At 43.2% G+C, this 576,716-nt stretch overlaps 7 protein-coding genes and 1 pseudogene across 22 annotated transcripts; 6 read left to right on the plus strand and 2 right to left on the minus strand.

Moving 5' to 3' along the window:
- Positions 1–16,351: 16,351 nt before the first annotated feature.
- On the plus strand, positions 16,352–36,223 carry SLC45A1 (solute carrier family 45 member 1). Of its 5 annotated transcripts, none has more exons than XM_027615266.2 (10): positions 16,352–16,473; positions 20,623–21,043; positions 21,635–21,727; positions 21,937–22,032; positions 22,197–22,421; positions 26,670–27,409; positions 29,931–30,084; positions 31,650–31,826; positions 33,215–33,420; positions 35,821–36,223. In XM_027615266.2, the coding sequence occupies exons 1-10, from the start codon at positions 16,360–16,362 to the stop codon at positions 36,085–36,087; spliced, it is 2,493 nt and encodes an 830-aa protein (XP_027471067.1). In that variant the 5' UTR covers positions 16,352–16,359; the 3' UTR covers positions 36,088–36,223. The 5 variants fall into 5 exon arrangements, with proteins under 5 accessions (XP_027471067.1, XP_027471088.1, XP_027471077.1 ...); XM_027615287.1 differs by lacking the exon at positions 35,821–36,223 and adding an exon at positions 33,982–34,393; XM_027615276.2 differs by lacking the exon at positions 21,937–22,032.
- Positions 36,224–43,027: 6,804 nt separating this feature from the next.
- Positions 43,028–461,920, minus strand: RERE (arginine-glutamic acid dipeptide repeats). Of its 10 annotated transcripts, XM_027579705.2 has the most exons (26): positions 461,799–461,873; positions 391,739–391,786; positions 390,584–390,656; positions 388,408–388,771; positions 301,578–302,046; positions 273,074–273,144; positions 263,835–263,960; positions 215,961–216,066; positions 214,103–214,199; positions 200,118–200,222; positions 171,837–171,885; positions 164,867–164,991; positions 163,105–163,204; positions 135,824–135,922; positions 99,254–99,334; positions 55,339–55,501; positions 54,306–54,398; positions 53,713–53,912; positions 52,342–52,503; positions 51,726–51,839; positions 50,139–51,469; positions 49,808–50,030; positions 48,789–49,509; positions 46,840–46,986; positions 46,114–46,294; positions 43,028–45,766 (listed from the first exon to the last, which is right to left on the minus strand). In XM_027579705.2, the coding sequence occupies exons 5-26, from the start codon at positions 301,900–301,902 to the stop codon at positions 45,733–45,735; spliced, it is 4,653 nt and encodes a 1,550-aa protein (XP_027435506.1). In that variant the 5' UTR covers positions 301,903–302,046; positions 388,408–388,771; positions 390,584–390,656; positions 391,739–391,786; positions 461,799–461,873; the 3' UTR covers positions 43,028–45,732. The 10 variants fall into 10 exon arrangements, with proteins under 10 accessions (XP_027435506.1, XP_027435427.1, XP_027435589.1 ...); XM_027579626.2 differs by lacking the exons at positions 388,408–388,771; positions 390,584–390,656; positions 391,739–391,786 and having other exon boundaries at positions 461,799–461,920; XM_027579788.2 differs by lacking the exons at positions 388,408–388,771; positions 390,584–390,656; positions 391,739–391,786; positions 461,799–461,873 and adding an exon at positions 349,324–349,727.
- LOC113914840 (mitochondrial import inner membrane translocase subunit Tim8 A-like) lies at positions 283,045–283,302 on the plus strand. The gene has a single exon (XM_035726989.1). The coding sequence runs from the start codon at positions 283,045–283,047 to the stop codon at positions 283,300–283,302; it is 258 nt and encodes an 85-aa protein (XP_035582882.1).
- On the plus strand, positions 426,735–427,080 carry LOC118356882 (NADH dehydrogenase [ubiquinone] 1 alpha subcomplex subunit 1). Its single transcript, XM_035726990.1, has one exon. The coding sequence runs from the start codon at positions 426,756–426,758 to the stop codon at positions 426,966–426,968; it is 213 nt and encodes a 70-aa protein (XP_035582883.1). The 5' UTR covers positions 426,735–426,755; the 3' UTR covers positions 426,969–427,080.
- On the plus strand, positions 461,555–462,390 carry LOC113927063. Its single transcript, XM_027602651.1, has one exon. It carries the CDS (start codon positions 461,824–461,826, stop codon positions 462,388–462,390), a length of 567 nt encoding a protein of 188 aa, XP_027458452.1. The 5' UTR covers positions 461,555–461,823.
- Positions 462,391–478,671: 16,281 nt separating this feature from the next.
- On the plus strand, positions 478,672–479,786 carry LOC113914904 (annotated as a pseudogene).
- A 22,939-nt stretch (positions 479,787–502,725) lies between these two features.
- ENO1 (enolase 1) lies at positions 502,726–517,688 on the minus strand. Of its 3 annotated transcripts, none has more exons than XM_027614080.2 (12): positions 517,670–517,688; positions 514,598–514,691; positions 512,028–512,123; positions 510,563–510,621; positions 508,749–508,818; positions 508,212–508,345; positions 507,550–507,772; positions 506,074–506,271; positions 505,305–505,506; positions 504,654–504,762; positions 504,420–504,478; positions 502,726–503,162 (listed from the first exon to the last, which is right to left on the minus strand). In XM_027614080.2, the coding sequence occupies exons 2-12, from the start codon at positions 514,680–514,682 to the stop codon at positions 503,093–503,095; spliced, it is 1,305 nt and encodes a 434-aa protein (XP_027469881.1). In that variant the 5' UTR covers positions 514,683–514,691; positions 517,670–517,688; the 3' UTR covers positions 502,726–503,092. The 3 variants fall into 3 exon arrangements, with proteins under 3 accessions (XP_027469881.1, XP_027469871.1, XP_027469891.1); XM_027614070.2 differs by having other exon boundaries at positions 517,554–517,686; XM_027614090.2 differs by lacking the exon at positions 517,670–517,688 and adding an exon at positions 517,057–517,212.
- Positions 517,689–554,976: 37,288 nt separating this feature from the next.
- CA6 (carbonic anhydrase 6) lies at positions 554,977–576,192 on the plus strand. The gene is made up of 8 exons (XM_027618997.1): positions 554,977–555,052; positions 556,976–557,155; positions 564,136–564,284; positions 564,950–565,042; positions 568,845–568,914; positions 572,648–572,805; positions 574,001–574,124; positions 576,071–576,192. The coding sequence occupies exons 1-8, from the start codon at positions 554,977–554,979 to the stop codon at positions 576,190–576,192; spliced, it is 972 nt and encodes a 323-aa protein (XP_027474798.1).
- The last annotated feature ends 524 nt before the right edge of the window (positions 576,193–576,716 follow it).

Consider the following 576,716-nt stretch of genomic DNA (forward strand, 5'->3'; position numbering starts at 1 on the left):
TACTGAGATAGAATAGATATAGAGACCAAAACAATAGCACAGAGGGTCTAAAAATAAATTAACCATACATCTATGGTCAATTAATTTTCAACGAAGGTGCCAAGACCATTCAATGGGGAAAGGAAAATTTCTTCGACAAATGGTAAGTGTTGGGACAACTGGATATCTATGTGCAAAAAAATAAACTCAAACCCCTATCTCACACCTTATACAAAAATTAGCTCAAAAATGGATCAAAGATCTAGCTGTTATGGCTAAAACTATAAAATTCTTAAGAGGGAAACATAGGTATGGATCTTCATCACCTTGGATTAAGCAACGGTTTCTTAGGATGACCAAAAGCACAAACAACCAAGGAAAAATAGGTAATCTGGACATCATCAAAATCAAAAAATTCTGTGCATCAAAAGACTATAAAGACAGTGAAAAGACAACTTCCAAAAATGGGGGAGAATTCACAAAGTGTATGTCGGATAAGAAAGGCTCTATGCTCCAGAATGTATTACAACTCAACAATTTAAAAATGGGCGAAGGACTTGAACAGACATTTCTCCAAAGAAGAATGGTTAACAGGCACGTGAAAAGACACTTAATATCCTTAGTCATCAGGGAAATTAGTCATTATGCAAATCAATACAAAAAAACACAACGAGATACTAACTTCACATCTACTAGGATGGCTACAATTTTTAAAACAGAAAAAAAAAAAAAAAACAAGTATTGATGAGAATGTGGAGAAACTGGAACCTTCACACATTGTTGGTGGGAATATGCAATGAATGGTGCGGCCCCTTTGGAGAGGAAGCTGACAATTCCTCAAAAGTTAAGTATAGAATTACCACATGGCCCATCAGTTCCACTCTTGGGTTTATATCCCAAAGAATTGAAAACATACGCCCCCCCCCCACAAAAACTAATGCACAAATATTCACAGCAGCATTATTCATAGTAGCCACAGAGTAGAAACAACCTAAATGTCCATAAGCTAATGAATGGAGAACTATGGTATGGAATATCATTCAGCCGTAAGAAGGAACGAAGTGCTGATATCAGCCTCAAAGTGGGTGATTTTTGGAAACATTACCCTAAGTGGAAGAATCCGGCTAAGTGTTGAACGATTACCTTGATAGGAAAAGTTCAGACTAGACAAATCCATAGAGACAAAGAGTGGATTTTGGTTTCTAGGGGAAGAGGAGAAGGAAGAGTGGGGAAGGACTGATAGTAGGTATAGGATTTGTTTCGGGGCAGTGAAAATGTTTTGGAAGAAGTCAGTGGTGATGGTTGTACAACCCTGCAAATATACGAAAACCACTGAATTGTACACACTAATTAGGTGAGTTTTATGGTCTGTAAATTGCATCGGAACTGAAAATTTTGAGAAAAAATCCTTACATTCCTTGGATATTTTCTTTTTTTTTTTTTTAAAGATTTTATTTATTTATTTGAGAGAGAGAGAATGAGAGACCGAGAGCACGAGAGGGAAGAGGGTCCGAGGGAGAAGCAGACTCCCCGCCGAGCGGGGAGCCCGATGCGGGACTCGATCCCGGGACTCCAGGATCATGACCTGAGCCGAAGGCAGTCGCCCAACCAACTGAGCCACCCAGGCACCCTCCTTGGATATTTTCAATACATTATCATATCAGTTGATTTTCTTTAGGGTCTTGGTATATTCACTTACATGGGAGACTGGCCTCTAATTTTCTTTTATAAAATTGATTGTCTTTTGCTTAAGTGTGTGTGTGTGCGTGCGTGCGTGCGTGTGTGTGTGTGTAAAAATCCCACATGGATGTAATGTAGGGGAGGAAGGACACTCCCTCTACCCCCCTAGTCTCCGTTGCTGGGTCTATGAAATAAACAGACAACAGGCAGATTAACAGGAGAAAAGGTATACAAATGTATTAATTTTTAGTATTACACACACAGGGCATCACAGGGGGAAAAAGTGAGTACCCAGAAAGGAGGTAAGATTTGAAAGTGTATGTAGCATCTTAGTAGGGAAAGGGAAGCAGGAGGTGGGCCTCTCAAGAGGGAATTAAGTGATTTTCAGGAAAGAGGAAGGGGGCCTTGGGAGAACAGATGGAAGGTGTGATCATTTGTGACAAAGTCTGTCTCGGTGTGGTGTGGACTTCTGGTGTCCTCTCCCGGGACTCGGGTCCCTCCTCCCCGGTTGATGGACTCCCGAGGGGCCAGGACAGCCGAGGCCCTTGAGGAGGACCTGCCTTCAGGCAAGAGAGGGAGGGTCCAGAGGAAGTTCCTCCCAGCATTTGCTGTTTTGCAGGTGCCTACGACTGAAAATCATCCCTGTATCAAAGCGGCACATTTTGCGGTAGTGTGTCCTGGTCTCCTCCACTATATACAAGATGGATCCTAAATAGAAATTATTAGTTTGCATCTACTTTCTTGTCATTGTTCCGAGTTTCTGGATGGCAGGCGAGTGGGACAAATGGTGGGCTGAGCTCTCTCTTACTGTAATCGTTTGTTTGGAGGATCTGCAATTTCACGCCCGAGAGTTTCCTCTCCTGTGTCCACGTGTGTCCCCAAGCTTGTCCCGCCGCTGTCCCAGCCGAGCCTTTCCCTGTTACATCGGCCCAGGCGGGGCTGGCGACTTTGCCACGTTAAGTCTGACTAATTTCGTCTGAGGTGCCGCTCTATTGGGAATTTTTATAAACTTATTTTGTTCATAGCTTCCGACTCACCACGTGTCCCTTCCTCCCCCACAAGGCAAATGGAAATGAAGCCTTTTATGACGCTTCCTTATTTTCAAACTGGAAAACTGGCAGCAATGGGGCTTAGAAGTGAGTCGGAAAGTCTGCGTCAGGCTGGCAACGTGACGCTTCTGAAGATGAGGGGTGTTTACAAGTTTTTTTTTTTTTATAAAAAGCGACACAGCTGGCGCTGTGTTCACTTGGCTCCGCGCTGGGACTCCGACCACACTTACAGGGAAAATTCAGTCACTGAGGCTTCTCACCAGCCCTTCCTACAAGGAATAACAGCACTCAGGTGACAAGGCATGAAGTTCAATGTCAGAAGCCAGCATTCTGGGGGGGGGGGGGGGTGGGGGCGGGCAGGTGGACTTGAATTCTATCATGATTTGGTTACCTTATCTTCCTCCTATCACTGTACTTCCAAAGCCAATGTTCCCCCAATTTTCCTTTTCCAGAAAAATCCAGGATTAGAATGTCTCAGAATTTCTGGAAGTGTGGGGACCGTTGATGAAGTAGGTAGGATGGATTCGACCAGTCGGTGAAGGTGGAGAGAGAATCCATAAAAGATGGTCAGCGTGGAGCAAGGATGGAGAGGAAGCCCTTCCCTCGCTTAGAACTGGTTTCTTGGGGTGAGGGCATCTGGACAAAAAGCAAAGGATCTACATCACTTCAGGCTGGCTCCTTCACTCACAGCGTGTCAAGCACCTGTTCTGAGTCCCAGGGACTCAGGTGCACAGCTAGAGATCTGCTCCTGAAGTTCAAGGAGCTCACCCAGGTAGATGGATGGGGATACAAGGATCCACTCTGCAGGGCTGCGTAACGAGGCCCTAAAGTGGGTGAGCTGAGCTGCACGGGGGAAGATGGGCTCCCAGGTGAGCGCTTCTCTGTGCCCTGACTGGGCCCGAGGCTGGAGAAGACAAAGCAGAAAGCTCAGTAGACGTGGTAAGCAGAGCCCAGGCAAGTCTCTAAGAGAGGCCTGAGTGGAGGCCGGGTATATTCTTTTAAAATCACTCAATATGAGCTCCGGGGAAATTAGCATCTATTGGTCTGCGGAATCATGCGGATTATGTTAAATGTTGGCGGGTTTATGAGATCAAGAGCTCACCGGTTAATCTCAAAGCACAGCTGACAGAAGGAAATGGCTATGGCAAACGATGTGAAAGATGTGCGTAAACCTCCCAAAGATGATTTTTTTTTTTTTTTAGCCAAATATTTTTTATGACATAGAAAGAACTGGGAGCTGCAGGTACTTACACGGGAGAAAATCAAGGTTGGAAGTGTGACATGGTCACACCAACCTGGGGCAGATGTTCTTCCTGTGCTCTGAATGCCGAAGTCGGCTCATTGCCAGACTAGATCTGGTTCTAGTCCTTATGCATAGAGAGACCCATCCAGTTTTCGGAGAGACTAGGGCAGCGGGCAAGGTGCCCAGCCATGCGCTCAGTGGGGGGGGGGGACGCTGCTTCCTGGGGGGTCTTCGGTGGTGTGCCGAGGAGGCAGGTACTGCTGCACCTATAAATGCACTTGGTTAGGTGGGAGGAAAGTTTTAAACAGAGATGTAGCAAAGCACACATAATTCCCTGAGCTCATGGGGGGCTCTCTGAGAGAGGGACCCTGTGCCAGGAATGTCCAGACATGCACAGGGAATGGGGCTAGGGGAGTGTCAAGGTGATTCTGTAACCAAGGATTCGGTGGTTGAGGAAATGGCCTTGTTTGATTCCTCCTCTATATGATGATTACGGTATTATGCTGACGGCTTGGAATTAGTTATATTATCTGTGAATATCATCAGAATAAAGCGCGTTGGGTCTGTTTGGGTTGAGAAGCTGAGAATCGCTGGTGTCCTGGGACAAATAAGGGCCTCCAGGGGGCGAAGACAACTCGGTGATCTTTTGCTGGATTTGCTATTTAATGGGCACGTGACTTCATCTCTCCAGGTCCCAGTGTCCTTGTTTTGAAGTGCCAAGGTTTCACTATATCATGTAGAATCTTCCCATGTGGGACTTGGTCATACAGGAGTGAAGCTGTCTGTAAGCCCCAAAGCCCTCGATCGTGATTGGAATATGACCAAAAATTGACCTGGAAGCAATTAAAAATGTTAACTATGACACATTAGACCTCTTGAAAAATATGCCCGACAACTGCATGTTCTCAGTGTTTCACCAAACACCTTGACGGCTATTCATCTTCCAAGAGTGAAAGAATCTTCACAAGAAATGAGCAGAGTGTTTGAAGACGATTTACGCCATGGAATTACCCTGAAATGACGTGTCCAGTGGTCTGCGTGACAAAGAATCCTCTCTGTGCTCCTGCCTGGGAGATCAGTCCCCTCAGTTCCTCAGAGGGTTTAACAGAAGTCCTCTCCACCTTCAGAGGCCTCCCTGGCCCCTTGTGTCTTCTCCGTCTGCATAGGAACCAGCAAATGGTGGCACAGTCTCCAGGGGTATTTCTCCGAGGAAGCAACAGGGGACAGCATCCTTGGGGCGACTTGCAATATATTCAGCCTTGACCAGGATGGGGAGCCTGCTCAGGCCAAGCAGGATTCATCAACACCCTCTAGCTGCTCAGCGGCAACCTCAAGGTTATTAAGTTGGCTGCTTCCAAAATGTAGGCCCTTGAGTAAAGAATCTAATTTTATTTGAAAGAGACAACTGCTGTTGAGCAGGTCCCTCCTGAATGGGTAAGTCTGATCCATTGAGCTGAGTTGAAAAACAAGTTAAATGGAGTAAAAAAAAAAAAAAATCTCTTTAAGAAAGAGAACAACGTAGGCTGTGTTGGGGCCGTAAATGGAATTTCGCTCAACAGGAGCAACTATTTTCATCAGAGAAAAGATTATGGAGCTCTTGAGAGAGGTTTCCAAGAAACAGAAAAACAGTCCTGATTTAAGCTCGGTAAATAATGAGGTGTCTGTCTGTTGGCAAGTGAACTGTCGGCCCAAGTGAAGCCCGGGGAGGGAGGCAATGAATGTGCCGGGAGGCAGGTTCGCTGAGGGGAAGACAAAGCGGGTTAATTAACACCAAATGCCTCATGGACAGAAGGAACATCGAGGTAGGAGGGCAGAGTGGAGATTTGGGGGCGGGGGTTCCGCGTGACCTTGCCGGTCAAGCTTCAACGAAGACAAGCCTTTGGCGTTCAAACGTGGAGACAAGGCTCAGGGAGCGAGCTAGCAAGAGCTCGATCTTTTGTTCCATCCAAGTTCAAAAGCACCTACGTGCGGTTCAGTGGCCATTTCTGTGGTGAGACTCTTTATAAACACCAGGTGCTGTAGGTAAAAGCCAAATTAATTTTGATTAGCTTTTCAGGATCACCCAGACACCTTCTCCATTCACACAGCTCACAGTGATGGGAAATGCTGGGGAGGCTTTGACTCCTAATTAGGAGTCAGGAAACAATGCCCTTAAAATTGTGCAAAAATAGGAGCCCAGGGTCACCCAGAAATCTTTCCAATTCTACAGCCCTATAAATTATTGCAGGAGTCCCTCCCTGGACCACAGGAACCATTTGATAGGACCCTTCCAAGCTCGTCATTATTTCCAAGATCCTTCCTCCATCATGAGGAGATTCGGGACTTGGTTCGAAAACATCCCAGTTGTTGGTGAGGGCCGTAGCTCGAGAGAGAGGGGTTGACGTCGTGCTTCACTACTTTCGTTTGGCAGAACACCAAGGACTTCTGTCGGATATTTATTGAAAGAGACTGTGCTGGGTTTTCTGCTCTTGTAACTTATTTTCGTTGTAAAGTAGCAGATGTTCATTGTAAAACAACAACGGCCCCAACGAGGAGTCCCTCCGTGGCTGAATTTAGAAGGTCAAGGTCACCAGTCGCACCCAGATACCACCACCAAGGGTAGACACTAGAGTAGTTCCAAGGGTATAATTCTAGACCTTTCCTTTGCATATGCAAACTATATAAACATGTACCTCTTTCTTCCCCTAAGCTTCTAGATGTAAAATTTAGACCAACATTTAAGCACTCCTTTCTCTTGAGCTACATTTGATAACCGAGCGCCAGTCCCAACCATGATCTAAACCAGAAGGTTTTCTCTCAGGGAGAAGCACCATGCCAAATGCCAACCACTGGAGTTGGAGCCGTCTTTTAACTCCTTTTCAGCCCCAGAGCTGTTGAAGTCATCAAGTCTAGATAGCCAAGACCCCGACCTGGTTGGAATCCCGTAGCTGGATCAGTCACTGAAAGGAAGCGTAAACGGTATTAGGAGCCCAGGTAGACCTGGGTCGTAGGCTTGAACTTGCCTCTGTAGGGCATACCCAGGAGCCCAGAGGTGGTTGTTCCAAACCAGCGCAAGCTTTTGATGATCTTTGAGGGACACCTACAAGGAAATGTAGCACAGCGAGTTCATTGAGAGCCAGGACAGGAGAGACTGTGTATAAAAAGAAGTTCCAAGAGCCAAAGAGCATTCACTTGTTAAACCCATCCAAAGCTCGCAGGAGCTTCGTGTTTCAGGTGTGGTCACCGTGCCACCTGCCCAGAAGCAGCAGGATGTTTGTTCAACTTGCCATCCCAGGCCTATAGAATCTCTGGGGGAATCCTAACAAGCACTTCTAAGGGCACCCCAGGTGGAACCGAGTCACATCGAAGTGTGAGAACCTCTGTCCAAGACCATGAGAAGAAGACAGAAGCCTGTCTTTGTTCCCTGGGGCTTATTTCAGGCAACCCTGTGGCCAAGAAGACATGGAAGCCAAAAGATGGGAAGGTCTCCTGGCCTTGGCCAGCCACGGTGTGTGTACAGAAATCAAATGCAGGAGCGAGCCGCCACGACCCCCCCTCCCCCCCGCCACTGCCCCGCAGAGGAGAGGAGGTTTTTGTGAAGCTAGAATAACTCGTTCTTTGATGTCGTAAATCAGTCCGTCATTTAACAAGTGGAGAGTATTGACCGAGAATGAGAGTGTGCTAAGCACGGGGCCAAAAGATTTGCTCAGGGACAAAAGACAAACACAACTGAAACAATGCTGAGCAGCGGAAGCCATTGTGGGTTTTTTTTTGTTTGTTTGTTTGTTTTTAAAGATTTTATTTATTTATTTATTTGGCAGAGGGAGACACAGTGAGAGAGGGAACACAAGCAGGGGGAGTAGAAGAAGGAGAAACAGGCTTCCTGCAGAGAAGGGAGCCCGATGTGGGGCTCAATCTCGGGACCCTGGGATCATGACCTGAGCAGAAGGCAGATGCTTAACGACTGAGCCACCCAGGCGCCCCATTGTGTTTTTAGGTACTAGGTCACATGCGGTAGACACACAAATCCGAGGAGACAGATGGGAGTGAGGGGAAAAGGCCAAACATCAAGGATTGGGAGGATTTGAACACATCACCAGGAACGGACCCGGAGCTGGGAAAGAGCAGAGGATATTTTGCCCACAAGTGTGGGCCGGGGTGAAGAGTGTGCAGGTCGAGGAGAGGGATGAGGGAAGCAGATGATGGAGGGCCCTTGAAAATTAGGCTGAAAGTTCAGGCTTCACGATGTGGGAAATGGCCAGAGGTATTTAAAAGTGTCAGCCCATCTGTGCTGTGGAGAATAGATCTTCTTCTACCTCAGGGGCTCCTGCAGAAGCAAGTAACACTTATATCCCAAATCACAGCGGGTGCCTAAATGCTGTCTAAGTTTTCCATGGTAGCCGATCTGGGGGAGGAAGTCAAGGGTTTGGGTTACGGACTTGGCGAGTTTGAGGAGCCTATTTAGGTGTGCGTCTGAGCGGAGCGATGACGTAGGCAGGGGGTATGGGCTAGAGAACAGGGAGGTACAACAGGAGGCTCCCTGGTGGACACACAGTCGTTAAATGGCACTTGTGCATCAAGGGACCCCATCAGCCTCCCCTGCTCCAGCCCCACTAAGAGCAGGAGACTGGAACCGGGAAGTGTATCTGTTCCCTCGCTCAAGACCCATCTCCAAGCGTGGAGAAGCCCCAGCCCATGTGTCTAACTCTGAGCCATATTTTGTCACTTGGATGTCTTGCCAAAAGGTCTAACTCAAATAATGGGAAAAAAAAAAAAAAACGGCATGTCAAAGTGTGTGGGATGCATCTAAAGTCATGCTCACAGGGAAACATGTAACTTTGAATGCTTGCTTCCACTGGGAAAGAGGAACAGCCAACACACGGACAATCTAAGTGGATTGCAAGAAGAAAGACAGATGACCCGAGAGAAATATGGGGAAACGTCTTGGGGCACCTTCACCTTACGAAGGAGATCCTGAGATGACCAATGGACCTACAAAGAGATGCCCAAGCTCATTAGCCATAGGGAAATGTAAATCATAGCTACCACTAATACACCAGTGTACTTCTACCAGATGGCAAAAAGTAAAAGATAAATAGTACCAAACTGGCTGAACAATACACACTGCTGTGAGGAGGGTACGCCTACAACCTTTTGGAAAACTGTTTAAAATCATCTACTGAAGGCAAACATATATTTCCCCCCAAATGCCACTTCTGGATATATACTCAACAGAAATGTGTACATATGTGTACCAAGGACGTGTATTACAATGTCCATAGTAGCCTGATCATAATGACCCTAAAAGAGAACCAGCCCACATGTCAACAGAAGGATGGATACTGAGGGTACGTTCAGACCACACACAACAACCTAGACAACTCTCAAAACCAAAATGAACAGAAAAGCCCAGACACAAATGAGCGTGTACTTCCGATTCCAACACACAAAACAAAAAGGCGACACAGAACCGTAGCTTCTAGGAATGCACCCTGCAGCACGGAGCTACTCAGGGGCACCACTCTGCAAGCTGCTTCCCATCCACCCGGGGCCAAGGAGCTCGAAGCAGAGTGCCACCAAATGCACTGTTTACTTCAGTTGCCTTTTTTTTTTTTTTTTCCCTCGGTAGTAAGATACCCAGATGAGGAAGCAGTGCATGGCTTTAAGCCTGGGGCCAGCGCTGCATCTTGCAGCGGCCGGACACTGAGCAGCCCTGCCGTGCATCTCCTTGGCTCACCTGCGTTCGCTTGGAGCACAACAGACAGTTCCCAGCCCGAGCTGCTGGGATTTCTCCAGCACCCTGAGGATTTGCTCTTCCTCCAAAGCTGCACAGCCACAGTGCAGGGCAGTGAATGCCTCCAAACCAGAGCATCCCTCAGCCAGTGGGCGGCAGGGAGTGGGTAAATAAATGTCCCAGCTCCCATCCTCCAGTAGGACAATCATAGGGCTTCTCTGAGGCCCCAACGTGGGTGACCTACCTGGTCATTTACATCTTTGTTATTAGCTTTTCTCTCCTCCCCCTCTCATTCCTGCTTCCGGGGACCACCTTCCCAATATAAGACCAGCTTTTGGGGGGACCGAAACAGACTCATGTGTAGAGGTTACAGCTACAGAAATAAGCCAGAAAGCAATGAACATGAAAATCAAAATGCGGCTTCCCTCCTGGCAGGGTGGAGAGGAGGAAGGCAAGTCACAGCGATGGCACGGGAAGGGTTTCTAGAGAGCCAGCAAATAGTCCGCTCCAGACCTAGCCGCGCGCGATAAATGCTTGAGCTGTTCATTTTGTCTCATGCACTGTTCTGTTAGATTTCATGATAAAGTTTACTGTATAGAAGTTTATTAATTCGTGGGCATTCTTAAGAAAAGAGTAAAATAATTTGAAATGTTCATGTTTTACATGTATTAGTTGTGTGTGTGTGTGTATATATATATATATATATATATATATATATATATATATATATATGGTTAAATGTTAGAAATCTCTATTCAGGAGATACAGAATTTTAATACAGTGAACAACTCGATAAAGAGATAAAAAAGCACAAAAGCCATTGGAACGTTAAAGATCCCAGAGATGTCCTATCCAGAAGTTTCTTCTCTCAAGACCCACCCAGAGGCTGGCGGGGACTTCTCTAGGAAGGCTGGGCTCACTCTTCTCTCAGGGGAACAGCAAATCCAAGTTGAGCTTGGCAGAGGGAGGCTTGCAGGCGCAGAAATCAGCCAGAGCTCAGGGTCCTGACCACCTGGCAGCGTCATCGGCTCGGGCCTCGGGCTCCCAGAGGCGGTTTCTCCTGCCAGGTTCCGGGAGCTGTCCCAACAGGGCTGTGGATGGAGCACGTTAGAGTACAGGATGCCAAATACCGCCTGGGACATATTTATATGTAAAAATTATTCACTTTATCTGAAATTCAAATTTAACTGGGCATCCTGCATTTTCTCTGGCAACCCTGTGTCCAGATGAGGCTCACAGACGAGGAGGAGTCCACAGCCACCCTGGGTATGGCTGCCTTGGTCTTGGTTCTGGAGCCTGAGTCTGACACCCTTTGGCTTTGGCACTTCCTGGTATCCAGACCCTGGGTTCTTGCTCTGGCTCAGCTCAGACTCTAACTACAACCCTGTAGTTCTAATACCCCTTTGTCCTGCAATTTGGACAGTCCCGAATGCAGGGTTTGGTTCCCCAGGCTGTATAAGGAGGGCACGTGTTTAGAAATCAGAATTCATTTCACTGCAGAAACAGTATGATCAAGTTCCCAAGCCAGCCCGTCACAATCTGTTTTAACCCACAACATACCTGTGCGGACACAAGTTCAACCGCACACCTGCAACAGGTCCCGCTGTATGTAGATCACATAAATGCATTTGCAAGTCTGTGTGGCCCTTTGCCTCGTGTTGACGGAAGGGACAAAAAAGAATTGGGTTGTCCCGTGTTCCTGGTGTTTGCTATACATTGTAATTAGAGGACCGTTAATTTTGGGACTTTTTCTTTATGGAAACGTACCTTCTGGGTTCAAGTGCGGAGTCTTGGGGTGGCTGTTGCTTCCCCAGCAGGAGGAGCTCTGGCAATGGGAATTGTGTGTGCACACGCACGTGTGTGTGCATGTACACGCATCCGTGTATACATGAGTGTGCATGCGTGCCAACTGGGGAGGTGTGCACGTGCTTATGTGCAGGCACGTAGGCACGTTCCTGTGTATATGTGTGTGTGGGTGTGTAGGGCACCTCACATCAGTAGAGGCTTCCCTGAAGAGTGAAAAGCAATACTGACCAGATGACATCAATAACTCATTAAGTCGGGGCGCCTGGGTGGCTCAGTCGTTAAGCGTCTGCCTTCGGCTCAGGTGAGCCCCGCATCGGGCTCCCTGCTCTGCGGGAAGCCTGCTTCTCCCTCTCCCACGCCCCCTGCTTGTGTTCCCTCTCTCGCTGTGTGTCTCTCTCTGTCAAATAAATAAATAAAAATCTTAAAAAAAAAAAAAGGAACTCGTTAAGTCCACGTAAATTAAGGCACTTTTCTCTACAACATTTGTGTAAGCACACGCTTTCACTCACATGCGTCCTCACGCGAGCACAAACACTTGAGGCTCTGTAGTACCTTCATCTCTGGAACCAGGAGCCAGAAAGCAGCTCTCCTGACAAGTCATCTGCGGATGGGCAGGCAGGGCTGGTCGGAGAGGACCGAAGCCATAGCCCTGGGGGATGCAGAAGGAGGACGGAGGCAAGCCGTGGGGTCTCGGGCTGGTTGCGTGGATCGGGCACATGCCTCCAGCCCTGCGCGGGTGGAAAGCAGGTGCCCAACGCACCAACCAGGGCAAGCCGGCAGGAAGGCCCCCCAGCCGGACCGCAAACACCGAAGCCGTGGCCTTCTGCCCCTGCTGCGGAAGGCGTGCGCCTGGGTCCTGAAGTCTGGGGTTTCCGTCCCTGCTCCCACCCTGACTGCGGTGAGGCCTTGCCTTCTCAGGGAGCCCCAGGCTTTCGGATCAGAAACACACGGCGGCGAGAATACCCATTTCATAAAGTTAGGATAAGTAAATGAGGTTTAAAGTACATAAAAGCCTTAACGCAGGGCCCGGCACAAGATCTGTTATTAAAAATAATGTTATTCATAAAATCCACGGGGCTGTGTGCTTTGCAGGGAAAATGCGTTCACAAAGTAAGAAAAGGGGCGCCTGGGTGGCTCAGTGGGTAAGCCTCTGCCTTCGGCTCAGGTCATGATCCCAGCGTCCTGGGACCCAGTCCCGCATCGGGCTCCCTGCTCGGCGGGGAGGCTGCTTCTCCCTCTCCCTCTGCCTCTCTCCCAAATAAAAAAATAAAAATCTTAAAATAAATAAATAAAAAGAACAGTTCAGTCTTGGAACCACAAATCCTTGCAAAGTCAGAACACGCTTAAAAAGAGCCATCTCCTCTTCTCCCTTGCGCGGGAGGAGCGCTGGATTTACACGCAGGGGCTCCGCGCCCCCCCCCCGCGAGGCGTGCGCTCCTGGCCGCGCTCAGGCCCGCAAAGGTGGGGCTCTTCCACCACCTGGTGGTCACCCCGGGATGGCAGGTGCGCCGCGGGCCCTCGCCGCCGCCTGAGGTCGGCTCATGAGCCTCCTTTATTGGCTGACCCGCAGGTTTGCTCAGCTCACCGCACTGCGGGAGGAGGGGGTGCGGACGAACTGGGGTTTACTTATTTGTTCCTGATCGGAGCTTTTTCAAAAGCCATCGCCGACTGTGCCCCGCGGGGGTTATCAGGGACGCACCAACTCGGTCACACCTGGGGTAACGCTGAGTCCGATGGGCTCATCTGAACAGTCCCTCGTGTCTGACTTGGTCTCTTTAGGGTACTAACAGCCTTTGGGGTTCTTCCTAATCCTGTCTGGGAGGCCGCTCGGGAATGGGCGGGGCTCACGTGACCTCCTGGGATCCTGGGAGGGGCTCCTGGCCACAGACTGGTCACCCAGGGACCCCGGATTTCCCAGGTTCTGCTCTGAAGTCGGCAGGTGCCCTGCCTGGGCCTGTGGATCCCCCTGGGTGTCTCTGGCAGTCTTCACTCGCCTGCTGGGGGGGGCGGGGGCAGTCTTTGCACACCCAGATGAAGGGCCGGCCCCCTCCGTGGGGGTGCTGCAGCTTGGCTCTGAGCAGGGCAACTCGAGCCCCCATGCCTCTCACCACACTGATGTGGGGCAGCTGAGTCCAGAACATACTCCTCCCAGCACGGGGTGGGGCCCAGGCTTGACCCTGCGGGGGTGGGGGGGTGGGGGGGGCGATCGTGGTCCCCTGGACACAAGACCGCCTGGCTCTGCCCAGGGACCAGCGGGGTGGGCTTCTCTGGTGCTTCCTCCAAAGGTCTGTCCCTCTCCTTCCACCTGGGGCCTCCTGCCTCGACCTCCTGACCAGAGGGGGAGATCTCACCCACACAAAGGGAGAAACCCTATCCTCCCTGAAGCCCCCAGAGGGTTAAGAAAGGAGGCTTCTAATCTTGGAAAGTTCTAACTTTGGAAGGTTAAAAATGGTCAAAGGAGTCTTTTTAAAGTATTTTCTTTCTCCACAATGCCTAGATTTCAGAAAGCCTTTTCTCTTGCTGCAAAATCCTATTTTGAACACCAGAAATGAGCTATTAGCTTTTGTTCGCTTACCAGCCCCTCCCTCCCCTCTCCCCTCCTCCCCCCTCCTCTCCCCCGCCCCCCCAAGCTGATACAAGCTAGAGAAGCAGCTGCACCGGCTACTCCCCACACCCACTTCCTCCGCATCCCAGGCAGTGGCCACACATCCTGGCCTCCCTTGCTGCTGGGTGTGTCTTGTCCCTGAGTTGTAGACAATGGCATGTGAGTGAGTGGAATGTGGACCTCTTGCAAGCCTGTCTTGGGCAGAGCCACGGTGGAAGGAGCCTGGGTCCCTGAATGACTGCGTGGAGGCCCCCCACCCAGCAGGAACACCCCTTTGGACTTCACTGGAGTCCCAGAGAAGCATTGATTGCATGAAGCCCCTGAGATGCTGAGGGTTTTCAGTTACAGCTGTGAGCTTTCTGCTAACTGAAGAGCCAGTCATTTGGGTGTAAATGCAAAATAGAAAAACACATTGGTATTTTTCCAAACCATTTCTCCTGTTTGGAGGGAAAAATAAGGTAGAACCAGTTATCAGATGGCTCATTCTCCTCTACCTGGCCAGAGACTACCGCTGAGACTCCTCCAGGCTTCAGCGGGGACCCTCTCCCCACCATCTCTCCCTGCCCGGGTTCCCCTCCGTCTCTCCCTGCCCACCTTCCAAGGTGTGCCTGCAGTTTGCCCCTGTGTGCTGATTCTCCCAAGGACCATCTCTGAGCTCCAGACCCTGATCTCTAGTGGCCTGGATGCCTCACACACATTCTGTCCCAAAGCCAACCTGCGACTATCACCCCACCAGCCAACCTGCTCTTTGCCCAGTGAGTCAACCTTCCTTCATCCAGGTGCTCTAGCTGAAAACTTGGCACCTCCCTCCCTCCTTCCCACACCCCTTACCCTCAATCTATCAAGTCCTGTTGCTTTTACCTCCTAGATGCCTAACCAATCCACACCTCATCCCTCTGCCGCCTCCCCCCCCCCCCACCGCCATCCTCTCCCACCTGGACCATTCTCTAAGCTCCTACCTGGTGCACTCACCTGGTCTCCTGGTCCCCCCCAACCCATTTTCCACTCTGAGCTCTACGATCTTTGCAAAATATGAATCCGGTTTAATGCCATCCACTTCCCTGCATCAAACACTTCTAAGCTTCTTCTCGTTCTTAAAATATGACAGCAGCCCATGAGGCCTGCTGGCTGGGCCCGGTCTGCCTCTCCAGCCTCCGCAGCCCCCACTCACCCCGGCCTCTGCATCCCAGCCCCACTGGTTCCTCAGTCCTGCACTCGCCATGCCCTCTCCTGTCACAAGAGCTCAGCCCATGCTGACCCCTCTGCTTGGAACGCACTGCCCTCCTTACTCAGCTTTAGTGTGCTTCCATGTGTCCCTTGTCCTCAAGGAGCACCCGACGCTCCCAATGAGATCAAATTCTCCCTATTATAAACTTTCACAGGGCCACATGCTTCCCCTTGTAACATTTTCTGTGGTTATAATTTCACTACGGGATATCTATTTGCTGTATCATTATTTGATTCAACCCACCTCACTTCTACCCCAGACCCTTTGCACTTGCTCTTTCTTCTGCTGGCATGACCTTCCCCCAGATATCAGAACGGCTAGCCCCCTGGCCTCCTCCTAGTCTTTCTTCACATGTCACCTTCTCCATAAGGACTCATGAACAATCTTATTTAAAACTGCAATGCCACCCCCTCTCCAGCCCCACACTCTAGCTCCTTCTCTGGGGAGTTACTATCTTCAGGCACGTCACTAATTCATGTTATTTGTCTTGTTTAATGTGTCTCTCCCCCTCTACAATGTGGTGCCACAGGGGAGGGAATTTTTGTGTGTTTTGTTCATTGCTATATCCCCGGTCCCTAGATCAGTGTCTAGCATAGAGCAGGCCCTGATACATATTAGGGGAATATGTGAATGCAGTCTAATAGTTCTAGGTTGGGCCAACTTACCCGTTCTGTATAGCGGGCACAGTGCCTGGAGCTTTCAGTGCTTTTAGGAATTGCCAAGAATGAGTGCATTTCTTTTAAAATCGGTGTGGGGTGGGGGTGGGGATGAGAACTCTTAGGCCGCGGAAAATATTTGAATACATAGTGTTATCATAGTCGTCCCTAACCAACACATTCGTAAACGAAAACTGTAACCTTTCGGGTGGCGGGGGGAGTGCCTAGGGTCCGCTGGAAGTCAACGGTGGGCCTGTTTCTGGGGCTTTCGTGGCAGACCCCCAGCGGCGGGAGGGGTGCGGGCCGCGGCGGGGCGGTGCCGCTTTAAGGATGCTCTGCGGGTACCGGCCGCCGGCTGCGCGGGATGCAGCGTGACGTCACGGCCCCGCCCCGCGGGGTGATGCTGCAGCAGCAGCAGCGGCGGGCCGGGGGCTGCCGGGCGGGGACCCGAGCTGCGCGCGGGCCAGGCAGGAGCCCGGCCTCGGAGAGGGATGCCTCCTGTCTCGACCCACAGGTACCCCCGTTTCCTCCCGCGCCCTCGGCACAGCTGCCCAGCTTCGCGCTGGAGCGACTCGGCGTAGGCCCCCGGGTAACCAGAGTGCCAGGATCGGGACGGGAGGTTGGCACGGAGACCTTTGTTCTTCCTTGATGTCTAACTAATTGACCTGTAAATGGAGCCCCCGGTGTCGCCCCCTGAGTGCGGAACCCTCGGCCCAGAGGAGGTAGTGGCTGGGTGACGGATTAATTTCACCCTGGCTGGGAGGGAGAGCACACACTGGAATTTGCCCCAGGCTTTCGCTGTGCTTCTTGGCGCCGGAGGCCTGATCCCGGGTCACCTGGGCAGGTGTCATCAGCTTCCGGTTCGCCTCCTGCCTGAGGCTGGACCCTCCTGATGGCATCTCGGTCAGCATCCCAGGATTAAGTTTAGGATGAGTTTATGGCCCAGGGTTTCTGCTCTCTTGACACGGTTGAAACAGGAGGCTGATGGCAATTCAGTTCATTCTGATCTCATCAACAAATAACTTCTCAAATTATTTCTGAGGTTATCATACTGTTTATGTTTTTCAGCTTTTATGGGGAAGTAGAGTCAGGTGCTAAGGAAACCCAAGTTCAATGTGCACCTGGCCAGGGTCTTTGGGATCAATTGGTTGTCAGGGAGAGAGGCGGGATTCTGGAGAGCAGAAGTGAGGAATGGGCCCCGATTCAGTAACCAGCGCATTAAATACACCCCTTCGGGTCCACGCAGCCCTTTGCTGGAGTGGACCTTCAAGAAGGTTTTCTTGAAATATTAACTTTGGGAATTGTTGGAAGGGAGAGTGGGGAAGGGATGTAGCCCCGTGGGACCCCAAATTACACGGGCATTGTTTATTTTTATTAATCATTTGCGGCTTAAACTTCCCATACCACTTTGAGGGATTTGTTACGTGAAACATCCTCTGTATTCGAGAAACACAGTGGGCACAGCATAGAAACTTTGTGGGTCCAGCCACATACATACTTTTTTTTTTTTTGGACTGAATTAATACTCACAGAGTGTGATCCGGATGGCAGGATGGTCTGGTAAATATTTGTATTTGTGTATTAAAATGCTATTTCATTATTTTAAATTTCACTTTCATTTTTTATAACATTCAAAAATGAATTTTAAACATTCTTCTTAGAGTAAACTTTCATGGACAGCTTTTAATAAATGTATTCTTGAAATGAAAATAGTAACACTGATCCCCCAAGTTGAAAATGAACCCTCTGGGAAGCCTTTCTGAAGTCCAGGTTTCGTTTCTGGTTTAGATGCTGGGTGGTAAGGCAGGGGTGTGGTGGTCTCCCTTTTGCGAGGGCAGGATGAAGGCTGTGTTTGAAAGCCGGGGGTGGTGGGCAGGTGATGGTGAAGTGGTCACATCACAGTGGAGACATGGGTTAACCACATAGTTCATTTTAAGTAGGGCCAAAAAGGTTCCCCTTTGCAAAAGTATGCTCCCACCGTATGCTGTTTAAATCTGAAATTCTTCCAAAGTGGGCCATGGTTCTTCATTCTAAAACGAAAGGCGAGGTTTCTAATGCCCTGCCCTTAAGTTCACTTTATGGGGATAGAATGCTGATAGGAAAGAGCGGTGCCCTGTGCAGAAGGGGCGAGGAGCAGGTAGAGAGGCCGAGAGGGAGTAGCCCCTGCGGTGGGGGTAGGGCCGTGACCGGACAGGCGGGGTCAGGTCAAGCTCTCCCACACACCTGTGCTAAAGGTCTTCCTTCTCACTTTTAAGGGGGTGGTCTTATTATGTGGTCTTCCAATGGGCACTTTATTTCTGTGGTTTTAATGAATGAGTGAAGCTCCAGGGAATGCTAACAGCCTCCCGGGTTTTTGAAGGCAAGACTGGCCAAAGAAAGATTTTTCTGGAGTGTTTACTATGGGCTGAGCTAGAACAGGAGGAACAGAACCAAGAAGTTTAGCTTTTTTTAAAAAATTTAAGTTTGACTTCATCTTCATAAATGAATTATGGGTTTTTAAAAAAGTATTTATTATTTAGGTTAGAGAGCGTGTGTGTGTGGTGGGAGGGAGGAGGGCAGAGGGAGGGAGAGAGAGAGAATCGCAAGCAGACCCCCTGCTGAGCACGGAGCCTGACACGAGGCTCAATCTCTCGGCCCTGAGATCACGACCTGAGCTGAATCAAGGGTCGGACGCTTAACTGCCTGAGCCACGCAGGCGCCCCTAGTTACGTTTTTAATGAAGTATACTTTGCCTACACAGTTCTCAGGTATACCTGTTCTTCTTTTAGAGATAGCGTGGGATTTTTCTAAGGTCACAAGATAAGCCATCTTATCCCCACCTGTCCAAGAAGTAAGAGTAGACTGGGTCTCTGGGTGTGTCCATCCCTGGCCTCTCGGTATGAAATCCATCTCTTAGCAGTGGGGCCTGGAAGGCTCAGGTGGTTAAGCATCTGCCTTCTTGCTCAGGTCATGATGTCAGGGTCCTGGGATTGAGCCCTGAGTTGGGCTCCGCGCTCAGCGTGGCGTCTGCTTCTCCCTCTGCCTCTGTGTTCTCTCTCTCTCTCTCTCATTTTATTTATTTAAAATAAAATCTTAAAAACAAAACAAAAATCCTATCTCTCAGCAGGGCCACAAGACCCTTCGTAGTCAGCTAATCCCTTCCCAAGGGCTTCATCTCTCACCCCCCTGACATGGCGCCCGACTGTTGCACATACATCTCCTTTACACAGGTGCTTCCCACTGCTTAGAACTCCTTCCCTCCACTTTCCACCCAACTCGGGGGCAAAAACTTTGTCTTTCCTTTATCTCTGTGACCTTGGTGTCTTGGTACTTAGTACTCAGCCAGATGGGAGGATGGGTGTGTAGGTGAGTGGATGGATGGGCGGATGCATGGGTGTTTGGAAGGGTGGAAGGGTGGGTGGCTAGATCAGAAGAGGAGTGGGTGGCCGTGTGGTATGGGTGGGGATGGATGGATGGGTCGGGGGAAGGCAGAAGGAATGGAGAGATGGATGGGTTGGTGGGTTAACACAGTGCTCTGAATCCTGCTGGGGCGTCTCGAAAGAAAATCACTTCCACCACTGGTGTCTTCCCAACAGAACGAAGACAGTCCCCGAGTAGATAGGGTGGTGGTTGCGGGGGTGGGGGTGGGGGGCAGCTTAGGACACAAATCTGGAGCGATGAGGCATTTCGGAATGCTTCATAAAGAACTTATGGACTAGTGATAATGTGATGGAAGGTGATGAGTTAGCATCAGAAATAAGGGCCTCATTTTTAAAGCTTAAACGTAATTTTGAAAAAAAAAAAAAAAGCCTGTAACATTAGGAAACCTATCAGTGTTGGGAATGTCATCTTGGGTTTGGGGCCTACTTCTCAGGCAAGATGTCTATTTCTCACCCTCCCTGGTGTCCCCCGCTTTTTTGGGGGGGTAAACAGTATGCCTATTCAGGGTGTCATCATTGACATGTGGGATTCAGGGTGTTTGGTTTATTTCTTTAAAGAGAGCATTTTCAAACACGATCAAAGTCTCAGTTCTCCTGACTTGACTAAAAATTCACTCATCCACGGGGGCTGTAAGGAAAGGCCTGGAATTAAACTCGTGCATCTGCTTTTAGGCAAGGGCCCGAGCCTCCCGGGAGGAGGCGATATAGTGATAGGCAGGGTGACCGCTGTGACTTTCTGTCCCATGAAGGAAGGGCTGTCCCCTGACCAGGCACAGGTGCTCAGGGTGCCTGTAGGTGGGTCCTGCCCCAAGTCTGGTCTCCCCACCTCTCTGCTCCCCTGGGGCAAAATTCATCCCGAAAATGGGCTGCAAGTCCTAAAATATCCTGGCACCCTTCGGAGCCATGGGGAGCCTAGCTGCTCCCACCTTCCAGGAGGTTCCCTGCCTGGCCGTCCTCGTGGAGCCTCTTTAGGGGTTGGTCTCCTTGAGTTTTAGTGCAGGGACCTGAGGACTGGGGTTGTCCCCCAGAGCAGGGACAGAGCGCCGGCTGAGCCACATCCACAAGCAGTAGGAGCCTCTACTCTGGGGGGCAGCGTTAGACTCTGAGAACTCATCCCTTCTCATATGACAAGGACGAGCAGTTGCCAGTCAGGCGGGGGGCGGGGGGGGCCACCTGGAAAAATGAACTCTGATGGTGGAGGCCCTGGTGAGTGACTGTCGCCCCTGAACGGGCTTTCCCCACAGGAACACCCACCGGCCCCCCCTACGATGATCCCCCCGGCGAGCAGCACCCCTCCAGGAGAGGCCCTGTTCCCCAGTTTGGCTCCTCAGGACTTCTGGAGGTCTCAGATCTCGGGCTACTCGGGGTCCGTGACCCGGCATATCAGCCACCGGGCCAACAACTTCAAACGACACCCCAAGAGGAGGAAGTGCATTCGCCCCTCCCCACCCCCACCCCCCAACACCCCATGTCCGATCGAGCTGGTGGACTTTGGGGACGTGCACCCCCAGAGGTCCTTCCGGGAGCTGCTCTTCAACGGCTGTATTCTCTTTGGCATCGAGTTCAGCTATGCCATGGAGACCGCGTACGTGACCCCAGTGCTCCTACAGATGGGCTTGCCCGACCAGCTCTACAGTCTGGTGTGGTTCATCAGCCCCATCCTTGGTGAGCCCCAGCTCAGCCCCGATGGCCAATGGTCTCCAGAAACCTCTGGAAGCTTCCAGAAGCCTGAGTTGAAGCGGCTAGGGGGTCCCAAGGGGACAAGGGAGGAGCAAGAGTTAAGTTTTGCTCATTAGTTTGGAGCTGTGGGAGAACACAGGTAGGGTCTCCACACCCCGTATTTTAAGTGACTTTATCTAAACCAGACCACACGAGAGGCATTTCACCGACCCCCAAGGATTCCCGCCATCTGATATGGAGCTATCACTGGAGGATCCAAGCAATAACGCTTGATGTGTTTTGGGTCTGGGAGGTCCTGGAATTTCTTGGATTCCCCAAGGAAGGTCATGGCTGCTTAAGTGCCTTATAGGGGCCTAAGTAGAAAATGTGGGCAGAAGCTGAGCTATTCCAAGAGTCCGTCTTTTGTTTTTCTAGCTCAGGGTTGCGTACTCCGAGTTTCATCATTTATTCGCTTGACGCCCTGGGACGTTTGGGTGCAGGTGTTTGAGGGCTGTGACGAGGCTGTCTCTGTCCAACGCGGGGTACGGGGTAGGGTGAGGGGACCCCAGCAGTGACCACTGGCCTGCTCTGTTTCAGGATTCCTACTGCAGCCACTGTTGGGTGCTTGGAGTGACCGATGTACCTCAAGGTTTGGAAGGAGACGCCCTTTCATTCTTGTCCTGGCTATAGGTCTGTTGTTTTGGAACTGAAATAAAGTGGAAAAAAAAAAAAAAAAAGTAAAGAAAAGAAAAAAAGGCCCCAACTGCTTCCTCTTAGCAAAATCTAAAAGAGTGTTGACCAAAGCAGTGACGCAGATAATTTCACGGGCATGGTGGCAGGGAGCACCCCGTAACCCGGCCTGAGTTAGCTGTGACAGTCTATCCCTTTGATTTTTTCAGAACGGGTTAATAAAGCGTATGTCATTCCTGCCCTGCTTGACAAAATAAAAACCCTGATCCAAGCAAAAAAAACAAAAACAAAACCAAAAAACCATGGTGAGTCTGCAGGTGACTTTTCCAATGGGCTGTGCTTGAAGTTTGGTTAAAAAGGAATTCTCAGGGCCCTAAAGGTTCTAGACTGAAGCGGCCAGCTGGGCGGGGGGGCGGGGGGGACAGAGCTGCTCCGCGTTTCCTTGGCGTGACTTTTGCTCTGTCCACAGGGGCATTGCTGGGCCTCTCGCTCCTGCTCAACGGCAGGGACCTGGGCACGGCGCTGGCCGACTCGGCCGACAACCACAAGTGGGGCCTCCTCCTCACTGTGTGCGGGGTGGTGCTCATGGACTTCAGCGCTGACTCTGCGGACAACCCCAGCCACGCCTACATGATGGACGTGTGCAGCCCCGCCGACCAGGACCGCGGCCTCAACATCCACGCGCTGCTGGCAGGTAGGTCTCCCCGCCGCCGCGGCTGTGGGGGGCTGCGCGTCCCACTGTGGGCGCTTCTGATCGCCCTGATGCAGAACCCGAGTTATAAAACTCAAATATACGGGGGCGCTTGGGTGGCTCAGACGTTGAGCGTCTGCCTTCAGCTCAGGTCATGATCCCGGGGTCCCGGGATGGAGCCCCCCCGTCGGGCTCCCTGCTCAGTGGGAAGCCTGCTTCTCCCTCTCGCTCTGCTGCTCCCCTTGCTTGTGCAAGCTAGCTCTCTCTCTGTGTGTGTCAAATAAATAAATACAATCTTTAAAAAAAAAACCCTCAACTATAGGGGTGAACACTGACGTGATTGAAAATATATATTTCAGACGATGTAGTTCAGCAGCACTATGTAGTGTTGATCTGTGCACACACGTGTACGAACTGTAGGGATAGCTACCTGTGTGCATGTGTAAGTCTCCGTGTGTATGATTCTGCGTGCGCCTTATTCTCATAGTTCGAGGAGTTACTTTCTACCAAGTCACCACGAACCCTGAATTGGCCAGAGCTCAGTCACCGCCCCTGGGAAAAGGACAGGGTTAGGTTCCTGTGAACCTCTGGTCCCATTTTCATCAACCCCATCAACCCCTAAACTTGTTTTATGTGTTTCTGATTAAAGACACCTTCGAAAGTATATCATGGGTTCACTAATATGGAACGTGTGGCCAATGCATGGCACGTGCCTGAGCAAAGCTTATCTGACACACGTGTTTTCTTTATAAGACACGGCACAGCCTCCTGGGACCTCCAAACAAGAGACGGCGGGGCATCAGCTCTACACCGTTTTAAACGGTGATGTCAGCCCCCCCTCACCCCCCCCACCCCCCCGCCGCGGAGAAAAAAAGGCAAAAAGCCTGCAGAAATGTGGCATCATATAGATGACAAAAAAGTTGGCTGTCCACAGTCTTGAGGGTTGAAATAAGAAGGCAGGGCATCGCCTTGTTTGGCCTCAGCTGGGGCCTAGTGCGTCGGGCAACTCCAAGTGCTTGCTCTTCTGCACATAGCTGAGTGTGACTGCGGGTGGAGTGCGTATTGACTGGGGTCACAGACACATTTTAGCGAACAGGTAAATGGGCACATACAGAGTCTGCATATGATGAGGAGTCACACACATGCGTGCCACGCGCACACACACGCTCGAGTCGTGCTTGCTGCAAACGGGAGAAACGTGCCTATGGAGCTGAGACACGAGGCAGGAACGACCACAGAGCCACAGAGCCTGTGTGATGAGCAGAGGGGAGAGGTGTGGAGCGTGAGGATGATCCTCAGTGAGCACGCACTCGAACACTTCCAGAGAACTGACTGCGGCACAGGACGAGAATTCAGGATGATGCTTGCTTATCCAAGTAGTCTCGAAAAATCAGTACTTTCAGCTTTCTTACACAAAACATGTACCTTGTGCAAAATAAAATGGAATCAAACAACCCCATTTCAAATAGCATCAGGAAGTGTTTCTAAAGGGTCAAGGGAAGGACGTAACAAGCCTGGCGTCTGCAGGCCCTGGACGGACAGGCGGGAGGCCAGGGCTCCAGGGCCGGGAAGCCAGAATTGGTCTGGGCTTTTCCTCCTGTTCAGTGTGTGACCCTGGGCCAACTGCTCAGTCTGTCCAGTCCCAGTTGCTTCTTCTAGAACATGCCACTGCTTGTCACTATTTACACACATGCGTGGTTGGGGGGCAGGGAATTTCTGCAGGGGCCTCGGCCGGGCCAGTGCTGGGGTGTGGAGGGTAGCAAGGAGGACCCCGTTTTTTACCTTGTAGTCTTCTGTATTGTTTCTTTTCTTTTCTTTTTTTAAAAGGTTTATTTATTTTGGAGAGAGAGAGAGAGAGAGAGAGTGCGCACAGGTGCACTAGTGGGAGGGGCAGAGGCCGAAGGAGAGACAGAATCCCGAGCAGACTCCACGCCCAGTGCGGAGCCCGACCTGGGGCTCGATCTCACCACCGTGAGATCCTGACCTGAGCCAAAATCAAGAGTCAGATGCTCAACTGACTGAGCCACCCAGGTGCCCCTCTTTTCTTTTTTTGTTGCGTTAGAATACATATAATAAAAAAATTACCACCAATTTTAAGTGAACAGTTCGGTGGCGTCAAGCAACATTCACATTGTGGTGGGGCCGTCACCACTGGTCCACCCCCACCCCCAACAACTTTCTCATCTTGTAAAACTGAAACTCTGTCCCCATTAGACACTAACTCCCCATTCCCCACGCCCAGCCCCCGGGCTCCCACCGTATACTCTCTCTGTCTCTGTAACTTCGACAGCTCTGAGTCCCTCATATGGGGGGGCCTTATGCAATATTTGTCTTTGTGTGACTGGCTGATTTCACTTCCGACAATATTCATCGCTGTTGTGGCGGGTGTCAGAATGGCCTTCCCGTGTAAGGCAGAATAGCACGCCATCGGGCATAGAGGTTGTCTCGCTTGTCCATTCTACCTGTTGATGGACACTAGGTGGCTTCCACATTTCAGCTAGTGTGACTCAAGCTGCTATGAACTTGGGTGTGCCAATGTCTCTTCAAGACCCTGCTTTCAGTTCCTTTGGCTATAAACCCAGAAGTGAAGTTACTGGATCGTACGGTAATTCTATTCTAAATTTTCTGAGGAGCCTCCACACTGTGTTCCGTGGTGGCTGCCCCATTCTACACCCCACCAGCCATGCACAGAGGCCCTGATTCCCCCACATCTTCGCCAACACTTGGTATTGTCTCGTTTTTTGATACAACCCATCCTAATGAGTGTGAAGTGGGATCCCACTGTGGTTTGGGTTTGCATTTCCCTGATGCTGAGCATCCGTCCCTTCGTGTGCTTCCTGGCCACCCGTATGTCTTCTTGGGGAAAAAGAGACACTAAATAGATACGTGAGTCCTTTGCCCATGTTTGAATCAGGTTGTTTGTTTCTTCGAGGCTGAGTCGACGTACCATTTCTTTCCTGTGAGAATATATTTGCTTCAGTAACTGTTTTTAAAAAAAAATGGTTAATAAAGATCATCTCAAATCTGACCTTATTTAAGGGCCACAAAATAGCAATTGTGTCTTCAGAAGAGGCGTGAGGAAGCTCACTGGGAGCGTGGAACGTGGGAAGTTAAGAATACTAAGAGGGGGACATGAAATTCAAAGGCCTGTAAGGACAGTCGGGGACAGACGAGGGAGTTCTAGGGGGAAACTGTTAAGTAAGTGGATTCAGGGCCACGTGCCACCTTGAGGGGTCCGTGGAAGGTTGAGCTGCGTGTGTCTGAGCCCAGGCCTTGCCATAGACGTTGCTATTTAAAAGCGGCTGGTTCTCCCCGAAGCGGAGGGTGGCCAGATCGCATGAGCTGTTTGGATACAGCAACAGCAGGAGTAAACGGAGAGAACTCGCCTCCCAACCAGCAGATGGGCTCGAAATGCAGCTGAACTCAAAATAAGATAAGGCCGCAGGCCCGTGGTGTAGCAGGGAGGGGGGCCGGGGGTGCTGGGGACGTGGGAGCGGGCGGCGGGGAACAGCACTCTCTCTGGAGCTAAGTGCACGCGGCGCTGCTGGCTGGGGGCAACGTGGCACCACCCTCATTTTTACACCGTGCTGCATGAATCAGTTTGCCATTTACCTGTTCCCCGAGGCCGGGGGATGCAGCGAGCAGGAGCAGAGGGCCGGATCCGGGCAGCCCTGTTGTTTCCTGCCGGCTTGCCGACCCGGAGAGCAAGGGTGGCCGTCCTTGGTCACCACTGGGGGTGACTCCTAGTGGTGACCGTGCATGAGGATGAGGGCATCAGGCGAGCAAGACCGGGGTGGCCATGAGAATTCCTCCCACCCCCTCCCCCACACACACACACACACACACACACACACACACGTGTGTGGTCCACGTGTTGGAGATGAGATCTTCCACATTTGCCCGACACTGACATTGGGGGCCTGGGGCTCCTCGAAGGGGGCTGTGACCCCGTGTAGACATTCAGTAGTCCAGCAAGGCCGTAAGTGGGACAGACGTGGACGGGCAGGCACCGTGCCACTTGCTCTGGAGCCCGGCAGCTCCGGGCAGGAGAGGGGGCCCCCGAGGCGGCCCCCTGAGAATCCCATTCTCCTTCGCATTTTTGCTGGGGTTTAAGAGGGCCCGATGCCGGATCTGGATCCCCCCCAACAGATTTGGCCACCTGAGTAAGACACAGAACCACGACTCTCGAGGGCCGTCCCCCTCCCCCTGCCTGCTGGAGGTGGGGGGACTTAACCCCGCTTCTCTCCCCAGGCCTCGGAGGAGGATTCGGCTATGTGGTCGGGGGCATCCACTGGGACAAAACCAGCTTCGGAAGAGCCCTGGGCGGGCAGCTGAGGGTTATCTACATCTTCACCGCAGTCACCCTGAGTATCACCACCGTCCTGACCCTGGTCAGCATCCCTGAGAGACCCCTGCGGCCCCCCGGCGAGAAGAAGGCCACCATGAAGAGCCCCAGCCTCCCGCTGCCGCCCTCCCCGCCGCTGCTGTACGAGGAAGGGGCCGGCGAGCCCCTCCCCTGTCCCCCGGCCACCAGCCTGTACACCAGCTTCTCCAGCCCCATCTCGCCGCTCAGCCCCCTCACGCCCAAGTACGGCAGCTTCACCAGCAGGGACGGCTCCCTGACGGGGATCAATGAGTTTGCCTCATCCTTCGCCACCTCCAACATCGACAGCGTGCTCATCGACTGCTTCACGGGCGGCCCCGACCCCTACCTGGCCATCCCGGGCAGTGCCCCGCGGCCGACCATCAGCGTCAGCTTCCCGCGGGCCCCCGACGGCTTCTACCGCCAGGACCGCGGCCTCGGGGACAGGCGGGAGGGGGCCCTGGCCGCGGGCCCCGACGGGGACGTGCTGAGGGTGGGCTCCCTGGACGCCCCCAAGCCGCGATCAGCCGGGATCCTGAAGAGACCCCAGACCTTGGCCATCCCGGACGCGGCCGGAGCGGGGGGTCCCGAAACCAGCCGGAGGAGGAACGTGACCTTCAGTCAGCAGGTAAAAGCGAAGGTGGGGGGTGGGGTGGGGCAGGGGTCAGAGGGCATCGTGTGCTGTCCCCCATCATGAGTTAGATGGAGAGATGGGTTGTCGCTCTGGAAAGACCTCCCGAGCCCCTCCCGGGGCAGACCAGGCCTGCGTGCGGGGGGAGAGGCTGCGCCCGCCCAGGACGGCACTCAGGGGGTCTGTCGGGGGCCCCTCGGCGGCTTAGCGCGCTGGTCACCATCAGAGGGACACTCCTTTGAAAGGCGGCCACATTTGCCCCCCGGTAGTTCATTCAGGCCCAGAGGTTCCTGGCGTGAGTTTGTCAGGAGCAGCCTTCTCCCGTGTTTCTCCCCGTGCCCACCGCGCGCTGGGGCGGTGTGAATGTGGCACCGGCAGAGCTAAGTCTCCCCCAGGGACAGACACCCCACAAGAAGGCCTGGCAGATTTTCTGGGCCTTCGTGTCTGGCCTCAGCCAGCTGTCCCAGAGGCTGCCGCTAAAAGGCAGTGCGAGGCATGGTCTGTGCAGGTGAAGAAACTTCCGGAAGCCTGTTTGTGTTGTATTTCGTGTAAGTCAGATTGGCTGGAAGGCCACCAACTGGTATGTGGAACTTTCACCACCATCAGAATCCGCTCTCTTGAGGAGGCCACCTTCAATAAAAGAAAGGCTATGTTGTCACTTGAAGCAAACGGAGCAGTTCTGGGGCCCACCTGCCCTCAGGGGGGTCACAGGGTGAGAAAGGGTTCCAGGGAGAACTTGGAGTTTCTATAAAACCGTGTGGCCCCGACGGCGGCCCGAGGACGGCGGGGAGCTCGGAGGTGCGGCCTGCTGCCTTACCCGGCCTGTGGCCGCGTCTCCCCGAGACCTGAAGCCACCCAGGCCGCGGAGGGTCTGCTCCTCAGCCAGGCGTCCCCCCTCTCTGCGCCCAGCAGGACTGACGGACGCCCGGTTTCGGGGGAGGCTGACTGGAGACACATACATTTTGAGGTGGCTGCTCCTTTTCTCTCTGGTTGAATCCTCAAGGGCGCCCGTGTGTCTGGTGCGCCCTTCTCTGGGCGCGGTGGCTGGTCATCCCCGTGCTGCCTTCACCGTCTCTTGAGAGTGACTGTCCTCTGGCCGGGACACCTCCTGGGCTCAGGTCTGGAAAAGGTCTGAAGAACCAAAACTCACTAGAGGGTTAGGCAGTCCCATTACCGTGGGAAGAAAGAGATTTCTCTAAGGGCTCCAGGGCGTTAGCCTCATCCGCTGATGACATCAGAGCGCTCGCCTGACCTTTTGTCAATAGGGGTCATCCTAGGCTTCGAGATGCAGTTCCTTAGTTATGGTTGAAACTCTTGTTTGAATCCTTTCTTCTAGGTCCATTGCTCAGTAGAGTATCATTTATGAGCCAGCTCTTTTTTTTTTTTTAAGATTTTACTTATTTATCAGAGAGAGAGAGAGAGAGAGGAAGAACGAGCACCAGCAGGGGGAGAGGCAGAGGGAGAGGGAGAAACAGACTCCCCGCCGAGCGGGGAGCCCGAGGCCGGGCTCGATCCCAGGACCCTGGCATCATGACCTGAGCCGAAGGCAGCCGCTTAACGACTGAGCCACCCAGGCGCCCCTATGAGCCAGCTCTTTGAGGAAAGTAAAGGTCCTGAGCTACACGCAAACACGTGTAGCCTCACGTGGGCACACAGGTGTCAATTCAGCAGTTCCTCCGGCGGCCGTGGTGACAAGCTCCGTGGACATGGCTGCCCGTGGGACCAGAGCCCTGGGCTGTTAGCTTCCTCTGGGTCTCCCCACTTGGCTTATCCAGGAGCCGACAACAGCGCGGGCTCCCCCACGGGGCCAGGGCCGCGTTCCTTCCTCACCCTTGCTGCTTGCACAATGGTTAACTCCCCTGGCTGGTGTCTGCACCAGCGACCCACGCAGGGCGACTGAGGAGTGACGCCTTCTCGTGCCAGCAAGGGTTAGCGAACCAGATCAGGGAGTGGGTTTGCCGACGGACTGGTGCTCCTGGGCCCCAGAAAGAACCCTAGCCCTGCGCCCAGGGCCGAGGTCAGTGTTCTTGCTCCCGGCACCTGCTCCGTCGGCCGCCCCAGCCTCCGCGGAGGTGCGAGTCCCACCGGCCCAAGAGAATTGGGAACAGATTCCCCGGTCACCTTGCAAGAAGTCTCTTTGATACCCTGCTCTTACGGAAAAGAAGGGATGTTTGTAACATCTGGATTTGAACCGACCCGTAGTTCTCGTATTTCAGATGTGTCTCCCGTTTGGCAAGGTATCCACTCACTCTCTGTGGCCCAGATCTCTCGTCCTGTGGCCACAGCGTGGGCGCCCCCCAAATGGGGCTGTTCTCGGCTGCTCCAGGTCTGTGATGAGACGACCTAACGTTGGCTCTCGTTCAGGTTCAGGGTGGCGCTGCACGGCCTCTGTGTGTGTGTGTGTGTGTGTGTGTGTGTGTTTCGGATTCACTTTGTCGTCGCAGCAAAATCCACACGTCCCCTCGAGGGCCGGAGGCCAGTGCTCTGACGAGGAGCTTTGTGTGAGCTTCCTTTCCAGGTGGCAAATATCTTACTGAACGGCGTGAAGTACGAGAGCGAGCTGGCGGGCTCCGGCGAGCCGGCGGGGCAGCCCCTGTCCATGAGGCACCTCTGCTTCACCATCTGCCACATGCCCAAGGCCCTTCGCAATCTTTGCATCAACCACTTCTTGGGTGAGCTCCCGGCAAACCTCCCTGCGCGTCCGCGTCCCAGCCTGGGTCTCGCTTTGCGACGAGGCCGTGATGGGGACGGGGCTCCCTGACCTGGAGCTCCCTCCCCCGCCGGCCTCCCAGGACGCCCCAGAGCCCCACGTCCCATCCCGGGGGACATCTCCCGTGCATCTAGATCCCCTAGATGCCACCAAGGGCAGGGTGTGGGGTGGGGCTGCCCCGGAGGGCTTTTCTCCAGGAAGGGCCAGAGAGATGCCTCCTCCAGGCAGCCCCAAAGTAAGCCAGGTGCTCTGGATGGAGGCACACCCCGCCCCCCGTGCCGGACACCTGGTCTCCCCAGAGTCCGAATTCCCATTCCCGAAAGCTCTTCAGACCACTCACAGTTAAGTGACAGACGCCGTTGGTGGGTCTTGTGTCTTAAGCCCGTTTGGGCCTCAGGCTGTCTTACTCCTAGAGCCGAGACAGACACACAGAGAGACGCTCACACGTGCCCGCGGGTGCCTGGCACTGGCCTTGAGCCCACGACCCTTGGCACTCGGGTTGCCATGGAAAAGCCCGAGCTCGCATTTCATTCCATTCCGTATCTCCTTGCTGTCGGGTTGTTGAGCCTCTGAGGATGATTAACAACTTGAGGTACTCTAGGGCTCTCAAACGCTGTGGGATGTAAATCAGGGTGTCTTTCTGGAAGGCAATTTGGCAACAGGCAAGAATCTTAAAAATGCCCATCACCTTGATTCCAGTGACCCTACTTGGTATTCTTTGCAAGAACATAATCAGAACTGTTACCAAGAATCTATGTCCCAGGTACTCATCACAGCATGATGTATAATAGCCAGACGCTGGGGGGCGGGGTTGGGGGGGCCGTACATGTCCAGCCATGCAAGAAGGGGTTAAACTGATGAAAGGCGTGTCCACCTTGTGCAGTACTTTGCTGCCATTGAAATGGGCCGTTGAGGAAGACTTAATGGCATAGGGACTGTGCATGATAATTATTGGGGTTCAAGAGGTCCCGCAAATGCCACCCCCCTTCCTCTACCGAAGACGGAACTGACACGGACGTCGAGTGTACGGAACCCTGCGGTTTCATCGGCGTTGGAGCAGAACGCTCCTCTAGCCACGTTTGCCCTTCGTGTTCCCCTGGCGTGTTCCCCTCAGTGGCACGCCATCCCCTCGTGCTTGCGGCTGTGTTTCCACCGGCATCTTCTTGTCCCCTTGCCGAGAGGCTGGCGGAGAGCAGGACGAGGCAGCCAGGAGGAGTGACCGCTTGGCTTTCCTCATGGCCGCAGTGTTTGGAGAAAGAGCCAAACACGACCTCTCATGCAACAGAGCCTGTGTTTATAAGGATGTGTATTGGCTTTAAAAAAAAAAAAAAAAAGAAAAGAAAAAAGAACGTACCCAATTTTAACAGAGGGAAAGTGATCTCTGGGTGGTGAGGCTGTAGGTCATCTCTTCATTTCGCTCCCAATCCACGAAAACCGTGTATAACTCTGATCATTGGTCGAAGCACCCGTTGGCGAAAGCAGGGGTCGCGGCGGCACCAGCGGTCACCAGCCCTTTCCCCCTCCCAGGGTGGCTCTCGTTTGAGGGGATGCTGCTCTTCTACACGGACTTCATGGGTGAGGTGGTGTTTCAGGGAGACCCCAAAGCCCCGCACACGTCGGAGGAATATCAGAAATACAACAGCGGAGTCACCATGGGCTGCTGGGGGATGTGCATCTACGCCTTCAGCGCTGCCTTCTACTCAGGTACCCGCCGCCCCCCCGGGAGAAGCGGGGTTGGGGTCCCCTCATGGGAAGTGTGGCTTTAGGGGGGGCGTGGATGAAGGGAGGTCTGCGTCTTCACAGGCTGCACAGGGTGTGGCCTCCCTGTGTGAACAACCTCTTGGGGCTGGCCGGGTGCTGGGCCCGGGGGAGGGAGGGTTGGGGGGGGACTGGGTGTCTCTCCAGACCTGAGAGAGAGCCAGCGGGCAGAAAGGCCAGGCCCGGGAGGGAGGGCAAAGGGGGGGGAGCCCGGGACAAACATGGAGGTCACCCCCAGGCAGGTGTGCTGCTGCCAACCCCCACCCCCCCCATCCTTCCCACGTGGATTCATGTGGCAACTGGTCCAGAGGTGGGAGGGCGGGCGAGGACGGGGGTGGGGGGCAGGTGGGATGGCACGGGGGGAGAGCCAAGCCCAGAGGCTGAGGTGACCCTGAGGTTGGCAGTGGGGGGCCCAGGGGACACAGGAAGCTGAGCAGGATCCCTGCAGGGTGCCGGCTACCATCCCAGCGGGGATCCTGGGTGCTGGTGGGGCCACCAGCAAATTTCACCTCAGGGTCAGCCCCCGGGTTCCGTCAAGGGCCAGGGGGTGGGCGCTTTCGGCCTCGCGGGCCACACAGCCTCCGGGGAACCGCCGGGCACCACTCTGGTGGCTTGGAAGCCGCCTCGGATGAGCTGCTTCTGTCTAACGAGTGTGCGTGGCCGAGTCCCAGTAAGACTTCCATTATGTTCGACGGGAATTGGAATTTCACGTAATTTTCATGTGTCACAAAATACTTGTGTCCTTTGATTTTTTTTTTAAGGTTTTATCCATTTATTTGAGAGAGAGAGAGATAGGGAGAAAGGGCACAAGGGGGGGGGGGAGTGGGAGAGGGGAAGCAGGCTTCCCGCGGAGCAGGGAGACCGATGCGGGGCTCGATCCCAGGACCCTGGGGTCATGACCTGAGCCGACGGCAGGCGCTTAACTGACTGAGCCACCCGGACGCCCCACCTTTTGATTTTTTTTTTTAAAACCATCTCAGAATATAAAACCCAGGAGGCCCCCGGGCAGGCCGTGGGCCGGGCTTGTCCCAGGAGCCGTTTCCCGGCCGGCTTGGTTTTGCCTCTCTGTCCCGCACGCCGAGCCTGTTCGGCGTTTCAGCCCAAGATCCCTTCACCTGCGGCCCCCCTACCCCAAGGCCTGCCGCCCCTCTGGAGCACCCTGGCCCGGGTGCCCTCAGAGCCGACCCCCCCCCCCCCCGCCCCCGCCAGGCCTTCCGCTCTGGGGCGAACTGCCAGCCCGCGGTAGGGCCCGCCCCAGGGAGGTGGCGCAGGGAGATGGAGTCCGCGGGGCCACCGGGCCCTGTGGTGCCGCTCATGTTCCTTTCCGGCCGCAGCTGTTCTCGAGAAGCTGGAAGAGCGCCTCAGCACCCGCACGCTGTACTTCATCGCCTACCTGGCCTTTGGCCTGGGGACCGGGCTCGCTACCCTGTCCCGGAACCTCTACGTGGTCCTGTCCCTCTGCGTAACCTATGGGATTTTGTTTTCCACCCTGTGCACCCTGCCCTACTCACTCCTGTGCGATTACTACCAGAACAAAAAGGTAAGTGCCTCGGGGTTAGGCCTGGCCTCGCCCCTCCCAGCGGCCTGGAGAAAGCCCACCTGAGACATGGTCCCCGGAGCAGCCCCACGCAGGAAACGAGGGGCCCGTTCAGACCTAAGAAAGTCCAGCTGGTGACAGCAGAGCATAAACCTGAGCAGGGAGCTGCCCGGGGAGGCGCCCCGTTGGCGGGGTGGCGGTGGAGGGATTGGGCAGCGGGGAGGGAGGAAGGGGAGGCCCACCCCTTTGTGTCCCCTTCGGGCAGGTTTTGGGGTCACCTGTTAGCACGGGGGGCTCGGGCAAGGCAAGGGAGGCACTCACTTGGGACACAAAAAACTCAGGGATCAAGGTCAACAATAGGTTAACGCAGTATTTCTAAAAAAGAGAGAGAACTGGTGCCGAAACTTCACCACGAACAGAAGACCAGAACTTGAAAGACAGGGTAGGCGGCAGCCCTGGGCCAAGCCGTGGCAGGGGCCGAGGCGAAAGGAAAAGTCAGGAGACTCGATCCTGTCTTTACAGACAATTCAGACGTTTTGTTCAGCATGGATTTTCCTCCAACAGCTTGGCCGAGCTAGGGTTCACCGCACAGAACCACGCAGTTCACCCATTTCCCGGGGTGTGTCCCCAGAGTTGGGCCATCGCCACCACGATCAGTTCAGAACATCTTCGTCGCCCCCCAGAGAAACCCTATACCCATGAGCCGTCCCCCTCTGCCATCCTTCCGCCCGCTACCACGAAGCCACTTTGTGCCTCTCCACATTTGCCGGTCGCGGGACGTGTCATGGAAACGAAACCGTGTCGTGTGGTGGCCTTTGTGTCTGGCTTCTCTCCCTCGCGTCATGTTTTCAAGGCGCATCCACGCTGTAGCGCGTGTCAGGGCTTCCTTCCTTCTTGCGGCCAGCAGTGCTCCCATCAAAGATTCTTTTGCAGTAACTTGGAGATTTTAAAATACTGCATTAAAAGATCACCTCGATACCTGGGTTTCTCGCACCCCCCCCTTTTAATTTGGGGCTTCCGTCACCTCCCCCAGGCCCGGCCCAGGAGGCGTCCTGAGTTGTTTTAGGGGGTTCGGAATGTCTGATGAACCCAGCTGGGGCCAGCTCTGAGCACGATGTTTTTTGTGAAAAGTCACGTCTGCCTGGAGCCCCAGACATGACAGTGAGCCAGACCCCGGGTGGTGGTGGTGGGGGGGGGGGACAGAGGCTCTGACGGCTGGCGGGTGAGTGCCTGCAGCATCTCGGGGACCAAGGTGGGGAGGGGACGGGGGTGGTGTCACCCCTGCTGCCTGGGGCCACCCCCCCCTCCGCGACCACCATCCCCTGCAGCCCCAGAGACGCCTTGACTGGGGAAAACAGACGGGCCAGTGCTTGGTGGAAGGCTGTCCCACCCTGAGCGAAGGGACACCCGGAGCCTCGGGACGCCCTAACTGAATTTGGTCAGCACCCCTGGAAGCCTTGGGCCTCTTGCTCGTAGAGTCTTCCAGAAGCTCACATTCTTGTCAATCTCTGGTCAGTTGCAGGCTCAGGGCTCACCTGTGACCAACCCCCCCCAACCCCCGCAGTGGCTTTGCCGACTGTGCGTTAGACACAGGGGCCCACACTCTCCCCAGGACACACCCGGGGCGCACCCACGGAGCACCTTGCAGGTGCCACGAGGACACAGTCGTCCCCAGGGCGGGGGCTTGGCACCATCCCAGAGGGGCCCACCCCGGCATCTGGATGCGGGGCCGGGGAGGCCGGCACCCAGGGGGTGCACACACTGTGCTTCGTGGGGGTGGCGCCCGTCTGCTGCCTCAGTGGGTGAGGGTGGCCTGTGTTGGGGAGCAGGGCGAGGGGACCCACCCCGCCTCCTGCCAGCGTCAGTCCTGCCGCAGCTGCTCAAAGAGCACATCTTCACCACCAAGCCCCCGTGGGGCGCAGGGCTGGCACGGAGGGAAGGGGGCGTGTCCACCCTGGAGGTCACAAGCACCTCGGAAAAGCGGCCCGAAGGGCCAGGCATGGAGACTGTGAGAGGCGATTTCAGGGTGTGTGACGGGCAGGTGGGCCGGCGGAGGTTAGGGAAGGGGACGAGCCGGGCGGCAGAGTGCCAGCCAGCCTGGCAGCTGCCTGTCTTTCAGGAGAGAGGTAGCACAAGGCCGGGGGCTCTGCAGGCCGGACGGAGGGCCTGTGGGAACGCAGCCCTTCCGCCCCCGTTAGTCACGGATTCTTTTCATTGCTCTCATCTCTCTGAACACAAATATTATTCAACTCTTGGCTGAACTCCCTGCACATGTCGTCGGCGCTGGAAAATGTGAGCCTGCCGTGCGTGGGCCGCTCGGGGCCCCTGGGCCAGCAGGAAACGTGGGGCTGGGTCACCTTGCGGCCCAGGGGTCCCGCTGATGGGTTTCTCCTTCTGGATCAGTTTGCAGGGTCCCGTGCGGACGGCACCAGGCGGGGCATGGGCGTGGACATCTCCCTGCTGAGCTGCCAGTACTTCTTGGCCCAGATTCTGGTCTCCCTGGTGCTGGGGCCTCTGACCTCGGCCGTGGGCAGCGCCAACGGGGTCATGTATTTCTCTAGCCTGGTGTCCTTCCTGGGCTGCTTGTACTCCTCCCTGTTTGTCGTTTATGAAATCCCTCCCAGCGACTCCGCCGAGGAGGAGCACCGGCCCCTCCTGCTGAACGTCTGACACCCCAGGGCCCCGGCTTTGGCCTCGGGCCTGTGCCTGGGGGTCGGCCAGTGAGAAGCTCGAGGCCTTGGTGGACGCAGGACGGGTCTCCTGTGGAATGTACATATGTGATAAAACAATAAACGGCAGCAGCGAAGCCTACGGTTCCTCGTCGTGGCTCTCCCGAGGGCGGAGAGGTCACCTGGGGAGCGGCCTGCTCCCCGTGGGGGCTTGGGGAGGGGGCTGCGGGAGTCGCTCATTGACAGGAGAGGTGCATATGTAACTCGGCGGTTCTCAGTTGGAGGCCATTTTGCACCCCCACCCCCACCCCGGGAAGACATTTGGCAATGTCTGGAGATAGTTTGGGTTGTCACAACTTGGGCGGGTGCCTACCGTCCAGAGATGCCTTAAACCTCCTGCAGTGACAGGGCAGCCCCCACAGCGAAGAATGTTCCAGCCCCAAAGGTCAATTGTACCCAGAGGTGCCCAGAGCCTGATCTAACTGTACACTGCATCCCAGAATGGAGTTAGAGCGTACAATGCTTTTGGGACATTCATTCATTCATTCTCCCACCCAGCCACTCACCCATCCGTCCGTCCATCCATCCATCCGCCCGACAGATAGCCATCGAGTGCCCTGGGTGTGCAGGCAGTGGTAGGTGCTGGGGAGCTGCGAGCAAGTTTCCGCCCTCGTGGAGCTGGTGTAGGAAGAGAGGCAGATCACGCACTGAGTTTCTGTGCCCAAGGATGGCGGTAAGTGCTGTGCCCACGAGCAGGGCAGGAGGACGGGGTGACGGGGTTGGGGAGTGGCCTACACTAGGGAGAAGGGCAGCGCCCTGGTGAAGAGAGGAAGCCATCTGAGAACTGAGATGGCAACTTGCTTGGTGCGTTCGAGGGATCGTAGGCTCCAAAACGCTTGGGTCGCAGCATGTCCGGGAAGGCGGGAACCTCAAGAAGGCGGAGCAGATGCCCTGGTGAACGCAGCTCTGCCCTCTGACTTGCCCCCCCCACCGGCACCCGCCATCTTCCAGTTGATGGACCTGCATGCATCTCTGACTTCTTGCGTCAAGGTCCTTCACCATATGGCTTCTCATCATCTTCCATCGCTCGACGCCCCGAGCTGGCCCGTGCAGCCGGGCAGGCTCTGCTCCCCGAGCTGTGAGTGCGGGCCGTGTGTACCGGGCGGGGTGGGTCGGGGCCGGTCACTGTTGTACCTGCCCACTGCACTGGAGCTGGGCCTGGCCCCCAGCACCCTCACTGCATGGTCCCTGTATTCTGGGGACACACAGGGGACACTGATCACAAGTCCCCCAAAAGCAACGGGGATCCTGGGCCGGCCGCCCGCCTCTGAGGAGAGTCTGGGGTTTATGGGCAGCTAACGTGTCCTGTCATCTTTCTGACAAGTCAGGGACGGTAGGTGTAAAACCCCTAACCCTCTGCGGGGTACCTTACCCACCCCACCACGTGAGCCACGGCCTCCCCAGTGCCATTGCCTGCTGAGGTGGCTCCTATGGGGTCCCTGGAGTCCAGGCCCCTGCTCTCTGTGCCCCCAGATCTGGCCCAGGATCTCGGCCCACTTCCTTGCCTCCAAACTACCCTCCCCGTCCAACCTCCACCCTGCAGCTGGGGGGGCTATAAACACGCCTCAGTGCACCCCTTACCTCTTAAGAGTTTTGAGGGGATTTCTCAGAGCCTAAGGAACCAGGTCTCAACTCCTCACGCCCCACCTGGGCCCTGCCTGTTTTCCCAAGCCCATGGCCTTCTGTACGGCTCCAGCCCCAGGACTCCAGCCACAGATTCCCCTCTGCCACAGATGTACTCCGAGCCTGTGCTCATGCTCTTCCCACAGGTGAGGCCTTTCTTCCTCTTCGCTGCCCATCATCTTCTGAGTCACCGACGTAGATCCGTCTAACACGCCACCTCCTCTGTGCAGCCCGCCCTGGTTGGAATCAGTTGAGTCCTCTCATTGTGCCTTCATGTCATGCCATTTTACCCTTGGTAGTTACAGGCTAAGTGAGGCCAGGCTCATCCTCCCTGCTCCATGTGTAGGTGAAGCGGAGAGAACTTTGGTGACTTTTCAGTCATGCAATTCCTTTGGGCCTCCTGTTTGTCCCGTGCTTTTCCTGGGACCCCAGACTCATCCACCCTGCACTTATATTGCTTACAAGAGCTTTAGACATTTTAGAAAATGTGGTGTCGGATGGCTGGCCCCTGGTCTGGGATGCTTTTGCCCAGAAGGGTCAAATCTTCACGCGAGAAAGAAGGAAGAGGGAGGCTCCCCTCTCCGGGCTTCCAAACCTTGGGCCTTCTTCCTAGAACTTTCTACGGAAACAGAGATTGCTCTTACACGTGGGAATCCGTACGGAGTCAGTGGGCGGAGCAGAGCCCTGGCCACCCCTCAGGCCAGCACCCAAATGCTGCCCTTGACCTTCAGGTCTATTCCCAGCAGATGGCAGGGGGAGCAACCACAGGATCCAAAGCGTGAGGCCCAGGACTCGCTGAGATTTCCACATCTCAGAGAACCACTCTCCGGGCTTCACCATGGAGCTGTGATGATGGTGAGGACAGTGACCACTGCTCACGGGCCCCCACGTCCTACAACGGGCCCTGCGGTGAGCTAAGTGCCTTCTGCAGCCTTCGGGCTTCGTCCTCCCGGGCGAGGGGGCGGAGCTGGCCCGGCTCCGCTTGGCAGGCAGACCTGGACCCGAGACAGGCACCGTAAGTGCTTGGCCCCGGTCACACAGGGTCGCACGCTTGTACCGGGGAATCTGACTCCAGATCTCACGCTGCTTGATGTTTCTGGAGGAGACGTGGAGCTGCCGTGGTCCTTCCCCACGGTCGGTCTCCGCCTGGCTACCGTAAGAGGAAGGGGAAGGGAAGCCTTCGCTCCGTGGGCCCGCGATGAGACTGACGCCCTCCGAGCCACTAAAACCGGCCACTCCTGACTTTCCACTCAGCAGACTTGAAAAACCAACTCCCGTGCCTTGATGTTGCTTGGGAACGAACGCACCACTGCCCCTGCCCGTGGCCCACGCGGGAGCAGATACTGAGCGTGGGGCCAGGGGGCCAGTCGTAAAAGCACAGCCTTCAGCCGTCTGGTTTCTGTCTTCCCAGACTGTTGGACTAACCCTGGGCCCTGCGCTGGGAAGCGGGGACTGGGCAAGGTGGTGTTCTCACACCCAGGCGCCCGGGGCTGCAGGTTTTGAGGGAATGTGCCAGAACGGACAACGGCCAGGGCCCACTGTGCAGTGAGGTGCTCAGCTTCACACTACCTTCAAGTCATGTGTGCAGGGTCTGCAGGGGCATGCTGTGCCCTCGTCCTAGCCGTGAGCAGGCTGGAGGGCCCCCGAGCACCCTCTTCCTGAAAGACTCGGAGGAGGAGGCGCAGATGTCCTGAGATGGGGGCACAATTGGGGCACAGGGCCCTTAGGGCAGCGGCAGCTCAGGGGGACTCTCCAGGGAACTTCTAGAGCCATCATGCTGGGAATCACCACTGCTGAGGTGATCACGGGGTGATTGCCACTCAGCCAATGTTTGCTGAGCACCTAGTGCACGGCCCAGCGTGGGGAATGCAGCTGAAAACCACAGAGAAGCACCTCCTGTCCTCCCAACAGCCTTTCCCTGCCGTCACATCCATGCTGGGCCCTGCCCATGCCATCGGCAGCCCCCAGCCCCCATCTCTCTCCCATGCTCCGGCTGTGACCTGTTCCCAGTTGCCCCTTGCCCAGATCACCCCATCCCTCCTCTCTGGCTGCTTGCCTCCAGGAAACATCTATTCTTTTACAAAGTATGCATCACCATTCCTACGCACCTCTCCCCTACATCGCAGGGGTGGGGACCTTCGGTCCCTGCGGGCAGAGTGGCGGAAGAATGGCACCAGGGCTTTACAGATGCTGCCACCTGGCGGTCAGGACCAGGAGCGGTCGCGAGGACCAAGGTGCCGCAGAGCCCGTGCAAAAAATAAGGGGAGCAGGGGCGACCTGGGAGTGACAGCTGGTGGGCAGGCACACAGAAGACATCAGCTCTTAAACAACATGCCCTCCATAGGCTGGAAGGGTCTTCTAAGAAGTGCCTTCAGGTCTGTTTTTAATCTAATTCACTACGTTGGGTGTCCCACACCCTAGGGGTTCAACAGAGGCCACCACTGTGAAGCAGATCCCCCCTCCCTGCCCGAACATCGAAGAATGGGGCAGACCAGGGCCGGAGCCAGAGGGGCTGTGAGATTCCAGAGCAGGCCCAGGTGGTCAGGGGGAGGCAGGACTGGGAGAAACTTGAGGGAGAAAGAGGGGTCACTTCAGGTGCCCCAGTAGTGACCAGCTCCCTGGATGGGGCCAAAGGCCCTTCTCTCTGGTCACCCATGCCTATGACTCAACAGCACATCTGGTCAGTGCACCGAGGAGCCTCCCTCTGGGGGAGGGGCCCGTTCATTCAGTCAGCAAACATTTGCAAAGCAAGCGCCTTCCACACACTGGAACCTGGTCGGGGTGGGGGGATGCGGGCGCAGCTTCTGCGGCCTGGGTCCCCAATATGCCGGAAGAAAACAATTACACACGACTTGGAAGCTGGTCCTGGTGAAGACAGCTACCAGAGGAGCTGCCTTGGGTCGGTCAGAGAATCGGAGTCTGGAATGCGAGCTGCCAGAGCCCCCCAGGGCAGCTGGGAACCCAGTGTGAGGACCCAGGGAAAGGACACCACCTCAGATACTGAGACCTCCAGGGGCCAAAAATGCAGGACAGAGAGGCCAGGAAGGGTGGGCAAGTCCCGTGGTAAAGCACGCGCTATTCCTGGCCACGGGCTCCAGCCACAAGAGACCCTGTAGCTCCGACAGCCGGACTCCCGCCAGGCCCTGCCTCCCACCAGGAGTCCCAGGACTCCAGAGAGCTCCCTCTCTCCTGCAGCCCGAGGAGTCCAACTGGACAGCCAACCCCACGGCTGCCTCCCCGGCAGGCTCGTCTGGCTGATTCTCCCTGGGAGGGGGCAGGGAGGCCAAGGGTCCCTCTGCCCCTTGGTGTCTCCACAGCTCAGGGGTCAAGTGCAGGACAGATACTTCCACTGGTCTTGGGGCCTGGGGCTCGACCCCAGCTGTCTGGTATAACTGGGCCTGTTCGGATTCCACAGCTTTTGAGTCTGGGAGCCAGTCGACTGGGTTGGCCGGGAGAGGCCGAGGGTGATAGCTGAGATCTGTGTTGGTGCCAGATCACACCGCTCAGGGTCTCACCGGGTGGCCGCCAGAGACTGGCGTGGGGGCGACCCCTCACATGCCTTGTGAGCTTCCACGCAGAAGCACTCGGCCCTGGCCTTCCCCCATCTGCCGCCGCACCCACAACTGTTCGGCTTCACATGCCTGGTATTTGAGGGTCTTGCGACTCCGTGTCAACGCGGGAGGTCACTGCTGATGCCCTGTTGTGCATCCTTACCCCGTGGGTAAGCGGCCTCAGCCTGCACAGGTGGTGCCTGGGTGAGCCGCCCGGCTCACCTCCACTTACCAGAGATTTCTCAACACGGCGACCACGTGCCCAGCCCCGCCAAGGGCCGTTTCCGTAGCTCCCGCTTCTCAGCCCCCCGACCAGAGGGGCTGCTCAGCCGCCACGCCCAAGCGGAGGATCCACCCACGGGGACTCCAACGCCAGCTCATCCAAGGGGCAAGAGGCCAGGGCGCGGCCAGGGGCACAGTGGCTGGATGGCAGACGCTTTGTCCTCCTCATGAATCCAATGTCCGCTGCTGCAGGCTCTCGGCCTCAGGAAGGGCGCATGGCAGGGTGGGGACGATGGCCACAGCTGTCCACCCCTCAGAAACCAGGGCCACCTGTGCAGCTCTGATCCGAGCATCTTTTCCGCAGCATCAATCCGTTATGTTCATTCGGACGCTGAGGCCTTAGCCCCTCACCTATCTGGGATTTGTAGTTCATACATTTAGGCCACCAAACGCTATTTTCATAAAGAGCACCGTCTAGGTAAGCCGGCCGCTCACCCTTCCCTCCGCACCCCTGCCACTCCCATCCTGCCTTCACGACCCAGAATGAGAGTCACTTGTGCCCCCCACATCCGCTCCGGCCGACCCAACTTCATCCCCCCTAACGGGTTACCCAAGTCGCTGAGCAGGACTCCTGCTGTCAGAGAACACGGACCTGCCTCTAGGGGCATCGGTGTGGATGCCCCCCGGGGTCCCCTGGTTGGCAAAACTGTCTCTTCAATCAGGTAATGACACAAGCCGTTCCCCAGGCCTTTACCACCACTAGGCGGTGTCGGCCTGGTTTGAGGGCAGTTTATCGATAGGGTTGCTCTTGCTCCGTCTCCCAGGGCATCTAGAAACCCATACTCCAGACGGGAAGGCGAGCATATAAACTTCCAGGGATAGTCTTGAGGCTTTACGAAAATGCGCTGGACAGCGTCAGAAAGCTCAGCCTGAATCCGTTCTAATGACTGCTGCCCCCTCCTGGCCACACCCACACCCTGCAGGCCACCGGCTGGAATGCATCCCAACCCCGGAGGGCACTCTGAGGGTGGGCTGGCACACGGGCAGGCCTCAGGGAGAGGCAGAGGGGCACGGGAGGAGGAGAAGGCCACTGCACTGGTGGGCAGCTCAAGACCTCTCCACTAAACAGGGAAGGAGCTACATGCCTGCTCACCGTGGAGGGTGTCCCCAAATTAGAAGTGTGGGTGAGAGGCAGGAAGAGAAAGGAATCGGAGCGAGGAGAGGGTGTCCACGGTCCCAGGGCTGTCATCCTCTGGGTAAGTTCGCTGCGGGTCCCAATCATCTCAAGCCAGCAGGTCGGAGCAGCCCTGAGAGCACTCACCACAGAAACCCTTCCTACCAGACACGGCAGGAAGAATCCATCTGGAAGGTGCTTTGGAGGGTAGGGAAGCAGTGTGTCAGAAACAGCTGAGACCCGAGCTCTGCCCTCTGCCCCTTCCCCAGCCTGCGGAACCTGGGTAGGGGCAGCTGCCAAGACCCCCACCCACTCCCAGGAATGAGACACAGTCCACTGGAGAACACCAGCTGCTGTAGTGTAGCTTGGTTTTATTTATGTCCACAAATATTTCAAAAAAATTACAAAATACTCAAATGGAGAGAACACAGAAGTCACGATTTCTGGGTGTCTACTCTGTTTACACTGTGTTATCTCATGGCAAACTACTCATATATACATTTAGCTTCAAGATATATATAAACGTAGCAAATCAGAATGTACACTCTGCTCTGCTGCTGCAGTGGGACATGAAGCTCAATCTTGACAACATTCAACAAGATACGTACAAAACACAGAAAAGCAAAACCAAACTTCAAACAAAAGGAAGGAAAATCCAAAAGGAAACCAAGGGGTTGGGCTTCAAAGACACTGTGAAGATCTGGGGCCTCCTAAACAAATTGGCTGACCAGGTGAGGGTTTCAGGTCCTAGGCTCTTAAATGGAAGAATCTCAGTGCTTCACCTTGGGATATGGGGGAAAACCAAAACCTAACGAGAAAACACCTTCAGACAGTCTTCAAGTAAAGACTTCTAAGTACTTCACTCTCTCTTCTTTGGAAAAACGGATGACACAGAGAGGCGGTCAAGAAGGTCTAACTGAATGGCAGGCACTGTGTTCCACCAAAAGGAAAACAAGAGATGCAGAGGAGGTGGGGGCCTCAGGCAGGAGCTGCAGGAGGGCCGGCCCTGCCCCCAGAGGAAACAAGTGCCTCCTGCCTGTGCGGCCCGAGTCTGGGGACACAGGACTCCTTTGAGCTCGCCTCCCTCTAAGGAGCTGAAGTTAAGGCAGAAATGGAACGGGAGAAAATGAAAGAGAAAAGCGACAAACATTTCCAGAACATTCCCAGCAGACAAAACAATCCTGTCTGTCCCAACTGAAACCAAACATAGTTTTAATAGAAACTGGAAATGCCCCTGATGCAGGTTTGAGTCCAGAACCTGAATCTCAGCTAATGCCTGCTGGCTTCTGGGTCAACGTGCCAGCCTTCTGGTCCTGTCCGCAACCGAGTCCCAGTCCTGGCCACACCCCACACCCACCGACCCTCGGGCACTCTGCCACGTCATCCAGCAGTCCGGCAGCTCTCCGATGGGACTACCATACACAATGGCAGAAGCGGCCCTCGAGTCTGAGGGGGGATGGAACAGGAAAGATCACACCCTGAGACAGAAGGCCGGATCCCCAGGTGCAGACGTCCCCAGGTCCCCCGCCCTCCGCCCCGGAGAAAGCACACCATGCCTGCAACTCAGAAAGGAGAGGTGGACGCTCCGCAGAGCAGCTGGAGCCCTCAGACTGGCAGCTCCCAGGTGCAAGGAAGCCTGCCTTCTCATTCCATGTCAGCAGCTGCGACTCTTGTCCCTGCCCCCAGGAGGAACGGTGGGACTCAAATGGTGTCCCCATCCGACCTGGGTCACCACACACGGACCTGCTCCTGGGGGAGATGCACAGGCCGCCACCCACAACCATGCCAACTCCGGGGCCTCCAGCTGCGTGGCCAGGAGGACCTGGCCTCCCCGCAGGAAGATCCTAATGATGACACACACAAAAGAGGTTTTTTTTAAAAAACAAATTCCCCTGGCAAGTGTGTGTGCCTAGTTCTTTGTAAGGAATGGTGTTTTCTTGAATTTTCTAGAATGTTTATGAAATTGTCAGAGTATTTAAAAAGGCAGTTCATCCAGAACAACCAAATGTGTGTGCACAGAAATCTAGAAGGAAATCTACAATCAGACACACAGAAACATGTGCTTTCTTTCTATCCTGCAGAGACAGAACAAGGTGGACATTTAACTCCTGCACTCCTGGGACAAAATAAAAACGGTTTCATCGAACAGATATCCGCACCTCTGGCAAAGCAAAAGCTAGGAACAGACAGAAGTGAAAATCAAGGCAGCAAAACAAAAGAAACGGTCCATAACATCAACCCTGCAGACCCCTGGATGCTCACTGCTGCGACTGCTCCGCGTCCCAAGCCTCTGCCCGTTTGCAATTAGTAACGCCCATCTGCTCCCTTTAATTAAAGGGATAATTATATATAACTTTTTATTAAAAAATCAACTCTGTATTCTGTCAATAGCTGGTAGGAATTCACAATTAGTGACATGGCTGGAAAAAATAGATCAGAATAGTTTGTGGAAGAAAAAAAAAAATGCCATTCTAAAATTATTTATTTACAGACGTAAAAAGCCATGCTGCAGAACTTTCTCAAATTATGAAGATCTCCTACAATGTATTAAAATAAAAGTTTTTTTTAAAAATTATAGCTCTTGGATTCCAAATTCATATGCCACCTATCTGCAAACCTCGTGGGTTCTGGAACACACGTAACTGAGTGTGTCTGCACGCACAGTGAAGGGTGTGAACTGGATTCTAGCACCTACCAAGAAATCAAGGAAGGAAAAGAAAACTAAAGCCAAACCCCAAGATTGCAGGGAAAGTTTTCTGAATGTTCAGTCCAGTCCAGGACTCACTAAGTTTCTGGGGGACTGTCATGCAGGGAGACCCAAACCAGTCTCAAGGAATCCTCTCTACAAACAAACACTATTATGCTGATAACATTTTTAGTGGTGGGGTTTTTAAATATATAAAGAAATCTTTAGAAGATATTCTTTTTGCTTTTGTAGCTCATATTGTATGTAAAAAGTCCTGTTTCTCCCCCCAAGAACTGGGGTTTCCACAGCCAGCGCTAACAAATAAATAACTTATAACTGCTTGTCACCTTCTTTCTTCAGTCGACTAGAAAGAAAACAAAGGGAGAAAGTATTCAGTACCAGGCCTGGGAAGGTGGGACCAGGCATGCAGCTCGAGGGTGCAGATGACCGGCGTGGCCTCCCACGCAGGTGACCCTCCCCCTCCCCTCCCTCCCATCAAGATGGCTCCGTGGGAGTCCCCTCCAGGGCCAAGAGGCCAGGGCCCGCAGAGCCACGGGGAGGAGTCTGGCACTTGCTGATATGGGAGGAGCACGGTGGGCACGGCCAGGAGGGGCGACCATTAGGCTGGGTCAGTGGCCCACCGGTGGGGTACATGGGAGCCTGGGCTAAGAAAGTGAGCCCCCACCCCCTTCTAGCCCCTCCCCACCTCACCTGTAATAATCTTCCTGACTTGGTAGGTGGCCACCATGCATGTGGGGGTGTCCATGCAGCCACTGCTGTTCCATGGCCAGTCTCTGCAGCTCTGCTGACTGGGCATGCATGGCCTGCAGCTGGTGGGCTGCAGACATGGGGGGTGGAATGGCCCCAGGCAGGTCTCGGGGGTAGGGGGTACCTGCCAAACACAAAACAGCCTTCGATACAGAAGGGCCAGGGGAGTGGCCAGGATGAGGCCCTCAAGGAGGTCGGGTCAGGAGACAGCCCTGCGGGGAGGAGTAGGAGCCCACTTACTGTGCAGGGGCCGGCGTAGCAGAGCTCCCCCCCGACCCCAGGAGAGAGAGGAGGCCCAAAGTACTGGCCCTTGGACCCCCTGACCCTAGGGGTGGAGGTCAGGGGAGGATGGGATATGCACTCCCTCGTCCTCAAGGTTTCAAGCTCTTCCTTCTTCACAGAGGCCCACTCTGAACCCTCGGTTTAGACTCAGCGCCTCTGTCACTCCTTCACCTCACGCTGTCCATGTCCTGGCTCTAAGGACTCATTTATACTCACTCACCCCCAGCTCTCTGAGGGCAGGGGTTTGCCTGCCTGGTTCCCAGGTGGATTCCCGGCACACAGAAGGTATTTGTTGAATACGTGGATGGATGGATGGATGGACGAACGGGACGTCAGATACCAACCCAACTCTCACACCGGCCCCTCCTCCCCCAGGCGCATTCTTACCAAACACTGGATGACGAAGCATCTCGTGCTCATGGGGGGGCTGTCCAAGCAGAGGATTGGGGAGGGTGCCAGGGGGATAGGGAAAACGAGCCAGGTGAGGGCCAGCGGTCAGGGGGTCAACCAGCGGGTGCACTGGGCCTGCTGAACCTAAAAAAGAGGCAGAAGACCAGATGCAAGTGGTGCAGGGCTCTGGGGCTCTCTCCGTGTCCGCCCTCCTTGGGTGTAATTACCAGTGACTTCCTCCTCACCATAGCCGGCTCCTGGCCAGCAGGGCCACCAAAAATCCTGACCCAAAGTGGCTGCCCCCACCCCAACCTGCAGGAAAGTTCCAGAAAGTAACACAGAGATAAGTTCACACACCATTTCCTCCTCTCATTCCTGAGCGCCTCGCACCCCTACAAGCAGAGTCTCCTCCACGCTGTTTTATTGAGGACCCTTGGTCATCCAAGCCCACCTGGCCGAACACCCTAGGCCTGCCCTGCACCTGTCAGGTCCACAGGGACCCCAGGGCCGCCTCCCCGGCCCTTCACCCACAGAACCCACAGGGGGTCAGCAGAGCGGGTGCTGCCAGATGCCGCATGCCGTTGGCAGGGAGGAGGTGCACTAAGCCCTGCTCTCTCCTCTCTGGGCCCTGTGCCCCTGTCTCCCTGCAGACGTCCCTTCCCACCTTCAAGCCCACTCCAAAGTTACCTTCTTGACGAGGCTTCCTCGTGACTTTCTCATTGAAACCTTGCTCCCAGCTCCCGTTCCCTCCCCCTGGTTAGCTGTCCTCCAGAACCCGGACTGCTTTTCACACTCCAAGGTATACTGACTGCCCCCAGACTGGGCCGGTAAAACGGACAGGGTTGCTATCAGCATCTACAGCTGCGCCTGACATATCACAGGTGCTCCGTAACTATTTGTCACATGGATGAATGCTGTATGGACGAATGACTGCCTGTCCTCAAACAGCACTAAGACACATCCACTGGTTACACAGGAGCTTAGACAGCCCATGCCGGGTGGCATCAAAGTTCCAGGTGTCAGGACCATGGAGTGAAAGGGACAGCTCCCAGGCTTCCGCAGAACCACCTGCCTGAACACAGTCCAACCTCCCCATCAGGGCTCAGTGCAGAGATGGAAAGCAAGGTGCTGCCCTCCCCACCTCTGGGCCCTGCTCTATCAGTCACCCTCCTCCCCAGCACGGAGGCAGGTCTGGCCACTCTGAAGTCCTGCATGTGGGCTGTGCCCTGGGACTCCATGGCAGGCCTTGGTCCCCGAGTGCAGGCCCAGCCCCTCCCACCCCACCTCGCCGGTCTGCAGAGCTATAGATGGAGCAGGGACTCCAGCTGCACCTGTCTGCCTTCCACCCAGCTGGCCAGTCGGCAGAACTTTGGGAGCTCTCATTCCCAGAACGGATGGGACTGCGTAGCCCCGACCAGATGAGCCAAGAGAAGCCCAGGCCCTGTACCCAAAGAGGGAACAGGAGAACTGTTCTTTTAAGTTCTCACCGAAAGCTACCCTGGAGCCTCCCTGGGTGTGCCAGTTGCCTCCACCTGGGCTCCATCGCTCTGCCTTGCTCCTCAGGCCCCACTTCCTGTCTTTAACCCGACTCAGTGAGCACAGGCTGCTTCCCACCATCCCCGGCACCAGAGGTACAGGGCCAAGAACCTAAGCTTTATCCAGGAAATGGCAAGCAAAGGGCCCCAGGGTGACTCAGCATTCTGGGGACTTGTAGCTCTGGAGAACGGAGGGGCTGGGCGGAGACAAAGGCTGCGGGTGAGGGAAGCAACGAGAGGGTTCCCCGACAGACGCAGACCATTCTCAGCTGTCAGGAATGAGGGATTCCTTCAGGAAAGAACCGCCTCCACTTCTGGACAGCGGCTCTGCCTCTGCCCCTGCCCTGTACCTTGTTACACCAGAACTCAACCCACAGCACCCTCTCACAGCCCAGCCCGGGGGTCACCCACCTTGGTGGAGGGGGTCCTGCTGGTGGAGGTGGAGGTGCGAGTGGATGTGTGAGTGCTGGTGATGGTGTGGAGTCACGTTGAACATCTGCAGGCGGGCCAGAGGGTCGCTGGTCAGCGATGCCATGCGCTCGGCGTGGATCCGCTCGGCCGCCAGTCTATCAGGGTAGCTCATCTCAGGCCGTAGCTGGGGGCCCGCCAGGGCCAGTCTCTCCCTCTCCAGGGGGTTCAGGCCCGGGTGGAAAGAAGCAAAAGGGTGGGGGCCCGCAGTGGGGGGAATGGTGAGGGCGCTGTGTCGGGCGAAGTGCTCCATGGGGTTGGTGGCTGGGTGCAGGGGGTCCAGCTCCGGGGGCTTCACCTCGAAGCCTGGCTTCATCCTCTCCCGTAGCTCCCGCTCCCGGATCTCCCGTTCCCGGATCTCCCGCTCCCGGAGCTCCCGCTCCCGGATGGTGGGGTCCACGTTGTAGAGGCCGGGCATGTGGTAGGCCAGCAGGGGGTCAGTGGGGTTGAGGGGCATGTAGAAGGGGTGGTTGCGGTTGGTGGGTGACATGACGTGGGGCCGAGCGTACTCGCTCAGAGTCCGAAGGGCAGGCGTGTCGGGCCCGATGTATGGAGGCACCGCGGCAATGGTGGTTGGTGGCGGCTCGAAGGATGGCCGCATGTGACCAGGACCACTGAGCTGGGGGTCGCTGAGGCGGCCCTCGTGGGCTGAGCTGGACGCCTTCTGCTGAAGGAAGGGAAGGTGTGAGGGGCAGGCACTCACTATGCAGAGCTGAGCTTGGCCCTGCCGCCATCCCGCACTGGCCAGCCAACGTGGTCCATCCACCCAACACCAAGAGCAGGCCCCAGCCATGGCGGGGCACAGGCCTGGGCCGCCAGGACGTGGTCCGGCCCCTGCTGGGACAGTCTGCTTTGTGCCTACAGCTTCCCTTGTGCCCTGGATGGGGCTGTGCATCGGAGAGTGAGCCAAAGAGCAGAGCTGGGGAGGGACCCCCCCGCTGCCTGGCTGACCCCCAACTCACGGCTGCTCTCTCCGCCTCCCGCTCCCGCTCGCGCTCCCGCTCGCGCTCCTTCTCCTTCTCCTTCTCGCGCTCCCGCTCCTCTCGTGCTTTCTGCTCAGCCTCCCGTTTGGCCTTCTCCACGGCCTCCTCCCTCTTCTTGGCCAGTTTGGATCCCGCCAGAGGCATGAAATAGAGGTCTGTCCGCGCACACGAGTTGTAACCACGGTCCAGATGTTTGTAGAACCTAAAGAAGGCCACGTCTCTCGCTGGGGCCCCGCCTAAGCCGCAGCCTGCCCCAGCTGCCCAGCCCATCCCTGCCCTGGCTGTGCCCGCGTTCCTGGGGAGCCAGTACCTGGCTGACTGGCTGGCATGGCTGGGGGTGTCCACCACAGTGGGCTCGGGGGATGGGCTCCTAGGTGGGGGAGGTGGGCTCTCAGGCTCCTCAGCATCATCCAGAGCCTCTTCCTTGATCTGGACCGTGGGGAGCGGGCAGGCTGTCCCCCCGGGTACGCTGCCTCCCGAGGGAACAGCAGCAGAGCAGGGTGCCTGGGCCGAGGGGCCAGGTCCTGCAGGTGGGGTGGAGGTGGAGGAGCAGGTTGGAGGGGTGATGGGAGGAGGGCCCCCAGGGACAAAGGGGTGCTGAGCAAATGGGGGCTGGGGGGGCACCTGGTGGAGGCCTGCTGGGGGGTGAGCGGCAGCAGCAGGAGGCAGGCTCTGGCTCTGGGTCAGCACTGGGGGCTGTGCAGGGGAGGAGGGCAGGGGCTGGCTCTGAGGCATGAGCTGCAGGGGGGGCGGATGGGCTGATGGGGGATGGTGTGTGGACAGGGAGCTCAGGGGCTTCAGTGCTGGAGGGGGTGGGAGGTTGGCATTCATGGAGAAGGGCGAGGGCCCTGAGAGGTGAGGCGGGTGCTTGTGGGCTTGGGGGGCTGGCAGCTGGGGGATGGGCGTGGTGGGTGGGGGCTTGATGTGGGGCATGGCCAAGGGGGCTGGCGGCAGGGGCTGCTCCCGTGGGGGCTGCTGGGGCTGCAGTGCTGACTGCGAGGCTGTGGGCTGCAAGGAGGCATGAGGGAGAGCTGACGCCTGAGAGGCCTGGGGAGGGAGGCCAAAGGGCTGAGGGGGGCCTGGGTGCTGCAGCAGGGGCCCAGCCTGGAGGCTGTGAGGGCCACCTGGGCCCTGACTATGCAGCGGGGGCTGGCTGTGAGGTGGGGCGGAGGTCTGGCCAGCTGGCACGGTCAGAGGCTGGAGCGGGGGATGTGGTGAGGGCAGCCGCTGTGGGTGCAGGGCGGGCGCCTGCTGGATATGAGCATGGGGAGCAGGAACCACCGGGGCCTGTGGCTGGCCGGGGGGCTGGGAGGCCGAGGGGGAGCCCTGCGGAGGGCCTGCAGTGGCAGAGGGCGCGGGCCCTGGTGTGGGGAGCTGAGAGGTTCCCGGTGGGGCGGTGGAGGGTGCTGGAGGGGCCGCACTGGGGGTCCCCTGCAAGGCTGGGGGCTGGGCCTGCAGCATCTGCTGCTGAGCCGAAGAGTCCGAGTCGCTCTCGTTGTCCTGGGGGCTGGGAATGCTGGGGGACGTGCTGCGATTGTCCTGGTCGATGTCTTTGGGGTCACTGCTGCCCTCATCGTTGACGCTGCGGCTGTCCGAACTCTCTCCCTCACCTTCCGATGGCGAGTTGGGCCGGCTGATCTCCTAGGGCCAGAGATGGTAGGGATGAAGCTCCAGGAGAGCAGAGCCTCTTGCTGCCCTGCGTTGCTAGCGGACAAGGCGGCAAGCCTGGTCTCAGGGACCGCAGGTCCTCCTTCGACTCGGCCAGTCTCGGGAACCAATCTAGGTCCCTCCCTAGGAGATGGGGCACCGCTAGGCCCCAGGGAGAATCTGGGCTCAAGGACTCTCAAGGGGTGTTAGCTGCCAGCTACAGTCACAGCGGCTCAGCTGCGCATCTCACCTGGGTTTTCGTCTTCTTGGAGCTGGTCCTGTCGGCCTCCTCTGTGTCAGAGGCCACCTTCTCCCGCTGGCGCTTGGTGCTCTTAAGGGGGGATGAGGCTTCCTCCTTCACCTTCTGCAGTGGGAAAGCCCAAGAGGGGCATCAGGCCAAGAGAGAATGTCCCATTAGCCTCAGGGTAAATGACGATGGTTTGCTGACACCTTGCTCCCGAACTCGGGAGTTCCATCTCCAGAAGCAAGAAAGCTCTGGAAGGGACTAGCTGAGGCCAGGAAAAAACAAGTATCTGGGGGTGGAAATAACTTGGCTTGGGGCGGGGGGGAGGGAGGAGCCTTTCCAATCACACCCTACCCTTTGCCCCTGAGGCCTTGGGAAACTCAAGGCAGAGATGGCCCCCAAAGGTCAGTGCTGGGAGCTGCACTGGACCCCCTTTCTCCAGACCCTAGACCCCAGGCCGCAGTCTGCAGCCCTAGTCTAGGGCAATGCTGATGCCCAGGGAGCCTCCAGGAACATCCTGCAGGGCCTCATCTGAGGGAGCTGCACATCAACTCCAGCAACCTGGGGTTTTAATGAGAGGCAGGGCCAAGCAGGCCCACTACCCTTGGGGACGGGCGCTCACCTTGGCTGACTTCTTCACTGTCTCCGCTTTACTGTCATTGCTAGAGGTGCTGGCAGCGCTGGGCGAGTTCCGGCCACTGGAGCGGATGTCTTCATTGATGGGCGAGGCACGACCATCAGGGCTGGCTGGCTGCTTCTTTCGACCACTGCGCAGTGTAGACATCTGCCCACCCAAACCGGAGGCTGGTGAGACTAGACCCCAGCACACACGCAGGAGCCTCAGGAGCAGACCCCACCACCAGCATTATGGCAAATACCAGGCCCTGGCAAGCACAGGCACCTCTGGCTGTCCCTCACTGTGTGGGGGGTCAATATGGAGCTAGGGGAGGAGGGGGTGAATGGGTGGGTTCACATGGAAAAGAGCAATTCTTAAACCCAAAGCACTCATCTCTAGGGATGGTCCTGGATATTGTGTGGTAGAAACGAGCAAGATTTTCTGAGGGGGCAGAAGTCAGCAAGGGCCATCTACTCTGCCAAGTTCTCCAGAATGACAATCATACACTCTGCTTCAAATCACCTCACTCTTTCTGTTTATTCCACAGAACTGCCCACTTCCTCACCCAAACCAAACCAAACACCTGCTGATTTCATCTGACAGTACGAGAAGTGACCCAAAGGGAGAAGCCGTCAAATAATGTAGCTCAGCTCCTAAAACCACAAGCACTTGAGCATGTTTCTGCAAAGCCATGGGGCTCAGAAGAGATGGGGCGACAATGATTCATGTCAGTCCATCTGCCGGGTGGCCTGGGAACAAGCAGCCTTGACAAGATGCTAGGGTCAGAGGAAGGTGAACGGTGCCATCTACATGCGTATAAGGGCCACTGGGGAGGCCAGCCACAGGGAAGGACCCTGGGGCATCCCCAGCTCCCAAGCTGGGAAAACCCTTGCTCCCAAAGGTCCCTGCTGCCACATTTCCAACCTGGAAAACAAAACCTCTTTATGAAAAAGGCTATACAGTGAGGAGATAAATGTACCAAAAGTTTCTAAAACTGAATCAAATATTAGGGGAAAAAAAAAGCACCTGCAAGTTTTAAGTAGCAGAGAGATGCCACACTACAGGTGGTGGGCCCAGGGGCCAGAGGAAAGTTGGGAGACTTGTAAAGCCTGCACTGAACCAGACACTGATACCTAAGAGTTCTCTGTAAAAGTAAGTTCAGGACGTGCACCCCACTGACGACACGAGGCAGGGAGAGAGAAAGCAGAGGCTCTTTCCAGAGCCACAGACAAAACAAATACCTTTGAGCCAATCATCACTTCTTTGAGGGGGCTGGTTCTCTACCTAAAACGAATTGCTTCCCAGCCTCCTGGGAAGCACAAGCCCCAGCATCCTAGTGACCTGAAGTGGCCCGGGTCGCCTGCCCTGAGGACTCACCGAGCCACGACTGCGCCGAGTCCTCATGCTATGCTTCCCACTGAGCCCATCATCTTCCTCTTTGACAGGTTTGAACATGAATGGGGGAGGGTCCACGGGCTTCTCAATGGGGGGGAGCTCGCCGTATTTCTTGAAGTGGATGCGGCAGTCCGTGCAGAGCAGGATGTTCTCCCGGCCCCCGTGGTGCCAGTCTTTGGAGGCTGCGTGAGGGAAGAGGAATGCGGGTGGGGGCCCTTCCATCGGCTCAGACAGATGCCCATCACTCACTCTGCCGCTGCCTGCTCTCTCCTGAGGATTTCAGGAACATCCACCTCCCTCCCCAATCCCATGGTGCCTGGGAGGAGATGCCAACAGGCTTCCCAAAAACACAGGTACCCCGACTCCGACCACACTGACTGTAAACAGGGGAGTGACAAAATATACAGATTTCTGCCTTCTCAAGTAACCCTGAAGCACAATGCAAATGTCAAGCCAATGACACTCTGGCAGATCTTCAACTGGACTCATGAAATGTTCAGAACCTGAAAGTGCCTGAGCCTGGTCTGTCTCAGTGGATGCTCCCACTGTTTCCCCCCGCCCCGATCCCCACTTACTGGTGGTGAAGCAGTGGCGGCAGGCGTACCCCTTTAATTCCTGCTCGCTGTCTTCACTGTCAAAGTCATCCTCGCTGGCTGAACTCAAGTCCACTGGGCATGGCAGGAACACAACAGGGGTGGGGGAGAAACCATCATGCTTGGCCAAGACCGGGACCACCTGTGACCTGCCCCAGGCTCTAAGCCACCAGTCAGAGCGGCCTGGAAGGCTGAGGTGGGGCAGTGTTCATGAAGGACCACTCTGAATTCCTCAGGGCCAAGAGATCAGAGGGAAGAACTCGTGTGTGGGGCGGTACCCAAGGGTCTGCCCTACCCTATTTTTGGAGACTGATGTCACACCTGAATCCTGGCGTGGGAGGCACTGATACCCACAACTGGGAATGTGAACAGGCGAAGTACATCCATATACATTCCCTGACACATCGAGGCATCCTGAGGAGCTCCCTCTCCATCGAGTCCTACACCCCCCCCCCCCCCGCCAGCACACATGGATTATTTGTTTGCAAGTGCAACATAAGCAACCCTCAGGCTGAGTACCACGGGCCAGGACAGAACCACAAGACCCACCGCTGTTTGCCAGCTTTTAAGGGTTAGGAAGGTATCATACTAGACTGCACATCACACTGGGACCAAGAGGAGGATCTTGGTAAAGCAGGAGGAAAAAGAAGAAAATGTTAATCTGCTCTTACTGCTAACACAATACCAACGCAATGAGACTCAGACAGTTTATCATCTACGAAGTGAACAACCTCCAACGAAGTTACTGAAAACACCCCGAGAGATGGTCAAGACTTACATTTCCCTAAAAAATTAAAATGATGTTGAGTTTATTTTAAAAATTTAAATGCATGAATGATTCGTAAAACTCTGCTACCAAAACCCCAAAGTCAGCACTACATCTGGGTGCAGGCTCTGCACATATGCACAGCACCCACTATGTCCCCAACCTGTACTGTGACAAGGATGCTTGTGAGGGTGGGCCCAGAGCTGGGACAATGCACCTGTGGCTGCGTGGGAGAAGTCCCTCACTTACGGAATTCGCTGGAGGGGGGTCTGGAGGGCGTGCTGACGGGTGTGGATGCGGTGCGGGTCTTGATCCTCCTGAACACGGCCTGCCTGCGGTGCCTCCGATGGGCCCGGGAGCTGGCTGCTTCGGGGGTTTTCTTCCAGTAGTAATAGAAGGTGATCAGCTCCCCCTGCAGGAGAGAAGGCTGGCTGTGACGGAAGGGTTCAGAGGGGCTTTGCTTTTCCCGTTCCCACAGCACGCCCGCCCTCTTCCGCCAGGAGCAGCAGCTGGTTCCTAACAGCTGTGCTGGAAATGAGCACAAAGGACAGTCATGAGAGGAACGGTGCTTGCTCAAGACACACCTGTGAGCTGCCCACTAACTGGGTGAATGGGCTTGTCCCCTCAGCCCAGCAGAGCACAATTTCTAGATTTCAAGAACATTCGTTCATTCAACAAATATTTGCTGAGTGCCTACCATGTGCCAGAGGCCACCACAGAGGTACACCAATAAACAATCGAAAAGAAGGAAAATCCCTGCCCTCCAGCAGTGTGTGTGCACAGATGTTTTCTTCACAGCATTCCACTGAAATCATACAGGTATGACAAGGAAATGCCTGGACAGTTAGATTATTCCAGAAAGAAGCAAAGGAAACAACTGAGATGATGGGGAACGGGGGGGTCAAGAAAAACAGAGACCCGAAATCCAGGAAAACTGCTCCACAGCCTCTACCCCAATCTGAGTGCCCACATCGGGACAAGCTAGTACAGCATCCTGAAGGTGAAGACAAAGTAAGACCCTGAGGGACAGACACAGTGGTGGTGACGCAGAGGGGAAGTGCCATACGTCACAAGGCCAGCCTTTATAGCAGAAGGAGCTATTCTTTCCATGGCCCAGCAGAAACGAAGGCAAGAAATCCTTAAAAAACAAAACAAAAAACAGCAAGGGGGTATGAGCCCAAATGCAACTTTCAGAAAGGGGGGCAGTTTCGGGGTGCCGGGGTGGCTCAGTGAGTTGAGCGTCCAACTCTTGATTTTTGGCTCAAGTCATGATCCCAGAGTCGTGAGATCCAGCCCCTTGTCAGGCTCTGAGCTCAGCGGGGAGTCTGCTCAAGATTCTCTCCCTCTGCCACCTCTGAGGTGGGTGAGGGCACGCGTGCTCTCTCTCTCTCTCTCTCAAACAAATAAACCTTTAAAAATAAGAAAGGGGCACTTTTTGCTACCCCCACCTCCAGGAGCTCAGCAGGCACACCATACACACCAACAGGTGAATGGCATGTTTGGCTAACCCTGGTTGACACAATACCAATTTCTTAAACATCCCAATAAAGTATCTTTACCGGGAATTAAAAAAACCAAAAAACCAAAAAAACAAAGCAGCGGAAGTGTGTAGTTCACATTAATTATCTCTAACTGAATCAATCTTGTGGACAATCAATTAGCGTGGCTGACTACTGAATCCTGGGAAGCCACCCTGTGGGTAACTCGTATACCCCATTGTGGGAGCTACTTGGCCAGAGCAGCACACTGCCTCACGAAAGGCTCAGTGCCCTGTGAATGAAGGATCCAAGAGAGAGAAACAAAGATTTTGTTCTCCAGTGACCTGAGATCTAGCTGGAAAGACCAGTATTGGGGAGACTAAAGTGGACAAACAAGGGCAGATACCACGCGACAAACTCTTGTGATCGCTGGAGCATCCAGTCAGATGAGGTTTCATTAAAACATCCCCCAGAAAGCAATGGCCTTAGAGCGATGAGAAGTGAGTTTGTAGAGAAGTGGACAGATTTCAAGCGGGGAGATGGCTTCTGCAAAGCAGGTAGTACGTGTGTGCTGGGTGCTCACTACTCAGAATTGGAGTCTATGCCTGTGTGTTTTCTAAGCGGGACCACAGCTGTTGTCAGATCCTTAAAGGAGCCTGTGATTCAAAAGGAACTTCTGACTGGCTCCCATAAGCCTAGAGCATGTATCTCTTGGAGCTGTCGTTATGTTTCAGTCTTTCCAAGTGCCACTTAACAAAATGCTAGTGACTGCCAATATTTAACAGATGAAGCATGACCCCAGGCCAAGGAGGCCAGGAGTCAACCGCCAAGGACTAGCACACACAAGTCTGCAAGCTCTCCCCACTCTTTTCAGTTCCATGAGACAGTAACTCAGCGATAAGGGAAAATGTAGGAATGCCCTTGGATTTCTGACCTGTTTGTCTATCACATGTTATTCCACAAATGTAGGCTACAATTGTCCCTGTGGTGACTGGAGCATCCTGAGCCCCTAGGTCATGATCTGAGAACCTCCTGGCTCCTGCCTTTTTACTTCCTATTTTCCTGACTTGGAAAGTCACTTATCTGTACTGATCTTTTGGTGTTGGCTGGCTAGAGGGAACAAATTCATAAATCCACTAGGGGATTAAGAGACCTGTGCTGATATAAAACTGATCTGACTCTGGTTTTCCTATGAGAAAATACAGAACAAAAGCCAAGGCAAGTCACTGTCACCCTTCAATCCTTTGTCAGAGTGACATCACTCTATTGGTTCAAAAAGACAGCCAGTGCAGTAAATCATGGCCCAATCCCAAAACTAGAAGGAAGAATGTGAAACCCCAAAGTGGTACCTCCCACTGCCTCCTCTAGCTGAAGTCATTTTAGGGGCCAGCAGATGAGAAGCCTGGGATGTAAGAGGAAATGTGAAGCTATAGGAGACAGAAGGAATCAAAAATGGGAGAGAAAATGAGGGTCTCTGCTAAACCTCAGCTAGAGCGGATGGCTGTTAGCAACTGCACTGACATCTCCATGCAGCGCTGGTCTAGCACAGTGCTGCCTCACGCAGTTACAAGGGATTGAGGGTGGGGGCGCCCACCCCACCTCTGCCGCTGCCCATAGCCAAAAGTCCAGGTACAACTTATGACTCTCCTAACAGTCTACTGTTGACCAGAAACCTTACCAATGATATAAACAGTCAATTAACACACATTGTGTATGTTATATTATTTACTGTATTCTTGCAATACGTAAACTAAAGAAAACGTTACTAAGAAAATCATAAAAAGGAAAAATATATATATAGTACTGGACCATATATATATAAAAAAAAATCTGCTTGTAAGTGAACCTGAGCCGTTTTAACCTGTGTTAAGGTCAAATGTATTTCTATTTCTCAAATGTGAATGTCTCAAAGAGTTTCAAATGGTTTTAAAAGACAGCATAACTCGATTAAAATCGGGGAAGCCAGAGTTCAGGGAGGCTATGACACCAGACAGAAAAAAGGCTCAGGAGAAAACCACAGGTTCCCAACTTTAACTTCCACTCCTGCACTGTGTACTCCACTCCTAGAGTATGTGAGAAAATTAGGACATGACAAAGAAACCTAATATTGAAATAACAAAAACTTTTTGTCAACACTTAAATAATAGCTTTTAGGGGCCCCTGGGTGGCTCAACAGTTGGTTAATCATCTGTCTTCAGCTCAGGTCATGATCTCAGGGTCCTGGGATTGAGCCCCGAGTTGGGCTCCCTGCTCAGCGGAGAGTCTGCTTCTCCCTCTCCCTCTGTTCCTCCCCCCAGACTCATGAACTCTTATGCATGCATGCTCTCTCTCAAATAAATAAAATCTAGAAAGAAAGAAAGAAAGAAAGAAAGAAAGAAAGAAAGAAAGAAAGAAAAGAAAGAAAGAAAAGAAAGAAAAGAAAGAAAGAAAGAAAGAAAGAAAGAAAGAAAGAAAGAAAGAAAGAAAAAGAAAGAAAGAAAGAAAGAAAAGAAAAAGAAAGAAAGAAAGAAAGAAAGAAAGAAAGAAAGAAAGAAAGAAAGAAAGAAAGAAAGAAAGAAAGAAAGAAAGAAAAAGAAAGAAAGAATAGCTTTTAAAAGGAGGGCGCCTGGGTGGCTCAGTCAGTTAAGTGTCTGCCTTCAGCTCAGGTCATGATTTCAGGGTCCTGGGATCGAGCCCCGCACGGGGCTCCTTGCTCAGCGGGGAGTCTGCTTCTCCCTGTTTGTGCCAGTGCATGCTCTCTCTCTCTCTGACAAATAAATAAAATCTTAAAAACCAAAACAAGGAAAAGGAGTCCAGAACAGATTCTATTACCTGAGTACCAAGCCAGAAGGAGTCTCCACTATAGGCCTATAAATTAGTTTGGAAAATGCAAATATAAATTTCAAACTTCAGGAAGATGGGGTAGTGACTAGAACTCTCATACATTGCTGGTGGGAATATAAAATGGTTCAACCACTTTGTAAAACTTTGGCAGTTCTTACAAAGCTTAACAAACATTTACCATATGACCCAGCAATTGATTCCACTCCTAGGTGTTTAACCAAAAGAAATAAAAACATATGCTCACGCAAAGACTTTTATACAGATGTTCACAGAAACTTTACTCTTTGTAGCCAAAAGCTGGAAACAATCCAAACACCCCTCAACAGAATGGATAAACATATGACTGTGCACACATTTGCTAGATACTATGTGGCAGTAAAAAGGCACAAACTACTGATCAACCTGACAATATGGATGAATTTCAAAACATCACACTGAATGTAAGTAGCCAGATAGAAAAGGGTACTGACTGTATGATTCCATTCTAGAAAAGGCAAATTTACAATCACAAAAAGTAAATGCGCCTGAAGGACAAGGAAGTAGAAAAACTACCTATAAAAGAACACGAGGAAACCTTTTGGGGTGAAGAGAGTATCGTATGAACTGATTGTGGTGTTATTTGCATGGAGGTTACAGTTATCAAATTCTTTGAACTGTGCCCTCATTGAACGTAAAGTAGGTGCATTTTTATGGTATAAATGGTATGTATACCAATTACACATCAATGAAGTCGACTTAAAAAAAATCCAGGCCAGGTTTTATTAGCTGCCTCTCAACCACTGTAATGTCTACGAGGGGATTAAACACTGGAATGGAGCGAATCTAGGAGGATTAGAAACAGCATACTGGTGACTGCATGGGTGGCTAGGTCTTGAGCACAAACAAAAGAACATGTCGGGAAAAGCTTTGGTTCTACAAATAGGGAATGAGGCAACCAGAGGCCTTACCAGGAACGAAGTCAATTGAACTTTAATCAAACATGCATAGTGTGTGCTGCAGAGACCCGCTGCACATATACTCAGGGAACAAAAGCTGTTGCAGAAATCAATAGCTTGCTGAAACATTAACACAGGCAATCATTGATCAAAAGGCAGCTCCACAAAGGCAGCCTTGCAAATTAGCTCCCGCCTTTGCTTGCGAGCAAACACAGAGGCACCAACGTGCACGTGAATGGCCGGGGCCCATCGTTTTGTTCCCGATGCTCTCACCCGCTGCACAACAAGGCCTCCCAGTCAGCACACCTCACATCTCCGTGCTGTAACTGCACACAGCACGAGCGAGCAACTAAACTGGGTTAGTGCCTGGGCAAAAAAGGAAAGGAGAGGGGGCGAAGTCCTCTCCAATTGACAGCATTATGGGCTGCAGTGCTTGCCAAGAGAAGCGCTTAAATCCACTGGTCTATATTTAGCAGATTCTCTCTCTCTCCCTCCCCAACTCTTCGCCTTTTCTCTGGTGTTAAGGGCGCAGGGGCGCGCTGGATTTTCCCAACTGGTCAAATGCAAAAAGGCACTTTGGCAATAAGGGATTTGCTCCTGGATTTAGGCACCAGCTCCCCACCCTGAGGCAGGATCTCTACACAGCAGGTCTTCTCCCCAGGCAAACCACTCAGCGGTAGAGAACCAGGCCCCATTTGGTTTCTCTGATTTTCCATCAAAAAGAAAACATGAGGGGGGGGGGGTGCCAGGCAGAGGAGGCGGGGGCTATAAGGTGCTCGGGGCGGTGCTCTATGTGGGTGGGTGGGTGGGGGCTGGGATGAGAGAGGTTGACAAAAGGCTCCAGGCACCAGCACACAGCTCAATCACAGCCACTCCTGTAATCCAGAAGCTTCCTGGGCTTGGCCACCTGGAATTATAGGAGGACTGGTTCCTTCTCTGCAGTCACCATTGTACTTCTGTGCTTCCTTGTGTTAGACCGCGAGTCCATCAGGTTCACTCAACATAAAACATTGGGGTAATCTCCCTCCATGCCCCCCCCTCCCCCCCCCCCCGCCGCCTGGATCATCTGAACTGAAGCAGTTGCGGGGGCGGTGGGGGGGTGCTGCTCACCACTTACCAGTAGCTTTCGGGTATAAACTCATTTCAGGTAAGTTCTGCTGGTATGGCTGGGCCCAGTGCTGCTTTACCTTGGGTGACCAACAGACTGGCGACGTGTTCTCCAGGGCCCAGGGCAAGCATCTCACCATACGTGCGTGGGTAAGAGCGAAGCCGGGTGGGGGACTACAGGAGGGAGTTGGCAGCCCTGCCGCAGGAGACAAGCTGACCAGGTCTCCTTCCTGTCTTACTAGCAGGTTAATTTACCTGCAGCCACTTGGTGAGTTAAAACAATGTCCACAAACATGACTGTTATTTAATTTCCCACAGGCACTGCACTGCAAAGGGAAGGGAACCTGTAACCTGTCCTGCCTGACAAAACACACACACACACACACACACACACACACACAATATTTTTAAAGGAAGATAAGCTGCATGTCTTCTAAGGGACCCTGGGGAAAGGAAGGCACAGAAGGCAGCAAGCAGGCTCTGTAAGCACTGTAAGTGTCAACTGGCCCCCTGGTGAGCGCGGCTGGCCCCGTGGTGAGCACCACTCCTGGGATCTCTTACACCTTAGCCGCCATTACCTCAAGAAAGGAGCTCTCCGGGAGGCCGGCCATTACCTCAAGAAAGGAGCTCTCCGGGAGGCTGATGTGGAGGCAGGAAAAGGTAATCAATTATTTTTGTCCCATGTGAGAAACATAAGGGTACATCCAGGACTAAGTCCCAATTTTTGTGATTATAACACTATTACTGCCACAACCATACAAAAAAGGCATGACATCCTGGGGTGGGGATAGTGGTGTGGGGGTGGTACGTGGCAGAAGATGAGGTCTAGGGACCCCAGCATGCAGACCATGGGGGACCTGCAGCCTGCCATCTACTATTAGGCTAAGGAAGGCTTCGGTCTTTTGGGAATAACTCTCTTCTCACACACTCCTTTCAATTCAGTGTACAGAGTCGTGTTCCATTATCTTCCATTCTCACAGTGGTTCTGGGACCAGCAGAAAAAAAATGGAGAACTGCTGGCCTTACAGTTATGTCAGGGAAGGCCTTGAGAAACCAGTCCTTGGTCTGTGCATAGAGGGGCAGGGAAGAGGGAAGGAAGTAAAGACTCTAATCTGGGTCCCTGCACCACAGTGAGTGCCTAGGTGCCAGCCTCAGAAGATTCCCAGTAAAGGCCTCCCACAGATGCTTCCTCCACTGGGGAGGGGAGCTGCCGCTCACTTCCTCTTCTGCACCAAAGCTTCAACAGGCATCCTCAAAGAGGGGCAGCAGGGGAGAGCGGGGGTGCGGAGGAGGCCCGGGAAGCTGCACATGGATAATGGCATTAGAAACAGAGCTTCTTTCTGAAGCTACCTTACAGGCTCCTCAAGCCCACCTGCCACTGCCAGCCGATGTGATGGGACGGGACCCACCGTGTGGCACACCTCCGCACACAGCTGACATACCCCACCACAGGGGTTAGAAAGTAAGCATTTAGAAGAAAATTATTTTAATTCTTTAAGACCTCTTATTAACTGTTCCAATGCTAAATATTTTAACACGAATATGTAGACAGAGTACCCTAACTGTTCTCCCAATGCCTCATCTTGCATGCTGAAGTACAGTTGGTTAGAATCAGGGTGTGGTTTCCCCCGCAAAATCTCTGGAGGATGCCCTTCAGTTACCATCTGGCCCCTTCTTTGGGGGACCCAGGCACAGAGGAGTGAAGAATCCCACCACTTGCTGGATGGAATGGAGAAATCTAAAGCTTTCCTTTCCTTCCCCCCTTCCTTTTTTTCTTTTTTTTAAAGGTGTGTTTTTCCAGAGAGAAGTTCCAGCAAGCAATGAATAGTCACGAAACCAAGGTCCCAAACCCTGTAGGGGCAGAAGGGAGAAGGAAACATGGCACAAACCTGCTTCTCAGACTTCATTCCCCAACCCGGGGCCCCAACAGTGGTCAAGACCCCAGGGGAATGTGGCTGTGGCTCTGGGAGCGGATCGGGAAAGCCTGCATGGGTCACGTCCCCTGGGAAGCACTCTAACCAGAGCGCTCTGACCCTGCAGCTGAGCTTGGCCCCCCTGACATCCACGACCACCTCTGCCTGGGAATTACAGCTGCGTTTCTTGGCAAAAACTACTAACTCAGGGGTAGTGAAGCAAGTCAGTAAAATTTCCTGGCACAGACTCCTATGCAAGTCATTCTTTCCTTCCACTCCCTGAGGATTCAAGGGCTGGAGCTGACAACTGTTCCGAACATCTGAGGTGAGAAGCTGGGCACTGGGTAGAACCACCAGCTATGTTTAGGAGCAGCCACCTTTACAGATCTTTTTCCAGCAGGCAACTGGTTGTCTTCCAGCATCGACTCTGGTAATTAAAGCAGTGCTCTCCTGGGCTCCTTCTTTTGTTAACCAACTGAATCCCCTAATCCCTGAAGGAGCCCCGACACTGTCAGCCCTCTCTGCTGCTAATCGTTAAATACCAACTCTGTGGTCTCAGAGTGCATCTGACAGAATGATGATCTGCTTGAAGGCACACAGCAGAATCACTGCCATCTGCGTGCAAGAGGCTGCACGGGCACCTATCTAACGTGCCATGCAAGAGGAAGATGGAGGGTGAGGAGGCAGCCTGTTTCTGGGCAAGGCAACCTCTCCTCCCCACCTCCAGCTCCTCTTCTGGGGAACGGTAAGGGAAAGGGAGGAAAAAGATGACTCGGGAAGTGTGTGAAGGTCTCCTGGATTTAACAGGTTATAAGAAAAGGCCACACTAACATGCTCATAGAGATGTTCCGGGGCCCGGCACCCCCCCAACATCTCTTTAAAAAAATCCTAGTTGGGGGGCACCTGGGTGGCTCAGCTGGTTGAGCTTAGACGTCTAACTCTTGGTTTCGGCTCAGGTCATGATCTCAGGGTCATGAGACCAAGCCCCGTATCAGGCTCCATACTTGGTGGGGAGCCTGCTTGGGATTCTCTCTCCCTTTGTCCCCCCCCCAAACCCCCACTCACATTCTCTCTCAAATAAATAAATAAATCTTAAAAATAAAATTCTAGTTGAGAGGTTAAAGAATTTTTTTTTTAAAATCATGATTACCACTATTTATACACTGTGGAGGAACTAAAACAGTTTTGTGGGGTTTTTTTGTTTCTTTTGTTTGTTTGTGTTTGCCAAAATTGTAATGAGATTTCCTAAACTCTATGTTGCTTTAGTTGTTGACCTCAGCCACTTGGGGATTCTACCTCTGGTCCCACACCGCTACTCAGATGTCCAGAGGTCCTAGGCTGGCCTTTCCTCTTCCACAGAGACGCACTCAGTCTTCCCAAAGCCCAGCTCTGACCTTGTCACTTCCCTCTCCAAATCAACGAAGGCTCCTCAAGGCCAACAGAACAAAGGCCCAGTTGCTTTGCTGTCTCTCCCAGGACTTTCCCTCTGTCCGAAGAAGACCCTTCTAGAAAACTGCATTCCCCACCTCTCACAGCCCTTGGCTTACACCAAACACGACGGCCAGTTTGCTATCCCTCAGTGCTTCCCTTCTGCTCATGGGCTACAGCCTCGCAAGCCCCACACCACTGTCTCCTCAGTGTCTGGATCTGAGTCCTCACCACTCTGCGCTCAGGTCACCACAGATGCCATGTTCTCCTTGAAGCCTTACTTACCCTTCTCCTCACCCCCTTGAGGTCATCACGATGTCTGCATGCCTACACTTTTCTGCACTTGCCTCTCTCCCAGTACACCCAGGCTCTCCTTTGGACCATAACCATGAATGAACCCGTCCAGCATCCCCAAGACTGTGTCTACTTCTTCTGCAAGTAGTATCTTGAATATAATGAGTATTCAGTAAACATTTGATGGAATGAGTATTTCCTGAGCATTAAAATTCACCTGAAATTAAGTCTAAAAAATTAACCTCTGGGAAATAGATACCAGACTACTGACTTTTTTTCCCAAGTAACGTCATTAAAAATAACTGCTACTGGGTGGCTGGGTGGAGGCGCCTGGGTGGCTCAGGCAGTTAAGCATCTGCTTTTGGCTGGTCATCATCCTGGGGTCCTGGAATTGATCCCCTCATCGGGCTCCTGGCTCAGTGGGGACTCTGCTTCTCCCTTTCCCTCTGTTCCTCTCCGCCACTTGTGCGTACTCTCTCTCTCAAATAAATAAAATCTTTAAAAAAACAAGTAACTGCTTCCTGATCTCACCAATAGTTCATAAAAGAAATGATATTTTATCTCTAAAAAAGTAGAAAAGACTGACAATATCCAAATAAGAGTTCCTTAATTTGATATCTAGTGTTATGAAAAATGACTACATTGTTCTTATTTTTGTTTCATTTTCCAGGGGCAATGGAAGCAATGCTCTCAAGTGCTCTGTCAGGGGCTGACAGGAGGGGGTGGGGCTGAGGAATCCACCTCCTCGTTCAGCAGACCTACACACCAACAATCACCTTTTACTGGGCTGTGAAATCTACAGCGGTGAGGGCTAAGCACTTTAAGTAAGTGACTTCCATACCTTAATACATTTAATCTTTATAGCTACCCTAGTAGATAAATAGCTTCATTATCATTGCTTTACAACTGAGACAATCAAGGCACAGGGTGACAAGTCATGTGTCCAAGCTCACACAGCTTCAAGCCGGTAGCCCCGGGGTTGGGTTCCAGAGTCCTGTGCTCTTAACCATTCTGCTATGAATTGAGGCGAAATATATGTTTGTTTGTTTTTAAGCCAGAGGCTCAAATTTGGGTTATCTTTCATCTACAAAGTATTTTAAACCTCTTCCACGGACCGTGAATAGGGAGAGAAGCAAAAAAGGGCACTGTGCATCCCTGATAACAAGGGGTGGCCAGCCTTCCCACTGTAGGGTGGAGCCAGCCCCCCATGCTGCACCCAAGAATTACGTACCTGGCCAAAGCAGGGGTACCAGGTTCAGATACACATTTGGTAGACACAAGTGCACAATCAGAATTACACACAAGCCTAGACAAATATGTTCTACTTTACGTACCAAGAACAAACTCCAAGGACTATATCGGACAGACCCTGGGAGGCCACAACCACGAGCACCCCCTCACAATCTGCTCACCACGCCTCAAGCCACCCAATGGCTTAAGCTAGGGGTAAAGCCCTGTGGCCCACTTTCGGCTCTAGGCTACATATACCAAAGAGATGTGCGAAGCAAGTGAGCTTCACAGGCCTTCTGACCTGAGAGTTTGATCAGGTAGAGTCCCTCAAGAAATGACTTCTGAACATGCTACAATGCATCTTTCCGAATTACCTCCAGCGGGAAGCATCTATTTAAAATGGTGGCTTCGAAGTGTGCTCAAAACTGTGGAGATGACTTGAGGGCCACTAGGTAGATCTCCTGCACCTCTTCCTATTGCCACCTCTCCAAGTATCTCCACTAAAAAACCTATCAATCGAGCAACACATAGAAGAGTCTTCCATTTAACCAAAAATAACAACCATAATAAAAAATAAATAAGAGATTTAGAAACAACTTGTTTGAAGACAGAGGTCACGGCCATCACAAATTGGTCTAGAGCCCAGCCTGGAACAAAGTGCGCCCCCCACCACGTGTGGGGCCTGCACCTGCCTGTGGCGCAGAAGCCGGGGCAGCCCCAATGCCGCCACAAGACTGGCTGTCTCTTAACTCGGGGACCCACACACGAGGGCCCACGCAGGCAGGGGCCTTTGTCTCCGGTTTAACTGAGCTGTTGAAGACTTAACATTTTAAGTACAATTATGCCAACACCAGGAATCTCGTGTTCTCTGTAGGGACCCCAAACTCCCAAGAATTCATTTGCTGAAATCAGTTTTCTTTCCTATAAGCTGAATACTTCGTTATTTCCTGAATTCATTTTATTGGAGTTCAGGAACTAGGCAAGTGGGATTTCACCGCTGTCGGTTCTATTACCACATCACCCTTAATGTTTTCTTGTTCCTGTGACAAAACCACAATTCTACCAGCAAAGGGGGAGAAGAGAAGAGAGGAAAAGAGAAAGCCATAAAACTGTTAAAAGCGCTATTCTCCATCTCGTAAACATTTTTCTATTTATCGGCCTTTCATTATATGTGCGATCTTATTATCCCTGCACAGTATCAAAGTGCCACCGTCAGGGTCACCCTATAAAATATACATTGGCAATGCAACATTTAATGATGGGAACAGGACAAAAGATGAAGGATGAGAGAGGGTGACATGCTGCAGGACGTTTTTAAAGGGATCATCAGTTATATCTCTGTGCATTTCCCGAGGTGATAATTGAATGACAGGGGCTGGAGGGAAATCCATTTTTGAGCTCAGAACGGACAGTTAGGAGAAAAATCTTTTTGTACTGGGAGAATGTAATGACTGCCAGGAAATGAGAACAGCTACTCCAGCAACATTGCTTCTTCTATTTTATGGTTTTTATGGACGCATAGCAAATTATCAAGTACAATCCATTTCTGTAAGTTGAATTTTAAAATAAAGGACAGGCTTCTTCATTTCAAAGAAAGGAGGGAAAAGGGTATTTAATTTTGTCACTGTATCACATTTGTTTAATAGAAAGAGCGGAAGGAAGCAAAGATTACCTTTCAAGGCACACAGACACAATTACAGTTCCACACCCTCCTTAGATGTAGACATGAAACATGTCCTCTCTTTTCCCTGAATTTTGGATTCAACCTAAGGCAAGGATCTTAGAAAAATGCAAACAAGCTTGCAAACCAAATCTGTGCTCGGGTCTTACACATGTGGCTAGTGGTTGTTTCATAGAGGCTTTTTTTTTTTTAGCCGGAAAGAAATCCAGGAAGGAGGGTGAGGGGGCAGCAGGTGCCTTCACAGAAGCTGTTAAGGGCTGAGTTGTGTGTCTCTCCCCTCCCCTCAAATCATATGCTCAAGTCCTAACCCCCAGCACCTCAGAAGGTGACCGTACTTGGAGACAGGGTGATTAAGTTAAAATGAGGTCATGAGGGTAGTCCTAATCCCATCTTACTGGTATCCTTATAAGAAAAGGAGATTTGGAAACACATAGGCACATAGAGGAGATGGCCATCTACAAGCCAAGGAAAGGGGCCTCAGAAGAAACCAACCCTGCTGACACCTTGATCTTGGACTTTCAGCCCCCAGAACTGTGAAAGAATAAATTTCTACTGCTTAAGGCCCCCAGTCTGGGGTACACTGTTAGTGCAGCCCTAGCAGACAAATACACAAGCCTAAGGACAGGGCTTCACAGAGAGCCTGTAGGAAACGAGGTGCAGGGGAGGTGATGCCCACCAGACAACTCCTCCAGGCTTTGAGAAGAGCTTACAAAGCTGATCGCCCGGGGTGGGGGGAGTTGGCAGGTTTTGTATTGGGGAAAAGAACAGGTGCCAAAAAGGAGCAGCAGTGTGGGCAAGTGGTAAAATAACTGGCCACCATAAAGGCACTTAGGCCCCTTCAGGTGGGGGCTGAGTGTCCTGGCAGATCCTAGGGGCTCTGGGCGGCAGATTTCCACACAGGTTTCCTCACAATGCCTTCACCATGGCCCAGGAGAAGCAGCCCACCTCCATGACACCTCACAGATGCCTTGGATGTAAGACAGCTGGCTCACCTGGAGGAGCTCGGTGCGAAGGAAGAGGCCCAGAAGATGGGACAGTCAGGTGTCAGCAGAACACAAAGGAAGAATTTCCCCAGACTTGTTTTTAAACCACTGAATTCTTCTGGTCAGTTCCCACAGGAAAGAGTCACACTCCATCAGGCTTGTGCTATCCCCAGCGTGGTACTCCCCACAAAGCTACAATCGGATGGAAAATCAAGCAGCCTATATTTCAGGAATGAGCAAATGTATGAGACACTCTGACCACAGCAGTTTGGTGGTCCTGAGGGTCTCCAGGAAATTGTTCTGGGTTACTCATACGAACATGCATACTGTAGTTTAGAAAACACACACGATCGGAGCCACCAGGGGTCTGGGTTGCAGTTTATGAAAACAACTTGCAGATCCCCTGATCGCAGTGTGTGATATGGTTCAGAGGCTGCAGTCCTCCTGGATGGTATCTAGGTCTCCTCAAGGGTTCTTGTCAGAGGCCGGCTGCCCCCCAGCCCAGGGGCCCAAGGAGTGTGTGGTTGGCACCCCATGTGGGCTGGTATGACTGTGGAGCCTGTTTAAGGGTGCACGGATGGTTGCTTTCTGGGGATTCCTTCCTTAACTCAGCTGCTTGGGGAAAGTGCTCCTGTGGCAGCACCCCCACCCCAAAGGGAACTGAGACAGGTTCTGCTGCCCCTGTAGGGCTGGTTACCCGGAGGAGAGCTGGGAGTTTCCTTGGCCATTTACTACACAGCTTGGACAAGCTGGATGGATCTAGATCTCTGAAACAAACTATGTGGCAGGGAAGACCCTCTAGGGCTGATTGGGACCGCTTTCCTCCAGTGCTGTACGGCACAAACTTCTGATTGGCATGCCCTACGTTCGCATCAAAATCCTGGTAACTCTTGTCCTAGACACAAACCAGTGTCGTCAACATGGGACCTTGCTCACCCCACTCTATCTACCCCCTTCTCCCCTGGGCTGACATGTCGTATGGCAGGAAGAGGTAAGGTGAAGCTCACCCTGGGGGATACCTTAACCACCCCTGAGTTAACACTGAATTGGTTTGAGACATGAAGGTGTTCCTAGACTGCTCTAAGAAAAGATTTTTCCCTGCGTGCCCCATGTGTTCTTAAAAGGTCACCCGTGAACATCAGTCATCTCTAACAAAAAGCTGCACAGAGGGAGGGACGCCGACGGCTGAGCTCTGCATCCTTAGTACTCAAACCTGAGATCCCAGAAACAACTCTAAATAAAGTCAACAAACTTTTCATTATTTCAACAGCTTTAAAAATTTTAGCTTGAGTTTCCAGTTGCAGGAAGGCTCAGAAACTGGCCTTTATCCAGTTCTGCTTCACTTCCCCAAAGAAGTCAAAACCCTTTGAGGTGAAGGAGAACACAAAGGTAGAGGTTCCTCTGTGAGGTGACTTCAGACTTGGGCTTGTGCCCAGGGAGCCCTACTGGGCTGACAGAGGGGCCCAGGTCAGGGCACAGAGCAGGATTTCCAAAGAGATGTCCCTCGGGGGCCTGCTCCTGAAAAAGCTGTTCTGCCATCTGCCAGGACCTCTGAAGGTTCTTGCTCCTACTGCATTTACCCTCAGAAAAGGGACTGGAGGCTCTCCCATGTGCACTGCCTTCTGGCTTGGTGCAGGCTCTTGGGAAGCCTCTCTGGTTGCTGCTAGCTTACCCCACCAGCTCCATCTACTGTAATCCTAGCCAACCTTCAGGGCACCTAGTCTACATGCCACCTCATACACACTATCTTTGCTGACCTCAGGGAGCAAATTTCTCATGAGCCTCTTTCCATGAATACCATCTCTTTCTTGCTTAGCTGTGACCCTTTTATGGCTCCTATGTCACTGAATCTGGGAGAATAGTAACTTACATCTATTACTTGATCCCCTACTTCTCCTTTCCCCAACTGGTCTCTAAACTACATGTGAACAGGGATGTGTTCACTCTACAATCTGTATCCCCAGCAATAATTAAGCACAGTAGATGGCACGAAACGGCGCTCCATAAATAGGCTCACTGATTTGTACTGAGTTGTATCACAGACTATACACATATCAGAGTTACGCTTTAACAAGGAATATGCAAAACAATGAAGTCATCAATGTTCATAAAAACTATGTATTCTCAATTTTAGAAATAAGAAATTTGGTAATCTTTCAGTGAAGGTTTTCTAACTTGAGATAAACACGAGCAGATGGGAAACTAGTTATGAGGATTTAAACTCCTCAAGATTATTAAGTATTTCTACAGAACGTTGTACATTAAAGTAACAACAACAACAAACCACAACCTCAAAAGAGTCCCTCAATCCACTTAATTTGTTAGGATAACCGAAAAAATGAAAATTATTTTTCTGTCACAAGGGATGCTGAAGTGTGAAATGAGAACAAGTGTCCCACAGGCGGTGCTCCTTTATGTGCACTCAGAACCCCTGGACCACAATCCCTTGTGTGAGGAGCCACACAAGCCCTGGCCAGACACTGGCCCAGGGGCACAGTCTAAACTTGAATTAACAAAGGTATCCGATGATACCTGTACTCTGGTCCAACTGAACACTCTGACAGATACTAAAATTGTAACTTCCATTTTGTAAAAGGCTGGCTGTGTTCTTGTTTCATGATGTAAGAATGTTTTGGGCCTGTCTTAAGTGCACTAAAGAAGATGGTTCTAGTTAAATCTTCCTCTCAGAGTTAGTGAAAACAGGTCCCAAACTCCGTCTCAGGAGAAAACGAGCACCACACTCCTTTAGGGTCTACAGCACACACAGGCTTCTTGCAGGCAGATACCAAAAGGCCCTAGAATTATGCTTTCAAATTAGAAGTCCTGATAGACTCTTCAGAAAAACAAAACCAAGAAAGGACAGCCTGTGGAGCTGTGGCCTGAAGCACCCGGGGTGGCAATCCATGGCCCAGGACAGTGCCTATGCTCCCACCAGCTTGGCTGCAATGATCTCAGGTCCACCTCTGTGTCCGCAAATATCCCAATGTCAGCAGAACTGGGTGGCACCCAAGCTCCCTCCACGTGGATGAAAAAATTCACTTTCCATTTTAGGCCTTGGCTTGGTAATTTTGGTCAAATGGTAAACATGTGTGCATGTGCAAGCATGCGTGTGTGTGTGTGTTTGTGTCAGGGTGGGGGGAGGGAGAGTAGGCTGTTGAGGAAGAAAAAGGGAGGGGAAACACTGAATGATTACTGGCTGTCTAGCCCTTCTCATCTGGGGATCGCCCCTGAACCACAGAACTCACAATCAGAACGGCAGCCATGGCTGTGCCACTTGGACCTAACCCCTTTGGGCCTCTGTTTCTTCATTTTGAAAACAGAGAAAAATAACAGCACCCACTCACTGAACTGTGATATTAAGAAGAGCTGATGCACGTTACACGCCCAGTACAGTGGCCGGCATACTGTAAAAGATCCACAAGTGTTGGTGGTTGTTACTCTTTGATGTATGACAATGGAACAAACCAGAAGCCCACAGTGGTGGTGGCTCGCTGCGCTGCTGCCTCTCCTGCCTGCTGGGAAAATGACTGCATCCCAGTCACAAGTAAAGCACAAAGTCCCAAGCAGGAGAAAGCAAAGAAACTCAGTGTTTCTAGGAAGAGCAAATGCATTAAATATTTTTAAAACTCTGACTCAAAAAGCAGAACTGAGCTGAACTGGGTGAAAAGAATACAATTATATTTAAGAAGAAACAAAGAATCTGAAGAGCTGGAACGCTTACACTGGCCTCAGAGATAAAGTGGCTGTATTTCTGGGTTGGCGACATCCATCCCCGGGAGTCCCAAGCACACAGTGAAGTCCTGGTAATGCCAGAAGCAGGGTGGCCAAAGGAGACCTAGACATCCCAGGTCAGCTATGAGCATCTTCTGCCTCAAATTACCGCTTCTCATCTATACCCATTAACCTATGTTCAGCACAAACCGAAACACTACAATGAGCCGGAATCCACCTCTGGAGTCTGGTAGGGCAACACGTAAGGCTTTACCCGCCTGCACCCCTACTCCTGTACTGAGTTCTTTCCAGTCCTCCCCCTGCTAGCTATGTGTCCATGGGAAGGTTAACCTCTCTGAGACTCTAGTTCCTCCTGTGTAAACTAGGGATGGTTTACAGGGTTGTGGGTGGGATCAAAGTGTTTAATAGGGGCCTGGCACATGTGCTCAATAAATGACAATATTATTTTTATTCTGTTTCCATTCGGGAAAAGGACTAGAAACTCCAAACTAAGTTCAACTTAAAGAACCATTTTAATTAACTGAATTAAAAAAAAAAAAAGAATAGTAGTCTCTGTAACTGACTTCCTCTAGCATGTCTCCTGAAAACTACAGGCACTTCACACTGTCAGAGAACCAGAGAATGAATGCTAGGCATAGTGAATGATAATGGTGTTTGGGGCAAGTTCACAGGAAGAAGTCAGCGCAGTTCAAAGAGGTCGGCATTCTCCTGAAGATCCCCAAACAGAACCATCAGGACAACATATACCTATCTAATGGCCTCACTGAGGCCATTAAAAGTCCTCTCTCTGCATAGCCTCAGCTTCCACTCTTAGGTAATCAGCAAGAGAATCAGAACAGATAGTATCCATCAAGCCTTTCAGCAGGAATGAGAACAAAATCAAGATAATGTACCTGCTCATCTTTAGCAGGCGACCTTGGGGTTTACCAGCTATCCCTACACTTCAATATCAAATTAGCATTGATGGACAGATTGGAAAGGTCCAGCTAGGGGGGACCTGCAATATCCCATTATTTAATTTCACGACACCATAAATCTACTTTTAAAAAAGCATCAAAGAACATATACTTATGTTAAAAATTATACCTAATTACAATGAACTCTATTACTGAACTTTAAAAATATTCTCTCAGGACAATGTGGAACATACTAGAGCGTCACAAACCCCGGACTGAAAATTACTGGCTTAGAACACAAACTCTTTAAGCACAAAGAAAATGCAGAAGATTCTTAAGGAGTTTAAGCTACAGAGAATCTGCATTTCAGATGCTGAGCTGAGGATGGAAAAAATGTTGTACAACTCACTGAATCACCCCAAAACATCCCGGGGCCCAGGGACTCAAGGGGCCTGGGTTCTACAATCCAGTCCACTGTGTGGTTGTCCCTGTGGCCCTCTATGCTGTGTAGCCAGGGGACGGTGTGAGCCCGGACATATGTAAAGTCTGGTCTACCCTGGAGTTACACGGGTCCTTGCCTGCAGTCCACTTTTCCCCTCAGGACACACTGTCGACTTTGTAATGCTTTCCCTACAGGGACCGTGCTGACGTGTCCAGAAAATTAATGTGATGCTCTGGATGCACGGGGGGCACTAAAAGCACCTACATCCCAACACAGTGTTAATAAGAAGAGTAGGGATCCTCCCCTGGGAACTCAAGCAATCATTTCAACAGAAACTCACATATGGCAACAAATAGAGAGGCAAGTGTTAGCTGCTTAAGGCAACAGCAGAGATAAGAGGTTATATACTAACCCCAGATAAGAGGAAAATTGGTCTGATGAATAGCACTTAAAAATTCTTGTCACATATGATCTGGATCAAAGACTCCGATGCCACAACCAGGGGCCTTGAAGGTGTTTCCTATGCTCCTTCTGGCCACAGGAAGCAGCAGGGGTCTGTACGCTTTGACTCAACTGTTCCAGAAAGTAATTCCAGATCGCTATTTAAAGAAGTCAAGCTACATGTTTTTTAGTCCCATGCCTTAAATTCTAAGAAGTCCCAGCTAAACTACGTCTCACTCCTGTGGGTAGAACTGAGAACCGCAAGTGACGAGTGCTCCTGTGAAACAGAGGTGAACAACTGGCCATCAACTTGTCAATCATGGGTGTATTTCTCATTCATGAAACGACCACGATCACTTCAACAACAATCTAAAAGTGAATCCAAAGCAGTCTCTGACAAGTTAGTCCCTCTTGCCCACATTCTCCTCCAGGGCCTGCCTGCCCAAGAGCAGTTCCGCAGGGCTATTCCTGCCAGCCACTGGGATATTGGGTCCTCCCATCTTCCATTCCTAGAGTTCCTAACAAGACTAGGTCAAGTGAGGCCTTGGACCCATGTTGCTCTTTAGAAGAAGCAGAGGGGGAGGACACAGCCTCTGAACTGTTCTAATTGCATTTTAAAATTTAACATGTTCACTGTCTAAAATCAAATCAAAATGGATTACACATATAAATCAATAGTTCAATGAATAATACCAATACCTGCCACAGCATAATGACTAAGTTGACTATTAATGTCTTCAGTGATGCCTCATAGGCCCTTCTTCCAGAGTCTCTGGCTGCCTCCCGCCTCCTTGCCCTTTGCCTGGACAGAGAGTCAGGTATACTCAGGAAGTCTTGAGTAAAGCACAGTCCCTGATAAGTCACAAATGGTCCAAGGAAGAGCTGGTCTAATTCCTAAACACTGAGTAATAGTGGGGTAGGCTATAGCAGAGTTTTAAATCCTGCTTTATGTTAATTCACGAAGGAAATACAGGAATTCCCTGGGTGCCAAAAGGACCTTTAAGAATATCAGAAAATGTCATACTTCTGGTTCCTGGTGTCAAAACAAAACAACCCAATACAAAACAAACCCCAGGCCTAAGAAGTCCTGACCAGCTACTTGGTGAGCTTTTATCTCCTGAAGGGAAGACTTTTAAGCCCCCCACCCCACCACTAGGCTTAGAGGAGTAAAAGAAATGCAAGGGAGAACCAGTTTCCAAGCTTCCAAGCAGGTAAGGAAGAGAATTTTCATGAATTTAATGTGTACCTCTATCCCAACTGGTCAAAATACCAGTATATTTAAGAAAAGCTGTGATACTGTGGTTAACTAATCTTTCTTTAAAAATCATCCTTGAAGGTACCTGGGTGGCTCAGCTGGTTAAGCGACTGCCTTCGGCTCAGGTCATGATCCTGGAGTCACAGGATTGAGTCCCGCATCGGGCTCCCTGCTCGGCAGGGAGTCTGTTTCTCCCTCTGACCTTCCTCCCTCTCATGCTCTCTCTCTACCATTCTCTCTCTCAATAAATAAATAAAAATCTTAAAAAAAAAATACCCTTGAGTCAGAAAGACAAAAAAAAAAAAAGAATTGCTGTTGTGTCCTGTATAAATCTTAAGGAGAAAGGAGAGCCAAGAAAACTTCCCAGGAACCTCTCTCATTCCATGCCAAGATATACTTTCCGCATTTGGGCGTTACTAATAATAAGAGCATTCATGAGCTCCTATTAGCTCGTGCAGCACTGTCCCATAAAGACATTAAAGCCACACAGGCAAGGCTTCCCACTCCACAGAAGTAGGCTCTGAAACGCAGCCAAGGCAGAATCCCAAAGAGCCAGAGTTTCCTTTCTGGAGGCAGCAAACTGAACAGCAGCCCCAAATTCTTATGGTTGGATTTTTCAAACAAAGTTTACCTCAAAGACATAACATAGAAGACAAAGGTTTTGAAATCTATTCTATATTCTCTCAAGGGAAGGCTGCAACTCGGGATGCAGGAAATAAGTATGGAGAAGCATTTCATAATGTGACTTGGAGAGACTGTCCAAGTAGGAAAGGGAGGAATAAGGAAAGACCAAAACTCAGTGGATAGGATCTAGAGGTGCGATGTAATGCAATTTCATTTAAAATCCCAACTGGTTAGTTTGTGGAACAAGACAGGCAGCTTCTAAAAACTTCTAAGAATAGCAAGGGGCCAATAACCAACATATTCTTGAAAAAGAACTGGGTGGGGAAGTGCCACGACAAATGTCAACAATTATTCTAACGCTAGACAGTAAGGTACTGACACAGGGGCAGACGAACAGACCAATGGAACAAAAAAGAGCCCAGACATAGATTCACACACTTCTGGAAATTTCATTTTCGACATATCTGGTAATACAAATTAGTGAAAGAAAGGCTGGACTGTTCAAAAGATGGTATTGGGACACTGGGTTGCACACACACACAAATAAAATTGGTCCTCTACCTCATACCACACATAATAAACCAATTCCAAGACACTAAAGACTTAAATATGAAAAGCAAAATGATAAAACTCTTAAAAGACAAATAGAAGGGACTGACTTTACAGCCATGAAGAAAGATTCCTTAAACAATACAAACTCAAATCATAAAGACTAATAAGTTTAACTACATCAACATTAGAAAATGCTAATTCTACCATAAAGAACACAAAAGTTAAGCCACAAATCAGAAGTAGGTATTTGCAACACACAATATTTAAAATAATGAGCATCTAGAATTTTTATAAGTCAAAGACAATTCAATTGAAGAATGAGCAAAAGATTTACATAAATCCTTCACAGAAGAGGAAACATATGGCCAATAAATGCATTACAAGATGTCCAATATCCACAGTAATCAGGGAAATACAAATTAAAACTACTCTGAGATACTTCAAACTCACAATACTGGCAAACATTTTAATGTGTGACTCTATCAAGTGTTGGCAAGGATGTGAAATTACTGGAACTCTTACATACATCTGGAAATAACTGCCTTCATTTAGTAAAATAGAAGATACGTATGCCTATAGCCCAGAAATTGTATCCTTAGGTACACCCTAAGGAATTACCTTTACACATGCACCAGGAGACATGTACAGAACATTCACAGAACTGTTTGCAATAGCGAAACAAAAACAAAAACAAAAAACAAAACCAAAAAAAACTGAAACAAACTAATATCCATCAACAGCAGAAAAGGGAAGTAAAATGTATTATATTCCTACAATGCTATGAAATAGTGTGGAACTACACGACATGGTTGAATCTTAGGATAAAGGTGAGTGAAAAGAATGAAGGTGTAGAAATCTATTCTTCCTCCATGATTCCATTTCCATGAAGTTCAAAAACATGTAAAAGGGGCGCCTGGGTGGCTCAGTCATTAAGTGGCTGCCTTCGGCTCAGGTCATGATCCCAGGGTCCTGGCATCGAGCCCCGCCATCGGGCTCCCTGCTCTGCGGGAAGTCTGCTTCTCCCTCTCCCACTCCCCCTGCTTGTGTTCCCTCTCTCGCTGTGTCTCTCTCTGTCAAATAAATAAATAAAATCTTTAAAAAAAATGTAAAAGTAAACAATATATTGTGGAAGGATACAAATATTTGAGGAAAAACCAAGAAGAAAACGAAAGGGATTATAACACAGTATTCAGGATAATGGTTATCTCTAAATGGAGAGGACAAGGAATTGGATCGGGGTGGGAACACTGCATGCAGTCTCAAACTTGTGGGAGTACACAGGAAGTCATTATGTTGTTTTTATACCAAACACATATTTTATAAAGATTCTTTTATAATTCCTCAATATTTACTAAAACAACAACAACAAACCAAAAGATTGTCGAACATTCCAATTCTGCCGCTGAAAAAAGGTTTCTCATCTCTACCAAGAACTGGATAGTTCCAGGAAAGTACTTCCTGTTCCCACAAGGTAAGGGTTTACTCTGCTCTTGCTTAACTGTCTCTGCACCCCAAATAGGTCCTCTTCTACCTGCCCTCACTCTTCCTGATCGCCAGCGGCCTGAGCCCCCCAACACCACTGCAGGGCTGCTCACATTTTGGTGTCCTGCATCTACCTGTGTTAGAGCTCTTCAAATACAAACACTGGCCTCAGGTCTGAGACCCTTCCTTCTCCTGCCCGCCCAATATTAGGATCACTGTTTTCCTGGATGTTGTGATATCTTAAAGGAAGTGTGGTGCTTATCAAAAGACAACCCCTTAGAAACCATCAATTTCTGAGAGGGGTGACAAGAAGTGCATCCCCCAGGGTAGTCTCCAAAATTATCCAAATGAGCTTAAAATAAGCAGAGCTGTGCTTCTAGATAAGGCCAAAAATGACTATTCTATAGATGTCAACAGTTTCCAAACTAATCTACAGGACAAGCAGGCTCAAGTGATACAAAGAATATGTCAAATCAACCCACGTGTATGTTTGTGAAAAACCTGGAGAACAAAGTACGTACACGGGAGACAAGGTGAAGAAACCCTCACCCCCAGACACATGCTGCGTGTCTCATGTCACTGTCCTGCTCTTCCGCTCACAGCTGTTTCAGAAAACCCCTTGCCATCCCACTCAATTTTTCTCGTTGTTTGCCTCAGTGGATACACCTACTGTGAAGCCAGAGGGGGCAAACAAGCACACAAGAGCCAAGGTTGCTGCCTCATCTGTCAACTTTCACTCCTGACCTGCTTCAACCCATTTTCCACACTGCACTGTGTATGTACATGTGTAAGCATATATATGTGTATATATAAAAATTTATAATGTTATATATATAATATAAATATATGTATTTATATATATTTATAAAACAAAACAAATTCGATATAACTTATCCTGTTTGAAAATTCTTTAATGGCTTATCATGTTTCTCCACATAAAACCATAGTGAGGTCATTCACTAGTATGGATTCTGAAGCCAAACTGTCTGCGATCAAACCCTGGCTACGCTACTTTATCAACTCGGACGAGGTACATAACCTCTTACCTAATGAGGCCGATGAATCAATGCACGTAAAGCCCCCAGAACAGTGCCTGACCCAACAGAGGCCCTCAGGACACGCCGTCGCTACTGCTGGCCGCTGCAAGGTCTCCACGATCTGACCAGCTGGCCCCGTCGCCTCCACCCCGGCCCTCCAGAGTCTCCTTTTGCTCGATACAGCTCCACACACTTACTTTTAGTCCCACCCGAGTCCCAGGGTTATCCTACCCCAGGGCCTCCACATGCAGGCTGCTCCCGTGGCCCGGGTGCTCCTCTGACTCCATCCCTCCCTCATCTCCGGGGTCATAATTTAAATGAAACATCTTCAGACATTCCTTCATTGAAGTCAGGTCCCTGTCATAGATCCAGTACTTTTCTTTTGTAGCACTTATCAGGATTAATAACCACATACTTAAGGGATATTTCATAGATTAATCTGTCTTCTTCATAGATTTAAATTTTCTATGAACCAGGGAATGGGAATCTATTTCTTGTGGAATGATACACTTCTAGCATTTAACAGCATGTTCAGCATTATGTAGACTATCAATAAATAATTATGAATGATTATAAGAGAATCCAACACCAACTTGACTTATCTTTTAAGAAATAACCTAAAAAACCATTTATATGTTCCAAAGATTACAAGTTAAACATAATGCCTCATTCTTTTGAGATAAAAAATCTTAACAGAGGGCTTTGTAAAAAAAATGGCAATCAGCAAAATATCATCCAACTGAAAAATCAAAAAAGTCTACTCTAACCAAATCCTTTTATCTTTTTAGTCTGATATTTTTACATAACCTGGATACTGAATATATGTAACAAGCTTAGGGAGCACCCTTTCTCCTCTCCCCTGGGTCTCATTTTTCATTTCTAGCTTTCTAAAAATTCAGCAGCAAAAATAAAACATTTGCTCTTCCCTGTCAACACTGAACACCTGCTTTGAACACAGGCCACATCACCCCCATCCTTCCTTTTAGTAGCTCTAATTATGGTGACAAAGTATTCCTGATTCACACTAGTGGTGGAGTCCATCTACAAGGGATAAGGAGACCCTAACGGGGTCAGCGAGCATCTGCGAAGCCAGTGCACACAGAGTAAACATCTGCTGCAAGACTGTCGTGAAAACACTTCCATCAGCTGGGCGATCTGGTCTGGAAAATTACAAAGCCTGGAGGGCTATCTCTGAGGGAAGTCTCAGCCACTTGTGAAGCAAGCACTCTGATCAACGCAAGTGACCTGTACAGAAAGAGACCTGCGGTGGGCGCGATGTGCCATCTCCGTGATTGTTTCGAAGAAATAATGTAAGAATTCTCAACCATGTAGAGCATGGGCAAGAATACAGTTTATACTACCCAATAAAGATGTGCACTACAGAAGATAATGAAGTGTATCATCACGGAGTATGAGAAGCAGTGTGCGGTCAGCTCCTGGGTAAGAAGGAATAGGGACAGGCTCAGACAGGACTTCCATACGACTAGTCCCTAAGTGACCAGACATTCAACTTATCCAAGACAATACTGCTTTGCCACATATTATCCTACGCTTTGCATTATTTTATATCTTACCTTTCCAGACATGTCTGAGGTTTTCAGTCTTAAGTTCTTCTGGAATGAAGCAAATGTAATGCTTCTTACCTCCATCCCCACTAAAGAAATAAATGCCAAGGAAGATGCAGTGTCCTATTTGGTAAGGCCTGAGCTATAGCACCTGCAACTCTAGGGCTCTTCCAATGGGAACCATAGCATGAAAACAGCAAGCACTGGCTTAGCGGACCCCCTTTCTCTTGGTGACACAATCTAAAAACCTGCTAAATTGCTCCAGGTGAATACTTCCCCATCATGTCTTGTTCAGTTGTACTTTATGAAATGGGGTTGATTTCTGGCCCTAACAGGTCAACAGGCTTTGATAATGATACAGAATGTTCTGTATCATTGGCATACTGGGTCCCTCTCAACAAAGGGAACTAAGCACAAACAAGACATTACTTCTGTTACTAACATCACTTGAAAAGCACAGGTCACAGAAAACAATAACCCTCAACTCTGATACATCAAGAACTGGGCAACTAAGTAAACCAGAGACAATTTAATCAGTAAAAGTTTGGTGGCATCAAATTACTCATGGATTTACCAGTATCCTGGTAAAAATGAGAACTATGTAAACTAGAGTTTAAAATATCTCAAGAAAATGTATTAAAATTTAAGAATATCTTTTTAAATCTCCTTCATTTGCTCTCTTTATAATTTGGAGTGCTACTGGAAGCTTCAGCTAACAGGAACTCAAGGCCCAGTCTTCCACACATATTCACCTGGTGACTCACACAGCAGGAATCCTCTGCAGCACAGGCCAAGGAAAGCCCCTGGTTTCTCTACTAAAAAACCCTCCTGACAGCTTGAAGACAGCAAGATGGAGACATGGGAGTAATACTTTGGGAAGAACAAATCAACTGCATTTCTTAACATTCTATAATTCCTCTGTACCTCTGAAACAAGTAATACATTATATGTTAAAAAAAAAAAAAAAAAAGAAGATAGCAGGAGGGGAAGAATGAAGGGGGGGGAATCGGAGGGGTAGACGAACCATGAGAGACTATGGACTCTGAAAAACAAACTGGGGGTTCTAGAGGGGAGGGGGGGATGGGTTAGTCTGGTGATGGGTATTAAAGAGGGCACGTTCTGCATGGAGCACTGGGTGTTATACGCAAACAATGAATCATGGAACACTACATCAAAAACTAATGATGTAATGTATGGCAAGTAACATAATAATAAAAAAAATATTAAAAGAATTCTATAATTCCAAATTTCAATGTCTAATTCCAGTACTCTAACTTCACAGACAGGACAGACCCCCAAAATCCAGCATAAATTCACACAATTCATCTTTGGGCACACAGTACGGTTATATGGAGTTTCCCCGGCCAGTATTATTTGAGAAGTGTAACAGAAATCTGGATTATAAGTAAATCCCCACAAAAAAAGGGAGCCAAACATACTGTATACAATTTCAAATTGTAAAATTTTGAATAAAATTTTTTTTGCTTTTCGGGTCCTCAAAATATTTTAGGTTTCACAACTACATACAGGTAAGACCATTCTGACCATCAAGTATAGGCATGTCTCAGATATTGCAGGTTCAGTGACAGACCACCACAATAAAGTCAGTGTAACAACAAAGCAAGTCAAACAAATTTTTTGGTTTCCCAGTATCCACGAAGTTACATTTACACTATACTGTTCTATTAAGTGTGCAAGAGCATTATGTCTGAAACAACAATGTATATATATCTTAATTAAAAATGCTTCATTCCTAAAAAGGCTAACCATCATCTGAACTTTCAGCGAGTCATAAGGTTTTTGCTGGTGGAGGGTCTTGCCTTGATGCAATGGCTGTACAGGACTGCTCAGAGTGGTGGGTGCTGAAGGCTGGGGTGGCCGTGGAAATTTCTTTCTTTTTTTTTAATTTTTTATTGTTATGTTAATCACCATATATTAGGCCGTGGAAATTTCTTACAAGACAACAAGGAAGTTTGCGGTGTTGACTGACGACTCCTTTCAAGAACAATTTCTCTGTAGCATGCAATGCTGTTTGATAACTTTGTAGCCACAGTAGAATTGCTTTCACAATTGGAGTTAATCCTCTCAAATCTTGCTGCTGCTCTATCAGCTAAGTCTGTGCCATATTCTCAATCCTTTGTTGTCATTTCAACAGTCTTCACAGCATCTTCATCAGTACGTTCCATCTCAAGACACCACTTTTTTTTTGCTTGTCCATAAGAAGTTAGTTTTATCCTGGGATTACAGCGATTCAGCCCTATCTTCAGGCTCCGCTTCTAATTCTAGTTCTCCCGCTGTTTCCACCACACCTGCAGTTCTTTGCTGCACTGAAGTCTTGAGCCTTCAATTTGTAAAAAATACAGTTTTGCGAAGCACGATGACACAAGGTATGCCTCTATTCAATTAATCCTCACAAATGTCCTAGGATGTAGGTCATATTATCCCCATGTTATAGATGAGAAGACAAAAAAGCAGAACAATCAAGTAACTTGTCCAAGGACAGGGAGAGTGGAACAAGAACTCATACACGTTTCCTTTTGCCAGCAATTTTATGTAAGAAGGAAGAAGAGGCTACTGCGGAGCTGACAAACTCATTGGTCATGCGCTCTCAGATGGGGAAGAGAAAGGTTTAGTAGCACTCAGTGCTTACAGAGGGGATGAGCAAGTAAGCGTGATGACGAATCACAGGTCTGCGTCCCAGTGCTTGGCTGCAGTCACCTAACTGCTTCAGGAGATGGTCATGAAGAAGGAGGATAAAATGTGAGAAACTGCTCTGTAAACTGGAAAACCCATTCCAGAGGCCTTTGGTACATCCTCCGCATCTACCTAAAAAGTCTTCCACACAGGAACTCAAGTGTCTGCTGAGTGACTAGCTGAGTAAATCCATGTAAATAAAATTAAAAAGAACAGAAAACCCCACACTTTAAGGGCCAGTCAAAAAGCACTCACCATGAAAAGTTTGTTAGCTTAGTAATAATGCTTCAGATGCAGTATCTAGTATTTCCCTTAGTAAGATACTGCATTTTATCCCTCTGCTTCCTCCAAAATAAATCAAGTACTAGGAAACTAAAAATAAATTTAATAATACCAAAGAATGAGCAATTTCCTCTTTGGCCTTGTTTGCACGACTAGTTTAGGGAAAAAAAGAACCTTATTTCCTGCTCAGCTGCGCAGGCATCTGAGGACACTCGAGGCTGGAGGAAGAAAAAAGGTGGAGGGGTATCTGACTTAGAACAGCGGTGTATTTGCTAAGGACTGTGGACAAGGTGCTTTGATGAAACAATGTCAAACTTGTGTGGGTCTTTCTGTAAATAGGTTTACTTCCAAAATTCCTTTGTGGAGATGTAAGACATCTGTGTTTCTAGACAGAGAGGGAAAACACCCCACAACCTTCACAAGAAAGCTTACATGAGTGCAGCCGGAAGGACGAGGGGCTCAACTGGTTTAGCGCTGACAAGCTGCGGCCAGAAGCAGGCAGCGAGGGCCCAAAGAAAATGGAGACAAAATTGAGGAAGGAGTGCTCAAAGTATCACTTTAGTATATACTATTCTGCTCCAACAAAGCACCAGGGACAACTACCCCTCTCTCTGTATGCCTAAAGGAAGGCCATTTCATTAGCTACTCAGTTAGCAAAAGCCTTCAGGCCAGTGCTAAGAGCCAGAATGATTCTTGAGAAGGCAGAGAACTACCGAGCCGAGAGAGTCTGAGTGACCCTCGACACCCCTCACTTCTGTTCTCAGGGACACAATTCCTATCACAAGCTCCCCTCGGTGGGGAGCCTGGGGAGTCAGTTCTGTGATGGCACAAGCTTCAATCTCAGCTTCTAGATCTGAATTCAATGTCAGGTCTACTGTCTATGCCCAAATTGAAAACAGAGCTTACAAGCTCAGCACACACTGCCCCGCGCCCCCCGCCCCCCTCCCCACTGCCAGTAGCTTACCAGAGTCCATGTCTCAACAGCTCTTGGACACAAAAGAGTTACATGTACTTATACTTCACTGTAAGTTGACCAAGGAGTCCTACTGTGAATAAAGAATTTCTATGATAATAAAATCTCACTTTCCTCTAAGCATGGTCCCAAACCCAAGCACTCATACTGCATAGGCTCTGCTCTTGGCTCACCCCCACTCCCGAGCTAGATGGTGCCTGTGACAGAGGGCCCCTTTCGTGTCACTGTGCCTCAGTCTCCTTCCCTGAGCTTGTGCAAGAACCTCGGTCCCCTCACAGGTTATCAGGAGAACTGATGAAATGTCTGCAGAGTGTTCTCATCTGCAAGGATGAAAAGAGCTATAAATACAAAGTCAAAGCAGTATTAGAAAACTTTTTTAAGCTGCAACCGCTTCTTTCTTTTGAAATAGAGAACCACAAGAAAGATCAAAGGAGTGTCACTGCTTGTTGACTGCTGCTCTGGAGGCCCCGCCACCTCCTCCCTCCACCTGGCAGAAACCCCAGAGAGAGAGAGGTCTGCCATGATTTCTAACTTCACAAAATCTCAGGACATGTTGTACAATGGTTTCCTGCAACGCCCTGAGTGGAAGACGCAGGGGCAAGCCACACAGCCTGCAGGGCTGGTCATACCCTTCCATGAGCAGGCATGAGCAGGAGAAGGCAGCCTTAGTAAGAAGAAATGCAAGGATGTGAGGGAAGTGGCTTCCCCTCGTCTTTCTGCCACAAAGGCCTGGTGCAGTGACTCCATAAGGCTGTAGCAGCTTGCGTAATAAAACACATAACCTTGGCTCAGTTAACCTCCTGAGCCATAAAAAAGGGGAGAGGGGGGAGCAAAATTAAGCTTACGGGAAATAAACCTAATCAAAACTGAACAGTAACAAAGGGCACCAGAAACATTTCTACTGTATCACATCCCACGGGCTGGCCAAGAGCCCGGAATTCTCATTACAACTTTTCAAAGAGAGGGAGAGGAGAAAAAATATTTCACAAAACCATTATCAAGGCCCCAACCCTGGATGCCCTGCTGTACAACCAAAATTTGTGAGAGGTCAGCCTGTCAGGGAGTCAAAAACCCAGCATGTGGAAACTGGCAGGCCTTTCATATAGTAGGAGGGGTTCTTAAAACGACTACTGTTTTGCACTGAAGTCTCAGAGTTTCACAGACCATTAAAGGTTTCTGAACCACAGAGAAAGGAGGGCAGAGTTAAGGAAATAAATCAAAAGTTCCTCTGGGATGCACAAATGCCTACTTGGAACAGGCTTTCAGCACGAATATCCTCCACATTAAACAACAAGGAGGACTTTTCAAAATAAAAGCAGAAAAGAGATTCATTTTGTTATAAGCAATGTACTTTCTTTTTGGTTTAAAGGTTATGTGTGCTGTGAAAAATGACCCCGGCCGTGAGCACTGGGGGGAGGCGGAGGCTGGGCCAAGGGCGGGGACTGGCAGTGAAAGAAACCAAGTGTAAGGAACAACAATCAAGCAGAGAAATGCCGGATTTGGGAGCACCCAAACAAGTTAAAATGTCTTGTAATAATTGAGGGGCAGGATGTGAGGTAGGGGAATGGCACTAGAAGGGACCTCTATCACATGTACTCCTTGCCACCCCTGCCAGAGAACTGAATTAATTTGCCCACAGCCAGGAAGAGTTCTCTTTGTTTTTCTTTGCAACACGCACAGCTGAAGGCTTGGGGAACCGGACCGTGTCCTCGAGGATGCAGAGCCTGCGGTCCGAAGGAGGCACCAGTGGCCCCGACACCAGCAGAGGGAGTACAGCGTCTGAGAACAGGAAACAGGCACACCGAAGGCTATGTGCTTATGCAAGACGGGGGTTGTGAAGCTCAGTTCCAGACCTTCTGACCTTGCCCATGTGTTCTCCAGCAATGGCAAACAGAATGAAAAGCTAGACGACCTACTCTGGAGAAGACAGTTACAACAACCAGGTGAGGCCTTAGGGACGCGAGGGAACCACCATACTCCTGTCAGGATACGCTTACTATGAAGTGTGTCGCTGGCGTACTCTCGAAGGCCTGGGAGAGGAAAAGCTCAGTGAAAGGCAGAAAATCCAACCTGGAAAACTGACAGCAAGCACCAGGGCAATGATTTCCCTTAAAATCCAGGGCTCCCAGTTTAGTCCACGAAGAGCCCATTTCCCCACTTTTTGTTTCCAATGGGGAGGGGAGGAGAACTCTGTCACTCAGGCTCCGCTTTCAGCAGCTGGTTGAAACAAAAGCAGCTGACAGACGAAGACACATGTCTGCTAAATGACGGCTATCTTCATCTTCAGCCATAGTTTACCAAAACATGGAGGAATGGGCTGAGGGATTGCTTTGGTGCCAAGATTATAAGCATGGACAAGACTCCTGGGGAGGTTCTGGGGTAGGGACTAAAGCTAATGGTCTATCCCACAAGGAACGAGCCCACTGTTTCACACTGGATTATGCTGTGGTTTGGCGCTAGAAATCTTTGCTCAGGTACACTCCAGGTGTGAAATGGCCTAATTGATGGTTAGTCTTGAGTATACACTGCTGTATCAGGTAACGTCTTTTACTAAATCCTAATATTAACGCTTGCTCATTGTGGGAAATGAGAGTTGGGTTAAAAATGTTAACCTTAAGATGGGCTAAACTCAACAAAATAAACAAAACCTATGTGACTTTCTGTTATGGCAGGAAGTGTGCACTGAGTTAATACACGTGCCCGCCTGCCGGGTGAGAAAGAAAAGGCCAGGGCGAGGGACAGGCACTACCCTGGCTGCCTGACGCTGCTGGCAGGGCCAAAGGACAACAGTCCAAAGGAGCTCACCTAGAATGCATGGTGTGGGATGCAGAAGCCCAGGCAGGAGTGCCGACTACCCTGACCCCTCTGAAGAGCTTCTGTGAAGGAGGGACATGGCACCAATATTTCTCTGTGTCATCAAGGGACTCAACCAGGACAACACATGGAAGATGAAGGGATTCGGATCCTGGTGTAATAAAAGGAAGACATCTAAAGCAACGAAACTGTCCGAAACCACCACGGTCCCATTTAATGGGTTCAATGTTACCAGCTTCTCAGGAACAGCAGGGCAGCCACTCTGAAGGCATGCTGTGGAGGGATTTCAGGTATTAGGGAATTCCTCAAGGATACTTCAAAGACTTTCTTTGGCACGGCATTTATTTAAAACACCTATCCTTCAACCTAACTTCCAGGCCCAACTATACATTTTTCAAGATGTTTCTTCAGCCCTCATCTTCAGGTCCTCTGACTCCCAACTACCACTTAGTGTCGGTGCCCTATACTTTCACACTTAGGTTCCTGCCAACTCCCACTGTGGTAACTGAACAGCCGGAGAGATCCCCAGGGAGTAGAGTCACATCTCCGCCTCTCATCATACTCAATGAGCTCTGCAAGTGCTTGCTGATAGATTAGTATTAGGAATAAAACTATACATTTTTATATTCACACTACCTAAACATCCTGTCACTGATTTCCAGGAAATTTTTATAAGAAATGGAAGTATTTACAGACATGCCTGGTAAGGTATTTTAGCATTTGGGCAATCAATAATGAGAACAGAATATAGTACAAAAGAAAACAGTATGCTTTAGTTTCAGTCTGAGACATATATGCTGGACAAATGAATGCATATTCCAAGGTGTAAACTTGCACATTTTAATCTAAATACAAAGTGACTATATAAGAAGCATTCCATGCTTTAACTGTATTATTTATTCTGCCTAATCATCTGATAAACCTAATACAGTCTGTTAGAGAAGCACATGGACTTTTCTCCTGAGTCACCTGATAGGCTGACACGGTCAAAAGAATTAAAAGCTTCAAGTTTGTTTTTTTAAGATTTTATTTATTCATTTTAGAGAGGCAGAGAGAGACAGAGAGAGAGACCGTGAGAGACCAAGCACGCACACACAAGATGGGGGAGAAGGAGAGGGAGAGGGATGAGCAGACTCGGTGCTGAGCACAGAGCCCAACGTGGGGCTTGATCCCACGACCTTGAGATCATGACCTGAGCCGAAATCAAGAGCCAGACGTTCAACCAACTGAGCCACCAAAGCACCCCAAGAGCTTCAAGTTTTTTCTTTTTTAAAAAAATATTTTATTTATTTGAAAGAGAGCACGCACTTGAGAGAGAGCACAAGCGATGGAGAGGGAGAAGCAGGCTGCCCACAGAGCAGGAAGCCTGATGCGGGGCTCGATCCCAGGACCCTGGGACCATGACCTGAGCTGAAGGCAGCCACTTAACTGACTGAGCCACCGAGGCGCCCCGAGCTTCAAGTTTTGATAAGCAAATTCGATCCACAGGACAAAGCAAATTTAACAATTTCTCTTTCAAAGTTTTGTTTTGCTTTCTATTCCACCTTTTCCAGAATGTCTACAGGGTTTGCCCACTTCACTTGCTGCCTGCTTTACTTTGCTGAAGCTGGCCATGTATACAGATTCACTGGGCCTGTTTCCTTCAGAATTTAATTATTCCTCCTGTTGTTCCACACATTCCAGATTCTCCCTCCAAAACTTACACACTTCCCTTGACAACTGAAGGCTACAAACCTCTGACCTGCTTCCATGTACTTCATTAGCACATTTCCAAAACAGCACCTTTGGGAAGGAGAACCACGTTCTGATTGTAGGAGGCGTGCGCCTAAATCAATAATCACTGAGTCCTAAGGGGGTTGGACCTATGGTGCTCCAGCCCTCTAAAATAATCCAATATGTGAAAGTCACCATTTCTTGCCAAACCTAGGAAAAATCCCAACTCCTGCACATGAGGACAAAGGGACAATGGCTGCAGTTGAAAATACATAACTGAAGCATCACATGAAAAACTTTAACTTGGTATCGTTCAGAACATATCAGTGGGATTTCACTCATACAGCAAAGACACAGGAGAAGAATTCCAGACTGTTTTCAAGATAATAAAATGGCATATGACAGTGACTCACTAACTGACTAAAAGGGGAAAAAAAATCCATAAACAGTCACAAGAACCTTGCAAAGCTGCAGAGATCTGGCAACCCTGAACCTCTTTTACCTTGCTTGGCTCTCACCTCCAGTACAAACACACACACACACACACACACGATCGACACACACACACACACACGATCGACACACACACACACACACGATCGACACACACACACACACACGATCGACATACACACACACACACACACACACACACACACACACACACACACACACACACACACACACGATCGTTTTGAAGCCAAGCTGCAATTGGCTAATGGCTTGCTCTACTGCTTAAGACAGTATTTTATTCTTGACTTGCTCAATAAACCTGCTGAGAAAAATAAACAATGGGTTTCAATCTTATAAATAATCTAGAAAACAGAATTGCTGTGCAAACAGCAGAGCTGATTTACTGCCCATGATAAGCAGGAACAGGAAAGTCCAAACGTGGCACAGTGACCCCCCACCCAGTCCTAGACTTACTGTCCTGAGACAGGAAAGTTCAACAAGGATTTTCTGTCCGTTACATAGTCCAAGGCCTAGAATGTGCAGGTTTCAACTGGTCTTTAAAACAGCATCAAAGCAGATAATGAAAAACAACATGAAGAGCAAAAAATGAGGAAAACCTTTTCTCACAAACACTAAGAAATTTTAATCTTTTAGGACCAATAATTATGTATCTTTGGTTACAGTGTATTCCTGTCCCATCACTCACAAAAGATGTGAACATACAGGGCCACACACCTCATTTTTAACAAATATCAAGTAAGGGTCTGTTTTGGGCACTAAAGAAGACATAAAGAGGTATTACAAAGAGGTCCCTGCCCAGAAGGCCTTATATTCTATATAAATACACACATGCATGTATGTGTGCAGAACAGAAGTGCATGGAAGACAAAAAGAAGCCGCATCCACAGTCCGGAACTAAAGCAAATAAAGAATAATTTTTCAAGGGCAGAACAAAATGCAATTCTTCTGAGAGAGAAGCTGGGCAATTTGTGTCATTTCCACCAGTGCACAGAGAGAGGGCTTGTGTGGCTCTCACGAGTGTGCAGCCCAAGCCCTGTAACTGGGCCCTGGACAGTCTCAGTGACTGTCACTCAGGCACCTTCCAGAGAAGAACACAAGCCCTGCCGGCCTCTTTAGCAGACTGTGGACTCCACAAGGGTAAGTACCCTCTCACCCACCACAGACACCTCAAAGAGAACACAGGCCTTCAGTACTAAAGGTTCCCCAAAACAGTTCCCAATTTTGCCAATAGAGAACCATGATGATGGTTTAGACATGTCCAAGGCCAAATCCTGGAAGTTATGACACCACAATTTAGAGATTTCAGGAGGACTTAAGACACGTGAACAGAACAAAGAACTGTAAAATCAAAAAATAACGAAGGTCATTAATATTGAAATTCAATTTAAAATGTAAACATCTCAAAAAGAAAACTTAGCTTAATGGAATTCTGGTGTCCCAAGACAGGTTTCTCCTGCTTGCTTTTCCTATTTCTATGATACAATTAATGGTTTTTGAATTACATGCAACAGAAAAAAAAGAAACCTTATGATGGGGGGGTGGAGGGGGGCTCCACCTGGGGAGCAGCCATGAGTAAAATGGAGGTGAAGGCCTCACTTTACTTTTCAAAACAATATAAGTAATTTTTACTCCACTTTCCTAAGTATTACTCAAAGGCATAACTTCAAATAAGATTAAAATGAACGAATTACTCAAGGATTAGGACTTCAGATACATTTTAAAACTTACTCTTAAAACTTTAACAGCAAGCTGAACTTTCAAAGTTAGGATGGGTTCGCTGAGCTTATGAAGGCTAAAAAAAAAATCTATGATATAAGATATGAGCTCCAAGTGGATAAACACATTGAATATAAGCACAGTAATCACAGCTTATAATTCTTCTTAAAGACCATTTCAAACCTTCCACTTGTTTTACTAGCTAATAAAATGGGGGAGTCTACTTAGGCTGAAAAGTCATAAATGTCTCCAACTAAAAAGTCACCGGGTAACCAAGACCCAGTCAAATTATAGGAAATACGGGTTAGCAAATACCAACAGCAAATAAATAACGGATCCTTGTAAGCAGCAGAGTGTTCAGTAACTTTAAAAGTCCAAGGTGGTTTCATTTGGAAGCAGTGTCTGCAAGCAATACATCGTCCACAACCGAAATACTTGCAAGCCATTCCCTCCAGTTCTGATACGCAGGGTAAGGCCAAGGGCAGGCCTAAGACAATTTACACAGAGAACAGCAAATATTCAAGGCCCTTGGTTTAAAAAGTCACCTAATTTTTAAAGACCTCCTTATTCCCCCAACATCAGCACCAAAAATTTCTTACATGCAAATTTCTTAACTGCTTTACTTACACAAGGGAATCAGCCAATCTCACTTAGATTACCCTAGTCAAAACTGGACCACTGCCCAGCCAAATATCTACATAGTTTAGACTATCAGATGAAAAGATTCAAGCCTCTGCTCCATTTTAATGGGAACAAACCCCCTGCAGGGCAATAACTGTAGGATCACAATATTCACTGCCAAAACGTAGTGCCTGTTTCTATCGGGTAATCACTTCTTGAATGGAAAATTTCAACTTTATCTGCCCCTACTTGAGGACAAGTTATTAAGGAAAAAGATATGGCACATGTGTCTCCTTGGACCCAATCTTGCCAACTTCTCAAAATATGTATATTTCTTTGTCATATATAAGGGGGTGCCAGGGAAAGAGAGTAACACCTGAAAACACCATAGTATTAAGTGTGTAAATTTCACATTAATAAAAGAATGTCATCTTTTTTTTTAGATTTTATTTATTTGAGAGAGACAGAGACAGAGATAGTGACAGAGATAGCGAGAGAAAGCACAAGCAGGGAGGAGAGGGAGAAGCAGGCTCCCCACTGAGCAGGGAGCCCAGCACAGGGCTCAATCCCAGGACCCTGGAATCATGACCTGAGCCGAAGGCAGACACTTAACTGACTGAGTCACCCAGGTGCCCTGTGAATGTCATCCTTTCAAATAAAAAGTTTTCTCTTAGAAACTTAAATTAAGATCTAGGCTAGCCTGACTCACAAACATGCTGCAAGGAAAGGGGAGGACAACAGTTTTTATATGAAATATGACAGGAGTTACAACTGTGTTCCCAGGAAAAAAGGAAAGATAGGAAAAGGGAAGCTATATTAAGAAATTCTATTGATAATGAAAATAAGTCCAGATACTGTTCTGTATTACGTTTGAGATATTTTGTAATAATTTGAAAAACAAAATTAAGCCCAAGAGTGAAGTAATTTACAACTTTAGCAGAATAAAAGCAACATTGTTTTAAGAATGAATGTGACATATGGGTTTAGGATTCTGCAAGTCTGCACTACTGTAAACAGCAGTACTTCCTAAACTTAAATAAGCATTCAAATCACCTGGGGAGCTGATTAACATCCAGATTCTGGTTCAACAGGAGCGGACAGAGCCTGGGAGTCTGCAGTGGTACCAAGCTCAGGTGATGTGAGAATGCCGGCCCCAGTGAGCAGCGAGGGTGCCCAGCACTTGCAGCAGAGGCCTCTGGTTAATGTGGCTCTAACACAATAGTGTCCTCAATAGTATCAACCTATTCAGGAAGTCCACACTTTGTTATGCAACATTAGATTAAGCATTAATGAGGCTAGAAAATTGTTTATCTAAGGTTTTAATCTGAAGTTAAATAAAACTCCACGCTGAACGCTCATACTGAATGCTCGAGTCATTCTTAACCTCTTAATATTAACAGAGTCTTGATTACAAAGTCTTAAAAACCTTTCTCAATAGTAGTTATTCTTTGCTGGGGGAATGTGCTTTTATGCAAAGGACAGTTTGCCTAAAGAAATGAACAATCAATAGTCAATAGTTATGTACATATTTAACAGAATTCATTCCCAGAAATGGAGCTGAGAAAGGTGGTTGATTTTCATGTTAGTTGTCAAATTAAAATTTTAAATCTCCAGTACTTTTTTTCATACTATCACCCAAAGTTTAAAAAAAACGAAATAAAAAAACCCCCAAACATCAAAACCAGCTGCCCCTTGGTCCCATTAAAAAAACAAAACAAAACAAAAGGACACATTTTCAATGGAGAAAATCAAGATAAAAGACAGACTTCCAGTTCCATAAATCACTTTCAACTCCCCATTTTTTTGTCTTACTGTGAGACCAAATTGTTACAAGAACCTCCTCTCTGGTCTCCACATCTTGTTGGTGCTGCTCAAGAATGCTCTCACAGCTCAGCTAAGACCTCTCCTTTCTCTTCTTCAATGGGTCCCCAAATGCCCTCTCGGAGAGAGTGCAGGGTCCCCCCAAGTCTCCCGCCAGGCCATAATTTTGACCTGAGTCCGACCGCATCAGCCCTGGCGACCTCCTCTCCACCCAGGCTACTGTACGTGCCGAGCAGGGTTTGCAATTTCCTGTCTCCATGCCTTTGCTCATGATATTTCCTACAGCTGGAAAGCTGCTTTTCTTCCACCCTCCCAGCCGCGGCCTGTCCAAAAACATATCCTTCCTTGGAGGTTCAAACACCACACCCTCCAATTAGCCTTCCAGCTGCCCCCCCACCCCTAAGCCTCTTGTGCACACTTTGTGGGGCCTGAGCCTCCACCAGGGCCCTTAGTACATACTGCCCAACATGGAAAGCATGCATATGGTGCACCTATCCTGCTGCAATGCAGGGCATGGATGGCACCTTGGATCTCATTATAGACATCCCACCCATTACAGTGCTCGGTGGGTATACAAAATTTTTTTAAATTAAGCTATACGGAATATTTAGCTCTGAAAATGGGAAGTGGGTTACAAAGTGAGTTTTTTAGTATAGAAAATATTAATGTGCCAATAACAGATTACAAACACCATGAGCTTAATCCCTACTGGCCTGGGTGCACAAAAATAAAACTACGGAGATGAGAAAGACAGTCAAGGCACACACCCTTTCCACCTCCTTCCACAGGCTAATAACATGCTGGAAGCACCTCTCCTCTCCACCAAGTTGGGGCAGATCACACTATCTTCTCACTAATGTTAGGTACATCTGAGATAAGTCACTGAGTAAGCATTTCCTGTCTACAATCCGATGCTGGCTGACTTTGTCTGAATTAACAGTAGATAGAGCTATACACAAAGGCCAGCCAGGATTCAAGGGACAATCATCCAGGTGTCAGACACGGAAAGTCTTTGAATCAAACAACACAGACATGTGCTCAGTGTGAAAGAAGATACATGTCGCTGTCATCGGAGTAATCATCTCATGATTTTGAAGAAAACTGCAATGTGTATAAAACTCAAACAAAAAATTATTTTTAGAACGCCCATAATTTTGTATTATTTACAACATGGGTTCCCTTCCTGGTGATTTTAGATTCAATTCTATTAGGTCTCCTATTTTCTCAACCATTATCTTAGCATCAGAGGTCATGTAATTCATCGATCCAAAGATTATGTGGCAGTGCTTAAAGCAATACCCTGGAGGCCTGGATGCCCATCATGTCGGAAGCTCGGCCACTAGGACGCTCGCTCTGATTTACACAAATGCACTAACACCCAAGACTCTGATGTGGATTAGGCCAAAGAGTGCCTTGAGAGAGAAAAAGTATACAGCCAATGGGAATCTGAGATGCTCAGGAACGATCCTTTACCGTATCTTACTACTAATTGCTCATAAATGTATTAAAGAAGGTAATCAGTTATAGAGAAAGGAAGAATGGGAGAAAGGTAGTAACTCAGTTGTACCACCATGACACTAAAATATTTGACTTACAGTTATTCTCTTGGGTACCATGAGGTTAACCTGTAATACCCACTCAACTAAACTTCTGATAAATAGTTGGTTTTCTACCGTCAGAGCCACTGTTCTCAGAGAAAAGCCAGATTTAGCTCGTGTGTAACAAACACCAGAAGCCAACAGAACTAGGAAGGCTGTTTATGTCGATGCTCACCAGGAACCTGTCTGCAAAACTGCACTGAATGATCCAGTAAGGATGGAAGTCTCCTCAACAAAGCTTCAAGACAGAGGAAATGCATCCTTTAAACTAGGCACCGCCCTTCACCCTCTCCCAGTTTTTCAATGAATAGGGGTTTTCACAAGACAGAAGATAAGAAACAGGTCATTTCTTTTCATACAGGTTTGGTATGTTTACAGGTGGAAAATAATTCCGTACCTTCCACAGCATTTAGCTACTTCAGGTAGCTAGGACCCTTATGCAGACTAAAAGTATTTGGGGTGGATGGGAAGAAGAGTAATTTTCAAATGTTTTTATACACACATAAGCTCATTTAAATTCTCAAAACAATTCTAGAGGGTAGAAGGATCACCGTATTTTACAGACACGGGCACTTAAGGACAGAGAGACTGAGTAATCTGCGGAAGGTCCCACAGGAGGCAAGAACCATCACTCTGCTCTCGGGCACAACAGCCAAAGGTGTGCCAACATTTTATAAAGATTGTGGCATCTATACAATTATCACACAAAGAATCACCATTTTAGAGTAGATAATTCTCCAGTCCTTGTCAGGATCTGACCTGAACTTCCCAATGAACAGCTAAAGCACACCGCAATTAGAAGAGGTTGTCAAGTACTATAGTGACCAGTAAGGCCAGGAATAGAACACAGGTCTGGTGACCCCCACGCCATGCCCAGTTGGGTGTGTTCTTTTGGATGCTGACACCCTTCTGAAGTTTCAAGTCAGTTGAGAATAGCAAAGAAATGAGTCAATAATTGTGGCAAATAGAAGAGAATGTGGAAAGTATCTAGATTAGAGGGATTTGATATAAAAAGAGGCAGGACCATATGAAGTTGTCTACCAAGGAAATTCTGAACCAAGGACACTAGTACCTGCAAATTTTCCCATTTTCTGCAGCAAAAATGAAAAATAACCTTTGCCTTCCCCACCCTAGGAGTTGTGAATGATTAGCCTGGCTATGTTGATAACTAAGGAAAATATAAAATGAGTGCCTCTCTCTCTCAGATGATTTTCAATACTTACAGATTTACCCTACCACCAAACTCCCCCAATTGTAGGCAAAAGACAGCAGGACACTAGGAACGTTTAGCCAGTGTCAGCCATAATAAACCCTCCAGGGCTGCCAACAACTCTCCTGTTGGCGCCAATGATCGTGCCCTGATGAAGAGGTTGGAAAAGGAAGGCTGCTGGGTGCCAGAGGAGAAGTGAGGAGAGAAGCAACATGGCCGGAAAACAGAGATGGCAGGGAGACATGGGGAAGGAAGGGTCTCAGGACAGAGGTGCCTAGAAAAGACTAGAGAGAACCAGCGCAAAAGGCTGGGGTAGCAGTAACTTCTCTGTGGGTGAGAAAAAAACTACTTATTGAGTCAGACATCATCGGTAAGGATAAGGGACAGCCAAAAGCAAGGAAAAAAAAAAAAAGGATTAGAAGACCCTTACCTAGGCTAAATGTTATTCAGGTCTGTTTTCCACTGAAGAGATAAAACACTAGATAAAATTGCCCGGCATTTCCCAAATGCTGGATGGTAGATTTTAGATTCAATGCTTAGTCTTACTATTATAAGTTTATTTTTTAAAACAGAAAGATAAAATAATTGTCAAGCCATATCTTCCATCAAATTCTTCATGGTTTGCAGCTTCTAGCAGAGCACAGGGAGAGAGAAAACTGGAGCTGAGAGGTTACATCAGACCACATCTACTCATGGATCTCACTTTCACTCCAATTTGGCCAAACCAAAATTCCTACACTTGGGTAAAGCATTTTAGTTTTATAAAAGTACGTATCAAACTTCAAATAATTGAAATCCTCAGAAAACTCAAAAGGTATTTCTTTCACTCTTCCACATTTAAATACCTCCTTCCAATCTGTTCCGGGAAGAGCAAAAAAAAAAAAAAAAAAAAGTTGATTACACAGCTCAAGTACAGCATATATTTTAATGTCTATCAACAGTTCTCTTTTTTTAACCATTCTCAAAATGACCCATCTCAGCATATTTAGATGTATAATAAATATTAAAAGTTTAATGTAAGTATGGTTGATGCAAACCACCGATTTATATAAGGCTATACTTGAAATCTCAAAACCTTTCCTTCCTATTATGAGTTACTGCTGTTCACATAAGGTACCATACAGAAAAAATGTCTAGAAACAGTTCATTAAAAAGAACAACAAAAACAACCAACTCAGAATAAAAGAATCAAAACTGAATAAGAGGAAATCAATCAACAACACCCAATTAGAAAACTAAAAACCAAACCAAACCAAAACAACCCCGCTCCTTCCACACTGGATATTCTTCATTTCCTCCTTTCACTCAGGGAGGGTGGGGGTGGAGTGAAAGCAGCTCAATGTCTAAATATTCACCCTCCATCCCCAAGGCCCATCAAGCACTTCCGGTAACTAGACTCTGCAGAGGCCACAGACACTGGGACTTGGTTGGTCCCACTCCATTCCCAGCTTACCCGTTCCCTGGCTCAGCCAGAAGAAGAACTCTCCACCCCCCTCCAATTCCACCTGGAGGCAATTCAGGTGAATGAGACTGAACCCCTGCTAGTATTCTCTTTATAGAACTTTACTCTGAACTTTCCTCAGCAAACCCTCCTACCCCAAGTTTAGCAAAAGATGGGATTCTCAGCTTTGTGAAATATCAAAGGAATTTATAAAAGGCTCATTTAAGCAATTTATAAGAATCCTTGTGTATCTATCTGTTCAATGAAAAGTGCAAACTTTTACTTAAAATTATTTATTTAAGTAATCCCTAAACCCAACGTGGGACTCGAACTCATGACCCTGAGATCAAGATCGTGTTCTCTTCCGACTGAGCCAGCCAGGCACCCTGAAAAGGGCAAACTTTTAAGGTTGGAAAATTAAAGAGTTAAAACTACTCTTCAAAACATAAGCAACATTAAAGAAAGAAAAAGTCCCCATAGAATTCAAAGTCTAGTGAGCCACAGATCTCTTCATTCTATTGCTCGGTTGATGTCTTCTGTCAATAACCAAATCCAATTGGTGGTAAATGACATTTCCTGTTTCAGCCACTATATTTACAATTAGATGTTAATGGCTCAACACCCCAGGCAACCCCCAACTAACCCTCTGTTGTCAAAGACCTTTCTGTTCTTACAAGGTAAGTCCACTTTCTTTGTGGGGGGATAAGCATAATCTGTCACTACTACCTAAAATCAGGAGCTAAAAACTAAAAGTAAAGGAAGTAAAATGAAGAAGATCTTAGGGGCCAGCCAGAGTCTGAGCACAGCACAGGGTTAAAGGAAACCATTTCATAAGATCAAGTGCGGAGAAGCAGCAGGGGCAAAGAAGAAAAAAAAAAATCAAGTTACATAAAGTCCAATTGTACTCACTGTTTCCTTATTGGGAAGCAGCTCCTTTCTAATTCTGAAGAAGTTCTTGCCGTACTGCCTGAGCCCCTTAACGAAGCGTTTCTGTGATAAAAAGAAACAACAAATGGGATGTAAAAACCAAAAACAAAACAGGATGTCAGCAAAGCAAAGATATCTGCAATCAGCAGAATAACAACCACAAAAAAGTCTGAGCTAGGGAATACTGACTAGGCTGGGAGACAATTTCAGCAGTACAGCTGGGACCCCCCGCCAGGGCAGGCCCTGGACAGCCGTCATCGGAACCCCAGTCGCACACACGTTTGGGAGAAGGACATCCTGGGTCTGAGGCTAAGTAGCAATGTGTGCTCTCGGTACCACAGTCTCCGCATTGGTCCACCAAGGTATAAACAAAAACGCTCCGTGTTTCAATAAAACAGCACAACTGCTTTCCACCTGAGAACGAAGCTTCCCAGAGTGTTGAGCAGAAAGAAGGGAAAAGGAATCAAACCTCAAGACTTTTCTCCAAAAGGTCATCCTAGAAGGGTTAAAAGGCCCTTTCGTTAATCCGAGGAATTCGCCAAGAAGGCACCGATATCCATGGAAGCCCACGGGGAGCCCGAACCCCCATCGCCGTCATTAAAAGCCACTCCAAGGCACCAAATAATCACCAGCACCCCTTCCTTCTTCCCCACGCTCCCCACCGCCACCCCCACCCCAGCAGTCTGGAGACTTTCACTTTGTCCCATTCCTTCCAGGCAGCCCCTCCCCATCCCCGTGGAGGCAGCTCCCGGCTCCGCGGCCCCCACCTCAGAGCCCCCGGCCTGGGGCTCGCGGTTCGAAGCCTGGTCCCTCTCGACCGACCCCCGCGACACTTCCCGGCCGGGCGGCCCTGCAGCCACAGGTACGCCGCGCCGGCCGCGCTCAGGGTCCGGGCGGCGAGGGGCCGCGCCTGTCACTCGGCTCGGGCTCCGGCTCCACAAAGCGCAGGGCGGAGGCAGCCGGGGCGGCTCGGCGTGTGACCGCGGCGGGGCCGCGCGGCGCGGGGCGCGGGGGGCGCGGGGCTGGGGCCGCCGCGGCCGGGGGAGGAGGCTGGAGCGCGGCGCGCAAAGCCCGGCGCGGCCGCGGGCGGCTGCAAAAGGCGGCCTGGATCGCCGCGCCGCCCGTCGGCCCCGAGCTCCGTCCCCGCCCGGGCCCCAGCCCGAAGGCTCCACGGCCAGAGCCTCTGGGCCCCCGGCGCTGGTATCTTGGTCTCCTCCCTCTGAATAGCAGGAGTAAATCCGAGCAGTAAAGCGCAGAAACTTCCTCCCTACCACGGTGAGCGGGAGCAGAGGGCAACCGCGGGGCCCGGGCCGGGCTGAGCGGCCACTCGGGACCCTTCCCAGGCCGCTCTGTCTCCAGTCCTCCTTCCGGGCGGGCAGAGTCAGCAGCGCGACAGCCGCACGCCCACCGCCCTCGGACTGCGAAATGAGGGGCTGGCCCCGACGACCCTCGCGGTCCCTTCCGGCCCGGGATTGTAGGCGGCAGCTCCGCCCGGCCCAGGCATTAGCCCGCACCTCGCAGGGCGTCGTTTCACAACTAAATCACCGCGGAAGCTTCCCAGCCAATAAATCACCTGCCCACCGGGAGGAGAGTCCCTCCCACTCCCGGTGTTTGAGACCAGTCGGGCAAATTCAGTGAAGAGCCAGACTTGGCCTGCAAGACCGATCTGCAACCTCCTACTCCATTCCTGGAGGCTCTGCATTTTCAGATTTCACCCCCTTTCTAAGATATGACTCATCATTGTCGGTTTCCAATATAATTTGTATAGTTCAAAGGAAAAATCTGTCAAGGCACAAAAAAGCAGCTCTCCTCTAATCTGAAGAGTGACCTTTGTTACTTGTATGATCAACACGCATCCTGAGCTCTGTGCAGGGTATCTCCTCTGGAAATGCTGCAAGGCAATGAGACTGCCCTGCCCTCAAGGAGCTCCAGTCCGGTGGGCCGGCAGGCAGGCCCATGGGCAGGAAAGAGAAAGGATCAATTTCTGGGCCCTTAGAAAAGCAGCAGAGGGACAAAGGGCTATCAATGGGACCAGGAGAAGGAAGCAACTTACTCTGTCTCAGAGAAGTGACAAGGAAGAACGAGCCTGCCAGGTGGGCTCCAGCAGGGCTTCGAGCAGAGGAGTCAGCCAGCAAGGGCATACAGAACATTCTGGGAACTGCAAGGAGGACAGGGTATACAGAATGGAGTGCCAGCAGATAAGACTGAAGAGGCAGGAGAGGATCAGGTTGCAGACAGCCTTTAAGCCAGGCTGAAGTGTCATGGTCCTAACTGTAGGCCAGTAGAGAAGTTAAAGCACAAGCAGTCCATGGAAAGACTGGGTAAGGGTTGCTCCAGTGGCAGTGTGGCCTATGTCATGGATTAGGGACAAACTGGCAGCCATTCAGAGACCAGTTAAGGAGGCTGGTCAGATAACTAACCCAGGTGTGAGAAGAGGAGGGCCAGAAATCTACCTCAGCCATCAGAATTAATGCTTCTTAATCTGCTCTTTAAGTATTTACTAGCATCTAGCAATGGGAGGAATTTTTTTTTTTAGGGGGTAGCCATAGACCTTTATGAAAACTGTGATTCATTTTTAGCAGGTAAGATAAATGTGTGTGAAGTCATGATAGAACAATCTGAGACTTCATTCAGCCAAGCATAAAGCAGTGAAGTGTAACTCATCAGTGCAGCAGGGGCAGCCAGGAAGAGGGATGGCCTGTAGTAGTCCAGGATACCTTCACCAAGGCAGCAAGACAGGCCACCCATGAAGAACCAAGAGCAACTGCAGAGGTGGAGGGGGGTGGAAAGACCATCCATGAAACACAGAGGTGGAGAAGGGGAAGCAGGTTATAGGAGGGGGGTGCTATACAGAGTTGAGGTAGGTGATCTGGCATGAGTCAGATGGTAGAATACCAGCACTACGCAATCTGAATGTAAGCTTGATGCCAAATGACACACAGGCTCACCAGGAGACACTGGCACAACGAAGGCAGCAGCTAAGAGAGGCTAAATCTGAAACATCAGGGTAATGTGATACATTTGGGCAAACTTGAGTTCAAATCCCGATTCTTCTACTTGTTATGATGTAATCACCAAATCTTATCCATTCAACTAGTGGTTATTAAGTACCTACTATATGCTATGAACCTCACATATATTAATCCAAAACCCTCACAACCTAGAAGGAAATACTACTACTATCTGCATTTTCCAGACAAGGAAGCTGAGACACAGATGGTTAAGTAAACCAGACCAAGGTCACCTAACTCTTCAGAGCAAGGGCAGAATGCAAACCCAGGGTCCAAACTCCAATTCCTGCAGTGCCACTCTCTCTGTAAAATGGAGGTAAGAGTCTTCAGAGGGAGCCGTTTTCAGTCATGGTACCATTACCTGTGACTCCACCCCTTCCTGTTGGCCCCAAAATCACATCACCAACCCCTCAGCATTCTTCCTAAGAAAGGTCTTTCAAAGCCCTCCTTTCTTACCCATTCTAGTGCTAGTCCCAGGCCAACCCCTTATCTCTCTCTCCTACTAGCTAGGCTATTAGACCATCTCCCCCATCCGGCCACGTATAAGCCTCTACCAAGGAATTTTTCAAAACCACACATGTCATCACGAGTCCCATATTGTCTTGCCCCCAACCCCTACTTGAAAAGAGTTCCTTGACCTCTTCAGAATGGTGTTTACACCCCTTAGCTCTTAATTCAAGACCCTCTAGGATCCTGTCTCCGCTTGCATTTCCAATCAGATGTCCAGTAATGGCAACTGGCCCGCTGCACCCTCTGTTGAACTCTAGACTTGGACATCTTTTCTACTCCTCTCCACAGCCTACCCAAGATACTTTCAGTTTACCTCAAAACCAAGCTCAAATCCCTCCCCCTCTGACATAAAACTTCCCTGACCATTCCAACCCCTTCACTTGGCATTTATTTGTATAAGCCCTCACATGCGCACATAGAGTCTGTAAGCCCTGAAAAGACAAGAACTGCTTCTATCACTCTGCCTCCCTATAGCATTAGGCAGTTGGAGCTCCCCAGTTTTGGATGCAGAAGTGAAACAAGCGACGAGATGACAAGGGCCTGGGCTTGGGTGGCCAGGGTGGAAAGGGACTGGTAAAAGCCAAAGGATCCATCATGAACTCTAACAACAGAGTTGACCTGCTTGGCACCAAACTCTCCTGATTTTCCTATCAACTGGCTAGATTCTTTACTCAACTTCTAAATGCTAGAGCTCTTCCCAAGGCTTTGTTCTAGGCTTTCTGCTCTCCAAAACCCCTCCTAATGTCATCTCCATTGCTTCCTTGGCTTTCAATATCACCCAAGATTCTCCCTACTATCTCTAAGGCTAAATCTATGGTCCAGGTCCAGTGGGAACACTTGCTCAAATGTCTCAGAGACATTTCAAACTATTTCCAGAAATATGAATTCGACATCTGGTGGTGAACATAGACCACCAATGTCAATGTGTATCAATGACTGTGCTACCAAGTGCAAAAGCACCATTCACCCCACTTAAAAAAAAAAAAAAAAAAAAAGGAAGTAAAAGCTTCATGTGGCCTGTACTGTTACTTCTCTATGGAAAGCCACAAGGCCTCAAAACTGGCAAAACATCTGCTTCTCAGAGACCAGCCTTTACCTTGTGGTTTACCAGAAATGTAGAGTAGCCTTTAAAATCGAAACAAAGCCAACCCACTCAGAGCAGTCAATGATGAGAATAGGTCAGTATGTTAAGTGAGTTTCTGAGGCCTTAGGCTCCTTTCCCTCTATTAATTCATCTCACTTCAAATGAAGACCTTGAAGGTTTTCAGGCTTTAATTTAATAATTAACACTATTGACTTAAAAACCGGTAGGTACTATACGCTTCTAAATGAAAATTCATAGACACTGTCTGTTTTTTAACAGCCTTCTAGTAGTTGGAACTGAAATTCAGCATGTCCACTGCTGAAATTCAAGCCCTCATGAATTATTTCTATGTCCATTAGCTTTTCTGTCCCTGGCAGTGCACAGATACTAGAATGCTAGGATGCAAGGGGTGAAGGAGAAGAAGACTGTTCATTTAAGAGGCAGTAACTTTGGCTCAGTCACAGCTGCCGGTGCTCAGCAGCTCTGCTTTTGATACTGCACAGGCTTGCCATCGGCTGCACTCAGATGGATGAGCTCGGGGTCTTGGGGTGTTGGTACTTGTTCTCTGGCGCTGTTTGTCTCCTATCAACTTGACTGTGTGTTCCCCAGGAGTACAAAACAAGTCCTTTTCTATTTTTGAACTCCAAAGCCAGATGAGGTCCAAATATAAATATAAATTTATTTATGGCAAGGACACTGTCCTTTGCTTTGTTTTACAACTTAGTTTGCAATTGTGCTCCAGTTTTTATTCATTTTATTTATTGAAATATACTTTGAGGGGCGCCTGGGTGGCTCAGTTGGTTAAGCATCTGCCCTTGGCTCAGGTCATGATCCCAGCGTCCTGGGACTGAGCCCCTTGTTGGTCTCCCTGCACAGTGTGGAATCTGCTTCTCCCTCTCCCTCTGCCCCTCCCCCAACTTGTGTGTGTGTGCACGTGTGTGTGTACACTCTCTCTCAAATAAAATCTTTAAAATATATATATATATTTTGACATGCAACATTGTATACGTTTAAGGTGTACAACATGTTAATTTGATTAATTTATATACTGTAATATGGTTGCCATTGTAGTGATAATTGGCACCTCTATCATGTTACATAATTATGCTCCAGTTTATAGACAAATTGCTATAGTTTTCTATTATTGAGCTGAAACTTTATATCACCATCAGGAGTTACCTACCTATAAGTTCCTAGTAGAGACCATTTAACTCCTGGCTTTAAAAAAGTGAGTTACCTGAACATAGCACTTATTGTTAAACCTGGGTTTTAATAGAATCTGCAATGCAAAACTCTATTTTTCATTCTTAGTAGAATGTAAGACTATGAGACCTACACTCAGAAGTCCTAGGATCTAGTCTACTCCTCTGTTCCATAAAGGAAATTTTGATAAACAGGATATAATTAAAAGGAACTAACTTTTGAAACAGGAGATAATTAGTAAGAATAAGCATAATTGGGCCCAAATGCAAAAATGTTCTCTCTTACAATAAAGTAACATGTTCAAAAGTTCCTCATGCTGTTGCTGCACCTGCCCCACGTCAAAGCCTCCCAAGCCCTGTGCATTGGCCTCCTCAGATGCTGACCTTCTCCACCCTTGGGGTGGCGGTGTGGGCCTAGGGCAAGCAGCTTCACTGTCATGTGTCAGTGATAGGAGAACAGTAGGGAAACACCATCCTACACAATGATAAAAACGGTTCCACTGAGTGCTGCAACCACATGCCAGGCACTGTCTCAAGGACTCCTGGTGTGTGGATTTACCTAAGTGCCACAATGACCTTCCAAGGCAGGGGCTACTACCATCTCCGTTTCACAGATAGGTAAACTAACAATATGTCAGCAAATCCTTGAACCAGGGTAGGAGTGTCAAGGGTGACAAATGTGAACAACTGGGGAACCTCAGGGATGGGGTGAGCTCTAAAAATGGAGTCAAGCACAGGGTGCAGGTCAGGGGTGCGATAAGCATCTCTGGCCTGTATTTGTATTTAAAGATTTAAATGTTTCCCCCCAATCTATAAATGGACAAGTATAGGCTACATTCTAATAACTTATTCTTGCCTCAATTTGTTCACCTTTTAAATTGGCCATAAAATACCTGTCCTATCTATCACAAAGCCATTGTTCTGAATATCAAATTGAATAGTGCACAGAAGTGTCCTGGGCTGGGAGTAAATCTTCCAAAGGATAAAGTGTGTTCATCTCTCTCATCTACATGTGAAACTCCCAACATGGCTCATCTCAAGTGCTGGCTCTGACCTGTGTTTGCAGCAGAGAAAGAAGCAGGAAGAGAGGGCTATGCTACAAAAATGGCTAAAAGATAACTCTGCATTAACCCCTGGCTGAGAGCTTTCAAAATTAACTCCCTCTGGTGAATTTTAACTAGTGTATCACAGTCAGAGACTCACCAGGATTTCGGAGAAGCCATTTCTACTTAGTCCTCTTACATAACTGTTTGGAAAACACTGTAGGTATTAAAATGATTCCCACTGTGAAAATGGCTCCTTCTGCTCTACCCTGTTTTCTGCACAAAATTTTATGTTAATAACTTACTGGTTCTCAGGGGACTGAAGAGCAGGCAGATCTGCAAGTAAGCAAACTACAGTTTTCCCCACCAGAGATACAAAAATGCAAGTCCCTATGCCAGGCAGGGAATAAGAGGAGTACGTCCATGGCTCTTCTGAAGGTATAAAGCAGCAGAAGAAAATCAAAGATGTATCCTAAGTGTGGGTCTGTGTGAATGACAGGGTAGGGTGAAAGAAGAGAACACTGATGCCAAGCAGAAGAAAAGAAAGCCTTTCCAAACATGTGTATTGCATGATGCCTACCAGTTCATCGATGGCTCTTCCTGACCAACCACTAGATGAGAACCTATTGCATTTCATTAATACGGTCCTGTATGTTATAGATTCCCATCACCTCATATCCAAAACACATTTCCTGCTACAGATATACTACCAATAATGCTTTGACGACTATCATTTGGTTTTTGGTTTTAAATGTTTAACACAGTGATGAAATGGTGACCTAAAGTAAGGCACTACTTTTTCAATAAATGGCATCACAATTAATTTGTCTGGGAGGAGACATGCCAGCAAGCCATGGCAGGCATTTCTAAGCGTTCTAGTATGTGCTCCCGTCTTCTCATTCCACTTTGGAAGTACACTTTGAACTTACTAGCATTATTCCAGGATAGTTTATAGCTTCATTAACCTAGTTACAGTTGACCCTTGAACAACATGGGGCTTAGGGCACTGGCACCCTCTTCAGCAGTTAAAAATCTATGCGTAACTCCTGACTCCCCAAAACTTAAGTACTGATCGTCTACTGTTGACCGGAAGTCTTACCAATAACAGTTGATTAACACACATTTTGTAAGTTACATGTCCTATTTACTGTATTCTTACAATAAAATAAGATAGAGGAAAGCAAATGTTATTAAGAAAATCATAAGGGGGGGGCGCCTGGGTGGCTCAGTAGTTAAGCGTTTGCCTTCGGCTCAGGTCATGATCCCGGAGTCCTGGGATCAAGCCCCGCATGGAGCCCCGCATTGGGCTCCCTGCTCAGCGGGAAGCCTGCTTCTCCCTCTCCCACTCCCCCTACTTGTGTTCCTTCTCTTGCTTTGTCTCTTTCTGTCAAATAAATAAATAAAATCTTAAAAAAGAAAAAAATCATAAGGGGACATCTGGGTGGCTCAGTCAGTTAAACGTCTGCCTTCGGCTCAGGTCATGATCTTGGGGTCTGATCAAGCCCTGTGTCGGACTCCCTGCTCAGCAGGGAGCCTGTGTCTCCCTCTGGCCCTCCCCCTGCTTGTGCACTCTCTCTCTCTCTCAAATAAATAAATAAAATCTTTTTTTTTTTTTTTAAAGAAAATCATAAGCAAGGGGCACCAGCTGGCTCAGTCGGTAAAGCATGTGACTCTTGATCTCAGGGTTGTGAGTTCAAGCCCCATGTTGGATGTAGAGCTTACTTCAAAAATAAAATAATAATAGGGGTGCCTGGGTGGCTCAGTCAAGCGTCTGCCTTCGGCTCAGGTCATGATCCCGGGGTCCTGGGATTGAGACCCACATCGGGCTCCCCGCTCGGTGGGAAGCCTGCTTCTCCCTCTCCCACTCCCCCTGCTTGTGTTCCTGCTCTCGCTGTGTCTCTCTCTCTGTCAAATAAATAAATAAAACCTTAAATAAAATAAAATAATAATAAAAAAGAAAATCATAAGAAAGAAGAAATACATTTATAGTACTCTATTTATCAAAAAAGCCCATGCGTAAGTGAACCAGTGCAGTTCAAACCTGTGTTGCTCAAGGGTCAGCTATAGTTTAAAAACAGCCAACAAGACAACAATGTAAAACAATAATTACATTTTTATGATGAGTCTCAAATCTCTCTCTACATCTGACATTTTTCCCCACCTCAGGCTTGCACCTACACTTTCTACTCAGAGTAACATCTTCCATAGACTCAGGACATCACAATCTCAATGTGGACACTGATGGGTCCCAGACCACATCCTCCTCAGTATGCTCTCCAAGACAGGTGTCACTGGGGCATTCTAGAGATGAAGAAGCTGAGATTCAGGTAAATGAAGTATCCTGCCTCAATCCATACCAAGCAGGAAGGGTGGAGAAGTAAATAAGTTTTCAAAATTGGATTAACTGCTTAGAATCTAGATGCAGAAAACATTCTATTTTATCTACCTATGTCAGAGGAATTAAAGGGTATTGTACCTAAAACAAAACAAAACAAAAACCTAAAAGAAATGTTACATACACATACCTGCTTTTTGAAACAAGAGATTATATGCTGTATACCCATGTTAAACATTTTCTCACAAAACAACTTAGCTTAGAGTATATGGCTCTGCCACTTAGTAATTCCACTGCTTGTGAAGGTCACCATCCCTCTCTCAGGGCTTCCGAGCATTCCTGCGTAAAAGGAGCCTTTGGGCTTTCTGCCACCTGTAAAGCCTCAACAGTCAGTGCCTCTAGTTCTCCACCACTGGGAGCCACAGCGAGGTAGGTAGCCTCTCTCCTACAGAGAGATAAGAGGATAGCTAAATTCTCCAAAATAAGACCTTGCTAATGCAGGACATGCCTTCTCAACTGTCTTACTTGGAAATTCAGAAGATTAGCCAAAGATACCTTTAACATTAAATAAATTCTAGTTTTAGGGGCACCTGGGTGGCTCAGTTGGTGAAGCATCCGACTCTTGGTTTTGACTCAGGTCATGATCTCATGGGTCATGAGACTGAGCCCTGTGTCGGGCTCTGAGCTCAGTGGGGAGTCGGCTTGGGATTCTCTCTCTCTGCTCCTCCCCCCAATGCTCCCTCAAATAAATAAATAAATAGATTAATTAAATCTCATTTTAACAACAACAATAAAAGACCTGTCTCCCTGCTTCGTCCCAAAAGATGTGATGGTATTTACGACAGAAATGCAAACCCGAGCCTGTCCATTTCTAAGAGAAGTTCTCTCTAGGATCAAATATGGCAGCTGCTTAGCCGTCACACAGGCATTCTCTTTTTTGTTCCTTTCTTTTCCTTTCCTTTCTAATCTTCCAAAGGCCAAAGAGTATAGGAATAAGAATGCGGGAAGGTAGGCCTAACATGATCCTGCCCTGATCCTGCCACCTTCCTTCATTCATGAGTATCATGATTGTGGACAGCTCCTGGTTCCAAGCACTATTTTACATGACTCTGCCCCCCGCCATAAGAACAGCTACGGAAACAGAACACAAAGGGGAACTGAAGTGCCAGGTCTGAAATTATTTGAGTCCAGCAGGAGGAGTGCAGCAGACCAGACCCCTTACCTCCCCAGCTGACTCCTGCTCACATGCCCCAGAAACAGCTACAAAGCTGGGCAGCTGTCAAATCAGCCCTCGCTCCCTGCCACATCTGTAATAATAGCACAATCAGAGAATGTCAGAGCTGGAAGGAAGCTTTAGAGCATCTAACCCTGTCAAAACTCTCATTTTACAGACAAGGATCATATGTTATTTAAAACAAAACAAAATAAAACACCCATATCCAAAAGACTCTTTATCTGTGACAGACTGTATTTCTAACCTGTCCTACACGCTGCTCTTACGGAGTGATGAAAACACTCCTCCCTCCACTGGGGAGTGGGTCTGCCTCTACCCTTGACCCTGGGTGGACCTTTTGAACTGGCTTGACAAATATGATAGAAGTGACACTGGGTAACGTGAGGCTAGCTCATAAAAAAGCTACACAGCTCCCACTTGGCTCTCCCTTTCCAGACACATGTCTTTGGAGCCCTGAGCCCCCCATATTTTTTTTTTTATTTATTTGAGAGAGAGAGAGCACATGAGAGGAGGGAGGGTCAGGGGGAGAAGCAGACTCCCTGCTGAGCAGGGAGCCCGATACGGGACTTGATCCTGGGACTCCAGGATCATGACCTGAGCCGAAGGCAGTCGCCTAACCAACTGAGCCACCCAGGAGCCCCTGAGCCCCCCATATTAAGGAGTCTGGTTATCTTGAAGCCACTGTGCTAGGGAGACCACATAGGGATAGAGAGATGCCTTAGAACTTCCAGCTGCTCCAGCCCCTGGCCATTTGAGTCTTTCTCACCCAGACTCGTGAGTCAAAGAAACTTCAAGATGACTCCGACCCCATCCACCATCTGACTGCAACCTCATGAAAGTCCCCTAAGCCAGAACCACACAGCTGAGCCATTCCTAAATTCTGATCCCACAGAAACTGTGACAGATAATAAACTGATCACTGCCGTTTTAAGTTGAGGTCATTTTTATTGTTGGGGTAATTTGTTATGCAGAAATAGGAAACCACTACAAGATTCATTACAAAACAACAAAAAACTTTAACCTCCATGTTAGTTGACAATTAATTAAATGAGCCAGTAAACAATTTTCCAATTAGACTTCCTAAGACAATCTGCATACCTTATCACTCTGTATAATCTTACTCTGATTTAACACATAGCTCTTATTACCATATGATATGACATGACATGATATAAAGGATACTGAATACATAAGAAAATTTGTTCACTACTATATCCTTAGCACCTAGAACAGCACCTGACATAAATAGCAGGTGATCAACAACCACCGGTTGAATTAATAAATGAAGGTATCTATCTGCAGGTGAGCTGGTTTGGTCTTCCCACAACACTATTTGACTTCCCAGCCATTTGCTCTCCAGCTTGACTCAATGCCTCCTGATCAGTGTTCACTGTTAAGTTTCCAACTCTCTAATTACTACCTACAAAATTATTTGACACCCAACTTTCCTCTGCGTTCAAATGTACAAGTCCCACTACAGAAACCACACAATCCCATTCTGTGATGCCAGCTCAGCACCCAGAGTGAAGCCAATAATTTTCTTTTCAACACACCTATGTTAGTTAAACCCTTCCCAGGTGGTCTCAAATGTCAAGTGTCAAAGTGGAGTACTGACTCCACTTCTTCATTCAAAGACCACATGCCCCATGGGAAAATGACCTCATGTTGGATGTTTTACATAGCAACTGGGCCCACTAGCAAAGACCACTGAGCCAGACTATATAGCTTTGTCTATATGCTCCTCTGAGTCTAGATGATTACGCTGAATATGTGGAAGTCCTGTCACTATTTCAGGCCTAACAAAGCACTGCCACTGGATGAATATCAGAATGCTTCAATGCACTTTCAAGTCAAATGAGAACTGGCTAGTTAGGCAGCAGCATTAACAGATGTAGAAATACCGCCAGCTAAATACCTCTTGCCAATTATGGCTGCCCAGCTATGCCCAAATTAAAAATAACCCAACACTAATAACAGAACCCAAATGGGCTCCTACTCTCCCTGCAATATCACCATAAAATTTCCACATAAATGTCCCTGTAAAGTGGCTCATAAATAAGTCATTAAAAAAAGTAGAGCTCAGCACAGGAGCAAGGAAGAGGAAACTCAAAAAAGAAATGTAGCTTGTCTGTAAGTTACAAGGGAAAAAAGAAGTAGAAATCTTTAGAGAAGAAGCCTTTTGCAAAAATTATAATTAAAAGAGTCTAGATCCGTGGCTGCCCAATAGAAACTGAACGTGAGCCACAAATGTGAGCCAAATATGTAACTTTAATTTTCTAGTACTTATATTTTAGAAACAGGTAAAATTAATTTTAGTAATACATTTTAACTTGATAATATCCAAAATATTATTTCAACATGTAGTCCATATAAAAATACTAATGAAATGTTTCACATTCTTTTTCCTACTCAGTCTGCAAAATCCAGTGTATATTTTACACTTATAGCACATCTCAACTTGGACTAGCACACATTTCAGGTGCTCAACAGCCACATGTGGCTAGTGGATACCGTATCAGTGCAGGTCTAGAATGATCCTTACTTCTTTTTCGTGAAACATTAAAACACCCAAAGCACCAAAAGTTTTCTATTAGGGAGGCAGAATACATAAATTGGTCAGAATTATTGACAATGGTAACATACAGGCAATCCTAAATGGAACACAATTAAATAAGGCTTGTTATTTCAAATTAAGTAAAATCTGTCTTCCAGAAGAACTTAACCAAACCCAGAAGCTGTTATGATCTGCCCCTTCTTCCCAAACAGGGGAAACTGAGGCCCTGACCAGCATCAGGGGCTCACTTTAGTTCTTGCCACAGAAGGGGCCCCTGGACTTTGTTTCCCCTTCATGACAACATGACAAGGGCCAGGGCTCCTCACTGAATTTGTTCACTTTAAACAATCTCCAAAAGGGAAGCAAGATCAATTATTCCTTTAGGAAATGGGGGGGGGGGGGGAGAGAGGAGTGTATTTCAATTACAAAAGGCAAACCTTGGTCATAAGGCAGATCTCTGTCTAGCCAGTGGTTACTGTTTTCTATTACAGGCATCCCATTTGGTCTCCTGCCATCCCCAAGCAGGATGGCTGCCACAGACAGTCCCTCAAGGGAGGGTCCACATGAGGGACTGGTAAGGTAACCACAAGCCTGCTCTGGTGGCTTTTGTTTGGAACAATAGTCCTCCCATGATATCTCACTCTTGCTTGAAAATATTGGTGTTAAGGGAGCATGAACACAGCTGTGTGTAAATTACACAAACAGATTAGATCTGTGTATTTATAAGGAATACAAACATACTAATAGCACATTTACATACACAGTTAGATGCACTGGGCTGCATGCAGAGTGGAGTTTGAGTTCCAAAGTATTTCCTGAAAATTTTACAAAAAGAAATGCTTGAGAAATGCTCAGCCTGCTAAGTCAGGCTGAGACTCTTTTGCCCTATGCAGAATGCCTCCCAAAAGGAATTCCTCTTCATCCCCACCAGCAATATTAGAGTATTTGAGACTCTATAAAGAAACCTCTAAAAAGAACTTTAAAACTCACTTTTATAGCAAAAATAAGTCAATATGGGATAATTTTCACAGTTGAAAGGTTATAATTATAAATGGGGGAGGGGCACAAAAGAAGGCAGTGTAGGCAGAAGCAGAAAGTGAGAAGAATCTGGAAGTTCAGAATTAACTTGTCCTAAAAAGCTCTCCCGTCACACACGGATGCAGACATGTACAAAGAGGAAGGCCTACTTAAGTATCTACTAACACAGCACATAGTGAGGCAGGCTCTTTGGATTTTTCAGCTGATTTTGAAAAATGGAAAAGCAATTATTATTTTATGCTTCCTGCATCAAATCCAGAACACAGACACAGGCATCAGGAAAGTGAGGCTATGGTTCTATGTATGAGTCTATCAAGGCTTCACAGATGACCCCAGGCATGCTTGCTCATGGAAAGATTGCATCCCAAGTATCCTAATTATAAAAAAAAAAAAAAAGCACTAACTTTTAAGATGTTGAGTGCCAGTAAAATTTAAAAAAATTAAAAAAGAGTAATGATCCAACTAAAAGTAAAAACATTCATCTATACATGTACCGATAGACACATAATAACAAGCACACTCTAGGCCTTAATTTTATTCATTAAAAAATTTGCAACAAAACCCTCCAACTGATATTCTTTTTCTTTTTGCTTGATGTGGTTTGTATAAACTCCTAGTTTAAAAAATATAAAAAAAAAAGGTCCATTTCTGAGGCGTGGGTTTACCGTGCTCACAGTTCCACCAATAAATCATCTCCCGATCTGGGCTTGGAAAAGCACTGGCCACGGTTTGATTGCTCCAGCCCTGGGTTGCCAGGCAACCAACACAAGGGGGAAGTCTGAGAACCGCTGACAGATAGCCAAGTGGCTGAAACAACAGACTTCTCTCTGTCAAAAATGTGTTTCAGAGAGCCACTTCCCCACCTCTGCTCTCTGCTAAACACTACACGATTGTAAAATCAAAATCAAAAGGCCACTGTAATAAAAACACACTTCCTGCTCAATTACTAATTGTTAAAAAGCTGTAGGGAGGCCCAGATCACACAGTGTATGGCAACAGAAATGTGATACTGTAAGTGAGATAAAGTCAGCAGCATGTGAGAAATCTGATCTAAACGCAACTCTGCAGCTTCAAGTCCGGGGAGCTGCTGTGTGGAGCAAATCAGCTGCCTAAGAAAGCACCAGAAAGAAAGTAACTCATGGGGAGATGTTAAAGAGGCAAACCAAAGAGTAGCTAGAAAGCCACAGGTCTACGTTACTTAACAACAAAACCAAGAACATTCTCAATTGTGTGCCATTCTGGAGATAAGCAGTTTTCCCCTTCCATTCAGTCTGGCGAGTGGGTGGGGGTGTGTGTATTTGGGTGATTCCCTAATGCTCGACTGTAAACTGGTTACAGCAGATACTAATATCCTTCAGATAATGCCTGATAATACCACATCCGAGGTCTGATAGTCTAACATAACATGCTTTTTTAAGTAACATGGGGCTTGAACTCGCAACCTTGAGATCAAGAGTTGAATGCTCCACGGACTGAGCCAGTCAGGCGCACCTACTGCAACATTTTAAACCCCTGTTGTGCATGCCCCAAGCTTGTAATGTTGCACACTACAGTGCTACCGAGCACCCACTCTATGCAGCATCCTTTCATGAAACCACTTTATTGAACTGTCTATCGGGACTCCTTGGAAACTGACTGTCTATGGTATTTGGAAGAGGCCAGCACTCAGAACAGGGCTCTTCACCTTTTTTGTGCCATGGGCACTTTTGGCAGTCTGGATAAAGCCTAACCTCTTCTAAAAATGGCTTTAAATGGCTAAAATAAAATCTATGGGATTACAAATAAAACCAGTCATATTAAAATCTACTTATCAAAATGTTAAAAAATGTACATACACATACTTTATGAGCATGTTAAATAACAAGGTTACAGAGGGTTTTTTGTTGGTTCGGGGGTGCTGTTTTGTTTTCTTTTATAATACAAGCTCCGATTATAAACTCCCGGAGGGCAAGGACAGTGATTTATTCGTCACTCCATCACCACAGCACTTTGGTTCAGGACCCAAGGCTGACCCACTGAATCCTGTAAGATGTATGCCAGGCTCCCGGGCTGGCCGGCCTTCTCCCTACCCTCAGCCCAGATCCTACAGGGCCTGACTTTCCCTGGGCTTTCCCAGTGCCTATGACTGGGCCTGGTAGGCAAGATCTGTAGGCTCAGAGTCTGCAAACTGGGATGTGTAGACACGAAACAGACCCAAATGGTTCTAAGGGAATTCATTTCCAAACCTCCTGCTTTCAGAGGTTTTCCTTCCTAAAGTCACCCGATAACATTCACCTGCCTGAGAGTGCACTCCTGTGAGAAGGGAACCCTTCTTTCACCTCCCCTTTCACAAAGGCCTTCCCCTCACAGCACAAAGGCATCCCTCTCCCATCTGGAATGCTACTAGGCAGCACGGACCCTGATGTAGAAACTCCAGTGCACCAAACAAAGGATCAATTCAAAACACTGATTTTGGTGTTGACACAGTGACTAACTCTAAGGTCATGATAAGAAAGCCTTATGCAAGTCAGGTACCTTCTCATTCTTTGCTTTCAACAAAATTGAAGGAGGATCTAATGGAGGTGTCAACTGATAGATTATTACAAACCAAGTCGGATGATCGATTATATTTTTGGCATTGTTACAGAAGGAATTCAAATTATTGAGTGACACTGTAACAAAACTATTACTCCCATCTGCTTATTCATGCAAAAAAGGTTTGTGAGTGCTTATATCTACAAATACATGAAAAATAAGAAGAAAAATTAATGCAGAACAAGGCCTCATTGTAACAATAAGTAATATTCATCCAAGAATTAATGCCTTTAAAAAACTGAATCCAGGGGCACCTGGGTGCTCAGCCAATGGGGCGTCTGCCTTCGGCTCAGGTCATGATCTCACAGTCCTGGGATCGAGCCCCACATCGGGCTCCCTGCTCAGAGGGGAGTCTACTTATTCTTCTCCCTCTCCCTCTGCCTCCTCCCTCCTGCTCATGCTGTCTCTCTCTCTCTGTCAAATGAATACACAAAACCTTTAAACAAACAAATAAACCCTGGATCCATCTTATTTCCAACAAATATTAAACAAAAAGTAAAATTTTATCAACGTTTATAATATCTTGTTTTGATCAACTGTATACTAGTAATTATTATAACATAATTGGAGAGAATTTCCCTTTTAACACTTAGAGCTTTGTTGCTAAAGGAAATAACAAACAATATGTACATGTCTTTTGATACACATACTTTTTGTCGCAGGGCATAGTGAAGGGGTGATCTGACAACAGACTCCCAAGCAGGAAATGCTTTTTTTTTCCTTTGTAAAGATTTATTTACTTTTATTTGGGGGGGGGTGAGATGGGGGAGAGAGAGAGAGAAAGCACCCGCACAGAGGAGAGGGGCAGAGGGAGAGAAAGTTTAGCAGACTTCCACACTGAGTGTGGAGCCTGACAGAGGGCCCGATCCCAGGTCCCCGAGATCACAACCTGAGCCAAAACCAAGAGTTGGATGCTGAACGGACTGAGCCACCCAGGCACCCCAGGAAATGCTTTATATTAAGAATAAAATCTATGGGGCAATAGACTGAAGAAAAGTTACTAGTTATAAAAGTTAAAGGAGGGCAAGGAAAGATAGAATGTAAAATTTTACTGCTAAAAAGAGACCACGTATTTTTAGAATAGATGATAATGGGTATAAATCGAGATGGTATTCAAAATGCTCTGGATAGATTTAAGAGCGATATAACAGTCTTATTTTCAATGTCACTATTTATATGTTAGAAATTACATCCTTCTCAGGAGAAAGGTATATGCCAATTTAATCCTGGGAGGAAGCATATGGTTTTTAAAGCAAAATTCTTTTAGGGGCTTCATGGGAAAGAGAGTTTTGTTTTTGTTTTTTTTGTTTTTTAACTTAGTACCTACAAGGAAAGAGATGGAGGAATTCTGGAGAATGCCAAGAATGCTTCCACATCTCAGCTAGATTTATTACATTCTGGTTTTACCTAACCGAACCAAACCAGAGTCACTAAAAACACTTTCCAGGACGAAGACAGATCACACCAGTACAGACCCTGTGCTGTGTAATGCTATTCCACCAAGGTAAAGACCATTCTTTATCTGAATTCTAAGGAACTGATTATGGCACTTCTCTGCCCAAGACAGATGGAGAGCTCAAACTCCTTGGTGTGCATATTCAAGCATCCAGAATCTCCATTCTAGCACTAAAGCTTCAGCACCCACCACCCTCAAGTGTGTGGATTAGAAAATGTGTTAAAAAGGAGTTTGAGGTTTCATTTCAGCTCATGGGGAGACAGTGCTGTGTGAAATGTCCACAACGAACACAAGAAGGCAGGGGTAGCACCTGTGCTGCATACAGATCCCTAGAACCGACCATGACTGCCCCAGACTCAACTAGAGCCAGGTCCCTGCTGCTCCCTGAACGTGTCCCACACTCCTCACACCTCAGTGATTCATTACACAATAATGTGTCTAGGGATCCTGTGCAAGGTCACTGTGGAGCTATTCTTGGGCTGGTGGCTTCGATTCACTCACGACTGGTATGACCCTGAACTTCATTCACTATCTCGTATCCATGTTTTGTCATCCTTCTCTGTGCTTCTATCTTTCTGTGCACCCCACCATGGAACTTCCTACATCCTGCCCAGCACTAGGTTCTGGGCACCCAAGTCCGTCACTGCCAAGAGGGTCTCTCTCCTTGAGGTCGGGTGGTCCTGTCTGGTGGACCTGTCAGAGAGACCTCTGCATGTATAAGTAAGGCATTTGATAAATATTTCTTCAGAGACGATTCTTATTCCTATTACCAGTACCTGAGCCTTTGAGGGCCAGCAAAGACCTAATTATTTAATTAATACTCTCATTTCTTAGAGGATCAAGGACTTGCCCAGGGTACAGCAGCTGGTCGAAAACACAGATTCAACCAGAAACAGGTTTACCAACATTTTTGTTTTCTAACACCAAAATTTAACTACATTACTAGTCGGTGGTTGTCTACAAACAGATGAGGAGTCATCTGAGAAAAGTAAAAGTGAAGGGAGAGGGTAGAAAGAAAAAAAAAGGAGAAGAAACTAGAGTTTCTTGGTTTTGAGCAAATCACGAATGAAAAGTAACAGGCACAATGGCAGCAAACATTGAGGAAACCTGAAGTTTCTTTCCCTTGGTTGACCTGAGAGGAGTCCTCAGGCTCTCTTTGAGGGAGGCAGAAGAGCCAGATGGCCCGAGTACAGGCCGCCAGGGTTGGTGGGACCTTCTCAACACAGTCTAGGATGGTTAACAGTGGAAGAATTCTTGTGGCCTAATAAAGGATGAAAGAAATGTTCTTTACAATGAGGAAATGAATCATCTACTCATCAAGTTCCTTCATGTCCCTTTTTTTCTTTTTCTTTTTGGCTTGAGGCTCTCAGGCCTTTTTGATAAAACACATGCTGAGAAGCACTGAAGAAAACAAAACCGTAGTGACATCTACAGGGGACTCCACGGGCTAGACAGAGCCTCCTTTTCGGTTTACCACAGGTTCTCCCAGCTCTCTTCTCACCACAGACAATACACACCCAAAGCTGCTCTAAGATTATCAGCAAACGTTTTACAAGAACCAGATCCTTCTCTTCTAATCTGCCCCCGAACTAAAAGGTCATGAAGAAGGTTTAGAGAATCTTTTTGGCATTTAGAAATATTCTATTATTGTGTCCCCCCATACGGGAAAATGCACAACTATGCATGAGAAATGAATAGACCTCTAATTAGCTACATGATTTTACTTCCAAGCAAAGTTCCCACCTGTCCTTTCAGCCAAATTCAGTTTGCTCTAAGTTCTCAAAAGTTCCTGAGTCCTGAAGGCATTTTATCTATTGCTCCCGACAAGGAACACATTATGGGAAACTGAGACATGACCCCAAAAATCACCAGATGGGGGCTAAGTAATTTGAATTATTAGAAAAACACGTATCACTCTTGATTAACTGGCTTGAATTATCAGAGATCTCATTTGTCCAGACTTACTTAGAAGAACAGTAACATGGAATGAGAAGCTGCTGCTAACTGGAAGAAGGCAGCTCCACAGCCCCTACCCTGCTAAGAGTCTCCTTGAGTGTTACTGACTTATCCTCTTCATAGCATCTACGTGGATTACCTTATTTACATTAATTGGTTTGTCTGTGCATCCTATTAGAACACAAGCTCCATGAGAATAGTATGTCCAATGTTATTTTTATCTCCAAGACTTAGACAGCATCTAGGACACAATTAAATGCCTAACACTTGTGGAGTGACTGAGGAAACAAACAGCACAATATATTCTGAAGCCAACATTCCCACCTGAAATCTTAAATTCTAAATATTGTTCTATTCACAAAATCCTGCTTCCTCACCACTTGCCTCCATCTTCAGCCTCTACATGTTAATCCAATTCAACTCAACTTAACATCTAGCATCAACTCAACTTAGCTGAGGAGTGGACACTCTTAAGAGATGGATCAGCTCTCAAGAAGCACACCATGTTGCAGGGCAGCACAGAGGGGTCTCAGTCTCCCCAGCCATGGGACCTAAAATGATCATCGATAACCACAAATTTCCTTCCCACCCCTTCCCGTTACTCCCATCCCGATGCCTACTTCTGGCTGGGGACACCTCACCGCAGCCACTTCCCACTGGCCCAGCATACTGTGTCCTCTAGAGACCTGTTATCTTCTCTCTCCCTCCCTCCCTGCTCTCTGTTCTACAGATGCCCGCATGCCCAAAGCCCTCCCCCAGCCCCTCAGCATCCTCACATCATGATCCATACAATATCCCTCAAAACCCCTCCAATAACTTTAAAAAATTTTTTTATTAACATATAATGTATTATTTGTTTCAGGGATACAGGTCTGTGAATCATCAGTCTTACACACTTCACAGCGCTCACCACAGCACATACCCTCCCCAGTGTCCATCACCCAGCCACCCCATCCCTCCCACCCCCCTCCACTCCAGCAACCCTCAGTTTGTTTCCTGAGATTAAGAGTCTCTTATGGTTTATCTTCCTCTCTGGTTTCATCTTGTTTCATTTCTCCCTCCCTTCCCCTATGATCCTCTGTCTTGTTTCTCAAATTCCTCATATCAGTGAGATCATATGATACCTGTCTTCCTCTGATTGACTCATTTCGCTTAGCATAATACCCTCTATTCCATCCACGTCATTGCAAATGGCAAGATTTCATTTTTTTGATGGCTGAGTAGTATACCATTGTGTGTATATATATATATATATATATACCACATCTTCTTTATCCATTCATCTGTTGATGGACATCTATAGGCTCTTTCCATAGTTTGGCTGTTGTGAACATTGCAAACCCCTCCAATAATAACCAGAGGTTTAGTTTCGTGTGCATCCTCTGATTCCAATGGTGACTATCCTGTCAGACCACATCACCGACCACCTCCAGCTGCTTTTCCTTGTCATGGAATTGACCAAGCAAGCCAGTCTCCCTCCCCCTTATTCAGTGATCCTACATCTAGTTAAAAGTCCCTTTCTCTATCCTATCTTTTTCTTTTTTAAAAGATTTTATTTATTTACTTAAGACAGAGAGGGAGAGCTAGAGAGAGAGAGAGAGAAGGGGCAAGGGGAGGGGCAGAGGGAGAGGGAGAAGCAGACTCCCTGCTGAGCAGGGAGCCAGATGTGAGGCTGGATCCCAGGACCCTGGGATCATGCCCTGAGCCAAAGGCAGACACGTAACCGACTGAGCCACCCAGGCATCCCTCTATCCTATCTTTTGACCGTACTCTTAGAAACATGAAAAATCTTGCCCAGAGCCCTTCTAATACGGTTTGCAGCCACAGCCCTCAGGGCCCGTTATTCCAACCTAGCCACCCACTTATATTTGGGCATCCCTGAAAACATCTAAGATATAAAACTAGAAATGTTCTTATTTACTACTGTACCACCACCATTAATCCCACAAAATCTCTTCTTCTTCTTGATAGTGCCCCATAGCCCTTTGACTCTTCTACCACCTCTACCTGGTTCCCCAAGTTCGGTATGCAGCCTGGGACTCACTACCAGTTATTTCAACAGTGTAATCGATACTACTAGACATGCCTCAGCATCCTTGTACCAATTTCCTTCCTCAATCTTTCAACTGAGTTATGTCAAAGACAGCCCCAGTCATATCACTGCCCATATTCAAAACATATGTAGTTACTCCTCATATCCTATTGAGTTAAATATAATGTTTAACAAGGTAAACAATATAGAGTCCAACCCTTTCTCCAGCCTTTTCTGACTTTGTCACTTTGTCCATCCCTATGCCTCTCAACATAAGAATTCCCCCAAGAGTCTCTTCTCAGTCTGCACTGCTGTCCCTGGCAACTCACCAGACCTTGGCTCTACCACTTACTAGCTGAGACCCTAAGCAAACTAATTATCCACTTCAAGCCCGGTTTCCTCAACTGTGAGCTTGCTCTTGTAGACTAGAAATCTTTCCTATCTTTAGACCTTCGTTTCTAATGGCAGGATTCACCTGCATCTTCTTAAATCACTGCAAATTAACACAAACTCTCCTGTTCTCCCCTAAAGCAAGTATTTCTCCTGATGTCAGATTTTGTTAATACTACCACCAGCCTCCTCCCTTGTACCAAAATAGAAAATCTGAATTGTATTTCTCCACTTTTTCCTTGTTTCCCCACCCCCACCTCCAATCAGTTAGGCGTCTCTAGCGATACCATGTGGTACAGCAAGGTAGGAGCCGGGCTCTGGAGCCAGGGGGCCAGACTGGAAAGCAGGCTCTACAAATCACTCTGTGACACGTCAGTAAATGAGTCCATTCATGCCGTGTGCTCAGAACAGCACCTGGCACAGAATAAAGGTCTTATGATTGCTCCACAAATTCTCAATTTTAGTTGCTCCTCTCACTTCACCTTCCCTCTACACCTCAGTTCTTCTCAACCTCAAGTGGGTATTAGAACCCAATGCCCTGGTCATATCCCAGATGAATCAAATCAGAATCTCGGGGAGGGGTGCCTGGGTGGTTCAGTCAGTTGGGTGTCAGATTCTTAAATTTGCTCAGGTCATGACCTCAGGGTCATGGAATCGAGCCCCACATAGGGCTCCACGCTGGGTGTGGAGCCTGCTTAGGATTCTCTCTCTTCCTCTCCTCCTCCTCCCTCCCCTCCCTGCTGCCAGCTCACTTGTGCGTGCGCGCTCTCTCTCTCTCTCTCTCTCAAAAAGAAAGAATCTCGGGGTGGATTCCAAGTCTCTGTTTTGCGTGTGTGTTTGTGCACGCACGTGCGCGTGCATGCACAAGCACACACCAAAGTTCCCTGTGTGATTCCAGTGTGCAACCAGGGTTGAGAATCACTGCTATAAGAGCATCTCTTTAAGTTCGACATCTCTCACTAGGACCACAGTCCTTAGCCTGGAACATGGATGCCTGGGTCCCACCCCCGAGATTCTGATCCAACCGGTTTGGAGTGCAGTCTGAACACCGGGACATTTTAAAGTTGTCCAGGTGATGCTAACATGGAGTCAGGTTTCAGAGCCCCTGACTTCCTTCTCTACCCAACTTTACCGCCCACGTTACTGCCAGATTCATCTTCCATTATGGCCCCAGTCCTATCATTCCCCACATCTGAAAATGTGTAATTATTCCTTATTTTCTATTAAATTAAACATAAGCTTCTCTTCCCATAAAGAGTGGGTGTCTTTGAATCAGTCAGCTATCTCAGACACTCCTCCACCCATAACTTCATTCAATCTGGTCAACTGGCTATTAACCAATCACCCATATTCTTTTATGCCTTTGTTCTCCCATTAACCTTGATCCAATGTGCCTGGCAAAATCCTACCCATCCTTCAGGGTTCCTCTCGAGTAACAACTCTTCCTCAGAGCCCTTCCTGATCTCCCTGTCCAACAGCAGAAAGCAACACTTCAGCCCTGAGTCCCCGGTGGACCCCAGGCCAATGTCAGGAGTAGAAGAGGCACTCAAAAAGTTTCCAGTAGTGTGGCTGCCATCTCCTCTCTAGGTTGCCTGTGGTGACAACATCCAACTCAAGTGCTCATGTACACCCACTGCCAAAGTAAGTCAAGGATGCGACTCTGTCAGGCAATTATCAAGGTCAGTGGGGACTCCTGCAGAAATCTTAGTGGTTAAAGAACAAATGTAGTTCCTTTGTCTCAAGTCTGCGATAAGCTCCCCCTTTTTTTTGGATGAGGAATTAATATTTTCTAACCTCATTTCTAAAACACGAAGCTTAACTAACAACAGTAGGAACAGAAGGTTCTAGAGGATGAATTACGACAGTAAACAGTGGATATAAAGGGGCTCCAGAAGCAACCAGCAGAACCGTGTACAGAATAGGTATGGAAAGGCAATGGAATTAAGTTCAATAGAAAGTGGGGGGAAAAGTCCACGCCCCACCATAAACATTTTTTAAGGAAAATCTAAAGTTGGTTATCCAGAAAAAGGCAATAATGTTTGGTTTTAAACTATAAAAATCCATCACTCCTCTTGTCAAGATCCTCCTTTGAAGGAGAGTGCCTCACTTACACATGCATTTCCTCCTAGCAATGGAATTCTGCAGTGCCTGAGATTATTTCAAACCAGTGAAGGACAATATGGTATGATGCTTACTGACTCCTCTAAATGTGTGAGCAACTGAATGATCCATCTGAAAGTTTGCCTTTTAAAAGCAAGATAATGTAAGTGGATCCTTGGGATGTTTGACAGGGGTTTTAGAGATAGCGAGACTGGTGGGGGGAGAATGTGAGCAGATTATATAAAGTCAGAGAGTTCTAAGGAGGGAGACGCACTACCAGGGTCAGGGCGTTCTAGGGTCAAAAACTTGGAAAGAAGACAGAGAAGTTGGGCTGTCTCAAAGAATAATCAGAAAATAATTTTCTAACTTTTGTTTCTGCTTAAGGATTGGAGAATTTCATTTTCATGAACTGCACTGAGAGGGAGAATCCCAAATATTCAGAGTCTATTCCAACTTTAAGCTGCTTTGGGAATCTGGAACAGCTTTGTCTGATGAAATCAAGAATCCCAGGGCACCTGGGTGGCTCAGTCGTTAAGCGTCTGCCTTCGGCTCAGGTCACGATCCCAGGGTCCTGAGATCGAGCCCCGCATCAGGCTCCCTGCTCCTCAGGAAGCCTGCTTCTCCCTCTCCCACTCCTCCTGCTTGTGTTCCCTCTCTCGCTGTGTCTCTGTCAGATAAATAAAATCTTTAAAAAATAAATAAATAAATAAATAAAAAGAAAAAAAGAAAAAAACATGTTAAAAAAAAGGGGGGGGCGCCTGGGTGGCTCAGTTGGTTAAGCGACTGCCTTCGGCTCAGGTCATGATCTTGGATTCCCGGGATCGAGTCCCACATCGGGCTCCCCGGGGAGTCTGCTTCTCCCTCTGACCCTCCTCCCTCTCGTGCTCTCTCTCTCTCATTCTCTCTCTCAAATAAATAAATAAAATCTTAAAAAAAAAAAAGTAATCAAGAATCCCAAGTAATCCCAAGTGGTGTTCTGCTGGGAACACAGGAATGGGTGGGAATCACAGACCAAGAGCCCAGGGCCTTCTATAAGCAAAGCTATTTTATTTTAAGATTAATGTTGGGGGCGCCTGGGTGACTCAGTCGTTAAGTGTCTGCCTTCGGTTCAGGTCATGATCCCAGGGTTCTGGCATCGAGCCCCGCATCACATCAGGCTCCCTGCTCAGCGGGAAGCCTGCTTCTCCCTCTCCCACTCCCCTGCTTGTGTTCCCTTCTCTTGCTGTGTCTCTCTGTCAAATAAATAAAATCTTAAAAAAAAAAATTTTTTTAAAGATTAACGTTGGATAGGTTTTGGGTCCAGGTTAACTGGCTCCTCAAATCTATGCTTAGTAACACCTTGTTAAAATTCATTCTCTAAAACAACTCTTTCAAAAATGGATAACCAAGCCTGCTTAGCTAGCTATGTTACCCTAATTAATTAGATGCCCTAGATGGAAGAAGAAAAAGACTAATTTAGGCTGAACGTGCCTGTTTGGAAAGTGGCTTATTAGCAAATAGGTAACACCTGCAGACTTCAGGAACAGTGGCTCCCAGAGAAGATTCAGGGCTCTTGAGAGGAGAAAAGGGACTGAAGTAACACAGAGACGAGCTGCTGGTGATGGATGGTCCTTCCCTTTGGCTCTGGGATGGCCTGTAACACTTGTTAACATGCGTGTCTGCAGTCCAGAGGTTTTATTTTATTACTACTGATAGGAAAGATTAGAAAAACTAGAAAAAGATTATAAAAATAATCAAAACTGACAAATGAGCTGCAAGGGGAAACCAAGAACTCTTAGTTAGCACTAGGGCACGTAAGTGTGTGGGCATACATGCTTTCAAATTTCTTAAACAGAGATGATTTCATTAGCTGTAGGTAAGACATCAGCCCAGTTTTCTACCAGGGCAGTGAAAGGGAGGGGTGGCTGCAGACAGGGACTGGCTTTAGATCCAGCTTTCCTGTCAAACACACCCTGCCGGCCATGGCAAAGTTTGTCCTTTCCCCATGCCTTCTCCTTCCTTGAGGTCCCAAAAGTGGCTGCCAGCCTGAGGGCCGTCGTCCCAGGCCTGCAGTTGTTGGGTCGGCATTCTCTCTGTACCCCACCCCACCCCAGCAGAACTTCCAGAGAGAAGAGAGAAGGGTGTGACGATTTATCCTCTTCCATTCCCCCAGAGTTCAAGTGCACTGCATTTCAGTAGCACTCTTCATGCCCTTGGACAGTAGAGCCACTCAAGACACTGGACAGTGGCAACAAAGCTGCAAATATTCAGCACGGCCCAGACATGCTCCTATTTCCAGGACAGAGATCTTCCTAGTGTTCTCTGAACATTGAATAAAAGGATCCAGAATGACAGTATACACTTAAAAAAACAAAACAGGCTCTAGACATATACTTTAAATATTAAATATAGTGTTGGTAGACTTTTTAGCCCTCAAGGCCACATAGTGTACCATCAGCCATCCTGCTCCATTCTCTTACTGTTTGGTTTTTTTTTTTTTAAAGACTTTACTTATTTATTTGAGAGAGAGAGAGAAAGAGAACGAGAACAAGTGGGGAAGGACCAGAGGGAGAGGGACAAGCAGACTCCGTGCTGAGTGCAGATCCGGATGCGGGGCTTGATCCCACGACCCTGAGATCGTGACCTGAGCTGAAATCAAATGTTGGACACTTAACCAACTCAGCCACCCGGGCACCCTGCTTGGTTCTTGTTTTACTTGCAACTTTGCTTTGCTACTTCCTTAGTTCCTCAGTATATATTTATTTGATAGTTCTTTTATTTCCTATTGCTGGGATTAACTACATGGGATCTAGCCCTTTAAGAGGGAAGAAAATATCCCAAAAGTGACCAAATAGGGGAAGCACCCTAAAGGTTTGGAGGAAACCTGAGAGGAAAGGTCTGTTACCCACATACCACAGTCCCAAAAAAGATGGCTCCAAACAACCAGACAGCTTTAAGAAAGAGATCTGCAAATAGGTGGACTGCTTTCAAACGCATGATGGGTCGTGAGGGAAGGCCGGTTAGACTAACACCAGGCCATCTACTGAGGCTTCTTCCTCATTGTCGCTCACTCTCCCACAGCAGAACATGGCAACCACACACATCAACAAGTATGAAGTGATGCTGACAAAGAGTGAGCTTTTTTTCTATTGGAGTCTGGAAAATAAAACCACAGACAACTGGAAGGGGTTGGCTGCTGCTTTCAAGGGAAGCTCTTGAGAAGAAAAGAACGGGGCAGTGTCCAGTCAATTTTTGGGGAGTGAGAGGGAGCACTGGCCCTGAGCAGGCGGAAGGAACCCCCTGAAGCAGCAGCATCTGAGCTCAAGCTCAGCCAAAGGGGCCAAGTCCACTGAAGTGATGTGAGGACTTGGGGGACAAAACAACCTCTACTAGGTTTCTCTTCTATCCAACCCAGTCAAAAGTCTTTTCTGATTATCCACCATACTCCTGGCCCTGGGCTATGTTCTGGAGATACAAGAAGAATTAAATTATAGTCCCTGACCCTGAGACTTCCTAGTCTAATGCGGAAGCCCCCAGATAAACTCGCCATCACGATCCAGCAAGGCAGACCCGCACACTCTCTGGCACATAGCTGACACACTGTGTATGTTATTTGGTGATCCTGTTTTAATCTGTCTTCCCCACTAGAACATCAGCATCATGAGCACAGGGATCTCTGCCTGTTCTGTTCAGTGCTAGAGCACCAGCACATAAAACGGTGTCTGGCAGAGTGCTGTGTTGGTGCTGTATAAACATCTGTGGAATGACTGGATGAACGAATTTCAACCAGTTGTCTAAATTCAGAAACTGAATAAGCAACTTGGTAAACGACATAAAGGGTCATCCTATGTTCATGTTCACACAGGATGGACAAGCAGGCTTGCCATCTGCAAGCCCTACACCAAATGCAAGAAATACAGAGCCGGACAAATAGACATGGGTCTGAACTCTAAGCTGGTGAGGCCAACTGCAGAGACTTTTTCCTTTATGACCACCAAACATACTCTGCTTCCCAACACCTCAGCACTTTGCTTTATGTATGTGGAAAATGAACTAGAATTCACCCATATGAAGCACTTTGGAAGAATGTCTTAAAGCAAGTTCTGAAACATTAGTCGAAAGTGTCACTTAACAATATGCAGGGTGGTGGGGGAAAAACAAAACACTACTAGGAAATATAAAAAAATGTGCTGGCACTCCAGTGAAGGGGGCAATCAGGGGGCTACTGAGGCCATTATTATTTCTACTTAAGAGAGACTTTAGGTTTTTGACGCAAGTATTCCAGGGAAGAGGAGACCGTTTAAAATGAGTTACTTCCTTTCATTGTAGGGTTACTTTTTTTTTTTTAAGCCTCCTATTTCCTTCCCCCAACACCGAACTCCAGTGACCAGGCTGATACAGTATGTTTCATCATACACAGAATGTTCCATGCATACACATTAAAATGGACTCCAGCTCTGTTGCTAAGAAACTGCAGAAGGAAAGGCTTTTCTATCCTCTTCATTTATAAAATAACCACTTTGTCTATGGGAGAACAAATGTAATCTCTCAAGTCCCCTTGTGTCTTGTTCTCATTTTTTTAAACGCAGAGAAGGATGATGGAGGGCGGCTGAAAGTGTATGCTATCTCCATTTGTTTTACACGCCCTTGAAAATGAGATGGAAAACATGGTTTCAATAACCAACCACTGTAGTGTTTGTTAATCTTTCAAGCTGAAGATTCTCCCCAATGCTCCCCCACTTCAAGCAAAAAAGAAAAATGTCCCCTAAAAATTGCTCTTTGATTTTAAAACATTATCCTAAGCAGCGAAGAATAATTTAGGGAATGCCTATATTCAGTGTGGAGTTACTTCTCAGGCCTCTGTGCTGCTCCACATCACCCTTAGGCCTGAAAAGGGACAGGTACACAAACATTCGCATACACATGGAGCCCAAAGAATAGCACAACTTACTGCTGGCTTTAAACAAAAATACCTAACATCAGGGCTAGGGGATAAGGAACTTGAGAAACATATGGGTTAAAGAAAATGCAAAAAAGAACGACCTTATTTAGAAAAACAGGCATACCACCTTCTTTGACCACAGTTTACAGAGGAAGCCTAGAAAGCAATAAAGCCATGTATGTGAAAGGCAAGGTCACTGCTGAATTTGTAGATTTCACCCAGAGGCAACTTCTACTGACATCAAATACTGAAATAAATTTTTGAAATATCTCTCTCTTTCTAATGCTTGGCCTATCTCATTTACTAAAGGATTTTACAATACATTTCTCTTTACCGGTTATTATACAGTAGACCATTTCTGCAAACCGACAAAATTGATTGCCTGACACCAATCTTCTGAACATATAATTGATTTTTAATTCACTGTCTCATTGTCAAATGGACTTGACAATAAACTTCACTCTATTCACACTATCGACTTGTTTAAAAAAGGGTTTGATTCAAAGGCTAATGGGTGTCAATCATGGGAAAAATAGTCAAATTTCATTAATACTTGAAGCATTACACAAATTTACCTGTATCTACATTTTCCTCTTTATTTATTTATTCTTAAAGACTTTATTTTTTAAAGTAATCTCTATACCCAATGTGGGACTCAAATTTACAACCCTGAGATCAAGAGTCACTTGCTCTTCCAACTGAGCGAGCCAGGCACCCCTACCTACATTTTCCTCTCTTAACACTAAAGGACTTATTTTTGCCATGGACCATAAGAACACATAACATGAGTGAGTAATATGTGTATTGCTTATGTATAAATAAATAATATGCCAACATTTTATACTTCTCTTACCTTTCCTATTCTCATATCTCAGAATTAAGTTATTCCTATGAGGCAGTACCAATGAACTTAAAATTAGAGGAAGGTAATAAATTAAGAGAAAAAGCTACTTCAATTCCTTTTTTTTTTTTTTTTGACAGAGAGAGACACAGCGAGAGAGGGAACACAAGCAGGAGGAGTGGGGGAGGGAGAAGCAGGCTTCCCGCGGAGCAGGGAGCCTGATGCAGGGCTCGATCCCAGGACCCTGAGATCACGACCAGAGCCGAAGGCAGACGCCCAATGACTGAGCCACCCAGGCACCCCAAGCTACTTCAATTCTATTTAAAATTTACTAAATGCCTATTACGTGTTACACTAAATACAGTATTATCTCTATTTCAGGTTCCAGGTGAACTATAAACATTCTCAGATTAAGATTTCTTGCGAAAGTGAGAATTTCAATATGATTCAATTTACATAAGTTTACAAATACATCAACCAATATAGGTACATGAACAAAGACACAAAGAGAGCTTGAAACCAGGAACGTGAGACGGTAGTGAGGTTTCAACCCTCCTTTAATGTTTTCATAATGATATTCCAACAACAGAGAAAAGTCACATAAAATTTACAAAAAAGAAAAAAATGAATGGGTTCATATTAGATGACCTACAGGATCTTCCTATCACCTACATTTTTTGAATGACTATATAAAATGCTCAACAACTCTGGAAATCTGACCATTCCTAAAAATCAGTATCATATAATTAAGGCTTCCCCTATACTGAAAATATAAAATTTAAAACTAAACCCCAAGATTATGGACACCTTAAAACTCACAGGATTGTAACTGTAGGCTGAGGGCAGCTGGCTCTCTTCCCCCTTGCCATTGTTTCCATCTCTGCTTTCACCTCCACAACCTCCTGCTGCTATTGGACCTTAACTTTGGTTCTGCTGTGGATTCCATTTTCTACAGCTGCCACACAAACAGTAAATAAAAATCATTGTATTTTTGCCCCACTAAGCAGCTCTGTCTTCTGGCACATCCAGATGCCTGGCTTAAAAAGAGTGAACAATGAAAACAATGTTTTCTCGAGCAGACATTCCAAAAAGGGCCTAACAAAGGCATCTGAAGATGCTGCTGGGAGACACCATGCAGACAGCTGGTGTGTCCCGTGGAAGTAATTCCTTGACCAGCCACACGGGTTCATTGGTTTACAAATATTCAGAAAATTAGTTTGCCGTGCCATGTCAATTTTGAAAGAAGAATTTTCATTTATATTTATGATAATGCTGAGCTTTAAACTGAAGGACAGTTTAGAGGTTTTAAAATTTATGAATTTGTAAATCCATGTACACAGCCAACTAAAGTTTACCACCACACCACGGATAGACTAGCTATGGATAAAAATTTTAGAAAGTATTTATATCTATGTTGTTCACTCAATGTATTACATCAAAATTGGTATAAAATATTTAAAGGGAAAATCTATTTCCAGATAAAAGTTACAGTTACCCACAATGAAATGGAATGAATGCTCTGCAGGAATACCATAAGCAACAAAACCTCTACCTTATGGAACACCTGGAATTTTGCTGAAAGCTACTTCAACATGAAAATAATTTCCAAAACAAACACAGCCAAGTGGATGGGAAGCAAAGGGTGAAGTGCACGGCTCAGTGGAGCACCCAATCTTACAACCTTGCAAGTCAGGCCAAACTCCCCAAGGAAAATGCAGGCCCTGAATTTTAAAAGGAATTCAATTAGCATCCCCAGTATTTCCATATCAACAGCTGAATGCTAATTAAGAGCACAGCATCAAGCAGCAATGGAATCCCAGTGCAATAAGCAACAGCACAGCAGCAGCAAATGCGACCTTCAGCTCGCATGCATAAATAAGCAGAATTAATAACTACCCGAGCATGGAAGGGTGACTTAATCTGTTTCGATTAGGTGCAGTTCAGCCTGCGGCCTTTGTGTTATATTTAAATGTGTTCATCATGTTTAATTAAAAACCTAATAATCTAGAGTTTCTTTTACTTTTTCTTTTCTTTTTTGTTTAAAGTTCTGATCAGTATTTTTCTCCTCTTTCTCTCCATAAGTTCTACTGATTTAAATGGCTTCCTGAAATGGAATAATATTTTTAGCATAATGTAAGTGAAACTGGCTGTCAGTACAACTCCCAGATGCGGCAGCCAGCCATCTACTTTGGCTCCATCCAACTGACCTAGCATTTCTTCGAAACGGCCTCTCTGATCTGACCTAGTGTGTTTAGCCTGAGAGACTGCCTTGAGCTAGCTACCAACATGTTTCTCAGTCATTCCACTAAAGCAGAGTTCAACTGCCAGTTTCTGGCCTAGAATTTGACAGAAACTGCCACAAAGCTGGCACCCATTCCACAAGATTTAAAGTGTCTCAGCCCCAAAGAAACTTCAGTAAGAAATACCATATCTATATACACACACAAGCTGTCATAGGAATCACTGAGAGAAAATGTAAAATGAAAGGCCTCCCACCGTGTCATTTTGAGGCCTAAAATCTCAAGAATTAGTGATTATCTGAAAGACATAGGATGAAGAAGTTGGGTGGTGTTATCATTAATAATATGGGAATTTTTTTCCAAAACTAAAACTTCTAAGGTCAGCTTGGGTGCATGTAAAAGTTTTTCTCTGATGCATAATTATTAACTATTATAAGTTTTAAAATGCTAGATTGAGGGGCGCCTGGGTGACTCAGTCGCTTAAGCGTCTGCCTTCAGCTCAGGGGGGAGTCTGCTTCTCCCTCTCCCTCTGCCGCTCCCCCTGCTTGTGCTCTCTCTCTCTTAAATGAATAAAGTCTTTTAAAATAAAAATAAAAAAAAAATGCTAGATTGAGGACAATCTTAATTACGGTAAAGAATCCTTAAAAACAGTAATCTTAAATAAAGAGTTGTCAGTATCTTTCAAATCCCTCTTAGACAAAAACATTATTCTCTACCAGACACTATTCTCACCATCAGTTAAGTCCTCACTCTTAAGAAGTTTACCAACTAGGAGGGCAATCAACTTGGAAAAAAGCCATGAGGAACAGAGCTGATGATGGCAGCAGGAGAAAGCAAGGGGCAGGCTGCCAACAAACACGGCAAGCAGCAGAAGCAGCTCAGAAGAGGGCGCGATCGTGGCAGGCTGGGCCCAGGAACTGTGCTGAACCTTGCGGGGTGCTGAGGGTTTGGTCCGGCAGCATCGGGAGAGACTCGTCTGGTCAGGGAGCAGTGCACCTGCCGGGGTCAGGGCAGCACAGGCTGCCTGCTCAGAGTACGGCGGGGGGTTCACGCTGGCGGGTGCTCATTCCACCAACCCTGGCACGCCTGTGGAGTATTCAGTTTATATAAACACAAAGAAAAACAACCTTGTCGACGCTGCTACAGTTTGATCAAACTGATATACTGGAGGCAATGATGCTTAAAAATAACTGAAATGTTATGGGGGGCGGTGGGGAGGAAGGGGAAGTAGGCCCATGTACTCATTTTAGTTGGGACACACTTGTGCTTTGCTTATTCCTGTGATTCCTAGGATGAGAAAATGTGGGGAATTCAACCAAAGGGGCACATATACACAGCAGGTTACATTCTCATGCCAAAACCAGCCCAAGGCAGAGGCCCATGAGTTTCTATGCCGGGTTGCCACATAAAGCTAGTCAAAGATTTGACTTGGATACGTTCATGAGAAGCTGCCTTCAGCCTATCAATTATTCAATCCTTCTTTCTCATTCACCTTTCAGGTTTAGAAAGTGAAGCTGAACTTCCTATAAATAAGGGAAGCATTTGATCCCTGTGTTCTGCAAGGACTGGATGGGTGCCAGCACATTTCTCAAATCTCCGACCAAAAGAAGCAGCAAACATGACAAAAATGAGCCCGAATGACAAGGACTTATGCAGTTTAGGATCATTACCATGTACTCGGAATGTGCAGCACTTTGGAGTCGAGTTTCGCTTTTCAAAAGCAAGCCAGGCCTTTTCGGATGTGCAAGGCTCCCCTTTCTGCCTTGCAGGCTGCTCCAAGTCCCCAAGCAGCAGCAGCAGGGACACAGACCACACGGCGCCCAAGAGAAGCAAGTACTGCAGGAAAAGGAAGGTGGCTTTCTTTTAAGTGGGAGTCCTTAAATCCCAGAGGGAAGGACAGGCCTCGGGAGAAAGCACAGGGAGCTCCTGGCTGCTGAGAAGCCGCAGGGTGAAGGCGAGGGAGGGCCGAGAAGGGCGCCTGGTGCACGGGCACTGGCGGGGCCCCTGGGGGGACAGCCTTTCACACACTCTTTCCATCCTCCCTACCCCCTCACGTCTTTCTTCCACCAAGGCTGTTTGAGGAATCTTAAATTTCTATCAAAACTCTCCTCTCCTCACAAAAACGGGTCCGCAGTGAAAAACAACATCTATCTGACTTAACAAAACAAATCGCACATTTTTACGCTGCCACTATCTCAACAATAACATATGTTTAAGAAGTTTCCAACTCTTTACTGATCATGTAAAGCTTAACTTCAAAACAGCAACACGAACTTCCTCATGCATCTGATCAGCGGCCAGCGTTAACGGACTCCTGAAAAAGCTCTGTCCTACACCAAAACTTCAGGGGCCGCTTCGGCCCCTCCCTGTGGCCTCCTAGCCCACTTCTCCCCCTCCCATTTGCCGCCCCCAACACGGCCTTTCCTCAAACCCATCCTCTTGGGGCGCCTGGGTGCCTCAGTCATTAAGCGTCTGCCTTCGGCTCGGGTCATGATCCCAGGGTCCTGGGATCGAGCCCCGCATCGGGCTCCCTGCTCCACGGGAAGCCTGCTAAGTCTGCTTCTCCCTCTCCCACTCCCCCTGCTTGTGTTCCCTCTCTCGCTGTCTCTGTCTCTCTCTCTGTCAAATGAATAAATAAAATCTTAAAAAAAAAAAAAAAAAAACAATCCTCTTGTCTCTGGCTCCAGTGTGCACCCAGGATCTCACCACTTCTCCCCAGCACTGCTGCCGTGCTCTTCAGTCCCTGGCCTCGGGCCTGGAAGCTCCCAATTGCCCCGAAAGCCCACTTGTGACTCAGGGGCCAGAGTGTGCCCCACTAGCAGACCAAGTCACCCCTCTGCTCAGAATCTGCCCATGCAAAGAGCAAGGCGCCGACCAGCGCCGACCATGGGTCCACAGGCCACACATGATCCATTGCCTGCCGTCCCCATCCCCCTCCAGACACATTCCTGCCTACTTCTTGACCATGCCAGGGCCCAGACTTCTCTTCCCCTGGCATGCTTTCACCTTAGGGCTCCTAATCCAAAAGCCTTGCCTCTGCACTAAGGTCTCTGATCAAATGGTTCTTACCAGGCCTTTCCTCAGCCCCTTACGAAAGATAGTACCTCACCCAGTTTATTCTCCATCCTCATTACCTACTCTATTTTCCTTAGCACACCTATGTACCACCACTTGACATATATTGATTTACAGATGGTATCTCCTCTTAAAACATAAGCCTTGTGAGGAGGGACCTTCTGTTCTTGATATGGCTCCTAACACAGCACCTGGCACACAATAAGTACTTAATAAATACTGCTGGCTGAAAAAACGAAAGAGCAAAATCAGGAAAGCACAGTTTCTAAACACTCTTTGTTAGCATATTTTAAAATACCAGCAACGAACTTACAATCGATATGTCTATCAGTGCCAGCCTTCATCTTAATTTCTTTCAGCCTAAAGGGCCAATGTCAAGCAGTAACACTCAGACACAAGACTGTATTTGCAAAAGCACAAGGAATCTGTAAGTCTTTTACGGCAATACCTTTCAGAAGTCACAAGATGGGGATGTAGCTTCATGAGCACTCGGTCTGCTGGGACAGGAATCCATGGGTATTCAAATCTGTATTTGTGGGCACATATCTTATCTCCCCACCTTCTTTGATGGGCCATAATGATAGAATGAATATGTAAGATCCACTGTATTTATATAATCAGGTCTATGCTTCCTGCAAGTCACTGGCTCCACTCTAGGATATGTATCAACTGGTTTAAAAATGCTTGTGTCTTAAAACAGGGAGGTATCAAAAGCTGGCTTGCTAAAACCTGCCAACCAACACTACCAATCTCTTCTCTCTTTCCATGAAACCTGAGAAAATCCTTCCCACTAAGCTCACTAAGATCAAGTCTCCCTGTACAATTATGATGCTTGAAGGCTCTTTCCTTTGACTAATGGATACGACAGACATTCCCCAGAGGGGCAGGGAGGGCACGCACTTGAGAAGCAAACAGCCCGGTGACCTGGCCACAAGGCCACTCCCATCTGCACTCACCACTTCATCCTCCGTCCAGCACTTTTCGATCAGCTTGGGCACAGGCTTCTTTACCAGGCGCTGCAGGGCTTTGCCAGCGTCATAGCCACTTTCATGTAGCTAAAACAACAACAACAATTTCAGTTAGTGAGGTGTGCCAAGTAACAGATCTGGAAGCTAATCAATAAAAGAGAAACCCTGCATTTCTTCCAACAGAAGAATCATGGAATGGGCACGTTCATCAGCAAGAGAATTCATTCTCCTCCAATCGCCCCCTGGCCCTAGTTCCAGCTGTTCTGGGAAAGGGAGGCAGGTAAGGTTGAGAACATTTTGGGCAGAACAGGAACAGGATTCAGAACAACAGTAACAAACACTTACTGAACATCTGGCCAGGCACAGTGGTGAGCACAATCCGTGTACTCATTATCTCTCCTAATCCTATGAGGAAGGTATTTTCTCATTTAAGCTTATGGGGTAGGAACTACAGTCACCCCATTTTATGGATGAGGAAACTGAGGCATAGAAAGGTCAAACAAAGGTGCTGAGGCACTAAACCAGCAGGCAGTAAAGCCAGGACTCCAGCTAGTGTGATTCCCACCCACTCTTGTCCCATTCCCCCCCAAAACAGTTCAAAGACCTACTGAATTATGTTAGTACCCTTTAGCATTTCTGAAGTCTTTCACTGTAGTAATTTCACTAAAAAAAATTTCAAGTACCTAAACTATAAGAGCTTTTTTTTTTAAAAGATTTTATTTATTTATCTGACAGAGAGAGACACAGGGAGAGAGGGAACACAAGCAGGGGGAGTGGGAGAGGGAGAAGCAGGCTTCCCGCGGAGCAGGGAGACCGATGCGGGGCCCGATCCCAGGACCCTGGGATCATGACCTGGGCCGAAGGCAGACGCTTAAGACTGAGCCACCCAGGCGCCCCAAACTATAAGAGCTTTTTATCAAAACTCTGTTAACAGTGTACTAGCAGTACATGTGAATGAAAATGATGGTTTATCTACACACTCCTTCTAGGAGACTTCTCTCTCATCAAAGGTAATAAACTTCCTCCACTCCATATCCTTTCCAACCCCAGGCAGTGCCTGACACCACTCAGCCTCTCTGTCTTGCAAAGACATTCCTTTCTTGGTTCATGTGACCTCAATCCCCTTCTGAGTTCCAGAGTTTCAATTTGCAGACGATGGAATGAAGTAGCAGACAGAAAGATCCTCTTGCTTACTGTGGCTGTCCCTCCAAAATTCTCACTGGAAATCTGGCTCTCCTTTACAGATCTAGTATTCTGGCACAAGAATCCATTTTGGCTAAGACCTTATCTCCAGTGCCTAACGCAGTCTATAGGGTATGGAGATCTAACAGAACTACAGGTTAAATTAATAAAAAAATGCCTTCAACTATTGTCCCTTTGTAAACACCACCCAAATCTAAATCTCAGCTGATGTGAATTCATTTGGCCTTAAGTTGACTAAGTGCCTACTGCATTCCAGGCAATGTACTAGACCCCAGGCACACAGCGGTGAACAAAACAGGCAAAAGCATCCCTGCTCTCGTGGAGCAGACCTTCCAATCTTCTCACCTGCGCTTCAATCCCTTATTTGAACAATTCACCAGCATCAATTGCAAACACAGAACAAATAAGGTCCAAACCTTAGTAAGCCACGGTTTTTATTTCCAGGAAACTCGCAAACTCCTAGGGATGTGTTGTAGGGACACAACACATATGAGATGACAAGACTGACCAGATGATAGTAATTGCTACTACCTCGGTGTTAAGTAAAGAGCTAGAGACTCACAAGAGGAGAGACTGTTTCCCCTCGTTAGTAGAAGACTCATAAGAAGGACGTGCAGACTGCCTTCCTAGCAACTGCTACAGACCCAGGGCTGGGCATACAGTAAGCCTGCAGTAAATATTTGTTGAATAAATTAAAATAATATTTGAAACATACACAGCAAGTCCCTCTTCTAATTCAACTGCTATTAGAAGGGATATAACAAATACCCATTTTCATTGCTCAGAGAAACAGAAAGTATTAAAAATTAAAATTTCCTGACTATTCTCACTGTTTGGAGGACCCCCATTTATTTTAAATCCAGGTCTAAGGAAGTCCAGGCTAAATATTAACTGTAACAGTAAGTCACTACCTTAAAACAAAATACCTACAGCAACAATCAATGTTGGATTCTGTTTTGATGATGGTACAGTGTGTGTCTGTGTGTGTGTTTAGGGGGTGTATGTACTGAATATGAATGCTAGATATTAACTTACAGATTTTCGTAACATTCATCATTAGACTTTAAAACAAATAATATACCATAAATACCATACTAAATAAATGCTAAAATGTTTGAAAACTGTCCAATCTAGACTTATTTCCGCAGTATAAAAAGATGAAAATAAAGTTAGATTTTCAAACTTTGCCCAATATCCAGACCAAGCAGATACTGTCAAGGTCTATAATACAACAAGAATCTAAAATATGAGCTTAATGACATGGACTAGAACTGAATAAAAGAAAAAAACTGCATGCCTATTTAATTTTTTTAAGAGCACATAATTTTAGTGATAATTTGAAATCAATTCAAGTTGATCAAATCATAACTTCTTAATAAAAAGCTTATGGAAAATTAACATTTCTTAAGAGGTAATTATAGTATATGGGGTAATTATGAAGAGTGTGATGAAAAACCATGGATTCTAGAGCCAGACTATCTGGATTCAAATTCTAGCTCTATTACTTACTAGTGTGGGACATCAGCCAAGTTACTTACCCTCTCTGGGACTTAATGTTGTCATCTTTAAAAATGAGTATAATAATAACATCTACCTCTTAGGGTATTATAAGGGTAACGTTAGATAACACATGTAAATTGTTTAGAACTGCACCTGGCACATAATATGCTAAATGAGTATTAGCAATTTATTTTTTAAAGGAAAGAGAAAAAAAATAAAGGAAGCAGTCTCTACTCAATTTTCATCGATTTTCTAGATTAGATAGTAGCCTTTCCAGAGGGGGGGCGGAAACTGTTAAACTATAAACAAAACCACTTATGTTTCACATAATTACTCATGTTAATAGTTTTTGAAATTTGACTAAAACACTGGTAAAGTACACAGAAAAAATTTTAAAATTTAACATCTTATATGGCCGGATAGGAAATTACTCTTAAGAACATAAGGCCTGTTCCAAAAGTGTACTGCTGAATGAAGTTAAATCAAATGTCATCAATCCCTGTGCCATTCCTGACTTTTGGTGAACAAGCTTTGAATGGGAGCTGCAAGAAATGTTCTGAATAATTTGCTGAACTTTTGGTTTATTAGAAAAGCTGCCCAGTGCGTGCATGGCGCCCTCAGTTAAATTTCTAGTGAGCTGCTTCTTTGTCCCCTAAACATATCCTGGTGTTCACACTTCCTTCACAAATCTTCATTTCACATCACATTGTCCCCTGAAGAAGCTGTTGCAATGTGTATGTGGTAACCTGGGCTTCCTTCTGCTACTCTGTTCTCTAAATACTGAGTAATTCCCTCCTTTCATTTGATCCACTGTCTGCCTGTCCTCTTAAAATATTCCTGTTCCTGACCTTTCCATGATATAAACCCAATAAATATTTAGTGTCTACTCCTACCCCTCTACCAAGACATATTTGAAAAGTCAGAGGTATGGGATTATTTACCAACAGTGATGAAATATTTATTGAACAAATGAAGTTTAGGGTATTATTGTGCTGTCATCAATAATTCATAAAGGCTAGTCCAAAAGCCAGGTCAAGGGGTGGCTCTGCCGTGCCCTCTTCCTAGGGAACCCATCCGAACCTCTCCACATCTTCACCTTCTTCTGAATGTTATAAACATTTAATTCATTTAATTCTACTTTCTAGGAATCTTGTCTGAGAACATTCTGAGAGTTTTACATCTTTATAGAAATATTTTAATTATATTTAATTAAAGATATACTTTTAACATACTAAAAGTTATGGCCCGCACAGCTTCACAAAAATGAAGATTATGTTTTGAGCATTCTGGGAAAATTACTGGAGTTCAGGACATCCTTCATTCCTTCCACAGATGTTTACCAAGTACTAAACTGGGCCAGACACTACTCTAGGTGCCAGACAGAGATACAGCTTGTGAAGAACACCGATGATGCACATCAGAAATGCAGGAGTAAAAATGGTATAACCCGTAAGAGGCACTGTAAAGTACTAGTTTCTAGTATAATACGGCTACCTAAATCTCACATTCAAACTCTAGGGTCCTCAAAGGGTGGGTACTACCTTCTTTAGTCCATGTATGTGGCAACAAGTAAACCCTTCTAAAAGAGGGATCATTTTCTAGATGATTTTTTTTTAAAGATTTTTTATTTATTTATTGAGAGAGAGAGAGAATGGTAGAGAGAGAGCATGAGAGAGAAGAAGGTCAGAGGGAGAGACAGACTCCCTGCTGAGCAGGGAGCCCGATGCGGGACTTGATCCCGGGACTCCAGGATCATGACCTGAGCCGAAGGCAGTCGCTTAACCAACTGAGCCACCCAGGCACCCTCATTTTCTAGATGATTATAAAGATTTTCTTTCTTCAGATTGGAGCCAAAATAATGTTTGAGGAAGAGCTAAACTGGAATTTCAACTGTACTCCTTATGTATATTAGAATTAAATCTACCAAAATATTGGCTACCTTAAATCTCAAAAAATTGTCATTAAAAACATTCCCCTCTAATACAGCACCAAGCTCTAACAAATTATAATAATTTCATCTGTGGAAAACATTATGTGGGTTTCAAATTTTAAACATCCGATCACAACCATACAGACACATCAACATAGTGAGGAAATTCAGTGCAAGCTTCTCACTATCACTGAGGTAAAAAGGTCCTTAAATGTGACTAAAATTTTCTACCATTTCCCCAGAGAAGATTGTTCAAAGAAACTGCAATGAAGACAGGGGAAAAAAAAAACCCTCAAATGTCTTTAAGGTTCACTTTGTAGCCTTGGAAAAGCAATTAAAGCAAGATGAGTAACCCTTCTGTCCATTTTGCAACCAAGCAGGGCTAGTAAATTCTGGGATTAAATGCAATTTTAATGTAGAGTATAGGGAACTGTACCATTTTAGAGTGACTGGGAAACAATCATCGCAAAATAGAAGGACCAAGATACAACATCATTACTTAACCAGCTTTCAATGTTTACAAGCTATTGGTGGGAGAAGCATTTAGATCTCACACCATCCCCATCACCCTGCCAGCCACTAAAGGATGTCATTCAGCAGAAACCACTGTTTTCAAATTCATCATCCCGGGGGGGGGGGGGGGGGGGGGGGTGTGTGTGTGTGTGTGTGTGTGTGTGTGTGTGTGTGTGTGTGTGTGTGTGTGTGTGTGTGTGTGTGTGTGTGTGTGTGTGTGTGTGTGTGTGTGTGTGTGTGTGTGTGTGTGTTCCAATGATCAGGGAGGTGTGTGTGTGTTCCAATGATCAGGGAGGTGTGTGTGTGTGTGTGTGTGTGTGTGTGTGTGTGTGTGTGTGTTCGTTCCAATGATCAGGGAGGGGTGTGTGTGTGTGTGTGTGTGTGTTCCAATGATCAGGGAGGCATATACTTGTAAATCTGCTGCTTCCACATCACTGAACTGCAAGTCTGCACTTCTACACAAGCAAAAGCAGTCTTCTCCTAAACCACAGGTCAACATCCGGGGAATCTGGTAACAAACTGGTGATACTTCATCAATCTCCTAGCCTTTCAAGTCACTCCATCAAGGAACCATCCCTGTTTTGCTGTTTTCCACCAGTTTGATCTTTGGTCTGCCAGGGTTGCTCCACAGAATCCTCAGGCTGTGTTCTTTCCTTTGCTTTTGGTTTGTTCACTGTGAGACAGCAAACAGGACTCTTCTCCTATCAGGTATCCAGCCCTCCTCTACCACACCTTCCAGTGCCCATGAGATCCAGTGGGACGTGCCAGCCTCAGTGGCAGGCTGCTTGCACCACATTCTCTTGGCCCTCCATCCTCTCCACAAGAGTTACTAAGCAACTCCTAGTGCCAGACACTGTGCTAGCAAGGACCTGCAAAAGTGAACCAGCAGAGTCGACCCAGTGGGGGATTTGGTGCTAAGAACAAGAGCAGCTTGAGTGACACAGCTCCTGGTTTGGTTCTACTGTAACAAACGAAACCGCTACACAGAGCCAAAGACTTTGATACCACACGTAACTAGATGCATTTGGTCAGTTGCATAAAAAGCTCTCAACAACCCTGGGGGCCCAGCCGCCCCTTCTATATAAACCATCCCATAGTCAATGCCTTCTGTCAATGCCTAGTGAACACAGCACAGGATCTGAGGCAGGAGACAAATTCCTGTTATCAGTTTTGTAACAAACCGGCTGAGGTTTTCATCTGTCAAATGGGCCTCACGCCACTATCCCTTGGCTGTGTCAAAAGACAATGGAAGGTATGAAATTCAATACGTGACAAGATACGTGAAATGTCAAAAAGCCATAAACTGTGTAGAGGCATCATCAAGGGGAGTAAAATTTTAGGCACACATCTCTTATCAAAGACTACTCAACAACCAGAAGCTCAACAGAGCATCTACTGTACAGTGCTGGACATGACACGCCCTCAATGGTCTCATTACAGCTTCTGACCTCTCCGTGATTAGCAGCAAGAAAGGATCATGCCCCAAGAAGAAAAACACATTTCTGCATAATTGCCCAAGTTAAATGTGCTACTCTCGCTCTGCCTGACAAATCATTCCCTGCTTATTACTTTCTATAATTTAATATATATAAGTGCTTTACTGGCAAGCTTCTCGAAAGAATAAATAATACTTAATGACTGCCTACAGTTTAATTAACTCCTGATTGAACTTCTCATGGATTGCTATAAACACTAAATTATATCCTTCCTCAAAGCTGCCATGGATGGAGATCCAGTTTCAAGCTGTAGCTCTGCTACCTAAACAGTTTTGAAATTTCAGCAAATCCGTAATATCGGACACAGAGGTGAGAGAATCAACCTTAATGCCTAGTTATAAAGTATGTTATTTTATAGAGCAAGGACGAGGTCTTAATTAAATAAGACAGAAAATGTGCAAATGTCCAAAGACCTCATTTACATTATGGCAATCGTTAAGCATCACAGGATCTCAGGCAGTCATATTAGCACAAACTCTGTGTGTTACCACAAGGCTTCAAGTTTCTGCTCTGGCTTCTCATCTTAGCTGCTGTTTTCAGTCTGCACGATGTTGCAAATAAATTTTCCTTTTGGCATGGCTCAGCTGTCAGGCACCTCTGTTCTATAATGAACCCATGAATTACATCTCCCTGCTCTGACATCTCTGGTCTCACACATCAAAATATTGTTCTTCAATTGTAATTTACAACTTAATTTAAATGTCCCTTTTACTGTGACCTTTTTAGATCAAATGGCATTGCATCTGGCAGTTTCTCCTACCCCAAAGCATCCTTTTGCAATTATAGCCATTATAATAACTGTAGAAAAAGCCTATCTGAGTTAGACTACATCCATGCTAAATATTAAATAATTGCAATCCATCAAGAACAATATTAGATTTAAAAGTCTTTTACTCTGTGAAACATGTTTATTTGCAAGAAACTGCCAAAATAGCTTAGAAAGGAAATAAAAAGTGGGATTTGGAAGAGATGTTAAAATTCTTTGCAAAGTTTTAATTACTTCAACCATTAACATAAACGAAAAAGCTCTTGAAGAAATCTAAGACAAAACTTAAAAAAAATTTCTCATAATCCATAATTTATGGATGTCAATATATTTTCATTCATACCTCCATCACCACTGAGCTAATCAAGCTCAAAATATGATAAATATATGCATTAAAAAACTAGAATTGAAATTACAGGCACAATATTTATTTTTGTTTATCCAGTGTCACTCCAAATGATGCTATTTAAGCACCAGAAAGGATAACTTTGTCTAAATGTTCTTATGGGAGCATATTTTAAAGATAACAGCAAAGAGGCAGAACGTAGCTGCTTCAAGTAGGGCTGAGGGGCAGATCTGGTTTATTTTCAGAAGGAAAACACACAGTTGCTGAACCAACCCTCCCTGCAACACTCTCGACATTAACTACAACGTCTCAGGAACTAGGCCAGCCCCTGGAGTCACAGAGAGAAAGGAGGGGTGGCCAAAGTTTGCTAAGCATTGCCTGGGTGAGGCGCTGTATTAGATCTTTCTGACTTCATCATTCCTCACACTATCATTTGTAGTAAGGGTACTAAAAATGAGGAAGCAAAACTAAGAGGTTTGGTATGTTGCTCAAGGCTACTTCCACTGCAGCGAGCTGAACATAAACCCATGTTCAGGAGGAGCTCTAAGAGTCCCTGCCCCAATGCCTGTTCTGGAGCGGCTTAGGACTGGCTGGTGGTCTGGTGGCAACTGTGGGCTCACAAACTCCAGCTTCAGAGACACAATAAGCACACTGTCTTTTCTTCATTTGAGGGTGGGCTAGGTAGACAGGAGGAGGGAACCAGCAGCTCAGAGAAGAGGAAACACACACACATAAAGAAAATAATGAAATAAATGCTACCATAAAAACATACAGAGTGTCAGTGAACACTGACTCTGCCTAGAAAAACCAAGATGAATTAACAGAGCTGGTTTTGGAAATCAGTAATCAGTGCAATATGATTGATAACCTTGCCTATACTTGATGAAGAGCAACAACCAAATTAAAAACATTCTAGGATATTTGCAAATGACATATCAGATAAAGGGCTAGTATCCAAGATCTATAAAGAACTTATCAAACTCAACACCCAAAACCAAATAATCCAGTCAAGAAATGGGCAGAAGACATGAACAGACATTTCTCCAAAGAAGACATACAAATGGCCAATAGACACATGAAAAACTGCTCCACATCACTTGGCATCAGAGAAATACAAATCAAAACCACAATGAGATACCACCTCACACCAGTCAGAATGGCTAAAATTAACAAGACAGGAAACAACAAATGTTGGTGAGGATGCGGAGAAAGGGGAACCCTCTTACACTGTTGATGGGAATGCAAGCTGGTACAGCCACTCTGGAAAACAGTATGGAGGTTCCTCAGGAAGTTAAAAATAGAGCTACCCTATGATCCAGCAAATGCACTACTAGGTATTTACCCAAAAGATACCAACATAGTGATCCGAAGGGGCACCTGCACCCCAACATTCATAGCAGCAATGTCCATAATAGCCAAACTGTGGAAAGAACCGAGATGTCTATCGACAGATGAATAGATACAGAAGATGTGAGTTTTATATATATATATAATGGAATATTACTCAGCCATCAGAAAGGATGAATACCATTTACATCGACGTGGACAGAACTGGAGGGTATTATGCTGAGCGAAGTAAGTCAATCAGAGAAAGACAATTATCATATGGTTTCACTCATATATGGAATATAAGAAACAGGGTAGAGGATCATAGGGAAGAGAGGGAAAACTGAATTGGAAGTCATCAGAGAGGGAGAAAAACCATGAGAGACTCTTAACTACAGGAAACAAACTGAAGGTTGCTGGAGGGGAGGTGGATGGGGGGATGGGGTAACTGGGTAATGGGCATTGAGGGTACATGATGTGATGAGCACTGGGTGTTATACACACCTGATAAATTATTGAACACTACATCTGAAACTAATGATGTACTATACGTTGGCTAATTGAATTTAAATAAAAATAAAAACGTTCTAGGAGCCAGTAAAAATGCCTATTTTGTGAGATTTTACCTATGTCTAGGTAAGATCTCACAACCGAATTTCCTGTGGCTGATACAACACTGCCATATTTCTCACTCATAATTATTTCCCACATAATAACGTCTCTAGAAATTAGTGGGTCTCCATCCCCTGGCTAGGGTGTTTTTGAAAGTATTCAAAACCCACAGAACAGGAGCCTCAATCAGCAAGCTGATTAGAAAGTAGGCATCAAATATTGGCATCAAACGAGATCAGTGAACTATTTTAAAAATACAAAACAAAACAAACTCTGGATGTTTTGACCTTTTCTGACCATCCAGCTATTTTGAGGCTCTAATCTGACAGTCTTCATAAACACCTGGAAAGAAGAACCTGCAGAGGTCCTGGGACCAACAATGAACATGTGGGAGTTCTGCAGAGATGAAGCCCAAACAGGAAAGGGTTCCGAGCTCTGCCACTAGCTGTGTTGATAACAGGCAAATTCTCTCTCTAAACCACAGTTTTCTCAGCTGCAGAAAGAGAAAATACAGAACCTATTTTGGAGAACAGTTTAGGATGAAAAGATACATGGTAATCATTGAGCAGGATTCCTGGAGCATAGGAAATGTTCCATCAAGGACAGGGGACTAAAAGAGGGTCAGGACTGAGCAACCTTCATGGGGAAACAGCACTAGTGCTAAGGAAAGCAAACAAGCTTCAGAGCACCACAGGAATGAAGTTTACCTGCAGTACTTACAAGACAGGAAGAAATGTGGGACTGAGAAGGGAAACCGAGAACCTGGTGACCTGCTGGGAACCGAGTGAAAATCTGAGTCTGGGAACTAGGAAATTGAGGAGAGAGTTAGCAACTGTACTGGGAAGAGGAGGAGCCTGAGCCAAGAGGTATGGGGTGCCTCTCCTCTGCACAGCAAGCAGCCTCTAAGCTTCCTCACCTGCAGCAGAGGGGCTAAAGTAGGTCATTTTCGGAATTTCAAAGTTTTTAACATTTCTTCTCTTTACAGAGATTTCTTTTAAGGTGAAATACTAAAGGATACTATTTTTTAATAAATAAATGGTAATATTAATACATTTAGTTAGAAAAATAGTGAAATAAACAATATAGCCAAACTGCCCAGGCCAAACCCTGCTACAGAGGCTGTACTGACACCCACTGATTAGCATCGTAATTTTCAGGTTTCTATGAAAACTGGAATAGTTTATGCCACAGGTTTTTAAAGACTGACTGATCTGAGAGAGATAGAGAGAGAGCGAGAGAGCGAGAGAGCATGCAAGAGTGAGTGGGGGCAGGGGCAGAGGAAGAGGGAAAGAATCTCAAGCAGACTCTTCGCAGAGCATGGAGCCTGACCCAGGGCTCAATCCTATAACCTGAGCTGAAATCAAGAGCCAGATACTTAACCGACTGAGCCACCCAGGCACCCCTATGCCACAGGTTTTTAAATATAATTACAGATAATCATCTATATAGCTAACATGTATATAAAACCTCACTTCCTAGAAACAAAATCTTTCCTCCTGCTTTTTGTGTGAGAGTCCAAGCAAAGGACATAGAGAAAGCAAGGCTGTCCTGGATCGAAGCTATGAGCCCTGTGTTCCTGAGGGAAGGCTGACTCCTTAGGACTGAGCACAACCAATCCCCTAATGATAAGACGCAGCTTAAAGATACAGAATGAGTAGAACTCTGGCCACAGAGAGAAAAACTACTGGTAGATGCATGAATCTAAATTGTTTATGCTGCTTTTATGAATGATCACAAGTGGAAATGGTTCAGGGCAACAAGTGGAAATTAAAACACTTTTTCATTTACTCCTGAGCATCCTCACAGACGTGACTACAGAAAAACAATACGTAAGGCTCTAACCTAGAGGGTGACAGAAAAAAACATATTCTATCTATCTCATGGAGATGTAGGCACTAGTGAACCCATTCATAAAAGCTAAAGTGACCTAGAAAGTATATGTGAAAGGCCGGCTATGAGTCAATTTTATCCAGATTCCTTCAGAAAGTTAATTTAAGAAAATAAATAAAAACAAAAACCTCAAGACCAGGGGTGTCTGGCTGGCTCAGTCAGAAGACCATGTGACTCTTGATCTCAGGGCTGCGAGTTCAAACCCCACGTTGGGCACTGAGATTACTTAAAAAACAAAAACAAAAACAGCCCCTCAAGAGCAGGTGCAAAGTATTAAGTGAAAACCATTTACAGAAACTGCTGTAAGTCCCACTACGTCGAGTACAGGTGCAGAAGTGACCACCCCCAATCTGAAGCTCAGTGCTTCAGCTCTAAAACCTCAGTGCTTTCTGACAAGTAATTTTAAGGTTGTGTAAAAAACAATACACTTACTCTTTTTGATCACAATGATAACGTAACAGAGTAAGGAAAATCAAAGAGGCATACACTGAAGCATGTGTGACTCCAGAGTACGGAACGCTTCTGACCGACTGCTCTTTCATCTGGAAACCTCAGCCAAGAACAGAGCTAGTGACTAAGAAAGAAGCAAAAAGACTCCAGGCAGTCATAGTAGTGCTCTCAAGCAATGGCTCTGGAGAACCTAGAAGGCCCTCACTCTGGGCCTTAGAAGCCTAGCTTCTGAAATTCTGCTTTTTCCAGTCAAACAAAGGGTCTTAAAAGAACAGATGAGATTGTATGCTTTCAAAGCAGCAGTGCTAGAAGACAGCCTGACTGTGGAAGACCCCAAAACCCGCAATGTATTATGCACACCAATAGTCACATAGTCTAACAGCTGCACATGATTTTGTGTGATGGCCACATAATGACTTAGAAGTAGCAAGTAAAGGCAGACTTGATTTAAGAACACATGAAAAGGTATATAGCTCGTTTCTGGGTGGGGGGAAAAAAAGGAGTAAAATGAAGAGTAACGTTCCTAAAAATGCTTGGATAACTGGTACTCCAAAGTCCTGGGGTGAGCTGGAATACACAGCTCAACAACTACTGTGGACGGGGAGAAGGCAGACCAACCAGTAGGCAGGGCAGCAGGAAGGGCAAGGGCAGGCAGTCCCGTGCAGTCACCTTAGAAGCCCAGCAAGTGATTGGCCATGGGGGTGTGTCAGCCTCCTGGGTAAGAGAGCTGGCCAGGGCAACATAGTTTGTCAGAATCTGGCAGAGCTGGGCTCAGGGCAGGGCTGTAGGGCTAGACTAGAAACCAGAACAGAAGGCAGAAACTTAAAAGAGCAATAGCTTCAAGGGCAACTGTGTCAGCCACACAAGACCTTGCCCCAAAGGCTCCACAGGGGCCCAGCTCAGTGGCCCTGATGTAGAGCTGAAGAAGAAATACCCCCCAAATCACTGGTCAGAATATATCAGTTAATCTGATAGTTATTCATGACAATTCTATTACCTGAATATGTTCTTTGTAAAAGGAAAGCCAGATACACTGTACCATATACATACAAATACTGTACTATTTTGTAAATCAAATATCCTCAGATGTACAGAAATATCACAGCCCCTACTAGAAATATTTTTATACTCTCAGAATTGACGTAAAAATAATAAACTGTTACAAAAGAATTCTACATAAGTACTCTAATTTATTTCAGTGACATATGATAAGAGTAAAATCCAACTGTGGCAGGCTATAAAATGACCCCCAGAAGATATCCACATCAAAACTCTGGAACAGACGAGACCTTAATTGGAAAAAGGGTCTTTGCAGATAGGATGAAGTTAATGATTCTGAGAGGAGGAGATAATTCTAGATTATTCAACTGGGCTCTATGTCCGATGGACAAGCATCCCTATGAAAGAGAAGCAGTGGAAAAAGAACAGAAAAGATGCAGACCCACAGAGGGGAAGGCAGTGTGAAGACAAGCGGAAAAAGATGCAGCCACAAACGAAGGAATGCCAGCAGCCATGGGAAGCTGGAAGAGGAATGATTCTCCTGAGGAGCCAGAGGAAGCATGGCACAGCGGACATGCTGATTTCATACTCCCCGCCTCCAGCACTGGGAGAGTACGCACTTCTGTTGTTTTAAGCCAGCAAGTTTGTGGTGATTTGTTACATCATCCACAGGAAACTAATACATCAACTTTCAAAGTCTGGGGGTAAAAAAGTGATCTAGGAGAGCTATAAAACAGTATCCCCAAGTATATTTCAAAACTAGTATAAGAAATATACATACTAGCTCAAATATAAACTTTAGTATTCTGTAGCATATTTTAGAACTAATGGTAACATATGAGCCCTGTTAAAACTCAGGGGCTTACTTTGTTCTAAGATTAAATACTTACTTAGATTATCAACACTTTTAACAAATGCCCTCCCACAAAGGCTTCCTAAAGAACAGGAACTGAATAATGTTTATTACTGAATAAATAAATGAATGAATGATTTTACTAAAGCTTCTTCTTAAATGTAAAAAAGCCAAGGGCTTTTATCCTGATTTGCTAAATACTTACTGTATTAATATTAATGCTTAATATAAGTTCATAGATGGGTAAAATTATGATTGATGTTAAGTGGACATTTTTCAAAACCCCATGTAATTCTCAAAACATTTACCATGGAAGAAAGAAATCACTTGAGAAAGAAGTTTCTTAAATTTTTAAAGGAACTTTCTAAATTTGCCAAACACAAGGAAAAGCCAAGTCAATTCCCCAGCCCCTGCTGAGTGCCTAGAAGAAAGGATGGAGATACACCAAGAGGCTAGAGCATGGATTTCTTTTTTTATTATTTATTTATTTATTTATTTATTTATTTATTTATTTAAGTACGTTCCATGCCCACCCTGGACCCCACTGCGGGGCTCAAACTCATGACCCTGAGATCAAGATCTGAGCTGAGACCAAGAGTTGGACACTCAATGGACTGAGCCACCCAGGTGCCCCAAGCATGAAGCATGAAGGATTTCTAATGGGCTGAAGAGCAAAGCCCCAAAACCGCAGATTCATGGATATTTCAAGAGGACTGCTATAAGGCACTGGCCTCAATTCTATTCTTTAAGTTTAAATTATTATGTATATAAATATATATGAGAGGGTGTGCTTATTAATCTGTAGGTGATATTCATACTTAAAGAATTGTTATGAAGATTAAGGGGCGCCTGGGTCGCTCAGTCGGATACACAGCCAGCTCTTTATTTCGGTCCAGGTGATGATCTCAGGGTCCTGAGATCGAGCCCCGCATTGGGCCCTGCACCCAGTGGGGAGTCTGCTAGAAATTCTCTCTCCCTCTCCCTCTTCCCCTCCCTCTGCTCACTCTTACTCTCTCTAAAATAAATACATCTTTAAAAAAAAATTGTTATGAAGACTAAATGAATTCATTCATAAAGATGCACTTACACTTTCACGTAGCATGTAAGTACTCAATCAACACATTTTAATTTTGTTGTTATTAATATTGCCTTTGTTACTAATGACATCAGGCAGCTGACTAATAGTTGATATCCAATAGAATGAAAACAGTGATAAGCGTAAGGACCTGTGCCTGGTTCAAAATTCAGTCAAAATGCTGAGGGTGGGAGAGAAATGGCTTAGCTAAGGCCAGTATACAGAGAGAAATAAAATGAAACAAGACAAAAACACAAGACAAAAAAAAATGTGTCGAGCACACACTCATAAAAGCTTAGATTGCATTAGGAAGATGAGGTTTTAGGAAAACTAAAGTGGTATTTCTTTGTCACCTTATGCTGATCAGATCTGGGGAATGTTGCTTCAGTGAAGGTGCCACATTTTTAAAAACATACAAAGCTGACCAGAAGAAGAAATAAAATGGTTATAATACATAAAATGGCTAACAGGATTACACCATGAACAAAACTCAAAAATGTTACCCTCAGTGTAAAGAAGCCAGTCACAAAAGGCCATATACTATATGATCCCATGTGTAGGAAATGTCCAGAACAGGCAAATCCATAGAGCTGGAAGGCAGACTAGTAATTACCAAGGATGGGGGAGGGGGAAACGGAAGGGTGACTACTAATGGGTACAGGGTTCTTTCTGGAATAACAAAACATTATACAATTGACTGTGGTGACGCTGCACAAAGGTGGCAATATAATAAAAGCCATTAAATGGGACACTTTAAATGGGTGAAATATATGAATTATATCTCAATAAAGCTATTCTAGAAAAAAGAAGGAAAATGAGAAAAGAGAAAAAAGAAAAGAAATGGCTAAAGAAACTTGAGAGTGGGGCGCCTGGGTGGCTCAGTCGTTGGGCGTCTGCCTTCGGCTCGGGTCATGATCTCAGGGTCCTGGGGTCGAGTCCCGCATCGGGCTCCCTGCTCCGCAGGAAGCCTGCTTTTCCCTCTCCCACTCCCCCTGCTTGTGTTCCTGCTCTCGCTGTCTCTCTCTCTCTGTCAGATAAATAAATAAAATCTTTAAAAAAAAAAAAAAAGAAAAAAGAAACTTGAGAGTGATTCATGTGGAAAAGCCAAGCAGGGCCACAATCATGAAGACCTGCATCAGGAGCATGACAAATGATAAACACTTAGAGTGATACTTTTCTGTTAAAATTATCAAAAACAGAGGCATCTGGGTGGCTCAGTCCCTTAAGCATCCGCCTTCAGCTCAGGTCATGATCTCGGGGTCCTGGGATCAAGCCTCAAGTCAGGCTCCCTGATCAGCGGGGAGTCTGCTTCTCCCTCTCCCTCTGCCCCCTCTCCCCACTTGTGCTCTCTGAAATAAATAAAATCTTAAAAAAAAACCCTATCAAATACAAAATCACTGCTGCAATAAGTCATAAAGGTACCATTACCAGAGGTTAACATAAGTGGCCTTTTATCTCCCCATCCACGCCTGAGAAACTTAGAGAATGCTCTCTGTTGTATTTATTAGTAAAAGAACAGAAGCAGAGCATAATGTTCAAATTTTTTTTTTTTTAAATTTTATTTATTTGACAGAGAGAGACACAGCGAAAGAGGGAACACAAGCAGGGGGAGTGGGAGAGGGAGAAGCAGGCTTCCCGCTGAGCAGGGAGCCCGACGCGGGGCTTGATCCCAGGACCCTGAGATCATGACCTGAGCCGAAGGCAGACGCTTAACGACTGAGTTACCCAGGCGCACCCATAATGTTCAATTTTGACTAAAGTTACAGATCACCTACAAAGGAACAAAATATCAAAGCATTAAATTTAAAAAGTCATCTTCATCCAAATGAGACGAAAAGAATAAATCATGTAATCTGTCAAAGTGTTGTGCCTGGAACTTTTGGGTTTTTTTGTTTTGGTTTTTCAGATTTTATTTTATTTTTTTAAAGAAAGACAGAGAGAGAGAGAATTCGAGAATGGGGAGAGGGGCAGAGGGGGAGGGGGAGGGAAAGGGGTGGAATCTCAAGCACACTCCGCACTGAGTGTGGAGCCCAAGCGGGGCTCGATCTCAGGACCCTGAGACCATGATCTGAGCCAAAACCAAGAGCTGGACACTCAACCAACTGAGCCACCCAAGTGCCCCTGCTTGAAACTTTTGAACAAAGTGAATTTATGAAGTTCTCAGCCCAAAGGGAGCCACAATGATAAATTTCTAAACACTTAAACAATTTTCAAAACCAAAGTTCAAAATGTTTCTAATTGGTCAAAGTACAATAAATAAAACCTCAACTTTATATATTATGCTGATAATCACTGAAAAGGCCTTGGTTATACTAGAAAATCACTGCATCCTCAATTATGCTCTAATTAACAATGTAATATGCTGTAGACTCCAATATCTTGATATAATATAAATAAAATACTAGCAGAGGTGCTTGCCAAGGCCGATTTACACAGGGTGCTATTCTGAAATTTATTGCATTTCTATAACAAGGAATCACACAGCCATATAAACTTTTCCCATTTCTCTTTTCAACAACAAATCAAAATCTTAGAGAAAAAAAACCCATCAATTCCTGCTATTTAATACTGACTAATCTGAATGGGGAATGGTAAAAAGAATTTAAGTAAGGGGGCACCTGGGTAGCTCAGCGGGTTAAGCATCTGCCTTCAGCTCAGGTCATGATCCCAGGGTCCTGGGTCCTGGGATCGAGCCCCACATCAGGCTCCCTGCTCACCGGACAGCCTGCTTCTCCCTCTCCCTCTACTCCCCTTCCCCCAACTTGTGCATGCGCATGTGTGCTTTCCCTCTCTCTCTTTCTCTAATAAATAAATACCTTATAATACCAAGTTCTGGGTGATCGAATGTGATCTGGGCTTGAACCTGATTTATTTATTCAATCATTCAACAAATACTTAGTGCCTCTCTACTAGGTACTAGGCATCGGGCTGAGGCTCAGAAAACAAAGATAAATTAATACCCAAAGGTTACCAAATAGTAATATTTATATATCAGAGATAAAAAAAAACTATTAAGCTTTTGGCAGTCTTGCATCCTTTGTTGAAGGAGATGTGGGTGTGCATAAATAAGTAAGCAAACAAATATATACTCTCTAGAATATGTAAAAAGCTTAATCCAAATGTCTAAAAGCCATCCATATTTCAAGGAATAAAACTGTCCAGACAGAAGTGAAATCTTTGCTGCCTGATTATAAATTTTACTTATATATAGTGAGCATATATATGTTTAGTGTTAGTGAGAGAAAGTAAACATAAAACTGCAAATAAGTTCTGAGAAAGAGAAGCCAAAAGAATTTGAATTTTATTAGGAAATAGGAAAGATACCTAAGCCCACAGAATGAAATCCAGTATCAACTTAGTAAAAAAAAAAGTCAGCATGATATTTTCTAAAAAACCATAGTCTCAAACTATAGGACTCTGTTTCTTTTTTTTTTTTTTTAAGATTTTATTTATTTATTTGACAGAGAGAGAGAGACAGTGAGAGAGGGAACACAAGCAGGGGGAGTGGGAGAGGGAGAAGGAAGCCCCCTGCCAAGCAAGGAGCCCAATGCAGGGCTCGATCCCAGGACCCTGGGATCATGACCTGAGCCGAAGGCAGATGCCCAACAACTGAGCCATGCAGGCGCCCCGGACTCTGTTAGTTTCTGAGCATAACTATAAAGATGGATTTTGTAAAAGGCCAAATAATTGCAAGCACTAAAGATGGCTGAATCCCATTAGAATATAGGCCATCTCCATGGTTTTTTTTTTTAAAGATTTTATTTATTTCTTTGATAGATAGAGAGAGAGAGCACAAGCAGGAGGAGCTGCAGGCAGAGGGAGAAGGACTCGATCCCAGGACCCTGAGATCATTACCCGAGCTGAAGGCAAACGCTTAACCGACTAAGCCACCCAGGTGCTCCAGGTCATCTCTATGTTATATAGCATTATGTTTACAAATTATACGTAAACCAAAAGTACACAGACAAACCTCACAGAAACTGTACATGAAGAAACACATACCTGAACAGTACACAAAGACACATTTCTAAAATCTTCTAGAGGAAGCACCACTACTTTGTCATATTATAACATAAAATTACAAATAGAATAATTTTACATTAATAGGTGTGTTCACAATTTAAGGTAGTAAAATACAACATATCTTTGCCAACATACATTAAGGAGTACACTCCCATCACTAAGAACACCCTCCTCTTCCAACAAGAGAGGCCAACACGTTTATCACATCATCTTCCTCTACATCAATACAAGTTTTTTGTTTTTTGGTTTTTTTACTTATGAAGTAAAAAGATAAATACATTTTTAACATAAATGATACAACTGTGTCCCTAACCATTCTGCAAGTTCACCACTGGACCAGACACAGTAAGTCATGTGGCCATGAAAATAAGATACATCAACTGCTACTGTATTTCTCCAACAACAGCTATGGTATTAAGAATGTACACATGTGGCTCAAGTGTTATATAACCGGAGGACCATCTACATTGGATTAAAATGGACTAAAGACTCCAAACAGGGATGCCTGGGTGGCTCAGTCGGTTAGGCGTCTGCCTTTGGCTCAAGTCATGATTCCAAAGTCCTGGGATCAAGTCCCGCATCAGGCTCCCTATGGGAGCCTGCTTTTCCCTGTCTTTAGCTCCTCCTGCTTGTGCTCTCTCTCTCTCTCTCTCATAAAGATGAAAAAAAAAAAAAAAAAGACTCCAAACAAAAGGCAGAGCTTGCCAGACTAGATTAAAAAGTCAGAAACAACTAAAGAACTAAAGGACACAAGAGATGTTCTTTAAATACAAACAAAAAGCAAGATTCAAAGAAGCTGGAAGAAGATGTATCATGTGAACAAGCATAAGAAAGCTAGAGTAGTTATGTTAATATCAAACAACACAGAGTTCAAGACAAAGAGAGGGTCATTCCAAAAAGGTAAAAGAGCTAATATACAGATAAAGGTAAATAGTATGTGCATGTGCCTAATGATATAACTGCCAAATATATGAAGCAAAAGCAAACAAAACCAAAAGGGGAAATACCCAAATCCACAATCACAGTTGAAGACTTTAATACAACTCTCTCAGCAACTGAAAATACTAGATAAAAAAAATTAGTAGGACATAGAAGATCTAAGAAATAATAACCACCACTTTAAGGAAACCAACAATTACATAATAGTGCACTCAGTAATTGCTGAATATAAACTCATTACAAGTGCACATGGAATATTCAGCAAGATAAACCACATGTTGAGCCAAGAAACAAATCTCAATAGATTTAAAAAAATTGAAATCTTATTGGGTATCTCTGACCACAAAAGAACTAAATCAAAAATCAGTATCATTTCAAAACAAAAGGGTGGGGGAGGGAGAGAGAGTGTACACAAGAGAGATCTCAACTATCTGGTAATTAAGCAAATTAATACTAAACATAGGTAAAAGAAATTTCAAAAAATTTTTTTGATATTTTTAACATGATGATAATGAAAGAAGAGCAAATCAAAATTTGTGATAAAATCAATTATCTAAGCTCCTACTTTTGGAAGGTAGGAAGAAAATGATCAAATTAACCCAAAATAAATAGAAAAAAATAATAAAAATAAGATTGGAGATCAATGAGATAGAAAACAGAAAATCAGGGGCACCTGGGTAGCTCAGTCAGTTAAGCATCTGACTCCTGGTTTTCACTCAGGTCATGATCTCAGGGTTGTGATTGTGATTTCGAGCCCCAAGTCGGGCTCTGTGCTCAGCGCAGAGTCTGCTTAAGACTGTCTCTCCCTCTCCCTCTGCCCCTCCCCTTTGTGCGTGTAAGCACACACATACATGTTCTCTCTCTCTCAAATTCTTAAAAATAAAAAAGAAAAAAGAAAAAAAATCAATGAAACCAAATGTTAGCTATCTGAAATAATCAATAATGTTTATAAACCTCTACTTAGACTGATTGAGAGGACACAAATCACCAATATTAGGAATAAAAGAAGGGTCAAAATTACAAATCCTATAGATGTTAAAAAAGTAACACAGGATAATTTGACATTTTTACCAAAAATTTGATAACCTGGATTAAATGGACAAAAAGTTTAAAATCACAGATCAGCAAATTACCAAAATTGACCCATGAAGAAATATAAATAGGTCTATGTCTATTTGTAATTTTAAACTTTCCATTAAAAAAATATTTAGTTCCAGATGGCATCACTGTAAAATCTATCAAATATTTAACAACGCACACACACACACACACACACACACACACAGACACCAATCCTTTACAAACTCTTTTTTAAGATTTATTTATTTACAGGGTGCCTGAGTAGCTCAGGTGGTTAAGCATCTGCCTTCAGCTCAGGTCATGATCCCACAGTTCTGGGATCAAGCCCTGCACTGGGCTCCCTGCTCAGCGGGAAGTCTGCTTCTCCCTCTCCCTCTGTCACTGCCCCCTCCCACTGTGTTCTCCCTCTCTCTCTTGCTCTCTCTCTCTCAAATAAAATCTTTTTTAAAAAACGATTTATTTACAAAGAAAGACTACAGCTCAAGATCCCTTGTAAATACAAATGTAAAAGTTCTTAAAAAAATATAAGCATACTGAATCCAGCAGTACATAATGACTAAGTAGAATTTATCCTAGGAATGCATACTTGTTTTAACATTTGAAATTAATCAACATAATTCACCAAATTAACAAAATACAGTATAACAAGCATATGATCATCTCATTAGTTACACAAAAAAACCAGCATCTGACAAAATTAAATGCCCATTCATGATAAAAAACAAACTTTGATATAAAGGAGAACATTCTCAACTTGATTAACAACAACTACCCTACGCTGCACCTATTAGTGAATGGCTAAATGTGTTCTCCCTAAAATGAGAAATAAGACAAAGATGTCCACTCTCATTGTTTCTATTCAACACTGTACTACAGGTCCAAGCAAGTGCAATGAAGTACGAGAAAGACACAAAATGCATAAACCAGAAAGAAAGAGGTAAAACTGTCTTTATTTGCAGGTGATATGATTGTGTACACACAAATCCTAAGAAACCAACCAGAAAGCTACTGGAAATTAACAGGAAGAACAGGCACAAGTCAGCACATTAAAACTGTTCCTATTTCTATCCTATCAATGAATTATTTAGAAACTGAAATTAAAAATATAATTTTAGGGGTGCCAGGGTGACTCAGTCAGGTCATGAGCAACATTTGTTGAAAACAAACTTTTCTCATTTACTTCGGCTCTGGTCATGATCTCAGGGTCCTGGGATCAGACCCTGTGTTGGGCTCCCCACTCAGCAGGGAATCTGCTTGTCCCTCTGCGCCCATCCCTGCTCATGCCCCTCTCTCTCTCTAATAATCTTTTTAAAAAATAAAAAATAAAAATTTTATTAACAACCGAAACTTCAAACAGTTCAAACAGTAATTACTTAGGGATAAATTTAACAAAATATGTGTACGACCTGTACACTGAAAACTATAAAATCTTACTTAAAAAAAATTAGTGAGACCTCTTTTAAAAATGAAGGTATGTGGGGTGCCTGGTGGGCTAAGCTGGTGGATGGTACAACTCTTGATCTTGGGGTTGTGAATTTGAGCCCCACGCTGGATGTAGAGTTTTTTGTTTTGTTTTTTTTAAAGAAAGGGAAAGAGGGGACACGGTGTGCAGAGAAAGAGGCAGAGAGAGAATCTTAAGCAAGTTCCACACCCAGCACAGAGCCCAAGAGCAGGACTCGATTTCATGACCCTGAGACCTGAGCGGAAATCAAGAGTCAAACACTTAACTGACTAAGCCACCCAGGTGCCCTGAGATTACTTAAATAAAAAATTTTTTAAAAATGAAGATATGTTTCATGTTCTGGATTCGATATTGTTAAGATGTCAACCAATTCTTCCTAACTTGATCAACAGACTCTATGCAATCCCAATGAAAATACCATCAAGCCTTTTTAAAAACAGAAATGGCAAGCTGATTCTAAAATTTATATGGAAATGCAAATGACCTAAAATAACCAAAACAATCTTTAAAAACTAGTAAAAAGTAGGAAGACTTACACTACCTGAGTTCCAATAAAGCTACAGTATTCAAGGGGCACCTGGGTGGCTCAGCTGATTGAGCATCAGACTCCTGATTTTGGCTCAGGTCATGATCTCAGGGTTGAGAGATACGGAGCCTGGCGGGGAGCCTGCTTGTCATTCTCCCTCTCCCTCGGCCCCTCCTCCAACCCCTCCCACCAGTGGCCCTCAGGCACAGGCTCTCGTGCTTGCTCACTCTCTCAAAAACAACAGCAAAGCTACAATACTCAAAATCCTGAGGTACTGGTGAAAAGACAGATATTACATTAGTGAAACAGAAGAGAATCCAGAAAAAGACTCAAACTGCTATATGCTTATATGGCAGTTGATGTTCAATAAAGGCATCAAGGCAAGGAAATGAGAAAAGTCTGTTTTCAACAAATGTTGCTCCAACAACTGGCACCTGTGTAGAAAAGAATGAACTTCCACCCATATCTCACATCACATACAAAATTAATTTGAAAAGAATCACAGACCTGAAGGCAAGAACTAAAACATCAAGAAAGCACAGAAACGATCCATGTTATCATGGGGTGATCAAAGAAACTCTCACAAAAGGAAAATGATACACTGGACTTTAGGAAAATTAAACATTTTGCTCTCTAAAAGACACCATTACAGAAAAACAGAGGAAATATTTGTAAATACATGTATCAAAGATATTGCATCTGCAATATAAAAACAACTCTTACAACTAAATAATTATACTGAAACAATTCCATTTTTAAAATTGGGCAAAAGATACTTTACAAAAGAAGACATACAAATGAGCAATAAGACATGAAAAGATGCTCAATATGACAGGGATTTCAAATTAAAACCTCACTGAATGAGATACAGACAGACATCGTTAGTAATGTCAAATGCTGAGGAATCTTTACCAACAAATCTCAATGGGATATCACTACACACCCATTAAAATCACTAAAATGAAAAAGACTGACAACATGAAGTCTTGTTGAGGATGCTGAAGCACTGAAATTCTAACATACTACTGATGGGAATGTAAAATGGTATGGCCACTTGGAAACATGTTTGACAGTTTCTTAAAAAGCTACCTGCATACATACAATCCTGCCATTTCACTCCTTAGGTGTATTTACCCAAGAGCAATGATAATACACATCAACACAAAGACTGAGTAACAATGTTCATAACACCTTTACTATAATTGCCAAAAGCCTGGAAACAACACAAGTGTCCATCACCAGGTGAATGGATAAAATACTGTGAATATCCATACATGAGAATATTACTCAGCATTAAAAAAGGACTATTGATAATGCAACAGCAGAAATCTATCTCAAAATTATTACACTGAAAAAAGCCAGACCCAAAAGATTACGTAAGATATTCCATTCATACAACATTCTAGAAAATGCAAACCAATCCATGATGTGAGAAAACATATCAATGGTTGTCTGAGGCTAGAAGCAGCAAGGGATTATAAAAGTTCATGAGGAAACTGTGGGGAATTTGGAAATATTTTGTATTTTGATCATTGTAGTAGTTTCATTGGTATATACATCTGAAAAAAACCATCAAACTGTATATACTTTAAATCAGAGCAGCTTATTATACATAAAGTATACCCCATATGTTGTTTTAAAACTTACACACTAAAAATCTCATTTGTGAATAATGAAAAAGAAACTGAGTCAAAACGAGCAATGTAGAAGAGCTTCTATTTAAAAATTGGTATTAAGAATTAACAACTCAAAAATTTCTATTCGAGATGGCAGTTTTAAAGATCAAACTATTTATTTAAATGCATTTAAATTTAAACAGTCCTACTCAGATTGTTAAACACTATAATGTGGCTGTACTGTAGAATTTCATACACTTTAAATTTCTGTCCTGTTGTGAGAAACAGGAAATAGACACAGGTTTATTATAAACTGAGAAATGCCTAAAACCTTGTTTTGACTCTAAGAAAAAAAATAAATAGTTCTCACATGACAATGTATTTATCTTTTAAATTTATTACTTAACACAGCTTGAAACCATCATTACTCCAAGGAAGTTGAAATAAACATTAACTTCTTATAAGATTTTTCAATTCACTTCCCTTTTCATTAAAGAAAGTACCTACAACTCAAACTCTGTAAGCCAGTAAAACAATGAAGTAGAAAAATTAAAACAGCCACTAAACTTTTCCATTCATCACAAAATGTACACACAACTCAGTCCTTTGGTGGCTAAACGCACTTGGATTGCATAACCCAAGCAAGACACTTGAGCCATCTTGGACACGCCTAGGCAGGAAAATTTCAAATGATGGGAAGGCAGCTTCACAGAAATAAAAACTCATAAAACCAAAAGCCCTCTGGCAATGCTTAAGAAAACTTCAGAAGGAACTTGCTACAAAGGACCATGGGCAAAAATAGCCCAAATTATTTCTGTATAGAAGTATGTTCTACAGAATCCTTAGAGGGGTTGAAATAAAGAGAACAAATCAGATCAATTCAGTAAAGTGCCAAAAATAGATATTTAATTAAATACGGCAACATCTTTATTATTTAAAAATTCAACTGATCAGCATGGTCGTGAAGGGGAAATTTTTTCATAAAGCTTTTATGCAAAAAACTCCACAGAAGACAAGCCCGTATCAAAGAGTTACTCTGAATAAACACACACTTTTTAGGGTATTTTGAATTCACAGACATTCACACCACTCATACCATTCCCACTGTCTACAGATTCACCGATCTGAGTCTCTGATTCCTCATCAATAAAATACTCTCACAGGTCCCTTCTGGCTCAATAATGTATACTCAGAATAAAGACCCTTTATAAAAACAAAAACTCTAAGTATGGAAGAGACGAGAAAGTAAAAGAAATAAGTGTATGGGAATGTAAAAAATCATCCAGTTATTTAGCACACGGCCCAATCTCAGCAAGATTACTCAGTCTCTAACACATAAGAGACTATTATCATGTCATGTAATACTCAGGAAACACAACTAGACCAGGAATGCAAATCAGCCATATCCACATGCCTCCCTGAAAGCAAGCTGGAGTAGAAAAGTCCCTAAATTGGGAATCTGGGTTATTTTCTATCCTCCATCATGAACTTTTTGGATTGTTGGCATTCAACAATCATCTGGCCTTTCTGAGCCTTAGATTATTATCTATTTAGAGACTGAACAGATGATCTCAAAAGTCCCTTCCAACTACAGTGACCTCTCAAGAAAAATGAAAAACAAAAAGAGTGCTTAAATTACATTTAGTTAGTCATTAGGAGTTGCTGAGCCTTGTGCTCAGTATCCTATGTAAATATATATAACTTTATTAGTACATCAGTAATGCATAGAAACCCATTATTACTTCATCAGATTTGATGGTTTCACATTAGTAACCACACAGAGAAGAATTATTTCAAGAAACTTTAGAATACATTAATTTTCCTACACAGACCTATAGGATATATTTTAATGTCAAAAAGGAATGTCCAAAAAAAGTAAACGGGTTTCAGTGATCATTCTATTTATAGCAATTTGAGTTTTGTTCTTCTGAGCTGCTGTGTGTGTTACAGGATTAGAGCAGATGAGTAATCCTGAAGGATGCCATACAACCAACTCAGTGCTGTTAGGCTCACTTGGTACATTTTACTTTATGTTTTTTTAAGGATTATTATTTTTAAAACTCAATTTTGTTGTATAATCATGTGAAATATTTACATGGCTCCAAAGCCACATCTATAAAAAAACTAATTTGTTCCAGGAAGTCTGGCTTCTCTATTCCTCCACACACTTTCAAATTCACAGTCTCAGAGACAGAGAAGAAGGCAAAAGGTATGGACGCTAGATTCACACCTTGAGTGTATGACCTTGGCTTGTGATTTAATCGCTCCAAACTTATTTCCTCACATCTACAATGGTGATAATAATAAAACTTACTTCAGAGGGACATTGTGAGAATTAAGTAAGATCATCTGTTAACAGTGGTTGGCTTTGTGGGATCTTGGTGAAGATCAACCACTACCATCAGGCTCTCATTTGAGGCTCAACACAATCCTGAGGTACAGACACAGATGAGGAAATGAACCTAGAGGCGCCACATCACTGGATCAAGGTTGTGGGGCCCAAAGCCAAGACCACAGCCCATCTTTCAATCCCAGCACTATACCACAGTACTCACTCCTAAGATTCCGGGCTCCTTCATGTTCCATACTCATCGCATACTCCCTACAGCTAGCACAAGGGATAAAGAACTTTGTTCCCACCCAGGACAACTTCAAAAGACTCACTGTATTCAGTGCATTGAGGGTAGTGTCATCCCGAGATGCTGCAACACAGCCATCTTCTGTGGAACCTCCATCACACATCCCTGCGAATGCTGCCATGCTCCTTGGAGGACAAAAAGGAAAAACATCAGCAAAGAAATTTTAACCCTCGGTTTTCAGAGTACATTTTCAGCCCAAACCAAATTCCATTACTATATGCATGATAAGCCAGAGTTCTCAGTCCTGTTTCTGCTTTTCTTAAAAAAATAAAATAAAATAAAATAAAATAAAAAACCGTTTTTAGGGGAACCTGGGTGGCCAGTTAGTTAAGCAGCCAACTCTTGATTTTAGCTCAGGTCATGATCTCAGGGTCTTGAGATTGAGCACAGGCTCCACACCGAGCACAGTGTCTGCTTGAGATTCTCTCTCTCCCCCTCTGCCCCTCCCCTCACTTGCATGCTCATGCACACTCTCTCTCTGAAATAAATAAATAAAATCTTAAAAAAAAAATTTTTAGGAGCACCTGCGTGGCTCAATTAGTTAAGCATCTGACTTTTTTTTTTTTTCCTTATTTATTTGTCAGAGAGAACAAGCAGGGGGAGTGGCAGGCAGAGGGAGAAGCAGGCTCCCCTCCCCGACCAAGGAGCCCGATGCAGAACTCAATCCCAGGGCCCTGGGATCATGACCTGAGCCGAAGGCAGACGCTTAACCAACTGAGCCAACCCTAAGGATCTGACTCTTGATTTTGGTTCAGGTCATGATCTCAGGGTCTTGAGAGCTGGGTGTGGAGCCTGCTTAAGATTCTCTTTCTCAAAAAAAATTTAAGATCCTCTACAGTTCACCCTTCACTCAGTCACAAAGGAAAATGTTTCACTTACTCCAGTCCAGTTGTGTTATTTCTTCCCATGCTTTACCAGTACTCAGATTTTAGTTTTGAAGGCATGAATAAGCTAAAACAATGTGCCACGACAGTTGGCTAGAATACAATCTTTTGAAAGAAAGATTATAATCTTTTTGAAAGAAAGATCTTTTGAAAAAATTAAATCCTCTGAAACTTTGCTTAATTCCTTTCATGCTATACATCAACTAACCTTAAGTGAGTTAAAAGCGGGAAAGGGGATGAAAAGAATTCTTAGTGGCCGCTCATGGACTACACTGAGGCAGCCCTGTCTCTGCTGTGTACCTCTACGCACAGCACAGCTGACCACAGGATTAAAGCTCAGTTACCAGGGCCTGCCATGGTGCATGCTGCTGACATTGCGGTGAGTCCCAGAGACCACTGCAGACGCAGGAAGGCTCTTTGCCTGCACTGTGACGAGCAGGGAAAGATTTAAACTTATCTTTTATATTTTAGGCATTTGTAGGTTAACAAGTTCTCATGTAGGTAAGCCACAAAAACACCAAGCTTGGGTCAGGCATCAATGAACAGCCTAAAGTAGAGAAATCTGTAATGGGATTTTAAAACGGGTTAAATGACCCAATCATTCAACCTGTATTTAGAAGTGTTGATAATTGCATGTATGGCTTAAGATATTTCCCTTCTGAAGAGTTCTAAAATCTGCTGTGGGGCAAAGATTGAGAAAAAAAAAAAAAGTGACTTTACCATGGTAAACTTTTTCTCTGACATGAAAACTCAGAGCTCTGATTACAGAGGGTATAAGAAAACATAAAGTGAGAGAATGTTCAATGTATAAATAAAATTTCAGGCGAAAGGAGAAAGTTTATTGCCTCCTAATCAATTCAGATGGCCTAAATCAGAGGGCAGAATGGGGAGAATTCCTATTACCTTGCTGCCCTCAAGTACATAAGGAGGTCACAGTCATTAACTCCAGGCATCCAGACCAGTTCCTCATGTTGGGTCACAGTGTCACCATCTGGAGAAGGGAACGGTTGCAATTCAGGAAGTTTGGCCTGTAAGACAGGGATGAAAAAGTCACAATCAAGGAGCATTTAAAGAGCTGCCTCAACAGGCAGGCCCTGGGAACAGACGCACTAGTTACTGAACCTCTTTCTTTAGGCAGGACTGAAATAACAGAAACAACTGTGAGTCACTGAAACCAGCCTGTAGCACGTTTCAGGATCATTTCACCATAGAAGATTTCACAATGGACTGCTTAATCTCTACGTAAGGAGCAGCGAACAGTGTCAAAATAAACCAGTGCCAGCATGATCCAAAGAGTAAAACAAAAATGGATGCATGTGAATAAAAGAAATTAGGGGGGGAAAAAAACCCCTCAGGACAGAATAGTTCCTTGATAAAGAAGGGAAAAACACACACATTTCCAATATTACAAGTTTACAAAGAGACAGATATAAATAATGAAACCTCACCTAAGGATATTTGCTAAAATACCTAACAAGCTATCCTATTAAGTTAAGCTACTCTCAAGAGAGTCAATAACTACAGTATTATCAAGGTAAACATTAAAAAAAGACACAGAATGGGAGTTAACATTAAAAACACAGCTGAACTAAATGATGGTGTCAGAAATCAGACCAGCAGTAGCTTCAGGAGGAGTAGACTGCTTGTGAAGGGCCAGGAAGGAGCTTTCAGAGACAAGAGAAATGCTGCACCTTGATATGAACTGTTACAGCAGACTCAACAGTCTACATTAAGATATGAACAAGTTCACTGTATATCAAGTACACCTCAATAAATTTTTTTAAAAATATTTGAACGACAGTGCTCAACAACCAAGATTCTAAGTCACCTCTGGGTTAGAGATCCAAATACCCCTAGCATGTTCTCATCCTCACTCTGCTGGGGCCGAGCAAGAGTCAAGCATGTACTACGACTACCACAACCATCAGAGGCCTATAAAGCCAAGCATCTGCAAAACACACATGTTCCTATTGTCTCAGATGATGAACACGGACACATCTGTCAAATGTTTTAAACAGCTACAGTTAAAAAGCTCCAGTGCCCACAGAAACCAGGCAAAAAAATTAAATGAAGCAAGGAGAGGGTAAGGCAGCATTGTCCAACAGAAATAAAATGAGAGCTACACGTTTCATTTTAAACATTCTAGTATCTGCATGAAGTAAAACATTACCTCCCCGTCTGACCTAGCCACATTTCAAGTGCTCACAGCCACCTGTGGCAGTGGCTCCTGTCCTGGGCACACAGGTATCAGGTGCTAAGGAGTGAAGGGAACCAGGGTGTAATGGAGAGAGTGCTGCCCTGTCCAGGAAAAGCAACCAGGCAAGAATGAGAACCAGTACTTGTATATCCCCTGATTTTTTTCCAAAGTCCAGAAATTTTGACTTTTTAAAATAATCTTGCGGCAAAACATAACATTAGCAGACCATGTGGTCTTAGGGCTACTAGTCTGCCTCACAGGAGATCTGATACCTCTAAATGTGTACCAAGCACTGACTTTCTCCAAACAAGGATGCTCTTCTTTAATTTAGTATTGACTTTTATAACATTTAATTGGGAGCCTCAATGAGTTCTGCTTAAGACATAGTAACCATATTGGAATAAAATTTAAAACACAAGAGATATTTGCATCAAAAGGCCTTTTCTGACCTTTGTACAGAGTTCTGCTTCCCCAGCACCAAGTACAGTACCTGGTGTAGTAGCTCTCCAATGGCTGTTTGTTAAATTAGTTAAAAAGTACTATTAACTGTGGGAGAGGACAAATCCTCCCCGGTCAAGAGAAAAATAAGCTGGAAATATTTAGACAGTTCATAGAAAAAGAAATGCAAATGACTCTTAATGATAAGAAAACATGGTCAACCTTGCTGATAAGAAAAAGGCAAATCAATGACACTGAAATACCATTTCTCATCTGTCAGAATGACATAAATCCCAAAGTGTGACAATATACAAGGCTCTTGGATTAGTACTTGCGTGAGCTCCTAGCACAAATGCAAAAATGGTACAATGTCTAACAGAGGGGCATTTTGTAATGTCCTCACATTTCCACGTGCACCTGCCCTTTAAGCCAGCCATCCCCCTTCTGGGAATATATTTCAAAGATACATTGGCAAAAATATAAAAATCTGTATGCTCAGGCCATTCACTACAGCATTACTTGTAATAGCACATGACTGGAAGCAACTTAAATGCCCAACAATAGGAACTGTAAGAATAAACTATTCCATCCCCGCAATGGAGTTCAGGAAGTGGGAGAAGGAAATGAGGAGGCACTTTACACACTACTATGGAGGGAACAGCAGGATACATTATTAAAAGATAAAAGGAAGTTGGTAAAATGTGTATATCATGCTACCACTAATCTAAGAACAGAGGGTTGGGGAATAAAAATAAGGATAAATCAAAACAACAATTATCCATCAGGGAGAGAAGGAAAATGTGGAAGGGACAGAGATAGCAGATTTTTTTGAGCACACTTCTTCCTTTGTATGTTTGGAGTTATGTGAATAACTTTATGTAACTATAAAAACAAAATGAAATTTAAAGAACAACAATCTCTTAAAAACCCTAAAGCAAAGGGAAATAAATGTACTAACTATATATTGAGTTGGTTCCTCTCTAGGAATTATTTCAACTAACTTTAAAACACATATTAATTTGCCTATAAGGCCCTAGTGGGATATATTCTAAGAACAACAACAAAAATTTTAATAGTAAGCTGTTTTCAATAACCATAGTATTTGTAGCAGTGTTAAGTACTATTATTCTGCACTATTATATATGTATTATGGGATTAAAGCAAATGAATAATTATATTGGAGTCATCTGAAAATGGGATTTAAGACATGGGGAAAAGATACAGATATAAAAGGAAAGAAAGATAGGATTAAATATAAAACCCAGATAAAAATTTGAATTGGAATTAGAAAGAATCTGCAATATATTTTATCTTCAATAAAAGGGGGGGCCATATTTCCTAACCTGTTCCCTGAAAAGGCCTAGGAATAGTAACCAACCGAGTAACAATGAACACCCAGAACCCAGTCAAAAAATGTCACTTCCCAATAAAACAATAAGGGCTCCTATGAGATAAGTTTAGTTCTAGATCAAGGGCAGGGAATATATAAGATGAGACATTAAAATCATGTTACAGCAGTTAAAAGAACCCTACCAAGAATCCCTGGGGTCCGTCCAGTCAAAGGACACAGAAGACGGCAGGAAGAGGCACCCCACCAGCCCCAAATGGGTAACCTCATCATCAGTGAGAGTAAGGACAACTGGCTAGCAGGTAACAAATAATTTAAAATCCACTGGTGACTGCGGGAACATGTTGGGAAACCAACCTAATATTTTTGAAAACTGGTGAACAGAAGGAAGGAATTGAGCGTTTATCTTGCCTTTCCTCTGTGCTTCTGATAATCAAATAGTTGGGGTGGTAAAGGGAAAGCTTCCTTTATTCACCTAATAAATGAAGGAATGATAGAGTTTCACCATTTTAAAGGGTGGTTCTAAGTAATAAGCCATGGCTGCAAATCAGCATTACAAGGACACACATACTTCCTCCTGGTGACTACACAGCACCGCCCATGCCAGGGGCAGAGGACTGAACGAGGATGATACTGAACTAGGATGATATCAAACTTCTAGATTTAACTACTCATTTTCAAGATATGCCAAGGACAAGGGAACAAGTCTAATCACACATAAAGATGAAATCAGCCAAATCCAGACTATGGGACACCCTACTGGACAAAACACTTACCTTCTTCAATACATATATTGAGAGAAGGGGAAAAAATGAGAATATATGAATTAAAAGAGATTTGAGAAACCTATTAACCAATTGCAATGCATGGCTCTTATTTAGATTCCAATCTGAATTATTAAAAAAAAAAAGAGAGAGATTTAGGGAAATCTGGACCAAGGGGCACTTAAGAAATTGCTAATTTTTATTAGGTGTTACATATTGTGACTTTGTTTTCTGAAAGAGCTCTTATCTTTGGGATATTTACAAATAAAATGATAGACTTGTGATTTATTTCAAAATAATGGTTGGAGAGGTGTGAAGGAGAATAAATGAAACAAGTCTGACCATAACTTGGTATGTGTGAAAGCTGACTAATAAGGATAAGGGGATTTATTTTTATTTTACTATTCTTTCTTGATTTTTACAAATGTTAATATTGCACCAAATAAAAAAATTGAAATTTTAATAAGGAAAATATTGCCAATCCATAGAAAAGTCCTGTTACATTTGGTGCTCCAAAACATTTCTTTTTTAAAATAAAGCCTAATGAATATATTTAAAATCTGATATAAAATAAATGTAAGTATACAAGAATGTAAGCATACTAAATCTGTTCCTTTCCAAGAATTTAAGCATCTTTTACTTAAGAACCACTTTTTCTTGGTCACAGTGGCCTATGACTATGGGTTTCAAAACAAACATAGGGGCGCCTGGGTGGCTGAGTCAGTTAAGCGACTGCCTTCGGCTCAGGTCATGGTCCCAGCGTCCTGGGATCGAGCCCCGCATCGGGCTCCCTGCTCAGTAGGGAGCCTGCTTCTCCCTCTCCCTCTGCCTGCCTCTCTGCCTACTTGTGCTCTCTCTGTATCTCTCTGCCAAATAAATAAATAAAACCTTTAAAAAAAAACAAAAACAAACATAAAGCCTTAACTCAGAATTTCATTGTTTTAGAATCATCACTGCCTTAATGTTCAAACACTGATTTAAGTTCTCCCAGTAAAGGGGAAGTGAGTGTTTGTTTATGGCTTTTTTGTAAATATAAATGCAGTGATCTTTGGCTTTAAAAAATTTGTTTCTGTGAAAATGTTTGTTAAATCGAAGCCAATAGTTATTTACAGAACAATTGAGCATGTCTAGTTCTTCATGTACGAGAACTGTTTTCCCTCCCCAAACCTTAGTTACCTGAATTGTCCTAAGATTATTCGTAAAAACTGAAATTCAGTGATTAAAGGGAAGTGAGAATTCTAAAAAAACAAAACAAAAAAAACCCACCACTTTTTCTATTATGGCAAGGAAAAAAAATCAGTAAAATAAACCTTAGTACAAAGATCTCAAGACACAAGAAACACAAAGAGGAAGAAAAAAATGGGTGGGAAAATACAGTGGCAAGAGAGCAGAGAGAGGGACAGGTAGTCCAGTGGTACCAGGTTAGTACTGGATTCCCTGATTAAACTATAACTCCTAGGCCTGAAGACACAGAATATATAGTTGGTGGTAGTCAGACCCACCTACTAGGCCACACCAAGGCAAGGCTATACTTGAACAAGGCAGGCATTAAGGAGAATGTCTTCTTGCAGCTTCTTTTTGTCTGTCTCAGTTATAATCCCAGTCCTGAGATGAGACGTACCTTCTAGAAGTTAGATGCCTCTGATGGTTTCTATGTTTTGGTTTTAATATTCCTTCACGTCTTAATTTCTTTCTTATTACAGTTAAAATAGGTTCTTAAAAATATGAATGGCATACAAGGAATGCTCAAAATCCAGACAGAAAAATGAACAACTAAACAGACTACTAAAACCTCAATATCCTTACAAAGAGTTGCCTGTGTTTCACATCTGTACTATGTGATGGCCATATGGCTCACTCTCAACCCCCATTCCAACTGAAATGACAGCCCATGCCAATCACGCTAAACCCACTTTCCTCACAGTTTAAAAATGGACAGTGATTAGATCCATGGCAATGACATATAGAGACTACTAGAGACCTTCTGGAAGAGTGTTCCTTGCTCTTAAAGGGAAACGAAGGGTGATCCCTTTTCCTCCTCTCAACATCTGCTATATTTCATTCACGGTAAGATCCACTAATATTTTAGTGCATTTAGAAAGGGGAAATGCTGCCAATTAAATTATAATCACACTACAGAATGTACAACGAAGTCTGATGTCAGAGATAATAAAATGTGAAGGAAAGAAGCACATCTTAGAATCAGTAAAATTCAGCTACCACCTAAGAAAGAAGGCAGCCATCGGAGGACAGCTGGGCACCAAGAGAACTGTATAGAAGCTGAGCAGAGCCCTGGTCCTGTCTGACCAGGATGTGATGATATATGAGATTGTAAACAGCCACAGGCAGCCAGAGTTTTCTGGTTCTGCCTGTCAAAGCATCCTGATACAGAGATATGGGGGTGGGGTGGGGGCAAAGAGGGCACTAAGAGTCTTAGTAAACTGAATAAAACATGAGAGGACACAGGTCACAACACAACAAGCTGCTGACCGACAAAGAGCCTAACCATCCCGCCTCTTCTGAAGGGCAGGGGTTTTTTAAAACTTACAATTCAAGTATGTAGTGACCAAATGTCCATAAATGAATGAATGTGTAAATGAAATGTGGTAGCCTTAAAAAGAAATTAAATTCTGGTATGTGATACAACATGGCTGCACCCTGACGGTTTTATGTTAAGTAAAATAAGCCAGATGGAAGGACAAATACTGTGCAATTCCACTGATATGAAAAACCTAGAGGAGTCAGATTCACAAAGACAAAGTAGAAGAGGGGTTGCCAAGGGCTTTGGGAGAGGAAATGGGGAGTTAGTATTTAACAGGGACAGAGTTTCAGTCTGGGAAGATAAAAAAGTTCTGGAGGTGGATGGTGCTGATGGTTGCACAACAATATGAATGTACCTAAAACCACTAAACTGTACACCTAAAAATGTTTAGAATGGTAAATTTTACATTTTAAAAATTTTTAATTTTTAAAAAGTATGCAGTATCAGGGGAAAAAGAACCCTGCATTTATATAAAATTCCCTAAAGCATAACAATGATTCTAAGTTGCTGCTTAACAGAATAAAGGGCCAGCAGAATAATAAGAAATAAAACCCTATTGGAGAAGCTACTAAAATTTGCTTTACCTGATGGCTAGGACCAACACGAATTTCCCCCTGGGTGCTGTTCAGCCTCCTGTCATGAAAAGAGCAGATTAGGTTAGCACTATATAGTTCTGGCATAAACAATCACACATTTTTTTCAAGACAAACAATTCACTTCAAGTAAATGAGGGATAACACAGGAAGAATTAAGTTCCCCACTATTTCTAGTGTTGCCCTGTACATGTACACTCCCCCACCCCCCATACACATCTCTAAAATCTCTTTCCTCTAAAAGCCCCATTCCTGCAGCTTCCTGTCATGAGTACCCATACCACTGTTCCTTCAGACCTCAGAGAGGTACATTCCAACAGTGCAATCCCAGTAGAGGTTTCTTCTTTTCAAAACATTTCACATGTCCTACTGTAAACCTTATTAAAAGATAAACAAGAGAACTATGGTTCCTAGCACACACAGTGGGTCATTCATTCATTCAACAAATATTTATTAAGTACCTACTGTACACTCAAAACTGTCCTAGGTGGTGGGGATAAAGTAATGAGCAACATAATACCCCTACCTTATTAGAACTTATATTCTTATCTGAGTATAAAACAAAGAAACAAATAGTAGATCAGATGATAAAAGGGCCAAAGAATTAAGGAGATGGTAAACGATGAAATATTTTCACATTTTTTATACAAGATAATCAGGAAAGGCCTTTGGGCCGGGGGGGGGGGGGGGAGGGCAGAGGGAAAGGAAGAGAGAGGATCGCAAGCAGACCCCATGCCCAGCACAGAGCCTGATGAGGGGCTCGATCTCATGATCCCAAGACTATGACCTAAGCCAAAATCAAGAGTTGGATGCTCAACTGACTGAGCTATCCAGTCATGTCCCAGAAAAGGCCTTCTTAATAAAAGCAAAAAAAAAGCAGAGATGAAGATGATGTGTGGGGATGAGCCCAGAAGGTCTAGGAGATGGAAGACTTCATCTTGTTTCTGTCTATGTCATTCCTACCGCACTTGCAAAGCTCACCCTTTCTTGCTTCAAATCCTAGCCATCCCAGGTTCCTTTCAGAAGCCACTGTTTCTGTAAAGCCTTTCCTGATCTCCTTCCCATTTCACCCCACAACTCCCCAAAGTGTGGATTGCCTTCCCCTTTCACTCCTTGATGAAATGCTTGTTGACTGTTTTGTCCCAGGCCTTGCATAGGGTACTCACTAGGTATATGATGACGGACAAAGAAATACAGTCCCTGCCCTCCCGGGGCTTCGTTTCCAACTCCTGGTCATCTCAACTCTGTGTCATGACTAACTGTGGGTGATCTCAGGCCACCCTTTCCGTGGCCAGGGACAAGTTGTGTTGTATAGCCACCTTTGAATTTCCAGCAGTGCTGGGGAGAGAGGGCTTTTACACGGTGAGAGCTGCCAATGGTGACTGGTGGGCTTCACTGGGCTGCAGAGTATAACAAAGCAGCAAAGCACCAGAGATGCCACACGGTCTCGTGTTTGTCCCCCACAGAGCTGATAACCCTAACATTATGTGTCAAGTTGTTAAAATGAATTCTGGAAAATGATTATTTCCTTCAGGTCCAATACTTTCTTCTTTTGACCCAACAGTTTCTCTCACAAAGAGTCTTATTTGGAGAAAGTGGGCAATAGATATAACAAAGGAAGGGAGAAGACTCAGAAAGGAAAGATGTGGCCCAGTTCTTAAGGAGCTTACACTACAACTACCCAGGGAAGTAGCATCCATCCCCAAAACACCAGAACAGGTCCAATCACTACACTGGTAAGCATAAAACATCTCAGGAGAAACAATACAAAAATGCCAAGGGAAATGATCAAAATCAGGCAGGCTTCACAGGGAGACAACAGTGCATGCAGTGGTTAATTTACAAAGAAGCCTCTGAAGGGGAGCCCACCAGCAGGGCAAAACATGACTTCCCAAGGGGGAATAAAACCCTGCAGAGGTGGGACGGTACACAGTGGGAGGAAAGGTTGCATAAGTACAGTCTTTAACGTACAAAGCACCTTCATTTCCCCACTAGGGGAATGGCATGTTGAAAAACAAGCCAAAAGATGGACGGTTCTGGTAGGTTCATGTAGGAATGACATGCTGTTTTCGGAGGTCTGAGAGGAATCAAACAGGCCAGGAGGCTATTTTAATCATGAGTACTTCAAGAAAAACAAGCAGTCAGTGTTACTGACCATTTCCCTTCCAACTCGTTCCTTTCTGTTTCATAACTAGCTATGAGCAAAACTAGCTGCCAAAAGCTCTCCCCTATATTTCTAAACAGTTTCCAAATGCTTGCCTGCCTACAAGCAGGTCTAGCCAAAATGTGTCATCTGAGAAGGTTTCAGCTGCAGCCCATCCAGTAACTTGTGCCCACAGCTCAACTTCCAGGTTCTTCCAGAAGGTCTGTGCTATGCTAAGGTTCTCAAGTGGATGCCTATGAAAGCATTTCCCCTTCATTGCTACACACGCACTGCTAAGTCCTTGATAATTCTAGAACAAACATTCCTGGTCTGTTTTTTAGTCTTTTTCCTTTTTTATTTTTTGTTTCTTCTTTTAATATTTTCATAAGCCAATATTATCATATTTAGCTCAAAAATGTGCCACAATATTAAAACAAACACCAAATATCTTAGATCCCACTGGTTTGCATAAAATAGGTGAATAATTATACAAGTGAGACAAACAAGTATACTGAGGATCTTAAGAGCCTAAATTGGAAATTGTTTCTCTCATTTTTGTTTCTATCAATGATGGGTACTAACAAGGTTAGTAGTTTTAAAAGCCCAAAATAAAACAACCTTTGAAAATTTAAAAATCAATTTTTATAACAAAATTATTTCTTAATCATATGCAACTTTTAAATATTAGGGTTTCTTATAGCAAGAAATACAACAAAATTATTTTGGAGGAGGATTAGGATCCAAGGTAAGCAGACAATGGCACTGGCCTACCATTTCCAGGAACTCCTGAATATAGAATATATGTAATGGTGGAAATGTTTTTTTAGGTCCAAGATAAAAAGAGGCAGATAGGAACATACCCCATTAGAGAGAACTGGATGCATCTGACAGAAAAACAGCATATGAAATGAAGATGAGCGACAAGAAGTAAGCTTTGTGGGATATAGCCAGTACCCAGCCACATCTGCGATCCACCAAACAATCACCATCTCCCCTCCCTCTTCTGACAGCATCCAAACTCTGCATTAAACTACACGTCCATCCCCTGCTGCCTCACTGCCCCCTTCTTCCTGCAAGCTCCTCTCGTGGCCCAAACCGCCCTATCAGAGGATGATACTCTGCCAAGACTCATTTGGACATTTCCTACCTCCCCACCCACTATGGGACGGACTATAGGCTTCTAGAGTACAAGAACTGATAGCCATCTTGTGTGTCCCCCAGAATCTAATACGCTACCTGCGTGGCATTTTTATGCATTCAGGACAAATTTAAAGTTCCTTAGTGGCATGAATACTTCTAGATTATCAAGTTGTAAAACTTGACAAAAATCACCAGAAATTATTATTTAAAAGGACTATCAACAGCTTGTGGAAAACACTCTTAATAATCACATGCTGACCAGTACGTATTTCCTTTTACTTAACACAGCAATTTCCAAACTTTTGGTCTCAGAAATTCTTTATGGTCTTTAAATTACTGAGCATTCTAAGGAAGTTAGATTTTTTAGAAATTTCAAAAAATATTTTTTAAATAGCAATAAGGCTATTACATATGAACATGTATCACTTATTTTTATAAAAAATAACTGTATTTAAACCAGAAAAAAACTTAATGAAAACAGAGGCACTGTTTTGCATTTCTGCAAATCTAATCCAGGACTTAACAGAAGACAGCCAGATTCTCATATCTGCTTCTACATTCAATCTGTTACAATGTTATTTTATTTTTTTAAAAGATTTTATTCATTTATTTGAGAAGCAGAGACAGAAACAGTGAAAACAGGTGCAGGGGAAGGGGGGAGGGAGAGAGAATCTCAAGCAGATTCCTCACTGAATGTAGAGTTTGACGTGGGGCCTGATCTCACAACCTGAGATGATGAGCTGAGCCGAAATCAAGAGTCGGACACTTAACCTACTGAGCTACCCACGTGCCCAGCAATATGTTATTTCAGTTAGAGTATATGAAGAAAACCTAGTCTCACAAAGATAATAATTGGAAACGGGAAGAATATTTTAATAGTCTTTTTGGCAATTATGGATATTATTTTTGATACTACCCCAAAACTCAACAAAGTGGTCAATTCTTAAAGGTTTTTATACAATGTGAATCTAAAACCTTATCTATGATCTTTTTGGACTCTTTTACGTTAAAAATCCATTAGTCTCTCTTGGCCTTTCAATGGGTCCTTCTACCTGGACATGATTTTTGTAATGTCATGCGTAAGTTAGAAGGAAAATATTGGAGGGGCGCCTGGGTGGCTCAGTTGTTAAGCATCTGCCTTCGGCTCAGGTCATGATCCCAGGGTCCTGGGATCGAGCCCCACATCGGGCTCCCTGCTGGGCGGGAAGCCTGTTTCTCCCTCTCCCACTCCCCCTGCTTATGTTCCCTCCCTTGCTGTGTCTCTCTCTGTCAAATAAATAAATAAAATCTTTTTTTTTTAAAGATTTTATTTATTTATTTGAGAGAGAGAATGAGAGATAGAGAGCACGAGAGGGAAGAGGGTCAGAGGGAGAAGCAGACTCCCTGCTGAGCAGGGAGCCCGATGTGGGACTCGATCCCGGGACTCCAGGATCATGACCTGAGCCGAAGGCAGTCGCTTAACCAACTGAGCCACCCAGGCGCCCATAAATAAAATCTTAAAAAAAAAAAAAAGAAGGAAAATATTGGATACCAGGTTATCTTTCAATTAGTAATGACGATAGTTAGCAAGTAAGTACTTTTCTACTGTTCTAGGTGCTCTACAGTCTCATTTCTATGTATTCATTTAATTCAAATTTTGATATTAATGAAAGCATTAACAGTGACAGTCCCAGAAATATAGATCTTATTCTATCTTACATGTGAAACAATACAGCTACTGAAGAGGTTTTCTGCTTAATGTACAGTGTTGCTTACTAGGTCTGGGCAAAAACAGGATGGCCATCAATTAAGGAAGGAAAATCCAGACCAAGGACAGTGTAAATCCCAGTGAGGTCGGATAAAGGATACTACATACAAAATAAGAAACCAAAGACGGAAGTCATATCCCAGGATAATGCAGGACAAATCTATGTACGCCCTTGTCCTTACCTCAGGGTTTTCACCTACATTATCTTAAATTCAGATATCCTGCAGTTGCATTACAAACACCAGCAAAATAATAATACTAGTTACCACTTACTAAGTACTATTTGTGCCAGGTATGTATTATTTCATTATTCTGTGACAACCCTATGAAGCAGTATCTCCACTTTATAGCTAATAATGACAGTACTAATTCTAATATTAAGAAACATATATGGTGAATATTTACCATGTACCAGGCATTTTAAGCTAAGCAAATTCCACATATTTTCTTATCTAATCTTAAGGATGACCCTATAAGGAAGTTGCTATTATTACTTATCCAGACAAGGAAACTGAAGATGAGAGAGAGTTATGAAACTGCCCAAGATTACATAGCTAACAACTGGAAAGAAAAAACCAGGATTCAAACTGAAGTTTAGTTGACTCCAAAGTCAGAACTCCTACATGGCAGAGAGATTAAGTTACTGAACCAAAATAACATAATTACAAATAGAACAAGTATGAGAAACCATATCCTTATCTTCATTTCAAGCATCAAAGGCAGAATTATCAGTTTCTTTTTAGTTTGAAAATCATGTTAAAAGAAAAAACCTATAGGGGCACCTGGGTGGCTCAGTTGGTGAAGCGACCGACTCTTGATTTCAGCTCAGGTCATGATCTCAGGGTCGGGAGATTAACCCCCAAATTGGGCTCTGCATTGAGTGTGGAGCCTGGAGCCTGCTTCCTGCTTAAGATTCTCTCCTTCTCCCTCTGCCCCACCCCCACCTCGCAAGTGCACATTCTCTCGCCCTCTAAAAAAAAATTTTTTTTTAAATGAGAAAACCTATCAAAGTTAATGACTAATTTATGTAACATTGCCAAAATAACAAAATTATAGAAACAACAGAGTAGTGGTGGCCAGGTGTTAGGAATCGGGGATGGGTAGAGAGGTGAGGGATCGAGAGGTCTGTATGGTAGTAGAACAGACATGACGATGGCAGTGGTTACATAACGCTCCACTGAATGACCACACACACATTTTACTAATGTTATATCCAGGTTCTGATGTTATACTAGAATTATACACAGTGGGAGAAGTGAGTGAATGGCATATAGGAGCAGTATGTAGTATCTTGCAACTTCCTGTGAATCTAAAAAATTAAGTTTTTAAAAAGTCTAAAGAATTGGTTGACTGAATGATGTATTACAGATAGACTGGAGAGACAAAAGCTAGACATGAGAAAAGCTAATTAAATGGCCAAAAGATTCCCCTAAGATGTACTGTAGACAGCTAAACAAGTAACAGAAGAAAGACTGCCACAGTTAAGGAGAAAGGACATTCAAGGAACTAACTCAAGTCACATAAATTCTTTTTTCCCTGTATTTACTAAGGATCCTGGCTTGAGGTCATCCTTTATGAGACATCTTTATGACTCATACTACCAAAAAAAAAAAAAAAAAAAAAAAATTGACACCACCCTCACCAGCAAGGAAGAATTTCTCTGTGAGGTTAATGTAAATAATATATGTTTTTCAAAACAGCTGAGGTTCAGTCCCCATTATTCTACAAATCTTCACTTTGGATTATGAAAATATAGTCCCAGAAGCCAAATTACAACAATAATGACAAGTCATTGTGTTTATTCCTTGAGTATTGAAAGAAAGAAAGAAAGAAAAAGAAAGAAAGAAAGAAAGAAAGATTCATTGTATATGAAATCTGATACAAAAGAAATCCATGTAACAAAGCAGTATCCATGGCAACTACAACTTAATATTTCAGTCCTCTTCAGCTGCAGTGGATTAAATAAAATGACAAGATGTTCCCTTTGAAAAGTAACCTGTTACCATGGAAACGTTTTAGTCTAAGAAGTAAACAGGGAATGGACAGAAAGGGGCAGGAAGCCTGTAACTGAATATCAAAAAGGGAGAAGCATCCACGCAGAGGAGATGAGAGAGCTGGCTGGCCAGATGTATGTAGGCTGGGAGAGGCAAGTGTCTGCGGAGGTACATTCACTCAAGACACCCAAATAGCTCTAGAAGAGTGTGGTCATTGCTTACGACGAGGACTTGGGTCTACAGGGGAAGGACAAGAGCACAGGGTCCAGGGGAGAAGACATGAGCTGCTGGAGCAGAGGCCTGTCACAGGGAGCTGGCATGAGTTCTCATCCGAAACCCAGACCTGGTCCCCAATCCAAGCCCAGAACGTCACAGCAGTGTGGCCTACAGCCCATTCCCAGAAGTCTGGGCCTGCATAACTCTCTAGCTGGACCCCTTCTCTGTGGCTGGTGTCACGCGTGAATGAAATCACTATGCAATTTTCCTTTACCTTTCCTTCAGATCACAAGGCTCAGAGAAGAGATACTTTTTACCTTTCCCATAAAGTGTTCAGTTGAGCAGGAAGACTGCCGTGAAATCAATAAAAAGAAGACTCTAGGAATTCTACTACTCACTAGCTCATTCAGAAAGTGATCACAGAAATTGACTGTAGGTCCAGAATGAAATACAACAAATTTTAGGAAAATTGAAAGGCAATTTATCAGAATCACTTTTTTTTAAAAAAGACTTTATTTATTTGAGAGAGAGAGAGAGAGAGCATGAGCAGGTAAGGGGCAGAGGAAGAAAACAGACTCCCCGCTGAGCAGGGAGCCTGACGCGGGGCTCGATCTCGGGACCCCAGGATCACGACCTGAGCCGAAGGCAGACGCTTAACTGACAGAGCCACCCAGGCGCCCCCAGAATCAGTCTTTTTGTAAGAAGGGTTGTGGGCAGGAGAGAAAACAAGGATGGTAAGAAGGAAATCTAGGATCCATGCTGGGTTTCACAGATTTCAGCAGGAACATACATTTCCAAAGCAGTCAAATTTTTTTTTTAAAGATTTACTTATTTATTTTAGAGACAGAGAGAGAGTGTGGGGGGAGGGGGAGAGGGACAGAGAGAGAGAGAGAGAGAATCAGCAGACTGATGCAGAGCTTGATGTCACAACCCTGAGATCACCTGAGTGATTCAACCTGAGCTGAAATCAAGAGTCAGACACTCAACCAACTGAGCCACGCAGGCACCCCTGCAAAGTAGTCTTTGAGAAGTCTGATATGTCTTTAAAGTCTGACACAGTATGTTAAAAACCCATGTAAATTTTGAATTCTATTCAATAACACATTCCCATTCATTTTAAGCGAAAACAAATACCTAAACCTGATTAAAATCACTGTGCTTCGGACACCCTATCAGATGTCCGAAGACTCCGGCCTCCCGCTACTGGGAGGGAGGAGATGTTTACACACCACCACAGTCTAGATGCTCAAGTGCATGGGATGAGCACAGACTTGAGTCAAATGAACTTGGGTTAAAATTTCGGTACCAACATTTTATTATCTTAAATGTGATCTTGAGGACACACTTCAATCTCTCTGAGCCAGTTTCCTCATCTATGAGATGAAATTCATAATGACTGGTTAGCCAAGTTGCTATAAAAATCAAAGATGACGACCTACAGGGAGAAGTAGCACGGTCCTGCGGCACAGTAGCCACTGCTATTATTAGCTCCAGGTATTGGCAAGAGACGACAGCAGGAGCTAATTCCCCTACCAGGAGTTCCCAAAGCACCACCTACCTCTCCTCAACTCTTAACACAGGTGTGATTTTTTATCTATTTTGCATGATTTTATATTTATTTTGTGTAATTATTTCCCTCAATGTCCTGCCCTTAGACTGAAAGCACCATGCAAGTAAGGGACAAAGTCTGTTTTTACCTCTCCATTATATCCAAGGGCCCATTGGCGCTCACTAAATATATTCTAATATTTTATACTACATATAAATATACTCCAATATTTTAATTCAACTATCGTTTAGCCATAGATAGCAACTAAGCACTTTGGTACGAAATTAAATCAAGTAACCTGTGATAAAAAGCTAGCCCTCCTGCCTATAGCAGGAAGGATATTTTGAATGAATACTGGTTTATCGAGAGAGAGAGAGAAAGAGAGAGAGAGAACCCATCAACAGTTGAAAGTTAATGTTTCAAGTTCATACACAAATACAAAGGTCAAGACAGAAACTCTTCAAAATCCCGAATCATAATATTCTACATTTTCTCTGATGGAAAGTTCCTTAGAGACCATGTGATCTAATCTTCTAGCTTAATAGAAGGAACCAAGGCCTGAGGAGATAAAGGTGCTCTTTCAAGGGGTCATAGTGAGTTAATTATGAAGGAGTCCAAGCCACAGAAGTAGCTCTCCTTCCACAGAGTACCCCCTAAATATAAGTCAGAGTCCAAAACTAAGAATTTAGGCATTGGCTGAGGAATAAAAGAATTTTCATGCTGACAATAAGATGCAGTAAATGTGGCCTCTATACAAAGTATGTAACATCAGGAAAAAAATGGTTTAAAAAAATTTTTTTAACAACATATGAGAAAGGATCTCATTTCAAAGTGGTAATCACCGCCCAACACAAAGCTATACGTACATAAATGATGATTTAGAAAACAGACTTATTATTTTAATCCCACTGTGATTCAAATAATTTATAAAGCAGCAATATCTGAAGATTAAGCCGATCTCCTGACCAAAAATATTGCTAGCTTTCTGCACACTGAAATCAAACTTTATAAAAACAGAAATGTAGCATCCCCAGAAAAAGAGGGACATTGGACTATAAGTATGTCTTCAATGCTTGTGTGAATGTCTCTTTGTTCCCAGTGGGAAGTCTCTGGGAAATACTATGAAAAACATGACCATTGCCTTATGCCTCTTCACTGTGATGGTGTGAGTATGGGGGGAGGAGAGGGAAAAGGTGAGGGCAGAGAGGAAGAACACAGCCTTCACAGCATTAACACACACACACACACACACACACACACACACACACACACACACACACACACATCAGAGAGATCAGAGAGATAAGAAAAGAACGACGTTTAGTGCTGAACTCACCAAACATTTTATATGACATGGAAGTAAAGCTTCTTAAAAAAGATTTTTTTTCAGGAAATATAAAGAAAAATATAAGACACCCAAAGGGCAAGAGAAGAAAGGAGATCAATAAATGGTGGTTAAACATATTGGCCACTAATTTAATTACCATAATTTCCAACACAACTCCTGACACTGTTTTAAACAGACTGACCAAAAACTATAGATGTTGTTGAGATAACCATACTTACATGAGATTGTAGACTTGGCCTTTGAATTAATAACAATAATACACTGAGCAATTAAGTGCCAAGCAGTTTTCATACTGTTTTCACCCCATCTTTATAACAACTGTGAGAAATTATACTTATTTTATTGGAGATTTGGTCATATGGAGATATGACCCATGAGAAAACGGAGATTCAGAGGAGCCAAGAAACTCACCCAATGTCACTAGTTAGGTGGAATTTGAACCATACCATCTAACTCTAAATCTAGTCTTTTCTCTTACAATAAATGCCACTCATTTATTCAACATATTTATGCCAAAGGCCCATTTGGCAGGCACTCTAAAAGAAACTAAGGCTACAAGCACAGATGTAGCCCACACCCCAGAAGACAATCAAATGGTCACAAATAAATGTATAATTCAAAGAACTTTGATAGAAATAATATCTAATTGTCTTAATTGAATTAAAATGAGCTGTTGTAGCTTAGAACCAAAGTATCAAGAATATACAACCCGAGAACAGATTAATTTTCTTTCAGATCTGCTTTAAAGATATGTTCAGGAACCAGTATCCTCCCCTGTCACAAACTGTTCAATACAGATGATCATCAGTTTGGGAGGAGACTCATGAATGCACACAAATTCGTGAATTTCATTATTTCAAATCTCCCGTTAGCCTGTATTTTCTATTTTCTCTCTCATTCTGGATGACATTTTTTTTAATGGCTTTAGAATAAATGCTTCTCTGGTGGAAAGATAGCTCATTTCAGTTAATGACCAAAAAGTAAAGTGGAAGATGAAAAATGAATTCAGAAGGAAAAAGGATCAGAAACAACGAACCACTGGAAAATCACAGACATGACAAACATCAGGTCTTAGGTGTACCAGAGTCTTCTGATCTAATACACCAGACAAGAACCTAGGAAGTGGTCAAAACTGGAGCTATGTTATTAGCAGATTCACAGGCTCTGAAAAATTTATGTTTTACATAAGAGGCACCCTTTAAATGTAAGCGTCAACCTTGGATTCTGATTCAAGATTCTAATATAATGACAAGAAAGCTAATAAAGGATAATATTTTGGTGAACTTTTACTTTTATGTGCTTCTGGAAACATAAGCTGTCCATATTCACCAACATTTCCTGATACTCTGAGGTACAAGAGGAGGGGAGCGATAAGCCAAAATGAAACTAACAAGGATCTTTCCAATGTCCAAGCTGGGCAGACCGTGGACAACTTCACCGACCAAGAGAACGTCCCATGTGCTGTTCCTTCACCTCTACCACCACCAGACAAGCACAGAAGCCCCAAAGCGAGAGATGGCTAGTCAAAAAATAACATTCCAAAAATATTTTCCCAAGATGGGGAAATATAGAACAAATGCACACTACACAAGAAACGGCGCTTATGACTTACTTTACCTGATCTGAAACACAGAAATTTGACTCTAAACAGCCAGCAGAGTGGTCACTACAAGTCCTCACCATCTAAACAGGTGGCTGCATACAAGCTCACAAGGGCACATTTGTATTAGGCCAGGCCAGCTAGCCAGACCAGCGGGAGGAACCTGCCCAGAGCTGATTCATGAGCACAGCTTCCTAGTCACACTTTGTTTGCTAAGTATAAAAAAAAAAAAGTTGAAGTAAAGGCCCTAGAAAAGAAAGGCAGTCCACAACTGTTTTCCAGACAAGTATGGTCCTGACTCAAATGAGGATTTTCTGAAACAAATCTGGAGTGTTAAGTGCCTCTGGACCCAAATCCTCTTGTCCGGAGAGATAGTAATTTTAGACTTACAAGAGAAAAGCAGAAAGGAAGAGTATTCTAAGTGGAGTGAATTAAGAAAAGTTTCAGAAGCAACACTACACGGAATGGGGAAAAACTGCCCAAAACCCCCAAATGCAATGTTCAAATAAATGTGATAATTGGGAAGACAGCCCTCCTATCAATGGAAAACAAAACTAAAACTAGTAATAAATGCACTACTCCTAAATTCATCTCCTTATCACAATCCCCAAACTGAACCTGCTGGAAGCCAGATGATACTTCAGTAATACTGTCAGTGGCTAGAATTTACCGTTAGCCTTCCTTACAACTTTCCACCAAAATCAGGGTCCTCCTCTCACAAGAGGTGAGCACACACAGCTCCACATTCATATGACACAATGAAGGGTTTATGCTCAGAATCTCTCCGTCTCACCAACGTCCCATGAATTTCCTCACTATCCTATGAGCACTTATCAGCTGCACATTCTTCCACATCATGTGCTTCCACCTTCCAACCTCCCAAATGCACAAAACTTAAGTGTCACTTCCAAAATTTTTTCCAACTTTCATCAGAAGAAAAAAGCGGAGAGGAAACAGAGAGTAACAACTAATACAATTCGCCAACTTCATGTACCATCTACTTGGGTAAGAACTGAACTTGTCCTAAACCTGAGTATTATGATTGCCTCCCTACATTAACCATGGTAAGAGCCATCTGTCTGAGCCCTGGCTACAAACAGGACACACAAAATGCGTAACCCCCCCCATCACAGAAAAGACTAGTGCAGGGCCCATCAAGCAATGCGCACAAATCTGGCCTGGTCAGTGCCTCCACCTTCTCAAGCATCAACTCCTCTTTTTACTCCTCTCCTACAGAATGTATAAGTCACACAACAAAATACACAAACACCACAAATGCCACCTTCTGCTAAAACAAATAAAATAAAGAAACAAAATACCTGGAACCTTAACTTCTATCACAAATGTCACTGCATCCATTTTTTCTTAATTGTCAAGACATTTCCCATAAACTCTGAAATGAATGGACTCTTTCCTTTTGAAACAATAGAAAATGATGTGACATAACCTTTTATTTCTTTTAAAAAATCACTTTAAGGTGATAATGTTGCAACCATGATCCACAACTACTCCTGCGTACGTCAAAACGTATACACTATTTCATCTTCAGACTTCAGAAACAGATCACAAGAAATATAATTTGCTCTGGCAAACAGGCTCTCAATCAAAACAAGTTCCACCCACCTTCAAAGCAACCAATAGCTGCCCACCTACCACCCTTCCTAAAACATCCAAACAGAGCTGCTCTTGGGCCCAGGCATTCCCTACCAGCCACACAGCAACAGAACAGCCTGCAGGTTTGTTCTGCAGGTGCTTGAGGCAAACAAGCTCAGCACCAGGCATCATGCAGGACTCAGGTTAAAGCTGTACCCAGAGAGGAAAGGGGAAGGGAAAGGGGAAAGGGACAGGAACAGCAGGATCCACAACGTTCTCCATTTGCTTAATGCATCTCCGGGCAGACCCCATTCTTAGCTCTGATTTCACGCTTCGCAACACCACCTACATCGCCAGCCAGGGCTGAATTAAAGGCTCTTAGGAACATGCACTATGAATGATGAAATGATTCATAAACATCTTCAGAAGTGAGAAAGAGCAGCAAAAACCATCACTGTTTCGGTGAGGCCAGAGGAAGATAGCCTACCTGCAGGGGCTGAATGGATCATCCATGACTAATAGAGGCTCTGGTGAGTCTAGCTGTATCCCTGAACCTCTACTTACTGTTAAAACTCTGCCCTTTTCTACTCTAACAACTCAAAATGGAGGCACATGCAGTCTGAGAGACCTCATAGAGCTTTCACTGAGCTTGTGCTATGACCTAAGCCTTCACGCAGAACGCAGAAACTTCCCCCTCACACTGACAGGACTGAGCATGTGCTGTGACCCTCCCTCATCCATACACTGTCTCTCAACGCAATCAATCTCAACCCTGCTGTTTCCGTAAATAAAGCCCAGCCAACAGACTCTGCAGCTTCTCCCTGCATACCAAGCTAGTGTGCAGGGAAGTGGGGCCTTAGAAAGGGGATCCGAGACAGCCAACACCAGGGAACTCGGCAAGCCACACCATCTATCGAGAGGCTTCAGAGAACTGCCCTGCTGTGACAAGACAACAGCAAGTTTTGCTTTTTTTAATTGTGGTTTTATTTTTTTTTAAGATTTTATTTATTTATTTGACAGAGACAGACACAGTGAGAGAGGGAACACAAGCAGGGGTAGTGGGAGAGGGAAAGCAGACTTCCCACCAAGCAGAGAGCCCGATGCAGGGCTCCATCCCAGGACCCTGAGATCATGACCTGAGCCAAAGGCAGACGCTAAAGACTGAGCCACCCAGGCGCCCTTTAATTGTGGTTTTAAATAGCAAGATCTTCAAGAAGGAACAGAATCAAAACATAAAGATATGACCATACATAGGATTAATTAACAGAAACTAGAGCACATTTATAAACATAGTAGTAGCTACTTAAGGGGAACAACCCCACAAATTTTGTTTTGAAAACTTTGTAAACATTTGGGAAAAAAAGCCACACAAACAATTCTGGCAAAGCTGTGGAGTTCCGGGTGTTGTCCCAGCTACAACCGCAGTAGACAGTATAGAAGACAGAGTGTCTGAAGAACACTGTGTTCTATGAAAAGAGCTTAATCTCTCTTAAATAAGAAGCCCTAAAATTGCCTAAATAACAAATAAAAACACTTCCCAAAGAGATACTAATCCAGTCAGGTATGTCTAGCTTGAAAAATGTACTTCTAACACGAACAAGGACAGGAAAGTCCAAATCAAGAGGTCAAAGAACACCACACCACAAATACTCAAGCACCTAAAAATCTCATTTGAGATCTCCTGATTCAAAGGTTTAGGCAATTCTTTATAGTACTGTCCATGAAGCTAACTTCATTTAAAATTTAATCAGAAAAAATTTCTAAAGCCACATCAGCAAGGCCATGCCATGCTAGTCATACTGAGTGCTATGAAGTATATTGTCCACAGCACCAGCCAATTTCTGTTAAAGTCTTTAAAAACACACCCTTTATGCCTCTCCCCACAACCTGCACCTCCAACAAAAAGGCAAAGTGGGCTGTCCACCACGTAAGATAGCCTAGTTCCGTATGTGTACGCAAGCGTGTTTCCATTTGCAAACTAAGAGATGATTCTATGTATGATTCCTTATAGTTACAATTAAAAAAGAAAAGTAAGACCATGAAACTCCTGAAAATGTATAAAGGACAAGATAGAGTAGGAAAAAGCAGTGCTAATTGCGTTTCCCACAAATGTAACAGAGTGTGAAGAAATTAAAGACCTGCTTAAGAGAGTACTCCATGTCCTCAAGATTCCTAAAATAAATGTGGAATCCATTCCATTTCCTTATTACTCCTGTTTTTGCTACCAAATAAACTAAATTCTGAGACGATGATTAAAAAACTCTCATCTTACTGAAAATGTCATTTATACAACACGAGAAATGCCAAATACACTTAAGTAAAATTTGCTTTTGACCCAGCACCTGAATCAAGTATCTACAGCTTGGAAGACTACTCTCCCTATTGGGAAAAGTCTGTCCCCAGACGTGTGAGACCAGAAACAGTCGGAAGAAAAAGGCTCTCTAAAACAGAAGCAATTGAATTGCTTAGAAGCCAAATAGCACGAATATGACTATCAAAGTATTTCCTTCAAAAGTGCATTTTTTCAAAACTACCGAATCACATGGAAAATGCACCCTTGGAGAAATCAATGTAAAATAATAATTTAATAAATTCATCATTATTCTGAAAAACCACATGAGCTGTTCCATGAAACACAGCATAAAAATGGTTATTATGATAGCAATCCAAGAAGTGTAAACTATAATTTTGGTCCCACCAAATACCCTGAGTGACACTAAGGGCAATCCATCAGAACCCTACGACCTTTTCTCCAAACACTGGGTCCCCAGCGGCCGAGGACTCCTCCAACACCCTCCTGGTCGTCGTTCCTGCCATTCGCCTCATCACTGCCCTCTGCACGCCCCTCGGACGGCCCCCCAGCCCCGTGGTCTCCTCAGTGGTGGCACACCCCAGGGCTCACCTCATCTGCAGTTCTCTTCTCTTGTGCATGGAGAACTCACACACGCACCCACAGTCCCAGCCAGCTCCTCTCTGGAGAGACCTCCGTACCGGGGACAGCTGGGAAACCTCAGAGAACTTCGTTCTCCTCTTGCTGCCCCCTGTCAACTTTTTCTGGGGTGCCTCATCTCTCTTGACAGATGATAAAACTCTTTGGGGGCAAGGACAGTATCAAAATCATCTTTACTGGAACCACCTAAATCTCTTCTTTTGTACCTCAAAAAAAATACATCTGAAGCACTGAGAAGGGCAAAATAACACTTAAGATAATCATTCCCTGGCAGAAATTACAAAACCTAAAACTAAAAATGAGGAAACATCAAACAAACCCGAACTGAAGAATATTCAACAAAACTGGCTTCTAACTCATCAAAAATGTTAATGCCATGAAAAAGAAAAAAAAGCCAAAAACATGTTGTGAAAAATGCTATATATAATACGCTATATATAGCTAAATATGGACTATATTAGATTAAATGGTATTATATCAATGTCACCTTTTCTGATTTTGCTAACCATATCACGATTATATAAGAGAACGTCTTTGTTCTTGAGAAATACACATTGAAATATTTAGGGAGAAAGAAGCTTGATGCTGCAATTCATTCCTAAATAGTTCAGGAAAGGAAAACAGAAAAATGAAGCAAAGATGATTAATATGGAGAATAACTCAGCAAAAAACAGAAATAATAAAGTAAATCTGTAATAAAGTTAAAAAGATATATAATACATAAAATCAGTAAGAGTAAATTAATTAAGCAAATACTGCAAAATGTTAACAACTGGTGAACTAGATGAAAGATATATACAGGAGTATATGTAGTAACATCAAAACTCTTGAGTTATATACATAAAATATTTAAAATTTTAAATATATATATTTAATATATATTTATATTATATTTAATATATATTAAAATATTTAAAACTTTAAATATATATATATTAAAAAACCTACTTGTACCAGTAAACCTTCAATCATCGGTCCTCATGGAATCTAGAGACTGGACACATGACTGGCAACGAGTGACCTGCCGCGCTACCTGCTTCCACGTGCTCTAACCCCCAGACTGGATCACTTAACACGCAACTCTGAGTTCAATCCAACCTCAGAATATGAGGTCAGTTCTCCTCCTCAGAGAAAATCGAGGAGCCCTGAAACCTCGTGGTTTGGTAAATTAAGTAAGCCAATGTGCCATTTTAACATAAATTCCAATTCTAGAAATGGGCTGTTTCCATCAGGCAAGTCCTATCTTACACTGAGAACCACCCTCTGACTCTACTCAGTACTTCCAAGCCCCTAAGACCTGGGCCCTATTTTCTCCACGGTTGTCTGGACCACTAGATGTCTGCTTACTGCTGCTGACCATCTGCCTAGACCTCATTCCTGCCCCATTTCCTTGCCACCTGGGTGCCTGCAGGGATATGCACACACAATCGGCACCCAGGCTGCCCATGTGCTTCCTTCTGTGGCCCCTACTGCTAGGTCTTCCCCAAAGTCCTGTGATCCCAAGTACTTCCACACTGTCTCCAGATCTTGGACCTCCCTCTCTCCTGATTCACCTCGTAGTGAACAACAATTGAACGATTAACATTTTTGAATAGATTAAAAGTGAGCTGAGAGTGTAAAATGAATATACTATGTTAATGGATTCTTTCTAAAATTAAAAAGGTTTATTACATAAAAACTGACTGAAAAACTATTTTGTCCACTGTCATACTTAGTTTTTCATGAGTAGAAAATTTATCAAATGTATAGTAAGAACTATAACATGCAAGATTTTAAAGAGTTTTTTACTTACCAGAAATCTAAAAATGTTTAAAATGTTTTATTTACGAACAACAAATTGTAAAGCAAAAGCAAGGAAAACTTAACATTCAGGCAACTCTAGAGAAAAACACTTGTTGGAAAAAAAGATACTCTTTGACTTTTAATGAGTACTAACTTCACATCAAGAGAAGGGAAGCATTTAGAAACAGTGTGGTTAAATTTTGTTTTCTAACTGTCCCTCATGTGTGGAAATGGAGCTGAGCGTTATGCACGCTGCTCTGATTTCCAACAAACGCGCTGATTCATCCTATCAGTTCTAACCATCTGTTCACTTGCTTTCTCAGAGTTTCTATGGCAAAAACTATTACACCATGTTAACAAAGGTTTTTATTTCTTCATTTTTTCATGTCTCAATGGACAGGGGACTCTTTTTTTTTTTAATTTTAGAGCGATACTTCTAACACCCTGCCTTTAAGTATAGTGCTTGTTGTAGATTTGTTTAATTATTCAGTCACAACGGCGAAGTTTCATTCTATGGTTACTTTGGTTAAGAGTCCCCTCCCCCAACATGGACTAGTTGACTTTCAACAACTGTTCTCTCAACATCATGAGTATACAGTTCTTCTTCATCATGTTAAAGTGGTAAGCTGTATTAACAGATAAATTTTTAAACCAGTCTTCTGTTCTATAAACCCAACTTGAGTAAGTAGATTTTTTCATGCTTTGCCAGATTCCCTTTTCTAATATTTTATTTAAACATCTTACATGCATGTTCCTAAGTAAGACTGACCTATCAATTTTACTTTTTAATCTGGTTTTGGTATAAAGGTTTAACTAGCTTCATAAAATGACGCAGGGAACCTACACCATCTTTCTCTGTTCCCTGGAACACTGGTAGAGTTTACTTATAAAGCCACAGTCTGAATTTTTTTATTATTTTTGGTCTAATGAGAAGAAAAGGAAATGTCCTGTACAAATTATGAAAATGCCTTTAAAGGAGAAAGGCATGCATTTTTTTGCCCACTTCCTCCTTCTTCCAGCCTGAAATTTGGATGTCACAGCTACCATTCGAGTGACATCTTGAGCACGAGGTAAAAGCTGAAGTTAAGGATAGGTCCCTGATGGTTGTGGAGCCCCACACCCACCTAGGACTGCTTCTTCTCAAACTCTGCTTACCTAGGAGGGAAATAAAGGTTCTATTTTGTTTCAGTCTATTACACAGTCTCTCTCTGATAGTTCTCGTGTTGAAGTTCTCGGGTGTATATCTTACCGTTTGTTTTATCTGACTCAAGTTGATGGCACATGGTTTCTTCCAACATTTTGTAATTTTTGACAGTGCGTCCGGCATTCAAAGACATACTATCTGTATATACCCTACAAGTTCGTGAATGAGAATATGCCTGTTGGAGGCTCAATGGCCCAAGACCACTTGTTACATTATCTTCTCATCCTAGAGTTCTCATATTTTTCAAGAATGTAAATTCATGTCCCAGCTGCCATGGGGGCAAAGCCCAAAGTGATGAATTATAAGGGAAATTCTCCCTCTAATCCTCCCTCTCTTCTTTTCTGTGCTTAGAGTCCCAGTCCCAAATAGGCTTTCTCTATCATTTCCCTCTAATTCCGGATACATCACCTAGCTCACCCTTTCACGGAAGAGCGGACCTTTGATGGCCCTATAACTTGGTAGAGGGCTCTCAGTTCCAACTCCCTTACCCCTGAGATCAAGACCCCATCTCTTATACCTGGTGGGTGTTAAAGGCAAGACCCTTTGGTTAAGGAGACAGTAACTAACCCAACCTCCTCTCATCATGGGCTGATGAGGATCAGCTTAATGCTTTACTTGACAGTTTCTCTTAATTCGTACAAGCTCAGCTCTGCATTTAAAAGTTGTCATATTTTATTCAACACTGGTAGATGTTTACTGGCAAAGGGTTTTTGAAATTATCAAAGCTGATTTTTTGGTCCTATCTTATTAAAGTTCTTATATTTTAAAAAAAAGTTCTTATATCCTCAGTAGGGCTGTGTTTCCAAATATACATGTACTCTCAACCGTTTCCAACATTTGCCATCTGACATAAATGGTTAAGAGTTCGAATGTGATGGCAGAGGAAAAGCAAACAAAAAATTACTTATACCTAGTTCCAGCTTCTTGTCCTCAAAAGCGATACAAACACCATGAGCTATGATGAACTGACAACTTCACTAAAACAGAAGATTTTGAAATGTCTGAAATCCAAATTAACTGAAATAAAGGAGATCTACATTGTTACTTTTCAGATGAAGTATAAAGATTTATTTGAAAAAAGATGGTCACAATGTTATTTAGAATAACCAAATATTGGAAAACCATAAATGTTCAACAAGATGGGAATAGATAATTGAGACATCCACATGATGGGAGATAAGATGCTCATTACAAATGCTTGTGCAAAACGTTTAATGACATAGTACTATGTTCATAATAAAAGAAAATGAATAAAGGAATGCATGATCATATGTATATTATGTGTAAACAATATTTTAATTATAATCTGAATACATACACATACACCTATATACACATGCACATAGGTGTAAACTGAAGGGGAAAAACACAAACATGGATTATACAATTATATTATCATTTCAGTTTGCTTCTTTAACTTTTGTACTTATCAAGTTATTTTCTAGTGAGCACATATCTTTCTCTTCATTAGAAAAGCTTGAAGTTATTTTCCAACACAGCCAGAAGAAAATGAGGTTGTATGAGTCAATCTATGATAAAATCATCAATGTTAAGAGCACAGGCTTTGAGTGGAATAGGCTTGGGGTTTCCTGTTTAGTAACTGTATGCCTTAGGCAATTCTTTAATATAACGCCAATTTTCTCATTTGTAAAATAAAGGTAATGCCAACCTCACTGAGCTTTTATGGGAACTAAACAATCAAACATGGAGTAAGCATTCACTGTGAGCAAGTAGTTGTTCTCCCGTGGGCCCTGAAAAGAAGATGTTACAATTTGATTTCTTGAGATCACACTTTCTTAAGAAATACCAAATGCTAAATCTACTAATGATACAGTTCAAGATATCAAAACCCATCCATGTGTGGGAGACAGCAGAGTCAGTGATAGAAAACTGAAGTAAAGATATTAAGGATTATGAAATAAGGTTTATGACTCTTAAAGATGAGAATTACAAATAAGGAAAAAACTAGAAGAAACCCTATGGTATTGGATTAGATGTGGAGAATTTGGTATGAATGCATGGACACACACATACTGATACAGAAATATAGATGTAAAAGTTTGCATACTCTCCTTCTCCCCCACTTTCCTCTTCCCTCCCCCACCTGACACACCCTAGCTGTTTACTCAGAGGCCTGACAGCAGTGACAGGAAGTAATGACCACACCTAGGTATCATTCTCCAAAATCTAGGACAATTTGACCTAAAAATGAATAATGATAGTAAGAGATTAGATAAACAACTGAATAAAATAAGAAGCCATTAATCCACCTAGTGTAAATAAATGAATAAAATGAAAGTTTCATGGGAAGAGGCTATTTATACATAGCCTCAAAGCAACCTTCCACAAAATGGTCAATAATTATCAAAGGAAAAAGAGAAATTCTACAATTGCAAAGTCTGGCAAACAGCACCTTATTCAACTGATTAAACATTACCAGCCATGAGACAAAAATTATGATAGGATGTAGAAAAAAAGAAGACACGACTTCTGCGCTATCCCTGTCAAAGATACATCATCTAAATCTATTAAGGAAACATCATAAATGTAAACTGAGAGACAGTCTACAAAATACCCTATAATCTTCAAAAGTACCAAGGTCATGAAGTGAAAGAAAGACTGAGAAACTGTTCCAGACTGACTGATCAGCTGTAAAACAACTGAATCCATCAAACTGGCTCCTTTTACTATAAAAATCTTTATTGGGAAAAGTGATAAAATCTGAGTGGGGTCTGCAAATGCCATGGCAATATTTGAATGTTAATCTCTCTTGAGCTGGAGGCCTGTATTGTGGTTGTGTAAGAAAATGCCCTTGCTCATAAGGAATACCCCCAAGTATTAGAGTGTGGTACAGCCTCATGGTGACAGCATACTTTCAAATGGTTCAGTTAGAAAAGGTCCTCTACTATACTTACAACTATTCTATAAGACTGAGACTGCTTCAAAACAAAGTGAAATCAATGAATTATACAAGTAAAACTCAGAGTAGTGCTAGGCACAATAGGCCTCACTAACTCTGGCTATTGTTAGTAACATTATGACCATTGTCAGTTGGGGAGAGATTATTTCTAAGTCCTTGCGAGTGCGTCAGTTTATGATTGCTGCTAAATATAATGGCAGTAAACCTTAAGCTTCAATATTGCTTTAAAAACTCCTCAGAAAAAGAAAAGCGGAGAAGGCACAGGTGAATGATCACAGACATTCTCTCCTGGATGAGATTTGAGCTCTCAACTTGTTTTCCATCTGACTAGCACGAGAAGACTCACTCACTAAGCAAAGAAACAAAAAATACAATCAGATGTTTCATGCTACAGAGCAAGTCTCTGAAGAGATCAACACTTTTATAAGACAGTATGGGGTGGGGGTGCGGGAGGAGCAACAGATCAGTGACCATCAATACAAGCTGCTACGTTTTATATGTTCTCTTCACTATCTCTACATGCACTTTAGTGACCTAAAAGAACCCGTATCTAGCAAGGGGAAACAAATGGACTGGTTCCTGGGAAAATTTGTGTTTCATAATGTAAAAGTAAACATCTCCTTTCAAATGGCCACTACCAAAATCTTTCATTCTTGCTGAGACTCGACCGTTACTCCCTTCCCCTCCTTCCTCTCCTAACTCACTGGCCTTAGAAGAACTTTTCAAAGGAATGAAACATAAACCCAGAGAGGGCCAGAAAGTATACTCGTACCGGCCAGTAGACTGAAGCTGCTGAGGTGAAGGGATGGGAAGGAAGCTGAGGGAAAGGACATCCAAAAATTCAATACCACCTACATGCGATATGGGGAGACAGGTTCATTTACTAGAAAAAGCTTAGATCTCTTTCTCAATAAAAAAAATTTTTTTTCAGGGCGCCTGGGCGGCTCAGTCGGTGAAGCGTCTGCCTTCAGCTCAGGTCATGATCCCAGGGCCCTGGGATGGAGCCCTGCGTCGTCGGGCCCCCTGCTCCGCGGGGAGCCTGCTTCTCCCTCTCCCTCTGCCACTCCCCCTGCTTCTGCGCTCTCTCTCAAAAAATACACAAAATCTTTAAAAATTTTTTGTTCAATTTTGGTTCTCTCAAATTTCTCACTGAAATATTCTGACCATAGAAATGTATATTATTTCACATTAACATCACTTACATATTCATTATAATTGTTATGTCAGTTTCATTAGAGGCAAGAAATTTATCTTTCATTTTTAGTAGTTGTATATTTTCAAAATGAATTTAATAATCAATATTCTAAGGAGAGTCAAAAATCCCCAGTGTTCAGACTTCCATATGTCAGCACAATCAACCAGATGGTTAATGGTCTACTTGGTAGAATCAAGACGTCTTAGGAAGTAGTTTATGTTTTGCTTTTGGACTTAACATTTTATGGGGTTAAAAAACAAACTTTGATATTTTTCAACCAAATTTATAATTCTTTTTGCAATTCCCAAGAAGCAACAAAAAACCTGACAGTTTACACAAGCAACCTACAGGATAGCTTGTGCCACCCCCATTTTATTGAGGTACAAACAGAGTCCAGGAAGTACCAGCCTTAGCCCTGGACACAAAGATGAAGTGACTGCCCCACCGTCAGAACCCAGGCTGCCTGGTCCAAGACGGGGAGTCAGTCTTAACAAAAAGATCAAGAAGTCAGACTAAATGGCTATGAGATCCTGGATAAATAAAAAAGCAACTAAGGATAGTAGGCAGATGAATGCAGCCATGTCCCTATGAATAGAAATTATAATTATCTTTTTATAAGCCAACCTCCTTTAGTTCAGCCAAGAATACTGGTGCTTTGTGCATATGTCTATAAGGTCTCACTGGCTTTATGTATTAGGATTTTTGAGCTGAAATTTACTGACTTTATTTTATAACCAGATTTTGGATTAGAACCTTCAGACAAAATGAGAATATAATGACATTATATTGCAGAGCACGCTGCTGACTGCAGAATTAAATTTGGGGTGAATCTTAAGTACACAATACCTGAGTGCAGAAATGTCAAAACAAACCCCAGAAGCAAAGCCTGATTACCTAAGGGCTCAAAATTCAGGCCTCTCTCATTAGTCAGACCCTTGTCGTTTGCATCCTATTTGAAGCTGGAAACATCTGCCACCAATTTTTTACTCAAGTAAGTTTTGTTCCTTAAATGTCATGGCTAGCAAGAATACAGCATCACCATCCCTTATCAAAGATCCTAAGGGTCAGAAGATTTTTAGAATTCAGACTTTTTTAGATTTAGAAAGGTACTATAGCCATATACCATATACTATGTGATACCCCACAAGTGTCTGACCAATGACCCCCTACTCCTATCACATTGATACTTTTGCAGTAAAAATTGTGCAAACTCACTCAACCCAAAATGAACTAACTCAAGAATACAAATAGCCTCATCTCAGTTCAGGCCAAGAATGACCATCCAATGAGCTTCAGCACCAAACTGAGCATAAAATTTTTTTTTATTTTTCAGAGCTTTCAGATTTCAGAACTGAGTTTGGGATTTCAGAATTAAATACAGAATTTCAGAATAATAAAAATTCCATGTCAATTACCAAGAAATCTACCCTCCCTGAAACTTTAAAAGCAAAGTACCAAAGAATATAGAAAAGTTTGTTTCCTACTGTCATACACATGTTCAATAGAGTAATCCCATCAAAAAGAAGAAGTCTGGAAAGGTCAGGTCTCTGACAAGATGAAATGTTCAGAAATATAATAACCAGGTTGGGGGAAAAAAATTTTTTTAGGGAAAAATTTTTAAAGTAGCCAAACATTGGAGCTTTAAAAAAAGTATGCAAAAATGTGAAAAACCATTCCAAACTTTCAGTGCAGGTGAATATGCTAAATAAATTATGGAAAATTACATAAATCAGCTTTTAACTACTATCAGAAAATGTGCTATGAGAAAGAAGCAATCCCATCTCAAGCTTCAGTCTCAAATGCTCACTTGGACTAACATTCCTGAGTTATTTCCGGGGAGGGCAACGGTCATCAAAGTCACCGTTCTGTCACTTGCAGTGGTCTCGGCCATATATGCTCTATCTCACAGATGCAGAACAGTTTGACGTTTCCTCTCCAAATAACTCAGGGCACTAAGAGTTAGCACAGAGCACCATGGAGCCACCACTACATGCCAGTATACTGCTCTTTCCAATAGGGGAGAAATACACCAGAAGCCTGCTTTTCACACAACCCCATCCCTCACAGATTTGAAACAATGACACAAACAGAGGTAAATTCTGCAAGGTTATGAAGCCCAAGCATTATAAGGATTAGGTTGTGTGCAAGCCAGGTAGGGAAAGCAGAGTCTTTCTACACTCCTATTGAATTACACAAACTCTTGTGACAATCTGAGCAACTATGGGAACTTCAGAGTTATAAAGTCGTATTCAGGGTGAAACCGGTGAGTCAGGGCAAATTTTTACACTCACTTTGTGAGAAGTATGAGATCTGCCACAAGCTTTACTTGTAAGTAGACATTCAAGTCTTTTTTTCATTTCAATTCACCCAACACCCCTCAAAAACCTACAACATATCAAAGCACAAGCTAGACAAGGAGAACACAAGCACAGAAATGAACAAATGGCCACCAGGAAGTCAAAGCTGAAAAGAAGTGATTCAGGATGCAGAATCTATAAACGCACTGCCATGGGCATGTCTCGGTGTTGTTTTTTTCAGATGAGAGACAGATATCCTGATGCTGCATACCTAAGCCACACTTTAAAACATAACTGAGGGAAGAATCACTCTGAATGACTGACAGCAACACGCATTGAAAAACGAGACCAGAACTTGTGCGAGTCTCTATTTACACAGTTAAGTTATATAATGCCATTTTTAATAAGCATTCAGCAAAAACAGACACATAACCAAAACAAGTAAAAAATTTATTTGGTTGCTTCTTATGAATCCAAGAGCTAAACATTTAAAACACAAAAGCTATTTAGTCAATTCACTGATATAATCCAACTTGTGCAACGTGACAACCACTGATCAAACAGTTAAATCAATGTGGCATCACTGAAACTCTGGACTCCTTTGTATCTAAGACAGAAATCCAAGATATAACCAGGCAGTCAATAAATCCACATGTAATATAAACATTCTGAAATACAGGATGCTCTAAAATACTATCACTGATCAGCTTCTTTGTCACTGGAACAGGGCATACTTTTGAAAAAGAAAATAAAAGCTCAAGGGGTGCCTGGGTGGCTCAGTCGTAAGGCGTCTGCCTTCAGCTCAGGTCATGATCCCAGGGTCCTGGGATCGAGCCCCACATTGGGCTCCCTGCTCAGTGGGGAGTCTGCTTCTCCCTCTCCCACTCCCCCTGCTTGTGTTCCCTCTCTCGCTGTGTCTCTCTCTGTCAAATAAATAAATAAAATCTTTAAAAAAAAAGAGAGAGAGAAGAAAAGCTCAAATTTACTGTTTTCTAAAGGAAATAAAGTAAAAAAAAAAAAAAAAAAAGGTGACCACTGGATATTATATAAGACTGATGAATCAATGACCTCTACCTCTGAAACCAGTAACACATTATATGTTAATTGAATTTAATTTTTTTAAAACAGGTGACAATTCATTACACTATTACCCCTATAGTTGTTGTCTACAATATACACACAGAGAGACACTAACATGTATGTGCCAATAGAGCTTTAGGCAGCCTCTTAGGATTGTGACAAAGAATATACTGCCTTTTATTAACCCTAGATTATCTAAACAGTAACCTTCTAATTTTTATATATAATTTCTCAGCATCCTCTAGGAAAAGGTTGTCTCTAAAATAATACCCACCTTGCACCTGAAGAACTGAATGCAGTTCTTCCACTACCTTCCTCTGGCCAAGCAGCTTCTCTATCTTTCTAAGTCCTTATGTCTGTAGATTATGTTTCGGATGTCCAGAGCACAGACTACATGATCACCAGCTAACATTCTTTTTCTTTTTAAATCCTTAATCCATTGTAGTTGCATGATGATACAGAATAAAAATGAACGCACATACTCTTAAAGAAGTTCTTCCATGTGCTAAGTTAAACTACAATCTATTACAGACATAAAGATTTTTTTTCTGTTAAATTATTTTGATCCTATTGTCACTTAAAAAGTAATAATTCTACCTGTTACATAGATCTTACTTAGATGGTTGAGAACTGAATGTATCCATCTCATACCAGAAATCTTACTAAAGGTGTTTTTATGAGTGTTTCTGAGGTTTTACTAAATAAATAAAACAAATGACTAACCAACACACTTTCCACAATGTCCTAGGTGTTTTCAGGGGCGCCTGGGTGGCTCAGTCAGGTAAGTGTCTGCCTTCGGCGTAGGTCATGATCCCAGGGTCCTGGGACTGAGCCCTGCATTGGGCTCTCTGCTCAGCGGGGAGGCTGCTTCTCCCTCTCTCTCTGCGCTTCCCTCAGCTCATGCGCACACACACATGCGCTCTCATTCTCTCAAATAAATAAAATCTTTAACAAAAAATGTCGTAATTTTCAGGGCGTCTGGGTGGCTCAGATGGTTAAGCCTCTGGCTCAGGTCATGATCCCAGGGTCCTGCGATCGAGCCCCGCATTGGGCTCCCTGCTTGGCAGGGAGCCTGCTTCTCCCTCTCCCTGTAATATCCCCCTGCTTGTGCTCTCTCGCTCTGTCAAATAAATAAAATCTTTTTAAAAAAATGTCCTAATTTTCAATATGGTATCATGGAAGGCTTGACACAATGTACAGTAGGGTAATAAACTGCCAATTCATAGTTAAATTCAAAACACAGATCAACTAAATGTACATCTTTGCCTTGCCCTCTCAAAACCCAAATTTTCTCACTTCTCCTTTTCTTAATAAAATCAAGAGCAAACAATAAGCTGTTTTAGACACCAAAGACATTAATTAGAACACCTTCCGAAGAGGTTTACTTTGGGTTTTGGAGTTGGTTTTTTAAAATCTTACTAGCATATACCCAAATGTGTAAACACACACACATGCACGCATGCATGTGAGAAAAGCAAAAGTTCTCACTGAGTGGGCCCAAGTAACTCACTTACCTTGTCTCAGGGTTGTAGCCTAATATGTAGAAAAATGAATCCACTCGAGCTTTAAACTCTCTAGCAGCAAATATGTCAGAAAAATGGGAGATGTTACACTTCCCTCTGAAAATAAACAAGCATAACAAATACATTAGTATTACCGTCAACTGCTTTGCAAACCAAAACACTACTGGAGGGACAGAGGCAGGGGAAGATAAAACTAAATCCACATTACTCTATAAACATGTAGAATATGGCTAGACTCCATAAGTACCAATTCAAAAAACTAGGAGTTCCCAAAAGAACTAAGAAAATGTCCAAATGTTTTATTTGTTTGTTTCAGGGCTGTGTCAACCTACAACTTCACAACTTAACTGCATTTACCTCAGCATTTTAGTCATGGATTAGAATTAATTAAACCACAGAGGTAAATTGAGGGCAGGGCTGTGATGAAAGGATATTAAACTACAAACGACAGGAAAAATTTAAACCACAGTTAAATTACTTTACAAAAAAAAATCCGCCTAAAGCCTTTCTAAATCATCAAAACAAAATGAGCCTTTTCTTCCTCCTTCTTTACTATAGGCAGAATGTAAAACTGTCAAATGTTTTTCTTCTCTTTTAATGTGCAAGGAATAAAACGACGTGGAACTTAAAACTGACAGACTTTAACTTTTTAAATACATAGATGGACTCTAATACAGAAACACACACTTCCCAAATTTTCAGGTCATGTTAAATGACAGTAAGTTGGAAAATACCTTCTCAAAGAAATATTGCAATAAAAAGAGCAGTAATATTTCCAGGTTCACCTACCAACACAATTTAAACCGCACTACAGCTGAAAACTCTGCAATACGACCAAACTCCTTAAAACACAAAGACACACACACACACACACACACACACACACACACACACACACACACACACACACACACACACACACACACACACACACACACACACACACACACACACACACACACACACACACACACACACACACACACACGTTGGGAGAATTTCCAGGGTTCCCAAGGAGGCAGGGAGGTTTTAAGCAATTCCCTTAGTTGTCACAGAAGGTAACTTTAACATCAAGTGGAAGCTAAGGGCTGTGAGTATAGCAGATGGAACTGGAGAATCAATAGTGCATCAGCAGCTCACATGGGATGCTTCCAGGGGAATGAATTCCTACCACTTCAACAGGCATTCCATTCCCATGAGGACTCCGTGAGTTGGCACATTAACAACATACACACCAGCTAATGACCGAGGTGTCAGAGAAAGAAACTAGCTGAGGAAGAGCAACATAGGGATGACATTCATTTGCTTCCTATGAAGAAATTAAAAAGCAACACCCTCCTTTTCCACAGAGTTGAAGCCTCAGTAATGGGCAGAAGCTAACTAAGCCTCAGTGTGACCAAAGCCTCAGTAATGGGCAGAAGCTAACTAAGCCTCAGCATGACCAAAGCCTCAGTAATGGGCAGAAGCTAAGATGGGGCTCAACCTCCATTTTAAAAATTAAACAAAAATGCTTTTGATTTATTGAAGTTCCTTTGGGAAATACTGATAACATAATGCAGGGCTGTTGAGCACTTGAAATGTGTCTGGTCCAACTGAAGAGAACTGGATTTTAAATTTTATTTAATCTTAATTAACGTAAATTTAAATAGCCACGTGTTGCTGGTGGCTACCATACTGAACACCACAGATTTAAGTAACATTTCCATCACCACAGAAAGTTCCACTGGAAGCACTGATTTCTAAGTAACAAGATGCAATTAAAGGGGATGGACTAGGAATCAACTTTGCAGGCCCAGGACCTATCTCTAGTATGTAGCTTAAACTAAAATGAGCTTCTGGAAAAGAAAAAGCAGGTAAGATACTTTTACAGATGAACAAACAATGCACTCACTCTGAAACTACCTACCCATCAGTCTGATGTGATTTAGTCCCTGAAACCTAGAAAAAATCAGTAAGTTCCTTCATCAGCTGAACAGGGATAAGAACACCTATTATACCCATCTCATATTAAGGAGATCAAATAAGAAGTCTATGAAACTTTATACACCGAAGTGCTACACAAAATAAGTTATTTCCATCATTGTCTGTAACTGGAGGAAAGTGATTCCTCTTTTACTAGTCTTCAGCATTACATTCAAGTGTACCCTATCAATGTATTCGTTAAAGGTAGAGAAACCCTACCAACCCACAATTCTAAACACAGGCACTGGAAAACAGACACGTTTTGTTCAGGAGACGGCTTCTCAGTCCCAACACTACCGACATTTTGGACTGAATAATTCATTTTTGTTAGGGGCTGTCCTGTTCTTAGCAGTATCCCTGGATATAGTACCCCCACATTGCAGCCACACATCATTGTTACGATCAAAAATATCTAAAGACATTGCCAAATGTTCCGTGGGGAGAACAACACAACTGGTTTAGGGAAAGCCAGAAGCAGCAGGAACAGAAGCATATCATCTGATAAATGACCATGAAACTGTAATGAACGTTCTCATCTACCACTATGTCCTCTATTTGCTTTCTATTTGATTATGTGAAAGGTACTGATTTTTGTATGTTAATTTTGTATCCTGCTACATGACTGAATTCTTTATTATTTGATAGTTTAATCATTGGTTTTCTGAGGTTTTCCAGGTATATTAGCTGTTGTTTGCAAATAAACATAGTTTTACATCTTTTTTACTCTTTATTTCTTTTAAAGATTTATTTACTTGAGAGAGAGACAGAGACAGAGAGAGCACAAGCAAGGGGAGAGGCAGAGAGAGGGGGAGAAGCAGACGCCTCGCTGACTGGGAGCCCCACGTGGGGTTCAATCCCAGGACCCGGAGATCACGACCTGAGCCGAAGGCAGATGCTTAACCATCTGAGCCACCCAGGCGCCCCTTTTTTTTACTCCTCCTTAACACCTGAATTGCACTGACCCTCCCACACAATGCGGAAAGTAATGGAAATAATGGGCACCCTTGCCTTGTTCCTGATCTCGGTGGAAATATCTCTCAGGTATTACTATTAAATATGATGCTAGCTTTAGAAATAATCACTGCTTTAGAGATATGGGATTTTGTTTCCCCTTAGATGTGACAATATGGTATACAATATTAGTATAGTCTCTAATAGTGAACCTACCTTGCATTCCTGGAATAAATCCCAACTGGTCATAATATCACTTTTATTGAGATATTAAAATTTTTAAAGGATTTGATTAACTAGATTCAATGTTTTTCTCTTCATTAATTTCTGTTTTTATTTCTATTTTCCTTCTCTGTGCTTTTTTGGTGTATAATAGCTTTCATTCATACTAGCCTAGAAACAATCCAAATGTCCATCAATAAGGAAATGGGTAAAATATCATTATATATTTGTAAAATGAAATACTTCACAACAATACAAAGCAAAGAAGTACTGATACATAGCACACCATGGAGAAAAAGTCTCAAATATTAAATGCTGAGTAGAAGTAGCCAGGCACACAAAAGGCACATACTGTATGATTCCATTTCTATTGAGTGAATTTCTAGAACAGGCAAGAGTAATTTATGGTGAGAGAAATCAGAATAATGGTTGCTTCTGGGAGGGAAGTTTTGAGAGGAGAGTAGCTTGAGAGAACTTTCTGGGATCATGGGAATATTACATGCCGTGTTCAGGGTCAAACAAATTTATCAAAATTCGTGAAAATATAAACTTAAAATATGCATTTTACTGTATAAGTATTTTTAAAGTATTAGGGGAAAATAAAACAGCAAGAGTCACTAGCATGTAACTATGGCTGTTCAAAGTTCTGTTCTTGGGGCACCCGGGTGGCTCAGTTGGTTAAGCATCAGACTCTTGGTTTCGGCTCGGGTCCTTAGATGGAGCCCCGCGTCAGGCTCCATGCTCAGCATGGAGTCTGCTTATCCCTCCCCCTCTACCTCCACTCGCATGCTCTTTCTCTCTCAAATAAATAAATAAATAAATAAATAGATAGATAGATAGATAGATAGATAAAATCTCTTTTAAAAAATAAAAAATAAAGTTGCTGTTCTTGGCAATTAATGAGCCATCCTGTATGCAGCCCTGAGTACTAAGTGGAGCTGAAGATAGAGCAGGCAAGCCCACTATGGTTGGCATCCATTTTGAAATATCTTACATATCACCTCTTGCTGAAAAGTAGACCTTATATTTTAAAGACAAGAGATTACATTTAAAAAGTATGTGCGTATCGTTTTAAGCATTCAATATTTTTTTTCTCCAAAGCACTCTTTTCATCTACTCTCTCAAAAGCAGTACATTTTTTGACAGTGTTTGTGGAATGAAGGATTAGAAACTGTTAAGAGGAAATTGTCATCACTCTCACCGTGCTGAAATATCTGATTACAGAACCCCCAAGGTCCTATACACCCCATTTCTAATGGGATGCTTCACTGTGAACAGAAATATGACTATTTAAGGGGCCTTTCATTCATCAGAAACAAAGGCTTCCTGCTGGACTCATTTTTGGTACACCTCGGTATTCCCTGGTGTGGTGCCCCACAGTTCCACCCTGGGTGCTGCACCATTTGACAAGTGCCCCAACTGGTGGGAGGAGGCAATCTGAAGGGGATGAAGGAGCAGGAAAAGAACCACCTTACACAGGAGAGAATATGGAAATATAGCCCAGAAATTCATTCCATCGAAACTATCCACAACTGGGAAAGTCTCTGTAGATTCCCAGACATGTGCAAACCTCAGAGAAACTCGCAACAAGGTGCACAGGCAATGCACGGAATGCTTAGAGCAGCAGGCCGGCCTACAGCTTTGGTCATCACCCTTGCCTGAGCACAAACGGAAAGAAAGATCTTGAGACAAGAGTCAGCATCTTGTCAACTGTGAGTCATTTGACTAATGACAGGCACAGAAATTTTTTTAAAGTTTCTTTTCTGTTTTTCATTCTTCTGTTTCTCTTGCCTTCCCAGGGGTTATCTTTCTATGATTCATCTTGACTCATTTACGGTGTTTTGAGAATATGGCTCCACATCTACCTCCTATTTAGGAAACATAGTTTCCTAAATAGTTGCTGTATGTGTGACAACTGACGTCCACTTCCACTTCGACGCCTCTGCCTCCCCACTGTCAAATGGAACTGTTTTAAGCATCTCTTCTACATATGCTGAGCTGGACATCACTGCATCCTTTTGATTTATTTGTTGTTCTTTTTATCATTTAAGCTGGGAACTCAATCATTTGTTTTTTCATTGAAATTGATGGGTTTAGTGTAACTAGCCTTCTTTTCATCAGTGTTTTAAATACATGCCACAGATTCTAGTACACTGTATTTTTACTGTTGTTTTTAAAAATTTATTTAATTTCAGTTTTTATTTCCCCTTCTACTCAGGTGTTGTTTAGTAGGAAGCTTTATTTTTTTAAGTTTTTTATTTTAATTCCAGTATAGTTAACATACAGTGTTAGATTAGTTTCAGGTGCACAATATAGTGAGCCAACAGTTCTATACGTTACTCGGCGCTCATCATGGTAAGTGTCCCCCTCCCCTCCGGTGACCATCAGTGTGTTCTCTATAGTTAAGAAATAGGAAGTTTCAAATTTCCAGGTGATAGGGTCTTTCTGTTCTTTGTTTTTGTTTGTAAACTATAGTTTTATTGCCTTTTAATCAGATAAATGTTTTCTTTGTGTTCTAACATATGATGAATTTGAGAATGTGCCAAGGTATATAAAAAAATGTGTATTCTTTATTAGTAGGGTACAGAGTTCAATATATATCTGTAAGATTAAATGCATAGAAATAAATGTGTAACAAGAATGGTAACATCTCTATGAAGAAAAGTCTTAAATACTCCTGAGCGACACAAAAATAAACATGAACAAATGGAAAAACATCCCCTTGTTCTGGGATAGGACAACTCAACATGGCATTTCTGCATAGTTTGAGCTATAAACTCAATGCCATCAACCAGCTATTTAATGGAATGAAACACTTTACTACGAAGATTTCCAGGAAAAACAAATAACTGAGAAAGGGGAAACTATCAGTATTACGGTAAAAAATACTACAATGCCTCCACAATTAAAAGAGCATGGCAGTGGCACATAAATGAACAGATGACAGAATAACAAGATGACAGAATACACACGGAAAGTAATCTGTGACAAAGCTGCCATCTTGAACCACTGAGGTAAAGACAGGCTTTTTGGTCTATGTGCTGCTGAAGTGAGCACAAAATAGGCTTTTTAATAAACGGTGCTGGGACGACTGAGTAGAACTCCTCTGTAAATCAGGTGCAGGGAGAGGCTTTCTAAGTAGTACTCAAAGGTGTGAGGGAATAAATGAAAAGACTGCCAGACTTGACTAGGTAAAAGTAAGTCTTGCAGAATTTTTTTCCAAAAACCATAAAAGAGAACTGTCAAGTGGGAGCAAACATTTGCAACATACACGAGAGAAAATGTAAAGAACTTTTATAGACAGACAAAAAAAAAATCCCAAAGGAAATGACACGAACAGATAACTCACCAAAAAAGACAAAAATATCCTTCAAACATAATGGAAAAACGCTCAAACTCACTCACTGTTAGCAAAATACAGTAGAATACTGAGATACTATTTCTCACCTATCAGACTGGCACTATTTTAAAAAATAAAACCACACGTTCTATTGGGGAAACAGAGGGAATGCAAATGGGCATATGCTTTCTGGAGGAAAACCACATATACCTACGCCTTTCAACCCAGCAATCTCTCTCTGATGAATCCACCCTAAAGATTCACATCCAACAATAAGGAACTATATATGCACTAGGATATTCACTGTAGCATCATTTATAACTGAAACATCCTGGAAACAACCTAAATGACCATTCACAAGAAAGCAGCTAAATAAACTAGGGTCCAGCCACACAGTGGAGTTCTATGCAGCTGTAAAAGAGAATGAGGAAGATCTCTATGAACTGATACGGAACAATTTCCAAAACATACCATTAAAGTAAAAAAACCAAACACAGAAGCGTATCTGTAGGATGCTATCCTTATATAAGAAAAAAGAGGTTATAAGAACACAGACATGTATTTGCTCATTTGAAATGAAAACATGCAGGAGGGATAAACTAAGAAGCAAAGCAATCAGTTACCGATAGCAAATGGGTAGGAAAGAGGTGGGGGATGGGACCATGGTAAGAGAATTGACAACTACATGTCTGTCCACGGCCCTGACCCTCAGCAGCACAGCCACAGCCCACACACCCTCACATACCCAACACTTAACAACAGTGCACATCTGCCAGAAGGAGCTAGAAGTGGAAGACAAAGTCCAACAGATGAACCTAATTCTATTACAAATGGATAACACAGCCACACGCAAGGCTGTGTGAAAGAACAGAACTGACCTAAGCTACGCTGGAAAATGCTATCTTGCTGACATATTAAGACAAAATTTAAAGACAAAAATTTAGTCAGTAAATCTGTTTCTCACAGGGACATGGGTTACAAATTCTGAAACTATGGGTATTCTTGAAGAAAAAAATATTATATTTTAATAACAGGAAGAGAATTTTTCACTGTTGAAGAAAAAAGTTGCAAAAAGAGGCATGATAAAATGAATCTTGTCGTGTTGGACTAGAAGCTTGCCTTCCCTCTCTGCTCTTAGCCACGCGAGGATACAAGAAGTTGGCAGTCTGCAAACTAGAAGAGGGATCTCATCAGAACTCAAACACACTGTACTCTGATCTCAGACTTCCAGCTTCCAGAACTGTGAGAAATAAATTTGTTATTTACAAGCCACCCAGTCTATGGTATTTTGTCACAGCAGCTTGAATGGAGTAAGACATTAGCGAAATTCAAAAGGGTCCTCAGTTCAGTTACATCGTACTAATGCCAATTTCCTGGTTCTGATAACCATACTGTAGTTATGTCAGATGTTAACGCTGAAGAAGACTGGGGGAAATGCAGGACTTACAACTTTTCTGTGTGTCTACAGGTAGCTCCAGATAAAAGAATTTTTACAGGACTGACAAGTATTCAAGAGCAGAGAGAGTATATTGTTCAGGTGGGTGCTCCCAGCACCTCAGAGCCCTTCCCCAACGAGCAGCTCAATGACCTGTTAAATGATGGATGAACCAATAAATAAAATGACTGTCAAGTTATGGGTGTCTAATGAAGTACTGAGCACATACAGACAAAACAATAAAAACGCTGATGGCCGAAGTTATTTCACATATAAAAACAACAGTTAATTAAAGCCAGGAAATGATCTTGGAACTGCAAAACTAAAAGCTCTGAGGCATCATGAAGCTCCTCAGGGAACTCTCAGGAGCTAAAGGACCTGTGTCAATGCTTAGGATGGCTGCGGAACCCTACAAAGATGGAATCCGTCTGTACCAATCACTGTAAGTATGATCCTAAATGCCAATAACAAAGTAAAGAGATCAGTTAACTCAGAATGAAAAGGGGGGAGATTAGCAGCTCTGCAGAGCCGGTTCAGGGTTTCTTGGCCCAGGGGGCTGCCAAAAAATTCATTCTAAAACATATTCCTATAAGACAAATTCCTAGCTAAGATGATAGCTTGTCACCTGACCTGCCTGAGGATATACTTTTTCTAAGTGATTCCTTGAAGAAGCAGATAATCAGAAAGTGGGGAAACAGCCCTGAAGTCGTTGAGACATTTCTGATACTTGGGAATTCGATGTTACAGGTGCACAGTAAAGCTGAAAATGCTGCCACATCCCATGTTCACGGTCCACAAAGCATCACAAAGCATCACAAAGCAATCTCTCTAGATCCTTTCTTTGATCATCAATAAAACATGATCCTTAGGGTGAAAAAAATAACACAGCAAACAAATTGCAAGCAATAATTTTTATTTAGCGTTAATAAAATTTATCTGCTCGTTCTCAGGACAGGTTTATCTGCTCATTCTTAGACCATCTAGAGATGGCTCCTTGAGCTAAACTCTTCCTCCCATACCTGAAGTAATCAAAGCATCCAATCAACTCAGCCAAGAGGCAACAGAAAAATAAAATAAATGGATGCTGAGTAATTGTGTCATCAATAACTCGGTACAGAACTACATTTAATTTCACTTTTTCTTTTCTTCCTTTTATGCTCTAAGTCCCAATTCAGATTCAATGACTGTAAGCACTACTCATGCTATATTGGGCAGGAGGCATTCTGAGAGACTTTTTCACACCCCTTATCTTACTGGATGTAGAACCAGAAGATGTGTGGTTCAGGGTTCTGTCACTTAATCACGTGGCCTTAAGTAAGTTTGTCAAAAGGATGGCTCAAAGTTAACAAACTGGACCTTGATCACAAAACTATGTGGCAGAGCCAAGATTCAAACTGAAGTTTTCTCATTTTGGGGTGCCTGGGTGGCTCAGTCAGTTAAGTATTTGACTCGTTTTCAGCTCAGGTCATGATCTCAGGGTCATGAGATCGAGCCCCACATTGGGCTCCACACTGGACAGGGAGTCTGCTAAAGATCCTCTCCCCCTCCCTCTTTCTCTGCCCCTCCTCCTACTTATGTGCTCATATTCTCTCTCTCTCTCTCAAATAAATAAATCTTAAACAAAACAAACAAAAAAAACTGAAGTCTTCTCATTTCAATCAGGTGTTTTTACTATTTTATCAGCATGGGCCAAAAACACATACTAGGGAGTAAGGAGAACTCAAAAATACTTCTCTCAAGATACTAACTTTACTATATGGCTATTGATAAATGTAATGAAGAAAAGAAAATACGGTGCCTGGGTGGCTCAGCTGGTTAAGTCTTCGTCTGCCTTCGGCTCAGGTCATGATCCCAGGGTCCTTGGATCGAGCCCCACGTTGGGCTCCCTGCTGAGCAGGGAGTCTGCTTCTTCCCCTCCCTCTGCTGCTCCCCCTGCTTGTGTGCTCTCTAATAAATAAATAAAATCTTTTAAAAAGAGAGAGAGAGAGAGAGAGAAAGAAAGAAAGAAAGAAAGAGGGAGAGGGGGAGAGAGAGAGAGAGAAAGAGAGAGGAAGGAAGGAAGTAAGGAAGAAGAAAGAAAAGAAAGAAAAGAAAGAAAAGAAAGAAAAGAAAGAAAAGAAAGAAAAGAAAGAAAGAAAGAAAGAAAGAAAGAAAGAAAGAAAGAAAGAAAGAAAGAAAGAAAAGAAAAGAAAAGAAAAGAAAAGAAAAGAAAAGAAAAGAAAAGAAAAGAAAAGAAAAGAAAAGAAAAAGAAAATAAACAGCAGCAGAACCCTGGCCTGAAAGGCAGGGATGAGGGACAGCCAAGACAGGAATTTAAAAAGAGCAGCAGGCAGCAACGCCGGATCTCAACACAGGCTTCTGTAACTGATGGTCCCACAGTCTCCTCTGAAAGTGAATTTAGTTTGGGTAGGTAAATACTATAACTCAACACAGAATAGGCTGCAGAGGAATGCTGTCTTCTGTCTGATTCACAATGGCTAACGGACAAAGTGCTGTCCTTCCTTCTAACACACCAGCTTGAAAGAGAAAGCTCTACATCAGTTTCCTCCTGAGGGAACGCAGTGGCAGGAGCCCCTCAAATTTACTGAGTCCCATGAATCCACACAACTGAGCACTTTGATCTTTGACAGGATCTTAGTGCCAAGCACTAACACAGTCAGTCTTTCTTTTTATTTCTCCTCCACGTTTTTTTCACTATATTCATTTGATCCTTCTTCATGTGCCTATGGACTATTTTATTTGTCTCCTTCAAAACTGATTTTACTTTTGGCAGAACTGCTTTATAGCTATAGAGGAAGAAAAAATTCTTTCTGTGGGTAAATGAAGGAAAAATTGGGAGAAAAGTTAAAGGTTAGGGAGCTTGGGTGGCTCAGTCAGTTGGGTGTCTAACTCCTGGTTTCAGCTTAGGTCGTGGACTCAGGGTCATGGGGTCAAGCCCCACATCAAGCTCTCCCTCCCCCTCTACCCCTTCCCCCCCACACTGGCACTCTCTCTCAAATAAGTAAATAAAATCTTTACAAAAAAAAAAGTTAAAGGTTAATTCCACTACCACCCCCTGCCATATTTGAAAATTAAAGTAATCTAGGGGTACCTGGATGGCTTAGTTGGTTATGCATCTGAACTCATCTCAGGTCATTATCTCAGGGGCCTGGGATGGAGCCCCACTGTCATGTCAGGCTCCATGCTCAGTGGGGAGTCTGCTTGTCCCTCTGCCCCTCCCTCCAGCTCTTACTCTCTCTCTCAAATAAAATCTTAAAAACTAAATAAATTAATCAAACTAAATTAAATCAAAGTAAAATAGTTTTGGTAAAGAGAAAAGGAACAAATAAGAGATTCGGGGGTGGGAGGTGCCATTCAATGCTGCTTTTATGGGAGATGATCTTAAAGCAAGCACTCTAAAACTGAGAACCAGGCAAGATTACTATAATGGTAAGAACCATACATATGAGCTCAGAGGTAGACAAATGTCAATACATGTACAAGTATTTACTGAGCACCTACTATGCCAGTTCAATAATTATGTGACCACTATCATCTGTTATCTTTGAAAAAAAAATCCAATTGTCAGGGCACACAAAGAGCTAACAAATCAAATTTTAAGATGACAGCTATAAAGAAACCACCTCATGGTCACTTCAAAGAAAACACCACAGGAAGAAAAAAACTAATCAGTAAGGGTTCTAGTCATATCCACAGTGAAAAGAAGACAAAGAATCACCATCAGCACTCCAGCCCTTCTGTGGCCAGGGAAGGGGCAGTGACCACACAGTTACACATCTCCAGGAAGTGTCTAATTATAAACCTAGTTAAAGTACATTCACTGGGTCCAGTTGGAATTATGTGGGACAACTGGTTCCTCTAAAAAGGGTAAAATAGGGGCTCCTGGGTGGCTCAGTTGGTTAAGTGTCTAACTTCAGCTCAGGTCATGATCTCAGGGTCCTGGGATAGAGCCCCACATGGGGCTGCTCCCTGCTCAGCGGGGATTCTATTTGTCCCTCTCCCTTTGCCCCTCCCCCTGCTCATGCTCTCCATGTCTCTCAAATAGGTAAATAAAATCTTTTAAAAATTTCTTAATAGAGGGGCGCCTGGGTGGCTCAGTCGTTAAGCATCTGCCTTCGGCTCAGGTCATGATCCCAGGGTCCTGGGATCGAGTCCAGCATCGGGCTCTCTTCTGCGCAGGGAGTCTGCTTCTCCCTCTCCCACTCCCCCTGCTTGTGTTCCCTCTCTCACTATCTCTGTCAAATAAATAAATAAAATCTTCTAAAAAAACTAAAAAAAAATTTTTTTAATAGAAAGGGTAAAACAGTATAAAATGACTCCACAAACGTGAAGAGCAGCTAATAGTTAAATATATTCATTTTACGCAAATATATCAAAACATATTAAATAATCAGAGTTATGTCTCACATATTTATTTGTTTTAACTTCAACTCTACATTGCTTAAAATCCGGTACCTCAACCACTGACACAAGATAGAAACAGGAGGGAAAAAGCATAGAGCAAGTTAACAAAGAATGCCAGGATCAAGTCACTTGTCTTCACTAACAATTTAATGGTCCCATCCATCCATCCATCTTTACTTCCTTCCTTCCGTTAACTTGCTTCATTCAGCATTAGAGTTTAAGATTGGAAAGTCACTGCCACAAAGACATAAAAAGCTTGTGGGAATTTTGGAAGACGTTTATAAAACACCACAGGAATTCTCTAAATTTATCTAAAGTCCTGTAAGAAGCCAAATCTAACCACACACACTCCTTCCCCTACAGCAGGGAATGGCAAACTATGGCTCCTGAGCCAAATCTGGCCCATTGGCCATTTTTATACAGCCCAGAACCAATAACAGTTTTTACATTTTTAAGTGGCTAAAGAAAGAAATCAAAAAAAGGGTAATATCTCCTGACATGTGGAAATTAAATGAAATTCAAATTTTAGTGTCCATAAATAAAGTTTTACTGGTGTATGCCACCTCATTTATTTACATGTTGCCTATGACTTTTGTGCTACAATGGCTGAGCAGAGTAGCTACACGAGGGGGAGCATATGAAAGACGATCTGGCCCAAAACATCTACCCAAACCTGCCCTAAAAGTTGCTACTAATTTGCCTTGAAATAACTGGCTTTAGCTAAGTAGATTTGCAGAAGAGACTCCATATGGTTTTACTGAATACCATCTGAGCAACAGAATAGAGAAACTGTTTTATCTCATTATAGCTAAGCTAAAAGCAAGCAAATCCCTATGCCTTTTTTTCCCAACTATATTCTTTAACAAAGAAAGTAGTCTTTTACCACTTTATTCTTTCTACCTGGGAAAGAGTTATAAGAATATCACTTGTCTTACTTCCTCTACTACTTAAGAAGCCCAAAGTCTTCCACTTACATACAAAATACACCAGGATATATATCTGTGTTCTTTTCCTGAAAGGAACAGAAAATACCATAAAGTGCAAAGCAGTGGCTCATGGTCACTTTTTCACATAATTACCTAAGACTACCTCAATATTACCTCCTTAGTCAGAGTAAAATCTTCAATACATTCTCCCTAACTCAAAGCTTTTTGGTAGGAAATTTTTCACACCTACAAAAGATTGAAAGAAAAGGTCAATAAGACTTCGTACAAACCTTGCCTAGACTCTCAAGTACATGCTGCCATATTTGTTTCACCCATTTCTCTCTTTTCTAGTAGAAGTAACTGATTCTTTAGAAAATAATCTGTAGACCACCATAACACTTCATCCTAAATACTTTAGCAACCAGTGCCAGGATACTAGTTTTCAATACCAGGATATTAATAAGGAAACAGAGGTACAAAACTACAGAGAAGGTATAAAAAATTTTTTTTGAGTTTCCCCCCCCCCCCCCACACACACACATATTAATGAAAATACAGGTAACCTCTGAAATCCCAATAATCCACAAAGTTAACCCTGGGGTGTTAGCTTACTGAGACCATAAGAGTAGTCTGATTAATATCATGATTATCAAAAGAGATCAGGACAGGTAGACTCTCTACCTCCTATGCTCGATGACTGCTCCTTTGCAGGAAAGACCATATCTCTGGCACTTACCTAAGGGCAGCAGCATGGTATGTGTCAACATAATCAGAAATGAAGAGCTCTCGGTTCTTGATAACTGGGTCTGTAATGACAAGTTCTCTTCCAGAGTCTGTCAAAATAATTAATTAAGAAGATATTACAATTGAGCCTCCCAAAACAATTAGGAAAATTTTTGCAAAATCTTTCTTTCAGGTTCACCTGCCACTAAAGAAAGTACAATAAATAACCAGGTCTGGTCAGGAGGAATAACAACAGGAACAAAGTATCCTATTGGGTATGTTTTACACCTTTTACCAAATCCCCACACTTTGCTGAAATGCATTAAGCAATTAATGAAAAAAGAAGGGGAAAAAAAGAGGAAACAACTATCATATTTTAACAAACTTATAAACTACTGAAATATTTAGTGATCCTGTCCATTTTAATTTCTTATTGCTATATATTCCAGAATAGAGTGAAATCACACTGTTTCTGTTGAAAAAAAATAACCAAGTTACAATTTTTAATTAGGAACCATAATTTAACTGTTTTAACAGAAATTTTTATAGTTTCAAAGAAGGAAAAAAACTAGTGAGTTATAAAAGAACATCATTCTTTGGGTGCCTGAGTGGTTCAGTCGGTTAAGCATCTGCTTTCAGCTCAGGTCATGGTCCTGGCTACCTGCCTGCTCAGCGGGAGGCCTGCTTCTCTATCTCCCTCTGCCACTCCCCCTGCTTGTGCTCTCTCACTCTCTCAAATAAATAAATTAACAAATCTTTAAAAAAAAATCATTCTTCAAAACTGTGTTTGATTACTGCTTTGTTGACTCAAAACCTTATCACCAAAAGCAGTATGGACCAGTGGGAAGAGTACAGACATCAGGGCCGACCAAACTGGATCCCAGCCTGGAGGGGACCACTTAGAAGACATGTCACCTGGCAACTCCTTGAGCATTTCTATATCGATTTCCTCACCTGAAAGTGGGCAATGACAAACTCTAATTCATATGACTAATGGATAACAAATGTGAAGCAGCTAGCATGAGGCCCAGCACCACTCAAAAAAATCAATAAAAATGCACAATTATACATCAGAACAAATGCAATACACATTTTATGTGCATATCTCATGAGTCAATAAAATTACTGGGTAGAAACTACAATGCCAGAGCAAGAAAAAAAAGATCCTCTGAACTACCTTCCTGATTATTCTGAAAGTCAAGATGCAAACTGGAGGCGCGTGGGTGGCTCAGATGGTTAAGCATCTGCCTTCGGCTCGGGTCATGATCCCGGGGTCCTGGGATCAAGCCTCACATCTGGCTCCTGGTTCAGTGGGGAGCCCACTTCTCCCTCTCCCTCTACCTCTCCCCCTGCTCATGCTCTCTCTTTCTATCTCTGTGTCTCAGATAAATAAATAAAATCTTAAAAAAAAAAAAAAAAAGATGCAAACTGAATCCCAAACCACTCAGGAAAGCCACACTTTCAAAACTGAAGTTCACAGTCCTGGACGCAGAAGTGCAATCATACAGATTATTGAAAAGGAAAAAAGAAATAAAACATGACCCTAATGTTTTAGGTATTATTAGTTCATCATTAGGGGAGAAAAAGTAATTTTGCTGTTATTTCCAAAGAAGACCTATCTCTATTCCAAGTCTAAGGGGAAGATGTTATTGGCACATCTCTCTGGTTGTTTGAGATTTTTTTTTTTAAGGCAAAAATAATAAAAGAACTCAGCAAAAGTATACAAATAAACATTTCAGTAATGTCCTTAGTTACAAAAAGTTTTTTCAGAGACAATTTTTCATAGTGGTTATCTCCATTTCATGAGCGTCTTTAGAAACAGCCTTGTCCAAAGCTAAGAAAATGTAAAAATCAAACCAGGACATATTTACCATTTTCATTATGCCGATCCTGAACCAAATGCTGGTACACAGAATCTGGAACTTCAGACTGACGGTAGTACCATTTGACGTTCATGAGTAGATGGTCCCTCTTACTCTGAAAAGGAAAATCTAACAGCATTAGGAACAGGGTTTCGGGTGCCCACAGCTGTATACCATACCCATGATCAAAAGCCCCTGTAAACAGGTGGAGAGGCAGAGAGGGAGACTCACAACTATCACCAGGACCACAAAAATACATAAGGCAACGAAGAGGTCAAAGATGTTTTTAATCCCAGCCATCACACCCTCTTACCCTATTGCTCAAAACATTTATTCCTAGAAACCAAAGGAGACCAAACTTGAACCTATAAATCTCCCCAGTTTAACTAATTCATTCAATATTGTTATTTAGCATAAACTATACAAAACTACATGAACACATCCTTCTATCTAAATTCTTAATCATTTTGGTCAATATTTATAAATTGTGTCAGCACAGTGTCAAGGCCATTAAGGGCAATAAGTTAGAAAAACCTTACCCGGCCAGGCCTGGCACAAAGTCATCTCTCCAAGGTGTGTCAATCTCCCAGACTGAACTACAGCCCCTCTACAGTACTGCCACCTGACTTGCAGTAATTGCTACAGGAAAACTAACATACAGAATGTGGGCAATGGTGAAGGTACTAGCAGTCCATGGAGCAGGGGATCGTATTTTATTTATCTTCAAATTTTCAGAGAATGGAACAACTTGTCCACAAATATTTATGAATAATAGAGTTCTATGATGATCAGGGGCCCCTAAATGTTGTGGGACACTTAGCCATGTTATCCCCAGAAGTTAACATGGCTCCTGGTTCATTCAAAGAATAAAGGAGGTTGTGCTATGGTGAGCGCTGTGAATTGTGCAAGACTGTTGAATCACAGATCTGTACTTCTGAAACAAATAATGCAATATTTGTTAAGAAAAAAAAAGAAGAAGAAGATAGCAGGAGGGGAAGAATGAAGGGGAGTAAATCGGAGGGGGAGACGAACCATGAGAGACGATGGACTCTGAAAAACTGAGGGTTCTAGAGGGGAGGGGGTGGGGGGATGGGTTAGCCTGGTGATGGGTATTAAAGAGGGCATGTTCTGCGTGGAGCACTGGGTGTTATGCACAATGAATCATGGAACACTACATCAAAAACTAATGATGTAATGTATGGTGATTAACATAACAATAAAAATTTAAAGGAAAAAAAGAATAGAGGAGGAAATACTGCCTTTCTATTTAAAGGCTATGGGGCTACAGCCTGAGGGAGACTGTCTCTGTACACCTGGTTGTGAGACAGCTGAACATGGCAAGTGCACTAAGGCTTCCCAGGGCCTTATAAAATAATTTCTAACCCAGGTGAGGGTCTTAAGAGACCTCCCCAAGGTGAATGCAGTATTATTCCTCTTAGCAGTGTCTACCTTCTCACGACAGGTCGGAGGTGAGTCAGAAATGAATGAGAACTAAAATTCAAGACACATCTCATGTTTATGAAGGAGGTGACCATGTCTAAAATATGTCAAAGGAGTCTTCTTTAATAAAGTAAGATGCTTTCTGCTTAAATGAGAGATATGTATATAGTCTTTACTAAAAGGCCAGAAAGGCTTCCAAAAAAACCCAACAACAAAAACCTTCACTAAAATACTTAAGCCATTTAAATTACTAGAGATAAAAGAACTGCCAAAAGTCTTGATGAACTCAAATGTGAAGAAGTGCTATTCCAAAGTGAGTATCATCAACACCAGGGTTCATACTTTATAACTAACTGTGAAAAAACACAGGCCACCAAAAACAAGGCATCATTACTGCTTTGAATAAAACAGACTGTACACAAAGAATAAACCTACAAAATGGTATTTTTTACTTTCTTTCCATTTTGCACTTTTACATTCTATGCTGTTTATACTAAAGGTGGGAAAATCAGGATGAATCAGTGTTACATAAAAAGAATAAATGTTACATGCAAGAGTTTATACACAAGAGCAATTACTCCCTGTAGAGGATTATGAAGGAGGTGACATCCGACCTGGGGGGGAAAAATGGGAAAGATTTCAATGGATTCTTTCTAGGCAAAGGAGACCTGAGGAAGACACAAAGAAAAGAGAGGAAGCACTAGACATCCCCCCAGTCCATCTGCATGTAGCACAGGAAAACGTTCTGCATGGTATGGAGAAGAACCGGAATCCTGCCTTTAGTGGGCTGTTCCTCAGACAAGTGGGGTCCTCTATCTCTATTGCTGACCAAATACCCAACCAGTGCGGGACAACACACCAGGTGGTGAGAAAGCAACTAAAAGACTGCAGCTTCCCTCCAAGGCATAGCAATGAACAGCAGGGCCAGGGTGAGGCAAACCAGGGGGAGGAGCAGAGGCTGTTTGGAGGTAACTCAAAGAATAAACTCGACTAAGTTAATACACTGTCTCATATGAGGGTTCTCATCTCCAGCACTGCTGACATTTGGTCCAGATAAGTCTGTTGTGGGTGCCTATCCTGTGCACAGCTTGATTATTAGCAGCATTCCTGGCCTCCAACCACTAAATGCCAGAGGCACCCCTCCCTCATTGGGACAACCAAAAAAATGTCTCCACACGTTGCCAAATGTTCCCTGAGGGGAAAAAATTATTCCCCCCACCCCGGTTAAAACCAATGGTCTAACAGTTTCTTTTTTAAGAAAAGCTAAACCAGAATGGTGAGAACAAAGCCTGGTTTAAGCACTACCAGAAGGGAACATGGAATGTAGGTAAGAACATGGTAAAGTCTGTCAAAAGTTGGGTTCGAACCCCATCTTCACCACCTCCTAGCTACATGACTGTGGGGTGTTAATAAGATATTCTGAGCCTCCCCTTTTCCGTAAAACAGGAATACTGAAACCTACCTAACAGATGAGTGAAAGAAGGAGAAAGATGGAAAAGCGTCTGGAACTGAGTAGGCACTCAGTTTTCTGTTAGTAGATGACCATAACCAGTGCTTCACGGAAAAATTTCAGGAACTTTGCTGAGAATCACAGGAGTTATTTCTTCATGAGAATATGGTTTCTTTCAAGAGATGAGAGATATTCAGTCCCTTAACTACTAATGGATGCCTCAATGCTCACAGTAATGAACTACTTAACAGGGCTCAAAGGAATTCAGATCTACTAGCAGTCTTAGAAACCATGTTCTGAAATCTCTACTCCCCTGTATTTTTTTTTAACACATCTAAGATGTCTGAAAACCTGAGGGACAACAGAAATAAGCTCTTAAAGGTATCCTAACTGGCAATCATACAATGTCTATTTTTCAGAACCAAGCCAGCAATTCTGGCTACCTTTTGAAGTTTAATATCTATGTTAACTTCTGACCCTCACACACTTAATGATCACACACACACACACACACACACACACACACACACAAATTACTGCTCTGGTTTATTTGTACCTAGATTTATGACTCCTAATACCAGAGGCAAGTATATACAAAGGCAGTTGAAAGCCTATTGGATTTCCTAATGCAGTACTACCTAATCACCAGGGGGTGGCAGCATTGTGTTTTAAAAAAGCCTCCAGAATCTTAATTCCGGATACAACAGAACAAAAGGTAGATTCAAAGTAAAAAAATTTTGAACAAACATAAGTAGCTGTAACAGACATAATCTTTCAAAACAGGCCTGGAAGTTAAAGATTAAACGTCTATAAAAGGAGGCGGTGTGCTGTTTCAGAGTCCTAGACTAAAATAATCTAGCCTTCTAGTCCTGTCTGCAATCACTAGTTTGCTGGGGACAACCTCAAGTAGAGTCACCCGGCCATCTGACAAATGAAGGGGAGAACAAAAGGATTTCTAGAATTGCATTTCATTTTATATGCTTATATCTAGACTTCTTCCCCAGACAAAACCAGTAGATAAGGTGGGGTTGGGGGAGAGCCTCCTGTTTTCTCTACATCAACAAAATGGCATCACTAACATTAGCATCCTAAAGAGGTTTTACAAATTAAAATGCCATCTCTCCTGGAAGCTGCTGTGCACTGAGGAACAGCAAAGGGGAACAGAGCAGCGCACCCCCTCTACCAGTAAATGCTCCCAAAGCTGCCTCAGACACACAGGTGCTGCCCAGTATTAACCACAGGATATCTTCGTGTTCTTCCCACTGTTCATTAGACAAAGACTGCTGCTCAGAATCACAGAAAACTGAAAGCAAAAGTAAACATAGAGATCATCTGATTTAGCCCAAACCACCTAGGTATGAATCAGGGTTTTGCAACTGACTTGGGCAAATGACTTCTCCAAGTCTCACTACTCTCATACATAAAATGAGGGGAAATAATAGCCTCTGCCACATTCAGTTGTGAGGATTAAATAAATTAATACGAGTAAAGTGAACTAGCTCTCAGTAAGTGCTGGATATTACTATCGTACAGATAGTTTACGGATGCAGACAGGAATCAAGCTACAAGAGGTTTACTTAGACATTTTGCTTTTCCCAGATTCAAAATTAAGCTGGTAAGAGCAATACAAAAATAAATCATGTAGCAAAGTAGGGAGGAAGAATTTCCATTTTTGCAACAATTTGAGAAGCATATCAAGTATTTTTAATAAACAGGCCTCATTACCAACTAGTGATATAATTGTACAACTCCATAAAGGTCAAAATGGTTATAAGTGACACATTTTAAACAGAATGCTGAATGAAGAGGGAAGTGGTGAGAAGCTTCCCATGTGAAGGCACCCTGGGGTCTATTTCTGGATAGAGAAGAGCCCACTGAGAAGTAAATAATTTCCCACCACTTTATCTTTAGAGAAAGAGAGATCTGACTGTACAGGGAGCAGGAAGCACCAGCTCTAAGAAAAAAACCACCACATAGGAACGTGTCCAATGTGCTTACAGTAAGGCTTCCCAGGATAACTGTGTAAACAAGGAGAGTAGTTGATCCTGGGTTAAATTAATGGATTCTTCCACATCACTGGCCTGGACTTCTCTGAAAGGAGGGATGTATGTAAATTTAAGGAAATGATTTAATTGAGGACAAAACCCATCCCTACCTGGGTTTAGAAAAAAGACAAACAGCTTAATGTTAGGTGTTTGGGAACAGAACAGGAGGATTTGCAGAGCTATGAGTATTAGACAATGGACTGAAAATTAATGAACTAAAAAATCAACTGAAATTAAACATTCTGGATGAGATAACTAACAAAGGTAGACTAGGAGAAAGGGAAGGCAAAGAGGCGGCTGCTGTTGAAGGGACTGGTTCATTTTATCGGCAGCACAGAATTCAACCATCCCAAATAAATATAAGATCCAAGGCCAAGAAGTAAATTTCCCTTCCTAGAGATCTCCATGATTATTAATACAGTACCTCCACTGATTAAACAGCCAATCTAAATCTTTCCTAAAACCAGTCTTGATATCATCTGAAAAAACATTTCAACATTAAAAAATAAATGAAATATGGGGGGGGTGGTTGGAGGTCATACATGACCAACAGGACAAGTGCAGAGATTATTTTATACAATATGGAGGAGGACCCCAACCCCGGGTGGGAACAATAATAATTTTAAATTCACCTGCATTATACAGGAAAGACCTTCTTTGTCCCATCAATCACCTACCAGCTCCTAGCAGATACCATCAGGGCTCTCTCTCAAAGCCCTCCAAACAAGCCCTGCTATCCCTCCTCTGTTACCAAATTTGGCAGAAGATCAGGCCAAAGACAACTAAGCAAGATACAAAGATGGATACCATCACATAAAAAACTTTGCAAAGTCAAAATAATCTGCTAGAGGTAATAATTGGGGAACTTCCCTCAAATTTTTAACTCCTTAGTTCTTGAGAGCTTGCATTTCAAATAACAGAAGATCTAGATTCAGAGTCAGGTGAAATCAGACCAAAATTCTTATTTTTCTAAAGCCAAAATAGCCAACCAAGTTCTTCCAGAAATTTGAGAAGTAGAAGTACGTACTATTTGTATACTAGATGGCTTAAGAAAATATCTTTTGAAGAAACTTTTCCTGCATTTCCACAACATGGTGATAATAAGGTTAAGAGTTACATGAATATTAAAGGTTTACTGTATAATTCAGATATATCTACACAAATTGAATTGATGTTAGGACACTAAGCCGGGGGGGGGGGCAGGAGGGGGGGAGGAGATGACAACGGTCCACCAGAGATATAACGCCCTCTCTTTCCAGTTTAAAAGTGAAAAAATTAAAAATAACAATAATAAAAAAATAAAGTTTAAAGTGGCATTTCAATCCTGTTGGGTCCACCTCCACACACAAGGGGATGCCTGCTGGGAAGACTGCCCTCAAAAGACCTTAGGGACACAGTCTTACTGGCTCCAATATTCCTGACTCTGAGGGAGGGGAGAGGGGGCAGCAGACAATGTGTCAAGGCCTACTATTCTTCTCCAAGGCCAAACAAAGATAAGTCCAGGCATATGAACAGAAGAATCCAATCTAAAGATAAGCTTTCTGTATCAGAGGATCATACTGAACTATGTAAACATCAGGACTAACTGAGATCAATCAAAATGAGATCAGGTAGGAAATATCTTGTAATATTTCAAGCCACTGCTCTATTCCTGAGACACTAGGAATATAACAGTTTCTATATTTATATCTAAATGGCTTTATAGTCATCACAGCTCAAAATGCCATGAAAGAGCTTTAGAAAAACATAACAAGGCTTGGCCATTAAGGTCCATCCATCTCAGAGTTCTGCTCTCCCATGGGTACCAAGAGAGAAAGCCAAAACACTGATTCCAGAATCTTGTTCTCAAAGGAGAAGAAAGGGCTTTGAGTATCTCCTACCAGGCTATCATATACAAATCTCCCTAATGTACTAAGAAGTATTTTGCCTCCTTTTATGTGAGCAGATGGAGTAAGGGAGAGTAAATATCTTACTGCCAACTGAGTAAACAAAGTATCCACTCTTGTTTTATCTTAAAATGCCTTCTTCCAACTTTCTTAGGCACCAGAATCAAGGTTACAAGCTCATTTTCCAAACCTGTGGCACCTCAATCCAAAAGAATGTTTTCAAGAGATTGCATCAGCATGTGGATCCTGTAAGAGGATTTAAATCACATTGTATCAGATAAATCAGGTAAAGCAAGAAGGTGGAACTCTGGGAGTGAAGATGACTTTTTACATTGTTTACAACCAAGCTGTGCAAGTAACTGGTTATATACAAATCTCCGGAAAGATGATGCAACCAAAAATGTGCTGAAACGCAGGCTCTAATGATCAGAAATCATTTCTAAAAATCACTGTTTCTTGATGATGTCTTATTTATTAAATTTCTGTCTTTAGGTTAATTCTTTTTATAGTTTAATCTGGACAAAAGTCAGTCAATATTTTGGTAGGACCAAAAAGGTACTTGAAAATGAAATCATCTCCCATCCAAGCTTATTAAGGCATTTTCTATCTAAGATTACACTCTGTAGGAACAATACAATTTTTAGACAACAGATTCCTTTATTTGCAGTGGAGAGACCAAAACTAAGCACAGGTGCTGCCTGGGAAGACTCTTACCTCTTGGCCTCCCTTCGCTTGTAAGAGGAGGTAGGGTTGCCAGGTGGTGTCCACTGTCCTTGTCCTCTTAGACTAAATAACAAGTTCATGTCACATACACATGAGTAAGCTACACTTAAAGGGAAACTTTATACACTGGGAGAGAGATATCAAACTACAGGGCATTCCTGTAATTTACCACATGTATCCTGTATATTATCGTGACAAAAATACTAAATGTCAGATTCAGGATTTAAAAGCTCTCAAGTTTGCACTGACAGATCAAGTTAGGAAGATGAAATTTCACAGATATATTAGGACTCTATACTTAAATCCCTAACATCTACTGTCCAAACCCAAAATAAATTTCCTCCCAAAAGCCAGTATTCTTGGAGTGCCTAAGTGGCTCAGTCATTAAGCATCTGGCTTCGGCTCGGCTCCGGTCACAATCCCAGGAGCCCCACTTCGGGCTCCCTGCTCAGCGGTAAGCCTGCTTCTCCCTCTCCCACTCCCCCTGCTTGTGTTCCCTTTCGCTGTCTGTCAAATAAATAAATAAAATCTTTAAAAAAAAAAAAGTAAAATAAGATAAAAGCCAGTATTCTTTCCAGTAGCTATGGTTTTATCAGATAAATTTATAATCACAAATTTTCTATTTGGCTCCAAATATTTCCCCCATAATGGAGGAAAAAACAGCTGTTCATAGACAGCACCATAAGAAATTGCCAAATTGCCTTTAATCCGTACTTAAATGGAATTAAACAATCCAGTGAATTTCTTTTAAAAAAGTCAAGCTCAAATACTATAAAGTTTGACATCTTTGCAATACTTTGGTTGTTCTCTGTTGATGGTGGTGACAGCAGCAGTGATTCTACTCACTGGGGATTTTACTCACCACTTCTACATGGCCTAGCTAGAAAGGTTAGAGAGCTCTATCACAAACCAACAACAGGGTCAGATGGTGTAGTAGCGAAAATGAAGTTAAAGAAAGAGGGGTTAAAATCTGGGCTATAGGCTTCCAAAATTCTCTAGAAGTTTCACAAATGAAACAAATGATCACTTTAATCTTTAAATAAAAATTACTAACTTATGATTAAAGGCACATCAACACTGATTCTGCTATGAGAAACAGACGCTGAAATATCTTGAAAAGATTTCACTGAGTCAACACATGCCTTACAGAAGTGGTTCTCAAACTTGTTAGACTCAAGATTCCTTACTCTCTTCAAAATTATTGAGGCGTTCAAAGAACTTTTGTTTATGTGGGTTATATCTTATCAATACTTACTATATTGGAAAATAAATTTTAAAAAGTTTCAAGATATTCTTTACTAAATCATTTGGCAATAACAACCTGACTACATGTTAACATAAATAATTGTAAAAAAAATAACTAAAAATTTTAAAACAAAATTTAGGAAACAAGTAAATATATACGTTTTCTTACATATGGCTTAAGATAACAGATTCTCATATCAGATACTTGCATTCCATCTATTGCGATATTACACATCATTTAGCCCTTGTAAAACTCCACTCTACACTCATGAAAGGAGAATGAAAAAGGCAAATGATATCTTAGCATAATTATGAAAACAGTCTGACCCTGAGTACCCATGGACCAAACCTGAGAACAGCTGTTCTATGGGATGAAATGAACAAGCTGTAAAAACAGTCCGGGATGCCCTCCTCTTTTACCCTGGTAGTTTACACAATGGAAGTAAGTAAGCATGCTCCCCAAACAGAACCATGAATGGAGATCTGAAAGCACATATTCATTTAGAAGATACTATTAAGAATAGAAGACTTGGGGGGTGATGGTGTGCCTGGGTGGCTCAGAAGGTTAAGCATCTGCCTGAAGCTCTGTTCATGATCCCAGAGTCCTGGGATTGAACCCTGCATCAGGCTCCCTGCTCAGTGGGGAGACTGCTTCTTCCTCTCCCTCTGCTTGTACTCTCTGTGTCAAATAAATGAGATCTATTTAAAAAAATTTTTTAAATAAAAAAAAGAATAGAAGATTGGGGGTGTCTAGGTGACTCAGTCAGTTACACGGTTAAGCGTCTGCCTTTAGCTCAGGTCATGATCCCAGGGTCCTGGGATAGAGCCCCACATTGGGCTCCCTGCTCAGGGGGAGTCGGCTTCTCCTTCTCCCTCTGCCTCTGCGCCCATCCCAACCCCGCTCGCTGACTTTGCTCTCTCTCAAATAAATTCTTAAAGAAAAGAATACAAAGAACAGAAGAACGATTTTTATACAATCAGACCTTCTGGTAGTGGGCAGGAAGTTAAACTCTTGCTAAAGGGAAGAAAATCTAGATAAGAAAGCTGTCATTTCAGTTTAAAGTATTCTTTCTAAATTTTGAGCCCAGGGGCGCCTTGGTGGCTCAGTTAGGTGCCTGCCTTTGGCTCAGGTCATGATCCCAGGGTCCTGTTCAGCCTGCTTCTCCTTCTCCCCAACCCCCCCCCCCCCACCTTGTGCTCTTTCTAGCTATCTCAAATAAATAAAATCCTTAAAAAAAAAAAAAAAGTAAAATTTGGGTGCCTGGGTGGCTCAGTCAGTTAAGCGTCTGCCTTTGGCTCAGGTCATGGTCCCAGGGTCCGGGGATGGAGTCCTACATGGGGCTCCCTGCTCTGCGGGGAGCCTGCTTCTCCCTCTCCCACTTCCCCCTGCCTGTGGTTCCCTCTCTCTCTGTCAAATAAACAAATAAAATCTTTAAAGAAAAAATTTTAAAAAGTAAAATTTGAGCTCATTATATCAAGAAAATTTAAAGCTTGATGCAAACAAGAATACATAGACCTACACTTTAAAAAAAATAACTGTACTTTAAAACAATGGTGAACCTTTAAGAGTTGGAAGCATGCATGCATAAAATAATGGCCTGGATAACTTTATGTAGCAATCTGAAATTCCAGGCAACTCTGTGACCATTTCAAAAGTGGTGCTGCTTCCTACCCCAGAAAACTAGCACCATGAAACAACATTAACGTTTAAGAAAAGAAAAATAAACGACTTTCAGCTTACAGTACTATATTAAAGCATCAGTTTTTATAAAGATGGACATGCTTATTTTATGTGAATCCAGGAATATTCCTCTTTCTAGGTAATAACCTTTTAGTACCTTTGCTTTCTGAATTAAAGTGCAAAAGGACAGAGCTGATAAAGCAGTAAAATACCTTTTAGCAACACAAAGATGTTTAGAATTAAGTATCTGTACTTTCAAGGAGCACTGATAGAGGCTTAGAAATCATTATTGATGTAAATAAAGTCAGCCTGTATAATAATAGAAAAACAATTACAGCTGCCAAACATTTTCAACTTGAAAATAAACAAATTCAAATAGTTTGGTAGAAGAAAAGAAAAGAAAAATCAGTAGGAACCCTGAGAATTTATTTTTTGCTATTTCATTTTATGTGAACCAGTCTGTCTCGTCTTAAATATCTTATTCTTCTCTCCTTTTGATTTAAACCTAAACAAAGACTGTAACCTTTAATACTTGTTAGTCTATTTATAACTGTTCCATCTACAACCATTTTTCTAATACAAACATGCCCTGATAGCTTATCTCAGTCCACATGCCAGACAACAAAGGCCCACTGGCCTGCTGGAGAGGAGAAATGGAAAGCAGGAAATGAGAAGGCTTAGTTAATCCCCAGATAATCGATCAGTGTATTCAGTCAAGTGTGAGCTGAGCTGAGGAAATGCTGCTCAAAACACACACACACACACACACACACACACACACACACACACAAAACACAAGAGAGAAAAATAAAGAACACATGACCAGAGAGCCACAGTTCATTTTAAAATAGGTTAATTTCGGTGAAAAAGACACCCCATCACGTTCAACAACTAACACAACGTATATAAAATCTTTTGAACTATAAGACCTTTTTCTTTAAAATCCTCATCCTCTATCCTTTTTAAGAAACAAGTTTTAACTTTTGGGTTTTGTTTTACTGTTTTGGTTCATCTTTTTTTCTAAGTCAGCTTTATTGAGGCATAATTTACACACAATAAAATTAACATATTTACGGTTTCAATTAGTTTGACAAATGTTGTATAAATCAAGATAGGCAATGTTTCCACTACCACAAAAACTACCTCATTTTAGAAGTGATGAATCTGTGATGCTGAAAAAGCTTTGTGCCAGTGAAAGCTAAAAAAGAAACATCTTAATCTAAATTCCTTCCTCCATCTTAACTCACAGAGAAGTGAATGTGAGAAAAACAACTCTGAGTTAGCTATGACATTTTCTCCTAGTTACTGCTGAAGACTACTGCAAACAACAATCCCGTGCTCTTTAAAATCAAATAATTTGCTAGATAAAAGTTCTGGGCTGAGACTTTCTTTATATGATCTCCTAACATTTCCAGAACACAGATAACAGTTATAGTGATCATAGTTATAATAAGAATAAATGAAAATAATTTCAAGTTAGTTTCATAGTATATTTTCCTCAAAGCATATAACCAATATTTAATGAGCTTCTATGAGGTATCAGACATTGTTCAAGAGATAGACAATGAGGATTCATAAGAGATGACCAGATAAAGTCCCAGGCTTGATAGAGCTTATGATACAATGGTGGGACAGACCCTTTGCCAACCCCTCCACCACTAAAAACAAGGTCAAAAAATGAATTTTAAGTGTTTCAAACAAAGCCATGAACAATGAAATCTGCCACTTAGAAACCATACACCCCTAGGCAAGTAATTTTTTTATACTATATGTAGTCTTTACTATATGTAGTCTTTTGGGGTATTATTTTCCCTAAAACTAGCAGTCTTCCCAAAGGCACCTGAGGATGGCAGGAAAACATGTTCTATGACTTGACTGCTTCATATAGACAGAGAAGGGTCTAAAATAACCTTGACAAATCCATACACCAATTTCTCCATCCACAGGAATAACACTGAAACCCAAGTGTGTATATGTCTCTGTCTCTCAGCTAAGGCTGAGCTTTGTTCATAAAAATTCCCAAAGGTTCTTCTATTGTCTTTATTATTTTTCTTTTAAGGAATTTATTATCAAACACTTCATAGGCAGAAAGGTTTAAAAATAATTTACTATGTACTAAACTTATTTTAAGGAATAAACATTACCAAATCTGAAGAAGCTGCCTGACACTCCACCTAGACAAGGTTCTCTTACTCCCCCAGAGAGGTAACCACTACCTTGAATTTACTGTTGTTCATTCCCATACACTTTTACTTCATACGTATACATAACTAAAAATATGTAAGATACAGTTTTGCAGTTTTTACACTTCACACAAATGACATCTTACTCTGATTTCTTCTGCAATCTGTTTGTTTATTCAGCTTTATGCTTGCATGAGTCATCCATGCCCTAGTTCACTCATTTTAAATAATACATATTACCTCCATGTACAACACCAGACTATTCTCATAAATTTTTCTGCTGATAAATTATAAACTCCTATTCGTGTCTGTGCAAGTTTATCTAAGGCACGTGAAACTTTTTTTTTGTTTAAGTAAACTATACCCCCAACATGGGGCTCAAACTCAGGACACCAATATCAAGAGTCGCAACTGAGCCAGCCAGTCACCCTTGAAACTTTTCAATTTATCTAAATTACTCTGAATGTTTGACGCCACAGCTAAATGTTCAAACTTATGAGTATAACATTGTTCATAATGTCCTTCTAATAGCTTACTAAAAATGCCTGTAGGATCTGTAGTATTGTCCCAATTTTACTCTTCATATTGGTAACTTGCTATTTTCTTTCTTTATCATTCTTATGGGAATTTATTAGTCATTTCAAAGGGGCAACTTCTGATATTGGTGATTATCTTTGCTCATTTCCTTGTTAATTCAGTAATGTGCACACTTATCTTCATTATTCCCTTCCGTTTCTTGGGTTTAATCTTAAATTCTCTTTTAAATTTCTTAATATAGATACTCAGACCATTGATTTTATTCAACCTTTCTTACTTTCCTATATATATTTAAAACTAAAAATTTACCTCTGAGTATAGGCTCAGCTATAGCCTACAACTGTGATGTCACAATTTCAGTAATCGTTCAAGCAAAATATTTCCTAATTTCCACTGTGATTTCTTATTTAAGCATTAGAAATGTATCACTATATTCCATACATTTGTGGATTTTCTAGGTAGTCATTTGGTTCTGATTCCTACCTTAATTCCACTGTGGTCAGAGAATATGTTTTCTATGACTTCAATCCTCTGAAATATGTTAAGATCTGCTTTAAGATCTAACACAATCATTTCTGATAAATATCGCATATGCACTTGAAAAGAATGTATTCTTCAATCATTGGGTATAGTGTTACGTATATTAGAATTAGCTCCTATTTTTAAATTGTATTGTTCAATACTCTATATTCTTACTGATTTGTAATATACTTATTGCTCAATTACTGAAGGAGACAGGGTTTTTTGTTTGTTTGTTTTTAAAGATTTTATTTATTTATTTGACAGAGAGAGACACAGCAAGAGAGGGAACACAAGCAGGGGGAGTGGGAGAGGGAGAAGCAGGCTTCCCGTGGAGCAAGAAGCCCAACGCGAGCTCAATCCCAGGACGACCTGAGCCGAAGGCAGATGCTTAACGACTGAGCCACCCAGGCGCCCCTGAAGGAGATATTTTAAAATCTAATTGTCCAAATATTCTTTAACAGTTTAGGATCAATTGCAGTATATTTATACAATGCAATATTACATAGCAATGAGAATAAACTACTGCAACATACAAAAACATGGATACATCTCATAAACAACATGCAGAGCCAAAGAAACCAGACAGATAAATATGTATCATAGCATATAAAGTTCAAAGGCAGGCGGAACTAAACTATGATGTTAGAGCTCACAGCAGTGGTTATCATGAGGTTAGTGTCTGGGAGAGGGCATGAAGGTAGTTTCTGGAGTACTTATAGCATTTTTCTTTCTTTCTTTTTCTTTTTTTTTTTAAGAGAGGGGGAGGGCAGGGAGAGGGAGAGGGAGAAAGAATCTCAAGCAAGCCCCAGCCCAGCGTGGAGCCAGACACGGGGCTCAATCTCATGACCCTGAGATCACGACCTGAGCCAAAATCAAGAGTCGGACACTTAACCAACAGAGCCACCCAGGCGCCCCAGCATTTTATTTCCTGATATGAGTAGTAGTTAATAGAACTCTACACATATTATACATACATACTATGTATGTATAATTCACTGAACTGTACAATTATAACTTTTGTTCTTTCATGTATCTATGTATTAGACTTAAATGAAAATTTTAAAATTTAAAAAATTAAAATGTACACATACACACATGTAAATGTATACTATTTCAGGAAAGATACAAGAAATTGGTAACAATGGTTACCTCTAAGGAGGAGAAGTCTGGAACAGGCAATTATATTATGCCAGAAAGTAATAAAGTGCTCAAAGAATGACAGGGACATGTGAAAGACACACAAAAACTATCCAGAAAAGGCTCCCACGGGCTAAATCTGAAACAATCTGAAAATCAAAATATATAATGATAATAATGGATTATAACCCACTGAATAAAACAGGAAACCATACATCCATGCTGATACATGTAAGTGAATAATCTGAACAGTTACTGAGGAACAGGATATTTTCATAGTCACAAAGTACCTTTTCACAAAATACTAATTACAAAGGATAAAAAGTAACTTTAAAGCAGAGAAGCCTGGTAGACCCAACTTTAATCAAGTGATCAAAGTGAACACCAATAATGGAACAAAGAGAAATTGAATAATGCCTGCAATGAGATGCAATAAGCAGATCCGTAATCTGAATCTAGTAATAAGGGAACACCATACAAATGCAAATGGAGGAACATTCTACAAAATAACCAGTCTGTAAATCTTCAAAAATGTAAAGGTCATGAAAGTCAAGGAAACACTGAAGAACTGTTCCAAATTTTGCAAAGGACTACAGAAACATGACAACTAGATGTAACACAAAATGAACAACTACCTAAACAGGAATGGGATTTGAGTAACAACATATTGAGGCTAGTTTTGACAGCTGATTGTTTAATTGTTGGCTATATAAGGAAATATCTCCTTTGTAAGAAATACACACTCAAGTATCGGGTTTGTGGAGCATAACTTGACATTCTCAAATGATTCAAGAAAAAAAAGTTTTTTTATATTGTACTTGCAACTTTTCTGTAGGATTGGGGTTGGTTAGACAAAAGATTAGGAAAATAAATTTTAGTTCCAATTTAAAGGTACATAATCACAGGCAGCAGTCACTGAAAACCATTCTGACAAATCATTAGATTTAAAGCTGGGTGTGATGTGTAAGAGTGAAAGGACAAGCAACTGTACAGAATAATGCATGCCACTGTCATTTAAGAATTATTTTCAGGAATTCAGTCTATAATAAAGATGGCACTTGCAAAATAGAGAAAGATGAGCTATTTAATCATTCTGTTGAGGGTGGTGGGATGTCATCTGGAAAAAATTAAGTTGCATTGTACCTTACACTTTATTGCCAAAATAAATTCCAAAAAAATAGGACAAATACTGAAATGTGAAAAATAAAACCATAATGAGAAAAATACAAATTAAAGTTACATCAAGAATATATTCCTCAAATTGGCAAATATCTAAGTTGGTAACACTCTGCTAGCCAGACTGTGGGGAAACAGATTCTCATGTACTTCTTACACAAATATAAATTGGTACAGCCTTTATGGAGAGCAATTGGGAAATACATATCAAAATTATAAGTATCTTCCTTCACCTGTTTCCCCAGAAATACTACTGATTGTAGTTTATTCTAAACATACATTTGCATATACACAAAATAACATGAACAAACAAGTTTATTTAACATAAACAATGTCCATTAATCCTCATTAAGGGGACTAAATTATGGAACATCCACACAATGGAGAACCATACAGATATACATAATTTTAAGGGAGCAGGGAGGGGAGAGCATTTTCTATGTACTGATAGGGAAAGATCTCCAACATGTTTTTGTTTTTTTTTTTTTAATTTTATTTATTTGACAGAGAGAGACACAGCAAGAGAGGGAACACAAGCAGGGGGAGTGGGAAAGGGAGAAGCAGGCTTCCCGTGGCTCGATCCCAGGACCCTGGAATCATGACCTGAGCTGAAGGCAGACGCTTAACGACTGAGCCACCCAGGTGCCCCTCTCCAACATATATTCTTTTTTTTTTTTTAAGATTTTATTTATTTATTTGACAGAGAGATAGAGAGCACAAGTAGGCAGAGTGGCAGGCAGAGGGAGAGGGAGAAGCGGGCTCTCCGCTGAGCAGGGAGCCAGATGTGGGGCTCGATCCCAAGACCCCAGGATCATGACCCGAGCAGAAGGCAGCCGCTTAACCGAATGAGCCACCCAGGTGCCCCCCTCCAACATATATTCTTAAGAGCAAGCTACAGAATAGTGTGCGTAATGTGGTAGCTGTTGATTTGCTTATATGTGCATAGAGGCCCCTGGGAAGAATACATATGGAATATAGTAACAATGATTATCTGCATGGGGTGAAGTGTAAAGAAAAAGAATTTGGGCATGTGATTAACATAACAATAAAATTAAAAAAAAAAATTTGGGCAAATAAAAGCCCAAGGACAGGAGGCAGACTTTTCAGTACACCTTTTAATACTTTCTGATTTCTGAATCATGTAAACATATTACCTAGGCAAACACAATTTTTTTTTAAGTCAGAGATTATTTGTTTACATCACAGGCCTTTCTCTTTCTTTCTCTGCCCCGACAGCCTCTCTCTCTGTCCACCCTGGCATGTTTCTGTGGCTCTCTTTTCCATATCGCTAGCCTTCCCTGGATGACAGATGATGTCTAATTGAGTTGGAATACACACCAACCAGACTGCTAGAGAACAAAATGAACAGGAACAGGCCTAGTTAATTACAGCTGTTCATGCCAACAGTCAGGCGCCCAATGGTTTACACTTAAGGATTCTAAGAATGTTAAGGCAAATAAATATAAAGCAGTCATACATGTTCTCAACTGCTTGCAGAAGGAAATCACATACTCCTTTTGCCCTCTGTGCATACCATACCATCCTTATGCAGGTCACATTGTTTGCTGAATTTAAAAAGACACAAAGTCTTTAAATATAAAATCTAAAGAGTCTCCAATTGAATATAAGATGTTCCATTCAATGATGGTTATAAAGCCAGCCTTGAAATGAAAGAGAGAACTACCAACTCCTATTCATCCTGTAATAGACCATCATGGCTGGTATACACATTTGAACAGGGAAGATGGGTGTTATTAATAAGATGTCTTTCTCCTGAAAGAAAGCAATGAGCACTATTTTTTATCATAATATTTTTTGTCTATGTTTGCTATTTCCACAAACTCCTCTTTGATTACAGATCATGTCTTCCAAAGAAGCCTACTTGGCAGCAAGCTGCTGACCAAGTATTGATGGCTGTCCTCCTTACACACAGCCTTATTAGCATTTCTATTGCTGCAATGCACACACTGGCATTATAAATCACACACACTCACTGTCATGCACAATAACCAAACAGTTACCTAACAACTAAGGGTATTACAATGCTTTGAACTAATCTTTGAATATATGCTCTGATAATTAAATTCCACTGGAGTTTCTACCTTTAAACCAAAACTCAGCAACATTGAAATCGGGTGCCATCCACAGCGCCCTCATATTTGCCATGAAATGTCACTCATATTATATAGTTCACATCCAATTACTGAACACAACCAGTGAGAGCATCTAACACTTACATTAAAACAAGCAGAACCCAGCAGTGGGGCTGTCAGAAGCCATCACATGGCTTAAATGGATTTCTCACCTTTCAAATATCAAGGGGTCCTCTTTCCCAGAACATCTCACTAAGGGGTTTGGCCTTTTAACAAAGAGAGCTACCCAAGTTGAAAGAGACATTCAAAAGGCAGGACATGTTGCAAAGCCTAGCTCAGAGCTGGAGACATCTGCCCCTTGTGTTAAAATACAAAATAGTAAAAGATCCTTTATATGAAAAATAAATACACATAAAAAGGGAGCTTTTGTCAAGGTTACTAACAAAGAAGCAAAGTTATATTAATACCTACAGAGTACTTGTTTTTGGCCAGTGTCCCACAGAAATTAGGGAGGCCTCCTGGCCAGAAGATCTATTAATTTCCTAGTTTTTAAGAACAAAGAAACCTTTCCTGAAAGTCTTTGCCCTCGAGCCCCAAAGCTAAGCGGGCCACCAAGCACAACCCTATGCGCCTGTGGTTGCTCTGTTATTTTCACATAGTCACCAGGATTTAAGGCAAGCTAAAGTCCAGATTTGTGCAATTACACATTCAAGCTCCTATCACCAATGATGATCTCTAAAACAAGGATCAAGATAACTTCCCTAAATCTTCTGAGTTCAGAAAAGGTTTTACTGTCAAAAGAAAACATTAGCAGGGGACTCCTGGCAATTAACACATAATATCGCCACCACTTACCTATTAACAATATTACCATATTCTGTCATTTGGGAGAGGAAATCACTACAGAGGGAATTGCAGGAAATCATTTTCTAGCTCCACCAATGTTATGTCAGATAGGCTCACAAGAGAAACTGTCGGAGTTCTAATTGGCAGTAAATAATTACTAGGACATAAAATGAAACAATGCCTGAGAAAATTTAATCTGATCATACAGAAGAAGAGATAGCAGAATCAACTACCCAGGGAATTTAGACAGGCTACTGCCTCTCTGCATTTATACAGAAATCAAGACATGCTAACTACACCTCAAATCAGGCTTTAGAACAACGGTTCTTAACCTTTGCTGAGACATTCTCTCTTTAAAAAAAAAAAAAAGTGCATACCATGCAAGCTATTACATAAAATGTCTGAACACCCAAAGGCTCCCAGTGTAAGAGCCACGACTGTACCATCTGCTCACATACTGTCTGTACCCCACCCAGCACCCCAAAAGAACCTAACATGCACAAAGGCAGCAGTATCATCAGTTTTGCTCGTTGCTATTCCCTGAAACAAACCAAGGTCGGCTCATAGCAGATCTTCAACTAACAGGAATGAATGACTGAAGTATGACAATAAAAACACAAAAATATGATTTAACTACCCCCAAGCAACAAAACATTAAGTTGCCCTAGACTAAAAAGACAACTTCCAATACAAAATTTGAAAACCTTCACCGCACCCTAAACTCAGTGAATAATATGATGCTCCTATGTACTAACCAAAGTTGGCTCCTCACCCATCCACCCATTTAACATATGAATAGGGAGAAAAAGTCTTCTAGTGCTATCCTAACAACATGAGGTCCACTCTAAACAAATTATACTAAAGGTAAGTTCATGAAACATGCGTTGGCTCCAGCAAAGCTAGTTTTAAATAAACAGTAACTTAAAATGAATCATAGTTTCTACACAAAAACATTTTAAGGTTTTCCATTTGTGTGGATTATGTGTGAATCTCTCAGTCTATGATACCACAAAAATCCAGATTCACCTACTGTGCAAAAATTCATTATTGTGCCTACATTATACAATAGGGGCAAAGAAATAACAACCACTGTTATTCATTATAAGCAGAAAATACCAGAATTGTTCTCTTAGTTCCCTTTCCCCAAAAGCGTTATGGAATTTTAATTTACTTTTAGTTGATCCAACCATGATATTCCACTGTGTAATCTACATCTTGATATACCTTTATATTGTACAGATATGAAATAGCCAGAATTAGGTAAGAGAAGGGAAACACATTTAAAGAAAAAGAAATTACAAAAAAAATCAAATTTAATAAGGGTTCATAATAATTACCATGTTATATTCAAATCCCACCAAAACAGAAGCTTCTTATGCAGCAGAAATTCACTGTCTTCTAAAAATCTGGTCACACTGATATGAAAAATAGGGCATAGAGGAATTTAAACTGGGTTGTATCTGTAGGAGCCAGCATCTTCTAGAGGTTGACTATAATACAAGATAAAAGAGGCTAAAAGCTAACCAAATATAAAGAGTAAAATGGAAGGACACTTCAAAAATCAACATTAGAGATAATGTCAAATAATTTGGAATGATCTTCTCTCTGAAGTTCATCATCACACCTATCACAGGGCCCTATATAAATTGCCCCTTGTGGGAAGTCATGGTAGGCAAATTACTACACACTAGTATTAGATATCCTAAACATCTAGAAAAAAACTGATGCATAATAACTGAGGTGACTCAAACAGTTCGCAGCATAACCGAAGAGCCTTTAATTATATTTACCACATTAACTGGTCCATTTACTTTGGAACTCATCTCCTGCACTACAGTGAAACCAGCTAGATACCAGTGAGCAAAACCAATTGTGTAACCCTTCATATAAGTTCTACACTAATGTACTGCAAATGCAAATAAAATTTGGATTAAACCCCAAAACAAAAATGTTATAAAACAGCATTACAAGATTTACACTTACTAAACTGTATAAAATGTTTTTAAACTTGCATCGGATTTTAAAAATTGACATATAACTTACAGTGAAATACAGGTACTTTAGGTACACCATTCAATTAGTTTTTATAAAAATATATATACACTCCTTTAGAACTCAAACCCAAAGCATTTCTACCAATGTAGAAAGTTCTCTCAAGCGTTCTCCCAAACAATCCCTACCCCATCGGTAGAGGGAACCACTATTCTGATTTCTGTCAGAGACTAGGAGATATATATACATATATTTAAATTTTTAAGAAACTGTCAAACTATTCACATAGTTGTACCATTTTCATTCCCACCAGCGAAATATGTCACTTCCTTGCCAGAGTAGGCATCCTTGCCCACAATCAGGGTTATGAGTCTTTTCCATTTAGGCATCCTAGTGTCTATGTAGTGGTATTTACTAGAGCTTAATTTGCATCTTCCTGATAACTAATGACACTGAGCACTTTTTCACAGGCTTACCCACCATTTGTGCATCTTCTTTTATAAAGTGTCCTGTTCAAATCTTCATCCATTTTTTAAAAACTGAGTTGTCTTATTATTGAGTTGTAGATTTTACTTTTTATTTTCAAATGTATTCTGAATAATTCCTTTCTCAGATGCGTGAAGTTTCTCACAGCCTGAAGCATCACTATGAACATTCTCAACAATGTCTCTTGATTAATTCAATTTTTTTCCTTTTATGGTTGTACTTTCTATCTCCTCTATAACAAATCTTTGTCCACATCAAGACTGTAAAGATACTCTCCTGTTTTCTTCTTGAAGATTTATAATTTTTACCTTATGTTTAGGGCAACAAGCCATCTCTAATTCTTGGGTGTGGCATAATATAGGGTTGTGTGTTGTCTTTTGTTTTTGCCATATGAATATCTAGTTGTTCAAGCCTGTTGAAAAGACTTTCTTTCTCCCTTTGAAAACAGCTTGATATTACATATGTGGATTCATTTAAATTTGAATTTAAGAACTAAAAGGTTTATTTTAGCCCATGAGACCACTGGCATTTTAATCTCCCTTTGTATGGTATCATCAATACTGGAAAGTATCATTTCCTCTTATTAGCATACTTTATATTTACATAAAATAAATATAATATTGACCTAATGATTATACATTGAGATTTTTCCCATTTGAATTATGTATTTACACTTCATAAATATATACTTGTTTAATATTGTGCATATACACCGAACTGCTGGATTGTAATGGCTAATGCTTACGTTTGCAAAACATAAAATTTCAGCTATAACTACTGGCTGACAGATTACATCAGATGAATGCATATATCGAAAATCATGTTCATACAAAACAAAACATTTCCTTAAATTTCCAACCCCACTCACTCACCAATATGGTTGCTCCCTTGGCTGAAAAATTAACATGTTTAGGATTATTCCGTACGGGATACACCAACAGGGAAAACTCAAAGCTTTTTTAAAACATACACTATGGGGGAGGAAGGGTTGAAGGTGAAGGGAGAAAAGCATATTCTCACAATCAGTGGTGCAAATTGAGATTTCACAGGCCAATCTTCGTTTCTATTTAGGAAGACAAGACAAAGGAAACCTGCTGTATGCCTGAACCTGGCCTAAAAAAATTTTTATAAGAAAACTGAGTATCTGTACCTCTGACATGTGCTGAACCAATATTGTATGGTCTTGTCTTCTGTACCTATCCCTCCCTCAAGCTTTATACAAGAACAGCGGCAGTCATGACAAATAGCAGGTCACGATTTAAGAATCCATGGGTTTGTGGTCCTGGGGCTCAGCAGAAAATCATTTCAATAAAAACTAACATACCAGGAATTCTGGGAAGATGGCAGCATCGATTATGGATCTTCCTAGATCCCCACACAAAAACAGATCCAACTAGAGAATCAAATCAAACTCCCACTGACAGTACAACAAAATGAGGAAACAAGGTATCTTTATAAACCAGTGGGCATAAACCAATATCTTTATAAACGGGGGGGCATAAACCAATATGACCTGTGGTTATCAGCGTCTGCAGGGGAGAAAAACAGAAGGAATGAATGGGATATCTAGCCTACCTAAGATGAGGAGGATCTCAAAACAGCTAACAGGCAATGAGGTAGATCAAGGTGAGAACAGCAGCTGGAGACTGCAAGGGTTCTGACCATGTGGACAACAAGTTAGTACGAGGAGGCCAGAGAAGGCCAAGAAGTCTAACCACTTGTGAACTCATAAAAGGTCACCACAGCGCCCTGCCAGGACAAGGAGCAGTGACAGAGGGGAAGCTACAGGGAACGGGACAATTACAAATGTAACAGGGAAGAAGTTGTTCTGTGAAGTTAAAAGAAAGAAACTCCACTGAACCACATCTCCTTCTGAAAGTTCATGAAAAATTAAATTTGCATAAAAATAAACAAAAGAAAAGTACTTGAGGATAAACTTCATACAGTGTTACTAACAGGAAAAAAAGGAGGAGCTGAATAACATCCCCACAGTCACTGAAAGCACAGGAAAAAATGCACACACACAACATACAGCCAAAACTGGATCGTGCTGTTACAAAACAAGTTAAAAGATACCATTAAATAAAAGATATAAGACATTAGGGAGCAATCTCAGTCACACTCAGGAAAACTCAGAAACAACATGCCAGACCAATTATTTAAGAAATGAAGACTAATCCAAAAGGAATACAAAAGTGAATAAACATAGCTAACAATGCCTTACAAGGAGAAAAATAAAGTGAAAAGAAGAAAACTTTTAAAAGAAAAAAACATAAAAAGGATTCAAGAGAAAGTAACAAATACTAAAGACAGGCAAGGAACAACTAGCAGACAGATACAGGAGCTCCTGAAAAACAAAACGAGATTTAAGTGTAAGAACAAATACTAAAAACTATAATCCAAGAAAATTTTCCTGAAATAAAAAGATTTGAAACTTCATACTTCAGGAGCACACAGTATACTTAAAGCATACTGGTCCAGAAAACCAACACTAAGACACATTGTACACTGAAATTACTGGATTTGTTTTTGTTTTATTTTTTAAGATTTTTATTTTTTAAGTAATCTCTATACCCAATGTGGGGCTCAAACTCACAATCCCAAGATTAGGAGTCACATGCTCTACCAAATGAGCCAGCCAGGCGCCCCTGAAATTACTGGACCTTAAATGAAAAGAAATTCTTTAGGCATCTAGGCAAAAAGAATATGTGAATTATGAGAAAGACAATTAGATTATCAATAGATTTTGACAGCAATGCTTTATGCATGAAGAAAATGTAGCTACATATTGAAGGAACTTGGGCTAAGAAAACATGACTTGAAGACTATAGTTAATACAGTGCTGCAGATCTGAAAGTTATGAAGAGAATAGATCTTTAAGTTCTTATCACAAGAAAAAAATTCTGTAAAACTGTATGGTGATGGATCTTAACTAGACTCACTATGGTGATCATTTTCTACTATATACAAATACTGAATCATTATGTTGATACCTGAAACTAACATAATGTTGTATGTCAACTACACATCAGTTAAAAAAAAAAAACACAAGCCAGCAAATCTGACCTGCAAGTACAAGAGCACAACCAACCTGTTCTAAACCCTGAAGAAATCAGAGAACAGCGTTCCTACAAGTTCCTTTCTAAGGAATCTGCTAGAAAACAAACTCAGACAACTGAAATGACTAGAAAGACATCCATATAAGGACTAATGTGAAGATTAAATATATAGACGTGGAAAATATAGACAAAGTACTCTCATTTAAAACATGGGGGAAGAATATGTAAAATTTTTCTCTAGCTTAGAAATGAATATGAAATGACAGAATTTGAATCTCAATAGGGAGAGTGCAAACAAAATTTTTTTAAAACTCTTCAGTAACTGTAACTGGTGATGGCAGTATTAATATTGTTACTCTAAGACTACTGTATGGGTAGGGTGAAATAAAGAAAATAATTGTGGGATCTTCTGTCACTCCTGTGTCCCTGAGAACCAGGCATCTCTATATGAAAGAAAGCAGGTACAGATGGAATAAAGATGAGGTTAAATAAAAACTGTAATTCTGAATTTGAATGAAAAATATCAGTATGAGGTGAACCTGGGTGGTGTGTTGGTTGAGCATCTGACTACTGGTGCTGGCTCAGGTCATGATCTCAGGGTCGTGGGATTGAACTGCATCGGGCTCTGCGCTCAACAGGGAGTTGGCTTGGGTTTCTCTCTCCCTGTCCCTCTACCCGCCTCCAAACACATACTCTAGACTCTCTCATAAATGGATTGATCTTTATATATATATATAAATATCTATACATACTTTATATATATAAGATATATATATATAAAGATATATACATACATATACACACACACACACACACACACACACATACTTGGAAAATGTAGACAAAGTACCATTATTTAAAACATGGCGGAAGAATATGTAAAATTATTCTAGCTTATATCTTATATAAAGATATACATAATATATAAGTATATTTATAAAAGATATAAATATATATAAAGATATATATAAAAATATATAGATAGATCAATCTTAGGGCACCTGGGTGGCTCAGTGGGTTGGACATCTGACTCATGGTTTCAGCTCGGGTTGTCATCTCATGGGTCATGGGACAGAGCCCCGTATCAGGCTCCATGCTCAGCGGAGTCTGCTTGAGACTCTCTCCCTCTGCCTCTCCCCCATCCTCTCCCTCTCTGGCTCTTTCTCAAATGAATAAATAAATCTCTTAAAAAATATCTCAGTATGATTTGTAAGGTATAATGGCTATTTCCCAGCTCTGTCCACGGAAATTTTAGAAATTTTCACAAAATATATGAATCAAAACATCAAGAATTAATGACCAACCTGGTAACAAAGAGATCTAAATGGCCCAGACTGTGCTCTTGAAACATCATTTCTCATTAAAAGAAACTAAGGATTCTAGAAGAAATGCTAACTCCAGGTCTGCTGTGGGAAACATTACAATGCATAAGATGAGGATGAAACATCTATTAGACCACTAGGGTCATATCAAAAGCACTCAGAAGCCAAGTGGAAGAGGCTCCTACTAGTCAACCATGGAGCAATCTGGGCTTCAATAAGGATTAAGAGCTGCAATTATTTGAAACCCATCAAAAAAGGTTTAAGGGTACCTAATGCATTATTTGAAAACTGGGTAAATAAAGAAAAACATCAAGTCTTTGTCCTGCCTTTCCAATATAAATTGCACAATTGGGTAATCAAATAGATGACATGAAGCACTGCCATATAAAATTATTCTAGATAATAAATGAAAACAAAATGACAGAATTAGAATCTCGTAATTTTGCAGCTCCCAAGGAATTACCAGATATAGGTATAATATCAAAAATGAACAAAAACCAGATGTAACATATAAATGGTGAAAGTGTATTACACCATCCGTAAACCTGCCCAAATGGATCAGACTCAAGTCTGACCCAACCTCTAGATCCAGCTACTAATGTGCAGGAAATACAGAGGACAGTGACACATCTTTAATCAGTAACATCCAGACTGTGGGAGAATCTCCAGGTCAAATGGCTTGGATTCGTCAATAAATAAAGTGTTAATAAAGGGATGATGAGGAGAAAATCTATAAAGATTGTAATAGATTTAAAAGACATATCATAAGCAAAACTAAACTCTAGTGCCCAGAGAGCCACACTTGGGAGGTAAAACTATAAAAGAACATAAACAACTACTTTAAAAGTCAGAGCCATGCTTATGCTTAATTCTGTAGGGAAGGAAGGGACTGTCAACGCAGAAGAACTTGAGAGATGGCTGGCAAAGTCCTATTTCTTGACCTGAGAGGGATTTCCACATTAAAATAATTCATTAAGCTACACAGAGGCTTTGCATGGTTGTTTATATTTGTGCTTTTCAGTAAGGACTTTAAAAAAAAAAATTAATAACACACCTCACCGGCACTCTATGTAAGAAAAGATATCAGGCAAAGCTCTGGTAACCAGAGAAGGAAACTCAGGAGAAGGAGAGTACACCTAAAGGACAAGTCTTCTCTGATAAAGGTAAGTGAACTTCAGGCCTTGGACAGATTTCAGCTGGAGACCAGATGCTACAGATGCACTACATGTAGCAGATAAAAGATGCGTTTTAACAATGTTCACAAATTTACACAGTTCATAATTATGTGGTTGCTAGTTATAAGACAAAACAGCAACCAAACCAAAAGAACTAAATTAGAAAATGTATATAAGAAAATACAGACAAGCATGAAATGAGAAAGCAGCTGGAATTTTGTAGAATCACAGGATTCTACAAAAGGAAGGAATAGCTAATTTGCATATAATAGACAATCTCTTTGTAGCCTTGGCATCAGAATGGCATCCTTAGAGTAAGGATACAGGCCAGGAAACTAAAATTTAAGAATAATTTTGAAATATAAACATGTAAAACAAAACTTGTGAGAGAACTAGCACTAAATTATTTTCTCATAACAATTCCCACAGCTTCTGATGGAACAAACCTTGTCCCAGGCTCTCAGCCTCAAAACCCTTTATTACAGGATTCCTCATCTTCTCTCACACACCTAACAGCCAGTCAGTGATCAAAGAATCCTGGACACATCCTGACTCCATAGTCTTCCTCATCTGTCCTCTACTGACTATTCTATAGGAAAAAAGCACAGGATTTAAAATTACAGAGACCTAAATTCTCTGAGTCTCCATTCAAAATCTGCAAAAACAGAATCATTTCTACCTACCAATATAAACTGGCAGCAAGGACATTTGCTTTCACTGCACAGTACAGAAATGCTGCTTAATAACTTAAGCAAGGTCCTCCCTCCCTCTCACTAATAGTGTCCAAGATCAGGCCCTCACTTTGGTTCATCTGAACTATTTCAGCAGCTTTCCAATGAGTTCCTTCTATCTCTAATCTGATTTTCTCAAAGCACAGTTCTGATCATGCACTCAAACTGCTAAAAAAACCATCCATGGTTCCCCACCATCTAACAAATGAAATCCAGTTTCTCAGCATGGCTTCCAGAACCAGACATATCTTTCCAGCTCTATCATCAACCACTGCCATCACCAAACCAAACTAGATTCCAATAGTCAACAAAAATATTCTGCCTCTATCCTTTGTCTAAAAAGGCTTAAGCTAAAGCTCTGCTAACCAGAGCTTTCCAGTCAAATCCTTCCAACCCTTCGAGGCCTAGCTCAAAAACCACCACTTTGGGTCACCCTTGCCCAAGTCCTACCCTTGGGGAAAGGAAAACAAGTAACCAAATAAACCACCAAGGGATTTCAGATGATGATCAGTGTGATAAAAACAAAGACATTAAGACTGGGCAATTATCTTAAAAAAATGACTAAGGACAAAACAGGATGAGGCCATGGGCAGGTAGTCAGAAAAACCTTCAGAGGTTTTTACCTTCAGAGGTAGTCAGAGGAGGTGACATCTGTGCTGAGACCTGAAGGATGAGGAACCAGTCACTTGGAGATACACAGCAAATCCACCAAATCCAGAAACAAATAGCCTACAATCCACATGAAACAGTACTACGGACCATAGAGAATACCAGAAATGTTCAAAACACAGACTGTTCCCTCAAGAAATTTAAAACCCATTTAGGGAGGGTAAATTAACTCATGAAATAAATGTCTTGAAACTGTAAAGAATTAAGCAGAAAGCCAGAGAAGCCCTGAAAACTGAGGGGGAAATGTGACCCACTTTGCAGCCTACCGGTCATGTTGACCCAAAGGCCAAGGTAGTCTATTTGGTATTTTGATTCTGATGCTGCTGGAGAAAAGAACACAAAGCATGCCTTTAAGCTTTCCAAAGTAAAACCTGAAATTTTCTAATCTTAATTAGTTCACACTTAGAAAAGAAATATGAAGGCAATGCTTCTAGGCAGTAAACACACTGTTAATCTGCTAGTCTGGAACATCTAGTCCTCAAATTGCATTTCCTCCACTTTTACTGGACTTCCCACTCCTGCAGCCTCCTCAGTGATGCTGAGTCACAGTTGCTGCTTCTCTGCCACTGACCACATGCCTGGGCTCACCCAGAATCCTCTAGCAGTTTCTTTCCTTAGAAACAGTGGAAGTTCTGCTAAGTAGAAAGAGCTGCCAACCAATTAGTCTCCAAACTATCCTGACTCAACTGTATCATTCTGTCAGTATCTGGAGCAATTGAAAGTTATTCAACTATTTCACATGTTAAGAACTGAGCATAAGCTTTCCAAATGTTTGCTCACTATTAAGGGACAAGCCAGCAGACATCTTCTGAGACTCTGAAGAAAAGGCTGCCAAGAGAGTCCCATGGTGTTGTCATCAGATGCACTACATCTTATACCAACTTCCATAGGGCAGCAAGAAAGTAAAGATCAAGCCACCTGGACTGGCAGATAAGGCAAGTTTTTCTCTCTGAATAACTGGGTGGCAAGAAGAGGCTTTTCTGGGATAAAACAAGAAGGAAAGATACATATAGTCTTCAAACGAAATGGTCAAGAAAAAGACTGTCTAAAAGCAGGAACAGTCCTGACCCGACCAGCAGTCACTGACCATTTGTGACCAAGGTAGGTTTTTCTCAGTGACTGAATGGCAAATGACCATCAGCATTATCTTCACTAAGAGAAAAAAAATAAAATGCCAATTAATGCCTTTAATTGAAAAGCCAAGCACAATCATCATTTTCACTGCAAAACTGCCTACCAAGCTAATTAATGGACACTGCCCACAATCTTCCCACATTCCAAATCCCATCACTATGACTAAATATCATCCATATGATGAGAACTACAGAAGACAAACACCACTCTGAACCAACAAGCAGTTGGTGGTAAAAGTTTTCTCCATCTAGAACTCACTCTTCTCTCCCTTCCACTGCCCCTTATCTATAAAAGCCAACTCCAAACCACCTGGTTCAGCAGGATGCCTCCTCCTTACCTTACCAATGGACAGGTTCAACCATTTTGTCCTTCCTCTCTAATGCACAGACACTGCAGCAACTACATTGCTTCTGAGTTACCTTAAAGACATCTACTTATGCCCTGTGCCTCCCACAAATATTTGCACATGATGAAGGTAAAAACTTGGATTTTTTCTTAAAGATGCAGCCATCATTTGTAATCCCTTCCTCTAAAGATGCCTAGTACCAAATGCTACATAATAAGGTTTAATATACACTGGTTTAACACACCAGAAGGAAACAAAGACTTTTATACTAGGGGGAAAAAACAGCAATGCCACAATGTGAAGTATTACATTCATGGTGAAGACATTTTATCATACTTAATACTGATGTAATAATGAAATTAAGATTTGAAAACACAAATAAAATTCAACTAAATCACAAGCTACTTCATCCTTGTTAAACCTGTCTCTTAAAAACCTCCCTACAACTTGTACCCTACAACATGTGTTTACACACAACATATCAAAGAGGATCATGCTAATTCCAAACCAACAAAAAGGTACCTTTTAAAAGTCATCTTTTCAAAGAGCTCTACTTCCATACCTTTTTTTTTAAGTAAGCTCTACACCCAATATGAGGCTGGAACTCAAGACCCTGAGATCAAGAGTGGCATGCTCTACTGACTGAGCCAGCTAAACACCCCTCCACTTCCATACCTTATCCTAGATGAATCACACTTAATCATATTTGCATGAAGATAATCCATCTTGGTTTAAGATGAGGAACTGTAACTAAATTCACAAATTTATTTTCAAGTTATGAAAACACAAATAAATGTAAAATCTGTTAAAAATGTTCCTTTCTACGAAAGGTAACTATATAATCTCTTATATTTTACTCTGCTCTTGATATTCTCAGTATGTTTTTCCACCTGAGATATGCAATGGTTCTCCTAGCCCCCAGAAATAGCTGCTGTCCCTGGGGTCATTACTACCAAAGAACTGGGCAGCCTTTGTGAATCTGATTCTGTGCTGAATGGTTCTGAGGTTTCAGACCTGTCCAACTGGGGCAGAGATTGCTGGTTGCCTACTCTACTGCCGTTCTCCCATTTTCCTTAGTAACAGAACCCCTCCATTACTGGAACACAACCAAAACAACGGCAGCCTCCCTGGAAAATCTGTGTAAACTGAAGTTGTTAGATGGGGCTACTAGAGATGCTCTGGAATGGGCAATCTTGACTTTTGCCTATATGCCCTCCTCCTTCAGCTGGCTGTGGTGGAGAACCACCTGGCCTCAATCCACTCCAGAGTAGTACTTTTATAAAACACAAATAAGATGCTGCAGCAATGTAGAACAGCTATAAAAAATCTCTAAATGGTTACTTTCAGTTTCTATACTTCTCTCATGATAGACTAGTAACAAATAGTTCATGCCCTGGGCCATGATCTGAATAACACTGGCCTAGAGCATGAATGTGACAGCTCTGGCTGCAAGGGCCATCTGTGGCCACAAGGAAACCCTGAGAATGGAAACCATACAGTAAGAACAAAGCAGCCGAAGGCAGGAAACAAGCAAGATGCCTGAGAATCACAGTCCCTCTACCAACCTTGGATGGCATACCCTTGAAGACACCTTGTTTTACATGAGAGTACAGACTTTTTACCACTGTGATTTAGGTTTTTATTATATATAGCCCATCCTAATAACAATTGATACTCCTACATTTGCAGACCACTGTAAAATTTTCAAAGCACTATATTACCTCTCTTTACTCTTACGAGAATAATCCTGTAAGTAAGCAGGACAACTATTACCTTGATATGACAGATATATGGAAACTAACACCCTAAAAGATTAAATAGCTCGCCTTAAGTAACACAGCTGGGAATTTTTGATAGTAAGAATTGAAAGAAGCCAGCTGGCTAGTTTTTCTGCAAGAGCAGTCTACTCTCAGTGAAGTGAAATTACTTAGTCATAATCATAGTAAAATAAAATATAAATGATCAGGGGTATGTACCCGCAACGAATTACATAATGTATGTCTACCAATGGATATAAAGATATACCAGATCAAAATAATAGAGGAAAGAAAAAAGCAATTCCCCACTAACTCTTTTGTTCGGTCAACTACTGAAGATAGAATTGGATTTAATGACTGCAGCGAGAATGTACTATATTTTACAGTAATAACAAAGCAGTTGTGGAAAGGACACAAAGGGGCAGAAACCCCAGACAATTTTATAGTAATTTAGCCAGAAATGCACCAACTAAACTAAGAGCAAATACAAATGATACATACATATCACATTAGTTTAGGTTGTAACATAAACCCTCAAATCCTACTCTCAAAATCTGAAACATTACTACTCTATTTGGATACAAACAGATCTGTCGATAAGTAATAATGCTTCTTAAAAATTGTATGGATAATATTGTCTTGGTAATAATAATAATGTCCTTTAATATAAGGGCTTCTAAGAACCACTGTCAATCAGACGAGTTCTGTGTTCTCTCAATGGTGAAGAAAGGCTGGCATGCAGCCATCCCCACTCAGTTCCCACGATGCACTGTGAGCAAAAGTCTATTATTAAAAAGCTGATGATTAGGATCAGCCAATGTCATCTGTGACTATGGACTAATTTTTATTTGGGCAAGGTTTCTTTGCTTATGTGGGTTTATGTGGGTATCAAATGTTTTATTTCATCAGCAACAAACACTAAAGTATTTGCCAATATCAATACTTAGCTGTTAAATACTAAATTAAACAGAAAAGTCATACTTTTCATTAAAAAGAGATTTTTAAAAAGGCTATTCTGCTGTCCTGAATATTTTGTTGCAACATTAAAAAGAAAAAAAGAAAAGACCCACATGAAAAATTAGGACACAAACTTTAATGTTTTTTATTATGCACATTTAACCTTTCAAATATTCTTTATAGGTATAAGCTAACTGCCAAAGAAAAAAATAAGCTAAAAAAAAAAAACCAAACCAAACATTTAATTCCTCCTATATGTAAATCCAAACATATCATAAAAATCCTCAAGGGTCATCAGTGAGAATAAGTTCTCAAAAGGAATACCTACCTATTAGTGCACTATACAAAAACTATGGGGGGGGGGTGGATTGGTTGTTACAGAGAGAGAGATAGGCACAGCTGTAGATATAAATACGTAAAACACTCACCAGCTCAAAACCATACAGGAGAAGAAAAAAGCAATTCCCCACTAACTCTGCCCACCACACAACCCTCTCAGAGGCATGAGGCCAAGTGAAGAAGGAAAGAGAGCTTTGGAGTGACTCTTTCATGGTAATAATCCTCCACAGTTTGTATCAGTCAGCAGACTAGAAGCCCACAGGCGATATATATCCTACCCTATAATTCTGTAAGTAAAGTTTTACTGGAAAACAGCCATGCTATCACGGACTGTCTATGACCAAGTCAAGGAGGTACCACAGAGAAGACAAAGCTGAAAACATTTCCTATCTGGCCTTTTACAGATAAAGCTTATCACCACTACTGGCTGAGAAAAACATCTGTCAATAAGTAATAATGTTACTAACCCACCTACCTTAGCAGCAGCAAAAAATAAGATGGCACTTCTCTGGAAATGGGCAAGAATGAGCCTAAGTTTCCTAAACACCTTTGTGTATGTATATGCAGTTTTAGTCATGAGATGTAAGATTCACCTAGAAAAAAGCTGACCCAAAGACAGAATGCCTCCAACTATTATGTCAAAGACTAAGTAGCCTATGACTCAGAAATCTAGTGAACCACATTGATATTTTATCTCCCATACAGGGAAAACTCAATTTGAGTGCTAAAACAAATTTCTCTAATGAATTAACCTCAAAGATCCATGATCTGGTGTGACATATCTTTGGAAACAATGCTGACACAGAGTGTGTGACAATGCCCCCCAAAATGACCTGAGAGAAATTCCAAGTTCAATACTCCTAAAGGTCAAAAGCATTATTAAACATGACAGATGCCCAGGGCATGCTCCAGTTAAAAGGCAACTTTCACTGGGTCTCACCTCTCACTACTTCCTTTGGGAGCTAAAATAGCAACTGTTTAACTATTTCATTTGCACCGATGCTAATTTTTAAACAGGCGTTTGAATTTTCAAAGGAATTCATGTTGCTTCTTGCTAAACTAGATCTCTAAAATGATAACCCAAGCAATAAACCAATAGGAAGAAAAAATACATAGGACTAGAAAACTGGGTAGGAATAAGAATCCATGTGTTCAGATCCCATGACTCAAAAATACAGATACAAAGGAACTGAACCTGCAGGGTCCCTGTCCCACGGGTGTGGAGAGAGAGAAGAGCAGTAGCCTCTCCGAGTCAGATTCAGGGCAGAGTGAGAGACTGAAGTGCACTTACAGGCGACCTAATTTGATCTGAACAATAATCAAGTCTGTAAAGCGGGGGAGTTTCACTGTAATTTTGTAAATAAACATCTCGCTGGATTTTTTTTTTTTTAACTGATTAATCCTTTTGACAGTTTTCTAGTCCACCTTCCAAAAGAACCCATTCCTCTGCTCAACAAACTGCCCAATACTCAGTGGTCACTGTTAGGTAATTACATTTCCTCCAGCAATCACAGGAAGGCATCATGACATCCAAGGAGGAAGTAAGGTTGTCTAGGTCTCAGTCCTCTGACCTTCAATCCAAAATATAAAAGTGCAATACACCTCTTTCTTTCAGATAAAGTGATAGAAGAATTCCAACTGCATTCAAAGCAGCATCCTAAGACAAGTTGAAGACTGAGACTGTGTTCTCAGACTACTGTGACATTACACAAGCGTGCATTCTACAGACTCCTTCACTGGGATTACGAAATGTACAACCAATCAGCCTGCTGGAATGCCACCTCTCTTTCGCTCCTGGACAGACCACCACCCATGTCCTCTACTTACTCATTCAACCACAATGACTCAGAAAGCAAGGGGGAGCTATGAATCTGGTCAGGGAAACAGGAAACAAACAGCACACGAGATGCTGCAAAAAGCAGCACAACAACAGATCAGGCCAGGTGGAAAGGCGGCACAGAAAAGATCATCATTAACCATCTGCAGGAACGCAGGTGGGACTCACAGGGCATTCCTGGCCCACCAGGATACACAGAAGCAATGGAGCTGGCCACGGGGTAGGCTGCAATGTTCAGGAACAGCATGTCTCTCCCCAGAGACTCTCTCACACTAGAACCGGCCTGGGGTTCACTTCTCCCAGGTGAGCTCTCCAGAGTCTCTCCATGGCAGCTGTGCACCCACCGTGGCTGGATTCCACACACATAAGCCATGTCCAATACTGTTACTGAAGCCGATCACAGGAATTCACAAAGACCCCCCTCTCTTTCCATCCTTACTTCATTACTCTCCCTTCCCTCTCAACCCTCTCCCCTCCACACTGGATAAAAGGATTTTTAAATCTGATCAGTTTTCCAGGGAAGCAGAAATGTGATTTTATGCTATTCTTTAGCCTCACCTCACGGTTCCTCTACAGGGACCAACGTCTCTTAACACGGCTTTGTCCAGCTGAGCACGCTCTTCCTGAGGCTGACAAAAAAAAATCTTTTAGAGGGGTGCCTGGATGACTCAGTCAGCTAAGCATCTGACTCTTGATTTTGGCTCAGGTCATGATCTTGGGATCGTGGGACCGAGCCCTGCGTCAGGCTCGGGACTGGACATGAAGTCTGCTTAAGATTCTTTCTCTCCTTCTCCCTCTGCCCCTCCCCCCCAAAAAATAATGAAATAAAAAATAAAATCTTTTATAAGCAGTATTGTCTCTACCATAGACTTTAAATTTGTCACACCACCAATTTTGAAACACTGAAGCAGAGTCTCATCTCTCCTCAGACAGACTATAGAAGGGCAAAAGACTTCAAACTTCACCCAGAAGATTCCAATTGTGCCAGTCCAATGGACAAGTCAAATTATGCTTCCACATGGCAATGCCTCCTGTATAACTCCTCCCAGGCTGGTGGATAATGGCAAAGGACTGACGCAAAGGCTCTTCCTGCTTCTTCATTCCCTAGCCTTTGTATTATACTGGGAGCACAGTGCTAGTTTCTTTTTTCCCTCCCTAAAGTTCATGAGATGAAGTTACTTTTTCAACTGGTTGGCTGAAATCACATCAGCTACCTTAAACCGTTAAGAGTTACACTCACACACACACACACACACACACACAATAAAAATGAAGTCAACTTCTTACAGAATTTTCTTTCTAAGGGAAGAATGTAAAACTCAGCATGTATTAACCAATGTGTCAGGTTGATGTAACATGCCAAATGCAACTGATGTTTGCTACGGGATCACTAAGATAATCTGTTAACCACCCACCCACAGCTACAAAAGACAAAACAAACAAGAAAACAAGATTAAAAAATAAAGTATGTGTATATCCAACACTCGGTTTAGTAACTCCAAAAGATACAAAGCCACTTAGGCAAAAGTAAATCACACATCTATTCAAGAGCGTTGTTAAATGGAAGGAATTATCCAAAGGGCTCCACCGCCGACTGAATAATTTTAATACAAAATGCCTAGCAAATCTCCCTATGCTGCCGACAAATCACCAGCTGAGGCAAATCCCAGATAATGAAACACTGTAAGAAGGGCTCTTTTTAATAATTTAGCCCATCAAGGAGTAAGTATCGATTCTTGTTTTCAGCAGAGGAGAGCGAGTTATCTTCGGCCTTACAGCTCAGTGACAACATCAGGGGATTTAATCACAGTGCCTTTCCTGCCATGCAATCCTTCAGCTGTCACCTTGGATTCTTTGTCGTTCTTCATCCATTTCTAGAGAAGCCCTGGGCTCATGGACGTGTCTTCCCTATTTAACCAACAGTAACCATAGCAGCATTTCAAGTTCTACAGATTAAACATATCTGTCAATTATCATTTGCCAGCTGCCTTTCTTTTAAATAAGTTTAACAATGCATCAGATATCTTTGTGCATTCCCATCTTGTTTATTAACGAATCTGTTCAATATCTTAACAGCAGATTGACATTCAATCACTATGGTGAGTGTGCCAATCTCTGGACATCTGTGGATATTTTTAATACATCCAAGTAGGCACTACTAACAAAGGAAAGCTGTCTAGGTATTAACCACCAATTCCCCATTCTAACACAGAGGGTCAGAAAGTCCCCAAACATTCAAAAAACAAAGTTTTTTTTTAACCAAGTAGTAAATTCAGTGGTAATATTAAGAGTATTCCTGAATCTTTATATACTACAAATACATTTTTTTAAAAAAATTTTAGACTGAAATCAAGCCAATTGGTCTCTGATTCAAGCACAAATCAAACTGCCCTCATCCCTGACAGAATGTTCTGCACTCCATTTACACTACTCTCAAACTCCACTAATGTCATTCAATTTCCTTTCTGTTATCGTGGACAATTAGCCCCACCCTCCACCAAGTATGCGGGAGTAGGGAGTTGGGGTCAGCCACTTCTGCTGCTAATTTGCCTTTGGATGCAATTCCAAAGCATCCCTCCACAATCCTTTGGATCAAGTCACCTTACTAATTAGTCCCAAGGTTTTCTGGTTCAAGGTCATCACACACACACCTATTGCAGGACACCAAAGGCATTGTACAGCTGCCTTTTTAGTTCCTTCTGTTTTTCCTTCCAAACTATAAATCGTTACAAGGCCCTGGGGCAGTGCAGTGGCATTCTCCATTTGATTCAGGCATCAAGGAGAACTGTCACTTGTCAAGAGGCTGCAACCAAGGGCAGTAGCCTCATAACCAACAACACAACCCCCACTTTTCTGTTTTAAGAGTACAGCGAGCTTCCCTCTAAGAAAGATTCAAAGGGCAAAAAAAAACAGCATTAGAGACCAAACAGCAAATAAATTAAAAAAAAAACATAATAAACCAGCTTTATATTACGTTAGCTGAAAAACAGATATGTGCGTGTGTACAAGGTTTATGCTATGTGAGTTCCACAAGCCCAGGAGAATTCAAACAGGTATGGAAACAAATATTTAAAATAAAAATTTTTTTCTGAGCTATATACTAATATCTAATCACTGAAACCATCATCAGGAATACTCTCCGGGTCCCACACCTCTTCCATTTCAGTGTGAGGTAGAAAACGGTGGAAAAATACCAGTCACTTCCCTCCGAAAAAAACCTATGTACAATAGGTTTTTCTGGCTGGTACTGGCCGATCTCCCCTTTCCCCATCAATGCTATACTTCGCGTTGATGGTCTCATTTGTCACATTTAATGTATTCCTTTTAAAAAAAAAATCCTTCACCTTATTTTTTTATAATATATATTTTTTCCTGTCTCCTAAATGAAGACAACTACCAATTCAATAATTAAGGAGCAACTTCTCAGAGTCAGGAACTGTTCCAGGCACTGTAGACAAATAGTTAGAATCACAACTCCTTCATTTACTCTCACCAGAAGGATAGACTGCAGTGGACCCTTGAACAATACAGGTGTACAGTGCGCAGGCCCACTTATATGCAGATCTCTTACAGTCCAATAATATAAATGTATTCTCTCTTCCTTATGATTTTCTTAATAATATCTTCTTTTTTCCTAGCTTACTTTACTGTAAGAATACAGTTTATAATACATATAACATACAAAATATATGGTAAGCAACTGTTCATGTTATTAGTTAGGCTGTTAAAAGTTTTGGGGGAGCTGAAAGTTACAGAGGGATTTTCTACTGTAGAGGGGGGCATCAGTGCCCCTAAACCCCACATTCTTCAAGGGTCAACTGTATATATACATGAAGTAGCCGGGGCACAATGTCAGGGACACTGGCTGGCTGTCTCTCTTGGAGAGGAGCAAGAGGTGGGGAAGTAGGAGAAGAGGGCTCATTTCTCTTTTCATTTCAATGTATATCTTAAATTTTTTTAATGTATTCATTTCCTGGGTTGTCTGTTTTATAATTTCAATTAACAGAGTTTAGAGATACATGATTTAATTCTGAATAAGTTTACATACAATCAAATAAATAAGCAGCACTACTATAGGTATTACAACATAAGTAAATAAGATAAACCAAATGTGCCACACATTAATGCCCCATAAGGACAAAGTCACATCATGCAAACTTCATTTAACACGTATGGAGGTTTCTCAATTATTATAACAAAAATAAAAGCAAAAGAGCTGAATCATCCTGAGGAACCTGCTAGTGTAATCAAACATGCCATACACCATCCCCCAGCCCCAATAATCTGGGCCATAAGCAATCAGTAACAAGTGGCTCTTTCATTTCAGCAAAACACAACCACCCAATCTATTAAATTAATGTTGGTAGTTAGAATTTCATTGGGTTTTTTTTTTTTTTTAGTTTGGTTTGAATTAATTTATAAATTGTCTCTTAAAGCTGTAGTAGGGATATAAACATCCAGATTATACTTAATTTGTGTGCTGAAGAAGGCAAGACATTAAGTGATAAGGGAGAAACAATTTTAAAATGCGTAAGATGCTCAGGTTTGAGAAACATAAGAAGTCCTGGAACTGGTCTATATCCTGCAAAAGACACGATCAAATCTGCATTTACAACAGTTACTGAGGTGGAAGGCAGACTTCCATTTGCTAAAGCTGGCTGCCCATCAGAATCTCCTGGGGAGTGCTTGGAAAGACTATGGATTCCTGGGCCTCCTTCCAGAACTACTGAAATAATATTCTGGTTTTACAAGTGAGGAAACTGAGGGGAGGAGAGATTAAGTAACTTGATCACTAGTAAATGTTGCCAACATGAATCAAATCAAGACCACAATTTCAACAGTAAAAATGTGTATTTTTTTAACTATGTTCATGATCTATTACTTATAAGCAGCTTTTCTTGCACTGGAGCATAAAAAGGGAACAAACACCATCACAGGTTTTCCCTCTTTCTACCAAAAAACAAATTTGAAAATTTATATAGTCCTTTGTTGCTAAAACTGAAAAACACCCTGAAGGCTCAAACAGGCTCTTCCACCCCCACCTCTTGTTTCTTCCTTTCACTTTACTCAAAAATCCCACACTTGAATTAATGGTAGCTGAATTCTGATCTACTTTTCAAAGCAGAGCAATTTAGCTTGAGGTTAAAACAAAAAAAAAAAAACAGTGACATTCCACAATCACCACAGTGACTAGGCAAAAATAATCATTTTTAAGATTTTATTTATTTATTTGACAGAGAGAGAGAGACAGTGAGAGAGGAAATACAAAAGGGGGACTGGGAAAGGGAGAAGCAGGCTTCCTGCCAAGCAGGGAGCCCAATGTGGGGCTCTATCCCAGGACCCTGGGATCATGACCTGAGCCGAAGGCAGACGTTTAAGGACTGAGCCACCCAGGCGCCCTTGGCAAAAATAATTGTGAAGTGCTAATATTACTGGTTGAAAATTCGATCAAGAACATGATATTTACATGGCCTCAAAGTTTCTCCCTACAAATTACTTATTAATTACGAAGGAAAAGTTAGTAACTTATCCAAATAATCAAAGTTAACATCACTAATGTGACAAACTGATATCACAGTCTCTCTAATGTAAAGACCTTGGGACACAATACCACTAATAGTCTGGCCTACAATGCATAACCTAAATCTAATAAGCAGGAAACAGCAAACAACAACAACAAAAAAACTGGATTATACTCTTTAAAAACATGTCAATCTTATGAAAAGACCAAAAAAAAAAAAAAAAAAAAGATTAAGACACTGTTCCAGATTAAAGGAGGGTTAAGAGACATGGTAACTAGGTATCAGTGTGATGCTGGTCTGGATACTTGGCCCCAAAGCCAAACTGCTGTGGAAGGCACTACTGGGACACACAGCAAAACGTGGATGTCTATAGATTAGATTAGTACTGTTATACTGTTAAATTTCCTGCTTTTAGTAACTATGCAGTGGCTATATAAATAAACGTCCCTGTTCTTCTATAATACACACCTAACTATTTTAGAAGTAACAAGTCAAGATGTCTACATTTTACTCTCAGATTCAGAACAATGGAACAGAGAGCCCAGAAACAGACCCACATAAATACAGTCAACTGACTTTTGACAAAGGAGCAAAGGCAATACTATGGAGCAAAGACAGTTTTTCAACTACTGGTGCTGAACAACTGGACAACCACATGCAAAAACAAAAAAAAAAAAGAAATCTAGACACAGTCTTTACATCCTTCACAAAAATCGACTTGAAATGGATCACAAACCTAAAATGTAAAATATAAAACTTCTAGAAGATAATGTAAAAAAAAAACTAGATGACCCTGAGTTTGGCAAGACTTTCTAAATTCAACACAAAGCACATAATCCACGACAGAAAGAACTGATAAATTAGACTTCATTAAAATTAAAAACTGTTCTGCAAAAGACTGCCAAGAAAAAAAAAAGATAAGCCTCAAGCTGGGAGAAAAGACCTACAAGACCTGTCCAAAATATGCAAAGAACCTTTAACACTCAACAACAAGAAAATAACCTGATTAAAAACTGAACCAGAGAACTTAATAGACACCTCACCAAAGAAGATATACAGATAGCAAATAAGCATGTAAAGAAAAGGAAAAAAATGCAAAACTCCACATCATATGTCATAGAGAAATGCAAATTAAAATAGCACTTAGATACCACTATAGACCTATGAGAATGGCCACAATCCAGAACACTGACAACACCAAATGTTGGCAAGAATGTGGAGCAACAGGAACTCTCAATGACTGGTGGGAATGCAGTATGATACTGCTACTCTGGAAAACAGTTTGGTTGTTTCTTTAAAAACTAAACATACTCTTACCATACAACCCAGTAGTCACCCTCCTTGGTACTTACCCAAAGGAGCTGAAAACATATCCAACACAAAAACCTGCACATGGATGTTAGAGCAGCTTTATTCATAATTGCCCAAACTTGGAAGAATGAAGATGTCTTTCAGTAGGTTAATGGATAAACTGTAGTACATCCAAACAATGAAATATTATTCAGCATGAAAAAGAAATAAGCTCCAAGCCATGAAAACACATAGAGACATAGGAGGTATGTGAGAAATTTCTGCACTTTTTGCTCAATTTTGTAGTGAACCTAAAACTGCTCTTAAAAGACTAAAGCCAACTGGGTGCCTGGGTGGCTCAGTCGTTAAGTATCTGCCTTCAGCTCAGGTCACGATCCCAGGGTCCTGGGATCGAGCCCAGCATCGGGCTCCCTGCTCGATGGGCAGCCTGCTTCTCCCTCTCCACCACTTGTGCTCTCTTGCTCTCTCCCTCTCAAATACATAAAGTCTCAAAAAAAAGAAAAAAAGACTAAAGACTATTTTTAAAAAAGAAGAAACAAGTACCTGATATTCAATCTAATTACACAACATGAAATCAAAGACAAAAACAGAAAATGCTCACTTCTAGGCATGAGTCATATTAATTTAGTATAATAATTTCTATAGACCCTGAAAAGGACTGATTAACCTTAGGTTACTACTTAAACTTCACTCCTGTACCTAAGAAAAATCTGGTACTCTACTGAGGGCCTTTATATTTATCAGAGCTGCTGTCACCAAAAGTACTATATGATATCCTAAGATGAGGGGTAACACTAAAAAAAAGTTAAGCTAAACAAAACTGCAAGTTCTACTTCCATGTGCTGAAATTTCTTTGGCAATTTATATTAGTCAAATTAATTCTGGAGAATTTATAAAGCCTGAGAACTCCACATATTTGCAAGGTTAAAAGACCAACAGTGTCTGTAAGTAATAAAGGGTGATGCAGTAGTCTTGGTGAAAGAAACGAAACTCAGTGAAACCTACAAGTAGTCCTTACCCCTCGTATAGACCTATGGTTACAAAAAGACTGCTTAAATAGTAGGCAGTTTTATAAAACCATAAGGTTATTCAAATCTATGTTCTCCAAATGTGGCTCGATGCTCCTTTTGTTAAAAAAAAAAAAAAAAAAAAAAAAGAGCAGACGAACATGACAGAAAGACAGCCCTTAAGAACAAACTAGCTGAAATTAGCCTTTGTGAGAGAACAGGATATGAAAACAACCGATCCAAGTGAAGGAATTTCTCTGGAAGCGGGGCATAAATGCTCTCTATTACTAATACTGGTCGGCTGGGTGTTTTAAGATTTTTTTTTTTAAGCTTGTTACATTAAAATTCAATAGCTATTAATCACCTTTCATTTAGGGTAGTTGGATTAATTCCAGCATTTGTATCAGGATTTTTCTAAAAATTCAGTTGTTTTAACACCTTTCACTACAATCAAATATAAAAGACAATGGTTATTTTTGGCATTCTTAATGTCAACTGGGGACGCCAAGGAAATACTGAAAAAGGAGGATATCCTCAGCAACTCCTGCATATCTACACAAGCAACCAGATTAGAGTTCTTTATATGGAACAACTACATAAGAAACATAATCAGCATTTAAAACAGCATTTTATAATAAATGTTCATTTTTAATTATTAAATAGTATTGAAGCCCCAAGTATGAAAAATACCACTGTTAGAAATGATTCTTAAAAATGATAAATCCCTTACAAAGGCAAGAAATACTACTTTAACATTGGTATGAGTTATAGTCACAAAAGTTTAAACTAGATATTGAGGAAAGCGTTCTTAGCTTTTAAAGAAGTAAATGATGTAAGGCACAGGCCGGCTACAAGACATCCTTTATGGGTCAAGGAAGGTAGCAAGGAGCAGTGGAAAGAGCACTCACTGACCAGATACACAGGAGACCCAGATTCTGGCCTAAGCAGCCCCTCATGAAGCAGGGATCTGGGGAAAGCCACTGGGCCCTAGCTTCCTGCTCTCTGTTAGTGCAGCACACCTGTGTAGATCGGTGGAGTGGATTTACTCCAAGGGAAATGCAAAGTCAAATTTCTTACATGCATTAAGTTTTACCTGAAACAAACACACACAGATTAACAAACACAACAGACTACAGGAATTATTTTTCCAAATGTATGTAGATGTCATTAAATAAATAAAAAGGGAACTCAAAGAGCAGCTGTTTGTTAACGATGCATTTTTTTAAACAAAAGGATACTAAAAATATGACCACCACAAGAGCTAATGGGAAAACAAAATGAACTAAGAAGGGTTCTCACACCATACTGTTACCACCACTATCCATTCATTCAGGGTGAGGGCCAGCATGGGACACTCTCAGTGGCAGAACCCATCTGCTCTACCAAGCAAGTGAGCAGTATGCCAGCTCAGGAGCTTTTCAAGTATAGTGGAGGCAAAGGTGGGCATCGCTGCAGGGACCATCCAGGAAATACCGAAGTCAGCCATGAGAGCAGTGGAGAGAATACACAAGGCCAGGGTGAGTTCCTGAGTTAAACCTCAGTCCTGACATTCACCCAAGGCAAGATTTTATACAATTGTAAACCTCAAATTTTCTCATCTGTAAAATGAAATAAATATCAAAAATTAAACTATGTGAAAAGAGTAGCACAGTGCCTGGGCACAAAGTAAATGCTCAATGTTAGTTTACTTCCTTAATAAACAGCTAGCTGATCTGAGGATTTAGATGCACTGCAGAGACTTCATAGTGCCACAGTTCTTAATTCAAATTTTTTTCCAACATTTTAGGAATCTACTGATTAGCATCCATGGTTGAAACGAATACTCTCTCCAGAAAAATTCACATACATATAAGACTCTGCAAGCAATTTCAGGAAGCTCATTGACCATGCTAAACTCAAGACTCCTCGGGGCCTATGGACCTCAGATCGAGAATGTCTAGAACACGAATAAATTATTTAAAACCTGAATTTGTATAATGAAAAACTATGCGACAACAGATAATGCTTAATGAATGCTTATTATATGCTTAATGCCATGCTAAGCAATTCAATGAATTATTTCATTATGCTTTGCAACAACCCTTGAGGTAGACAGTAGTGCTATGCCCATTTTATAAGGGAGAAAACTAAGTGTTAAGAAGGTTAATTAACGTGTCCCCTGTTACAAAGGAATGCATCATAAGAAAAACATGTTCTCTAAATAATACACCAAAAACAAAACCAGTAGTTCAAAAAAAATGATGGAAATAAAATAGTTCAACCCACTATTACAGTCCTGTCTCACTTATCTGTGTTAGTCATTCAACAGAGGTCTTAAACATGCAAAAAGATAGGACTACAACATAAAAATATATAAATGAATTAGTCTAACCCTTGATCTCCTAGTAAGGAAGGGGTTAGGTGCCCCCAACAAGAATTCCAGCCTGCAGAGCCACATCCATGACAATGAAAATAAATATGCATTTTAAGTTTCCTTTAAATAGCTGTACCTTTCTGCTCTGGATAGAGTCTCTGTCCTTGCCACTGAAACCATCCACTATTGGGAGCACCTGGGGGGTGCGGGGGAGGGGGAGGCACACAGAGGGGAATCTCTGCCCAGTCTAGGGAGAATGTGGCAAATGTTTTCTTTGCCATCTCACATCCCTCGCTACCCCTGAATTGCCAGCAAACACAACATTTCTTGCTTTAAAAAAAAAAAATCCAAGCTAACAGATTCTCCACAATAAGTAAAAAGGCTGCCTTTCCAAGCACAAATACTTTAAATACGAACAGATAAGTTAAAAACTTATAAAACTAAATCTATGAGTTCATGTCATCATTACTGTAGAAACACAAATCATATATACCTGAATATACAAAGAAAGTTAAATTATGATGCAGTTAGCACTACCCTATAAAATCTAAATTAACCAAAATAGTCTATTAGGGAAGACATCTGGTGTATCATGGCAAGAACTGTTAATGATATTGTCTGCAACCCTGTAATCAATTTTTTCCTCCCAGCAGCTCTCTCATTGCACTGTATTAGATCTGTGTGCCTGCAGAATTTATGAGAGCTCCACACATGGGGGGTAGCTTTGCCAACTGGATCTGATTCAGATCCAGCTCAAATGACTTTGGCAGCATGAAGCGTTGTTAAAGAACAATCAATACAGTTTGTTTTATGCAGCATCATCTTGACTCAAAGAAGATTTATTATCTTATTACAGAATCTTCTCAAACCTACATACGATGGTATCTGAGTATGCCACCAATCATGAACTTATTTAAATCCCCACTGAACACAATACTTCCACTGCTATAAATACATACATACATACATACATACATACATACTGGTCATCACTAATGCTAATACAAAAAGTTTACTAAAAATCAATGTTATTATGAGCAAAATTTTAAATCCATTCAACAAATCCTGACTAGTGAGTATTGTGGTAAATGAAACAGTCTAACAATGACATCCACACTAAATGGAGAATAAAGTGAGAAAATATCAGCCTGAAAGATAAAATCATTTCTCAGATACGTATGGAAACAAGATGATAACTGGTAAAGGCTGAAGTTTTTAAAGTAGGTAGTCAAGCTGAGACTCTGCTAATTTGTCCCTTATGATGTCAGTGTATCTCTCCAGGGATTAAAATTAGACTTTTATCCACTACACTGGGTTTTATCTTCCATTGTGAATGGTTATTATATCAAAAATTCCAAGGATTTTGTGAACCTTTTTTCTGGTCTAATTCTTGATAAATTACACCAGCAACTATTTGAACATGAAATTATTGTTGTGATGATATATCATTCCTAGTTTTGTTTATGATTATTAACATCCTGTATCTCCACTGTCCCGGTCCTCTTCACTTCACACATGGGTGACAGCCCTCACCACATAACTGGAGCTTCCACAGTCTGCCCCAACTCCACACTGCTACCCAATCAATCTTCTTGGAATAAAAAAGCCTACGAAGGCTTCTCTTCTGCCTATCACATAAAAATCTTCCCTTGTCTCAACTTTACAACGCTCTATGATCTGGGCCCACATTATATCCCAGCTCTGCTCCCACAACCCACTAACCTGTGCTCTTCATGGATGTCCTGGGGTCATCTTCTCTCAACTCTCAGCTTCACCGGGCCCACAGCCTACGTGGCTTACAGAGACAGGCTGACATGTACACCTGGAAGGCTCCTCCAGTCTCCCTGTCCACGTGTTACCGATGTATCAAAAACAAACCCAGCTCCTCAAAACCTGCCTACCTTCACAGAACTTTCCCAAGTGCTAGAGCCCATGTGAAGCACTCTCTTCTCCTAGTTTCAAGATATTATTTTTCTACACTGCAATTGAACAATTCATTATATATTGCCAGTATCTTGTATTATGCAAATGCATATGTGATGGCTATTCCCTGGTGTTATTTTCTAATTGAGTATGCACTTGAACCCCACAGTCAGATTACATACAAAAGAGAAAGGTCTTCAACTTCTTTCACGATTAACAGCAGTCAATCAGAACAATAAACACCTGTCTTTCAGAAAATCTTATAATTAAATCCTTATAAAGGGGGGAAAAAAAAGGAAGACAGGTGTATATACAACTTTCATAAAAGGTGAGATATATCACACACAAATAACCCACATGGATCACTAACACCGGGCCCTGTGTTCTAGGGATAAAGCACCACAGACACTTCATCCTGCTGTACCTCACACACATCATTAGCACCAGGTACCAGAGACATTACCAGGGCACAGCTGAGAGCACCAGATCTAAACCCTAACTCAAGACTTTTGAAGTGTTTAATTCTGTATCTGGCATTGCAGAAAAGCCTAGCTACTCCTGAGCAATATTCTATAAAATGTCACCTGAGAGGACAGTATCCAAAATAGTTTAGATTCGTGGGTCATGAGTCCAAATGATGCTGGGGAAGTGCACATTCCACACGTGGACTCCAACTTACCCCCTTTTTCCCCATTTCAGTTGCCAACATCCATACTCGCTGCTGATTGCCAGCTCCTGCTCCTTGCAGCGGCCCAGCATGCTCTCTGCTGGCACCCAAATGCCCCACACCACCAAACCCCGCTGACTTCTGGAACTGTCCTAGAGGGGTAAGGCAAGTCCCGTATTTTGCTTCCTCTGTGCATGTACTTGTTACTCCTTTAAAAACACATACAATACAGCACATTTTTAAAGGGGCTCTGGGGAGGGAGGTAATATTCCTATTTTATACCCTATGGGATATAAAATATTGATAGCTTTTAAAAACGGGATTCTCCTTACCCCTACAGGCCCTCTCCCGGCTTCAGAAAGATGTTGTGGTGGCTGTGATGCCACCGGCAGAGAGCATGCTGGGGGGTCACACAAAGCAGGAGTTGGAGATCTGCAGCAGGCCTGGGAGTTGTGGACCTAAAAAAGAAAAGAGCTTTCAGTTAGCATGCCCAACGTCCCCTCCGGCCCTGGTTACTAGGGGCACGCAGCACACAAGCAGGAATCTACACCATCCTTTAGCAGATGGCCTTTCAGAGAATTTGTTCTACTGCTGAAGTTAGCCTTTCTGCGTCAATCAGAGCTGTTTCCTTATTTCAGCAAGAACAAGCCTATGACCCTTCTGGCTCCACAGTGGAATCTGGGTCCTGTTGTAAAGCAGTATGGTGTGTGCCCCCAAAATAACCAAGTTAAGATGCGACACAGTGCCAAAGCACAGTGACAATGGCATGCTTTGCTTAGAATAAAAACAAAAAAGCAATGGTATCAGATAAACACAACTATAAAATGAACCACAAGTGGACAAACTGAGCTTTCAGAAGAGTTTCCAATGTGAGATGCTAGGGTCATAAGACAGATACTTAATAAGGAAATATTCAAGACATTAGGGGGTCAAAGAAAGACCCTATCATTTTCTCCAAGTCCTAGTTTAATTTTATAAAGCTAAAGGGAAGGTAAAAGACAAAGGCTTAATACCAGAGGAAAAAAAGACACCATTCAAATGAGCTTTAATTTTCTCACAACGCCCACCTGAACAGATACAAAACATAAAGCTCAAGAAAGGCATTATTTCTTTTAGGGGCAAAACCAGTTCTGGTATGTATCACATCTCTATTTTATTTTTCTTTTAAACTTTGAAAACATTTAAAAGCAGCAGCAGATTACAGAGCAACTTCTGAAAGCCAGCACTGTCCTTGTAAGAATCAAAAAGATACCTCAAATAACAGTTTGAGTGTGTTCCCTTTCAGATATTCTAGAGTACATAACACTTCCAAAAAACTAACTGATCCAATATTGTGTGGCTTTAAATGGACTAAAAACTCCATAAAATCCAGATACTTATATAAGAAACTCTGTTCTTAAAGGTGTTTAGAAATGACAGATAAGCAAACTTTTAAACCATTGTTTGGGAGCCTTATTACACTTAGTTTCTTTTGAATCACTAACAACCTCCAGTGATCCAAGATTTTCATATCATCCATTAATTACTTATTTTTCTATGTCTCTTTTAAAACAAACAAAAACATGAATCCCAAGAAAATAAGCCAATACGGGGAATGTCGTCTTCACAATGGTTTCTTTCCTTTCGGTACAGATGGCCCTCTAGAGTGTACGCTGGGTGCCACACAGGACACTTCCCGTGCGGCCAATCTCTGGCTCCCACTGCCTCGGGGACAACACATGATGACACAAAGTGTTGTTCACAGCATAACCTTCACCACCGCACACCCCCTCCTCCCCATACCAGTGCTGCAGATTCCAAATCAAAGATTCAACTGTGCACTAGGATGTACAATATACTTAATATTTTTTACCACAATCATCCAATAAAAATGAATTGCTGATTAATTTTTTGCACTAGGAATTCATTAATCAGATCATTCAAGTCCTTATTCATTCAGATCAAGAGTTTTAAACCAAAAAGACACTTAGTAAGGCATTTCAAATCACCTTGGCATTGTTTTAAATATGCAAAAGTTCAAATAATTATTAAAACATTTTAAGTATTAAAAATACATTTTAAAACATATCACTGTTCTTATTTATCAATCAGAAAACATGGACAGTATCTGTTTCCCTGATTTTCTTTCAATCCTTCTAATGGGTTTTACTTGGACTATATTGAGTCCATTCTTAAAACACAAACACCCACATACATAAACAAATTACAAATGTCCAGTTCTAAGGAATCAAGTTTGAATAGTAAGACTTTACCAATATTCTTGCATAGCAGCTCTCTGCAAATATCAAATTGTCTCAAACTTTCTTAGGCTCCTTTTTTAGAAAAGATGAGAATGCCTAGTTTTCCACATTGAAAATATTTCACATAGAACAGGTTTATTAAACATTTTAGATATATATTTTATAGAACAGTATAATTAAACAAAACTCTTCCAGTGATTTCTTAGTCGTAAAATCCAAATAGACCAGGAGAAAACGAATTACCCAACTTCACAGTAATTGTGAACCATTAAAACTTTAAATCCCACGTGGCCTATAATGACTATCAGTCATGTGAAAACAGCCTGCTGAGAAGCTGAGTAAATGGGGCCAATAAGATGCTATGAGATTATTTATTCCCAAAGCCTCATTGTGACTTTCACTTACGTGAATACTATCCCCTCCATTTATATCATGCAAAAAGGCGATGGTGATTCAAAATAACTTTCAACATGATTGCCCCATAACTGGCAGGAGGAATATCTAACAACATTTTGTTCATTAAACTTGGGGCTAAGGATTTCATCCCCCTCCTGCTTCTTAAAGGATTAAAAAAAAAATTATAAACTTCAAATTTACATGCGAAAAGGACGTTTAGTCTCAGTGCATATATTTATTATTGGTGGCTTACTCCAAACAAACAGCATGGAGTAAGTCCAATACCCCATTAGAGTTTATTATAATGCTTACAGATAAGAACTAAGCAACCATGGCCTTTACTTGAAACAAAGGGAGAAAAAAAAGGTGTGGCCTCCAGAAGCACCAAATCAAGAACATGCATCTTTTCTTGACTTAGAAATCACCATATAAGAAGAGTGGTGTCACACTGACCCACTGACTCCTAACAGGTGAGAACAACTAAACTAGCGGAAAGGAACAACTCCTTGGGAAGAAATTATTTCAGTTGTACGTTCCATTATGTCTCTAAGTAATACTTAATTCCTCACTCTACAAACTAAAAACAGTTGATAATGAACTTCATGGGTCTCACTTCATTATCCAACACTACACTCCAAGTCGCAAAGCTGTGTGTGGGTGGTACTGACCTTTTCCTAGGAAATGAACTAAAAGGAGAAAAGGGAAGTATGGAAAGAAACGTTCACTTCTGCAGGCCTAACTTGAGGGACCATCAAGAAGAGAAAAACAGCCACGTTTTACACAAAAATGAACCATCACACCATAAGGCATTTTTCCTATCCACCCGACTTCTCGGGAATGTTTACCTATAGACTAAGCCCTCGTTACTTTTGCCAAAAGGCAGTAATATCAAAAATTCAAAATAGATTATAATGCCTAAAAAATGTTATGACTTTAGCTACACTCACGTAAATTTTCTGAAGAAAGTAAGAAATTGAGTTTTAATGTATTTTAAAAACAGATAATTGAAACCTATAAACTACTACACACTGCAGGCTAACCAAAATACTACACATTGTAAACTAAAGGTAAAGAAACATGTCTTTTTGGTTTGTTTAATAAACAGAAGGTTAATTTGTAGTTAATGCATCGTATCAAATTACTATTAAAGTTTTTCTAAAACTTCAGGCAGTGAATTTTTTCCACTGAAATGTTATTTCATTCAATATTCAATAAACATTTATTGTGGATCTTATACGGGCCAGGCAATGACCTAATAAGCACACAGTATACATCAGTGAATAACACAGGCATGGTGTCTGCCCCTACAAAAGCTTAGACCCAGAGCACCAATGAAACATCAACATCACTACCATGTCATTCCATGGAACAGGCACTATGCATCCACTCTGTGGGCTTGATCTTTTCATCTAAAAACCTCCTACCTGCAAGGTAGGTGCTTTATTTATACCCCAACCTCATAGGTAAATAAAACAAGGTTAGGCGGGTTAAGCATCTTGCCCAAGGTAGTAAAAGATAGCAACTGAAGAACAGACCAACTGATGTCAAAGTCAAGCTCCCAACACATGGACTCTACCATCCCTCCTCTCAGTCCCCGAGTATCACCTCAAATTCTGAATTAGCCATACTCACACTAATGCAGACCCCTGTCCCACCCCTAGAAAAGTTTTCAATACAAGATTTACCTAACATTAAAATGAATGCCCATTTCCTTAATGTTTATACACCATACATTCTGTGCTGAGTGGTCAGAGCAGCGAAGGTGGGATTAAATAACTGTGGCATGTGATGCATACATAATTAACTCATTGTACGTACACACAGAAGTGTGCACAGAGTGCATATTAACAAACTATCCCATATCCCCAGCATTATCTATGTAAAGGTCTCTAACAAAAAATGAAAAGATAAAATTACTTATCTCCAGTAAGTTTTCATTTTAAAGACGGAAAAGCAGCTTCTTGCTTTTAATCTACTTCCGAGAAACATGATTTGGTGAAGAGAGGACAACATCAATTGTGTGTAGGAAGCTGCACCAAAGCTAATTTCTCTGCAGCCCCTCTCTGTTGTACTGTGGCAATCAACTTTTGGGGTAGAGTTACAGATGCAGACTAGGAATCAGAAATTCCAAATGTTCCTCCCCTGGCTGCTCACATTTGGCAATGAAACCAAGAGGGAGGTGGTGTTAAATCTTGAATAACATGGCCCCCACCTTCACAGCAGTACTGGAGACGTGCCTTTGCCAAGGTAACTAGCGGTATGCAGCCTCAGCTACCCCACATTCACAATTAAAATGTATGCTGTCAGGGACATAAATGATACAAAAGCACAGTCATAACAACTCACTGAGCCCTAAACAGTTGGCTAAAAATACCATAATATCCCTAATGATATATCCCCAACTTCAGGGAATCTCTAAGACCAGGTTTAATTTTAACAACAACATTTCCACGGTTAATAAACCAAACAGGAGCCAAGATGAATCAATGGTACTTGCTCAAAATAGTATTTGTAATAATTATATATCCTACATGGAAATTCATTTCATACAACAGTTAAAGAATCAGTAACTATATAACTCTAGGAAACCAGAATCTCATTTTTTTCTCTTTTATGAATGATAGGAACTCACTGGGAATCCACACAGCATGCCCATGTAGAATATTAAAAGGAATGGCTTCAATTACTTATCTGTGAGTGAAGAATTAGATATTGAAGTACTACCACCAAGAGCCAGAAAAGGTACTCCTCGGTGTTCTACTGCCGGAAAATCACTAATCTAAACAATCTTGTGAAGCACTTTCGGAATTTACGATTATTTCTAGAGAGCAAATTCACTCTATTATGCTGAAGGCCTAGATTTCTATAAAAATGGAATTTTATTGATTTTTATAGGAAAAGCAAGAAAGAAATCTTTGTGGACAAAAGGTGAATGGCTTCCTTCACATTAATCCTATTCAGAATGTTCTCCAAAGAGGACTGATATCCAGTAATGCCACAAATATCTGTCCAATTAGAAACTAAGGTCACAGAGGGAAGGAACTTTATCCTGCAGACTTCAGTCTCTTTCAAGGTGCTGCGCCCAACAAAGCACACAGAGTAGGCTTTCGTTAAATGCCTATCAAAGGCACTAGTTACCACCAAAAACATTCCTCCCTGCACTCGGGAATATAATGCTCCTCAGAGACACGGACTCACTCAGGAACAGAACTCTGAAGGCAAATTAAGTCACACACTGACCTAGGAAAGCTAAGGGAGTGCAAGAAAGGGTTGAAGATGTTATACCAGGCTCTTTCATTTAATCATGGAGATCCACTCCAGCTGGCCCAAGAGAAGAGGCCTTTACTGAGCAGAAACGAGGATAATCCAAGAATCTGGAGGGAAGAAGCATTAGCACAGCGGGCTTCGCCAGAGTTCAGGGAGAAGGCATGCCCTCGTTCCTGCTGGCCATCTACTGCTCTCTGCACAGATCTCTGCTCTTCTCTGGCTTCCCCTACCCTTTGCCTGTGACCTGTTTATGCCTGCCAACCTTCTCTGCATTGAGGCGACTCTTGATTCATCCTTCCGGCTTTGCCCCCTCAGCTAACTGCTTCAGTCTCTCAATTATCTTTTCAAGCAAGGCCACAAACATCATAGATTGCCATTCCATATTACTACTCTTTCAAAGAGCTAAAGATTTTGCTAGCTGCCTTATTATTTAGTTCAGAAGCCTAAGGTGCAAAGCTGACTTACTTAATTGATGACCCCTCCCTATTCCTACTTCTAAACATACACTATCCATAATTCCACCTTACCTCTCCTGTCTCTTGAGCCTGCTTTGACTACTTGTTCCATAGATATTTTGTCATTGTAGTCAAACAAATCCAGTTTGGTCTCCTAGCCTGTAAATAAGCCCAATCAAATTAACACTCCCTAAGAGGAAGAAAGCTTCCTAACAGAACACATAATTTGCTTCTCGTGAAAATGCTACTTTCAAAAGTAGCCTCAGTTCTGCTAGGAACTCAATTACTTTGTGCCATCATAGCTTCCACCTATCCCTGTGAAAGTGCCGACTCTAAACAGATCTACCAATGTACAGTGGTAGTGACTTAGGCATTTTGATGGTTAAATGTTAACAAAGCAGAAGCCATGGATCTTATCCCCATAGGCAAGATGACCATATAAACTATCATCCAAAACAAGGATACCTTTGAGAGTGAAAGGGGACACTGTTTAACAGTTTGCCTGGTTTAATGTAATCCTGCACACAGAGACAACTATGTTGCATATCATGGACTCCGACTCTATGGGACATAGTAGCAGAGCCTAGAAGGCAACCCAGGTCCCCACGTAAAATCCGAAGACCCTTCTTATCTCTCACAGAACTAGTTCCTGAAATGTTACCCAGGGTCCTCAGTTCAACAAATTGGCATTATGCTACTTTCGGTTACTGGTCATAGATGATTCATTATGCCCGCTTCTCAATTCCTTAACTTCAATTGTGTCTAACACTGTAATCTTATGTAATATGTACCATAAAGGCAATTGCCCAGTTCTTTTTATAGTCTCAAATATACCATATATTCAAAAACTTACCATGGTAAGGGGTCATTCTAATTCACGGTATAAACAAAGGAACACATCTCTCAGTTACGACCCCAAACCAAAAAAGCTTAAAAAGATAAAATATATAATCAACAATATTTAAAGGCTACTGGGTTTTTGTTTTCCACTGCTCCACTTGCCATACATGGTATTTGCTGTGGGCAAAACCAACTCCAATTTCTTCTTTTTAAAATCTTGCAGAGAAATAAAGCATATTTCCTTCTGTTCATCTTTTCCCTTATAGCCTGGGTAAGCTGAAGGAAAAAAAAAGCTATGATTATTCTCATCTATTAAGTTATCTTTTCATAAGTAGAACTGCAAACCAAGGAAAGAAGAAAGTGGATATCCAGACAATAACTACATTCCTTCTAGGAGTAAATATTTCACCATCTCGGTTATTCTTATACAACAACTACGAGCATGTGCTGAATACAGAACTCAGACAAAAACATGAGACACAGCAGTGTGCAACTTACATACTGTGCCCACTTCCCACACTGTTTCTGCAGACAGATTTAATGTGTTGTGCCAGACCAATACTGACAACAGAAGCTTCAGCTTTTATTGCTGTTAATACCCTGAGCAATTACTGTAACTCAGCAGGAACCTCTGCCCCAAACAGCAACTGTAACATTATAATCAACATTTCATAAGAGATGCTGTTCAGACATGAAGGTACCTGCTAATGTGCTAAAATTGTACAAAAAGGGATCTGAATCTAATAGGTTAAAAAAAAAAAACAAAACCTTTGCGATTTTTATTTCACAACTATATCTTTTCCATGGTACACTGGTATTATGTTTGGTTTAAAAAAAAAAAATCACACACAGAGAGGATGAGCAGGGACAGAGCAGTAGCAGAGGCCACGGGCAAAAGAAAATTCTCAGGAAACAAGACCACTGCCCAGATTTTCAGATGTCAGTGCAGCATCTGCAAAAAAAAAATCTTTGGAAGGAAATATATAATAAATAGCAAAGATGTCTAAAAATGGCAAAACTTCATATTGACATAAAATCTAAATAGAAAGCATTTGATTTACAAATTTAAACTGCAAGACCTCCTTGTAAAACAAGCAGGGAACTTAAAAGCAGCCTACCAAGAATAAATAAGTCTTAGAAGTAAATGGCACATTTGACTTTCTTTTAAAACAGTAAGCATGTGTTACTTATGCAACAAAACTTTAATAAGAAAAAAAGATGGCATGCAATTTTTTTAACTAGCTAAGTCAGAATAAACTGGGTATTTGGAGTCATCAAAAATGATAAAAAGAAAGAAAGGAGATGCAGAGTTAAAGATCTCTCCATATCACATTACCTTTTTTTAGACTGAAGTATCACATACGGAATGTGAGAACACAAATATTGTCAAGTTACAAAGGGTTTTGGAAATAACAGCATTCAGATACTGATACATAGCTCTACAGAGCTAAAGAATTGGGATTTCTCTATACCTAAGAAGGGAGACAGTGGTTCACAACCTTCAAGTACAAGAATCCCTTTTCAATGTTTCAAAAGATCCCCCAATAGCAATACTCTGTTAATATTTCACATATCAGTTGTTTGAGAAAATACGTAATAAACTGATGCTTAACTGTGTATTGTCATTAACTATTAAGTGAATTTTTTTTAAATCACACCAGCATATTAATATATTTGAAAAGTAGTTGTACAAACACATGTGAGGCATATTTTGAACTGAGAATGTTTATTTGCAGACCTCTGTAAAATCTCTACAGATACCCAGGGATCCAAAGCCCCAAGTGTGGGAACCACCGGTCTAAAACCCAGAGATTGCCTAATGGGCAATATCAACACCTCTAAACTTGGGGAAGGTTTGTAATGAGAAAGTACTGCAGCCATGCCATCCCCAACCCAGAGTTCCTTCCCCCAACCTCCATCACCGGGTGACCCCAAGATACATTCCAAACTCACTAAAATCTCTAAGGAAATGACAATTGCCACCCAAAACTAGTCTCTGGCGCATTTATATTCTTTTTTTCCAACTCACCACCAATTCCCAAATTTACTTTAGGCTCTTCACAACGGCTGAGAAGAAACAAACTACTTCAGAAACTCAAGAAAATCTCTGAAATTATCGTCAAAACAGCTACTAGAGAAATGAAAACTTTGGGAATACTGTTCAAAGTACAAGCTTTGTAAGTGTTATAAAACCAAAAGGATAAAACTGGTAACTGCCTTACACGTGTGCTGCAGCTGCCAGGCAGTGAGCACTCAGAGGTGGCCTGGTTACCAAGTCCACAGCCAGGAAGAAGCAATCGAGACAGACAGCCAGTGGAACTGGAAAAAGAGAAGGCACAGAGGAGAATCAACAGCACATTAAAAAATGCTTACCAGTTTGAAGTCTTGAATGCTACAGATGAAATACGGCGTGTTTGGCCTCCGACTCTCGATATACACACAGTCTTTAAAAGAAAAAAAAAATTTTAAACAATGCTATTTACCATTAAGGGAACAAAGACAGGGCCCATAAAGCCACTGCATAAATAAACACATGACAAAGCATATATCTTATATAGAAAAACATTTTTCAAAGATAAACTGTAAATTACAAATAATTTTAAGCTAGAGGAAAACAGTCCTTGGGGTTCTTATTGACCACTTTTCTGGTAATTTAAACAACCTGATATAAAGCCTTAATTATTGTTTCCAGGGTACTTGAAGAAGGGGGAGAAAGAAATCCCATAGGATTAACCATATTTTGATGAAGAAACTTCAATCAAGGGAATTACTTGATCACAGCTACACAAGACAAAATTTTGAATGTCTTATTCAGAGAGATGCTACCATGTCTTCACAAAGAGAAATGGCTTTGCCAAGTGCTTCTTTATTTTCAGTAAATAATTTGTGAGGAAATAAATGAAAGATGTAAAGATGACTGGCTTGAACATACTACTACAATGACCTTTTCACCTAAACCAAGAAACAGAAAGAAATCTAACCGGTTGTGGATAACTTCCTACTAAATTTCAACTTAAACACATTTTATTTTCTAATTATAAATAAAACCAAGGCACCCAATTGGAGATGGGATGCAGTAAACCAAACCACACTTTCCTCAAGGGAATAAGGGCGCTTTCTTAAATTATATTTGACATGGCAATGGTTGGGTAATTATTTCTGATGCTCTCAACAGCTGGCGTCTAAAGGCCTGCTCTTTTAAATGGCAGGTTAAGATAATTTTTTCTTTTTTTTAAGCAGCAATGATTTTAAGGAAGCAGTGGCTATAAAGGGACTTTAACACTCTCCACAGGGCAACCCAAGATCATCATAAAGCTTAAGATAGGATCCTCTATGTATTATTTACTGAGAACTAAAGGCATCTGCAGTCAATCAAATTTTCTAGGGATAATAACCATAATACCCACATTCAAAATGCCATTTGTTTTATCCCTCCTCATGACCCTTCATAATGAGCGTACCTTAGAATAACTCAGATGCTTAAGAATACAAGCAGATTCCTCTACTGCCTTATGTTACACATGCAGAGCCAAGAAAAAGAAAAGGAGCAGAAATATGGAGCCACCATCCCGTGGACAGCCCAGTACTACCACAAGCACTAGCTGACCCACTAAGAGGTAGGTCATGAAGAAAACCCTCACCAAGGACACTTCCTTCCAAGAAACTTTCTGAAAGACATCAGGATTTTTGTAGGCCAGAGTTATTCCAGAAAAAGAAGAAATCTGAATGCCAATCATCCAGGCATCCAGAATGTCCCAACTGATTTCTCTACTCAGACAGAGACTCAACAAATATTCGATCCCTGAATCCATGTACAACGGTAGAGCTCAGGAATAAACTGTTGACTGAACTTTCTATTTTGTTCCAGGGTCCAGGAGGCTAAGTAACTCTGCTGAACATTCAGGCAACATCCATTTAACATGCCAATCATCTTAAAGAACAAGAGAACTCTTCCTACTTCAGTAGGTATTTGTCTTCCTAATCCCTAATTTGGTATTCAACTAAAAACATTCCCTAGATAAAAAACTGCAGTTGCAGTTTGCACAATTTTGGAACCCAAGGTTCTTAATTTCTGTGCCCCGATCCCTGATGCACCGCACACCAGTATTTCAAATCTCTAGATATCAATTATTCACCTGTCTCACTCAACCTGAACACAGATCAGTCTTATAGACCCTCTTCTCCCCATCACCTCCTACAGACAGCCTTCTCTTCTAAATCTCGTAACACTGTCATACCGAGCTATATACTCACTGAGTTCAACCCAAATGGGTCATTTCCCAACTAATGACTTCTACTTCCTTAAAGTTCATGGGACTACAATGTGCTGCATACAATGGTCTGGTCCTGCACCACATCTCAACCTCCACTGGGCTATAGTATCCAAAATTCCACTACCTTGTCCATGCCAAACCCTCTTAACTCCTTCATTCCACCGGCACCCACTTTATAATGAGTTAGCTCCAGGGCCAATATATTCTCATGGTTCCTCTGTCAAGAAATGGCAACATCTCTTTTCTTTAAAAAGCTTTATGTATACTTTTCAGTATAATGTATACAGAATCATTTTAACTATAAACCTTCTAACTCTTGAGGCTTAAAGTAGCTACTAACTTGTATACAAAAAAGCTTTCCAGAAAAGCAGAATCTATATTCTTACATTTCTCATTTCAAAGTTACATTCAGGAAAATAATTATCTATAAATATACCTGGATGTAACACTCTCACAGAACGGAGGAAAGGACTAGACTGGGATGTAGAAACCCTGGTATACCCCTGGTATCCTTGTGCCTAAACGCTTCTTAGCAGTCTTGGAGGCGGACTCCCACTTGTTGGCCCAAGGAATGCTGCCGTGAGAATAAGGCGGTGTGAAAAAGAACCTTAAACCTGACAGATGGAATTACCACATTTACTTATTAATGTCTTGTTAATAGATAAAAAGTCACCTATTTGTTTAAAAATCTACTATGTCAAACCAAACTGATCCTAATTCATATGTGAGATTTCCAATGCACATGACTAATAATCTGTAAAATAGATCAGTGTATCAAGTGATCTCTATCAGTATTTGGAAACTTATACATGAAAAAGATACGCTCACTTCATAATTAAATGACAAAATTTAGAAGTTTATTTTATGCAAGTAGTCATTAAACACAGAACCACCTAAGATCAGGAGTAATATAAATTAAAATTTTTCACCATGTCTAACTTGCCATAGAAATGGGAAAAAAGATTGTTTTGGTCTGACTTCTTAAATTCATTTTAAAGATAAAAGCACAAAAAATTACTATAGAGTCAATTTTTCCTTTATTATCCTCCCATAAAAATTAGGGTGATCCAACTGTACATCCTAAGAAACAATTTGGAATTCAAGTCTCGGGGGGGGAAAAATCTACTTATTATTACTCTTAGTGATTTTCAAAACAAGGTTAAATAAGGCCAAGTACTCATAAAAAATATCTCCCTCTTGTCTCATTAATTAAGCAGCTATTTAAGAAAATAACTTTATATAGATGTTTACAGTAAGCATAAAAATAAAGTGGTTTAATTTGGCCAAGGGCAAGAGGAGAACATAAGTCAAGAGCAATGTTAAAATCTCAGTTGGAATATATGCCCAGTAATCTTTTAAAGCCAAAATGATTTGCCAAGAATTTTAATGCAATTTACGAGTGCATAGATTGAAGCTAGTTATAAAATTGGTTTCAGTCAGCTGGATCAATGATCCTCAACCTGAAAATCTCCCATGGCCAACACAAGTACTACAGACATCTTTTTTCTAGGAAAGGAAAAAGGAAAGAGGAAAAAGGAAAGAGGAACGGAAAGAGGAAAGGAAAAAGGAAAGGAAAAGAAAGAAAAAAGAAGGCCAGCATTTATTTTTTATTACAAAGCTAGCAGTTCTGAAAAAAATGAGCAAAGCTGAAGTAATCCATTAAGTCCATAATGCACATTTTCAAAATTACCCATATGAAAATGCGTATTTACGAGATTGAGCAAATGGCTGCTGCAGGGCAAATATATATATATTTTTTTTAATCTTAAAATCAGCAAGCCTGAACTATGCCAGAGAAATGAGTGAGGCTATTACCATCGATATCAATTATTCAAACAATACATGATAACTCTTTTTTTTTTCTTTACTGGGGTGTCTAGAAATAAAACCGTGGGTCTAGGTTAAGACTTGCTCTCTAACACCAAACCTCTACCAGGGAATGGATCACATGATTAAGTGACCTCAAATCCTATATCCATGATCCATGCAATGATATTGAACAGGGGCATTTCTGGCTGTTTCTCACAACCTCAATATAGTTTTGTGTCCAAGAATCTTTTGTGTCATCTGCAAACAACAGAGCATTTGCTAAGCTGGGGAAGGAAGTCAGCCAAAACATGAAGGCAAAGAAAGCCCTCTCTGCTTTTCAATCCTCAGCAAATCAGCAGGTTTATGTAAATAGAGCAAGAGCATGGTCCTCTCAAGGGTAAAAACCATAGCCTGAAGCATCAGACAGTTTGTTATCCTGAAACACAAAGAACCCGTCAGCATCCTTCCTGACAGCCTCCTCCCAGAGCACAGTGGACACCTACTTCACCAACTAATTGAGCAAGCAGCGCTGTGAGCCCAGCATTAAAGCTGTGGTCACAATGTGCAGGCAATGCTCAGTCTGTGCTGAGCTCTGTCCTTTAAAGAATTTCCCTCCTGTTAATGCGTTTCTGCCCCCTTAATCACTGAAATACCTTCTCATCCCTTTGCAAGGTATGGCAGTGCCACTGTAATGTAATTTCCAATAGAAAACTTTCTACTTGTTTAAAGAAAAAAAAAAGAAGAAGAAAAGAAGAGAAAAAGCATGCATAAACAGACTTCCTCACAAACAAATTTCCCAGAGACACACAGTGTGGCACAGTGGTGGACAAGGAGGCTGGACTCTCAGGACTGCTCCATCCTTCTGTGCTCCATTTCTCTTACACAGGATTCCTCCACCCTGGAAACTCTGAACCATTCTGTGAGGTAACAGCCAATTGGTCTAATGTTACAGATTCAAAAGTCCACAAGTATCTCACTAGTTAATATGGGTGTTTCCAAATGTCCAACATGCAAAAAGGTATGTAGCTATATGCGCATGTGAGAAACAATACTGAAACCCCAATCTGCACTGCATGGTCTACAAAGGCAGAGCCTCTCACCTCTCCAGCAGCCTCCATCTGTACAACAGTCAAATCCATCATCATTCCTCACCTCTATAACAATACACTACATTCCACGGTAAACACTCAAAAACTATACAAGGAGCAATTGACCTGAACAAAAATGTAAAAACAGAAAAGCAGTTATATGAGATCCTATTAAGAACGCTGTTGTGTACTATCAATGTGAACATAAAGAATGCTGTTTTCTAATAAATACTTCTTTAAGAAATAACTCAATTTCAAGACGGTCTACTTCTAGTTTTCTACCAGATTCTTTTGTGGGGAAGGGATACCCATATCATCTAGAACAGTGGAGAATTAAAAAGGAAAAAGGAAACAAAAATTGGGAAAATAGCACCTCAGTAAGTGAAATCCTCTGAGTGCTTACTTCATCCTGTGTTCTGAGCCTGAAAACTATCACCAAAACTGACTTGGGCAACATCTTAAAGATTCTAAAGTCAGTGGGAAAAAGATCTCAAGTAACACACCCCTGGACCCTTCCTTTCCAAGCTTCATGAAAATTAAATCCCACATATTCCAATGTCTACAGATTCCCAACTAGCACTACCCAAGCGAGCACAGGCTTTTATCTAAAGACAGAACGCTGTATACTTCCAGCAACATTCATCTGTCTTTATCCTCACTGCTAACAGGAAATTAAATGAGAAAAACCAGCTGGGAGGCTGGGAGGAACAGGTCATCACAAACTGAAAGAGACTGTTTCAGTTTTCCACCTTTCCCTTTTCTCCTCTAGAAGTCAAAAAATCTTCTAGTACATCAAAAGCTTAAAGACTGATCCAAAACAATCATCTTTCTAACTTGAAGAAGTGATGCTGGTGTTCTGGAATAACTGCTGCAGCCAGATCCCACCCTACTTCTCAAATCAATCATCTGCTACACAGACTTGAAAACTCTGTACTGCCAGGAGCAGCAATCTTACCAGCTACACGGATATGCTAAGTATTGGCCCTGGGTTGACACTCTTACTCAAGCAAAGTGTCTGAAGCACTCTCACCACCATTTCCTTCTGCAAATGTTCCTTAAAAGCCCTCCTTGTGATCCACACTGATCCCAACTGTGAAAAAGACCCAAGCCAGCTTAACACCCAAACTCCAGTTAAGTGATATGGATCCCTCTTATAGTTTCTAACAACTGTCTGTGTAGAGCTTTTGTGCCATAAGAAAAGACACAAAACCTAGTTGGCAGGGGAGGACCTATTTTACAAATCAGTGGTGGCCATCTGCCCTATGGAAGCAAAGCGTGTTAGTTAGGGCATTAGAGACTTGGGGGAGGGGAATTTCCAGCCTGCTCTCACTCTTGCTGCCCCACTGTACCTAGCTTTCTAGTGCTTGAGAAGGTGGGTAACAATCTGACCCCAAATCAATGGGTCCTTTCTAAAAAATGAATTCTGTGATAAAATCCCTAGTAAGTAGAGGATAACTGATTGCTAATGAAAACAACAGGTCCTCACGACAATGATTACAACTAGAACATGGCTGAATATGTACATTTAGGAACCCAACTCAAATTGAGTTCAAACACTTCTAGGAACAGTCTGCCCAGTAATCATAGGAAAAAATAACCAGCGACAGGCTGGAGTGAAGATTCCGCTCTCCCCATATGGCTGACAACAAACAAATCGCTAGTCTGATCTGGTGTCACATCCTGCAGAGCACATTTCAAGCAACACTGCTTGCTCCCTCAGAAAACAATGTGCTGGGAGCCTGGGCTTTACAATAAATGGTTCAACCAATTTGCAGTGTTCACTGGAAATACACAGAATTCTCAATGCCTGGGCTATAATTCTTATTTGGCAAATGATTTTATTATAAACTGGTATCATAGTGAATCCATTTTCTTTACGGGTTTTCTGCTAGTGTTTAATGGACTGTCAGGATAATTTAGATTTCATCTATTTAAACTCATTCAAGCCTGGCTCCTGATTGTACAGTAAATGGAACATATTTCTATTCACAGAAATTAATGACAGTTAATTGTAGTCTGCAGTTCACAATTTTGTAAAAGCAACTGTTCCACAGTTCAAGCACCAAGCTACAGAATTTCCCACACCAATTACTTTTTTGTACTTTATAGGCATCCATATCTTGTAAGCCTTTTTTTTTTTAAGATTTTATTTATTTATTTGAGAGAGAGAGTACACGAGAGGGGGGAAGGTCAGAGGGAGAAGCAGACTCCCTGCTGAGCAGGGAGCCCGATGCAGGACTCGATCCCGGGACTCCAGGATCATGACCTGAGCCGAAGGCAGTCGCTTAACCAACTGAGCCACCCAGGCGCCCTAAGCCTTTCTTGTAAGACTAATGTATATATTCATATAATATTTCTACCCATTTAAATATTTATTACCAACTTTTCAGAAAGAGGACTTAAATATAACTAAAGGCTGGGAAAATAAAAGTTTAGCTGTCAGTCTGGACAGATGCTCAATTATTATGGAGTTTTTTAGCTAGCAAAACTGAAGATTAAAATTTCCTGCTTTACATATTTTTTTTTACTTACTATTGGACAATTCTCTTATATATTTCAAATAAATCACAATGTCAACATTGAGATTAAAAGTAAACTAAATTTACCATATGGATTTAGATAATACATTTATTAATATGTGTCATGTATCTTACACAACACATATTAATAAATACTATACTGAATTGCTTCTGAGACTGATATTCTGTTTAACAGACATTTACCTCTGAGTTTTATTTACCAGACAACACAACAATCCCATGAGTGATTTCTCTTCTTGAGTGATTAGTCTTTCACCTAAGCATCCACACAGCTGTGTAAGATGCTTAAAGGAGAAAAAGGCATGAAAAAAAAGCACCTTAAAAGAAACTTATCAAATCAAGACCCAAATAATTATAAGGCAAGCATCCAGAATTTGCTGCCCCAAAACCATAACCACCAGAGTCATAGACTGACAAATTGCAATCCACACAAAAGAGAAGTAAAGGAAAACCCAAGCTACCGTTTTCCTTCCTTTTTTCAATGTGATATTTATATCTACTCAACTGGGTCCTGAATCTTCTATGACCACATCATGCCCCATTCCATGAAATTCTCCATGCTGCTGCCCCTAACAGAGATGCCCTGTCTCCACCTGGTCCTACTGTAATTCTGACCAAACTCCAGGACCCAAATCAAGGTCTTCATGGTCCTTCATGTCTTACCCAGTATCACCAACTTATAATCCATCCTATTCAGTTGGCGTCTGCCCACTCACTGCCTCTTACTAACATGTAGTATTACTTTAATAAGTGTAATTTCTCCCTACAAAATGAAGGATCAAGGACTAGAATCCTGTCTACTTTTGTATCTTGCCCTACACCTCAGGTCCACAAAATGCCTTGCAGAGAATTACAGATACAGAAGTTTGTGTTCTTACGTTATTAGCTGATCAATTGGAAGCTAATACTATTGCTGACATCTAACATACCCCATAAAATTCTACTAGCTTATTCAAAGACTATTCCAGGCCTTAAATTTAATTCTCTGCTTTATAGAATTTTTTAGTTAGTTTATGTAATTTATATAAACCTCTAAGGGCAAATCAAACCTATTCCCTGACTCTCTTATTCTATCTGTACCTCTTCCCTCTCACCCTTAAATCCTTATTGTTTTAATTTGGGTTTTTGTTGTTGTTGCTGTTACTATTGTTTAGTCAGGTGCTTATTTTAAAATTAAAAACTAAAGATATTTTAAGAATAACTTAAAACTTCCAGTCAATTTCACATGACTGAATAAATATTGAGACCTCAAATTTTCATAACAGATCTTCAGCCCACTGTGAATTGTAAAATGTCATCTTCTAAGTACTCAACGGGTATTTGGGGGGAAAATTCCACCTATACAACAATTTCCAATAATCTAACTTCTTAGGATTCTACATGTGGTATTTTGCTTTAGAACATATACATCATTCTCAGGCTAAAAAGTACTCTACTGGGGGGGGCAGGAGGGAGTAGGTGAGCTCTTGTCTGGTAATCTGCCGTCCACCTGTCACTTTTATAATCAAAATTAGCAAAGATCTATGCAAGGTAGCAGTATTTAAAATATCTAAATGCCTCTTGATTCCCAAATGAAATGAGAGATTTAGTGTATTGTTTAGACCATAAGAAGTTCTGGATGTTTTCTACCCAAAACTGTACTCAACACGCTTCAAAAAAATGATTGCAGCTGCTTTGGGCCAATATAACACTTAATGAGACTTTTACTTTTTGTAATTTGTACCTTGTAAAAATCATGTTTTGAACATCTGCTGAGATGAAATGAATCAGAACTCTGGGGGAAAAAATTAGACTTCTCCATTTTAACTGAAGTAGTAACAGACAAATCCTGTCGAGATTACATTAAAGTTAAAAAAATGAAGATAAATATATCCTACAAGAAACAGAATCATAAACTCCTAAAACATTCACACACAGACTTACTGGGCACCAGCTACATACCAGCTAGTGTCAGAGATACTAAGATGAATAAAAATATTGTCCTTCCCTTGACAAGTTCACCATTCTAATATCAGAGCCAGACATGAATAAGTAACTATATGTCTGCAATAATTTTAATTGCACTTGCATTTTGGTCTCTGTGCAGAGACTGCTGGCTGAGCATAACATTCATCCCCCCACCCTTTTTTTAAGATTTTATTTATTTGACAAGAGAGAGACACAGTGAGAGAGGGAACACAAGCAGGGGGAGTGGGAGAGGGAGAAGCAGGCCTCCCACAGGGCACAGAGCCCAGTGCGGAGCTCGATACCAGGACCCTGGGATCATGACCTGAGCCGAAGGCAGATGCTTAACAACTGAGCCACCCAGGCGCCCCTCTCCTTCTTCCTTAATAACAGAATATCTGCTGTCTAGCAGGGCCTGTGGCCCCTTAGAATAAAGACTACATTTCTCAGCTTCCCTTATAGCTAATTTTATAATATGACTAAACTCTGGTCAAGGGATATAAACAGAACTACAGAATTTCAACTTCTGGAAACTGATTACTGAAAAGAGGCCCTGCTCTCCTTATCCTTCCAATGAGCCTAAAGGCAAATGTATTGGCTGGAGGTGGAGCATGAAATGGATCAAAAATGACAATGGGGGTCACGGAGACACGTGAAGCTTGGTGAGTTGGTGCAGAGTTCGTCTCAGCATGCATGGCAGTGCTGGGATGGATTCCTCCTCGTCTTCCTCCGTGGCGGGTTTGGGCTCAGTGGACCCACAGCTGCAACATTTCATCAAGGTGGAGAATCAGAAGCAATGCTTCCAGCAACTGGTGCACCAGATGAGGGAACTTTGTTGGGAGAAGTGCATGGACAAGCCTGGGCCAAAGATGGACAGTCGGGCTGAGGCCTGTTTTGTGAACTGCGTTGAGCACTTCATTGATACAAGCCAATTCATCTTGAATTGACTGAACAGACCCAGAAATCCAAGCCAGTTTTCTCAGAAAGCCTTTCTGACTGATCTCAGCATTATCTCTTTGGAAAAGGAAGGTAGTTCAAGAAATGAAGAGCGGTTGATGGGACAGTTGAAGAAGAGGCTAGGGGGGAATTGGCTCCCACCTTTGTCACTCTTGGGACATCCTGTCATCTGAGAATGAACAAAGACCAACTGTGTGTGGGGGGGTGAGGGTCATATGTGTACTTTGTTGTGTTTTTTAATGCTAATCTTGTGAAAACAATTGACAGATGAATGGAAAACTCTACTAGATGCATTTACTGTATGTGGGACTATGCTTTCTCAAAGTCCCATTAACTGCTCCCTATAATTCTGATAGTGGAACTGCTTTCTATAATTTGACTGTGGGACCACATTAGGTAAAATCTGTCATTTGTGTGGATTCATTTCAGATTTCTGGGGAGACTGGCTATACATCTTTGTGTCTCTCAGAAAGGGCAGCAGTGGGAGAAGAGTAATTTGGTACTTAACTATAGGCCTCCTTATCTAGTGTTTTGACTATCAGTGCTGGAAAAAAATCTATGGGATGGTCAAACAATACACTGAGCTTTCTAGATTCTCTCCCTCCCTTATGCTGTGATTTTCTTTAATGTGTAAGGTATGGTCTTGAGGTAGTACAGGTAGCCTGAGTGTCTAGAGGTCTTTTGTTACAAAGGAATCTAGCCAGCGAATATAATTCTCATTACTAAACTGCCATAAGGAAGAAGCTTACTTACCCTGTATTCAGGGTCCGAAAAATTCAAAGATGTGCCTAAATAGGTTATAAAGATTTACGCCAGGCAAAAACTAACAGCAGTTTCAGGTAGAGGTGCATGTTAATGTTAATCAGTGTAGACTCCATTTATTGCACTCTTTTGATCACTGAAATAAAGGCTTCTACAAAATTTAAAAAAAAATGACAATGGGAATGGAGGCCACATGCAATAAAATTAACAAAACCTTTGACTGTAGCTAAAGAACAAGACCAAGAATTTACTATTCACAATTTAGCATTTCTGGCCACTGTACACAAATATCTTTAAATTATTTTAAAATGGAGCAAAATAGGGGCACCTGGGTGGCTCAGTTGTTAAGCGTCTGCCTTCGGCTTGGGTCATGATCCCAGGGTCCTGGGATGGAGCCCCGGATCAGGCTCCCTATTCCTCGGGAAGCCTGCTTCTCCCTCTCACACTCCCCTGCTTGTGTTCCTCTCTTGCTGTGTCTGTCAAATAAACAGAATCTTAAAAAAAAAAAAAAAATGGGGCAAAATATTTAAACCACATTCATGAACAGAATGACATCCAGAACAGTGATTTGGGGAAAACATTCTAATTTTTTTTTAAGTTAAACTAGGAAGGAATAGATAACCCTAGCAAGTGTGTAAAAACATACAACACAGTGCTCTCGATTCAGAATGACTAAAACAGTTTGAGTAGATAGCATACTATTACCTTCCAGTAGGATGAAGAATCAGTCCCTACAGGCAGATAAAACGAGACAGAACAAAGTCCATAACTGCCTCCCTGAAGAGACTTCACCAAGCTTCTGGTGCTGACTCTACCCCAAAGGTTTCACAAGTAGGAATAAGGGATGGTAACTTCTGCAAACTGACTGGCACATTGTGTAGAAGGTAGTTTGATGGTGTCTGCTGGCACCACTCAGGCTCTCTCTTTTCTTCTCCACTTCCACAAGGGTTTGATTGTAGGACTTGAGAGAGAATATGTGGCTGCTCCTCCAACAAAATACAGGGACCACTGATAACCAAATTTTCTGGAACGTTTTATTATTTATGAAAGTTAAAGCTGACCAGAATTCATACTACACTAAATTCTCAGATTTTACTTCATACTAGAAAGAAGGCATTCTCTCTAATGTCACAGCTTTATCTCCTCCTTTCCACGCCATTAACTGCGGATAAAAAACAGAGCACACAAATGTGTCTGATCCATTCTCTGAAGTGAAGATTTACTATCCAAAGGTGACGCAGAGTCTCCTGCTCTACCTACAGAACACTTCTCCAGTTTCAAAACTACAAATTCAGTCACTTGCAGAGGCCAAAATCCCATGGTACATCAGGGGTAAGTGGAAAGAATTACAATGGCACTACATTAAAAATCTTTGGACATCCAGACATACCCTTTAACTCAGCAATTCTATTCCTAAGGAGAGTGAGCAGAAGTGAATAAATGCTCACCACTGTCGCTCATAAAGGAAAATATTTGGAAAGAACCTAAAATCCAACAATATACAACTAGTCAGACAATGGTATCTATCCATTAATTCAGGTGCACCTAATGCTTTTTGGGCAGCAAGGGACTTTAACAACCTATACACAACTCTTCAAAAACAATTTTATTTTAAAGTCACAAAAAAAGTGAATTAAAATATTTATCACAGTAAGAGAAAAAATATTTATAATACAAGTACCTCTTGACTCCTTAAATAATAAAATTTATTAAAGGTTATTCCCTTAATAACCTCAATAATTTCAAAGTTCTGATGAACATCAACATTAATTTCAGATGTTTTTCTCTGTTATGTGCTATGGGAATATCTGTGGCTCACACTGGTGTCACAGGTACTACCAATATCACTACAGTTTATTGCCTATCTTCATAACTGAAGCGTAACTGAATGCTGAGTGTCATTTGAAATGTAATGAAGTTCACAGTCTTCTGAATTATATTCACAGTCCCCTGGGTTGACCATGGACCCTTCCAGGTTGAGAATGCCAGTATTACTGGTATTAGAAAGCAGCAGTGATTCAGATTTATAATTACTGGCATGGCAATAAATTCAGGACATGTCAATTTCAAAAGCATTATTACAAAACAGTCAGTAGCATAACCCCACACCTGTTTACTAAGGAAAGGGATAATACAACAAAATATGAACAGCAGTCTCATGGTTTTGAGATTTTTAACTTTTGCTTATCTGAATATTTCAATGTTCTTCCCTGAAAATGTATTATTTGCTCATCCAAAAGAAAAAAGAACAAATGCAGGAGGGGAAATATGGGGGAAAGATAAAAAGAAAGGTCTATAGCCAAATTTCAAAAATACATTCACAGGGCAAAGGCAAAAGGCAGCAGGTGAATTCAGAGGCAAGAACACTGAAATGGGACCACTGCTCATCAGTTCAGAAACAACACTGAAAAGGGAGTCAGCGATCCATCTGTGGCTGTACCAGAGGCCATAGCACTGAGTATCCTAGCAGTTGGGGGGCCGGGGGGGGGGGGGGCAAGTAAGAGAAGTAAAACATATAACAAAATTGCTGCTTTCTACAAACAAGTAGCCTCCACCAATCAGGACAGGAATGCCAAAAGCACTGCAACTCCATGATACCAAATATCTGCTTTCTGGATAGTTGCAAACTTCAAAAGCATTCTAGTTTATGAGCCTGAAAGATAGCCCAGGGTTTTTCTCCCTCAAAATGTCTCTTTTTCCAAAGAAGACATCCAAATGGCCAACAGACACATGAGAAAGTGCTCAACATCACTTGACACCAGGGAAATCCAAATCAAAACCTCAATGAGATACCACCTCACACCAGTTAGAATGGCTAAAATTAAGTCAGGAAACAACAGATGTTGGCGGGGATGTGGAGAAAGGGGAACCCTCCTACACTGTTGGTGGGAATGCAAGCTGGTGCAACCCCTCTGGAAAACAGTATGGAGGTTCCTCAAACAGTTGAAAATAGAGCTACCATACGATCCAGCAATTGCACTACTGGGTGTTTACCCCAAAGATACAAATGTAGTGATCCGAAGGGGCTACGTGCACCCCAATGTTTATAGCAGCAATGTCCACAATAGCCAAACTATGGAAAGAGCCAAGATGCCATTGACAGATGAACGGATAAAGAAGATGTGGTGTGTATATACACAATGGAATATTATGCAGCCATCAAAAGGAATGAAATCTTGCCATTTGCAAGGATGTGGATGGAACTGGAGGGTATTATGCTGAGCGAAATAAGTCAATCAGAGAAAGACATGTATCATATGATCTCACTGATATGAGGAATTCTTAATCTCAGGAAACAAACTGAGGGCTGTGGGAGTGGTGGGGGTTGGGAGGGATGGGGTGGCTGGGTGACAGACATTGGGGAGGGTATGTGCTATGGTGAGTGCTGTGAATTGTGTAAGACTGCTGAATCACAGACCTGTACCTCTGAAACAAATAATACATTATATGTTTAAAAAGAAGAAGAAGATAGTAGGAAGGGAAAAATGAAGGGGGGAATTCGGAGGGGAAGACAAACCATGAGAGACGATGGACTCTGAGAAACAAACTGAGGGTTCTAGAGGGGAGGGGGGTAGGGGGATGGGTTAGCCTGGTGATGGGTATTAAAACGGGCACGTACTGAATGGAGCACTGGGTGTTATACGCAAACAATGAATCATAGAACACTACATCAAAAACTAATGATGTAATGTATGGTGATTAACATAACATAATAAAAAAAAAGTCTTATAGCCAGTACAGAGAGCAAACTGGAAATCTGATGTCCATTGTCCAGCCTGAAATGTGAGGTATAAAATCCCCTGTAAGGAAGAAGCATAACCTCCCCCTAAGTGCTGAGTGCTGCTAGAGTTAATTCTCAAATACAAACCTCAAAACTTAAGTGTATTTTTGCACCATGGAATCGTGGTAATTAAAACACTACATTTAGCTTTTTATTGTTCCCAACAATATAAAAACACAGCATAACAGGTGAGGCATTTTTCTTTGACATTTCCCTTCCCTCTACTAAAGAGAAAAAAAGTATAATTATACAAAGTATTGTTAACATTCCCTCAATCAATTCGGTAATTGTACGTAGAGTACCTATGTTTTACAATACCAGCACAAGAGGATGACAGGACAAGCATGAAAACTAAGTGCCACCTAATAAAAATAGTAACAGCCTGCCTTAGAGCCTACAGTCACACACAGCTTTACTAACGGAGCACAAGTTAAAATGTTAATTAAAAGCTGAGAATAATGAAAAGTAACATACTGAAATAATATTAAAAATCTATATTATAAACTCACTCCATTTCCCCTTTTTAAAGGGAACTTAAAGCCATAATCAACTCCCCACATTTTTTTTTTTTTACAATATCTCTATTGGTCAGTTGAGCCACTAACACACCATCTGTCAAGCACCAACATCTGCCCAGCACACAAAGAAAGCCAGAACAATGCCTACAGCCTTTAAAGGGAATAGAAAACAACTCTATCTTTGCCTTTTACAGTTCAGTTTACACATTCTACTAATTATCACACTAGACATCACTGAAGAGGTGTTCCTTGTAAAGGCAAATGAATAAGGAAATTTAGAAATATAAGTGAGAAAATAAATTTAGGGGTCAAATGAGTGAACAAATGTAGAATTTCTTTCATATGTAACATATAGTATGCTGCCTAATTAGTCTGAACACATATTTAATGGTGAAATAATGAAAAAGATTTAAAGGTACTGGATATTTAATGCATTCATAATGATAAAGGGTGATTATGTAAATAGACTTGGTAAATTGACTTTAGAAGTCTATCCATTTCCAGGCATTTTAACCATTAACTTAAAAGAACCAGGTAACTTACTTAACTGCTCCCCTCTATTTCTTGGTACTTAAAAATTTATTAAAAAATTTATACTAACACAAACATATGAAGGAATAGAAAAGCGTATTTTTATTTTTGGTAGTGTTTGCGGCATTCAGGTATCTTCAAAGCAAAACTCATGTACACAAGTATCTATTCTATAGTATTTAAATGTTTCACAAAAGGAAATCATTCTTATATAGATTTTAAAGTAATTCAACAAACATAAACCCTGTTCCATCTTTAAATTCACAGACAATGTTTTTAATCTTGGAAAGTCTGGTTTTCTCAGCTGGTGAAGCTGTCAGAATAAATAGAAGGCAGCATCTGGAAAGATGACAAACACATGGGTCAACGTCAACTACAAGCCAATCCCTGTCAAGAGCAGAGCCAAATTCCTGCATTTCAATTTCAATGATGCTCTCCAACTCAAAATACCACCATGCCACTTCAAATCAAAATTGTTTCCTTTAAAAAAGAGCTTTTTACAAAACTGATAGAGTATAACAGATTAAACAACTCTTTCAGCAATTTCCTCAGCTACTACAAAGCGAGGCATCGATGTATAATTATAATAAAGGGAACATTTAACAATTAATTGAGCCAGAAAAAGCTAAACCTCCAGAGCTTAGGAGTTCAAACACTTGCTCACCAAGCATAAGGGCCGAGATTTTAACATAACTGCAGGAAATCTCAGTCCAATTACACTCTAGGTAAATATAAATCTTGTTCCACTGTGACTGGGACCCTATTCGTCACAGTCCATCAGGCTGATTTTAGTACCCAGCTTGGAGATTCAAACAAAAGAACCCCTACCCCCTCTGTTGTCTCTCCCCCACGCTGTGGTGTTAATCCAGTTCCTCCAGGTTCCGTGCTGGACAAATTTCTCTGGAAGGCTGCTGGCTTGCTTTTATAACCAACCAACAAGTAAGACTCCCAAAACATATCACACAACTGTGAGGTGATAACATCTCTGAAAATATTAATGATTTGTGCCAGTTTATAATGGTGACATATTAACTAATTTACGCTCTTTCCTCATTCAGTTTCTATGTAGAGGAGATGTACATACGGTCAAAAAGAAAACGGAAATAAACACAAAGGGCTTCAAAGTGGCATCATTTGGGATGGCAACTACTTCACAGGGAGATCTTCCCCACTGGCAAACTTTTTTTTTTTTTAAGTAATCTCTACACCCCATGTGGGGCTCAAACTTATGACCTCAAGATCAAGAGTTGCATGCTCTATCAACTGAGCCAGTCAGGCGTCCCATCCACTAGCAAATTTCTTGAGAAAAATTTATACTGACTTAATGGGGGAGGGTGGGATGGAGAGCCCCACGACTTTATTCATAAGGCATCTTTCTATGCCTCATTGCGTTTGATGGGAAGCAGGAAAAATTACAACTTAATGCCAACAAGTTTCAACAATACAAACAAGTAAAAATTATTTTTAATTTAACTGGATAAATAAAGCAACATTTTTAAAGGTAGCACAAAGCACTTAGTAAAGTAGTGAAAGAATTTTTTTATTTTTATTTTATTTATTTATTTTTTTTTTATTAGAGAGAGAGAGCACAAGCAGGGGGAGCAGCAGGTAGAGGCAGAGGGAGAATCAGGCTCCCCACTGAGCAGGGAGCCTGACCTGGGGCTTGATTCCAGGACCCCGGGATCATGACCTGAGCCAAAGGCAGACACTTAACTGACTGAGCCACCCAGGCGCCCCAGCAGTGAAAGGATTTTAGGGATTATTAGAACAGACAAAATTGGAGGTTGAGGCAGGCAACTCACATAGCACAGATCGGCACCACGGCCTACAGGTCAAATCTGAACCACTGCCTGTTTTTGTAAGACCCACAAGTAAGGAATGGTTTTTACATATTTTAAGGGGGGGGGGACATATTTCTTGACATGTGAAAATAATACGAAATTCAAACGTCAGTGTCCACAGATAAAGTTTTATATATTGTCTACTACTGCTCTCATGACATAAGGGCAAAAACTGAGTTGGTACAACACAGACTCAATCGCCTACAGCAAAGCTGCAAATATTTACTATCTGGTCCTTTACAGAAAACGTTTATTGAACACTGTTCTAGAATTGCTCACTAAATAAGTAAAGCAGCTCAAAGGATAATGTAAATTTTATACCATAGAAGACTACAATGTAAAAGGGCTTTCATTTGAAAATGTTACATTTGCTCAGGAACACTGTTTATAAAATTCTCAAGAATTTTTCTGGAGGTTAATATCAAGTACACTAGTCTGAAACACACAAAATAAACCTTTTAGCCAACATCTTTATAAGGACAGTAGAGTGCCTCTAATATCATGACTCCATGTGCCTCAGATCATCTGTGAATCTAGAGATGGCAAAAGTTCCCTCCCATAATCGCCCCCAAGAAAAACACTGTCAACTGATCAGAGCACTCCTTCGAAATGTACTACATTCAGCCTCAATCACCTGGAAAAGGAGATGAAATGTTTGCCATCTAATTTAGATGATCTATTTTTCTCATCTGGTTTGATCTTCTTTACTGTTCATTCTTCCATTACCATTGCTCTTGTACCATCTTGTGTGAAAACCGTGTTCAGAACTTGAGAGGATAACCGTGAAATGAAAGTACAACAGGTAAGCTTGCTCTCTGTTATCTGAGAACCGGCCATTAGCAAGCCAAGCTACATACCATCAATTTATATACGTTTTAAAGATTTTATTTATTTATTTGTCAGACAGCGAGAGCACGCACACAAGCAGGGGTCTGGCAGGCAGAGGGAGAAGCAGGCTCCCCACTGAGCAGGGAGCCAGACACGGGACTCGATCCCAGGACTCTGGGATCATGACCTGAGCAGAAGGCAGCTGCTAACAGGCTGAGCCACTCAGGCACCCCTACATACCATCAATTAAAAAAAAAAAAAATTAGTGGGCTTCTAAGTCTTTTTATCAACATGTTGAGTACAAAGGACTCTTGATACACCCTGCACCCCACATTTTTTTAACTTCATATAATGTTTTAATAAATCAGCTAGATAGATGCAGGCTCTACTGTGACCCCCCCCAAAAAAAAGAGAGAGAGAGAAAGAGAGACAGGTTCCTATGTTCAACATGATATACTCCAGAAAGGGTCTCAAGAAGTAATAACTAAACTTGGTAACCAATATGACCAAAACAAAAGCTCTCTATCAACTATGCCAAACTCAAACCACAGCTAGAGATAAGGCCAATTCGGATTCAGACACATAAATACACATAACCAGGAATGTACCATGAATGACCCACCAGAATGAGATCCTGAACAGCCAGAGCCTAAAACCAACAGGAGCCACATTAACATTGGCAGAGGTATTTGAGAGCAATGTCTGCTCTCAAAAACTTTAGCCAGGAATTCCATGGGTTTTCCACACTTTATTGAGATATTTTTTGAGTATTTGCGCTGGCAAAGCAGCTTCCTAAGAAAAATTTTGTATGAGCCTCTTCCTTTGTCACTGAATAACTTCATAATAGGTCACTAGTCAGGCAACACAGTGAGAGCTAGTGAGCATTCCACCAAACATTTTAAATATCTAAAGGATTATATAGGGCTAAGAAAATGAAAGAACACAAAATCCTAACAGGGTCAAAGATTTTCATCTTCGGAGAGGAATCACATGCATCTTAGGATCTCCATCATATTCAACAGTCTTCAGAGGCAACCTTGAAATGAATGTTTAAAAAAGGTGGGGGGAGGGGAGCAGGCAGTCAAGCTTAAGTGAGTTGCAGACTCTTGTGGCTAGCCAAAGAATGGATACCGGAAGGTGAGAAGCCATCTTCTTTTGGAGTTCTGAAGACAGAAACTTAGTGACTATAAATTTCTTCCTTTAGTAGGTGTACATATCTGGAAAAATTGAAAGATTGAAAAACCTGTGATTAAAAATGAAGTAACCCAAATTAACTGGGGTGGGAATTACCTCCTTAAATTGAAATGCACCCTTTATTCCTGCAAAGATTTAGAATTAAGAAAGATTTAAGAGAATCAATACTATATTAACATTTTCTGGGTTAATAAAGAAAATCAGGATATATGTGATATTTTTATTCTCTTTATAGTCAGAATTTGGCTTATTAACAACAGACCTGTAATTCCAAGTTTGAAAAGTTAACACTTACCTAGGACTTTATTTCATCGGCCTGGCCCTTTCTAAAGAAGCCCTGCGTGTCTGTGCGTTCACTCACTTAATCCCCATCAGAGCTCTTAGGGTGGGAACCCTGGATCCCCATTTTGCCAATAAAGAAACAAAAGCACAGAGGTTTGTTCCTTGTCACCATCCTCAGAGGCTGAACTAGCTGGACTGCGCTGGACTGTCTCTTTGTGTGAAATGGATTCAAACATGCAGTCAGGATCGAAACCTAAATGAGCTTATTATGCCCAACACTGAAATATCTAAGACACCTTTTCAGGTTCACTTCATTTATAGGTCTAATTCACTTCACTTATAAAAAGAATTAAGTACTTAAGAAGGTTTATGTTAATAGATCCCTTAACAATAGAAATCAAATATTAAATTAATAAACAAGCCTAAATGCTGAAGATATTAACTACTTTATCAAAAAGACCAATTATAATTCAAAAAAGCCTCAAAAGTGATTTTTAAAATTTGTTTAATTACAAAAGGGTTAAGGTAAGTAAACTGAACTTTATTTTTTTATTTTTTTAAAGGTTTTATTTTTTTACTTTTTTAAAGGTTTTATTTTTTTATTTATTAATTTGACAGAGAGAGAGAGAGCAGGAACACAAGCAGGGGGAGTGGGAAAGGGAGAAGCAGGCCTCCCACCGAGCAGGGAACCCGATGTGGGACTCGATCCCAGGACCTTGGGATCATGACCTGAGCCGAAGGCAGACGCTTAACGACTGAGCCACCCAGATACCCTGAACTGAACTTTTTTTTTAAAGTAGAGCTGTGTCCTTTAATTTATAACTTTAACAAACTGAATACCGAAGTCAACTTTTTTGTATGCATATTTGCGTGTGTGTGCGCATGCGCACACACACAGTCTTTTCTACACATAAATATCAGCCTTAAAAGACCCTTCCCAAGAAAGTTCTTAGATTAACTGCTCTGTACATGTGTTTATTGCCCAACTCCTATAGGAGACAATGCTGTTCAAGACAGTCTGCCCAAGAAACACAGGGTGAACCCTCAAGTGTAGTCACTACCCCTGCCTATAAGTATTTGGGGAACGAATGATGAAATGCCTAGAATGTGGGATCCAGAAAACAGAGATGAACAGATTGCCAGAAAGCTACCTTCCTGAATTTGATGATTCATTGCTCATAAAAATGGCTTAAAAGAATTACCATTTAACATGTTCTTGCCATTATCAAGGGTGATTTTTAAATGGCCATATATGAAATATTCCTGTTTCTTTTGGAGTACACGGTTTTACAAAACATTCTAATTCAGTGTTTCTCATGTAGATAATAACTTCTACTATAATATTATGTATTATGTTGCAGTTCTGCAGAAAATGCTCCTAAAAATAAAAGGGCTTATATAAAATACATGGAAAAGGGCAAATTCCTCAAAAACCTATGCAGCTCAGAAATCAGATTACTACATTTCCTCCAATCAATAATTATACCTCAAGAAAGAAGACATCCCAGGCAGGCACCCCAGAGTGGCTGAAGGCTGCTGTAGGAAATATTTAAAATACACAAAGGGGCACCTGGGTAGCTCAGTTAAACATGAACTCTTGGTTTCAGCTCAGGTCATGATCCCAGGGTTGTGAGATGAAGCCCCACCCTGGGCTCCAGAGCCTGCTTAAGATTCTCTCTCTCCCACTCCCTCTGCCCCTACCCTCTTCCTCTCTTAAAAACAAAAACAAAAACAACAGATTCTGGCTTGAAAGCACCAAAACAATACAGATTAACATGGGGCTTTTGTGAAGGTGAGCATAGCAGACAAGGCAACCTACCATGGTCAGAGCAGGTAAGGTGGGGTGCACCTCCCTGGGGAGAGATCCCTAGGGTGCAAGTGCTCATTATTTCACTTCATTTTAAATAGAGATGAAAGGGCTCATACCAATGCAACAGTCTAATTAAAGTTTAAATTCTCACCTACTTTCCCCTTTTCTGCTAAAATATAATCCTACAGTATACTGTGTAATTAATTATATGTTATAATCTATGCCCCTCTATTCACACTCCTCTTGCCTAGAAATAGTTGCATATGAGCCAGTCCTCAACATCATTCCTCTATTTACCTATCAGATACACAGCAAAACCCACTATATAAATATCCGTATGTTGTTACAAGTTCTCACTGAATCGAGTGACAAATAAAATCTTAAAAAAAAAAAAAACAGGAAAAAAATTAACGTATCTACAACTAAAAGCACACTAGAATGTGATTAAAAACAAGAAATAAATTTTCACAACTGTTCTAAGGACACATAACTAAGAAAGCTGACGTGCTCACTCAAACCTGAGTCTACCTCGCAACAAAGTTCTTCCCACCTCTTATGGACTGAATTGTATCCCCCCAAAATTCAGATGTGACGTCCTAACCCCAATACCTCAGAATGTGACCTTACAAGAAGAAAAAAGGATCACTGGAGATGTAATGAGTTACAGTGCGGTGGACTCTAATGCCATAGGTAGCAGGGCAAGGGCCCTAAGTCCACCAAGATTGGTATCTTTCTGCAAAAGAGAAATGTGGGCGGACACAGAGACAGGCACAAACGGAGACTGCCATATGAAGACTGCAGGTATGCTAGCACACGCCAGGGAAATACCAGAAGCTCAGAGAGACCTGAAGAAACAGATCTTTCCTCTTGCCTTCAGAAGGAGCATGACACTGTTGACTCCCTGATCTTGAAGTTCTGGCCTCAAAACTGTGAGAGAATATATTTCCGTTGTGGTACATTTTTATGGCAGCCCTAGCAAAGGCATACACTGCCTCACTGGGCTTCCTCCTCCCAAATAAAAGGTCTAAGATGATTATGCAGACATGCAACCAGAGCAGTCTGCAGTGCCAATAAAGATCTTGGGCTTGATCCTACTGCCAATAAGGGATCCACTGAAAGGCATTCAGCAGGTCAATATTAGGTTCATTGAGTGCAAACAAACTTGTAACACATGTCAAACCATTCAAGCTGGGCCTAAACGTTCTTTTATCTAGAATTTATGTTTCTTATTACACAAAACATATTCCTGCAATCCTAAGAAAAACTTGGTGCCTCAACCCAAAGTAAGAATGCCATAAGACATCTTCCTTTGCGTGTCACATCTACCTAAAACTCTTCTACAAGAGACATAGATAAAAATTTATAGATCAAATGCAGTTTTATTTTCTCCAAAAATTCATGTACTGGAACACCAAGTGGCAGAATTTTATTTTGCTTTATTTTATTTTCGCTTTTATTTCATGTTTGTCTTAGCGACTGCCATAGATAAGCTTTCAATTATTCGGAGAATCAAGACTTTGAAACCAAAGTCAGGCTCTTACCAGGTCTGAGCACAACCCTCAATGAACAATCAGTAACTAAATGTTAAGACATGCCATTTGTTAAAACACTGGGGACTCTCTGCCCTCTTTAACTAGGAACTTGAATCAAAGGGAAATTATCCACTGGGAAAATAGTTTCATGTTTTGACTTTTTAAGTAAATTTTTCATTGAGGTATAACACATACACAAAACGTGCGAAGCATGATAAACTCCCACAGTGCAAATAAACCCGTAACTGGCAGTGTCACCATGACAGGGAACATGATCGGGCCCTGGAAGGTGCTCTTCATGCCTCATTCCAGACACCAGCGCCCATCAGCCTAACTACCTACCACCTGACTTCAAAACACCAAAGACTGGCCTGGAATCATACAGTATTAGACTTTTTTGTGTCTACTCAACATTATGCTTAATAGTCTACTTTTAACTTCAGTAGTTGTTTAAAAATATGTACATTCCATTCTCATTAAACCAGATTCCCAGGTTTTATTTTGTTTAGTTTGGATTTTTTACAGCTTAAATTCCACTTGCATCAAAGGAAATTAACACCTCAACGTTCAATGTATACTCAGTTCTAGTTTCTAGGTCTTTTTATCAGATCAAGTCCCCAATTCCTAATAAAGGGGGAAATTCTGCAAGTAAAAGGAGGAAATGTTTTATTTCACCTAAGATTTCATAAACCACAAACTTAAAATTCTTTGTCTACTATATATAAAATTTATCTTCATGAAAAATAACAAACTTTTTCGTAAAGGTAGAAGGAACACAGATGTAACAAACTTGAAATTCCTGAATCTTGATTCCCCCCCCCCCCATGTATGATGAAGATTTCTGTTATTCTAGGAATATATCTAGGGTAAATGGGAAAGTCAAACAGAAGTAGCAGTGGATATGACAAAACATAAGAAATACAGAACCAACTTAAAAGGCATTTTTTTAAAGAACATGTTTCCTTATCAAAATAGCAAGCAAACTGATATGCCATAATGAAAAGGTATCTCTCAATAATTTGAATTTAATTTTTTTACTGTTTTACCTGATGAGGAATAAAAAAAATCATAGTATCTAATTGAAAATAATGAATACACTATTAGTAAGAATGTAAATGGGTACAGCTACTCACTACGGAAAATGGTTTCGAGGTTCCTCAAAAAAACTAAAAACAGAACCACCATACAATCCAGCAATTCCACTTCTGGTTATTTAGCTGAAGGAATGACTATCTAGAAGAGATATCCACACCCTTAGGTTCACTGCAGCATTATTCACAACCTAAGATGAACAGATACAGAAAACATGGTATATAGATACGTATTATCTGGCCATAAAAAGGGGCGGGGGAGAGGGGGATCCTGACAACTGGATGAACCCTGAAGGCATCACGCTAAGTCAAATAGACAAAAAAAGACAAATACTGCATGGTGTCACTTATATGACACCTAACTCACTGAAACAGAGAACAGATTACTGGTTGCCACAGGGAGGGGGTGGGGGGGGGAATGGAGGGCATGGGTGGAGGTGGTCAAAGGATACAAACCCCCAGTTATAAGATGAAAAAGTTCTGGGGATATTAAGTACAGCACGGTGACTACAGCTAACAATACTGCATTGTATGTCTGAAAGTTGTTAAGAGAGTAAATTTTAAAAGTTCTCACCACACCCCCCACCCCCCCCCCCCCCACACACACACACTAGTACCTATGGGCGGTGATGCATGTGTTAACTAGCCTTATTTGTTGTGGTAATCATTTTGCAATATATACATACTTAAAATTACTACATTGTACATCCTGAACAACATTAGATGTCAATTATATCTCAGTAAAGCTGGGGGGGAGGGAGAAAATAGTGGAAAGAAATTAATATGCCACCCACAGCAAACTTTAGAAATCAATATCCTATGCTAAAGAAGCCCATAAGGGAAATCTGGCTGCACACAGCTGTGTAGTAAATCAATTCGTTACCGTGACAGTCATCTCAAAACTAGAGTAAGGTTGATAAGACAACAAAGAAGTTAGATTAGACATGGGGGCATATATAATAGAGCCCCACAAGGTTTTTATTTTGATTTTTATAACAAGTCTGTTAAATCATTCATTGGCAAATAAATGATTCAAGACAGACTTCCATATTCTAACTTATTCCATTATTCATCCATCCATTCCATTATTCTAATTTTGACATCATTAATCAGCCAATAAATGTTTGAAAAGTTTTCAGAAATTTATTCAACAAATATATAAAAATACACACTAGATTTACATTACTGTCATAGGTGCCAGGAATTCAATGATAAGCAAAAAACAGACTTTCTGCCTTTATGGAGGAGAGAGACAGATATTAATCCTGAAATAAGAGAAATTAAAAGAAAATTATTAGTTGTAAGTTCTACAAGAAAAGATACATAATGCTATGACAGTGTTTATTAAGGAAATCTGTGTAACCTGGGAGAGGAAAGGCAGTAACACTGAAAGGGGAGGACTGAAAAAAGGACAGGAATTAAGTAAGTCTGTGTGTATATGGGGGAGGGGTTCACTAGCCTGAGGCAACAGCAAGTTGCAAGTGCAAATGGCCTGAGGCAGGAGGTAACAGGGGCAATAAATAACTTCAAGTCCATCATGCTGAGTTCCTGAGGACAAAATAAAAAATAACTCCAGAGACGAGGAGCAGGGGCAAAAAAGAGCTAGTTGTGACCATGCACCAGAGTAAACTTTAGCTAGTGACAAACTGTAAATAATATCCATTTTCTCAATAAAATCTCATTCTTCTCAGACCAAATAATCTGAAGAACACTGAGAGGTCAAGGTCAGTCCCCTTACCAAAGAGTCACACATCCACTGGACCTGGCAACGTGCAAACCCCAGACCGCAACACTGTCACCCACCTGAGCACAAGGGGCACCTCACACAAAGCGGTTATGCTCTGAGTGTCACTGAAAACTTTCCCATCACTTTTGGTTTTCATAGATTCTTTATAACATATTTAGCTTCAGGAGAGAGCATATCTTTTTCATATTTCACAAAGGTCCTCAGATTTACGAAACAATGCCTGCCTTCATAAATTACTCAGTTCAACTCCACACTTTTAAGAACTCACTGTAAGTAAGCCCCAAGTGACGCCCCTTCACATACTCTTCCACACATCAAGCAGGAAGGGCTTCTACTATCCACTAGAAGGTGCAAGATCAATGTGCAATGGCTCCCAAACCCGTTTCCTCAAAACTGATTTCTCTTAGGGAGATAACCAGCAGAAACAGGGCGCCACAATCCCATCAATGGGGAGAAAAGCAGATTTGGTGGTTTTTTGTGGTTTGTTTTTTTTTTAACATTACAAAGGTTACCTGAAGTGCAGGACTTCTCAGGGTCATTAACTATGAATCTCTTATGACAGGGACAGTATGTACAGCACTTCCCACACGTGTTTGACTACAAATATTTGAGGAAAGTATCGCCACTGACACAGGAGTAACATTCCCTTGAGAAAGGCGGGCATTCAGTACTGCACAAGGCAGTAGGCCTTTTGACAATGATCCAGACGATCACATTACCAAACTGAATTGTTATGTATCATGAGAAAAGGATAACAAGTAAGATCTTTCCTTATTTTTAAGTTATGATACTATATAATCTCTATCTAAAGAAGTTAACACATTCTGTTCCTTTCCCACGATTCAGAATTGAATAGGTCAATAGCATGTAATGTGTGGTACTCTGTAATGAGACATTCTTCAGTGGCTCAGATACTCTTACTGTCCAATATTTAAGTCTTTTAAATCTTAGACGCTGACGATACTGTGACCCACACATTACTAGATCTCTACCGCAGAGCTCTAACTTGCCTAAAACCTAACGCTATACTTTTATGTCATGTGTCTCCTCAGTTAATCATCAATAAATTGTAGCTGTGACTATAAGTTTATCTATATAAGTCCTAATACTGTTTATCTTTTGAAATTCAAAACAAATTCCTATACAGGGGAAAAAAAATTCTGGTACTTTACACAAAGTTCAGAAAAGTTACAGTACTCCTCAGTAAAACAACTGTACCAGGTTAACAACATAATGTAATTTCTCTAACCTCCCTTTCCTAGAAGAACACCAAACTGGGAGGCTTTTAATCTCTTAATTACACCTCATGAAATTCATGTCACTTCTCAGCATTATAAGTAATTCAAACAAAACGATTTTAGCTAGTTTTACTGACTTCTTTAAGAAAAATACCTTAACACACACAACACATGACATGAAAAAAGAAAGTTCTGTGGGGTGCCTGGGTGGCTCAGTTGGTTGAGCCTCTGACTTGTGATTTCAGTTGGGGTCATGATCTCACGGGTCGTGGGATACAGCCCCAACTCCGGCTCAGTGGGGAGTCTGCTTGGGATTCTCTCTCTCCCTCTCTCTGCCCCTCCCCCCACTAGTGTGCATACACTCTCTCTCTCCCTCTCTCTCTCAAATAAATAAATAAATCTTTAAAAGGGGGGGGACAGTTTTGCAGGTGCCCAGTAGGTTCTCAATCACTGGTTTCCCTGCATCTCATCTGAAGGCTGGGTCTGTCTCTCTCTGAACAAGGCTATAAACCTCAATACACTGAGCAAACTATAGCACATTTTCTGGAAAACAAAGCAAGTTAGTTGTCTTCAGCAACTTCTATTTATCACTGGTTAGAGATTCTGAAGCTCGACTCATTGGGAAAGGAGGTTATCAGGAGAAATAAACTTTGGTCTAAAGGCCTTTAAAGATACTTCTTCAGCTTCTGCTCACTCTGCAGCTAATGTGAAACATCCTGCTTCTAAGAATCTTTACTGAGGTTTACTTATCCTACTATGTATTCTATTCTGCAGGGTCACCACTGCCTAATTGTGTTGAAGATAAAAAGCAAGGAGGAAATAAAAAAATGAAATCTACTGAGGAGATGGTGAAGCAAGAGAAGTAGTAGCACAAGGACACAAGGAAAGAAACTGACAAATGAACAAGGACAGAAGACCAAGTTGAGACAGACACAAACAAGAAGCCAGTGAATCCAACTGCCCCGAAGTGGGTCAATGTGTTTCCTACCTTGATTTTTTTTCTACCCAAAACTACTGTATCTCCTTTTCTGGGTCCCCTGCCTTCCCTAACGTGTAAAGAGGCCTGTAAATGCTGATGTCATTTCTCCACCACAAACACTGTGCTCTTACCTCCTGGTCTGTAGACAACATCATCCTCAGTGATGTAAGAGGTTATCTCGCCAGTGTCTGTCCTTTCATAACGAGATTTTTTTTTCGGTGGTTTCTTTTTGTTCTTCTTCGTGGACTCCTCTGTGGTGGCACTATTGTTGTCATTATCCTCATCTTCGCTGTGGTCACTCTCAGCATAATTTTTGGCTCCTCCTTCCAAGGTGCAGCTCCTACGTGGTCTTGAATTCTCACCCTCTCTTGCTTTGTCTCGTTTCTCTCTCTCTCGGTCCCGATCTCGGTCCCGGTCCTTCTCTTTGTCTTTGTCTTTGTCTTTGTCAGCTGTCATGATTCGCCACGTGCCTTCTTCTGTCCTCTCACGGCTAGGCCTCCGTGAAAGGTAGACAGTAAGCCTGGGCTTCAGTCTTCTGAATTTCTCACTCAATTCCAGGGAAAATCCAACCACTCCAACTACCCCAACGTTTCAAAAACGCTAGGCAAGAAGAGAGAAAGAGAAATTGATTTAACATTTTTTCATATTTCCTTCCTAAAATAATGTTTTGTTAAATGAATATCTTACTTACTCATGTTTTAGCCCCAAAAACCTGCCGAACCATTGCAAAAAAGTTAGGACAAGTGATACAAAGTTTAAGCATATAAAGTTTTTGGCCTCAGCTAGCATATGGTTTGGGATTTAATACCACATCAATAATGAAAACATCTCAATGCAAAATAGTAAACCATACTTTCTGTACATCACTTATTTTCTTTTTTTGAAGGAAAAAGTAAAGTGTACCCTAATAGACAACATAAAAGGAGCTTCATAACCCACAACTTCAATTTACAAGGGCAAGAACCTATATACTAAAACTATTTCCACCTGGGGGAAAAAAAATAATTTGGATAGCCTGGGAAAATGTCTCAAGATGTCTCTCACAGGGAACTATCTTCTTAGACTCTTTCTAGCCACATCTCCAAATTTCCAGAGCTCCTCTCAAGAATAAACACAGGCATTGACTCAAATAAAAGTGATGACCCTCAAAGCAAGATTCTTTTGCCTTCAATCACAATTTTTCCCATCTTCTAAGTCTACTACTCTAGTTATTTTCCAGGAAAAATGGTATCTCTGAATTATCTCTGCCTTAGCAAAATCAAACAGCTTCCAAAAACAACCTTCCATCTTTAGGGAATAGTAGGTGGTTTTTACATTCTTTCAAATTTCCACTATAAATAATTTCCCTAGTAAACTCCTCTCTAGAACTAAGCCCAACAAGGAAAGACTGAAGTTTTTAACACTTTACAATGAGAAGAGAGAATCTCCAATTCCAATCCAACACAATTCTTATAAAAAATTTTATAGTGCAGTGGGAGGACGATGACAGACAGACATGGACTGTTTTGTTTACAAGTCAGTTTTGGGACATAATTAACAGTAATTTATCTTTTGCCGTCCTGTATCAGCTTCCTCAACATCTTCTCTCATTTGTTCAACGATCTATACTAAACACTAACTAGGTGCCAGGTCTTTGGAACTGAAGACACAATGAGGGAAAAGCTCAACAGTCCTTGCCCTCAATGCTCTAATGCAAAAAAAAAAAAAAAAGGCAAACAACTGATCAATATGAGAACCATCTGTTTCTTATGTTACTAGGGCCAGACAGAAAACGACATATGCAAATAAAGGAAAGATTGGTCGTCTTTACTTAGACAACAACAAACAAATAACTTGCAATCACATGTCTTAAACACAGAGAAAATTCCATTTGGTCACACCAAAACCATAAAAATTATCACATACTCACTCCAAAGCTCTTAGGTCAAATCTGGCACCAGAAAAGACCTCTCCACAAGCACCTCAAATAACCTTACTTGTTCAAAAAAATATAAAATAATCACAACCACCTTTGGGAGACAGACCTATGAAGGAGCAATGCTGACAATTTAAAACAAAGTCCGAAGGGAGAAAGCATGTAGTACAGGCATGTACTACAGACATTTCCTTCTACATAGGAAATAGGCTTCTAGACAGGATTTCAATTTTCTAAACATATTTCAAGAAAATGAAAAATTATCCCAGTGCCTGCAAAAGTTCTGCCTAGATGAATCATCTGCTAACCAGACAGTAATATACTCCCAAGTCCCTGAAGGCCACTAGTGTTAGCAATTGAAAACACACAAAGAGACATATTACTTTCTCTACTGGGCTTAAGTTTAAAGCATGAACAAGCCAATCATGCAAGAAAGAAAACTATCAGCTAACACCGTTGTTAAAACATTCCTCTTTGACACTGAAAACATAGCAAGGTCTACTGGGAATCTAAAAAGAACAAGCAGCTTAGGCTGAAAACCTCTCAGATACAGCTGAAGGACAGACAACTTACTTATTTAGGAAAAAGATCATTCTCTCCAGGGTTAACAAGATAACCAGAAAATTATGTAAAAATATTATTTCAGCACTCAAAAAGGAAAGAAATATTAAGTCCAAATTGTACATTCAACACTACTCCTTACAAAATCATATACTAGCTTCTTTTTACAAAGAAATTTGAGTTATTTCTGCCAAGAGTAAGCAAGAAAGAAAAATTCAAGAAACAACAGAGAGGGCATCCACAAAATAAAATCCCATGTGTGTATCCAACTTTCAGTTAACTAAAACAGTGATAATCCAACGCAAAAGTCAACCAATTACCATTTACATTTGGCTCTAATATAAAGTGCAACAGGGATGTATGTTTCTTTTCCTCTGCATTTACCATACTAATCAGAATTTTTCTGAGCCTCATTATACAATGACCAACACACAATAATAATGTGACATTTGAGGAAAGGGACCCAGAGAGAAACCAGATGGCAATGACAAGGGTAGTTGTCACTTCAATTTGCCAGAAATGATCTACCAATACAACAACATCATTTTCGTTAACAATAAGGGGTTTACAAAGCAGGTTCCTGCCATGATCTCGTTCAATTCTTTCTCTCAACAACTCAATCAAGTGAACCAGACAGAAGTCACCGTCCCCAGTTTATAGACTACAGAAGGGAAACCGTGAAGAAACCATGTGCACGAAACCATACAGCCAATTATTTCTGCCAAAGTAAATCCCATCTGACCTGACTGCAACCTACTACTCAGGTCATAATCTGTGCCCCCAAGGTCACCAGCTCTTCATAGGTGCTAACTTTTCCTGCACGCATCCAGGCTGATAATTTGCACAGACAGATTTAGGAAACACACTCACTTTGCCCTTCCCTTCCCCAAAAGAAATTTTTGTCCAGTTACAAAGACAAAAATATTGAGGGTATTTCTGTTGATTCACTGCTCAACCCAGTTAAACAAAAACCAGTATAAGATACTTTATTTTTTTAAGATTTTATTTATTTGAGAGAGAACGAGAGCGAGCGCACATGTGCACACACACAAGTGTGAGGGGGGTGGAGGGTGGGAAGGGCAGAGGGAGAGGGAGAGAGAATCCCAAGCAGACTCCCCACTGAGCTCAGAGCCCCATGCGGGGCTCAATCCCACGACCCCGAGGATCATGAGTTAGATGCCGAAATCAAGAGTTGGACACTTAAATGACTGAGCCACCCAGGCACCCCTATAAGATACTTTAATAAGAAAAAAAAAAAAGAAAGAAAGAAAATCTAATCTAGAACACGTTCAGATTCACAACAGTCTTCATCTATTCACTGAACAAATGTCTACCAAATCCCTACTGTGTACTAGTTACTGCTGCTCTAGGTGTAAGGAAAGCAGCAGAAAACCGCACACAAACTTCTCTGCTCTTGTGGAGTTGATGTTCCAGGGAGTGGGAAAAGACCATAATCAAAAGAATGATATGTATATAGTACATGAAAAGATCTTAAATGGGGAATCCAATGGAGGGGACACAGAGTGTGGGAGAATTGTAATCTTAAATGATGGTGAAGGAAAGCCTCAGGCTTTGCCCCAAGCAAGAGTGTTAGAGAAAAAGCCAGGAGGGCACATGAAGGGAGATCATTCCAGCAGAGGGAGAGGAGGTACAAATGTCCAGAGGCAGAAATGAGCTGAGCACACTCAAGACACAGGAGGCCAGTGGGGCTGCAGTGGCATGAGGAAGAGGGAAAGTGGTGGGAGATGAGTTCAGAGAGGTGAAGGGGGCGGGGAGGCTGGATCCTGCCCTTGTATGCCAGTGTAAGGACTCTGGAGCCTTTATTCAAGTGCCACGAAGTGACATGAAGTGACTCGAATGACATTTCAGCCACTGCAGGGATCTGAGTAACAAAGAAAGACATGATCTGACTTGTGTTTAAGATCACTCTGGTCATTGAGAAAAAACCTAAAGGGATGCAGGGGTTGCAGCATGAAGACCGGTGAGGGAGGAGGCTTACTGCAACAAGCCAGGTAAGAGGCGAAGGTAGTTGGGATGGACCAGCATGGCAGGGGCAGAGAAAGGGAGAAGTCTTATTTTCTGTGTATTTTTAAGATAAGTCTCAAACTGGATATGCTGACAAACTGGGAGATAAGGTGTGAGGGAGGAAGTCAGGAACAACTCCAAGGGTTCTAGCATGAGCAGCTGGATGGTGAAGTGGGCATTATATGAGTTTTGGAAGAAAGATTAAGAGCTCAGGTACGAACATGCTAAGTTTGAGAAGCCTTTTAAAAACCACATTAAGAGGGGTGTCTGGGTGGCTCAGTCAGTTAAGCGACTGCCTTCGGCTTGGGTCATGATCTCAGGGTCCTGGGATCAAGCCCCGCCATCCGGCTCTCGGCTCAGTGGGAGGCCTGCTTCTCTCTCTCTTACTCCCCCTGTTTGTGTTCCCTCTCTCGCTGTCTCACTGTCAAATAAATAAATAAAATCTTAAAAAAAGAGAAAAACATATAAAGATTTTCAGTAGACAGAGGTCCAGGTTGGAGATAAAAATTTACTTTTTAATTTAGTTTTTAAAGACATGAATTGAATGAAATCACCAAGGAAGTGAATGTGCATAGTTTTTCTGATAAAATTTTTTAAACCCACAAAAACCTTTATTACTCATGCTTGAGTGGAGAGGATATTCAAAACAGACCTACAACTTATACATTTCCAAAAGCAGCACCCCTAGGACTCATAAAAAAACATATATTCCTCTCACTAGTTTCCACATTTATCAGGTTGCACTTCATCATTTTATCTTAACTGGTAAAATCTGGTCAGCTAGCCTCGCTGTGTTCTCATCTAATCAGAGTCAAAGGCCTTCAAGAGTCAGCTGATACAGAACTACTCTTTATTAACTTCAGCTACTTCACCCTGCACATAAACCTCGTTTACCTCTTCAAAGTGAAGCCAACAACCACCCACAAACCCCTCAACACTACTTATCAGAACCGATTCAGATAAAGTGCTAAAATTTCTGTCATGCTCCAGGCCCAAACCTCACTTTAAGAAAACCACTTCCTGACACTATTTAAGCAGTCCCAGGAGGTCAGACCCATGTCAGAACTGGACTCAAAAGCCAAGACCAAGTTCTTGGCACTTCTATGTACTGAACTGCCTTGGGCAAATCACTCTACCTCTCTGAATCCATTTCACTACTGTAAAATAGGGACAATCACCAGCTACTTCACAGAGCTGCTATGAGAATTAAGTTAATTAAGCAAACCACATGCATACACACTCACAGACTGTGAAGTGCTTTCCAGATGTAAACTCTCACTAGTAGATAATACCCAATAGTATATTGTGCTGTGCAAGATATAAATGTCGCCAAACATCATCCCTACCCTCAAGAACTTAGGATCTCTTGTGGCGCGGGTTGGGAGGGGGAATTCTATTGTACAACTGAGAACTAAATCGTGTAAAATGGACTGCAAATGACAAAAATTCAAAAAGATCCTCTCTGGGATCATGTAAAACTTACTTGTCCATGAAAAGCTGCCATTCCCTCCTGAGTTCTCACTCCCTGACTGCTAACAATCTGTTACTCAAGCCAAATTCTGTAGGACACTTGACTCACCAAATGCAGCTAGTGAAGTACAATTAATTCTTCCTCATTCAACCAGATCAAGAAATATGTTTGTCAGATGCCCAAACACACACCAGGCATTTTGCCCAGCTCTTAGGGTCTACCAATCACATCCTGAGTATCTCTATAGTTTTACCCACTGCTCCCACTGATTCAGTAACAAGGCATCATCATCATCTTTCACACAGATTAACACAACTGCCTAACTGATCTCTGTGACTAAAATTTTGTTTCTGCCTTCCTTCCAATTCATCCTGCAATGAAGCCAGCCAGCATGTGTGACACTGCACCACTTTTTTTAAACAGCTTTAAAGAACTGTAATTCACACCCCCACACAACCCAGTCTTTAAAGTACAATTCACTGTCCGCCATTCCTTTCCAAAGACTGCAGAGAGACCTTCATGTCCTGACTGCCCCTTTGCTTCTCCATCTCCATCTCTCCTGTGTGTTCCAGCCACCTCAAAGCACTTCCTTCCATCTCAGGAACCCATGTGCTTAGAATACTCATCCCCTCCCCTTGGTCTGCCTAACCTCTGCTCACCTTCAGGGCTTCGGGCATTTCTGCTGCCTAACTCCAGGAAGGCTCCCATTGTTCCCCATTCTGCCTATAAAAGGGCCCTTGCTGATCCCACTACCATCATCCATTGCTAACCTGTGTCCATTCTCCACTAATTGACAAGGACCATGGCTATCCTATCATGTTTACTGAAACAATTCCCATTAAAGCAATTTCCTCTCTGTATCAAACCCACTGGAGAGTGTCGACCTCATTATCATTTGACCATTCAGCATCCCAGGGCTGAACACATACCGTCCTTCTGGAAAGGCTGCTTGCCTTTGGCTGACCTGGCATGGGCCTATCTACCTGATCCCCCACCCCCAGTACCCTGCCAGCCAGAGCAGGAGTTCTACAGGGCACTGTGTGGGGTCCCTTCATCATCCTCAACTTCCATCCTCATCAATCTCATAGATGTCCAACAGCCCACAGGTAACACAAACACACAGGTGATCCACAAATGTACATGTCTACCAAACCTCGGCAGAGTGAAAACTGTCCACCTGGAAGTCTCCTCCTGGAGGTCTCAAAGGTACCCCCGTATATCCAAACCAAAGGCACACTGTGGCCCCAAATGAGCCCCTCTTCTAAATGGTCTCAGTGACTGGTGCCCCCGCCCATCCTTGTTATGCAAGCTGGACACCTAGGCAGCATCATTACTCCCTACCTTTCATCCTAGCATCAACAAATCCTGTCACTGTTACCTTATAAATTTCTCTCAACTTCCTCTACTTCAGGACCCCTCCAACATCACAACCTCCGTTAAAGCTCCTAGGATGGCTTTTCTGGACCACTTCAACTGGCTTCTCTTCAAATCTATTCCTATGAACCGTTACAATTCTCCTTCTACACTTTAGCCAGGGTACACCTTTCAAAAGGCTGATGTGATTATGTCACTCCACACCTTAAAAATGGTCATTCAATGACTTCCCACTTATGTTAGCTAAAAACCCAAATCATAACATGATCTACAAGGCCCTTTAATTTTTTCTTAAGTTAGCTCTACCCCCAATATGGGGCTTGAACTCACAACCCCTCAAGACCAAGAGCTGCATGCTCCTCGGACTAAACCAGACAGGCGCTCCAAGCCCGTATACCTTTTTATCTGACTCATCTCACACCGCTCTGGCATTTCTTCCCTCAGTTCCCTGAACACACCACACTCCCTCCTACCGGGAGGGAGTACTCTGCTCAAGTTCTTCATTTGGTCTGTGATGCTCCTCTCCCTTCTTGGCCTAGGTAGCTCCTACTCTTCCTTCAGGTCACAGCTCAATAGCAACTTCCTTGAGATGTCCTTTCCTATCCAAAATGACTAGGTTAAATCCCTTTGCAACACTTTTTTTTTTTAAAGATTTTATTTATTTGACAGAGAGAGACACAGCAAGAGGGGGAACACAAGCAGGGGGAGTGGGAGAGGGAGAAGCAGGCCTCCCGCAGAGCGGGGATCCCAATGTGGGGCTTGATCCCAGGACTCTGGGATCATGACCTGAGCTGAAGGCAGATGTTTAACGACTGAGCCACCCAGGCACCCCCCCCCTTTGCAACACTTTCCACAACTGTAATTTCACATTTATTTGTGTGATTTGATTAACAGCTGTCTAGAAGCTAGAAGCTCCATGAGAAGTTGACCCTTGACAGTTTTTGACCTCTGTTGTATTCTCAGATCCTAACTTTGCCTGGTATATAAAGAGCAGCAATAAATTACCTTTTCCTGCCCTCCCTTTCACACATGAGCTAGATAAGTCAAGAGAGCACTGTGATAAGACTTTTATTTGGAAATGAAAATATTTCATGAGCAACAAATGTGGTGGTGCTTGGGGTGGATCATAAACCATGAACAGGGTAGGGACATGCAAAATGATAGAGAAAACATTTCAGGTACAAAGAAGTACAGTAAGAAGAGTGGTGGATTAAATCACCATCCTTGATGGGAACTACAGAGAAAAACCGGGAGGAAATAAGCTGGGGCGAGGGGGCATAGTCAATGGCGGCTCCTAAAATAATAAAGCAGCTAACGCTGAGTATTTAATATGCACTAAGGATTTTACATGTTAATTCATTTAATCTTCACTAGATTAATAATTATTCAAGAAAAAACATGTAAACCAGGTCATTGATCAACCTAACTCTATTCAATAGGTACTATTGTTACATACATTTTCCAATGCAAAAGCAAGCACAGAGCAGCTGAGCAAGTAGACCAAAATCACACAGTTATGTGTTAGATCTAGGATATATACCCAGGCCACAGACTCCGGAGCCTATACCCTTAACCCCAAGGCCATATTGCCTTAAACTACCCATCTTTAAAAGCCAAGTTATCTGAAACTGTAGGCTAGGCAAACAGGGTGTCATTGCAGTCTCTTGAAACATTTTGGAAACATTCATCTTGTCTGACTGAAGATATTTTCCATTAAGAGTTGTTAGTTCCATCTGAACAAGCTTGCTTTCAAATCCACTATCTCTGAAAGCCTAGATCAGGAACCAAAGCACCTCAAGAACTTCTGCCTTTGCCATTTCTGCATTTAGCATTCTCCTTTAGGAACAAAATGAGATGGTCCAAATGCGGAAGACCCAAGAAAGCTACCCCATCTGCGGGGCCCTGCCTCTAAGAGAAGCAGCTGCAGCCAGCATGCCACAGAACACCAAAAAGGCATGCTACAGCTGGGCAACTTGCTTTTTTTTTTTTTTAATTAGCTTATTTCTTTTTTTTTAAAGATTTTATTTATTTATTTGAGAGAGAGAATGAGATAGAGAGAGCATGAGAGGGGAGAGGGTCAGAGGGAGAAGCAGACTCCCCGGTGAGCAGGGAGCCCGATACGGGACTCAATCCCGGGACTCCAGGATCATGACCTGAGCCGAAGGCAGTCGCTTAACCAACTGAGCCACCCAGGCGCCCTGGGCAACTTGCTTTCAAAGGGAAACCAATTTTCTTCTCCTGTTCCTTTTCATATCAACATCCTGGGAGAGAAAATGTAATGACTTTTGCTCTGGAAAGGGAAATGTCACTTTAACACTTGTCCTCACTGGATAGAAATAAGCTATTCTCATAAACAGCAACCTGCTGCAGAGAATACCTCAAAATATGCCAGAAAAATCACTGACAAACCTGCAAGTTAACACTGAAATATGGGGTCAGCAGGTCTGTGAACCCACGCAGAGGTAAGACTGTGTTTTATCTGAAACTGATATGGTACTAAGAGTAGTTCTTCTGTGTAAAAATAAATGGGTTGTGACATTCTTCCACCTGACAAACCCAACAATATAAGCAAATGGCTGGCTATACATGCCCCTCCAACAATTCTCTACATTTGAGGTTATGATTATTTAAACTCAATCAATCCTGAGTTCATACACTCCTTCCCAGAACACATATCTTACTGAAAGAACGTAAATAACTGAGATGGGATGCACTAGTCAAATTCAGAGGGACCTCTGTGGTATCAAAACAGAGGAAGCGCTGAATGAATGCCCCTTATTCAGAAGTGGATGTAATGCTTAGAGGAACACTTCCTCCCTCAGAAGCGAGGGGGGGAAATTGAAAGAATGAAGATTAGTGGACTCTTGACAATTTCTTCCAAAAAAAAAGACATAATAACAAAACATAGGACCTGCAAAGGGTGGGGAAAAGCACCCAAAACAGGCAAAACTCTAGATTACATTTAACAACTCAACTGAAATTAAATAACAACACATAATCTTTTCATTTGAAGTAGGAGTAAGGAATTCCCAAAGATGAGGTGCCCAAGGAGGTTTCCATAAACAACAAATAAATAACTAATCAACCAATCATCCCTTTCTTTAAAAGAACACACAAACTCAATATAAGCAACTGCTTTCCTACATTGTTAAATGTGAAGTTCTACCAAATACATACACAATTTTTTGCCTTGCACACTGCCTACAGTTGCGTCACTTCTCAGTGGGTTAAAGAAAATTCAATGGTCACTCTAAAGCAGGCCTTCTCAACTGTGGCACGATAAACATTTGGGGGCCAGATCATTCTTTGTTGTGGGGAGGCTGTCCTGTGCGTTATCCCTGGGTCTCTACCTATGTAGATTCTAATAGCACAACCCTCTGCTCCAATCAGAACAAAAAGGGGTCCAAATATTGCCACCTATCCTCTGCGAAGCAAAGTTGCTTACAGTTGAGAACCACTGCTTTAAACAAAATGATGTGCCTATCACAGAGATTTCAAGGGGTTAAGCATGTGTGTTGCTTTGTTCATAATTATGCTTAACTAATATGCAATCCATAAAGATAATACCATTACAAAAACTATAAGATGGCATGTTCTTTGTTCTCTGAAATAAGCTAGACTAATTCAAAGCACTGCCTGAAATAGTAATTACAACAGGTGTCTGAAGCTGAATTAGGAAAACAGAAGTAACATATCCTGAAAATCTTGATGCTTCCCGGCAAGCCCTGAAGGTTGTTAGGAGTAATATTACTGATCAGTGACTTGCCTGATCATGGAGCCAAGTGGATGCTTCTGTTATCATACAATTAAAGAAAAAACCTGATGTCCACAATGCCAAGTACAAGGGAAACCAAATGCTTATGAATCCAAGCCCCTGATATGAAAGGGGATAGAATTCCTAAACTCACTTTCCCAAAGCATGGCCCATAAATAGAAAACTAAACAGATGGATAACTAAAATACAGTACATCCACACAATAGAACATTATTCAGCAATAAAAAGAAGTAAAATACTTACACATGTTACAACATGGATAAAACCTGGAACATTATGACACATTAAAAAAAAAAAAAAAGCCAGTCACAAAAGACCACATATCATATGATCCCATTTATATTAAATGTCCAGGAAAGGCAAATCCAAAGAGTCAGAAAGCAGATTACTGATGGCGGGGGCTCATCATGGACTGCTATGGTTACGAGGTTCCTTTTAGGAGTGATAAAAATGTTCTAGAACTGGGGCGCCTGGGGGGCTCAGTCGTTGGGCGTCTGCCTTCGGCTCAGGTCATGATCCCGGGGTCCTGGGATCGAGCCCCGCATCGGGCTCCCTGCTCAGGGGGAAGCCTGCTTCTCCCTCTCCCACTCCCCCTGCTTGTGTTCCCTCTCTCGCTGTGTCTCTCTCACTGTCAAATAAATAAATAAAAAATCTTAAAAAAAAAATGTTCTAGAATTGACTGTGGTAATGGTTGCACCTCTCTGTGAATATATTAAAAGCCATTAAATGTATAATTTAAATGGGCAAATTATTTGTGAATTATATTTCAATAAAGATATTCAAACACACAAACAGCAGTGTTACAAACGAATAAGAAAAAGCTCAAGCTTTACTACAGCTAAGAAAAAAAGATACATCCGGCTAAAATAAGGAAGAGCTTTTACCTCTGTAACTGAGTAAAACCACCTCTTAAAGCTGTAAAAGCATAGTTAACTAAACATATAGAAGGAGAAGTTTTATTTCATGTAATGCTAGGAATGAAAGAGAACCTTCTTTGGACCACAATAATCTTTAATACACAGGGATATGTGGTCAGGTTTACCACCTCTACCCAACATGTTCAAAAGCAGGTAAGTTGGGACAGGGTTGCTTTAAGTCTGCAGAGCTCCAAGATTCAAAGTAATTGGCAACCATGACACAAAAGCTCTCAGCATTTGATGAAAGGTAATGACAGGGTGAATTTTATAGTTAATACAATTACACTTCACACACATATGAAAAACCAAAAGCATTCATAATGTACTTCTAATCCATGGGTACAGATTATACCAAGGGAAAAACAGAATCATAAAACTCACTGGAGCAGTCCTTCTAAAAACACTTAGAATCTGAGTCTTAGATGAAAAGGAAAAGTAGCCCTGACTAAAACTAAAAGCAGAAGTCTATGCCAAAACTCAATTTGCCATTTTCTTTTTTTTTTTTTAAGATTTTATTTACTTAATTGACAGAGAGAGAGACAGCGAGAGAGGGAACACAAGCAAGGGGAGTGGGAGAGGGAGAAGCAGGCTTCCCGCCGAGCAGGGAGCCCGATGCGGGGCTCGATCCCAGGACCCTGGGATCATGACCTGAGCCGAAGGCAGTTGCTTAACCAACTGAGCCACCCAGGTGCTCCCCAATTTGCCATTTTCTATGTGTGAGCTATTCTAACCCAGTGCAATTCTCTCTAGGTTGACCACATGTAATACCCTGCCATCTTTGTTAGACTGAGGTCAGTCATAGAAAAGCAGAAGAGCCACTGGAACTACTCAGTTGCAGATGCAGGCAACCAGTGAGTGAGCAGGGAGCACTGGGAGTCCCAGGGCCTGAGACCACAATACTTAGATGTTGTAGCTGTAACAATGATTATCAAATAAACACAAAGCCCAGAGCACACTCTCGTTTACTTCTTCCACTAATTCAGCAAATATACATGTGTGACCAGAATGCACAAAATCTCTAACCTCAGAGAGAGGTGAGAATTTAGAAGGGAGAGAGAGAGCAGGCAATAAACAAACAAGAAAATACATAGTATATTACCTGGTGATAAGTGCTATGGAGAAAAGCAAAGCTGGACAAAGTGGATGAAAGGTTGTTAATTTTTTTAAGGTAATCACTGGTAAGGGGTCATTTGACCTAAAGAAAGTAAGTCAGGGGCGCCTGGGTGGCTCAGTTGGTTAAGCAACTGCCTTCGGCTCAGGTCATGATCCTGGAGTCCTGGGATCGAGTCCCTCATCAGGCTCCCTGCTCGGCAGGGAGTCTGCTTCTCCCTCTGACCCTCCCCCCTCTCATGTGCTCTCTCTCTCTCTCTCTCTCTCATTCTGTCTCAAATAAATAAATAAAAAATATTTTAAAAAAAAGAGTAAGTGAGCAAGTTGTGTGGTAAGCTGGGGGAAAAGCCTTCCAGGCAGAGAGAAAAGCCAGGACAAAGGCCTGAGACAGAACCACGCCTGGCATATCCAAACAATAGGAAAAGGCCAAGGTGGCTGAAGCAGTGAAGACAAGAAGGAAGCCAGAGATGATAAGGAAGCTGGGAGCATTTACTGAAATAAGAGAAAAGCCACTGTAGAGTCTTGCACCGAGAAGTAATTACCTGAGTTATATTTTAACAGATTTCCTCTTGGCTGCTGTAGGGGTAAGGAAACTATTGATTCAGACAAGGTAATGGTCCTGTGGGTGCTAGCAGAGCTCAGTATGTAGATAGGTTGTTCAAGCAAAGCCATCACAATCTGTTGTCAGACTGGATGTAGTATGAGACAAAGAAGGGGCCCAGATCTAGGCCTGAACAACTGAGTTGTCATTTACTCATCTTGGGAGGATAAGGAAAACTGGGAATTCTGTTTGAAATGTGTTAAATTTGAGATGCCTAGTAGATAGCTAAGCAGAGTTGAGAGGTCAGAAAGCTCTGGGCATGTAAATCTAGGAGTCCTCACCATACAAGTAACACCAACAACCATGAGAATGGATGGTTGAAATATGGGGATGAAATATTCAAGGTGGCAAGAAAATAGTTTGCAGCAAATAAGACATCACTGAGAAGCCAAATAAATTTGTGAATGACCAGTGAAGCTGCAGTGACAGGATGGTGAAAAGACTGTATTAGGACCATGTTCTGAAAATCCCAAAATTAAAACAATAGAGTGGTTTATTCACAGAGAAACCCACTACATAAGTAACAGTTGCCTACAGACAAATTCCGTATTAATGATGTTACCAAATGCTGCATTTAATAAAATCTAGGCTGCTACAGTCTTAGTTGGTTTCCACTCTAGGAAGATATAAGAGGGGAACACTCCCCCCCCCACCCCGTTTCAAAGGGAAATGCACCTGTTGTCCAAATGAAGACTTGGGGGTGGGGTATGCTGTTTGAAAGGTTCTCACCTTGCAAATTAATAAAAGAGAATTACTGGATTTTAAAAATAACTTCCTTAAGTAACATTTCTGAGGCCCTAAAGGGAACACTGTAAAGTCCACATGAAAAGAAAGAAAACATGTAGTGATTAAGTATATGAATTCAAAGTTCAATTCCAGAAAAATGAAAATTTAACAGACTTCTTAGTAATGTTTAGTTGGTGTCATATTTGAATCCTAAAGAAGAATTTTAAGTCAAAGAAGCGGAGGGGAAGGTGTATTGTTTTTAAATATTTAATATGAAAGGTTTACCTAGGTTCAAAATCTATGTGCATTATCAAGAAAATTATGATTACACTGTGATCAATGAAAGAGTGTCAAATTTAAAAAATCATACTCTGGGAACATAATTTTAAAAGAACAAACTACCAAATTTTGGCTAAGGACAATAAAGATGTTTCCAACAAAAGAAAATGCAATATTCTTCTGTCATTTGCTACTTCCTCTATGAACAAATTCTTTCATGAATGGTGACCTTCCAGAATTTGAAAATATGTTCATCAAAAAGTCTTTATCAGAAATTGAATGTAGTCATTTTATGCCTAGAATCTGATATAAAAAGGTATGGTTCACAGGAGATGCTCAAATTTTCCATTACAAATTTGGAAGACACTTTATTGGATATTTTAGGTAACTTCAATGTTTATTATCTTCCCTCATTGTTATTTCCTATCTTATATTAGAGAATACACAATTAATTTTTCATAGTCCCATATAAGCACCCCCAAAATATTTCCAGTTTACCCACTACGCTATACAAATATCATCTTCTATGTATGCGAAACAGCGGGAAGCATGAACTCCAGGTAATCCGAACAGTGCAAGCATGTTCCACAGTTGAATGTTTCAGATTCCCTGTACTTGTTGGCATCAAAAGACTGATTATATTAACATTCAGAATAAGAATAACCATAAAAGGAGGGGAAGGGTCACTGCCCAATAAGACAGTCTACATTTCTAAATAAGCATTCTTACATATCATTATCTAGCTGCCATCATTCATCAGCACTGACGGCAGCACTAACTTGTTCTTAGCACTAAGGTCTCTCCATGACCAAGAAGGGTACCCAAAATGCCAAGAGCAGTTAAGTGATACATGACACATACAACAAGCTGAAAAGCACAACAGTCAAATCTGTGGGCACAAGAGCCACATGGACACTTTCCACTCTGCAACTTGAAAATGAAGAAACTATAAGTGGAAAGAAGGAAACTCTGGAAGGAGGCATGGTACAGCACAGACCTATAGAGTATCACCTGAAGTTCCTACTGCAAGTGTCAGCAGTAACCTCTCTGGCTATTCAGATATACCATACATGGCTTCAGGCCCCAATATGTTTAGCCCCATTGTACTATCACAGTTTTTAAAGAGTTCCTTTGCAAAATAAAAATAGCTTAAGAATATACCAGTGCCCCGGCTCCCCCAGCAAGGACCCAAAAAGCAGCAGATCCGGGGAGACTCCCCTTCCTTCCCGGGGAGGAGCGGTGCGGGAACGCACTGCAGGGATCTGCTGGGTTTGGAGACTCCGAGCGGGGTCGGGTGCCAGAGATAGCAACGCTCGATCACAGGCCGGGTGAGCATGGAGAGCGGCCGGAGACCGGGGACACGGGAGTGACTGCTTTTCTCTGGGGGCGCACTGAGGAGTGGGGCCCCGAGTTCTCGGCTCCTCCGGGCGGAGACTGGGAGGCCGCCATTTTCGCCCTGGTCCTCCAAAGCTGTACCGAGAGCTTGCAGGGAACAAAAGCTCCTGAGAGCAAACTGGAGCAGCTTCCTTAGCCCGGACCGACAAGGGCGGGGCAATTCCGCCTCCGGCAAAGACATTTGGAAACCACAGCAACAGGCCCCTCCCCCAGAAGATCAACACAAACAGCCAGCAAGCCAAGACCAAGTTGATCGATCAAGGAGAATAGGAGAACTCCAGCGCTAGGGGAATACTGCACATAGATTCATGGCTTCTTCTTTTTTTTTTTTTTTTTTTTTACCATGATTCATTATTTCATCAAAGTTAATTTTTGTTGACTTTTTTTTATTTTTCTTTTTCCCTTTTTCAACCAACATCTTATAAATCCCTTTTTTTTAAAAAAAAAAAAACATTTTTTTTTTCATTTTTAGAGTCATATTTTATCCCTTCATAGTAGTTATCCTTGTTTTTGGCATATATATATAAGTTGTTCTCTCTTTAAAATTTTGAGGTACAGTTTCTTCTAACAGATCAAAATATACCCTAAATCACTAGTGTATGCCTTTGTTCTAGTCTCCTGCCTGATCACATTCTCTCCCTTTTTCCTTTTTTTTTTTCCTTAAATCTTCTTTCTTTTTTCAAACAACTTATCTTACCAAGTCCTTTTATAAAATCTTTTATAATTTTCATCTTTACAGTCATCTTCCATCCCTTCATTGTATCAACCCTTATTTTGTACATATATGTCTTTCTTCCTTTAAAATTTTAGGAGGCACTTTTTTCTAACAGACCAAAATACGCCCAAAATCTAGTGTGTGGCACTGATCTATGCACTAGCCTGATCATATTTGATCATATTCTGCCTTTTTTGAATTGTTTTGTTTTTGTTTTTATCTTTTTTTTCTTTTTTTTTTCTTTTTCTCTTTCTTTTTTCTTTCTTTCCCTTTCTTTTCCCCTGGTTTCAGGTCTTTTCTGATTTGTATACAGTATATTTGCTGGGGACGTAGTAAACCTGTTAGCCTTTTGTTCTCTCATTCATCTATTCTCCTCTGGACAAAATGACAAGACGAAAGAAATCACCTCAGCAAAAAGAACAAGAGGTAGTACCGTCAGCCAGGGACCTACTCAATACGGACATTAGTACGATGTCGGACCTAGAGTTCAGAATCATGACTTTAAAGATACTAGCTGGGCTTGAAAAAAGCGTGGAAGTTATTAGAGAAACCCTTTCTGGAGAAATAAAAGAACTAAAATCTAACCAAATCGAAATCAAAAAGGCTATTGATGAGGTGCAATCAAAAATGGGGGCACTAAATGCTAGGATAAATGAGGCAGAAGAGAGAATCAGCGATATAGAAGACCAAATGATAGAAAATAAAGAGGCTGAGAAAAAGAGAGAGAAACAACTACAGGATCACGAGGGCAGAATTCGAGAGATAAGTGATACGATAAGACGAAACAACATTAGAATAATTGGGATCCCAGAAGAAGAAGAGAGAGAGAGAGGGGCAGAAGGTATATTGGAGCAAATTATAGCAGAGAACTTCCCTAATGTGAGGAAGGAAACAGGCATTAAAATCCAGGAGGCACAGAGAACCCCTCTCAAAATCAATAAAAATAGGTCAACACCCCGACATCTAATAGTAAAACTTACGAGTCTCAGAGACAAAGAGAAAATCCTGAAAGCAGCTCGGGAGAAGAGATATGTAACCTACAATGGTAGAAACATTAGATTGGCAACAGACCTATCCACAGAGACCTGGCAGGCCAGAAAGGACTGGCAAGATATCTTCAGAGCACTAAACGAGAAAAATATGCAGCCAAGAATACTATATCCAGCTAGGCTATCATTGAAAATAGAAGGAGAGATCAAAAGCTTCCAGAACAAACAAAAACTCAAAGAATTTGCAAACACGAAACCAGCCCTCCAAGAAATATTGAGAGGGGTCCTCTAAGCAAAGAGAGAACCTAAAAGCAGCAAAGAGCAGAAACGAACACAGACAACAGACAGTTAACAGTCACCTTACAGGTAATACAATGGCAGTAAATTCATACCTTTCAATAGTTACCCTGAATGTAAATGGGCTAAATGCCCCAATCAAAAGACACAGGCTATCAGATTGGATTAAAAAACAAGACCCATCAATATGCTGTCTGCAAGAGACTCATTTTACACCCAAAGACACCCCCAGATTGAAAGTGAGGGGGTGGAAAACCATTTACCATGCTAATGGACACCAAAAGAAAGCTGGGGTGGCAATCCTTATATCAGACAAACTAGATTTTAAAACAAAGACTATAATAAGAGATGAGGAAGGACACTATATCCTACTTAAAGGGTCTATCCAACAAGAAGATCTAACAATTGTAAATATCTATGCCCCGAACATGGGAGCAGCCAATTATATAAGCCAATTAATAACAAAAGCAAAGAAACACATTGACAACAATACAATAATAGTGGGGGATTTTAACACCCCCCTGACTGAAATGGACAGATCATCTAAGCAAAAGATCAACAAGGAAATAAAGACGTTAAATGACACACTGGACCAAATGGACTTCACAGACATATTCAGAACATTCCATCCCAAAGCAACGGAATACACATTCTTCTCTAGTGCCCATGGAACATTCTCCAGAATTGATCACATCCTAGGTCACAAATCAGGTCTCAATCGGTACCAAAAGATTGGGATCATTCCCTGCATATTTTCAGACCACAATGCTTTGAAACTAGAACTCAACCACAAGAGGAAAGTCGGAAAGAACTCAAATACATGGAGGCTAAAGAGCATCCTACTAAAGAATGAATGGGTCAACCAAGAAATTAAAGAAGAATTAAAAAAATTCATGGAAACCAGTGAAAATGAAAACACAACTGTTCAAAATCTTTGGGATACAGCAAAGGCAGTCCTGAGAGGAAAGTATATAGCAATACAAGCCTTTCTCAAGAAACAAGAAAGGTCTCAAATACACAACCTAACCCTACATCTAAAGGAGCTGGAGAAAGAACAGCAAAGAAAGCCTAAACCCAGCAGGAGAAGAGAAATCATAAAGATCAGAGCAGAAATCAATGAACTAGAAACCAAAAGAACAGTAGAACAGATCAACGAAACTAGGAGCTGGTTCTTTGAAAGAATTAACAAGATTGATAAACCCCTGGCCAGACTGATCAAAAAGAAAAGAGAAATGACCCAAATCAACAAAATCATGAATGAAAGAGGAGAGATCACAAGCAACACCAAAGAAATACAAACAATTATAAGAACATATTATGAGCAACTCTATGCCAGCAAATTAGATAACCTGGAAGAAATGGGTGCATTCCTAGAGATGTATCAACTACCAAAATTGAACCAGGAAGAAATAGAAAACCTGAACAGACCTATAACCACTACGGAAATTGAAACAGTCATCAAAAATCTCCCAAGAAACAAAAGCCCAGGGCCCGATGGCTTCCCAGGGGAATTCTATCAGACATTTAAAGAAGAATTAATACCTATTCTCCTGAAACTGTTCCAAAATATAGAAATGGAAGGAAAACTTCCAAACTCATTTTATGAGGCCAGCATTACCTTGATCCCAAAACCAGACAAAGACCCCATCAAAAAAGAGAATTACAGACCAATATCCTTGATGAACATGGATGCAAAAATTCTCACCAAAATACTAGCCAATAGGATCCAACAGTACATTAAAAGGATTATTCACCACGACCAAGTGGGATTTATTCCTGGGCTGCAAGGCTGGTTCAACATCCGCAAATCAATCAACGTGATACAATACATTAACAAAAGAAAGAACAAGAATCATATGATCCTCTCAATAGATGCAGAAAAAGCATTTGACAAAGTACAACATCCTTTCTTGATCAAAACTCTTCAGAGTATAGGGATAGAGGGTACATACCTCAATATCATAAAAGCCATCTACGAAAAACCTACAGCGAATATCATTCTCAATGGGGAAAGGCTGAGAGCTTTTCCCCTAAGGTCAGGAACGCGGCAGGGATGTCCACTCTCACCACTGCTATTCAACATAGTATTAGAAGTCCTAGCCACAGCAATCAGACAACGAAAAGAAATCAAAGGCATCCAAATTGGCAAAGAGGAAGTCAAACTCTCACTCTTTGCAGATGATATGATACTGTATGTGGAAAACCCAAAAGACTCCACCCCAAAACTGCTAGATCTCATACAGGAATTCAGTAAAGTAGCAGGATATAAAATCAATGCACAGAAATCAGTGGCATTCCTATACACCAACAACAAGACAGAAGAGAGACAAATCAAGGAGTCTATCCCATTTACAATTGCACCCAAAACCATTAGATACCTAGGAATAAATCTAACCAAAGAGGCAAAGGATCTGTACTCAGAAAACTATAAAATACTCAGGAAAGAAATTGAAGAAGACACAAAGAAATGGAAAAACGTTCCATGCTCATGGATTGGGAGAATCAACATTGTGAAGATGTCAATGCTACCTAGAGCAATCTACACATTCAATGCAATCCCCATCAAAATACCATCCACTTTTTTCAAAGAAATGGAACAAATAATCCTAAAATTTGTATGGAACCAGAAGAGACCCAGAATAGCCAGAGGAATACTGAAAAAGAAAAGCAAAGCTGGTGGCATCACAATTCCGGACTTCCAGCTCTATTACAAAGCTGTCATCATCAAGACAGTATGGTACTGGCACAAAAACAGACACATAGATCAATGGAACAGAATCGAGAGCCCAGAAATGGACCCTCAACTCTATGGTCAACTTATTTTTGACAAAGCAGGAAAGAATGTCCAATGGAAAAAAGACAGTCTCTTCAACAAATGGTGTTGGGAAAATTGGACAGCCACATGCAGAAGAATGAAACTGGACCATTTCCTTACACCACACACAAAAATAGACTCCAAATGGTTGAAAGACTTAAACGTGAGACAGGAGTCCATCCAAATCCTAAAGGAGAACACAGGTAGCAACCTTTTTGACCTTAGCCGCAGCAACTTCTTCCTAGAAACATCGCCAAAGGCACGGGAAGCCAGGGCAAAAATGAACTATTGGGATTTCATCAAGATAAAAAGCTTCTGCACAGCAAAAGAAACAGTCCACAAAACCAAAAGACAACCGACAGAATGGGAGAAAATATTTGCAAATGACGTATCAGATAAAGGGCTAGTATCCAAAATCTATAAAGAACTTATCAAACTCAACACTCAAAGAACAAATAATCCAATCAAGAAATGGGCAGAAGACATGAACAGACATTTCTCCAAAGAAGACATCCAAATGGCCAACAGGCACATGAAAAAGTGCTCAACATCGCTTGGCATCAGGGAAATCCAAATCAAAACCTCAATGAGATACCACCTCACACCCGTCAGAATGGCTAAAATTAACAAGTCAGGGAACGACAGATGTTGGCGGGGATGTGGAGAAAGGGGAGCCCTCCTACACTGTTGGTGGGAATGCAAGCTGGTGCAACCCCTCTGGAAAACAGTATGGAGGTTCCTCAAACAGTTGAAATTAGAGCTACCGTTCGATCCAGCAATTGCACTACTGGGTATTTACCACAAAGATACAAATGTAGGGACCCGAAGGGGTACATGTACCCCAATGTTTATAGCAGCAATGTCCACCATAGCCAAACTGTGGAAAGAGCCAAGATGCCCATCGACAGATGAATGGATAAAGAAGATGTGGTATATATACACAATGGAATATTATGCAGCCATCAAAAGGAATGAGATCTTGCCATTTGCAACGACGTGGATGGAACTGGAGGGTGTTATGCTGAGTGAAATAAGTCAATCAGAGAAAGACATGTATCACATGACCTCACTGATATGAGGAATTCTTAATCTCAGGAAAGAAACTGAGTGTTACTGGAGTGGTTGGGGGTGGGAGGGATGGGGTGGCTGGATGATAGATATTGGGGAGGGTATGTGCTACGGTGAGCGCTGTGAATTGTGCAAGACTGTTGAATCACAGATCTGTACTTCTGAAACAAATAATGCAACATATTTTAAGAAAAAAGAAAAAGAAGAAGATAACAGGAGAGGAAGAAAAGGGGAGTATGTCAGAGGGGGAGACGAAGCATGAGAGATGATGGACTCTGAAAAACAAACTGAGGGTTCTAGAGGGGAGGGGGGTAGGGGGATGGGTTAGCCTGGTGATGGGTATTGAGGAGGGCACGTTCTGCATGGAGCACTGGGTGTTATGAACAAACAATGAATCATGGAACACTGCACCAAAAACTAATGATGTAATATATGGTGATTAACATAACAATAAAAAATTAAAAAAAAAAAAAAAAAAAGAATATACCAGTGCCCTTTTATCAGGTGTTTACAAAAATCTTAAATACCATTAGCTCAGGGTCAAATATGAATTCTGTCTACAAAACAAACAACAACAAAAACACCTTGAATATGTGTAATCAGCAGTACATATTTTCACCCTCCTCTTGATAAGAACAGATAACACATTCAAGAACAGTCCGTATTATAATACAGAAGTTTAATTTATTTATTACAACAAACTTTAAAGGATGATGTAATAGCCCCACATTGCCCATAATATACCCCAGTCCTGCTCAGCTTCTAACATATTCTCTAATTAAAAAAAACATTTACCTCTTGGACCAGGTCCACCTGGGAATGAAAAGAGAAAGCCATCAAGTCTACATTAGGGATTTCCAATATAAGTATGGCACCTCTCTAAAGCAAGTATCTGCCAAGATCTTGGAAAGAAGGTCATTACTGAGAAACCCATTAATTTGCAACAAAGGGCTCCAAGAGATAAGTGCCAAAATGAGAAAAACTAAATATCATGTTTCTTTAAAGAACGGAGTAAGAAAGCTTAATAATGCTGTCAACAGTTTATGTTAAAACATACACGTATTAAATCTACAGCATTACACTTTAAAATGCAAATTTTATTAAATATTATGTGCAAAACTGCAGGTTTTTCCATAGGCCTCATCCTCATCTTGACATTATAAATTATTAATGCAGCCCTGTAACTATGACTAGACTAAAAGAGAACCTTTTGATTTATAGACCTGAACATTATCATCAGAAGGAATGTAATACAGGGAGGGGGGAAAAAAAAGAAAAGCTATGTCTTCAGAACTTTTCCAACTAAGTTTTTTTTTTTTAAATATGAAAAAGCAAGTGAAAGGATCACACCTAGGAAGAGTAACTGTGATAACACTGAGCAGGATTGGAGGAGGCAGAGACTGCATTTCTTCCAGAAGTACATCTGCTAACAAGACTTCTATTGGTCATGTGTTGGCAGGCTTAATCAATACCACACAGGTATTTTTTTCTAAGCTTTCATCTCATATACTCTTAAAAAAAAAAGACAGTAGAGCAACTGCCAGATTAAATAAGGTCTGTATCCCAACTGTTTAAAGTCAAGTTCCCTTGACAAATTTCTTCAATTTGGTTGTCAAGGAAAAATTAAACCTACAAGCAAAATACTCATTCCACAACTCCACAACCACAAAAACATCAGAAGCTCAGTTTATTGCCTTACGTAAACGTATACTGAAGAGCTCTAGTCTCTAGTGACCTTTAAGAACACCTGGAAAGTGCAAGTAAGCAATATTCAACACGAGAGAACATAAATCTCAAAAACAACTGACAAACGCAACCTGGAAGACTGAACTGTAAACGAGCAGAGGGTTACAGCAGCATTCTCCAAAGAAATCCTCTCTTTCACTTCAGAAAACAGAGGAATTTCTTCTCAAATCCTTTCACTTCCGATTAAAGTCAATTTGATCCAATCTGTGAGACCTGAGGGAAATGCACAAGATCCCTTTCTTTACTCTCCTCCCTGCTTCATCTTCCAACTTGCAAACTGACTAACAATATGACTAACTACCTAGAGACATGTGTGCCATTTTCAGCAACTGGTAATTTACAGTTTTGTTTGTTTTTAAAGCTGGATGTGATGTGTGTTGCCTCTTCCCTATAGGTCTGTCACTTTTGATATTTTTCTAAACAAATGACATGATATGAACAAAGTAAGAAGCATTTTTAGACCGTTACAGAATTTTAGAACTGTGTCGAAAAGGCAGTAGTAAAAGGCAGCTCTTCTCACCAACGAAAAACCCACAGAAGTCCCCAATAGTAGGGAAGAAATTTTTAAGCATCTTGAGAGCCTCATTACCACATCCACACTAAGCCAATCCTACCCTCTACCAGGATTAAAAAACAATAGGGTACATGTTTGTTGGTGATACTATTAACCTTTCTGATAAATTCTGGCTTGGTAATCAACCAGATGGACTCAAAGACAAACTGAAGATGATGTGAGGGCTTCTACCTCTAGTTCTCATAACCTGTGGGGGAGAGACAGATGATGCATGTAAATGAATGAAGAAGAGATTTTAATTTTGAAGTGTCAGCTTCAGCTGCCTTTTACATAGCCATCCACACTGAGGTACCTACTGGACAGCTGGAAATACAGTCTTAGTTCCATCAAATGCTCAGAAGAAAGACTGAGGCAAGGAAGCGCATGGACATGGGAGTCTTCAACATGTAAGAAATACTAAAATAAAAAGAATCCAAGGTATTTAATGTGTACTAAATGAGGTGGCCCAGAAAGAACAATAAATGAAGAGTATGGGGCTAAACATAACCACCACAAGCATTTTCCAAACCATATTCCTAAAGAAAAAAAAAAATCTGGACACCCTTACAGGCAGCCCAAAACCAACAACAATCACAATAAAACCCTGTGTCTAAAATAAGTGTGTGACACATTGCTGGTACTCAAAGTTTACACCATACATTGTCATATTAAAGGGTCAAAGAAGCCTGTAGGTAAAGAAAAATATTCAACTAATTAGTTATCAACAGAATCAAACACCCAGAGGATATTGCCCAGTGTAATTCATCTCCAAAAAATGACCAATGCCAACTCTTGTTCTTCCTTAGAACGGTATGTGAATTGCAGACAAAAGTAACAGAAATTCAACTTAACTACATTTAACTAATCCTTAAAAGGTCTCATTGGGAATCTGATGCCACAATTACTTGCCACATCAACTCATGCCTTAACCCCTGCTTAGATCACAGAAAAGTAGTCCAGACTATTCAACTGGTTATTTTCTCCTCATATTAGGGACCAACATCACTACAGAACCATATAAAGAATGATTCACTTCACAAAACATTCTTAGAAGGCAAGCTGAAGGACTAAATAAAACCAAGTTAGGTACTTTCGACCAAGGAAGGACAGAAGGGTGGATGGACAGAAGGACAGAAGGAAGTGGGGGTGGGGGGGACTGGAAGAAAAGAATCTGTCAGCAACAAGGAAAAGGAAATCAATTCCCTCAAGTGGGGTATTAAATTAAAATGTTAACAGAAGGAGGCTATCAGGATCTCAAGAAAAAAAGTGTCTCTCTTAACCCCCAAAACTACTGTATGGTGCCAAGTCAGTGGGCGTATCTCTGGCCTTAGTGTGCCCTCATCACAATCCAGGCTCCAAGCCAGGCAAAAAGACAGAGCCTCCCTTGTGGTCACCAGAGATGATCCATCAATCAAAGGGACGAGCACCAATCACAGGCTGGAAATAACAGCAAGCAGGTGGGTACTACTGGCCACAACAGTGAATAACATGAATTTAGAGGAAAACATTTGGGAAAACACTACCAATCTTTTTCTCCATTCCCAGTGTCCTCCTTTATCTTAGACCTCAATTCTTACACTCTCTCTCTATAAACACAAGTGACACCTACCTTTTGTCTCAATTCTGAAGATTCTTATTCAAGAACTTTTGATGAACCTGTTAGAAGTGTGTCACAAATATATCAGTTATAAAATAATAACTCATGGTATGTACTGTGCAGCATAGTGACTATAACTACTAACACTCTATTGTATATTTGTAAGTTGCTGAGAGTAAATCTTAAAAGTTCTCAACAGAAGGCACCTGGGTGGCTCAGTCCATCAAGCCTCCAATTCTTGGTTTTGGTTCAGATCATGATCTTATGGTCGTAGGATCGAGCCCCGCATCAGGCTCTGCGCTCAGCACAGACTCTGCTTGAGATTCTCTCTCTCCCTTGCCCCTACCCTGCTCTCTAAAAATGAATAAATAAAATCTTAAAAAAAAAAAGGTGTGGGGGGCACCTGGGTGACTCAGTTGGTTAAGCATCTGCCTTTGGCTCAGGTCATGACCTCAGGGTCCTGGGATTGAGCCCCACGTGGGGCTCCCTGCCCAGCAAGGAGTCTGCTTCTCCCTCGCTCTGCCCCTCTCCCCCGGCTCATGCTCTTTTTCTCTCTAAAATAAATAAAATCTTAAAAAAAAAAAATGTGTAACTGTGAGGTGATAGATGTTAACTAGACTTATTGTGGTGACCATTTTACAATATATACAAATATTGAATCATAATATTATATCCCATAATGATATATAATTTGCATATTATAGTACATAATAATATATCATATATTATAACTAACATATGTGATATTACATGTCACTATATCTCAATTTAAAAAAAGAACTTCTGAGAAAAGACTATGGGTCTAATTTCCTTCTTCAAGAAACCGCCTCTCCAGTCCTCCTTATATCACCTTGCTCTCCCACAACTGTCCAATAAAAGCCCTCTATATGTATCCCCCACACATGGGACTTCCTCTCTTTCACCTTGTTTATATTATCTCTACTGTAGCTCAATAAACATTTGTTGAATAACTGTGTATCATTCAAGTCCAATCCAAGCCCTGAGAATTTCTTAGTGCCTCCAAATCATGCCATGCTATTCTTGCCCCTCTTTAATTCCTTTTGCAATCAGTCTGTATTTTACAGCTTAGCATTTTAACATATATTACTAATGTAAAATACCTCATTATTTATTTAGTAACTCATGAGTTTCATATATTGTCTCCTCTCATCCTTCCCTATAAGGGTCTACAAACAGAAACACGCCCTGGTCTTTGGTCATTGCTAGCTTTAAACCATGGGCAAGTTCATTGTTCTGTCTAAACTCTGGTTTTTTTCATCTATAAAATAAAGATAATATAACACACACCATGGAGTTGTCCTGAGAAATGAGAAAAATAAGACATGTAAAGTACTAGTCTGCACAATGCCTAGTAGATACAAGATGCTCAATATGTGTCCATTAACACTGGTGATACTAATAAACAGATCATGTTCTACAAATCCCTGGAATCCCAGAGCTCAGAGGAGCTCAACACAGGTTTTGCAGAAGACAGTATGTTAGAATACTTCTAGCTGATCCTGGGAGTATTGTTTCAGTTTGTACTGCTAAAAAGAAAGAATTGTCAGTTCTGGGGCACACCTGGGTGGCTCAGTCTGTTAAGCCTCTGCTTTCGGCTCAGGTCATGATCCCAGGGTCCTGGGATGGAGCCCCACATCTTGGCTCCCTGCTCAGCAGGGAGTCTGCTTCTCCCTCTGCCTCTCCCCCTGCTCATGCCTGCCTGCTTACTCACTCTCTCTCAAATAAATAAATAAAATCTTGAAAAAAAAAAAATTGTCAGTTCTCAGAGAAGCTTGTACTGACTCTCCAAGCTCCTGTAAAGCGGGGGGAGAGGCAGAGGGAGAGGGAGCAGCAGACTCCCCGCTGAGGAGGACCCTGGGATCATGACCTGAGCCAAAGCAGATGCTTAACTGACCGAACCACCCAGGCACCCCTATGTTCTCCTTTTCATTCCAACTTTCTCTAAAAGAAAATAAATAAAAGCGCAAGTCCACAAAATTATAACACATCTGTACATGAGAGAATGCCCTCAGATGTTATTTATTACACAGCCATGTGAATCCCACAGGGTTGTGCTGTCCAGTATGGTAGCCAGGAGCCACATATGGCTATTAAAATAAATCAAAATTAAATAAAATTAAAAATTCAGTTCCTCAGTCTACACTACTCATATTTCAAGTACTAGTCATAAGTGGCCAGTAGCTACTAAATCGGACAGAGCAGATACAGAACATTTCTAACATCACAGTACTATTAGAGTGCACTGATCCAGATTAAATGTATATAAATTAAAATATTAAGAATCGCATTTTATCAATAACCTACACCCTTTTAATCAACTCTAATAGCTCCAAGTACAAGAATATGCATTAACATGAACCCAGTGGCTTTATCCTTCACTCTCACAAAAACAAAAGATCACAGTTCTTCTTAAAAAAGACAGAGTAAGAACGTCCCATAGCAATCTAAGGCTTTATTCCTCTATTCTTTCAGCAATTTGTACAACTTGACCTGAGGGAAAAAAGAGCAAGAAAGCATTTTTCTCGACAATACCCTTTCTCCAACAGAGTCACATCTGCCAGGTTTCAGACTCACACGTTCCGTTATCCTACAGCGTCAGCACTCCTTTGTAAAGTCCCCTTTCCACACTGATCTCCATGGACTCACTCAATGTATTATGCCATCACTCTAAAATCAGGGCCTAGAGTCTCTTGGCAGATAGGCTATATGTAATGACGGTCTGCATAAAATCATAAGTCTATCACTCTTGGAGGATTTTTCCAATCCTATGCAACTGCTGTGTGGGTATGTGGAAGGCTGCACATTTTTCTGCATAATAAAAACAAAATCCCAAATTCTGCAAAGTTGGTAAGTTACCTCTACATTTATAACACAACATGACAGGCAGAGCTCTGTTTTCCTACAAAACTAGGGCTTTTAGGAGCATATGTTTTCCATCACTTATTTCTCAATAATGACTGAAAGATCTCAAAGCATTCCCTGAGCACTTCCCTAGTTTTATCTGCCACTTGTGTTGATTATCACAGGCTGCTTATACACAGGAAGAGAAGCAGAAGAGGGAAGAACTCATGGCTCTGGGTGGGATAGTTTAACAAAATTCCTCTCCAAAATTTGAACCATAAACATCTTTCCATAATCCAATAACTATGGTACCAGCTTTAAAACGATAACCCAGGGGAGATGGGTTTTCTGAGGGATGTGTGGGGAGGGGGATGTTATAACATGGGTATCTGGCATGTTATATGGGTCAATTCTGCAGGAATACATGTCAAGAAAACATTACCATATGTTTTGGAAGAATGACACTTTTCACAGAGACTTGGGGAAAAGTGGGGAAGGCCAGATGAACTTGTTCAGTAATCATTCTAACTTTTTGCTTATTTCATTATAAGAATGAAGGAGAAGAAGGGAAAAAAACCAAACAAACCTTAAGTATTTGCATGAGTTGCATTTCTCTGGAGTACTTTCTTTTACCCTGCAAGTCCCAAGCACCCATGTTCTCTGAGGGGTAAAGGTCAGCTATCAACCTTGAAAGGAGGCTAAGACGTGCACAGCTATTCCTTTCCACTGAAAAAAAGCAGCTTCTGAATCTGAGAAAGCAAGGAAAAGCAGGGTGGTGGTCTATAAAGCAAATTCTCCCCAGGGAATTCTGGCTTGAATGCAAAGTATTCCATAGAAAATGTTTCCAGAAGGACTTTGACAACAGGAAGGAGCAATTCAAAAACAAGGACGGAAAGTCATATGGATTGCGGGTGAAGCGGGGAAGTAAGGAGGATGATGGAAAAGTCTGTAAAAAGAAAAATCTTAGTTCTTGAGGCATCTTGAGAATCAGAATCGAAGGCTTTGAGGTAAAAAGGAAAGAGACACTGTGAAATAAAACATCTATGCTTAAATGGGTCCTTGGGAGAAAAGAAAGCATTTAGCCAGGATTTAAATTAAAAAAAAAATAAATAAATGGAAAGGAAAGCATTATACCACCTTAGTTCCCCAATGGGGTGCAAAAAATTTTACTAATTTAGAAGCGAGAGAACACCATTTTATTATTACCATCTAGCTCAGATTAGGAGTTGCAAATAATATAACCTAGAAAAAAAAGGATAGAGGTAAATAAAAGAATAAGAGAAAACTGTTTCCCACTAATATGGGTCAATTCTGCAGGAATACATGTCAAGAAAACATTACCATATGTATTCTACAGATTTTAAGTACAGGTCAAAATTTCCAACAGCTCAAACAGCTAAATGGAGGGAGGGCGAGAAAAAGAAAGTAAAAAAGCATGTAAAGTAAGAGACAATGGGGGACGCCTGGGTGGCTCAGTCAGTTAAGCATCTGCCTTCGGCTTAGGTCATGATCTCAGGGTCCTGGGATCGAGCCCCACAGCCCAGCATCACATGGGGCTCCTTGTTCAGCAGGGAGCCTTCTTCTCCCTCTCCTGGTGCTCCCTCTGCTTGTGTGCGCATGCCTGCGCGTGCTCTCTCTCTTCAATTAAATAAAATCTTTTAAAAGAGAAAGAGAATGGAAATTTGAAAATAAAATAACCATAAGCACCAAGAGGTAAAAACGCTAAGAATGGGGAAGGGAGGTCCTTATTAACAAATTTCCTGGGCTTTTAAAACCATGTGTTTTTTTCTAACTTACAAAAAAAAAAGCTAACAATCTAGAAAGAAAAATAAAATGGTGGGTGGGGAAGGATGTACCAAGAAGAGATGTGAAACCAACAATAAGCTACACTCCCACAACCGTCTAAGCACTTCCAAACCAAACCAGACATGAACTGTATATAAAAAGATCACTGTTGGGGCGCCTGGGTGGCTCAGTCGTTAAGTGTCTGCCTTCGGCTCAGGTCATGGTCCCAGGGTCCTGGGATCGAGCCCCCCATCGGGCTCTGTGCTCCATGGGAGGCCTGCTTCTCCCTCTCCCACTCCCCCTGCCTGTGTTCCCTCTCTCGCTGTGTCTCTCTGTCAGGTAAATAAATAAAATCTTTAAAAAAAAAAAAAAAGATCACTTCACATACTAAATTCTTTACAGTAATCAGGGGGTCTTTTTAAAATATTTGTGTCACGTGCTTTGAAAATGAGGTTTTGGCAGCCAGATCGCACCATCTTAAAAGGTAAGATAGCTGGGTCTTTAGTTTAGCTCAGCTTTAATTTCTATAGCAAATATTTGGCTTCAGAACATCTAACAGTGTGCCAAAGTACAAATATTTGCTTAGCTTAATCATTCTCTATATGTTATTCTACTTCCCTTGTAAATATGAAATGTGAAAGGAAACCTAAAATCATCAATGCCTAAATTTGGCAGGAGTTTAAAATGTACTATTAAGCAAAATCTGAGACTGGGTAGCACTTCAAGTTCTGCATCACAAGCCTTTTATCAAGAAGACAAAATGGAATCTATTTCTACTACAGACCAGAACAGAAATTACCTGAAGTAGACGCTCATATAAACACCATTGATTTTCACAGATATCAGTAAAAATAAAGAAATACAGCCCGTACTTGGAAATTTAAGGGTAGCCTTAAGGAAGCAGGTCAAGAGTGGGAGGAGACACTGAAACTGATTATTTTATATCCTAATATTCATACTGAGAGGTGTGGACAAATACAGGAACTCAAGGTGGTTCTAGGTTTGAGAAGTAGGCCCTTAAGTACAATTAAGTCCATACCAACAGTATTTTTGTACACTCTACTCTTATTCAGCATAATCATGCAAAGCCCTAATAAGACTGGAAGCTTATTTTGATCACAAGTCTCATTTACTCTGAATCCTCACCTACTTTGGCTAAGTGACAAAGACTTTGCCTTCTTCATCCCCAGGCTGTCCTTTGTGCTGTAACTCTGTCATATCATGAGATTAAGTCTGTTTATTCATGTGTGAAATGGGGACTTGTTCCTTTCCTTATACTACAGGCTGTCTGTAACAAAGTCAGGCTCCATATTCTTCATAATTTCATGACTAATAATTGCAAGTAAATTACATCTCACTTCCTTTATAACATTTATGGAATATGATACAATAAATTCTTCCTATTTCAGTGTAACCTTGCATGCTTCTTAAACTACACAACCAGTTTCTATTCTGAAGCACTGTGAAAATTTTATGTAGTTTCTCGGGGATTTCTTGTTGTCAAACCTTCCTATGTGCATTTCTGTTGTACTGACCTTGATAATCTGTCCTATTGAGTATGAGCCACCACAGACTTTCTCAAAATGACTGTGACCATATCTTGTTTTGAGTATTATTTCCTGGTTTCTTTGAGATCACAATGTTTACTATGCATTGACAAGCCTTCCCATGTACAGATGATAAAAATTAATATTATCTACAAAACAAAGATAACACTATAGTGACTATTATCTCGATATCCAGGAATGTGAAGCCTATAATGATTACTTAAGAAAAATGCTGGCACTAGTAACAGAAGCTAAAATAAAAATTATGGAGGCAAGTAATGATGTATATTTCACAGGTACTCCAGCCTCAATCAGGTTTTTTTAACCAAGCCTTTATTAGAAATGACAAGTGATTCTTTCACACACCTTAATTCAATCCAAAGAATCTAAGTCTCAGAAAGATCACAGATTCAGGGTGCCTGGGTGGAACAGTCAGTTAAGCATCCGACTTTTGATTTCAACTCAGGTCATGATCTCAGGGTTCTAAGATCAAGCCCCAAGTCAGACTCAGCTCGGAGTCTGCTCAAGATTCTCTCTCTAAATAAAATAAAAATAAAATGAAACAAAATAGAAATAGCACAGGTTCTAAAGTGGAAGATAAAACTACTCAATGCTATGGTTTGGTAGAATAAGCACTGGAGAAGCCCAAAGACACCAATCAGAAATTAGGCTCTGGTATTTACCAACTCTGTGCCTCACTTTATTCACCTTAAAAAGGCGGGGGGGGGGGGGGGGCAGTCAGTTAAGTGTGGGATTGTTGATTTTGGCTCAGGTCATGATCTCAGGATTGTGAGACTGAGCTCAGTCTCACTGGGTTCCACACTGGGCAGGGAACCTGCTTAAGATTCTCTCTCTCCCGTCGCCCCACCCCTCCTTCTCCCCCCACACCAAACACAAGATGAATGGGACTCTAAAGCTCTATTAGAATGATTCATCAAAATTCAACTGAATAAATCTGTAAACCAAATGTAACAAATGTTACAAATTATCAGTATTTTAGGTGTCCAATATCTGCAGGATTGGGAACAGCAAAGCTTGCACATCCAAGCAGAAAGATGATGGGGCATCCCCTCACTGCTACACAGCCACTTTTCAAGCATTCCACAACAACACCACACACATGCTGCCCCCTTGTTTTTCTCTTTCATCCCATTTCTCCCTCCAGACTTGTTCTTCACTTTTCCCCTCATTCTCTGCTTAAGAGTGGCACCAAAGGGTACTACTAAGGATCTAATGATTCTACCTAAGGACTAGATTAATTAAACTGCTGAACTCTCCTGAAGAGAAAACAGGAGACTCTCCTAAAGAGAGAAAGGAGACCTTTCCACAAACCTTTGGTGACACTCAGAAACGTGACAATCTGTCTGCTGTAGATCACCTAGGGGGAAACCATCCCCCAGAACTGGTGTTGTTTTTGAAAAGTAAACCAATAAAAGTATAAAACAAAAAATATTCCACCTCTCTTAGTTTAAGAAAAAAAAAAAATCACAACTACAACTCCATGGGGCTATTAAACCTATTCTTAATTTAAAAAAATTAAAATCAAACAAGTTTACTCCATAGCCCTCTTTCAAAGCTAGGTTAACAGTACTATTTAACAGGCTTAAAATGCTAGGTTTTCAGTTTTTTACAGTTGGCTTTAAATGATCTTAGTAATAAAAGATACTAAATAAAATTTCCATTAGAGTCAGTTGTGCTAAAAGATGACAAAATTTTTCATGGTTCCAAGAGTGCCAAAAGCTGGGGCGCCTGGGTGGCTCAGTTGTAAGCGTCTGCCTTCGGGTCCTGGGATGGAGCCCCGCATGGGGCTCCCTGCTCGGCGGGAAGCCTGCTTCTCCCTCTCCCACTCCCCCTGCTTGCGTTCCCTCTCTTATCAAATAAATAAATAAAAAATCTTAAAAAAAAAAAAAGAAATGAAGGCCAACAGCCTTCATTTTAAAGCATACTTCAGTGATCAAATGTTTTCAATGAATCAATCTACCAAATAATATATTAGGCAAATTAAAACTTCATCCTCTTTTAAGTATAGACAAGTCTGCTAGAAAACCCAGTATCATCAAGCCAGTGTCATTAACTAAGTAATCATTCATTAATCAATCATTAAAAAAAAATATCCTGGAGGGGAAAAAAATCCTGGGCATAAACAAAAAGCTGTTCCTCCCTTTAACATGATGGAATTAATACTAAAACACACAAGCTTATGAAATCATGTCAAATAGGTTTCTTAGCACTAAGTGTCAAACTCATAGCAAAAGGAAAAAAAAACAACATATTTCAACTAGACATTTAAAAACAAACAAGAATGGTCAATTAAGCAATAATCAAGTTCAAAAGTAGTTGGCTAAATAATCATTGTTGCCCCTACAGAAGACAATCAAGATCAAGCACAATCTTATGCCCTCCAGTCCCATCTCCCCATAAGAAGATCCACACATCAGCACCATCCTGGCTCCTGCAACAGCAGTGAACGCAGAAGACAAGTTGGTCACCTTCAGAAGCTAATTACCAAAAGTGGATTAGAAACACCTTTACTAGTCCAGATATTTAGAGCTAACCTTCTGCGTTCCAATACATAATTCACAGATGCCTTCAATTTAAGCAATTTTCAAGTAAAGTCCTTTTCTTTTAGCTAAACCTCTTCGGGTTCCAACTGATAAATTAAAGAACTACAAATTTACTTACTAGCTTCTGAGTAAATTTTTACCTATTGTTTCTATTGCTCTGAAAACCAGAATAAATTTTCCATCCTTTTCTTTTTTCAAATGAGTATGACAGAAGATAAAGGACACTGAAGTTAACTATAAGAGTACCTGAACACTATATGTCAGTATGTAAGATATTATTTTAATCTTAGAAGAGAAGACATAAGAAGGGGGAAAAGGGTAAAACCTGTATGATCAAGCCAGCTCTCCTAAGAACAGTTAAAAAAAAAAGTTTTTCTACATGCTCCTATTTGGCACAATTTGTATAAATTAATGTAGTAAGTTGTAATCTGTTCTCAGTTAAATTCGTCCACCAAGAACCGGGAAATGGTTTATTTACCAAGAGGATATTAATTTAAACAAGTAAAATTAATCCTAGCACTGTCATTAAACCAAGCTTCTGCTTCCTTGTGTTTTAGCATTAGATGCTGAAATCGATTTTTTTTTTTTAAGCAGACACTGAACTCTCCCTGGCCCCTTTATTTTAAAACTCAACCCACAGTAGACCAAACTGAGGTTCTCCTGAGAAACTGAAAAACTGAAATGAGATTAAATGTTTTCATTTTTAAAGACACATTATTGAAAAAGTACAGTGAAATTATCTTACCTCTCAAAACAATTCTCTAATACACCCCTTACACAAAGAAGAAATATAATATTTATAGATATGACCAAAATCAACCTACTGAGGATCTTCTCTAAAGTCAAAGCATCTACTGAAATCAACCACACTCCAAGTATAAGCTTTCTCTCCCTCCCCCTCTACATATTCAATCACATTTGGTCTATAGAAATCTCTCTCCCAGTGGCCCACTGTTGCCATTTCTTTTTCATCCATTCCAACAAGTCTGCAGGCTTTGATGTAGAAGAGATAGCATTATTCATGGAAATCAAATTAGGTATTGAGGGGCAGGGAGTAGAGCAACTTGACCTCTCAGCTATTTTCTCCTCTGTTAAATGGGAATTAAGGTCCTACACCTCAAGAGATTGTGCTAAGGGGGCGCCTGGGTGGCTCAGTCGTTAAGAGTCTGCCTTTGGCTCAGGTCATGATCCCAGGGTTCTGGGATCGAGCCCCGCATCGGGCTCCCTGCTCCGCGGGAAGCCTGCTTCTCCCTCTCCCACTCCCCCTGCTTGTGTTCCCTGTCTCGCTGTCTCTCTGTCAAATAAATAAATAAAATCTTTAAAAAAAAAAAAAAAAAGAGAGAGAGATTGTGCTAAGGATGAAGTTTAGAGTATTTTAATGTTACAAAAATGAAAGATCATATTATCAGACTTATAAACTAAGGATTGTATGTATCTCTCCATAGTTCATCACAGAGCTACCATATATGACTATTAAAAACAGATCCTACAATTAATGAACTGTAATGTACTTGATGAATAAAAGAAACTCAGTTAGTTAAAAAGTAAAAGCTTCAGACAAATGCCTCCATCTTTCCCCCTCTACCAAATACCCGCACGGTGTGATTACAATCTCATTCCCTTTATAATACCAGTAGCACTAAATTAAGTTTAACAAGATTGTTTTGCTGGTTTACTGGTTCCAAAAAAGAGAAAACATTACTGCAGGTTCCTTTGATCTCTACTATCATCTAGGGAAATATAATACTAAACTCTGTGTGTGTGCGCGCGCGCGTGTGTGTGCGTGTAAAATAAATCACTAGTAAGTCCAAGCATTGTCCTGTTAAACTAATAACATACATTAATCTACAAGGGTAAGATTTTTTTTAAAGAATTTCATGGGCAAGAAATCTAATAATTTACTGGTAACTAGTAAATGTAATTGCCAACTTAAACCCAATTTCAAGAAAGCTACCTCAATATTTATGATGCTGTGTGACCTGATCAGCCTTTAGGGAGGAGATGCCACTAACTCCATGTGTCACTAAAACCCTACATTTTAAGTTTGGATTTTAAGAGGGCTGATTTGATCCTCCCTGAGAAGAACTTGTTTAAGTACACATTTCCTGATTCAATAGTCTACCCACTACACTTAGAAAGGCTTTCCAAAAAGTATTTTCTATTTGCTAAGTACATGGCAATTACAATATTTTTAGATCAAAGTTTCCATAGTAAATATCCGCACTTCCTTACTTTGAAAGCTAAAATCATATTTCCAAGTATGAAACAACAAACTACCAACTAATGGTTGTAGGGAATCCATAATTTAAAAGTTTTTTTTTTTAAGATTTTATTTATTTATTTATTTGACAGAGAGACACAGCGAGAGAGCGAACACAAGCGGGGGAGTGGGAGAGGGAAGAAGCAGGCTTCCCGCCAAGCAGGGAGCCCAATGTGGGGCTCGATCCCAGGACCCTGAGATCATGACCTGAGCTGAAGGCAGACCCTTAAGGACTGAGCCACCCAGGTGCCCCAATTTAAAAGTTACTAAAGACAGTTAAATAATGGACACTGACTTCTTTTCATTGGTAGAGTACTGTTTAGAATTTTTTTCAATGTTCAAAAATGTAACTGCTTTCAAGGTGCCAGATGAAACTAAATGATCTAAGATTGTTCCAGTCTACCTCCAGCACTCCAGGTGGTATAATTTTTACACCAAATTAAAATCTGGCAAGTAAAATCCTACTAGATGAAGAAATCAAAAACTAAAAACCCCACAACTATGTGTGGTATAGTGGAAAACATCAGAAGTTCCATTTGGACATGTTAAGTTTTAGATGTTTATGAGATGAGAGAGAGCACGCGTGCACAAGCAAGGCAAGCGGCAGGTCGAGGGAGAAGCAGGCAGAGGGAGAAGAGACTTTCTGTTGAGCAGGGAGCCTGATGTGGGACTCGATCCCAGGACCCTGGTATCATGACCAGAGCCGAAGGCAGACATTTAACCAACTGAGCCACCCAGATATCCAAATTCAGATCATTTTTTAAAGCCCTAAGTCCTAGGGCGCAGTGCAGAGATTCAACAAATTATTTATCAGACATCTATTACAATAGTGCCAGTGACTGTTTTACATGCTGGAGATACATAAATGAACTACACAGTTGAAGATCTCTGATCTTCAGGACTTTACATTCTGGCGGGAGGAACAACACAGTACACAATGAAAGCAAATGCATTAATATTATGTAACAAGACGACACTCCAGGAAAAAAACAGAGCAGGGTAAGGGGAACTGCGAGCAGAGACCAAGGGTCAATATAGGGAGGCCACACAGAAATCTGGGAAAATACAGGCACAGGAAAACAGGCAGTGCAAAGGACTTAGTAACGTTCACCAGAGCGGTCTCTCTGGCATGACGGGGGATGGAACTGAGAAAGAAGGGAAGAGGAGACGTTAAGTACAGAAAATTCTTGTTGAAATGTTTTGCTGCAAAGAGGAGCAGAGAAATAAGCAAAAGCTGGCAGGGAAGTGGGGCCAAAAAAGGGGGATTGGGGTTTTTTGTTTTAAGACAGGAGAAAAGCAGCACAGGACTGTGTTGCTGGGAACGACCCAGGACCCAGGAGACAGGAGACAGGAGAGGGCAGCGGTGGCACCTTGGGAGTGGCGGGATGGGCTGGGTCAGCCTGGCCCTTGGTGAGTTCGAGAACAGCTGCTCTACCTACAGGACACCGGGAAGGAGGAGTCCATGCTGCAAGGTAGGTCAATGTGAGGTGGGTATCTGCAAAAGTTCTCCTCTAACAGCACTGATTTTTCTCACTGAAGCAGAAGCCCAGCATGAAGAGGAGAGGAAGTAGAAAAGGAGAAAGTACAAGTCATCTAGGAACCTGGGTGAAGGAACTAGGAAAATAAAGTATGACTGCCCAGTAGCCTACGGGCCCACTTGAATTTTATGAACCATCATCTGGGAGTCAACACCAAGAAATTCCCCTAATCTGAGACATAAAGGCTGGCTGCCTTTCTATTAACAAACGAGAAATTCTTTAACACGAACTGCTTAAAAAGGTAAATGTCTAACATTTTGAGTGCACCAAATGTAAAACAATGCTCTGGGAAAGTTGCAGTTTCTCCAAATAATATGCTGAAAGAGACTACACATCCCATCTTCACACCATATTCATAACTGCTTTCATACCTTAAAGGAGTCATCAGTCACCAAAGGATTTAATAGCCCTGGGCTGAAGCTAACTTCCCTGTCAGACCACTGTAAGCAAAAGCTGGGTTTGAATGCCTTCACTCAATTATGTAGTGTAATAATACAGCATATAGTTAACTTATATTCTTACTCACAGAGTACAAATTTACACATAAAAGAAAAAAAGATTACCTAAGAGTATTCAATTAATCACCAAGAAACTGCCATATAAAAATCTATTCCTAATTTTGTGGTGATGGCTGCACAACCCTGAGTACACTAAAATCCACTGATCTGTACACTTTTTCAATGGGTGAACTATCTCCTAGGTGAATTTTATCTCAATAAAGTTTTTAAAAATTCCAAGGTTTGAATCTCAATGGAATCATTTTTATCATCCGGAAGCAAAAAATTGATTTTCTTTTCTAGTTTCTCTGTTAAAATGTAATGGGAAATGGAGCAAATATAGTATGTTCTGACAGCTCATAAATATTAATTTCGTAGGGATACAGAATTCCTTCATTCTGAAGGGCAGAGTTTGAGTTGGGGTTGTGGGCTGGGTGTTTTGTTTGTTTTTCCTTTTTAACTACTGAGAGTTTGTAGCTTCTAACACTGCTGTTTTATCCCTTTGATCAAGACATACTCAAATCACCTTAACTAAAATGAACACAAGCAGTCTTTTGACTGGATAGCTCCAAAAAACACCTACATTCTAGACACTCATCAGCAAGACTAAATGTAAACCAATACCTGGACCAAAATAAAAGAATAAAATGTCCTAAGTACTATTTCAAGTACTATCACATTTCTTAGAGATATGATACTTAACAGAAATTTTATACTTCAAATCTAACCAGCAGGCCAAAGAATTCATAAATTCTATTTTTCTCCCTGAGACAGGAAAGATAAATTCAACAATTTTACCATAGATGTTTCAGTTCCCATATCAAACTGTAAAAAGTGGGAGTTATCTCTCTCTACTTTGAAAAACAAAAACTAAAAATAAAGGTTATGCTCCTTCTAAGGCAAAGGATTAGAAGACTCAACTGCCAATATTAATTAAAGTGGTCATGGAAGGAACAATGGATAGAGAAGTAAGAAAAAATAGCTACTAAGAGGCTTAGCCACCTCCAAAATGGAAACTGTGAATGCAGGTAACTCAACTAACTTCCCTAGACTTGGCTCTCCCATTTGGTAACCTGAGAAGCCAGCATCTGCTCAGTCTCCTTCATAAGGCAGCTGTGAGGACCAAACCAGAGGTCAGGGAAGGCTGTTCTGTAGGTGTAAAGCCTTCTGCAAACAGAAGTATAATCCCCACTTCACTCCAGAAAAGCTCAGTCGCTGTGATAAGCTAATGATCACCTTTTACTCTGCATGTATGAAATGTACTCTCTGTTAGTCTGCTCAGGCTGCTATAACAGAATACCACAGACTCGGTGGCTTTAACAGGAAAAATTTATTTCCCACAGTCTGGGGGCCAGGTAGTCCAAAATCAAGGTTCCATCCTATTCTGTTCCCTGCCTTCTCACTGTGTCCTCGTGGGGGGTGGGAGGGGGGTGGGAGTGAGAGTCCTGGTCTCTTTCTTTCTCTCTTCTCATCACAGGGTGCCATCCTCATGACTTCATGTGAACCTAATTACCTTCCAAAGGCCTTACCTCCAAATTCCAAAACACTGGGGGTTAGAGCTTCGATATAAGAATTTTGCGAGAATACAATTCAGTCCATAGCACTCTCCTATATAATTGTTTTAATGACTGTCATCAGGCAGAAATTAAACCTTTGTATAAAAAATGAACGGGGGGGTGCCTGGTGGCTCAGTCCTTAAGCATCTGCCTTTAGCTCAGGTCATGATCCCAGGGTTCTGGGATCGAGCCCCACATCTGGCTCCCTGTCTGCTTCTCCTTCTCCCATTACCCCTGCTTGTGTTCCCTCTCTCGCTGTGTCTCTCTGTGTCAAATAAATAATTAAAAAAATATATCTTAAAAAAAAATGAACGAGGGGCAGGGAAGATTTAAAGGCTAGCTTACTTTTAAAAGGGCTTAATTAAGGGAGCTTACTGACATGCATACAATATAAAATAAAATTTACAACAGATGGGGGAAGTGAGATGATAACAGGCTAAGATTTATTTGGCATTCCTCTGCCCTAAGAGCTTTTACTTTACCCTTACAGTAGCCACACAGAGAATGATTTCTAGAAGAGGACTCTTGAGCACACAGGGGTGAAAGAGATGTGTGTTCTCAGGTCACACAGCAAGTCTCACAGGTAATACAGGCCACAGAGCCTGTATTCTTACACCTCCTACATTGCTTCTCTTTTCCTTGAAACAAAGGAAAATCGCAGGCGGTTGTGGAAAGGAGATGAGAAAGATGAAACCATATGAGGTGTTCAGGTTCACTTTATATCTTGCTTAGATGTGGCCAAAATTTTATAAGCAAATAGCTCAAAGGAAACTTGATCAGTCACAGGATTCTAAATCTGTAAATTAAAAACAAACCACATTGCTCGGGGGGGTCAGTTCTTTCTTGTAATAAAAGCTGAGAAAATTTTCTCCTCTTGGTACTCATAAAGACAGCGTGCTATGGTGAACAACAACAGCCTCATAAACCCCTGGATGAACCATTCAGGACAGGGATGGGATTGAGTTCCATAAACTACCCATAACTGTGAACTGTGGATATGTAGCCAAATGTTCACAAACTCTGCTCTGGGGTGGGGGGGAAATCATTTAAGATGTTTAAAAAAAAAAAAAAAAAAGATGGGGCACTTGGGTGGCTCAGTTAAGTGGCCAGCTCTTGATTTCTGCTCAGGTCATGATCTCAGGGTCCTGAGATGGAGCCCGCCGGCCCCCCCTCCCCACGCCTGAGAATTCTCCTTCTCCCTCATATAAATAAATCTTAAAAAAAAAAAAAAGATAACCATTCCACTACATTATGGATATTTCCCCTTATCTATTTGATGTGAGAATTATGTTCTGTGGAAAGAGCCCAGCCTATGAAAAAAGAGATTACCTAGGTAGGTGATCAAAGAATTTGGGGGAAGATAAAAAGGGGAGGGGGGGATGAAAACAAAACAAAGAATATATACACAGGAAAAAACTCTTCACCCTCAGTTTCCTAATTATTAAAATATCCACACACAAAAGACAAAAGAATGAAATGTCTAAAACCAAAACTAGAAAAGAACTGTTCAAAAGGTTCAAACTAGATGTTTTTCTTTAAGTTTTACTCAATTAATAAATAAATGTGCATCTTTCTTACCAACCCTCACATATTTAAAATTCCTAGATAAATTCAAACTGTTCTGTTTTACATTTAATTTATGCATTACTATGCAAATAAATAATAGTATGTATGGCTCTCCCCCCACAAAAAATTAAGATTTAGTAATTTATGTCCTTCCAAAAGAACATTTAATTAAATCTCTGTAAGAGAAAAAAACCTTTGTATTGGGGAGTAGATCTGAGTATTGAAGGGGTTTGTTTGTTGGTAATACCGAAAAATATAGAAAGTTCTCTCTATATAATGTTATAAATGTGTAAGACATCAATTCAATATATTTAACACTTTAAAAACATTTAAAAAGATAAAAGGATAGTAAAACAAAAACATTTTTTAAAGATAATCAAGAGCCGTTCTCCAATCTAGCTCCTAAAAGACCACATTTTTTAAAAAGCTGGTTATTTATCTGCTTCTGTATGTAAGCACTCCAGTTGTTTGTGCAACACATAAGCTGGCCCAAATAAGAAATCCTGAAAGCAGGGCAAAAGGAAGTAAGTAATTTCAACTGGCATTTATTACTAAAGGCATACAAGTGAAGTCACTACTGCTACTGAGGTTCAAAACCAGCAGAGATTTGAATATACCACTGTTTCCAACCAGCTATTTTAAAATTATTAGTAGATAATCTGGTGAGCTTGCAGTAAATACAGCTGTGAACACAGCAGTACACACCATCTGGAGGCTTTTGACTTAAGCAATCTTTCAAATGCACAGTATATTCACTCTATTTTGTTCCGTTGAAGCTCAATAGTCGCATATAAACTGACCCTTTTTTAAAACCACAACTACAAAAGCTCATTCACTTTATGGAAAACAAGACAGGAAAAACAGACCTAATTGTTCATCTTTAGAACCAAGTGATTATCTCAAATCTTTTCTGGCATAAATACTTTAATTTTGTAAAGAATTTCCCATACTTAATCTATCATATTCTTAAAAGCTCTTCACAGGTAACTTCTAATCCTCTGAAATCAAAATGTTTTCTACTTTCTAAAGTGATTCACATCCATTACCCCATTTTATCCCAAAACCTGAATAGAACTGTCATATTAATCATCATAAAATCCTACCTACAGAATGCCACTACCATTAACCTCTTAAAGCACTGACCAGGTACTGCTTGCTATTAACCTGCAGCCTCTTCCAACCACCTTCTGGCACATCCTTCTCTCACTGCCAAACTCCTCAACATTTTCTCAGCAACCACAAACTAGCTTCTACTCATCACTGGCCTTCCTCCCTCCTGGGCTGTTCTGCTTGCACCAAACTCTCAGGGGCTCCACTGACTTCTGAGGAAAGAATAGGTACTTTTTCAAGTTGTTCTGTTTCCTCCTCTTGCCAGCATACTGGCTTTTCTTTTCCAATAACTATAGGCACATGCACTGCCTCAGCACTAAGCTCTTTCTACAAGAGATTCAGTGCTCTCTGGTTAGCATAAACACATCTCAGAGCCAGGTGGGCCACAGCTGTGGGGGAAAAGGCCAGAAGAGGCCCTTTTACAAAGGTCACCTCTTGCAGGATGAGAGTTGGTCAAATTAAGAATAGGAGTTCAGAGTTTGGCTTGGACTCCTGGCCTCCTCACTCACTAGCTGTGAGGCCTTGGTCAAACTGCTTAACCGCTCTAAACCTCAGCTTCCTTGTGTGTACCTACAGGGTATTTAAACCTGCAAGGATTAAATAATGCATGCAAAGACAGAAGGATACTAAGGAAATGAAGTTATGCATAATCCCAACGTCTAAAGATTAGCACTATTAACGTTTGGTCTATTTCCTTCTAACCTTTCTCCTTAGCCTCTGTGAGTACATGCAAGTGTGCATAGTTTGGAATCACAATGCATAAGCAGTTTGGCTTCTATGTTTCTTTCTACTGGGCTTTACATTAGGACTTTTTATATCATTATTATATTTCCTTTTATGGATGGGCATGAGTCAACATTCCCCTTCTACTGTTTGGCACTTAAACTGACAAATCACAATCTTTAATTTCTTTACTGTTCCATTTTCCTTTTTTTCTTTCCCAGAAAAAGTCCCTTTTGCCTTCTCTACTCCACCTGTGAGCTAACACATCATCTAGTTGTGTGAGACACATTTTATCACGGAAGGAAAGAATGGTGGCTTTAAAGAATGATGTTAAACTTCCCATATTAAGCTTCTAAAACCCACCGTCGTGCCTAGAAGTTGTATCTTCGCACAGATCATCAGGCTCCCTTTAATTTGTATTGTCTTCCTCCATTGGAATGTACGTGCTCTAAGGGCAGGGACTTCATCCTTTTTTGTATCTTTAGCAACTAAAACAGTACCTAGAGCAGAATTAGTGCTTACTATATGAAATATTAGCTGTTAACATGTGCCAGGGACATTCCTAAGAATTTTCCACACCCCTGAGATAGACTGATCATTTTCCTCGTGGTTACAAAGAGGCTAAGCAACATATTATAGGTCTCACAGTGAGTACACAGTGAAGCTAGGAACAGAACTCAGGTAGCCTAGCTATTAACCACCAAGCTGTCCTTAATAAATTGATTAATTATACCAGCAGAGCTCCATATATAGCATTAAACACTGAATACGATTATGTTGACTTTTTCTAATGAAATGTCAACATTATTGGGTTTTTTTTTTTTTCATTACAAATATATATCAACTATATCAAGGATTAAATAGATTTTGGAGGGCAACTCTATGACCCTAATCACCATTAATATTTGGATTCAAAATAATACAGTCTAAAAAAAAACTTATGAATGAACTTTTGAAATAACTTGTTTAGATCTAGGATACTTACTTCCCTCTGTTTTTTCTTAGATTCAGCAGTTGCTACTGCCAATCTAAATGTTTTGATTTCTTTTAATTAGAAAAAACATTTTCTAGATAGGCTACACTGAAATTATATTTTCTAGAAAATGCTTTCTTTCCTCATTCCAGGTTATTTTGAGAAGGACCCATTTCTCCAAAGAGTTAAAAAAATACTTCAACCTATACCAGCCTCCTTTCCCCTATCCCAGCATTCCCCCCAACAGCACATCTCCCTGTTCTTCTATCAGTAACGGGGGTTTTGAAAAAGGCTCTATATAAAAACAGATTTCAGTCCATTTTGTTTGTGGCTTTTACTCTTTTTAAAGAAATGCAGAGGACAGTCTTAGAAGTCTCTGGCAGTGACTATCTCCCCAAGACAGAGGCAGATAATAAGGAGACCAGACTATGGAGAAAAATGTGTCATTCACATAGCAATCTATTTTATGACCCAAAAAGCCTGGCTTTGTCACAGTCCTATATTCAAACACTCAAAGCTACTCAATCTGAAATATCTACCAGTAACTTGGAGCCAAAAACCCATTTTAAAATTTAACGGTGACCACACATGTCCCTGAACAGACATTTCTAAACCCTTCCATTTAATCCAGTCCTTGGCCAAACTGCTGTTAAGTCAATGGCTTAGTCCCTTTGGTTACAGTGTAACGAGAGGTAAGAGACCGGGAGAAACAATTTAGCCGTGTTCTTTCTCTGCACTGAGCTTAACATTTACTTCTGTTTTACAAACTAATCCTAGAATAGCAAATAAAAACCAGGTTTGTTTGGGGCTTTTTTAATACTGGCTTCCTATGTCATTATAAAATGGATGGTTTCAACTGGCTACTCAAGACTACACAATAGCAAGCAAAACCCTCTGACCTTGGAAAAGCACAGTAAATGTAATACCTACCAATAAATTACATGGTTTACCAATTTCCTCAAAACCAAAAATAAATCTCTAACAAGTAAACTATTTCATGAGTAAACAAAAGCTTGTCTTGTTCTAGCATTTGCTTAAAAGCAAGCATAGTGGCAGTGGGAGAGGGATTAAGAAGCACAGCCAGACAAGTCCATAAAACCTCCAGTGTAAGATAAAACCACCCTGCAGGGGCAGCCAATGCATTCTAACTTAACAGCTGTACACAGTTGCACTAATTAAAATGAAAAGCTAGTCTGCATAACACACAGGCAATTCACTGAACCTTACTGACAGGGTGATGAGGTTCACCATCCCACCCTTCACCTCCCCCACAGGCAATATAAACAGTAAACTGGCACATAGTTGAAGATAACTGAATTTGGAATATATCTACATTCAAACATTTCAAAATAATCACAACCATGCAGACTGAAACATATCCTATAGGAACACTGGCTATAAAAAACCATACACACACAAAGGAAGTGGTACAGCTACATTACGTCAGCTCTCGTCTCAATTCATAAATGCAAAACCACAAAAACAAGACAAAAATTTACATGGCCTTTTTCTGGAACCCTTGTTACAGTGAATGAATGTAGGTTAAGTCTTTAAATAAGTCACTGAACAGTACATTGATGCATCGCTTTCAACAGCCAGGGGAAGGAAAAGTGTAACCTTAGTCAATTCTATCACGCAAACAGATCAAATAACATTTCAAGCGCTGCCTGCCAAGCGCCAGGGCCTGCCAGAGTACAATGAGCACTCAAGTGCTCTGGACTGAAAACCACCTTTCACTGGTCCCAGAGATCTTTATAAAATAGTTTAAACACTACTAAATTACAGAGTTGGAAAAAACAAATACAAGCTCTAGCTGCTCCCACAGTATTGTGAAGTTGCTGTTAAGCCTCTAAAATGTCTGCCTTGTGTTATTTTAGTAGGCAATGTAAATATTCAGAAAAGCAAGTGCCCTTAAAGCTCAAATCTAACACATGCATAAAAATGTAGAGTTGGTTGTGCATCTGGAAATAATTGCCCACAGATCAACGGGCTTACAGGGGATATTGTTCCCATCTGTAAGGTCCCAAATCATGTCTACTTTACATGTGGAGCTCCTAGCCAAAGTGAAAAAGGAAGAAGAAAACCTCAATACATTAATTTTGGCACAGAATTTTAAGGACTTTATCAACTCTGTTCTCAACTTTTACTCAGTGTCTCATTCTTAAACCACACAGACACAATTTCAAAGGGAAAAATTAATCTCTTGACCCCCATGTTCATTCACATGACATTTTTTTAAATTTCCATATGGCTGAGAGGAGGCCTCCAGCCAAACAATGCTCCAAGGAGAACAGTGGTACATGTGCCCCAGGAAAGCCTAAAAATTGAGAGTAAGACAAAATAACCCATTAAAGCAGTCTCAGCAAATAGAAAGTGGTCAGGCAGGTCTCCCCAGAGCTTCAAGGAAAGCCCGGTAAACAAGGGTAAGGGGCAGGGAAGCCAGCACCTCCAGCCAAAACAATTTTAACAATTTAAATTTAAAGCCCTCTTTTTCAAAACTATCTCTGCATTTTAGCTAGTCTAGCAAACCAACAGTTTTTTGGTCCCAGGAACAAATTATATTTGTCACTTAAGTAACCGAAATTATTTATAATCAAGTCCATCAAATTCATTATATTTTTAAACTTAAATTTACTCCACAGTAAGCAATGAAGTTTCTAATCAGTGACTACTGGATTACTTTGTTCACCTTCAATAACGCTTTCTTTTCAAAAAAGACAAAAACAAACATACACACACACACACACCTTTTTCAAACAGTGTTTTCTCTGCCCTGAAGGGTGTTTCTCAATTAATTTATTTAGCTGGAATTTCTAAAGTTAGGGCGATTGAAAAACTAGTAAGCCCAACAAAATGCAATGGGACACAGTAAATACCGATTCCTGATTCCTGGAAAGCCATCACCATTCTTAATACCGGAGTGGTTCATCTTTGCAGGGTCAGCTACAACACTCTCGGTACACCCACCTCCGAGAGCCCCTGTGCCCACACTTGTCCAACTTCCTGGCCCGCGAACCGCGTTCCCCTCGCAGCACGAGGCTCTGGCCACTTGCCTGCCGCCGGTCGCGGCAGGAGCTGAGCCCGCAGGCCTCGTCCTCCTCCGGCGCAGGCCCCCCCCCCCGCCCCCCCGCAAACTCAGGCCCGCGGGCAGGGGCGGGGCGGGAAGGGGCTCAGGGCGTGAAATGCACTTGCTAAACAAAAGGAGGCCCAGGCGGCCGCAGGGCAGCACAGCTCGGGCTCATGTCCCCCCAGCTCCGTGGCTCCGGGAGGTGGCGGCGCAGGGCCCCGCCCGCGGCTGGGAGATGCGGCCGCTGCTCGGGCTCTCGCTCCTTCAGCACGGGCCGCCGGGCCAACACTGCCACATGCCTGTGACCCAGACGGGAGAGAAAGAGCAGCCACCCCACAGCGGCGGCGGCGGCAGCCGGAAAAACCCGGGCTGGAGCCCGGACGGCTCCGCGCGCACCGTTGCCTGCTGCCACCACAGCGGGGACGCGCACACGTGCGCGCACCACTGCAATTTTATCTCCTTCCTAGCTCGGCCAGCCGCTGCTCTCCCCAAGTCTCCCTCCCCTCCCGACAGCCGGAACTGGGAGGCTGCATGATTGATGGAAGCTCTTAATAGTGTGGTCAGCTAGAAAATGCATCTGCAAGCAAGATATTAAAGAGGCAGCGCATCCCCGTGAGTGATCAGCAGTTCACACATCCGCGAGCTGCCTCTGCTTCTGCCAGGAATATTAATACCAACCACCTCTGACGTCTAACAAATGCAGATGAAATAACCAACAATCATAGGCATGCAGAACATTTGTTTCAAAGATACACAGAGAAAGCAGCATTGTTTAGTGTCAACATTTCTGACCCCAATTTTCCTTACAGTTTTTAGGAATTCTGTAAGTCATTTGTTTAAAAGTCTTCTCTCTCCGATCCTTTTTCCCCAAGAAAATAAAGGTCCCTATGCTACATAAGGCACATCTTAAATTAGACTTGATTGAAATCCACCTAATAAGGAAGCAAAATAAATGCAAATTTTTTGCCATGTGGCCTTAAATAAACACATAACCTACCCCAGACCCCCTCATTAATTCCACTGTTATGTGCATCTAAATAGAATTACCCACTGTTAATCTCAAATTCATTTCTTCCCCACCCCCAATCTGATAAACATACACCTTCCTGCTAAAAAAAATTTTTTTTAAAGATTTTATTTATTTGACAGAGACACAGCAAGAGAGGGAACACAAGCAGGGGGAGTGGGAGAGGGAGAAGCAGGCTTCCCACGGAGCAGGGAGCCCAACGCGGGGCTCGGTCCCAGGACCCTGGGACTGTGACCTGAGCAGAAGGCAGACGCTTAACGACTGAGCCACCCAGGCGCCCCTTCCTGCTAAAATTTAATAACATTAAACTACATTTATACGTATTCCCTAGTAGTAACAGTCAAGATCATTTTGCCCCCAATTAAATAAGACAGTCCATAGCAAATTTTTTTTTAAAAACACATTCCTACAGCATATGAATTCAAAGTATTAAACTCACTCAGTGTCAACCCAAATTTGAAAGTTACAAGCTCAAAATTTAAATGATCTCTTTTGGTATCTTATTTAATAGTTCATCTTCTGCTTTCCAGGCAAGTTTCATGGAACTCTGAAATAGCTTTATAAATCTTTTTGGGCTTTCCAAAGTTCAATAAAGTTGCTGAATTATTAGGTACCCCCTTACCAATAGTCAGAGATTTAGATAAAAGGGTAAGCCCAAAGTCTCTCAAAGGGGGCCAGAGGGGGGAGCACAGAGTAGAACCCAGGAGTCCTGCCCTGCTGGCATGGATAACCAAGTGATAGCCCATTTGCTATTTAAACATCATTATGCTGATTCCTCTTAAAGAAAAATCAAGTTGTTCTACAGGAGACAGAAATATCTATCTAAAACCACTAACACAGCACATATACTGAGAGCAAGAGCTGATGAAGCATAATGCCTTTGCCACCCTGAAAGGTGCCTGTGATCAATACAAATCAGAGGTGGTCTACAGCGCAAGTGTAGCTCTTCTATAAGCTCCACTAAACACCATTCCTCGTTGAGACCATCCTGAGACGACCTGCAGCTTCAAAATCTGCTTTATAACCCAGTGGCTGTGAGATTACTCCATACATGTCATAGATGAAATCGACCCTAAGGCCTAGCTACAAAAGCCACTCCTATACTCAGACACACTCCAATTACCCAACCAGCTATATCTATCTAGATACATGGCAGAGCCTGATGAGGGTTTTGGTTATTTGGGTGGTTTTTGTTTTGTTTTTGTAGACCCTTTTAAAAACACTGGTTTATACTCTGTTGTAAAGGGCTGGTGAGAACAGCCGAACTGCACTATTCTGAATTCACGCTGTACCTCGTCTGTCAGGGATTCTAAATGCTCTGGCAGCACTTTATGACACTTACATTCTTGCACCCTCTCCCCGTCCCCCATCCTCCGGTTATGCCCGTCTTTCAAATTCCCAAGGTATCAGGATTTCTATCTACCACAAGCCATCACTGCTTCTTCCCACTGGAGCAGGAAATTCTCCCGGCTCCTCCTACCCCACCCCCACACACAGTTCAAAGCCTATTCCTCCTTCAGATCTCAGGTCAAATATCACTTTGACAGAGGAACTTACCTCGAGGCCCAGCTCTAGGTCAAGTTCCTCTGTTACAAGTTCCCAGAGAGCTGTGTTCCTTTCTTTAAGAGCACTTAACTCAGTTTGTAATTCATTGGTGTAATTTTCTGACTAATGTCCCTCGACCCCTCTAGACAGCAAGTTCCATTTGCGAAAGTTCTATATATTTGCTCATTATCAAATACTGGATGTCAAGCATACAGATTTGTGGAATGAGTAAGTGAACAGAGAGCAACAACCCTGTTTTACTCATTTTGCATCTTCACTGCGTGGTTCTTGGCACAAAGAAGCCTCTCTCAAAAAAGCATCTATGCAATAAACAGTATTTGTTTTATTAACCTTTAAAAGTCTAGTAAAAGGAAGATTTTTATCCCTGCCTTATAAAGATATAAATAAATAATTGTGCCCAGGGTAATTCATTAAAAACCCTGAGACCCTAACCAGGTCCTATTTGCAAGGTTCACTTTTTTTTTCTTTAATAGTTAATGAGGTACAGAAGCCATCATTAATTTATTTAAACCAAATTCTTCCTACTTACCTGACATTTAAGCAAGGGGCAAACAGCAGTGGATAAACCGGACAGACGACTAAATCTTGTACACAAATAGCAATATAAACAGGATATAAAAATCTGAAAGCACATGGTACATTAGTTTGTCTTCAACACTTCTCTGAATGCAAAAGTACTACCAAATTCTGCAGGGGAGGAGGATAATCCTCACCTCTCTTTTACGCTGAACTTTTTCATTTTTTTTCTCTCTAAAAGATCTCTATTTCTCTGACATGAAAGACTTCATAAGAGTTCTTTTGACCTGAGGACTCCCAGTCCCTGGTGACAGACCATTCCAAAACCACCCTCCCCAACTCCTCAAACAAGAATTCATTTCAAACCCTATTAACCTTGAGCTCTCATCTGTAGATGAGAAATGGGAGTTTTTATAATAAGTACAATTTCTCACAAGTTCTGCACTTGAGCACATGAAAAAATAAAAGAATGTGTGAGATGAATTAAAAATATTAGATATACCCCACCCTCACCTCCAAATTAATCCTCATTGTTATTTTCAGCATTTCACGTGTCCCTCCTTGGTCCCACAGGATCTTACCCTGGCCTGTCTCTGTTTCCTTTTGTCCTGAGTTTCATTCCACACAAAATCCAGCTCCAGGTTTTAGAACACCCTACATTTATCAAAACAACCCTGTCAAGTTGAGTACCAGTAACAGATAATGAGAGGAGACAACAGATGTGGGTAGAAGCAAAGCACTCCATATTCTACAGGCCTCAGCATGCAGCCCAGTGAGCTGACATCGACTTTACCCTAACAGTTATAATTAAATACAAAGTCTAGTTAAACTAACATTAAAGCTACGACCGGAAACAGTACACAGGGGAAAGGTAAAGTATAACCTTAGCAGTAGTTGAACAGGGCCCAGACTATTCCTGACCCTTAACGTCCAACAACTACACTGCATTTACTGTCTATGCCACTCTGTTTCTCTCACAGCAAGGAAGACTCTTGGTCACATCTTCTAAAGACGGTGGCTTTGGACTACTCCCCCAAGACCACCAAAGGGGGACGGAGATAGCATTTTTTTTTTTAACATGGCAGTTTAAAGGTAACACTCATCTAACAATAACTAGTGAGGTCTGTCTAGATTCTATCAAGTTGAGACAATCAACATGCTTTTCTACAGCATTATCTAGTAAAATCATTCAGATCAAGTAACCTAGCTCAACTCCCCTAGTATCAAAATGTGGGGGAAAAAAAAATACCAAAGTTAATCAAGCAAACATTGACAGACTCAAGGGTTGTGTTAGTACTGGTTAGCTGTGTTTGCAGAGTATCCTAGGACAGGTAGGTCTTTATTACTGTGCAGAATATAGTTACAATTTTAAGCAAACTTTCTCCTTCTTTCCATTTTCCAACTCACAAAATGGCACCACATAACAAAACCTCTGGGGTTTTCAAAAGAAAAAAAGAAAAAGAAACATAGTTCTTTTTGAAGCTCTTTTGAATTTTTTAAAATTATTAGAATTTTTAAAAATTTTTAAATTACTATCAGAAAATCCGAACAAGTCCATTCAACGACTTTAAATATAGCTAGCTCTCCAGGCTCTCTTTTAGTACATATGTATACAAACATACTCAAATACTTAAGAACATATATATCCATTTGTCTGGGGGTTCACTGTTTATTTTTATTTCATGAAAATGTAATCTACCATCCATGCTATATATAGCAACTTGCTTCTCTCTTTACAGCAGGCCATTAACATCTGATTCCTTTTTGTAGTGGCACGGAATTCTACACTGTGGGAAAACCATAATAAAGAAGTCCCAAACTGCTACAACAAACTTCTATGTGCATATATGTGAGTACTTCTACACTGAAGGAATCTGTAGTTCAATAAATATGCATTTTAGTCAAAGAGACTGAACTAACCTGCCCTCCAAAACACTGGGTCAATTTATCCGCTTCCCAGCAGTAGGCGGCTTCCACACTGGCATTCTGGTGGTTTGAGTCTGACATTATGCACTCTCCTGGGTCTCCTATCTTTCTCTATCCATTCTCTAGTCCTTTCCATGACTCCTCCTAACTACGACTCCCCCTAACTATATAGGTAGTTAATGTCTACCCTCTTCTTAATCACACTCTAATATCTCTCATGAATGAGAAGATTTACTCTCAAGTTACTTTTGTGTCACTGATTGAAAAATTTTATTTCTCTAGCCCTGAGCTTGCTTCTTAGCAAGAGATCCACATTTTCGAATGCCCTATGGGTTCCACCACAATGGTATTCCACACACATTTTCAAATCACACTAAACCAAATCAAAATGTTCTTTCACACAAGTCCTGGTTTCCCCACCACAGTCCCAGGTACTCTTATTGCCCTGGTTAAATATTAATAGTATGCCCGTTCTTTTTAAAAGGAAATTATGATTTATACTCTGAAATGTATGCGAAATCAGAATTAGCACATCAAACATAAAATACTTCTCAGTTTTTAGCACTACTGAATGACCTACTATTTTAATAATAGGTAACTACTGGGGCACCTGGCTGGCTCAGTCGGTGGAGCACACAACTCTTGATTTCAGGGTTGTAGGTTCAAGCCCCACATTGGGTGTACAGATTGCTTTAAAAATAAAATCTTAAAAAAAAATGCAACAATAAAAAAATAAGAAGAATAAGTAACTATCGGGACACCTGGGTGGCTCAGATGGTTAAGCATCTGCCTTCGGCTCAGGTCATGATCCCGGGGTCCTGGAGTCGAGCCCCAGGTCTGGCTCCTGGCTCAGCGGGGAGCCTGCATCTCCCTCTGCCTCTCCCCCTGCTCATGCTCTCTCTCTCTGTATCTCTCTGTCTCAAATGAATAAATAAAATCTTAAAAAAAAAAGAACAGGTAACTATCATCTAATTCACAGTTTGCAAATCTTATGCAAATCAAGGTCAGATGTTTACTAATATGAATTTTTAAAATAACTCTCCTACCCAATTACCTATCCATTCCTTTATCGTATCACTTTCCATTCAGCCAACATATCACGATCAACTCACACAGTTTCTTTGTAGGTAAAAGTGCTGAAAAACAGTTATATAAAAACTTAAATCAATAAAGTTGGTGATAGGGTCCCTGGGTGGCTGAGTTGTTAAGCGTCTGCCTTTGGCTCGGGTCATGATCCCAGGGTCCTGGGATGGAGCCCTGCATGGGGCTCCCTGCTCAGCAGGAAGCCTGCTTCTCCCTCTCCCACTCCCCCTGCTTGTGTTCCCTGTCTCGCTGTGTCTCTGTCAAATAAATAAATAAAATCTTTCAAAAAAAATTTTTTTTAAATAAAGTTGGTGATGATAACTATATCCACAGAAAAAGACACAGAGAACCAGGAGCATGTTGCAATAATTAGGCATATATTCCAAATTATCGGGAAAAGGGAGCTCTTATGTCCCTCAATGCCAAAGTCTTAATATTTACTCTTCTGTATTTATGAATAAAACTTAATGAGTTAATTTTGACCTAGATACTGCTGGAATCTATCTACATAATATGCTCTTGAAAAATAACTAGAAATAACATCAGATTCTAAAAATCAAGGAGACTAACCTTTAGTAAAACCATAAAGAGCACATTCTCCAAAATTAAATTTATAAGGACAATGTTAAGGTTGGACGTTAATACAACTTTTCTTTTGCTTTATACTTCCTTTTAAAAAAAAAAAAAAAACTTTGAGAGAGAGCATGAGAAAGAAAGAGAGAGAGAGAGCACAAGCAGGGTGAGGGGGAAAGGGAGAAGCAGACTCCCCGCTGAGCAGGGATCCCGTTGCAGGGCGCCATCCCAGGACACCAGGATCATGACCTGAGCCAAAGGCAGACACTTAAACCGACTAAGCCACCCAGGCGCCCTGTTTTACACCTCCTAACAGAGCCTCAAACAAATATTTCAGTGGCTAACTGCTAATAAACATTTAAAGGGTTATTCCATGAAGTATAAAAATTATCAACATTTTAACATATGTTCTTGTGGGGCAGAGAGGACACAGCTTGCAGCACCAAGTCCCATTTTTATAAGAACAGAGAGCAGAAGCACTAACTCCAGGGTGGACTTAAAGCAAACTCTTCCAACACAGTAAGTCAGTCGAAGTGTGTAGCCCTCTAAAGGATGACGGATGTGAAATAAGCCTTAAAGCAACTTGAAAGAGAAACAGAAAGACTTCTAAGATAGCATATGTTTAAAAAACTTAAAGACATTTTCATCTCTATTTTTAAAATGCACTAGTGATCTGAGATTGTATAGATGAAATCATAATGTTCCATTAAAGCAATACTCTAAAAGGGCAAAAATACAGTTAAGAAGAGAGATTTCTCATTTGAAAAAGTATCACTGATTTAAAATAGGTAACTATTGGGGCACCTAGCTGGCGAGTTTTGTGGAAGAAATTAGCTCAAGGACTCATGACCTTGACAGGGGGTTTAGAAAATCAGTGGGACTATCCAAACAAGTTTATTGAAAGTAATCTTAAGAAAACTAAAAACTCCAACTGAAATCATTATACCAAGAATTCAAAATACCAACCAGACAGATATTTATAAAACTAAAATAATGATTACAAAGCCAAAACACTGCTTTGCCCTTCTATTTCCAGAAATAATATGAATTTAAATGTTTCAAAACTTTAAGTGAGTACCATTTCCCAGGTTCCTTATCACAGGTAATGTTAACAATCCAGTATTTTTCTGCTCAAAAACCAATCACTTCTCTAGAAAATGTCAGGAGACTCTAGTTCAAAATATCCACTCAAACATGCGATACATTGGCTAAAACAAAAATCAAAAGCCAGAGTCTCAAGAATGTTTGACCTAAACAACACAGGGTGGTTTCTCTTCTTTTCTTTTAAAGGAAGGAGGGGGGTTAGAGGTGAGTGAGATTATTGTGAAGACAAATTCTGAACATCCATTCAAGTTTAATTTTAACTGACTTAAAAAAGCAAATATTTGGACTACAGGAAACACAACTTAGTACAAAGGAAGACATGGGCTAACTTTTAACATTTACATCATTTGATTAATTCTAACAATAAAACCTAAACACGGATCATCCCCTCCAATCTGCAGAGCAAGCTAACTAACTATACAATAAAAAATATGAGAGCCCTATCAGGCTCTGGTATATTTAAACAATTACAATGTAAAGCATGTTCTTTCTCACAAGTGAAAGGAAATGACTGCCAAATGCCTCTTTTACAATCTCTCCAGAATAGGGCAGATCCTTTTAATGTGCGATTTTCCTGACATTCCAATTGTAGCAGACCTTGAACAAACAGAAACGCATTAAAAGCTGACCTGGTTCTATTATCTTTTATTGAAAACCTAACAAAGATCAGACATGAGTCCAGTGCTATTTACATTTTTTGGTGCATTAATCACTTCTATACTCAAGGGCTTTAGAAAAATTCAATAGATTTTTTTTTTTTAATGACAATAACCACAGGATGTAACCATAGCTGTATTGGTCTTTCCTCAGGAAGGTCAGAAAAGCTTTAAAAACAGGAAGTCTCTGCTATAAGGTTGAAAAATGTTTGTTTTAAGAGTCTAAGGCTTTATGGTTGCAGTTTGCAGTCAGGTGTTATGGAGGACTAGAGTTTATTCTTTCTAGCCAAGGATTAATGTCCCTGGGGAAAAGGCCAAAAAGGTGCCTAAACAACTAGACAACCACATAATCCTAAAATAAGACTTGTTATGAAATCTGAACTATAAATCTTCCTAGCTATCCTTCAACATTAAAGAGGAGCTAATCTAGTGAGTATAGTAGGAAAAAGTTTATCTCTTGTGATAATTTATAAAGGCTGAAGAAAAACCATAGTAACCGTGCTAAAACAACCACATAGAAACAATCAGCATCAGGATTAAGACTGATATTTGCGATTTTATACGCTTTCTATTGATCACCTCATTCGTTACCATTACACTACATTAAATAGAAATCAAATATAATAATGACAATCTTCCTTGAATGCAAATTTTGCAAAAAAACCAAACCAATGCAGATTAACTTAAAAAGCATTTTTATTCCCAACATGACTGATTTCTGCTTTTAAAAAAGGACGTAATTTGGGCCCCTGGATGGTGCAGTCAGTTAAGCATCTGGTTCTTGATTGCAGCTCAGGTCATGATCTCAGGGTCCTGGGATAGAGCCTAGCGACGGGCTCTGCACTCAGTGGGGAGTCGGCTTGAGATTCTCTCTCCCTCTGCCCCTGCCCCCACTCACATGTGCTCTCTCACTCTCTTAAAAAAGACATAATTTTTTTAAATTCTCCTAGAGTGCAAAAGAAATTCATAACATATCCAACATGAAAGATATATTATTTCAAAAACTCCAGTTTCATGATTCTTTTCTTTATTTAGCCTTTGTTTAAACAGGCAACCAAAAACAAATGCTTTGTCATTTGTGGACTCCAATTTAAATTTAAGGCAAAAAATCCAAATATTATAATATATATCTTATCAATTTAAAACCCATTTGGATTCTATTTTCTCTTAAAAGATTTTATTTATTCTGGGGCGCCTGGGCGGCTCAGTCGTTAAGCGTCTGCCTTCGGCTCAGGTCACGGTCCCAGGGTCCTGGGATTGAGCCCCGCATCGGGCTCCCTGCTGGGCGGGAAGCCTGCTTCTCCCTCTCCCACTCCCCCTGCTTGTGTTTACTCTCTGTGTCAAATAAATAAAATAAAATAAAAAAAGACTTTATTCATTTAAGAGAGAGAGAGAGACAGAGATAGCACACGCAGGGGGCGAGGCAGTGGGAAGGGGAGAAGCAGACTCCCTGCTAAGCTGGGAGCCTGACATGGGGCTCGATCACTAGACCTGGAGATCATGACCTGAGCCAACGGCAGACACTTAACCATCTGAGCCACCCAGGTGCCCCTCCATTTGGATTCTAAAGGGCACTCCTTGGAAAATCATAATATCAAGATGATGTGCTTTAAAATATGAACACAGGGACGCCTGGGTGGCTCAGTCAGTTAAGAGTCTGCCTTCGGCTCAAGTCATGAACCCAGGGTCCTGAGATCAAGTCCCACATTAGGCTCTTTGTTCAGCAGGGAGCCTGCTTCTCCCTCTGCATGCCATTCGCCCTGCCTGTGCTCTTTCTCTCTGTATCTCTCACAAATAAATAAAATCTTTAAAATAAAATAAAATATGAACACAAAAGGCTATTACCACAAATATCTGCCATTGACCCCAATGTGTGTGTCAAGAAGGAAAACAAGGTGGTTTTCTATTTGATGTTCATAGTTACCTTAAAATTTTTTAATGTTTACCTCCACAATATTCCTATAGGGGTTTGAACTACCTTCATTTAACATATGGAAGTAAAATAACATTCCCTAGGTATCCTACTTATCTTTTAAAAGGCATCACTCTAACAAAAACTAACCCTAAAAGGGTCCTGCTGGTTTTCACTTTAGTGTACACTGCATAATGGTCAGGTTCCTTTCCTGGAAACTCGAAGACAATAAAATAATGCCTTTAAAATGTTAAGGAAAACTACTATCTAACCAAATATTCCAAAACCAGCCAAACTACTAATCAGGTATGAGTATAAAATAAAGACATTTAAGACATTCACAGCCTCAAAACATTTACTCTCCATACATGGTCTTTCAGGAAATTACACCACAAATGAAGGAGGGAACCGAACAAAAATTTGTGAAAAATTATCTCTAAGGAGATGCTCAGAATGACACAAAAGGGAAGACCCCTTCCAATAACTAGATGGCAGGTCTAAACATTAAATCAAGACAAAAGTTTCCAGAATAGATACCACCAAAAATGCTTTATAGCATCCTTAACATTTTCCATTACACTGAAAGGCGTTTTACTTCTGTTGGAAAATGAGAGGCTAATTTAGAGATAGGAACATATAAAACTAGACAAATAAACATGAGACAGAGAAAGAATTATTAACTCCAGGAAAGAAACTAAAGAAGTCTTATACAAGAAAAGGAATTAAATCATAGCACCATAGGTGCTTAAGCTCTAACAGTCTATGCTCTGGCATAATAGAAAGATTTGATATTGATTTAATCACAAACTGTGATACAACTACATTGGGAAGATGGAAGAAAAAGTAGGTGATATAAAAAAGCTAAAACCTCATCTCCCATCAGCCGAAGTCAGCAAATAATGTCTAAAATAGAAAACAAAAACATAAGCAAGTTCTTTATCAATATTGAGGCAACAAAAGAAATGGTTTAAAAAGTAAAAACAGGGGCACCTGGCTGGCTCAGTCAGAAGGGCATGCGACTCTTAATCTTGGGGTTGTGAGTTCAAGCCCCATGGTAGGTGTAGAGATTACTTAAATAAAAACTTAAACACACACACACACACACACACACACACACACAACTTAAAACTGGTTGTCTCTGGGGAATGGGACCCAAGAATGGAAGGGACAAAAAAGAAAACTATTGCAACACATTTTATTCTTTTTAAGATTTTTCTTTATTTATTTGAGAGAGAGAGAGAGAGACAGAATATGAGTGGGGGGCGGGGAAGGGAGGGTCAAAGGCAGAAGGACAAGCCGACTCCCTGTTGACCATGGAGCCCATCGCGGGGTTGGATCCCAGGACCCTGAGATCATGATCTGAGCCAAAGTCAAGACACTTAACTGAGCCACCCAGGCGCCCCACAACACGTTTGATTCTTTAAGTCCATGTATATATATTACCTAGATAAAGTAAATATTAACAATATTGCTGAAAGAACTTAACCACTTCTTTTGAGAAAATCACTGACACATACCATTAGCATTTTATGGTGTGCTCTGATGACCTGGTAAACTGAGCTGTAAATTTCAGAACTTCAAATTTAAAAAAAGAAAAAAAAAACCTAACCAAAGGAACAGTCAATCATTTTAAGACACAGGCACCAGAGCGGAAATCTCTTTTTCTTCAGAGAAAGTTATACTACATTTTGCCACCTGCTGGCAAGACTCTGGAAATTTAGCCACTCCATAATAATAATCTCAAATTTTAAGGAAAAGGGGGGGGGGGGGGGAACCAATCACAAGAAATTTAAAAATAAATGACAAAACAATCAAATTCAATCACAATAACTTTAGCATTCCTAAATGAGAAACGTTATCACTAACTAAACAGCTTTTTTTAAATGCTATAAAAGCTAAAGTACAGATACATTATCCAGCTTCAGAGAAGTGAACATGATTATCTAAACAACGTTTAGCATTTTATCCATTTGTTTATTCAAAGTTATATTCCATAATCAACAAAACGCTTTTTTAAAAAAAGACAATATGATGGATCAAATAAAAGGGAATCGAGGGCGTTCCAAATACCGGTTAGAGGTTCCAAACACCAGTTGGAGGCAGAATCACAAGCTTATCGTCAGGCTAACAATGGCAGTTTTCAGTGTCTCCCAAAGGCCATGCCTGGTCTTTGATTGAGAATACATGCTGCTGAATTTTAATGCCATTGTTTTGTCAACAGAGTGCTTGCATGCACTTCACAGGTTCATTAATAATCCTCTATAAGAAGACCTAAATTAAAGTTTGGCAAGCAGTTTCTCATGAAACAAAATTTGCTTCTGGTTTGTTAGAACTAAATGTGCCAAGTGGCAAATTAAGATGTGGGAACACACTTTTAAAGGTTATGCTTTGAAAGTATTCAGTGACTCAAACAGGGATATCATTAGGCAGCAGCAAAACAAATACTAGGATACCTATTTCATTTACAATCTGTTAGGTTTCAGATGGATAATTTTAGGATAACCACAAGAACTATTAGGGTAAATTTGGAAAGAAGACAGACATACACTCCCTAGATCTCCATGAGAGAACTGGAAGGAAACCAGAATGGACCCCACTTCCAGCATTAAAAGTAACAGAAAAAGAGTCCAGTTATTCCCAGAGAACCTGCCATTGTGCCAACTATATTGGGTTTGTTTAGTGTCCATGGGAATGCTGACATGTGCACTGCAAGTGGTGACTGAAGAGTCAATTAAGTGGTGGGAAAGGGCTTACAGCAAAAATTCAAACTAAAAATAATCCATTTACAGGAGAGCAGTACAAGAAAAGCTGGCTAAACTATAATCCAAGTCTGTATTCCCAGCTTCAATAGTAAACAGTCGTTAAGAGTGGTTGACACCCAAGACCATAAGTGCAGGTAATTTCAAGTTAAAAACATCTGTTTCACCAATGGAATCCTTGTTAGAGCCTCCATTTCTTTGCTCAGAGAAAGTGTGAGAGTAAGAAAAAGAGCAGGTGTGACACATGAAAGACAGAGAACAGTCACCTGACCCTAGGGAACATTGGACCTTTCAAGGAATTCGTAAAATTATAAATTCTAAAGCTGGAGATTTCTAGAACTTTATAAATTTTCTTAAGAAATAATAAGGTCAGATGAAAATGTAGTCTCTCCCCCTGCTGTGTTTAGTATCCCCACTAGCTGAGGCAAGTATGCCTGGTTCCACTCTGAAGAGTGTCAAAAATCAGAAAAATCAAGCAAACCAGACGGGCAAAGGCAGCAATGTCTTACAGTTCATGAGGAAAAAAGCAATGGTGCAAAACCAATGATCTCTGGCCTCTAACAAAGCACTAGTCACTGAAATTTTTTTCAGTTCTGGGAATAAAACTGTTTCATTTCACCAATGGGGAAGTTTGGGTCTACGCATTTTTCCAGGTAATTTTACGTGGTGAGTGATGCAGTCCTCACCTGGTGCTCTAAGAGCAGGCAGCACCAGTTCCTCCCCAGTCCCCTGACCCCCTAGCTTCTCCTAGGGGAGAACTGTCTTTGGGCAATTTACCCTAGTAGACAAGGGCACCAGCTCTGAAGTCAGATGGCCAGGTTGCCCTTGTTCCAGATTTATTAAGAGAGTAACCTTGGGAAGCCTCCATATGCTCCTCTATAAAATGTGATTCGTAATAGTACCTAATACATAAGGTTATCACAGTGATGAGATGAAACAACTTGAAGTCAAGCCCTACACGGAGTGCTGGGATTATTAGCACTGTGATCATGGACTCTATCTTGACTCACTCTAAGAACTGGTTAAAACAGCCTGGGCCTAAACCGCCCTATCGGTCAGATTAACAATTCATTCTCTGTTTATAAAGCACATTACTGGGCAGGGTGTCAACATTTTGCTTTTCATTCTTATTACCACCACCACTGCATTATTTAAGCGAACAGAGGAGGACGATGTCTGAACAGATCCTCGGCTGGGTCAAGCATGCAGAGTATCTTTCACAACAGGCAGGGGCTTCCCTTGCCTCCTCCCTCCCCTGCACTACTCATCTCCACAGAAAAGAGTGCAGTGGAGACACACAGTGGCCACGGATGTTAAAATGCTACAGTCCAAGCATTCTGGCCATAGATTTTGATGAAGTGATCCATCACTAAAAGCTCATTTTTGTTCTCAATTTATGTCCTTAAAGTATTATTAAATATCCAAAGGGGCCCAAGGTGTATTAGAGACAAAAGGAATGGGGAGGGAGGATAGATTATTTCCAATAGGCACCCCACTATATGTTTACCAAAAAGCAAAATAAACTTACTGAAAAACAATTTATATGACATAAACACAGAACAAAAATGATGGAAATATGCTGCTTAATTCAAATTAGAGGAAAGACGTGTCTATCAAAGAAAGGGTTTCCACAGAATCACAAGCAGTACATTAAATAAGTTTCCTCATTTCAATTTTCTCTGGACTAGTAAAAGTAGGCCTATCTACAGTTAGTGGATAAAAAACATTTTTCAAAACACTTGAAATAACCTATTTAAATGCTTACTGTTAATTTTTTTTTTGCAGGAAACACATTTAATTAGCCAAACAATAAGTTTCTTTTTTTAAGATTTTATTTATTTGTCAGAGAGACAGAGAGCACGTGCAGAAGCAGAGGCAGCAGCAAGCAGAGGGAGAAGCAAGCTCCCTGCTGAGCAAGGAGCCCGATGTGGGACTCAATCCCAGGACCCTGGGACCATGACCTCAGCTGAAGGCAGACACCCAACCGACTGAGCCACCCAGGCATCCCAAGAGTTGTTTTTCTTCTTAATCAGATCATTTTATTTTCAGTAAGCAATCTCCACCCCTACAAATTTTCATATAGAGATGTTGCTCTTTTTTTCTATTTATAGTACTAGGTACATAGTGTAAGTACTCACAGATTGATCAGTTGGTTGAAGATCAGTCTTGCTGAGGCATGGAAAGTAGGGGGTGAAACAGGAAGAAGGGAACTAGGGACTGGTGAATGTGCACTGAAAAGCACTTTCTTTTCTGGTTAACAGCTTGCTCAGAGGGGAAAAAAAATGCATCTGAAAATTTCCAAGAGATCTTTCTCCAAGAGCAGACTATTAGTAATCTAGTTCTTTGAAAGCAAATAAAAAATAAAACAGTTAATCAATCTTGGTTTTATAAATCTTCCTCATTTCTAAGTCCATCCTACATACATGCTAGATAAACGAGTTCCAAGTTTATGCAGGTTTCTACAAGTTTAAGCTTTTTCATTTAGACTCATTCCTTTCAGATGCATTGATTTTGAAGTGCCTCCACCCCCAGAGTGTTCATGGCACTCTTCTCAATGCCACCTCTCTACCCTCCCACATAATTCTACTGCCGCGATTCTCCCAGACTTAAAATTATTTTTTCATATATTGGTCTCACTGTTACATGGAGCTACTTGAGGGTACAAAGCATGTTTCATTCATTTTTGTATTTCCAGTTTCCTAAATAATTTTTCAGTCATTAAAAGAAGCCTCCTGAGCCTACTATGTGTCAGATGCTATATTCATTCAACCAAAATGTACTGAACAGACACGTTCTAATAAACATTTGGAACACATCTGTGAACAAAGTGGCCTTATGGATCTTACATTCTGCCTGAGGAAACAAATAATAACGAACAGATATGACATACATTATAAAGTATATCCAAAGGCAGTAAGCGCTAAGGAAAAATAAAAAGTAGATCAAGATAAGGAGGCTTAAGAGTGTGCCAGGAGGGGGCACCTGGGTGGCTTAGTCATTAAGCGTCTGTCTTTGGCTCAGGTCATGATCCCAGGATTCTGGGATCGAGCCCTGCATCCGGCTCCCTGCTTGGTGGGAAGCTTGCTTCTCTCCCTCTTCCTCTTACACTCCCCATGCTTGTGCTTGCTCTCTCTCTCTCTCTCTCTCTCGTTCTCTGTCAAATAAATAAATGAAATCTTAAAAAAAAGAGAGAGAGAGAGCATGCCAGGGGTAGAGCACCAGCTGCAGTATTAAAATGGGTGGTCAAGGGGCGCCTGGGTGGCTCAGTTGTTAAGCATCTGCCTTTGGCTCAGGTCATGGGATCGAGCCCCGCATCAGGCTCCCTGCTCGGCAGGAAGCCTGCTCCTCCCTTTCCCACTCCCCCTGCTTGTGTTCCCTCTCTCACTGTCTCTCTCTCTGTCAAATAAATAAATAAAATCTTAAAAAAAAAAAAATGGGTGGTCAAGGGCACCTGGGTGGCTCAGATGGTTAAGCGTCTGCCTTTGGCTCAGGTCATGATCCCGGGGTCCTGGGATCGAGCCCTACATCGGGCTCCCCCTGCTGAGCAGGGAGCCTGCTTCTTCTCCCTCTCTCTCTGCCTGCTGCTTCCCCTGCTTGCACACACTCTCTGTCACAAAAAATAAAATAAAGTAAAATAAAATAAAACAAAACAAAGTAAAAATAAAACGGTGGTCAAGGTAAGGACTCACGGAGAAATGACATTTGAGCAAACCCTTTAATGAGGTGAGGAAGTTAGCCAAGAGCATAATGTGGATCTCTAGAGAAGGGCATTCCAGGCAGAGGGAGAGACCAGAGGAAAGGGCTAGTAGTTCAGCAGTCTTTCAGGAACAGCAGGAAAAGGCCAGAGGAACTGGAAGGGGAGGGGTGGGAGACACTAGTAATCAGGTCAGAGAGGGTCTCATAGGTCATTATAAGGGGTATTCTTATAATTGTAGAACTCCAAGAACAAGCAAGAAGCACATATCCTGAAATATGTATATTTGTACATGAAAAATACCCAGGCACTACTGAAAATTTCAAACAGTAGTTTTAGTGTTTCTCTTGCACCCCAATGGATCATCCTGCATATCTTGTTCTTTGGAAAAGAAACACCCTTTTTTTTTTTTAAGATCTTATGTATTTATTTATTTAGAGTAAGAGTGGGGAGAAGGGACAGAGTGAGAGAGAGAGAGAGAGAGAATCTCAAGCAGGCTCCATGCTCAGCTCGCAGCCCAACATGGCGTTCAATCCCAGGACCCCGAGATCACGACCTGAGCCAAAACCAAGAGTTGGACATTTAACTAAGCCACACAGGCGCCCCAGAAACACCCTTCTTTGAAGCTCACTGCCCTATGCTGTCACAGTTTGGACAGTTATCACTGTATTCTCACAACAGCTGGGAGCGGTGCAGAGGGCATGCATCCCTAAGCCCCTCAGCACAGCCTGGGACTTTCTCTGCAGGCCTTACAGAAGATCCTTGGTATTGGGAGGGCTGAACCAGAAGGGGGTTTGGTTTTTGTTTTGCCCCACTCAGGAGTTTCTTAAAACCCATTCTAGTAGGAAAGAGGTACCTGACCTGGGACAACTGGATTTGGTGACTTGGTCCCCTATCTGCTTTCTCTCTGCTGGAAGAAATGCTGGCCTCTATTAAAATTTTAATTATATTCTGGCAAATATGTTGTCCTGACTGCTTAAACATATGAAATTGGTCTCTCAGTGCTAGTTAATATCAAAACTCAAAACTAAATCATCTTACTGATGTAAAACTCTCATCTCTGTCTTAACAGCCATACATGGAACTGGATAGTCACCTACTACTAATGTTCATAAATAGCTCTGTTTCTCACGTTGAGTAATTTATTTTTAGAAGTACATTTTTTGTAAATATAATTTTTTTTAAGTAAGTTCTAGGCCCAATGTGAGGCTTGAACTCACAACCCCAAGATCAAGAATGGCATGCTCTACCAACTGAGCCAGCCAGCCAAGGCACCCCTGTAAATGTAATTTTTTTAAAGATTTTATTTTTAAGTAATCTTTACACCCACTGTGGGGTTCGAACTCACAACCCTGAGATCAAGAGTCGCAAGCTCTACTGACCGAGCCAGCCAGGGTTCCCCTAGAAATATAATTTTTATTGCTTTGCTTCTATTGCATTTATTTTTTACAGCTACCTTCTAATTATGCAAATGACACAGGCTTTTTAATTTTAGTAGTGATATAAAGTTTCATTTTAAAACAAATGTGTCAGGAGTGCCTGGGTGGCTCAGTCGTTAAGCATCTGCCTCTGGCTCAGGGCATGATTCCGGAGTCCTGGGATCAAGCCCCTGGTAAGGCTCCCTGCTCGGTGGGGAGCCTGCTTCTCCCTCTTCAGCTCCACCATGCTTGTGTTCCCTCTCTAGCTAGTCTCTCTGTCGAATAAATAAATAAAACCTTCAAAAAATAAGAATAAAACAAATGTGCCTAAGTGCAAAAAGTTAGGACTTTTAATGTTTAATGCCATGCCAGTGGTATGTACAGAACAAGCAGAAATCATGAGGTTGTACAGTGAATGACTGATGTTGAGGGAACAATGTTGCAGTGGGAAGCTCTAAAGTACAGGCACCATGAGAAACACATCACCTATCTTATTCTCCATCTATACCCCACGCACTCAGATTGGCACACCATACTCCACAAACAGCTGCTGAATAAATGAAAGTGGTGGAGCCAGAATTTCAACCTGTATGTATCTCTCTGGCTCTCAGGTTCACTTCCTTCCTATCCTTTTTAATACCAGTCTCAACTTGGCTGCCAAAAGCATTGGCATGCTTTAAAAAAAAAAAAAAAATTTATAAAGTTCCTCAGGTGATTCTAATGTGCAATCATGGGTGCACACCACTGCACCAGACAGCATGCCTTCCTAATTAAACAAGCAATCACAGTCCAGAGTGATCAGTGTTATGCTGGGGCAAGTATAGTCCCTAGAGCCAGGAAACTTAACCTAGTTAAAAGCCCTAAGAACAATTAATTGAAATTTGAAAGAATGAGAAGCAATTAGCCAAACTGTATACTCTAGGAAGAGGGAATAGCAGGTGCAAAGGCCCAGAGATAAGAGACTATATGATAAATTCAAAAATTCACATTGTTCCTAGCTCTCCCACCTACGATGACCAACTGTCCCCAGCTTCGCAGGACTGCGAGAGTTGCCATCAAGACACAAGACCTTCCCATTTTAAAAATTAGGGAAGTCCCAGGGACAAAGAGGTCATCCCACCACTCTGAGAAAAAGAACTGCTAATACAGCCACTCTTCTTGAGAGTGACTGAAAGGAAAAAATTCCACAATTCAGTATGGAAATCAAAAAATTCTCTCAAAAAGAATATTTCAGAATTCCTACCTTCAGGGACATGGTACTGCCAAAAATGCAAACAGCCAGTATTTGCATACATCTGCTCATTATTTGGTACACAGTAGTTTTTATTACAATTGAGCTACTAAAAAAAAAAAAACATAAAAACATCCAATTGTAAGGAATACTCTACTAGATAACAAAGTTTATCAAATGGGAGACTTGCTAAAATTTACTCTATTTTTCCCTTCTTAAAAACAACCAAGCAAGTCTTCATCATGAACACAAACTATACACAGGCATAGCCAGAAGTACATGGATGGGGACTCGGTAGGCCACAGGACTAAACCACCTGGTTTGTCCCTTAACTTCTCCTTGCACACTGCAAAATGAAATAAAACCCTGGGGAAAGGGACAGCTTGAGCCAACTGTTGCTTTGATTAAGAAGCCAGAGTGCGGGGCGCCTGGGTGGCTCAGTCGTTAAGCGTCTGCCTTCGGCTCAGGTCATGATCCCAGGGTCCTGGGATCGAGCCCCACATCGGGCTCCCTGCTCTGCCAGAAGCCTGCTTCTCCCTCTCCCACTCCCCCTGCTTGTGTTCCCTCTCTCGCTGTGTCTCTCTCTCTGTCAAATAAATAAATAAAATCTTTTAAAAAAAAAAAAAAAAAAAAAAAAAAAAAAAAAAAAAAAAGAAGCCAGAGTGCTCAGCATAGCCCCAGGTCAAGTAGAGTCCTCCCCCCAATTCTTCAAGCCCTCTAGGTAATGACTAGACTGCCATAAGGCAAGAAATTAAAACCTAAGCTCTACCCCATCAATCAATCTGTGGTCCAGGAAAGAGCTAGTACTGGAAAGTCTTGACTGATTTGGATCAAGCAGTAGTCGCTGGTTCAGGAATTTGGCTAGCCTCAGATATGAAGACACTGACATATCAGACTTAGACGGATTTAGCCAACTTTGCTTCCCAAGAGTCACCTTGTCCTTCCTCGGAGACTCCAGTAATGTCTAGATCATGACAAGATATTAGCATGAGCTTGCCTTGCTATGGAATTAAATGACACAAAGGCAGCAGAGAATTAGCTGAGAACCTTTGCCCTTGGGAAATCTTCAAAAACCATCCTTATTTCAGCCAAGAGCTCCACACAGTGGCAGAGAAGAAGGTATTTCTGTTAAAGAAGGCCTTGCCAAAAGGCAACTGGTAAAAATCTCCGTTAAAAAAAATACTTAACATGGGCGCCTGGGTGGCTCAGTCCTCAAGCGTCTGCCTTCGGCTCAGGTCATGATCCCAGGGTCCTGGGATCGAGCCCCGCATTGGGCTCCCTGTTCGGCGGGAAGCCTGCTTCTCTCTCTCCCACTCCCCCTGCTTGTGTTCCCTCTCTCGCTGTGTCTCTGTCAAATAAATAAAATCAATTTTTTTTTAAAGATTTTATTTATTTATTTGACAGAGAGAGAGACAGCGAGAGCAGGAACACAAGCAGGGGGAGTGGGAGAGGGAGAAACAGGCTTCCCGCCGAGCAGGGAGCCCAATGCGGGACTCGATCCCAGGACCCTGGGATCATGACCTGAGCCGAAGGCAGACGCTTAACGACTGAGCCACCCAGGCGCCCAAATAAAATCATTTTTTTAAGATTTTTATTTATTCATGAGAGACAGAGAGAGAGAGAGAGAGGCAGAGGGAGAAGCAGGCTCACCACTGAGCAGGGAGCCCGATGCGGGACTCGATCCCAGGACCCTGGGATCATGACCTGAGCCGAAGGCAGACGCTTAACCATCTGAGCCACCCAGGCGCCCCAAATAAATAAAATCTTTAAAAAAATAATAAATTTAAGAGAGGGACACCTGGGTGGCTCAGTCGGTTAAGCATCTGCCTTCGGCTCAGGTCATGATCCCAGGGTCCTGGGATAGATAGAGCCCCGCATCGGGGAGCCTGCTTCTCCCTCTGCCTCTGCCCTTCCCTCCCACTTCTGCTTGTTCTCTCAAATAAATAAATAAAATCTTAAAAAAAAAATAAATTTAAGAGAAAACATAAAGGATGGATATAAATAAGACTATACTGCTGTATTTGTCTTATAAAAATAATAAATTATATATACGTACATCAAACTTTATTGAGGGCTTGAATAAACAGAAAAATACAATGTTCCTACAAGAAAGTAAGCCTTACTCCTCAAATTAAAACTACTTCCATCAAAATCTCAGTACATTTTTATTTCATGTGTTTGTTTTTGGAGGTTGTGGGGGTTGGCACAGGCAAATGACAAAATGATTTTAAGTTCTCAGGAGTTCAGCCTTTGGCTGCCAGCACTGGTTATCCTCAGTAAGAGAAGCCCTTGTTCCGCATTTTTTTTTTTTTAAGATTTTATTCATTCATTTGACAGAGACAGACACAGCGAGAGAGGGAACACAAGAGGGGGAGAGGGAGAGGGAGAAGCAGGCCTCCCATGGCGTGGGGAGCCTGATGCGGAGCTCAATCCCAGTACCCCGGGATCATGACCTGAGCCGAAGGCAGATGCTTAACAACTGAGCCACCCAGGTGCCCCCCACATTCCCTTTTGATGGTGGCTCTCTGCCTGCTCAACTTCCCTGTCACCCTGTCAGCTTTCAATGAGAACTCCAGGCCATTGATCTGTTCCTTTGGTCCCAAACTTTCACTCCTGGCATAGAAAGAATTCCATTTTCATTCTACTGCTCTTTATCCCTGTCTCACATCCACCCTGAAAACCTTCAAGCCTAAATCTGGGTTAGGAGGCATCCCATGGCAGTGATAGAGGACTCAGGCTCAGGGGTCAGCCCACCTGGATTCAAATTCTGACCTACTGCCCAGTCACTGTGTAAGCTGAAGCAAGTTACTTAAATTTTCCAAGTCTCTGTTTCCACACCTTTACGTATTAATAGTACCTAAGTTAGAGTTGTACGAGGTTAAAAAGCTAATACATATAAAATCTTGACACCCAATAAGCACTAAAAATATCAGCTCTTATCTAGGGGCTGCTGGGCATTGACAAAACCATCTGAATGTACAGACTGGAAATACTAGGGATGTCTTCCAGTCTCAGCGGTCTTTAGCACCACCCTGTTGAAGATCTCTGTTCCACAATGACCCTCTTCTGCCCACCACTGTTAAATCTGAGTATTCCTCAGGGAACCTAATCAATGGATTCTCTTCATACACCATACACTCACTCTAAGCAATTTCCCCTTCCGATTTTTTCAACTCCCACTTACATAAATGATAATTACCAACTCTCTAGACACAACCTCCCTCTGGAGCTTCAGGTACACATACCCAAACTGCCTACAGCCCCTCTCTGAAGGTCCAATATGCACCTCAAACTCGACATGTCCCACACACCTTTTCCTCCTTGCGTATTTTCAGTGTCAGTTAACGGTACCACCACACACTCAAGCAAAACAATGTTATTCCTCCCACCGCCTCATAGCCAACTGTTACTAAAAATTACCAGTTCTGCATTTTAAACATCTCTCATCTCCTCTTAAGGACCACTACTACTACCTCAGTCCAGAATCTCATGATCTCCCTAGCTGGTTGTGTTACTTTCCTAGGGCTTCCCTAACCAAGTCCCACAAATGGAGCAGCTTACAATAGAAATTCATTGTCTCACAGTTCTACAGGCTAGAAGTCTGAGATCAAGGTATCCACAGAGTGTGTTCCTTCTGAGGGCTGTGAAGAAAAGATATGGCCCAGGCCTCTCTCCCTGGCTTGTTGATGAACATCTTCTCCCTGTGTCTCTTCATATTGTTTTCCTTCTATGTGTGTCTATCTCTCTAAATTTCCCCTTTTAATATGGCTACCAGTCATAAGGGATTAGGGCTTACTCTAATGACCTCATCTTAACTAACTGCACTGCAATAACCCTATTTCCAAATAAGGCCTGTGAAAATGAGTTAAAAAAAAAAAACAGCCCTCACTTAAAATGAAGAGAAAGCTCTCAGGCACATACCACTCATTGCAGCCTGCATTACCAGCAGGAAGAAGGAATATCTCTCCTTGTCCTATCAACAACACACTAACCACCTCTTGCAGCCAATGAGAAATAATCATAAACTTATTCTTCTCCAATGGACTTTTGTTCGAAACCACACTCCCCAATTTCCTTGTAGAACCTAAAAAAAAGCTGACCAACGCTTCCTCTGTCTCTTCAAACCTGCCTATGTTTTTGCCACAGTTTGCTTGTCCCCAGCTACAATTCCTCTACTATTCCTGAACAAATTCATGTTGCTAATAAAGTAACTGGCTATTTTATTTTTTAAGGGTGACAGGTCACATTCTGACATATAGAGCTAGGACTTCAACATATGAGTTTGGGGAGGACACAATTCAACCCATAACACTGGTCTTTCCACCTCTACCTTTGCTCACCTGGTCCTACATCCATGTTCCCCTTGACTATGAAAGCAATCTTCTTGAGATTTAATCCAGATAGTATCCTTTTCTTGCTTAAAGCCCACATTAACTGTTTTTCATCCAAACTGAATGATGATGATACAAATTTTTACTGAATGCGAACTATGTGCTTGGTACTGTTCTAAGTACTTTACAGACACGACACTATTCCTACAGGACGGGTACTATTATTACCTCCATTTTATAACTGAACAAACCAAGCAACAAAGCTATCGGATAACATCTGTTCAATAAAGCCACACAGTTAGTTAAGATTCAAATCCAGGATTCAAACTCAGACTCTGGACCCTAAAAATAAAAAGAAAATCCAATTTACTAGTCAATATGGGCATTCCCTTTTAAACCTTTACCTAGCTATCACAAATAACCCACCGCACAATCCAATTACAACTTGCATTAGAAGAAGAGGGTGCTGAGAGGGAATGCTGATCTGCCAGAGCACAGTTATCATGTCCTGAATACCTCACAAACATCAAAGCAGCCAACCATTACCAAAATAAGGGGCTGGAAGAGGAAGTAAAGGTGAGGAGGCAGAGCGACATATTGGATTGGAGAATGCTGCAGAATGACAACGGGGGGGGGGGGGGGGGGGGGGGTGTGTGGATCTAACAACTCAGACAGAATATACCCTCAGGTTAGAAATAAGGATGAATAAACAGTCTTTCACAGTGTCTAAAAGAGCTTATTACTAAGAAAAAATGAGTACAGATCTTCTTTGATTCACGATGGGGTTACATCCCAAAACACCCATTATACACTGAAAATATCGTAAGTCAAAAATGCATTTATTATGGCTAGCCTATTGGGCATCATGGCTTAGTCTCGCCTACCATAAACATGCTCAGAACACTTACATTATAACCACAGTTGGGCAAAATCATCTAACACAAAGCTTATTTTATAATAAAGTGCTGAAGAGCTCATGTAGTTTATTGAATGCTGTACCGAAAGTGAAAAACAGTGGGTGTATGGGTACAGAATGGTTGTCAGGGGATTGGTGTTTACCCTCGTGATCATGTTGCTGACCATGAGCTGCGGCTGCCCAGCAGCATCAGGAGAGGGTATCGTACCGCTAGTCCAGGGAAAGATGAAAATCCAAACTTCAAAATATAGTTTCTACTGAATGCATAACATTTTCACACTACCATAAAGTGGAAAAATCATTACATCGAACCACTGTAAGTTGAGAACTGTCTGTAATCAGACTGAATGACTACGGTTTGGTACAAAATATACAAATATAGGTTTTTTTCCAAATAGAACATAGAAGCAACCCCAGAAGTTATTCACAGGAGCTTTAGAAAGGAAAAATATAAACTTGGAAACAAAAAAATATTTTTAAGTGCTAAGCATTTTTTTCCTTGAATCTGTTTTAGGATACTCTCTGACAAGGTCTTTAAAAGGTTCACTGTTGATTAAACCATTTTCATGGCCTAATGAGTTTCAGCCCTATTAATTCAGACTGTGTTGTGTCCATTGATTTTTGTCATAGCAAGAATCAGCAGAAGTTAACAGTTCCTCAAATTAACCAACTGCTCACAATGTTAAGCAGAAAAAGTATATACTGTGAAATATATAGTGTCCAAGCACTATCTAGTGCCAAAAAAAGCTAACAAATGGGCTGTATTTTTTAAGTTTAAGCAGAAGGAAAGTAATCCCTACTGTACAGAAGAACAGTTTGGCTCTTTCAATATTTCAGATAAAAAACTATAATGCTAGGAAAAGATCAAAATTAGAGACAACCTACTTTCCAGCTCTGAATTACCATCATTAGATTGCACAAATCATCAAGTAGGGACAGAATACACCAAAATAGAAATCACAAGCTGAAACAGCCTTGAAGGCAGTTCTTTCCCTTAAATGAGGCCTTTATATTAAACAAATCCATACAGCTCCTGTGTATTCTAGCCTTTTGACAATGTGTAAATCAAAGATTTTGTTCCATAATGCTTGGCAATTTTCCACATTTAAGATGTGATGAAGAAAACCAACTTTTTTTTGGTAAGGTTTTATTTTTAAGTAATCTCTACACCGAACGTGGGGCTTGAACTCACAAACCTGAGATCAAGAGTCAACATGCTCCACCACTGAACCAGTCAGGTGCCCCAAGAAAACCAACATTATTTATTTTTAAGATTTTATTTATTTGAGATAGAAGAGAGAGAGAATGCGAGCGAGAGAGCAGGAGAAGGGGAGCAAAGGGAGGAGAAGCAGCTCCCTGCTGAGCAGGGCTCAATCCCAGGACCCCAGATCATGACCTGAGTCAAAGGCAGATGCTTAGCTGATTGAGCCACCCAGGCGCCCCCAACATGATTTTTTCCAAGATCTTATTTATTTGAGAGAGAGAGAAAATGCGGGGGTAGGGGACAGAAGAAGAGGGAGAGAGAGTCTTAAGCAGACTCTGCGCTGAGCCTACAGCCCAACCCGGGGCTTGATCCCTGAGATCATAACATGAGCCAAAATCAAGAGTCAGACACTTATATGACTGAGCCACCCAGGCACCCCAGAAAACCAATTTTAATCTTCTATATGACTAGACCCAACTTTAAGGTTACCACTAAAAATGACATCATTGGGGCACCTGGGTGGCTCAGTCAGTTAAGCATCTGCCTTAGGCTCAGGTCATGATCCCAGAGTCCTGGGACAGAGCCCCACATCGGGCTCCCTGCTCAGCGGAGAGCCTGCTTCTCCCTCTCCCTCTGCTGCTCCCCCTGCTTGTGCTGTCTCTCTCAAATAAATTTTTTTTAAAAAAATTTTTAAAAAGTTAAAATGACATCATTTACGGGGCACCTGGGTGGCTCAGTCATTAAGCGTCTGCCTTCGGCTCAGGTCATGATCCCAGGGTCCTGGGATCGAGGCCCTGTTCGGGCTCCCTGCTCCGCGGGAAGCCTGCTTCTCCCTCTCCCACTCCCCCTGCTTGTGTTCCCTCTCTCGCTGTGTCTCTGTCAAATAAATAAATAAAATCTTTAAAAAAAAAAAAAAAAGAAAGAAACACATTTATTTTTGATGGTAGCAAAAGCAACCCTGAATATGTGCATGAATTAAAGTTATCAATAAATAACCACTTCCCTGTATTTCCTTCTTTCGGTTATTAGCTCAGGGGTCAGCAAAATATGGGCCAAGGGTAAAATACAGCCACTGCTTTTGCATGGCCCTTAAGTAAAAGAATAGCTTCTATAGTATTTAAATGGTTGGGGGGGGAACAAATCAAAAGGAAGAATACTTCATAACACCTGAGAATGCTATGAAATTATATGAAATTCAAATTTCAGTGTCCATAAAAAAGTTTTATTGGAAACAGTCACACCCATTCATTTACATACTGCCTTTGGCCGCCTTTGTGCTACAAAGGCAAGGCTGAGGAGTTGCAAGAGACTAGTGCCCACAAAGCCCACAATACTTACTATCTGGCCTTCTTAAGAACAAGCTTACCTAATCCTATTCTAGATATTGTCAAAGACGTACATAACATGTCATTAGGGAGCAATGGACAGCAAGAGGACCAAGGGGTATAATCACTGAAGGGAAATATGCTCAGATGGGCAAATCTGGAACTGGAAAGTAAATTCCTGCTAGCACTGACAGACAATACCTCCATTTCGTGAAATATCCCGTATCTGAAGTTGCTAATAACCATAACATGTGATTCTCTTAAGTAATACCCAAAAGTGTATATCCACATAAAACAAGACATTTAGACAGACAATTCAAAACATTCTATAATCAGGCTTGAGAAAATTGTTCCCTAAAGTAAAAGGAGCTACTGCCATCAAGGAGAACAAAACAAGAAAAAAAATCAACAAAATGGAGAAACAGGTAAAATGGGGAAAACAAAACAATGGATTTGGGTAAACTGCGATAAACTGAGGGAAAATAGTAACCCAAAATTTGCTCCAGAGGATAGAAGTTGGGTATTGTTCACAGGGAAGTTCTCAAAAGTGTGAGAAACTGAGTGGTATGTATTGTTACAATACATAAATTGAAAGGATTAAACTTAAATGGAATGTAAATCTTAGGTTAAGGAAAATTTCTCTTACATATTTCAAAACACCAAGAGACTTTGGCAATGTACATTAAAACACACACAACTGAGTAATACTACCTATACTAATGTTCTGTCATTTGCTAGAACCAAAACAAACAAGTTTGAGAATTAAGCTGATGTCTCTGAAATCCTTTGTAAAATCAAGGATTTAGCTGCTTTCTCTACTTATTATAGCTGCTTAAAAATTCTACTTTCGAGGGGCGCCTGGGTGGCTCAGTTGCTTAAGCGCCTGCGTTCGGCTCAGGTCATGGTTCTGGGGTCCTGGGATGGAGCCCCACATCAGGCTCCCTGCTTGGCGGGAAAACCTGCTTCTCCCTCTCCCACTCCCCCTGCTTGTGTTCCCTCTCTCACTGTCTCTTCTATCTCTTGTTTTCCCTCTCTCTGTCATTTAAATAAATAAGTAAAATCTTGTAAAAAAAAAAAAATTACTTTCTAGGGGCACCTGCCTAGCTCAGTTGGTAGAGCCCATAACTCTTCATCTCTGGGTCATGAGTTCAAGCCCCACATTGGGCCTGGAACCTACTTTTAAAAAAATTTTTTTTTTTTTTTTACTTTCTATTTCTAGATACAGTGTAAAAGAATACTCAACCTCAAAACCTCTAAGGCCCAAAAGAAACCTCTCTGTAATTAACTCATTTTTTTCTTACAACAAAAGCTTTGTTTTACCTACAATTACAAATTTTTAAAACACACAATTTTAAGTGAAAGCTCAGATGTGTTATATTTTACACACATCAGTAGATATTTTATATTATTCTCTGTGATTAGCGTGGAAAAAAAGATATGTACACAGGTGGACTGGAGGTGAAGCTAACACCCAATACCAATAATCAAAGCTCATACACAATATTCATGGCTGGTTCCCAACTGTGCTTCAGTTTTAACATTACTAAAAAATGTGGGGTACACTTACTTTTTATCATTAAAATTAGTAATTCCTGATCTGTTTCTTTCCAAAGAAGAAACAAGTCAAAATAACTGTTTTTTCCACCCTGAGGTAGAAAGTTATGGGGAGACAAATAACTAGACAAAACAAGAAGATACTTTGGTTGGTATCCACAAACCAGTGTGAACACTGGAAACAGAATCCCCATGTTTCTTAAATCTGCACTATGTGCACTTACATAAGGCTTTTCAACCAAAAATTCTGAAGTGCTTTAACAAACACATTCATTTCAACCATGAAATTATCCTAGATCAGATAAAAAAAATGATAACCTTTCAAAAAGTACACTTTTGTTCAAGGTCATTCTAATAGGTCCAAATTAAAACAAAAAGCTCAAAATCCCAAATGTCCAACTGTCACACTTAACCTCTGGACATACCGATTTTCACGCTGTAATAACACCAGAAAATTCAGTCACAAAACCTGTTTCCTAAATTTCTAATTAATAGTTTAAAATCTCAGGGAGCCTGGGTGGCTCAGCCAGTTAGGTATCTGCCTTTGGCTCAGGCCATGGTCCCAGGGTCCTGAGATCAAGCCACGCGTTGGGTGCCCTGCTCAGCAGAAAGTCTGCTTCTCCCTCTCCCTCTGAACCTCCCCCCTGCTTGCGCTCTTGCTTGCTTTCTCCCTCAAATGAATAATTTTTTTAAAAAAACTTAAAAAAAATTGTTTAAAATCTCAAACTTAAAATTCTAGCAGATTCATTAGTTTGGCCTTTGTAATCCCCACTTTTTTTGCTTTACAAGAAGAAAAAAAATCCTTGGACTACAAAGTGCAAAACAGTTCTTTCCAAACCACGTTTGATGACTTATGTGTAAATGAGTCAAAAACATACAGATTAGATTTCTGTGAAAACATACATAAGTTTAAAAATTAGAGGGAAAAAATGATTAGCATTATAAGCTCTGGGTTTTGCTGAATGTAAACATTTAAAAGTTTTAAAAAAATTCAACACTGATACAGCTATTCACCAACCAAGCATCCAGTTTCAACTTTTCCACTTTGAAGGGCTGTATAAAAATGTGTCCTAAATCAAGCTCTTCCTGATTGTCTGAATTCTCTAACAGAGGGTACACTGACTTCCTTCCCCAAAATACTTGAAAACATAAGATATACCATTCTTTTTGCTTAATGTTCCACAAATGTCTAAAAGCAAACTCAATTCAATTTAGTTGGATCAATAAGACAATTCCAGGTTTTCTAAGTATCCAATATGTTTTAAACCAAGCATGGATATTCCCGAAGGCCAATAATTATGATATATTATCTAAGCAACCTTTCTAAGCCAAACCACAGCACTTCTTTCCAAAACTCACATTCTACCAAACTGATACTCCATGCAGTGGGCAAAGAGTTCAGAACGCAAAGACTGTTTCTCCAAAACAAAGCTTAAATACCAGAAACATGAACATGCTGAGTTACACTGCCCTCTAGAGTCTCCTTCGGATATTCTCTTCAGTCTGAAATAATTAAATTCTAATTATAAGACCCTTCTAATTAAGCAAGACTTCAGTATTCTAATACTGCAGACTGACCTTTTTAAAAATGGACTGATAATAGTCATTCTAAGACCTATAATATTTCAATTACCTGCCATTATTAAAGGTCAGCAGTACTTCCCAAAGGACAGGAAACAACCCAAAACAGAATTTTATATTTGCCTTTTTTTTAAGTTTTAAATGACTCAAACTGCAGAGATCTCTGAAACAAATATGGCTTGTAGCATATATTAACTGACCCAGGTGCCAGGAGTTCTGTCTAGCAAAACCCCAAGTTCATACATTTGACCAAACATACAAACGTTGGCCCCATATAGCTAGCCCTCCCCAGGGCGACTTCTCAGCTTGCATCTATCCTCTCAGCTCCTAGCAGTTCCTGCCTTTTCTCTAGCCAGGCAACCAGAGTCCTAAAGGGATCTTAAGGAGCTAATAAGAAGCCATAGCAACCAAGACCTGTGTTAACTGCAAAGCACAAACACCAATACCTACTTTTCCTAAGCATGCAATAAGCAACCTGCCAAGGACTCAAAGTAAATTAAAACCATCTCTCTAACCTAATAACTCCCTAGGCACCTTTAACACACCATAACTTGAGACTTTATTATTCTTTATCTTTAAGAACTTATTTAAAAACATGTTTTACCATTTGCCATGAATGGTATAGCTTGCCTCAGCTATTATAGTGACCGGGTTTTTTTTTTCCTTGTTTGTTTTAATCTAGATTCACATGAGACAATAAAGTCTCAACCCTGCTCAAATCTTGTTTAGAGAAAAAAAAATCTGTATCTCTTTGACACCAAAAAAGCAGATCTCAAAAAAGAAACCAAAACTAAGATGCAATGTTCCACAGTAAAATATCTATTATTATTTTTGAAAGCAAGCTAATAAAACTTATCTTGTGGCTCCAATCCAGTAAAAAAAAAAAAAGGAGCATCTTCTGAAGCATAAAAGCGAAAATAGTATTTTTACAGACTCTAGAACAGGGGCTACCAAGCTAGGGCATGCAGCTTGTTTTTATAAATAAAGTTTTAATGGAACACAGCCTTGTCCATTTGTTTACACAGAGCTAATGGTTGGCTCTTTGCTTGTTAAGAGGGCAGAGTTGAATGGTTGCTACAGAGACCAAAACAACTTGCAAAGGTTAAAATATTTACTGTCTGGCCTTTTAAAGAAAAAGCCTGCCAATTCCTGCTCTAGAACAAAGATTCCCAGACTTCTCCAGAGATTCAGAAGCATGCCATATATACAAGCACAGGAGGGGTCCTGGTTTGAAGAGAAAAAAGGCATTACAGCTGCTATCCAGTCTGTACTAAAAATTAAGGAGATGACATGATGGGAACATGTGGGAAGAAGGAACTGACAGATGCAGCTGATTCATCCCATATAATGGTTCATACACATTAGGCTTTCCGAAAGACTAAATGAAGCGCTCTAAGGTTTTCTTTTAGATACTTTAAAATATTTCTATAAGGAATAAATGGGGAAAATAAAAATTTCTACATGCAATTTTATACACAGCCATGCTAGAGTAAGAGCTCACTTCTGAAGTGAGTTGATGCTCATTCAAAGAGAACATTTCAAGTGACCTCTGAGATAACTATGACAATAAGTATCATTATAACCAGATCCCAAAATGAATCTGAAGTATATATCAAGGACTTAAATCAGTGAAGTATCAAAATAAAGATTATTTTCCACAACCTACAATACAAAATATAATTAATCCCTATGAAGGTAACTATACGTAAATACAAAAAACAGTACGAAGATGATTTGGTCAAGAGAGCCAGAGTCTAATCTAGGTTTGAACTCTGTATAATCTTAGAAAAGTCATTTGCCTTGTTAAATTTCAGTGTTCTCATCTGTAAAATGAGAGGACTGGGCTATATCAGTGGGTCTCAACCATTAGCATTCATCAGAATCACCTAAAGAGATTTGTTTAAACAAAAATTATGGGGCACCAGACTTCCAGTTTTAGTTCTGACCCATAGAGCTTGGAAGTCATCATTTCCATCTTCAGAGCAAGAAAAAAACCCTGAAATCAATCACTTTTCTTAGATCCATCAGAGAACTTAGATCAAGGGCAAACCACCACCCCAAAATCTGGACAGAAAAGAAAATACTGAGAATCACAGCTGAGATCAGCTTGCCTGAAGCAAAACTACAAGAGCCAGTAATTGGTAAGAACAATTAAATGGTAATTTTGACAAATTTCCGAAGACTTAAGGCCTCATCTGAGAGTTAAAAACTCCTGGAGGGCTAGACCCAGGGAGACCTGGATTTAAGTTTTATCTTCAGGAGCCCCACCAGGTTCTCACATGAAGATCAGAGAACAATGCCCTAGTGTTTTGGGCAGGGGGAGGGGAAAGGAACCATTCTGAAATACCTCAGAGCATCCTCCATAAGGAAGGCCTGTCCTCTAAGGGCAACTGCTTTGCCAGAGCCTATCTGACCTAAGGAAAATACAATTAGTCAACCCCAGCCCCCTCTTGCCTTCCTGTCTCACAAAAGGGGGGTGTGGGAAGGGGCAGGGGGAGGAGGCTAAGAAACTTCTGAAGATCACAGCCCAGGACTTAGGTCCACTAAAAAAAACAAATTTCAATATATGTTTATAAAATGTTCCTCCTCCCCAATGCTTTATCACCAAATCAACAGGGCTCCTGTATAAATAACAGGGGATTACAACTGAGAGCTGCAAAACAGATCCTATTTAAGAAGGAATTCTTAGGGAAACCCAAAGACAACACAGGAAGGACCAAAAAAAAAAAAAAAAAACCAAGAAAACTACAGGAAGCTGAAGCACCTACAGCAAACACTAAACACAGTATGGCTGTTTCTTACAAAGCCAAACATACAGGGTGCCTGGGTGGCTCAGTCAGTTAAGCATCTGCCTTCGGCTCAGGTCATGATCCCGGCCGGGGTCCTGGGATTGAGCCCCGCATTGGGCTCCCTGCTCAGCGGGGAGCCTGCTTCTCCCTCTCCCTCTGCTGCTCCCCCAACTTGTGCTCTCTCACTATGTCAAATAAATAAATAAAATCTTAAAAAAAAAAAAGCCAAACATACATCATTTTACCACACAATACCCCAACTGCACACCTAGGTATTTACCCAACTGATTTCAAAACATGTTCACACAAATACTTACAGCAGTTTTACTCATAATTACCAAAAACAGGAAGCAACCAAAATGTCCTTCAATTGGTAAATCGATAAGCAAACTGTGGTACATCCATATATTGGAATGTTACTCAGCAATAAAAAGAAATGAGTTACCAACACACCACACACACAGACGGAGAAACATTAAGTGCACACTGCTAAGTGAAAGAAGCCATTGTGAAAAGGATATATACTGTATGATTCCAACTACAGGACATTCTGGAAAAGACAAAACTACACAGTGTAAAAAGACCGCTGCCTGCCAGGGGTCAGAGAAGAAAAAGGAATAGATGGAAGAATGAAGGGGGCGAAATCGGAGGGGGAGACGAACCATGAGAGACGATGGACTCTGAAAAACAAACTGAGGGTTCTAGAGGGGAGGGGCGTGGGAGGATGGGTTAGCCTGGTGATAGGTATTAAAGAGGGCACGTTCTGCGTGGAGCACTGGGTGTTATGCACAAACAATGAATCATGGAGCACACTACATCAAAAACTAATGATGTAATGTATGGTGATTAACATAACAATAAAAAATTTAAAAAGCAGAAAAAGGAATAGATGAATAGATGAAGCACAGGGAAATTTTAGGGCAGTGAAACTATTCTGCATGATAATGTAATGATGGATACATGACATCAGGCATTTGTCAAAACCCATAGAACTTTACAACACTAAGAATGAATCTTAAAGAATGGACTTTAATAATGTAGTATCAATATTGGTCATTAATTGTAACAAATATACCACATTAATGCAAGATATTAATAGTATGGGAAACCGTGTGTGTCTGTGTGTGTGTGTGTGTGTGTGTGTGTGTGTGTGTGTTGAGTCTAAAGGAACTCTCAGCTCAATTTTTCTATAAATCTAAAATTGTTCCAAAATATAAAGTCTGTTGTTTTTTTTTAAGTAATCTCTACACCCACAAGGGGCTCAAACTCACAACCCCGATTAAGAGTTGCATGCTCCACTGACTAAGCTAACCAGGTGCCCCTAAAGTCTGTGTTGTTCTGTTTTGTTTTAATTGCTGGGCATCTCAAAGTCTTTATACAGCATGTCATATATTATAATTTCAAAAAGCTCCCAAGTGATGCTGATGGTCTAGGGCCACACTTTGAAAACACTAACCTAGGGCTCCTTCCAGTTCTAAATTTTATTATTCTTTTCAGTAATATTTTCATGGGAACAATGGTAGCCAGTCTCCAAATGACCCCCACTGATCTCTGCCTCCTGGTAGTCAAACTCTCCTATGGCATCATCCCACATTTGAACAGGACAAACTTGAGTAATACAATATTGGAAGAACAACAACGTCTTCCAGACTAAGTCATAAAAGACATTGCAGCTTCTTCTTTCTTGGACCCCTTCCTTTGGAAAGGCAGCTGCAGTATCATGAGGATCCTCAAGCAACCCTATGAAGAAATTCCAAAGTGGCAAGAAACTAAGGCTTCTGCCAAAAGTCAGCCCAAACTTGACAGCCATGTTAAGTGATCCTCAACTAGAAACGCCAGCCCCAGCCAAGCCTTCCAATGACTGCAGACCACAGCTAAAACCACCCAGGTAAACTACTCCCAAATTCCAGGCCCCAGAAATATGTATGAGATAATAAATGCTGTGTTAAATATTGTGTTAAGCCACTGCTTTCAGGTAATCTGATATACAACAACGGATATTAAAAAAGGAGCTTAACGGGGCGCCTGGGTGGCTCAGTCGTTAGGCGTCTGCCTTCGGCTCAGGTCATGATCCCAGGGTCCTGGGATCGAGCCCCACATCGGGCTCCCTGCTTGGCGGGAAGCCTGCTTCTCCCTCTCCCATTCCCCCTGCTTGTGTTCCCTCTCTCGCTGTGTCCCTCTCTGTCAAATAAATAAATAAAATCTTTAAAAAAAAAAAAAAGGAGCTTAAGACAAAATAACAGGACTGTTACTGTTGATCCTTGCTTTTATTTTAGTACAGCTGGAGAAGTCCTGAAAATAGCTCCATATTCATTACAAAGTGAAGGGGGTTTAAACAGCTCTTACATTTTTCTAAAAGTATTATAATTACTTGTACAAATACTTCAGAACATAAAGGATATGGAATAGAAAGAAGATAAAGAGAATCAAGACTTTCATCATCTCCCCCAAGCTATTACTGGTTGGTTATCCCGGGGTACAAAAATGAGAGATGCACTCTTTGCTTAAAATCTTTTAATAGTTTCCCAAAGTTTATGGAAGTGAATCCACGCACTGTTCAAGATGTGCCCTATTCCTAGCTACTACTCTCACCAGGCAGCATAGTAAGTATATTAAGTACACAAAAACATGGACCTTGTGTGACTTTATTCACCTCCCTGCCTCAGTCTCCTCATTAGTAAAATGAAGAGAACCATGGCTACTACAGGAATTTAATAAATTTAATAAATTAAAACACAAAAAGCACAAAGAACAGTACCTTAGCTTAAGGCTCAATAAGTGTCAGCCAGCGGCCGCAGCCATTTCCTCTCCCATGTCCTATTATCGATTCAAGCCATGATGAGCTCTTCCACGTTGCTTCTTGCTTCTGTATAAGGACTGCTACATCCCAAATGGCCTTCTTAACTGATCTTACTCTCACTCACCCCTCTAAACTTTCCAAAGGTCCCTTCTCTACAGTATTCTCTAACTGCCCCCTTACTTACTATATCCCCATAGAAACACCCATATAAAATACTTAAATTGGGGCACTTGGGTGGCCCAGTCAGTTGAGCATCCGACTCTTGGTTTCAGCTGGGGTCGTGATCTCAGAGTCCTGAGACTGAGCCCCCGCATTGGGTTCCATGCTCAGTGTCTCTCCCTCGCCTTCTGCCCCTCCCCCACCCAGGCACACACTCTCTAGAAAATAAATCTTTAAAAAATAAAATACTTAACTTATGTATTTGTTTATTTATAAGTAATCTCTACATCCACCATGGGACTTGAGAACTCAGGACCCTGAGATCAAGAGTCGTATGCTCCAAATGGCCCCCGTATGCTCAAGTTGTATGCTCTTGATCTCAGGTCTGAGCCAGCCAGGTGCCTCAACATACTTAGACTATTTCTTCTTTGCCTCTCCCACAAAATTGTATGCATCTTGATAAAACCTAGTATTTACTAATTGTCAAGCACAATGTGCCAGCTACTGTACTTAAATTAGGGTCTTCCCATGGACGAACTAAGTTAAAACTCTTAATAAACTATATAAGAATTATCCTTATTTTACTGACAGTAAAATTTATACCACATGTAAATAGCAGAGCAGGAATTCAATCCTGGAGCTATCTGGCTCCAATTTTTATTTGTTACCATCTAAAATCTAAGGACTATGAGAGTTTGACATCTTGACATCTGAAAATTTCAGGAAGGCACATAAAATTTCTAGCAGTTAATACAAGCAGGCAACAATATTTAAAATTTGTAATATATAACATATATAGCCTATATATTATATGCTACTTATAAAATATTACATATACACAATATGTAATATATACCTATATATTACTGTAGGAGGCTACAAGATAAACACCCACTTTTTTACCAGCTTCTTATTTAAGCTTTCCAGAGATATTCCATGCATATACAGCATATATGCATAAATACCTTTTTTTCTTATACAAATAAATAGCACACTTCACATATCCTTATGCAATTTTTGTTTACATCATTTATCTTGGACATTGTTTCAGGTCAATACACACAAAGTACCTCACTCTTTTCTTTTTCATTTTTTTCTTTTTTAAAGACTTACTTATTTGGGAGAGAGAGAGAGAGTGCGCGAGAGGGCACACATGAACAAGCTGGGGCGGGGGGAGGCAGAGGGAGAGGAAGAAGTAGCTCCCCGCTGAGCAGGGAGCCTAATGCGGGGCTCAATACCAGAACTCTGGTATCATGACCTGAGCCCAAGGCAGACACCTAACCAACTGAGCCACCCAGGTGCCCCTACTCTTTTCAACTGCTACACAGAATTCTGCCCGGGCCTTATATTCTATATATAGAATATAAAATGCTGCAATGATGATCCTTAAACACAAATAAAGGTATGGACAGAGGACAGATACATGATTACATAGCAGAGCTGGCCCTGGAACAACACAGGTTTGAACTGTGCAGGTCCACTTATACGTGGGCTTTTCCTTTTTCCTTTTTTTTTTCCTTTTTTTTCTTTTTTTCAGTAAATACAGCACAGTACTATAAATGTGTCTTCTCTTCCTTGTGACACCTATGATGGTGAACACTGCACAATATATACAACTGCTGAATCACTATGCTGCAAACCTGAAACTAATATAACACTGTATGTCAACTATACTTCAATAATTTGAAAAAAGAGAATATAGTATATAACACATATAATATACAAAATATGTGTTAATCAACTATAAGTTATCAGTAAGGCTTCCAGTCAACAGAAGGCTATTAGCAGTTAAGTTTTGAGGGAGTCAAAAGTTATACATGGGGGCACCAGGGTGGCACAGTCAGTTAAGCATCCAACTCTTGGTTTCAGCTCAGGTCATCATCTCAGGATCATGAGATCAAGCCCCATGTGGGGCTATGCTTTCAGCGCGGAGTCGGCTCAGGATTCTCTCTCCCTCTCCCTCTGTCCCTCCCCACCCTGCACTCACTCTAAAATAAATAAGTCAATTTTTTTTTTAAGATTGTATTTATTTATTTATTTGAGAGAAAGAGAGTGAGAAAGCACAAGCAGGGGAGGGGCAGTGGGAGAGGGAGAAGCAGGCTCCCCACTGAGCAGTGAGCCCGATGCAGGGCTCCATCCCAGGACACCAGGATCATGACCTGAGCTGAAGGCAGACGCTTAACCAGCTGAGCCACCCAGGTGCCCCATAAATAAATCTTTTTTTAAAAAAATAGAGTTAACACATGGATTTGATTGAAGGGAGGTCTGTATCTCTAACCTCCCCACATTGTTCAAGTATCAACTGTATAGTAGTAAATATAGTAAATGTGTATCAGAGTAAATAGAGTAAAATATAACTGTGGAATCTAAGTAATAGGTATGGGGTGTTCACATACAATTCTTTCAATTCTTCTCTAAACTACCAAATTTATACTTGTTCTTAAAGGGCATATCACGTTTTTCTTTCAACTCTTCAATAAATCACCAAACTATTTTATCAATCTTCAAAACAACTCAAAAATTCCAAAAACATAATATTCTGGTAATGGTTCTTGCCCTTGACTTATAATCCAAACAAGCAAAAGAGGTAATTATCAGAAAAATCAAACTTCAATTGCCTTCCTCATTTTACACAAGCTATAGTCAAACAAAGTAAGATCGCCCCAAGAGTCTTATTTCCTTAGGTCTCTCTATGCTCTTTTACATAAACACTTGGTCTTCACCAAAAACAGAGTTCCCTATAGGTGTCTGTTACATCTAAGAGAAGCAAGGGAAAAACAAAAATAAAAACCTTCAGAGGGTCACAATTTGACATCTTCCTTCTTAGCTTCCTTCCTGTATTAATTCCCAAAAGTCCTACCTAATAAAGAATGGTTTAACTCTTCTTTCTGGCAGGGGAGGGAATCTTCTAATCTTTCTGTAGAGAATATATTTATCCTCCCTCTGAAGACTCAGAAGCAAAACTTTCAAGAGAATTATGGATCAGAGTACCATTCCAGCCAAGGGACATCCTCAGAGAGGAACTTAAGATAACAAACTCAAATGAATGCTTGTTGCTGTGTTCTTGCTCTTTGACTTAAGAGTCCTCAGTGAAAGCTTATCAGCACTACAACAGACTCATCTTCGGACAGTGCTTTGGTGGAACTGAAGACTCAAAATGTCAGGGAAGGACTCCACAGCAAATGGATACTTGAGCTGTCCATTTGAGGAGGGGCAGTAGTTTGCTAGATAGAGAAAAAAGAAAGAAAGAACATTCCAATCAGAGAAGAAATCACCCAGTTTTAAGGCTGAATTGCTTTTTTTCCTCCAAGGAATCAAAAGTTAATCACACTTTTATTTCCTAAATCTCCAAAAATGTAAGCTCTTAAAAGAACAGCCACAGTTTTGAGGAATTCCCATTTCTTCAGTTGTTAAACTTTTCAAAAAGAATTGCAGGTTGAGGAGAACTCATGTGAACTAAAAGCAGTTCTGAGCTTTATCAATGTCCAGGAACTGGGCAAAATTATTCAATGCTGAGGGTAAAACCCAACAAAGCAGCACTAGCTGCAGTTCTTCACTCCCCTTCTAGAACACTTCAACTTACAACACCCAAAACTCACAGTCAGGGAAAGCCTATGGGGATGCTGGCACCAAGTAAGTTTTAAGTAACTTTAGGCTGTTGTGAAGTATACTATGGGACACAAGGGTGTTCTGAGGATGTGTTCAGATGGTGAACACTTCTGCCATCACCCCACCCCAATTCCGGGGGCCAGCCATGACTCCACTGTGGGACCACACCATCCAGCACTCTCCATTCCTCCTCCCTGCACCCCTCTAAGATCCAATCCAGCCTTCACCTCCTCCAGACTCTTGATCAGCATCCCTCAGGCATAAACATTATTCAGGCCTCTACCTAATACCTAACACTCACTGTACTGTATCAGTAAGCCTCTTCCCACACCCCCCACACCTCAGGGCAGAGGCCGCAGCCCTGATCATCTTTCTACCCACCACAATGCCCAGCATTCCAACAACACCAGGTCACAGTTTACCTAGGGTTTGAGTGCCAACACTGTGCTCAGCGCTTTCTATACATTAACCCATTTTACCCTCACTGCAACCCTAGGAATAAAATATGATGAACGACCCATCACTCTGACCCTGTACACTCTACACACAGATGAGAGAGGAGGGCACACAGAGCTTCACCAATTGTCCAAGACTACACAGCTAGTCAATGGTGGAACCTGCATTCTCACCTAAGCAGCCAGGTTCCAGAACCCAAGCTACTGATAGTGGGGACCCAGATACTTGGTAAACTTAACCAAGTGGAATTTCTAGTACTGCTTCCCAAATAAACAAGCAAATAAATATTTTTAAGCTGTTTGCTACTTTTGCTATTTGTGGACAATTTCTACTCCTATTACTTGACTTTTCAGTAGCATTTATCACTGATAACTTCTTCCTTCAGTAATGCCTTGTTCTTCTGCTTTTGTGGCCAATTTTCCTTAGCTTTCTTAGTGGCTCCTCTTCAGCTAAACAGGCCTCAGGGCAGTGATCTACAGGACTCTAGCGTGGGCCCTGTTATCTCTTTCCTCAACATTCTCCCTGGGCAATCAACAACACAGCTTCAGTCCAGAGCTCATTCCAAACCCGTATATATTACATGCTTCTGGATATCTCTGCATCAGTGTCATATACTCAAAATTTAACATGTTTCAAACCAAACTGACAGATCCTCCCCAAATATGTTCTTATTCCTGGACCATATCAGAGCACTGTATCAGCCTAAGTCTAACAGGAAAGAAAAAACAAGTGGTAATTTGAACAAGAAAAGTTTTAAAATAAAGAATTAATTAACTACAACCGGAAACTGGAGTAATAAAGAATTGGCTAGAAAGACGTAAAAAGAACTCTAAGGAATAAAAGAAGAGATGACATAAACTATAACAGCAAATATAATATTACATGGCAAAATATATCATCACCACTACTCTTAGGGCTGAGACAGAGCACCTAAGGAAGAGTTCTCCCAATCCTAGGACTGAGATCCAGACCTTGTCGGAGAGGGCTCACATCTGATGGAACTTCTGGAAATCCACCCTCGGGAACTTGCTAGAAATCAGTCCTCTAAAATGACAAAGAAAACAGTTCTGCGGGGAAGTATCTCACTAGAGGCATCCTGATACAAAACTGCCCAAGGTAGGGGTAGGTGGGAGAGGGCTGCCAGAGCCTGCCAGGCAAGCACACTGGAACCAGCAAGTAAAACCCTTTCCTTTCTCCTGCCACTGGCCAAGGGTAAGTATTTAAAGGGTCCACATTCATTTTCACAGAGCAGAAAGTAAAAGGCAAACTTGGAGGTAAGAGGCAATAAATCAACAATTGGCATAAGCACCATCATCACTGTCACTCTGGCCCAAGATAGAAACCTAGAAGCATCCTTGATTCTTCTTCAGTCATCAAGTCCTGTAGGTCCTATCTTCCAAGTATCTATTGAATACATCCACTTCTCTCCATTCCCACTGCTAATGCCCCAGTCCTGGCTCACAACTCTTGTGTTGCCATCACAGCCGTAGGCCTCTTCCCACAGATGTACCTCTTTTTTCCCTTCAATGGCGACCACTATGATCTTTGTAAATGGCGAAGCCAATTCTGTCAATCCACTGCTTCAGACCTCTCAGGCATTTCTCAAGTGTCAACAGGATGGGATTCAAAAATAGTAATGGCTTTGCAAGTTCCGTGCAACTTTCCTCCTCAAAATATATGCTCCAGGGATGCCTGGCTGGCTCAGTCAACAGAGCATGCAACTCTTGATCTCAGGGTCATGAGTTCAAGACCCACGTTGGGAGTGGAGCCTACTTAATTAAAAAAAAAAAACAAAAACAAAAATAAAACTGTGCTCCAGATATTAGGAACTTTATGTTGTTTGCCATGTGCAAAGATATGTTTGCTTTTTGTTCTGTTCTGCCTCTGGGCCACTGCGTACAGGTTCCTTCCATCCCCAGAATGGCCTTTCATTTTCCTTCATATTGCCATACCCATGTTTCAGTAGCTGATTCTTCATCATTCTTCAGGTTTCAACTTAGATGTCTTTTGCTCCAAGTCAAGTGCCCCTGCTAAGTATACCCAAATAGAACCCTCTTCTTCCCCATTTAGAACACATACCACACATTACTGTAATTAACAATTTATTTCATCTTCCATACTTTTACCTCTATGAAGAAAAAGGTCTTCCTCATCAGTGAATCCCAAAGAGATGTCTAGAACAAAGTAGGCACTCAATAAGTATCAGTTCAGTTAATGAATGTTGAATGGAGGAGGAAAAAGACTTAATGAAATAACAGCATAAAAGAAAAATATTGTGGTAATGACATTATACCTGACATGCTGATCAGTGCAATACATGCAATAAAAAGATTATCCATACATCAATCGAAGGATGAGGAGAAAATGGCTTTGTTTTATGCTTAACAACTGAAATAAAATAAAAAGTCTATTCCTCAAAGGGGAAAAAAACCTAATTCAAACAGCTGGTAATAAAAATTAATATGACTATATAGTATAAGATAAGGAAAAACACTGTTGGTTTTCAAGGTGAACAGTGCCATTCTTATGTCAGACGTATACCAAAGGATTCAGTTTATTTACACCCAATAATGAAAATCAAATATTACAACACATTACATAGCACACCATGGTTCCACGGGAGAAAATCAAGACATCGGGGCAGCTGCGTGGCTCAGTCATTCGGCTCAGGTCATGATCCCAGGGTCCTGGGATAGAGCCCCACATCGGGCTCCCTGCTTGGCAGGAAGCCTGCTTCTCCCTCTCCCACTCCCCCTGCTTGTGTTCCTGCTCTCGCTCTCTCTCTCTGTCAAATAAATAAATAAAATCGTAAAAAAAAAAAATCAAGACATATCTGTTTTCAGTAACTTGTTTACTCAACTATAGTTCTAGAATCATTATGCAATGAAAACAGTCCTCTCAAGCACTTTAAATCCATCTGAAATCAAAACTAGCTCTTCTCTGACACCTACTCCAAAAAGGAATCTCTCCCTTGCTGACTCTCCCAGGATTTGCTCAGAACTATAAGGGGTAAAAACTATAGAGCTGAATTGGTATGTAGAGTTATTCTGCCACTGTGGAAAGATATATAGGAATACTAGTTCAGTACTGCTCCCATTCAACCATGCTGGCTTATTTCACAGTATCCATATAGACAACAATCTGGCCAATCGGACCAGAGAATATCTTGTACTTTACTATCTTCCCCAATACTCGGCATGGTACTAATCTAACAGCAAAAGTATAATAAACACAGGCTGACTGCTGAACTCAAATGACCAATTACAACTTCCCCTATAATAACATTCTACAGTATAATTACCAGGGCTGCCTTGTTTCATACAGAAACAGCCAGAGGCACACATATTCACAGACTCTACACATTTTTTTTAAAGAATGTATTTTTAAGTATTCTCTACACCCAATGTGGGGATCGAACTTTTAACCCCAAGATCAAGAGTTGCACACTCCACCAACTGAGCCTACCAGGGACCCCGCTCCACACATACTTTAACACTAGTCCAATATCAAGAAAAGAATTCAAGTACCTAGCGTGTTTATGCAATTATTTTTATTTGTTTTTATTCCAACTGATGTATATCTCATTCTCTAAAGTTTCTTCATATATACATTCATAGCCTAATCAAGGAAAGCCAATCAATAAAATGAAACTCAAAAAAGGCCTCAGGGCGGGCGCCTGGGTGGCTCAGTTGGTTAAGCGACAGCCTTCGGCTCAGGTCATCATCCCAGAGTCCTGGGATCGAGTCCCACATCAGGCTCCTTGCTGAGCAGGAAGCCTGCTTCTCCCTCTGACCCTCCCCCCTTCATGTACTCTCTCTCTCTCATTCTCGCTCTCTCAAATAAATAAATAAATCTTAAAAAAAAAAAAAAAAAGGCCTCAGAGCTAGCTATTCCCTCCACCAGAGAACAGACTTTCTCAGACGTCTATATGACTCACTTCTTTGCTCAAATGTCATCTTCCCCAACCACTCTTTATAAACCCACCATTACCACTCCCTCAGCCAAACCCTGGCACTCCTTTTCCCCCTTTCCTGCTTTATTTTTCTCCACAGGGCTTATCACCATCAACATGTCTGCATGCCTTTGTTTATTGTCTGTCTTCTCCCACTAGAACATTTCTCCATGAATAAAGAAATATTTGGTTTGTTTTATTCACTGCTACCTCCTCACCTCTTAGACTGTGTGAGAAACACAGTAGGTGCTCAATGGATACAGGCTGAATGAAAATAGAGTCTCAGAAACTGATCTTAATATGGAGGCTGTGAAATGAAAAGCTCTCCAAGTGGGAGTGGACACATATTTGAGAGGTAATTCTCTTTAATTTAACTCAAGGCCCAAAGGACTTTATGAAATTAAATTGCTATTCAAGTTACACCCAAAGATCACTAAGGCTACCCCTGAGTTAACTACTCAAGTACATTTTAACAAAAAGCTAAGAATTCTATGTCCTGCTTCAGCACTGGAGAAAACCCTGCTGTAGAAAATATAAATTATTTAAGTTTCATACATGGCAAGATAGGAATTTTATATCATACCTCTCATAACATTATGAGGTCCAGACTACAGAGGGAATTCAGTTTTACCTTTGTAACAGAATTTTCTTCAGGTATAATTCTTCTGATACTACAAATCTTCACAAACACTATAGTTAAGTCATGGTAGTTGCATCCTTAAATGCTCTATCATAAAGTCCTGTGCAGAGCAACATAACTGATGGGTAAGCTCGCAACCGAGTAACTTTGATAGGGAAAATTATACAATCAGGAGTGCCATTTAGCCATTAGAACAGAATAGGGAATACAGAACTGATCAAACAGCTCACAATATTTATTGGGTCAGGAACGGATCACCTTCAGATTTTAATAAGGCAGTAAAAGAAAATAAGAAAATGTAAAAGAGATGCTGGTTAACAAATATTCAATCAGCCAAGTGCACAGTTCTATACTGAGTTTCATGGTAAAACACAAAAGAAATAAAACATATCATTCACATACTAAAAGACTCTTAAAATCTAGTTGAGAAAAAATAAACAGGAATTGCAGAATCATGGAGAAAAATGCCCATGGTCTAAAACGGAAAACTTCAAGGGCGCCTGGGTGGTCAGTTGGTTGAGCAACCAGCTCCTAGTTTTGGCTCAGGTCATGATCTCACGAGCATGAGATTGGGGTGGGGGGGGAGGGCGGCACCACACTGGGCTCTGCGCTCAGTGAGGAGTCTGCTAGAGATTTTCTCCCTCTCCCTCTGCCCCTGCCCCGGCCCCCACGCGAGAGCACTCTCCCTCTCCTCTCTAAAATAAATAAATATTTAAAAAATGAAATAAAATGGAAAACTTCAAAATCACCTAGACCCAAGAAAAAAGATACCATATATTAGAACAATTTGATTTTTCTTTGACATCAATGGCGCTGTTGACGCAGCTTGTCAAGTAGGTCAGTGAGAAGGTGTGTGCTACTCATGCTGGCCACTTTACCCCAGGCTATTTTAATTACTTCCATGATTACACTTACCCATTTACTGATACTTGGCATCTCCAGGTATCATTAAGTATTTTCATTTCTGTTTCCCAAATGTTTTCCAATCTGTCCCCTTTTATAACACACCACTCTTGGCCTGTTTCAGCCTTCTTGATTACCTGGCTAAACCACTGCAAAGAGAAGTCTGATGAGATTCTCTCCTGCTTAAAAACTATTGGATTCTACCATGCACTGAATAAAGTCTAAACTCCTTGAACCCTAATTTTAAGAATTAAACTTCTAGCCTCAGCCCTTCCTTCCAACTACTGAGTCTTGGCAGCACACTTTTCCACCACCTCAACTACATCACCTTTCTTTTCTATTTTACAACATCCTTTTTACTTTTGAAAGGCTCAGTTTAAATGTCATCTCGGTGAAGATTCCTCTGGTCCTCAAAATCAGGATTAGTTGGTGCTTCCTAGGTCTTATCAAAGTATCTTGTTTGTACCTCTGTTAAAATAGATTATATCCACGTTCATGTTAAATAGCAGTCTAACGATGGTTTTTGTCTGTCTAGCCTCCTCCTGCCCCTTTCTAGGAAAAGAATCCCTTCTTCTTGTGGGGATCTAATAACATGTAGTTTGGGTAGATCCAGGGCTGCCCAATCAGTGGGCTAAATCCTCCTGGCCACTATGATTGAAGAATGAGCCCATGTCCAAACAGCCAACTGGAACCCTCCGAAGAATTTTTGCTAGAACAGTAAGAAAAAAGAATCTTTTTGCTGGATCCAGTAGCTACAGAGATGAGGCCTAGAGCTACAGATAGTCATCTCTGCTACAACATGAGGAAAGCCTGAGTATGAAGTGAACACAGAGGAAAACAAAGGAAGAAGATGGAGAAAAAAAAGATTCTCGCTGCTTCTCTGAACCTCTTCCCAGGTTCACCCACAAAACTTTCAGATTACACAAACTCAAATTCCCTTTTTTGTTTGAGCTGGATTTCTGTCCCTTGTCAACTCAGTACTGACTAATACAAGTTATGATCATGGTCTGCTTTACATTATCATTAATAGTGCTCAGGACAGAAGGAAAAATAGCACTCCTGGCAGGCAAGAGAAACAGTAAGAAAACCAATGTGGCCGGAGTGAGTGAGCAAGCATGGAGGGGCAGGGATGAGGGCAGAAAGTCTGGATGGCACTGTAAGGCTTCTGGCTTTTATGAGAGAAATGTCAGGCCACTGGAAAGTCTCCTGCAAAGGAGGGACAGGGTGTGGCTTAGGTTTTGAAAGAATCGCTGCCTACAGGGCGCCTGGGTGGCTCAGTTGGTTAAGAGGCTGACTTCAGCTCAGGTTATGATCCCAGGATCCTGGGATGGAGCCCCGCATTGGACTCCCTGCTCAGGGAACCTACTCCTCCCTTGCCCTCTGCCCTTCCTCCCCACCCCCCACCCCCCACCCCCACTCATGTTCTCTCTCTCTCGCTTGCTTGCTCTATCTGAAATAAATAAATAAAATCTTAAAAAAAAAAAAAAAAGGATCACTGCCTGCAGTGTTGTAAAAACCCTGTGTGAGTGTTTGGGGGTGGGGGGGGAAGGGAGGGGAGATTCTTAGAAGCACAAGGCCTGTTAAGAGCAACCAGTCCAGAGATGATAATGGCTCAGCCTAGAATTTGCTTCTTTTTCAAATATACCATTTTTTGGTTGCCAATTACAACTCTGGAAAAAGAGATAAATCAACACATGGTATTCATGCTTGATTTGCTGAGTATCTACTATATGTAAGACACCCTTGTTTAATGACCGCCTCCTTGCTAGCTATTTGGCCCTAGAACTCTTTCCTAAACTCAAAGCCCATACACAAACTGCCAGCTGGAATTCTCTAACTAAATATCCCATATACACTGTACTCCCAAAACCTGCTCCTCCTTTACTCCCTAATCTGGTTCTCATTAGTAATATTGCCAATCCTAGTTGTGACTAAAGATATTAAGAAAGAAGGTATATTTACTAATCACTTTGTTATTACTATATAATTTACTACACACTAAATAAAGCCTTATTTAAACCCCAAGACAGTTCTGTGAAAAAACACCATTACCCACCTCCACCATTTTACAGACAATGCAACGGAGTCAGAAACATGAAGTAACCTGCTGAAAGTTACTGCTGGAAAGTGGTGGAGCTGAGATTCAAACCTGCACTCCTAAATCACCTAGTCACGTAAATCAGCAGCCTGGGATTTCTCAACCCCACTCCTCATAGATCATGAACGACCAGCCTCCACTCATTCCCCTCTCTGTTCATTCTCAGATCATCTTAGTTCAGCTACTACAACAGTCTTACAGGTCGTGGCACCATTCCTCATACTGTCCTTCCATCCTTTCTCCATACTATCATCAGATACTCCATTTCCAAACAAGGTTTGTGCTCCAACTCAAGCAATAAGGCTTGGATTGAGAGAGTAGAGCTAAAACTTCAAAAGCTGAAGGCTACAGCTTTCTGTATCAATATGAATGTATTAATTCTAGCACCTGTAATTTACCAAGTACCAAGTAATCACCAAGTAATTACAAGACTCTCAGTAATTACAAGACTCTCATTAATATTGCCAAGTAGAGGGGGCGCCTGGGTGGCTCAGTCATTAGCGTCTGCCTTTGGCTCAGGTCATGATCCCAGGGTCCTGGGATCAAGCCCCACATCAGGCTCCCTGCTCATCGGGAAGCCTGCTTCTCCTCCCTCTCCCACTCCCCCTGCTTGTGTTCCTGCTCTTGCTATCTCTCTCTCTGTATATTGCCAAGTAGGTAAAATGTGGTGTTTGCCAAAGTTCCCCTTTCAGCCTTCGACCTCCCGATCCCAAAGGCTAGGACATTAAGCATTTCAGGAACTTCACCCCACCTAGTCCCACCTTCCTAAATTACTGCTCTCTCCTCTTATCCAATCAAAACCGCCATTTCTGGGGCACCTGAGTGGCTCAGTTGGTTAAGCATCTGCCTTTGGTTCAGGTCATGATCCCGGGGTCCTAGGATGGAGCCCCGCATGGGGCTCCCTGCTCAGCGGGGAGACAGCTTTGCCCTCTGCCCCTCCCTCCCCCCGCTGATGCACACTCTGTCTCTTTCTCTCTCTCTCCCCCCCCTCAAATAAATAAATAAAATCTTAAAAAAAGCCATTCCTAGAAGGCCCAAATAGGCATTGATTTGGTTAAAAGATAATAAGGCATCAGGGTATGCATATTTTACAAGAGAAACAAATTAAACAAATGGGTTTCTAAATCTGACATGTCACACACATTCACCAGACTGTGATGGCGATAATAATGGCTACGTATCCTGATCCAGTAAACTATGTGCCAGGTACTATTTCCCCTCCCTTACAAGTAGTCAATCATCCACTCCTCTCATCATCACAACCACCCCACTAAGGGAGTAAAACAGCAATTATATTAGCATCATCACCACCACAATTTTTGGATAAGGAGTTTGAGGTTTGGAAGAGTTAAGGAATATGTCACACATGTCCAAGGTCACAGAGTTAGTAAATGGTGGTGGGATTAAACATCCAGACTCAGGGTTCCCCACCACTTCATTACTAACCACCCCTCTCACAGTGGCTGATTCTAACAGAGATATGAGGAGGAGACCATGGTAAGCTTATTCATTCATTTTAAAAATGTTTCTTGAGAGCGGACTATGTGCCAAGAACTTCCCCTGGTGCTAGAAATTCAATTTTGACAATAATTTTGTGGAACCTACGGTCAGGGGAGGGGTCAAATAATACATATATAAGTAAATAAGCAAATGACACAATTTCAGATGATAAATGATGAAAAAAAACAAGATAAGGTGATGTAGTGTGATAGATTATGGTCATATTTTTTAAACAGGCTCCATATCCAACATGGGGCTCAAACTCACAACTCCAAGATCAAGAGTCACATGCTCTACCCAAGTGAGGCAGCCAGACACCCCGTGTGATGGGCTACTTTAGACTGGTGGCCAGGGAAGGCCTTCTCAAGGAGTAGTACTGAAAGGAAACCTAAATTATAAAACAGAGCAAGCAAAGCAAAACCTGATGGAAGAGCATTCCAGGCTGGGGTTTCAATAAACGCAATCTACCTCAAGTGAGAGTAAGCTTGTCAGTTCCTCAAACAACAGCATAGACAGGATGCCAATGTTACTGAAGCTAACAAAGCAAGATAGAAACTGGTCAGAGGTTACATCAGAGAGTTGGAAGAGCCAGACCATGGTGACATATGGCCACTGAAAGAAATCTACATTTTACTCCTAGCAGGATGAGGAACTCCTAGCGGGATGAGTTTTAAGAGAATGACATGATTTATGCTTCTGAAAAAAATCACTCCGACTGTGTTAAGAATGGATTTTAGAGGGGCGCCTGGGTGGCTCAGTCATTAAGCGTCTGCCTTCGGCTAAGGTCATGATCCCAGGGCCCTGGGGATGGAGCCCCGCATCGGGGTCCCTGCTCCACAGGAAGTCTGCTTCTCCCTTTCCCACTCCCCCTGCTTGTGTTCCTGCTCTCGCTCTCTCTCGCTCTCTCTGTCAAATAAACAAATAAATCTTTAAAAAAAAAAAAAGAATGGATTTTAGAGGGGCAAAAGTACAAGTCTAGAGAGGAATTAGGAGCTATTACTCCAGATCTGTTTCCGGCCCAGTCAGGAGTCAGTAAGGATGTGCTGAACGAGTGACTGCTGCAGGAGCAGAGTAAGAGGAGAGGAGGGCAGGGAGCCGGGCAGTACAGCGCTGCATGCGTACAAGCAGCACGGCCTCTACACAGCACCTGCTCAACATCCTTTAAGGACCAACAAGCATTCTCTTACCGAGCTGTGTCCAGGCTCTTTCAGTGGCTTCTGGCCCATTCAGGTCACGGTTAAGGGTCGAACTCTGAAATCAAACTGCCTGGGTTCAGATCGTGATTTCATCTTTACCAGCAAGTGACTTCCCTTCTGCACACACCATCACTGTCAGCTGTCCTACTCCAAGGTTAGCCTTAGTATCTGATATTCTGTAACTTTGTTATGGCAATATGTCTACCAATGTCTAAGATTTCTTGTCAGGAAAGGTACAGTGTGGAATTTTCTCCCAAATAATACTGATAAATTAACTTTTTTTTTTTTTTTAAGTTTTCACACAAACCAACTTCAGTCCTTTTGCGAACTAAATATTCCAATTAAACTCTAAAAGGTTACATCAGGGGCGCCTGAGTGGCTCAGTTGCTTAAGCATCTGACTTCGGCTAAGGTCATGATCTCAGGGTCCTGGGATCAAGCCCTGCATCTGGCTCTGCACTCAGTGAGGAGTCTGCCTCTCCCTCTGCACCCCCACTCCCGCTTGCTCAAATAAATAAATAAAAATCTTAAAGTAAAATGAAATGTTACATCATTTTATGCCTTCAAAATACCCACTCTCAAAATAAGATTCTCTCCTCACAAAAGCCAAGGGTTAAGAAAAAAAAATTTCTATCAGGCATCAAAATAAGAAAACACTCATTAGCTGGGGTGCAGTAGTCATCTACAAATAGCCATGGTGCCTTAGCGGGTTTTGCCTCTGGTTTGTGTAATTCTAGGTTCTTTTTCCCTTTTGTCTTAAAACTTTTTTTTTTATATTTTATTTATTTTAGAGAGAGACAGAGAGAGAGCAGGAGCAGGGGGAGAGACAGAGGGGGAGGGAGAGGGTCAAGTCGATTCCAAGCTGAGTGCAGAGCCAGTGGCTCAAACCACAACCCTGAGATCATGACCTGAGTGGAAACCAACAGTCGGGATGGGACACTCAACGGCTCAACTATCAAAGCCAACCAGGCAGCCCTTGCCATAAAACTTTTTAATTTTAGCCACTAGATACACTTATACTCTTGCTTCTGACTAGCCCATATTATATATCACAGATGTTTTATAACATATCAATAGTATCTTTAAAACCAGAGTTAGAACAAAAATACATTTTACCTACCTATTGCTGGAATTACATCATTTCTTTATATCAAATGCCTTAAGTTAGATGCAGACTCTCAGGATACTGTTTTTCTGACAGCTGAAGCTATGTAGGTACCAAATAGATAGTAAACATAGCAAATATTCCTTTCAATAAACTGCCAAGAAAAAAGAGTAGAAAATGCTTCAAACTGAGGCTATGGTGATGGGTACAGAACTCTCCAGGCTTCGTGCCACAGCTCACTCCAACACTCAGATGGGTATAACTTCATGGCCAGGAGCCATCAAAGTCAGTCACCCCAGGGAATTTCCCAGGAGGACTGGATTCTACAGACATCTTCTCTGTCAAAAGCCACCCACAGTAGACAGAAAAAAAATACAAAGAAATGTCATGCCAATTACCAACAAGGTTTTCCCTTGTAGGGATATTTTTTCTGAAAAAGTGACTAATAATTTAATCAGTATTTTTCAAAAATTAATTTAAATGCTTCCGATTAATATATACATATATACAATTCCATTCCCTAATACACGCAAAATAAAACAAATGCTATATTAAAACCCTTTGGTTTTTTACATATACCGTGTATATGTAAAAGATCTTAATTTACGCTGAAAGACAGTAAAGACAGAAGAAAAGGGGTGCCTGACTGGCTCCATCGATAGTCATGGGACTCTTGATCTAAGGGTCATGAGTTCAAGCCCCACAATGGGCATGGAGCCGAAATTAATTTAAAAAAAAAAAAACATAGAAGAAAGGAAAAAGACAGTAAGGGAAGGAAAAAAACTATAAACATTTGAAATGGGGCTAGGATCTGTAAATTAGATGCAGAAGAAATACCATCTCTCTTAGATAAATCTTCCTACACACCTTTTCTATAGCATGTGCCAAGGTCTGTAATTCTCCATGCTTTTAGAATTATGGTTACACTAAACAGGAAGAATAACAAAGATTTGCAGGGTTGGGGGGGTGCCTGGGTGGCTCAGTTGGTTAAGCGTCTGCCTTCTGCTCAGGTCATGATCCCAGGATCCTGGGATCAAGTCCCACATCGGGCTCCCTACTCAGCAGGGAGTCTGCTTCTCTCTCTGCCTCTGCCTCCCTCCCTGCTCATGCTCTTTCTCAAATAAATAAATAAAACCTTTATTTATTTATTGGATAGAGAAAGACACAGCAAAACAGGGAACACAAACAGGGGGAGTGGGAGAGGGAGAAGCAGGCTTCCCGCGGAACCCCACAACCCCAAGATCAAGAGTCTCACACTCTAATTGAGCCAGCACCCTGGGAGGTTTCTTTTTAAATGCTACCTTTATTTTTAAATGAAAAAAAAAAGGGAGTCACAAATATTAGCTCTGATATTAACCCAAGAGCTTAAAGCTTGCTTACAGACGTCATTTTAAACTAATGAAAAAAAAATAATTTTTAAGTATCCAGGAGTAAGAATCAAGACATATTTTACAAAATTGCTTTTGCCAAAAACTTATTTTCTCACTCATCTGTAATACAGAGAAATGTTTGCTATTTTAACGTTTCTGGCAAAAGCAAACTTTAAATATCATTTAACTGGACACTAGAAAAACTGGGGCTATCACCAAATAAAAATCATTTTTCTTTCACATTCTGAATCTCCTTCTCTTGATGTGACTTAAAAATACATATATTTCTATGTGCAAAATCCATCTGCCTCTTTTTCCTCTTCTTTCTGAAATTAATCTCTACTATTTATGAGCTATGGAAAGCTCCTAGGTTAGTAAGATTTTCAGTCACAGTTTGTCTTTCATAGCTTCAAACTACTGTAACCGAACATATCATTTCAAAAGCAATTATCAATCTTGTCTTCAATATGAGCTGCTCCAAAGTGCTTGAAACACCTGAACACACTTCCTGAAACAGGTGCCCTTCTGTTGCCTATCATGATGATCTCTCATTAACTCTGGATGATACTTATTCAAGCAGTCCCTGTTTACAAACACCCACCAACCTCCCTCTGCCCACCCTGTCACTACAAAAAAAACCCACTTAGGACACACCAGGAATTACACCAAGCAATTCATATCAATTCTGTCATTTGATCTTTACCTAAGAGTAGGTATTCTTAGTGTTATGACCATTTTAGAGATAAGGAGGTTGTGCTTTGAAGAGGTTAAGTATCTTGCTCAAAATTACAGAATCAGGTTTCTTTTAGAAGATTTTTTTAAAGATTTGAGAGAGTGCATGCAAGTAGGGGGGAGGGGCAGAGAATCTCAAGCAGACCCCCAGTTAAGCATGGAGCCTGCCCATGGGCTCCATTTCACAACCCATGAGATCATGACCTGAGCTGAAACCAAGAGTCGGACACTTAACCAACTAGGCCACCCAGGTGCCCCTAGATTTTTTTATTTTTATGTAACCTCAATAGCCAACGTGGGGCTCAAACCTACAAACCCCAAATCCAGAGTTGCATCGATACTCTTAACCAGACCTTTGGGAGAATAGGAAGGAAAGGAATTGGGACAAGCAGGTAAATTATTTTAAAAAGCTGATTTTCAGACAACTCTGCCCATCCTGAAGACAAAGAGGGGTAGAGAAGGCAAAAATCTCTGCACCTCTCTTCCCACCCCTCCCCACACATCTCTCTCTCTCTCTCTCTCTCTCTCTCTCTCTCACACACACACACACACACACACACACACACACACACACACAGGCATTTTTACCTAGACTACTTGGAACTCTCAACTGGAAATCCATACACATTGACAGAGAGGTAGTTCAGCACAGTGATTCAGTCTGTGACTCAGGCTGTGGATCCTGACTGCCAGGGTCTGAATCCCTGCTCTACCACTTACTATCTGTAAAAACCTTGTTTAAATTACTCTCTCTGCTTTGGTTCCCTCTATAAAATGGAGGAAATAATAGTATCTCCTGCATAATGTTGTTACAATAATAAATGTCCTTAACCCACTGTCAACAAGTTTGAGAACAGTGTCTGGCATCTAATAAGTATGCAATAACATCCACCTATGATCTACTAACACCTTATTTTTATACAAATAATTCTGGGAGAGTTCTGGGTAAAACATCTTAACATGTAATCGTTCACCTGGATGGCTGAAAGCAGTTGCAGGGAGTAGCAAAGTGGTAGGGCAGGTGTAAGACAACAAGCGCTGGCGTCTGAGGGGAGGGTGTCTAGGCTGGTAGAGGAAGTAAGAAGGTCACATAAAAAGAAGAGGGATGATCCCCAAAGCAAATTTTATTCATTTCCTAATTCTGCCTAAAGTCAGTACCATTCCCAAAGAAAAAAAAAACTATTCTCTGTAATACTTCTTCACACAAAAGGTCACCAGACATGATCTGGCTGGGGGGCTTGGAGAGCATAATAAGATACTATGGATTCAACCAGAATTAGATTCTCCGATTTTCTATAGTTATCTTTTCCTTCAGTAATTATGAAGAGGCAAAACAGTAAGAACAAATAATTCTCCTACCCCAGAGTATCTAGGGAAACCGCACATCCCTGCTGGTCTTGGAGCAGCAGGGGAGCCCTCACTGAGCAGAATGGTCTCAACGTGCTGCCCCATCAGGTCATCACAAATTAGCAGCCCAGCATTTCAGAAGCAACAAGCCTGACCACATGTAATTTAATATTTAATTAAAAAACAGTGGAGTCATTTTATCTCTAAATAAATAGCAATGTCCATGTTTCTGCCAAGGTTCCTAAACAATGCCAAAGTTAAACTTATGCCAGCCTGGTTAGTTTTGCTCTGCTGATCCACTCTACAGTATCAGGTGAAAGAATGTGTGAAATATGCATGGTTTTATTGTCAAGAATCCCAAGTACTGTGCTTATTCCTATAGCAACTAGTAAGCTAAACAGAATTTCAGAGTTAACTCCACAGACTACCTCAGAGAAGACCTTCCTTTGCAGTTTTATATTCTTACACTAAATCTTTAGTTTAGGATCCATTTCATTAAAAAAGAAAAAAATCAAGTGGGCAACCCTGTCGGGACCCCTTCCACTCCTGAGAGCTTTTTCTGTATCCTTGCATAATAAAATTCTATCGCTTTACTCACAAAAACAAAAACAAACCAAGTAACTACATTATCAGCATCCTCATCTAGTGATATACAAGGCACTAAGGAGGTAAAATAAAATGCAAAGCTGGGAAAAAACCTTAATTCCAAGAAATTATAATGAATTCCCCAAATAACTTTTCTTTAGCCATTGCAAAACAAGTAAAATCAAAGTAAATAATACAAGAGCAGCTAAAAGTTACATAGCTTCTAGGAGTGACCCATTAATTTTCACAACAGACCTTGAAAAGCCACTATTACTAACCCCATTTTACAGAAAACAGAAAGATATAAAGGCCAGATAACCTGCCCATGGGTCACAAAGTCAGCATTAAGTGGAAGAGGCAGGAGTTAAACCCAAGAAGACTGCCTCCTAAGTCTGTGCTTACTCACTATAGTGCGCCACTTTTCATATGGGGAAAAAAAGAAAACTGGCTGTTATCCAAAAGATTGTCATAGGATGCTAAATTTTGACTGCTTTGTATTTCTAATCCTTCTACCTAAGGGAAGCACTTCCTTTGCATTTTTATATTCTTGTACTAAATCTTTAACTTAGAAATATTTTCATTTTTAAAAAAAGAAAAAGGAAAGCAAGACCATCTTCCAGTTATATTAACGTGGGAGGCGCTAATCTACATGACTCCTATGACCCTTGTTCAGAGAAGAGTCTTCAAAATGATACACAACTGTAAAGAAAATTTCAAGGTAACTACAGATACTTCAGCTCATGGAGGGACATACTTCAAAAGTAAGAACACTGACCACTGACATAACTTGACTTGTCCTCAGTTACACCAGTGTAAGTGAACCAAGGTTTGTTTGTTTTTTTTTTAAGATTTTATTTTATTTGAGAGGGGGGAGGGAGAGAGAGAGAGAGCGCTGGAGCAGGGGGGAGGGGCAGAGGGTGAGAGAGAAGCAGACTCCCCACTGAGCCGGGAGCCTGACCAGGGACTTGATTCCGGACCCTGGGACCAGGACCTGAGCAGAAGGCAGATGCTTAACCCACTGAGTCACCCGGGCACCCTGAACCAAGGTTTCTTGAAAGCTATCCAATCTCCTTTTTCCTATGCTACATTCAATGTTTCAAATAATAAACCATTTCCTTTGTAGGAAACTGATGTGACCAAGAGAAATAAAGGAATATACATGAAACCAGATTTATTAACTCTGCTGGGTACTCAAGCATAATAAATTGTTGAAAACAATTTAAAGTGCCAAACTTCAGGGGTACTTGGCTGGCTCAGTCGGTAGAGCATGTGACTCTTGATCTCGGGGTTGTGGGTTTGAGCCCCACGTTGAGTGCAGAGGTTACTTAAAAATAAAAAATTAAAAATTAAAATAAAGTGCCAAACTTTAAAATCATCTCGTAACTTAAAACTTGCTATCATAGTTACTACTTAACAAAGAAAAATATTTTCCAAAAACATTTTAATCAAAGTCCTATTTAAAGAAACTTCTGATTAGAAAGTATTAAACTGTGTATATACTGTTAAAAATAGTAATAACCATCTGTCCTGAGCTATTAGACAGAGATGTATAGCATGCTATTTTAATAGACCTAAATTAGGAAGGATCAATATTATTTTAATTTTTAAAGATCTGTTTATGAAATGCAATCATCTTTCATTAAAAATGCAAGCTGTGCTTCAGCAAGAGGTTAGCGTAAATGATTCATAGAAAGATCTCTCTCTCCAGGATAATCTTCTCCTGGGAGTTTCCTTTGGATGCTTTATCTAACCACTCAAGCTATTATTAAAAATGCTTCCCTGCGATAAGAGAAAAAAACAAATCCCCATTCCCATTCACCATTGCCTCTTCCATATGAATGATTTATATCTTTTCCAGTCAAAAGTAAAATTCATTCTTCAAATCTATACATTTTTGCGATGATTTCTTTTCACAAGAATTTCAAGATTATTTTATAATATTCAAAACAAGGAATTCAGGATTTTTAAAAGCCAGAGGCTTTAATTCACTTACCTATCCTGATATTTCAGTGTATTATTGTCTTTCATTGAAATTAAAGGAAATTTACCTAATATTTGATGGGTTTTAGAAGATTTTAAAACATTAACTCATCAAAGGCAAGGCACTCCAAATTTAAATTCAATTCTCTTCAATTTAAAAATGCTAATAAAAATGGCTGTTTCAATGCAGCAGCATCTGGCTCATAATAACATTCAGTTTTAACTAATAAATTCTTAATTATTAAACTCTGGTGTTCAATTTCTTTCACATGGATAAGCCAAACACCTCTTGCTACAATTAGAAATACCTGGGATAAATTAGTTACAACAACATATCATGGAAAAGCCCTCCTCTCATTTCTCTGGCTGTTAAATAAGACCCTGAGTATCTTACACAGGACAACATTTGAAAGACCACCACTAAACATCTGGGCTCTGGTGTATGTAGGTGCTGCATTTATTGCCTAGCAAATATTTAACTCTACTGGGTACTCAAGCATAATGCACTGAGCAATTTGTCTGCTTGTGCAAATGAGCCAGTTTTTATTCCACATGCTTTTTCAGATAAATGTGTCAAAACTGAATTTAATCATATGCCCTAATTCTGGCTTTACAAAGCTGATTCTGCCTCCACCCACGTGATGTTTTTATTAAGGTGTTCCTGAATATACGTAAGCGCGGCATTACTGCACATCATGTCTAGTAAAGCTTGAAATCCCTGAGAGAATGTGTTTGGTTTTAGCCTTAATATATGTTAGGGAGTTTTTCATTTCTCTCTTACCCCCCACTTCTTTTTTAATCAGCAACATCGACAGGATTGACTGAATATTTTACAATAGAGTTGCAGAGTATGTGTGTTCAATCGTTTGGCTTCCCAGAAGATTCATTACAGTTACATTAGAAAGTCAGATCAGGCAATTCTGCAATCTGCTGAAAGCTAGCATATGAAAGGAGGTTAATACAAAAGAATTTCATGTTAAATAGAGGACATTTAGGACATTATGATAAAATTTCCAAGATATCTGTTCTGGCATTAGCACACGCTTTAGAGGTCTAATTTCAGAGATGTCTAAATGCTTTTCTAGGCGAGAATGAGAGCATGTACGGGAGGAAATTGTTTGATCTGCAAGGTCTGCCATCTTAATGATCCTCATGTAAGAACACTGCAGATGTATGTTTTACCCTCACTCATGGGGAAAGAATCCATGCATTCTCTGATTACGCTGATGAAGTAGGAATCATGTAAAAGTCAAAGTGTGTTCATTTAAATTCATATAAAGGCTTTCAGTGATTTCAATACTTGTCTTTCTGAGTATAAATAAAACAAAGGATTTTCAGATCTTCACATGCATTTATATGACAAAATCTTAAATTGATTGTTTTTTCCATGACTAGTAGTAGCAGATGCAGAAAAATCTCCTCAGGTGCACCTATGTTTAACTGGCACTTGTGTGTAATGGTTTCCCTCTCACTATACTTCAGGCCTCAATAAAGTCCTAACTAATCTTATTTAATTTGTTTCCACTGGTTTGTAGATAAGCAAGAATTAAAAATGACCACCTATTGTGATGAAAAGAAACATGCAAGCCTCTTCGTTCAGTACAGATTTGTAGAATACAAAGTTCAAATACGAAGGCTCACCCTTTCTACCAGCAATTTGAAAGCCTACACGTCACGGCCAGAAAGAAAGAGCAGCCAGCAGCAGTAACAGGCAGGAAAGGTGCTGCCTTCCGTGCTACCTTTGGCAGCAGTACAGATGGACTTTAGAGGCCACTGGCTATGCTTAATTTAATACGAAGCTAAATACGGTCAAAACATCTGGTGCACTACTGATGGTTATCATGATAAATTAAATCTGACATCACACAAAACCCATTCAAATATTCTATTTATATCCTTTTCACCTAGAAAACAAAGCTAAAATCTGCATTTACTTTTGTTTTTCATCTCCTCTAACAGTCTTCTATTTTAGAAAAGGCAGGTTTTGTGGGGTCTAATGTTTATACAATTTCGGGGACTTCTTTAAGAAAAGACTACAAAATTTTGTATATAAAATCCCAAGGGGCTCATGTAAGTGAGGGTCCCTTTAGTTTAAGCTTCATTAGCTCCCTGGACAATCTGTCTCTGGGGAGTGTTTAAAGACAGCGTAAGGTAAAGACTAAATGGTACCCCAAGTGGCACATGGAATTGTTACAAAGAATAAAAAAATATAAAAAGCAGACAACTTAACTGACAATCTGCAGAGAAGCAAAAAAGATTTTCCAGGCAGGCACATCAGCAAGAGTAAGTTTATCCATTGTAGGATGGATTTTTTTATAACATGTTCATAAAATGCAAGGCCCCAAATCTGTGACAGGCCATTGGAACAAAAGTATTATTATAAAAGAAAAATGTTAATGAAAGGACCAAATCATCAATTTTATAGCAGCTACAGGACAAGGAACAAATATAATTTTCATAAGCAACTATTTCATGACAGTTTTAGATAATATCTAACAATGTGCTCTTTAAAAAGGCAGAAGACCACTTGCAACTGGACTAAGCACTGCCCAGACTGCTATATTCGAATTACTGCATTTTCTATGACACTTTAAGTGGTAATCACTAAGAATTTGTAATTCCACTGCTACAGAAAAATTAGCCTCACCTACTCTTTTAAACAAAAAGGACATAAACCCAGATTCTACATCTGAAGGGAAGATAGCACTTCATATAATAAATTCAGTACAATCAAAATGAGAACCATATTTCTGTTTCACTTTTCTCATCTTGACTCAAGAGCTGTGAGAAAAAAGTTATTAAAATTAATGCATCAAACTATCATAATTCTGTCCTTTTTATTACTGGTAATATTCTTTCTAAAATATTAGTCTGCTTTGCTGTACTAGTGTATCTTTTTGAAAGTTCCCTCTGAAGATCAGAATCAGTTTAACATTAGGAGAAAAATGTGCACTGAAAAATAATCTCTTTAGTGTCAGTGGGCTTGAAATTTTAAAAATAATTCCCTCATTAGAAGCCACTTAGTTTTCTTCACTGCTTCCAATGGTGAAAGATAATGAAGGTTCTTGTCATTCAACATAAAACAAACATACACAAAAAAAGTGTTGACAACTGGCAAATGTCACAATGTAAACATTTTCCTATTCCTTTTCAAAATGTATTTTCTAATAACCACTGTCCTGTATAATTTTTCCCTAGGTTAGCAAGTTATTGCTCCAGTACTTCTTGACACTAAATAATCAATTTCTTCTAAAATTAACGCTGAAGAACTACTACTGAAAATCCTCACCCTCTACCCATGACTAAGTGAACGAACTACATGGGCTACCAAACTCAACTTCTCTTCTGTATTACTAATCTAATAATACTAAATTTGATGCTCCACCAGAAGGGACGAGGAGTGTACAGAATTCCCTGTAATCTTAACAAATATAAGACAATGGGAAGATGACGAACAGGATAGGCTGGTCTGCATTTTCCTGTTCTTCTCAACTCTCCCTGCAGCTGATCAGACTCTGAAATTGGATTAAGAGAGCTGATAGAAAGTGCTGACACTGACACTATTAAATAGCTGGACTTCAGCTGTTTTTTCATTCTAAAGAATGTGTCCAACCAAAATGCCAAGCATTCTATTTACCAAAGACACTCCTCTTCCCTATCATAAAGATATTGAATATTTAATACTCATATAAGGACACAAAATGGGATTATTCTCTCACTTCAACATCAAGGCATTACCTAAGTAGATATTTAATACAGATTGTCAAAGAAAACAAATGGAAGCATAAAATCATTTTTTTCCTCAGAAAATAATAATTTTCCTTCAGAAAAATTAAGAATTCATATTTTACTGCCAATTATTACCTCTTTCTGACACATCAATTTAAACACAGAATCCTTTTATATGAGGAAAGTTATTAGAGAGGCTCCATGTCTCAGAATTTACTAGCTGTCCCATGGAAAGGAGCATCATCCTTTCAGAAGGTTAAGGATGGAGAACATCTTCAACAGTTAGTGAGGAAAAAACCCAAAAGCACACAACTGAAAGAACTGAGGGGCTGGGCTTCTACTGGTACAGGCACAGACCATAAGTGGTGTTTCTGAAAGGAGTGAAAGACTTCTGCACTTTTATAGGAGGTAAAACCCTTCAATGAGGGGCACCAGGGTGGCTCAGTCAGTTAAGCATCCTACTCTTGATTTCGGCTCAGGTCATGATCTCAGGATCGTGGGACTGAGCCCCGAGTCAGGGTCCATGCTGGGCATGGAATCTGCTTAAGATTCTCTCTCCCCTCCCGCCCATCCCCCACCTCTCTCTCTTTAAAAAAAAAAAAAAAAAAAAAACCTTCAAATTCAATTCTCCCTGAGGTAAGGAAAGTAAAACTAGAATAAAGAATACAAAATTCTCTATCTTCTCCTTCAGAGAAGACAGCTTAGTACAGCTGCTTTTTTTTTTTTTAAATCAACTTCAAGAGACTTGGGTTCCAGTTCTATCCCAGTAACTAAGTTACTCTGCCAATGTGGCTGCAGCTTGTATACAATTATACACCCTTCAGGCTTGACTGGAAAAGCGCTATAGAGAACTGAGAACATTACCAAATTCAGTACACACACACACACACACACACACACGGACAAAATTGAAATGTGAGAAACAATCTTTCTGCTAACACATGGATGATAACCCTTAATTCATATTATATATTTACTGATGATCAATGTACTGTTGTTACACTGTGCAGCTCTACTTGATCAAGGGCAATTTCCCATATGGGAAAAGGAAGATTTATCTGTAAGAGAAATGATTCCAAATACATTCCACACAAATAAGTAGACTTAGGCTTATCATTTATATCCCAGTGGACAAACATTTATGTATCACTTACAATCATTTATGTCAATCACCACAGTCCAGAAAAGTCAGGCTTTGAGTAAGATGCCAAACAAAATCCTAGCTGAATGAAAACAAAAGGTCCTGGGTCAGTAAAACAGCTTTGTTAGCAGGAATCTGGAGAGTATTCAGTAGAGGTGAAAGGTAAACAACTCCCCTGTATGAAAAGCAGTGGCCACCATGTGGAGTGCTGGGGGTCCTGAGGGTCAGCATGGAGAGTGGCAGGAAACCCAGGAACAAGTAACAAGTTGTACAGGCCTTTGCTGATAGAAGTGTGACTGTTTTTACATTTGTTTTGTATTCACAGTAATTATTCCCTTTTTACTAAAGGGAATATTAACATTCAATATTAACACTAAGTAAAATTCTTTGTGAAAATTCAGCCAGTGTCAGTTATGCTGAGTGAAAACAAAAAACAAAAAAAGATTTTGTCCAAATTCAGATTAAAAAGAGCAAAAAAAGTTAATAAATAAATAAAACAAAAAGAGAAGTAGTACACCCTTTAAGATCAGAAGCAGTGGAGCCAGCAAGAATCTAGCATTAACATGAGCCACTGTTTACGAAGCACTAAGTTTCAAGCACCATGATAAATTATTGAATATTTCATAAACAACCCTATAAAAGGTAGGTATTATCATGCCCATTGTATAGGGGAGGAAACTGAGGCACAAAGAAGTTGTATGACTCTAACAAGGATACATGGCGGGGTAGGTAGCAGAACAAGAACTCAACCCTATTTTTCTGCTCTCATGCTCAAAACCATTATGCTTTACTGTCCAACCGAAATGAGAATCAAACTGAAAGAACACCAAAGAGAAATAAAAAACGAAAGAACAGCCTGAGTTCTTTCAACAACATCCTCTCTTCTGTAGCACTCCTGTCCTAAAACTGGAGGATTTGGGGGTTTTGCAATGTGACATTTTGGTAAAGACACATTTGATACTAAATCCTCTGGCTACTTCATTTAATTTCAAGGCCTCATCTATCCCCATTCTCAATATTTCTACCTTCAACCCTAACATCCTCCCAGGTCTACTTAAGTATTTCCATCTCCCTTATGACAAAAATCACCCAGATTTCTCAATGAAAAGTTGTATTTATTATCCTCTTAAATCAGTGTCTCTTCTTGTGTTACCAAATCTTTAATGGTATTGCCATACTCGTAATTACCTATGCCTGAAAACTCCCATTTAAAGACTATGCCTTGCTTCAACAACTGTCAAATCCATGTGGTTCTACCTCCGCAAGTCTCACATCTATCACACCTCTCCATTTCCACCACCACTCAGAAAGGTGAGCTTCCCCTGGCTATGCACCCAGTCTCCAATCTCTCTCTGATCACACCTTAGAAACAGTTTTCCTAAAGCACAACTCCAAACATGTCACTCCTGTACTAAAAACCCTTCAAAAAAGCTCATTTCCCACCAGACAACCTTACTTCAATATTCAGATCAAATGCTTCTTTCTCCACACAACCTTGTCTAATTCCCTCCCCCTAGACAGAAGTTACTGCTTCCCCCTCTGAACCTGACAGCCCTTGACCTCATATTACAAGTGCCTGTATTTACATTACATTATATACACGTATAGTCTCCCTACTGAAGGACAAGCTCCACAGTAGCAGGGCAATGTCTGATTCATCTCTGAGTCTCCTACAGATTCTGGTGAGAATACAGTGCACATAACAGGTACTCAAGTATTTCATAATTGAATAAATTCTTAATCAGCTTTCTGGATATAACACTAGTTTTTTTTTAGGAAAAGGATTTGTGTCCATTTACTTAATTTTTTAGAAACATACAAACGAAATCTGAGAAATCTGGAATCATAATCATGATTTCCATAGAACCAGCTCTTTGAAAGTTTCATTTCGTTCCTAGAATAGGCAGGGAAAGGTGTTTATTTTATTTGGAGACTGAAAAAAGCCTGTCACAGCTAGGGCAAGCAACATCTATTCACTGAGGCCAGGAACCATCACTTCATTAGGCCTCAGCTTTGGTACTTCTGGATGAAGCCTCAAGAGAGCTTCCTTCGGACAATGCACTAAATGCTTCAAGATGACTACTATTTAAAACACCCTCCTCATTTCCCCAAAACCTCTCTTCCAGACATTGACATTTCTACCATAAGGTCAGCTCCTCTTTTGTTTCCCTGTATGACAAGGCCCTCGTGCTCTGGCTTAGGGAGAAACTCAGCCACGTAAATGAAGACGGAGAGTTTAAAATGCCTGAATATCCTGGACCATGGATTTTATGGACCATTGATATCTAGCCCTGCACAGTAAAGTTACACCCTTGGGCAAAGAGTAAAAGAGTAAAAAAAAAACATTATCATGGCCCCACAAACAACAAAAATCTAGGCACGGAGGAGCCAAGGAAGTTGGGGTTTAGAAAGTTGAGAAGAGGGAGGCCTGGGTGGCTCAGTCTGTTAAACCTCCAACTCTTGGTTTTGGCTCTGGTCATAATACCAGGGTCATGGGATTGGCCCGCTTCAGACTCCTGACTCAGTAGGGAGTCTGCTTCTCTCCTCTCCCTCTGCCCCTCCGTATCCCTCCTGCACCCCGCTCATGTGCGCGCACTCTCTCTCTCAAATAAATACATCTTTTCTTTTTTAAGATTTTTATTTATTTATTTGACAGAGACACAGCAAGAGAAGGAACACAAGCAGGGGGACTGGTAGAGGGAGAAGCAAGCTTCCCGCTGAGCAGGGAGCCAGATGTGGGGCTCGATCCCAGGACCCTGGGATCATGACCTGAGCCAAAGGCAGACGCTTAACGACTGAGCCACCCAGGCGCCCCTCAAATAAATACATCTTGGAAAAAAAGATAAGAAAGCTGAGAAGACAAAACATCAATCTGTGAAATTTCCCGTCTGCAAACTACAGTAGTTATGGAGTACAAAAATGAAAATGGAAAACTATTTCTAGATATTCTGACAGAGAAAGATGAGAAAAATCATCTCAGTGAAGTCACAACCAAAGAAACAAATCCAGACTCTGTTTTAACTGTTTTATATAACCTTGTAAAAGCATAAGGTGTAATCCACTTTTTTAGTTCAGAAATAAGGAGTCCTTCTTGAAAGCTAAAAAGAAAAAAAAAATCTATCCCCATGACCAGATTTTCCATGTAGCACGAAAAACGAACATCTTGTCTACAATTCAAGAACTGAGGGCAGAACTAAGTCACCAGTTGACCGAATATATTTATTCGCATGCAAAAAAGCTACCTAAAGGTTAGACGTCTGCTACCTGCTGCAGTGTACCAGTCCTTGGAAGAGGTTACTCCCAGCCTCGGGCTTCTAATCAACTCTGCAGTTCCTGTTCTCCAGCTTCCCTTCCCTTATCTTAGTTCACCTCTTCCAGGTCAAAGAGCACCCCCAGGGCAGACGGGGAGCAGCCACTGGATAGCAGACTGTGCAGAGGTTTTGCCTGGCCTCTGTCTATACAGACCAAGAGTCATGCACCATTCTCTATATGATCCTACCCTCAAGTCATCTGTAAAAACATGAGGGAAAACAAGGTATGCACAATAATCATGCAATACTGCCTTGGGTCCAATTAGAATTCCAAGGCAGAATTCAAAAAAATTTTTTCAAATGCTTAAAAAAAAAAAAAAAGCAAGTGTACACTTACCCATATATTCAGTTTTTCAGCCATCTATGTGCCAGGTACAATCCCTACTGACTAAGCAAGCTGTCTGACTGGGAAAGGAAGTGTAGATAAACAACAACATGGTGGCTGATTGCTAATAATGATGCTCAGGAAAGGCTTCCTGAAGGAAATTACATCTAAACTGAGGCCCAAAAAAGCAAATAAGAGTTGAGCAGGCAAAGAAGAAGGGAAAGAATGTTTTCCATCGGAGGGCTTTACCTAGACAACAAATACAATCAGATCTGTATTTTTAAAAGATCAAAAGGCTCCAAAGAAGACAGTAAAGGGTCAATAAGCACAAGATGCTCAACATCATTAGTCATTAGGGAAGTCAAAATCAAAACTACAATAAGATCACTTCATACCCTCCAGAATGGTTATAAATCAAAAAGACAGAAATAATAACAAGCATTACTGAGATGTAGAGAAATTGGAACTTCGTACATTGCTGGTGAGATTGCAACATGGTACAGACATTTTGGAAAACTGGCAATTCCTCAAAATGTTAAACACTGAGGGACTATGTGATCCAACAATTTCACTCCTACGAATATACCCAAGAGAAATGAAAAAGCATGTCCACACAAAAATTTGTGGGGCACCTGGGTGGCTCAGTTGGTTAAGCGACTGCCTTCAGCTCAGGTCATGATCCTGGAGTCCCGGGATCGAGTCCCGCATCGGGCTCCCTGCTCAGCAGGGAGTCTGCTTCTCCCTCTGACCCTCTTCCCTCTCGTGCTATCTCTCATTCTCTCTCTCTCAAATAAATAAATAAAATCTTTTAAAAAAAAAATTTGTACATGAATGTTCACAGCAGCTTTTTAATAGCCAAAAAGTGGGACCAATCCAAATGTCCATCAACTAATGAATGGATAAATAAAACGTACTATAGCCATACAATGGACAATTATTTGACAATAAAAAGGAATAAAGTACTAATGTATATATAACAAGGATGAGCTTTGAAAACATTATGCTAAGTTAAAACAACCAGTCCTAAAAGAGTGTATGATTCCATTTATATGAAATGTCCTGAATAGGCAAATCCAGAGATATAAAATAGATGAGTAGTTGCTTACAGCAAGGGGATGGGTAGTGACAAAACGGGTAGTGACTGCCAATGAGTACAAGGTTTCTTCTAGAAGTGATTAAATGTTTTAGAATTAATTACAGTGATGGCTGCACAACTCTGTAACATACTAAAAATAAATGAATTGTACATTTTTTTTTTTTAAGATCTGAGACAGAGAGCATGAGCAGGGGGAGAGGAACAAGCAGACTCCCCGCTAAGCATGGAGCCCAATGTGGGGCCCGATTCCAGGACCCTGAGATCATGACCTGATCTGAAGTCAAGAGTCAGACACTTAACGGACTGAGCCACCCAGATAGCCCTAAACTGGACATTATAAATGAGTGGTATGGCATATGAATTATATCTCAGTAAGGCTATTATAAACTAAAACAAAAGATCAAAAGGACTACAGTGAAAACACACTGGAAGGGCACAGAATCTGAACAGGAGCCTGGCTTCAGAGTTGTAACTCAGGAGAGATACAGTGACCTGATCTAGGGTAATGGGACCAGGGAAGAGACAGAGGAAAAAGAAACAATACTTGGACATAGAAAGGGGGGGGTGGGATGGGGAGTCCCCACTCTGCAGGGTTTCTGGCTTAGACAATTGAGAAGCATTTATGGAAACAGGAAAACAAGGAAAGACATGTTTGGGTGAGGGGAAATTCACTGCATTTTTAAGTTTAATTATATTTACAAAAGTCATATAAGTACTTCGAAAATGTTCTGTTTCAAGAGGTTTGTTAGCTTTCCCAGTCAGGCATTTGTTCATTCAATGTTTTAATGCAACTTAATGTTACTTATATTTATAAACGGAACCGGATGCTTACTTAAAGGGAATTAAGTCTGTCCAATTTGCATTAATCAACATACATCAAAGTCTATCTTGAAAGTCATTTTTCTTATATTTTTATATAAAATGTACTGAATACATGAACAGACTAATAAGATTTATAAATTAAATTTAGGGCTTAAGAAAAACTGGGTTTTACATTTTCTAACTTTAATAAATTGACTTAATTCTGAACACCAGTAACTATAAGTAGTTGGGTATCACTGACATGTAGCATTAGTGGCTAGAAATTGAGAAGCTCCAATCTGATGGCTTCTGTTTTCTTTGTAAATTAGGAAGTGAGGTCATCTGTGCAAGACATGGAAAGGAAGTACAGGTGGTGGAAGAAAGGGGAACAAGAACCTACTAGGTCTCATGAACAGTTCAAATAAAAGTGATGGCAAAAGAATGTGCAAGCAGGGGATACAGAAGGACCAGCTGGAACAGCCACAGAGCTAGTCTGGAGTGTAGAGACCACACCCTCACAGAGGCACCCATCAGTCGAATGATGCCTTTTCTTCACTTAGCATGACTTTCTCCCAAATGTTACATGAAGTTGGTTATTCTGAGGTATAAACAGAACATGTTTCTAGAATTATTATTTCCAGCCATAATTTAAAGTTAGAAATAACCAAAAGGAAAATCTATTTACATGATGTACTTAAAGAGGAGTACTTCTGCACTCTAATCCTGACCACGACAAAAAACTATTTCCAGTAAAGAAGTGTAAAACACAGTATCTCTTCTAGAAGATAATAAAAATGTCATTTACTCATTATACTTTAGTATCATTTCCATGCCTCTTTTTCTCCATAACTCCTAATTCAGAATCCTAGACCAGTGCTGTCCAACAGAACTTTCAGCAATGACAGAAATATCCTGTATCCACACCACCCAGGACAGCAACTACTGGGCACACGTGGCTACCGAACATTTGAAATGTGGCTAGTGTGAATGAAGAACTTAATTTTTAATTTAATTTTAATTAACTTAAATTTAAGTACCTACACGAGGCTAATGGCTACCATATGGGACAGTGCACTAGAGTTTTCTATTAAAGAAAATGAAGACATTTATAAGCCAGCTAGGTGAACATTCTTATCCCAGACTATTGTGAAAATTAAGTAAGATTTTCTTGCAAGGTACAGAACCTAACACATAGTGGGAACTTGATTTTTTAAAAAATACAGTTGACTGGAGAGGCACCTGGGTGGCTCAGTCGTTAAGCGTCTGCCTTCGGTTCAGGTCATGGTCCCAGGGTCCTAGGATCGAGCCCCGTATCAGGCTCCCTGTTCAGCGGGAGGCCTGCTTCTCTCTCTCCCACTCCCCCTGCTTGTGTTCCCTCTCTCACTGTGTCTGTCAAATAAATAAAATCTTAAAAAAAAAAAAAAAAAAAGTACAGTTGACTGGGGCATCTGGGTGGCTCAGTTGGTTAAGCAGCTGCCTTTGGCTCAGGTCAGGATCCCAGGGGTCCTGGGATGGAGGCCGGTATCAGGCTCCTTGCTCAGCAGTGAGCCTGCTTCTCCCTCTCCCTCTGCCTGCCTGCCGCTCCCCTTGCTTGTGCTCTCTGTCAAATAAATAAAATCTTAAAAAAAAAAAAATACAGTTGATTAAGGGAGCCTGGGGCTCAGTCGGTTGAGCATCTGACTCTGGATTTCGGCTCAGGTCATGGTCTCAGGGTCATGAGACTGAGCCCCACATCAGGCTCCACGCTCGGCAAGGAGTCTGCTTAGGATGCGCTCTCTCTCCCTCTCCCTCTGCTCCTCTCCCTACTCGCTTGCTCTCACTCTCTCAAATAAATAAACAAAATCTTTTAGAATAAGTAGATAAATAATAAAAAATAAATAAAAATACAGTTGACTAGAAGGGTCATTCCCCCACAGATTATGGATAATTAGGGCTTTATTTTCTCATTAATACAAAATTCAGCATCCACCACTAGCAGCATTAAGTGTTTTGGTCAAATGTAGATCTAGGAGGGAATGTCACCTAATGATTAAGAGCACAGGCTTGGAAAGCAGACAGCCTCAGCTGACTTGCAGCCCCACTACTTACTAGCCGCATGCTCGGTTTTCTCATCTGCAGATATAACAGCACCTGAAGAACAGGGTAAGGATACACCGATGTAGAACACTGCAAGCACTCAATAAATGATGTATTTTAAAAAGCTATGGTTGATGTACTGCCCATAGGAATGTAAAATGGTACAACCGACTTGGAGGCTAATTCAGCAATTTATATTAAAAAATTCAAAGTGTACCTAATTTTTTACTAATTCCACTTCTAGGACTTTATCCTACAAAAATACTCATAGGCTTAGGTGAAAATATTGCCAAGGATGATAACTGCAACACTGTTCACAACAGCAAAAACTACACAAAGCCTTAAACATCCACCAAGAGGGAACTAGCTAAATGACAACATTAATGTGCCACACTCTGGAATATAATTATTAAAAATTGATAGGCTATGTGTGTACCAATATGGAAAAATGTTCAGAATTTGTAGTTAAGTGAAAAACGTAAATAACAGTACAGTATGTAAAGTATAACACTGTTTCTCTTAATTTAAAAAGACACAAAAGGTATATAGTATGTTTTTACAGAAAAAGTTAGAAATAAAGATATATCAACCTATTAACACTTATCATTTTGAAAGTCAGAACTATGAGGGACTTTTATTTGTTAAATTATACATTTTTATATATATTAAGTTTATAATTAGCATATATACTTTTTTAAAGATTTTATTTATTTCAGAGAGAGAGAGAAAGAGGGAGAATGAGCACCAGCGGAGGGAGAGGCAGAGGGAGAGGGAGAAGCAGGCTTCCTGCTGAGCAGGGAGCCTAGCATGGGGCTGGATCCCAGGAGAAAGCCCAATGTGGGGCTTGATCCAAGGACTCTGGGATCACAACCTGAGCCAAAGGCAGACACTTAAACAACTGAGCCACTCAGGTGCCCCTACAATTGGCATATATATTTTTACTCTTAAGAAAAAAAATGACAGGGGCGCCTGGGTGGCTCAGTTGGTTAAGCGACTGCCTTCGGCTCAGGTCATGATCCTGGGATCCTGGGATCGAGTCCCGCATCAGGCTCCCAGTGCTCTGCGGGGAGTCTGCATCTCCCTCTGCCTCTGCCTGCCACCCCTTCTGCTTGTGTGCTCTCTCTGTCAAATAAATAAATAAAATCTTAAAAAAAAAAAAAAAGAAAAAAGAAAAAAATGACAGTAGGAAGCTATTATTTATAAGAATTTATTTATTTATTTGACAGAGAGAGTGCACAGCAAGGGGAGCTGCAGGCAGAGGAAGAGGGAGAAGCAGGCCCTCCACCGAGCAGGGGGCCCAACACGGGGCTCGTTCCCAGGACCCTGGGATCACAACCTGAGCCGAAAGCGGATGCTCAACCGCCTAAGCCACCAGGCGCCCCAGTAGGAAGCTCTTTAAAATGAGGTTTTCAAAGACTTTAATACTGTGAGAAATTGTTTAGGAAAAGATACAAAACTGTATGTATAAAAAACATTATCCCAATTTTCTGATACTATGACTAGAAAAAAAGATTGGAAAGAAAAGACACCAAAATGCAAACAACTGTCTCTATAAGGAGGCTTCAACTGTTTTATATTAAAATATACACCCAGTAACAAATATTTGTTGAATGAAAATATTTCTAGAAATGTACAACAATGTAACAATAGTTAACAACACTTTCTTATATATTTGAAATTTGCTAAGAAGGTTAGGTTGGGTGGCTCAGTCAGTTAACTGTCTGCCTTCCACTCAGGTCATGATCCTGGGGTCCTGGGATCAAGCCCAACATCAGGCTCTCTGCTCAGCAGGGAATCTGCTTCTCCCTCTACCCCCAGCCCCTGCTCATGATCTCTCTCTCACCCTCTTCCTCTCTCTCAAATAAATAAAATCTTAAAAAAAAAAAAAAAAAGGTTAGATCCTTAGTGTTCTTGCCACAAAACAACAACAAAAGTGGTAACTATCTGCGGTGATGAATATGCTAACTAGCTTCAATGTGGTGATGATTTCACAATGTACGTGTGTATCAAATCAACTATACAGCTTGAATATATACAATTCTTAACTGTCAACTCTAACTTCCTCTTCCTCTCTGTGTGTATATGTTTTTTTGTTTTTTTGTTTTTTTCATATATAACCTACTTATACATTGGACTGAAACCTACTGCTACTTCAAATATCCTGGGGCACCTGGTGGCTCAGTTGGTTAAATGTTCAACTCTTGGTTTCAGCTCAGGTCATGATATCAGGGTTGTGGAATTCAGCCCTGCGTCAGGCTCCATGCTCAAATTCTCTCTCCCTCTCCTTCTGCCCCTTCCCCAGCTCCCATTCTCTCTCTCAAATAAATGAAACTTTAAAAAAAGGGTTTTTTGTTCCTAGGGCGCCTGGGTGGCTCAGTCGGCTAAGCGTCTGCCTTCGGCTCAGGTCATGGTCCCAGGGTCCTGGGATCGAGCCCCGCGTCGGGATCCCTGCTCCGCGGGAGCCTGCTCCTCCCTCTGCTTGCTGTTCCCCCCGCTTGCGAGTTCACTCACTCTCTGTGTCAAATGAACAGGTAAAAATCTTAATTAAAAAAAAAAAAAATTTGTTCCTGACATATGATACTGTTTTACCTTATCCTCTAGAAGCATCATTACAAACAAAATTTTACAAAATATACTTGATTCCATCAAGGAATCACATACCTAATTCAGGCCTATTTACACTGAATAAGTGAACATCTGGTCTGCACCCCTGAATTTAATACCAAATAAATAAAAAAAGATTTTTCTGACCAAATTACAAAAAAAAGTCTACAAAATTGTTAAACTTCAGAAATGTCAGTACTGCTTGACATCTCAGTTTAAAGATCTTCAAGTCAAACATCTGTCTAAACAGAGATGTCTAAGAAATATTCCATTCTTTGAAATGCTATAGCTATAATATGAAATAACATTAAATCATCTCCAGATGGCACGTCTTTCATAACAAGTCTCATCCAAAGAAAGCAGTTTCTGAATGTAAGTTGCCATTTTTCCACAACTCAGTATTAACTGGAGGCAAAAGAAAGAATACCGTCACCATGAAAGGATAAGCAGAGCATCACTTCCAGAATTTCTCACACATTAAACGATGTCTCATTCACATTTTACTTCTATGAATCGAGTTTTTCATCTTTAAAATTTTTTCATGAAATATTTAAAACACAGACAAGTATTAGAAAATATAAGGAACAGCATGTACTTACCACCCAGATTTAACAATGTTATTATTTTGCTGGATGCTTCAGATCTCTTTTCTCATAACACAATTAATAAAATACTACAGGTACAGTTAGATCCTCTCTTTTTAATATTTAAAAAGGAGGGATTAGAGATGACCACGTTTCAGGGCTCCTGGATTTCTAAAACATCTATAATAACACATTTGTATCATCTTGGTTAAACACCATCAATTCGATGTATAATTTTGGCCTACAGCAAAAACGTATTATTGTTATATGAACCTATCTGTAGCAAATAACCTTTAAAATAGAAAACTATTAAAGCTATCCTCAGAAAGACTATGAAATGGGTATCAGTGCCATTACCTATATTATTAGCTTTTTGTTTTGTTTCTAAATGATTCCTTAGATCTACATTGTCCGACAGGGTAGACACTAGCCACATATGGCTAATGAGCTTGTGCAATGTGCTAATCCACACTGAGACATAAGTGTAAACTGCACACTGGATTTTAAATACTTAATATGAAAGATAATGTAAAAAAAATCATTAATAATTTTTGTATTATTTACATACTGAAATATTTTGGACATACTGGATTAAATAAAATATAATTAATATTAATTTCACCCCTTTTACCTTGTTTTTAATGTGGCTACTAGAAAATGTAAAATTATATATGTAGCTCATAGTTAAAGCTCACATTATAATTTCTACTGCACAGTACTGTCCTACATACAGCAAAGTAGCACCAGATAAGAACTACAATTTCTGAATCAAGAAAAACATGGAATGGCTGAAATGGTGAAAATGGTAGAGAAGTGGTTGTTACCCAGTTGATTCAGAGGGAAGAATACTATTTAGGGAAATGCAAGACTCCCAGATTATCCTTCTACATCACCAGAATACCCTAAACTCTCTGCTTCATTTTACTTATGTGTATCTCGAAAATTACTCTCCCAAAGAAGTCAACTCTTTAGTAATTTAAATGGATTGAAAACAAATCTAATAGAATTTATTCATTCATTTAACAATTTTTATTAACTGGGACTGGTGAATATGAAGTCATGTACAAACAACAAACAAGTTAACAAATAAGTAAAAAACTCATTTCAGAGAAGTGCTTTGAACAAGTCATGTGAAAACTCAGCAGTCAGTCTTTCCAGTCCAATCCTATCTTTAGAATCAGCTTTTAGGACTCCTTGGATGCTGTAGTCACTGAGATGTATTTTAGGGGTGATAAATTAGTTATTTCAATGTGTTCACACTACAAGCTCATTTTCTGTGTAAATATTTTCAATCAAAGCATTCTGCAAAACACATGTACTGTTCCCAAGGACATCACACAGAAAATGCAAGGCAATTTATGTCATTGTCATGATTTTCATAACACGTAAATGCCCAATTTGGCTTTTAATGCTTAATTAAGGAAAAAAAGTCAGTGATTATTTACCCTTTTTCACTGAAGGAAGGCAAATTAGAGTATCTTACTGCAAACATGGGCAAAATGAATTCCAAATTGTTAAGCATCCAGCGTCTTCAGTATTAATCTTCTGGTCCAGGAAATGGCACAGAGAACCAGGCTGATGTGGTCAACTTCCTCTATCACCAAAAAAAAAAAAAAAAAAAAACCCTCCAAAATCCCTGAGAGTTCATACTACAAATAAAATGTTAATGTGTGTGGCCATAACTACACAGTTGAATTGGCCTCCATAAATTATATGTCCATCAGGTCAGAGGGTAAAGGCCACCTTTCACTACTGGCAACTCTCAGTGCATCCACGCACCAAGCACTATGCAACTGTCATAAACCATATTAATTTAAAGACACAATACACAATTAGGTGAGCAAAATAGCAGATGTTAGAAATGCTTGATTACAACAGGATCCAGTCAGTAAATTACAGCAGATTCTTAGAACACTATATAGTTATTAAAAATAATCCTGACAGGGCTGCCTGGGTGGCGCAGTTAGTTGACTAGACAACTCTTCGTTTCGGCTCAGGTTGTGATCTCAGGGTCGTAAGATCAAGCCCGGTGTTGGGCTCTGGGCTCAGAGCAGAGTCTGCTTGAGACTCTCTCTCCCACTCCTTCTGCCCCTCCCCCTATATGCACACGCATGCTCTAAAATAAATAAATCTTTTAAAAATAGTATTAATTATAATCCTAACAGTATATTTATTGACATTGAATGACATGAAAATACTCACATTTTACTGAATATGCAGTAATTGCAAAAATATATCTAATGGGGGGGGTGCCTAGCTGGCTCATTTGTTGGAGCATCTGACTCTGGATCTCAGGGTTGTGAGTTTGAGCCCCACGCTGGGTGTAGAGACTACTAAAATGCACACACACACACACACACACACACACACAAAATGTGATGCCTTTTCTTTTTTTTTTTAAGTAGGCTCCGTGCCCAGCATGGAGCCAACATGGGGCTTGAACTCAAAACCGTGAGATTAAGACCTGAGCTGAAATCAAGAGTCGGATGCTTAACAGACTAAACCACCCAGGTGCCCCACTTAAAATTTGTTTTTACTGCCTATATAGGAAAAAAGTCTGGAAGAGTATATCACAAATAGCTAATTGCTGTTTTAGTTTCTTCTTTTTAACCCTATTTTCTGACTTTCACACAATGAACATCTACTACCATTTGACTTATGTTTAAAGCAAGTTACAAAACAGTATATACATATGGCATCAATGATATTCAAAGGTAATGAGATACAAAGAAATGGGAATTACACAAAGATATGACACAATGTGAAAAGAATGATCTCTTGGTGGCCCTTCCCCCTCAGTTACGAAAGTCTTGAACAACTGTTCCTAATCTTTCTTCTTACCTGGTCCAACCACAATCAGGGTGAGAGCAACAAGAGGCTGCCCATCTAACAACGAGCTGTCTGGTTTCTAGGCACCTCACCTCCAATGACCTCTACCTTCCCTTCACTGAAACCACCAACTTACACAACTACAACCTGCTCCATGTCTGAAACCATCAGTTCACAAGCACTAACCCTCTGACCACCTGGATACATTTGTCCTCCTGCCTTAACAGAACCTTTCCTCCTTTGATCCAACTGTTTTCTTCCTGTCAGCATCTTTCAGGTTTCACATCTCCTCACTCTGGCTTATACTCACTGCCTCTAGGAATTTCCTATTTCTCCCTTCATTTTGGTAAACTATTTAAAACTTAGACCCAAGGGGCACCTGGGTGGTTCAGTCAGTTAAGCGTCTGCCTTTGGCTCGGGTCATGATCAGGGGTCCTGGGAAAGAGCCCTACATCAGGCTCCCTACTGAACAGGGAGTCTGCTTCTCCCTCTCCCTGTGCCCTCTTCCCCACCCCACCGCTCATGTGTGTTCTCTCACTCTCAAATAAATAAAATCTTAAAAAAAATTATACCCAACCTAACTTACTTCAACGACTTAAAAAAAAAAAAAAATCAAACCGGTATTATGATTCCATTATAAAGAACAGAATCATGCTCCACCTCTTCTGCTCAAGAAGATAAGCAGAGAATTGTTCAAGTATTGCCATATATTTTAACTCCTGAATGGTCAAACTCTCATCTGCTTTTCCTCAGAATTACTTCATTGTTGTAGCAGAGCAGAATTCAATCATGTGAACTCTCTCATTCTCATACCTCCCTTCATAATACTCACCTTCTCCCTAATTCTTTTTAAATCTTTCCCACATCTGTATTTTCTAGAACCTAGACTCAAATATTCATGGCAGGTGTTCAATAAGCAATGGAATATCTGACCTCTCTCATCACTTATATTTTGTACATATTAACTCACCTAATGCTCACAGCAATCCTACAAGGAGATACTGTTAGTATTCTTATTTGATAGATGATTGAAACTGAGGCCCAGACAAGTGAAACAACTTCCTCACTAACATAAAGCCTCAGTTTATAAATTTTTTAAAAATAAATGAATGCTCAGTAACTTTCTAAATTTTTTACTTCACCTTATCAGAAACTTTCTTCCCCCAAAATAGTCTCATTTAAGTATGTAATACACAAATTTTAAAAAATAAGTTTTCCGGGCTCTGGCAACCGCGCTGCGATGTGGTTCGAGATCCTGCCTGGGATCGGCGTCATGGCCGTGTGCCTGGTCATCCCCGGCATAGCCACGGCGTACATCCACAGGTTCAGTAACGGGGGCAAGGAAAAAAGGGTTGCCTATTATCCATATCAATGGAGTTTGATGCAAAGAGATAGGCGAGTCTCTGGAGTTAATCGTTACTATGTGTCAAAGGGTTTGGAGAATATCGATTAAGGAAGCATTTTCCTGATTGATGAAAAATAACTCAGTCATACTCATCTACCCCTTCTAGAAGGTTATGCAGTGTATTAATGTAGTGCATAATAAAAACAACCAAAAAGTAAAAAAAAAAAAAAAAAAAAAAAAAAAAAAAAAAAAAAAAAAAAAAAATAAGTTTTCCTTGCCCCTCTCTACATACCATCAATATTTGACCTTCCACTTAAATATGTTCTCTTTTACTGAATGTTAAAATAACATCAAAGTCAAAAATTAGAACTACTTATCCTGAGTGAAGCCAATAACCACTTCAATCTCTGAAGGAATTCTAACTGGAGCAAGAAAGAAAGTTACCAATATTTTATCTGCTAACATTTAGACTGCAGTTTACTTAAAACAGTAAGTTATATATGGCTGTTTCAATTTCTGGAAGGCAGTGGCTTATCTAAGAAATCCAGATTTTCTCTTTGCCCTTCTAGAAAAAAACATTATTCAGTGTCAATGAATATCTCTTATGTTTTACAGCATTAAAATTTAATAATGGAACTAACTGCGAAAGGAAGGAGAAAAAAAGAGAAAAGGGGACAGGAGGAAGGAGGAGTGTAAGGAGAGTGCAGAAGGGGAAGGGGAGGAGAGTCAGAGGGGAGAAAGAGAAGGGGAAGGAAAAGAGGGGTAGCATCACCTGTGCTTGTTGGGGAAGATCAGCTTGCAATCCTTGCAACAGTAGGAGGGTGGGGGAGAAGGAGGGTGGGGGAGAAGGAGCGGAGGGGAGGAGAAGGTAGGGGTGGGGAGGGGAGGAGACATAGCTTAGGCTCAACTTTTAGAACTTCTTGAAGGAAAATATCAATAAAATGGGAAAATAGAGAATGAATATTTTATTTTTTAAATGAAATTAAAGAAAAATATAGTTTCAGATATATCATTCTAAAACAAAATATAATTTTTTTAAAGATTTTATTTATTTATTTGACAGAGACAGACATAGCAAGAGAGGGAACACAAGCAGAGGGACTGACAGAAGGAGAAGCAGGCTTCCCATGGAGCAGAGAGCCGGATGTGGGGACCAATCCTAGGACCCTGAGATCATGACCTGAGCCGAAGGCAGACACTTAACAACTAAGCCACCCAAGTGCCCCAACAAAATATAATTTTGTTTATAATTTTAAGGAAAGGTGTACGACATGGTAGAAAAAACTTCAATTAGCAAGACCCAAGACCTTAGTTTGAACCCCAAATCTGATATTATTAGAGGCGAGTCCTCTCTGAATCTCCATTTCCCCCCTGGAAATCAGTAATAATACCACCTCTCTTGAAAAATGGATAATTAGAAGTAGTTATATTCAACATACAAAGCAAATAGCAAAAAACTGATTCACCTCAAGTATGAGCCATCCTTTTACCTCATGAGTATACATGAGACAAAGTATCAAAACACTTCCCATGGGATCACCCTGCACAGATGTGTCTTACAGGCTCTGTTGTAGTCAACTACAGAAAGCCGTTTCTTTTAATTAAAGATTTTATTTATTTATTTTGACAGAGAGAGAGACAGCGAGAGAGGGAACACAAGCAGGGGGAGTGGGAGAGGGAGAAGCAGGCTTCCCACTGAGCAGAGAGCCCAACGTGGGGCTCTATCCCACCTGGGATCATGACCTGAGCTGAAGGCAGATGCTTAACCAAATGAGCCACCCAAGCGCCCCCAGAAAGCCATTTCTTGATGTGCAGTTGGAAGAGGGCAATCACTTTCTTTCAATCTGAGATTTCGTTATAACATTTTAAAGGGGTCTTTCTGTATTACTAAACCTAGGCATACTTCACTGACTCCAAGTTCAAACTGGGCATCTTTAAAAGTGAACTGGATCACATCTAATGCCGTCCACCCAAGTCCCTACAGAATTTCCAGAAATGAAAGCAGGAAGGTGGAAGAATCACACAAAGTAAAGCATGAGAAATTACTAGTCAACTCTACAACCTGAAATTTGACTTGACTATAGATCTTATCTGTTAAGCTTACAAATATATTGACCGAAAAATTTCTCAGCCATGCCAAAAATCACAAGACCTATTTATACATTTTAGCTAATTAGTGAAAAAAAGCAATTAACCAAGTTCTTTAATTATCAAGAGTTGATGATATTTAAAACACTTCTTTTAGAGGTCCCTATTTATTTTAATTTTTAATAGCACTTGAGTGGAAGGGGGCAAATACTATACATTTTAATCAAAGAAAAATACTTTAGAACACTTCATTTTTTACATAGTTTTTTTAAAGTCTGTTCAGGAATGCAGTTATTGAACAATTTTATCTGTAATAAAACAAGAACTCATTAATACTTTACACTAATAATCGTAAATATGAGAAGACACTAACCTGTTATAAACTCCAAGAGAACAGAGATTTTTTTTCTACTTATTCATTACCAAATCCTCAGTTCCTAGAACAGATACTCAATGTTTACTGAATGAAAAAAAAAAATCCATATAGTGTTACTCACAATAGTAAAAAATAAAATTTATGAAGTATTATGCAGTCATTGTAATGATGAAAATTATGTAATTGCAAGAAAGTGTTTATACTTTTTAAAGTAACCCATTCATTTTTTTAAAGCATTAATGTAAACATATAGAAAATTGGGTTCTAGGACACCTGGGTGGCTCAGTCAGTTAAGCGTCTGCCTTCGGCTCAGGTCATTATCCCAAGGTCCTAGGATCGAGTCCCACATCGGACTCCTTGCTCAGCAGGGAGCCTGCTTCTCCCTCTGCCTGCCACTCCTGCTTGTGCACTCTCTCTCTGACAAATTAATAAATAAAATCTTGAAAGAAAGAAAGAAAGAAAGAAAGAAAGAAAGAAAGAAAGAAAGAAAGAAAGAAAGAAAGAAAGAAAGGAAGGAAGGAAGGAAGGAAGGAAGGAAGGAAGGAAGGAAGGAGAGGAGGGAAGGAAGGGAGGAAGGAGGGAAGGAAGGAGGGGAGGGAAGGAAGGAGGGGAGGGAAGGAAGGAGGGAAGGAGGGAGGGAGGGAGGGAGGGAGAGAGGGAGGGAAGGAAGGAAGGAAGGAAAAAGAAAAAGAAAAAGAAGGAAAGGAAGAAAACTGGGTTCTAATATCAGCTCATTCACTAATTTGACTTGTGCCTTGAGGTAAATGATGACCTATCTGAGCTCCAGTACCCTCATATGTGTATTACTTCCGCTACTCTTTGGCCCTAGTCCATTCTTGGGTAGAGATTACAGGGAGAAGAACACATTTAAACTGTACCAAAGCAAACTGAACCTGCACTATCCAACTGTACTAGGAGATCCTTAGAGATACACTCTTCAAGCCACAGTGACTCAGATTCATCCATTTTAACTCTAGGGCCCCAAAGGCATACTTGAACCACTCTACAACAAACAGAGCCAGTAATTTAGGTCACACGATCCAAGAGAACAATGCCATCCAGGGTACACGAACATATCAAGCCCTACTGTCAAAGGAATCAGAAAATAAAGTACAGGTGGAGAGGGAGCAATTTCACCTGCTAGAAATAGAGAGTGTACATCTCTGTGCCAGTCAACAGCTTGTACAAAGTGGAAAAGGATGCTCATCAATCTGCTGGAAGAAAAGCAGCTATTCTCAAGTCCTTGGAATAAAATCTCTTAAATCTTACAATATTCACAGGTGCCAGGCAGGCTCAGTTGGAAGAGTATACAACTCTTGATCTTGGGGTTGTGAGTTTGAACCCCACATTGGGTGTAGAGATTACTTAAATATCTTTTTTTTAAGGTGGGTGTGCCTGTCTGGCTCAGTCAGTAGAGCATGAGACTCTTGATCTTGGGGCTGTATCTTTGAGTCCCACGTTGGGTATAGAGATTACTTAAAAATAAAATCTTTAAAAAAAAAAAAAACAGGGGTGCCTGGGTGGCTCAGTCAGTTAAGCATTTGCCTTCAGCTCAGATCACGATCCCAGGGCCCTGGGATCAAGTCCCACATCAGGCTCGCTGCTCAGCGGACAGCCTGCTTCTGCCTCTCCTTCTGTCACTCCCCCCTGCTAGTTCTCTCTGTCTCTCTCTCATTCTCTCAAATAAAATCTTAAAAATAAATAAATAAAATAAACAAATCTTAAAAAATTTAAAAACAAAAAACTTGGCTCTGCCATTTCCCAGCCAGGCAACTTTGGCAAGTTACCGAGCCATTCTATGCCTCCATTTCCCCATTACCGTAAAATGGGGAAAATAATAACTATTACAGAGGATTGTTATAAAGATAAGATTCATGTAGAACAGTGCCAGTGTAAGTACTAAGTGAAGAATAAATTTTTTTTTTAATGTAAGGTAAGTGATCTATACCAAGGCTTACTCCTTATAACAAAGACTAAAGACAGGAATCTCATTCCTTGTGGTCTAATTACTAGACCACGCAAACTCTTAATATAAAAGAGAAATCTTAAGGGAGGAAGTGAGGATGCTGTCCCATGGTCTTACTGACAAGCTAAAGACCAAGAGTTCCTAAATTGCAGGTTCACAGAGGAATGCAGGGACCCATTAACCCCTGAAATTAAGCAAAATTTTGAGGCAATAAAGATACTTCCGTACTGTTATTTCTTCTGTCTTTTAAAAAAAAAAAAAGTCTTGGAGCACCTGGGTGGCTCAATCGGTTAAACGTCTGACTCTTGATCTCAGCTCAGGTCTTGATCTCAGAGTTGTGAGTTCAAGCCTCATGTAGGGCTCAAGGCTGGACATGGAAGCCTACTTTAAAAAAAAAAGTCTTCAACTATCTACAGCCCTGTTTTGCTCTTCTCCTTTACAGCAAATATCCTCCAAAAAGGTGCTATATACATTGTCTCAAACTCTCCTTTCATTTTCTCTTAAACTCACTCCAATAAAGATCTTGACCCAAAGACTCCAGTGAAACTAATCTGGTCAAGTTCACCTCTGACCTGAACATTGCTAAATCCAATGATCAAGTCTCCATCCTAATCTGACCCAAATTAGCAGATTTTTTTTTTAACAGTTTCTCCCTTTCTTACTTGACTTCCAAGATGCCGTCTTGGTTTCCTTTTATGCTCATCTCTTCTCAGCGATTTTTGTTGATTGTTGTTCTCTCAGACTTTTTAATGTCTAGTTCTTGGGCATTTTCTCTACACTCCTGTTGTGATCTCTTCCAATTTCCCAGCTTTAATTACATTTGCCAAAACTATAACTATGTATCTCCAATCCAGGTTTCTCACCTGAATTTCAGACTACTTCTACTGTCTTAAAACAGTCTACTCGGCATCTCCTCCTGGCAATCTACTACTTGCCTCAAACTCAGTGTCCAAAACTAAGCTCTTGATCTTCCCCAAAAAGCCGGCTCTAACCACAGCCCTCCTATACTGGTTCCTGACAACTGCATCTTTCTAGAGTGTGCCTAGCTTGCTCAGTCCCAAACCTTGAAATCATTCTTTTTTTAATTTTTTAAAATAGTCAGTCTTTATTTTTATTTTTATTTTTCTAAGTAAGCTCTCTGCCCAACATGGGGCTTGAACTCACATCTCCCAAACCGAGAGTCACATGCTCTACGAAATGAGCCAGCCAGGTAGGTGGCCCACCCTGGAATCATTCTTGATCCCTCTTTCACTCCTGAAAATACATCAGAAAATACTGTTATTCTACCTTCAAAATACGTACAGAAGCCAAACATGTCCCACCACCCTCACTACTGCCACCATCATTTCTCACTTGGATTATTACAACAGCCTCACCTGTGTCCTCATCTCCACCCTTTTGCCCCAAGTCTACTGTCAACACAGCAGTCAGAGTCACCCTTTAAAATGTAAACCATTGCCAAATCTCTGCTCCAAGCCTTCTAATGCCTTCCCATTTCAATTTAAGCCAAGGTCCAGAAGACCCCAGGGGCACCAGAGATCTTACTTGCCCCTACCCTCTTACCAGTACATACTAGGTAGGATTTTTATCTATCTTCAGAATCAGTACAGATGAATGGGGGTCCTCAAAAAGTCAGTCCAAGTCCTAACCCTCAGTTCCTGTGAATCTTACTTTATGGGGAAAAACAGTCTTCGCAGGTATAAGTTAAGGATCTTGAGATGAGATCATCCTGGATTTACCCAATGACAGGCAGAAGATGAAAGAGAGGAGAAGTGAGGACAGAGAGATGTGTCTATAAGTGGAGGAATGCCAAGGATTGTTGGCAGCCACCAGAAGCCAGGAGAGGAGCACAGATCAGATCTTCCCTCAGAGCCTCCAGAACTATAGGAAAGAATACATTTCCACTGTTTCGTCACCCAGCCTGCATTCCTTTGTTACTGCAGCTCCCAGACACCAACAAACCTCTCTTCCCCTTGCTGGCCTTTGTGCTGGCATTCCCCTCATTTGAGCCCAAAATGCTCAAACTCCAAAACTCTGCATGGCTAATTGGTGCACCATCTTTAACCTTTTGTTCAAGTATCACCCTATTAGGCCTATCCTGACTTCCGTATTTAAATCACAACTGCCATTCTTCCTTTCCGCATTCTATTTTTTCCACAGCGCTTAGCACATTCTAATATACTTTTTCTTTTTTAAGATTTTATTTATTTATTTGACAGGGAGGGAGAGAGCACAAGCAGGGTGAGTGGCAGGCAGAGGGAAAAGCAGACTCCCCGCTGAGCAGGGAGCCCGGATGCAGGACTCGATCCGAGCACCCTGGGATCATGACCTGAGCAGAAGGCAGACGTTTAACCAACTAAGCCACCCAGGCACCTCTCTGATATACTTCATAATGTTCTTATCTATTATGCTTACTGCCTGCTGACTTCACTAGCCTATGAGCTCCACAGAGGCAGAGTTTGGGGATTGTTGGGGTTGTTTTTTTGTTTTTCTATTTTGTTCATTATGTATCCTAAACACCTATTAACTATTCCTGATAGAGAGTAACCATTTGATAAAAACATATGCTGAATAAATTTGCTGAATGAGTATGTGCATGTCTTTTTCTGGGAAGAGAGTCCACAGCTTTCCTCAGATTAATAAAGTGATCTGCTACCCCAAAAAAGTCCTAATCTTTGTTCTAAATCTTTAAGTGGCTATGGAAAAAAAGATTCTTAAATTCTATCATAAAAGACCCAACCCTGGCACACCTAAGCCCCAAGTTGGGTGTAGAGATTACTTAAAACACACACATGCACACATGGGGCACGTGGGTGGCTCAGTAGGTTGAGTGTGAGACTCTTTATTTGTGTGTGTGACTCTTGATTTCAGCTCAGGTCGTGATCTCCGGGTCGGTCATGGGATCAAGCCTTGCTTCAGGCTCCCCACTCAGTGGAGAATCTGCTTCTCTCCCTCTCCCTTTGCCCCTCCTCCCCCTCGCACATGCGCTCTCTCTCAAATAAATCAATAAATCTTTAAAACACATACACACACACACCCAACTCTAGAAAAGCAAACAAAAACCAATAAACACTCAATATTATGACTACCTTGCATTTGCAAACAGCAAATACCTTAAGTTTAAGCTTCATACTCCTAAAAGAAACTTTTACCCAAAAAAACACTCCAAGTTAGTGCTTGAGAAGTACCTTCGCCCACTTTTCACGGGACCTCCTACACTAAAGGGTACCCCTGGCTAAGCTATTGTCTCCCTATAGCTAAAGCAATAAAGAAGAGTGGTCATCCATGCAGACCATTCACATAAGCAAGGCAGTTTCACAAAGCTCAAGAACACTATCAAATACTTTTCTCTAACCTGGCTAAAATCCTATGCAAAGTAGAAGAGTGGAACCAAAGCAAACGATAACCTGTCTAGCATCTATCACTCCTATGGAGTAAACAGATGTTTACTCCAAATACAACATCACTGTTTGTATGGCCTTAGAAACCATTCTGGAATGGATGTCATTTACATCTACAGCTTTGGTATGAACCATAAAGCATAACAATGAAAAGCAGTCAAGCACAGAAAAACTTGTTAATGGATTTGGTAACAACAGAAAGGCACCCATTGCATTCCTTACTACTGCTACAACATATTTCATAGTTAATATTAAGCAGGTCAAGTTGAACACAAGCACACTAAGCACCAGAATTCAGTATATAACTTATCCAAGCATAATTCTTCAGACCTACCTTTTATATTAAATAAATGGCCATTACAGATGAAAATTTGCACATCTTCTGCTATAGAATCTTTCTTGTTCCATCAGCAAATGGATTTACAATACAATCCAGTCCCAGCCCTTACCTCTATTGGTTCCTTTCCCCGTTTAAGTGGTTCAATAATATCAAGGATACAAAATCTACCAAATACTCTGCAGGGAAAGTCATTTTGAACACTACTAACCCATTTTTTCAATGTGAGGTTTTACCTTAAGCTATTTTTTTAAGATTTTATTTATTTGAGAGAGAGAGAAAGTGTGCAGGCACGCGCAAGAGCCAGGGGAGGGGCAGAGGGAGAAGCAGACTCCGCCAAGCAGGGAGCCCGATGCTGGGCCTGATCCCAGGACCCTGGGATCATGACCTGAGCCAAAGGCAGACACTTAACCCACTGAGCCACCCAGGTGCCCCGGCCTTAAGCTGTTTCTGAACAAGTGGTCAAAATTTCACCTCTTAGGACACAGCATTTCAGCAAATCCCAAACCTGAGCACTCTCTTCACCTCCACCACCCCCAACCTGTCCAAACCACCACGTCTCACCAGGATTCCTGCAATGGCCTCCTCCCCAGCCTCCAACTGGCAGCAGTCTAACTTTCACACAGCAGCCAGCCACAGAAGTCTTTTTAAAAGAGAAATCGGATGCTGTCATACGCCTGACCAAAACCTTCCAGTAGCATCCCAGTACTCATAGAATAAAAGGCAGAAACTTTACCATGGTCTAAAAGGACCTGTAAGACCCAGCCTCTCTCTGCCTCTTCCTCTGACCTAACCTCCCACAGCTCTCCCGAGCTATTCCACTGTTCCCTGACCACACCAGCAGGCTCCTACCTTAGGACTTACGCACTTGGTAGCTCTCTGCCTGGAATGCCCTATCCCCAGATCTCTACGTGGTTCCTTATCCTATTCAAGGCCTTGCTCAAATGTCACCTCTTCAGAGAAGCCTGTCCTCAAATAGCCTACTTAAAATAGTACCCCATCACCCCATCAGTGACTCTCCCCTGTTTGAGCATCACAGTTGTTCATTTTATAAGTTGTTTAATTTGAATAAGAACAGAGATATATTTTCCTGTTCAGAATGAAAGCTGGGCAAAACAAATACTATTTTACAGGCCATTCACTATGAAGTTAGACACAATATAAACACACACACCTTTTTAAAAATAAGTATGTGGTTTATGTATGGTTTTCCTTTATTATTTTTAAAAGTATTAAAAGAGGTGCTGTACGTACAAGAAGGTTATTGTATTGGTACTAGATAGATATAGAGGAAAAGGTATAATGGAAATAACCAAAATGCCCAATAACAGGGAAATACTTAAGGAATATATACATTAAGAAACATAATACAAACATAATAAATAATAAGTTATGAGTACATAAAAGCAGAAAAGTGTTTAGGAGATAATAAGTTTTAAAACATTAATTACAATGACAAATAAGTCCAACCTTTATATTGCTTAAATATTTACTAATCATGAGGCATGGGCCTGACCCGCTAGCAGAAGACACTTCAACAACTATCAAGCCTACTCCCTGAGCTGTCTGAGCTCCCAGGATAGCCAAGGCTGTGTCCAATCACAGCTCAGTATCAGAAGAGATATCCAAGGACAGACTGTACAGGTGCCATGGGAGAGCACAGCTAGGTAGGACCCTGACTGAGGAAAGGCTTTTCCAATGAAAGGATGCCTAAACTAAGAACTGAAGAATAAACAGGAGATAGCCAAAAGAAGAGGGGGAAGGGGGGAGGGGTGGGTGGATAAATAGGTATGAAACAGAGTGGTTATTTGAGTAAGAGGCAAGAAAAGAGGTAAAACTGAATCATACATACGCTATGATTTACAATTTGTTTTAAAAAACTGTTCCAATAGAGAGGAGCCTGGGCAGGGCGGCTCCGTCAGTTCAGGATCCAACTCCTGATTTTGGCTCAGGTCATGATCTCAGGATCATGAGACTGAGCCCCACGTAGGGCTCCACGCTCAGCAGGGAGTCTGCTTGAGATTCTCTCCTCCCTCTCCCTTTGTCCCTTCTCCCCCACTTCTAAAATAAACAAACAAAACCTGTCCCAAGGGAGCATGTAAATTAAGTGTATAACATCTATAAAATAACACCTATATTTGGTAGTAGGATTTTTGGTAAATTCTTTATTTTTTATGAATTATGATATCAAATAAAAGCCAACAGTGATACTTCACCAACCACTCGGACTTCTAAAAGCCGATTTTGTCCTGTGGCTCTTCTGTTTCCTTCAGTCTATCTGGCCTGGCCAAATACAAGTAGGGACAGGAAACAATTTGAACACTGCACACAAGTGCACAAACACATCCTTCCCAGGCCTGGCCAGGGCACCTCCCAACCCAGAAGTACTAAGCCAGAAATACTCAGACCTCCCCAGTCTCTAGCTGCTCTGCTACTTCATTACCTCTACCCCCAACCCAAACACCCCATTCTTCTCAGGTGCCAACAGGAACTCTGTGCTTAGCATTCCAAGCCTCCAGCATTTGGCCCACCTAATGTATCTCACCCCATTTCTGCCCACAGATTCTGCACTCTAGCAAGGCTCTCTCCGCTTGACCCTGTCTGTACACACCACACTCATTCTTGCCTCAGGCTGACCCCCTGCTTGGACCTTCAGAACCTGCTCTCCCAGTTTCTATTTAAACAGCACCCACTCTTCAAGGCTGGGCTCTTGGCTTCTCAATAAATAGTCAATTTCTTTAACCCACAATCTCTAGTTAACCTAAATTTGAACTATATATATTTACGTTTATGCTAAACAATATGTAATTGGCTATTTTCTACTTTTGTTCTAGAAATCTCTCAGTGTATTCTTCCAAGGCTTGCCTCCTAACTTGGGAAGCCAAAGGTAATAACTTTTATTTCTTTTATATCCCACTTATATCAGTATGAAACTTGTAAAACACATATGCAATACCTGCTGGCTGGCTGACAGTTTCTAGGTGGAAAGGTAAGCCAGGCAGAATTCAAAGCCAGCTGCTTCTCTCTGGAGCTATAGGTTTAAGGACCGTGATTGGAACTTAATTTACATGCTCCACTGGGACAGGAAACAGAGCATAAATACTGATAATGCAAGACAGCTAAAGGAACAATAACAAAACAAAACAAAAAACCTAAATAAAAGAAAAAAGACTGATTCCTAAGGCAGGCAAGCACCACCACACTGCAAGTCTCCCCAGCACCTTGTACCTTATCTAACAAATAGTAAATAATAAAACAAATATATAAATAAATCTATTTGTGAATGACATTTAATGCAAGTGAAAAAAAAATCTGAGGTAATAGGTATGACTAAAAGCTTAGATTTTAATTTTAAAAGCCCCAAGGTGATCCTTGTGTTATTTTTTAATGCTAATAAATTTATTTTTAAACAATGCTTCAAATCCTCCATAAGGAGATATCTTAAGTTTTCTGAAAACTAAGTGAGCCATTCTCCAAGAAGAAAAACGGTCAGGCATAACTTCTTAGGGAGGAAGAAAGGCTAGCAGAAGAATGAACTGAAAAATTAAATACTGTGTCCCTTGCCACCCAACGAAGAAAACATGCAAATCAGACCAGCATCTGATTTACTTGTAGCATGTGACCACAAAAAAACAATTTGCAGGATTCCAAGGCAGAGAAGTTCCTCTGGCAGGTCAAGGCAATGCTAAGTGATTCCGATATAAGGACACCTTTTTTTTTTTTTTTTTTTTTTTTAAGATTTATTTATTTATTTTAGGGAGCGCACTAGTGGGAGCCGCAGAGGGAGAGGGAGAGAGAATCCGAAGCAGACTACGCCAAGCTAAGCACAAAACCCAACATGGGGCTCGATCCCATGACCCCAAGATCACGACCTGAGCCAAAACCAAGAGTCAGACGCCTAAACAACTGTACCACCCAGGCGCCCTGGACACCTTATTCTTTTTTTTTTTTTTTTTAAGATTTTATTTATTTATTTGAGAGAGAGAGAATGAGAGATAGAGAGCACAAGAGGGAAGAGGGTCAGAGGGAGAAGCAGACTCCCTGCTGAGCAGGGAGCCCGATGCGGGACTCGATCCCAGGACTCCAGGATCATGACCTGAGCCGAAAGCAGTTGCTTAACCAACTGAGCCACCCAGGCGCCCCAGGACACCTTATTCTTTATTTGAAAAGAGTTCTTTTTCCAAAAAGGGGACTCAGGAAAAATGAACAAAATTATTTTAAATAAGCTCTGAGAGTGTATGTTCTTAAAAGTAAACAACACATATAGAAAAGTATTTTGGGTTCAGTGGAAGACAGGGTTAGGGTGCCCAACCTCTTCCTTGAAGAGATTTACCCTCTTCTCTCTAGAAACCTTTAGTGACACGAAAACGTCACCCCAGTTACTTCAGGCCACACACAGCCACAATAATCAGAGCTGCCTAAAGAACCCATTTGTTGACAGACAAGTAAGATGTCCCGTAAGTACTATATAAATGTCCATGGTGCAGGCACACCTCTCACTGTGGGCTGTGGGCCAGCATGTTTCCACTTCTATTACAGTTCTTTTCAGACTGTATTTTAGTGATTCCTATTCACATCCATTTCCTCATCTGTCAGCACAGGGACACGCCTTATTCGTCTTTGTGCTCCCAGTGCCTAATACTGTGCCCTACAAGAAACTAGAAACAGTACTGCAGAATGAATGGCCCAATGTGTCACTCATCCTCCCTTCTTAACAGCTGACCACCCAGAGAAAAGGAGACTTGGATGAGAGCAGCCTTCACATAGAAGCTAAGCCTGAAATTACAGATCATTACTATAAAAATCATTCGCTCACCTATTAATCACCTTGTCTCTCATTTCAGAAAAACGACTGAGTTTTCCTTTTCATGATTAGTGTACGTACATAAAAAGTATGATTCTTCCAAAACCTTTTTTTCCTCCAAATTAAACACATCACTCCTGGGCACCCATAAAAACTATAGGAGAAGAAAAGGGAGCATTCTGCATATGAGAAGGAAAAGACATTAATTTCAAACCTACAATTCTCTAAAACTCAAGCAAAACAGAAAATATGAAGGAAAAAAGTTCTGTCAGAAACCATTTAAGGACAAATAAAGTACATCATCATGATAAACTTAGAATAATCCTCTCCCAGAATTTATCATCAACAGGTGAAGCTTCACAGAAAAAAGATAAATTAGAAGAGAGCCTTGTCCACTTAATGAAGCCCAAGTTACATCTTTTTATAACCCATTAAGCTTATATAATTGAACCAAGTGTATAACTTCCTCCTTGCATCTAAAAACAAACGTCAGTTCACTAATTCACAGCAGAAAACAGGTAGTCACAAGCATGACAGATTTACCTCATCTCTGAAACATACTTTTAACTATGCACTTGGCTAATTTCACAGTCATCCATTATACTTATGGACCCTCTTAAAATATCCACTGAAATAGAATTTCAAATACTGACCTCTAATTCAGTGTGATACAAACAACAGGTCTTGTGTCCAAAACTGTATCAAATAGCCACAGTACCTTTTTCAGTAACACCATGAGCAGGAGGCTAAAACCCTCCACAAATCATCTCTGTAAGTGGGTCCTGCAGTGACTGTGACATGGTGCCACGGGTGTACATACAGTTACTCCTAGACAATCACCTCCTAAAAGAAGAGATGATTGTCACTGCATCTAAAGTTAAAACCAAACCTCAGAAATGCAGCCGTGCCAACTCAGTATCACTGGAGTTTTCTAAACAAGCGTCACAGATGAGCTCAAAATAGGTCAAACTCCTCACTCCTTGGTGCTTTAGCAGCTTTCAAATCTCTAACACTCCCCCCAGAGGTGAGATTCTTTTTAGTGGTGTCTTACACGTAGTATTTTCTCTCAATTTTAAGGTCTAAAGAAGCTGGGGGGGGAATGGGAGCTGGGAGTACATCAGAGAACCAGGAGTCTATTTTTATATTGGGAGCTTAAAGTGAATCATTTTGGAGCAATGCAGACAAAGCTGAGGCCCACCTTGATGACAGCTGTATCAAAGGCCTAAATTTCCGAGGATAACAAATCACTAGAATAAGCATATCAACAGTATGTGGTACCCTGCAAGCATTTTGCAACTTTAACATTACCATCCCCTACAGTCCTTTCATAATCTCAAAAAGATGCCTTGGATTTCAAAGTCAGCCCCACATCAGCAAGGTTTGCAAATGGCAACCCAGAAAACTGCATGAACACGGGCAAGGCCCAAGCAAAATGGATTTGGGGGATGCAAGGAATTTGCCATCACGTGTATTCCTCTAAGGGAATGACAGAAATATGGTCACATCATTAAAAAGAGAAATTATCCCAAATATACAAACCAAATGAAAAAACAAATTATATGAGCACCTCAGGAAAGAGGCAACTACCAAGACCACTCTTCCCCTGATTCAGGATGGTCTCTCCCCTTCCACCCATCCCTAAAAGAGACCAATATTAAGACCAATATTAACTGCTTTAATTACAAATTAATCTCTGACTCTTAAGCAAAAAAAGCTTCAGAGCTTCTTTCCTGAACAATTAGACTGGAATAGCAACTTGACAGAGAAAAATGGCCTTTATATCATGCCAAGGGCTACAAGCTAACTCTAGCTTTTTCTGTATCTTTATATTAAAAGTTCCTGGGTCTGGGGCACCAGCCTGGCTCAGTCAGAAAAGCATGTGACTCTCGATCTCAGGGTTGTGAGTTCAAGCTCCACACCGGGGGTAGAGATTACTTAGATAAATAAATAAATATTTGAAAAAATAATAAACATGGGCGCCTGGGTGGCACAGTTGGTTGGGCGTCCAACTCTTGGTTTTGGCTAGGGTCATGGGATTAGATCTTGCAGCAGGCTCCAGGCTCGGGGCAGAGTCTACGTAAGATTCTCTCTCCCTCTCCCTCTGCCCCTCCCACTCATGCTCTCTCTCTCTAAAATAAATTGATAAATAAATCTTTTAAAAATAAATACATAGGGGCACCTGGGTGGCTCAGTCGGTTAAGCGTCTGCCTTCGGCTCAGGTCATGATCCCAGGGTCCCGGGATCGAGCCCCAGAGCAGGGAGCCCGTTTCTCCCTCTCTCTCTGCCTGCTGCTCCCCCTGTTTGTGCTCTCTGTTAAATAAATGAATAAAATCTTTGAAAAAAATAAATAAAATAAAAATAAATGCATAAATAAATAAAAATATAAGTTCTTGGGCCTGTGATCGAGGTGGCAGGAAAAACTGATACCTGCTCCCATTCCTAACTCAAATAACCTATTGATGCTATCCCCATTGTATTTACCACAAAAAAAAGTATATTTACAGATTTCTGGGATTTAAAAAATTGCTGAGTTTGTTAAAAAAGAAAAGGTAATGCATTATCACACTCATGTCTTTCTGATGTCTCTTGTCATAAAATGAAAACAAAAGTATTTATTTTAGGACAAAACCCAAACAAAACAAGAGTTCTCTACTGCAGCTGAAGACTTACTGGGCAGTCATTAGTACCTGCATAAAAATATTTGGAACAAATATATCTGCATGTAGTGTTGTTATAAGAAAAACATCAAGATGACAGTGGACTTCTCTAGGTAACATTACAGAGAATAAATATTGCTAGACTAAGACAAGATTATGGGCTACAATAGCCCTGAGTTCCTGGGAAAGAAAAAGAAAACTAAAGTACTTCACACATTTATAGGGTACGTTTATATTCTCAAAGTATTTCCATATCTATTTTTTCCTTTCAGTGTACGTACTACAGTCGCCATTTGACAGCTAGGGAGGCAGGGCACTTCATCATATGTTGAGCCCACAGCACAGGCAGAATCGTGGTGCCGGTCTTCTCATACTAAATAGAAGACATACGTCCAGCTCATTTATAATGCTCATAGGCTATCATGGTATAGGACTTTTTGGTGAAGCAAGAAAAATCATGAATGACACAGCACATACACAGTGTGTTTAAAAGGCCCAGTTACTAGCTCCTATCAAATCAACATCCTATCTCTGAGCAAAACATTATTTCTGGAGTTATATACGCTGTATCCCACAGGTCACCCAGTTCTCAATATCTCACATTGATTCAAATGTACATATTACCCAAGAATTTCATTTATTTTTTTTAATGGAAATGGAAACACCCACAAACTAAGCTAAATGCTATGTTCGAGCCACTCAATGTTCACATTAGTCCCATCCTAAGTAATCATGCCACTGACCCAAGTGTCAGTCAGTATCAATCTCCATATGAAGAGCTAAAGAAAAAGAAAATCTAATTAAAGGCCCAAGAAAAAATCCACTTTAATCAAGGCTGCAACCCAAAGGCCAAGGGACTTTACAGTAGGGAAAAATTGTAAAACATGAAAAAATTAGTAACAAGAAAAGAGAAGTTAAGGGGGGAAAAGAGGACACATTTTAATTTAAAGGACTAAAACCAAACTAATCAAAAATAACTTTCCAAACAGAGCAAGCATAAAAAGATGAATAATGGAAAATGGGGAGGGTTAAAATGCAGAGAATCATAATTTTAAGTATATTTCACTAAGAAGAACAGGAAAATAAATGTTTATAGTATGACTTTATAAAATCAAAAGAAAAGAATGATAGATTTAATTCTGTCAAAATCAATAAAAAACCATCTACCATCAGCCTATGTTGACATCTTTTCCCAAGTGGAACAACCATACAGATGAGGGCCAGACTTGGCCAATAACAAGGGCCACTATTCTATAGGAGTCCTTGGACAGGAACTGCCTGGGACCCTATTAGATGAGAGCCAAACTAGAAGACAGAAAAGGTTTACTCTAAAAACTCAGTCTAACAAATTACCAGTATGCTTTTCTCCACACTAACATGTCTGTGTGAATTCTAACCAGGAACACGCACAGCCCAGATCATCAGCTTTTTGTTTTTCAGATCATTACTGTTCTTAATGTAAAACAATGTAATCATCATATCAAAAACACACATACATACATCGTTAGATGTTAAGAAATCTCTGAAATAAAAAATTATCATAGTAACTACAAAGAAGTTGAATCACCTACCTAAAAAAAACTGACTAATTTTAAGCACTTACCATATTTTAAAAATCTTTTTACCTCGGAAGCTTTTATCATGTCAGACTTTTCAGAAAAAGTCGAAAATCTGTATCACCTCTAACAGTTGGAAATCAGTTTCAACTACGAGTTATTTAAAAGAAATCACTCCCCATCCAGTACCACAGCACTGAGATTCCAAAGCAGTTGTCGTGCATAATTCCACGTCAGAACCCAACTAGCACGACTGCACTCCCAAAAAGAGAGGCCTACAGACTAGAAAAATAACGGCGTAAGTTGCATTTCCCATTTCATATTTTGAGCTTAATATGCTGATGAGACCAGAAAGAAAAAGAAGACCTCAAGTTCAGCCTGACAGTTATTTACTACAAATAATAAAGCAATGGTCGGCACTCAATTTTAAAATAAATGACTAAAACCCACAGGGTATATACTTTAAAAGGGTAAACTTTAAAGTGAGTTGTATCTCGGGCGCCTGGGTGGCTCAGTTGGTTAAGCGACTGCCTTCGGCTCAGGTCATGATCCTGGAGTCCCGGGATCGAGTCCCGCATCGGGCTCCCTGCTCAGCGGGGAGTCTGCTTCTCCCTCTGACCCTCTTCCCTCTCGTGCTCTCTATCTCTCATTCTCTCTCTCTCAAATAAATAAATAAAATCTTTTAATAAAAAAAAATAAAGTGAGTTGTATCTCAATAAAGCTTTTTCTTTTTTTTTTTTTTTTTCAGAGGAGGGGGAGGGAGAGGGAGAGAAAAGCTTAAGCAGACTTCACACCCAGCATGGAGCCAGCAGCGAGGCTCAACCTCACAACCCTGAGGATCATGACCTGCGCAGAAATCAAGGGCCAACGCTGAACCAATTAAGCCACCCAGGCACCCTAAGCTGTTATTTTTTTTAAATAAATAAATGTTACCTAGAAAGAAGTACTCCATATAATATAAACCACCTGACTCTATTACTGAGAGTCCACAAAAATGTGTATTTTAGGGCGCCTAGCGGGCACTCAGTCGGAAGAGCATGGGACTCTTGATCTCGGGGTCGTGAGTTCAAGCTCCATGCTGGATGTAGAGATTCATTAAATAAATAAATAAATACAAACTTTTTTTAAAATGTGTATTCTAAATTTTGATATATAAAAAGATCAACTTCACTTACAATCGAAAAAATGCAAATTAAAATGATGCTGTACACTCTTCACCTATCAGGTTAGCAAAGATTAAGAACTCTCATAATACCCAAGATTGGTGAGAAAATAAACTGAACCCTAAAACACTCCTTGTGCACACTGGCGTATCTGGGAGGGCAATTTATTAATAGCTTTCAAAATTAAAAATGTACAGGGGCACCTGGATGGCTCAGTCGGTTAAGCGGTTAAGCAGCTGCCTTTGGGATCACCTGAGATCAAGCCCCTCATCGGGCTCCCTGCTCAGTGGAGAATCTGCTTCTCCCTCTCCCTCTCCCTCTGCCCCCCCATCCCCCGCTTTTGCTTGCGCAGGCACGCGATCCAATAAATAAAATCTTTTTAAAAAATTAAAAATAGGGGCGCCTGGGTGGCTCAGTTGTTAAGCATCTGCCTTCGGCTCAGGTCATGATCCCAGGGTCCTGGGATCGAGCCCCACATGGGACTCCCTGCTCTGTGGGAAGCCTGCTTCTCTCTCTCCCACTCCCCCACTTGTGTTCCTGCTCTCACTATCTCTGTCAAATGAATAAATGAAATCTTTAAAAAAAATTAAAAATGCACATACCTATAGATTCAGCAATTCCAATTCTACGAATTTACACTACAGATATACCTATACAGCTGTACAGGTACAAGGATTAAAAAAAAAATCAGAACCAATTTAAGCGTCCATCAATGGGAAACTGAAGTATACATCCACACAGTATCCCACTATGCAACTGTTAAAAAAAAAAAAAGACCTGAGGTATAATTACACATATTGACTTGAAAAGTATATGCTTGAAATATTAAAGAAGCAAAATTCACAATAGTATGTATAGTGTGTACACATGTGTCTATGTATATATAGAAAGTGTCTGGAAGAATATTGGGGGAATAAGCGTTACTCTTTTTGAACTGTAGGACTGTGATTACAATAAGCATATATTAATTTTATAATTACAATTTGTATGTAATTTGAATGAATCAGGCTCTCAAATAAAGTCTCCCCCTGGTGTTAAATCTCCCCATGCTATGACCCCAACTTGTCTTTCCAGTGCTTCAGGGTTCCAGCCAAACCAGTCTGTTCTTCCTTTGAGAAATCAGCCCAAAGGACTCCTCTCCAAAATACTCTTTTAACAACTTGTTCTGAACAGCTACCAGCAACAGCTTCAAATATAAATTACTTCAGTTGAAAGAACTACATATGCCTGCATCTGCTACAGAACATTTTAAAAGAATTTTTTAAAATAAGGAAATCAGGGACGCCTGGGTGGCTCAGTTGTTAAGCGTCTGCCTTCGGCTCAGGTCATGATCCCGGGGTCCTGGGATCGAGCCCCGCATCGGGCTCCCTGCTCAGTGGGAGGCCTACTTCTCCCTCTCCCACTCCCCCTGCTTGTGTTCCTTCTCTCGCTGTGTCTCTGTCAAATAAATAAAATCTTTAAAAAAATAAAATAAGGAAATCAAAACACATTTCATAATCCTCATCACAGAAGCAGCAAAAGCTCTCCCCATTTCCCATCTTTCCAGCCTGGGTGTCTTTGCGGCATGCAGTTTCCTGCCTGACACCCTCTTAGCTACTTACCATATGTCCAATTCCTGCCAGTCCCTCAAAACACAGGTGAAACACCCCCTCCCACACCAAATGTTCCCTACTGCCCCCAGCCAGAGCTAATTCTCTTCCTTAAACCACAGGACCATCCCCTCTTGAAACACATTCCTCTATCAAGCACTCAATGGTGTACAGGTCTTATTCCTCTTGGTGAGAAAACTCATCAAGGGCACATTAAGTGTCTAGGTCACTGTGTATGCCTCATTTCATACATAAATTAAGCTGATATTTCACTAAAGCATTAAGAAAATAGCAAGAGTCTAAAAATAAAAAGCACAGGTTTTTCCTATTTATTTTTTTTAAGATTTATTTATTTATTTGACAGAGAGAGAGAGAGCACAAATAGGCAGAGAGGCAGGCAGAGGGAGAGGGAGAAGTAGGCTCCCCGCTGAGCAGGGAGCCCGATGCGGGGCTCGATCCCAGGACCCTGGGACCATGACCTGAGCCGAAGGCAGACACTTAACCCACTGAGCCACCCAGGCGCCCCTTCCTATTTATTTTAATTAGGTAATAGTTATGTGCCACAAACAGTAAGAAGATGAAAGCTAAGGATTCCTCTCTAGCTCCCTCCCCAGTGCCCTAGTATGCCTCCTTAAAAGGCAATCACTAGGGGGCGCCTGGGTGGCTCAGTGGGTTGAGCTTCAGACTCTTGGTTTCCACTGGGGTCATGAACTCATGGTCGTCCTCTGCCACTCTCTCCCTCCCGTCCCTCCTCCTTCCCTCCTTCCCTCCCTCCATCCCTCCCTCCCTCTCTCCCTCCCTCTCTCTCTGAAATAAATAAATAATTTTTTTTTTTAAGGCAATCGCTAACATCAATTTCTTACACAGGGTTTCAAACAGTCCTTAGACACAACTTTATAATACATTCCTAACTTCAGGTCTAAGGTACCAAAAATATTTGTAAACAGCATTTAAAAAATAAACTTATTTATGGGGGCATCTGGGTGGCTCAGTCGGTTAAGTGTCTCTTAGGCTTCAGGTCATGATCCCAGGGTCCTGGGATCGAGCCCCATGTCAGGCTCCCTGCTTGGCGGGGAGCCTGCTTCTCCCTCTCCCTCTGCCACTCCTCCTGCTTGTGCTCTCTATCAAATAAATATTTTTTTTAAATAAACTTATTTATGACAATTACACAATTGCATACAGTGTACTTGCATGCTGCGGCAAATAAAATATGACAACCAACAGATGAAAAGATAAACCGTGTCCTCCTACTTGCAAAACTAAAAGTCACCCTGAGCTCTGGGAAGAAAAGCTGCTGTTCACGATCAGAAAAAGTACAGACTCTTTTCAAACATACCTATCAACCAAGTTATTCAAGGTTTTGCATAACGTAAAGCCTGCTTAAGGATTCTGTAAAGACTCTTAAATTCTCACTATGCTATGAAAAAGGTGCTAAATCATTACAAATAAAATATTTAAAAAGAATGTAGATGTTTTGTAAAGCTAGATATCTTAAGGAATATTAGTAAAGTATTAATAAAAGCATTTCTCAGTATAATAGCAAAAAATGCATTTTTTCTAATTTATAAATGGTAGGAATTAAATGTTTCTAAGAGGACTTTAATCATATTTAGTGTATAAAAACTTAGGAAATTTCAGTCATTATTCCTACAATAAAGAATCACATAAAAAAAATACACGGCAGATTATGCTACAAAGATCAGAATGTTCAAGTAAGAAGGAAGTCAGTTGTCTTATTAGAAAATTTACCTAGCAGGCACGTGGGTGGCTCAGTCAGTTAAACAACTGCCCTCAGTTCGGGGCGTGATCCCAGGGTCCTAGGATCAAGTCCCACATCAGGCTCCCCACTCAATGTGCGCGCTCTCTCTCTCTCTCAAAAATAAATAAATCAAATCTTTAAAAAAAAAAAAAAGAAAAGAAAACTTACCTAGCAATAAAAATCTGAGGCCATCATTAGCTCAAAAAAAGTTTAAAAGGAGGGAAAACAGAATGGGAAGTCATCAGAGAAGGAGAAAAAACATGAGAGACCCTTAACTATAGGAAACAAACTGAGGGTTGCTAGAGGGGAAGCGGGTGGGAGGATGGGGTAATTGCGTGATGGGCATTAAGGAGGGCACATGATGTGATGAGCACTGAGTGTTATATGAAACTGAGAAATTACTGAACACTACATCTGAAACTAATGATACACTGTAAGTTGGCTAACTGAATTTAAATTAAAAGTTTAGTTAAAATTCTATACTGAATACTGAACTCACTGTAATAGAGTATTCTTTATCCTTTTTTTTTAAAGATTTTATTTTATTTTGACAGAGAGAGACACAGCGAGAGAAGGAACACAAGCAGGGGGAGTGGGAGAGGGAGAAGTAGGCTTCCCGTGGAGCAGGGAGCCTGATGCGGGGGCTCGATCCCAGGACCCTGGGATTATGACCTGAGCCGAAGGCAGATGCTTAACAACTGAGCCACCCAGGCGCCCCTATTCTTTTTTTTTTTTTAAGATTTTATGTTTAAGTAATCTCTATACCCAACGTGGGGCTCAAACTCACAACCCCAAGATCAAGAGTTACATGCTCTACTGACCAAGCCAGCCAGGTACCCCAGCAGATGGTATCAAAAAATACTGAAAGGCAATTACCCAATGTGTTAATACCACATTATCCATTTGAATTTTGGTCAGAGTGCCAGCAGTCCTGCAAGAAGGGAGTCTTCCCTTCTTCCAAACTAACAGAATTTCCAATTTCTTTTGACTAGGCACATAGCCATCTCCAGGAAAGACTGCATTTTCAGCTTCCCTTGCAGCTATCTGTGGCCTAGCGATTTAGTTATAATTAAAGGGACAGAGCAGAAGTGATGTGTGTAACTTCTGGAAAGTATCCTCACAGGTTGGGGATGTACGCAGCTTTTGCCCCTTCCTCCTCCCCCTGGTGAGAATGCAGAACTGACCAGAAGAACTAGAGATGCTCTTTGACTAAAAGGAGAAGGCTCGGACTCCTAATGAGCATGAAGATACTATACTAGCTCAGGGTTGTCCATGCTTTACATGAAAGAAAGGAAACTTCTACCTTGTTCAAGCCATTGTCATTTTGGGTTTCTGCCACTCACTGCTTTACCTAATCCTACTTAAAACAAGACAAACCTCAGAAAGAGTACTACATGTATTTATTAAGTACTACTTCATTACACAATTTCTTTTTTTTTAAGATTTTATTTATTTATTCATGAGAGACAGAGGGAGAGAGAGAGAGAAGCAGAGGGAGAAGCAGGCTCCCAAGGAGCAGGGAGCCTGACCCTGGGATCATGACCTGAGCCGAAGGCAGACGCTTAACCATCTGAGCCACCCAGGCGCCCTCATTAAACAATTTCTAATACATATTTTAAACTTCCTAGGATTAAAATAAAAACTGTGATGATTCAAAAAACTAAGAAGCACTGAAATTTTTCTTTCTTTCTATACTATATGTAAGATATAAAATATAAAAAATTTTTCTTTCTTTCTATACTATATGTAAGATATAAAAACGTTATTATCAAGAATTTGCCCAAAAATCAGCTTCCTGAATATCCTTTGGGGTCAGGAGATGAAGCCAAATCTCCTGTATCATTAACCTCAATAAACTATACAATAATATTATCCAATCATTCACTTGACAAGTGAATACTTGCTACGTTCTTCACATGTTAGATGCAAAGGACACAGAGGTGACCAAAGTAGTGCCCTCCTGGAGTTGACAGGAATGTACCTGAGGTTGCAGAATCTGAGGGCAACACTCCAGATGCCTCTCTTCTAGCCTCCAAGTTAATTATATCCCTTCTGCTACCATGTTCTTGTTTCAGATTGAGTATAATATGATTAGGCTTCAATTCTGCTCTACTAACATAATCATATATAATCATATTCCTCAAAGATTATATTCCCTTTACCAAAATTAAAATCAGCATATTACCAAAATGCCAAAGCAGCTATCATTAATGGTGGGCCACTTTTCCAAATGACAAATCTTATTTTCACATAACATTTCTCCTTAATTTCATCTCAAAGAGTAACCTTATCCTTAAATTAAAAAAAAACTTTGCAGTTCCCCCTAGCTCCCATGGAATGTCCTTAAAAAAAAGTCAGAATGTACGGCTGCTAGACAGATGGCCAACCATGTTTAGTTATTCCTTGCAGGCCATTCAACCAAGTTCACTAAAGAGCAGAAGCTGGACCAACAAGATGCCTTGCACTCTCTCTCCCATCCCCTACCTTCTGGAACCTCTCTAAGAGGAAGGAATACTAATCTGAGTAGGTCAGAGTCCAAAACACTGATTGGACCTGTTTATAAATTTGAAGATCAAATGCAGATTAAACATGACACATATAATGAAGGTTTGCTATCTTGCACTTGCTCATTTCTCTCTCTTTGGGTCTTCTGTAAAGTAGCCAGCCTAAGAGTAGTAAGATAATAGGATTTTGGAGGGAGGGAGATCCCCTGCCTAGGCCTCAAGTTTAAGCAACATGCTACAACCCAGGATACCAGACAGCTCTACATGGGTATTTGGCCAAAAGCCCAATTAATAATAAAATAATACTTTGAATTTCCCACTTGCCATGTTCTACTTATATAAATCTCCTTCAGGAACATCACAAGGAAGAGAAACAACTAAGCTACAACCTTCTGATCATTCATTAACACTCCAAATCTCGCCATTACTCTACGGTCTGTATCATTCACTTGGTATTTAATCATGTACAACATAATGAAAGTTTTAGTTAGTAACTTAGAACCTATTTAAACCCTGTAGAGTTGACCCACTGCTCCTACGTATCTCCTGGTTATTGAGTATTGCAGATAACAAAGAAAGCAAACATAATAGAAAGCTAGATCTCTAGATGACAATCATAACAGTAAATAATTTTTAAAAGCTAGTACTGAGTGAATACTTAGTATTTACCAGAAACATTTTAAGCACCTTGTATGTATTAATTACTTTGGCCCTCACAACAAACTTGTAAGATGAATACTATTATTATCCCCCATTTTACAGATAAGTAAACTGAGACCAGAGAGCAAAGTAACTCCCCTAAAGTCACAGAGTTATTAAGCAGCAGACTGGGGATTGAGTCTAGAGCTCTTAAATACTTTGTTAAAAAGTATGATGGTTAAGAGTGGTCAAATACCAATGGTGTATTTTGAGGCTCAGTACCCAAAAGCCATCCAAGGAGACAGAGGGCAACATGGATTAGGATCTCAGGAAAGAGATTAGGGCTGTATTTATAAACGTGCAAACTAGACACACTAGGTAGAACAAGGTCACACTAAAAAACGGTGCTGATGAAGAAGTTTATAAACAGAATCATGAAAAACAGCAATATTTAAATATTAAGTAGTTAAAATAGTTAAAAGTTGACATTTTAGGCCAAACTGGTAATGCAGCAGGGTTGTATTTTTGTATGTTATATACACAAAACATACACTGTACTACAAATCAAAATATATTAATAGTTATACCTACTCTACAGGAACTGTGATGATGAAGCATGGTTACATCCATGAATTTGAAATCACTGATGTTCACGGAGCTGGGAAAATTACTGTGAACTTCACGGGCAGGTTAAACAACGTGTGGAGTGGTCAGCCCCAGATCTGATGTGCAACTCAAAGGTGTAGAAAGATGGTATAATAACCTACTCCCGTCCCACCAGTTTTGTTTCATTGTACTAACAACCTCAGCTGGCATCATGGACCATGAAGAAGCAAGACAAAAATACACAGGAGCAAAAATCCTGGGATTCTTTTGCTCAGGATATAATACACACGTGCAAATAAAATGCCTCAATGGACCCCCCCCAAAAAAAAGAAAGAAAAGAAAAAGAAATAATAAAGTAAGTAGGAAGGTAAAAGAACTGAAGAGAAAAGATACTTAATTAGTAGAAAATCAGAGTGGCCAAACAAAAAAAAAAGGCAGGTATCCTAAGCATAGTTTTAATTGAAAAAGATTAAATCTGGGTGCCTGGGTGGTTCAAATGGCTAAGCGTCTGACTCCTGATTTCAGCCCAGGTCATGATCTCAGGATCCTGGGATCTAGCCCTGCATTGGGCTCTGCGCTCACCAGGGAGTCGGTTTAGGGATTTCTCTCCCTCTCCCTCTGCCCCTCCCCCAACCTCTCTCTCTCATATGAGTAAAGAAATCTTTAAAAAGAGAGAGAGAGATTAAATCTGATGTAAGAACAACAGGAAGAAGGTAGAGAATAAATGATACCTGAACAAAGACAGAAGGAGAAGATGAATAACACAAGGTTATGGTCATGCCAGTCTCCTCTTAAGAACCAGCAACTACTCTCCAGTTAAAGCAAAACATCGCTTGAGGATAACTAAACAAAGGGGAAAACATTTTTTAAGTCTTCTATATTTTTCTCCTTTGAACCCCTGTAGTGGTTTATTTGGGGAGGGGTTGTTTTTTAAGGTTTTATTTATTTATTTGAGAGAGAGAAAAAGAGAGAGAACAAGCAGGGGAGAGGCAGAGGGAGAAGGAGAAGCCCGACCCAGGGCTCGATCCCAGGACTCTGAGATCATGACCTGAGCTGAAGGCAGCCGCTTAACCGACTGAGCCACCCAGGTAGCCCCCTGTAGTGGCTTTAAAGTAAATCTACAAACTTTTTGATACTCCTTCTTCAAGAGGTGGAGCTTAATTTCCTTCACGGAAGGAAGGACTGGACTTAGTGACTTGATTTTAACGAATAAAATATGATAGAGGTGATGGTGTGTAACTTCTGAGAATAGATCAGAAAAGGCATTGAGGGGGTACCTGGGTGGCTCAGTCAGTTGAGCGTCTGACTCTTGATCTCGGCTCAGGTCATGATCTCAGTATTGTGGAATCAAGCCCTGGCATCGCATCAGGCTCCGTGGTGAGCGGGGAGTCAGCTTGATATTCTCTATCTCCCTCTCCCTCTGCCCCATTTTGTGCACATGCTTGCTTACTCCCCCCACAAAATAAAAAATTAAATTGCTTCTGTTTTGTTTTAACTTAAAAAAAGAAAGAAAAGGCATTGAGGGTTCCTCCTTGCTTCCTTTTTCTCTCTTTGATCACTCCTTCTGGAGGAAGCCAAATGCCACATCATGAGGTCACTCAGGTAACCACACAGAGAACAACTGAAGCTTCCTGCAGAGGCCTTCTGCCCACAGCCAACTAAGTGAGCCATGTGGAAGCAGAGCTTCCAACCCCAGTCAACCCTTCAGATGACTGCGTCCAGCTGACATTTTGACTGCAACCTCAAGAGATCTGAAGCCAGAACCACTCAAGCCTAGCCGCTCCCAAATGAATGACCACAGAAACTGTAAGGTAATATTTACTGTGTTGTCACCAAGTCTTGAGGTAACTTTTTATGCAGCAATACATCACTAATACAACCCCATGGCACTTTGTGTCTCTAAAACACTTACGTTTACCTTCTAACAACTATGTGTATATAGATGGCCAGTATAGATAGTAACTTCTAGAAGGCTGTTCTCTTCATCTTTACATGCCTGCAAGGCTTACCTCAATGAACTACAGTCAAGTACTTGAGGGTTTTTTTAAGTATTTGTTGATTCTTGCCAATGCTTATATACTGTAGATGTCCAAAAATGAAGTGATTACATCCTGAATAAGAGCATAGCTCGTGGTTAGTGGGGTAAAAAAAGAAATATTGATTTGACTGTGATCGGATTTAAAGATGGAATGAGGGATTATAGATATAACAATCAAAAACAATAACTACGGAATGGGGCCCCTGGCTAGATCGGTCAGTAGGGCATGTGACTCTTGATCTCGGGGTTGAGTTTGACTCCACATTGGGTGGAGAGATTACTTAAAACACACACACACACACACACACACACACACACCCTCTAGAGTGACACATATATAAGGTGGAAAAGGCAGTCATTTGGTACCATTGGAAGTACTGGAGTGCAAAGCTTGCTTGAAGAAAAACAGTACAGAGCAGCAAAGTGCTGTGATAGTAATACCAGAACTTGCTTCATTATTCAGGAGAAAAGTACAAGTCACTTGACTAAGAAGGATTAATTTTACATGTGTTTCTCAAACTGTTCTATAGAATATTAGTTCCCATAAGAAGGCCAAACCTATTCTTTGGGGAAGGAAAAAAACAAAATAAACAACAAACCAAACAAACAGACAAATGAAAAAATCCCTCTGTAAACTATAGGATATTTCTGAGCCTTTAAGGTGTTAATGTGCATTATAAATTTTACTTGAGGGTAGGCGGAAGGAATAATTGGGTGATGGGCATTAAGGAGGGCAGCTGATGTAATGAACCCTGGGTGTTAAATGCAAATGATGAATCACTAAATTCTACCCCTGAAACTAATAATACAGTGTATGTAACTAACGTGAATTTAAATAAAGAATAAAAAATAGGGACACCTGGGTGGCTCAGTCTGTTAAGCATCTGCCTTCAGCTCAAGTCATGATGCCAGGGTCCTGGGATAGAGTCCCGCGTCGGACTCCTTGCTCAGTGGGAAGTCTGCTTCTCCCTCTGCCGCTCCCCCTGCTTGTGCGCGCGCGCGCTCTCTCTCTCTCTCTCTCTCTCTGACAAATAAAATTTTTTAAAAAGAGAATAAAGAACAATAATAAAAATAAATTTACTTGACCTCAAAACACTTAAAATATTCGCAGCACTAATGTGTGCCATGAATACAGTTTGGGAAACAAGGACTTGGTAGGCAGGAAGGCAGACCACATAGATGGGTAGATTCCCAGGAAAAATACAACAAGACAGATGTAATAATATGATCTCACCTAAAAAAGAAATCTTAACTGACTACCATTTATGACGATGTAGTTTCTTAAAGCAAAATAAACTGTTGGATAAGCTATCAAAAGCAACAACAGCTATACCAGATGTCAGGAAAAATAAAGATGGGAAAAACATGATAGGATTTAACAATAGAAAAAAATCTCCCGTAGGCCATGGCTCAGAATGCCTCCCATTCCCGTAGCTCCTACTGTGTACCTCAATGAGATATGGCTTGAAAAGGTGAGCACCCTGCCATCTGGGAGGCTGGTAGATAGCTTAAGAAGGCTCCAAACCCTTAACCAACAGTCCTATCAGATCTTCTCTCTTGGGAAACATTAATTAAATATATAATGAGTCCTTAGTAGAGGAAGTGGAAGCAGAAGCAGAGGCATAAAGACACAAAGAAACCAGAGATAAAACAGCCGAGTGAATAGTAGAGGATTAGGTGTACCAGCCCTGTCTGTTTAGTGTCTTGTGCAGAATACCTGCCTTCAGTAAAAAATATTTAAGTTAGTATAATACTATCCAACCTGAACAACTTTACGTGGTGACCCAACCAGAGAGAGCGGATCACAAATTGATGATACCCCTTCATTCACTTCAGTGACCCACACATAAAGAAAGAAGAGGGGAGGGAAAGGCATGAAGGGCAAGGGAGCAATGGCACTGATTTAAAAAGGAGCATCTAGTTTAAATTCACCTGAATAGTGTCTTCATATAACAAACAACTTCTTAAATCAGCAGTCAGCCTTTGCTTCTCATTAGGAATCAAGCAAAACTGGGGTGCCTGGGTGGCTCAGTCAGTTACGCGACTGCCTTCAGCTCGGGTCATGATCCCGAGGTCCTGGGATCGAGCCCCGCATCGGGCTCCCTGCTCAGCGGGGAGCCTGCTTCTCCCTCTCCCTTTGCCTGCCGCTCTGCCTGCTTGTGCTATCTCTGTCAAATAATAAATAAAATCTTTATTAAAAAAAAAAGGAATCAAGCAAAACTTGCTGTAACGTGGATACGTCTCCCCAGTGCAACCAGGTTCTGCCAGGGAGGGAAAGGTTTCCAGAGCGTTCCCAGGCAGCTGCTCTGAATGCATACATGCAGACACATGCCCACATTCTCACCTGTTCATACCCCCCCAATTTATTTACCCCCACATACATTAAGTGCCACCACCAGTCCACTCACCTTGCTCCCCACCCCCAGAAGGGGGTCAGGAATCAGACCTCTGGGAGCCTGGTGAACTGTATAGATGTCAATGAATGTGTATATGCATGCTCTGCTGAGTATGTGTGTGGCCATGTGTGCTAGAATAGGTTTTTGTAGCAGGGGGTCTCCACTCCTGCTCTAAGATTCTGTCTAGAGATGCGGCATTGCCAGGTTTGCTCACAAGATCTCTTTCAGGTTAGTCCTAGGCCACAATGTCAATTCTGTCCCTTTTAGAGTGGTGTCCTTATGCTACACAGAGCCTGCACAACCATAACACAGCCCTGGCACTAGGGTATGTTTCAACAAACCCCTTCCTGCTGAGAAGGCAACAAGGTAATCTGGTCACTAAAGCTGGGCAGGATCCTCATCCCAAACAGTATTCCAGCATCCATGAGGCCCGTCAGAACCTGGGGTTCTTGTTCTGTGAGGCCTGACTCTCTAGGTTTCCATTTCTGTTCCCCTTTTCTCCAATATGTGAAATGACTTGAAGACTTTCTGATCCTTGCAACCAAGTAAGCCTAACCAAACCTTTACAAATCATACATATAACTAGTTTTAAATTAGGGCATGGCCTATAACTTCACCTTCTGATGCAAAAGCCCAAGACAAATACGCTGTGAGGATTCCTCAAATACCAAGTGGCCTATGAATTAGAAGTCATATCATTTTGTAACATAACCATATAAGGAAATATTTCACAATTAAACATATTGCTTATGGTTGCTGACACTGGCAAATTTTACCAAATGAAAACAATTTTACACTGACACAAACAGGTCACTTTGCCAAAAAACCTCATATTAGCAGTCCTATCTATCTGACCTAGTTACCTAATATACAGACACATGGCATATCTTACACTACTTGGCACACCAACAAGTTAATCATATAAATCACAATTCCAACCAAAACCTCATTTTATTAAATATATTTAAGATTTGAGCATGTTTATTTGTGGTCAAATATTCATCAAAATGGCTTAAGCAATCTTAATCATTTTCTAACAAATAAATGCTCATTTTTCCTCATTTTAAAAACCATCAGAACTGTTAGACAAGAAACCAAGCAAAAGCCAAAAGGCTCACCAAAATCACACTTAAAACAGGACAAGCAAAGCTACAAATTTGGAATAACTACGAAGATACAAATAATAATTAACAATCACTTAAACATGATTCAAGAGGAATTCCTAGTTGTTGAAAAACTCTATGATCAGCTAGAGCACAGTGTTATCAGAGAGTGATTATGTAAAACAGTAAGTGTATTGTTTCAGGGGGTGTGTGTGTGTAATGAAGTTCACAGCTATGTTACACTAATGACTCTAAACATCTGAATTTTCTGCTATCTTAACCTTTAAATCAACTGCAAAAGCAGCTGCCAAAAGCACTTAGTTGGAAAGCACAGAATTCCCAGAAGAACTCCGTATATACAACTTACTTTACTACTTAAATGTTTTTTTGATTACTGGGATTTGAACAAGATGTTAAAGATTCAAAACTAATTTTAAAAGTAATGGGCGCTTACTAAATCCATAATAATATTCAACATACACTGGTAGAAGGGCACAGGTCCCATTCTTGTGTGTGTGTGTTGACAGCACCTGGCATAGTGTCGTTCAACAGTACATAGAACTGTTGCAGGACCCGACAGTGATTCTGCCCTACTTTTTAAAAATGTTTTGACTGACCACTAAGTCAAAGCTGAAAAACAACCGGTACACTTATTTGATTTGGATTACCTTTTTGTTGTGAACCGGTTCTCAGTTACTCTAGTTACCTTGCAACAAAACACTGACAGAGAATATGCTGGATTGAATGACTAAACCTGTTCCTACTGAATAAATAATACATTTGAACTGTTCACATTTCATTGTAAAAGGTACACAACTTTAGGGGTTACACTCTAAGTTTTGAAAGCAAAGTGAATCAGAAATCACATTCCTTAGAGTAGCCAGTCTGAAACAGAAGATGTTTATTCTATGCTGAGTCCCCCTTGCCTCTACAAACCTCTCCAACAGTTCACTCCATTAAAACAATAGAGATGGGGTAGTATGTGTGATTAAAAAAAAAAAAAAAAACCTTCCAGGCATTTATCAAACAGATTATCTCTGAAACTACACTTTGGATTCGAAGTCTTTGAGCAGGAATTTGGCCCTCTGTGTTAATCTGTGTACACATTCATTTCACATTTTCTCTTGCCTCTGTTGTTTTTTTTAATCTAATCTATAGAATAAGTCGTCCTATCAGACTTAATTTCATTTGTTTATATGACAGTTGAAAGCAATACTACTACATCTGCAAAATTACTGATTTTAGTGAGTTCCTCTCCCCCCCAACCTCCCCCCACTCCCATGAAATCCCAGAAGAAAACCCCTTGGGTCCAGGGCTAGGATTTTTCATTTCTATAGGGTAGGTCTATTTGACTTTTTACTAATGATACTGAAAACTTTTTAAAGACTGCTAGTGTATGTACAGTTCCCAACACCAAGAACACAATTAATCCCTTTATTTTGTTTAGTATTTCAAGACAAACCATGTTTCTCATAAAAGAAGAGTACCAATTCAAGAGTCTCTGGAAGTCACTATGTGTAAACACTACTGATAATAGAACAAATTAATGTCAAGACACAGCCAATAACGTAAAAAGCCTCAACGCATCCGTGCATTAGCAGCTCAGGGAAGTGGCATTTGCAGGAAGGCACTACAACTGTGTTCAAAAGAAAATCATTAGGCCTCAGCCGTTAATCCCCTCCCCCATCCTCTTCATCAGGATCCCGCAAAGCAATTAACCAGTAGAAGGTGCTATTCTGCAACCCACAGCATTCACACCAACCTCCATCCTTGGCCCAGAGCAGGATTTAACCCCGGTGGACTCTGTCAGCTTATTCCCTGTCCAGTATTCAAGGAAGCCTCTACACCAGCCCCCAAAAGAGAAAACTATATCTTTCTTTATAACCCCTACTTCCAAAACAAAAAATGACATCTCAATAGCCAGCATACCTGATTATCAACCATCAGACCACGAAAATGTCAAAACACAGAGACACTCTTTGCTAAATATTAACCTCAAATACGATCTTTATCACCTTAATTGAGACAATCTACTTCTACCTAGAAAAGACTCTGGTCACATTCACTACAATAAAAGTCCAATGAACAAATCACTGTCCCCAACAAGTCAGGGGCAATGAGGAATAGGAAAGCGGAGCTGACTATAAGGCCACGACATATGAAGAGGGATTGTATCTTTACATATACAAAAAAGAGCAGCAGAAACTAGAGCTGCAAAGGAAAGAAGGGAGGTAGAGAAGGAGTCTCTGAACATATTTTTGAGTGTCCTTTAGTTTCCCATATACTCTTCTGCCTCTTATAAGGTTGCAAAAAAAGGCCAGACATGCAAGCTGAAAAAGAAAAGCGTCCACCCTTCCCCCATCTTCTCTCCTCTCTCCCCAAAAGAGCTGTGTTTGTCTGTGCAAACCTAGTCCCAAATATGGGAGAGAGAGAATGAATGTGTGTATGGAAGAACAATGAGCCCTCAGCCTGGTATTGTGTGTGTGTGTGTGTGTGTTGTGTGTGTGTGTGTGTGTGTGTGTGTGTGTGTGTGTGTGTGTGTGTGTGTGTGTGTGTGTGTGTGTGTGTGTGTGTGTGTGTGTGTGTGTGTGTGTGTGTGTGTGTGTGTGTGTGTGTCTGCCTCTTTTCCCTTCGACCTCAACAACAGGGAGAGCTGGAAGCCAGCTTTCCATCCAGGCCATCAAAATCAAAACTGGTTTATAATTTACAGTGGAATTAATTCAGCAAGCAAATCCATGGAAGGAAACAGCTACCCAAAGATGATTTTATTATTGTATAGAGCCATCCTCTCTCCCCTCCCCCAACAGACTGAGACTAAAGAAACCAGTGTACATCAGACAAAAAGGTCCTCTCTTTAAACGGAGAGCAATTATCAAAACTGTTTCATATCTAAACATAGGATGCATTAATTTGTGTTACATCAAAATGTTTGTTTTGTAATTCACCAAGTTTCCCTTTTACTAATTATCTTTTTTGTGTTTAAAAATTTGCTTTGGGGAAAGCTATTTCAGGATTCATACAAAACTACTTTCTAAAATGTCCCTTAAAATAGCAACACATACTGAAACATTTAAAGCACCCAGTTTCTCAAGGACACATTTTGCTTAAATCAATGTTTGAAGTCTGTAATCCAGAAAAATTGTAAGCAAACCTTGGAGAAGAGGCAGAGGAAAATGACAATTCAACAATGAATCATTTTGTTTTCCTTTCAACAACTTCTCAAGCAACCAGTTTCAAAGGAAACCTGCAACACTTTCCCCCTCCCCCCACACACACACACACACACACACACACACACACACACACACACACACAATCTATGTAAAACTACCTCTCTTCTTCCCAAAACCTTAAAAAAATAAAAAATAAAAATAGAAGTCACTCTCTTTCAGACAGCAGGACTCAAACATGGTAGTAAGAACCCTATTCTGCCGCAAGTGATTTTGGGTTTCATAATTTAGTAATCACACAGCAGAGAACTGGAGATTTAGAACACAAAGAAGGAATCGTTCCCTAATGTGAAAATAATACTTTAAGAAAAGTCCTCCCCCACGCCCCCCAAATCCACAAACATTCAAGAAATTTACAGTTTGGGTCCTTGACTTCATTTCCTTCCCCCCCCCCCACCCCAACCCCCAGTTCAGCCAATAATTTAGTCACATGAAACAGTTTAACCTCAGACAAGTCAAACAAGAGCATGAATAAGCAGCAAAGAAAGAACAGGGCTCGGCAGGCGAGTGGGACAGTTACCTGGCCCGGGCAGGGCCGAAGAAGTCCCCCGGCCCTTTATTCCCGTCCCCCCCCCCCTCGGCGCGCGCGGCCGCCCGCCGGCCTCCCCCTCCTGGCTCCCAGCGGACGGAGGAGCCCACGCCGACCCCTGCCGCCTCACGCCCGTGCCCAAGACGAGGGGCCCGGAGAGAAGGCAGCTGCCACGCGCCGGCAAGTTGGAGACTTACCTTCCCCGAATGCGCTACACCATCAATGGAGGTGTGTTCGTCCGGCTCCCGGGCAAGTGGGGGACGGGGCGGGAGGCCGCGGGGCTGGGGACCGCCGGGCTCGGGCCGAGGAGGGGCCGGCCGCGGGGACAGGGCCGGGGGCTGCGGGGGCTTCCCTCCCGTGACCTCTGGGGCGGTCTCCACTAGCTCCCTGCTCCTCGCTCGGCCAGTCCTTCAGGAGCGGGAGCCCAGGATCATGTCTGGTTTTGTTTTTCTGAGGGCGAGGGGATCCCTGAGGATGATGGTGATTTTTTTTTTTCCTCAACTAGAAGAGAAAATGAGGCAGAGACTGTGTGGGAGGCGAGCGCGGGGAGAGCACGGGGGAGGCGGAGGCGGGGGCGAGACCCGAGGCGGGCGAGCGTCTCGGGCGTGCGGGAGGAAGAGGAGGCTGGGAGCGCGGGGGGCGGCTCGCGAGCGTCTGTGGGAGCAGCGGCGCCTCGGCGATGGTGGCCGAGCCGCGGCGGGGCTGCTGCACCGACCCACCGCCCACTCCGCGCTCGGGCCCGGCCCACCTCGCAGTATCACGCCTCGCCATTGGTGCGTCCCGGCGTGACGCACGCGGAGGCCGGGCCAATGGGAGGCGGAGGGCGGGCGGAGGGGCGGGATTTCTTGCGCCCTCTCATTCTCTCTCTCTTTTTTTATTTTTTTTTTTTTTTTTATTTCCTTTCTAATAAAAAGAGCAGGAGAGGAGGGGAGCGGCCGGGCTGTGCCGACGCCGCGGCCCGGGCTCGAGCGCGCGCTCCGGGTGGCGGCGGGCGGCGGGCGGCGTGCTGGGCCCCCCCCCCCCCCACCGGGGCGCGTCTTTGTGCGGAGCCGGGGCCGCGGCGCGCTGGAGGCTGGTCCCACGGGCGCGACTGGCCGGAGTCCCGCTGCTCTTGTTATTACCAGTGTCACAATTTGCCTTTTCAGCCACTTCAGACGAGGATTCATAATCCTGGGAGGGGGGACACGGAGTGGGTTCCAACGATTCGCTTAAGGACTCTTTCGAAATTTTGATGAGAATGAACGTTTTCAAAATAAGTCTATGGCAGAAGATTAATTGAGAAAGAAAAACGAAATTCGCAGGTTGCGCTGCTTCTTTGAAAAGAATGTAATAAAGAGGAAAAGCCTGAAAAGTCTCCTCAAGGAATAAAGAAGGGACTAGAACCCCAGTCGCAGAGGGAATGTTAGGGAGAGAGCAGTGTGCACAACTCTATGCAGTAAGTTTGAAAAAATCTTTTTAAAAAATCCAAATATCACCTTTTTCCTTTGAGAAACCTAGTAATCTGTCCCACTTCCCAAAAGGCTGGTAATCACAGGGTCTACGGTGCTGTAAGGGGAGTGAGGGGCAGGCCAAATGCTCATATTCTGTTTAATATAATTTATAGGAATGAGGGGTTTGGAAATTTTAATTATGACTAGCAGTTTTTGAAATGCATATCATGTTTATTGAGTTCTTTCACACACCCTGGCATGAATCCAGGGCGAATCATCAACCTATTGTTGGTTTGTTAATATACTGTAAATGCTTATTGGTGTCCTTATACCATACACTCTCCCTGGAGTTCAGATATGTATATAATAGAATAATTAAGGGATAGAACACAGCGCAAAATAATTCATTCATCTATTTCAAATAAAGTGATAATTTTCTCTTTGGAATATCTATTCAGATTATAATTTCCACATCCAGCAGCTTCTTTTCAGAATAATTTGGACTAGCAGATATCACTGGACTGTGACTCAAGAGATCTAAAAACAAATGGGTCTTTGCCATTACCTTTCTGAGTAACTTTCAGCAAGAAAAACCCTCTCTTGCTGCAACTCCTTCAGCTACAAAATGGGAAAAGTAGTTAATACCTCATTATATATCTAATAATGTGAGAACTGAATTTTACAACGTAATAAATTCAGTAAACGGCTCTGGACATCCTAGATATGGATGGAACTATTCAACATCAGTTTGGAAATAATGAGGAATAAAGTGTATTAGATGGCTTCAGTGTCCATCACCATCTATACTTACAAGAACTGTCTTTTTAATAAAGATTCAACTCTGGCAGGCAAATGGACAACAGTTTTTCAGAAGGTCCCGTGGATCCTACACTATCATTGAGCAGGGAGGAGAGAGGCTCTCAAGCTCAGTAAACCACATTTATTGTAGTATCAGGGCTTGTCATCACTTTCATTTATCTATAAAAATAATGTTTGGCCAGCTCAGTTGGTTAAGCATCTGGCTCTTGATTTCAGCTCAGGTCATGATCTCAGGGTTGTGGGATCAAGCCCCACAATAGGCTCTGCACTCAGCGGGCAGTCCGCTTGAGATTCCCTCTCTTCCTCTCCTTCTGTGCCTCCTCCCTTCCCTCTCTGAAAAAAAAAAAAAAAAAAAAAAGATGTAGATCAAGGGGTGCCTAGCTGGCTCAGTTGGAAAAGCATGCGACTCTTGATCTCCAGGTCCTGAGTTCAAGCCCCATGTTGTGTGTAGAGCCTACTTTAAAATAAAACGTAGATTTGGAAGTCTCAAGATTTCACATTGTTACAAAGCGTAATATTATGGTATCGCGCCATAAAATTAGCAAACTAGAGCTCTTTACAACAATCCCATGCAAGAATTGTGGCCCAGCCATAAAGCTGGAGAGAACAGCCTTCCTGAGAGGCTGATAATGTAATAACAATACATCTTAATAAAGACAACTATTAAACCATTGACTGAAAGCTTACTACGTCCCAAGTGCCATGCGAAGCATGTTGTATTCCTTGGTCCACTTAGTCCTGACAACAGCCCATAAGGTGTATTATTATCTCCATTGTAAAGGTCAAGAACTGGGGGCTTGGAGAAGTTAAATAACTTGGTCAAGGTGAAAGAGGGTCAAATATCTAGCAGGGTTTTTTTCCCTACTATGAAATCAGAAAGAATTTCCTTATTCTCTTTTCAGCAAGCTTTAGAAAATGGGGATGACTTTGGTTATTGAATTTGAAAATACCAAGGACTTTTGTTAGGTATTTTATGTGTCTTACTGTATACAGGTAGAAGTGATTTCATTTTGTATACAGAGGTTACATCAGAGACATAATAGCATTACCTAAAAGAAGCAGGAGAAAGAGGAATTCTTTAATAAATGATGTTGGGACAACCAGATAACAATATAGGAAAAAAATGCAGAAAAAAAAAATCCTTTAGGGGCGCCTGGGTGGTTTAGTTGCTTAAGCATCCGACACTTGATTTCAGCTCAGGTCATGATCTCAGGGTTGTGAGATCAAGCTCCGTACTGGACGTGAAGCCTGCTTAAGATTCTCTTTCTCCCTCTCCCTGTGCCGCTCCCTGTGCTTCCTCTCTCTCTCTCTCAAATAAATCTTTAAGAAAAAAATTCTTTAGGGCGCCTGGGTGGCTCAGTCGGTTAAGCGACTGCCTTCGGCTCAGGTCATGATCCTGGAGTCCCGGGATCGAGTCCCGCATCGGGCTCCCTGCTCAGCAGGGAGTCTGCTTCTCCCTCTGACCCTCTTCCCTCTCGTACTCTCTATCTCTCATTCTCTCTCTCTCTCAAATAAATAAAATCTTTAAAAAAAAAAAGAAAAAAATTCTTTAGATTTATTTTATTCCTAAACCCCTCCCCCCTAAAATTATAGATGGATATTTTTTAAATGTAAAAAATGAAACCACTGAGAGGCTCCTGGCTGGCTCAGTTGGTAGAGCATGCAATTCTTGATCTCAGGGTCGTGAGTTCAAGCCCCGTGTTGGGTGCAGAGATAACTTTAAAAAAAAAAAAAGGCAGTGGGGTGCCTGGGTGGCTCAGTTGGTTAAGCTTTCAGCTCTTGATTTCAGTTCAGGTCATGGTCTCCGTGTGATGAGATTGAGCCCTGCATTGGGCTCCACACTCAGTGGGGAGTCTGCTTGAGATTCTCTCTTCTCTCTCTCCTCTTCCCATCTCCCCACTCTCTCTCTCTTTTTAACTCTCTCAAATAAATAAATAAATCTTTTTTAAAAATTTCAGAGACCTTACCATGGTCTCTAACAGGATCCTGTAAAACCCACTGAACCACTATTTGTTAGGTTGAGTTTAGGAATTTGTTTTATTACTGTCCTCTGTAATCCACATATAGGTTATGTTTATTCTTTGGTATATGTCAGATATTTTATGATTATTTTAATGAAACTATGAAAGTAATTAGAGGAATACCAAAATTTTTTTCAAATCATGGATTGAAGAAGTTTTTTCTAAGCCTGACAGGAAACTCAGAAGCCATAAAGGAAAAACACCAATAAATTTTATGCATGTATATTTTACATCTCTATGAGGCACAAAAAGACACCACAACAATGCAAAAAACAAATGACACCTGTAATAAAGTACTAACTTCCTTTTTTCTTTAAAGATTTTATTTTTTTAAAGATTTTATTTATTGGGGCGCCTGGGTGGCTCAGTCGGTTGGGCATCTGCCTTCGGCTCAGGTCATGATCCCAGGGTCCTGGGATCGAGCCCAACATCAGGCTCTCTGCTCAGCGGGGAGTCTGCCTCTCCTCTCCCTCTGCCTGCCCCTCTGCCTACTCGTACTCGCTCACTCTCACACTTTCTCTCTCTCAAATAAATAAAATCTTTATTTTACTTATTTATTTTATTTATTTATTTAATAAATAAAATCTTCATTTATTTGAGAACGAGAGAAAGCACGAGAGCAGGGTGAAGGGCAGAGGGAGAAGCAGACTCTCCACTGAGCAGGGAGCCTGGGACTCCAGGATCATGATCTGAGCCGTAGGCAGATGCTTAACTGGCTGAGCCACCCAAGCACCCCTAAAGTACTAACTTCCTTAATACAAATAGCTCTTACAGATTTGTAAGGAAAAAAATCAGAAAAATGGAAAAAAATATATGAACAAAAAATTCACGGAGAAATGTGTTCAATAAACATGATTCAATCATAAAAAAATAAATGCAAATTAAAATCATCTCTCAGATTAGGGAAAATTTTTAACTTCATAATACCCAGTATTGATGAGGATGTGGGAAAACAAGAACTCTGATGCACTGTTGGTAAAAATGTAATCAGTCCCTTTTTTAGGACACAATTTGGCAACCACCTATGTAAAGGTTAAATATCCATACCCTTTGACCCAGAGGTTCCACTTCTAGAAAGCCATTCTGCAAATAATCTTGCATAAATGTACAAAAATATATACAAACGCATATATGATTGCAACATTATTTATAATAGTGAAAACCCAGAAAAATCCAAACATCCACAAACAAAGAATGTTTAAATAAATTATAGTACAGACATACAATGGAATACTTTATAGCTTTCAAAAAGGATTAGGTAAATCTGAATTGATATAGAATGATAATCAGGATTCAGAGTTAAATGAAAAAAGCAAGTCACAGAACAATTATATAATTGCAAAGTATATAAAAGCAAACTATAATTCTACTTGTATTTTTTTTAAGTAGGATCTACACCCAGCATGGGGCTCGAACTCACAACCCCCAGATAAGAGTCACATGCTCTACCCCGAGTCAGCCAGTCAGACCCTATTTGCATTTTTAAAAGGACAAATTTGTATATGCTTCAAAGATGTCTAAAAACATATTCACCAGGAAAACGGTCAGAGTGAGTCCAGTGGGCATGGAATGAAGAATAAGGAGGGAACAGGAGACAGACTTTTGATTTCATTCTACTCTGTTCTATTTGATTTTTTTCTCTTTGTATCAAGCATGTATAATTTTTATAATTAAGAAAAAAGAATTCAAGTTCTTCGAACATATGGCTGGTAACTAGCCTTCATAATTCACCAGAAGTACTTGTGCTTTAGAACAAGTAAATTATTTTCCTCTCAAATGCCTTCAGCAAAACTGGGGTGCTTTATCAAGCCTGGTAACAGATTGAAGCTTGTTTCTAGGCATTTTCTTTGAAATGGCCTTCCAAGTTTCTGCAGTGCAAATGCCAGCCAACACGAGCTTCAGCAATCTCCCATTGTACTTTTTCAGGTTGAACAAGAGCAGAGCTGACTACTCCCCACTGTGGTATGTCTGTGGACGCTCAGCACCCACGTTGGGTTGACCCACAGTGGGGTTTCGCCTCATAATGTGTTGTAAATCAGAATCGCTCCCTCGCCGGTCTTTTTCCCCTCGGGCCAAGTAAGTAACCCGCCCCCCCCATAGCCTTTGAAAGTCCCCGCGCTGAACTGAAGTGGAGAAATGGGTGATTATGGCACTTACTGAGGAGGCACATGTCACGCATGCAGACATGTACAAAAGGGAAACCGCTTTCCAAAACTCGTAGCCCCTTTCCTTTATGTGGACGTGACCGACTGTGGAGAGCAGTTAAGGTTCTCCATTCAACTCCAGGCTCCGATGAATTTTCTTTCAACCAAAGGAGAAGTGGGTCTGTATACCGGCACACCTACAGATAGATCTCAAGGCAACCCTGCTCCACTGAACCACATCAGGTCCAGTGGAATGACGCTCTTCTCTGAGTCACACTTAGCCAGCCAATGCCACAGCCTGCTGTCTGAGGGCAATGGGTGCTTCTGGATAAGATCTAAACCCAACATCTGACTTCTGACCACATGTGGTCATTGAAGAGTCTCATAGGGCTGCGCGAAAGAATTAAGGGGAGGAAATGCTGATTTTCATTGTCCTGGCCCAATTCCAAGTTTGATTGTTCGCAGTCCGCCTCCTTTGTCTGCCTGCCATCTCACTGAGACGTGCTATTCCACAGTTCCTGTTATAAACAGCTGTCCGCTGTTAAGCAAGCGAACCAGAGAGCCAGCGAATTCCACCCTGGGGGAAGCTGCATTTCAAGATAAACATTTCTTCCTCATCTTTGGTAAATTACTTAGATTTACCTTGGAGGAAAGATAGAGTTTTCTAGTGAGAATAAGGGCATGGTAATGGGGAGTTAAAAATTATCCACAAGCCCTATTTTGTCTAACTGGTAAACAAAGAAGACTGGACTTGATCACAAAGGGGCCCTCGGAAGGGAGAGTCCATAGGAAATCAATTTCAGATTCTAACATTTTTATTTGGGAATCCAGAATTTAATCTTTTAAAAAATATTGTATTTATTTATTTGAGACAGCATGAGTGGGGGGAAGAGCATAGGGAGAGGGACAAACAGACTCTGCGCTGAGGGCAGAGCCTGACATGGGGCCTGATCCTGTGACCCAGAGACTATGACCTAAGCCGAAATCAAGAGTCGGACACTCAACCGACTGAGCCACCCAGGCGCCCCCAGAATTTAATCTTAAACATTGATGAAGCAGGTGCTATTTGCCACCAAAATGCATTTCTTCAATCTAAGGCATATTTACAAACAGAACAAACAGGCAAGAAACTCTGTAAAACAGAGGAAACAACAAAATTCGCCCTCTGCTATCCAAGCTTCGGTGCCTATGGAGGAAATGTCTGGGGGACTCAATTTAATGCCTCCCTCCTTTTCATTCAACACTTAAGACATCTTTTTTTTTAACATTTTATTTATTTATTTGAGAGAGAGAGAGCCACGGGAGAGTGAAAGGGAGAAGCAGACTCCCCGCCGAGCTGGGAGCCCGACGTGGGGCTTGATCCCAGGACCCTGATGAGATCATGACCTGAGCCAAAGGCAGACACTTAACCGACTGAGCCACCCAGGTGCCCCCACTTAAGACATCTTAATTTCAAATATCAACCCCAAATGTCTCCTTCTAATACCCCAACTTCCAGAATAATTCCTCTCTTTAATCTTGAAAAGAGCATTTTAACTTGAAAGCATCCAGAATATCCTTCAATAGGTGAATGGATGAACAAGCTCTGTTGCATCCCTTCAGTGGAATATTATTCAACGCTAAAACGAACTAAGCTATCAAGCCATGAAAAGGCATGGGGGAACCGTACAGGCGTTACTGAGTGAAAGAAACCAATCCAAAAAAGTTTACTGTGTGCTTCCAACAGTACGACATTCTGGAAAAGGCAAAACTATGTCTGGGAAAGACATTCTAGAATAAGAAGTAGAAAGATCAGTGGTTGCCAGCGATGGGGAAAGACAAGGCTAAACAGGCAGAATACAGGGGATTCTTAGGGCAGTGAAGCTATTCAGTATGATTTTACCAGGATGGATACATGCCACTATGCATTTGCTAAAACCCACAGAATCTATAAAACACAAAGTGAATAAACCCTACTACAAACTATGTACTTTAGTTAATAAATAATATCTTGATATTGGTTCACCAGTTAAACAATGGACCACCCTAATGCAAGTTGTTAATAAAAGAAGACTGGAGTGGGGGCAGGGGTATGGCGATATAGGAACTCTGCACTTCCTGCTCAGGTTTGCTGTGAACCTAACACTACTCTGAAAAAGCCTATTAACTTTTTTTATAAAGAGCATTTTAGCTCTGTTCTTTGCGTTGTAAGAAACAGAGACTCACGCAGCATGTTAAGTAACAGGAGACGGGAGCCCAGGCAAAGCTGAACCGAGTGACATCAGGAGCTCTGGGTCTAGAAGCGGGGCCACACAAAGGTTGCAGGCCCCAGGACATTATCACTGACCCCATCCTCTCTTCCGCCTGCCGGCTTCCTCACCCTTCACCGTGTAGCTTCTCTTCTCTTCACAGTATCTGCTTTCTTATTCTTTTTTTTTTTTTTTTTTAAGATTTATTTATTTATTTATTTGAAAGAGAGAGAATGAGAGAGACAGCACATGAGAGTGAGGAGGGTCAGAGGGAGAAGCAGACTCCCCGCCGAGCAGGGAGCCTGATGCGGGACTCGATCCCGGGACTCCAAGATCATGACCTGAGCCGAAGGCAGCCGCTTAACCAACTGAGCCACCCAGGCGCCCTGTATCTGCTTTCTCATCATCTCAGCTCCTTCCTGACTGTGGCTTCCCTGTAGCCTCTGGCAAACCTACTTGGCCCAGTTCATTCTTGAAGGCCCAGCCCTGTCCTGGTCCCTGGCGCCCTGTGGGTGCACGCAGCAGCAAAGGGGTGAAGGGTGTCCCTCGCACTGTGCAGCCAAGCCCCGAGGCTCAGAGCTGCTGCTTCCTCAGGAACTCTGGCTGAGCAGCCTCCCTTTAAACGGGTCCATGGTGTTGGCAGCATTCTGGATGTGCCTAACATGGATGGTGTCCTTTGGAATGGCTTGTGTCAAAAAAATTAACAATTCAGTAAAACTGAACCTTAGCAATTAAGTATTTCAATACATTTAAAAATAGTTACCTTTAGGGGTGCCTGGGTGGCGCAGTCGGTTGGGCATCTGACTCTTGATTTCGGCTCAGGTCATGGTCTCGGGGTTGTGAGATGGGGTCCACACTCAGTGTGGAGTCTGCTTGAGATTCTCTCTCCCCCTGTCCCTCTGCCCCTCCTCCTGCTTGCACTCACGCACGTTCCCTCTCTCTCTCAAATAAAACAAAATAAATCTTAAACTTCTTTTAGAAGCCCCCAATAGTATACTCATGAAAATGCACTACCAAACCCAATACAGAAATCAAATAATACGGGTTAAAGACTCAGTATGCATCGCCAAACTGCACAAATTTTAGAATAAAATATATGAGAAGTTGTTGAACAAGACCTAAAAAGCACAAACTGGACAAGGACACATTTGACTAAAATAATATTAAAGACATGATCATTTACATTAAAATAAGTGGAAATCTCGCATTGGGGGAACAATCATTGTAATTCCTATAACCATGACAGGATTAGTGATAAGAATATATCAAGAAAGCTTATAAATTCGGGGCACCTGGGTGGCTCAGCTGGTTAAGCATCTGTCTGCCTTGCAGTCAGGTCATGATCCCAGGGTCCTGGGGTCAAGCCCCGCAGGGAGCCCGCTTCTCCCTCTCCCTCTGCCACTCCCCCTGATTGTGCGCTCTCTCTCTCTCTCTCTCAAATAAATAAAATCTTAAAAAAAAATCTTATAAATCTATTCGAGAAAGATGAATAACCCAACAGAAAAGTAGGGGAAGGATAAGAACAGACAATCAGCAGAAGAATCTGTATGTCCAATAAACACGAAACGATGTTCGGTCTCTCATGTCTTCATTCTTGGCCGTTTCAATACACACATAGATGATCCTTCTAACTGCTTCTTTTGTGTGTGTGTATCCATGTGCATGTTGTGTGTGTGTGTGTGTGTGTGTGTTTTAATTGTGGTCAAACACACACAACATAAAATTTACCTTTTTAATGATTTTCAAGTGCACAACTCAATACTGGTAAGTATAGGCACGGTGTTGTGCAACCAACCTCCATCTGCAAGCTGCAATCTCACAAAATTAGAACTCTGTAGCCATTGAACAACAGTTCCCCATCTCGCTCTCCCCCAGCCCCTGGCAACTACTATTCCAATTTCTTGTTTCTGTGAATTTGACCACTCTAGGTACCTTATACAAGGGAAATCAAACAGTATTTGCCTTTTTGTGACTGGCTTATTTCAGTTAACACAATGTCCTTATATTAATTTGCTAGGGCTGACATACAAAATACCACAGACCAGATGGCGTAACAACAGAAACTTATTTTCTCATAGTCTTAGAGGCTGGAAGTCTGAGATTAAGGTGCCGGCAGGGCTGGTTTCTCTTGAGGTCTGTCCCCTTGGCTTGTGGGTGGCTGCCTTCTCACTGGGTCCTCACATGGCCTTCTCTGTGTGTGTGCCCATCCCTGGTGTCACCTCCTCTTCTTATAAGGACACCAGTCCTGTTGGATTAGGCTCCCATCCTTGAGACCTCACTTTACCTGAATCACTTGTTAAAGGCTCTATCTCTAAATATGGTCACATTGGGGGTAAGCGTCCTTAACTCTAGGGGGACCTGCCCGTTTGTGAACTCAGTGATGACCTGTATAAACCGTCTGTGGTCACTGCATTTGGGACTTGCCCATTTCTTTTGCCTTAACACTTTAAGCTGCTTAAATTAATTAATTAGCAGATTAATATAGCAGAACAAAAAATAACTACTTAGCCTCAGTGGCCTTTTTGGCCCTAACAATGATTTGATTGAGAGTTTATTATTAATTGCATTTTAGGAGAAAGTTGACAGCCCCAGGCCCTTGGATTCAGTGCTCATGGTCACTGGTAAAGAGGATTGAGACAAACTAGATTATTTGCTCACTTCCTTATTTGTCTACCTATTGTTACAGCCTGCTAGAATGTAAGCTTCGCAAGGACAGGCATATTTGTTGAATCACAATGAAGGGGTGTGGTGGGGATTAAAGAATGCATAGAGGGGTGTCTGGGTGGCTCAGTTAAGCGTCTGCCTTTGGCTCAGGTCATGATCCCAGAGTCCTGGGATCGAGCCCCGCATCGGGCTCCCTGCTCAGCGGGGAGTCTGCTTCTCCCTCTGCCCCTCTCCCCTGTTCATGCTCTCTCTCACTCTCTCTCTCTCTCATAAATAAATTAAATCTTAAAAAAAAAAGAAGAATGCATATAAAGCCCTCAGGGTGGACTGTCGACGCTGCGTAACTCAAGGTAAGATTGAGTTCACTTAGAGCCAATATGAGTATCTAACAGATCTGAGCTTCGGCATTGACCATTGTCAGGTGTAAATCTTTGAAAACTTTTGAATGACATTGATTATAGGACTTTGGGGAAAGAAACTACTTAAACTCACTAAAATATTGTCAAATCAATTTTTGTGTTCTCATTTACAGTAAGTTCTTTGTCCTATAATGTTTATATTAGTTAATGCAGATTAAAATAGACCAATAGGAAGTAGACAAAGCTACAGGCTTTTCCTTTTAAGTATTTTCTGAGAACATGTGTATATAGACCATAAACAATGGTGTGTATCTGTGTTTGTGAAGAATTCAGATTCTTGTCTTCCTAAAACAAATCTGAGTTGGTCCTAATCCCAAATCCCCAGGGACTCGATACCCCCCCCCGCCCCCTCCTCTGGGTCTGTTTGCATCCAGTGGTCAAGCACTGTACCCTCTGCCTTGCACACACCCTCAGCAGCTTGCCCCCTCACTTCCTAATATTCCCTGAGCCAAACCACAGCCCTGGTGATAATTCCAACATGCTGCCTACTCGGCACCTGCACCTGCCCAGCCAAATGAGTTTGGCATCACACTGCCTGGTTTCATTTTAAATTCATGACCACAGGGGCGCCCGGGTGGCTCAGTCGGTGAGGTGTCTGCCTTTGGCTCAGGTCATGATCCCAGGGTCCTGGGATCAAATCCCACATCGGGCTCCCTGCTCAGTGGGGAGCCTGCTTCTCCCTCTGCCTGCTCTGCCTGCAGCTCCCCCTGCTTGTGCTCACTCTCTCTCTGCAAATAAATAAAATCTTAAATAAACAAGCAAATAAGTTCATGACCACAAACCTCAAGTGGACTCTTAATGCCCTTGGCAATCATAGGATACTCACCCAGGCTCATTTCTCCCCCAGTGCTCCAGCCAGTAGTCTCACATCCGTTCCTGTCTCCTCAAACCTCCAACACCCCCTCCCTTCTTTCCGAGGTCACCGTGGGTATTGAAGTGATCAGCAGACTGCCCACTCCCCACATCTATCTATCCATCTCTGAACCCCACCCTCTGGCTTCCTGCCTGCTATTACAGATGCATCACCAATGGTCCTATGGAAGCCTAGCCCTCCACTTTTGGACACCCCCCCCCGCCATTACTCATGAATATCACTCAGCATTTCTCCCCTCTCTCTGTTACATCATTTTTTTTTACCATCCGCTGGATCACTCCTATTGGAATACAAGTAACATGTTTTTTTCTCTGACCTTAAGCCTTTTGTTGACTACACTTTACCTGTTACCTACTTCCCCAAATTTTTGCTCCCTTTTGCAGCAAAACATCTTCAAAAAAATGGTCTACACTTGCTATCTCCAATTTTTTACCCTTCTCTTTCAATCCATTCCAATCTCACTTTGACTCAACCTTTCCACTAAAACTTGTCCTACGGACGTCACCAGGGAGCTCCATGTTGCTAAAAAGAAGAGTCAGTTCTCAGTCTTCCACTTTCTTGATCTATTGGCAGCATTCGATACAACTGATGACCACCTCTTACCTGACAGACTCTTTCTACTGGGCCATCAAGACACTCCATCCTCCTGGTTTCCCTTCACCTCACGGGTGAGTCTTTCTCAGTGTCTTTCAATGACTTCTCTTCTCCCCAGCCTCTGAATGTTGGAGCCCCTGGGCTCAGTCCTTGATCTTCTCTGTACCTACATTCAGTCCCCTGTTGATATCATTCACTGCCATGGCTTCAAAGACCACCCAATTGCTGATCACTCTCATGTGTACATCTCCAACCCAGACCTCCCTCCTGAACTTCAGACTCATATGGCCAATGGCCAGCTCAACATCTCCCCTTGGATGTCTAAGTTATCTTAAATTTAACATGCCCAAAACTAAATACCTGCCCCACCCCAGGTCTTCCCCATCTCAGTCAATAGCAACACCATCCTTCCAGTTGCTCAGATTAAAACCTTTCAGTCTTCTTTGTCTGAGGTGGAATTGCCCTGCCCTTACCAGGGGCTGGGCTAAGTAATCTGCAAAGATACAAATGTAGGGATCCAAAGGGGTATGTGCACCCCGATGTTTATAGCAGCAATGTCCACGATAGCCAGACTATGGAAAGAGCCAAGATGTCCATCAACAGATGAATGGATAAAGAAGATGTGGTATATATATATATATATATACACATACACAATGGAATATTATGCAGCCATCAAAAAAAGAAAGAGATCTTGCCATTTGCAACAACGTGGATGGAACTAGAGGGTATTATGCTAAGCGAAAGAAGTCAATCAGAGAAAGACAGGTATCATATGATCTCACTGATATGAGGAATTCTTAATCTCAGGAAACAAACTGAGGGTTGCTGCAGTGGTGGGGGGTGGGAGGGATGGGGTGGCTGGGTGATAGACATTGGGGAGGGTATGTGCTATGGTGAGCGCTGTGAATTGTGTAAGACTGCTGAATCACAGACCTGTACCTCTGAAACAAATAATACATTATGTGTTAAAAAAAAAAAAAAAAAGAAGATAGTAGGTAGGGAAAAATGAAGGGGGGGAAATCGGAGGGGGAGACGAACCATGAGAGACTATGGACTCTGAGAAACAAACTGAGGGTTCTAGAGGGGAGGGGGGTGGAGGGATGGGTTAGCCTGGTGATGGCTATTAAAGAGGGCACGCATTGAATGGAGCACTGGGTGTTATAGGCAAATAATGAATCATGGAACACTACATCAAAAACTAATGATGTGGGCGCCTGGGTGGCTCAGTTGGTTAAGCGACTGCCTTCGGCTCAGGTCATGATCCTGGAGTCCCGGGATCGAGTCCCGCATCGGGCTCCCTGCTCAGCAGGGAGTCTGCTTCTCCCTCTGACCTTCTTCCCTCTCATGTTCTCTCTCTCTACCATTCTCTCTCTCAAATAAATAAATAAAATCTTTAAAAAAAAAAAAACTAATGATGTAATGCATAGTGATTAACATAACATAATAAAATTAAATTTAAAAAAATATAAAAGCTTTCAGTCTCTCATATCCACATTCAATCCATCAGAAAAGTCCTGTTGGCCCTGCCTTCAAACAATGTCCTAGGGCAGACTGCTTCTCACCACCTCCACCACTACCATTGTAGTTCAAGTCACTCTCATCCCTTGCCTGGATTATAGTAATAGCCTTTTAATTGCCTGACTCTCTACATAGTCTCTTCTCAATATGGTAGCAGTGATTCTTTTAAAATGTAGTTTAGGGGGCGCCTGGGTGGTTCAGTCATTAAGCGTCTGCCTTCGGCTCAGGTCATGATCCAGGGTCCTGGGATGGAGCCCCGCATCGGGCTCCCTGCTCCGCAGGAAGCCTGCTTCTCCCTCTCCCACTCCCCCTGCTTGTGTTTCCTCCCTCGCTGTGTCTCTCTCTGTCAAATAAATAAATAAAATCTTTAAATAAATAAAATAAAATGTAGTTTAGATTATGCTACGGTACATCTCATAATATGACAATGACTATGTATCAGTCAAGATGACCTAGGTTTTGATGTGGTGGCGAATAACCCCAACATTTCAGTGATTTAAAATTGTGATCATTTCTTTCTCATGTGCCACGTCCACCTCAGACAACAGCAGGGAGCTGCTTATCACCACCACTGATCAGAGATTTGGGCTTATACCTCAGAACACTCTCTTGAATGTTTCTGGTCACCTTGACAGAGGAGCAAAAAGCTCTAGAAGATTATCACTGGTAATTAAATGCTCCCAAAGTGAATTCTCCAGACTCAGTGGTCAGAACTGGTCACATGGACTGATACATACTTAAGACAGCCAAAGAGTGTCATCCCGCTCCATTCTGAGGGCCAGGAGCTGGACATATTCAGTGAGCTCCTGAACATCATAGGCTCCCAGCAGGGCTCAAAATAAAAGCAAAGTCCTAGGGGTGTCTAGGTGGCTCAGTCGGTTAGGCGTCCAACTCTGGGTTTCAGCTCGGGTCATGATCTCAGGATCCTGGGATCCAGCCCCACATCAGGCTCCATGCTCAGTGGGGAGTCTGCTTGTCTCCCTCTTTATCTGCCCCTCCCCCCACTCGTGCTCTTTCTCTCTCTCTCTCAAATAAATAAATAAGTTTTTTAAAAAATAAAAAATGAAAGCAAAGTCCTTACAATGGCCTATGAAGCTCGGCATTAGCAGCCCCTGCCCTCACCTCTGACCTCACCTCCTCCTGTTCTCTCCCAGGTACCGTTGCATCTGAGAGCCTATTCCTCTGCCTGCATGGCTCTGCCTTCAGTTATCTGCATGATAATCCCCTTACCTCCTCCCCCGACCAGTTTATTTAAAATCATAATCCACCCCTTTTCCATTCCTAATCCTCACCCCACTCTACATACACACCTGAACAAAAACTTCCATGAGGGCAGCGAACACAGATGCTTTGTCTTTGTTCACGGATGTACCCCCACAAGCCAAGCCCAGATTGGGATCTGCATAAGATAGGGGCTCAAGAATATTTGTTTCAATGAGTGAACCTCCCTAGTGGTCAGAAAAATACCAAAAAAAAACCCCAAAATATTGTTTCATGCCTGTCAGATGATAAAATGTTCACGTCTGACAACGGTCAGCCCTGATGAGGATTTAGTGAGGGGAAATCTCCTGCACTGCCCCAGAGTGCACGTTGGTACAACCACTTTGGAGAGCAGTTTGGCACTCTGTAGTCAAGCCCAAGATAAGCGTGAATTATTACAATTCGACAATTTCACTTCCCAGTATTTACCTTGGAGAAACTCATCCACCTGTGTCCAAAGAGATGTGCAAAAAGATGCTCGTAACAGCATTATTTATAATAGAAAAAGAGTTGGAAACAATTGAAATTTCCATCAGCAAGATACTTGATAGATACATAATTGTCACATACAAAGGAACATCATGAAGCAGTTAAAATGAATTCATTTGATGTGTTTTGACTTCCTGTCTCCAGTCCAGCATGCAAGGAGACCGGAAGTCACTTTCATTCACAAAGCAAGAAAAAAGCTGAACAAACTGAAAATGAACAATTATTCTTAGATCCATCAGAGAACTGAGGTCACAGGGCAAACTGGCTGACCCCAAATTAGGAGTGATAGACAGGTAGGTACAGACAATCACAACTTACCTGAGCAGAAACCTCCACAGGAACCAGTACCTGGGAAGGTACTGTGGTCGACACATTGCTGGAGGCTCAGTGTGGACAAGTTTGAAAGTTAAAAACTCCAGGGGGCCCCTCACACGTCTGAGTTTTCCCTCTAGGAGCCCTTCCAGACTCTACAGTAAGGATCCAGAGAAAAACCCCTTCGTGCTTCCAGCAGGGGAAGGGGAAAGGGGGCCATTTTGGAATACAACCCAAGTACTCTGTTGCTTTTAACAAACCCTGCCCTCAAAAGAAGCTATTTCACCAGAGCCTAATGGACCCAGGGGAAGGGAAATATGCAACTGCAGCCCCCTGGAGCCTTCCTGCCTCACCTGCAGGGGTAAGGGAGCTGAGAAGCCCTGGTCAGTCATGGCCCACAGGTAGAGACTTTTACTAAAGGACCAAGACCTCATAATCTACACCTATGCATATCATATTCCAACTGCAGAAAATCATAGACCAAAAAAAAATTTTTTTTAAAGAAGCCAGAGAAAAAGACCTTATCTGTGGAGGAGCAAGGAAAGAATTACACAGTTTTCCTTTGGGAACCAGGCTGGCAAGAAAAGGATGGAATAAGCTCTTTTCAGGCCTAGCATAGCCATGCTTATGTTCCCAAGAAGCATCTGAAGCGTATAGCAGGTCCCAAGCATTGCATGCTGGATAAACTGACAGGTGTGTTTGCCCCTTATCCATCTACTGGTCCCCATACACTGAGAGAATATCTCCCTCTCATCGTTTTCCTAAGGAACAGACTTAAGTAGGCCCTCACAGGAGATGAAGTAAAGAAGATTTGTATCCAACCTTTTATTGAGATTGATGGCAAGGCCCCAACTGATATAACCTACCCTGCTGGTTTTATGGGTGTCATCAGCATTGACAAGACTGGGGAGGATTTCCGTCTGATCTATGACACCAAGGGTCGCTTGGCTGCTCATCAGATTACACCTGAGGAGGCCAACTATAAGTTGTACAAAGTGAGAAAGAACTTTGTGAGAACAAAAGGAATCCCTCATCTGGTGACCCATGATGCACGCACCACCCGCTCTCCTGATCCCCTCGTCAAGACGAATGACACCGTTCAGATTGATCTGGAGACTAGAAAGATTACTGATTTCATCAAGTTTGACCCTGGTAATCTGTGTATGGTAACCAGAGTTGCTAACCTGGGAAGATGTGGTGTGATCACCAACAGAGAGAGACACCCTGGTTCTTTTGATGTCATTCCCATGGAAGATGCTAATGGCAACAGCCTTGCCACCCGACTCTCCAACATTTTTGTTACTGGTAAAGCCAACAAACCATGGATTTCTCTTCCCTGTGGAAAAGGTATCCACCTCATCATTGCTAAAGAGAGACAAGAGACTGGTGGCCAAACAGAGCAGTGGGTAAAATGGTCTCTAGGTGACGTGATCGGAGTCTTTATACTTAATTAAAAATCATACAGCACAGGAAAAAAAAGTATGAAGTGCTATAATGCTGTACTGAAAGTGTTGAAACGAAAAAAACCCCACTAAGGTAGAATTCTGTACCCAGTGACATTATCCTTCAAAAGTCAAGGAGAGAGAAAGAATTTCTCAAACAAAAATTGAGGGAATTTTTTGCCAGTAGACATTCTTTCTAAAAAGCTTTAAAATAAATTCTTCATAGAGAAATGACATTGGTCAGAACTCAGATCCACAAAGAAAGGAAGAGCATTCAAGAAGGAATAATGAGTGAATGTAAAATGATTTACATGTAGTGATACCAAGACAAAACAAAACAAAACTAAGGAGTGTGATGCTGAAGGAAAAAGACAATTTGCGAAAAGGCATTTATAGAAAGACACCATTTATATGAATTATAAAAACATATTATACAATGCCATATGTATTATATGGGTACATGTATAGATAGTCCAAATACAAAAAGTCACTGTAAAGAGTCAAACTAGCTTTAAGATGGGTTATATCTAGGGAAGGGGGCAGGACTGTGGAATGAGAAGCATCTTGGCTGTGTTTGTAATATTTTATTTCCTTAAAAAATATCTTAAAAAAATCTAAAGCCAATATGAAAAAAGAACATTTAAAAACTCTATTTGTCTATTATGTTCTGTACTTAGCTTGTTAAGGAAGAGTTTTTAAAAGTGTTAAGAAAAATAGTAGCCAGTGGAGCACCCGGGTGACTCAGTGGAACATGCGACTCTTGATCTCGGGTTTATGAGTTCAAACCCCACTTTGGGTGTAGGGATTACTTAAAAATAAAATCTTAAAAAAGTAATAGTCAAGTATCCTTATAAAATTACAAAAAGCCACTTTCTCTTTCTTTGCCATATTTTTTCTTTTTAAGTAAGCTCTACATCCAATGTGGGGCTTGAACTCATGACCCCGAAATCAAGAGTCACATGCTCTACTGACTGAGCCAACCAGGCGCCCCTTCTACCATGCATTTTAAGACACATCCCTGGCACTCAACTTAGAAAGATTTTTTTTCCACCAGCAGAGTAAAGCTAGCAACAGTAAAGAAGTGACAAGTGCCCTTTACTTGGTAAACAAAGATTCCATTTGTCTTCCATAGAATCTTATATTCTCAAAGCTGAACTGAGTGGGGTTTAAGATTTAGGAACAACTCTCTGAAATGTACACCTGTTCAGTGTGCACAAAATTTTTTCATCTGCCTTCAAAAGACTCTGGTGTCATTACTTCCTTTTGGGGGGGATGGGGGGTGGGGAGGCTTAAACTCACAACCCTGAATTAAGACCTGAGCTGGGATCAAGAGTTGGACACTTGGGGCATCTGGGTGGCTCAGTTGGTGAGCATCTGACTCTTGATTTCAGCTCAGGTCATGATCTCAGGGTTATGAGATCAAGCCCCACATCAGGCTCGGTGCTGGGCATGGAGCCTGCCTAAGATTCTCTCTTTCCTTCCCTCCACCCCTCCCTCCCTGTCACACTCCCTGTCTTAAAAAAAAAAAAAAAAAAAGTGTTGGATGCTTAACCAACTGAGCCACCCAGGTGTTCCTGGTGTCATTGCTTCCAATGACCCCGGATGGACTGTTGACAATCAATACCTTCAGTTTAAAACAAAAACAAAAACAAAAATCTTCAGTTTATATCACATTTTTTTAAACTGATATTTGGGGGGCACCCTAGGTGGTTTAGTCGGTTGAGCATCTGCCTTCAGCTTGGGTCGTGATCATGGGATCCTGGGATGGAGCCCCGCGTCAGACTCCCTGCTCAGTTGGGAGTCTGCTTCTTCCTCTGCCTCTCTCCCCTCCCCCGCTGCACATGCTTCTTCTCTCTCTCTCTCTAAATAAGGTAACAAAATCTTTTTTTTATTTTTTATTTTTTTTAAAGATTTTATTTATTCATGACAGACAGAGAGAGAGAGAGAGAGAGAAGCAGAGGGAGAAGCAGGTTCCCAAGGAGCAGGGAGCCCGATGCGGGACTCGATCGCAGGACCCTGGGATCATGACCTGAGCCGAAGGCAGATGCTTAACCATCTGAGCCACCCAGGCGCCCGGTAACAAAATCTTTTAAAAAAGACACTGATATTTTGATCGCTAGAAGATAAATATAAGCATCTGTAAATCAGTAGCATGGTATTCATGGAAATAACCAAAAAATGATACAGCAGTTGTCCCATTCCACCAAGGCCATTAGTGCTGTCCTAGCCCCTTAGGGTGAAGATAAAAATATCAAGAAACCCGAAGGTGAGAAAAATACAAGGTTAACAGAAGCCAAGTCCAAATCCATTAAAATTTACCTTAGAATCTTAAAATGTTTCATCAGGGTAGAACCCTTGAAATCATCTAGTCAGACTCTTCAGTCTCAAGGTCTTAAGGATTATTCTTTTTTTAAAAAAAAGATTTTATTTAGGGGCGCCTGGGTGGCTCAGTCAGTTAAGCGTCTGCCTTCGGCTCAGGTCATGATCCCAGGGTCCTGGGATCGAGTCCCACATCGAGCTCCCTGCTCCTCGGGAAGCCTGCTTCTCCCTCTCCCACTCCCCCCGCTTGTGTTCCCTCTCTCTCTGTCTCTCTCTCTCTGAGAAAGAAAGAAGGAAGGAAGGAAGGAAGGAAGGAAGGAAGGAAGGAAAGGAAGGAAGGAAGGAAGGGAAGGAAGAAGAAGAAGAAGAAGAAGAAGAAGGAAGGAAGAGAAGAAGAAGAAGAAAGAAAGAAAGAAAGAAAGAAAGAAAGAAAGAAAGAAAGAAAGAAAGAAAGAAAGAAAGAAAGAAAGAAAGAAAGAAAGAAAGAAAGAAAGAAAGAAAGAAAGAAGGAAGGAAGGAAGGAAGGAAGGAAAGAAAGAAAGAAAGAAAAAGAAGAAAGAAAGAAAGATTTTATTTATTTGAGAGAGAGCGTGCACATAAGTGAGGGGGAGGGGCCGAGGGAGAGGGAGTAGCAGGCTGTCCGCTGAGCAGGGAGCCCAATGCGGGGCTGAATCCCAGGACCCTGGGATCATGACCTGAGCCGAAGGCAGACAGTAAACCAACTGAGCCACCCTGGTGCCCCAAGATCTTAAATATTATTGATTACTGTTTCAGTTATATTGTGTCCCTCAAAAAAGATATGCTTAGAATGTGACCTTGTTTGGAAATAAGGTTGTTTTAGAGGTAATGAGTTAAGACAATGTCATTAGGGTGGGCCCCTAATCCAGCATGACCGATGTCCTCATAAGAAGATAGCCACATAAAGACACAGAGACTCAGGGAGATGACTATGTGAAGATGGGGACAGAGATCTGAGTGATGCGTCTACAAGCCAAGGGATGATGCCAAGGATGGCTAGCAGCCATCAGGAGCTAGGAGGGAGGCCTGGAACACAGTCTCCTTCGGAAACTTCAAAAGGAAGTAATCCTTAGGGTGACCGGCTAGCTCAGTCAGGGGAGCCTGTGACTCTTGACTTCGGGGTTGTGAGTTTGAGCCCCATGTTGAATGTAGAGATTACTTAAAAATAAAATATTTTAAAAAAATAAAACTGGGCCTGGGTGGCCCTGTCGGTTGGGTGTCCAACTCTTGATTTCGGCTCAGGTCATGGTCTTGGGGTTGTAGGATCAAGCCCTGGGTGGCACTCTGCACTGAGCGTGGAGCCTCCTTCTCATTCTTTCTCTCCCTCTCCCTCTGCACCCCCCTACTCTCCTTCGCGTGCATGCACATACCCTTTCTCTTAAAAACAAATGTTTAAAGGGGCACCTGGGTGGCTTAGTCAGTTAAGCATCTGCCTTTGGCTCAGGTCATGATCCCGGGGTCCTGGGATTGAGTCCCACATCGGGCTCCCTGTCAGTGGGGAGACTGCTTCTGCCACTCCCTCTGTCTGCTGTTCCCCCTGCTTATAAATAAAATCTTTAAAAAATTTTTTTTGAAAAGATTAAAAAAAAATTTTTTTAAAAAGGAAGCAACCCTACAAACACTTCGGTTTTGGACTTCTAGCCCCCAGAACTATAAGACAGTAAATTTCTATTGTCTTAAGCCACCCAGTTTGTGGTAACTTTGTTAGAGCTAAGGAAACTAAGAGAATAAACCAAAGAGCTTTTGTTTAGGTGGGTTTTGCCTTCTGACGTGCATCACATTGTCTTTGAAACACAAGAACACACAAGCACACACCCACATGCTGTCCGAACAATGGCATCATCACAGATCACACAGCCTCTGCCCAACCCCACTGTGCACTTGCCACAGGATGAGAGCGACTAAGGCAAATAACAAGGTTTGTTGTGAAACGTTTTTGACTTCGCAGACCCCAAAAAAAGGGTCCATTGAGAACTGCTGACCCTTCTTTTGTACAGACGAGGAAACTGCAGCCCAAAGGTGGGAAGGAGCCTCCCCTTAGTCTTGGGCCAGAGTCCCAGCTTCCTGACTCCCTTGTGGGGGGTTCCTAGAACCACAGAGCCACCGAACAAATGTTTAGGGGAGGGGCAAAAGCAAGTAACTAGAGCAAAACCAACTAGTTAGTCTAGACTAGACACTGCTCTAGACTTTGTTACATCATTAAGTACAGGTCCTTTATTTTATTTTGTTTTATTTTAAGATTATTCATTTGAAAGAGACAGAGTGAGGGAGAGCATGAGCAGGGGGGAGGGGAAGAGGGAGAGGGAGAAGTGGACTGCCCACTGAGCAGGGAGCCCGACCTGACCAGGACCCTGAGATCATGACCTGAGCCGAAGGCAGACGCTTAATTGACTGAGCCACCCAGGTGCCCCAGCACTCATTTATTTTAAAAAGTGATTTAGGGGTGCCCTCTGGCTCAGTAGATCATACAACTCTTGTTCTCAGGGTCATGTATTCAAGCCCCATATTGGGCAGGGAGCCTACTTGAAAAAAAAAAAGTGATATAAAGGGTATGGCCCACATTTTAAGAGACAAGAGTAAGCTCCTTTCCCCAACATCTAAGGCAAGATGTGATTGTGATGCCAAGGATGTCTAGGGTGCCCATGACCTCCTGGGGTTGGTGTAAAGAAAATGTGGGTGTGCGTGTGTGCATGCAGAGGTGTGTGAGCACCTGACACACACACACTTATTTGGGAGAAGGAGCCATAGTACCCACCGGGTTTTCAGAGGGAGATCCATGACTTGAAGATTACAAACCGCTGCAAGAGGGAAAGGTCATCCGGGAATGCTGACTCAGAGGCTTTCTCTCTCAGCTGTGTGTGGACTTTGAAATCAAGCTACTTCTCCCTCTTCTGCCCACAGGACAAGTCTTTCTGCATGACTCTCCACACATGTGTGGATGGGACCTCTCTCAGCCCTGAGCATTTCATGCCAGTATCTCATGACCTGAAACCAGATGTGCATGAAACAGCGAATTCATTAAAAAAAGTCATGTGAAGAATGACCTCTGCCTGCAGTAGTCATCAAATAACAGAATAATTCAGGGTTGTAGGGACAGGCAGGGCACACCCAGAGGCGGAGACTTCGTGCTTTCACTCCCCGTTTGGCCCAGAACAACCAAGTGTTCATATAAATACAAACCTTGTAACAGTGATGTTTAAAATTCTAAATATTTTAATACTTGGACATATATTGGATGAATCTTGATGGACTAAATTCAGCTCTAGGTAACTAAGTAAGATTTTTCTAATTGGAAATAAACAGCAAACAAAAGTATATATACTTGAGACAAATAAATCTTATCATTGTTCCTCCAACTATCTAAAGTTCAGTTTCATGATAACCAAACACTTCAGTTATTTGTCTTTGCATGGTCATGTTCGTTAATCAGCTAGCTCCACTTGCCCAAATCACATTATTTTTGGAGGCTTCTGAGCAGAAGAAATTAGCAGATTGATTCCTCATCTAAACACCAAAATATGCAGCATAAAAACATAAAAAAAAAAAAACTTCAGTTGAACAAATGTTGGAAATAACTCATCGTTTATTTTTGTATATTTTGTGGGGCAACAAAAAGATGTCATGGCCATTTCTGGAAAAGGAAATTTATCTTCCAAAGATCGTGTTGGTTCACCTTCAAATTCACAGATGCTGCAACTGCTCCTGGCCAAAGGTCTCTCCCCTCTACCCCCTGCCGAGTGGGATTTAATTGCATATCCCCCCAGATCCCTACTTATGTATTCTTGTTTATACCTTGCAGCAATAAAAAGTAGTTCACTCTTGGTTTTTATCGGGTAAAATATCACAGTTTAATTAAATTATTTTGGTCTGAGTCCAAAACAGCCTCTTTGCGATGTCATAGAAGTTATAGGTTTTCTGGTGGATGCCAAGACTATTAAGACGATACGTACATTGTGATCATTATGCATCAGTGTATTACGGTCATCTCTATTTACAGTTCATTATTTAATAGTGCTTGACTCAAAGGTCAAAGTCTTTACAGGATTATTTGGCTCCTTGTTAACTTGGCTAATTTACAAATAATTTCACAAATATTTTGGCGTCACCATTATTTGTTGACGAAGATCTGATTCAGGACATGGAATCTTGCGACTATAAATGCCACACTGCCTTAACCAGATACCCTTCAGCATTTCCTTATTCCAAATAATACTAGCTCGTCCAATAGATATGACATACATTCCTAATACCGTAAACCGGTTTTTAAAAATCATCTTCCTTTCATTATAAATCTCAGAAATCAGTAATCTACGTTTTATCTCCTTGTCATTCATGGACACTAAAAAGTGCCTTCATTTCTAAAGTAGAAAAACATAGCATAGGGTACGTTGAAAATCGGTCATCGTCTAGCTAACACATCTCCATTTTTCAGCACAGCATATTCAAATAAAATGTGCTATAGTTTAATGCTATGTTCTAGCACTGAATAAATAAAAATCAAATTGTAAGCCTAATTTTACTATCGAATAAGTTATCTGACAATTTAATATGTAATTCTTTTTTTTAATATTTATTTATTTGAGAGAGAGAGAGAGCATGAGAGGGGGGAGGGTCAGAGGGTGAAGCAGACTCCCTGCTGAGCAGGGAGCCCGATGTGGGACTCGATCCCAGGACTCCAAGACCAAGACCCGCTCGAGCCAAAGGCAGTTGCTCAACCAACTGAGCCACCCGGACGCCCCAATATGTAATTCTTAAATTCTCAAACTGAGGGGCTCCTGGGTGGCTCAGTCGTTAAGCATCTGCCTTCGGCTCAGGTCATGATCCCAGCGTCCTGGGATCGAGCCCTGAATCGGGCTCCCTGCTCCACTGGAAGCCTGCTTCTCCCTCTCCCACTCCCCCTGCTTGTGTTCCCTCTCTTGCTGTGTCTCTCTCTGTCAAATAAATAAAGAAAATCTTCAAAAAAAAAATTCTCAAACTGAGAATGCAATCTTTCTCAATAAATATAGATACAATTTTTTAAAAAGTGCCTTCATATAAAAAAAGGAAAGCTGAAGAAATGGGAAAAATATCAGAAGATATTTTTCATAACAAAATATTTTATGTTTCTAATAAACCAATCAAAAGAACAAAAATTCTAAAGGGATCACATAAATGCAATAAATCATTCCAAAGAATAAAATGCATTTAGTGTCTAAGGATTGTTTCCTGAACTAAGGAAATGCATTAGGGGTACATTAGCCACATCACTGCGATTCTGGCCAATAGCCTCTTCGTCAACCTGTCCCTACGGAGGAACACAAATCGATTTTTTTTTCCCACAAATCGATTTTTGATGCTCATTAAAAAGAGCGCAGTGATTCCTTCATCCACATCTTGACTCAAAATCTCAACACTTTTTATTTATTCACAAAGGATAAGAATGTCAGAGCTATCTATAATAATTGGTCCATCACACAAATATTTGTTCCCTGCCTATGCAAGACTTTTTCCTGGGAGCAGAGCCTCACTTTGGATCTAGCAAATACCTCAGCAGCCCCCTTGATGTTTTGCATTTCACTCATTGCATGGCATTCCTTCGAGGTTGGTAAGTGAGCTATGCTGCTCTTCAGAGAGCAGATTTCAATGGGTCATCTTGAATCACTTTGGTCCAGGACTGCAATGTTGCCAGTGAAGACATGGATGCATGGCAGAATAGTTAATCAATAATTATTAAGCCAGGGATTAGACCAGGAAGGGTCCTTCTAGATAAAATAGTTATCTACTGTAACTATCTGGGGGGGAGGGGGTAAGCCAAAATATGAGAATCATATTTCTCATCATAACACAAAATAACACCATAATTATTTAAAAAGTTAAATAGAACATGGGATGGGGCAGCTGGCTGGCTCAGTGGGTAGAGCATGCGACTCTTGATCTTGGAGTCGCGAGTTCAAGCCCCACGTTGGGTGTAGAGATGACTTAAATAAGTAAAGAGTTAAATATAACAAATAAAAATATTTAGGGGCACCTGGGTGGCTCAGCCTTTGAGTGTCTGCCTTCGGCTCAGGTCATGGTCCCAGGGTCCTGGGATTGAGCCCCGCGTCGGGCTCCCTGCCCGGCGGGAAGCCTGCTTCTCCCTCTCCCACTCCCCCTGCTTGTGTTCCCTCTCTCGCTGTGTCTCTCTCTGTCAAATAAATAAAATCTTTAAAAAAAAAAATTTTTTTTTAAACCTGGGAGAAATTTAGGTGACCGTTTCCTCTTTCAGTCTTCCAACCTGCAAACGTTGTACTGCCTCGGGGCCCAGACCTTGGGTATTTCTCTTCTCTCTCTACACTCCCAGCCCGGGTGCAGCCCCTGTGCTTACAGCTTGGCATGGAAGCACGTGCCGACAGCTCCCAGACGCACGGTCCAGCCCCAACCTCTTCCCAGAGCTCCCGACTCATAGATTGGCGGGTCTTCCTGGCATAGTCTCAGCAGCATTTCAAACCAGTCAGGGCCCAAACCAAACTCCTGCCTTCCCTCCCTCAGACATGCTCCTTCCTGGATTTCCTCATCTCAGCTGATGGCAACTCTGTCCTTCTGGCTGTTTGACGCAAAACCTCAGAATCGTCCTTGATCTGCCTCTTTTTCATACCCCACATCCAACCTGTTGGCAAATCCTACCTTGAAAATTGCTTCAGGCTCTGACCACTTCTAACCCCGTGCAGAGCTTCTGTCCTGGTCCAGAGCGCTGTCCCTGAGCCCCCGGATTATGGTAACTGCTTCCTCATCCTCGGTCTAGTCTCATGGAACCACTAGAGCTATTATTTTCAGACTTAAGTCAGATTTTGCCTTTCTCTCCTCAAACGAATCCGCTGGCTTCCAACTCATTCAGAGAGAAGCCAGAGGAATTACCAGGGGCCTACAAAATCCGCTGTGATCTGGCCCTGTGTTTTCTCTACGGCCTCATTCTCCACTGCTGTCCATCTGGCCCATCTTGCTCCGGCCACACGGGTCTCCTTGCTGCTATGCCTACAGATCGTAGGTTTGGCGCCCCGGGCCACCAACGTCTGTCATCTTCTGCCTGAAGGGCCCTGTTGTGAGTTGAACGGTTCCCCCCAAGAAGCTATGTCCAAACCCTAGCCCCCTAGGACCTGTGAAGGGGACCTGATTTGGAAATAGGATCTTCACAGATGTCATCATTGGGTTAGGGTGGGCCCTAAATCCCACGACTGGGGTTCTTACAAGGAGAGAGAAATTCAGAGACGCAGAAGAGACACACAGAGAGGAGAAGGCCATGTGGTGACAAGGGCAGAGATGACGGTGATGCACCTACACACTTAGGGACACCAGGAAACTCTGGAGGAGACAAAGAAGGATCCTCCCCAGGAGGCTTCAGACACTGCCGACACCGCCCTGCTGACACCTTGATCTTGGACTCTGGACCCCAGGACTGTAAGAGAATAAATTTGTGTTGTTTCAAGCCACCTAGTTTGTGGTCATTTTTATGGCAGCCATTGGAAACTAATACATCACCCCCCCACCCCAATATCAGATGCTTCACACCGTCGCTTGGGCGGGGCTGCTTGCAGGGAGGGCTCCCGGGCTTGATCCACTCTTTACCCTCTGCTCTCCAACCTCTTCTCAGGTCACCCCCAGCCTCATCTTCCCTCCCTGCCCCAGCCCCGGGGACTCTTCCATCGTCTGGGCAGGGCCCACGGGTGCCACTTCTCTCCCTACCCTCTTTCCAGTTCTCTCAGAGTGACGTAAAGCATGCTCCTTCCTTAGCTTTTCCTTGCTGAGTCCCCAAAAGGAGGGTACTGATGGTTCCTTGGCCTCTATATTCTTACCATACCTGCCATACTCCTGAAACGTGGATGCCTCTTCCTAAGGGAGGAGCAAAGGAAGTGGGAAAAAGAGCAGCACAAATATTAATAGTTCAAGCTCTTCAGGATATGATCTTGCTTGATTAACTAGTGGACAAGTGGGGTTCACCGGAGGGCAGTACTAGAGAGAACACACACTTTAACCCATTCGTAGCTAGATGCCTCCCCCCTCATTCCTTTCTTCCACATCTGACTCCTTCAGCTAATCCTCCATGATAAAGAAGCAAAACTGGGGGCGCCTGGCTGGCTCAGTCGGGGGAGCGTGCGACTCTTGGTCTCAGAGTCCTGAGTTCGAGCCCCATGATGGATGTAGGGTTTACTTAAAAAAAAAAAAAAAAAAAGACTTGGGTATGCCAATTATATCTCAATAAAACTGAAAAAAAAATAAAAGAAGAAGCAAGAATGGTAGGAACCTGTGATGGCAAATGGGCTAAGAGGGAACAGGTCATACGCTGCATGGGCTTTCTGCCCTGCAAAGATCTGAGCAAATGCTAGTCAGGCTTGCTGCTATAACAGGCTCAGAACATCACGATCCCAGCTCTGATACTGCCACGTTGGCGTTTCAGGGGTGGGGCCATGCCTTGCACCCCACCCCAGGCGTGGGCTGATGACTCAGGTGGCAGAGGGTCTGTGGGAGGCAGCAGATGGAAAGCTGGGGAGACCAACCCTCAGAGGGACAGAGGGTTGAGTCCCCTGGTGGGGGGGGGGGGGTATTCCAGGAGAGATACAGAGAGCTCAGCAGAACAAGAACCCTTTCCGTGCCTGGAAACAGAAAGGTGGTCAGTGTTTTCCTTATTGAAAAATGGTTCAGATTCCCACGCATTTTCTCTTCCATTTTCACTCCTAGCATGGTGGCTCATGACTTTCCAATAGAGGCAGAAAAGATCACCCTGCGTGCACTTGGCACGTAAAGCTCTGCAGGAAACCATAATAAGCATAACAGGGAAGAAACCCTCCCGTAAAGCTTTGCCAGGAAGGAAACCAAGAGGTTGAGGGGAGTAGTTGGAGGACCGGGCAAACCAGGCACCACTCCAGGCAAACCAGCCTTGAGTCACCGAGGACAGAAGGATGGGTCATCCTCCACCTCCGCTGGACAACAACAACAAAAAAAAGTGGGGGCCTGTGCCCCAGGGGTGGGGGGGGGCTGGGGGCGGGGGTGGGGCCCAGCCGGGTGCTTCCTGAAATCAACACGCTGCTCTGCCCAGATCCCTGTTTTGCCCAGATTCTGCAAAAACTGGGAAGGACCCTTTTGCTCAGGGCTTTACAGCAAGAACAGAGGGCCAGATGGAGGGGCCAGACTCCCGTCTGCTCAGCCCTGACTGCTCCGAGGCTCCAGAGGGAGAACTTGGGGGCCAAGACCGGACGGGGCTGCCTGTGCCCTTGAACTGGTACTCCTCTCGTGGGAGCCCCACTTCCTTCTTCCCTTTGCTGGAAGCTGTTAGGGAAAGGGGTTTACCTTTGCCAGAGGGGCTGCTTTCCCTTCTGGGTCCTCATCCTTTGGTTATAGGGGCCAAAGGAACAGAATCCTTTGTTTGCTTCAAATTTTTGTTTAAATTCGAGTTAGTTAACATATAGCGTAATGCTGCTTTCAGGAGTGGAATTCAGTGCTTCATCACTTTCATGTAACACCCAGTGCTCATCCCAACAAAGGGCCCTCCTTAATGCGCATCACCCATCTAACCCCCCCCACCCGCCTCCCCTCTCTCTTCCATCAACCCTCGGTTTGTTCTCTATAGTTAGGAGTCCCTTTTATGGTTTGCCTCTCTCCCCCCTCCCCCCCCCCCGCCCACCGTGTTCATCTCTTTTGTTTCTTTTTTTTTTTGAAAGATTTTATTTATTTATTTCAGAGAGAGAGAGAATGAGAGATAGAAAGCACGAGAGGGAAGAGGGTCAGAGGGAGAAGCAGACTCCCCGCCGAGCAGGGAGCCCGATGTGGGACTCGATCCCGGGACTCCAGGACCATGACCTGAGCCGAAGGCAGTCGCTTAACCAACTGAGCCACCCAGGTGTCCCACCTCTTTTGTTTCTTAAATTCCACATAGGAATGAGATCATATAGTATCTGTCTTTCTCTGACTTATTTCACTTAGCATAATACACTCTAGCTCCATCCACATCATTGCAAATGGCAAGATTTTATTTATTTATTTTTTTGCTGAGTAATATTCCATTGTATGTATAGACCACATCTTCTTTTTTTTTTTTAAAGATTTTATTTATTTATTTGACAGAGAGAGACACAGCGAGAGAGGGAACACAAGCAGGGGGAGAGGCAGAGGGAGAAGCAGGTTTCCCGTGCAACAGGGAGCCCGATGCGGGGCTCGATCCCAGGACCCTGGGATCATAACCTGAGCTGAAGGCAGACGCTTAATGACTGAGCCACCCAGGTGTCCCTAGACCACATCTCCTTTATCCATTCATCAACTGATGGACATTTGGGCTCTCTTGGTAGTTTGGCTATTGTTGCTAATGCCGCTGTAAACATCGGGGTGCAGGTGCCCTTTCAAACCAGGATTTTGGTATCCTTTGGGTAAATACCCAGGAGTGCAATTGCTGGATCATAGGCTAGTTCTACTTTTAACTTTTTGAGGAGCTTCCACACTGTTCTCCAGAGTGGCTGCACCAGCTTGCATTCCCACCAACAGTGCAAGAGCGTCCCCCTTTCTCCAAATCCTTGACAACACCTGTTTTGCTTCCTGTGTTGTTGATTTTAGCCATTCTGACAGGTATGAGGTGATATCCCACTGTAGTTTTGATTTGTATTTCCTGATGATGAGTGATGTTGAGCATCTTTTCATGTGTCTGTTAGCCATCTGGATGTCTTCTTTGGAAAAATGCCTATTCATGTCTTCTGCCCATTTCTTAATGAATGACCTTGTTATCTATTCTAATGAAAGGTTCAATAGAGTAGGAACCCCAGGACACCTCTGCCATGTCCCTGTTTTTACAAAGGAAGGGGCCATTAGACTGAAACAAGTTGTATTTCCAGCTGAGGCTCAGAGAAGTTAAGTGACCTGGCCAAAGTCACACAGCCAGAAGAGAGCAAGAGTCACAGCACCAAGAATGGACCTTTGTCCTGCCTATCATCCATTCCCCCTTTTTCCAGTCGCAGTGACCCGCCCTTCCTTTGGGAAATGTCCCTTTCCCAATCTCAGCTCATATTGTTGAGTGAGGCTAACGTGTCCCCACAATCTGGGGGTGAGGATGTGACCCAGGTCTAACCAATCAGTGATTTCGTCCCCTTTGGCCACAATGATTGGTTCAAGAATGGGCATGTGACCCAATTTGAGCCAATAAGAGTCAGACTCAGGATTTTGTCTGCACGAGCTAGGAGAAAGAAGCCAGGGCGGCCTAGACCCTAAAGATGGGTTGGGGGTCCCCAAGCCTGGAGACCCTGCTGGGGGTAAAATGGGCACAGAGGACAACAGAGTGGAGAGTTGGAGAGATACTGAGTCCTGGTGACATTTTCTCAGCCTTTGGATCCAGGCATGTCTGAAGCCACATGCCAATAAATGTCCTTTTTGGTTTAAGCCCCTCTGAAGTGGTCACTGCCCCTAGCAAATGAGAAGCCTGAACTAAGACAACCCCAAATCCATGCCCTCTGCCGGCACCACGCCGCCATCAGCCAGGTCCATCAAGCCCCCAGATGCCATCCCAGCCCGCCCCAGCGTTTCTACTCCAGCAGCGCTGAGCCTCAGCTGGTCTCTGCCTCATAAAGCTGCGTTCACCCTCAAATCTGGCTCCTGACAAGGTCCCCGCCCAGGACAGGTGCTCAATAACCAAGAAGGAAAGGTGAGCAGGGGACCAAACAGGCGCTGCTTTGCTGTTGTTTTCTCCTTTGGATCAAATTAGCTCCAGGGAGTGTGGGAACCACAGCAGGTCCCAGGACCCTCTGTGCATTTCCTTCTGCCTTCTCTCCAGTCAGCTCTTCATCTTCCCAGGAAGGAGACAGTTAGAGACAAATGAAATGGAAGCTTCCATCTACCATCTATCTCAAAGGAGCCAGGAGCCATGGAGAGGGACCCGTGTGTAAGACTTTATAAGCTTTTACCTTGGAAACTTTTGTTATTTTTGTTGTCACACAGATGTTTCCTTATAGTGTCTAGCAGAGAAGGAGGAGGAGGGGAAGGGGCGGGAGATCCCTTACAGAGAAAAGAAAACCAAGGTAGAGAGCTAGTCCGTGCTGATATTTGCATGAATTTCCAGCATCACCGTTGGTCTGACATCTGCGGCTGTTCTGCCACGGGCTCATGTGTGACAGACATTGTTTTTGGCAAGAGCTGCATCCTGAGATCTCGAGTGCTGGCTGATGGCATGTCCCCCCTCGGTCATATGCAACTCCGAAGGGATTTTGTTCTCCAAATCTCATGTGCCAACAACCCCAAGAGCCCCCCGTCCCCACCCCCGCATGTGAATAAAGGGACTTAGAACATGACAAGACCTCAGACAGAGACTGTCACTGTTATTTTGCGGGTATCAGTTAGGACAAAGGACACCCGGGCAGGCAAGGGCGTACTTTCTTGGGACTCGAACATTTGAGATCAGTGGTTACTTTCGACTCTAGTCTCTATCCTTCCTTTGAATTGGGGTAACCTGAGTATGGACATACTAGGTTCTGTGTTGGTCGGTGGATTCATATGAGCCAGTGGCTTTCTTTCAGGAGGAGGGGCTGCAACCCACACCAAGAGCCCCCCAAATCGGTCAAGCCGTTATCTTTTTTTTTTAGCTGGTGTCTCTATTGCTGCTCCGGGATTTAGATTTCTCCACTGCTGATATTTCTAGGGTTTTTGGAGGTGTTGGCCAGATACCTGCAAGCATCTTTTAACACCAAAGGCTCTCTGCCAAATATTTCAGCCCCTCTTCTCTAGAGGCTGCCCTACATTTGATGCTGTGGATAAGATGTGGTCCAACATTCCATAAAGGCAAGGGAAAGGCATGAACGTGATGCCCAAGAGGAGAGACCCAAGGGTCTGATCACTTTCTCACCCCATCTCAGGCCACTGTTCCCCAGTGGGGTGTCCAAGGGCCCCTGCCTTCTGTGGAGTTGCTGATCCGCCCGGAACAGAGAAGGGCAGAGCCGGATTGCAAGGCCAGAAACGCTACCCCAGGGTCTCTCTAAACAGGGGTGTGATGGAGCACCTGTGGGAAATCCTCAACTCAGGCCGTGGTCTGACCTCAGGGGCCCTCTGATGAGCAATGCTGCCCGGAACCCGCTGGCTTCCTTCAAAGCGGGTGCATGTGGCTGGTGCACTGTGACATGGCCTCCTGGGCCCTGCTCTCTCCGGGGTGCTCCCCAGGCAGCTCCCAGGAGGTGCCACTCCTTGGCTTGCTTTCCTGGAGATGCTGAACACAGCTGTGCTGGAGGGAGGCCCCCGTTCGGCAGCTAGCACAATGCTTTGTGTCCCTGTGAGGCCAGGACACGGCCGAAATGAGACCCACTGCTTATACCCCAGAGTTCGGTTTTAGGGATAGCACAGCGAGGGGCGGGGGGGCACGTCGTTCTGTCTCTCTGCCTCCGTTTCCTTTTTGTTCCCTTCTACCTTGAAAAGACCGAACGAAAGTCCTCAACAGGCATGAAAAATGAGGGAGGGAGGTGCTTCCTGAAAGGTTCAGAGATCAAAGCGAGCCGGAGAAAGGCCCACTGTGACAGTGTCCCTAGCGGCTCTGCAAGGGGCCAGCTCCTCTGTGCCTCGCCACAGCCTCTGCGGTGACAAGGGAGAGAGTAGGTGTTGACAAGGACTTGCTCTCCAGGAATTTTCCTTTATCCAGTGACAGCTCCATTCATCTCCCCGAGCTCTGCCCAGAGCCTGGGCTGGCTTCACTCTGGCCCCGAGCCCCTGGGAGCCGCCCGGTACTGTCAGCTCTGAAGCGCAACCCGGTGCCAGCCAGCGCCGGGAGGCCAGCCAGCCCTGCAGAGCACGCCGGGCCCAGCCCGTCGGCGGGCAGAGGCTGGGAGGCCCGGGGGCGCAGGGCAGCTCCCACAGCGCCCCCTGGCGGCCCAGGGACGCCCTAGCACCCCCCAACCCAGGCGCCCAGGGAGCCCCGACCCCCCAGACATGAGCTTGCCTAGCGCTCAGTAGGCAACGAGTCCCAGGAGGAGAGCCTAGAGCGGGGCCGGGGACTTATGGGAGTGATCTCCTTGCACTGTGTGCCCCGCATGCCTCCGCCGAGCCCTGGCTCTGACTTCACCCTAGAATGGTGGATGGAGGGGCACCTTGCCCTCCTGCCAGGGGCTGCAGAAGCTGCTCCAGCAGAGGGCTGGGGGAGGGATTGGGGTCCTTCTAGCCCTGCGGCCACAGGCATTACACTGTGAAGCCAGGAGTCCTGGTCCCCCATGGGTGGGCAGGTTAAAGGTTTCCTGCTGACTTTCCCGGTCCTGGCCAGGGGCCAGGCTTAAGCTCAGCCTGCCCCCTAAGAGCTCTTTTCATAATGATACTGAGAAGCACGGCCAAGGGTAAGGCAGGGGGCGGGGGGCGGGGGGAGTATTTACCATAAAGTCTGAGCACATTCTCTATAAACACCACGTTCATATGGTTCTTAAGGTGATCCGTTGACAGCTGCTACAACTTAGGTGAAAACGGCATCTTTTCAACAAATGGTGCAGGGGCTGCCAGACATCCACATGCAACAGTTTACGTGAACAAAAGTGAGGTCAAATGGACCAAAGACCTAAGTCCAAGAGCCAGAGCTTGACACTCAGAAAGAAACACAGGTATACATCTTCAAGTCCTTGGATTAGACTAGGTTTTCTTAAATATGGCACCAAAATACTTGCAATTCATATAACTGATAGGCTCCAGAATATATAAAGAGTTCTCACAACTCAACAACAAAAAGACAAAACAACTGAAAAATGGACAAAGGACTGGAATAGGCACATCTTCAAGAAGACATACAAATTGCTAATAAACACATGCAAAGATGCTCAACACCATTAGTCATTAGGCAAATGCAAACCAAAACCACAAGAAGATATCACTTCATACCCATTAGTGTGTTATAATAAAAAAAAAACCCAGAAAATAACACATATTGGTGAGAATGTGTAGAATTCCCAGTTTTACATTCCCAGTGTTGGTGGGAAGGTAATATGGGGCAGCCACTGTGGAAAATACTTTGGCGGTTCCTCAAAAAGTTAAACACAGGGTCACCCTATGACCCAGCAATTCCACTACTAGGACTTTATCCAAGAAAACTGAAAACATGGGTCTGTACAAACACTTACATATGAATGTACACGGCAGAACTATTCAGAGTAGCCAAAAAGTACAAACCCAAATGTCCAACCACTGGATTTCAATATCCATATGTAATACCTTACCCCCAAATTAACTCAGATGGACCAAAGACCTAAGTAAATACAGGAAACCTTTGAGGGTACACCTCTGGTTTAGGCGGTGGTGGCTTCTCCATACGAGGGAATGTTATAAAAAGAAGGGAAGTAGGACACACACCATGGTGGGGGTGAGACTCGAACACATTACGGGAAGCGAAAGAAGCCGGACACGAAGGACCGAGCGCTGGCTGAATGACTGCATTTACGTGAGTCATCCAGAACAGCTACAGCGCCTGAGACAGGCCGTGGATGAAGGCTCGCCAGGAGCCATGGGGGACACTGGGCAGTGACACCTGTGGGCATGAGGTTTCTTTTCTGCGTGATGAGAGTGCCCTGGAATTAGACAGTGGGGGCGGTTGCAAGACTCTGTGAAAAAACATAACCCAGAATTGTACATTTTTAAACTGGTCAAAATGGGGGGCACCTGGGTGGCTCAGTCAGTTAAACGTCTGCCTTCGGCTCAGGTCATGATCCCGGGGTCCTGGGCAGGTCCCTCGTCAGGGAGCTTGCTTCTCCCTCTCCCTCTGCTTGCCGCCCCCCATGCTTGTGCTCTCTCTCTCTTTCAAATAAATAAATAAATAAAATCTTTAAAAGAAAGAAAGAAAGAAAGAAAAAGAAAGAAAGAAAGAAAAGAAAGAAAGAAAGAAAGAAATGGCCAAATGACTTGAAAAGACATTTCACCAAAGAAGAGAAACAAATGGCCAATAAGCACATGAGAAGATGCTCGGCATTAGTCATGAAGGAAATGCAAATTGAGACCACAGTGAGATCCCACCTACCAAGATGACCCTAATAAAAAAATGGGAAAGAACAAATGTTGATGAGAACGCGGAGGCGTGGGAACCTCGTCCATCACTGCAGGGTGTAAAATGGTGCAGCTTCTGTGGAACATAGTTTGGCAGGTGCCCCAGAAGTTACACAGAGAACTCCCTTATGACCCGGCATCCACTGCTCAGTACGTACCCAAAAGAAGTAAAAGCAGGGACTCAAACAGATATTTGAACATGTAAGTTCACAGAAGCACTGTTCACCATGGTCAAAATGTAGAAGCACCCTGAGTGTCCTTCAACAGGTGAATAAACAAATGTGGTATGTCCATAAAATGGAATATTTTTTAATACATAATCACCTTATTTTATTTTTTAAGTTTTTATTTATTTAAGTCAGCTCTACACCCGACATGGGGCTCGAACTCATGATCCCGAGATCAAGAGTTGCGTGCTCTGCCAAATGATCCAGCCAGGTGCCCCGCAAAATGGCATATTATCTGGCTGTAAAAAGGAATAAAGTGTTGGCACACGCTATAAACATGTATAAACCTTGAAGACGTTATGCTAAACGAAATAAGCCAGGCCAGAAAAGATAAAAATTATACGAGTTCCCTTTGATGAAATATCTAAAATAGGCAACTTCACAGAGACAGGAAGTAGAATAAATGGAGGAAATGGGGAGTCATTGCCGACTCGTGAAGCGTTTCTGTTTGGGACTCTGAAAAAGTTCTGCAAATAGATAATAGTGATATACAGTGTTTTGGCTATACTTTTTTTCTTTAAGATTTCATTTATTTAAGAGAGAGGGCGAGCAAGTGAGCATGAGCAGTGGGACGGGCAGAGGCAGAGGGAGAAGCAGGCTCCCTGCTGAGCCGGGAGCCCAATGCGAGGCTCGATCCCAGGACCCAGGATCCTGACCCGAGGCGAAGGCAGACACTTGACCAACTGAGCCACCCAGGCGCCCCCGTTTTGGCTGTACTTACCGCCACTGAATTGTACACACACACCTACACACAAATGATAGGGCCTGGTCTTGCACGGCCACTTCTCCGGAATAGCACCGGGGGTCCTAGAGAAGGGCTGAGAGTCTGGGGCATCTAGCCCCTGCTAGACCCGAGGATGCCCCCCTCAAAAAGCCGACTGTCATCAGTCAGTCAGTCTCAGCAGCTGGAGGCTTTTAATTGCTCCTGAATTAATGTGCTTACTTCTCACCCCTGGGGCGCCTGGGTTTAATTACGATCTTAGGTCACATATGCAAATGAGTCTGCTATCATCCCTGGTCCCAGTGGACTGCAGTCCTCACACTTTGCAGCTCGATCGGCAGGAGGCAGCCGGATGCCCCTGGCCAGGCTGGCCTCCTGCTCGAGCTGACGAGCGGAAGCGGATGAAGGTGGCACCTGGCCACCCCATTTCTGGGTTTGGATAAGCTGAGGTGTTCAAGGTTGCGTCTGGGGATTCCTTGCTCCCTCAAGGCACCAGAGATCAGCTGTCAGTGGCAGAGAAGCCTTGGGGGACCTGGACTCACAGAACCCTTGAGGATAGAGGGTTTCCACAGAAAAGGCAGGAATCGGGAAGGTATCAGCCTGTGGCAGGGGCCGTGGACCGGGGGATGCAGACTTGCAAGCTGAGGTGAGCTGAGCAGGTATGCAGGTAAGGGAAGCAGGCAGGTGGGACCCCAGCTGTCGTCGGAAGTGGCCAACTGCTGCCTTCTACAAACGCAGGCCCCGTGTAGCCGAGCTTCTGAGCCGGTAGAACCCAGGAAGTGGAATTTTTACAAGAAATCTCCTTTTTAGATTTCGACAGCTAATTAGAATTAAAAACAAACAAACAAAAACACTCGGTTGCCTGAGTCCAGGAGGTGGGGGTGGATTTTGAGAACGGGCTCCAGGAAGTCTTGGGAGTGCCTGTTACTGAACCCAGATTGTACCCGAATAAGGTCGTTACACTGCAGATTGGCCCAGTGGGTGCCCATACTCCATCCCGGGTTGCTCTGGGCGTCTCCAAACTCTCCATCTCGCGTTCATCATGGCCGCAGGTGCTTTATATGCTCTGAAGAACTTCATTCCCCATGCCCTATACCTCTTCTTAGAGAAGGATGTCCATGCCTGACTGCTTAGTTGTGGGGGGCCTAAGTCGACATGAGCATCACCAGTACTAGGTAACAACCCACAAGGTAGCGCTACTGTATGATCAGCCCCCTTTTACAGATGGGGATGCCGAGCACCATTGTTCGGTGTTAGGGCCAGAATCGGAGCCCCTCTAGCTCCATCTGGGCTCTGGGCCACAGCACTGCCTGCGTCCTGGCTGCTGCGAGGGGAGGCAGGGTCTGGCCCTCCCCCCGCCTGGGGGAGAGCTGGCCGGCCGCATCTACAGGCCCTGGGCCTGTGGAGTTCCATCCAGGAGCAGGCCTGTCTCGGCCCCTCCCAGCAGCACAGTGCTGCTGCCGTCTCCAAGCCCCGGATGCACTCACCCAGGAAAGAATTTCCGGGACTGCGGTCTTCCAGGGGAAGCCCGACATCTGCGCCCTGCCCGATGGCGCCCCCGACCCTGCGACCCCGTTACCGCACACCGGTGCTTCCCAAGCTCGGTCAGCCTGCAGGCTCAAAGAGAGACCGATGCTCTGGGTCCCACCCGGGGCTTCTGACTCAGCTCGTCGGCACAGTGGGAGCTTTCAAAGCTTCCCAGGTGCTTCTACTCTATGGCCCAGTCTGAGAACCCAACTGCTTCAAGTTCTCCCTTGAGTTTTGTTCTAGTGTCAGAGTCGCAGGAAGTTGGAAGACAACCACAGATGAGAAATACATGTTTTGTGGAAAAGCATTTGTAATACGAAGCTAAAAAAAAAAAAGCCGAAAAAAAAAAAGAGAGGCGCCTGCTGGCTCAGTTAGTTACAGCAACCGACTCTTGATCTCAGGGTCATGAGTTCAAGCCCAGCGATGGGCTCCATGCCGGGTGTGGAAGGCTTCCTTTCCCTCCAGAATCACTTTTCAGAGAGAAACCAGCCATGAACACCTGGGAAGAGTGGTTTCGGCTGCAGGAGTCGTAGCACATTAGGTGTAAGTAGGACTTCGTTACGGTTATTTGGAGATTAGGTATATGGTTTAAGCGGGCCGCGTCCGGTTGCGGAGTTGACAACGGGTGGTGGCTTTATGGCCATCAACCTGACGAGAGTTACTCAATCAAACACTAATCTAGGTATTACTGTGAAGCTATCTGGCAGACATAATCAAAGCCACGAGTCACTTGACTTTAAATTATCCTGGATGATCTGGATATCCAGATACCCAGGATTCCCTGACTGAAGCAGTTGGAAGGTCCTCAAGGCAGGGCCTGAGGTTCTCCAAGGAAGACCCTGCACCTGTGACTCAGCGCCTCACTTGTGCCTGGCCATCTTCCCTTCTGACTGGCTGCTCTATGAACTTTGGATTTGCCCAGCCAAGCCCCGCAATCTCAGAAGCCATTCCTTGTGATCAGTCTCTTGATTCGACTTTTCCAATGGTTCTGCTTCTTGGGTTAAATCCTGACTGATATGCAACGAACAAGAATGTCCACAAGGGGGCCCCCTAGTCCCCCAGCTGGGTATGAAAACACAATACCAGACTTGATTAGACTACATGAGAGTAAGAAAAATGACATGCTAACAGCAGACCCCTCCGAGGGGCGGGTAGCAACCACAGTACTTTGCCCCTGGCTCCTAAGTGACACATTGCCTCGCATACGGTGCTCAGTGCTCTCTAACAGGGCTTTCCGTAAGGCTATTTCCCATCTGCACCACACAGTACAGCGGGCGTCCATCACCTGTAGCTTTTGGACATTAGTGAGTATGAATGGAATTAAATTGTATGAATCTAAAGAGGGTTTCCAAGACCCTCGAGATGCCCTCCCGCCTCCCCAGAGGTCCCTTTTAATGGTCCTTTCACATGCTTCCCCCAGGAACTGAGAAACCACAGCCCAGCCTGCCCAGAATGGTTACCTGCACTCTGGCAGACCTTCCAGTTTGGACAATGACACGGTCCCGTGACCTAGAGACCACCACCCCAAGATCATCTGTAATAGCTCTGCATTTGCATCGTCTCCCCAGTAAGATGTCTGAACCTTAATGCCTCCCAAGATGGACCCCACTTCTGTTGAAGGATCCAACATGCTGCCTTCTCCCCTCTTCCCTTCACCTGCTCTGCCCAAGGACTTATGACATGTCCTCAACTACTGGCCCTCCCACACCCCCCTTTTTAAAACTCTGTTTTTATAAAGTAATCTCTATACCCAACATGAAGCTTGAACTTACAACCCCAATATCAAGAATTATGTGCTCAGGGGCGCCTGGGTGCCTCAGTTAAGCATCTGACTCTTGGTCTCAGCTCAGGTCACGACCTCACGGGTTGTGGGATCCTGCCCTGCGGCAGACCTGAGACTCTCTCTCCCCATCTCCTGCTGCCCCTCCCTCTCCCAACTAAGAAATCTTAAAAAAAAAAAAAAAAAAACCCAAAGTCACGTGTTCTACCAACTGAGCCAGCCAGGCACCCTGTCCCTTTTGGTGACGATGACCCAAAGCCTCCAACTCCTACAGGCCCACAGCCGGACGACAGACTCAGACTGTTCCATAGACACACGCACACAGCATTCCTATGGGTCACTGAGGCCTTTTTATTCTGCACACAAAACCACTGGGGATTTCGCCTGTGGACACCCCAAGATCATAAAGTAGACAGACGTGACTACTCCGGACACTGGGTGGAAGTGAGGTGAGAAAACAATGACTTGGGCCAATCGCACGATTACAGAGTTAGGGTTTCCAGCAGGGTTCCAGATGGCGAGGTTTGGCTTCTGCGGCAGTTCTAAGGAAGCAGTGAGAACATCACAGGGAGGGGAGGGGGCAGCTAACTCGCAGGGTCCCCGGCCAGTTTCGGCTGGGGGCCTCGAGCTGCCCGGGGGGAGCAGAGGTCTAATGAGCCGACTCAGGACCGCAGGACTCGGGGTGCGCCGCCTGGAGCTTACTTGGCCAGGGGGTTTCTGAAGTTTCTGCCGGCGAACTTAGCCTTGCTACCCAGTTCCTCTTCAATTCTTGGGAAGGGGGGGGGGGGAGAAGAGAAGTCAAATGTCCATTCCCAAGACCCACGTCTCCCCACCCAGAGCCAGAGGCCCAGCCTCCCCTCGATGCGGCTGCTTGGAGCTGAGAGAAGAGAGGAGCAGCCGGCTCTCCCCGTGCACCTAGCTCCCCCAGCAAGTGGGCCATCTGCTGCCCTGTCCCCTCCCGCCTTCCCCCGCCCCCAGACAAACCAGAAGAAGGGTCAGGACTGCTTCTTGGAATGTAAGAAAAAATGTTTTTTAACACAAGGACAACCCAGTTTCTGGAGAGACGTGGCATGGGGACAAAAGGAGGGGCCGCCCGGCCACGCGTCCCGGAACGAGCGCGAATCCCAGACCCTCTCACGGCACCGTGGCGGCGCTAACACGTGAACGGCCCTGCTTCCGAGATGCAGGCTAAGTGTTATAGGTGAAATCCTATGACTGGAATATGCTTAAGATTCTCCCGTAGAGGAGGAGGAAGTGTACGTGACCGAAAGCAAGCCCCGCAGGAGTGCCGATGGCTGCCGACGGGGGCAGGGGGGCGTGTCCTACTAGGTCCCAGTGTAAGGAAGAGTAACAGGGGCGGGCTCATGAAAGAGACGGTCCCGTCCCCGCAAGACTGGAAAAAGAACAAAAAAGGGAGGCATGTCTCCACGATCAGGAGCGTCCCAAGGACCCGTTATAATAAAAAGGGACCAGAATGGAGCGCCTGGGTGGCTCAGTTGGTTAGGCATCTGCCTTCGGCTCAGGTCATGAATCCAGGATCCTGAGATCGAGTCCCGCATCAGGCAGGGAGCCTGCTTCTCCCTCTGCCACCACTCCCCCTCTTTCTCTGACAAATAAACCAAATCTTTAAAAAAAAAAGGGGGGGGACCAGAACATCCAGAAGCACCGGGTTCCAGTGGGACCCCTCCTGTTGCCCTTCTTCTGAGCCCCACTGTCCTTCTCCACAAAACATGGGTGCTAAATTAGGTCATCACTCAAGCTCTCTTTTAGCTCTCAAAATTCTAGGATTAAATTATCTGAAAGGGGACCTGTTCCCTCTTCCCCCAGAAGATGGCAGCCCAGCCCGGCTCAGGCTCCAGCTTCCCGGCCATGCGGCAAGGTGCCTTAGGTTCTCCGTCCAGCTCACCCCAACCCCACACGGCTCAGGCCAGGCCCCCGGCCGGCATCTGCACACACCCCCCCGAGCCAGGAGCTCCCAGTGGAGAGTGGGGCCCACACACCGGAGCAGGGAGGCTTCCTCTTTACCTGAGGATCTGGTTGTACTTGGCCAAGCGCTCAGATCGGCAAGGTGCCCCTGTCTTGATCTGGAAGGGGAAAAGGAAAGGTCAATATGCCTGTCATGGACATTCGATCTTCATGAGCGTTTCGGGCAGGAAGGAGGAGATAAAGGGGCACCCAGACCCCATCTGCCCCGCTCCTTCCTGGTACTGTACTGTGTTCGGGAAGCTGAGGGCAGAGAAGAGTCAAGCAGCTCTTTACCTGCCCGGTGCAAAGTCCCACCACCAGGTCAGCGATGAAGGTATCTTCGGTCTCCCCAGAGCGATGCGACACCATGACGCCCCAGCCATTGGACTGGGCCAGCTTGCACCTACAAGTCAGGAAACCACCCAGATGGTCGTGACAGTGGGACTTCATTTCCCGGGCACAGCGGCCCCTTCGGGCCCTCCTGATGCCAGGCTTCCTCACCCCCGGTGGGAGACCAGAGGAAGGGTCGAGCCAGGAGCTGCCACCAAGCTCTCACTGCTGGGGGACAATAATCCTCACCTTCCTCTCTACTCACAGAGCCCTGAGGACCTTCTCAGCCTCTAAGTCACGTTTCAAAAATCAGGGTTCAGCCCCCTGGAGGGGAGAGACTTGTCTCCCCTGACAGTGCCTATGACTGACGTTCTCCATGAAATAACAGGTCACGGGTCTAGAAGCACGAAGTGGTCAGGATTGGGCCACAGCTGCCCAATGCCCCAGGCCCCTTGGTGCCACTGCTTCCTTCGAAGCCACATGGAGCTCAAGTTGGAAGCTCTGTTCCAGCTCCAAGCAGGAGCTCCCCTCCTCCACCCCGTCCCCCAGCAGACAGGAGCTCCGGCTGAGGTTCAGCCCCTCGCGCTGCCGACGCCGACGCCCCAGGGCACTTACGCCTGGAGAGACTCGGTCACGGAGCCGATCTGGTTCACTTTCAGCAGGAGGCAGTTGCACGATTTCTCGCCCACGGCCTTGGAGATCCGTTTCGGGTTGGTCACGGTGAGATCATCCCCCACCACCTGGATGCCGGCGGTGGCAGTGAACTTCTGCCAAGCTTCCCAGTCATCCTGGTCGAAGGGGTCCTCGATAGACACCACTGGGGAGAGGAGAGCCGTGTCTGTACCATGGCGACCGGCAACCCGAACCTCCCTGTCCGGCCCCCCCCGCCCCCCGCAGGACAGGACCGGCGCCCCAGCTCCGGGCCCGGAAAGACTCCTGCCTGCCCACCGACTCCTGTGACAGGCCACCAAAGTCGCCTGCCATCCTGGGCCCCTGCACATGCTAAGCGAGACACGGCTCTGTCCGTGGGCTCAGGAGGCTAAGAGTGGGGTTTGTCTCGGCCCATCTCGGGCACAATCTCTAACTCTGCATTTCAATGCGGGGGCTTAGACTTCCCAGTCTGATTCTTGCTCCACCGCGTGCCGAGTGTCCTTGGGCGAATTACTAATGCACTCTGTGCCTCAGTGCCCCCCCCCCCCCAGGAAACAGTATCAACAGTCTCTACCCCGTTGCGTTAAGTGACGCCCAGAGCCTAGAAGAGCGCCAGCTCCCCGAGAACCTCACCCCTGGCCGTCAGTTCTCAAGGTCGGCTCTCCTCGGCCCCCAAGATGGTTGTGACGGGGACAGAAGAGCCCACTGCACCAGGCCAACAGCGGGCACTCACCTGGGTAGTCCTTGATGAAGGACTTGTACAGGTTGGCCAGCTCATCAGGCGTGATGTACCTGCTCGGGTCATCGGGGGACTTGAAGTCCAGGTCATACTTGCCCGACCTGAAGAACTCAGAAGCAGCTACGTCCATGCCGATGACCACCTTGTCGGTGTAGCCGGCTTTCCCAATGGCGTTCTTTAGGAGCTCCAGAGCTGCAACGGGGGGGCGGGGGGGGGGGACACGGTTGGAAACCACGCAGGGGGACAAAGTTCCCTTAACAGCTGTCAAACGGGAACCCTAACAGGAAGCCCGAGAGGTGCTCTGGGCCCAGCCATCGCTTCCATGATTCCAGTGCTTTTTTTGCGTCGGAACAAGAAACCGCTGGTCAGGGCCCCTAGCAGACAAGTGGGAAACTCAGTCTCGACTCAGATGCTTTCTCACTGACGAATGCTACCAGACTTGGCACCTAGGAGCAGCTGTGCTGGCCGAGACCGTTACCGTGACCAGCTGAGATCAGCTGTCCCGAGCAACGGGCTTTCAACAGAGCTGAGCTGGGACTGGAGAGGGAGCCCAGGAGGGTGGGGTGAGGGTGAGACCCTGCCCCCGCGGCCTGCCACCCCCAGCCCGGGCTCGGCCTCACTTGGCAGTGCTGCCCGTACAGAAGGGGCCAGAGCCACTCGGCGCCTGTTCCACACCACAGATCTCCAAGCCATCACATCAAACCACGTGAAAGAGCCATTTTGTGTAGGTCAAAATGACTGAGCACCAGCACTTCCTACGACTGACCCAAAGAGCAGGATGGATGCTTATTTCTTTCAGTAGTTGCCCTGAAGGCAACAAAATGTGGTTGAACCCTCCTTTCCTTCTACAACAAAGGCTCAGCCAGGAGTTCTTGTCCCAAGACTGTGTCTGACTCAACTCGTACATTCAAGCCTGTGCCTAAGGGCTCCAGGCAAAATGGCGCCACGTAAACGTTCCTGTGGTGGAATGAGCTGAGGGGGTGACGGTCGCAGGCCGGACGGATAGCATCTACTGAACACAGACTTCAAAACTCTGCCACCGAGGGGTGGTGCAAGAATGGCAAGAACACAGGGGCACCTGGGGCGCTCAGTCAGTGTAGCATCTGACTTTGGCTCAGGTCACAATCCCGGGATCCTGGGATGGAGCCCAGGGTCGGGCTCCCCGCTCGGCGGGGCATCTGCTTCTCCCTCTGCCCTCCCCCCACTCATGTGCGTGTCCACTTTTTCTCTCAAATAAATAAAATCAAAGAAAGAAAGAAAGAATGGCAAGAGCTTAATTTAACCAGGACACTCAGAAATCAAATAAGGAAATTCCTTGTTATTTTTGAAAATTAAGCGCTAGCTCGCACATCCCTCCCCAGACCTCCGTTTGCAGGTACTTGGTGAGGGACAGGTGTGGCCCATGGGCTGAGAAAGCCAGGGCCGAGCGGCAGAACGTGCCCTCACCCCACCCCCGACCAGAGCCTTTACCTTCTTTGTTCTCCAGGATGTTAGGCGCAAAGCCGCCTTCATCCCCCACATTGGTGGCATCTTTTCCGTATTTCTCCTTGATGACATTCTTCAGGTTGTGGTAAACCTCGGCTCCGATGCGCATGGCTTCCCTGAAGTTGGCCGCACCAACGGGCAGGATCATGAACTCCTGCATGGCCAGCTTGTTGCCAGCATGAGAACCACCGTTGATGACGTTGAAAGCCTAGCGAGAGACAGGGAAATTCGGCCATCTGGCCCGGAGAGTCCCACCCAGCGGCCCCCTCACGTCCGACCGCATGGCTCCCAGAGGGGGCCGCGTGTGACTCTAGAATGCTCACCGGGTCTCTCTTGAGGAAGGGCAGCGATCACCACCAGGTGAGCTTGCTGTCCTGAGGACTGGCTACCGCCTCAGCGCACACACAACCCAGCAAGGCCAGCATGATTTTTCATCCCCTTGTCAACAGTTAAAGAGATGTGGAGTACCAGGGGGTTGGTCCCTGGCTCAGGGGCACTTCTAGCAAGTAGCAGGGGTCCACAGCCAAGACCTCCCCACTGTGCTGGGACAGTCACATGTGGATGAGACCAAGATGTGGGAGGTCTCAGGTCCCCACAAGTAAGCAAATACCTCCAACTCCTCACGTGGGAGGTTCCAAGCCACTCACCGGAACCGGCAGGATGACTTCAGCATTGCCAGCCAAGTCAGCAATGTGCCGGTACAGGGGCACCCCCTTTTCCACGGCCCCCGCCTTGCAGACAGCCAGGGACACACCCAGGATGGCGTTTGCACCAAATTTAGCTGGAACAGAACAGTTAGGTTGAGGTATTTCTCACTCATAGCATTCTGGCCTGCACCCCCACAATGGAGTGCACCCCGGACTGTATTCGGAACGTTTCCTCTCCTGACCGCATCTACTCCCCGTGTCCGACCCAGAAACGCAACAGCACTCCATGGGGACTCATCTGCTTTCTCCCCCTAAGAGAAAGCCCTTTCTTTGGTCTATGGGACTCTGGCAAATTCCACAAACCACGGGATTTATTCCAAAGCACAAGCCTCTTTTGGGTAACCCTACACAAGTGCTGCCTCAGCTGGTATTGCTCTTGATTTTAAAAATTTATTCAGGTCAGGCGAGAGGCCCCGAAAACCCCCAGAGGGTCGAAGGTGTTCGGGAGACCAGCACACGCCACCCCGGGCAACTCACATTTATTTTCTGTCCCATCCATCTCGATCATCAGTCTATCAATCTTCTCCTGCTCCACGACGTTCAGTTTCTACAGGGAGGAGAGAGGGTCAGTCACCTGGGGGGGGTGGGTGCTGTCACCCCCCGCAGGACCTTTGTACTCCTGTGACAGAGCCCAGATAACCTTGGACCCGTGCAAAGTCTGAATCGCTTCTATGTTATACATTTGTTTGGTAAGCAAAAAAAAAGGGGGGGCAGGGGAGGAATCGAGAGAAAATGGGAGACACAACACTGCGCTTTCCTTGCTCTCCCTTTATCAGGCATTTCTCCCAAGCACCAGGGAGCCAACAATGAAATGTGGAAGGTTCGGTCCCAGTGCCACAGAGGTTAGTCCACCCAGGGGGTCCAAAGCAACATCACACTAAGACAGAACTGCCCGGTACATGTTAACAAAGGTAGCACTACAGAATAGTGTGATTTGGGGGGACAATAAAGAAGAGAACTCTGTCCGTGCAAACGAGCTGTGCTCCTCAAAGGGTTAAGTGACAGGACCACCGCTCTCGGCTATTCTCAGTGATGCCAAACTTCGTTATCTTATGACAGACAGCACTTTGGCAAGGAGTCCGGAATCTTTTAGCAAAATGCTTGACTGATCAAAAAGTGTATTTCTGGTCAGAGTACAAAGCAGTAAGTTTAAGCCCCGAGTTGGGCTCCATGTTGGGCATGGAACCTACCAACCAAAATAAACCCCCCCAAGCCCCCCAAAAATGGGTGTCTTAAAAATTAGCTCAAAGAAATTTACTCAAAGTCAACACTACTTTAAAACTTCCACAACTGATCCTAACGATGTGTTAATTTATTACGTTCTTTGCATAAAGACTGAAGGAAAAGAAAACCATCCGTAACTCCATCATATACCACATTAATAATATGATATCTTTGGCGTTTATGGCAAAGCTCATTTGGCAAAAGTGAGCCACCACTCAAGGATGATGGCTTGAGGCAAACCCTCATGAAGAGTTTGACTAAAGAACTGTTTCCCCCAAGGGAAGAAAAATGTCCAGGAAAGGCCTGCTCGCTGCGTTAGTCACGCCAGGTAAGGGCGCAAGGCAGAGAACAGGGTGTCTCCCCACACAGCCCGGGAGGCTGGCTCGGGGCGCGTGAGCCCACAGAGCAGCGACGGGAGACCATCTGGGACCGATTACTGAGCGCTCCGAAGCACAGGCCAAGGTGAGCATGCCGGAGAGACACAACCGAGGAGCCCGTTTGCTGCTGGTGTACAGGAACAATTCGGGGTGGGGGGAGACCACGCCCAAGGAGAACAGATGGGGGGCTGGGGCCAGCTTTGGGCTGTCTGGTCCCCCCTCCCCACTTTACCCACAGCAGCTCAACTTTTCTGTAAGCTTACTTTCCAAGTTAAGATTTTATTTAACCAGAGTTCCTTTGTTTAAAAAAAAAAAAAAAAAGTCAGTAGAAATACAGTAATTCCCTAGTTCGTGAAAAATAGTCAGGTCACCATGGACGCTGTGCTCAACGCCCAAGAGCCGCTCTTAAAATGTGGATCTCAACTTCCCCAAGATCAAAATAGTTAGAGGGGAAAACCGAGGCCATGAGACAGTCTCTCTCGTCGCTCTGATCCAATTCCATGCACTGTTAAGACAGGGACACACAGGCAGGGGTGGATTAGGAAAGGTGAGATCATTCTCATGCACAACAGGGAATCCGACTGGCTTCTTTAGCTCTCAGAATAAGCTCTTCCATAACCAGGAAGGCCCACTGGCCTGGGAGACTCTCCGAGGGCATTAATACATTAGTTACCGGGAGGCGGGTCCTACCTTGCTAATCAGGGCAGGTGCAATAGTTTTATTGATGTGCTCAACAGCCTTTGAGACACCTAGAAGGAACAATCGTATCAAATTACCAACATTAAGGAAAAACAGGCTTGAGCAGCATTGAGCGAACCACCAATGATGTTAACCCAAATATCCAGAAGCCCACCCAAAGACCTTAAACGGGCCTGCTTTTAAATCCCCATTTCTCTGTCCCCCCCAGAATCAGGGTGCTTTCTGGCCCAGTCTGAGTGCTCTTACCTAGGACCCCCAAGGATTAAAGCCACACACAGAGCAACCGTCTCAGGACGTCTGAAGGGGGGTTAGTTGGCAAGACCATGCACTGGGAACACCAGCCATAGAGACTACAGAATGTCCAATGTATTACCTGTGTGCACAAGGCTGGTGCCAGGAACTCATTAATATACTTAACAGGTCTGGAGACACCTGACCAGTAGAGATTGACGGAGAAGGAAAAAAGACAGACTCAGAAGAGAACAGGCTGTGAAGGACAGGGAGTGAGAGAAAGGAGAGAGGAAGGCGGGGGAGTCGGAGGACCATGGGTCACCACCCCCGACACAGTGCAGGCAAGGCACAGCCCGGCTCCAGACCCGTACCCGCCCGGGCCGTGGGCGGCGGGAGCCCACAGGACAAACTGCCTTTCTGCAGCATGATCGCTGGATCTCTGGCCCTGGGCCTCCCCAGCTCACTTCATGTCTGCCCCTCCCCTGCAGTCTTTTTAGACTTTCTCCCTAATTGCCCTCCTCTGAAAATGTAATACTGGAGATACACCGTCCATCCATACTGTGGCCCTCTGGAGGGCCGTAAGTCATGGTAACATCATAGGATATTTTTGTCTCCCCCAAGAACCAATTTGTACCCCCGGGTCGATACTGCCCCTGTTGAGAATGCATGGTCTTGGCCCCACCTGCTTTTCTTTAATTTGGCCACACAGACTCTTGTCTACAGAAAGGGGAGCAATGCAACAACAGTTAACAGGTTAATTTGCGCAGAGGCTAGCTTGACCAGACTGGTGCCTCTGTGAACCCATCACCAGAAAGTTCAAACTACCGGGACTCATCTGCAGGTGAGCCACGGACCAGACCTTCCAGATCCTCTCCTGAGACGACACCCTCGGAGACTGGGAGCATGGCAGGGCTCCTCAGTTAGTATTAGTTGACACATCTCCTTAGCCTGAGGTTCCCTGGCCTACCCAAGGAGTTTTCCAGTTTGGAGACAAACCGTAAGAGAAGCAGCATTAAAACTCGTGCCCCCGAGTTTATTGGTTTAGGAAGGCTGGAATCAATAGGCCAACTGTCCCAGCTCTCCTGTGTACGTGCTCACCACCACCACCACAGGCCGAATCAGAGGCGCTGCCCTCGAATAGAAGGCACACAGAGAGTGGGGTGCAAACGGGCAAGGGGTGCCGCGGCCACACTCCAGAGGGACGGGCTGGGACTCTGACTCTTACCTTTCCCCATGTAGCGGGTCTTGTCATTGTCCCGGAGCTCGAGGGCCTCGTAGATACCAGTTGAGGCACCACTGGGCACAGCAGCTCTGAAGAGACCTGGATGTTGAGGGAGGGCGGTTTTAAGAGTCACGATTGAGAAACACAGTTCAACGCTCGCCAGAGTCCCGCCCCCCTCGCAGATGGCATCTCTTAGGCAACGCTGCCACTTCCTTCCACCAACTGGGAGATTCAGATAGTCCGTTTCCCCCGCCTTTCACGTTGGTACCAGTCTCTAGGGCAGACCCTGAGGCAAAGCTGGTGGATTTCTCTAGTTTAAGGAAGAAGTTTTCAAGCAGAGCTTCTCAGATGTTAACGCACACACGTATCACCAGGCGATCTTGTTAAAATACAGGTTCTGAAACGGGAGGTCGAAGACTGTGCATCTCTAACAAGCTCCCAGGTGGTACCCTGCAGCTGGCCTGGGGACCACCCCCAGTAGCACCGCCCAACAGAAATATGATGCAAGCCACTTCAGAGATTTAAGATTTTCTGGTAGCTATGTTGAAGTTACAAAGTGAAACCGAGGGAAATTCATTTATTATTTAACCAAATATATCCAAGAGATTATCATTTCAAACATGTAATCAATAAAACATTATGAGATATAAAAAAGAATAGATAATAAAAGTGTGAATTTAATAACACTAGAACACAACGAAGCATTGCCCTATGCACTCTCTCAGACACAGAACCCAACCATCTGGCTAGACCTGTACTCTGGGGCATGAATGTGGCTAATCTTGGGGGGCAGAGTCAATAAAGGTACTGTAGTGATCTGGTTACAAGGGCAGACAGGTCCAGGGGAGCAGGAAATGAAGGCAGCCTCTAGAATCTACTTGAAACTGTAAGGAATTTCCCCATCTGAGGTGGGCGAAGGCATATGAACAAAGAGGGGAAAAAAACACCAGGTATGTTAATCAAATGATCGGTTACTATGCCTGTGTGTGCACAGCTGACGTGGTGAGGAAGCCATGAAAGCCAGTGACCCTAACAGAACTATGGAGTTTGGGTGATGATGTCTCAGTGCAGAACGTCCCACTCTGGTGGGGGAGGCTGTGAGCGTGTGGGGACTGGGGATGTGTGTGCTCTCCGTCTCTTCTGCTCTATTTTGCTGTGAGCCTAAAACTGCTCTAAGAAGTAAATTGAAGGAAAAAAAAAAAGTGATGAGAGGCTCTTAACAAATCCGCAATTTCCTGTTTTTGAAAAGCACCAAGAGACACACAAGAGAGTTCCATTCATTTAAATTTCAAAAAATATTAATTTTGATCATTTTAAAGTGTTTCAAAGGATAATACCCCCTTCCCAACAATCTTTTAGTATCTTGAGTCTTTTTTCCACTGTTGGCTAAGTCCATTAATTTTTCTTTCTTTTTTTTTTTTAAGATTTTATTTATTTGACAGAGGGAGACAGTGAGAGAGGGAACACAAGCAGGGGGAGTAGAGGAGGGAGAAGCAGGCTTCCCGCCAAGCAGGGAGCCGGATGCGGGGCTCGATCCCAGGACCTTGGGATCATGACCTGAGCCGAAGGCAGACGCTTAACGACTGAGCCACCCAGGTGCCCCAGTCCATTAATTTCTAAGAGGGAAGTTCCACCCTCTGACTAAGCAAGCCAATCTCGTAAAACGAAAGGGAATACCCAGCATCCTCCGAGAACCCATGGTCCTAGGCATGAAGCACATGCGCAAAGTAACCCCGCTCTGAGAGCACCCACCACAGTGAGTAACCCTGGGCAGAACGCAGCAGGGATTTGCTCAGTGATGCTTGGATTCAAGGGACTTTCTTTTCCTGGGCAAGGGGGGAGGGGAGGACAGGAAGGGAAGGGCTGCAGTTTCCACAGACAGTGACTCAGCTCTGACTGGCAAGTCTGTGTGCTCAGCACCACTGGGTGATTCTGCCTGAAGCTTCATTTTCCTACCTCACCAAAGAGGTCCATCTAGACAATAGCGGACATGTTGCTGGAGGGTGCAAGGGGAATGCTTTTAAGAGTCCCCATTTTATTTATTTTTTTTGTTGCAGTACCTCCTAGGGGGTACTTAGAGCCAGGTTAAAAAAAAGAAGAGACTCTAGAGTGCCCCACACCCACACGTAAGAACTGTTCCCCATCCTTGGTTTAAGAATGATTTCTAGAGACAAAAACCAGAATACTTTGCATACACTTGCACTCCCGGGCCCTTTCCTTTCAAGGGAGAAAGCTCCATCCCACCACACCAAATCTGCTTTTTGCTCAGAGCAAGTGGTGAAGCAAACTAGTGATGGGGCCCTTTAGGCACAAGGTGTCACCTTACTTCCCCGGCCTCAATGACCTGGGAGCCAAGCGGTTTTGTTTGAAATGCCCAGCAGTAGCAGGACAAGGACCCCATGCCTGGCAGCCCTCCCCATCTTCTGGGGGTCAGGAACCACAACCTACCAGCACGTGCACATCAGAAGGAAAGGCTTTTTACAATGGACCTCTCCTTGCCAAAGGCTCTGTCATTTTAAGTTTTAAAAAGATGGAGCGTGATAGAGGAGGTGCAGAAACAAAGGTGCACATACCTTTGGAGGTGTAGAGGTCAACTTCAACGGTGGGATTCCCACGAGAGTCAAAAATCTCTCTGGCGTGGATCTTGAGAATAGACATGGTGACTTTCTGTACGGAAACAACAGTTCATATTTCCCATCAACCATCACGCAACCTTGGGTCATTCATTCGAAGAATCACTTCTGAGGATTCCTGGACTAGAAAGAATTTGTACCGGACAGATAGGGGATGCAAGAAGGCTGCCAAGACTGGGGAAAGGCTGCTGGGCCCAGCTCTGCAGGGCCTCAAACCCCGCTAGTCCAGCGCTTGTCCTATAAGCAAAGAAAGCCTGGTCATGTGTGCCAGAGAGAAACCAAAAACAACTGGGAAGATTAATGTGCTGTTGGCACGCAGAATGGCTGAAGATGGTCTGAAGCGGGTTATTCAACGAGGGTTGGCATGGGAATGAAAGGGACCAAGTAAGGACCAAGGGGACGGTGAAGGTCACAAGCAAACCCATCCAGGACAAAAAACCCCAAGGTGATCCAAGGAGGAAAATCTGGTTTGTAGTAGAATACTGAATTCAGAGCTGGGGACATGGTCTGTACACTGTGGTCCTTGTTACTGCCAATTTCTGGGCCTTTCACATTTCACAGTACTTGGATCTTTAGCAAGACAGGACACACCAAAAAGAACATCTAATTAGTACTTCTTTCAATAGGCCTTTTACCCATTCAAAAAACCTGGATGAAATGTCGTTAATTTGAAACTAGAATATTCTATCCTTGAGGGGCACCTGGATGGCTCAGTCGTTGGGCATCTGCCTTCAGCTCAGGTCATGATCCCAGGGTCCTGGGATCGAGCCCCATGTCGGGCTCCCTGCTCAGCGGGAAGCCTGTTTCTCTCTCTCCCACTCCCCCTGCTTGTGTTCCCTCTCTCACGGTCTGTCAAATAAATAAAATCTTTGACTAAAAAAAAAAAGATTCTATCCTTGAATGCTAAGATACTCCACGGGAAGAGGCTTTCTTTGAAAGCACCTTAAAAAAAAAAAAAAAAGATTTGCAGCTACAAAGATCTACCAAGTTCTCAAAAGAAAGCCCTTTCTCACCACCCCCCGCCCCCCGGCCCTTCTAAGGAAGAAATGATGATCTTGTAGGACTGAAAGTGGCCCAGCGGAATTGGGCTAGTGTTCAGAGCCATTATCTAGCTGGGATCCTCTTCAGGATCTTGTGTGGAATGTTCTCAAGCAGCAAATGGCATCTATCTTTTTTATAAGTTTCAAAATTAGACAGTGAAGTCACTTCTGTGGCTCTGCGGTCTATGCAACAACGGAGTTTTATTCATTAGCCAATAAAAAACTATCTAGTTTTTATTTACTATCTTACAAAAAGGCCAACTTGTTTCAACGTATTTTTTTTAGTTTCCAGATTTTAGTTAACTTTTTGAGTTTTGGCAAATGATAAACCTGTGTATGATTGCCACCACCCAGAAAGCCCCCTCAGGCCCTTTGCAGTCAATCTCCCCCCATCCCCAGGCCACCCCAGACTTACTTTATAGGTTTTAGATGCACTTTTAAAACATCTTTATTACACTATATCCTCGTGCTGTCCTAAAATGTCGTTTTTTATTTTAGCGACATTAAGAAAAAATGCTTTATTAGAGAGTGTGAAAATAAAATTCATCTTATCTTTAAATTGGATAGAAAACTATTCCTTAAGTTATTAAGGTTCGGTAAGCAAGACCAGCAAGGAGGGCTGTGTTCACAGCTTATCTGCCTGGACTGAACCCTGGACCAGGGGTGACTGCCTGTGGACCAGGCAGTCAGGGCCTACGTGTCCCCCCGACGGCTCACCCACTGGCTACACTGCACAGAAGGGAGACCACATTGCAGGAAAAACAACGAACAGAAGTTTTCTTAAAATACGTCCTTTTAACGTCAGATCGGGGGCCGACTGCCGATGGCCAGGCCGGGGAGCCGGAGCAGCTCCTGCCTGACCTGGGCGAGGTCGCCTGGACGGCTTTCCCCAATTATGCAACGGCTCGGCCGCAGGCTCCTCAAAAACAAACACCCTCCGAAGTTCCATTCATTAGTCGCTGCCCATTCCGTCCCCAGCCTCCCGAATGCAGGCCGAGGGCCATCAGCGGGGCTGCTAGTGGGGGGAGGGGATCGCGGCTTCTGGGCATCTCTCCTTCCCTGCCTCTCCCTCCATTTTAGAAAAGGCCTCGTTCTAGCGAGCACCCGGGGTAGGCCTGTATCTCCCCAAGCCCTTGCACCCTCCGCGCTCGCTGCACAAAAACCCCGCGAGCCCCACTCCCGAGCTCCCGGCAGTGCTGCGGCCCCGTAAATCCGTAATCCCGGGCTAATCAGCTCCTGCCCCTCCGGCGAAGCACGGCTCGCACGTGCCGACCCGCCCATCCCACGTCCCCGTCCGACCCAAGGGCAGGGCCCCGCAGGCCTGGGCGCCGGCCAGGCAGCCCTTCCCCGGGTCCCTACCTGGCTGCCGGATAGCGCTGCCCGGGAAAGAAGCAGAGGGTGCTGCAGGCACGGAGGACGAGCGTTAAGCCGCAAGGTCTGGGCGCTCTGAGTACCCGAAGCTCGTCTCCGCGCCGCCTGCCCCGACTTCCTGCCCAGCTCCCCGAGAGCCCGCCCACTTCCCGCCCCTAACCCGCTCCCCCGCCGAGCCGCCTCACCATTGGCCCGGCGCGCCGTCACTCGGGCCCGCACCTCCCGGGAAGGGGCGGGACTGCGGCGGCTGCCGCGGCGGGGCGGGGCGGGGGGGGGAGCGACGACCCGGGGACGCGGAGCGGAGCGGGGCTGGGGGGTCCCGACTACCCCGCAGCTCCGAGGGGGTGGGGGCGAGTCCCTGCCCAGACGGCCTCCGTTGCCGCCCCCGACTGGGACCCCAGGCCGAGCGGGGTCTGTGGCGCCAGGGCCCCGGAGAGGGGCGGGGTGGCGCGGCCGGCATGAGGGTTCGGGGCTCCGTCACGTACTCCGAGTCCCGCACGCACGCAGCGTCGCTCTGGCGCCTCACGTCCGGCCCACGACCTTGGCGACGACCTTAGCGGCCCGCCCCGCCCCGCGGTGTAGTGCGGAAGACCCCGCCGACCTGGAGTCGTTGGCGGCCGTGCGCCTCGGTCCGACTCCCCCGCGGGGTGTGCAGCAGGGCCGGGGGCCGCGTGTCTGGGGCCACGTGCGCCGGTCTGCGCCTGCGCGCCCCTCCCCCGCCCCCGTCCGCCAGGGTGACCCGGTCTTTTTGTCCTTGTGCGTCGGCCAGACAATGGGTATTAGGCGGAGGTGGCCGAAAGGAAGTTCACTTTCCTTCAATTAGAGCTGATGCTTTTTGAGCACTTCCTACGTGCCAGGCACTTCTCCACGTGCATCCCCAGTGTTAATTCGGCCTCTTAGCTCTTGGAGCTCCAAGATGAGCTCCAAAACGTAATGTTGCATCTGGAAAGCCGACTTTGCATTCCTTTCTCACCCGGATTCCCGTGAACCATACATGTCATGATTTGGGACTGGAATTTCACACAGACCCGGCGAATTTCTCAAAGTTCAAAGCGGGTAGCATTCCACGGTAGTCTGGCAAATGAAAAACGGGAAAGGGTGGGTGCGGTGATTTCACCTTGCCGACTGAGAAAGAGCTGCTACCCATTTAAAATCAGTTCTGCAGCACATTCCCCCCGTCAAAGGAATGGCTGAGGCGGTTATTTCGTGTTTGTTTTTTTAAGATTTTATTTATTTGACGAGAGAGACACAGCGAGAGAGGGAACACAGGCAGGGCGAGTGGGAGAGGAAGAAGCAGGCTTCCCGCCGAGCAGGGAGTCTGATGCGGGCTCCATCCCAGGACCGGGGGATCATGACCTGAGCCGAAGGCAGACAATTAACGACTGAGCCACTCAGGCGCCCCTTATTTCATTTTCTATTATCAGTAGTTTGTATTTGCCAGCATTCTCCTTGGTCTGTAAATCTGAGAGCTAAAGTAATGTCATGTATCTCCGTATTTTCTGCATTGCCTTGCAGAGAGAGATTCAAATATGTTATTTGAATTTATTATTTCTCCTGGTCAGCTGCAAAAGCCGCTTTTTTTGCTTCACTCCTAACATTTTTATCCCCTGAGCTACTGGGTTAGGTTTCCTAGGCACTGGGTGAAGGTGAGGGCCAATCGAGTCCACAGTATTTTGTTTCCTATTGGCTAAGAAGCAAGAACTTTCGGATTAAATTAAAGCAACAAGGAAATTGTAAAATGTTTCCTAAAGAATTATGTGAATTTTGCAAGCAGAATTTGTGATTTTGCCAGCCATACACTGATGTCTCAGACTGCTTAAAACCAAGGTCTCAGCCCCATGACTCAGCAGCTGAATCAGCTTCTAAGCTTTATAACTCTAAGGAAATCAGACCCATAGAGCTTATGTTCAGAGAAATTCTAAGGCGTGGCCCTGGTAGGGCTCCAAAACAATCTCTTTTATTTTCCATGAACATGGTGAGAGTGATAAAGAAGACCAGCTCTCTGACCAGACCCCGTGAACCTAGCAGGAAATCAAATGGAGAACCTGGTCTCAGCTGTTGTTGCAACATTCTTGGAGGTCACAGCATAGCATCCTGAGCCAGCACTTCGACCTCAAATTGTAGCCCAGGTGTTAATGATTGGTAGAGATGCCCTCAAATGTTTTCCCAAAATCCACAGGCTGCCAAGTGCCCTCCCTGTCTCCACAGCTCCTGAGGCTTTGTTAGCAGGCCGTGGAGCTCACATTTGTCTGCCGTTCAGTGCAGGGGCATTTACCTTGTTACAAGGGTTTAGTTATTAGCGATCATGGACAGGATGCTTGTGGGGCAATTTTTGCAGGGGCATATCAAAAGCACTCACCTTCCTGGTGGGCAAGGAGGGGATATGAGTATCCAGTGCTGTTATCAGAAGACCACACACATGTAGCTCCTGCAAGACATTTGCTGACACCAGGATTGAAGGAAGGTGAATCTGCAGCAGCCTGTGACCTACCTGGGTTACTGATTCTGTGGCCCATATACACACACCTCTGGTTGGAAACTGCTGGCTGGCTGAAAAAGTGACATAGCTCTTTGAGAAGGCGAGTCTCTAGCCAGATAGGAAACTTCTGTGTTGGATAAGGGGCCCAAGGGCAGTAAGAGATCAGAGGAGCGAAGAGGCCATCAGGGGCTCTAGGTGAATGGCCTCTCCTCATAACAGACTGTGAGGTTTTTGTGCTTATTCTAAGTATTTCACATATGCCAAAAACTGCATAAAGTGTATCTGGTGTAAAGATTAATAATTTAATGTCTGTGTATCCATCACCAGCTTAAGAAGTAGAACATCAGCAATGCCGTTAACGTCCCTGTGTATTCTTCTCTGGCCCCACTTATCCACTATCAACTATCCTGGTGTTTATTGTTCCCTTGCTTCTCTTCAGAGTTGTTACATATTTTTTTTTGAACTTTATATAAATCGCATCATACTGCTTGTAGCCTTTTGCTACAGTTCTTTTTGGCTCAACCTGACACCTATAAGCTCCATCATAGATGGTTCATTTTCAGGGCTGTGTGGTGTTCCATTGTGTGAAAAAATCACTTTTTTTTTTTTTAAATATATCAGTATACCTTTGGGTGGTTTCCTGGTTCTTTTTTTCTGTTAGTACCAGTAGTGCTGCTCTGAACCCTGTTGCAAATGTCTCCTGAGCACAGGTGCAAGGGTTTCTCTAGGATGTAGACCTTGAACATACACCTAGATGCGGGTCATGGGTATAAGCATCTTCAACTTTGTTTTCCAAAGTACGTATCTCGTACCTCCATGCACTTCCACCAGCAGCGTGTGAGTTCTGACCCAGTATGAAAGGAAGTTCCACTCCTCCCTTGTAGTTTTTGCTAGAAATTTGATTGATTCTCAACTTACCACCCCTTTCCAGTCCTTCACAAAGAAACCCGCATGTCCCTCTACCTTTATGGCGGCTTTGAGGGCAAGCCTTAGGGCTTCCTGCTGTCAACAGCCTCCTCCTCTGCCTTCTTCAGAGGTGACTTCACGAAGTCAGCTGGAAGAAGGAGGGATTGGGCGAGACATGGATTTAGGAAGACAGAGCACGGTATGGTTTTTAAACAAAGTCACCGCTAGGTTAGGAACTTATCTCGGGGTGCTCAGAGGAGAGGAATAAGGAGGAGGGGGGGACTAAAGACTTAAAAAACCCAGGAAAGTTGGGCACGCAAGGAGCAGGCACCGTTGAGCAGAGCTCCTCTTGGAGGAGCTCAGGAAGGAGAGCAAGTGGGGACTGGAGGCTTAGTTGGAAAGAGCTCTGATGGCGCCTCTGTGCCTCAACTCCTTTATCTGTGAAATGGGTGTGATAATACCGACCTCAGGAGGCAGCCTGGAACTGTAACAGCTCCAGACCTTATCAGTGTGAGAATCGTCAATTAGAGCTGAAGACCTGCCCGCCACTGGTATCTCTAAGAGCAGCTGTGACAGGTCCCTGGGGCACTTTTCTTTTTATCCCTCTCTGTCCCCACCCTCTTCTTCTCCCAGTTCTTAAGGTTGTCACTGGAAGGGAGGCCCAGGCAGCTGTAGCCTTGGCCGAGAAACCCTGTTTGCGTGGCCAGCACCGAGGGCGCCTACCTGTTAGCTGGGCTGGTGGCATTTCTAGAGGCGAGAAGTGTAGGCCCACTCCAAGCTGCCAGTCCCTGCAAAAGAAAGAGAGGTCCGAGGACGCGGTGTGAGCTCCCGATGGAAAAGCAGGAGCTGAGTTCTTCCTTCGGAAGGGAGTGGCCCCTCGTGATTCACCAGGAATAGGGTTTCCGTGGGGCTTTACAAGGACCGCAAGATAATGAAGAAGTCGCCCTCACCTGCCAGGTGTAGCCCATTTCCCTGTCAACAAGACCACGAACAGGTTCCGTGTGATCATCTCCATGATCAAAGCACGGGGAGGCTGGCTGACTTGCCCGAGCCCGCAGCTAGTGAATAGAAGCACCGAGGGGATCAGCTCTTCCCCCGACCACTTGGCATCCTGTTCCTCCAAAAGGAAGTTCACCTTGTCCTTGGATTTTAACGAACTGCCACAACGCTGTACTTAGTCCAAGGAGGTTATCTACCCAGGACTATAACTCCCTCGTGGAATTTAACTGTAACAGCTTCACATTGAGAAACAAGACTCATGAAGTCTTCCTTATCCGCTAGATACTGTAATTCTCTCCAGAAAGGGTCTGGAACCGGAAGGAGAAGGCAGCTTGCAGAATCAGAGCACCTGTGACATTGTATTGCAGTTTGAGTTCCAATTACAAAATGTCCCCAACCCCATACTCATGGTGGCATTTGCTGGCATTTCCTAAACAAAAGGGTAGAAACTCTCTCCGATTTTCCACAGACCCTTTACAGTTCTCTTGGAAAGCCAAGTCCCTGGACCTCCCATACTGGAATCCCCTGGCTACTCTTTCTATTCTTTGTGTGATTGCTTCCTGATGGTCAGGAAAGTGGACAGAATGGATTTCAGCGCACAGTTGTCAGAGCCTGTCAGGATAGTCTTGTGGCTAGAAGGGCGGTGCAGACTGTGTCGATTTATAACTGGCTGACTGGGTCTCCTGAGGGGCTGATCCCAAACTGAAGGCTCGGTTCTTGATGAGGGTGGCGAGGACATGCGGCTAAAAAGTCACAGGTCATCAGAGCTGAGCCGGACAGCTGTGTGAGTGAATGGCTGACTCAGGATTTGCCCCAGACAGGCCAACGCAAGATGCAGGGGTGATAAACTGCCCCCTCCTGAGGAGCTTCTGAGTGCCTGCCATGCCCACAACGCCCATGGAAGGATTTCTCAGATAGGGCAGGTCGTTACCACCGCATGCAGCCAGCTGGAGCGAGGATTAGCACCAGAAGTGGCCAGTGAGCTGGCCTGGCCGGAGAACTCTGCCCGGTAGGAGCATGTCATGATGGCCTGTGGGTGACTGGCCAGCCAAGTTTGAACTCAGGATATGCAAAGAGAATGATCTGATGGTAGAAAGACACAGAACAGACCATAAGCAGAAGCCGTGAGGCTGGAAAGTCCATGAGGAAACAGACTCCATGAGGTGGTAAGAAGTAGTATGGTGTCTGTTGGTTTAAGTCCCACCCTAATCTACTATGACCTCATCTTAACTTTTTTTTAAGATTTTATTTATTTATTCATGAGAGACAGAGAGAGAGAGAGAGAGAGAGAGACAGAGGGAGAAGCAGGCTCCCAAGGAGCAGGGAGCCCGATGCGGGACTCGATCCCAGGACTCTGGGATCATGACCTGAGCCAAAGGCAGACGCTTAACCATCTGAGCCACCCAGGCGCCCTGACCTCATCTTTTTTTTTTTTTAAGGAAGTTGAGGATTTTTTTTTTAATTTTTATTTATTTATTTATTTGAGAGAGAGAGAATGAGAGAGAGAGAGCATATGAGAGGGGGAAGGGTCAGAGGGAGAAGCAGACTCCCCGCTGAGCAGGGAGCCGGATGCGGGACTCGATCCTGAGACTCCAGGATCATGACCCGAGCCGAAAGCAGCCCCCCAACCAACTGAGCCACCCAGGCGCCCTGCCCTGACCTCATCTTAACTTGATTGCATGTGTAAAGACCCTGTTTCCCCATAGGTCATGTTCATAGGTTTCAGGGGGACGTGACGTTTTGGGGGACACTATTCAACAAAGTAGAGCCTCCCATCTTGCGGGTTGTCTCCCTATAGCCTCTCATCATTCCATAGTCGAGCCCAGTGGTTGTTGACAAACTGGCTCATGGACAAAATCTGTTTTTGTAAACAAAGTTTTACTGGTCACAGCCATGGCCCTTTGTTTACGTATTGTCAGTGGCGGCTTTCAAGCCGCAAGGGCCAAGTTGAGTAGTTTTAACAGAGACCATAAGGCCCACAGAGCCTAACCTAACCCTTTATAGAGAAAGCTTGCCTCCAACCGCGTCTGTTCCATGTTCTCACATGGCGGCTGTAGCCCAGGAAGCAGCCATCCAAAAGGACAAGAGCTGATGGAGACACTTCTTGCTGATGTCCCATTGGCCGAGGTCACATGCTCAAGCCCAGCATCATTGTGGGTGGGGCTACCCGCAGGCGTGGCTCCCAAAAGGCCTGCTCGTGGGGACCTCAAAGAAACAGCCACAGAGGGCAGGCCAGAAACGGGGAGGCTTGGTGAGGGGACTCTTGCCTGTCCAGGGGACAGACCATGGTGCGTGGTGGCTGCGTAGGTCCCCAGGGTGATAGCAAAGGATGCGTGAGAAGTGATTGGTTCCAGATATATTTGCAAACACAGCTGACGCTTTTGGCGGATGGACTGGATGTGGGCACAGCACACATTTATTTATTCTACCTCACCTACTTCCAAAAAGGACCTGAGAGATTCCTTGAAGAAAGCTGTGTGCAATCAAATCAATGCATACTAAATCAAGACTAGAAAGATTCATACCAAACGGTCAAGAGAATGGGCAAGCAGCCACTGGGGAGGGAAAAGCTTGGCAGCAACGGCTGCCTTGGCCCAGAGGATACTTGTTCCTTGAGACATTTTGCTTCCATCTTAGGAATCAATATGGTTATAATAAAAATACAAAAATGTCAAAAGAAGAAAGTTGGCCACAGTGGGAATGGTGCCCCTTTAGAGGCAGCACCCCTGGTTGGTGCATCCTCTGACCGCATGTGTGCAGTGGTCCTGCTTGGGCACGGAGTGGGCTGTAAGCATGGGGGTGTGATTGGCCACGGTAATACTGAATATATTACGGAAGATTTTGAAAAGACTTACTGATGAGTTCCCCTCTGCTAAAGCTGGGAAAGTAAGATTATAATTGATTTTTGGGGGAGGTGTAAGTAGAATATTTACAATTAAAATAACGTGAATTTTAAAACACTTAATTTTTCAGTTTTTAAAAGATTTTATTTATTTGAGAGAGAGAGAGAGCACAAGCAGGGGAAGGGGCAGAGGTGAGAGGGAGAAGCAGACTCCCCGCTTGGCAAGGAGCCCGACACAGGGCTCGATCCCAGGACCCCAGGATCCTGACCTAAGCCGAAGGCAGATGCTTAACCGACTGAGACACCCAGGTGCCCCTTACTTTTCAATTTTTATTTTTTTTAAAGATTTTATTTATTTATTCATGAGAGACAGAGACAGAGACAGAGGGAGAAGCAGGCTCCCAAGGAGCAGGGAGCCCGACGCGGGACTCGATCCCAGGACCCTGGGATCATGACCTGAGCTGAAAGCAGACGCTTAACCATCTGAGCCACCCAGGCGCCCCGACTTTTCAATTTTTAAATAATTCCTCAACCACTTTAATGTCCTGGGGGGAAAAATCAACTATTAAAAAATACATAAACACATGTATTTGGGGGCATACGTTTTTCCTCCTGTGCTAGGCTCCAGTATTGCAGGTCCTCTTATTTAAAATTGTGATATTTGGGTAACTAGCTGGCGCAGTCAGTGGAGCTTGGGATTGACTAAGTTTGAGCCTCACGTTTTGTGTAGAGATTACTTGAAATCTCTGTGTGCAACAAAATAAGATTGTGATATTTTGCTCGTCGTGGATTTTGGTGTCAATTTTGATGTTTTAAGATATGATTTCTCTACATTATTGAAGTTTGAGCCCCCCCCTTGAATTGTGTGCCCCAGACGAGCGCCTGCTTGTCTCCTCCTAATTCCTGAGGTCCAGGGTGATACGGTGGCTAATGCTAAAGCAGCGTCGATAGAAGATTCTTTTTTTTTTTTAAGATTTTTTTTTCATTTTACTCACTTGAGACACAGAGATTACACACACACAGAGAGAGAGAGAGAGAGAGAGAGCATGAGCAGGGAGAGAGGCAGAGGGAGAAGCAGGCTCCCTGCTGAGCCAGGAGCCCCAATGTGGGGCTTGATCCCAGGACCCTGGGATCATGACCTGAGTCGAAGGCAGACGCTTAACCATCTGGGCCACCCAGGCGCCCCGTCAATAGAAGATTCTTGTCCAGACCACAGAGGACCCTGCTAGGGAGGCAGCGTGGGGGGCAGGCAGGACCACCCCACCCCCAGGAGCAGAGCAGACTTCGGGGGCTTGAGACCTGAAAGAGAGTCTCGGGGAGACTGGGGAGTCTCCTACAGCTGGATGTAGGAGAAAAATAGGAGGCAACATTTCCAGATGACATGTGGTTCCACTCCTGGGGGCTAGCTGTGCAGGGAGACTCTCCCCAGACTCTGCCGTTGCTCCCTTGGCTCCGAAAGGCATGTATGCATACGTATTTAAGGCGAATAAATATTAATTTACTGTCAACACTTTTGAGATTTTTAGAAGATCTTTAAGATGATTTGTGAATACTCGGGATTAAACAAAAAAGAAGAAAACAAAACAAAACCCCCAAGGCTGAGAACGAACACCCGCCACGGATTCCATTCATAACAAATGGATTTTTGGATCTAGGAAAGACAGAGATGCTTCTGCAAAGACAAAGATGCTTCTGTAACTTTCCAATTAAAGTGTCCCATTTGGATGCCTTCCTGGGCCTCGCTAATGTGATGCTTGTGCACAGACTCCTGGCAGGGGAAGGGCCCCCGCCGGCCGTGCCAAGGTCCTTCTCTTGGTCCCATCCTAATGGTGTCCTTGGGCTCACTCTAGACAGAAGCTTTTACTCCTGCTGCCAGACCCACAGATACCAGCTCCCCAGGCAGGAGCCTATATCTTGCCAGTGCTTCTTATACTCTGAGTTTAATTTATTCTCATTTACCCAAAGAGTCAATATATAGACTATGTCCCATTTACTGGAACATTTTACCTGAAATACAAAGTCTGGCATTTTGCCTGAAATACAAAATCAGGAGCCTCGCTCAGCATCTTGGTGGGGTTGGGGCAGGCAAGAGGCACCCACCTTAGCAGGCAGCATTACCCCCTGCCAGGAGCAATGCCTTGGGCCAAAATCTATGATAAATATGCCAGGAGAAGAGGATCAGAAGGGGGGGGGGGGAGGCATCAATTTCTAGCACTCATATTGATAATTTTTTTTTTTACCTTTTAGAGAGGGTTACATATCCTTTTGGGGTTTGAGGTTCTTGCCCAATAAAAAAATGTACATTTATGTGTTGATTCACACAGTTTTGGGTGTTCTTCGACTTAGCTGGGGAGAAAGCACCACCTTCTTGTTTGCCTTCTGTGTGAGCGATTTTGAAAAGCTCTGCACGCAGCAACGGTTATTAAATGCCTTCCGGGCACCGACTCAGCGCTGGGGGTGGAGTCCAAGGTGAGTCAGACGCAGTTCCTGCCTCTGAGGCCCGGGGGCGGGCTGGGCGGGACAGAACACACACAGCTACAATGCAAAATTAAATGTTGAAGGGGTCTGCAATGTGGAGTATGGCACGAGAATTGTTTTGAGCTGAAGGCATTTGAGAACGGGATTTTTTTGTTGCTGTTCTGTCTCCTTTATCTGTCTAAAAGAAGAACCTCTTAAAGGAACTCAAATTGTCATAAGGAGCAACCAGGGAAGATGGACTCTTAGCGATAGACATTGTCACAAAATTCCTATCTATTCTCCACAGGCCCTTCACTCGTCCCTTCCTCTGTCAAGTTCTAATCTCCTTAGTCCTGTTTCTCTGTGAACTCCACTACATCCAAAAATGAAAATCTGTCTTTTTTTTTTTTTTTTTAAGTTTCAGGTATATAATAGAATGATTCAACAATTATGTTACAAAATTTGTCTTTTCTCTGGCTGATCTGTCTTCTGTCAGTTTAATTTGCAGGCCCCCAATGACTAAACACAAGAGAGTAGAGGAACAATCTTTCCTCTCTGACAAGGTCCTACCTCTGGTTTCTGATTTGTATTGAAATCCGATTCAGATTACGCACCCTAAAGTTACCTTGCTATTCCTCTGCTGGTTAAGGTTCATTCAGCAAATATTTATTGAGGGACTACTATATGGGTAGGTACTGTTTTAGGAGCTGGATATGGAATAGAGAGCCAGGTAAAGTTCGCACTCTCATGGCACTTACACCTTGATGTAGGGAACAAGCCATAAGCAAGTAGGACAAAGATAGTCAGTTGGTGGTAAATGCCGTGAAGATCCTTAAAGCAGGAAAGGGAGGTGGAAAGGGAGTACAGGTGGGGCATGGATGATCAGGGTGCTGTGTGATCCATATAAATCAATTTATTAATATAAAATTCTAGCAGTTTGTATCTCTAGAGACTCTCCCAGTTCTAAAAATAGGGCAGAAAAAGAAGCAGTTGAGTTTTTTTTAATTAATTAATTTATTTATTTCAGAGAGAGAGAGAATGAGAGAGAGAGAGAGCACGCGAGGGAAGAGGGTCCGAGGGAGAAGCAGACTCCCCGCCGAGCGGGGAGCCCGATGCGGGACTCGATCCCGGGACTCCGGGACCATGACCTGAGCCGAAGGCAGTCGCTTCACCGACTGAGCCACCCAGGCGCCCAGCAGTTGAGGTTTTACCACTTCCTTTTAAAACTCCAAAAGTACTCTATACTAGTTATTAAATAATTCAAGCAAAACAGAAGCATACTCATTTCCCATCCCTATTTCGATTGCACTGTTAACAGTCTGGTGTGTGACCCTCCAGATTTTTTCTGTGTATGTTCCGAGAAACATATAGAGATGTGTAAGTACTTTTTAAAAAGACTAAAATGGAATAATACTAGATGTATATATTTGTACCATTTGCTTTCCTCCCCACCCCATTATGTCATGGGTATATTTCTCAGTTCATCTATCCTTGCTCTTCTTAAGGCAACATTGAACATCAGAGTTTAAATATCACACGTGATTTAATTAGTGTCCTGCTGGTGGACATTTAGGTTGTTTCCAAATTTTCACTCTTTTTTTTAAAGACAGGGAGAGAGGGTGGGGGAGGGGCAGGGGGAGAGGGAGAATCTTAAGCAAGCTCCCCGCCCAGCATGGAACCAGACCCAGGACTCAATCTCACAATCCTGAGATCATGACCTGAGCCGAAATCAAGAGTCGGAGGCTTCACCAACTGCGCCACCCAGGCGCCCCCATGCAAGTATTTCTGTAGGACAGATTTCTACAATTCGAACTGAACAAGAATTGGAATTTCTAGAATTTGAACAAACGGCAGGAATTTATACCATTTTCATAGATATTGCTAAAGCGACCATACCGAGACCATACATTGCTGCCCTGTCAGCAGAAGAGAACTCTCCTGTCTCTGCATCTCTCCCAACGTTCAATAACAGCAGTATTTTAATCTTTGCTAGTCTGTGAGGTGAAAAGCATTAACTTGCTTTAATTGGCATTTTTAGGAGCACTGGCTAAATTGAGCTTCTTTTCCGGTCTACTCCTCAGCACTCCAGTCCTCTGAGCAGAGAATGGGGCCAAGAAATTTGAGACTTGCTCTTCTGTCCGCAGGGCAGCCTCCCCTTTCACGGGCTGGGCAGGGATTCCCTTATGCTAATGGAGATGAGCTCCAAAATGTAAGCAAACTTAGTCTATTCTCCAGATGCAGATGTCATTTCTCCACATCCTGTCTTCTGGGAAAGAAACGTGGAGCAAGAGGAAGAAGAGAAAGAAACAGCAGGTTCTGGGGGTCTGCTGACCACTCAGGGACGGGGCCACAGAATTCCCTCAGGAGGGGTGGGAATTCTGCACTCAGCGGGAATTATCCAGGGATGAACCTTCTCTCCTTGCATGAGGATAACTTCCTTTCGGGATCCCCCAAACCGCACTCAGGGCCTATCTCCTTCCTTCGAAGAAGGTCTCTTGGCAGCTTCTCTGCATGACTGGAATTCACGTCCCTGTGGTCTTGCTGTACCTAAGCCAGACCCGGGCACTTTCATGGAGCAAAAGCAGGAGCCAAGGGATGTGAAGCGGAAGAGACAGTGGCCGTCCACCCAGAAGGACACCTGTCCGACACCATCCCACTCACCGGTCCTCTGAAGATTCTCCTCGGCTCCAGTGTCTTCCACCCCAGTCACAGGCAGGCCTGCAGGACCTGCTTTCCCGCTGCTTCCTTCCAGGGGGTCTGGAAGAATCTGTGCCCATTGCTGAGGACCCCTGCATTAAGCCATTCAGCTTCTGGTTTGGCTTCATGTCTGAAGTCTGTGAGGGGCGTGACAATTTTGGGATTTGGTTCAGAAATCTCAGGAACACCAGAGACAGATGCCACATATTTTCGGCTATTATCTCCAATCTAATGGAGGCTTCAAACATAACTGCAAAGTTCAGAGTCCGTGATTTCATCAGAGAACGAAACACCTCCTTAAAATGAGAAGGCCTAATCCTCAATTTCGCTTCAAACGTTCCTTTTTCTTTGTATGAACTAACGTTAGCAATTTCAATTCTGTGTGTTCCAGTTCCTCAGTGGTAAGCTAACTTACTGTATGTATTTACGTCAGAATTCTTCTGTTTGTTTGTCGTTTGTTTTTTTAGAGATTTTATTTATTTATTTGACAGAGAGAGAGAGAGCACAAGCAGGGGGGAGTAGCAGAGGGAGAGGGAGAAGCAGACTCCCGCTGAGCAGGGAGCCCAATGCGGGCCTCCACCCCAGGACCCTGGGATCGTGACCGGAGCCGAAGGCAGACACATAACCGACTGAGCCACCGAGACGTCCCATCGCCTTATTTTTTTTAATAACTATCATTTCATAATTTCATCTTGTTTAATATGAAGCTTCCTGGGATTATGTCCTATATGTTTTCACTTTCTGATTAATTTTATGTGAAATTCGCCTGTGATTTTAGATCTGTAAGTTCTGACAGAATGTGCTAGAATGCATACACATTTTATAAGTGAGTCAGATACTTAGTAGGCACTCCATATTTATTAAAATGGTTCATAAATATAGGTTTACTTCGGGCAAAAAGTAATTATTGGAATAATCAACCACTTTCTTCAAAACGTATCCAAATCGTGGTGTAACTTAATCCCAAATGTTTGTTTTATGTTTTAGTGATTCTCAGCATATTTTACAACTTTCATGGTGTTTCTTTATTCCGAAATGAAGAGGTTTTCTTGTTTGTTTAGCTTTTCTTCTCTCTTTTCTTTCTTTCTTTCTTTTTTTTTTTGCATCTAAGGGATGGATTACAGCCTTTGCATTCTGTGTAAGAGTAGGAGCAATATATTAATAACAATAAATTTCTCTAATGTCATTTAAATGCTCATTCATAAAACTTTTCATTAGAGCTTTTATGATTGATTGTAATGAATTTTCTGCCCAGTCTTACTGCCATAAAACACATGACAATGGTTCAAAATGCTTGTTTTTCGTGGGCACGCAGTTGCAATTTAAAATTGCAGCTATACAGTAGGATTCCTTTTTATACTTGGTGCATCTGTTTTATTCAGAATTTGGGGGGTTAAATTTTCTCTTACTCTTGTTTTGCAACTCCATAACAATGTGCTTCCCTTTTAATGGTAGTTTCCACAACATTAGCTAATTGTGTTTCTGTTTTTCACCTAGGTACTCTATTTTTCGATGAGTTTTCAACTCAGTGCATTTTAAGACAAAATGGGGTTTAATTCAAGTTTGAATCAGCCATCTGTCTATCGTCAGTAAAATTATGTATGTATTTGTCTGTATGTTACCCATGCTTTGTTCATGACTTACCTTGTTCATTTCTTTTGTTGGTTAGAGGTCAATGGTTGTGTTATCCTGTCTGGGTGAGTTGTCATAAAACTAGAATTAATTTCATCGTCTATTTATTGATAAATTTATATTCTCTTTGTGTGAGAGAAACACTTTTTTGAATTGAAGGTAATTTTTATAAACTTTTGTACCTCTATTATCCACTTTAATTATTATACTTTATTCTTAACTGTGGTCAAAACACATGACATAAAATTTACCGTCTTAACCAGACAAAAGCGAAAACAAAAATAACTCTCCCCCCCAAAATAAGTACCACCAAACCACAAGATCACCATTAGTTAGCGCTATTAAACCTGCATGCATTTTTAGAATTAGCTAGAATAATGTCATGTAAACTTCAAACTTAAAAAAAATACTATCAAGGCATCTATTCAAGTCATTAAGTGCGAATCTCTGAAGTTAGCTTCAGATGGAGGTGGAGACCTATGTGCCCAGTGAGCTTTAGGACAAGTCGAAATGAGATTTCGTGGCAAAGAGAGTGTATAGTAAGGCCCAGTAGGACCTAGATAAATGTTTGTTGACTGGTGTTAAGTGAAACAAAAAATTCCCTTGTTTTCTGAAAGCAGATGGAGCTTGCGAACCAAGGTCAGAACAAAAGGAACAAAGCTGAGGGGCGCCTGGGTGGCTCAGTTGGTTAAGTGACTGCCTTCGGCTCAGGTCATGGTCCTGGAGTCCCGGGATCGAGTCCCACATCGGGCTCCCTGCTCGGCGGGGAGTCTGCTTTTCCCTCTGACCCTCTTCCTTCTCGTGCTCTCTATCTCTCGTTCTCTCTCTCTCAAATAAATAAATAAAATCTTTAAAAAAAAAAAAGGAACAAAGCTGAAATATTCGTATGCCTCGTCACTGGAAAACATAATCTTTTAAAAATAGTCCTCATTTTACAAATGTAGTCAAGTTTAGAAAGTACACATGAAAAGAAGCAAATAAAACCCATGCATACATCCACTCAATAAACGAGCCTACTAACAACTTGGGGTTTATTTTTTCTCTCCTTGACAACTTTATTGAGATAGAATTTACATAATATAGAATCCACTCATTCAAAGTATACAATTAAAAAATGTCTTACTATGTTCACAGCATTGTACCACCAGCACAATCTCATGTTAGGGCATTTTACCTTCCCTGAAAAAAACCCCCACCCATTAGCAGATCATTCCTGCTCTCCCCAGCCCTAAGCGCCCGCTAATCTATTTTCTATCTCTGACAAAATTTGCCTATTCTGGGTATTTCATACAAATAGCCTTATACGATACATGATATTTCACGTTTGGCTTCTTTCACTTACCATAATCTTTCCAAGGATTGTTGTAATATGTGCCAATACTTCTTGTTTTTACGGAATAATATTTTATTCTGGAGACATGCCACATTTTAAAAACATTTTATTTATTAATTTTAAGTAATCTCTATACCCAATGTGGGGCTCGAACCCACAACCCCGAGATCAAGTGTCTCATTCTCCACCGACTGAGCCAGCTGGGCACCCCACATAGACCACATTTTTAATCCATTCAACAGTCGGTGGACTTTTGGGTTGTTTCTACCTTTTGGCTGTGATGAATAATACTTCTATGACCATTCACGCCCATGTTTTTGTGTTTTAAACACATTTCTCTTGTGTTTAAACCTAGAAGTGAAACTCTTGGATCACATTCATCGTTTTTCCTTTACTTATATATTGATATAGGGCCCTCCTCCCAAACAAATGGACTAATTTTGAACATACTGTTAAGTTTAGCTTGCTCCTACCCCCCAACTTAAAAACATACTCTGAGACATCTTTTCATATCATTAAGTATTTCTAACCTATAATCTGAAAAACGAATTAGTGTTTTAGGCAAAATACAGCCTAAGCCTGGAAAATGATATTTAGGGGGTGGGAATTGAGGGCAGTTCTCCAGGTGTGCCCGCCCCAAACTATCTGGAAGGTTCTAGTATTATTTTAACAGTAAAGTCAATGCACAAGCAGCCTATGTGGAGCGATGCACAACTTTTAAATATTAACAATCCAATAATAAGGGGGAATAAGGAGTCCTTTTGCCTGGGAGTTTGGGCTACTTATTTCCACTTGGATACCTTCAGCCCCAGGATTCCTTCCCCAACAGAGGCACCGCAGGGAGCCCTGAAGTGTGTGGCTAGTGAGGGGCCGCTTCGGGGGCTTCCCGCTGTCCTCGCTCCTGGGTGACCACTGACCCCCTGCCCGTGCCAGAGAGGCCTGGACCGGCAACAGAGCAGACTTCCCGAGAGACATGTTTTAGGGATTTCTCAACTCAATTTGTAAATACGGTCACTTTGGGTATGAAAATGTCTAATACCAAGCACATAAAAAGTACCTATGGACGCCTGGGTGGCTCAGCTGGTGAAGTGTCTGCCTTAATTAAGCTCAGGTCATGATCCCAGGGTCCTGGGATCGAGCCCCACATCCGGCTCCCTGCTCCGCGGGAAGCCTGCTTCTCCCTCTCCCACTCCCCCTGCTTGTGTTCCCTCTCTCGCTGTTTCTCTCTGTCAAATAAATAAATAAAATCTTAAAAAAAAAGGACCTAAAGTGAAGTGCTGTGATTAAAAATGATTAAAAATAAAAACATTCTACTGGGGTGTAATGCAAGAGACTCGTGCTTCCGCACCAGCCAGTTTGCTCTTGTCCCAAGTGAGGAGGCAAAGACAAGAGATGGAAAGAGGCAGGAGCGGCAAAGTTGTTTGCAGAGACCTAGGCACATCTCTTATTTTTCATTGTTTTGAGTAAATTTTGATCAGAAACAAAATGATATTTTATTTTTTTTTTAAAGATTTTATTTATTTATGTGAGAGAGAGAATGAGATAGAGAGGCAGCATGAGAGGGGAGAGGGTCAGAGGGAGAAGCAGACACCCCGCCGAGCAGGGAGCCCGATGCGGGACCCGATCCCGGGACTCCAGGATCATGACCTGAGCCGAAGGCAGTCGCTTAACCAACTGAGCCACCCAGGGGCCCAACAAAATGATATTTTAAAGGTCAGTTACTGTTGAGTGCTGGCAGGACCACCCGGCAGGAGAGAAAGCATGGGGTGGTTCTCGGTGACGACCCCTGGGCCCCCTGCACCCCCATTCCACCCACTCCTTGTCCCCTCCCAGGACCCCAGCGTCCTGAGCTGTGTTTAACCTTCTCTGTACCTTCCTTTTCTTTCCTCCTTCCTTCCTTCCTTCCTTCCTTCCTTCCTTCCTTCCCTCCTTCCTTCCCTCCCTCCCTCCCTCCCTCCTTCCTTCCTTCCCTCCCTCCCTCCCTCCTTCCTTCCTTCCTTCCTTCCTTCCTTCCTTCCTTCCTTCCTTCCTTCCTTCCCTCCTTCCTTCTTTCCTTCCTTTCTTTCTTTCTTTTAAGATTTTGTTTATTTATTTTGACAGAGAGAGAGAGCACGCACAAGCAGGGGGAGCAGCAGAGAGAGAGGGAGAAGCAGACTCCTCACTGACTGGGAGCCCCACGTGGGGCTCGATCCCAGGACCCCTGAGATCATGACCTGAGCCAAAAGCAGATGCTTAACCATCTGAGCCACCCAGGCGCCCCGAGAATAATTTTTTCTAAAGGAAAAGGATATCACATGACTTCATAACTTAACAACCTGTTTGGCTCACTACCTTTAACACCCATTTCAGATCTATTCCCCTTCTCATCTCCTGGGGCACTTAACAGTTTCCACGGTGTCAGACCATGTGGCATTTTATCATATCTCATTCACTGCTTTTCCATTTTGTGGCTGACTCGGCTGCATGTCACTCCTCTCTGGAGGAAAGCACCCCCAATGTAGCCCTCAGGGTTATACCAAGTTCAACGAAAGACAAACTCATGAGACATGATTTGCAAATATATAAGGAAACAAGCCATCATGAGTGAGAGTCAGCAGAAACTATGAACAACAGACTTAGGCCAGTGGAAGATTTCAGACTGTGGAATGATCAGATACAGATTACTAGATACCCAGGTATGACAAAAAGAAAAAAAAAAAAAAAGAGTTAAAAGTTGAGCAACAGAAGAGACTTCCAAAAATGACCAGATGGGGGCGCTTGACTGGCTCAGTCAGAAAAGCAACCAACTATTGATATATAGGTTGAAGGAAAAAGTCCATATGATGATCTCAATATACATGGAAGAGGCATTTGAGAAAAGTCAACAATCATTTATGGTAAGAATGCTTACCAAGGTAGGCATGGAAGGGAAATTCCTTAATCTGAGTGCATTAGTTTGCTAGGGCTGCGATCATGTGGTACCACTGATTAGGTGACTTACACAGGAGAAAAGTATATCTTCCCAATTCTGGAGACTGGAAGTCTGAGTTCAAGGTGTTGGCAGGGTAGGGTCCTTCTGAGGCTGTGAGGGAGAATCTGCTCCAGGCCTCTCTCCTTGGCTTGTAGATGACCATCTCCCATATGCCTTTTCCCAGCATCTTCCCTCTGTGTGGCTAACTTTCCCCTTTTTATACGGACACCAGTCATATTGGATTAAGCCCCACCCCAATGACCTCACTAAAAAAAATTTTTTTTAAAGATTTTATTTATTTATTAGAGAGAGAGAGAGGACAAGCAGGGGGAGCTGCAGGCAGAGGGAGAAGCAGACTCCCTGTAGAGCAGGGAATCCAGGACCCTGAGATCACGACCTGAGCCGAAGGCAGACACTTAACTGACTGAGCCATCCAGGCACCCCTAAAAGAATTTTTTAAAAGTAATCTCTACCCCCAACATGGGGCTTGAACTCATGACCCTGAGATCAAGAGTCACGTGCTCTACTGACTGAGCCAGCCAGCCCCCCGGCCCCTCCCCAGTGACCTCATTTTAACTGCATATTATCTCTCTAAAAACCCTGTCCTCATATTGGTCACATTTGGAGGTTGCTGGGGGTTAGGACCTCAACATATAAATTGAGGGGAAGGGGACAATTTAGCCATAACGTAAACTAGGAAATTCCTTAATCTGAGAAACCATCCTTTTGAGTCAGAAACATAACAATGATCCTCACCATTACCGATTTTTACTTAGTATTAAAGAGGAGGTCTTAGCTAATGCAGTAAGACAAGAAAAATAAATGAAATGTAGAATTGGAAGAAAACCAAACTGTCATCATTTGAAGTTGACATGACTGTCTGCCTATATTCTTGCTGCCCAACAGAACTATAACATGAGCCACATATCCCATTAAAAATTGGTAGTAGGCACATTAAACAAAGTAAAAAGAAGCAGGTGAAATTAATTTTTGTACTGTATTTTATTTAACTCAGTAGATCCAAAATGTCATTTCAATATGTGGTCAATATTAAACGTATTCATCAGATATTTCCATTCCTTTCCTTGGGCTAAGTCTTTGGAATCCAATGTATATCTTAAGCAAACAGCACATCTCACTTTACCCACATTTCTGGTGCTCCATACCCATGTGTGGCTCTTTCTTTAGCAGGAAGCTGCTTCAGAAGTGAAGCAGCAGGACACCTGGGCAGCTGAGTCGGTTGAATGTCCAGCTCTTGATTTCAGCTCAGGTCATTATCTCAGGGTCATGAGATTGAGCCCAGCATCAGGCTCCGTGCTGGGTGTGGAACCTGCCCTAGATTCTCTCCCTCTCCTTCTGCCCTTCCCTCCCACAGCCACCCCCTCCATTCTCTGTCTCTCTCTCTCTCTAAGAAAAAGAAAAAGTGAAGCAGCAGATGTGTTTCTGCTGGTGGGAAGGTCTGTGTTAGGTCAGGCTCTGTGGCAGCTCATACATGTTGCTGATCATTGGCTCACCTCTTTGGAGCGGAGCTGTAGGTCAGCCAAGGCAATGCCAGGTCCTGCCAGATCTCCTCCAGCCAGGTTTGTGTGTGGCTCTAGGGGGAAGGCACTGACTTCTCTTGCAGGTCACCCACACCACTGAAGGCTTTGAAGTGGTGATAGACTAACATGGGTCTGGCTCGTCCTTGTGGGTTCCAGTTACCCTTCCTTTCCCCATTTCACGCCCATCTTTCCTGTTCAACGGCCTGCCTACACAGAAACACAACCACACAGGAACTATGTAATCAGCTCCCCCAGTTACCCAAGGTCAAAGCCACAAAAGAATCCTTTCTTCTGTAGTTGATTCCTGGTGATTCTGATAAATTCTAATGGATACGGGAAGAATAGGAGGAGATGATTGTAGTTAATTCTAGTGTAATAAACGTATGAAAATCCACAAGTCAATGATACCCAAGAGGGAAAAGCTAAAAACAAACAACAACAGCAACAACCAACCCAACTCACTTGTTACCATCGAAAATGACTATAATGCAACCTCCCTTCTGTCAGAACTGGTACTTGAAGGAAAAGAATTAGAGCATTTATCCCAGTATAATACACTCTATATTTCATAGTAACCAAGTAGGCTCAACTGATGAGGGAAAGCTCTATTTAACACAAGAATCCCAGCTAATAAATGTAGAATGAATGGTAGAATTAAAAAATAAACCTTTTCGGGGTACCTGGGTGGCTCAGTCTTTAAGCATCTGCCTTCAGCTCAGGTCATGATCTCAGGGTCCTGGGATCGAGCCCCGCATTGGGCTCCCTGCTTGGCGGGAAGCCTGCTTCTCCCTCTCCCACTCCCCCTGCTTGTGTTCCCTCTCTTGCTGTGTCTCTCTGTCAAATAAATAAAATCTTAAAAAAAATTTTTTTTTAATAAAATAAAAAAACAAAACTTTTCTCTTACCAGTGCCCACATGCTTGATCTTCCAGCAGGCCAAAAAGTGTTCTTCCAGCCCCCAAGCCTGGGAATGGACAGTCACTGACTTCGGATGATCAGCCGGTCTTCGATCAATTTCCGGATCTGCAGACCGGAGTTGGCATTGGCGATTTCCTTGGTTTCACTGGGGTCCATAGCCAAGAACACTGGAGGCAAGCCTCTTCTTCTTCTTTTTTTTAAAGATTTATTTATTTATTTGACAGAGAGAGAGAGAGCACAAGCAGGGGAAGCAGCAGAGGGAGAGGGAGAAGCAGGGAGCCCACTGAGCAGGGATCCCGACTCGGGGCTTGATCCCAGGACCCCGGGATCATGACCTGAGCTGAAGGCAGACACTTCACTGGCTGAGACACCCAGGTGCCCCGAGGTGACCCTCTTCTGAAGCCTGAGCCTCCTCACGGCTGTGGCCACAGTGGCGAAAGGAAAGGAGAGGTTGTATTTCGAGTGGCGGAGCTGGCCGAGCCCCGAGGAGGGGACACGCCAACATTGCGAGGGGAAGCAGAAGAAAGCAAATGGGTGCTGTCCTCCTCTGCATAACATATGGGGCATCCATTCAGTGGAACGGGCCTCCACCATGAACAGAATGATCTACAGTGTATACGTGCTGCGGGGAAGGTGTCCACTGTATAGTGAGGGGAAAAGAATCAAAGCTCTGGGCCACACGTGTCACACGAACCCAACTGTGTGTGTGCATGCATGTGTGCATCCGGAGAATGTCTAGAAGGACACACACCATATGGCTAACAGTGGCGACCCCTGGGGAGGGGCTGAGGGGAGGAAGGAAATGGATTTATTTTTACTCCTCTACACATTGCTGGGATATTTTATTTATTCCTTTATTTTATTTGTTTCGTTTTGTTTACAACAAGCATTACTCCCTGTGGTGTACAATTTTTGGAGCCCACACATGTTTGCTTCTGGCTGGGACTCAGATCAGGTACAATAAGGGGTGGCTGGGGCAAGAGGGGGTGACATTCCGTGTGTCCCTGGGGCTGGCTACAGGAGGGGAATGACCGGGGGAAGGGAAGAGGAGGCAAAGCAGCCAGCCTAGATCCTGCTTTTCTTTTTGTTTTTTAAGATTTTTATTTATTTATTTGAGAGAGAGCAAATGAGAGAGAGAGAGAACATGAGAGGGGGGAGGGTCAGAGGGAGAAGCAGACTCCCCGCTGAGCAGGGAGCCCGATGCGACTTCTCAAGGATCATGACCTGAACTGAAGGCAGTGGCTTAACCAGCTGAGCCACCCAGGAGCCCTGATCCAGCTGGGTTTTTATCTTCACTTCCTCCCCGCCCCCAACTGGGTTATGAGGGACAAGCTGGATAGATCCCTTGGTGGCCCCCCCAGCCCCCAAGGCCCACTGTGGTCCTAGGCCATTTGTTTGTTCGAAGATGAGTTTTCCTGCTATGCACAGCTTTCCCTGGGCTCCAGATGTAAATAAAAGTGATCTGTCGCTTTCTTCCCCTCTTTTTGCTTTGTCTTCCCTGGTGGGGTGTTAAGGACAGGCCAGGACCTGTTTTTAAAAGTCCCTTTAATTATTTAGAAAAAGTCCTACATAATTTAACCAGAGGGACCCCAGGAATCGAATGCATCCTTGCCACAGGATGCATTGAACAGAAAGTTCAGATTTAGGGAACAGGGCTGTTTTGATTCACGAACTGCCCAGATCTCCCTGGAAGGGATATCTAAGAGACAGGTAATGCATTTGCTGGTCCTGGAGGGCCCCTCGGGTCTTGGGTGAGTCCACGCCCCGTGGGGGCTGGCAGTGCCCAACCGGCAGACCGAGTGATCAAGCGACTGGGTCAGGGCTGACTCCCCGGTGACCCCTGGCCTGCTGGCTGGCCAAGCTGAGAGGTTTGCTGTTGTAATTTTTGAGGTTGGGCTGATGGAAAGTGATACAAAGATCCACGGTGACTAAGGTCTCTTGAGGGTTTGCCATTTTCAGAGTACTTTGAAGATACATTTTATTAGTTGGGGGACTCCGGAAATCAAGCCGATGCTATTGTTGATTTGTGTGTCTCTGTAGGTCTCTGTGCTCTAAAACTGCAGAGAGTTTACCACCCCCCACCCTGTTTGTTTTCCTAATGAGCTCGTATTGCCTAGCTTCTAAAGACCAAGTGGTCAGCAATGCAGGGCACCCCACCCTCTTTGCAGTTAGCTCATAACGAGAAAGCATGTCTTCTTTTTTTTTTTTTAAGATTTTACTTTTTAAGTAATCTCTACACCCGACATGGGGCTCGAACTTACAACCCCGCGATCAAGAGTCACATGCTCTACCGACTGGGCCAGCCAGGCGCCTCGAGAGAGGGGTGTATCTAAGGAAGGGCTTTGGAGTCCTGGGGTCTAAGACTGGTTCCCTTTGAAACACGACAGAGGTTGCCTGGGGAGTCTCTGGAGAGAGATGCGCCGTGGCTGTGAGGAGGGCAGGCCCCGGGACGGGGAGAAGGTGAGCCCAGTGTGGCTGCAACTGAGGCCTGTTCTGTGAGAAAGCTCTGGTCTGAAATTGAGACCGGAGGGCTGGGTCTTTGCATCCCTGCGTCAGCAGGTGGAATATGGGTGCCTGCCCCAAAGAGGGGATCTAAGTGTGACTGTATTACCTCCTACCTCTGGCCCTGACAACTGCATATCACCTGAGAAAGTTACTTCAGCTCTCCACGCCTCAGTTTGCTCCTCTGTAAAATGGGTCAAAATACCCTAACTTCCAAGGTTGCTTTAAGGATTAGAGATATAAAATACACCTGGAGCTTCCAGCACAGAGCTGGTGTGGCTAGTAATATGCAAAATACACACTGGATTTCCGAGACTCAGTACAAGAAAAATAACGTACAGTATCTCATAAATATCTTAAATATCAATTACATGCTGAAATGATGTCTTGGATATATTGGATTAAATAAATTTATTATTCAAATTAATTTCACCTGCTTTTACTTTTTTTAAACGTGGCTACTAGAAAGTTAAAATCACACACAGGGCTCATCGGATACACACACATTGCTCATACGCTGGCAGGAGTGTCTAGAGTCTAGATTCTAGACAATATTCTTGGCTATTCCACCGATCCATCAGTGAAAACTTATTCTTAGCACACATTATGCTGATTAGCAGACCATCTGGTGTTGATTGGAGATAAAGAGAGCCGAGTGGGCTTTCGACAAGTCTTTCAAATGTAGGTTCTAACTATCTCTGGAGTTTTGCATTTCTGATTGATCAGAGCAGGCTGTTCCCGGGACGTAGACTGAAATTAAGTCACATGTACAAACGGCACTGAAGGATTTTAGAGTAAATTGCAGGCACGCAAGCACCCTTTCGAAGCCCTTCGCTCTCGAGAAGACCACTGTGGTGTCGCTCCAACTGGGCCCGACAAATATGTTCATAATCATATTCAGAATCTTCTGTTTAAGAAGACAGGAAATCGAGTGCTATTTCAGAAAGCAATTTCATCCAAAATTGTTAACGTATTTATAATGGGGGCTTACGGGAACATTCATTTACGCCAAGCAGCTCTTTCTCCACTGTTGTTAAGTCAAGACTATTTTACCGTAGAGGGCGCCAAATACATCCCCCTCATTGTTTTCTCCTTTTAAAGAAAACATGACAAATGAGTGACCCGGAAGATTTGAATAAAAAACACACCAGGGAAATCATTGTTTTGAGAGTTATTTTCAGCTTAATTAATTCACTTTGGCTGTCCAAACTCATTTTAGGTCTGCAGGCTATTTTCGAACAAAATGTTATGACAGAGCTCATACGAAAGATTTGGGGCAAGGATTTCCGTTTGCTGAACTGTCACCTCAAGCTAAACAAATGTCAACAGAGTATCCTTAGGCAAATTAACTTTCCCCTGAATGGGTTCTTTTATCTCATCCATCTGCATTCATTCCCGTGGGTACTTTCAGGCTGGGCTAACGTCTTTAGAAACAAATGAATGATGGAAACTTAAAAAAAAAAAAAAAAATCAATGGGTCATTTGGGAAAAGTTGGTCCTGGTTTAAATAAATAAAATTCTTCCTCTATCAATTTCAAAGAGTCTAAAAAAATCTATTTCAATTTCTTCTATTGATTTCAAGGATTCTAAAATTTTTTTCTTCCAAGAGTTAATTAGAATGACCATGTGACCTAGGGATTCCACTCCTAGGTCTATGCCTCAAAGAATCGAAATCAGGTGTTGAAACAAATACTCATACACAGATGTTCACAGCAGCACCATGAGCAGTGGCCGAATGGTGGGAATAGCTGAAATGTCCATCAACAGATGAATTTGATAAATATACCAAATGTGATATATTTATATAGTAGAATATTACTCAGGCCCAAAAAGGAATGAAATGCTAATACGATGCTATAAATGGATGAACCTCCAACAATTATGCTAAGTGAAAGAAGCCAGACACAAAAGTCAAATATAGGATGGTTCCATGTATATGAAATAACCAGAATGGGTAAATCCACAGAGAGAGAAAGCAGACTGGGGGTCGCCAGGGAGTGAAGGAAGGAGGGAATGGGGAGTGACTGTTTAATGGGTACAGGATTTTCTTGGGGGTGATGAAAATGTTTTGGAACTAGACAGAGGTTGGTGGCTGTACAACATTGTGAATGTACTAAATGCCACTGAATTGTACTCTTCAGAAAGGTTAATTTTATGTTATGTAAATTTCACCTCAATTTAAAAAAATTATATATTTTTTTCACTCTTTCTGTAACCGTGTATTGGATGGTGTGGGGAATGGAATTTTCTAAATAGCCAAACGACCTTTTATGGGCATCCGTCAAATAGGTTTCCCGGGTCAGCCTGGACTCTTGCTAACCTTGCAGCAGGGAGACACCAAACTCATTCCTCTTTCATTGTGGATCCTTTATTCCTCTACAGAGCAACTGTTTGCAATTGCACCGAGGATCGTGTATGAAACTAAGATAAATAAATAAAAATTCTGCACAGTATTTTTCTGACCACTGGATGTCATGAGCGCACAGCATATACCTCAGCTAGAAAAACTGCACTCAGAGGAACTCAGCTTCATTCAACAAGGCGGTGGTCCTCCGTATGTCTGAGCAGAGCGCATGGGGCAAGGGATGAGCTGTAAAAGTTTTGTTTGTGCAAGCATGACATTGAGAGGCATTAAGAGTACCTTTTGGCCTTAGACGGTACAGAGCTTCACTCATTCAGCAAATTAAAATAAGGACAAATAGATGCTTGTCACTATCTTATTTCCCTTTGAATGGTCTTTAAAAAATTTTTTTAAATTTATTCTTTTTAAGTAGGCTCCATGCCCACCACAGGGTTCAACCTCACAACCCTGAGATCAAGAGTGGCATGTCCTACTGAGTGCACCAGCCAGGTCTCCCCCCTACACACCTCCCCATTGAATAGTCTTTGGTTCCTCTAGAGAGTAACTTCTGTGTAAATCATCCTGAGTGCGGTTGATCCCACTTCAGAATCTTACAGCTATGGAATGTTCAGATATACCCAGCTTTGATATCAGTATTTCCTCATTTATGAAAGTACTCTTGTTCCTTCTCTAAGCTAGGGCAGTTAGGGAGGCCTGAGTGTGCCAACCAGCAGCTCTAATTATGCCTCTTGGTTGTGGGAAATCATCTGTGTCAATACCATTGCTAACATTTTTTTTTTTTTAATTAGGAAGGAAGGTCAATGAATTAAGTAGGAAATAAATTTGGGCTCTTGATAGTTTAAATCTCATACTTCCAAGGACACCAGGTTTCCCGCCCCCTCCACAGGTGGGTCTGTCTGAAAATTATAAGGATTTGAATGGTTTGTTAAAAGCCAATTCAGGGGCGCCTGGGTGGCTCAGTTGGTTAAGCGACTGCCTTCGGCTCAGGTCATGATCCTGGAGTCCTGGGATCGAGTCCCGCATCGGGCTCCCTGCTCAGCAGGGAGTCTGCTTCTCCCTCTGACCCTCCCCCGTCTCATGCTCTCTCTCTCTATCTCATTCTCTCTGTCAAATAAATAAATAAAATATTTATAAAAAAAAAAGCCAATTCAGGTTCATGAAGATGGAAGTGTTGAAATCTGGGCTTAGAGAAATTGGAAACAGGGGGCTGGAAACAAACAATATATCCACAAAATTAGATAAGACATCTAAAAAATACATTTTTCTTCCTTTCTTGTTTTAAAGATTATTTATTTGGGAGAGAGAGAGAGAGAGAGAGAGAGAGAGAGAGAGCGTGCAAATGGAGGGAGGGGCAGAGGGAGAGAGAGAGAGAGAGAGAGAGAATCCCAAGCAGACTCCCTGCTGAGCGAGAAGCTGGACACGGGGCTCAATCCCACGACCCATGAGCTCGTGACCTGAGCGGAAACCATGAGTTGGATGCTTAACTGACTGAGCCACCTAGGCACGCCTACATTTTTATTTCTATGAGGTATTCAGTAGTAGGTGATGTAAAGTAGCAGCCCAGCACCTTAGCAAACCCAGGAGTGAAGGAAGGGAAGCTTATACTTTAAAAATGCACTTAAATTCTCCCCATCCTTGACACTAACAACTTCTAGTATGGAATAAAGATCAGATTCAGAACTTAAAAAGAAAATCTGATCATTCTTTAGAATGATGGTGCAAGAAGAAATAGGAAGGACCTGGAGTGACAGGTGTATGTTTTGGGATGAGTGGCCAGAGTTACCTTCTCTTAAGAGTTACTCTCCACCAGTAACCTGAATGGGATGAGGGAGGAGTCATATGAATATTTAGGGAAGGAGCTGTCCACGCAGAGAAAGAGCAGGTGCAAAAGCCCTGTGGTGAGAGCACATTTTATAGGAGAAAAGCAGGAAAGGGGGACAGAGTGGTAGGAGATGGTGTTAACCTGAGTGCGACCAAAGCCATTGGATGGCTTTGAGCAAGGATTGCCCTGAGCTGGTTCATGTTCTAGAAGGTTCTCTACGGCCACTTGAAGAACAGACTATAAGGGAGGACCTGAGTAGAAGTAGGAGACCAGTGGAGACCACTACAGGTATCCAAGCAAGGGAGCTGGTCCCTTAGACCAGACTGGTAGCAATGTGCGGGGGGAAAAAGGTGGTCAGAAATATTTTGAAGGTAGACTTGACAGGGTCTGTTAATGGACTGGGTGTTGGGAGGCCTTCACACTTACTGTGTTTCTTCCCACCTTTGGGTTTTTGCTGATTGCTCTGCCAGGAACAAACCCCCCCTCAGCATTTTACTTGGCTCCTTCTTCTCAGTCAGGCCTCAGCTCAAATGTCACCTCAGAGAGGCTTCCCCGACCACTCTGTCTGATGTCCTCCTTCCCTTATCCTCTGCGCCATTATGTTACTTTATCTTCTTAATAAATTTATCGCTATTTGAAATAAAAAGTTTGAATTTTTTTTTTAAGTAGACTCCATGCCCAGCATGGAGCCCAACATGGGGTTTGAACTCACGACCCTGAGATCGAGACCTGAGCTAAGAGTAGGGACACTCAACAGACTGAGCCACCCAGGAGCCCCTAAGATTTTATTTCTAAGTACTCCCTACACCCAATGTGGGCTTGAACCACAACCCTGAGGTCAACAGTGGCATGCTCCACCAACGGAGCCAGCCAGGTGCCCCAATTTTTATTTATTTTCTATTTATTTATTTAATTTATTTTTAATATTGGTTTCCTCCAACCAGAATGTAAGCTCTGTGAAAGCATAGCTTAGACAAGTGACAGAAATATTGCATATTTGTGGCTGTATCTCTCCGGAATGCTTTCAAATGCACGTGACGGAACTCCCAACTACCAGAGACTCAGACCAAAAGGGGTTATTTGCTCGGATAACAAGAAGTCTAGAGGCAGTTTCTGGCAGTGCCTCAGCCGCTCTATGAAGCCTTTGAGGACCCAAATTCTTCCTCTCATTCTGCTCTGCCATCAGTAACATGCTGGCTTTTTACCTTTGTGGTCACAAGATAGCTGCCACAGCTCCACGCATTAGCCCTGAATTTTCGGGCCAAAGAAAGAGGAAGAAACAATGTTGGCAAGGTCTTCTCTCTTCTTGCCTGTTTTTGTAAGAAAACAAGAGCTTTGGGGCGCCTGGGTGACTCAGTCGGTTAAGCGTCTGCCTTTGGCTTGGGTCATGATCCCAGGGTCCTGGGATTGAGCCCCACATTAGGCTCTCTGCTCAGCGGGGAGCCCGCTTCTCCCTCTCCCTCTGCTGCTCCCCCTGCTTGTGCTCTCACTCTCTCTCTCTGTCAAATAAATAAAATCTTAAAAAGAAAAAAAGAAACTGTTATTAAAAAAAAAAAAAGAAAGCAAGAGCTTTCCTAGAAGTCTCCCCAGCCGATTTCATTTTGTGTCTCATTGGCCAAAAGTGAGCGGTGTGGCTCTTATTAGCCGCAGAGGGGCTGGGACGTGGGCAAAGGAAAAGGGACGGTTAGTCAGCAACGCTGCCTTCCACGGTTGAGTAAATGAACTAAAAGAGATTGATCAGTAACAAAATGACACTCACATAAGGAACCAAACAGGCCCAGGGAATGCAGACCGAAAACTCAGAAAGTCTTAGGAAGCTTGTTTGTTCACTCATTAGTTAGTTCGTTCTTTCATTCATTCATTCACTCATTCATTCATTCCTGTTTTGTTTCGGGTTTCTGTATCTAAATTCATGAGTGATATTATAATTTTTCCTTATTACGCTGTCCTTGTTAGATTTTGGTGCCAAGGATATACTAACCTTATAAATGAGTTGGAGAGAGTTCTCTTTTATTGGCAAATGTTTTCTGTAAAGGGCCAGATAGTAAACACACTAGGCTTTGCAGATTCTATGGTCTCTGGCGCAACTACTCAGCATGCTAGTCAGTGTTTGAGAGTGGCCACAGACGACGGTAGAGCAGACGGGGCCAAATTCAGCCCACAAACTGTGGTTTACCTATCCCTGTTCTAGGCTATGTTTTGTGTAAGTTTAGAATTATTTGTGTCTTAAAATGCTTGAGAAAACACTCTTGTAATACCTCATGGGCCTGCTTTTGATTTGTGAAGATGTGTTTAAACTGTTGATTCAATTTCTTTAAAAATTATAATTCTGCTTGTCTCTTTCTAAGAGACATTACATTACATGATATTCTTGTAGAGAGTTGTCCATTTGATCTATGTTTTCACACCAATGGACAAAGAATTGTTCATAATTAACTTGTTAAATTGTGGTTATAAATATATATATAATATTATTATATATGTAAATTTTACTATATCTTACTCTCTATAGAGTAAAATTTACCATTCTAACCACCAAAAAGTAAAAAATTTAATTGTGGTAAAATATTCATGACATAAAACTTACCATCTTAGCCATTTTAATTTTTTAATTTTATTTATTTTTTAAAATATTTTATTTATTTATTTGAGAGAGAGCGCGAGCACAAACGGGGGGAGGGGCAGAGGGAGAGGGAGATGCAGACTCCCTGATGAGCAGGGAGCCCGACACGGGACTCGATCCCAAGACCCATGAGATCATGACCTGAGCTGAAGGTGCAGAACTGACCACTGGAACCATTTTTAAGTGTACAGTTTGGTGGCATTAAGCACATTTACACTGTAGAAGTAGTCTTTCTCCAGAAGTTTTCCGTCTTTCCAAGTAGAAACTGGACCCACTCAACAGGCCCTGGTAACTTCTATTCTAGTTTCTGTGTCTATGAATCTGCCTACCCCAGGTACCTCACGGAAGTGGAATCATACAGTACGTGTCCCTTTGTGTCTGGCTTCTTTCACTTGGCACGTTTTCCGGGTTCATCCTGGTTGCAGTGTGTATCTGTCAGAATTTCATTCCTAGCTCCCACTATGGTGGTAATGATTTCGTGATATATACATATATCAAGTTAATACACTGTCCACCTTAAATTTACACAATGTTAGATGTCAGTTTTATCTCAATAAAACTGGAAAAATAAATAAATAAGAATGCTTTCCTTCCTTTTAAAGGCTGAATAAATAATATGGCATTGTATATATATATGCCACATTTGGTTTATCCATTCATCTGTCAAAGGACATTTGGGCTGTTTGCACTTTTTGGCTATGATGAATAACGCTGCTGTGGACATGGGTGTGCAAGTATCTGTCTGAGTCCCAGCTTTCAATTTTTTGGGGTGTGTATCAAGAAGCGGAGGGGCTCCTGGCTCAGTCAGAAGAGCATGAGATGTTTGGTCTCCGGGTGGTGAGTTCGAGCCCCACGTTGGGTTTAGAGATTACTTGAATGAATGAATAAATAAATAAAAACTTAAAAAAAAATGGAATTGCTGGGGCGCCTGGGTGGCTCAGTTGGTTAAGCAACTGCCTTCGGCTCAGGTCATGATCCCGGAGTCCCGGGATCGAGTCCTGCATCGGGCTCCCTGCTCGGCGAGGAGCCTGCTTCTCCCTCTGGCCCTCACCCCTCTCATGTACTCTCTCTCTCATTCTCGCTCTCTCAAATAAATAAATAAATCTTTAAAAAAAAAATGGAATTGCTGGATCAGACAGTAATTCTATGTTTAGCTTGTTTGAGGAATTGCCAAACGGTTTTCCTTCCTTATTAACTGTTTGATTGAAGTTTTACGCATCGGTGACTGCATAAATCAGACATGCACACTTCACTCAATCATCTCAAATCAATGCCCAGGTCAGAATCCTTGCTGGCTCTCCAGGAGGCTCCTGGTGTTCCCTTCCAGTCACCCCCACCACCGGAGTTTAGTTTTGCTTGCTTTGGAACTTTATATAAATAGAATCATTTTTCATTTATTCTTCTGTGATTGCCTTCTTTCATTTAACATATTGTGAGCTTCCTCCATGTAGTTGCCTGTAGCAGTAGCTAATTCGTTCCCCTGTATAATTACACCATCACTGGGGCGCCTGGCTGGCTCATTCGGTAGAGTGTGCGACTCTCCATCTCAGGGTTGTGAGTTTGAGCCCCATGCTGGGTGTGGAGTTCACTTAAAAATGTTTTTAAAGTTTCATTTTCTGTTTGTTGCTGTTATATAGAAACACAATTGCATTCTGTATACTGTCCTTGTATACATCCACTTTGTATACTCACTTATTAACTGTAATAATATACTTGTTGATATTTTGGATTTTCTATGTACTTAGTTATGTCATCTGCGAATAAGACAGTTGTATTTCTGCCTTTCTAATCCCGAAAACTTTCCCTACTTTATTGGCCTGGCCTGGACTTCCAGGTAAATTTTAAATTTTAAGTTGGGGTAGCAAGTATCCTAGTCTCTTTCATAATGTCAGAGGAAAACTTCCAATGTTTCACCAATAAGTATGATGCTTGCTCTAGAATTTTTTGCAGTTATTCTCAATCAGATTGAGGAAATCCCCCTTTCCCCTAGCTTCCTAAGAGGCTTTTCAAAAAAATCATAAGTGGATTTTGATTTTCTCTTTTGGATGGTGAATTTTATTGATTGATTTTCTCTGCATACGCTGAAATGTGTTTAATATCTTTTTCTCCTATTTTTTGTTACATTGATTTTCGGATGTTAAACTCATCTTGCGTTCCTGGGACAAACCCAACCTCTGGTGACATATTACCCTGTTTATATATACCCCTGTCTTGGTGAGCTCTGATGTTTTCCAAGAGGTTTTTAAAAAAACTAATTTGCCCTCGGGGCGCCTGGCTGGCTCAGTCAGAGGAGTGCGTGACTCTTGGTCTTGGGGTTGTGAGTTCCCGCCCCTCGTTGGGTGCAGAAATTACTTAAAAATAAAATATTAAAAAAAACTAATTTGTCCAGCATTTCTAGTTTTCTTGGTGGAAGTATTGGTAAAAAAATAAGTTAGGCTTCCTTTGCTGAAGTGGAAAAATGTTAAAGATTTTAAATTTCAGTCTATCTGTTCCACTCCCCTTTTCACACTTAGATGGATATCGCAGAGGTGTGTGTAAGCGCAAGGCAAAGGACACTCTATTTCTGATGCAGAGGCTGTCCCTCTACGCCAGACTGTGACTCAGGCCAAAAGGTGGCTCCTCTGTCCCTCTTGATGCACATCAAGGGGTGCTGGTCCTGCCCGCTCCTGGAAGATGACCACACTGGGTCTTTGACACCCTTTCCTAAAGTGCTACTGACACTTTTTCAGGTTACTGGGTTGCTGTACCGGTCCAACCAGCTGACCCTGGTCATACCATGGTGACCGTTAAGAGCTCAGAGAAGTGCCCAGCAATAGGTACTCTCCCCACAGATCAGCCCTGGTCCATCTTGCTCCCCCACAGCCCCTGTGGGGGGACACACATTCTTGGCGTGTTTCGTGACATTGAGTCTAAATCCAGTTTTCAGTGGCTCAAAGTTTCATTTAGCTTGGTGAGTCCCTACCTCCTTCCTTGTGGTAGGCTGAATCTTGCCCCCTGCCCCAAATGACCATTTCCTATTCCCCGGAAGCTGTGACTGTCACAAGAGACTTGCAGATGTGATTAAGGACCTTGAGATGGGGAGATTATCCTGGATTTTTGGGGGTGGATCCTACATGCAATCTTAAGGATCCTCATAAGAGGGAAGCAAGAAGACCCAAGGGGGACGTAGGAGGTGTGATGGTTGAAACGAGACGGGAGGGATTCTGGGAGGGAGGCCAGTGGCTGCAGGAGTTTGGAAGGGTGAGGGAATGGATTTTCCCCTCAGAGCCTCCCTCCAGAAGGAACCAGCCCTGCCAACACCCCGACTTGAGCCCAGGGAAACTGATTTTGGATTTCTGAGCTCCAGATCTGTAGGAGAATACGTTATGTTGTTTTGTGGCAGTTTGTTGTAGCAGGAACAGGAAACCGATACAGTCTACTTTCATAACCATTCTCTTGGGGGTAAGGGGAGTGTCAGGACTCAGTATAGATTTGGAATTGTTTACTCACTGATTTCGGGGTGGAGCTGAAAGGCATGTACCTGTCCTCCAGAAGGCAAGTGGGCATGGAGTACGTGAAAGGGATATAAGCAAGACTCTGGCCTGCTCCAAGAAGTAGAAGATCCATCCAGCAGGGGCAACAGGGATGACCGATTCCAACAGCAGGTCCTATGGTGAGTTTACACAGATAAGGGGCTCAGAATGTTGACGGCAGGCTGGGCTGCAAATGTTGTTAGGAATTTGATTCCAGTTTTGTTAATACCTAAACTAATAATAGAGAAGAGAATTTCCACCAGGATTTTGGTCTGGGTGTTTTTTTGATGTGGGTTACTGGAAGAAGGGTAGATATGATGGAGGAACATGCCTGCTGGTAGACACCCTAAGTGCTGAATTCTAGGGGAACAGATGAGTTGGAAGATACCCTGTAAAACTGGGTCTCTTCCCAGGGAGGCTGGTGAGAGAAAGCATGAGCATCCTCACTGATTGTGGGTGCATATGGCTGAATATGCTGCAAGCAGATTATTTAACATGACAATTTAGTTATGTTAATGCTTCACTTATATGGACATAGCTGAAAGTCAGAAAGGAAATAAAAATCTTTTGGGTAGTCAAAAAAGATGTTTCAGGGGTGCCTGGCTGGCTCAGTTGGTCAAGCATACGACTCTTGACCTCAGGTTGTGAGTTCAAGCCCCATGTTGGGTGTAGAGCTTTCTTAAAGAAATAAAATAAAATAAAAGATACACTAAAAAAAAAGATGTTTCAGGGTTTGCATATTTTGGTTTTAGTACACTCTGTGGGCTCTCAGTTCAGCTCTATCCATTCTTCTTGTGCATGTAATTCTAAGATGTGTAGTCATCTGATTTCTGGCCAAACAGAGAAAAAAACAGTACTTCTTAGGAAGCCAGAAGATAAGGGCAGGCAAACAGACGACCCTAAGAGGAAACAGTTGGCAACCTGTGTGAGCAATGCTAACTGCAAAAAGTAAACACATACACAGTGGTATCTCCAGACACTCTTGTTGCCCAGCCCTGCTCCAGCCTCACAATCTCCATACAGTCCACCAACGAAAGGGTTAACTCCTGGCAAAGCCCGGGGCTTCCAGACCTTGCTACAGCACCAAGTATCACTTCTGTCCTGATTGGTCATGCCTTGGCCCTATCGATGTTAATAATTAGAATATCACTCAGGAACATCCAATGTATATTGCTTTAATAATTAAGCTAGCTAACTTTCCCCCCTCAGTATCTAAGAAATCCAAAAATAAAACAGTTAGGGGTTGTTTCATGTAGGGAGAACAGTCTTATATAGTTATAGGCCCATGGGCATTTAATATATGACAATGCAGGATAATTGATTTTTGTATCAGCGAGCCTCAGCCATTAAGAAAAACTTAATTACATTAGCTTAATCTGTTTAGGAAACAGGCATGAGTGTGATACATTTGAAAAGTTAATTTTAATCCAAAAGAGACTGTGTGTTGGTACTTATATAGAATTGAGCCTTTAACCATCTAGAAAGTTCACTTGTCCAGAATGATTCATTCTTCAGGATTCCAGAGCTAGCACTCCTGAATGAAACAAAATGATGGCCCGTCTGTATTACCACAACCAGAATGTGCATATTCTTGGGTAGCCAGATCCATTCTTCTAGGCTAGTCTTTTTTTTTTTTTTTAAGATTTTATTTATTTATTTGAGAGAGAGAGTGAGCGAGAGAGAGAGAGAGCACAAGCCAGAGAAGAGACAGAGGGAGGGAGAAGCAGACTCCCCACTGAGCAGGGAGCCCGATGCGGGGTCCTGGGTCCTGGGATCATGATGCAAGGATCATGGGATCACGATGCACGGTCCTGGGTCCTGGGATCCAGGGTCCTGGGATCATGACCCGAGCTAAAGGCAGATGCTTACCTGACTGAACCACCCAGGCGTCTTATGCAAACCTGATCATTGGCTCACCTGGGCTGACCCGACCACCCCTCCATGCTCACCTGGGCTGACCACCCCTCCCTGCTCACTTGGGTCGATGGTGCTTCCCTGTTTACCTGGGCTGACCATACATCCTTGCCCCTTCCTTTTCTTTGCCTCCGTGGGTCTCCATCATGGAGCTGTGGGGGCACTGAGGAAGAACAAAGCTCCCTTCTCATTTTTGACCTGATGTTATGATGAAATTGACTACCTGACAGCTCATCTCAGCCAGTCGCTCAAGCCATAGGCCTAGAAAAACAGGAGTTTAGAATAAGACACAGCCTTGAGCCGGAGATGTGGTCGGATGATGGCAAAAGTGAGTTCAGAATCAAATGTGACACCCTGAAAAAACAAATTAAAATGAAGGAAAAACCCGAACCAAAATAAGCAACGTGCTTCGCAAATCCAAGAAGGAGGAAACTCGTGTTCAAAGTTAATGGAAACTTTTATGGTTGAAGAAGACAGTGAGTTAGAAAGTAGGCAACGGAAGGGACCCTGCTTGACTCTGTCGACTATGTCCTTGGAGTCTGCCGCCGGGGAGAGGGAGGGACCCTCTTTCTCCAGTAAGGCGCCCTCCTTAGCAGGTGGGTCCTGCCTGGTCCGATCTCTTGGTGAACTCATTCCTCACTCTAAGCCCCTCTTGTCCGCACTGGTCAGCTGCACAGCTTCCCAGCCCGCCCTGGCTCTTGCCTGAGCCAAGGATTTGGAGAAACCAGGGCAAGGCTGCGGGTCTGATGGATGAGTATATTGCAGGATGGCTCCATGGTGAGGTGGCTAAAATCACAGACTCACATGCGCTTACTGTGAGGCCATGACCTTTCAGGCTCCCTCTGCGCTCCCTCTTTCCCCGAGTCCCACTTCAGATTCCCAAGAAAAACGCTCAGACGCCTCGATTTGTGTTTCCCTGCCCTTTGGACGTCAGGGGTCCCTGGCCTGTGGGAAGGTCCCTGGCATCCTTGCTGTCCTCAGGAGAGGAGGGCTCTCACCCAGGGCCGGGGCCCCGCAGGCAGGGCATGACCCACTTTGCAAAGACAGGAGAGTGGGCTTCTACTTTCTGAAAATGTGGAAGAGAGTTCCAGGAGGGGAAGAACGAGCCCCTCATTTTTGTCTGTAGCTCCCTCGCGAACAGGCTGGCTGATGATGAGAAGTCCCTTCCTTTCTTCACAAAGGGAGGGATCTGAACAGAGGATAGAAGCCATTCGCCACACAGCCTTCCTTTCGTGGAAGCCTACTCAGGGTGGGGAAACAGGCACGGAGCGGTGAGGAACTTGCTCGGGCTCACACACAGCTCGTCAGTGGCAGAGCGGGGATCTGAACCCCATCAGTCTGGCTTCAGAAGAACCCTTGCTCTTGGCCAGGCTCTTCTGGCACTGGCACGGAGCGGGTCCAGCATCCCCGGGCTGCAGGGCTGAGCTCGGGTAGCGGGGGTCCCGTTAGCACTGCTCTCCAGAACAGGACGGTCCTCTGTGTCTCCTAGTGCCCCACGGGCCCTGCGGGGACACCGCCTGCCTTGTGCCTTTGCCCTCTCGGAAGGGCATGGGAAATGCTGGCCTGTCAGCGGGTATAAACTCAAAAAGTTTCTCCCTCAGCTGGTTTCAAGGACTGTTTACCCAAGTAGGCACAGGAGGATTAGGCACACGGCTAACCCAACCTGTTTGGGTCTGACCAAGCGCCCTGCAGCTGTCAGAGCGGAGGCTCCCCATGGAGAAACAAGATGCCCACACTCCATGGCCCCGAGGCACGCCCTGCGACGTGGCTCCCGAACTGGGGCTCCAGGGTCTACAGGCGATTCAAGAGTGAGGCTAAGAACCCAAGGGCCTCCAGGTAGGACTCTCGGGTCCGTGCCCAAGTCCGGGGGCCAGGCCATTTCCCAGGACAGCCGGCCGAGGCAGCCCAGGTCTGCAGGGGCTGCCCGTGTGGACTGCTGAGATGGGCAGGAAATAGCAAGCCGAATCCAGCTAGGGCTTCCAGGCCCCCGGAGATGGCCCTCACCCATTCTCAGAGTCCCCGCTTGCCAGGAGCAAGGGCACAGGAAGTGTCATTGTCCCGGGAACTCTTCCCCATCCTGATTCTCCGCCTTGGGCCTTTGCCCTGTCCTGTGGCCACTCATCCACAAAGGGCGCACTGTGTGGTCCTTCAAGTGAGTTTTCATAAGGTAGGACACGGAACAACCCAAACCGTGGGCTCGGGGCCCGTGGTGGTGACGCCAGTGGGGCTCGGGCGAGCGCACCACCCGGCCCCGCCACCCGAGTCACAAGGACCATTGTGGGAAGGTGTTATTGTTTTAGTGGGTGCAGCTGAGGGTGGGTTAGTCAGTGAGACTCGGTAAATTGTTATTTACAGTTTCTGAGCTTTTAAAAGAAGAGTGTGGCCCCAGAATCAGCGTGATTCCAGACCCGAGGCACCGTGATGGCTTTGGCACTGCTGCTGGTCCTGCTCGTGCTGGGGGCCAGGGCCCAGCACAGTTCGCAGTGGACCTACTCAGGTAAGCCCCCACCCCAGGGGCTGCGCCTTTCCTCGTTACCCTCATCCCTGCTGGGCCGGCCCTTCCTGCCTCCGAAGAGCGCACTGAACTCAGACCCCCGATCGGAACAAGGCGAGGTCGCTCTCCTTCCCCGGACCCCCCGCTGCCCCGGCAGGTGTTTCTGCTTTAGAACCTTCTCTGGCCACAGTGCTGGCTGGAGAGCCTGCCTGCCGCCTCTGACTGCGAAGCCCTTTGCTTTCCCCGGCTCTGCACGTGGAGGAGGAGGTTGCTAGAAAGGGCTTCCTGCCATCTCACAGAGGATGTGCGGGTTTGTGAGAGCTTTCTTCTTGGAGAGCTGTGGTCTGAGGTTTACCCAGAACATCCCGACTTGTCGAGAACCCGACAACTTTGCACGGCCCCTGGGCTGCCGTCTCCCAGTGGCCATGACCCTGCTGAGGCCCAGATCTGCACATCTGGGCCCGAGTCACCCCTCCCATGGGGCGGTGAAGAGAGCTCCTGCCCCTACCCCCCTTTTCCTGCACTGCACCCAGGATGGGGCTCTGGAGGACCCTCAGGGCCGCTGGCTGACCCACTCTCCACATGGCGACCCCAGCTTTGGACACCAGCGGAAGCATACATTCAGGGTGGATGGATGTCCTGTTAAGTCAAGGGCAACAGAATTAAGGACATCATGGGAGGCTCAGAGAGTCCAGTGTCAGAGGGCAGGACCCCCAGCTCTGACCAACCGTCCTGCTCTGGAGCAGAGGAGGCCACGTGCGGCCAGTGCCACAGAGGCCCTGCTTCATGTGGCTTGTTGGTACTAGGGGTGGTTCAGACGGGTAAGCAAGAGAGAGAGAATTCCAACAGTCAGGTCTTGTCCTTTCCAGGCTCAGCCCAGTCTCTGAGACTGCGGGCCTTCTGGAAAGCCACAGGGCCCCAGGAACCCTCGGGGCAGCTACTTCAAAGGCCTTTCAGGAATATTTGAGAAACCCACACCACTGCCAGGGACACAGGCCAAAGCCTCTTGATCCCTGCAAGGGGCTGTGCTCGGGGCCTCTGGCCTTGATCCTGGCATCCCACCTCTGGGAAAGAATTGTTTAAATATTGATTTGTAGTATTAAATCAAGAAGAGCAGAGAAATAAAAAACTGACTTTTCTGTTGATTGCAAAACCGAGCAGCTGTGAGGGGCCCCAATACAAACATCTTCCTTAAAACAAGCCAGGCACTTGCCGTGCAGCTACCCCCTAATGGGGGAGAGAGCTTGGGTCCCCGACTGCGAAGGGGTGGGCCTGTTACAGGAGGACTAGCTTCCCTCCTCTCCCTAGAATTATTGCCCACCTTAAAAAAAGAGGCATTTCCTTACTTTCATGTTTTTCAACGAATCACTTTGGTCATCTGTGAACATGATGCTTCCCCTTCTTGCCCTGAATCCATAGGTCTCTACCCTACTGGGACCCAATGAAAGGGGCTGGAGCAAGTCACCAGGTGGGGGGTCCTGCCGTTGGGGAGGGGACTGCAAGATCGTTGGGGGAGGGGAAGGAAGACTGTGCCCTTCGGAGGAAATGGGGACAGGACCCGTGGGAGCAACATGGCAGTGCCAAGCGCCAGGGAGCCTTCCAGTGCATCTCTCAGCATATTCCCATGCCAGGGAAAACTAAAGCTGTATATTAAAGACCTTCGTTGTTTCCCAAGCGCCGACTGTTCTCGGCGCCAGTGACAGCAACAGGGGAGTCTGGAATCCGTGTCAAAGCCCCTGAGACACCAGGTTCCATGGAGCGGACCTTGACGGTGTCCTTCCCACCTCCTTCTGGGGGTCAGGCTCTGTTTTCCAGAAGGCAGACCTCTGGCCTTGGTCCTGGTCTCCCACTGGGCAGACGCTGCTAAGGGCTAACCGCCCCCCTGCCGCCCGAACTCTTACTCCCGTTGGCTCTCTCCTGTCACAGAGGGGGCACTGGATGAAGAGCACTGGCCAAGGGAGCACCCCACCTGTGGGGGGACGAGACAGTCACCCATCGACTTGCAGAGGAGAAAGGTTCAGTACAACCCCTCCCTGAAGGCTCTGAACCTGTCAGGCTACGAGGTCCAGGCAGGCGAGCTCCCCATGGTCAACAACGGCCACACAGGTAAGGGGCAGGCGGCAGGACGCTGTCCACCAGGCGCTCGGCAGCGGCGGCAGATGCCAGAAGCCAGAGCGGCACACGGGGGATGCAGAGCACAGGTTGGGAGCTGCAGGCCCCAGGCGGGTGGTGGCCTCCACCCCAAGCCGCGAGGGAGGGCCTCTGTCTTTGGCCTCAGTTCCTGGCTGGCTCCTTCCTTCTGTGCGTTAACCTCTCCCCAGCTCAGGCTGACCCAGCCAGCATGCAATCCAGCTGACCGAGGCACTGACCCGCCTGCCATCTGTCGTCTGTGCCCTGGTCTGACTTTTCCATATTTTCTGTATTGAGTCTGATTGGCTCAAAATGCCTGACAGGTGGGCCCAGTATTCCTCAAAGGTTTTATTTATTTATTTATTTATTTAAAAAATTTTTATTTATTTATTTGACACAGAGAGAGAGCACAAGCAGGGGGAGGGGCAGGCAGAGGGAGAGGGAGAAGCAGGCTCCCCACTGAGCAGGGAGAACTTGATCCCAGGATCCTGCGATTATGACCTGAACCGAAGGCAGACATTTAATCGACTGAGTCACCCAGGTGTCCCTCAAAGGTTTTACAAAGAGGCTCTTGAGGCCTTGAATTGGGTCTTCTTCTAGGAAGAGGTTGGAGGCCAGGAAAAGGCTGACCTGGGTCTTGGACACACACCCCCCCCCCCTTTAGAAGCCTGGACTGGACAACTGGAAAATCCATGCTTTATGTTTACTGAACACACTTCTGAGTTTTCCAAGTGGGCCCATCTCCTCTGAGCTTCATGATACCTCCCACCCCTGGCAGGGGGCCTTGTTTAGGCTGGAGGCCAGGGGCCTTGGGAGGCTGAAGGACTTAAGGTCACACAGTCTCTGGTGGCTGAGCCGGACCCAGGCCCCTCCCCTTCATGTCTGATTCCTCAACCACGTCCTCCTTGGACACCCCCCCCCACTTCCACCTGGGCAGAGGTGCATGGGGGTCACAGGATTTAGATCTCCCATTTGCACAAGTGAGAAGATAAAACCAGTTGCCCTTAATGAGGCTGGTGGACACAGGAGAGTGAAGATCTATAAAAGGCCTCAGGCACACCTGGCCCAGATCCCTGAACTCCACAAATAATTCATGAAAGCCTGATTTTATCATTAATGTCAAGCTCCTGTTTCCAAAGTTGCTCCCTGAAGCCTCCAGCAGGTTGGCAGGTTGGAGCTTCCTCTGCTCTCCTTGCCCTCGAGGAGGAAGGGCCAAAGGTGGCAGCTTAAAGGCAGGGGAGAAGCTTGGTTGACCCCCTCGGACAGGCAACCAGAAGTACTGAAGGATTGAAAACCCCCTCTGGTAACATGGGCTGTTTGTGTTGCATGTCTGCTGGGTAGGGCTTTGTGCTGAGGACCCAGGAGAGGGGAGGTGTTAGGAAGGTCCCAGCTTCCCCCGGGGAAGGCGGGGGTGGGGGGGTTGGGGGGGGCGAAGCTTACAGTGGCTCCCTCCTCCCAGTTTGGAGAGGGCCCTGGACCTTCCTCCTATGGGCTGTATTGGGCTCTCTGGAGGCTGGAAGCCTATAGGGTCCCCAATCTACCCTACGTCATATCAAACATATTGGAATGCACTCAAACAGCTCCCATTACTTGTATTTTTTTGATGTCAAGGATTTTGAAAGATTTTTAGAACTCTTTACAATTGGCTTTACATTGTCAGCAAGCTCCAAGCTTCAAGAATTCTACTGAAGGAAAAAAAACAACGCCCTAATCAACAGGTTTTCAAATCTAATAACATTTTGGTGAATCAGTTTAGAACAATAAAGTTGATATGATATAAACACTTATTAATTTTTATTTTGCAGGGTTCTTTTTAGATCTTGGAACCTAAGATATAAATATATATATGTATTTATATATTTTTTTTAATTGACTTCATTTTTTAGGGCAGTTTTAAGTTCATAGCAAAATTAAGAGGAAAGTACAGAGATTTCTCATACACCCTCTGCCCCCACATACATTGTCGCCCCATTATCAATATCACTCACCAGAATGGTATGGTTTTTTAAAAAGATTTTATTTATTTATTTATTTATTTATTTATTTAGCGAGTGAGCAGGGGGAGGGGCAGAGGGAGAGAGAGCAAGAATCTCAAGCAGACTCTGTGCTGAGCATGGAGCCCCACACACGGGGCTCCATCCTATGACCTGAGCCGAAATCAAGAACCAGTTGCTTAACCGACTGAGCCACCCAGGCGCCCCCAGAATAGTACCTTTTTTTTTTTTTTTTTTTTTTTTACCAAGGACGAACCTACCTTGACACAACAACATAATCACCAAAAGTCCAGAGTTTGCCTTAGGGGTTGCTCTTGGTGTCACACATTCTATGGGTTTGAGCAAATGTAGAATGGACAGTATTCGTCATTACAGTATCATACAGAGTCTTTTCACGGTCTTCATTACCCCCTGTGCTCCGCCTGTTCTTCTCTCTCCCCACTGCCACCCTGGCAGCCACTGATCCTTCTACTGTCTCCATAGTTTTGACTTTTTCAGAATGTCACAGAGTTGGAATCATACAGCACGTAGCCTTTTCAGATTGGCTTCTTTCACTTAGTAACGCACTTAGGGTTCCTCCGTGTCTTTTCATGGCTTGATAGCTCACTTCTTTTTAGCATTGAATAATATTCCATTGTCTGGATAGCCCACAGTTTATCCATTCACCTACTGAACGGCATCTTGGCTGCTTTCAAGTTCATAATTCAGCAATTATGAATAAAGCTGGCATAGACATCGGGTGCAGAGTTTTGTGTGGACGTTGTTTTCAGCTCCATTGGGTAAAGACCAAGGAGCATGATTACTGAGCTGTATGGTAAGACTGTGTTTAGTTTTGTCTTCCAAAGTGGCCGTGCCATGTTGCATCCCCCACCAGCAGTGAGTTCCTGCTGCTCCACAGTCTCCCAGCATTTGGTGTTGTCAGTGTTCTGGATTTTGGCCGTTCTGATAGGTGTGCTGTAGTATCTCACTATTGTTAATTTGTATTTCCCTGATGACATACAATGCGGAGTCTCTTTTCACATACTTATTTGCCATCTGTCTATCTTTGGTGAGGCGTCTGCTAAGGTCTCTGGCCCATTTTTTAATTAGGTTGATTGTTTTCTTATTGTTGAGTGTTAAAGGGTTCTTTGTATATTTTGGCTAGGAGTCCTTTATCAAGTGTGTCTTTTGCAAATATTTTCTCCTAGCCTGGGTTTTACCTTCTAAGTCTCCTCATAGTGTCTTCTACAGAATAGAAGTTTTTATTTATTTATTTGTTTGTTTATTTTAAAGATTTTATTTATTTATTTGAGAGAGAGAGAGAATGAGAGAGAGAGAGCACGAGAGGGAAGAGGGTCAGAGGGAGAAGCAGACTCCCCGCTGAGCAGGGAGCCCGATGCGGGACTCGATCCCGGGACTCCAGGATCATGACCTGAGCCGAAGGCAGTCGCTTAACCAACTGAGCCACCCAGGCGCCCTATTTATTTTTTTTAAAGATTTTATTTGAGAAAGAGAGAGAGAGGGAGAGAGCACAAGCAGGTGGAGGGGCAGAGGGAGAGGGAGAAGCAGACTCCCCGCTAAGCTGGAAGCCCAACACGGAGCTCGATCCCAGGACCCTGAGATCACAACCTGAGCTGAAGGCAGATGCTTAGCCAACGGAACCACCCAGGCGCCCCTTACAGAATAGAAGTTTTTAATCGCGATGGAGTCTAGCTCGTCAATTATTTATCTCATAGATACTGTCTTTGATGTTATGTCTAAAAAGGCATCACCACGCTCATGGTCATTTAGGTTTTCTCCTATGCTAGGAATTTTATAGTTTTGCATTTTACATTTAGGTCTGTGGTGTATTTTGAGCTAATTTTGGTGACAGGTGTGAGGTCTGTGTCTAGATTGGTTTCTTTCCACAGGGATGTCCAGTTGTTCCAGCGCCATTTGGTGAAGACTCCATTGTATTGTCTTTGTTCCTTCGCTAGAGATCAGTTGAGTATATTTATGTGAGTCTATTTCTGGGCTCTCTGTTCAGTTCCATTGACCTATTTGTCTCTTCTTTTGCTGATACTACATTGTATTGATTATTGTCACTTAATAGTAAGTCTTCAAGCCAGGTAGTGCCGGTCCTCCGGCTTTGTTCTTTTCAATATTGTCCTGGCTCTTCTGGGTCTCTTGCTACTCCATATAAACTTCAGAACCAGTTGGTTGATATCTGCAAAATAACTTGCTGGGATTTTGATTGCATTGACTCTATAGATCAAGTTGAGAAGATCTGACACCTTGACAATATCAACTCTTTCTACCCAGGAACACAGAATATCTCTCCATTTATTTATTCTTTGATCTCTTTCATCGGAATTTTGAACTTTGCTCACATAGATCTTGTATGCACTTTGTTAGATTCGTACGTAAGTATTTAATTTGGGGGAGTGCTCATACAAATAGCACCCAGCTTTTAATTTCAAATTCTACCTTATATTTACATTTTTAGGTACCCCATGTTTTATTATTAGGTCCAACAGATATATAATTATATTTCAGTAAAGACAAATTGAAAACATAGTTGGATATTGAGACAAACTTAAATTGCTACAAAAGTTTCCAAAACTTAGTCTCAATTTCCCTATTTAGTTGTGGACTAGTAAAAGTACCAGTACTAGTACTGGGTGGACCAGTACTCATTGATTAATATATATATTCTTTATCCCCCAAAATATATATTCATAGGTTCCAGAGAAGCTTACAGGACTGAGACATGGGCCTCTACAGGTCAGTGGGAGAAACAACACTGTTGTCTTAGTAGGTACTATTAGCTACTCCGTTTGTTAGGCTCCTTGAAAGGATCTCTCATTCACCCTTCTATCTCCATACCTGGCACAGAGCCTGACATGGGTCAGATGCACTTACGTGTAAGAGGATAAATCCCAAGGAGACGCCCACGAGTGATGTAGGCTTCTCGGCAGGTTTCCATCTCTGAAGGCTGAGGGAGCAAGGCTGGTTTTGTCTTTAATAAACAAGAACAGCAACAACAACAAAACAAAACAAAACAAAACCACTTTCATTTTGAAATAGTTTTAGACTAGAAAAACTGCAAAAATAGTACAGAGTTCCCACATACCCTTCTCCCACTTCCCCTAATATCAACATCCTATAACCTTACTACCCCTGATAGTACAACACGATCGAGTACTTCACAGACCCTTGTGAATTCCATCACGTTCCCACAGATGTCCTCTCTCTGCTCCGAGACCTCATCCGGGATCCCACAATCCATGGAGATCTCCCATCTCCTTAGTCTCCTCCAACCGCGGTCAGTTCCTCCGTGTTTCTTTGACCTTCACGACCGGGACACTTCGCTGTCGTTTTCTCGGGCACAGAAAATGCTTTCTTTCTTTTGGCTTGAAAAGAACTCGAAGAACTTAGTTTTAAACAAAGAGGAGCACCTTCTGCTAACAGTTAAATCAATGCTCAGAATCTGGGAGGTTCGGCAAGTTCACCTTTGGGGACAAGTATTTGGCTTCACCTTTCCAAAGGCACGGTAACATGCTCTGAAGTAACATGCTGCCATTTTTCAATCCAGCCCATGCGATCCTGTCGATAAAACCTGAGGGGCAAAACGCTCTGTCTGCAGGGAATTACGATTGGGGGAAACATCCCTGTCAGGAGTTTTGTCATTGTGCACGTGGGGCTAACTGTCCAATTAGAAAGTTCTGGTCTGGTGTTCTGCTTTCCAATCTCTGGGCACAGATGACTCTGCATATCTTCTTTTAAAGGCTTTTCCGTTTTTTTTTTTTCCCTGTGAGCATTGATTTGGAGGCAGGCTGCATTTTAAGCACTAAATAAATACAAAGCTCTGCCAAAGAGCATGTTAAACTCTTTGGGGTCAGATTCCTGTTTTACAAGCACGTGAACTTAATCACAGCTCCCTGCTGCTTTCGACAAACTGGAAGGGAAGAAGGGCACATTATGGATAGATAGCAAATCCCTAACATTTACTCTTTAAGAAAGCCCGCTTGTTTATAATCCTCTTTGATGACTTTAAATAGAAAGACCTGGCTAACAGCATAGATGCTGCTTGTCCCTGTCCCAGTCCTCAATTATGTACATCCTCATAGATCTTTTTCTTCGTCACTCTGCTGTCACCCTCCTGTGTCTCCCTTTGGCCTGGCTCATTCCAAAACTTAGTGATGTCTCTGAGGGCTGAGCCAGTGAAGCGAACAACTTTAGCTAGGTGACCAGAGTGACCTCCCTGGGGCCAATCTGTAGGTCACGGGGCAGGAGGAGAAAGTGGGACGAGTGGCCCGTTTTCCCGTCGGCAAGAACTTAACACTTGAACGCATCCACTGACAAGAACGTCAAGTTAAACCCCAGGCCAGGGGTTCGTGCGTTTCCTGATTTGCTGTAGAATTTGGTCTCTAGTCTTCTGAAGACAAGTGGAGGCCTGAGATACAGGTGACATCCTATCCCGGCCACACCCAGTTCTTGGCCTGGTCTGCCCCCGGCCCCCCCCACTGGACCTCTGCGCCTCTGAGCAAGGTGGAAACCTTCCCAGGTTGGCTTCCTTGTCCAGAAAATAAAAGCATTGAAGCCTGCAGGGATGCTCCCTTTTATGGAATGGAGCTGGCTGTTCGTTGGGCTATTTCTTTTATTTATTTATTATTTTTTTAAAGATTTTATTTATTTATTTGAGAGAGAAAGAAAGCATGCGTGGGGGGCGGGGCAGAGGGAGAAGCAGGCTCCCCGCTGAGCAGGGAGCTCAGTTGGGCTATTTCTAAGAGGCTACCCAGGATGACTGTATTAAACACCTCAACTTGGCCTCATAAACAGTACTCTGGGAGTAAAAGTCATCAAACTAGTCCCAAGAGGTCCCCTACCCCCTTCCTATTCCTACGCTGTGGGAAAATTACAAAACTGGCCAGAAGTGGAGAGTGCAATTCTGGGTCATACCCATCTGCACCACTTGCAGCCCTCGCTTATCTTCTCCCCCAGTGCAGATCAGCCTGCCCCCGAACATGCGCATGACGGCCAGCGACGGCACCCAGTACATAGCGGAGCAGATGCACTTCCACTGGGGTGGCGCGTCCTCCGAGATCAGCGGCTCCGAGCATACCATCGACGGGACCAGATTTGTGGCTGAGGTACTTTGAGGACCCCGGCCAGGTCCTCTTTCCTCTTTCAAATCTCACAGTCACTTTCCTTATTAAAACAGCCACAGAGACTGCATGATGACAGTCAAGTCACCCTAAGGTTGATTTTTTTTTTTCATTCATTCACAGCTACTTATTGATCCCTGCTATGTGCCAGGGGTTCAAGCAAGGTCCCGGCTCTCACAGAATGCACAGCAAGGCAGGAGTTTACAGCCCATAGAATGGGGCAAGCCCTCTTTGGTTTCAGTTGAATTTCGATGTGTTAGATTTTCAGGGTTCTCTCTCTTGCATAGATCTGTCCTTAGGATGACCATGGTTTACAGTGTCCTCCAGAGCAAGGTGACTCATGCCCACTCTGGGAGACCTCAGGAGAACCCAGTGGCCTCATCCGAGCCCTCCGGACACTGCCAGGTCATCTGCCTGGAGGGAGGTGCGGTCAGGGAGATGCCCTTGAATTGCCATCTCCCCAGAACCCCACTCATGCTCTTTCAAAGTCTTTAGAGGACTTTCTGGTCTTGATAGATCTCATACCCAGATGGAGAGAGGTTGGAGTTGTTTAGGAGGGACAGTCTCTTTCCTTTCATTCTTCCCTGAAAACCTGAAGCATTTGAAGTCTGTATGGGCCCCCTTTGACTTACTCTTTCTTGCTCCCACAGATTCACATTGTTCACTACAATTCTAAATACAAGAGCTACAACATAGCCCAGAGTGAACCGGATGGTTTGGCTGTGCTGGCAGCCCTCATCAAGGTAGGCTGAAACGACACATGTGAAGTCATAGATTGGCGTCCACAGTATCAAGTGTAGACAAAGGGTCTTCCTCCCTGTCCCTCCTCATCTGTGTCTGAGCTCACCGTTCTTGAAAAAACTCTGACTCAGTGAAGCCCTTGCTCACAGTCACTGGGTTCCTTCTGTGTGACCAATCTCGGAGACCTTGGATAAGTGTGACAACTGACTTAAAAGAGCTAGGATCACAGCACAGTTGACCAAACATAAACCAGCCTGAGGGCAAGGGGAAGCCAGATAAAGTCAACACTTCTGCTCTTCTCAGAAAGTCTGGAGGGCAGGACTTGTGGCTAGGCGGCAAGAAGTGGTCAATGAACTCAGTTTCCCCCAAACAAGTATTAGGTTGGATAAAATGGCCAAAAACCACTATATCCCTACTCTGGAAATGGACTAAAGGCAAACAACGCATTGAGGCATTTATTTTTGAAAAGTGGCTAGAATTTTGAGTAAGAACAATGGGGCTATTCCTATCCCCACCCCCTAACTTGGTCAGCAAGGTAGTTTTACTGGGGCAGGCTGGACAGGAGAATGAGCAGCCTCACTGCCTGGGGGCGGGCAACTCACTTGATTTGGAGTGTGAGTTGAAAACCCATGCCCCAGGCTCTAACAGTAAAAGTAGTGGAAAGCAAAAGCTGAGGCTGTCCTGATAACTGTCTGATCTCTGAATGTGCTTCTTAGCTCACAGATCCATCAGCAGAGGGTGCGAATCTGATGGGCTTGAGGGGTTTGAACAACAACCTCTGCTAAAATCATGGACTGACCACAAAGCTATGCTGACCCTAGGCAGTTCCTAGAGGGCCCTAGGAATCCAGGCCAAAAATTAGATTTAAGAACAGAGTGGAGATATCACCTGGTGTACATGGCCAGGGAGACACATCCTGCAGATGAAGGCCAAGCAAATTCTTAAACAGATACACAAACAAACAAAAAATTATCAGGACAATTTTTAAAAATCAGAGTTCATATTTACTATCGTATATTATTTAAATGTCTAGTTTCCAAAAAAAAAAAAAAAATCTGGGCATGCAAAGAAATAGGAAAATACGATCCATATTTAGGAGAAAAAAATGTAGTCAACAGATAATGACTCTGAGTGGACTCAGTGATTAGCAGACAGGATTTTCAAACAACCATCATAAATGGGTTCAAGGAATTAAAAGAAACTGTTCAAAGAATTAAAGGAAAGTATAATGACAATGACTAAAAAAAGGGAAATCTCGATAGAGAAACAGAAATGATAAAAATGCACCAAATGGAAAGTCTAGAGTTGAAGAGTTGAAAATTCGGGCGCCTGGGTGGCTCAGTTGGTTAGGCGACTGCCTTCGGCTCAGGTCATGATCCTGGAGTTCCGGGATCGAGTCCCACATCGGGCTCCCTGCTCAGCAGGGAGTCTGCTTCTCCCTCTGACCCTCTTCCCTCTCGTGCTCTCTATTTCTCATTCTCTCTCTCTCAAATAAATAAATAAAATCTTTAAAAAAAAAAAAAAAGAAAAGAAAATTCATGACATGGTCTCCAAGCAGATATGAGGCAGCAGAAGAAGGAGTCAGTACATTTGGAGCGAGATCAAAGAAATTATTCAATCTGAGGAACAAAGGGAAAGATTGAAGAAAAATAAACAAAGCCTTAGAGATTCACGGGAACAAGATCACACAGCCCAACATACACCTAATGGGAGTCTTGGAGAGGAAAAAGAGAAAGTGATAGAAAAAATATTGCAGAAACAATGGCCCCAAATTCCCCAAATTTGATGAAAAAACAACAATTTACTAAACTGGGAAACTGAACAAAGCTCATGTCTGATCAGAGTCGAAGTCAAACTGTTGAAATCAACAAGAGAAAAAGGATTTTTTTATAAGTAGGGGACTGACAGTACAACTAATAGCCAACTTCTCTTTAGAAACAAGTCATCAGAAGGCCATGGAAGGACAGTCAGCCAGGAATCCTAATCCAACTAAACACCCTTCAACAATAAGGTGAGACAAAGGCATTCCCAGATAAAGAAAAACTGACATAATCGCTAACAGATCTGTCTTGCAAGAAATATTACAGAAAATCCTTCTGGCTGAGAGGCAATGACAATAGACAGTAACTCAAATCCACAGAGAGAAATGAAGAATGCTGGAAATGGTAACTATAAAAGACTATGTACATATATTTTGGTCTTGTCTTTAAAAATTTTCTTTTAAAAAACCCACAGGATTGTTGAAAGCAATCATTATACCACTTGTTGTTGGGTTTACAATATAGGTAGATGTAATGTCAGTGACAAAAGTGGGAAAAATAGAAATAGAGCTAGCTTGGAGCAAAGTTGCTATATTTTATGGGAATGAAATTGGTATTAACCTGACGTAGGCTGTGATAAGTCGTAGACTGAACAGTAGTTCCCCCTTATCCTTGGTTTAACTCTCCCAGGTTTTAGTTACCCTCGGTCAAGTGCAGCCCAGAAGCAGACGTTCCTCCTAGTGACGTATTCCAGGAGCCTAATGCTAGGTCACAGCACCTACATCATTCACCTCCTTGCATAGGCATCACCTATCCTCACGCATCATCACGAGAAGAGTGAGTGCAGTAAAATAAGATATTTTGAGAGAGAGAGAGAGACCACATTCACATAACTTTTATTTCAGTATATTGTTATAATTGTTCTGTTTGATTATTAGTTATTGTTGTTAGTCTCTTACTGCATCTAATTCATACACCGAACTTTATCACAGGTATGTATAGGAAAAAATGTGGTATATATCTGGTTTGGTGCTACCCGTGGTTTCAGGCATCCCCTGGGGGTCCTGGAATGCCTTCCGTTCAGATAAGGGGGGGCGGCTGTAATCACTAGAGCAACTACTAATAATTAAAAATGGCTAAATGGGGGGCACGCGGGTGGCTCAGTCGTTAAGCGTCTGCCTTCGGCTCAGGTCATGATCCCAGGGTCCTGGGATCGAGCCCCGCATCGGGCTCCCCGCTCATCGGAGAGTCTGCCTCTCCCTCTCCCACTCCCCCTGCTTGTGTTCCCTCTCTCTCTGTCTCTCTGTCAAATAAAGAAATAAAATCTAGAAAAAAAAATGGCTAATGGTACACGGATAGTATTGGTTTCACACAGAAGGTGGAACAGAAGAACAAAAATCCACGAGACACCTAGCAAAACAAACAGCGAGCGACTGTCATAGATCCAAGAAATCGGAATTCATACGCAGCGGAAGAAGAACTGGATCAATACCACTGACTGAAAAGAACCACTGAAAATTCACCTTTTTCACCAAAAGTAATGTTTCTGACTTCTAAAGAGTCAACAGTCACACTAAACAATGGTGACCCAACAGGGGGCGGAACTGGAGCAGTTTTGCCTTGGACAGAGGGCTGTCCCCAGCTCAGTCACGAGTCCTGAGGTTGGGGAAGGCGGCACATGAGACGAAGCCCCCCTCATCACAGGGAACCGGCCTGAGGTGAACCCTGCCCAGAGTCCCTGGGGGGTATGGTGACAGTGACTTTGGGCCATGCCCTGAGGGCCTCGCGGGTCACCGCCGAGAAAGCTCTTTCTCTGGAAGCTGTAAAATGCTTCCGTCCTGTCTCCCTGGAAGAGACTATTAAGCCCGGGCAGTGGGTGGCAAAGAACAGCCAGATGATCTCTCCCCACACAACAGGGGCTGTGGACGGGCTGCCTCCTCCCCGCCCCCCAGGCTCTGCCCAGGCAGCAGGGACACCAAACAGCTGGGTTACCAGACGGAGGTCCCTTTTCCATTTGATGCACCGCTCTGTGTTTCTCCTCCAGGTCTCGGATTATGGTGGAAACACTTACTACAGCAACTTCATTGCTCACTTGAACAACATCCGGTATCCAGGTGAGGAAAGCCCACAGCGGCAGCAGGGGGGCCGGGAAGGGGGGCGGGGGACGTGGGCAGGCAGGGTGGCACACAGGCCCCGCCAGGGGAGCGCCCTTCCCTGGGCCAGGGCTCTCGTGACAGCGATTCCTGCTGTCGGCTCAGGCTGCGAACACCTCCAAGAAACGTGTTCACAGACCCCACCTGCTGATTCCCACAGCTGGAGGCTGGGGCACCACGGACTGGGGATAGCTTCGCTTCACCTCTGGTTCCAGTGAGTAGGGATGACCGTGGGCACTAGAGAGGGAGAGAGGGAGGGGGGGGGAGGGAGAGAGAGAGAGAGAGAGATGTCCGTGCCTGGACAGGGCTGGTCTCCCTTTCCCCTGCCCCCAGAAGGCAGAAATCTTGTCTGAGAGGCCACCTATCCCTACAGCCTGTGACCCGAGCAACAACCACATCAGCTTTGACACTGGCTTTGTGCTTCTGACTTTGGCCGCCTCGCCCAGACTCCGGTTCCCTGACTTCAGGTCCCGCTCCTCCAGGGGGTCCCTTGACCTCCGACCCATGGGCCTTCTGTTCTCACCAGTGCGTGAGTGGGGGTGGGGGGTGGGGGGAGGCAGGAGGAGAAGCAGGGGGAGGAGCCCACTCCCCTCTGAGCGTGGAGCCTGATGACGTGTGGCTCCATCCCAGGACCCTGGGGTCACGACCTGAGCCAAAGGCAGATGCTTAACCCACTGAGCCACCTAGGCGCCCCCAACTGCTGTTATTTTTATTCATAGCTACAAATACGAGCATGTATTAACACTGCCTGGAAATCCTAAACTACTCATCTGGGCCTTTGCTTTTTCCTTCTCCAGAATGCTTATTTCACATTTTCTCCCCTCCCTCGAAGCCCCTCTACCCTGGCCCCAGCCTCCCCCTTGGAGCGGATCAGATGCCTTGTTCCCGCTTCATCGAGAAGGTGGTCAGACGCTTACTCATCTTCTTAACCCATGGGCACCTGCCTAGCCCCACGTCCCCTCCTCTGTTACAGTGGGTGAGAGTCCGTGCTCCCTACCAAGACCCCAAGACTGGCCCCCCACACGCGCACCCCCCGCCCCTCCCTCTCAGGGTCCTTCCACCTGCTCGCCTCTCTCCCGTCCCCCAGTGCCAATTTCTTACTGTTCATCTGTCATCCCGCTCAGCACACAAATCTGTGCTCTAATACCTCCCGGTTCAAAACACAAGCAAACACGAGTGTCTTTTGACCCAGCCACGCCCTCACCTTCCTCCCAGCTCCCATTCGAAGCTCCCTTGAATGTGTTGCCTCATGGTCCTGTTCTGTTTTCTCACTCGGGGCCCCGGCAGGCCACCATCCCTTTAAAGTCACCTCTGTTAGATTGCCTGGTCTCTTCTCTTTTCTCTTAATTGACCTGGAAACAATGATCCATCACACCTGGCTCTCGTTCTGGCCACACTCTGGCTCACGCCCAGCTCCGCTCTCTTTCTGCTCCTGCTCTAGATAGCGGGGGGCACCGGCCCTGCCTTCCCCGGGGGCCTGATTCCGTCCCATGGCCTCGATTGCCCTCTCTGGGCCGTGGACTCCAAAAATCTGTATCTGGTCCTCCATGCAGTGATAGTATCAGGCGGGACAGGTGAGGCAAAGCAGATGCAAAAACCAGCTGGCTATTCTACGGACCATTAGCAAGGCCAGCTGGAGAAACCACAGGCCTGTGGTCTGAGGCATTTCCTTGAATGCACGGACCTCAGATACTCTGTCTCTATGAACTGACCCGGATCCATTTCCTTTTCCAATCCAATAAATTGTGCTTCTGATCAATACTGCCCAAAGCACTGGCCTCCCTCTCAACTCTGGATTCCTCTATCCAACAACTTGCTTGATATTGCCCTCTGAATCTAAAACTTAACATGGCCCAAACCTAACTGGGTTCCCTACCACCCATCCCCAGGCTTGTCCCTAAACCAACTTCCTCATCTCAGCAAAGAGCATCATAATCCATCCCATTGTTTAAGCCCCAAATTCCAGAATCACTCATTTTTTTTTAACTTTTTTAAAAAAAGTATTTTTAAGGGGCGGCTGGGTGGCTCATGACCTTCAGCTCAGGTCATGATCCCAGGGTCCTGGGATCGAGTCCCGCATTGAGCTCCCTGTTCGGCAGGAAGCCTGCTTCTCCCTCTCTCACTGCCCCTGCTTGTGTTCCCTCTCTCCCTATGTCTCTCTCTGTCAAATAAATAAATTAGTCTTTAAAAAAATTATTTTTAAGTAGGCTCCACCCCCAATGTGGGGCTTAAACTCATGATGTCAAGAGTTGCGTGCTCTACAAACCGAGCCGCCGGGCACCCCTCCCAGAATCATTCTTGATTTTCCTCTTTCCATTATCCTTCATATCCAAACCATCAGCAGGTCTTACTGTTTTCACCTCCCTGCTTTCAATCCTCTTGCCTATAAGCTGAGAAGTAGAATTGCTGAATCATATGGTAAGTCTATGTTTAATTTTTAAAGTCGCCGTCATATCATTTTCCATAGCGGTTGCACCACGGTTCTGGAATTCTTGACTCACTTAAATATATTACAGTGATGAAACTATGTGCTAGAGCCTTTAGAAGGTTGTATCTTGAAGCCTTTCCAATAACACTAAAATTTAGAATTCTTTTTGCCTATTCATGGGATTATGCACTACCAGACTCTGACGCCTTGGTTTAGCAAGCCTATTTACAGCTATGTAAAAACTGTGACCTCTTTGCCATTAAAAAATGCAAAGTGCTCAGGGAAAGTGAAGCAAAATTCAGCTCAACTCCGTGTTTCTTCGATGGTGTCATGCTGAGCTCAGGGGCTCGGAGTCATGACAGGAACGGAAGAGGGATTCTCTAGATGCACTGATGGGTACCAGTGCTGGGAGTCTCTGGACACGCTGCTGAAGCGCTTCTCCCCACACCCCACCTGTGGCTGAGCTTGGTTTCCTGGGGGCACGGCAGAAGGAGCTCAGGACCGGGTGCCTGCATCCCCACTTGGTTCTGAGTCTGCCTTTCTAATCTCTATCCACCCATTTCTTTTTTTATTAAGATTTTTATTTATTCACTTGAGAGAGAGAGAGAGAGAGAGAGAGCACAAGAGGGGGGTGGGGCAGAGGGAGAAGCAGACTCTCCGCTGAGCGGGGGGAGCCTGATGCGGGACTCGATCCCAGGACCCTGGGATCATGACCTGAGCCGAAGGCAGACGTTTAACCAACTAAGCCACCCAGGCGCCCCTCTATCCACCCATTTCTAAGTAAGCCCAAACCAAGGAATTTTGTTATTTCTTGGAGAGTTCTTACCCAGAAGCCCCTAGCAGTCATAATTCTTTCATTTATCATAAAGCGTATTCTCTACCCAACAGTCTTGTAATGACAGGCTCATGAGTACTTTCCTATGCGCAAGTTCAATGGCCAGACCTTATAAGCACACCCCTCCCCCTTTATCCGTGTAGCAATCCTATTGAACATTCCCTTGTCACAGATGAGGGAGCAGCCTTTGAGGACTGAGCACCCGACCAGTGCCACGCAGCTAGGAGGAAGTATCTGAGTGGGTCTCTCCCCAAGGTCTTTGCTCTTACCCCCTTCTAGGAAGCAGCAGGCTGGGGAAATGTTTCTAACGATCAGCTTCTATGTTCTGGTGAATCAGGAGATTCAAACATGGAGAGGTTTGAGCCTGAACTGTCCTCCCAAGGGACACCAGTGGCCCCTCCCCTTCCTTTATCTTTTGTCCTCTCTGTTAGGACAAAGCACGGTTCTGAGTGGCCTTGACATTCTGGACATGCTCCCCGTGAACATCCACCACTACTACAGCTATAGGGGGTCACTCACCACTCCTCCCTGTACCGAGAACGTCCACTGGTTTGTGCTGGTCCATCATGTCCCGCTCTCCAGCGCACAGGTAAGGCATGGCATCACCTCCCAGTCTCCCCTTCTGACTGCCTGGCTGACAAGAGTGCTCCCCTACATCTCACCTCATGCCAACACTTGGCTCCTAGGGTGCTTTCATGCCCGGGGCTACTGTGCCTCACCTCTGTGGCCATGTGTGATCTTACCAGCCCTCTGGCAGAGATGAACAAGTTGAGGCATCAGGGAATCCAAGGAGCCCTGAGACCTTGGATGCAGCAAAAGGACTGGGACCTGACCTCAGTCAGAGAAGAGCTGCATGGTGAAGGCAATGTTTACTGAGCAGATGCTCCCACCAGGTACTGTTCTAGGCCCTTGATGGACAGAACCCCCTTCCTCACGGAGCTTACATTCTAACCTCATAAATGGCTTTAGGCAAGGACATATTGACATATTGACATCGTTAGCTCTTTACCGTGCTAACACTCCTGCAGCCCTTTGAGGAGAAGAGCTGTATTGGCTACCTTTTGTTCCCCACATAGCATGGTGCATAAGAAATATTTGCTGCGTTAATGAAAGGACAAATGTAACTGAGGTCACAGAGGCAAAGCTACCTTTCCTTCTGAGTGATGTTCTTCCTCAGGAACAAATAGACCTTTTTCTTAAACTTTTCCCTTCCCCAATGCAGGAAAAGGTGGAAAGACCCCTATTCAAGGATACTCACACACAAATCTGTTTGCTTCTTTTCCTCCTTTCTACTGGTGATCATTTTTTTTTAAGATTTTATTTATTTATTTGAGAGAGAGAATGAGAGAGAGAGAGCACGAGAGGGAAGAGGGTCAGAAGGAGAAGAAGACTCCCTGCCGAGCAGGGAGCCTGATGCGGGACTCGATCCCGGGACTCCAGGATCATGACCTGAGCCGAAGGCAGTCGCTTAACCAACTGAGCCACCCAGGCGCCCCTCTACTGGTGATCAAATATTCATAGAAAACAATTAAAAGAGGTGTTTGGAAGAATGTGGATGGATGGTTGGAAGAATGGATGGATGGATGCATGGATGGAAGGATGGATGGATGGAGGGATGGAAGGATGGATGCTCTGCCTGCCATATAGCAGAACTTGAGATCTTCTCATACCTGCTTTATCAGGATTATAGAAGTAAACCCAAGCTCTAGTTCAGCGGCTAATTATGCTCTTTTAAACCACCCAGTACCTCTTCCCCTCCATAATTCACTTCATGTGGCCTGTAGATTTGGAAGCTAGAGAATTCCATAGTGGATCACCAGAACAAGACCCTCCAAAACAACTACCGGAGGACCCAGCCCCTGAACAATAGAGTGGTGGCAACCAACCTCATCAATCTCCCTAACCGGGGTAAGATCAACTCTTGTTTATCCTTTGCAATTTTTTGAGTCCTGTTTTCTTCCTTCCCTGGGTGGACACATCTCTTCTGGCAATAGTAGGGAAGGGAGAGTCATCTAAAGGGCAGGAGGCTCGGATGGGCCAATCTGTACAGGGCATGTGTGGGCAGAAGAGATGGCTCATCTCCCCAGTCCAGGCAGTGATGCCAGTGGGTAGAACAGAGACCCCAAGGATAGACAGTTACATGATTTATTTCCTACTTGGTCTTGGCCAGAGGCAGCAGGAGAAGCAAGATGCTCAGCAACATCCTGACGCTCCCATAAGAGTGTAGGCTCAAGGCATCCTTATTAAACACAACTCAAAATTATTTCCCTCACACCTTTATCTTGGTCTGTTCCCAAGCCCATCCCCAACTCCCACACATTCCCTTCAAGGTGGGATTAGCTAGAGCATGTATTGTTTACCAAATTTTCTTGGGGATCACGCCCCAGACACCAGGGTGCTGGAAGTAGGCATGACCAGTCCGGCCTCCCTGGGACCCTCTAACCCACTGGGTCAGGCTTCTTGGCTCACCTTATTGCTGTGGTTGCAAGAATGCAATTATTCTGCAATTTTCCCATCTTTATTTTATCTGTTTCTCTGTAAAATTGTGGTGATCTGTAGACATTCCCTGAATTCATTGTCTTTACAGTCTATTTCTCCTAACCATTCCTGAAACCTTTACATCCTCTAATACAATAGAGTTGGTCTCCAATCAATATTGCCCACTCAATATTACCCCAACTAATTTTTTTTTACCCCAACTGATTCTATGTATTTTTCGAAACTTTTAAAGATCCAGACGTGCCCTCCCCTTCCCTCCTCATCGGTAAAGGCCTATTTGTGATTTTGCTCCGATCTTTCCTTCCTGGTTCATTGATTGTTTTCCCTTGCGTTTGGTTGCTCCTCCAACAATGCTAACAGAGGAAAAAGGACACCAGTCATAATGATCATTTCCCCATATTACACTAACACGATATTAATAGTGCCCATTACTTTTCCAAAGGGTGACATCCTGCTAAGAAGGTCCAAATGCTAGCAGCCTAGCCAAAGGGGGCATAGACACACTGATCCTCCTCCTTGTTCTAATCCTGCCATGTTCCCATTTTCCCTGCAGATTGTATAGTTTCCCACATGGCACACCCCAAATGCTCTTTCCACGAGGGGGGTGTGTCACTCCAATTCACCCTCAGGAGGGCGCCCAGGTGGTTTAGATATCCGACCAAGATGCCCCACATCGCAGTTTGCCTAGATGTCCATTGTGCCCACCCTTCTGAGACTCACTGTTTAAGATTATTACTTCAGCTCCCAGTAGATAGTAAGAAGGCTTCTTCCCCCACTTGCAGCCAGGGGACCGGAACGACAGCCTCCCTTTGTGTTAAGAGAACAGAACTGGGCATCGTCTTGCCCCACCTGCCCTCAGACCCAGACTTCTAGGTAGCAGCTCTGGTCTCGGGTCAGCGAGGTTGTGTCACCCACCTGATGCCTCATAGTTCCACCGAATTCCACCCCCTGATGGGTTAATATGATCAACGCATCAATAAGGAATGACCTGACAAAGAAGCAAGATTACAAAAGCAAGATAATGGCCAAATATAGATGTTTTGCAATTCATTTGTTAGAAAACACCCACGCCCCCTTAAGGTCAGGGCTCCTCAGCATCACATGAGAAACCAAGGTCCAGGGGTAGAACCACCTTTGACATCTCAGCCCTTGGATTCTGGCAGCTTACACACCTGAACTCAGACAGTGTGAAGGTGCTTGAAGCCAATGGGATGGGAACATGGAGGGCATTCTAAGGAACCTAAACTCCTTCCCGTAAGTACAGGTGTGGGGAATGGTGTCTGGCTGTCCCACATTCTGTTTTCACAAGGACCACCAAACTTTTGACCTTTCTGTATTAACTCTTCTTTTTATAGGATATAATCTAGGTCCTGAGTTCCAGCCTTATGTAAACAAGCTCAACGATAAGCTGGAATACTTGAGAAGACTTACTGACAAGAAAAACATGAAAGAAAAACGCTACAGGCAGCAAGCTTGAACACGGCGGGTGTACAGGACGAGGTGGCCCTCCCCCGAGCCCGCGCCCTGCCAGGCTCGCCCCGGGTCCCCCAGGCTCTGAGAAATCGCATGTCAGAAGGGCAGCCTCCCCGAGGCTCCTGTTCAGCTTCTGAGTTAAGACATGGGAAACCATCATCCGTGAGAGTAAATGAGGTAGTTTAAGGGTGTGAGAAAGGGGTTTGTTAGACAACACCGATGGGAATTGATTGGAATAGAAATTTAAAGGAAATGGAGCCCTAAGTATCTTCCTATCAAATCATGCCTGTTGATCTGTGTAAATTACAAAGCAGCCCGGCCTGCCGTGTGGGATTTAGGTGTAATAAAATGTCTTCGGGAATTTGTCATTTGAACATTTCTCTTTTCTCTTCCTTTGTACCACTCTGAATATGCCTTCTTTGCCATCCCCCCAGGGACACCGGCGATGGGACAGAGATCAAGGTGGGAGGGGTTCCAGGACCAAGTTTAGGAAAAAGGAGAGAGTCTTACCTTGGGAACTTGTCGGTG

The sequence above is a fragment of the Zalophus californianus genome, chromosome 4 (assembly GCF_009762305.2).
Source record: "Zalophus californianus isolate mZalCal1 chromosome 4, mZalCal1.pri.v2, whole genome shotgun sequence".
Classification (NCBI taxonomy): Eukaryota; Metazoa; Chordata; class Mammalia; order Carnivora; family Otariidae; genus Zalophus; species Zalophus californianus.

Bases quoted from the DNA above. Each gene is read 5' to 3' on its own strand.
- SLC45A1 (XM_027615266.2), top strand. From the start codon at position 16,360: ATGCTGCAGCAGCAGCAGCGGCGGGCCGGGGGCTGCCGGGCGGGGACC. The intron at 27,410-29,930 runs GTAAAAGCGAAG...CTTCCTTTCCAG, and splicing joins ACGTGACCTTCAGTCAGCAG to GTGGCAAATATCTTACTGAA. The intron at 33,421-35,820 runs GTAAGTGCCTCG...CTTCTGGATCAG, and splicing joins ATTACTACCAGAACAAAAAG to TTTGCAGGGTCCCGTGCGGA.
- LOC113914840 (XM_035726989.1), top strand. From the start codon at position 283,045: ATGCATGGCAGTGCTGGGATGGATTCCTCCTCGTCTTCCTCCGTGGCG.
- RERE (XM_027579626.2), bottom strand. From the start codon at position 301,902: ATGACAGCTGACAAAGACAAAGACAAAGACAAAGAGAAGGACCGGGAC. The intron at 53,913-54,305 runs GTAAGTGGGGAT...TCCCTCACGCAG, and splicing joins CCGCCACTGCTTCACCACCA to CCTCCAAAGACTGGCACCAC. The intron at 51,470-51,725 runs GTGAGATGCGCA...CTCTGGCCCTAG, and splicing joins CCAAGAAGACGAAAACCCAG to GAGATCAGCCGGCCCAACTC.
- LOC118356882 (XM_035726990.1), top strand. From the start codon at position 426,756: ATGTGGTTCGAGATCCTGCCTGGGATCGGCGTCATGGCCGTGTGCCTG.
- LOC113927063 (XM_027602651.1), top strand. From the start codon at position 461,824: ATGGAGGTGTGTTCGTCCGGCTCCCGGGCAAGTGGGGGACGGGGCGGG.
- ENO1 (XM_027614080.2), bottom strand. From the start codon at position 514,682: ATGTCTATTCTCAAGATCCACGCCAGAGAGATTTTTGACTCTCGTGGG. The intron at 508,819-510,562 runs GTAGGACCCGCC...TCCTCCCTGTAG, and splicing joins CACCTGCCCTGATTAGCAAG to AAACTGAACGTCGTGGAGCA. The intron at 504,763-505,304 runs GTAAGTGCCCTG...CCTGACTTGTAG, and splicing joins GTGACCGAGTCTCTCCAGGC to GTGCAAGCTGGCCCAGTCCA.
- CA6 (XM_027618997.1), top strand. From the start codon at position 554,977: ATGGCTTTGGCACTGCTGCTGGTCCTGCTCGTGCTGGGGGCCAGGGCC. The intron at 572,806-574,000 runs GTAAGGCATGGC...TGTGGCCTGTAG, and splicing joins TCCCGCTCTCCAGCGCACAG to ATTTGGAAGCTAGAGAATTC. The intron at 574,125-576,070 runs GTAAGATCAACT...TTCTTTTTATAG, and splicing joins CATCAATCTCCCTAACCGGG to GATATAATCTAGGTCCTGAG.